Source organism: Dermochelys coriacea, chromosome 6, assembly GCF_009764565.3.
Source record: "Dermochelys coriacea isolate rDerCor1 chromosome 6, rDerCor1.pri.v4, whole genome shotgun sequence".
Lineage (NCBI taxonomy): Eukaryota > Metazoa > Chordata > Testudines > Dermochelyidae > Dermochelys > Dermochelys coriacea.
The window spans coordinates 52,715,389-53,292,104 of NC_050073.1; the positions used below are offsets into that span (position 1 = coordinate 52,715,389).

Below are 576,716 nucleotides of genomic sequence, written 5' to 3' on the forward strand. Positions count from 1 at the left end.
TGCTACATCCAGGAGGGCTTTGATCTTGCAAACACAAAGAGTACAATGAAAGCAATGGTCTATTTTGATGCACTTATACCTAGCCAAGGATTCCAATTTTTTTTTTTAAAAGTCATGTTTTTCATTTTCACTCTGTAACCAGCTCTTTGGTGGTGGTATCGTTGTGAAACGACTAAGGGCCACTCATTTCTGTTGCCATGAGATGTGATATATACATTTAGAGAAGAAAAATGGAATATGTAGAAAATTCTGCTGTGAAAAATAGAAGTGAGGACAGTTGGACTTTGAAATTGTCAGTGAAAAGGTCTCTTCCCAACAAGATCTTCATCTAGTTCTCCCTCCGTGTCTAATCACAAAAAAATTGCTTGTCCCCCCTCCCAACAATTAACATGGTGACAGGTGCCTTAGAAATTGCTCTAGCTGCCTTAAATAAAAGCCAAAACAAGACTTTTGTAACTGCCTGTGGTGTAGACTCAGCCTGGAATCTAGGTACTTTGTGTCATGCATCACCACCAGCAACAGTGGACTCCGAATTCAGCTGTGAGTTCTGAGGATGTTCTGAGGAGTGAAGCAGGCTAGAATGCAGCTTGTTTTTCTGCAGGTATATTAGGTTCTGCAAGCCCAACAGAGGTCTGTATTGACTTGTTCTTTACATACACTGTATGGATGGGGATGGACATAAAGAATCAATTACAGACAGCTCGGTATACTTTATATTTTTATTATTACCACAGTGCCCAGAGGCTCCAGCCAGACTTGGGTCCCTCTTGAATTAGGTGCTACAGATAGGGGCAGTCCCTATCCTGAAAAACTTGCAGTTTTAAAGGCAAGCAACATACAAAGGGTGGAGAAAAATCTGCTATATAGATTTTGTGTAGACAGACATTTGCTATACTTGGGGGAGCTCTTCAAAAAGCACAGATAGAAGTAAGGTGCCTGTAATGGGGTGTTCACTGCCATGCTTTTTCACTGCCAAAGCAACACCTGTGCTTTTTATTCCTGTGGCTGGTCCCCACCACCAAGCTCCAACTATTTACAGGTTTGACCTAGCCCAGGCCTCAGCGATTGCAGGCTCCTGGCTCCTTCTGAGTTTACTCTCCCCTCCTGGTCTCCACCCTTTCCCCCCCTCTCTTTGGACTCACTTCCTCCCAAGCATTTAGCCCCTGTTAACGAGGCTGGCAAGTGGGGCCAGTTTTCAGGCCAGTCCTAGCTAGTTGCCCAGCCCCAACTCATTTCCCCTGAGTGGGGCTAGAGTGGCAGATGCTGATTAGGGCTTCCCCTGCAGCGCCCTGCCCACTGACTTTCAGTGTGAGTTGGGTGCCTAACTGCCCTTTGAAAATCTCCCCTCCTTTAGTTTGCAATTGAATAAATAAATATTAGTGATCTGCAGCTCTGCCATTAAACCTTTGTGGATTTCTATGAAGCATCACAGCCAAAGTGGATCTTGAGGCGTGAGAGCAGTGTAGACTTTTCTGTGGCGCTCACCACCATAGTATGCAAGCACCTCACAGACATTAATGAATATAGCTTCACCACTGCCCAGGGTGATTATTATCTCCATTTCACAGAAGCGTCAGAGAGAGAGAGGGGAAGTGACTTATCCAAGGTCATGCAGTGAGCCTACAGCAGAGCCCAGATTCTTCCGAGTTCTGCTCTGCCTTAGCCCGGAGACCATTTTTCCTCTTCCTTTATAAACCACTGTCAGGCAACAAATTATACAGAGAAAGAGCAAGAGAGAGTTTGAAATCTGCTTCCAATTATTCCTGTGCCTCATCAAAGTCTCTGCACTTTTACTTGTGGTGAGATTGACTCATCTCCTCATCTGGACCCACCAGCCCTATCCCCTTCTTTAATTTTCCTCTTCTTATGGTCTTTTCTGATAAAGAGAATTGGCTGCTTGAACATCTCTAAAGCCAACCGATTTCCAAAAAAATATTTACGTGCATAACTCCAGTGCACCTGGGACAAATCCATTCTGGGCCCAAAGCTGTCATCACAACCATATGCTTTGTGCTGTGTCTCTGAATGGATTTGTCCCAAGATGAATACAGTAATGCTTTAAAGTAGTGTATTTTTTAAAATATTCCATCAGGACCATAAATCAGAATGGAAGAGCATCTATGCTGGGTAGGTAGGATTCTAGGGTCACGTGAATAGCAGCTGTGGGGAGCGATCTTCACACCAAATCCATTGCTTTGGGATACAGCTACATAGGGCAGGCTTTACAGTATCTATGGCTCTAGATAGATCGGTAAATGCCTACCCCATCCCCGTCACAGAGGGTCACCTTAATTTGTGCTATCACTTCTTATTTTGCTGCCCTATGTGCCCCAGTGTTGTGTATAGCAGAGCCAACCCAGCATCTAAATTTTCTCAAGTCTCAAAATTTGGAAGGTGGGCTCATTCTGCAAAGGAACAGCTGTGAAATCTGCATCTAAACTCCAAAAACTCTCCCAAACTACATCTGTGCTCAGATCCTTGTATTTGCTTCAGGCTCCTCTATGACCCAAGCTGGGGTTGTTTGTGCCAACAACTTATAGAAGCAACCACATCCATTGTGCACAAGTTCTTGGCCAACCCTGAGTAATGAAACACATCTTTATGGGCCGTAATTTTTGATTTAAGTAAAGGGGCAAAACTGCCCACAGTTTGCAGAGAATAAAAATGAAGCAATCCCAATCTGTAGGTAGTGAAAGCCGCTTCCCCAGGACAATAAAGACGTGTTTCATTAGGGAAGGTGGCCGACCATCTGTGCATATTTGACTCCTATTCTTCAGATCTGGGAAGTAACAAAGCTGGTCTGACACTCACTTTTCTGACCATAATTGCACTGGTGCATCTGGCTTTGTAAACGTGGCCAGAATTTTTGGAGTGAACAACACATGCTTCTTGCCCCTCTGGGCTTGTTCCTTCTGCGCAGAACTTAAGAGCCCTCCTGTCTCCTTTCTCAGGGGGCAGAGATATTTAGCATGTGCTGTATCTGTTATATCTTGTACAGAGTGGCTGCTTCCTGGTGATTGGCAACATCAAACATAGTTGAAATTATATAGGAGTGGCCATTGTTCATGAGGTTTACAGGAACAAACATCACAATATGTCAGGCCAAAACAGTAATAGGCAGATTTGGTAAAATCCAATAGTGGCAGTCTGCTCCCTATGCCAATTTTTGCTTTGTTCAAACTGATTTTCAGGCAAGTATGAGGTGCTGGATTGACAAACCTGGAGACTGGTGTCCTCTGTTGATCCAGGGAAGACAAAGTGCATGGGAAATGGCAAGGAAGGCTCCTCCTCTATGCCCCTCTCCAAATCCTATCACTATTTCTCAGCCACTTCTAGGTGTTCAGACTCTGTTCATTCAGTCCTTTGCTTCTCTGCTGAAACTGGTAGACAGGCTGCCAATTGTGGTGATTCCTTTTGTGATGTGGACAATTGTCAGCAAGGAACTGTGGTGAGAATAGTCATGTATCTCACACAGGTCACCAAACAGCCCTGAGGACGATCATGCCTTTCAGTCACTGGCTCCTGCTCAGTGGTGTTTACTCTTTGTTTCTAGTGGCACGCTGAATGTGCTCTGTGCTGCACAAAAGATACGAGACTTGTTCTGAGAGAGCAGCATTAATGCCAACTCTTATCAGGGAGCTCATTCCATGTGTAAGGGGCAGCACTGAAAAAAGCATGGAGGTGAATGTGGGAGAAGTGGACAAACAGTGCGTTGAGACTGGCACTCCTGGTGGAGCGGCAGGGATGGGGCGGGATGCCATCAAAATAGACAAAGATAAATGGGTAGCTGTGCCTGACTCACACGGATGAAAGATCCATATCTCATTACCAACCCCCTGTTATAAAGGCCATACTACCACCCATTTCTTTGATGACTATTCTGATGAAGATATGAATAGAGAGAGATGTAAGTCTTTGTGGTTGGCCTGTTCATGATGTGTATTCTTCCGTTCCTGACTTTCTGTGTAAGCGATCTATCTATACATGCCTATCTACATCAGTGTGCTGGCTATGCACCAGAGTGAGAAATTGCCACAGGCTAAAAAAAATAACCACCACCCACCCTGGAAAGGAAGTCAAGGTGAGTAGAAATGGGTACGGTATACCCTGTGCACCAGACTGATCCAAAGTTCATTGAAAAACTCCCATTGATATCAATAGGCTTTGGATCAGGCGCCAAGTTAAGACACAGAAGCCATCTGTGGGTAGGGGAACCGCACCCATCCTAAGAGGCTGAGAGGGAAGAAAGGTATGGTCATTCTCAATTGGAAGACAAGCTGTGTTACAACAAATGAAGAGACAGGAGATTGGAACAACACAGACTTCCACAATAGGCTGCCATCTACAGCTCAGAAGAAGTAGTAGAATTCTGGGACTCTCCTTTGCAAAGGTGATACTGACACTTGAAATTAATCTTTACATGTGCATTTTAGGGAAGTGTCACAGAGTAGCTGGTCTCAGTGGATAGACTGAGCCCAGCTCCCCGGGGCTGGAGCAGGAGAGCCTAATCCAGCTAATTAAAGAGGGCTGAGCTACACCTGGGTCTATGAAGGACTAGCAACCGATGAAGTGAGCTGTAGCTCACGAAAGCTTATGCTCTAATAAATTTGTTAGTCTCTAAGGTGCCACAAGTACTCCTTTTCTTTTAGCAGGCAGCTGAGAGGGAGGACTGTGGCAGGCTGAGTCCTGGGAGGAAGGACTAAGACAAGCGGTGCCTTGGGTAGCAAAAGCCACACAAGAGAGGCGTTAACTGCTATAGTAAGTCCCTGGAGCCAGTGGAAGTGACCCTGTGGTTGCTGCTTCAGGAGGGGGAGCAGGAAGCTGCCAGGAGCTGGAATGTCAGAGATCCCTGGGAAGGGTGGCCCTGAAGCCTAGTCCCCAGGTACTGACTTAAGACTGCATTTGGTTGTTTGCTTAATCTTGGTCATAAAAGAATAATCCACCTGAAGTGCAACTGGGCATGACAGCACAAGTTTAGGGCCGGGGTTCAGTGGCAGCTATCATGGTGACAGGGAGGAAGATAGTTTACTTTACAAAGCACCCCCACCTCCATGCGTGTCCAGGTATGAGGGTGACAGGATGTCAAAAGCACCAAGTAATAGCAAAAATAAACTAAGTCTGAGATGCAGATCAAAAGAGTAAGCCAAAACCTCTTCTCTAGCTCAACCTGATGTGTTGACCATATGCCTCAACCCCTCTGTTATCAAGTCATCCACTCTCCTGAGCTGCTACCTGCTCTGATACTGGAACAAGATGAGGAGCTTGTGAGTCTGGGCCCAATCTGTAAGACAGGTCCAGGGCAGTAGTACTAGAAATAGTGGGATGAAATTGAGAAAAGGGAAATTTTCTAATGAGGACGACTCTGGAACAGTCCCTCCGGGAAAAGGTAGGCGTCCCATTACTTGAGTCACTTGAAAACTAGACTGGACAAAGCTTTTGAGAAGAGACTGTTGGGATCATTCCTACACTGGCCCCCCAGTGAAATAAATTAGCTGGTATCAAACAATCCATTTCCATCTCTAATTTCTATTAATTGAAAGCTTTTGTACCTGCCAAAACCAGAATGCAAGGGTACTTTGAAATGCTTGGGTGAAAATCTTCTCACTTAATCCATGTTTATGTCAGTGTAATTCCATGCATGTTAATGGATTTACTACCCATGATGTCTATGGCAGAGAGCAAAATTTGGCCTATTCATCTTTGATTCCTGTTTGTGTTTTAATAGGAAGAGTGGTCCTCACACTTTTAGCTGCCTGATGCACACAGAAGCTGTGCCCCCATCCTGTGAAAGATTACTCACTCCCTGGTGGCTGGTCACTGTGACTTTTGATGGGGCTTTATAGTTTTAAATTAACTAGCTGCTAATCACTGAAACACTAGTGTTTTAAAGTCACTACACTGCTGCAGCTTAGCCCAGCTAATCTGGACAAACCAGGAGAAAAAGAGAGCAAGAGATTTGTGTATACTGACTCCAAGTCCACAGTGGTTTATTAAGTCCCATTAACCATATGGTCATGATTAGAATAAGTATGAGTTATGGTCAATGACAAGTAAACCCCCTGCTTAGCCCCCTCCTCAAACACTTGATATATATGATGGTGCAGACTCATTGTGACCACTGACCTGTATCACAGTTCTTTTTTAACCCCTTCTGGTCCTGAGGGAAAAGAAAAAGGGATGAACATAGCTTGGCCATATCTGATAACTATCACTCAGGGATGCCTATCAAATGGAGTAGCCTCTCTTGCCATCCCACTTCCTTATTTCAGGCTCCCACTAACTGGGCTAGTTTCATGGTCAGATCAGAGAAGGAAACAAATAGTGAAAAAAGGAACGTGATTTTTAATATTCTTTCCATTTTAATCACCTCAGGCATTAGGAATAGCCCAGGGAAGGAAATTTAAATATATATGTGTGATTTCTATTTTGACAGCATCTCTTTAAAGTAGTGGAACATAATAGTGCACATTGTGAGGTATTCATGTAAATATCCTGGAACAGTTCCTTATTTGGAAAATTAGTGTGTCTCCATTGAGGTCAATGGACCTATGCCATCAGCTAAAGGTCTGCCCTACTGTCAGTTAACAAAATGAGAAGGACAATAAAGTAACCCAACCGAATGAGGACATTTGTGAGTCATACCTACAAATGGTGTAGTTTATACTCTCTGCGCCGATGAACCTCACTGCTCAATTAATTATTCTAATTATTTTCTTATTTTTAAATGAAGATTTTATAATGGCAATAAGACACCAGAAAGGGAGGATGGTTTTGCTGTATAGATTCTGGTCTGTTGCTTAATGATACAAGTATTCATATAATCACTGCCACAATTCATACTAAAGGAGTACTTGTGGCACCTTAGAGACTAACAAATTTATTAGAGCGTAAGCTTTCGTGAGCTACAGCTCACTTCATCGAATGCATCCGATGAAGTGAGCTGTAGCTCACGAAAGCTTATGCTCTAATAAATTTGTTAGTCTCTAAGGTGCCACAAGTACTCCTTTTCTTTTTGCGAATACAGACTAACACGGCTGCTACTCTGAAACAATTCATACTGTATTACGTGATTAATTCTCTGGAACAGTTCTCTTGGCTTCAGTGCTGTGTGTCACCCATCTTTGCATTGACTTCAGTGGAGCTAACCGATTACACCTGCTGAGGTTCTGGCCTGTTCTTCAGGTACCTCTTCTTCCATCAGCCTGTAGGTAATATTATTTCCACTTGCTAGCTACAATGGAGGAACCAAATCTCATTCTTCAGGGTATGTTATAAATTAATCACTTAGGGGTCAGTAAGGACTTTCATTCCTTTGTTATTACTGCACAATTGACCTGAAGCATTGTCTTTTGCTTTTCTCTGAAGCATGAGGTAGCCAGGAGGTAGGTACTAAGATGCATGGATCAATGGCCCAATCCAGTAAAACAGCGGGTGGGACATCAGTTTAGATGGTACAATAACTCGTACAGTTTGGCAGAATGTAGGCTATTGAAGAAAATTTGAAATTTAAAAGCTTACTACCAGGACTCAAATGTATTTCTCTGTAGGCAACGTTCAATGCCAAATCCACTGGGACCTAGCATACATACACACTCCACTCCAACCTCCTCCCACCAAAAATACACAGCCCCCAAAACCAGCACTATGACCATTCAGTTCCCAAAACAAACACCTGCTCCCCTACATAGCATGTTAGCGTTCCAACCTTGTCCCCATGGGTCCTGCACTTCCAGGTGGTTTATGCTAGCCTCAGAGGCTCACTACAACCCTCCATGTAGCCCCTCTCTCTCTAGGGCCAGGGATATAGTCTACTGAGCCTTTTTCATCATAAGCCAGCAAGGAGGTTGTTGAGAGAACTCCCACAGTCTCATACCAAAACAGTTTAGCCTCCTGTCCTGACAGGGGCCTGTTTTCCCCTCCGAGGAGGTGTTTCTGTAGTGGGTTGAGGGGAACCCGGGCCTGCCCTCTACTCCGGATTCTGGCCCAGGGACCCTAATGGTAGCAGCCAACCTTTCACTGCCAGAGTTACTACATTTCCTTGGGCTACATCCCCACAGCTCTCCTGCTTCTCTCTTCTTCATCCTTACCTTAGGGCTCCCTTACCAATGACTTGAGGGCATCTTCATTAATCAGCCCTTCAGCCACACTTCCTCTCCTCTGCCTGACTGGAGTGAGCCCTTTTATAGTATCAGAGAGGCCTTAATTAGAGTCAGGTGGTCACATTAGCTTAATGGCCTCACCTGACTCTTTGCAGGTTAATTAGGGTCAGGTGTTCTCATTAGTCTGGAGCAGCCCCTGCTCTGGCCAATCAGGGAACAGAAAACTGTTAATCCAGTGGCCAGTATATTGGCCTTCTGCTACTCTGCTGTACTCAACTGGCCTGGGTCTATCACAATAGGTACTCATCCACTTCCCCTTCCAGCACTCCCCTGTCATCAAACACAATCACGCATCCAGCCTCGACACAAACTCACACAACCATTCAGCTTCCAATGCATTCCCCCCTCTGACAAACATCCACTCCCCGCTTTTACAGCCCCTTAAATGGCCTGGTTTGCCTGCAAGACTCCCATTCCCTTATGCATCTTTGTGCAGCAATGGGAGAAACATCCTCTGACAGGAGCCTGGCTAGGCCTCTCCTCCATCACTGGGACCTGGAGAGCTACAGACAGTAAAGGTTGGGGTATAAATAAAAATGTGGTCAAGACAGTGCTAGAAAAAATGACCTAAAAGGCAAAAGTCAAAGATAAATAAGAACAGTCCATGTAAACTGTTTGCTCATCTTAACAATAAACAGAGTGGCAGTGGAGCAGGGACTTGAAAGGGTTCCCCTCAGCAAAGATGAATGGTTTACTGAAGCTGCTCCGGGTTCTGTGCTAGGGGGTTTAGCATGAGTAATTGGGTGTTAGAAGTGCTTGCTCACAACAAGGGCCTGTGCACGCCAGCTCCAGGGAGAGAGGATTGCTCAAGTTATTTATTGTTTTGTTTACTCATTAGCTTGGCATCACTGTAAACCTCCAGCTACAGCACATGGTGGCTTTGAACTGGCGCCCTGGGTATCACAGACATTGTGACATGGAGTTTTGACATGTGCCCCTCAGTTCCCATAGGATTTCCGCTCTCCACTCTGTGCAGCCCAGCTGTCTGGCGAGGGATAAATCACCCTCTCCACCCCAGAAAGGCTTGGGGGGTTATGGGCATTATCTATCATTGTATAGTCCTCATCTGGACACGTGCAAACTTACTGTCTCTCAACAGTCAGGGCAGGATTTCACTGTGCTGGGAAAGCTAAACATGGGGAGCTGTGGCCTCATGGGCTTCCCCGGCATTGTTATATATCACAGGCAGTGTGTGAAACTGGAGACAGGCTGTGGGGACTGGACAGATATAGCACAGTCTGCTCATGACAGACAAGACTTCCAGAGGACTACTGCCTTCAAAAAGGCAGCTCTGTGGCTTTCCCTTCTTCTGCTCTGCAAGAGGGGAGGGCAAAAGGAATCGTCCTCATCCCCTGTGGTGTCTGCCAGCACGGCCTGCAAAACCTACGCTCCATTTCTCTCTTGAGCATGGGGACTCATCCCCTGCTAGCACCCCCTGGCCTTGTCTACACTGGGAAAATACATCTTGTTAGAAAACATGTCAACTAACACAATGGTAACCCTGATTTTGTCCTTACAGTGGACAAGGACAGACATTTAAAAATGTTTGGTCATGATTAAGTCAGCGACAGGGGAGGGTGTTTAATCATGAGCAGCTAACATGTTTTTAAACACAACTTGTTTGTCTACACTCAATGCTAAGTTGTGTTTAACATCATGTTAGTTAAAACATGTCAGTTAACCCATTTTCTAACATGATGCATTTTTCTTGGCAGAGAGGCAGCATGGCCATGGCAGAGCTGTCAGACAATGGAGGGGAGGGAGTGCACACCACTCCCTCAGAAGGGGACTGCAGGGGGCACACTCCCAGTGCCTCCCATTGTTGCGTAAGAATGTGGGGCATGGGTGCTGAGACTAAAAGTCACACTCCATTTTGCAAAAAGAAAAGCAGTACTTGTGGCACCTTAGAGACTAACAAATTTATTAGAGCATAAGCTTTCGTGAGCTACAGCTCACTTCATTCGATGAAGTGAGCTGTAGCTCACGAAAGCTTATGCTCTAATAAATTTGTTAGTCTCTAAGGTGCCACAAGTACTCCTTTTCTTTTTGCGAATACAGACTAACACGGCTGCTACTCTGAAACTCCATTTTGGAAAGTGGAGTTCTGGACTAGCAGGGGTAGAAGAGACTAGCTGGCAGAAACTCACAGCAGGCTTTCATTGCTCTTATGGAATGTTTCCACATAAATAATTAAGTCGTTAAATACAAGCTGTCCCTGCCTTAATAAGAAGAACACCACACACAGCCTGTATGCTGGGATCTCTTGCAGGCATTACATATCTACCAGGGCAGTATTGCTCCACTCTGCTCCCCAATGCTTGGCAATAACTGACTGCTGCAATGTGGCTCTGTCTTTGTATCTATTGAAAAGAGAGACTTGTGGTAGGACTATGATCTGAGTTACACCAGTTTCAATCCAGAGTGACCCCACTGAAGTCAGTAGGGGTACTCCAGACTGATACCAATGTAAACGAGATCAGAATTTGGCCCCAAGATAGTCTTTGTGTTAAACAAAAGTAATTGTTTTAATAAATAAAACAATAAAAAGAGGGTCAAATGGATTGCGTGCTGACCTGATACTTGGGAGAGTAAGCTTCCAAGTCTCTGCTGTGCCACAGACTTCCTGTGTGATCTTGGACAACTCACTTGGCCTTTCAGTTCCCCTCTATAAAATGCAGATAATAGTACTTCCCAACCTCACAGGTGAGGACAAATATATTAAAGCTTGTGAGGTGCTCAGATATCTTGGTGATGGAGGCGGTATACATACCTAAGATATTTAGATTAAAATGGACAAACCAAACTGGATAGCTCTCAGGCTCATTCCACCACCCCCCTCCCCAACCTCCTACCCCCAAAAAGGGTTCCATTCCACTCCTCGTAAATCTAGTCTAGATTAGGGAAATTTGCACCAGCACAAATGCCTATTGTAAACACTCTGCACTGGTATAAACCCTATTTGCTTTGATACAGTCTGTCTACATTATCAGCAAGTGCCAATAATTACACTGATGGAGTTATGCTGGATCAAATTTACTTAATTTAGACAAGCCTTTATTCAGAAGTGACAGGTACATCACAGCAGAAACACCAGAAACACAGTATGGATGAAACACACTCTCCCTCATAACACCTCAGGGTCTCCTTCAAGACATCCTGATATTGCATCAGCACATGGTGACGCATCAGGGTGCTGAATTAGCAGAATATTATTAGCTTGCTACATCCACATGCTATTGTGCTGTAATGCAGCACATCGGCATGGTGTCAGAATGCCACTGCACCATGTGAAAATGTTACGGTCTTGCAACCTAATAACATTTATAATAGGCTCTCAAAAGGATTTTGCTTATGGGATGCACAACTGCCCTAAGAAACTCTGGGCAATCCCAGGCTTCTGGTTCACCTTATTTGTAGGTAGCAGAGTAGCAACATGTATATTATAATACCCTTCTCAAGTCTGCTATAGGATATCAATCTGCTTGGCTTTCTCTCTCATTGTAACATGTGGGACTTGGTCAAGTTACAATGACTTGACATAGTGTAGCAGTTGGTATGCCAGCAGCAGGGGGGTGTAGCCTAATAGTTATGAGGAGCACATTATAAAAATGGACACAGATAGATACTGTTTTCAGTGTTGTAGCCATGTAGGTCCCAAGATATTAGAGAGACAAGGTGGGTGAGGTAATGTCTTTTATTGGACCAACCTCGGTTGGTTAGAGAGAGAAGCTTTCCAGCTACACAGAGCTCTTCTTCAGGACCAGATCTGAGACCTTCAGGTACTAAAGAAGAGCTCTGTGTAGCTCAAAAGCTTGTCTCTCTCACCAAAAGAAGTTGGTCCAATAAAAGATATTACCTCACCCATCTTGTCTCTTAGATGGATAGACAAAGCTTGGATACCTAGGTGATGAGTACAATACAGACAGAATAGCAAATTGCTGATAAAAGAAACACAAAAGCCTTTAGTTCCTCCTCTCAGACAAACCATCTAATCAGATAAAAGCCTTAGTAAACTGATAGGCCTTGCAATGTGCACTGAAAGCCAAGAGACTCTGTGGGAATCAAGTTTTGAGGCAGGAAGAAAGATCAGTAGTCGAGAGCTCTTCATTGAGAAAGACCCTGTCCCCGTCAGAAAATTTAGGGGATGCCAGCAACAGCACCTCAGATGACAGTTGGGACAGAGCATGAAGAGAGAATTGGTCTCAGCTAGCCAGAACCTAGATCATATATGGTTTGACAGAACAAAACCAAACACTCAAATTGCATCTAGAGGCAAATTAGGAGCCAGTGCAGAACTAGAGCAGAAGTGTCAGATAATCTTTAGGTGAGACACTATTAAGAAAGCCGTTTCTAAATTGCCTTCAGGGAATGCATTGCAGTGATCCAGTTTGGGGGGGGACAAAGGGCTGGCTGTAGTGAGTCTGGATCTGAGTGAAACATTTGCAGTCTCCCAGGCAGATGGAAATGAAAACAAACGCTCTTGGCTACCTCTGTCACCAGGATCCATTTGGAGCCTCCAAACTGCAAAACTTATTGACAAGTCCCAAGCAATCCCATGCAAACCTGCTCAGTGGAAAACCTTCATCATCAATCTGCTGCAGCTTCCTCCACTCAGCCAGCATCACCACCACATTGTTTGGACACAGTGAGGAGTACAATGTTCTCTTACTATGGCTTTGAGTACCAACCCCAGCAGACTTCTCAGGCTAATGTCTCTATGGTATCAGGGGCAGCTTTGCAAGCTCAGGCTATTGGTGAAGCTTAAATTTTAGCCCAAAGCCTCCACTGGCCCCTGATCAGCCTCTCTATTCTGTCTTTGCTCAGCTCAGGCAGCAACTTTGTTTATCAAGGCGGGTTCGTCCCATTGTCCATGGTACTCCCTTTGTGTCCATACCGACGTCAGATGCCCTGCACATGTGCCAGAGTTCAGACTCCTAGGGTGTTGGGCAGAGAGGCCGCTGTCTGGCATGAGAGGAGACTCTTACTAAATATCTCTGACATGCCCTGGGTATTAGCCTCAGCCCCCTTCTTCTTGCTCACTCACGGGCAGACACGACCAGAGGCATGGTAAGACCAAGACCAGCTTTTGAAAAGTCTGCTGCATCCCACCCTGATCTCTAGCCATGAATATGCAGCAGGTCTCAGCCTTTCCACATACCTTGTGATCCCTCCACTGCTCCACCTTGAGCCATCCACACAAAAGTGCATTTTAAAATGTCCAGGTAACCTGATTCCTGACAAAGGCGAAGGGCCCCTGAAAGGCCTCCAGGAATGGAATATTCCAGCTGAAAAACTCAAGTGTACCTCTGCAATGCAGAATGACAGACACATTAAAGGCATCTATTTCACTCCTTGGAGCCAGATGCCTCCTCCTTCCTGCGCTGGGCAGAGAGCCGGCTCAGCATGGAGTTTCTCTCCCATTTCCTAAGGATGTCAGTCAAAGGCAGGCGCTTGGAAGTTCAAGCGTGGCCAAAAGGAAGCAGATTTCAAAACACACCTCTCCCCCATTCCTTGGTCTTTTGTTTCCAGTTTTCCCCCTCCTCCCATCAAAGAAAGAAACAAGAAAAGATTTTGGAGTCACCAAGCCATGATCTATCATTCTTTTAGAAGAGTTTTTCTTAATATTAATCAACACAAGCCTCCTCCCCCTGAGGGAGCAGTGATCTTGGAAGGCTACAGCAGGTTTCTGAAGGGTCTAAGGCAGAATTCCTTATTTCTCCCTAAGAGCATAGATGACTGTAGGGACAGCTGCCAGGTTTTCTGGGATGCTCAGAAGATAAATGGCAGTAGCACCCTATTGCACAGTACTCTGAATGCACAGAACACACAGAAACTCTGTCATCCTCACAAACCAAGCAGTTCGTTTATCCAAAGAATTAAAAATATAGGGCCAGATTCTCCGCTTCACTGAATTTATGTTTAGTGGACGTGATGTGGGACCATAAGAGAACTAATAATGTCTCCCTTATTCTCTGCCTGGTCTCTGGCCCTGGAATCGGTTAGAGCAGCTTAAAGGCTATTCTACATGGCCAGCTACCAAGTATCTCCTTGAGGCTGTCTGCCAGCAGGAGCACAATATGCTCTGATCCCTCCTCCTCTTTAACCCTTCCTGACCCCACTCTGTTCTTCTCCACCCTTACACCTGTCCAGTGCCAGAAGGATGGTTATGCCAGCTATTCACCTGCTGGAGACAGCTCTACACTGGGAGATGTGGCAAGTCTCTGCTCCTTCTGTGCTGCCTGAATAGTACAAAGGGAATAGAGTGAGGCAGAAAATCTTCCCCATCCTGCAGCCTCTCCTCCTTCACAAACCATAAATCCAACTCTGTTTCGATTCTCTGGTGAAGAACCTGAATGGCAGCAGCTCCTAGAGTTCACTTGGGCAACTTGTTGGAATACAGTTAGACAACAGCTCAGGACCCTGCATTGCGAGAAGCACATAAAGTATCTTACTGTTCTTCCTTACTCCCTTGGTTGCTGTTCAGTCAATTACTCTCTTGAGGTAAATCACTCCTCAGTGTTCAAGCAATCTTTAGAAGAAGTCTGTCCTTCCCTCCTCCCACAATTGATTTTAGAGTTGGTCTTGTCTTTAGACAGGGTTGAATGCATCTTCCCATGCTCAGCAAACAATCTCATGATGCTGCTTTGTTACCAGGTCCTGCCCCGTATCTCAAAGATGCTCTTGTCTCCCAGGAATTCATGCCAGATGTACTGGCTTCACAAACCTTGGCATTCTCTCCTCTGCCCTTAACATTCCTTTTGCTCATCTACCATTGACCTCCTCTCTGTCCCTCACACATTCTTTCTGCTATTAGTTAGTTACTTGGGTGTCATCAACAAACTGAAAGTGCTTAAGCCAATGTCTCCTCGCCAATCTCCCTAATAGCCCCAAACACACAATGAACAAGAGCAGGGGCAAGGTGGAATTTTGCAGAACCCTACATGAGGGAGTCCTTGGGCAGAAGAGCAGTTGGCCCAACCTACCCCCTGGGATCTCTTCAAGAGATAAAAGCAAAGCCACTAAAGGGCCATCCAGTCTACTCCACTGTCTCCATTAGGTTGTGCAGGCAATACCACCTCCTGATCAATAACACAGATGGCAATTAATAGATCTAATAACATCAGGATGATCACCTGATCTTTATCTATCATCAGAAGATAATCAATCAGTGCTGTCTCTGTGCCATAACTGGATCTGTGCTCCAATTGACAAGGGTCAAGGAGAACTAAGGAAGCTGGATACTCTGTGAATTCTCATGTGAAAACCCTCTCAATAATCTTAACCAGGAAAAGTCCTCTCATTTGCAGATCCTGCTTTCCAGAATAGACTCACTTTACTGCATTTACTCTACATCTCATTTTAAAGGTCATCTGAAAATATACTTTGTCTCCTTTGACTACACCCCTTAATTTTCCTCTCCCACTGTTCTTATTTTGCTATTTAATACTGCATACTGTTTAGGGACACAGTTTGCATGAAAGATTTTATTCAAACAAAGGGCTCAGTCCTGCAAACCCATATGTCACTCTTATTCCTATTTACCTAATCAGATTGACTTCATTGGTAACAGAGTGCAAGATCAGGCTTTAAAGTCGTATGTGGCTGTACTGCCCTGCATAGGTGTTCTGACACTACAGTGATAAATGTGAGATAAATAGATAGATTGGGCAGAAGACTCACCCATCTTCCACCTTTTCTTTTGATGTGACCCTAGCGGGCTCCTACAAGATGGGTAGTCATGTGCAAAAATAGATACTTGTGAGTTTGTTCTAAAATTCAGTTGTACCTTTCCAACAGCAAATGAATTCCACAAGCTATCATCACTGACAGATGCAAATACAGGGACAGAAAACCAGTCTTGAGGCATCATTGGCTCATTCCACCTCCAGACATTAGGACCACACAGGATACAGACTCACAAAAACTAGTGATGGGAGAATTTTGATTTGGTCCATCACAAAATTCAGGTGCTTCTCTGAATCTTATTTAGTCAAAGTATTAGAAACTCTTGATTCTACAAAGTTGCCCTTGGAATCTTTCTGGAACAGACTTCGCAGCATGACTTCTAGTATTTCCTTCTTCCAGTTGAGCCAGGAATACCAGGAACCTGATTTTTTCTGACGTTGAGCCTCTTCTGTTTCTGCTGGTTGGTTAGTCCCTCATAAAATGGGTCGTGGAAAAATAAACTAAAAACCCTGCAACTCATTCTAGAGGTTAAATAGAGATGGGCCATGCAATATTTAATAAAAATAGAGGGGATTTGATAGTTTGGCTGCAGGACTACAACAACCTCTGTGGTTCTCTCTGGTCCAAGTCTGAATTATTTTTACTGTTTGCATCATAGTAGCACCTAATAGCCCCATTCAGCTATTGTGTGAAACACTGTACACACATAGAATAAAAAAGATAGCCCATGGCCCAAGGGGCTTACAGACTAAATATATTAGATCTAGGCCCCTTCAGACTTTGGGCTCACATCCTGACCTGAACTCCACAAACTCTTCTGCTCAGGATTATCTCAAAAAAGAAGGGAAAAAAGAAACAAAGGGAAGAGAATAATAGAGCACTATGTCTTTAAGAAGGAGGAATGCTAGGATGCAGGAATGCAGCTGCTGCCAGCAATTCCAACGTGCTCCTTATTATAGCAGGATAGATGGGTTGACAGTCTCTTCTCAGTTCTGTGGTTAGCTGGCTACAGGCATGCAGTCATTACTTTATATTAATGTGAGATGTGAACATTGTTTTGCTGGTTATAATTATTCTCTGAGTGATACAATCTTAAAAATTACAGCTTTGGAGAATCTCTTTTTCTGTAGTTCTCCCCAGGAGCCCCTGCCTGGGTCAGTTCCCAATAACATGATTTTCCAAGGGACTTGGGAATTTATTTATTAATGTATATATTTTTGAATTCTAATACCCTGTCACTTTGACATTCTGCAGCCATGCTGCCTGGCTGCCATATTGAGTGCAGGGGAGCACCAGGACCAGGCCTTGACTAAGAAAAGAGGCCCAGGCCTGGTTCAGAAGGGAGCCATTGGCACTGGTTTGGGCTGAACTTCTCCATCTTTCTGCTTTAGGACACAGGCAAAGAGTGGAAAACTTTCAGGTGAACCCTTTTAGAAGAGGACTAAACAGGCTGGAGCTAGGATACCTCCTCTTCAAATGTGTCTGCTGATGAGATGCCCTGGGTACAACCTAGGGAGAAAATGGAGTCCTTTGCATGGGACCTACCATGAGAACAGATACTGCAATATACCCCACAGACAGAGAGAGCTTTACCTCCTGGCAAAGGCTAAGGCTTCCATGGGCCCATGCTCCAAACCCTGGAATCCTCTCTTCTATGTCATTCTTATGGGGTGGAGAGAAAACACTTTTGAAACAACTGCTGAAGCAGTGATGAAAAGGACCAGCCTCTATTTATCTCCAGATGAGATAGCAGCAGTGCAAACTTTCCCCTTCCCCCACAACACACTGACCGCTTCTTCACACAAAAGTGCCTCACTCCTGTCTGAAAGATCTGCCTCTAGTGCTGAGAGAAGATCAGGCACATTTAATCCTTGGCCACTCTGCTGAGTCTAACAAATTTATCAACTAAGGGGCCACAATTGGTAAAAGCAGTTGTGGTGATGGGTTCTGTGTTGGAGATACTAAGAACTGGACAGAGACCTATCTACTCATTTCACACAGGCCACCAAACAGCTCTCAAGAGGAATGACTTTTGGTTATTATCCGCACGCAGCTGGATTTTAACTAGATGCGAAAGGCTCCCTATCCATCACCACTCTCCTTAGCTTCCCAGGAGGCATTTGAAACAAGCTGCTAGAGTGCTGGTGGTGGTGCAAAGTTAATTTTTGCAGCACCTCCAGCACCCTAGAAAATTGGAGGTGCTACAAAGTTAATTTTTCTCCATTATTTTCCCCCTTTCGTACCCCATTTCCTCTTTGTTTTGTTGGAGCCTTATCCCTCGCAGGGTGAGGAGAAGGGGAAGGGATGTGTCCACTCCCATTTGGTAGTGGCGAAGGGAGAAAGCCCTGCTCTACTGAGGGAGCAGCCATGTGCTCTCAGAATGCCTCCGCTTTAAAAGCCCTAGAGTTAATGCTTACCTGATGTTGCATACATTGGAGCCGCACATGTGACACCCACATTTATGGCAGCGGAATCCCCAGCCGTCATTTTACTGCACACATCATAAGTCAGCAAGACCTCCAGTGCGTCGCCTTGGAGCTCTGGCTCTAAGCCCCTACCCCCACCCGATTTGTACCATAATCTGAATATTTAACAGTTCACCACACAGCATAGCCAAGCCATAAATCCCTCACTGGAAGCAGTGCTGGGAATGCTTACTTGGCGTGCTGCGGTGCCAGCTTGAAGCAGTTCTGCTGCCCTAGGCAACTGGAAACTGTCCTCCCTCATATTCCCAGTCATGTAGCCACTAACACTCATCAGACAGGGGATACAGTCTGCCTCTACTCTTTAGCAATAAGGCATTCTGTCCCATACACAATGATGCAATCATCCACAGGACACAGCTATTCCGTATCTATATTTCAGTTGCATTGTAAATACTGTACAGCAGCCTTATTTAATTACAAACAGGTAACAACTACCTCTGACTCATGATGGGGCTTAAAACCAAATGTGGGAAAACATAGCCTTATTGTTGACTCCCCTCTGGTGATATGCCTGATAAACAACCTCTAAGTTGATACCATAGAGAGATTAGTGGGGAGACACAGGCTAACACCCTTAGCAACCCACACTGGACCAGCATGTGAAAATCCTAGTGAACCTTAAGAATGAGGGACAGGAGCAGCACTGGGGAGGCCATTGCCTTACAGTGGGATAGAAATGGCTAGGATGGAAGGATGGACAGGAGCAGTGTGTAGTGGCCTTCACCCTGAAACGGAGATGGGACTGACTGAGACAATGGCTGAGAATAGCTGAGCTAGGTGGAACTGGAATGACACATTCATGCTGATTAGTTGGTAATTGCACAGAGCTGGTATTACTCATTAGCACATGAGCTGCCCTCTGGTTAGCAAATAGATAATGGGACCTGGCATTTAGTTCACAACTGGCCAAATTATGCCTTTCATGACTCTTATATATATCCAGTTACTCCATCAATTTCAGTGGAATGATTCAGGAGGGGGTATTTTCAATGGAATGAGAGCAGAATTTGGCCAATTGCACTTAGCTTGTATCTGCATGGGGACACAAGATGCTCTGTGATCAAAGAACAGATCCATTAAATATTCACAGTGCCAAATTTCACTCTAATTTCCACCGATAAAACCCTATAACTTGTAAGTAGAATGTCCAAACATGTCTCCATTTTGTGGGATTTGTTTTAAAATGTACAAGTTGCATATTCATTACCATTTTAAGAACAGTTGGCTACAAGTCTTTCTTTGCTCTTCATTCACCATCCACCTCCTCACAGCTTCTATTCCGTTTCACTAGTGCAGGGCAGAAGACTCTTTGTGGAAACTCAAAGTATCATCTCTGACTAAGCATAATCATGATGTGCCTGCATATGCAGAACACTCTTCATCCATCTTCCTGTCCAGCTGCATTGCTGTTTGCCTTGCCAGGACACACCATCATCCATTGTTCTCCATTCCTTTGTGTGCGTTTGTGTTCTGCATCCTCCCAGCTCTTTTTCTCTTTCACACATGGCTCCTTCCTTAGCCTGTGGCCATGTAAGCTGCATGAAAAGCTTTCATCATATCCCCCTCCTACGTGAGCTTTTACATCTCTTTGAAGTGCAACTTGCACTAAAGGGACACTCCACTGAGTGACTGGAGTAATAAGAGTTTGTATCTCCTGTAGGCTACCTGTTGTGTAGTACAAATTTACACTAGTCTGTACACAGTGACACAAGTGAGGCCTTTACCTGCAGTAGAATTTGTCTGGGCAATGATTCAAGAGTATGCAATGATGCATGCACCTGTGATGAATGGATTGGTGCAAAGAACTTGCAATGAAGTACAGCAATACATGGATGTGCAGTGATGAACAGATGGGCAATCTCAGTGCTGTATGGATGTACAATACAGGATCTTACAGCTGTGCCATGAGGCTTAATCTGTAATTCTAAAGTTAACTGTAATTTAGCATGCAGTGGTCTGAGAGGATTTGGCCTCTAGGTCAGCTATAGTAGTGAGGTTTTCATTAGATTATGAGGATGCCAGGATGCACATGGGAAACAATTCAATACTTTTACTCTTATTAGCAATTTTAATAACAAGCCAAACAGGATTATACATACTGCAATATAGCAAAGGAGAGAGAGAATACAGAATGTGCAGAACTTATATTACTCACATCATCCCATGCAGGAATCCCTGAAGTAGGGGAAGTGACATCTAAAGTACCAACAGGTAGTCATCATTCTGGTGTCTTCTACGCTAGGATGCTGAGAAGCATTCTCTATACTGGATTGTGCTGACACTCACTGCATCTCATGCATATTCATGAGGGTTTCAGCCCCTTTTCCTTGTCTGAACTTCCACCCCACCCACTTATGTTGGGGGTCCCTGTAGTGGGGCAGTTGTCCCACTCCTGAAAAAGGTAGGCTGATTGGGTGTGGCTGCAGCCATGGTCGCTTCCCCAGTCAGGCCACAGCTGGCCCTGATAAAAGAGCTGAGGGCAGAGCTGGGTCAGAGGAGGTGGGAGGGGAGGGAGGGAGGGACGGACGGATCAGGATCAGGATCAGGATCAGGATCTAGCTGCCTGAAGGAGCAAGGGTACCTGGAGCAGAGAAGTGTTGGGGAAGGGCAAGAGGAGCTGGGGAACTCCAGCATGGCAACTCCCCAGGCTGAGGGCCTTGTTAAAGGCCTATGTGGGTACCGGGGCTGGGAGGTGCAGCCCGGGGATAGGCCAATGATGAGTGGTCATTATGGACTGCAGTTTACCCCAGTGAGAGGGCTAGATGATGAATGGCAGTAGCCACTGAGGCAAGGTGGAGATAGAGGGTTGGGGGTTCCTCAGGGATTGGAGACCCAGAGCGGGGATACTGTGGAGGGCAGAACCCCATGGTAAAGGGCACCAGGGTCCGTGAGGGACACGGCTCCTAAGGCAGGCGAGATACCGGCCTGCAAAGGGCCCTCCCGGGCTGGAGAAGAGCTAATTCCCAAGACGACCAGCAGGAAGCACCACAACAGTGAGTCTCAATCCACTACAGTCCCCAATTCCTGTATGTTAATCAACCATTTACTTCATACTCATTAGTATTTACATTACGTGGTTGCTATAGCATTATTGCAGTTTAATACTTGTGACTTTCAGTTATATATATTCCTTAAAAATATCAGAAACCCATGTTTGTGGTTTCTTGCCCCCTCCCAGTCAACTGACTTCTTACACTTTTTCATCACTATATTCAAGAAAGAGAGCTTGGAGTCATCAGGGATAGTCCTCTGAAAACTTCAGCTCAGTGCACAGCAGTGGTCAAAAAGGCTAACAGAATGTTAGGGATTATTATGAAAAAGGTAGAAAGTAAGAAAGAAAATATCATACTGCCACTATATAAATCCACGATGCACCCACACCATGAATAGTGTGTCCAGTTCTAGTTGCCCCATTTCAAAAAGAATATAGTGGAACTGGAAAAGATTCAGAGAAAGGCAACAAAGATTATCAAGGGTATGAAATGGCTTCCATATGCAGAGATTGAAAAGATTAGAGCTATTAATCTTAGAAAAAAGACAATTAAGGGCAGATATGACAGAAGTCTATACAATCATGAATGGTGTGGAGAAAGTGAATAGAGAAGTGTTATTTACTATTTCCCACAATATAAAAGCCAGGGGTCACCCAATGAAATTAATAGGCAGCAGGTTTCATACAAACAAGAAGAAGTATTTTTTCATGCCAGGCATCAAAAACCTGTGGAACTCATTGCCCGGGGATGTTGTGATGGCTAAAAGTATAACTGGGTTAAAAAAGAACTCGATAAATTCATGGAGGACAGGTCCATCAATGGCTATTAGTCAAGGTGGTCAGGGATGTATCCCCATGCTTAGAGCAATCCTAAACCTCCAACTTCCAGAAACCAGGAGGGGAAGGCTGTGGTGGATTTCTCCAGAATTTCCCTGTTCTGTACATGCCCCCTGAAGCTCTGGTACTGGCCATTGTCGGAAACAGAGTACTGGGCTAGATGGACCATTGGTCTGATCTAGTATGGCAGTTCTTATGTTCTTATCCTTAATCTTGTGACTTAAAGTCATTTCTTTGCCAATCACTTCTGTTAAGCTAGTCCTTGATTACTTTTGCTAACCTAACTGTCTTACAGGCCCAAGGCCTGCTGATTGTTTACTTGTGTTATAGCATCAATCAATACTCACTCATTACCTAGATACACTACAGCAGCTACATGCAGTGAAGCACTGATTTGCACTTGTGCACACTTGTGCAGCGACTCTCAGGATGTGAAGTGCCAAAGAAATGAGCAGTGACACGGGGTATGTCTACACAGTGGCTGGGAGGGTGATTTCCAGCACAGGTAGACAGATGCACATTAGCTGTGCTCAAGCTACCACCTGAAAATAGCACTGTGACTACGGTTGAATGGACAGCAGCTCCTACTAGCCATCCGAGTACAAGCACACCCAACTCCTGGGTACATACTCAGATAGCTAGCTCAAGCTGCTGCTTGTTGCATGATGGCCACACTGCTATTTTTAGACACTACCTCAAGCAGAGTTAGCTCATGTATGTCTACCCAAACTGGGAATTACACCTCCCAGATGCTGTGTAGACAAATACCCACAGTTATGTGTGGAGATGTGCAGCAAAGCATCAATGCTAGGTACTAGTCTATTTTTGTTCTTTTTAATATACCCTAATTTCCCATCCTTACTCAGGTCTGTCAAAGGCAACAGGTATAAATTGGACAGCTGAAAACAAGCAGCTTCCACCACTAATGGGAAAGTAAGAGCTAAGCTGGGTGTTCCCCACAGGAAATTGTGAAAGGCATTTTGACTTGCGTGGCATCCCTTTTTGCTCCCTTGTTTTATGCCCTCAAGGCATACACAAATGTAACTCCCTGCTATGTGAGCACAATCAGATAGTTACATGCCTACACAGCATTATCTGTGGCAGAACACAACTGCAGGGGCTACTATCTCTCTGTCTAGATACTTATATGGTCCCCATCACTGTAGTATTGGTGCACCTCAAAATCTTTAATGTATTCACCTTCACAACATGCCAGTGAGGTAGGGAAATGCTGTTATCCCCATTTTACAGATGGGAACTGAGGGGCTGAGAAGCTAAGTAACTTGCCTAAGGTCACACAGAAAGTCTGTTATAGAATGGGGAACTGACTCTGGCTCTCCTGAGACTCAGGCCAGCACTCTAGCCACTGGATGAATCTTCATGTCTCCACCTACAAAGCAAGGCTGTTCATAATGAAGCCTTAAGTGTGGTGCTCCCCAACCTCCAACAAAGGTTGACTGGAAGTGGGAAGCTCTGCATGCCAGAGGTGGCTGAGCCGAACTTCCCATGTCTTTTTTAGTTTCCATGAACAAACCTGGAAATTGAGCAACTGGCCAGGAACCGGGACCATGTTTAAGGCAGGATATGACGGGATACTATGAGGCATTTCACTGGCCTCTCAGTAAATGAGAGAACTTGTTTGCTCCCAGCACACTCACTGGCTTCGAGAGTTAATGAGGACACTGGTTCTGTGGATTAACACCTTAGATGATATTACCTCCAATTGCCTTCTGCTATGAAAGGGGTGTTTTTCTCAGATGCTGACACCTATTAAGTGTGCGTGAGAGAGAGATTGAGAGAGAAATGAATTGTCCCAGTTGGAAAGCTCTGTGTAAGCGGGGGAATAGTCCTGCTATTGTGGAGAACTTTCCTGGCTTCTGCACTACCCCGGTGAAGTGGGCTTGCGAAAGGATCTGAATCCTTGCTCCCACTTCCTTTACCCAGTGGCCTCCCTGCCCTTGAGGACTCCCCTTCCACTCTCCTGTCTGGCAGAGTCCTCATAACCCCAACAAGGCTGGGCCCAGGATTCCTGGGGGGCTCGACCCCCAACCCTGCTGTGGTCACCTAGGACAGGGGCTAGGGTGTTCCCACTCCAGGGTACTCTCTCTGCACTGGGCACTTCTCTGACCCACTGACCATTATATACAAGTTAAAGCAAATGCAAGTTATTTAATCAACAATTAATTTTAAAAAGAATAAGGAAAAATGGGACAGGTTAAAGGAAACACATCAACCCGCTCTGTGGCAGGGAACATCACAAACAGTGTCTCTGGAATGTCGGGGCAGTTCACAGTCTGTTCCTTGTAAGTCCCAGGCCTTCTTCTCAGGCCCTGGCTGTGCTGAAGGGATGCTGTAGGTTGGACACTTGCTCTGGTGGTGGCCAAACACTCTCAGACTCTAAGTGGTAGGACCCTTCTTCCCAGTGTCGCCCCCGCCCTGTCGGGGTTACGATCCAAGCCTGGCCTGCAGAGCCTCTTGCCTGAGGCGTCTCCCTGTGCTGGGCCTGCTGCCCAGGGTCCCCCTCGGTCTCCCCAGCTGCTCACCGCACCCAGCTCCGGACTGCTCCAGCCCCAGCTCCACCACTCTGTCTCTGCACTGCTGCTGCTGCTGCTCTGCCTCCAGCTCCCTGGGCTGCTACTCTGGCCCCGCTGGCTCTGGTTGCTGCAGCTGTGCTCCCAGGACAGGTCTGCTCTGCAGGCTGCTTCTTGACTCCGCTCCCAGCGGAGCTGGGACCTGCTTCCTGGGCTGCTTTTCTTGCCCCTTTGGCTCTGGTTGCTGCAGCTCTACTCCCAGGACAAGTCTGCTCTCTCTGGGCTTGTGGCACCTTAGAGACTAACAAATTTATTAGAGCATAAATTTGTTAGTCTCTAAGGTGCCACAAGTACTCCTTTTCTTTTTGTGAATACAGACTAACATGGCTGCTACTCTGAAATCTCTCTGTGCTGTGCCTCTTGCTTAGGGGCTGCAGCTCTGCTCCCAGGACAGGGTCTGCTCTCTCTGGGCTGGCACAGCCTGCTCCCCAGCTCAGCTCGGGCCCCTGCTTTCTCCTTAGCTTGGCCCCACTCTGTCTGACCCAGGTAAATTCAGCTCACACAGAGGACGAGACCTCCCTGGCCTCCTGACTGCCTGTTAGCCTGCTAGCCCTGTCATTCAGGCTGACCTGGAGAATTGGCCTCTCCCCATTGTTCCTGGGGGCTGTCAGTCTCAGGCTCCTGATTCCCCATCAACCCTTCCCACTTCTAGTACTGGGAACTAGCACTAAAACACCCCCACTGAATGTTAGTAAGGGGCAACAGTCCCCTTACATCTGCAAAGTCTGCTCCTCCAAATCTTGTCAGGTGGCCATAAGGGCGGTTCTATTGCAACACCCGAGGTGACTCAGCCACTTGGCACAATCATTTAGTCCAATTAGCTGCTGTGGAGATGATTATATCTTTATGGCTAAACAGAGCCTGTCCGTAGCTTGAGGCACTTTGTAAATTGGACAGAATAATAATTTAAAACACTCCAGACCAGACAGTCATTGCCCAGCATATAAAACTCCTTCTGCCAGGAAAGTCAGCAAATTCAGAACGACCGGGGATGAGGAGAGTGTGAGCTGGAGTCAGAGGCCATATCTACACTGCATACTTTGGTTGATGCGAGTTATATCATCATAAAGCCGTCACAGTTAGTATATCGCTTGTGCATATGTATACTTGTCTCCTTGCGCCGGCACTGCATGTACTCACCAGAAGTACTTGTGTCAACACACAGGGCAATATGCTATGGGGAGGGGGGGTATCTCAGTGTGCCACCCGCCACCGTCCAGCCCAGTCTTTTGGGAAGTTTTGGCAATGTATGGTGGGGGAAGAAATGAGTCGCGTAAGGGTAACTGGGAGCAAAGGGTCAACTTCCCAGTGTGCAATTGTCTCCATACCAAGATGTCATCTATATCTTATGAACCCACCTAATGTTCCACTTATGTCCACCATCTCGGACAGAAGCATGGAGCCTGCTCAGCTCTGCACTATTGTCATGAGTGTTGCAAGCATAGGACACATGATCCTCTGGTATTTGCAGAGCTGTAAGAAGAACTGAATATGCAGGGAGTATGATGATTTATTGGAGAAACAATCTGGGACATCATGAGAACCAATTCAAGGTTGTTCGTGGCATTCACAGAGTAGCTGCAGATGTTGGAGCACTGTTTCTGGGCTGGAGAAATGAGCACTGACTAGTGGGATCACATCATAATGCAGGTTTGGGATGACAAGCAGTGACTGCAGAACTTTCAGATGCGCAGGGCCACATTCCTCGTTCCATGTGCCAAACTCACCCTACCACTCTAGTGCAGGGACACCAGAATGAGAGCTGCACTGACAGTAGAGAAGCGAGTGGTGATCACACTGTGAAAACTTGCAATGCCTGGTTGCTGCTGGTCATGGGAAATCATTTTGGAGTTGGAAAATACACAGTGGGCACTCTTGTTATGGAAGCGTGCAGGGCAATTAATCGTAGCCTGCGATGCAGGACTGTGACTCTCAGCAACGTGCAGAATGGATGGATGGATTTGCAGCAATGGGGTTCCTCATCTGCAGTGGAGCAATAGACAGCATACGTATCCCTATTTTAGCACCAATCCACTATGCCACAGATTACATCAGCAGAAAGGGCTACTGGTGGATCACTAGAGATGCTTCGTCAACATTGGTGTTGGCTGGTCAGGAAAGGTGCATGACGCTCACATCTTTAACGCACGATTGTTCAGAAAGCTGCAAGCAGGGACTTTCTTTCCTGACTGGGGGATTACCATTAGGGAGGTTGAAATGCCAATAGCGATCCTTTGGGATCCAGCCTCCTCCTTGCTCCCCTGAATCATAAAGCTGTACACGAGCCACTTGAATAGTACCAAGGTGTGGTTAGATGTTCATAGATACTAAGATCTGAAGGGACCATTCTGATCATCTAGTCCGACCTCCTGCACAGCGCAGGCCACAGAATCTCACCCACCCACTCCTACAAAAAGCCTCATCTATGTCTGAGCTATTGAAGTCCTTAAATCATGGTTTAAAGACTTCAAGGAGCAGAGAAGCCTACCTCAAGTCACCCATGCCCCATGCTACAGAGGAAGGCGAAAAACCTCCAGGTCCTCTCCAATCTGCCCTGGAGGAAAATTCCTTCCCTACCCCAAATATGGTGATCAGGTAAACCCTGAGCATATGGGCAAGATTCACCAGCCAGATACTACAGAAAATTCTTTCCTGGGTAACTCGGATCCCATCCATCTAATATCCCATCTCAGGGGATTAGTCCTATTTATCCTGAATATTTAAAGATCAATTACTTACCAAAATCCCATTATCCCCTCATACCATCTCCTCCATAAACTTATCGAGTAGAATCTTAAAACCAGATAGATCTTTTGCCCCCACTGCTTCCCTTGGAAGGCTATTCCAAAACTTCACTCCTCTGATGGTTAGAAACCTTCATCTAATTGCAAGTCTAAACTTCCTGGTGGCCAGTTTATACCCATTTGTTCTTGTGTCCACATTGGTGCTGAGCTGAAATAATTCCTCTCCCTCTCCTGTATTTATCCCTCTGATATATTTATAGAGAGCAATCATATCTCCCCTCAACCTTCTTTTAGTTAGGCTAAACAAGCCAAGCTCCTTAAGTCTCCTTTCATAAGACAAGTTTTCCATTCCTCGGATCATCCTAGTAGCCCTTCTCTGTACCTGCTCCAGTTTGAATTCATCCTTTTTAAACATGGGAGACCAGAACTGCACACAGTATTCTAGGTGAGGTCTCACCAGTGCCTTGTATAATGGTACTAAAACCTCCTTATCCCTACTGGAAATGCCTCTCCTGATGCATCCCAAAACCGCATTAGCTTTTTTCACAGCCATATCACATTGGCAGCTCATAGTCATCCTATGATCAACCAATACTCCAAGGTCCTTCTCCTCTTCCATTATTTCTAATTGATGCGTCCCCAACTTATAACTAAAATTCTTGTTATTAATCCCTAAATGCATAACCTTACACTTCTCACTATTAAATTTCATCCTATTACTATTACTCCAGTTTACAAGGTAATCCAGATCCTCCTGTATAATATCCCGATCCTTCTCCGAATTGGCAATACCTCCCAGCTTTGTATCATCTGCAAACTTTATTGGCACACTCCCACTTTTTGTGCCAAGGTCAGTAATAAAAAGATTAAATAAGATTGGTCCCAAAACTGATCCCTGAGGAACTCCACTGGTAACCTCCCTCCAACCTGACAGTTCGCCTTTCAGTAGGACCCGTTGCAGTCTCCCCTTTAACCAATTCCTTATCCATCTTTTGATGTTCATATTGATTCCCATCTTCTCCAATTTAACTAATAATTCCCCATGTGGCATGGTATCAAATGCCTTACTGAAATCTAGGTAAATTAGATCCACTGCATTTCCTTTATCTAAAAAATCTGTTACTTTTTCAAAAAAGGAGATTAGGTTGGTTTGGCACAATCTACCTTTTGTAAAACCATGTTGTATTTTGTCCCATTTACCATTGACTTCAATGTCCTTAACTAATTTCTCCTTCAAAATTTTTTCCAGGACCTTGCATACTACAGATGTCAAACTAACTGGCCTGTAGTTACCCGGATCACTTTTTTTTCCTTTCTTAAAAATAGGAACTATATTAGCAATTCTCCAATCATTCGGTACTACTCCTGAGTTTACAGATTCATTAAAAATTCTTGCTAATGGGCTTGCAATTTCAGGTGCCAATGCCTTTAATATTCTTGGATGAAGATTATGTGGGCCCCCCGATTTAGTCCCATTAAGCTGTTTGAGTTTCGCTTCTACCTCAGATATGGTAATATCTACTTCCAGAGCCTCATTCCCATTTGTCATGCTACCATTATCCCTAAGATCCTCTTTAGCCTTATTAAAGACTGAGGCAAAGTATTTGTTTAGATATTGGGCCATACCTAGATTATCTTTAACCTCCACTCCATCCTCAGTGTTTAGCGGCCCCACTTCTTCTTTCTTAGTTTTCTTCTTATTTATATGGCTATAGAACCTTTTACTATTGGTTTTAATTCCCTTTGCAAGGTCCAACTCTACTCGACTTTTAGCCTGTCTCACTTGATCCCTACATGTTCTGACCTCAATTAGGTAGCTTTCCTTGCTGATCTCTCCCATCCACTCCCTGTATGCTTTCTGCTTCTTCTTAATCACCTCTCTAAGATGCTTGCTCATCCAGCTTGGTCTACAACTCCTTCCTATGAATTTTTTCCCCTTTCTTGGGATACAGGCTTCTGATAGCTTCTGCAGCTTTGATTTAAAGTAATCCCAGGCCTCCTCTACCTTTAGATCCATAAATTCTTCAGTCCAATCCACTTCCCTAACTAATTTCCTTAATTTTTGAAAGTCAGCCCTTTTGAAATCCAAAACCCTAGTTGCAGATTTATTTTTGTTAATCCTTCCATTTAGTTTGAACTGAATTAGCTCATGATCACTTGAGCCAAGATTGTCCCCTACAACCATTTCTTCTATGAGGTCCTCGCTACTCACCAAAATTAAATCTAAAATGGCATCCCCTCTAGTCGGTTCAGCAACTACTTGATGAAGGAATCCATCAGCTATCGCATCTAGGAAAATCTGAGCCCTATTATTATTACAAGCACTGGTCCTCCAGTCTATATCTGGGAAGTTAAAGTCTCCCATGATCACGCAGTTTCCATTAGTATTTACTTCATTAAAAACATTAAAAAGGGCTCTATCCATATCCAAATTAGATCCCGGAGGTCTATAGCACACCCCAAGCACTATCGTAGGAGAGGCTTTACTAGTTATCTTCCCCAATGTAATTTTTGCCCAGACGGACTCTGTCTTATCCATTGCATCACTTCTTATTTCTTTACATTCTACCTCATCATTGATATACAATGCTACTCCACTACCTTTACCTTTGTTTCTGTCTTTCCTAAACAGCACATACCCTTCAATACCTGTAGTCCAGTCATGACTACTATTCCACCATGTTTCTGTTATCCCTATAATATCTGGTTTCACTTACTGCACCAATAGCTCTAGTTCCTCCATTTTGTTACCTAGGCTCCTCGCATTGGTGTACAAACATCTTAATTTTTGCTGTTTGGCCTCGCTCACATTTTGTACCCTATTAGGCACAGTCATTCTACAGCCAGTATAACTTATTAGACTAGTATCCACACTGCCCTCGCTCCTTATATACATTCTCCTACCCACGGTTGTATCCTTTCTTACTTCGTCTTCTTCCCTCTCAATGCTAAAATCTGGCGTGGAGATTATCTGAATATCTCCCAACCATCTCCCCCTAATTCCTAGTTTAAAGCTCTCTTTATCAATTGTGCCAGCCTTGATCCTAGAAGTCTATTTCCTTCCCTACTCAGATGAAGTCCATCCCGAGAGAACTGTCCTCTGTCTGTGAATGCCTCCCAGTGGCCATACATCCCAAAGCCCTCCTTACAGCACCACTGCCTAAGCCATCTGTTGACAGTCATAATCTTGTCACACCTTTGTTGCCCTTCTCTAGGAACAGGAAGGATCCCACTAAAGATCACCTGAGCCTCAATTTCCTTAAGCGTCTTCCCCAGCCTAGCATAGTCTCCCTTAATACTTTCCAGCGAGAATCTAGCCGTATCATTTGTTCCCACATGAAGGATAATTAGGGGATTCTTTCCCGCTCCCTTTAGGATCCTTTTCAACCTCAGGTCTATATCCCGTATCTTAGCACCTGGAAGACAGCACACCCTTCTATTCTCTGGATCAGCTCTAGTTACAGGCCTGTCTATTCTTCTCAATAAAGAGTCTCCTATCACATAGACCTGCCTTTTCCTGGTGACATCTTTTCCTATTCTCCAGTCTCTCCCCTGTTCCCTCTGGCTGCAAGTTCTTTCCATTCCTATTTTCCCTTATAATCCTCTTCAACCCATCCTGTATCCTTCTGGGGCTCATATTTGGTGTAGTCTCCCTTGACTCTTCCGCTTTTCCTATAGGACTAGCCTCTCTTCTCTTCTTCCTTACCCTTCCACCTTCAACAAGTACCTGCTGAGCCCCTTCTTCATTTTCCAACTCTGCAAACCTGTTCCTAAGCTCTATTTCTCCTTCACTAGCCCGTCTTTTCCTCTGCCTGGTTCTTTTAGTCACATGCTTCCACTGACCACTTTCCTCACCCAGTCTCCCCTCAAAGTTCCCCAGCCCTGCTTCCATCTGTGAGTCTGAGCTTTTCCCTTCAGATACCTCATATCTTTGCTCCATCATCTGTTCAAACCCCTTCCTAAACTCAACGAGACTTCCCTGCATCTCCAAACCTCAGATCGTTTCCTCCATCAGCTCTATCAGATGGCATTTCATGCAGAAAAAACTCTTACCAGGTCTCCCCTCCAGGATCATGTACATACCACAGCTTCCACATCCAGTCATCCTCAATGTGTCTTTCACTATAGGAGTCACTCCCACAGCTGCCTCCGTATCTGTCATCGCCTTCCCACCTAAGTCCTGTTAATCTGGGAAACACAAGTCATACCCAAAAGACCACCCACCCCCAGCAAAAGCAAACCCCAAACAAGCACCACAATTCAAACTCCCACTCTAACTCCCCTGTTTACAGCTCTGTTTGCTAGCTCCTGTGCCGCTGCAGCTGTCTGTGCCGCTGCACGACTGGCTGGCTACCTTTATAGGACCTCTAGTCAGAAGCCCCACCCCCTAATCAGGGCTCAGCTTCTCTCCCAGCACAAAGCCCCTACAAGCCTCTACACACACACACACACACACACACACACACACACTAAAAATACAAAACCAAGTACAAATACCTTCTCCTTCAACAGAACTCCCACTCAAACTCCCCTGTTTACAGCTCTGTTTGCTAGCTCCTGTGCCGCTGCAGCTGTCTGGCTGCATGTGTGTGGGTTTTTTTGTGTGCCACATCTGGAACGGCAGACCTTGAGTGAACTGCTCCAGGACCACATTAAGGGACGAAGGCACCCAGCCAGATTTATTCTCAACGAAGCACAGTACTAGACTCTACTGGCCCATTAATACATGTACGCCTGTAACAATGGACCAGCTCAGTGAACGGCAGGACTTTCCGTTCCTCCGTAGGCCAGACAAAGATACAACCTCCGAGATACATCTTTATACCCTGATACGAACAAGTTAGTACTGCCTCTCTGACATAGTTAGTCACTGCCTCCTGACACGGCTAGTAATTACCCATCACCTTCTACATTTTGGTTTGACTGAAAAATTATTACGTACTGTTATCCTGACCTTATCTTTTAGAAGGGATAAGTGTGTTCCTGTTATCCTTGGGAAATGTTTTTGTACATCCTTAATATTGGGATGTTCTGGTACCACTTAATATTGGAATGTGTTTGCGTAAGTACTTTCTAACTAGCACTTCTTAAGAATGTGGATTTCTGCAATATCAACCCTGTTCTTGCCAAATTCTGTAAGCAGGCCCTGCCTCATACCAGGCCTCTAATACAAGGGTGTATGTCTCAGGCTCTATTCCTACTACACAAGAAAAGATTCAACTATCAGCTCAGCAGGTGCAGAATGACAGTTGAATGCCTTTGTGGCATCTTGAAGGGATGCTGGCGTTGTTTACTCACAAGCTTAGATTTCAGTGAAAAAAACAGCCTTATGGTTATAGCTGCCTGCTTTGTCCTGCATAAGATCTGTGAAGCCAATGGGATGAAGGGTAGGAGTGGAGCAGCTGTCTGCTGAGTCTGAACAGCCGGATACAAGGGTTGTTATAAGAGCTCAGTACACAGCTATACATCTCAGGAGGCTTTGAAAGATCATTTTAACGAAGAGCCACAGTAATGCATGTGGTTTGCTCTGCTCTACTTGGTCCTGCTGTTTTGGAGCCTATTGGGAATTGTGTGGTGCTTGGTGTACATCTATGAATAGAACACTGTCAGTGCACCTATTAATTTTTCAATGCTTGGTGTTCATTTATGCTTATTACACTGTTAGTCACTGATCCTGTGAGTTGTGTCACATTACAGTAACAAGTAATTGGGTACTTTCAGAACTGCTGGACTTTGCAGCATATTTTGTGAACTAATAAAGAGGAATTATGTTCCAAATAATAGAATTTTATTCAGTAACATAATCAGTGCAAAGAGAAACCTGTGCAAATTAAAAATAAATATATTAAAAACTTAATAAATTAATGGAACAGAATTTAAGAGGAAATAAAATTGATGTCCATCTTACCTACACATACAGCAACTTTGGCTTTCACAGATCAGTATATATGAAGAAGTGGTTATCTTTAATGTCCCCGTGGTGGAGTGGTAGGCATAGGGATGCAGCCCCTCATGCCACATGAGATATTGAAGGGTGGTTAGAGGGGTGCTGCAAGGGAATCCTCCATGGACTTTAGAGGGCAGCGAGCCCAGGATTGTTGAACCTGTAGGCCCACAAGAGTCGGGAGCATCTGTGTTTGCTGCTGGAGACACCCCATTATGTCCTGGTGCATCTCCCTTTCCTTTTCCTGCAGGGACTCCTGGGCCTTTCTCCTCTCCTCTCTTTCCTTCTCCAGGCTGTCTGCAACATTCATCATCCAGGCCCTGTGCTGTTGGTCTGATGCTGTTGGTCTGATGCAACACTGACTTGCAGGATCTCATTGAACATGTCATTCCTCATTCTCTTCTTTCTCCTTCTTATCTGGCTCAGGCATTCCACGGGTGTGGATGAGGACCCTCTCTAGGCTGCAGCAGCAGCAGCTGTAGATAGAACACACAGAGATACCATTGCCAGTCTACTTACAATGGAAAGCAAAACTTAAGATTCAGAACTCCCTTTCCTTGCTCCCTATAATTTTGAAACAAGATGTGCTCATTGACACTTCTGCTTGGGAAGAGCTTGTACACGGCACCACTCACAGCACCAGCCCTGGTGAGTGTGGGCTGCCTGGGTGAGGGAAATGAAGAGAGAATTGCTCGGTTGCATGAAACTATGAGCGTAGGGCAATGGCACTGAGTACTGGCACCATTTTCTGGAGGCAGTTGTGATTGTAGCTGATATCTCACTCCTGGGGGTAACAAAGGCACAGAGACCACAACTGCTGCTGGTGTCCTAAAGCTGCCTGAGCCCCTATGCTGCTAGCCTTTGTATTGCATGGTGCCTGCCAAAGTTATCAATGCCTGGTGTGCAAAAGTGTCCTACTGCAGAGGAAGAAATAAGGCTGTCGTCCCTAGAAACTTCCAGGAGAGCATTGCAGAGTACCGCCATGGCAGTTTCATCAAGATCTCTCAGGATTCAAGGGACATCCCTGTGTACATAAACAAACTGCTCCACATGGCCCCCCCTTGCCTAACTCTACAGGGCAATGAAAAGCAGAGAGCGTCTCTACCTCTCTTTGTAGTACTGCTGCCTCTTAAGTAAATTAATGAAAAGTCAATAGTTGTGTCCTGTTAAGTGGGGGTGCTATCAGTACATCATTGTAATAAGAAATACAATTTACACACTTACCTGGGGTTCCTTCCCCTGCTTCACGCTCACACACATGCTCAACTACTGGGACTGACTGGACTGAAGTGGAGTCTCAAAGAGGTCCTGGCTCACAGTAGAGCTGGATCCCCCCCAGTTCCCTGTCCCCCTCCCTCCTCCTCTTCCTCCTCCACCTCCTCCTTGTCCTCACTGTTCACACCAGGGGCTTGTGGCTTGCGCTTCTTAGCAATATCCATGATGGTCGGTGGGGTGGTGGTGGGGTCTCCACCAAGTACGGCATGCAGGTCTTTGTAAAAGCTGATATGATGTGCCTGATGCAGTTCCTTCACATTCCCGCAGCACTATTGCTCTGCCCTGTTGTACCCCTTCTCCTGCATCCCCCATACAATCTGCCCATGGTTGTCCACATTTCTTCAGCTCATCCATAACTTTGGTTGCACAGCTTCTTCTCCCCCACAGGCCTAGGGAATCCAATATCTCCTGTCAACCCCAAACCGGAGCATGTCTGGAATGTGTAGCCAGCATGGTCAGCTGGGCACTTCCACACAATAATGGAGATCCACTAGGTGTTCTGGGAAAGCCAGACAATCAAGAAAAAGCATTTCAAAAATTTGCGGGGCTTTAAAGGGGAGGGGAGGGGCCCCTTCTGGTCTCTGTGACCCCTGGGCAGTGAAGGGCACAATTGTGACTGAAGCGGTCAGTGTTGGACATTGTGGGACAGCTGCTGGAGGACTGTTAGGGCCGACATAAGTAATACAATATCTACACTCGTGCTGTATCAACCACATTACATTGGCCATGGCTCAACACTGCTCAGGGGAGGTGTTGTTATTGTGTCTCTGTAATGGGGCACTTACATCAGTGGGAGACAAATTTAAGCATCGACACAAGGTAGCTTATGTCAACCTAACTTTGTAGTGTAGGTCACAGCACAGAAAAATTAGCCTTCACCAGAAGCAACGGACTCTTCCAGGAACAAAGATCCTCTTCTCATACCAGTGTCCCTAGGAATAAAGAATCAGAGAGGGGTGAGAAATATCAGAACCGTACACTACATCAGCAAAATTGACTCAGAGGAGAGGCTTGCTTTTCAAAGTTTTCCACAAGGCGTCAGCTGCTCTTTAACTGGAGTGGCGCTTGCAGGCGTCATCCCAGTTACTTTCCTACTGTGGGAACTGAGCCTTTTAAAACTGTTTTGACTGTAACCAAGGAATTAGAGAGATGGATGAAGCCAACCGAAAGTGTGACAATCTCCTAAAGGCACACAGATGGCGAGCAGACTTCGCAAACTGATTCACTTTGAGTGATCACTTTCCTTAAGTGCATTTTGGACAGATTTCAACCCAGGGAAGGACCTGAGGGGACCTGTTACTTCTTCTCTTAGGTGAAAGAAGAAGAAGAAGAAGAAGGAAAAAAAGGAATCATTCTTCCTTAAAATATATATACACATAATTATTTATTTATTTGCCCTTTGACATCAAGCGGAGCTTGTGTCTCAGAGAAATATCATCCGTAGCTTAGCCCATATGAAGGTGGGATACAAATTCACTGCAAGCACTAACCATGAAAAGATTTTCTCATTTCACCAGAAACCACATCTCCCATAGTTCCCAACTGCTCAAGTGATGTATGGCTTGGTAATTGCCCTGAAAGATAAGGAAAGCCTTCTCTGTGGTTACATTTGATATTGGCCTGATATATGGGATCGCTCAGAGCCAGCTCTGTGGAGGGTTTGCAAACATATTGTGTGTAATATGCCTCTCCATGCTGCAATCTCCGCGGGGATTCGCGGCTGGTGGAGGGAGGGATTCTGGGGTGGGATGGTTGCAAATTGCTTTACTACATCTAACATCCCTTTCATAGCAGCCTCAGTCAGCTCTGAACATGATGAGGAAAGTTAACAGTGGTTTATAATTGTTCCAGAGCCTCCTCCCCAGTACTGACATATCTGAAGGGTGTAAACATCAAGGAGGGAAAGGAATTTTAGGGTGGTTCCAGGGGGTAAATCTAGAGGGTCCCAGGGGAGAGGAGGATGAGCAAGAGAAACATTGAGTTTGAATATAGAGAAAAGCTTCTGAATGGTGAAGACTGTGGACCTGTCTCCCAAGGGGAGAACATATATGAGCTGGAAAAAGGGTTAAAGAGTGAGGTGGCAAAATTTGCAGATGATACAAACTTATTCAGGATAGTTAAGTCCAAAGCAGACTGTGGAGAGTTGCAAAGGGATCTCACAAAACTGGGTGACTAGTCAACAAATTGGTAGATGAAATTCAATCTTGATAAATGCAACGTAATGCCAATTAGAGAACATAATCCCACCTATACATATAAAATGATGGGGTCAAAATTAGCTGTTACCATTCAAGAAAGAGATCTCGTAGTCCTCATGGATAGTTATCTGAATACATCCACTCAATTTGCAGCAGCCGTCAAAAAAAGCTAACAGAATGTTAGGAACCATTAGGAAAGGGATAGTAAAACAGAAAATGTCAAAATGCCACTATATAAATACATGGTACATCCACAGCTTGAACACTGCATGCAGTTCTGGTCACCCAGTTCAAAATAGGTATATTAGAAAAGGAAAAGGTACTGAAAAGGGTAACAAAAATGATTAAGGGTATGGAACAGCTTCCATATGAGGAGACATTAATAAGACTAGGACTTTTCAGCTTGGAAAAGAGATGACTAACGGTATGTCTATGTGGCGCCCCCTCTCCACCTGGTTACTCCTTTAATGCCAGTCTGCTTACAGGTCTGAGTTCTTTTGGATCCTGCCACCCAGCGGGGTGTATCTTCTTTCTTTTTTCCTATGAAATTATTTGGCGGTGCCTCCATCCCCCATCGCTCCTTCCTGGCAGGGGCACCTGAGCAGCTTGGTTGGAAAATTCTAACTACAGGTAATCCCCACTTACTTGCCAGATAGTTGGAGACTTCCAAGAAATAACACAAACACATACAATAAATTCAACACAATAATTATATTAAACAGGAGACAAATACAACATAACAGGGTAAAACACTATTTTTAGGGTCACCAGTGCCCACACTGCAAATACCCGTGACTTGATTTAGCAAATGTAAAATTAGTGTCCCGTTGGTATGCGTACTTTGCTGGGGCTCTTGATGACCTATAACCAGAAAATTCTTCTCTGCAGTGGTTTAGCAGTGTGTCTGACTGGGTTCAGTACAGCCCAAAGGACTCACAAGTGGGAGAAGGTGGTAAATCCCTCCACAGGTGTAATATGCAGCAGGTTATAAAATCCTCAAACCCTTCCTCCCTGGCTTGAGGGCACAGTTCAGGGAGTAGGGGGTCCCCAAAACAAATTCCCTGACTAACTAAAAGATGGTGCACTCTCAAACTCCATGAATGATCCTCAGGTTCGAAGAGGACTCTGGACTCCTCAGTCACTGCAGAGGGGCTGCTCTCTGCTGGCAGGGATCCTCCTCAGGTGGGAATCAGGTTGTGTCGGTCCCAGGATTTCCCTCACCACAAAGGGGTGCAGGGCTCAAGGTGTAGGTTACACAATTACACTAACATCCAAACTGTAGCCTCCTAGCCAGCCTCTAGACACCCACTCAGCAGGCAGCTTCCCGGGACTAGCAGACAGAGCAGAGCTGATCTTGTGGTGACTGGTCTCCCCTAGGGAGCTGGAGGGTGAACTCAGCCTGGCTGGGGAAGTTTCCCAGCAAACTCTACAAATTGGGAATCATCAGTGGGGAAGGAAAAACCCAGCTGAGGGATCTGCTGTCAGGTCCCTAGAGGCCTATTCTCAGGGGGAGCCCTGCATGCAGGCCTGGGACGCACCAGCTCCCCACATAGCCAGTCCTGCCCTTTTCCTGTCTGGCTCCAGACTGACTCCAAAACGGCGTCTCCCCTTTTCTCAACTCTCTGGGAGGGCCTCTCACTCCCAATTGGTTGCTGGGCAGAGCCTTGGGCGCTCCCTCCCGACCAGGGACGGTGTTGCCTCTCCCTGAGCTGCCAGCAGACAGGGTCCCAGGAATCTATGTAATCTCCTTGGGGGTTACATCTATACTACCCGCTGGATTGGCGGGCAGCAATCGATCCAGCAGGGGTCAATTTATCGCGTCTACTCTGGTCAGAGGTGAAAGTAAGCCAGCACGCCCCTGTATGGCATACTGGCAAGAGCCGGCTTTCCCAGACGGCAATTTAAAGCCCTGGGGTAGCGGTGGCGGGGCTCCTGAGGGGATTTAAAGGGCCGGGATGGTAGCAGCGGCTGGAGCCCCGGAGCCCTTTAAATTCCTGACGGAGGCCAGCCACCGCTACCCCAGGGCTCGGGCAGCAGGGCTCAGGCGGGGATTTAAAGGGCCCGGGGCTCCAGCAGCCACTACCACAGCGGAGCCCCAGGCCCTTTAAAGCTCTACCAAAGCCCTGGGGTAGCGGTGGCAGCTGGGAGCCCCCAGGGCTCCTCGGTGATTTAAAGGGCCCGGGGCTCCACTGCGGTAGCAGCAGCTGGAGCCCTGGGCCCTTTAAATCATCCCCGAGCTCTGGGGCTCCCAGTCGCCTCTGCAGCTGGTAGCTGGGGGACGATTTAAAGGGCCCAGGGATTTAAGGCCCTGCCTCTTCCGGTTAAAGCCACGGCCCCTGTTCAGGACTCCGGCGTACCGGTAAGTCCTTTAACTTACTTTCACCCCTGACTCCGGTACTCCACCAGGGCGAGAGGCACAGGTGGAGTTGACAGGGGAGCGTCAGCAGTTGACTTAGCACAGTGAAGATGCCTCGGTAAGTGGATCTAAGTACTTTGAATTCAGCTACATTATTCAAGTTGCTGAAGTTGCGTAACTTAGATATTCCCCCTTCCCCCCCGCAGTGTAGACCAGACCTAAGAGGGGGTATGATAGAAGTCTATAAAATCATGACTGGTGTCATGAAAAAATGGATGGAGAAAATGAACAGGAAAATGTTATTTACTTCTTCTCATAACATAAGAATCTCAAGGGTCACGCTTGGAGTTGCAGCTAGCAAGAGATGAAGGGTTGAACAAGAGATGAACAAGAAGGGTTTCTTCAGGTATGTTAGCAATAAGAAGAAGTTCAAGGAAAGTGTGGGGCCCTTACTGAATGAGGGAGGCAACCTAGTGACAGAGGATGTGGAAAAAGCTAATGTACTCAATACTATTTTGCATCTGTCTTCACGAACAAGGTCAGCTCCCAGACTATGGCACTGGGCAGCACAGCATGGGGCAGAGGTGACCAGCCCTCTGTGGAGAAAGAAGTGGTTCGGGACTATTTAGAAAAGCTAGACGAGCACAAGTCCATGGGGCCGGATGTGCTGTATCCAAGAGTGCTAAAGGAGTTGGCGGATGTGATTGCAGAGCCATTGGCCATTATCTTTGAAAACTCATGGCGTTCGGGAGAGGTCCCAGATGACTGGAAAAAGGCTAATGTAGTGCTCATCTTTAAAAGAGGGAAGAAGGAGGATCTGGGGAACTACAGGCCAGTCAGCCTCACCTCAGTCCCTGGAAAAATCATGGACCAGGTCCTCAAGGAATCAATTCTGAAGCACTAAGAGGAGAGGAAAGTGATCAGGAACAGTCAGCATGGATTCACCAAGGGCAAGTCATGCCTGACTAATCTAATTGCCTTCTATGACGAGATAACTGGCTCTGTGGATGAGGAGAAAGCAGTGGACATGTTATTCCTTGACTTTAGCAAAGCTTTTGACACAGTCTCCCACAATATTCTTGCCAGCAAGTTAAAGAAGTATGGGCTGGATGAATGGACTATAAGGTGACTAGAAAGCTAGCTAGATTGTTGGGCTCACAGGTAGTGATTAATGGCTCCATGTCTAGTTGGCAGCCGGTATCAAGTGGAGTGCCCCAAGGGTTGGTCCTGGGGCCGGTTTTGTTCAATATCTTCATTAATGATCTGGAGGATGGCGTGGATTGCACCCTCAGCAAATTTGCAGATGACACTAAACTGGGAGGAGAGGTAGATATGCTGGAGGGTAGGGATAGGATACAGAGGGCCCTAGACAAATTAGAGGATTGGGCCAAAAGAAATCTGATGAGGTTCAACAAGGACAAGTGCAGAGTCCTGCACTTAGGACAGAAGAATCCCATGCACCGCTACAAACTAGGGACTGAGTGGCTAGGCAGCAGTTCTGCAGAAAAGGACCTAAAGGTTACAGTGGACGAGAAGCTGGAGATGAGTCAACAGTGTGCCCTTGTTGCCAAGAAGGCTAACGGTATTTTGGACTGTATAAGTAGGGGCATTGCAAGCAGATCGAGGGACGTGATCATTCCACTCTATTCGACATTGGTGAGGCCTCATCTGGAGTACTGTGTCCAGTTTTGGGCCCCAAACTACAAGAAGGATGTGGAAAAATTGGAAAGCGTCCAGCGGAGGGCAACAAAAATGATTAGGGGACTGGAACACATGACTTATGAGGAGAGGCTGAGGGAACTGGGATTGTTTAGTTTGCAGAAGAGAAGAATGAGGGGGGATTTGATAGCTGCTTTCAGCTACCTGAAAGGAGGTTCCAGAGGATGGATCTAGACTGTTCTCAGTGGTAGCAGATGACAGAACAAGGAGTAATGGTCTCACGTTGCAGTGGGGGAGGTTTAGGTTGGATATTAGGAAAAACTTTTTCACTAGGAGGGTGATGAAACCCTGGAATGCGTTACCTAGGGAGGTGGTGGAATCTTCTTCCTTTGAGTTTTTTAAGGTCAGGCTTGACAAAGCTCTGGCTGGGATGATTTAGTTGGGGATTGGTCCTGCTTTGAGCAGGGGGTTGGACTAGATGACCTCCTGAGGTCCCTTCCAACTCTGATATTTCATGATTCTATGATTAAATTAATAGGCAGCGAGTTTAAAACAGAAGGAAGTATTTCTTCACTCAACATGCAGTTAACCTGTGGAACTCATTGCTAGGGGATGTTACGAAGGCTAAAACTATAATGGGGTTAAAAAAAAACTAGGTAAGTTCATGGAGGATAGGTCCATCAGTAGCTATTAGCCAGGATGGGCAAGGATGCAACCCCATGCTCGAAGTGTCCCTAGCCTCTGATTGCTAGAAGCTGGGCATTGACGACAAGGGGTGCCTTGCTCAATGCTTGCCTGTTCTGTTCATTCCCTCTGAAGCTCCTGGAATTGGCCACTGTCAGAAGACAAGAATCTGTGCTAAATGGACCATTGGTCTTAGCCAGTGTGGCCGTTCTTATGTTTGAGCCTCTTCACTTCGATCAATTAAAACTACAATGGGCAAAGCCTTGGTTGATAGATTTTTTGGGAGCAATCCTGTACTGGGCCCCTGGGAACTAGACGCAACTTAAAAGGGCTTTTCCATCTCTGTGGTATATTGAAAAGATGGATACCATGAGAGCTGCAGATAAAAATTCACCATGATTTATTTTCCAGATGTAGATAGACACTAGATTCCTATTAAGGATTCCGGGTAATGGCATCCAACAAGCATTTCTTGCAGTAAGGCTACTATAATTAAAACTACCACTAGAGGGCAATCCTAGCATTATGAGCACACACCATATTGCAGCCTCAAACATCCATGACATTCTACTACTGTATTTTATACAATGCCACACAACGAAGTAAAGGATATGAGACTGTACCAGATCTTTTAAAAACACTGCAACACATTGAAATTAATTCATGCCATATATTTGCAATACCATAAACATTAATCTACTATTCTGAAGCTCTTTTAAAAGAAGCTAAATATAAATTTGGGCTAAAACCCACTCATTGATTTCCATGGAGTTTCACTGGGTTACAGAGCAGGACTTGCATGCACAACATCTGGCTGTCATAGAAGAAATGCTGAGCTACATTCTCCATAGGGAATGCTAGTGAATTCTTCTGGATAAGCTCTCAAAAAACAAGAGGCTATGGATAGATATTACTTGCCAGATCCTCAGCTAGCACAAATTGCTGTAGTGATTTACACCAGCTGAAAATCTGGCCTCCACATCTCTTGCTAGTGACAAGTAACCAGGACTCTGAGATGCCCTTTCGGAGTGGGAGTTTCATCCTGGGGAACTTCCAGACATGTTAGACTTGAGCCATTACCTTACTTGTCCAGCCCTTGTCTCTTGGGTATTTTCCTGACACATTCGTTAAACCTCAGAGATGGTTCTGGTAACATTGAGGCTTTGGTCTGACAGATGGACACATCAGCTGAAGGTAAAATAGGAAAGGACCAAACATTTGAACAAAACTCAATCTTGAATCTTTTTATCGATTTGACAAATCATTTTTCCCTTTCTCTCATTTTTGCTGCTGCTGTCCCTACTCTACTGGATCTGCCTGGATCTGAAAGGGCCAAGATACCACTAACAAAAGCAGTTCTTTATGGTATCTGCAATCTAGCTGGAAATGGGAACTGGAAGATCCAGTTTTGTAGATCCACTAGGTTTGGATCATTTCAGTTGGATAGTCCCCATGAACATCTGAGCTTTGGGGGCCCATCTGAACTTAACCTCTGAACATTTGGCAGTTCCCTCATTGCTAATTGAAGAAATTATTGGATTATGGTCTTTGGCCTGCATTATGCAGGAGGTCAGACTAGATGATCACAATGGTCCCTTCTGACCTTAAAAGTTATCAATCTGTAATTACTCCCTCCTCCACATCTCCATCTTCTCTTCATGGTGTGGAAACTGACATCCCAATTGTTTCCACACAGAAATGGGCATGAACCAAAAGTCTGGATCCAAGCTCCTTCAATTATGGGGAAATTTGAATCCAGATCCAGACTTTACAGTTGGCTCCCATCTCTATAATGGTTTGAACCAAAAGCCTGGATCTGAACAGCCTAACCTTTGAGGAAGTTTGGATCTGGATCAAGATTTTGAGCCATCTCTGTTTCTACCACAGTAGGATTTGATGCTTTAAAGATGGGATTCTGCTACATCAGGGCAGGATCCAGGAGCCTGGGTTTGGGCTATGAAGGGGAGAGCTCAGGAGGTGGCAATGGGTGTAGAGGGAGGTCTCTTATTCAGACCAAATAATGGCAATAATTCAAGGGTCTTTTCAGGCTTTCAGATTTTGTGAACAAGGTCACGTCCCAGTATTGTGTTCTAATGCTATATCAGTCCCAAACACTTCAGAGCATTTATTTATAGGATACAGCATTCATCACCATAATATTGCAGAAGTTTTCATGATGTTGAACAATACTGGATAATAACCAGCAAAATTGGGTCTGTTCTATGAAAGTTGGGGCCAAAGAAGGATACAGAAAAGGATGTGCTGATCAAAATGCATTCTGTATTATGCAGTTTTTCTCCTTCTACTTTGAAAAGTGTAACAATAGCATCATGGGGATCCATAGTTATTGTCTCTCAAAGACCTCAGGACAAGTTTGCTCAGTTTAAATGCAAAATAATGGTTTTCCTACCAGTGAGCCCTTCAAATTCAGCCTGGGACCTGAGAAGAAGGCTGGGCTCTTTCTGGCTCATGCATCGTCTTCTGGAATACAGATTCTGCTGCTGGCATTTAGTTAATCAAACAATGCTGTTGCTGATGCGGGAACCAGACTGCAATCCAGCTCCTTTTTCTGTAGCTGTGTTGGCTCAGCAGGATCAGTGAGGCTCTGAATACGCACATGGAGCAAATTTGCAATAGGGAGGTGCCAGTTTCACATCTTCCCTTTTTTGATCATAATTGCCCTTTTAGGTTTGCTGCAGTGTGAAAGCCCCTCTTTACACAGCACAGCCCCTACCCATTCCTCTCTAACTTGCAAGCCAGACTTTATATTATTTGATAAGGTCTTAATTTACCTCAAAAACAAAGCTGCTGCCCAAATAAGGTTTAGCCACTTCCCAATGGGACAGCCCTGATGAGGTGATTTATCATGGAGGGTTTATAATCACATTAATTATTTTTCAGGTATGATTGCAAGGGGAAGTGGGGAGATAAAGGGAAGCAGGCAAGAACCATTGTGAACTTGCTAACGGCATCTGAGAGCCACATAGAGCTTTGTTCACTCCCTGTGTCTGGAATCCAGCATCCTGGGATTTCGAGGCTACGTAGCTGGCTGTCAGGGACATGCTCCTGGGCGAGGGTCTTTATTCTTTAATTTATTTGGAAACATCACTGGAACTGGAGTGAGGTGGGAAGAAGGAGCTTGAGGGAAAAGAATCCATCAGTGGAGAGCAGCATAAGGAACATGGTGCCAGGTGTTCTTTCCACTACCTCCCAGGGTTGGCCCGTGCACCACAGGCTTCCATTTGCAGCAGGGCCCAGATCAGGAGGTGTGGAACTAGGGCCCCCCTGAACATTCTCTGAACTTCTGGGGCACTGTGCCCAGCTGGCGGGGGCGGGGAAGCAGTACTGGACAAACATGAATCAGGGCCTAGAGAATGGCAAACAAGCATAAACTACACTGCTGTGCCACTTGCATCCAGGCTTCGGACCAACCCTGCATCAGCTCTGAGACTGCTGCAGGGACAGAGAGGAAGGAATTCACACCTATTTCCCAGACCTCTAGGATCTCCCTCACTCTCAGATCCACTATGGGCATTGCAGTAGTGGGAAACCAGGGCCTGATCCACCTCCTTCCTCTTCTGTCTCACACATGACCAAACCTTGGCCTGCCCCTTGGGAGTCTGCAGTCATGGCTCCCAATGGGGAACCAGCAAAACTGACAGAAAGGGGTCAAAGAGTAGGGATGAATACCCCACCATTAAGAACTGATGCATTAATCCTGGAGAGGGTTTGTATGATTAGCAGAGAATTAATGCTCCACTGGTAATAAGACACCTTCCTCAATCCTTTCCCGTTGGTTGAGAGTCACATATTTCCCTGATGATGAAGAAAAAGTTAAATGCTAAGGGCAGAAGGAGGGGTTGAAGCCATCTCTGTATTCCAAACTCTGCCCAAGTGATCTCAGGGAGTTTCTCTCACAGAGAAGCCCTCCAGGGAGCTGGGCAAGAGGCCCTGAACTTACAAAAATGAACTTAGACTTCTGAAAATGTTTCCAAAGTTAATTTAAAACAGTCCTAGGGTAGGATGGCGAGAGAGAAGTTGAAATCAAACAATACAAAATCCAGCCCAAGCCTTCCCCCAGTCTTGGCTTCTCCCAGAGAACTCCTCAGCTCACTACCTAGGGCCTCTTTCCCAAGAGAGCCTTTATAAGGATGAGGTAAAAGGCCACTTATAATTACCACTGAGTAAAACTTGTAACATTTTCCAGCAAGATCATCACCTGCTAACAGAGTGAGGTTTTCAGACAAATGCTGCCAAGCTGCTACATCCCTGCAAAGCGATGGGAAAGCAAGCGGGTCACGATGCTGCTCCTTACATCACTACTAACCTAGTCAACAGAATGCCAACATGTGGATTGTCATGAAGATGCACAAAGTGTTACTGTGTAATCACGATGAAAAGAACATTTCTTTTAAAAAATATAAATAAAGGAATGGAAAATTAGTTGACTGAGTTTATTAATAGAATTGATCATTGATTAATCAAATTGATTTAATGCAACCGATACACAGCAGTGGACTGTGCTTCTTTAACCTTCACAGCATTCTTTATTTTGATTGGTTGCTTGTGCACCGCTCCTCTGATGTCAAAAAGAGGACCATTGCTTTATTAGCAATCTGGCATCTTGTTATTTGTACCTGTATACTTACTGTTTCCTAAAAGGAATACTGTCAGGATAAAAAAATTACTATCTTAAACTATCAGATTCCTTCCCTCTGCCACTGATAATACTCGCAATCACTAAAACCAAAAGAATGTTACCATTTACTCTTACCATTGAAATTTTTTTTCCACTTCACTCAGGTTCGAAAGTGAAGCAGGACTGCAAAGTTTCACTTTCCCTCTCTAGTCATTTTCACTCTCTGAGTCTCATGTAGCAGCCCCGTGGTGTGTATTTATAATCTCTGACACTGTAAGAAAGGTTTAAATAACTCTCCTTGCAAAAAACTGTTTTCATTGCAATTTGATAAAGCCATGAAAATATCACAGCAGATTTTGAACTTGCCTTCTCTTTTTGTTCTTTTGACAAAGGCTGCACTTTGGCTTGATATTATTTTACCATTCCCGCTTTGAAAAAGCGCTATTTTGTGAATCTGAGTTAGTCACTATTCATGTTTTACTCACATGCCGTAAACTTTTAGACATACTAAGCACTTACTTTGGGATGAAGAAAATCAGACGTAGTTCTACGTAACTGACTGTGGTTAGAGCTGCATGAATGATGCAAAATATTATATTTTAGTTAAAATTGCTGCAAGAATCATGTATATTTTCAGATGGCTTTCCCAGTAACCAGTAAGTTGGGTGAATAATGAAAAAAATATTGGGAAAATATGGCAAAGCTATAAGCTTTTGGAGGCTAGGACCGTTTTTTTACAGCATGTTTGTGGAGTGCTTAGCCCAATGGGGCTCTGATCCCTAACTCAGACTCCAAATCACTACTGCTGTGATACAATTAAGCATAATACTCAACAAATAGTATTCAACCACCCATGCAATTCCAGGGATCCCGCCTCGTATCTGAGACTAAAGAGAGACACCCAGCGGGAAGAGAGGCACATGACAAATTGCAACTGTTTAGCAGAGACTGAGGGACCAAATTTTCAGCCATCCTCTTGCACTGAATTCAGGCATTTTGCATGTGGAAGTGAGTATCTGAGTGACTAAATGGGGCAGTTAGACACTTGACTGCCCAGCTGGTGGGCCTCAATATAGATCACAGTGAGAAAGGGCCAAAGGAGATGAAAGTGAAATGGGGATCCATCCATTCTGTGCTGCTGGGTTGCTCAATTTAAAACAGGCTGTTATGTGAGAGTGTGTTGCTGTTGTAGGAAGTGTGCTGCTTATTCAGCTTACCAACTGTTCCTTTAAGTCAATTGTTCAAGTGTTATATGGATTTTTTAAAAGAAAACCATCCATCCGTCCTGCACCAGCTCTAGGGGGATTGTATGGCCGTTGGCAAACTCAGGGCTGGTTTCAGTTTCAGTACAATAGGGAGGATTTCTAAGTGTGTATACTGCATATGATCCAAGTGCAGAATTCTCCCTAGTCCCTGACAGTTATGTGCATGGAATTAATGCAGCCTATGCAACAGAATCTGTCCCTAGGAGAGATTAGAGAGGAGAATTATCCCCTCAGCTGGGCAATGGTCACCTGTCTATCTCCAAGACCTCTCACACAATCACTTAACAATTTTGCATCCGTTTGCTTAGCTCTGAGTGGTAAATAGAGCAGTCCCTCGTGAATGTGGATTACATGCATGCTGGGAGTTCATCTGGTGCACCAACCATGAGGGGGTCATTTGGATGTACACCATGTCTCTTGTACATGTGCTGTGAAAATGAGTCATGACTAGGGTTGCCAACACTGTATTTCAAAAATAAGGGACTCGTTTCTTAGCACCCTGCTCCACCCATCTGGCTGATATCATTATTATCATTATTAATAATAATTAATAACTAGCAGTACTCACCTACATTCACCAGGGGTGTTTTTTGGTGATTTTTGCAGCACTCAGCAACTACTGATCTTGTAGTACAGAGATGAAAAAATAAGGGACTCCTCTTGTAATAAGGAACAGTTGGCAACTCTAGTTCATGTGTGTCCCATGAGTATGGAGTACGTGCACATGTGGCAGATGTGATGGGAGTTCATGTTCATGTGCTCTGGAAGTGTCTCTAATACACATGAGCAGTGTGTGAGCTTTGAGTATCTCATGTGTCTCAGTTAAGGTTCATGCGTGCGTGAGCCGTGAGTGTATCTCACAAGTGTAGATAATGACTGAGCTGTGAGTGTGCCTCATAGTACAGGTCCACATATATGTTAGATATGAGTATGTCTCACAAGCATGTGTTTGTGTGAGAGCTGTGAGTATCTCTTATATATGTATTATGAGTAAGGCTACAAGTTGGGCACGGATTCTGTGATTTTACATGACCTCCGCGACTTCAGCCCCGGGGGTGAGCCTCTGGCTGTCAGCCTTGGATGGCAGGTTTCAGGCTTCCATGATGTATTGTTTATTGCCCATGTTTTGTATGTGACTTTTACTAAAAATAACTGTGACAACATCATAGCCTTAGTGCATGCCATGGACCAGCCAGGGAGGAAACACTGCTTTGCTGTCCCAAGGGGCTCTGCCTAAAGCATGGAGGCCTATCATATTGAGTTTAGAAAATGAGTGAAAAAAAGTGGGTTGGACCTTAGAACAAATGAGCGGTCATTTCTCTAGGTGAGGGTGGAAGTTTCCGAGCTATTATCCTCTTTATGGGGGTGTGTTTACAAGTATCTCATTTTAGGAACATAAATCATCCTCACTTCAACTAAATTAGTGTTCACGCCAATTCTCTTCTTCGCTTCTATGCGGCAGGAGCAGACTCAAGTGCATCCAAATGGCCCAGCACTTGAGACATTGTCTCAGAAGGAATTTAGTTCTATTATTGGTGCTCTGGCTTTTTCCTCCAGCTATGCAGAAAAATATACAAACACGTCCACCCAGCCCAGCCCACAGCAACATTGTTATGGAAATAAATTACTCAGAAGAACTTCTCATCTTGTGGGAATGCAGGGATCTGACGATGCTCTGGGATTTTATACCCTCGCAGCACAATCTGGATGTAAGATCCAGAATGCAACTTACATCTGTAAATAGCAGATCAGAGGGACTCAGCAAAGATCCTAGTGGCCCTCTGAAGAGGAAGAATAGGATCACATTGTCACTCCAGCTGACACACCAGAGAGGCTAGCAGGATGCTTGGCTTCCCCAGAAAAAGATAGCATAAGATGTTGGGAAGAGGTTTGGGCTCAGGGCCTAGTGTGGAGGCCTCAAACGTTAGGAGAAGCTTCAGATGAGTATCCAGATATTTGGATATTCAGAGGCACTGAACCCCAATGCAAAAGCATAGAAAGTTCAGCTCTTTCTACCAGAGATGCTCATCAAGGGCCAAAGTTCAGTCCTGGGTAACTCCATTGACTTCAGAAGAGTCACACCAGGGATGTATTTGGCCCCATAAATGTCTGTGGTTACCCGGTTTTCTTTTAAGCAGAACTCAGTACCTCAGCAAGATGGCCCTGGGTGACTGTGATGGTGCATCCAAGCCAGGGAAGGCAGCCAATGGCATTACTGTGAATTGAAGCTTTTTTGGTGATCTACTCATTTGACTCACCAGGCTCCATTGTCAGGAGAGAGGGAGAACCATGTGGTTTTCTATGGAGACTAGGTTGAGAAAATTGGGGATGGGTGAAGTGGCACAGATGAAATAAGAATTAACATGGATGTTCAACTGGAAAGCTTATTCCAGCAAGATTTCTGCCCCAAAGGTTCGGGTAAGTGTCCAGTTCATGGAGGCCTGGAGCCACATTCTTGCCCATGACCTCAAGGTCAGGCCTGAAGTGAATGCCTAGCAAGTCAGTCATATCCCAAGTTTGCAAGCATCCTTTTTCTTGCTAGTGCATACACCTTAAGGTGGGATGAGGTTATAATTGTTCATACTTCAAAGAAATGTGTACAATCAGTCTGCAGTGACTGGAATTTCTCAGTGGATTTATCCCTGGGTCATACAGAATTCCATCTGCATTTATTCCATGCCTACTGAAGAGAAAGCAGGTTTTTCTTGCAAAACACTGAGTCTGCAAGTGCATTCATCTCTGTTATAGGCAGTTAGGAGGAGCCCATTCAGCGTCCAAAACATACTCTAAGCAAATGGGAAAGCCAGGAGTTGGGCTAATGCCCTGATGGAACAGTCAAGTGCTTCGATTGTCTATTGCAGGGATTCTCAAACTTCATTGCACCATGACCCCCTTCTCACAACAAAAATTACTGCATGACCCTAGGAGGGGGGAACCAAAGCCTGAGCCCGCCCGAGCCCCACCGCCCCAGGTGGGGGGACCAAAGCCTGAGCCCCACTGCCCCTGGTGGAGGAGAGGGGGGCAAAGCCAAAGCCCAAGGGTTTCAGCCCCAGTGAGGGGGCCTGTAACCTGAGCTCCACCGCCCAGGGCTGAAGCCCGAGGGTTTTGGCTTCAGCCCCGGGCGACAGGACTTGGGCTTGGCCTTCAGCCCAGGGCCCCAGCAAGTCTAAGCCAGCCTTGGCCACCCCATTAAAATGGGGTCAAAACCTACTTGGAGGTCATGACCCACAGTTTGAGAACCCCTGGTCTATTGATTTCAGAGTAGCAGCCGTGTTAGTCTGTATTCGCAAAAAGAAAAGGAGTACCGGTGGCACCTTAGAGACTAACAAATTTTAACTTGCATTTCTTGATTTAACCACATGGGGGCATATGGTTATTAAGATAAATCATGCAAATCTCAGCTTGCTACAGGTACACTGTCCCTTTAAAAGTCAAAAATACATTATGAAAATCCTGACCTGGGTTACTGTTATCACTTTAATGTTTAAAGGGACACAATTGGGTTTAAAAATAATATACTCTTAACAAACACATTCCCTTTCCTATGTTATATATTAAAAATAATACATTTGAATATTCAAATAGAAGGCTTTTTAAAAATCTCATTTACTTTTTACAGTTTATGCTATTTTTTTTCTTTTTTTCTCAGCTTGGACAATGAAAACAGCCTACTCAGTTTCACTTTTGTTGCTAGTCACTTTCTTTTAAGCAATTCCACTTTCCATTCCTTGTGAACTGGTATAATGCTGTTTTTAATAAAATAAAAAAGTTCATTTTAAAAAATGTTGTGAAAACATTTATATATATTGACATTAAATCCTGTAAAATCTTTTTATTTTATCCTATATTATTAAACAAAATCTAAATGTAGGGTGTAAACTACTGTGTTTCTTTAAAACTGAAACCAAACCAACACACAAACTTTCAGCTAGGCTTGTTAAATTATTCCTCTGTACAAAAACAACTTTAAAACAATATTTTTAAAAACTAAAAAAATGCATAAAAACATAAAAGGGTTAACATTTAAACACAGAAAAGACACTTAAAGGTGTCTGTGAATGTTATTTCTGAGCAATTATAGATATTTGGTAAAGGCACAGAATAATCAGCCTATCTAGGTTCCTATAACAACCCCCTTCACTGCATCATCTGGCCACCTCAGCTAACAATATACATGTAAATACAGAAATCTTTTTCCTGGTATAATAACAATAACATGCAGCTAGTCCATGCTCAAAGATTATTTGTTTCATATTCATGAAATGCACAATCAAACATCAGAATGTAAACATCATAAATCCACACACAATTTTCTCTTTTTTCATCTAAACTTTATTGTTCCTAATCATAGAATCACAGAAATGAAGAGCTGAAAGGGACCTCAAGCATCATCAAATCTAGCCTCCTGCACTGAGGCAAGACCAAGTAAACCTAGACCTGTGGTTCCCAACCTGTGGTCCCCAGACCCCTGGGGTCTGCAGACTATGTCTAAGATTTCCAAAGGGGCCTTTACAGCCATTCAAAATTTTGTAAGGGTCTACAAATGAGAAAAGGTTGAAAACCACTGAGCTAGACCATATGGGACTCTGATTGCAGGAGTGGAGTGGAGTTCCATGCCCTAGTGGAATGGGTTCTGGAGTGCGCCTCCCTCTTGGGTGTGTGATTGCTGCTGCAATGGGCTGCTGCAGACCCTGCAGGCGTCCCAGTTGGGTACCCCCTTGTCTTGCTGGTTGCCAGTCTCTGTAGGAGCTGCTCTGGCTCTCCAGGGTACCTTATAAACACATTATACCACATGAGCAAGCGGCTCAGGGATGAGAGACACCAGGAGAAAGCACTAACCCAGGAACCAAACCCTCTTTCTGCCCTCTCTCTGTCTGGGCATTTAGCGTGGTCCAAGCAGTCAGATCCCAGTCTGTCCCGGGTGCAGACCCCATGCCATTGTTCTGGGATTTTATATTTTTTTATTTTATGTCATGTGGGACTGTGTCTAAAGCCTTACTAAAATCAAGATACATCATGTCTACTGCTTTTCTCCCCATCTTCTAGGCCAGTAACTCTGCCAAAGAAGGAAATTAGATTGGTCTGGCATGATTTGTTCTGGATTTGTGCTGCCTATTTCTTGTAACCCTGTTATCCTGTAGGTGCTTACAAATTGATTATTTACTAATTTGTTCCAGTATCTTTCCAGATATCAAAGTTAGACTGACTGGCCTATAATTCCACAAGTCCTCTGTGTTCCCCTTTTTAATGATAGGTACTATGTTTGCCCTTCTCCAGTCCTCTGGGATTTCACCTGTCCTCCATGAGTTCCTGAAGATACTTGCTAATGATTCTGAGATTGCTTTAGTTAGTTTCTTAAGTACCCTAGGAGAATTTCATCAGGCCATGCCAACTTGAATACATCTAAATATTCTTTAACCTGTTTTTCCCTATGTTGGCTTGTGTTCCTTCCCCCTTGTTGTTAATATTAATTGTGTTAAGTATCTGGTCACCATTAATCTTTTTAGTGAAGACTGAAGGAAAATAGGCATTTATCATCTCAGCTTTCTTGATGTTATCCATTATTAGCTCTCCGTCTTTACTAACTAGTGGACCTGCACTTTCCTTTGCCTTTCTCTTGCTCCTAATGTACTTATAGAACCTCTTCTTATCACCTTTTATGCCCCTTGCTAGGGTGTAACTCATTTTGTGCCTTAACCTTTCCAATTTTGTCCCTACATGCTTGTGCTATTGTTCTGTACTCTTCTTAGCAATTCATATTTATTTTTCCAATTTTTGTGGGATTCCTTTTTGATTTTCAGGTATTAAAGAGCTCCCGATGGAGCTATATTGGTCTCTTACTCTTATTCTTATCCTTGCTTCACATCAGAATAGTTTGCTATGGTGCCTTTAATTTTGTCCCTGAGAAACTGCCAGCTTTCCTGAACTCCTTTATCCCTTAGATGTTCTTTCCATGGGACCTGACCTACCAGTTCTCTGAGTTTGTTAAAGTCTGCTTTTTTGAATGCCATTGTCCCTATTTTGTCCCTATTTCATTCCTTCCTCTCTCTAAAGCCAATTAGTTCACTCACTGGCAGATTAACCCGTGTAGTGACTGTGGCCCCAGTACAGGAATAGATGGTCCATTAGATGGTCTAATTGTTACATGGTTGGTCCAGTGATTTGGATGCTTGCCAGGGAATCAGGTGACCCGGATTCAATTCCTTGTTCTTCTATGTGTTACCTTAGGAAAGTCACTTAGTCTCTCTGTGTCTCATCTATAATATGAGGATAGTATGGCTTCCCTACCTCACAGGGAGTGAGTAGAAGGATACTAACGATTGTGAGGCACTCAGACACTACTATAATAGTAACTCTAGCTAGATAAAGGAACTGAAGAGAGGCTGTTTGGCCTCCCTGTTCAAAGGCAGCCGAGGGATGCTGCCAACCCTGAGGGCTTGCACCACCACTTCAGAGACCGCTGTGGAGCTTTGCAGAAGTCCAGAGTAGTCTGGATGTAAGAACCTGCCTGCCTACTCCCCACCCCAGAATGGCTCCTGCAAAGGCAGGGCAGAGCTATCAAAATTGGCTGTTCTCAAGGCATAGAGGTCCCCTGTGCCTGCAATGTCCTGTGGGCATAAAAAGGCCATAGTGGTAATGATGAATTGGGACTTCCAGAAATATTCATCCCAGAGGTGTGGATCGGTCTGGACTTGATTGGCCAAAGCAAAAATTAATTAGACATGGAACGGTTGTTTTGCTTGGAAGTAAGATGACTCTAGGCAGTAATAGATTGCTTGGCTAAATGACCTATAGCTCGCATCTCATTCTTTCTCTTGTCTTTAAAATAGTTTTCAGTCTTCGGAGTTGTGTGCCATGAAATGACGGGTTTTTCAGTTCTGTGTATTTCTTTAGGGCTTATTGTCTAATCACCAGCTGAGAATCTGGCCTATTGTGTGAGATGTTGTCTATACTTAAGCTTTCAATTTACCATCTGTGCATGTTTGTACTCTGCAGATCTGCTCCTCTTCTGCAGACTCCAATTCCAGTTCTCAGACTTGCTGTTGTACACACAAGCCAATTCTCCTCAGCAGACTCTGATACAGTATCCAGCTCTCAAAAATATACCGACTTCTCAGCAAACTAAGTGATACATACTTAATCCTTTTCTACTGACTCATATCCAAGTCACACTGATGCATAATCAGTTATCCATGTAATCACTGATGTATGCATACTTCCCCAGCACGCTTGCTAGCATATATCCTGTTCTCAAAGCCATTGACACAAATTCACTCAGTCATTGGAGTTGCTGGCACATACCCAACCCATTTGCACTGAAAGTTGTAATGGCTTTTTATTTTAAGATCATTTGCTTTCAGAAGCAGCTTCTGCACTAGCACTTAGGGAGAGTGTTTTGGAGTTCAAGCTTCTGCCTTTGAAATAGGACAATTTCTGTAAAAGTCAGAAATATGGTCACATTTTCAGTACCTTTGGGCTCAGGTCCACGCTGGTGTAAAAACAAAGCATACTGTGTTTAAGGGCAAGGTTGGTCGGTCTGTCTGTCTGTCTGTCTCTCAACTCCTGCCCCCCCCCCCGCACCATATTATATTTAAAGACAAGGTTGGTCTCAATCTCTCCTCTCTCACATACACAGACTGAACAGCTCTGATTTATGGGATTTATAGCCCCTATGGAGCAGGAGACCAATCATATGACAACGTTAAGAACATGGCCCACTGGAAAAAGAGGTAGGAAATAAAAGGTAAGTCTTGTTGCTCAGTTTAAGAGACGATGACTGATTGTTCTAGTAGGCAGGGCCGGCTCTAGGCACCAGCAAAACAAGCAAGTGCTTGGGGTGGCACATTTCTAGGGGCGGCATTCCGGCGACACCCCAGCTCGCCTCCGCTTGCTCCCCTGAGTGTGCCGCCATCGCTCCGCTTCTCTCCCCCGCCGGCTTGCCATGTGAGAAACAGCTGTTTGGTGCAGCAAGCCTGGGAGGGAGGGAGGAGACGCCGAGCGGCAGTGCACTCGGGGGAGGCGGCAGTGGTGGAGCGGAGGTGAGCTGGGGCGAACAGTTTCTCCACTTACCCTGTTACTTCCTGCGCTCCCCCCCACCCTCGCTCACCTCCACTCCACCTGCTCCCCTGAACACACTGCCTCTCCCTCACCTGAGAGGGAGGGGGGAGAAGCGGGGCAGCGGTGTGTTCAGGGGAGCAGGCGGAGCAGAGGTGAGCTAGGGCAGGGAGTTGTGGGGGAGGGGGGAGCCACAGGAAACAATGGGGAGGGAATGCGACATGCCTTGGGGAGGAGATGGGGTCGGGGATTTGGGGAAGGGGTTGGGAAGGGGCGGAGCCAGGAGGGGCACAAAAAAAGAGGGGGTGGCCAAAAATTTTTTTGCTTGGGGCAAAAATCCTAGAGCCAGCCCTGCTAGTAGGAGACCTGTAGAGGAACTGCTAGGGTTCCCAACCCTCCAGGATTGTCCTGGAGTCTCCAGGTGTGACGGGTTGTATCACAGAAACCCCCTTGGGACTGCCACCTGATGTGCCAAGACTATTTCTGCTCCTGCTTTCCTGCCCTGTCAGCTTAGGACTTCAGTGCCCTGCCTGGTTTGAGCCAGACCAGCTAGCCTGCTGCAAACCCAGACCCAGGACTGAATCACGTCCCATAACAGCTGTAGGCTTAACTGAAAGCAGCTTACAGAAGTGTTCCTGTCTTTAACACTCAGATGCCCAACTCCCAATGGGGTCCAAACCCTAAATAAATCCATTTTACCCTGTGTAAAGCTTATACAGGGTAAACTCATAAATTGTTTGCCCCCTATAACACTGATAGAGAGGTATGCACAGCTGTTTGCCCTCTCTCCCACCCCCAGGTATTAATTCATATTATGGGTTAATTAATAAGTAAAAAGTGATTTTATTAAATAAAGAAAATAGAATTTAAGTGGTTCCAAGTAGTAACAGACAGAACAAAGTGAATTGCCAAGTAAAATAAAATAAAACACACAAGTCTAAGTCTAGTACAGTAATAAAACTGAAAACAGATAAAATCCTCACCCAGTAGGCTTCCTTTTACAGACTAGTCTCCTTCTAGTCTGAGTCCAGCAATCACTCACACCCCCTGTAATTACTGTCCTTTGTTCCATTTTCTTTCAGGTATCCTTGGGGGTGGAGAGGCTCTCTCTTTAACCAGCTGAAGACAAAATGGAGGGTTTCCCAGGGGTTTAAATAGACTCTTTCTTGTGGGTGGAGATCTCCTCCTCTCTCCTATGCAGAGTCCAGCTACAAAATAGAGTTTTGGAGTCATCTAGGCAAGTCACATGTCCATGCATGACTGAGTTCCTTACCAGCCAAGCCACATTCATGGGAAAGCTCAGATGTGGATTGGCATCTCCAAGTTCATTGTTGGCTTAAGGGATTCTTGATTGGACACTTAGTGAGAATAGTTTTTTCTCATAAAGCTGACCAACTGCTTCACTAAAACCTACTCAGAATCAAACAAGTATGCAGCCAATATTCATAAGTTAGAATACAAAAATGATACATGCATACAAATAGGATTAATAGATTCAGTAGATCATAAGCTTTACAGAGATATGTTACATGGCATATGTAGCATAAAACACATTCTAGTTATGTCACATATACTTTCATAAGTATATTTCCATAAAGCCTTATGGGGGCACCGTCACACCAGGAATTAAAGGTTAATCTTTAATTAAAGTTTATGTTGTAATGAAATCCCCAAGAATATGTCCAACCTAAATTGGCAACAGTAGGAACTGCTGTGTTTATTAGGTCTCTTCTGGCAAGGGCCTGAAAAATAAGCATGAGTGGGCCTATGGCTAGAAGCTAGTGAGAAGGCCCTGGATTTATTGAGTACCCCTGCAGCAAAGACAGATGAAGGGACTATTCAGGGATTCTAGTGGGAGGGCTGCAGAGAATTATTGCAGTAGAGGGACTATGGTTAATCCTGATACTAGTGAACAAGAAATACTCACAGACCCGAATGAGGGCTATGGGAGCTGGAGGACAAGGTGTGCATCGGAGAGAGTTTCTAGTGCAAGGATGGGAATTTAATTTGTATATTAATAAACCGCACCCTAGAACCACACCCTTTTGTTTCAGAATGCTGGTTGTGTGGTGTCTGACACCCCAACACGTGGGAGGGATTTGAGACATGGCTGAGTACCTGACAAGGGACAGAGTAAGATGACCCTGTAACAATTGGTATAGGTCTATCCAGGTCAACAGCTCTGTGCCCACTTACATCAGCTAAAGGTGTAGCCCAATAACTCAAAAGCACCTGGGTCAGTTTTCCTCAAACTTCTCCAATCAATTCTGGACTGAACCTAAGCATGGGAATCATTGGTCCAAAAGGAGGAGGGAGTTTGGATAAGGTTACAAGGGGCATAAATACAATTTAGAAGGGAAAAGATCATGGCTTCATAACAAGGATTTCAAAGGCATCTCCGTGGCTAGCCATTATCATCTGTCTCCCTCCTCTGGTACAGTTCAGAAATTTTACCTATTTTGGTTTAGGTCAGGGGTAAGCCATTATTTTTTTGTCAAGGTTCAAATTTCTTGGTCAAGGTATAGTCAAGGTCCAGACTCCAGAGAAAATAATTTAAAAAAATAATAATGATGAAAGTAATAGTAAGTAAATAAAAAGATCTTGTGGTCCATTCAAAAGCATCTGGCAGTCCAGATTTGGCCCATGGTCTGCCTATTGACTACCCCTGGTTTAGATCACTCAATCTGACAATTTTTTTTCAGGTTTTGTGAATCAGGTTCAATGCTGGTTTCAGCAAATCCAGCAAGAAGGCAGGGTTTGATTTGGACATCCTTGCATTGTCTTAGTTTCATCAGAAGACTGTCCTTTTTCCACCACAGGAATCATAGCATCATAGGATAGTAGGACTGGAAAGGACCTTGAGAGGTCCCCTGCACTCATGGCAGGACTATGTAATAACTAGATCATCCCTGAGGAGGTGTTTGTATAACCTGTTTTTAAAAACCTGCAATGATAGAGATTCCACGACCTCCCTAAGCAATTTATTCCAGTGCAGACAGTTAGGAAGCTTTTCCTAATGTCCAACCTAAACTTCCCTTGCTGCAATTTAAGTCCATAGCTTCTTGTCCTATCCTCAGAGGTTAACAAGAATAATTTTTCTCCCTCCTCCTTGTAACAGTCTTTTCTATACTGGAAAACTGTTATCAGGTCCCACCTCAGTCTTCTCTTCTCCGGACTAAACAAACCCAATTTTTTCAATCTTACCTCAGATGACATGTTTCTTAGACCTTTAATCATTTTTGTTGCTCTTCTCTGGACTTTCTTCAATTTGTCCACATCTTTCCTGAAATGTGGCACCCAGAACTGGACACTATATTCCAACTGAGGCCTTATCAGTGAGGAGTAGAGCAGAAGAATTACTTCTCGTGTCTTACTTACAACACTCCTGCTAATACATCCCAGAATGATTGCTTTTTTTGCAACAGTGTTGACTCATATTTAGCTTGTTGACTCATATCCACTATGACCCCCAGATCCTTTTCCACACTACTCCTTCCTCGGCAGTCATTTCCCATTTTGTATGTGTGCAACTGATTTTTCCTTCCTAAGTGGAATACTTGGTGTTAGTCCTCAAAGAATTATATCCTATATCCTATTTACTTCAGTACTTTTCTCCAGTTTGTCCAGATCATTTTGAATTTAATTCTATCCTCCAAAGCACTTGCAATTCCTCCCAGCTTGGTATCATCCACAAACTTTATAAGTGTATTCTCTATGCCATTAATTAAATCATTGATGAAGATATTCAACAGAACTGGACCCTGGACCGATCCCTGTGGGACCCCACTCAATATGCCCTTCCAGCTTCACTGTAAATCACTGATAACTACTCTCTGGGAACAATTTTCCAACCAGTTATACACCACCTAACAGTAGCTCCATCTAGGTTGTATTTCTCTAGTTTGTTTATGAGAAGGTCATGCAAGACCAGCGGCATATTAACTCCTAGGCCTAGGGCGGCAAATTTGCAGGGGCGGCAAATTTATAATAGCAGCCAGAGGCTGCTTCCCCCAGCGCTGGTTCGCGCCCTCCGCCCTGGCCCTGCCCCAACTCCACCCCTTCCCGCCCCCATTCCCCGCCGCCTCCCTGCCCCTATTGGTCCGCTTCCCCAAATCTCTGCCCCGGCCCCGCCTCCTCTCCTGAGCGCACTGCGTTCCCCCTCTTCCTCTTACCTTTGCGAAGCTGTTTTGCACACAAGCACTGGCAGGGAGCGGGGAGAAGCAGGATCCAGTGGCATGCTCAGGGGAGGAGGTGGAGGGGAGGGGAGCTGGGCCTGGGCGTCAAATTTTTCAGGGCCTAGGGGCGGCAAAATCATTAATCTGCCACTGTGTGAGACAGTATCAAAAGCCTTACTAAAGTCAAGATATACCACATCTACTGCCTCCCCCATAGCCATAAGGTTTGTTACCCTATCAAAGAAAACTATTAGGTTGGTTCAATATGATTTGTTCTTGACAAATCCATACTGACTGTTACTTATCATCTTCTAGGTGTTTGCAAATTGATTGCTTGATTATTTTCTCCATTATCTTTCTGGGTTCTGAAGTTAAGATGAGTGGTCTGTAATTCCCTGGGGGTGTCCTTAATCCCCCTTTGATAGATTGGAACTATATTTGCCCTCTTCCAGTTCTCTGAAATCTCTCCCATTTTCCATGCGCTTTCACAGATAATTGCTAATGGCTCAGATATCTCCATTCAATGAGTCAGAGGAACTTAAGAACATAAGAATGGCCATACTGGGTCAGACCAAAGGTCCATCTAGCCCAGTATCCTGTCTTCCAACAGTGGCCAATGCCTGGTGCCCCAGAGGGAATGAACAGAACAGGTAATCATCAAGTGATCCATCTCCTGTCACCCATTTCCAGCTTCTTGCAAACAGAGGCTAGGGACACCATCCTTGCCCATCCTGGCTAATAGCTGTTAATGAACCTATCCTCCATGAATTTAGCTAGTTCTTTTTTGAACCCTCTTATAGTCTCGGCCTTCACAACATCCTCTGGCAAGGAGTTCCACAGGTTGACTGTGCGTTGTGTGAAAAGAAACTTTCAGACTACTCATAGCTGTACCCCAGGAAAGTTCTAGTTTCTCCAGGGACCTGTTTCTAGAGGTACAGAAACTAAGAAGCAGTTCCTGGAGCAAGTCCTGGAGTGTGAAGTCCTGTTACCTGCAGGACAACTACAGCAAGGCAAGTGGCAGGGAAAGCTTCTTTCTCACCATTCTGGCCTCTAGGGATGAGAATGGTGCACAGTCCCTGAGTTCCCCATTGAGGCTACCAGCCAGAGAGCCAACTGGCAAGTGTTATTTTTGTTTTGTGTGATGTAGATACTTGTCACCTAAAATCCGAGCTGAGACTCCTCAACTCCTTTTATACAGGACACCAAACAGCCATCTGAGACTTTAGATGTATGTTGCATCAAAGTGCGTCATATCTTAGCCAGTGATCTCAAAGTGAAAGTTGTTATTTTCATAGTGTCAGACTTCTGAGCCAACTGTGTTTGAGTTCTACAATTGGCTAGTAAACTACCAGCCTTGTAACTGATAAAATGCTATAAAATCCCCATAACATGTCACTCTTTGGCCTGATGGCCTACAGGTCAGCTGCCACAATCAATACTCTAGACAGATTCTCTGCCCCGTTCCACTTCTTTTATACTGTCTGAATGGAGAGCCCAACTGGATCAGAGGTAGTGTCATTGGCTCTACATTTCTCTCCCCTCAACCCTTGGCACAGGGGCCATTTCAGGGGCAAGGGATTGTTCCATGGGTACTGGGATACAGTCCACAATTAGCATATAGTCCATAGAAGACTGTTGCCAGCTGGTGCATGTGAGCACAACAGTCCCTAAGTTGCTCTAATTAGTCTACGGAAGAGAATGAGGGCCCAGATCTGTTTGTTGCTGCTCTTCTTTTTCTCTTCTTCTATGTTGCCTGGAGTGGCTGAGTCAGCCTTTGCTGTGTGCTCCCCCAGGCTTAGGCAAAGCTAGTTGAGTTCTTATCCTGCTCTCTGCGGCTCCAAAGACGCAACTAAAGCAAAGCAGGGAAGTAGTGAACCAGCCAGAGCTGTTTCTTTCCACCACCCGTGATGCAGTGGGAAGCCAGCAGGGGAGCAGCTGAGCAGCTACGAAGGGACAGCAGCTACTCCGAGCATTCATCCCTGCACTTGGAGGTGCAAGAGAAGTGGCTGAAGGCAACTGGGGAGATGGTGCCCGTATCTCCTCTTTGTAGTTTGGGTCTGATTCAAGCACCTCATTTTTAAAACTGTAGGGTGTAGCTCAGGCAGCATGTTTTCCATACACATTTTCTCCCCAGCACAATCACCATCCAGGAACACAAGTTTGGACACGACTGGGTCAGGAGCAACAGAGCAGCTCACAACTGGGTGGGATCCATGCCTGTGTGTAATGTGTAAAACACCCATGCTATACTAGAGATGGCTGCACGGACTCTGCCAACATAGCCAACAAATTGTATTGTGTGTAGGTGTTGGCTCCTTGGTCCACTTTATGAAACAGTTTCTGAGATGACACACTGACAACCTACGGTGCAGATGCTGTTTAACCAACAAAATATTTAATATATTTCATAACCATGGGTTAGCTCATGTACATTGTGACCTGCACCAAAAAGAATCACAAAAGCTGTTACAAACTTAAACTGATGTGCAAATTATACTTAAGGGATCATGTTGTCCATCACAGAAAAGAGGCCACTCTGGGTATGTCTGCACAGCAAGTAGACACCAGTGGCTGGCCCGTGGCAGCCGACTAGAGCTTGCAGGGCTGTTTCACTGAGTATGAACCCTCTGTGGTATAACATGGCAGCTGTTTAGCAGCAAAGACTAAGAGCTTGCTTAGACTTAAAATGCTACAGTGGCACAGCCGTGCTGCTGTAGCATTTCAGTGTAGACACGACCTATGCTGATGGGAGGGGTTCTCCCATTGGTATAGGTAAACCACTTCCCAAACAGGCAGTAGCTAGGTCTATGGAAGAACTCTGACATTAATCTAGCATTGTGTATATGGGGATTTAGGTCATCTTAACAACACTGCTCACGGATGCGGATTTTTCATACCTCTGAGCAACATAGGTAAACCAACCTAATTTTCTAGTGCATACTGGAGCCATCAAATTGACAAGGAAGCTGGGTAGCCACTGCAGGGTGGGTGTGGGGCTCCAGCTCCAGCCCAGCTGCTCCTGGGCGCCCTTCTCCCAGCTTGGCTGCACCCACCCTGCTGCCCACTCCCAGCCATCCTGTTGCCCAGATTCCCTGCTCCCAGTCGGACTACTGACTGGGCTCCCAGCTCCCCATGGGGAACCTGGATGCATGGAGGCTCCCCACTGTCCATGAGGAGCCCGGCTGCTGCCTGGAGGCTCCCGGCTCCCTTCTGGGAGCTTGGCTGCACTGAGTGCCTCCCCCATTTTGGGGTCTTAAAGCCTAAACTTCCGCTTGAGCCCAGATGTCTACATTGTAATTTTAAAGCCCCACAGCCAGGACCAGCTCTACAGGTTTTGCCGCCCCAAGCAGTGAAAAAACCTGCCGCCGCAGATGGCAAAAGAAAGAAGCTGCGGCCAATTTGCCGCCGTGGCCGACAAAGGGGAGAAGCTGCGGCCGAATTGCCACCACGGCCACAGGAACTACCGCCCCTTTCTAGCCACTGATATAAGAGATGATCGCTAGAGTGGGGATAGGTTGTGAAGGGCCATAAATGTGAAGACAAGGAGCTTGTGTTTGTTGTGTGGTGAATAAAAAGTGATCAGTGGAGGGGGACAAAGAGATGGGTGATGTGGTGAAAGTGACAAGCCAGGAAAAATGAACTGTGCAGCGGCAGTTTGAATGGCTATAAGTGGAACCAGGTGGAAACTGCCAAGGTCAGAGAGGAGGAGGTTGCAGCAGAGAGAAGTGGGATGATGGGGGCCTGGATGAGCCATGTAGCTGTGTGAATGGAGAGGAAAGGCCACATGCTAGAGATGTTATACACCAAGAAGCAGGCAAGATTTGGGCACAGTGTCCAGGTGACAGGCCTGAGTGACCGGCAGGATGATGGCGTTGTCCACGAGAAAAAAACAAAAACTTGGGGGGAAAGAATAAGAGCTCTGCTTTGGCCTTGTTGAGGTGAAGGCCCTGTTTGTATAGCTATGTCAGCCAGAGGGGTGGAGAGGAGTGATCCCTGACTGACACAGCTGTGCTAGCAGAAGCCCCTAGTGTTAATGCAGTTATACCTGCAAAACTGCTCTTTCACAAGCACAGCTTGTTTCACTTGTGGGGGTGTTTTTACTATACTAATACAGAGTGGAGCTTTGCCGGTATAGCTGAATTCACACTAGAAGCCCCTTGCTGGTAAAGTAGACCAGTATTCTTATATTGGTAAAGCACTCCTAGCCCTGATCTACACAGAGTTAGGTGGACCCAAGACAGCTTACATCAACCTAACTCTGTAAGCATCTACACTAAAATGTTGCTCCCGCCAATGTAACTCACCTGCTACGCCGATTTAATAACTGCACCACCACAAGAGACATAGAACTTAGGTCGATGAAGTTAGGTTGACTCAGTGTCACTTACATCGACTGCGTCACTTACATCGATTGTTGCTGGTGTTCAGAAGCCATCCCACAATGCCTTACACTGACAGTTCAATTGGTGCCCATGCTCCTGGTGAGGACACCCAGTGCTGACACAGGCACAACAGTGTGGACATGCAAAAGCAATTTATTTACTGCAGTGGCTGTATGTCGATGTAACTTAGGCCATGTCTACACTAGAGACCTTACAGCGGCACTGATGCAGTTGCACTGCTGTAAGATTTCTCGTGCAGCCACTCTATGCTCTATGCTGACGGGAGAGAGCTCTCCCGTCAACATAATTAGACCACCTGCAATGAGCGGTGGTAGCTATGTCAGTGGGAGAGCGTCTCCTGCTGACATAGCACTGTCCACACCGGCGATTCTGTCAGTGTAACTTGCGTCGTTCAGAGGGGTGGTTTTTTTCACACCCCTGAGCGACATAAGTTATACCAACAAAAGTGCTAGTGTAGACATAGCTTTAGGTTGACATAAGTTTGTAGTTTCAGAGTAGCAGCCATGTTAGTCTGTATTCGCAAAAAGAAAAGGAGTACTTGTGGCACCTTAGAGACTAACAAATTTATTTGAGCATAAGCTTTCGTGAGCTACAGCTCACTTCATCGGATGCATTTGGTGGAAAATACAGTGGGGAGATTTATATACACATACAGAGAACATGAAACAATGGGTTTTATCATACACACTGTAAGGAGAGTGATCACTTAAGATGAGCCATCACCAGCAGCGGGGGGGGGAGGGGGAGGGGGAAAACCTTTCATGATGACAAGCAAGGTAGGCTATTACAAATAAGTTTGTAGTGCAGACATACCCCTAGCGTAGACATGGCCTAAGTTGACAGCTGGACATTCATGAGGAGATTTCAGAGAGACAGATCAAAATTTTAGTTGTGACGGAAGGAGAGAAGCCAGATACTTGTTGTCTATGTCTCTCTCTTTCATTCTCTAGCTCCTGTGCACTTGTACAGCCAGCGGTTTTGTTTGTTTTCTTTCTTTCTTTCTTTCTTTCTTTCTTTCTTTCTTTCTTTCTTTCTTTCTTTCTTTCTTTCTTTCTTTTTAAATTGTGGTTGTATTTACATAGAGGTTCAAGTCAAGTGTGTACAACCAGTGACGGGAGGGAAGGGCCAAGTGCTAGTGGTTAAACATGAGTCACTGGGGAAAACAAGTTTACTATAGATCCCTATACAAAAACTGCATACTAGTGACCCTGTGAAATGTCCAAAACTTAGGCAGACTCTTAGCCCTCGTTTACACACAGATTTTGTACCAGTTTTACTATTTCTATTAGGGATGTGAATTTTTACTGACACAGTTATACCAATACAATCCCTAATATGGATGCAGTAATACCAGTAACCTGGTCTACACTAGGAAATTAGATCAGTATAACTACATAGCTCAGGGGGTGAAAAATCCACCCCCCAAGTGATGTGGTTAAACCAACCTAACCCCCGGTGTAGACAGAGCTAGGTTGATGGGAGAATTCTTCTGTTGACCTAGCTACCAACTCTCTGAGAGGTGGATTACCGACGCAGATGGCAGAACCCCTTCTCTTGCTGTAGGTAGTGTATTCACTGAAGCATTACAGCAGTGGTGCGGCTGTGCTGCTATAGTGTTTTAAGTGTAGACAAGCCCTTATACTGGTAAGCTTGAACCCCTGCCCATACAGAAATAAGCCATACACATATAAGCACCTTTGTTCTGATGTTTAACTGCAGCCACTCTGGGGATTGTACCATTTAAACTATACTGGTATACTTCAAGAGATACAATTTTTGTGTGTTCTAACGTTTACCAAATGTAGATCATGTCTACACTAGAAGAAAAGGAGTACTTGTGGCACCTTAGATGCATCCGATGAAGTGAGCTGTAGCTCATGAAAGCTTATGCTCTAATAAATTTGTTAGTCTCTAAGGTGCCACAAGTACTCCTTTTCTTTTTGCGAATACAGACTAACACGGCTGCTACTCTGAAACCTGTCTACACTAGGAGCACTTTACCAGTGTAGGAGTACCTATATAACTATACTTGCAAAGCACTCCTAACCTATGTGTAGACAGCAATTATGAGGTGTGACTATAGCTCCCATAGACAGTCTCGAGCTAACTTTAGCTAGCTTGGGTACCAGTAGAGGTGAAGCCATGGCAGCATGGCTTCAGCATGGGCTATCCAGCCAAGTAATTACCTGGGGTTCTGGGTGGGCTTGTACAGCCCATGCTCTGTGCTGCCACTTCACTGCTCGAGTACCTAAACTAGCTAGGTTAAAGCTAACTTGGGTATGCCTGATACTGCAATCACACCCTATGACTGCAGTGTAGATGTACCCCTAGTGTATGGGACAGAGCTCAACTGGCAAAGCTGAACTCTGTATGGTACATTAAAACCACCCTCCATGTGTGAAAGAAGCGGAACTGGTCATCTATACTAGGGACTTGTGCAGGCTTAGCTATGGTCAGTCAGGGATCGTCCACCCCCTTAACCGACATAGCTATATCTGCAGAAGTCTGTAGTGTAGATGTAGCTCTAGAATCAGCTGTAGAGGTGGGAAGTAGGAGACACAAAGCAAATCCAGAGAGGAATGTCTCTGGTATCAATGTGACAGGAAAGATGATGAGGTGTTTTCTGCTCTGAAATATATAAGGCAAAGGGGAAAAGATATTTCTGGTAATTATTAAAAAGGTAATTATTAAAATTATTAAAAAATTATTAAAAATATTATTAAAAATTATTATTACTAAAAATAGCTTTCACTAAAGAGAGAGAGAGAGAGAGAGAGAAAGAAAAGCTATGGTGCCAACTCTTGTGACTTTATCACAAGTCTTCAAAGGATTGGTGTTTATCTTAAAGCCCCAGCTCCTGGAGGCATGTGATGAAGTGAAAATCTCAGCTTTCCCCCCCAACCTTTTTTTTCCCCTTTCAAGTAAGTTCCTAGCCCTCAGGATTGCAGTGAAAAGCCTGAAAACCTGAAGCCAGTGCACTCTAAGACAAATCAAAACAATCCCATTTATGTAGCTAGGGATGCAAGTACAGCCTCCTGGTTTTTAAACCCGTTTCATAATCTTGGGGGCCTGACCCAGGAGGTTTGAACGCTTGGGATTGGCAGCACTGGAAAGAGAGAGGAGCGGGCTGGCCCTGTATAGCAATCCCCCCTACAGAAATCTACACGCTAAGGGCGCCCAGACCCACTGCCCAGCAGCCCCTTTGACTAGGGATCAAAGTCCAAAGGCAGCCGGGCGACGGCGCGTTCTCCTGCCCTTCAAGGCACAGCTCGGCACGGCAGGAAAGGAGCCGAGCCCGGATCAGCGCCGAAAGCCGCTGCGGGAGGGAGGGTTAAAGCGGGCTCGCAGGCGACGCGCGGCTGCCGGAAGCCATGGGGTTGGCTGGCTCGGCTTCAGCCTGGGCTGGGACGGGGAAGGGTTAAAGGGGGGAGGAGGCGTCTCCGACCTGCCCCCGGGGGTTGGCGGTTGCAGCTGACTCCTCCTGGTCGGAAGAACTGAAAGCAGCCGGGGCAAGCCAGGAGCCACATCGACGGCGGCTCGGCGAGGGAAGGCGCCTGTGACGCGTCGCTCGGTGCCAGCGGCAGGTGAGAGCGCGGCGCCCTTCCCCGCCCCCCCCCCAGCAGGCGCCGCTCGCTCGCTCGCTCGCTCCCGGGCCGGGGCAGAGCCGCTGGGGCAGAGCCGGCAGAGGGGCCGCGCTTTGGCAACTTCCCGGGAAAGCGAGCGAGCGAGATGGGGAGAGGGGCCCGCCGCTGTGTAGGGGGCGGAGCGAACCTTTCAAAGGGGGTCCCCGCTCCCGGGGCACGGAGCTCTTCCCGGGCTTTCTCAGCGGCCCCCCCCCCCCAGCAGCTTCCCGGAGGCCTGGATCCTTAACGGCCGTGAAGCGGGGTGTCCGGGCCCCGTAACCGCCTGCCAATGGGGCGGGAGCGCCGGGTCTCCCCGCTGCATTCAGCGACCTCTCCGGTTTGTGCTGCTGACGATCCCGCTGGGGCCCCCAAAGGCCCAGCGTGGGGTGAGTGGGGGGGGGGAAGGTTGCTCATGCTCCAGCAGACCCCAGATCTCCCCGGAGGGGGGGGGGTCTCTGCCCCCAAGCAGCGTTGCCCCCCCCCTCCCGTGGAAGGGTTGGAGAGCGGAGGGCTGTGCCCCCCCCCCCCCGGCCAAGTGGAGGCATCGAGCCCCGTAGCGCGTAGCAGGGCTGGTTTGGTTTCTCTTGATCTGGGGCCAAACACGATGGGCATTTCGCGGAAGGAGCTGCTGGTATTGTAAATCAGCTCGCTGCGGTCTCTTCTCGCCCCCCGCCCCCCCAAGTTTGGGAGATTCCCTAGCGCAATCCCCGTGTGTGTGTGTCAGCGAGGGGGACTTTCCTAGTGGGCGAGATTGGACCGAAGCGTATCGAGGCTTTCACAAGCTGAGGGGTGGGGAAACTCCGTATGAACTTTGCAGAGAAAGCGGAGGATCAGAAAACCCCCCCGTGGGCAAGGCGCCCGTCTGGCAAGGCGGGGGCCCTGTGGGGGTACTTCTCGGGCAGCCCCTCAGGCTAGAATCCAGCCCGTGGGCCATTTACTTCGCAGGGCCCGAGAGCGCGCTAGGGGCTGCCCGTGGGAACGAGCGATCCCAGCCTGGAGGGGCTTGAGCTGTCCGAGGGGGCAACTAGCCAGCAGCGATTCTGGCTCTTTCTTCGGCTGCCTGTTTTGGAGGAAAACGTCAAAAGATCTGCGTTGAATGGAGTTTGTCTTTCGGTGCAAGCGGGTACCATTGCAATGCTAGATCTATATATAAATAACCTCTCGCTAGCGTTTACTAAATGGAGCTAATTTGACCTGCCACAGAGGACTCTTCCTTAGGAAGGTTATTTACTTCAGAGCACTTCCGTCTGACGCTTGGCCAAACAGCTGCGTCTGCTGGGAGCTGCCTTTACTCTGCCATGCTGGCTTCATTAAAAGCTGTTCCTGGTGTGGGTTTAAACTCAAGGTAGCAATGGCACTGTAATGGGAAAGGAGCTCAGTGGTTTGAGCATTGGCCTGCGAAACCCAGCGTTGTGAGTTCAATCCTTAAGGGGACCATCTGGGGGCAAAAATTGGGGATTGGCCCTGCTTTGAGCAGGGGGTTGGACTAGATGACCTCCTGAGGTCCCTTCCAACCCTGATATTCTATGACCACTCTAACAAAACAAGCAGGAAGAAAAATAAAAACACTTTCGGGGGAGGGATAGCTCAGTGGTTTGAGCATTGGCCTGCGAAAGCCAGGGTTGTGAGTTCAATCCTTGAGGGGGCCATTTAGGGATCGGGGGCAAAAATTGGGGATTGTGCCTGCTTTGAGCAGGGGGTTGGACTAGATCTCCTGAGGTTCCTTCCAACCTTGATATTCTATGACTGCCCTGAATGAAGGTGGACTTGTAGCTGCTCCAGGAGGGTTTCTCCTGCTGGAATGCAGCAGCTGCTGCTAAGTTACTAGGCCTTAGCTGCGGTGGAGGCAGGTCCTCTGATCTCATTCAGCCATGCCAGTTTATCCCAGAAGCTAGAGTTGGGAAAAGTCCCATTTTACTACCAGTGCAGGATTGTTCCTGATAGTTCACTGGGCCTTGTGCAATCTGGTGCAAGGATATCACCTGAGGCTCCTCCCATCAGCCTGTCACCTCTGACTGTTGGGACACTGGTGTGATAGTTATCCAGCCTAATAAATCTTGCTTCCTGTGGTACAAAGTTGTCTAACCTCTCTCCCTTCTTGATGTTTGCCTCTCTACTAACACAGGTGATTATCATGGTGTTTCTTCCACCAGCCAGTCTTGTTAGTTGGTTGTTACCAAGCTAGCTCACTTGTTCCCCATATGTCATTCTCTCCAGCTTCCTGATTGCTCTTTGGCCTGATCTTTTCTAAACTCCAACTTGTGTCAATATCTTGTAATGTGGTGCCCAGAACTGAATACTGTATGCCAGATGTAGTGTTGCTAGAGCTGTATAAAGTGACACTGTTGCCTTGCTGTTCAGTGATGCTATTGTATTCTGCTGCCTCGCAGAGTACCCTATAACACCGTGTAACCTCAGAGTTACAAACACCTTGAGAATGGAGGTGGTTTATGATAAGTTTGTAATTCTGAACAAAACATTATGGTGGTTCTTTCAAAAGTTTACAACTGAACATTGACTTAATACAGCTTTGAAACTACTATGCAGAAGAAAAATGCTGCTTCCCTTTATATTTTTTTTTAGTAGTTCACATTTAACACAGTACTGTACTATAGTTGCATTTTTTGTCTTGCTGCTGCCTGATTGTGTACATCTAGTTCCAAATGAGGTGTGTGGTTCATTGGTCAGTTTGGAACTCTGAGGTTCTACTGTATATACCACAGTGGCTTCAGTCTGAAGTGCAATGGAAACCTTGACCTAGTGGCCATCTAAGCTTTTTCAACTGTAATTTTCAGTGTTGGTGCTGAATGCTTCAGAGAAAGGTAACTCTAGGATACCAAGTAGTCTGGGACCCTTCGATTTTAGAGATGACATAACCGCTGTGATAGGACACACAGGAAAAAATCTGCTGGGATGCTCCGCAACTGTCCAGGACCAGCAGCAGGACATTCTCCAAGGAAGCCGGCTTTTTGAACTTATGATGACCCACTGCTTGCCCTAGTCTTAAACTATGCCTTTTGGATTGCAAGGATCACCTGTTCTTTCAGGCTTTTAGTTATCGCTAGGGCAGGGGATGTGTACGCTACTCTTTTGGCATAACTTGTCTGTTTAGCTACCCAGATACCCCTCAATGGAAACCATGCAGGAACTTAAATAGTTGGTAGGTTTTATTTCTGACCCTATTTGGTGATCAGCATATGGCCTAAGAAGTTGTATGTTATCCTGCCTAGTATTGCTGCACATGCTGCCTTTGTTCAAGTGAATGTCTGATCCTTCTTTTTGTCTGGAAGTGTGATGAGCTTTTTTTTAAATTGTCTTGGTGTCCGGGAGCTGAGAGCTCTACAGGCCACGTGTTTTGTTTTGTTTTTTTTCCCCTTGGCTCAGTATAGTTATTCCTAACCCTTTTAAAATATATTTGCCTTGCTTTGGAGTCTTCCAGGGCATGAGTGTGCCACAATTATACACTAATGGTACTTGGGTGGCTTGATAATGGGGCTCTAATTCTGTTAGAGGTCATAACAGGATCTGCAGAGACTTGTACTGAATATGACCAATTCTGGAAATGGTCCAGCCTGTTGCATCTAAAAAGGATGTTGGTAATGGCTGAGAGCATCCATTGTAAATCGAGGTATAGATGTTGGCTGTGAATGACCCACTTTGCCGTAGGAGTTGTAATGAGTCTGTTACAGTCTGAGAGAGGACTCATGGGAGTTGCATCTAAATCCTACTGCAAGGCCACTGGATTCTGCAGGACTTTGGGAACTCTGTGGCAACTTCACTTTAAACAAATGGTGGTTTGAAAATACAGCAGCCCCTGTATATTTTGTCCTTTGTCCCCATGGTTTTCAGAGACAAGATGGGCGGGGTAATGTTTTTATTGGACCAACTTCTGTTGGTGAACTAGAGGAGTTTTTTGGATACACATTTCTTCTGCAGGTCTTTGGAATATTGGAAGCTTTACAAGATATATCTTTGAATCTTTTTTAAACTCGGGGACAGAGCTTGAGATTTTTGGCAGCTGGGGCTCTGTTCCTTGCCCACAACACTGGGGTACTAACACAGTAGTGACTTGGGTCCAAGAGTGTCCATTACAGAATCACCCGGCTGCCACTTGCAATACCATGGGTTCTCTTGGATGTCTCCCATCCAAGTACTGAACAGGTGTGACCCTGTGTAGCTTCTGAGAACATAGCCTGATTAGCAGCACATGTGGATTCTGCACAAGTGAAAGTGGGATATGTGACAAGTCCTCTCTACATAGGACTCTCGCTTTAGGATACTACCATCTCCCCAGGCTGCCTCTGTCTGTGGGGGGTGGGGTGGGGGGGAAATGCTGCTTTTCTTCAATCTCTGATACTGGAGTCTGGTGATACAGTGAGGTTGAATTAGTATGCAATACTCATGCTCACATGCCTTCTCAGATCTCTGAAGATCAGAGACCTGTGGCTAGATTCCTACAGACTAGTGAGATTGAACTATTTTATAATGCCACAACTTCCATGGCAGAAATAGTATTGCAAAGAACTATGGAGAGGAGGCTGGTGTTACACATGTTGGTGTGTGTATATAAGTATTTGATGACAAACTGGCTGCAAAAGTGACAGATTCTTGCTGCTTTATAGGATGCTGAACAAGCACTGTACATGCAGACGCTGACGGGACATGGACCTGTGGAAAAGGAAGCAAATTGGCTTGGCTGTGCTCAGAGACACTTCCAGGTGGCACTCTTGTGGGTGTCCCAAGCATAGGATACTAGATTTGATTGGAACAACTGACTGGAGTATCCTTTCCATTCCTGCACAGGTTTCAGAGTAGCAGCTATGTTGGACTGTATTTGCAAAAAAGAAAAGGAGTACTTGTGGCACCTTAGAGACTAACAAATTTACTTGAGAATAAGCTTTCGTGAGCTACAGTTCACTTCATCGGATGCCTTCGGTGGAAAATACAGTGGGGAGACTTATACGCGTGCGCACACAGAACATGAAATGATGGGTTTTATCATACACACTGTAAGGAGAGTGATCACTTTAAGATGAGCTATTACCAGCAGGAAGGAGCAGGGGAAGGAGGAAAACCTTTTGTGGTGATAATCCAAGGTGGGCCATTTCCAGCAGTTAACAAGAATGTCTGTCTGAATTCCTGCACAGGCACAAACTGATATAGGGGTCTAGTATCAAGTGTCTCACGTGGAGCAACAGTTCCAGCCCTTCTATAAAAACATGAGATTTGTGTTCCTGAGGTACCTTGATGCTTGTTCACATTGGGATGTCCCATCGCTGTGTAAACCTCTCCTTCTCTTCCCCCCCCATCCCCAAACGTAGTGATTAGTCACCCTGAAAACCAAGATCAAGATTAAGGGACAGTCCCCATTTAATGGAAGTGGATGGCTTTTTCTCTTACTTCCTCTTCTGTTATCAGTACCACATGTGTAATTTCCTCCTATGGGGAAGAAGTCTTTTGGACTAGAAGAACAGTTCCACTTAACCCAGTTGGTTTGGTCCAGAACCTAGCTTGACTTTGGTTGATCTTCTCTATTGTGCTGACCAGCAGCAGTTCCTGGGAAGAACACCCAGGGCCATGTGTATGACAAGGTCTCTAAACACTTCCTGCTTCTGTGTGTGAGTGCACAGTGTTGCGAGTCTGAGTTATTAGTGTGAAACTGTGGTTGGGAGTAGGGAACCAGCTCTTCTCAGTATGGGGTGAAGGCAGCTGGGCAGATGCCTGATGCATTCACTCGGTTTCATACCCATGCATGTAACAGAGTGAGATGAAAGCTTCTTCCATAGGGCTAGCCCTACACAATTGCCTGGAGTCTCATCCCTTGTGAAGATTTCACAGCTTTAACGATGCAGCTCATCTGGACGGTCCTCGTTCCAGTTAGCATGCCACTTTGTCTGGTCTCTCAGCAAAGGCAGGTGCAACATAACCTGTTGCACCTGCCTGTGCTGAGATGCCCTACCAGGGCCTCTTCAAAGCTCAGTATCCAGGTGCTTGTATCTGCTCCTCTGCTCTGGGTGCCTCCTCCTTTCATTCTAAGACTTCATACAGTGTGACTGAACTTCATGTGGAGTTCTTAGCTTGACACTAGCTGCTGCTGCTCCTGCTCCTCCTCCTCCTTGCTGTGAAGATGCTTGAATTCGGGAGAGAGCTTGAGGTGTGTCATAGAGGAGCTCTAAAGTTATATCAATGCTACAGCCTACGTCGGTAAAACTTGTATTGCTCAGGGGGGTGAATATTCCATCCCCTGAGCGACATAAATTACACTGACATAAGAGCTCACGTGCGCACAGCACTATGTTGGCTGGAGAGCTTCTCCCACCTACATAGCTTCTGCCACTCATGGAGGTGGGATTTTTATGCTGATGGGAGAGCGCTCTCCTATTGGCATAGAGCATCTTCACCAGACACGCTGCTGCGGCGCAGCTGTATCAGTACAACTGCACTGCTGCAAACTGTGTACTTTAGAGACATGGCCTAAGTTCTGGCCTGCTTCAGAACAGTCTCAGGCTTGGCAGGCATTTTATATCCTGCTCCCTTCCTGTGCTTCTATGGGGTCCATCAAAGTGTGAAGCTTTAAAAGAGGAGGATCTGTAAATAAATCTGAGATTAAAGTGTGGGAAGGGGTATTCAAACTACTCATGGAGCAGATTAGTCCCACAGAAGGCAGTGTTGTTGGAATGGTCTGTAAATATGTCTGTGGGACAGGTGGTGATAGGCTTGTGTCTAGGTCTTTGCATGGACCCTCAGCTTTCACTCGGCTAACAAATTCTTCTCTTCCTTTTAAATATGTAAAGATCTAGTTTTGGTAAGAAACGTATGAGGTGTCTTACCATAGACCCTTGACCTATCTCAGCCTTTAAAGAGTTCTTCATTTGCATCTCATCAGGACCGCAGGTTCACATCTAAATGGCATGTTACTCCTACACTGGCCTGCCCTGGAGCACAGTATGCTGGGATCTGTAGTCTTTTTGTAAGACACATTGCCTTCATTAAAGATGTAAAGGTGGGGGATAAATCTGGCCCAATGGCTTCTCCTCTACCTAATTCACTGTGTTAAAGGGTAAAAGTCCGGTTGACAAAACTAGGAGAAAGAGGGGATTCTGTGGATTCCTAGCCCTTTCATTTAGGGCTATCGGGAGTGGGAACTCCTCCATCATGATAATTAAAGAAAGATGGATGTTTAGAGGGATAGTTATAGGAAACATCTTCCCTTTGGGGACCTTTGTTTAATTATATGGGACCAACAAATTATCTAAACCTCCAGCTCTTCAGGTAACTTGTAAATATCTCCCAAATGATGGGATTAAGAAGCATAGAGTAGATGTTAAAGGCAGGTCTCAGCATGGTAAGAAGTTAATGGTGGAGGCACCCAGGCACTTGTGTTAGGGCTGATGGTCAATACACCATGGAAGAGGGGCTGGGTAGGGTAGCACTGGCAGAACTTATTAATACTCGGCATAGGATACTCAAGAGTAGGGAGGATTGTAAAGACAATGGCTGACTTAAAACTGGGCAGCATGATAAGTGTAATGCAAGGTACTGGGAAGAGTGCTTTGAACTCCCTGTGCACACTGATGGCTTCAGAATTCACTATAATCTCCCAGAAGAAAGATGAGGGGTTACTGTGGGCAATTTACAAAGATGACTGGTTACTGGGTAGTGGCAGTCAGACAATAAAACAGGATAAAACAGCAATAAAACATTAGGTTGTCAAGACAGGGATTTAGAACAACCATAAGAAATGCTATAAACCAAGGGCAGCCTCACCTTGTGTCCAAGTTCAGTCACATCTCAGGTATGGCAGAAATAGAAAGCCCTTAAGGAGGATAGTTGAAACTAATTCAAGGCAAAAGAAGGGGGAGGGAAGAGGCAAACAGTCTTCAGTGTCTTGTACCTTCCTAGGGAAAGAGGAGGCACAGACGCTAACTGGATATTTCAATTTACAGAAGAACCTGTAGAATTCAGACAACCGCACTAGAACTAAGCAAAAGAAAATACGTTGCATGATATTTGTATTGAACATGTGAAACTTGCTGCCCCATGTTGAGGCAAATAGCTAATCTGGTATCTATAACAGCTGGAAAGTGCCAGTTCATTAGGGATTACAGAATTTGTAATAAAGCTTCCAAGGGCCATCCATCCTCATCTATCAGAGCATAAAGAGCTGACCAGCTGGAGTCAGGAAAAAACATTTCCTAACTACTCTGCAATATAGCATTGCACAATCATGTGTTAGAGGTTATCCCTGTTTGTGAAGGCTGTGGCCACTGTTGGGGATGGAACAGATTACTGACTTGTTCCAATATGACAGTTTCTGTGATTGAGAACTGGAGAATATCATGTCTGGCCTTTGCCTGTAAGGATATCAGGGCTGCTGGCTGTCCTGTAAAAGGAGGATCATTAGCTATTGAGATAAAGGCTTCCCTATTCAAGGCTGAAGGGAGTCACCTTTTTTGCATATGTGACTTCAGAGCAGCAGGTGAGCAGCTTGCCATCTGTTCTGCAGTTGGAATGTATGGTGTGAATTGGCAGCCTAGATGGCTGGCTTATGAGCAATCTAAAGGTGTTTTGAGATTGGGAGTAGGTAAATCTCCTGTGGGGAGCCACATACCTGAGCAGGAACTTCACTTAAGCTGTCTCAGCTGTTGACTGCATCCCCTCGCTTCCATACCTTAACTGCCTATACAGACACCCTCTCTGTTACCAGTCATGGAGTGTGACTGACTTGAACTGCACCATGTTTCTTTGTGCTAAATCCTTTGGAATGTCCATCTTGCATTCAGCAACGCAGTAGCTCTCATGCGGGCTAGAATGAGAGCACTGAGGGGCATTTTAGACCTTAGCAACGCAAGTTATCTTGTAGTGTTTCATGGGGAGTCAGTCTATTAGTGAGCTTCTGCCAGGAGCTAGTTTTCATTTGGTCAAATGCTGTGGAGTGGCATAGAGATCCAAGAAAAACTTCCATATGCTAGGGCAAATCAGAGACACAGCCTCTCAGCTGCAGGGGAGTTGTGCTAATCTGGGCTCAGAAGTATGGCGATTACAAATATGAAGATTACAAGATGCTCACTTATTTCTTCCTGAACAGAAAAAAAAAAAAAAAGCAAATGTACAGCCCTATGCTATATAGGGGGCAGGGTATAGAAATAACCCATTAAACATGGATGCCCAAACTTTGATATCCACATTGGCTGCTAATTTGCATTAGGGTTTAGATTTACATAGACATTCCTCAGCCATAATGCCTGCCTCATTCTTTGATAGATGACTAGAAACTTGCATGTCTGAGATGTCAAAGGTAACTTAAAAGCTGAACTGCACGGTGTGTGTTTTGGCTCTGCCCTCGTACTAAGCTTACACAGAAAGTGACTATAGTCTGGGTTTAAGATGCTGCTGGTTGGCTGGGCTTTGTGCTGTGCTGCAAGTGGAGAATCTCCTGGTTTAGCTATTATTGGACTCTTGGGTAACGTCCATCGGTGAGGACACCCAGCACGCTACACACAAGGTGTGTTAACCAGGAACCAAGAAGCTCTTTCATCAGTGGCATTACTGTTATAAATTTGCCAGTTTTCAGGGAGAAATGTGGCCTCTAGTCTCTGTTCTCAGTTTCACTGTTGATATCTCAGGCTAGCTGGGCCAGGTCTTTAGCTGGAGATGCATGTCAATTGCTGCAGTTATGAAACTACTTCCCTGCTTGTTTATAAATCAGATAGGTATGGAATTCTCTGGGTGTGAACCTGGTGATGAGCCCAGGCCCTAGCCTCACCATTGTAATTGTGCAATAATTCTGTAAGGTTTACGTGCTCTGCCTTGCCCTGCAGCCAAGACCTTCTATCCTTAACCCCCACAGAGCTGGCCATCCAGATATGAATGTTGGTATGCAAGTTGTATTGGGTTGCAAGCTGTTTTTTGGAGGGCTAAGTGGGACCAGCTCATCCTTCCCTGTAGGATAGGATGTGCTCTTGTGATAAGACATATCACCCTCTTCTTCTACCTCCCCAGTCACTGAGTCAGGCTTTCCTTTGTCCTCTGCAACAAGGCAGCATGGCTTAGTGGGACTGGGTGCCGTACTGGGACTAAGGAGGCTACTGACCTGCAAGTTACTTCACCTTTTTGAGCCTCTGCTCTCCTCTCACCCTCTTAAATAGAAGAAACAGGTCTTTTAAGCTCTTCAGGCCTGAGACTGTCTCTTACTAGCACAATGGGAGCAGTGCTACAACAATACAAAAAGTTCTTAAACTTCATGGCTCTAGCCTTCAAAACTCTGCTCTGTAGCTCTGATTTGTCTGTTCTCCCTCCCCCCCTTCACACTCCAAACACTTTCCCATGCTGCTCACCTGGTGTAAAAGGCCCTCCCTATTAATCAATCAAGCTGCCACCCTCTTCCTGTGTTCAAGATCTTCCCTAAATACACTTTCTCTGAAAGGCCCACAAAAAACCCTTATGAACTCCCAAGTTTTTCCTTCTTCTGGGATGTGCGGTTGGTGTTCTGATTTGCCTGTTATACTGTAAGCTATTTGAGGCAGGAACTGGCTTCACTGAAGGTCTTGTGCAGCACAGAACAAGCGCTAAACTAATAATGGCCCATATCTAGAAGGGGGTTAACTGCATATGAAACAAGGTAAAGTGTACAGCCTTTCTGGCCATTCCTTCTGTCTCTTACTGCTGCTAGTGAGAATGGGCCCTGGATGGGACAGCTGAATGGGAATCTGTGAGAGGGGCGTGGGGTGAATAATGGGAGTGGAACAATGGCTGTCTGGGGCCATGACACTTACAGAATGGGTAAGGGGGCTAGTAGCAAGATGCTGGGCCCCTGTGGGTCAGACAGAGCCCTCAATAGCAAGCCTCAGTCGCTTTTTGGCATCACAAAGCAACTGCCACCCCATCCCCTCCTCTCATTAACGATCCTGATATAGCACTTGATGTGGTGCAGAATCAGATGTGGTGGCTGCCTGCTCATATGTGGAAGTGGCAAAAGTCAAATGGCTCCAGCTAGTCTCCTCCTTCACCCCACACCCCCACCTCAGAGGTATGCGCTGGGGAAGGGCGTTACTGTAGAAACAGACCAGAATTAGGGTTGCCAACTCTGAAGCTATTCTAGGAGATTTCCCCCCCCCCCCCCCCAACATGATGTAATGTCTTTGTTTTTGTTTTAAAGCATGTCTTGGAAGGTTAGCAACCCTAACCTGAATGAATGAGCTCTGAATGCATTAGAGTAAAATGGAGTAACTGAGCAACTTGGTTTGACTATTTGGAAGATCATCTTTCTGGTTCCTGAAGAGTGGGCCTGGATATGACCACAGCCATTCTGGATGGAAGGTGAAAGGGGTTGGCCTGTGTCCTAGCACATCTTGGTAGGCAGGGGTGCTGGAATGGTTTTTATAATGCAGGTGCTGTGAGCCATTGAACCAAACTGTAAACCCTGTATACAATGGAAACCACTTTAAGTCTGGGGGTGTGGCAGCACCCCTCAGACCTGTAGTTCCAGCACCTATGTTAGGGATGAGGACTTACTTTTTTTTTTTTTTTTTTCCCCTTTACAGGCCCACAAAGAAGGGTCTGTCTAGACTAGAGTTCTTGCTCCCGTTTTAAATAGTGAATTGCCAGAGTGCTCATCTTAAAACAAATCTAGAAGAAACACTTGTGGAGTGTCTAGGTTAGCATATGACAAGTTGTGTTAATTTGAATTAGCTGGCAGTCAATTAACTAGAGTTTCGGTTCCTATATTAACTCTAAACTAGATGTACGGTGACACATTTTGCTTTCTATCTAGGGCCCTTGTCTAGACTGGAATTTCATGGTAACACATGTTGGCTAACCTGCCACTAACGCAGTCTAGAGCCTTGTCTTCAGTAGGAAAAAAGGTGTAATCTAACATGTTAAATCCTAGTGTAGACAAGGCTGTTAATTGGTTGAGGTACTGCCAGTGGGGGAGCTAGGCTCTAACTTAACCCATTTTTAGGACATGTAAGTAGTGTGTCTTGATGAGCATGTACTAGAAGGCAAGGTAGACAATAGTTGAACATAACACTCAAACTGTAGTCTAGACCAGGAGTTTATCTAAACGGAAGAGTGACTTGGAGTGACTTTAACTCACTCCCCCACCTTTTCCCTGATGCAAATAAAATATATTCATTTCAATTTAGCTGATTGGCTCCATCAGTATGGGCCTCAATGCATTTTAAGATTTGCTGCCTCTGAAGATTTTAAAACATTCTCTTAAACATCTTGTACCTAATCTAGCTATTGTTGACAGCTCTTCCCCATTTCTAATTGACTGAGAGTGGGACCTGGTTCTTGAATATTTCTTGATTTTGGTTAGCTAACTTTGTGCTGCCATCTGAAGATGTAAAGTGCTGCAGAATCCAAGTGTGTTGGTTCTATATTGCCTGCAGGTGCTGGGCCCTTACTCTCAGTTGATGATTACATGGGACTCTCCTTTTAAATGAGAGAATTTAATGAGATCATGTAGTTCCTTAGGGAGACTTCCTATCATTGACTGTCTATGAGCAGGCAGGAGGGTCTTCAACTCTCTAGGACTTGGAAGTCTCAAATTCTGTTGAAGTGGGTGAGTCAACTCTGCCAAGCCCTGTTTCCAAGAACTCCTTGGAACACTTAATCAGCTCCTTATTACACCCCTGACAGATACCTGGAATGATCAGGTTCTTATGGCATCAAGTTCAGGATCTCGTATTGAGGGGAAGTGACATGTCGCGGGTACCTTGACACCCTCCCCAGTGGTCTTGAAGATGGTATTGGTTCTGAAGTCTCATCAGTCATGCATCCCAAACACCAGGTGCTCTACAATGGAACTAGCATATGGTCTTGGCTCTTCTGAAACTCCTCGTGGCAGTGGCTTATGTTGCATCCAGCAGTGAAAGGCAAAACAGAATTCCCTAATGCACTGAGCAATGCTATGTGGGGGTAAAGAGGAAACGTAATTCCTTGCTGGCACATGTGGTAACTCTTGGGCCCTGAAGAGATCTTTGATTCCCTCAGCTTTTTATAGCACGTATAAATAGAATATCAGATGCACAATTATCATCCGATTGTTAAATTTAGTGGAGGCCTGAACTGTTCTGACTGAATAACTGAAATGGTGTTTTGTGCAATAATTGCTCTCTGCTTCCATTAAAGATGGAATAATTTCACTATAAGGCTTTTGCTTATAAAATAAAATCACCTACATGGTGTGAAACTTGGAGCTGGAACAGTTCCCTCTCAGCCAGTGTCCTGGCATTGTAACAAATGACAACCTAAGGAGAGGTGACACATTCTGTGCCTGGGAGCTCAATACAGAGCTGTCTGGTGGGCTGTGTACATATATACTACTGAGTAAATAGACAGATGTGCCAAAGATGCAGTTTCTTGCAGTGGTTCATCCTTCAGTTGAAGGTGGTGGTGATCTATCCTATAGAGTAGGGGTGGGCAAACTACAGCCTGGGGGCTGCATCCGGCCTTTCAGATGTTTTAATCCAGTTTCAAGCTCCAGCTGGGGAGCAGGATCGGGGGCTTGCTCTGTGCAGCTCCCAGAAGCAGCAGCATGTCCCACCTCCAACTCTTGCGCTTATGGGCAGCCAGGGGGCTCTGCACGCTGCCCCCGCCCCAAACACCACCCCCACAGCTCACATTGACCAGCAAATGGGGCCAATGGGAGCTGTAGGCATGGCACCTGCAGATGGGGCAATGCACAGAGCCGCCTGGCCGCACCCCCACATAGGAGCCAGAGGGGGAACATGCCACTGCTTCTGGGAGATGCTTGAGCTAAGTGCCACCTGCACCCCTCACCCCCTCCCGAGCCCCCTTCCTGAACACCTCACTTCTGACCCCACCTCAGAGCCCTCCCACACCCCAACCCCCAATTTCGTGAGCATTCATGGCCCACCATACAATTTCCATACCCAGATGTGGCCCTCAGGCCAAAACATTTGCTGTCCCCTGCTGTAGAGGTCAGGGTAGGGACTAAGAGTTGAACTTCTGGGTTTTATTTTACAGTGCTGCTCCAATGTACTGAGAAGTCAGACCCTCCACTTCTGTGCCTACATACTTTAGTCCCTTCATAGCTTAATGTCTGAATCAGACATTCAACTTACTTTCCTACTTCACAGGGGACCCATGAAAGTGTTTATCCTATTTTACTGATTCTATTTTTTCCTTTTTTCAGGGGGTGGGAACTGATGCAAAGACTGCTCAAGATCAGTTTGTGATGGGGCTAAAAATAGACACACCACCCCCATCCCATCTCCTGAGTCCAAGTCTACTAACTTAACTACAGGACTATCTTGCCTTTGCTGACTCCTTTCTAAAATGAGGGTACTTGCCTAGGTGCTGAGGTGTACTTAATATTTGTAAAGCATTTGGAGATCCTTGGATGAAAGGTGCTGAACATAGCAGCCTTAAAGAGCCCAAAAGGCAGCCTTCCGGCCTATGCTCCTGCTACCTCCTCTCAGGCGAGTGTTCTAAATTTGTACCACAGTGATCACTGAAGAACACAAGACACTTCAGTAACTGGAAAAAGCCGCCCAGCCTGCCTTGTTTTTGGTTCACCTTAACCCATTTTCCAAACTGTCAAATGCATAAGTAGGACACCATATGCATGTAAATCTGGAGACTCTAAAGTCTCCCTGAAACAGATCCCGCTTTTAAAACTTACTTTCTGCTGCAACTGCCAAATTCCTGGAGAACTTATCCCATATGTCTGACGGGACTGCTTCACACCAAGAGGAATGGTTCTCTTTATACCGATGCAGAGGTCGGTTGGAGTGATTGATCAGAGAGAGGAGTGATGCTAACTGTAGGTGGCAGGGTTCAGTATAAAGCTTGGCAAGCCTGTATTTGACTAATACTCTCATGTCACTCCAGTTAAATCTGGTAGAATCATCTGCTTGGTATTGCATGCAGTCTCTGGGAGAGCAAAGCGCCTGTGTATGTCACTTAAGTCTTGTCATTGGGGCTGTCCCAGGCTGGGTGCAACTGAAAGGCTTTCTGACCTTGCAGGGATGGTAGGAACTTCTCTTCCAGCTGGCTTTGTATAGCAAAGGGACTGGATTGTTTGGCGTTTGCCTTGTCTAATGAGACTTTTATTGCAACACTTCATTTAAACAAATGCTTTGGCTACAAATCAAATAGTTTCACTGCAGCTTCTGTAACTCCCTTTGTAGTCTTTGCTGAATGGCTTCCTTCCTATAGCACTGCTTCTTGCTGTGACTAAATAAACACCTGCAGCAGCAGCTGTGAGATTAAGGCCTGAAAGGGAAGAGACTGCTTTTCCCCTCCAGTGGCAGAAGATGATTGCACAGGATACTGGTATTTCAGGCAGCTTCCATAGCAAATGCCAACAGGCCTGGCTCTTAAAATGCCCAATTTAAAACATGCGGTGGCTTTGTACATGAAAATGAGACGCCCAGGAACACTCAGCACATTGGGGTGGGGGCCTGGCTAGACTCTAATGTATCATGTGTAGGGGAACTGCAAACAGACTGCACCACTCATAGTAATCGGACAGACGCTTTGGGGAGGAAAGGGGGGGAGGCTCCCATTTCTTGAGCAGGAAGAAGGGGAGTGTCTCAGACATCCATTTTTAAAGTGATTTAATATAGAGACAACTTCCCTTCTTTAGAAAGGGCAGGTCCTTTAAGTAGGAAGGGTCTCTATATTCCTCTCAAACTTTACCTGTGATTTATTTGATATCCTTACAATGCATGCTGCTGGCTGCATCCGGCACGATGCACTCCAAAAGTTCAGGATATTGGGTCATGCTACAGCATTTGTCTCCATTTCTGTGACTTGCTGCCCTTATGCTCATGTCCGCTGCTGCCAGGCTTATCTGCTAGTGATGGTTGTAAAGTTTGCTTGGGTGCAATGAATCCTGTTGCATTTGATCTCATGGAACTGTTATGAGACCACAGCAGGAAATGAAACTTCATGGATGGAAGGAAGTGGTGATGACAGATGTAGACTAGATTTGGTGGTAGCCATCTGGTGGCTCATGGGTTTCAACATTGTTCCTTTTTTAATATCAGGGTCCCATCATACTGGAGATTTGGGATCTCTGAAGTTTATCTAAAAGTTTCCTCTAAACTAGCTTGACATGAGGGCAGGGCCTCCCCACTGAAGAGCTGTGCAACCAATGCATTCCTTTCCCTCATCCTTGCTATTCTGTTTACGCAAGAAAGGCCATTTTGCACAGCAGCCACATGGCTTTCTAGGAGGCTCTTGCATATAGTATCTGGTAAGTAGTATGAGTTCCGTCCAGTGGGCATAGACTTTCTACTCTGCTCCAGGAAGTTGTGGTCCTGGTTCTGATGGAGTTGGATTCATGTCCAGGGCTGACACTGCAGTGCAGAGCCAGAAATGTGGTGGCTGTTGCTACTATAAAGTGGTGTCTCTACTAATCTCTAAGGTATCCATATGGAGCTTAAAGCCTCATAGGAGTAGGTCCATTTGAACAGAGTACCTGAATTTCACTGTTACTAAGAACTGTAGAAAGTCCAACTGATCAGCATGGAAAGGGAGCAATACTGTGTCTGGCAAACTTCATAAGGAATCGTAGGCAAATAGAATGCATTCCAGCACTGGAAAGTGAAGTAAGGATATGATGATGTAATTAACAATGACGCTTATTGTAAGAAATACAGTAAGGTCACTAAAACAGCAAGGGCCACTGTCCTGGCAAATATGGCATCTCTGGCTGCATGAGGGTCTATAATACTTGGGGCATATCTAAACTGTATGTAAACTCAACTCTTCCCTGCCCCTTTCCCACCGACAGCAAGTCTCGGAGCCCAGGTCAACTAACTTGAGTCATGCTACAGGACTAAAATAGCAATGTAGAAATTCCTGAGCATGAGCCTTAGGAGTCCAAGTCCATTGGCCTGACCTCTGAGACTTGCTGCTGTGCTGGTTGGTTGTTTGTTTTTTGTCAGTGTAGATACACCCTTTAGACTTCTACTGAATTGCAAGCACCTCTTCGTGCACTTCTTGAGATTCCTTTCCCTTCATGCCTCTACCCTGCCACCAAACCCAGCCATGCTTAGATCTGGAGCTTGCCAATTCTTTAGCGTAAACTAAAGCCTCAGGTACTTAAGATTAAAAAAGGCTTGCTTTCACAGTGAAAGGTGTGACAAATTTAACTGGTCTTCCAGATCCACTGCATTAGAGTTGTTTCCACCATCCGTATACAGATGACCTGGTACAGCATAACATGGTGTGTGAGTGGGTAAGACTCCTTAAATCAAATCAATGGAAAGGATAGGCAGTAGTCTGATCTAGAGGATCACTGTATTAGAGATCTTGGATTATGATGCAGTTAGAGAGGGTCACAAAAATGCATTGCTTTTTCTTTTTCTGATGAGGTAGGGAAAAAGACCAGGGCTTGAGAAGTATCAGGCAACTAATAGCCACAGGCTTTATAGTAAAATCCAGGGTGAGTCCACCAGCAAAGTCCAGATGAACAACATGAGGAGGATCCCAGTGGCAGGGTGCTGGGATTTCCTACCCCTACGATGGACCATCTGAGCAAAATCCAGGGGCATGTGTCTACCTCTGGCTAGTAAGTGTTGTGCTAAACTTACACCTACGTAACTCTCCTATCTTCTTCCCCACCATTCCAACCCAGAGCACAAAGAATGCCCTTTTCTTCTCCCTGCCTTCCTTATTTCCAAGGGTCTCTTGGATGGAGGGTCTCCATTGTCCTGCCTCTCCCATAACCTCCAATGTTGGGTGGTTTGACCTCCTGTGAATAATTCCAGTGATTACTGCCCTTAAGCTTCTCAGCAGCAGTAGAATGGAACCAGTATTATTTGGGTCCACATCCTTTTTGCCCTCAGGCTTTTTTGGTCACAGCCATGAAACTGACCTGTTTGCAGACTTGGAGAGGTGATACTAGGTTGGTGGGGGCAGGGAGAATCTCTAAATTTTCAAGCTTTTCTTTCTAACCATATGTATAGAATCTCAGGGGGATTACACGCTGTGTTAATAGTTCAAATTCTGCAGCAATTGATGGCTTAGTCCTCGCTCAAATTGCCAAGGAAAGGTTCCTACACACCTCTAGGGAGTAAGACAGTAAGTTTGAGCTCCCAGCCCTTGCAGATGGTGTTTTTGGTTTTGGGGTGGTTTTTGTTTTTGTTTGCTCCTCTCCTTAATAAAGCAGGTTTGGGGATTGTGCTTGTGCAGTACCTAGCCCAGTGCAGACTCTATTCTGATAACTTTGTTTTGTCCAGTGGAAGGTGGGTGGGATTTACATGAGCCCAATGAGTGAGGTATGGTCTGTCCCTGCTGGCCTTGAATCCTGAACTCAAGAACTCTCCTTATACAAGACTGCCATGAGGCTGGCCTAACTTCATGTCTGCTCTGGGAGCTAGCTTGCTTCACAGAGGGAAGTGAGGCTCCTCAGAACAAGTTCTATATTAACTTATTCAGCAAAATGAAATAGGACTCTGCCCTCAAGACAGTGAGTTGTACCAGTCTCTCTCTGGTATTGCTGATGGAATGGGGGAGGGGACTTGGCTTACAAATTTAAAGCCAGTAACAATAATTGCATCCCCCTTTTTTTTTTTTTTTTTTTTAAACCAAGTAGTCTGTCTTACTCCCCCCACCCCGCTTCTCCCTTCAAAGCTGTTAGACAATGTAGTCAAGTGTCATGGTCCTGGTCTCCCTCCCCCTGACTTGCATTGTCAATTTAAGTGTCTGTCTCTTAAACAGCAATATAAATAGAAATGTTTAATAGATGCTCTCCATATTTATACCTCTGTCAGCAGTGTTGGGAGCATCACCCTCGTGCATGTGAACCAGAAGGCAAAACTAGCTAGTTGAAGCTATATTGTACTCCAGTGAACTAGATTTGTGGCTAGTCTTGACTTGCTATTTTTAGTCAATTTCAAAAAATTAACTAAATATAGTCTTGGTGTTGCAAGTGTCCCAGTCCCCTGACAAATGCTGTGCAGTGAGTCAGTTTCCCCTCATTTCCACAAGGGAAACTGTATATCTGACTGCACTGTCCAGCCAGTTTCATAAAGAGCACAAACCTAAAATAACATAACTTTTTATCTCAGAATCTAAGTCGTTGGTTATGGTAATCTAAATGACGTTCAGACAAGCCTGGTGTTAGTTTTTATTTTAGTTCACTGGCTGTTCTGGGCATTTGAAAGGTTTCAATCAGCTTTCCTCTACATTGAACCTACTTCCTTGTTTGTGCTATGAACCCTTCCAATCTTGCCAATAACACCCGGATTCTGGTTTGTCATCACTTCTGTTTAATGATCCCGGATGGCACTTGGTGTGTCTCTAAAGCATTTGTTACTTCCTGCTGCATTTATTGCTTGCTTATTAAAAACAAAAGTGAAGAAACTCTGCAGTCCTAATTGGGTGACTGCTATCCCTAATGCCCGGCATCTCACTGGACACCCTACTCTGTCTATCTGCTCAACATATTAATAAAGCTAACTTCTTAATGATGCTTCAGCTACAGGAACCAAACCAGAAAAGCTTTCACTGTTTTAGCATCAAGATGGAGTGGGGACAACTCTATCTCAATTAGCCTGCTTGTCTTATTTGGTTTCTATCAGAAATTCATCCTCGTTCAGGACTTTGCCTTTCATGGTAAGCATTCTTTACCTCTGATCTTGTCTAGAGGGGAGTTCAATGCCTCCTATTAAAGATGGCAAGCAATGATATTGGCAATAAAGCTACCAGTTTCCTTGGCATGTTCCACCCTCACCCCTCCACTTCCATAACGGTGAAATTTCTGTATAGTGTATATGATAAATGACTTCATTTTAAATGTCTGTCAGTTACTTTCTTAATGACTTCAGGCCTGCTCTCAGGGAGCAGGAATCTTACCCCCATCATTTGATATGGATAACAGACACCCATCTGCATTCACTTTGTTGGTAGGTAACCCAGCCTAGAAGCTGAGAGTTAAGTGTTGCAGCCTTAAAAGAAGGGCTGAAAATAGGTTTTGTTTTGTTTTTCCTTCGTGATAGGCTGGACACTATTTATTGATTTTGATTGAGGCATTGCTGCTTTTTAAAGGAAGGGGTTAAATTTGTGACAGGGCATCTTACTTGCAATCTCCAATGTCCCTCTTGAAAAAGCTATTATCGAGTCATGGTGTTTGGTATCGCAGCTGAGTTTGCAGCCAGGTTCTGTGTATAGTAAACTGTGAGTTGAAGGTAATGAAATGCCTCTGGTAGGGTATGTTACTCAGGCAACTGTGTACTTCCCACCTGCACTTAAAGTCCAAGGCCTTTGTTCATGTCAACAGTACACGCTTATCACGTGCTTCCTGCTCACTTGTTAACCTGATGGTTCTGTAACTCTAGTCCTCTAGGGAACACTGTGCTGTGACTGGTGTGTTAGTAAAGAAAAGGCTAATTAACTCTCTCACTCATTAACTGGTGATGACATTGAGACTGCCTCTTTCTCTCATTAGAGAGACAAGGTGGGTGAGTGTTTTATTGGGTCAACTTCTGTTAGTGAGAGTCATAAATTTTTGAGCTATACAGAGCACTTCTTTGGGTCTCACTGATCAGTAGTGCTCCTGATTTCTCCTTCAGAACCCAGCCTCTGGAAACACTTCCCTGTCTACACTCTCTCAAAATATACTAGTGTCATGGCTAAGCTTTAAAGTGAAACTGATCTTTCTAAAAACACCATCCTAGCAACTATGGATGTAGAAGCCCTCTACATCAACATTCCACACAAAGATGGACTACAAGCTGTCAGGAACAGTATCCCCAATAATGTCACGGCTAACCTGGTGTCTGAAATTTGTGACTTTGTCCTCACCCATAACTATATTTCACATTTGGGGACAATATATACCTTCAAATCAGCGGCACTGCGATGGGTACTCGCATGGCCCCACAGTATGCCAACATTGTTATGGCTGACTTAGAAGGCTTCCTCAGCTCTCGTCCCCTAATGCCCCTACTCTACTTGCGCTACATTGATGACATCTTCATCATCTGGACCCATGGAAAAGAAGCTCTTGAGGAATTCCACCATGATTTCAACAATTTCCATCCCACCATCAACCTCAGCCTGGACCAGTCCACACAAGAGATCCACTTCCTGGACACTACGGCGCTAATAAGCGATGGTCACATAAACACCACCCTATATCGGAAACCTACTGACCGCTGTTCCTACCTACATGCCTCTAGCTTTCATCCAGATCATACCACACGATCCATTGTCTACAGCCAAGCTCTACAATATAACCGCATTTGCTCCAACCCCTCAGACAGAGACAAACCCCAACAAGATCTCTATCATTCTTACAAACTACAATACCCACCTGCTGAAGTGAAGAAACAGATTGACAGAGCCAGAAGAGTACCCAGAAGTCACCTACTACAGGACAGGCCCAACAAAGAAAACAACAGAACGCCACTAGCCATCACCTTCAGCCCCCAACTAAAACCTCTCCAGCGCATCATCAAGGATCTACAACCTATCCTGAAGGACAAGCCATCACTCTCAGAGATCTTGGGAGACAGGCCAGTCCTTGCTCACAGACAGCCCCCCATTCTGAAGCAAATACTCACCAGCAACCACACAACAGAACCACTAACCCAGGAACCTATCCTTGCAACAAAGCCCGTTGCCAACTCTGTCCACATATCTATTCAGGGGACACCATCATAGGGTCTAATCACATCAGCCACGCTATCAGAGGCTCGTTCACCTGCGCATCTACCAATGTGATATATGCCATCATGTGCCAGCAATGCCCCTCTGCCATGTACATTGGCCAAACTGGACAGTCTCTACGTAAAAGAATGAATGGACACAAATCAGACGTCAAGAATTATAACATTCAAAAACCAGTTGGAGAACACTTCAATCTCTCCGGTCGCTCGATTTACAGACCTGAGGGTGGCTATCCTTCAACAAAAAAGCTTCAAAAACAGACTCCAACGAGAGACTGCTGAATTGGCATTAATTTGCAAACTGGATACAATTAACTTAGGCTTGAATAGAGACTGGGAATGGATGAGTCATTACAGAAAGTAAAACTATTTCCCCATGGTATTGCTCCCCCCACCCCACCCCCCACTGTTCCTCAGATGTTCTTGTTTGCTGCTGGAAATAGCCTACCTTGCTTGTCACCATGAAAGGTTTTTCCTCCTTCCCTAAAACCCCACCCCGCAACATTAAGTAGCATTATCCCTCTGGCCCTTGTCTTTTCTGTATAGTGTGAGGAGAATTGAGCCCTCTATGCTTTCATCTTCCCACTTCCTCAGGACTCCTGGTTCCCACAGCATCACCTTACAGCTCACCGTTTGGGAGGGGGTAGGAATCCCCCAAGTTCCCCATTGCCACCTGTGCCTTACTTTTTCCAGCCACCTTTGTGGATAGGGGGAGGTGACTGGGCTTATATTACAGACCTGAAGTGCAGCATTGAGTCATGCCAGTCTTCCTGTCCAGCCCCTAACAAAGAGAGACTCTGTTCTCCTTTCCTCAGCTCCTGGCCTCCCCTGACTTATGTGCTTCAGTTTCACTGCTGTCAACTCAAAGCCTTGTGCATAATACCCCAATGGAAGAATCATTTCCCCACTTCTGGCCTCGGGGGAATAAGAGAAGTGGCCTCTACACTAATTCTTGCCCCATACAGACTGCTGCACTGTTCTTTGCAGGGGCAGGAACCCATTTAGTGAGCAGAACCCCTTGGCTCCTAGACCTGTCTGTTCAGAGCTGCTAAACTCTCCTGGGTTCAGGTTTTACAAACCCCCTTTCTCCTTCCCTCTCTTCTTTTCCTCCCTCTTCCCCCCCCCCCCCCCCCGTCTGGTTTTAGGCTGTGAGCCTGGGCCAAACTACTCAAAGGTGCCTGGGCATGACTAGTGAAGCAGAACAGCAAACTGATAAGATACTTAAAGAATGAGGCCAATATGGTGGGAGAGGGGAATTTTGTCCATGAATGGTGCAGCATCCCATAGAATTGTCTAGTCTGCATCGTCAAAAGAATAATGCAGAAGTAGAGGCGGTGGTTCAGAGAATTGCAGCGAGACTTATTAGGAGCATAGTAAAACTCATGGTCAGTTGACTGAAATTGTTAACCTTAGAGGGGCTATGATGAAGCATATAAAATAACTAATCCTAGAAAGGTAAATCAGGAACTTCATTACTCAGGGACAAAAGGTCACTCAAGGAAATTAAAAGGTGTCAAGTTTGAAACTGAAATACTTTTACATAGTGTAATTAAACTGTGAAACTCCCTGCCACATGCTAATTTTTTTTTCTTTTTTTCTTTTTTTTTTTTTTTTTTCCTCGAGCATCAAGATTCCAAAAGAGAGCATTAGCTCTTGTAAATGAATATTAACAAATTCTTGTGGAAGAGAGATGAAGAGATCAGGATGAGACCTAACTTTGGGACTGGATGGACCCCAATGTCCTGCAGACCTGATCAATTATGACATTTGTCATCTACCGCCAAGTCAACAAGCCTTTTGTCACTTCTTGCTGAGTTGTTGCTGTTCGGGATTACGCTGTTGCGAACTCTCAATCTTGTGACTGTTCCTTTTTTCCTTTTAAGCCTCAACTCTTGGAGTCAAGTGACTAATGAAACAGATTTTCTTGAGGTGGATTGTTTGTTTTGTGTTTTTTTTTTTTTTTTTTTTTTGGTTTTAAAGCAAGCTTTTAGCTCGCATGGTTGCAGAGAATCTTCAGCACATGATCTGAGCAAACCCTAACTGGTCAAACAAGAAATCCCAAAATCCAGTATTGTCAAAAACTTATACTTAAGCGAATCTCATGACTCTTGATGCTGACTCGTATTTAATATTTTTTTTTTTTTGTAAGGCTTCAGTGTTGACAATACAGGGATTTGGTTGTGAAGTAAGATCAGAAAAAGCCCTTGCAAGGACAGACTTGTTCCTTAAGCACAGAGGCCTCTTTGCCCAAGCCTGTCTTTCTCTCGGCCAGTACCCTCATTGGGATTTTGGGGAGGGAGTTCTTATGTTTTGAATATAAACTCCTTGATGGGAACTGTGTTTTCTGAATTCTATGCTTAAGGCTATGAGCTGTGAACTGGGTGCCCAGAGCTACAGCAAGAGGACTGTACCAATGCTCTAGCATCATTCGTGTGCGTGTGTCTGTGTTTAAAAAATACTGTGCTGGCGGTGGGAGATGCTCCTTGCTATGTGATCAAGTCCCTCCTCAAATCTGTGTCTGTTTCCCCACTTGAGATGGAGAGAATACTCCCCTACTTTACTCTGTTCTTACAACTCCCTGTTAAGTGCTTTAACATGCCCCTCTGTGACTCCCTAAGTATTAAGAGATTCTCATGAGCCCCACTGGAGACAACTAAGTGGTCATGTGACTGCCTAGTGTCCATTGCAAAACTGCCATGAACCCTAAAGAATAAAAGGTGAATTGTTTCTGAGGATGCTGACTACTAATGCTAAATCCCTATTGGCTTAGGCAGCAGGTTACAGTATTTGGCTTTTATATTTCAGCTAGTGGAAAGAGCTAGAATCACAACACACACACCCCACTTCTGTCTGGGGAGCTAGCTCCCTGAGAGCTCCATTGAGACTGGCTGAGGAACGTGTACAGGATGCTTGCTTGCAGGGTGTGCAGTAATCACACCCCTCACTCATGATAGTGTCAGAGGTAAGAGTGTGAGGAGCTGTTATAGAGCTTCCCATCACCAAGTACAATCCCTCATGCAAACGAGTGATCTTAGTCTTGGCAGAAATCAAGACGTTTAAAAAAAAAAAAAAAAAAAAAAAAAAGTAAAAACTGAACTACTTCCTAGAGGTTGTGATGAAATGGGAGGTTTTGGCAATATTTTTATGAAGCATAGGTATGCCTCAGTTTCCCTCTGTACATTGTGATGCTACCTACTGAGTAAAAAAAGTGTTAACACTGTTCTTGGAATGGTGGAAGAGAGGGGGTGTGGGTGTAACCTTGCTGTCTGGGGGGAATGAATACTGTCATTAAAGAACTGGCTCAAAGTAACCCAAATCAACAGATTTCAGAGTAGCAGCCATGTTAGTCTGTATTTGCAAAAAGAAAAGGAATACTTGTGGCACCTTAGAGACTAACAAATTTATTTGAGCATAAGCTTTCGTGAGCTACAGCTCACTTCATCAGATGCCACCGAATGCATCCGATGAAGTGAGCTGTAGCTCACGAAAGCTTATGCTCAAATAAATTTGTTAGTCTCTAAGGTGCCACAAGTATTCCTTTTCTTTTTGCAAATGAACAGAGGGTCCAGCAAGACCAAAACGTGCCCCCATGACTGAACAATCATCACATAACAGCAGGAAACTTCAGCAGGCAGGATTTGGATTGAGTGGGAGAACGATGTCAGGTGACTGAAAGAAGGGGCCTTTTTGGAGGGACTCGGGAGCCCTGGATAAAGTGGAGTAATGGGGAAAATAGCCAGAGACGGACTCCATCGTTGCTTGGCTGGCTCATTGGGACACTGGTTTGACCAGGATGATGTATGGCTTACCTTAACTGATTTTGCTAACCTGAAGACTTTCAGATTGTGTGCCAGGTGACTAATAAATGGTTAACTTGTTTTGAAAAGGCTGTGTGTTGCTGCAAGTACTCGCTGAGCACTGAAGGGTACAAGCCTCCCACAGGAGTCTGGATTTGCTGCAGGGAGTCATGAAGAGGGACAGGGATTACTGGTGCTGAAGGACCAATCTCTGCATCCTGGAGGCCACAGGCCAGCCCCTGTAGAACTGTGGGGTCTTGTGGCCTGGCACACTAAAGGGGTCACTCCCAGGAGACCGGGTATAGGCTGGGGCATCGACCACACCCTGAGACTCCATGACGTAGAGGTCTTTCCAGATTCTAAGCAAGCGGCTCTTGTGCTGTTGCACAATGTAGTGTTTTCTGGGTAACTGGGAAAACTCTAACCTCTGGAGCTGTAGGTAAAGTCACTTGGAACAAACAGTTTCTTTGATGCTCCTGTAAAGGCAAACAAGCCATACCTCTGGAGGCAGTGTGGCAGTCACTCAGACAGTGGAGACTTTGGTGTAAAACTGGCTTCCTGCTGTAGCCAGTGCATCCATGGGGCAAAAGCTACCTTTGCATAAAATGGTAATGTGGTAGTTGCTGTATAGCCTAACCTTCTGTTCTTGGCATTGTGCAGCCGAATTGAGTGGCTGGCATGTTCCAGAGAACACCAGAAACTAGAGCTGTGTGTTACTGTATTTGGGGGATGGTGTTCAAAATGTTGGTGTCTGGAGTAGGCCAGTCCTTGTACCTTGCTCTAAAGCATGTGGTACTGGCCACTGCTGGAGATGCAATACTAGACAAGGTGAACTTCATCAGTCTGATCACAGATGAAAAAAATAAGGTGTGTGATTTAGCTGTTTAGCAACATGCTCATGCAAGGCTGTAATGCTGAGTTAATTCATCACCTTGGCCTCTGTGTGTATAGTTTGGTAATTCCAATACTGGAAACTTTCAGGCTTTGTGTATCAGGGTGATTAACTGCTTCCCAGACAGATCTGTTGTCCTTTCTGCCTTAATGTCTCCCAAAGTGAAAGGATGGATGACCTTTGTGGTTAAAGGCACTGTATTAGGACAAGGCTCTACCTTGTACCCTGCATGACCTTGGGCAAGCCACTTAATCTGTTTGTGCCTCTGTGCCTAATCTGTAAAATCAGGATATGTCGCCTCATAGGGGTTATGAGAATAAACCCAGTAGTGTTTGTGAGGTGCTTGGATATTCTGGTGAGTGAGGGGCCATTCAACTCCCTATAAAGGGTATGTCTACATTGCAATTCAAAACTTGCAGCTGGTCCATGCCGGATGACTTTGGGCTCTTGGAGCTCCAGGCTGCAGAGTAGTTTCATTGCTGTGTGGACTTCTAGGCTTGGGTTGCAGCCTGAGGTCTGGGACCCTCCCATAGCACAGAAGCTTAAAGCCCAAGTCCAGAAGTCTACACTGCAATGAAACCACCCCAAAGCCTGAGCCAGCTGTCATGGGCCAGCTGTGGGTATCTAATTGTAGCGAAGACGTATGCATAGTGACTCTTCCCACCCAAAAATGCCTGTGCTACATATTATTGTGCTTGTCACTTCTCCTTTAGCTGGGGTATTTTGAGAGTGTGACTGGGAGCAGGGACTTGGTCACAAACTCACTGTAACACTGTTCCTTCCCCATCAGTCATATGAAAATACCTACCCATCGCTTACTGTCCAGCTACAAACCTAGGGCCCAGTTCAGTCTTGGTGTCTGCCTTGAAGACAGAGTAATGCCTGCTTGCATGATGGCTAGAGTTCAGTGTTCCCTCCCTGTTTAGAAGTGACTGCTGGTTGGTGGGGAAAACTAGCCAATTAGAATGAAACCTACATTCCAGTTTAGCCCAGAATTAACCTAAATATTTAATAGGATTAGCCAAAAGCTTTGGACTGAAACAAAATAACACACTGGCTTCCAGTGACCATTGCTGGAACTAAGTCAATCCCTCCAGCTCTCTTCTGAACTCCCTTCACTTTGTCTACATCTGTCTGGAGTAGTATCCAGAACTAAATACAATATTGCAGATAGTCTCCAAAAGCATTACTGGGATGGGCTAGCCTCTCCTTGCACCAGTATGTGATGCTCAAGCAGCCCCAAATTGCACTAGCCTCTTCTCTCCTTCTCCCCCCTATTCTGCTGCGTGTTCATGTTAATTGGACGGACAGATATTCTGAAACTTGTTTCAGATATAGTGAAGCTGCATTGGTCTGTGGCAAAGAACTAATGGCTCTGCAATGTCTCAGTACACAGGACAAATAGTGGAAAAGTTTCACAGGATTCTCTTACCAGTCTGGTGTCTCCCAAACATAATCTCCAACACATTCTTTCTGTGATCCTCTAAAAACCAGACTACACACGTTGTGCTATGGTCATCAAATGCCTCTTGCCCCTCACTCTTGTATTGTCTGTACTACTCTGGCCTGCATCATCAAACTGCTGCCTGAGGAGCTAGAGCTTGTGCTACTGGTACCTACATCCAGAGGCTTGTCATCACATTATAGTGAAAATGGAAAGGTGCTTTTGCAGGCACATCCTTATGACAAGTTTGCCCATCTTTTAAGGGTCCCTGAGCAAAGACCTTCATTTGTATGCTGCTGAATTGCACAGCTTGTGGTTTGTATTGTCATGTATGACTAAGGGTTCTCATAGTCACACAGGGGACTGGCTACTGGGTTAGGTTGTACATGGCTGGCATGACACAAATTCCAAGGCCAGAAGGGACCACTCTGATAATCTAGTCTGACCTCTGTATAACATGCTAGCCATAAAGCTGCCCCAAAATAATTCCTAGAAATTCCTTTGGAAAAGACCTTTGACATGATCTTTCAAACTAGGCGCTTGACCCCTTTTTGACTGTCTACAGACCCACAGGGAGAAAGGAAGAGCATTCTGGGGGAGTAAGGAGGTAGAATGGGCATACAGAAAGAGTTGGACAAGATTCATTTCCAAGCTTAGCAGTGTCCTCTGTGGATATGGAGTTGGAGCCTTAGCTGATATCCTATAAATAGTGATGGAATTACCAGGCTCCTAGCTGGTTACATCCCTTCTGTGACTGACAGAATTGCATTGTAGGCCCTCTGTCGCCATCCAGGAAACTTCCACAAAGGTGGCACATTGTCATTGGTGGTCAGTCTGGTTCACCCTCTTCTTGGACAATGAGGAGAACCCTTCATCCAGCTGGCCCAGCTATGATCTCTATAGAACCAGCTATTATGTAGCTGTATCTCTGGCAAAATGGTGTCTCGGAGTGATCTCTAGTGATGACCAGTGCCCCCTTAATGCTGTCTAGAGGCTATATACTGACATGTGGATTGTTGTCTTTGTTGTTTTCCTTTTTTAGATCCTGGAAGTGAAGGAAGATGGGGTCCAACTGTTTGAAAGTCACCAAGTATTTCCTCTTCCTTTTCAACCTCCTCTTCTTTGTAAGTATTTTTGTGCCTCTGTGGGAGCGCTTGAGTAAATTAGTAGCTTTGAATTAAGGGGTGGGCAGAAGGGACTATATATAGCCTCTGATGTGGACCATTAAGTGACCTTTAGACTTCAGACTAAACTAAAATTTAGTATAGGTGCCCACTCCAAAACTCTGCCACCTTTTTGGTAGGGAAAAATCAACATCATTGACCCTGATGCCCCTTGCGGTTTTATGTGGCTTCTAGCTAGACACTCCCATCCCCTCCCCTGCCTGAAGTAGACAGATTGCTGTGTCTAGAGCCTACAGCCTCCTCTGTCAATGGAAAGGGGAAGGTGGGCCTACTTTGCTTCCCTGGAAATTGCCATTATTGCATTTCTTTTTCTGCCAGATCTGGAGCAGCAACAGGGTTGCTACAGAGCAGTGAAGCCACAAAACCTGTGGAGTCAATTACAGCAGTTCCCTTCTAAATAGGCTAGTCAGGCAGGTGTCACAGAGCCATCATAATTTTATTTCAAGTCCTAGTGGCTGGTTTTGATTTTGAAAAAGTTGGATCAGTCCCAAATTTTCCATTTGAAGTGGAATTTTTGAGGGTCTTGGTGCAGGCTTTCCTGGTGGGGTGAGGAGGATTGGATTTGGGGGAGGAGAACCCAGTGTGAGCTGCTTCAGAATTCTTTATTGGTGCTGGCTCACTTGATTTGGGTGAGGATGGGAGGCTCTGTGTCTGGCATATAGTCATCTGAGAGTTTGGCCCCAACTTTTCCTTCAATCACAGCTCTTCCCCACAAATCTCCTCTGATGTTTGGTTTAATGGCTGGGATATCTGTGCCCTTCAGTGCTTTCCACTGGCTGACCTAAATTGTAGAATTCACACTGGGATTGTTCTGACTCTCTCAAGGTGGTGCCACTTGTAGTAGAAAGAGCCTCGTCTTGTATCAGAGGCCTGATGTGAGGCCTGAGACCAAAGCTTTGACCACTACTTTAGTTCAGGCCTCTGGTACAAGGCCTTATGTCTCAGGCTCTTTCTACTAAAGCACTAGGGCAGGGAAGCCTCAGGCTGTCTTCTCTAGAAATGCTGTAGCAGCACAGCTGCACCACTCTCTTGCTTCAGTGTAGACACTCACTGCAGTGATGATAGGGATTCTCCCATGGCTTTAGTTAATCCACCTCCCTGAGAGGTCTCGGTAGCTAGGTTGACAGAAGAATTGTTCTGTTGATCTAGTGCTGTCTATGCTGCGGGTTAGGTTGGCTTAACTATGTTGTTCAGGGATGTAGATTCTTCACACTGCTGAGCATAGGTACCAACTTTCCAATATACTAGAGGGTGCTCGGCCCCCACTCTACCCCATCTCCTCCCGCCTCATTCCACCCCCTTCCCTGAGCGTGCCATGTCCTCGCTCCTCCTCCCTCCCAGGCTCCTGCACGAAGCGCCTAATTTAATTGCCGTGGGCGGGAGTGCAGAGAGAGGGGGAGACACTGAGCTGCAGGGCCTGCTGGCAGGCAGAAGATCTTGGGAGTGTGGGGGGAGCTGATTCTTGTGGGGGGGGGGGGCACTGCCAGTGGATGCTGAGCACCACCTTCCTCCTCCTTCCCCCCCCCCCCCCGGGTACTCCTGAGCAACATAGTTGGGTTGATCTAACTTTAGTGTAGACCTAGCCTCAGACTCCCGCTTTCCCCAGTTCTCCTGTGATGGTTAAACTCTGCCTGTTTCTCTCAATATTGCTGAATGTGTATGACTGCGAAGCCTGGTAAAAGGACAGCTTTGCTTTCCAAGCTTATCCTCAAAGTGTGGCTTTACTCCTCTACCCCACACACTGTCGTGCCTCAAGCTGTGCTATGCTGCAGCCTCCTGGAGTATTGGCCTTGATGTTGCAACTGGGACACATCTGGATCTGGTTTCCCTCAGTTTGCTATGCTAGTTCTTTCCCTGCCATGTGTTTCTGTTGCTTCCCTCTCGGAGTAGCCAGGATTCCAAATAAAGACTGCCAGGGACCAAAGGTCATGGATGTTCTTAGCATACACAGGGAGAGTCTTAAAGGGCCATCAGAGCTTTGAGGGGACTGGCTTTAGTCTAGGTTAGTGAGGGGGTGGGGGGGAGGAGGAAGTCCAACAGGATTGTATCTGACCCTTCTGCCAGTGCACACTTGTTCCCAGGCTTATCTGTAATTGCCTATGAGTTTTGATGGGGTGAGTTAGGATTTTGTTGCTCCCTTACCTGCCCATAACAAAGGTATTACCCTGTTTGTTGTATCACACCATAAACTATCCTTTACAACCCCCTACTCCTCTGGGCATGGATGGGGTGATCTGGGGTCCAGAAGGAACCTAAAGTTAAGAGATTTGTGACTTTCAGCTACTTTTTAGGCAGGTTCTGGTTTGCGTTCAGCAAGAATAGCAACTTGGGGAGGGGACAGAGCTCCCCCTGCAACATGGGGAGAGGTAGTGAGATATACTCTGGGACTATCCTCCTGGTTACAGGGATTGGGGCATTTTCTGTATTCAGTGTAACAGTCTCAAAAAGGTGCAGGTAGGAAAATAGGGGATTAATGTGGCTTTTTCCCCCCTCCCCTCATTTATTTGTTTCAGGGTCTCTTCGTGGGGGTTGGGGGAGCTGTGGGGTAACCAAGTGGTAAGAGTCTTGGTCGTAAATAACCTGCACTCCAGGAGCCTTGCTCACCATTCCTATGGAGATGGTTCTCTCCAACAGGGAGGAGAGGCTGCATGTGTCTTGCCCTATAATAACCCTGTTTCTTTTTTTTTCCCTTGCTGCTACTGCCACAGTGTTTTGAGTGCACATTGCAAAGTCTCTTCATTCCACACCCACTTCCCCCTGTCCCCTCCGCCCTGTGCTTCCCCTTCCCAGCCAGTAAACCAGTGTTCCTGGGGCCCCGATGGGACAGCTCTAAGTTGGCAGGGGGGAGGGAGGAAGGGGGCAGAGCCAAGCTGCTGCTTCAAATTGATCCACAAACTGCAAAGTATTTTCCCACATTTTGTATGGAAAGAGGTCGAAAGATGGTGAGGGGAGGAGTGGCTGCTGCTGGAATTCTGCAGCAGGGTTCTCGGGGACCTTGGGCCTCCGCTGGCTGGCTGCAGGTGATGGGAAGCAGCTGTTCTCTGGGCAACTGTCATCTGCTTCTTCTCCTGTGAAGTTTCAAACAAAGGCTGTTGTTTGACTTAGCACCAGGCATCTGCGCAATGGAAAGCTGGGCTGCAGTGCTGAACTAGGGGCAATGAGTTGGGAGGAGTATTGAGCAAATGAGGCCTGCACATCCCTCCCTGGGCCAGGCAGGTTCCATTGAGGGTCCCACGTAAGTAGTAAAGATATTACCTCCACCATCTAGAGGCATATTCACTCTGGGGTCAGTTCTGAAGCAGGAGAGCCAAGCAGTACCCCCAGCAATTTGTCCCACTCTGCAGTGGAGGTGGCAAGGGGGAAGAGATGAGACAGTATCCCAAAGCTGCTGTGTCCCTCTAGAAGTGGCCTCCATTTGAGAGTGATGCTTTCCTTAGCACAAGGATTCAGAGCAGACTTCTATCTCAGCTGCTGCCATGTGGGTGCACGTTGGTGGGAAGAGGGGACTTGCATTAATGCTCAGTGTGCCCATGAGGCAACATGGCAGCTGGAGGCTTTTCCCTTAGAGTAACTCAAGGACTGGATGGAGATGCCTTACACAAAGCATGAATCACAGTGAGCTGGATCCACAGTGAATACTCAAGTGTATGGACCCAGCTTTCTTTTATGTCTGGACAGCCCTACCAAGGGTGCTGAGTGCTGCTTCTGGGAGTAGCAGGGGCTTGAATTCCCAGAGACTTTTCTCTGTCAAGCTGAGGCTAGTGGATAATGGGTGACTGCCCTCAACCTGAAATGACAGGTACATGCAGGGGTGGATTTGGTTCCAGCCAAGATGGATTTGGGGTGTAAAGCTCAAGTGGTTGGTCATTCCACAGATCAGCAGTGGCAACAGGAAATGCCCATCCCTGCAGAGAACTTTCATGTTAATACCTATGATTGACTTTGGTCCATTTGACCTGTTGGCTGTAGCCATGTGATTGGCACTTCCATCCTATTGACCTGGGCTGGAGGAACCAATGCTACGAACATGTCAAAACTATTTTCAAATCCAGGGATTGTCAGAGTGTTTGGATTTCCCCTGTGAAGTCTGAGCGTGTGCATGCAATTATGGAGTTACAGGTCTCAACCACTGTAGGGCTTTAACTGGGTGGCAAAGGTCTCCAGGTCCTGGGGCTCTGAGCTCCCATTTGCTGTCTATCTAGAAAGGACCAAAGGAAGGAATATTTCCTTGTTCTGGTTTCATGGTCAAGGCCTCTAACCTAGAGTCCTTGCCTGGCTGAAATGGGCTCTCTGGTCCTATCAGAAGGTGATGACTAAAACATTAGGGGAACACTGTGCAATTTTGGCTGCTGTTTAGACACTGAAATGATACCTGTCCAGTACTAGGTGATAAAGCCATAGCCAATTGAAGTAGCTCTAGGGAGACCAGGAAGGATGTGTTGTGGGGGCGGGGGAGGAGGGCTGGAGACCTGAGCAGCCAAGGCAGGTCACAAAGCTCCACTAAATAGAGAGAATTCACCTATGCTTCCTGCTTTCTCTACTTTTCCTCCTTACAGCAAATGGGAAAGACAAAAGTATGAGTGCTTCAGAGCTAAGGCTAAGTGGAGATGGCATTGTGGGGCTGAGTGGGGAAAGGCTGAGGCTGAGTCTGGCTTTTTTAATGCAGCGGATGGTGAAGAGTAGACTTGCAGTCAAGGGGAGGCCACCTACTTTAGTCATGTAGCTTCATCTCTGAAGCAAGTAAGCTGAGCAAGTGGCAGCAGCTGCTGCTGCTTTCAGTTTGGAGTTCATGATTTGTGTGTGTGTGGGGGGGGGGGGGGGGGGGCTCCAGCCTCAGTCAAACAGACATGCTGTCCATGTTGCAGGACCATAACTTCAGCCTTATTGGAACCTGTGCCATTTGCAGGCCTATGCAACATAGACCCTATGAGGATGGGGTACTGAGACATGTGGGGAATAGAGGAGGAGTTTCCATGGCACTGCACAGTTCTCTGCCCTACCCTCTTAACATGTATGTGGGTGAGGCACAAAGTTCCCTTGAACAAAACTCCACAGTTGAAAATCAACCCTCAGACTAGCTGGTCTGTTCAGCAGAACATGACCTCAGTCCATCTTGACACACCACACTGTTATCCCAAGATAGCACTGAGCTGGGCCCTGTAATTATCCCTCTAAGGGAAATATGGTGTGAGGCCATAATTGTCACTTTCCAGTAGGCGTGGCTTGGTGTGTCACTGAAGTGAGTTTATTTTCAGTGCTGGGTAGCAAGGCTGACACTTTTCACTCTATCAGGAGCCCTGGCTAGAATCCTGTCCCCTCCTGTAGGGGACAGGGTTGTAGGACAAACCATTGCAATTCTCTGATCACTGCAGTTCCCACCATGGGAGCTCGGCACTTCCCACCCACAGACAGAATAAGAAAGATGTTGAACTGGAGCTAGTGGAAGGAGCAACCCTACTAGCTGTGCTCAGTGGATTGGCATAGACATGGAGGGGATCTGAAATCCTCTCTGTTAAGGGACAGCAGTGCAGTCACAAGACAGCCTGTCTTTTTCCTTTCTCCTCTTTCCCCTGCCCCTCTTTTTTTTTTCTATGGCAGCTTCTGGCAAGCACAAGATTTGCAGACTAGAGCGAAGGGCAGAGTGAACAGAGATTGTGGATGGTCCCAGTGCCTCATAAGAGAGAGCCTCCCAGGAACACAACTTAGAAGTTCTGTTTTTTGTCACTAACAGTAGAACATAGGTGACACCCCAAGATCACTGCTCCATTAGAAAGTCGTATGCAGCCGGGATCACATATTTGTCTTGAATATTTTTGAGAAACTATGGATTAAATTCACCAGACCCTAGGAATGCCATGTTAACTGAAATTTTCCTGACATCGCTCTCTATCTTGCATTTTGGCTGACTCCCTGGCTTGATCTGCTGTCCAGCCCTGCCCTGGGATACTGCAGTATGCTCAGGCCCACAGGAAGAGGGCCAAAATGGCATTTTTCCAGTATGGGGCTAAACATAGTCCAGTTTAAGATAAGGGTGGACACTAAAGCACACTACAAGATCCAGTTCTCCTGCCCCTTACAGTGTATAGCCTTTGCAAACTTTCCACCACTGAGATGCAATTTCTTTCACTCTCTCCCTTGTCTGCATGTAACTTATTTGCCACTTAATTCTGTTCTAATTTGGTTGGTGTGTTTCTTATCCCTTTTTGGTCATCTGCCACAAGCACAGCTACCAAGCACCCCTCCTGGCCATGTATTGCTGTCCCCTAAGCAAGGAAATGGAAGGCAGATTCTTGTGGGGTGTAGTTACACTCCAGTTCCATACCAGCTGGTATGAGGAGCAGAGGTATTTTGTGGCATTGGCAAGGACTGTAAAGTTACAACAGTCTTCAAAACATATGGCAAGGGGAACTTAAGGGAAATGAGAAGCTAGCTCCTGGTTTCTACAAATGAACGTGCTCCAGCTGGCCCACAATCTGCATCTTCCCCTCTTGGCTCATCTAGCCTTCTCCGTCCCATCCTGAAGTCTTGTCACTGTTTGGTTCAAGAGCCTTCTCGGCAGCTCCTGCCATCTGGAACCGCCTCTCTATTTTTTTTTCAAAGTCTCCTTCCCTCATGCTTCAGATCACAGCTGCAAACCTGTGTTCTGAGTGCCTTTTGCAGTTAAACAAATGAAGGAAAGACTGATCTGTGTGCTGCTTTGAAGGTATAGGGACTCTGCCCTCCATTTGTGCAGTGGGGTTGTGATGCTGAATGGGGTATCTGGGCACTGAAGAATTGGCTGTTAGAATTAACCCAATATAAAAGATGCTGTATTACAAGGTAGGTACCTAAATTGAGGGTTCTGTCTCGGTATAAGGGCCAGGGAAGAGGTGGGGGGTGTGTGTGTGTGTGTGTGTGTGTCAAAATGTAACACTCAATCAATCTGGTGCCTCTTTAGCCTCTCGTCAGGAACACACTGCTCCAAAATAAGTGCTACTGCTAATCCTCACCCCAGGCAGGCTGTGTGGTAGTTGGGGATGGGCTGCTGCTGCTTCTCTCTGGAACAACCAGCCCTTTCTGGTCTGTGCTATCCCCGGAGGTTGTCAGCTGGCTGATTCCAGGGGAGGGTTATGGGTTTTGGTTGTGCTGTTGTCTGTTCAGTTTCCCTGTCATGTCTTGGCCCCATTCCAGGGGCTCAGCTGCCACCCGCATGCACCATAGCTTGTGGCTTTGTTCCTTGGAGATGAACTTTTTCATTGTGCATGTTACTCATAGGAGCCTGAGCTCGGCAGCACTGACTTCTGCATTTGATGCTCTGCACCTGTGGGCCTGAGTCACAAATGAGAGGTCTGGCATGTCAGCTAGAGCTAGCTCATGCTCCCTTGGAGGGTCCCTATTGCAAGGCACCCCATCCCTGTAAAAGCACAACCCTGGATCAAGCAGCAAGGCTCTGTCCAAAAGCTCCTGTAAGGTCTACCTGTGTGTGTGACACATACCTGCCTCTTGCTGCTCTTTCTGGACAGCATTGCTCTGTACTTGTACAGCTTGTGCCTTGAGACTCCAAGCCTTTCAGAGCAGAGAGCCTTTTTACTGTCTGTCCAGCTCTCCTCCCCTGCAGCACCATGTATAACTCAAGCACTACATGAATAATCTCTGAACAGCAGAATCTAGAGCGTGTGTGCTGCTAGCTGGGACTACTTTTCCGGGAGTGACTGACTGTTTTAATCTTGCTTGATCGTGGGAGGAAGGGTGGGAACAGTAGGACACTGGCTGTTTAGCTCTTAGCCACCAATCCCCCACTCCCTGTTTTGTTTTTTGTTTTGTTCTGTTTGTGTTTAACTAGTGACTTTCACTCTTCTTGCTCTTTCAGATCCTGGGTGCTGTGATCCTGGGCTTTGGAGTGTGGATCTTAGTCGACAAAAGCAGTTTCATTTCAGTTCTGCGTAAGTCCATGATTCATTCTCCTTCCTTTTTATCTTCTGACTTAGATCCTGTGGGAGATCTGTCCCTCTGTGTGTGTGTGTGTGTGTGTGGCCCTTTAAATACAAAGGCATGGGTGGAACTTCTACGGCATAGCAGCGCAGCCAAGGAACATAGTTCTAAGCAAAGACTGGCTTCTGGCTGGCTTTTAGAAGAACATCAGTAGCTAATCTTGTTTAGAGGGACTGTTGGATCAGTCCAGGGAAAGTGACCTTAAAGTGTGCCCCATTAAGAGAAATTACTTCTAAATAAAAAGTTCTTGAGAAATCCCATATCTGTTCCCAGACATAAGCTCCAGATAAATACATTACAAGCCATGTGGCTGGACTATTGCTACTTGCCAGGCCGCCAGTTCAAATGTGTTCTTACTTTATCTAATCACTTTCAGTGTGCCCAGAGTTGTGCAGCGAGAAAGCTTCTGCCTGAAATAGTTAATCCACAGATACAGCTTTGGTATGATGTCCATCTGTTTGCATTTGGAGAGGAAGATGATGTCTGTCTGTATCTGTATGAGTTTTTTCATGAAGTTGATAGATTTCCACTCTATACAGCTCTATAAGGTGCCACAAGTACTCCTTTTCTTTTAATCCACAGAGGATATGCGTCTTGGGAGGCAGCAAAAGGAGCAGCTGATTCTCAAGCTGTTTGCTGAAATGCAATGGATTACACATACATATGTTAATTTTGGTTAATTAACTGGGACTCTTACTTAATTCTTAATTGGAGCTTTTTTCCTCTTTGTTCTTAAACCCACCTTCTAGCACAAAGTCTACAGCCCCCCTGCATATGTAGTAGAAATCTCCTCACTCACAAATAACCAGTCAGGAAAGGTGACTTGGGCCTGTTCAGTGGGGTCAATGCATTCTGTGCCAGCCCAAAAATTGAACTAGCTTAACCGAACCTGGGTGGGATTTAAGGGCTTTTGGTTAGTTGGTAATTGTCACCCACAACAGAGGTCACTTGTTTGGCTCTCTTGTATTTAAAGTATTGGTTATGAAATAAAAATAAATAAGCACTTCCCACATCTCCAGAATTGTTGATCAAGGCTGTGGTGTGAGCCTAGCCTTGCACACAACCTACCATGATTGATCTTTATTCCAGGGAGTGAGGAGTAGCAGTAACTGCCATGCTGCATCCAACTCGCTATCCAATGACGACTGCAGGTGGCATTGGCTACCCAGCCATGTGCCGTGCATCTGTAGAGACGTACGATTTGGACACCATGAGGAGGCTTTCTGGAAAATGTGACCTGGTTATAGGGTTCCATCCCCCTCCTCTTCACTAAATGCTAGAACATTGATGATAGAATCATTGATGCTTGTATGATTTTACTGCAGCATCTGGGTTGCTACTTCAGCCTCTACAAGGGGAAGCATCCCAAGAGGGCTACAGCAATGAGGTTGTGAATGGAGATGCATCCCTTTACACTTGCATCTGTAGGGGTTTGCTCAGGGCCTGTCTACTTGCAGCAATCCAGAAGGAGACGCCTGTTCCTATTAAACTGGATGACACCATAAGTCTGATTCAAACCTCTGTTGGCACAGCACCATTGAATCACAGAAGATTAGGGTTGGAGGAGTCCAACCCCCTGCTCAAAGCAGGACCAACCCCAACTAAATCATCCCAGCTAGGGGTTTGTCAAGCCAGGCCCTTAAAATCCTCTAAGGATGGAGATTCCACTACCGCCCTTGGTAACCCATTCCAGTGCTTAACCACCCTCCTAAAACTAACAAAATGTGCAGGACGCATTGACTTGATTCTACTGGCTGCACTTTGCTCTGCTTGGCCTCTGAGTCTTTCTGTGTCTTAGCTCCATTGTTTTCCCATTTTACCCTTCATCTCTGCTGAATGTGCACCACAGGGCTTTAGGCTTCCTTCCTTGAGATTTCCAAGCTAAGTCCTTTCTCTGCCCTACTCCCCTCTTTCCTGTACTTTTATTCCTCCCCTCTGCTTTTAGTAATCCTACCAGAGACTGGGGAAGAGTTCTGCACAGCAGGGCATTCCAGCATCCTGCCAAAGGGCCTACGTGTCTCTATTCTCCTTTTGGCTGCCTGCCCAGAACCAGGGAAGACATGGAGCAAGGGGGAATGGAAAGCAGGAATCTCCTGCCAGTAGAGTCTGCAGAGCCTTCCTTGAAGAGCCAAGATGCTGCAAGCAAGGAGCCTGGGATCTTTTGAAGACTTTGGCTCTGGGGTTGGAAATAACTTTTTTTTTTTTTTTTTTAATGTGGAAATGGCCCATCAATTGCTTCCTAGCAGTAAAACTGTTCAACAAGTGTTCAAAAGCCCCAATCGTGCCTGCATTGCTATAGGGGATTTGGGGAACTCTCTGCTAACACACGAGTGTGAGCTTGGACTTTGATTTAGGGTTACTCCCATAAACACTTCACCCTGCAAGGCAAACATGTCCAGTCAAAGGCTGAGATGTGATGTCTTGATGCATCCAGTCCCAAAGCTGTTGGGTTTTTGTGTGGAGGGGGGGAGAGCAGGGGGTGTGGTAATGTTCTTGATTAATATATGGTGTGGGATTGTCTGCCAGTCTGGGTTAAGACCTGACTCAAGCTATTCCAATGAATGACTCTGATCTTCATGGTTACCTGTCTTCCTCCCAGAACATTCTAGTGGAATGTGTTTCCAGTGCCAGTTGAGTATGTGTTACAGCTGTGTTTAGGGGGTGGGGGGAGGTTTGGGAAGGGAAAACTCTGAAGCTGTTCTGGACCTAATCTGCTTTAAAAATCAAGATTTGTTTGCTGGGACTCCCAACCTAGGAAGAGCACCACCAAGCTTTGTAAGTCATGTAATCTCCCTTACTGGTCACACGACATACAGAATTCCCAAATATCCTGAAACTCCGTGTTGCTAAATGTCTTTCTCGGGCATTGTGAGGCTCCTTGTGAGCTGGTTAAACCTGCTTTTTACCTCCCTCCCACCTCTCTGTAGAGGTGGGCAGTCTCCAAGGAATAGTCCTTCTATTACCAGCATAAATGCAAGCCTCTGTTCTGTGGCTTCTGCAATTGCTATTTAAGGATGGTTGGGAAGGAGGTGAAGACTGAAATGGCAGCTGAGCCCTTCCCCTATAAGGTTACGCCTTCCAAATTGGGTTTAATATAAACGGAGGCAAGGGGGCAGCATCCATTCCAGGAAAGTGCAAGGACTGACAATGGATTGTGAAAGAGGAGCTACAATTAGGCAGGATCTGTATTAAATCTGGAATAATTGATCCTTGCACTCCTTTATACAGAGCTGGCTGGCAACTGGCATCAGAACATTACATTCAAATTGTCAAGTAACTCAAATACCTCCTACCTTGGCCAGTCAACACCTGCAAGCCAATTGGGAGTCCAACTTGTAGTGGGTCGGTCTCTCTCTCTCACACACACACACACACACACACACACACACACACACACACAGAAAGGAGCATTTAGTCATCTGGTCCTTCATAGTATTCTTTTCCTGCAAATAGATGGGAAGAAACTGGAGAGAGGAAACTGGACAAGAGTGTTTATAAAGTTGGATTGTTAATGTGAAAAGGCCGATGAAAGAGAGAGTACTTGGGTAGGGAAAGGGGTAGAACTTCCACCAACATTCAGTTATTGAATATTAAGAATTTGGGAAATAGTGATGGGGTAGAAGGGGTGGGTGTGTGTGCATGCTCCTGTCCCATCTCTAGGAGTACTAGTGTCTGCTCTCTGGTCAGTCCTCCATTGACAGAGTCAGGGAATTATAAGTGAGACAAGAAGCTAAGGTGTGACTAATCGTTTACTGAGATTTACAAACAGGCTGAATGAGTAACTGCAGGTTCAAGAGTGTTTGGGGGAAGGGAGGCAACCTCTATACCCACAGACAAACTTTTTTCTATTCAGGTTTCTGCCTTGTGCCCCTGTCAACCCTCCTGCAGCCATGGGTGTGGGCCTTTAATGCTTGTGCAGGCATAATCAAAATGCTTGACAGTAAGTGCTTGTTTGATGGCTGACTCTTCCCCTCCCTGTATCCCACAGAGACCTCATCTGAATCGCTAAAGGTCGGTGCATACATCCTCATTGGAGTTGGGGCAGTCACCATGCTGATGGGGTTCCTGGGCTGTGTTGGAGCAGTCAATGAGGTTCGATGCCTCTTGGGTCTGGTGAGTGAATCACTGCTGTCTTTACTCCACCTTCCCAACTTCTCTTCTGGTTATGCCCCTGTTCTCTGTTTCTCCCTGGCTCAGTGATGTCCTTGCTGAGAGTGATGCAGGAGTGAGTCAGTGTCTGGGGACTGGAACCATCAGCAGGGCAGCCTCAGACTGGTTGGGGCTTTTGTTTGCCATCTCTGTAGTGTATACTTTTTTTTTTCTCCCTCTCTCTCCACGTCTCAGTAACCAATTATGCAGAAAAGAAATTTCCTCTGTGACCTCTCCCTCCTCCTTGCAGCCCTGAGAGAACAAGGCTGTGTGCAAACAGAGATGGATAAAGAGGGTGGATGTGAGGAGAAGACTTGCTTCCTGCTGCAGTGCAGGTGTAATGGGATGTGGGGTGCAATCCAGGCTACCAGGGCTGCCCTTAGGATTTATGGAGCCCTATGCAGTAGTATTAAACTGGTGCCCCTATGCCTGACTTGGCGTACAGCCACCACTCGCACCCACGGACCCCCAGAAGAACCTCCCCACATTGCTGACACACAGAGCTTTGTACACAGCAGATGCTGCAGCAGGCTGGGGGGGGTTGTGGGGAAGGACAAGGCAGCAAAGGATACCAAGCTGCCTGGCCTACCTCACGGTGGTGGAGAATCACAGTTCCCCGCAGAGACCCCCGTACCCTCTCCCTCACTCAGAATATGCCGTGTTGGCATGTTTTTGGCTCTGTGAATACGGCCCAGGCCTAAGGAGACTGCAGTGCGCGTTGGGTGTGCGGGAGCTGACCTGTTACCTGCTGTCCCGGTGGTGACCCAAATTTTTGGGTGCCTTATGCAGCCACATATGCTGCATGTGCTGAAGAAATGCCCTGCAGGCTAGTAAGGGGTTGTCTCCGCTTTTCTGTAATCCTAGGTACCTTACAGTGCTTTGCTGCTGTAGCTCACAGCCTGGGATGCTCACAGCCAGCTTACAAGCATGCAGGCCACACCCTTGAATGTCTGGATGCTGTGTGGCCAGCCCTGGTTCAGCAGCTCTGTCCCGTGCAGCCTGTCTACAGACCCACTCTGGCTTCCACTGGCCTTGGTTACAACCAGGAATGTGACCCCAGTTCCTCCCCCTGCCCCCCCCCCCCAAAAAAAACCAACCCCACAATATTGTGCTGTGCAATGCCCAGCCTTCTCCTGGATGGCTCAGATAAATGTATGTATGTTTTTTCCTTTTAAGGACCCAAAATCACATCACAGCTTATTAATTTACAGGGGTGAATACACTCTTCCCTTCAAACACAGCACTGAGTTATTTCATAGTACAAATACACTGAACCCTCGCTAGAACACATGTCTATATAGCGCGAATTCACATATAACACGGTCGCAGCCATGGATCCCAAATTTAATTACTTTACTTGCAATTCATTTTAACACAGTCCCCACTATAATGCAGTACTGCAAGTGAACCCAAATCCCATGCTCTAGCGTGGGTCCGGTGTATATTAACAATAGGACATAAGTTAAGTGATGTCAAGTAAAAGGAATACAGTTAAAAAGTGTTACAAGAAAATAAAAGGGAGAAAACACATATAAAAATCTATAACTTACATCGAGCAAAGTACAGGCTTTGTTTGAGATGGTTTTTCTCAGTTTCCAGGGACTTCAACCCCCACTTGATTTAAGGACCCAAATTTCTTATCTTGCAAGAACCTTGACAGAAGCCATCTTTGGTATCCCTCACAGACTTTTTTTTTTTTTTTTTAAATTTCCAAATATCTTCCAAAGTTCGATGCTTTTGTTTCAAGAGGCAGGAAGCTCTCATGCTGTTTTTTCCCTTGCGGACTTCCCATCCTCCTGTGTATAAATGGGGCTTCCACTGTTTTGATTCCACCATGTTTAATTTACATAGGAGACAGGTAAATAGCTGCCTTCTCTCCTGTCTGGGAGGGAACCTGTTTCTTCCTGTTTGGGAACAGATTTTAAAGCATGATGTCACTAAGTATCCATATTTCCTCATAGTGTTAATATATATATTTTAAATGATATTGATTACCAGCGCGTCACTAGCTTTCAGAAAAGACCTCACTCTGTTATAAAAAAAGGTACACCGTAAATTTGTATACAATCAGTTAATTTAATTGCTTATCACCTGAGGTTCAGCCCTCATCTTCATAGCCCAGTAAACTTTGAAATGGATTCTTCTGATGGTTACCCCTTAAAAATAGTTTTACTCAAGCTATGAGGAGGGTGACATTGAGCAGGTGGTGAAGGAAACTCCATGCTCTTTCTTCCACCATTTGTTAGCAAACAGCTTTGTTTACATAATATGTCTCTGCCTGAAGAGCCGGTTGGTCAGAGAATCAAATACACATTCCTTTGTCTAAGGCAGACCTGCTTACCAACTCCCCCTGACGTGCTTGGTTTAAAAACACTTTAGTCATAAGAGTTATGGATATATGCTAGAATTAAATCACAGTATACATACACCACACAGGAATATTAATAATCAACGAGTTATTATTTTCAAATGATGCCTCCCAAGGCATATTTTGTACAAAGAGTATTACAGTAGCGTGTAAGGTGCGAATACAGGGCTGGTTAGGGTCAGCCTCTCACAAAGCTGCAGGAGGGTTAGCCACTGGTTGACCTGGAGGCAGCAGGTCAGAGTCCTCTTTCTGGACAGGAAATCTGCCCCTCCTCCCCATATTGTCTTCCCCTCTATATAAAATAAACCTGTTTTTGTCACCTTTGTTTATGTACAGTCTCCAAGACATATTGGAGGATATCCATACTTTCACCAAGAGTTAGTGCAAACATTTCAGTGACCCTAATGACCAGCGGTGTTAGATTTCAAACAATATATTACGTAACCTTTTAAACAAATATCATGACACCAGTGTGTGAGGTGTTGGACCTGACACAGAGTAATGAACCCCAAATGGCCTCAGTCTCCTAGCAGAGCTGAGTTCTGGTGGTGAATGCAGAAAGCTTAAGATGTCCCACTAGGAATCTCTCCTTGCTGCCTTACTCTGGCTCTTTCAAATGACTCACTGTGAAGTCTCCTTCATTCCATGGATTGGTAAAACTGACTTGAAAAAAAATCCCTGGAGCTCCTGCTCCTTCTGAGCACACCTGCTGAGGAGAATGTCCAAGGCTGTGCCACATTGCCACCCCCAAAGTGGTGTCGAGCAATTTCTGTCAAAAGCAGTGTGGGGGACGGGAGTGGTCTGAGCACCATCATGTTCTGTCACATGCCGACACTGTAATTGGGGCTCATCTCCCTGCTGTGGAGTCTGTTCCTTCCAGGCCCAGCAGCTAGCCTAGTGGTGGAAGTAGTGCTGCAGGCCATGGCTGAAGTGTATTGGGCCGCTAACTCTAGGTAGTTCTGTTAGCTCTTCATTTTCATGATCAGCCAGGAATCTCCAGACTGAATGCTGCTTACTCCTGTATGAAAGGCCTATATTGTCAAGATTTGCCATGAGCCCTACTGAGGCTGCTGCCTATAGATGTAGACTTGCTTGGGGAGCCAGCGGAGCTAACACCTTCTCTTCTGTTTGTTTTCTAGTACATCACCTGTCTGCTGCTGATCCTCCTAGCTCAGGTTGCTGCCGGGCTGCTCATCTATTTCCAGCAAGATGCAGTAAGTTTCATTTCCCTATAAGCCTTCAAGAGACACAAGGGTTGGTATTGGGACAAAGACTGCAACGCATTCCTCTTTATCTTATCTGGTTTGGGGCTGGGAAAGTATGTGCAGGCAATGCAGTCAGGGCTCAACACTATACGCAATCTGCCCTGTTGTCTAGTCTGTCCCACCGTACCTGCCAGGTCCCAGCAGCACCATGTACCCAAGGACTAGGAAGTTCCTTGTTTTTTCACCCATGGATACCATCGGAAGTACCAAACCCTTAACTTGTGGTCCTCATCAGGACACGGGCAAGTCCATGCAGCCAGCAGATCCCCTTTATTCCACTCACTGCTGAAACTCTCCATTTTGGGCACCTGTTGATGTAGTCAGTCCTGGTTACCCACTGCTCATAAGCTGTCTCCATTTGCTGCCATTTACATTTAGGGAATGAGCTGCATGTGTCAGGGTTTGGCTCATTTGAAGAGCTGAGTGAGAATAGCAAGTGAGACAGTCTGCCCCAGGCTTGTTTTTTGTCAGAGAACAAGAGCAGTGAAGGAAGGTGGTTCCTCTGTAGGACAATTCTTCAGGTCCTTCATCTTATGCTCACTGAAGTCCACAGCAAAGCTCCCATGGATTCTAATGGTGCAGCATCAGGGCCTAAATCATGACTTAAACTCCCTTTCCTCTCCCCCTGTTGAAATGTAGAGAATTAGTAAATTGGGCTCTTAGTGTGTATTTTAGTTCCTTGCAAGTGGAAGGACCTAACTCTGTAGCTTCCATCTCTGTGTGCGTAACGGACTATGTGGGTGCTTGGACTTGAGCAGTAGTTGGGCAGATACGGTGGGTGGTGCTTATATAAACCATGAGGTTTGGGGCAACCATGTTACTCACTAGTAGACCAAATGCAACCATCCCATCCCGCACCTGGCAAGGCTGTTGGTGGTAGCGGCTCCCAGATATGGTAGTTCTTCCTCCCTTCTGTGCTGGCTGGGTTTCTTCTATGGAGTATCTGTCTGTAGTCCTCCTTGGCGTGTGCACATGCCTGCTCCCTTCCAACTACCCTGCCTCCCACACTGCGGGTCCTTACAACTCTACCCTGTTGTTGTCCTGTCCCAGTCCACTTGCTTCATTTCCTGTCCCCTTCCCCATGACCATACAGGATTGCTTTTGCATTTCAAACTCTTCTACGCTTTCAGTTTGGGAGTAAGCGGGTTAATAGCTAATCTCTGTATGGGAATCCATTCTGTCCTTTGAAGCAGGCCAGAACCCATAGTCTGATGGGTCTCCATCTTTACTACCCATTGAAGCCTCATGGCCTCCATCTATTGAAACTGCTTTTATTGCAGCTTTCTAGACCAGGGATCACATCTTGTCTTGTGATCTGTGCAGCAGCATCTACATTTTTTAGAGCTCTAAAAAATGTAGGACAAAAGTGCTGATCCCCTTCAATGCATTGCAACATCCAGTCCCAGTCTTGGGTTCCTTCCCCAAGGCAGCTCCTCCTCTGACCTCTAGCTGGTCAGTCAACACTTGACTAAAACATAGATCATGTGGCTATTGGTGACTTATAATTGTGCTGCCCTTGGTCTGACAGGATTTGTTTTACACTGTTTTAAAACCCGTGTTATTAAGTCTCGGAGCTCAGGTCTACAGACTTCGGCTCACGCTACATTACTAAAAGTAGCAGTGTAGATGTTCGGGCTCTGAAGCCCAGAGAGTGGGGTGGATTTCAGAGCCCAAGCGCAAATTTCTGCATAGCTGTTTTTAGCACTGCAGCATGAGCCCTGAGAGCTAGAGTTTGTAGACCTGGGCTCTGAGACTTGCTGCCCTGCTCCCACTCAGCTAGCTCGAATTTCCTCCAGCGGGCTGTGGTGATTAGAAAGCCAGCTCATACAGCTGCTCTTGATCACCTGTGGTGCACACATGGCTTGCTCTCTGCTGCATTGATTGCAACTTGGGGTGGGAGGGAGAAGTGGAAACAGTGAGCAGCTGGTGTGGGGAGCAGAATAGGCATTTGCATGTGCTGCATCATAGAACAGCTCTGATGCAAATTAGGGGGTGGGAGTAAGGGGAAATTACTGCTTTCTCCTGGTTGTGATCAGCTGTGGCTCAGCAAGGCAAATGTGTCTTTTTCTTGCCACCCACCCCAGTGCTCTCCTTAACACTCCTTCCTCTCTGCACTGTTCAGCACTTCACCCTGAAAACTGCAGGATTTTATCTAAGCTGGAATTTCTTGCAAGTGGCTGATATTGGCAGCAGTGTAGGGGAAGAAGCCAGGGACTATACAATAAGGGCTCCTGCAGCAAGGTGGTGCCAATATACACCAGTAGCAGAGCTGCTTGGATTCTTTCATCCTTTCTGTGGAGGAAAGGGGCAGTTGGGCTCCCTAGCTGAGATTCCAAACACTCCCATGCCATCCATCCAAGGCAATCGAACTCCATGTGGGCTGCTACATTGGAGCCTTTGGGAGGATCCCTTAAACCTGAGGTGCTATCTGCTCTGTGGGGTACTTGTGGGTGCTGCTCTGAAGATCTATGCAAGTGTTATTGGCTAGAATTTCTTCTGCCTGTCTGACTCACAGTAGGCCATGCACTTGTCTGCGCATGTGGTGCTTTGAATGTTACTTTGTATTTAGTGCCCCCTCTCCTGAAGGAGTCCAAAGAAAGTACTGTAAAGTATGCTGAGAACTGCACAAGACTCAGAGTCCTAGCATGTAGGATACTTTCCACAATGACGTTCTCTTTGATTCAAGAAACTTGGCTAGAAATAACTTTCAGCAATGGACAGTGAGGGGTTGGGGTTGGTGATGTTTAGGAAGAGGGTACTTCAGGCCTGAAATGTGGTGTACATGACAAATCTGTGCCTCCAGTTCTCAGTAGAGATATCCGTACCCCATCTGGCAAAGCTGCTCCCAGGAAAGTACAATTTGTCCAAAAGTAAATAATACCAAGCGCTTTTCATCGGTAGATCTCAGTGCTTTACAAAGGAGGTAACCTCACTGCCTCAGTATCTCCAGTCTGTAAAATGGAGATGGAGGGGGGTGAAAAGCCTTGCCCAAGGTCATCCCGCTGATCAGTGGCTGAGCTGGGAATAGACGCCAGGACTCCTGAAGCCCAGTCCAATGCTAGGTCACGCTGCTGTATGAAACCGTTAGTTAAGAGAAAAACCTGAGCAACTTCAGAAGTTTTCTTTCCCTGCCTTCCCTCTCCTCCAGGTCTGGCTTTGGTTAGGAAATGTTGATCTTCCTGTCCCTTCCATCCATCTTGGTCTAAAGTTCTGGCCCATCACATGATAAAGTCAAGGTCCATTGCCCCAGGGTTACCCTAGCAACAGATAAGTCTGCGCAATTAGCCTGAGTGAGTCCCCCCCGATCCTCCAGCAGTATGTAGTGGCAACACAGCTTCCACACCACAGTGTCGGTGGGAGGCAGGTAAAGTATCATCTCCACTATAGATATGTCTGTCTCCAAAAAGTGTTCTTAACTTGGGTGAGCTGACAGGTATTGCTTTAACAAGGGTTAAAATAGCAGCGACTGTATGACAACTCGGGTTCAACCCCCAGCTTAATATCCATGAAAAGCAGCGTTGACATCTCTTCACTGCTGTTTCTTAACCCAAGTTAAGAACACATCTTTGTTTTGCAGTGTAGACTCTGTACTAGGTTTAAGGCTGTCAGCACAACCCCTCTTCCCCCTTCTTCCTTATGTTTGCCTCTTGTTAATGAAACTGATGTGGGCTCTTTGCAGCTGGAAGGGGTGGGAGACTGGTAGCTCCCAAAATAGTAATATGCATTTGACCAAACTACATTCTACTCTTTAAACTATAGGTTGCTGTTTAATGATAGTTCCCAGTTTCAATCATCCACTGCCCCTCCATAGATCATAGAATCCTTAGCACTAGTGCTAGAAAGTCCCTTTTAGATCTCCTCTAGCCTAGTTCAGGTTGTTTCCTATGCTAGTGGTTTTCAAACTGTGGGTCATGACCCAGTACTGGGTCGTGGCAGCTCTGGTCAGCACCACCAACCAGTCCATTAAAAGGCCCATCAGCAGTGCTGCCCAGCTAAGGCAGGCTAGTTCCTACCTGTTCTAACACCACACTGCACCCCAGAAGCAGCCAGCAGCAGGTCTGGCTCCTAGGCAGGGGGGCCACGGGACTCTGCTCGCTGCCCCCACCCTGAACACCGGCTCCAGATTCCCATTGGCCGAGCTGGAGGGTTCTGCAGGTAAGAACCACTTCCACACCTCTGCCTAGGAGCCGGACCTGCTGTTGGCTGCTTCTGAGATGCAGAACGGTCTGCGGACACCTGCCTGCCTTAGCACCCCCACTGTGCTGCTGAATGGGAGGTGCCTGAGGTAACCCTGCGCCCCAGCCCTGAGCCCCCAAAACCTGTCATCCCTGCCACATCCTACAACCTGCACCCCAACCCCTTGCCCCAGCCCAGAGCTCCCTCCCACATCCTGAACCCTCATTCCCGGCCCCACCCCGCAGCCCTCACCTCCACATCCCAACCCTCTGCCCCAGCCCTAAGCCCCTCCCACACCGCAAACCCCTCATCCCCAGCTCCATTGGGTCGTGGGCATCAACAATTTTCTTCAAGTAGGTTGCCAGAAGAAAATCTTTGAAAACCACTGTCCTGTGCTATATTCTGTAGCACTTTTGCAACTTGGCTCTAAATGACTTGGGGCATAACAACTCTCCTGTTCATATTTGTCAATTGTGTGGTGTATGCAGAGGCTTGTCTCTGGCTAAGTAGCTGTAACGTGTGCCTCAGTTGCAGGATTGGAACTGATTTGGGAATAATCTCCCAAAGCGGGGATCTGAGCCCCATCACTTGATATGCATTGAAAACTGGACCTGACAAAAACATAATGTTCCAGAGAGAACGATCTAGCATTGGTCCTAGAGAAATGGACTGGATGACCTATGGGGCCTCTTCCATAGCTAGATGCATGAATAATATAGCGAGTGTAATCGTGCAGGCCAGACTCAGATTTCTTCCATTAGTGCAGTGATTCAGTGGTTTGTGCAGCTTTCCATAGTAAAGAGAAGTTGAGAAATTACATGGCCACTGTTGCATTGGGGGGCAGCAACCTACTCATGCAGCTAACTTTAAGCCATTTCCTACTCTAGCTCTGTATAGCACCAGTGATGCACAGCAGTGGGGTTTTTTTTGGGGTGTTGAAGGGGGCTGGGTTTTGAAAGTGACCTGCAGACAGTTGTTCAACATGCTTTTCCAGCTTGCTGCTCATTCAGTTAGTTGCCTTGGCAACACACAGGGGGCTAGGTGTTAACTGTGGATGCCTGTGTTCATTCTTGGCTTGCTCTGCCAGTTAGACTTGAAAACAGGTTGCCCTAGGTTCACTCTCCAGAACTGTTTCCTGTGTAATCAACCCCCCCTCCGGATTCTTTCTGAAATGCCCAATAACCCTTGGTTTATAATTATCTGCAGTTCCTTGCAATGCTGGTATAATGCCGACAGACCCTGGTTGTTGTCGGGTGGGATTGAACCTGGGGCCTTTTGAGCTTAAAGTATGAGCCTCTACTGCATGAGCTAAAAACCAACTAGCTGTTGGCCATAGAGCAGACTCATTTTGTCTCTCTAAGTGGTCTCGGTGCCACTAGATGGGACAGAACACCACACCCAGGAGGTGTGTGGGTTACACTTGTACAAAACCCCCTACCTACTAGAGCCATTTGAGACTCTTCTACCTTCTACCTCTTCTACCCCCCAGGCACCACTTCCTCATGTGGCTTGCACAGCAATAAAACAAACTAGAGCTGTGTGTGAGCAAAGCTTTTCCCTGAGCTCTGAGGGACTCGGATCTGGGGCTCTGGTTCAGGCCCACGTCATGCTGTCAGCAGCTTTGGTGTGGGCAGTAATGGAGCTGATTAAAATCTCAGACTGAAGCATTTGAACGGGACTCAGTTTTTTTGCTAAGCTGACCTTGCTTTGACTGAATGTGCAGGCTGGCAGATGACTTCCTGGGAGGGGTTCAGGGTAGAAGAATAGCTCTCCTTGCCTGCCTCTGCAGAGAGGTATGTGGAAGGGGAGAAGGAAGGAGGCCAAGGATTCAGTAACCTTTTGAGTTTACTGAAGCAGCAGAGGCCAATCCCATTAGCAAGAACCAGGTCACATTGCTGTCATTTCCCCCTGAGTTGGGGAACAGGGTGGGGGGGGAGAAGTTTGCCAAGAATGAAGGGGAAGAGGGTTAGAAGTCAGCTGAGGGAAGAGGGAGAGGTCATGTGTCTTCTAGCTGTGTGGCTGAACCTGGCTGTCCCCACAGAAAGCCAATCTGCAGATTCCCTAAGAACACAGAGTGCTGCCTGGTGCTGGGAGTCATGAACAACCCTGACTTTGAGATGAGCTTTGCCCTGAGGCAGCTTGTGCAGCTGCAGCAGTAAATATTATTGCTGAAGCTGGCTGGGCCAGGTCACTTTATACCAAAAAGTGGATGGATGGATGGCTGATCTAGGCAGGTTACAGTAACCTTGGGTTGGCTTGGAAATGCTGACTCCAGCACCACATCAGTGGGGGTGAAAAAAATGGGCACCATTGAACTGTGGGAGGGGAGGGAAGAGGGGGCATTTCAAATGCTTACAGTGGACATCAACTCTGCTCCTGGCTCTAATTCAATCTCTAGTTTTCCCCCATTCTCCTTCTGACCTGATCCTTCCCCTCTTCCCTGGCAGCTGCTGCTGTAGCCAGAGTAGTGACTGAGGAGTACCTGAGACACTCTTGGGCAGTGGGAGTTGAGGGAGGGAGAGAGAGACGGGGGGGGGGGGGGGGGAAGAGAGAGAGAGACTGACCATGAGGAAGGTGTTGCTGAGAGTGACTAGCTTGCTCTGCTTATCAAGCTCTGGGTGGGTATGAATGGCAATATGGTGGAGGGGTATTTGCTGATGGGGAAGGAGATCTAGAGTAAGGTATGTTCGAAGTTTACCATTTGCATTCTGAGATGCAGCTGGGCTCTCCAGTTAGTAGGATCTGTCAGTAAATTACCAGCAAGGGGTCTTGACTGCTGTCTATTGCCTTCACCTAAGACTGAGTAGGGAAACCCTTGCCAGCCCCTGCTAGTGCCATGACTTGAGTTCTGATTCCCACAGTGCTGGGTGCAGATACGGTGGTCTGTCTGGGTGGGGTCTCAGGGAGGAAGCTGGCCAAACTTCCACCTGCACCACCTTTCCAGTCAACTCTGGCTCCTTGAAAAGAGGTTGAGGAAGTCAGCGCACCTCCCTGTGTGTAATCTTGCCCTAATGCCCAGCATCTTCATTTGAACTTGGTCAGTCACTGCAAATCTCAATGTACTTTGCAAATACCCTGGGCTTTGAGGCTTCATTAGTAAGTCAGTGTGTTTAGCCTCTCTGTGCTGAGAGGGGAAACCACTTGCCTAAGCCTGCAGTGTGAGTTGCACAGCCAGGCTGATAGTATCCCATCTTTAACCCTGGAGAAGCAAGTGTGAACTCCAGAGCATGGGCAGCAATCTTGACTGACCTGTGTTTAACCCTCTTGTCTTCCATTTGCCAGCTGAAAGCAGAAGTGTCCACCATGGTCCATGACCTCATTCAGGATTTTGACCCTGATGATCAGGACAAAAAGAGCATCCAGGATGCATGGGACTATGTGCAGGAACAGGTGAGTCATCGCGTGAGGGATGGTGAGGAGAAAAGACAATGCTATATGTGGTGGTGGGGTGGCAAACATTGGCATTGGACAAAAGTGAGGTGCTGCTAGAGTCAGATTAAGAGTAGGGGCAGGTGCTGGGTAAACTCTAGCAACCCCTTCTCTTGACTGCCTTTCAGCCTGTCTCATGGCCCACTCTTCCAATCCTATGCACCCCCCTCCAGCCTCCTTGCTAGTGGATTTCAGGAATCCCTTCCCTAGCCAGTTGTTCTGTGTGTTGAATCTCTCTGCTCACAGATTCCAAGGTCAAAAGGGACTATTGTGGTCCTCTAGTCTGACCTCCTGTGTAACACAGACCACAGAACTTCCCCAAAGTAATTGCTAGAGCAGAGCTTTTAGAAAAACATTCAATCTTAATTTTAAAAATGGCCGATGATGGCGAACCGACTATGATCCTGGGTAAATTGTTCCAGTGGTTAATTACTCTCCCAGTTAAACATTTCTTCCAGTCTGGCCCTGTGGTTCTCACCTGGCATTGCTCTCACCATGCTAGTCTCCAGCTGCAGCTCTTGGCTCGTGCACTAGGAAGCTGTTACTGGAAAGGACTGTTCCTTGTTCTCATTCGTGTTTGTAGAACTGTGCCTGTTGAGGGGAACTGCACTGGGCCCTGCCATCTGGCCAAGCAGTACAGCCAGCTGTATAAGGTTTGAGTGCCTACCTGCTGAGAGGCCATCTTGGCTGCTGTTCTCAGGCAAGGCCGTGCAGCTGCTGGACCCAAAGGGGTAGGGGTGGAGAGTGGGTACTGCATAGTAGGTAGGACAATGGGGATTTGAGCCTTACTCTCCAGAGGCACCCCCACTACTTTGCACTTCTTTACCTCAACACCAAGCTATGCCTTAATACTCCACTGACTCTTTTTTTTTTTTTTTTTTTTGCTGGGATTAATTTCTTGGTAGTGACCTAACTGAAGGTTTAATGCCAGGCAGTCCAGCTGAATCTGTTGCCTTACTCCCTAGGGTGTAGTATCTTATCTGCAGTTGCCAGCATTGCTGGGAACCATCCAGCGGCCCATGGGTTCTGCTCTTGGCATAAAGGTCACTGCCTGAGCTGCTGGTGGGGAAAGTGAATGTCCTGGTTCAGCATTTGGGCCTGCCAGAGTCATGTTTACCTAGCTCCAGTACTGTGATGGGAGCTTTTCAGGCAAACAGAGTAAGTGCCCTTCCTTTGAGAGCTTGCAGTCTAGCCAGGATAAATGGATGCAGTAAAAATAAGGGACTCTCTAGTGCCATGGCTCTTGTTTGTTTCAATGTTTATGCTTTCTGGAAAGAGCATACTCTAAGAGGTTTGGCTGGGAGAGTGGAGGCATGACCATACCAAGTCAGAGGGGGTTTCAGGCATAGAGGGGAAGGTGATAGGACAGAGCAGGACAAAAAGAAAAAAGGATGAGCTTGAGCATGTTGGCAAGAGGGGCAGTGAATCGGAATGTACTGGCTCCCCCAGCAGCTGAAATGCGGCAGTGTTGTGTTGTCAAAGCATAAATGTGAAGACCAAGCATTCCTGACTCCAGGTGTCTAAATCAGCCTCTTAACATTTCAGTTTTCATCCTAACTATTGGAGATTGAAACTCCCACACACCGAAAAGCACTTCACATGGTCTATGGGGCAGATGGGGATGGAGAGTTGCATTGTGTAGGTCTCTATTTGGATGCTAAAGGAAAAATCCAAGCCACAATCTGCCATCATAGTCTTGCCTCTTTGACAGCCTTACAGAGGTCTGACTGGGCCATGGAGTTGGAGTCCCCTATCCTCCTCAGAATCCATTTCAGCTGCAGGGAAGCTTGCATCCCCAAAGCCTGTGCTGTGGGTAAACAGGAGTCTATTGTCTGGGATCCAGTGCTGTTCATCAGCACTAGAGTCCCTGTGTGAACATGGGAGGATGTGTGGCACAGTGGGTACTGTGTGTGGAGCATCTCTGGAATACTGCATCATTGCACAGCTCGCTCATGCTGTCCAGACTCCCAATCTCCTTGCATTAGAGTTAGCTCTTCCTGGGGACTGTTTTAGTGGAATTAAATGTTCCAATTCGAGTCTTAAATATCAGATGCTGGCTCTAAATTGGAGTCTTTTAATTGTTCAAGCACCAGCTCTGGCATTTTCAGGACTCTCCACTTCATTAAATTGTCACCTTGTTTAATAAATAAATCCAATTTAAGCTGGAGGACTTGCTAGTAGGCCAAGCATCTGAATCCCTCCCTGGCTTCCACTTGGTGAGCTTCTGGTAGCCTTGTTGCTCAGATATTATGGTGGAATCACTTGGCGACTCAATGATGGGTGTTGTGTGTAAGACGGCCGGCTAGACCATAAATTCTGATTTACATGGCCTTGGGTAGACCTCATGGGGGAATATGTTTCCCACTGAAACAATCGGCTTTCCATGTGTAGATGGAGGAAGATAATTGTCTGGCCCCTGGGATCTTTTTGCAGATGAGACACAATTTTTCCCAGTCTTGTCTCTTCTTCACCACCCCATTAGCCTACACATTCTGTTTTGAAACAGCTGACTTAAGCTGTTTCCATGCATCTGAGGAAGTGGGTTTTTTACCCACAAAAGCTTATGTCCAAATAAATGTTAGTCTTTAAGGTGCCACTGGACTGTTTTTGTGTTTGTTTTTTCCCCAAACTATGACTAGGGTGGGTCCAAAGTTTTGGGTAGACATGGTAGCAGGTGGGCTCCATCTTGTGGTGGCCAGCTGTTACTGGAGCACTTAAATTTCAAGGGCTGAAGACCTGGGCAGAAGAGGATGAACCTTGCATTGATAGAACTGTTTTGCAAGTTAACTTTAAGGTTGCTACTTTGCATGTTCTCCAAAATGTTCTGGTTTCTTACAACCACGACATCTAATATTATGGAAATGGCATACTTAAGGAGAAGATCAAGTAAATATTCAGAATCTCTACAATCTCCAGTAAAAACATGTAAAAATACTGCTTAACTGGGTCCCCTATGTGGTCTACAGATTTGATTCTGGGAGGGGATTGCCTTGCCAACACAGTCTCTCCAACTCACCATGCATGCCTTCTGCCATCCTCCCGGTCTCACCCATTATTCGCCAGAAACATCGCCATCTTGCCCTGCCTCGTTTTGTACCAACACCCTTGCATTCAGCACCATGGTTTTGTAATGAGCTGGGGGTAAGAGGAAATAGGGGAAACTAGTGAAGACCTGAGTTAGACACAATCTTGTGTGACTCTCTATACCATTGCGAGAGGTTTTGGTTTTGTTTTTTTTAAGGGGGGGGGAATGGGTGAGGCAGAACACACTTCTGATATCACTCATACAGTGACAGCACCAGAATGCCGTGTGTGTGTGTGTGTAAGCATGACTTGAGTACAAGTCATATGGTCTATGGACCTCTAAATGTCTGCCTATGGCTTCTTCCTAGAAGTGAGGCTCGTATATGCTCCAACACATTAGCTGCTCTGCATGCTGGTTCTTGTAGTCTGTGTCTTGCACTTCTGGATTGAAGATGGGACACTGCAATTTCCTCTCTTTAAGCACATTAGGTGTGGCCCTCTAACTCATGGCTAGCTGCCAAAATGGCCCTCACGTAGGTAAAGTTTGGATTGGTGCCTCTGTTCTAAATGGCTACCCCATGCACACATACTTCTGATAGGACCTGGGATGCTAGAGGCATGTTATGGGGAAGAAATCAAAATCCAGCCCTGCACTTCCCATTTTGTTTCCTACCTGCAGTAGATATTGCATGGAGAAAGCCTGTCCCTACCCACTGTCAGCCCCTCCCTCTCTTTTACCAGCCCAAATATCTGAATGAGAATAAATGGGAATACTGTCTTTGCTCTTAGCTCACTTGCTGTGGCTGGATTGGGCCACAGAACTGGATGGAAAATGAGCTCCTCCGGAACAAAAGCCTGACTTACTACCCCTGCTCCTGCTCCAATGGCTCAGTTGACGATGGGCATAAGAGTGGCTTCTGTGAGAGTGCTCCTAATAATAGGACTGTGTCAGTTGCCGACTGGCCTGTTTATACAAAGGTGAGTCTTTGAGCCTCATGGGACCTGTATGGGAAGTATCCATTGTGTGATTCCTTGGTAGTATTCTAAGAGAAGCTAGAGACAGAAAACTGTTATGAGGTCATCTTGTCCTTAGAGTCCTGGAGACACTGCAGAGCCCTTCTAGGGTACATTTTCAAGGGCTTGGCTCTGAAATGTCCTAAGCAATGGGGCTTCCACCCCTTCTCTGCTGATGCTGCTCTACAGGCTGATAAATCTCGCTCTCAGGCAAGTCTGTGTCATTCCATAGTTCAGAAGGAGAAACAGGAGCTGTGCCCTTTCGTGAAGGACATAAGAATGGCCACACAGGGTAAGACCAATGGTCCATCTGGTCTCCAAAAATGGCCAGTAGCAGAGCTTCCGGGGGAGTATAGAGAACAGGACAATTGGAGTGATCTATCCCCGTCTTCCCCTCCCACCTTCTGGCAGCCAGAGGTTTAGGGTTGCCCTGAGCATGGGGATTATATCCCTGACCACCTTTGGCTAATAGATCCATCCATGACTATCCTCCATGCACTTATCTCGTTCTTTTTTTGAACCCTGTCATACTTTTGGCCATTGCAGCATCCCATGGCAATGACTTCCAGAGGTTAATTGTGCGTAGTGTAGGGAAAACTACTTCCTCTTGTTGGTATTAAACCTGCTGCCTATTAATTTCATTGGGTGACCCCTGGCTCTTGCATTATGTGAAGGGTAAATAACACTTCCTTCTTCGCTTTCTCCGCACCTTCATGATTTTATAGACCTCGATCATTCCTCCCTCAATAATCTTTTCTAAGCTGAACAGACCCACTCTGTTTCCTCATATTCCACACCCCAGTCCATTTTTGTTGCCATTCTCTGTACTTTTGCCAATTCTAGTATCTGTGTTGAAATGAGGCAACCAAAACTGGACACAGTATTCAAGGCATGGGTATGCCATGGATTTATATAAAGGCATTAATATTTTCTGTCTTTATCTTCTATCGCTTTCCTAATAGTTTTTAACGTTCTGTTAGCCTTTTTGACCACTGCTATGTATTGAGCTGAAGTTTTCAGAGAACTATCCATGGTTCTCTTAAGATCTTTGAGTGGTAATAGCTAATTTAGAACCCATCACTGTGTATAGCTGGGATTATTTTTTCCAATGTGCATTATTTTGCACTTATCAGTGTTGAATTACATATGTCCATTTGTTTCCCAGTCGCCCAATTTCATGAGATTGCCCCTGTAACTCTTCCCAGTCAGCTATGGACTTAATTATCTTGAATAATTTTGTATCATCTGCAAACTTTGCCACTTCACTGTTCACCCCCTTTTCCGTCCCATTGAATTAATATGTTGAACTGCATTCAACAACTGAATTAATATGTTGAATCAAGTACAGATTCTTGGGGGACCCTGCTGTTTACCTCTCTCCATTGTGAAACTGACCATTTATTCCTACTGTTTGTTTCCTATCTTTTAACCAGTTACTGATCTATGAGATGACCTTCTCTCCTGTCCCATAACTACTTAGCTTTCCTTAATAAGGTCCCTCATAGGTTATCAAAAGCTTTCTGAAAATCCAAGTATACTGTATCAGCTGCATCACCCTTTTGCCCATATTTGTTGACCCTCTGATAGAATTCTGGTAGCTTGGTGAGGCATGACTTCCCTTTACAAAAGCTGTTTTGACTCTTCCCCAACAAATCCTGTTTATCTGTGTCTGATTCTGTTGCACCCTTCAGAATAGACTCTTACCCTACTTCTCTTTTCCTTCCTAGGGCTGCATGAAGAATGTGCAGAGCTGGTTACAGGACAACCTTGGCATCATCCTTGGAGTCTGTACAGGTGTTGCTGTCACTGAGGTGAGTCACCACTACCCCGGCACTCTCTAACCTAAACACTGGGCCACTTCTTCAGGTTCTGGGGACCTTGCCAGGGTGGGACCACAGCTCTGATGCTCACTGGGATGGGTTCAAAGCTCCAACAGCCAATGAGAGGACCCTTCAAACAGAATGTTCAGTATCTGTAGGTTACAGTTTGGAAGGTGAATCTATCCAAGTACTAGCTGCTGTTCTGAGTGTCTCTTGTCCATGGTCTTGCCAGCGTATCTGGTAGCTGGGAATCCATTGTGTCCATAACTAAGAAGAATGTGGGTAACTAGTCTGTTAGTGAAATCCTAGTGATACCTGTATAAAATGCTAAACCAGAGCTGCAAAGATTTTAAGATGCCTCTTTGTGCAGCACACTACTGTGTCCTCATGCTGGTTAACAGCCGATTGTGGCAGCAGGACGAGCTGTCTGCCTGTCTTGCACTCTGATCCCAGTTATCACAACGTGCTTGCTTTTCCTGTTGAGCCTGCCTGTTTTCTGACTCTCTCTCTCTCCTTTTTCCCAATACCTGTTTTCCAGCTGTTGGGGATAGTGCTCGCCATTTCACTCTGCAAGAACATACACAGAGAAGAATACAGCAAAGTACCCAAGTAATGAGTCTTCTGACCCTAGAGCTACCGCACCACAGAGATGCAAATGGAACATTCCTGCCTCATCCCCCTCACACTGACGATTACTCCAGTGAGATCACATTTCTCTCAAAACACTGAGGAACTATAGTGGCACAATATAATATGACACTTCTGGTGATCAGAGCCCTGGGCAGCCCCTCTCCTGTCTCTGTCTTGCATCATATGATCTGATCAACCTGGGAGGGCACAAAGTTTTCACTGCTAACTCCATGTTTAACAGTCTCCTTCCCATCTTCATTCCCTTCCAGTCCATCAGGCCAACAATAGAATAATCCTCCTCCCCATGCCACCTCTCTTCACCATGTGAGTTGGGAATCCAGTGGACCAGCAAGAAGACTGAGGGCTTGGCCTACTGGTGATGATGGGTCACCCTTTGTAGTATATTGAGGGTGAAAGAATGCTTCCCTTCCAATCGGCCTCACTTTGTCTTTTCCCTGCCCTTACCCCCATCCAACTCAGACTGAATCTGAGCATACAAGGTTCTAGACGGACACCCCTGGCTCCCCAAAATCATTCCTCCTTTTTTTTTTTTTTTTTTTTTTTTTTTGAGTAAACCAAATGTTGCCTTCCATGTAGCTCCCTTCTCCTTCTCATTAGATTAGAAGCCTCCTGGAAGGAGCCAAGCCCACCCGTTCCAAGTGTGGAACATCCAGCAGCTTGTGATGTCATTGCTGAGCTGCTCTTGGAACAGAGGCAGATGGGTCTTGGGCTTTGCTAATTACATAGCCCCTTCTTCCATCCCTAGTCCTCCCTTTCACTGGCTCCCTGTTGGCTCAGTGGCACTTTACAGACTGTTGACTAGCACAGGTGTCTGTGGGCTCAGCCCTGACTGACTCTGCTGGGCATGTTCTTAGGTTGCCAACTTTTATAGAGGTGATGACTATTTTTCCAATATGAAATCTACCATTTTTAATACTGTGTTTTTTAATTATGATAAGACAAAAGCATCTGTATCTCAATTGCTGGCCAGGGAGGGACGGCTGCCACTGGAGTCCTGGTCATGGGGTATAGGGAGGAGTTTGTCCGTGTTTGGATTGCTGACTAAGTGCCTCGGGGCCTGGAATCACTCCCATTGGTATCTGGATCATGTGATTTAAGGGGAGCCACTACAGTGGGTATCCTAATAGCTGGCTCCACACAACCACTGATAGTTGGATTGCTGGCTCTATATTCTAGATGAGGAAATGGAGTGGCTTGGTGCCTGGACATCTGGTTGTGTGTGCAGTGACAAGGTCGCTGCTGACTGAGACCTGGGGAAGAAGGGGAGATATTCCTTACAATATTCAGAGTACTAGCTTCCATTCACCCTCCTCTTCAGGCCGCGCATCAAAACCCCTGAAACAGCCAGCTTGTGACTGCAGCTCAGGTCTTGCCTACCGACCCTTGCTTATTGCCTTCTTGGAAACCCAAATGAGGTTTGGCACATGTGCCATGCTCCTGGCACATGTGCTGCCCAATTTTGGGGATCATAAAGGGACAAGTGACACCTATCAACCTTAGACATGTTGGCATCCCTATAACAAAGAGAAATGGATCTAGTGATTGTGCTGCCTGTGGCTAGCAGCAAGAGGCAGCTCTAATGTACCTTGGTGAAGAAATCCACCCCACCCCCCCCCAAGGAGCTGTCCTGGGGTCCCTAATCTCTCACTGGCATAGGAGGCTTGGGGGAGGGATGCTCTTGCAGTGGTGCATGGAAGTCATTGCCCTTGTAAGGCAAGGTGTGGGCTACTTTACTTGGCCTGTGGAGGCATTTATAGCTATGGAATGTAATCCTGGTCTTGTGTACAAGGGCCTGGTGGGTGAGTCTGCCTTCAATAGTGAGCATGAAGCCCTATGCACTGGCTCTCCAAGCATAGTCTCCAATTCCAACTAAAGGGGTAGGCTGGCTGGTTAGCTACCCCTCCCTTGGCAGAGAGTAAAGAAGTGCAAAAGCCTCCAGGGGATTGGTAGTCTCAGCAGTGGGCCAAGGACTGAATGGTCCATGGAGACTGCACTGCCCTTTCGCCCCAGATGCCATCCCTCCAGGGAAAGCTAAATCTATGTAGACCGGCAGCACTGGGGAACGTTGCTATCGCATTTCTAAGGTGATCTGGGTCTTTCCTTCCTGAATCCCCTCCTCTTTGTACAGATCCCTCCAGCCTGACGCTTACAGGGGCAGAACCTTTTATTGCTCTGAAATGAAGCTAGCATTCTCCCACCCCCCCCCCCCCGACCCCCATCTCTTCTAGTAACTAGAGGTTTGTACCCAAGGTGGTTTTTATTGGCAGCTGAACTGGAGAACAAGAGCCATACGCTGAGCAGAAAGGAAGTGGAGCCCCTGCTGAGCTTTTTTGTCTTTTAGGAACCTCTTCCTACTGGAAGAAACGCATGTACAGATCTAAAATATAGAAGGTATTTCTGCAATAAAGAGATTTTGCTTAAAAAACACCACAACCCAACTCTTGTGCACTGCAATATTTGCTCTGTCCTTTCTCCTTTTGTATAAGAATCTCCTTTTTAATGGTCACATCATATGACCAAGCCCCCTTGTGGTAAGAAGTACCTGGAATTGACATCTTAATAGGGCAACAGGGGCTGCCAGCGAGACCTTCCTGTGAGAAATTCCTGGTGTAGTATTGTGGAAACCTCTCCTCCCACAGTTTGGAACTTCGGGTGCGGGGTGCTTTTTGTTCACTAGAGATTTGGTGGGTTTTTTGTTTTTTTTTTTTGTTTTTTTTTTTCATTTTGTTTTTTATTCCTGCTCCCTGCTTACAACTGTAATAGCACATCTTGTTTTCAAGGCAATTACTGTCTTCAGGGCTAAATAAACTCTGGGGCTCAAGGTACTTGAATAAGTGCCACTTAGTTTAGCCCAGGTGCCATCTGTATTGCGTTAACAGAATCCAAGAACTATAATTCCTCCAGTGAATGTGTCTTTTGGTTACTGACCTTAGAAGGCCTCATCACACTATGCCCACAGCAACCATGGAGGCCTGACTACTTCCTTCTCACCTGGCCACCCTGTCTAACCCCAGATTTCCTCAGGGTCCTTGCTCCCACTCCCCCTTGCTCATAGGTACTTACTCTATGGGTGCTCTAGGGTAAAAATAGTGGCTGGTTAGCAATCACCTGCGGATCAGCACCTTCCACCCCCACCTCCATCTGCTACAGATCAGTTGTTCAGTGGCATGGGGAAGGAGCAGGGGCAAAGTGGGGGTGGGGACTTGGGGGAAGGGCCTAGCGTGATCGGGGTCAAACACCCCCTTGGAACTGAGGAAATCGGCACATCTGCAGTTGCTACACTCCACGCTCCAAGTAAGGTCTTTCACTAAATGGAGACATCAAGATGAGGAAGAGGTGAAAATCTGAGGCAGCCAGAGTTGTTGTGGTCTGGTTGGAGCTTTCTCATTACTTCAGTAAATCAGCACAGCAATTGATCCGAGTGCTGTAGTTACAGAGAAGTAATTCTGTAGTGACTATGCAAACCACTCCACCTTGGATAATTGGAGTTCAGATAATTGTATAATTGAGAAGTATGCAGTTATGAGCAACAGGTGGAGTTCCCTGTATGAATGTTGACAGTGCATGTCACTAAATGCACACACGCAGGCATAAGACTGCTTTCCAGGGATCTGTGAGCCCTCAGAGCCCCACAGCCACTTGTCACATGGAAAATTAATAAATGCTAAGTATTATAACACTTTACATGTTCAAAGGACCGTACAGTCACAAACTTCACTAGTTGTTGACATCCCAGTGAAGTGGGTGGATGGAACTAACCCCATTTTACAGAGGACAGCCGAGGTGGATGAAATGATGTGAAAAGGTCAAGTGACTTACCAGCAATCACACTGTGATCCCTGGCTATGCCACCCCCTGGAAATCAGGACTCCTGATTTCCAATTGATAGGGCCCTACCAAATTCACAGTCCATTTTGGTCAATTTCACAATAATAGGATTTTAAAAGTAGTTAATTTCATGATTTCAGATATAACACACTGAAAAGTTCAGATTTAAATAACTGTAGGGGTCCTAACCCAAAACTGGGATGTGGGGGGTCACAAGGTTATTGTAGGGGGGTTGTGGTATTGCCATTTTTACTGCTGATGGCAGTGCTGCCTTCAGAACTGGGTCGTGGAGAGCGGTGGCTGCTGGCGGGGGGGGGTCCAGCTCTGAAGGTAGCACCATTGCCAGCAGCTGCGCAGAAGTAAGGATGTCATGGTATAGTATTGCCACTCTTACTTCTATGCAGCTGCCTTTAAAGCTGGGCCATTGGCCAGTAGCCACCACCACTCTGACCACCCGGTTCTGAAGGCAGCACAGAAGTAAGGGTGGCAATACTGCAACCCCAGTACAATAACCTTGTGACCCCCACCCCCGTAACTCCATTTTGGTTCAGGACCCCCAGTTTGAGGAACACTGGGCTCTCCTGTGAAATCTGTATAGTATAGGATAAAAGTACACACAAGACCAGATTTCACTGTCTGTGACACGTTTTTCACAGGTTTGAATTTGTTAGGGCCCTCCCAGTCGACCACTCTCTTTCTCTTCTCTGCATATTACAAGACACAACGTACTGTTTAGAAACAAAATTATTGAACCCTAAGAGGTCTGCTTTAGTTGCACTAGGGCCAAGACTAGCTGTGTCTCTTTCCACTAGTCTGTATTCTTGGGAGAGGAAAAAGAACAGGAGTACTTGTGGCACCTTAGAGACTAACAAATTTATTTGAGCATAAGCTTTCGTGGGCTAAAACCCACTTCATAGGATGCATGCAGTGGAAAAAACAGTAGGAAGATGTATATACACAGAGAACATGAAACAATGGATGTTATCATATACACTGTAACGAGAGTGATCAGTTAAGGTGAGCTATTACCGGCGGGGGCGGGGGGGTGGAACTTTTGTAGTGATGATCAAGGTGAGCCATTTCTAGCAGTTGACAAGAAGGTATGAGGAACAGTAGGGGGTGGGAAATAAATACAGGGAAATAGTTTTAGTTTGTGTAATGACACATCCACTCCCAGTCTTTATTCAAGCCTAATTTAATGGTGTCCAGTTTGCAAATTAATTCCAATTCAGAGTCTCTCATTGGAGTCTGTTTTTAAAGGTTTTTTTGTTGGAATATTGCGACTTTTAGGTCTGTAATCGAGTGACCAGGGAGATTGAAGTGTTCTCCGACTGGTTTTTGAATGTTCTAATTCTTGATGTCTGATTTTGTGTCCATTTGTTCTTTTATGTAGATTCAGTCCAGTTTGGCCAATGTACATGGCAGAGGGGCATTGCTGGCACATGATGGCATATATCACATTGGTAGATGTGCAGGTGAACGAGCCTCTGATAGGACCCAATCACATCAGCCACACTATGATGGTGTCCCCTGAATAGATATGTGGACACAGTTGGCAATGGGCTTTGTTGCAAGGATAGGTTCCTGGGTTAGCATTTTTGTTGTGTGGCATGTGGTTGCTGGTGAGTATTTGCTTCAGGTTGGGGGGGGGGCTGTCTGTAAGTAAGGACTGGCCTGTCTCCCAAGATCTGTGAGAGTGATGGGTTGTCCTTCAGGATAGGTTGTAGATCCTTGATGATGCGTTGGAGAGGTTTTAGTTGGGGGCTGAAGGTGATGGCTAGTGGCGTTCTGTTATTTTCTTTGTTGGACCTGTCCTGTAGTGGGTGACATCTGGGTACTCTTCTGGCTCTGTCAATCTGTTTCTTCACTTCAGCAGGTGGGTATTGTAGTTTGTAAGAATGATAGAGATCTTGTTGGGGTTTGTCTCTGTCTGAGGGGTTGGAGCAAATGCGGTTGTATCGTAGAGCTTGGCTGTAGACAATGGATCGTGTGGTATGGTCTGGATGAAAGCTGGAGGCATGTAGGTAATTATAGTGATTAGTGGGTTTCCGGTATAGGATGGTGTTTATGTGGCCATCGCTTATTAGCACTGTAGTGTCCAGGAAGTGAATATCTTGTGCGGACTGGTCCAGGCTGAGGTTGATGGTGGGATGGAAATTGTTGAAATCATGGTGGAATTCCTCAAGGGCTTCTTTTCCATGGGTCCAGATGATGTCCTCAATGTAGCGCAAGTAGAGTAGGGGCATTAGGGGATGAAAGCTGAGGAAGCATTGTTCTAAGTCAGCCATAAAAATATTGGCAAACTGTGGGGCTATGCGGGTACCCATAGCAGTGCTGCTGATTTGAAGGTATACATTGTCCCCAAATGTGAAATAGTTATGGGTGAGGACAAAGTCACAAAGTTCAGACACCAGGTTTTCTGTGACAGTATCGGGGATACTGTTCCTGATGACTTGTAGTCCATCTTTGTGTGGAATGTTGGTGTAGAGGGCTTCTACATCCATAGGAGCTAGGATGGTAGCTAACCGCCTCTTCCCTCCCCAAGCCCTACCCTGTTGGCTGGTATATTGAATGAATTGAAAGCTGTTTACACCACTTCAAGGGTTTGACCACTAGAGGGCGGTGCATCACTATAGCAAGTTTAGAACTGTATGGTCCCTATTGTTGCCGTATCATCAGAACTGGCTTGTGTCTTGGGGATGGAGCTGATGATGGTTTCTTTAGCAACGGAAAGTACACAGCAACCTTTAAAGCAGACTTCATATGCAAATTAGCCTCAAAATAAACTGCTTCTCTTGCACTGTCAACTTGTTAGACTGGAGGTGATTCGTGGACTTCCCCAGTCTCTTTCTGGTGGTGAAGGCAGCCCACAAGCATGTATTTCTTGTATGCATGCTCCACCCCCTACTGTTCTTTGACCTCCCCTCACATCCTCCCCCTGCAAATAAAGCTGGGGGAGGGGGGTTGTCTCATCAGCTGCTGTCTCTTCTCGTCTTGAGGAGGTTACACCAGGTAGGGAAAAGAATGTATGTTTCCCCTATTGCCTTAATGCTCCCCTTCTCCCCTCTAGTCTGTATGGTACTGATCCCATTGCAGGAGGAGTGTTGTGGATGGGTGGCTGCCAATAAAACTTGCACCAGCTCAGTTTCCCCTGCAGCTGGGAGCAAGTGGAAATTCCTCAGTTCCTGTGTGCACAATACCATTCTTCCTGCAGAGAGCCTGCTGCTGTTCCAGGGATGCACGTGTGCCTGGTCCAAACTCCCAGCTCTCCTGCAGGAGCAAAAATTGGCCATTTTCATCATGGTTGCTGTTGGAACCAGGAACACTTCAGCTTCTTGAGAGCTGCTCCTCCAGTTGGCCTCAGTCATTTCTACCTGCAGGGCAAATGCTTCCTTAGTGCTGTTCCTGTCCATCCATATCAACTGGTAAATAAAAGGGGAGCTGAGGTGGAATGGACCTGGCTTTACACCTATGTGCTATGAGGCCTGGCCAATGTGTGCTAACTCACATAGGCTGCTCTGGCTGGCCTGTAGCAAAATATCCTCAAGAGGTCCCTGGGATTGAGACAGATTCCTATGGATTGGCTGCCTCTCTTCACAAGCATAGTAGCTGGGATCTCTCTGAGCATCATCAGATGCCTGAAGGATGCTATAACTTAATAAAATTGCCAGTGACCAAGCTGAAGGTATCATTAGTACTATTATGACCCAGCATGGCCCTAAGTAGAGAGGAAGGTCCCAACAGTGTCCATAGCTTTATGAACTGAAAGCACTGTTGCTGCAGACACTGGTAAGTAAACCTTCATTTGCATGGGCACAGGGGCCTGAAAGCTGGTATAATTGACCTATGGGGAGATCTTTGTCTTGCAGGTTAGGCAGAGCTGGAATGGGAAGTCTCCACCTACTCATAAACCTACAGTGGATTTGAGTAGAGAATTCAATGGGTGATTAACCCTTTCAGAACTGACTAGAACACCAGCCAATGTCACCAAATCCTTAACCCAGACGGACTACCATGTTGTGTGAAGGGTTGGTGGGAATTACGGTAATGTTTGACCTCGGTCCCCATTGCTGGACTGGAATAGGGCCGTGTACAAGATGAACCCACAGATTCATTTTTTCACTGTCAGCAGCTGTCACTTTAACCCACAAACAGAAAACATCTCAATTGCATGTGGGCTGGATACCTGTTAGCTCCGAAGACTCTTGGCTTTGCCACTGAGGTTTTGTTGCAGGAAAAGAACCACAGCTGCTAGCCAGGATTTCTGACTGGAAATTTTGGAATTTTTGGCCAGATCAATACTAAAAACATTTGCTAGCACCATGTTGGTTGGAGGGGGAAGGGAGTTTGCTAGTATAGCTTATTTAGTTCAGGGAACTTGTATAAGCTATACTCAAGGGTTCTTTTTAAGTTGGTACAAGCTGTGTATCTACTAAGGGCGTTTACAGCTATACCCCAAAATCCTTTTTAATGGACAAACTTTTGGGCCTTGACTTCCCCTGGCTAGGCCTGTAGAGAGCAGCTCTAGACAGCTGAGCTACCTGCTCTGTTTCACAAAATGAGAGCGGGTACTTTCATACTCAGGATCTCTCTTGCGGGCAAGCTTCAGTCATTGGCTTCCACATTCCAGGCATATGTACTGCTGGTTCCTTCTCTCAAACTGCTCAGGATTGATGCAGAAGTCTTGGAGGGGATGGAGATCCAAAGAGGGGTGGGCGAGAGACAGGTAATAGCAAATATATATTTGTGGAAAACGGTCTTCATTTTCAAGCCAGGAACTCTAGTCCTACATGGAAATAGAGGGTGGGGGGGGGGGTTTAAAGTGCCCTTCCTCCTTTAACTAAAAGATGAATAGTCCAAAGTGGCAGGAGTGCGAACTCCTATACTATGGTAACGCTGCAGAGGAAATTTAACTTTAACTACTGTGAGCTAAGTTCTGTACAGGCTTTAGCTTTCATATAATGCTGGTTTAATGTGACACCTAGATCCTAAGGTAACTAGGCCATCTATAAATGGACCATAAGTAGGATATGAAGAAGTCCCCCTACTAAAGCATAGGGGGTGCTACCTCTCTAGATGAAAATTTGCCGCTTCCCTCTGGCAAATTCCAATGTGGTGGTGACAGTAACTCAGTAGTTTGAGGTTTCAGAGTAGCAGTCGTATTAGTCTGTATTCGCAAAAAAGAAAAGGAGGACTTGTGGCACCTTAGAGACTAACAAATTTATTTGAGCATAAGCTTTCGTGAGCTACAGCTCACTTCATCGGATGCATTCAGTGGAAAATACAGGGGAGATTTACTTACACACACACACCACCCACCCACCCATGAAACAATGGGTTTTATCATACACGCTGTAAGGAGAGTGATCACTTAAGATGAGCTATTACCAGCAAGAAGGAGCGGGGGGAAGGAGGAAAACCTTTTGTGGTGATGATCAAGGTGGGCCATTTCTAGCAGTTAACAAGAACGTCTGAGGAACAGTAGGGGGTTGGGTGGGGGGAGAAATAACATGGGGAAATAGTTTTACTTTATGTAATGACCCATCCACTCCCAGTCTCTATTCAAGCCTAAGTTAATTGTATCCAGTTTGCAAATTAATTCCAATTCAGCAGTCTCTCGTTGGAGTCTGTTTTTGAAGTTTTTTTTGTTGAAGGATAGCCACTCTCAGGTCTGTAATAGAGTGACGGGAGAGATTGAAGTGTTCTCTGACTGGTTTTTGAATGTTATAATTCTTGACATCTGATTTGTGTCCATTTATTCTTTTATGTAGAGACTGTCCAGTTTGACCAATGTACATGGCAGAGGGGTATTGCTGGCACATGATGGCATTTATCACATTGATAGATGTGCAGGTGAACAAGCCTCTGATAGTGATCATGTCATTCACCCTCTATGTGCTCTATAGGTGTAACCTGGCCATCACCGTTCTCAACAAGACAGGGAAGTGTTGCTCTGTGATGGGCTATCCTTCTAGTACCCCTGTAAGGCCTCTAAAGATAATTTTGGTTTCTTATGAGCCTTGCTTTAAATCACTCACCCAAAGCATCTAATTAACTCTGATCACAGACCCTATTCATTACTGCCCAGCTCTTTCAGCACCCAGACCACATCAGCTGCTACCTTCCCCTAACCCTGCTCGATGCTGCGTGCCTTGCCCTGCCTCGCCTTGCCCTTCCAGCTCTAGCCCAAGCAACCTTCTCTGGAAGTTCTTGGTTTTATTTTAACCCGAGTCAGGATGCCCTGACTGCATGGAATCACTTAAGCTGCTTGAGTGACAGCACTGATTCATTTAACCTCCAGTGCTCTTCATACTAATTTTTTTTCCTCACCTTCCCTCTTCTCACTAGAGCTACAGGAGGCTGAGATGGGACACATGCGAGCTAATCAGTCAGGTTAACGGGTTTGCTATTGTTCTTGATTAACTGGGTGACTAGTTGAGTGCTGGTCAGTGATGCATCTAGAAGGTGACACCAAAGAGCAACTCTAGCCCACAAAATCAAATGTTTCTATTTTCCTGGTGGTGACTTGTTCTCTGCCTCCTCCAGCTTCAAAAAGTGGCCTGGCCATAGGTCCCTTGGGGTAGCTCAGTGCTAAATCCTAAACGTGTTCCCTGTAGGAGTGGGTTAAGAGGACCATGAGACAGAAGAACTACTGAAGTGCATCAGACCACTGCTTGTATGACAGTGACCTGCATGTGCTTATGGCCAGTACCTAAGGAAGATGGAAAAACTTCATCTGTGAGGCATAGAGCCACTGATATAGTGCTTCACCCAGGGGTCTGTCTATAAAAACTTCCACCTGCCTCCCCCCACCCCAATCAATTTCTACATTGAAGTGTGTGCTTTGAGTTTTCTTTTTAGCTTTGAACATATAACTGCAAATGTTATCAACATGGAATTTTGAAGCAGGAGGGCTTCATCGAGTTTGGAAGCTGAGAGCAAACACAACTGTAACAACAGAGAGGGTGTATTCCCAACAGATGTCCAGGCATTTTGTTGCCTACTGAGTCCTAAGAGATGGGCAATACAGGCGATCATATGCCTTTAGGAAATATCTAGGAAGAAGCCAGCACCATGCTCCCTACAATGCCCTCATGGAATTTGTGAGGTTCTGTCAGGGTTACATTAAGGCCTAGCAGCCCTGACTGCTGAACTAATAGGATGACATCAATCTCTGTTTTAACCCATCTCCTGGTGAGTTGAAAGATGTATAACCCCCAAGGGGACTACATAGATTCCTGGGAATCTGTCTGCTGGCAGCCCACGGAGATGCCATTTTGGAGTCAGTCTGAAGCCAGCAAGGGAAAGGGCAGGACTGTCTATGTAGGGAGCTGGTGAGATCCAGGCCTGCATGCAGGGCTCCCCCTGAGAATAGGCCTCTAGGATAGAGACAGCAGCAGATCCCTCAGCTGGGTTTTTCCTTCCCCACTGATGATTCCAATTTGTAGAGTTTGCTGGGAAACTTCCCCAGCCAGGCTGAGTTCACCCTCCAGCTCCCTAGGGGAGACCAGTCACCACAAGGTCAGCTCTGCTCTGTCTGCTAGTCCCGGGAAGCTGCCTGCTGAGTGGGTGTCTAGAGGCTGGGCTAGGAGGCTACAGTTTGGATGTTAGTGTAATTGTGTAACCTATGCCTTGAGCCCTGCACCCCTTTGTGGTGAGGGAAATCCTGGGACCGACACAACCTGATTCCCGCCTGAGGAGGATCCCTGCCAGCAGAGAGCAACTCCTCTGCGGTGACTGAGGAGTCCAGAGTCCTCTTCGAACCTGAGGATCATTCATGGAGTTTGAGAGTGCACCATCTTTTAGTTAGTCAGGGAATTTGTTTTGGGGACCCCCTACTCCCTGAACTGTGCCCTCAAGCCAGGGAGGAAGGGTTTGAGGATTTTATAACCTGCTGCATATTACACCTGTGGAGGGATTTACCACCTTCTCCCACTTGTGAGTCCTTTGGGCTGTACTGAACCCAGTCAGACACACTGCTAAACCACTGCAGAGAAGAATTTTCTGGTTATAGGTCATCAAGAGCCCCAGCAAAGTACACATACCAACAGGACACTAATCTTACATTTGCTACATTTAAGTCACGGGTATTTGCAGTGTGGGCTCTGGTGACCCTAAAAATAGTGTTTTACCCTGTTATGTTGTATTTGTTTCCTGTTTAATATAATTATTGTGTATGTGTTTGTGTATTTCTTGGAAGTCTCCAACTATCTGGCAAGTAAGTGGGGATTACCCTGTGGTTAGAATTTTCATCCCAAGCTGCCCTGGTGCCCCTGCCAGGAAGGAGCGAGGGGGGTGGAGGCACTGCCAAATAATTTCATAGGGGGGAAAAAAAAGAAAGAAGATACACCCTGCTGCGTGGGTGGCAGGATCCAAAAGAACCCAGACCTGTAAGTGGATTGGCATTAAAGGAGGTAACCAAGTGGTGAGGGGGCGCTACAGGTGTAACTGATGCGGTGATGGCTGGAGGGAGCCTGAAATAGTAGCTCTGAGTTGGGAACTGCCCGTTAACACCCCATTCCTATGAATGCTGAAAGACATTGCTGTGCATGTCCCCTGCCAACACCACCCCCTGCACAGCTCTGGACGTGCCCTTGCTGCTGTCACTACATCAGAGTGGAGTTGCAAGGCCCCCTTAGCCCCCCAGCCTCTCCAAGTCCTCCATCCTCTGGGAGGTACCCTCACCCAGTGAAAGGCAAAGGAAGGGTGACCTAGGGTGGCAGACGCCCTAGTAGTGGTTGCAGTCCCCAGCAGATGGCTCTCGTGTGGGTGGCCTGTGCTAGTTCATTCCAAGCAAGTTTGGGGCTGTAGTGCAGGGGGGATCTTTGTCCCTGGATTGCTTTAGTTCAAGCCCTGAGTTCTGTTGGAAAAACAGAACCAGCACCCCCCACCCCCTCCCAATTCCCTGAGGCCTTCATGGATCAAACCTCCCATAGGAGCAGCAGTTTCAGTAATTGCTGCTATCTTTGGTGGGAGTGACTGTGAACTGGATGCTCCTATGAGTGACTTCTCTGTCATCCTTGATTTTCTCCTGGGGCAGGTACAGTGGGTGTGTGGGGAGCAGATTTGTGCTTCCTCCCAGCGCTTGTGAACGCTGTTTGATGTGCCCTGGACCATGGCAAAACTCTTTTATGTAATGTTTTTTCAGGGCCCATGAGAAGCATAGATTATCCTCTTGCCCCTGATCCTTGACCTCCTGCAAGGCAGCCGCCCTGTCAATAAATCTTAGGAAGGCAGATGCCCTCTCGTGCTGTGGGGAGGAGGGCAAGCTGCTCCTGCAGTCACCTGAGTGCATTGGGGAACGACCTGTTAAAAGAAAAGCCTTATCTGTGCTAAAAACATTTGAGTTCTAGGGGTTCTAGCTTTGTCACAGGGCAAATGAGGCAGTGATTTATCATTCTTGTACTCTGAGCTCTTCAGGCCTATTCTTTGTAAGGATAATGTCTGAAGTAGCATCCATGAATGAATAAGGCTTCCACGTTCGGTCTTAACAGAATTCTATATTTATATTTTTTATATAATTTTGACGGCTAATATCAATGTGTGTTTTCAAGCATTTTTTATTTTAACTGATTTAAAATTTCTCGGTTGTGAAAATTGGGGGCCGTGTTTCAGACAATTTAATGACAGTTGACGTGATTCAAAAAGTTAATGGCCCTACTTGAATTGAGGGATGATTGTCAAAAAAAAATTGCAGCTGAGTTGTGAACAAGCTATGGAAAATTGTGGAAAAGTAATAATAGACCTTATTTGCGGTAATATAGTCCCTTATTACTTTTCCACGATTTTCTGCTGTCGACTGCCTGAGGCTAAGTTGGGGCTCCTGCTGTCAGTGGGAACACGGGGCTGACTGAGGTCACCTTAGGCTCCTACTCTCCGCCCCACCCATGGCAGGGCTCCTGCCGTCAAAACTGCGGTGGAACCCTAAAATTGCAGAATCTGCAATATCTCAAGTGAAGTAAAGCCTTATTTATAACCATTAAAACACATCAAAACATACAGCATAAATAACCTTAAATCAATCTCAAAGTTCTCAAGCAGCATTTTTCTAACTGTGCCCATCTGTAAATTCTGATTATTGACAGGAGAGAGAGAGAGAGTGTGTGTGTGTGTGTGTGTGTGTGGTGAAATTGACATTTACTGAAAATCTAGCCTCTCTCTATATAGTGAAGCTCTTTCACTTTCTCGTTCAAATATAAAAGTTGATGCTGTGTATGTGTGATATGACTGAATAAATCTGCTAAAATGCCTTTCTCCACTAAAAAGTCTTGTCTACTCTAGCAACAGAATGAAGATAGGGTGAAAAAGAACTTAGTAAGGAATTCAGCACTAATGGTATATGTGTAATCTTAACTGTATATGTGTACATTATAGTACAGCTTTTAATACATGTTGGCACACTAGTTTCCACAGGACCGAGTCCACATTGCACCCCTGCGAAAGGCTGCTGTGCCTTTCTCCAATCCTTATACCTAACTGAGTCATTAAGTCATAGTAGATCCCAGTGTGGGGATGTTTACCCTTCTAGATCCTGCTTGGGGGCATGCTCCGTGGTAAACTTGTATATTCAAGTACTTCTAACTTCTTGAAAACGCCTTCGAGGTTGAAACTTCTCTTAGGATTCATCCCAGAGATGGAAACCTATAGGAAAGATTGACTTACTTCTGAATTATGACTGGGACAATAGTATTTCTCCCTGGGTTTAAAATTCAGGTTTTTACCGTGGGTTAGGTCCTCAGAGCGGACATGTTCAGTCTAGAAATAAAGTTATCATTTGAAAATCTCACACTGCATATACATGATGTTCTGTTCATTTTAGTAATGCACCAACATGCAGTGCTCTAGAGAGACACTTGTGAACAAGAATATAGCTGGAAAAACCCCTGCTGAAAGAACCCCAGCTGTGTTTGTTTGCATGGGTGACACTGTTTATCCAAATGTCACGTTTTACATTCAGACGTGCCTACTGCATGTGTTTGTTTGAATGTTCAGTCAGAACATTTTCACCTTTTCCCCATGAAATTAAGTGCAAAATCTGTGTTAATACAATATTTTAAAAACATAAAAGGCAGGAGAGTCAAAGTTATTTTTCCCACAGTTAGGTTAATTTTTGCCCTCCTTCCATGTAAAAGCGACTGCTATATATAGAATTATGAAGTACTGCAAATGTTAAATGGGGCTGCACTACAGCTATGGTGAAAACCATCACACAGCTCTAACTTGTCTATATTTCCATCCAGAACTGTGTATTAGCAGAGGGGTGTCTTTGGTTTAAACCTGCACACACATTCTTATACATGCAGGGGTATGTGTGTTCTGTATACATAGATGTAAATATAATATGAATTTCATATGAAAGTCTGATTTCAACCTTTAAGCAACAGGGTCATGACTCTAGTTTTCAGTACATGAGGGCAAAAACAAATTTCTACCTCTATACGACAAGTAGTTCTTTAATGGTCTATGTCCTAAGGAAACAGTGATTTCAAATTCCTTGATTTATTTCAGAGCTGACCTGTGCTCATAATCACCTAAAATAAATTAATCCAGATTGTTGTGTTCAGCCCTGGTCCCAACATTCAATGATGTCTCCAGAGCCTTTGCTGAGGCGGGTGGGCTGGGCTAGCCTAGAACCACTGAAAAATGGGCCCAGTTTCACAATCTTCAGAGAAAAGAACTCTACACAAAAACAGTTCACATCCCTCTTCCTGATGGAGTCTATGACCAAATTGAGCATGACTTTGATCTTTAGTACAGATTCTACTAAGCTGAATCTGTGTGGCCCAACTGAATTTCTGCACAGGTGATAACATGGAAAATCTCTTAGGTGTTTCAGATGCACTCATTACTGAATGCCTATGTTGATTCGTATGAAGGTTCTTTGCTTAGTATCTGCAGTTACTGTAGTGTAAAAGTCAGCAGACTCCATACAAATGATATTCCATAACTTTTCAATGGCAGAATATCCAGTAGTGAAGGGAAATGTGCTGGTGGGTCTGAGGTTAATTCTGAGCAGAAAAGTACCCACATTGCTTAGCTCACCAATGCAGACTGGCAGTAGGGTCTGTTTTAAGGAGAATCTCAGTAGTCCCTTCATGGCTGGAATGAATTGCACTTCTGTGTCATCACCCAGGAAGCAGATATAGGGTGGTTTATACCACCACTGCCCATGAGCAAATGGAGCATGAAATAGAGGGCTGCTAGAATTTGAGAGTGCAAGCTCTTCAGGGAAGGGACCTTGGCTGGTTGCTCTAGGAGGTGCTTAACACTCCTTTGGACACAGTAGAAATAACATCTGTATCTGTAACCTTCCCCTATAAACCCCACAGCGCTCCTCTGAAGATGGCATGTTTTGGTGGATGGACATTCTTCCTGAGTGGAAGTGTACCCTAGGCAAAATCTCAATCACACTTATCTGTGTTAGCTACCACTCTGAAAGAGTCTGGGCTTGTCAACATGCCTTGGCTTTGTTTCTCTTCCAGGGACACTGGGCAGGATTCACCTCACGTGTGGCATTTCCAGAGGTTGTCCCAGCCTCACCGGCCTAATGTCCAAACTGGAGACTAACAGCTCTCTCTTTCCCTGTGCTGACCTGGGCACATTACTGGTAACAGCCTATCATGCCATCACCATGATGAAGGTTGGGAGCAGCAAATGTAATTAAATCTGGTTTCACTAATGCTATTCTGCTGTATCTTCTACACTCTTCATTGAGCTGTCTGTGGGGAAAGTCTGACCTTTGTCCCATTAGGAACACCATGTTGTCAGGTCAGGCTCCCTCAGACAATGAGCTCGTGATCATGGGTGAGAGGAACGTACTCTGCTGAGTTGGGACAGGCCATGGTTTCTATTTTTCCAGGAGGGCAGGCCACTTGGGTAAGACACAGCAGGGGGGACACTGTATCATGTCTGGTAAAGAGTGAACTGGGACTGAGAGACAGGAAAATTTGAAGGGATCTAATAGGACATGGCTGGTCACCTGTGCACCCAGCCTGGCAGAATTTGATATAATCTAGCTGCAGCCAAGGGTCAAAACTGCATTCCAAACCATCCACTCTTCTCATCTTCACTAGTGTGACTTTTCCTGCACATGCAGGATATTTCTGTTGACTTCATGCACATACAAAGAAACACATCCACACCATCTTTCTTCTCAAACTACCCTACTGACTCCCCATCTGTTTCAGGCTCCAGTTCAAACCTGCACTCCTCTGTTTATAAAATTCTCCACTGACTTCCTCCAGTGGCCTTCTGACATCTTGTCTCTCTTCTCATCCCTCCTCAAGTGTCAGCCTCCTTTCTACCTCTTCAGATAGCCTCACCACTGATAGTGTGAGAGTCTTTTCCTCTACAGCTCCTGCCTTCTGCAACACCCACTTCCTGTATCTCTCCACCTCATTGACTCCCTCTATTTTCAAATTTCGTCTGAATCCATCTGTTTTCTTCTTTAGTTCTGAATGTAGTAAAATGTTCAGGAAGTTTGGATCCAGAATTGAAGTTTGCAATTTGGGCCCCTATTTCTCATTTTCAGACAACAGCTGGCTCTTCAGAGACTTCTCAGTTCTGGGGAGACCTTTGCTGTGGTGCTGGTGGGTTATAAGTAAGTGTAGCCCAATGCCCTTATAGTGACCTAGTGGAATATGGATGAGATCTGGATTTGCATTGAGGCTAGTTCTTATTTTCTCTTAACTACTTTCCCTTGGCTACCAGTCTGGGATTAAATGAAATGCTTGGACCGAGTTAGCATAGCAAAGAAGCTAGTTACAACCCAGCCAGTTTTATATGATGGGGAAACTCCAGCAAGCACAGCCATCTGATCAGTACTACTGCAAATTTGGCAATTTGATGCACCACTTCACTGGAAGCTAATTAACGCCAGGCCCTTCTGGGCCAGGCAATGCAGTAGCAGGGTCATGTTGTCCTCTGTTAGGCAACAGCCTCATCTGACATTAATAGAAATGTGTGTCTGTCGATTTTGATGAGTGGTAACTGCATACAACTATTTTTTTCCATTGCTTCAATTCTCCTCCCTTTTTAACAGGAGGCCCAACGTGACTGAGTTTCTCACTTTTGCCATCACCACCTTGGCCAGAAGGATGTTTCCTTAGGAATTGCATCAGTGGGGACACCTAGATACAGCAGTGATGGGTGCATTTAGAAAGGCTTTAGATTGACTAATAGTGAAAGGTCAGCTGGAATCAACCTCCGGTTTTCCTGGGCCTGAACAGCTACTCTCTGGTTTGTCAGACAGTGCAGGAACTGCCTGTTGACTCTGTCCATTGGTGTAATCCTCAGTAAGCCCTTTTCTTACCCAAGAGGCGTAAGGGTAGCAATGGCATTCTGGACTGGAGTTTAGTTTTCCCTCAACATGATTTGGGGAACAGTTCTGTCACACCATCATTGATTCTCTCCCAGCCCAGCTCCTGGGATGTCCAGACTTTCAGAGCTCTGGTTTTAAAGTCTGGGGGATTTATTATATATAAATTAAAAGTTTATGGATGGAGAAGCATTGTGACCATTGCCTTTGTCCCTTTTGAGGATGCTCTGGAGCAGACGCCCCAAAGTTTATTTTGTTTTGCTTTAATCTGTCAGGCTTTTGATGTTACTTGATACTTTTAATAATATTATCCAATCCTCTAGCAACTTTCAATCCACAGGAACCCAAACGTTTTACTGGCTATGGAATGAGTCCTGTGTCCATAAAGCAAGATGTCCTATTGGTTGCAGTAGCGTTACCTGCGTACGGGAAATGGCTAAGGATCAGGACTTGTATGCTTACAGCAACACTGAAATTCAGCTGCCTGAGAGTGAGAGTGAGTGTGAGTGTGAGTGAGTGAGCGCACACAGCAGTGAGTCAGGAGAACTTTGGCCACACATATCTAGGAAAACTTCCTCCTCCTCCTCCAAAAAAACCCCTATGAAATCTTAAATTTCCTCTCTGAAGGGACATTTTTAAAGGTTTTGCCTGAAAATCCCCCTTGCACTAAATCATATGGAATTCAATTCCAGAACGATAAAGAGCTAAGCTGAGCATCCTGAGATATGCAGTTGCTCCAGGGAACCCCCACATTTCACATCTAATGTTTAAATCATTAAAAAGGCCTACTGCTGGCACCTATGTAAGTCCCATGAAATATACAGGGTGGGGGCTGTGTTATGGAGATTCCTGAAGTGAAGCTTTCCAGTTCAGAGGGTCCATCCTAACCACATGCTGATTAGACTCTTGGCGTGGAAATTTGGCAAGATTTGTTTTTATTGTGGTGTTTCAGTGCAGCGGTTTCTGATCCTGGTGTTACTTGAAGAAAGTACTACTGTATTCTAGTGTCATTTTCCTAAATACTACTTATATTTTTAAAAAACCTGCAGTATTATCTGGTAATGAACCAAATCACTATGGGCTGAATTCATCCTGGGTATAAGTCTACTGATTTTCCAGGGAGTTAACTTAGGGATGAGTTTGGCCCCACATCTTACAATAGTGATTCTGTAGCATTTTGGTTGATTACAGCAGTATGTTTCTAATGAACTGCAGCAGAGAATAGTGGTGTTGCAGTACTTGGCGCCTTTGCTCTAGTATTTTTTTTAAATAAGGGTGAATGAAAGCAGGAAGCACAGAAATGCAGCTGAAAAGAAGGTTTTTGGTTTTTTTTTTGTTTGTTTGTTTTTTTTTTTAACAAAGTGATCATTTTTCCAACCTCCTGTAAATTTCTGACTTGAATTTGGGGGAGTTCTGCATCTGTTCTTCTCTTATCCTCCCCCAGATAATCCCATATTTAATTATAGAGTTATCACCTTGAAATGCTATTGAACATGAGGCAAGAGCCCTTGTCACTGATCTCTAGTAAAAAAACCCTGCAGGAGGATACTTTTGCAGCCTTCACCCTTTACTGCTTCTAACTTCATTAGTCATTGGAAAGGAAAAGGCCCCTTCAGAAAGTTACTTTTTAATATGAAAGGGGCCTGGCTTCTGGGATACATATCCTTAGGGATCTCTTTCTTTTACTCAGTTCCTCAGTCCTATGGGAGGACCACTTTGTCACATCATTGCACCGATGTTCCTTTCCAAAGTGCTCCAGCCAGATGGGTTATTTTGGTGAGAGGAAGGGTGAGGTGGTGCCACAGAGGCAATCCTCCTCTAAAGCTCCTGCTGCCCCCATTATCCTTGAGTGCTTCTGGTCATCACCTGCTACCACTGGTGGGTTTATGAACTCCTTTAATAGCTCAGCTCAAACTAAAACCATCTTCCCTCCCTCTAGAGCCTCCAGCTCACTGACTCCTACCCAAATACAAGGGCAAGGGAGAAATTGCCACAGCTGCCAACCCTGCCCTAGTTATAAACACAGAGTACCCTAAATCAAATACCGCCCACTGGCAGTTTAGGCAGAGTGCCCCTCGCTGGGAGTAGATAAGAAGCAACATCGATTTGTCTGGTGGGGGACACTTGCCATTCCCTTCCTAGAACCTGGAAGATAAAGATGAGGGCCCAAGCAGACCATACAGTCTGTTTCCCTGAGGCCAGGGCAGGATTGTACCCTATAGTACAGCACCAGGGGTGGATGAAAACATAATTTTCCTCTGCCCACCTCCATCTGCTGGCATGGATGTCAAGTGAGTTGGATCTCTACATTTTCTACTACTGTGTGGCCACGTAGTCTCCTCCTGAGACAGCTTTTCCTTGTGGGTGCTGTTCACATCACATCCTCCAGTAGCCTCATTTTGGCATTCTGTGATGTTGCTACTGCAAACCAGTCCCTTGTGGCTCTTCCTGTGCAGTGAGCCACAGCTTTGCTTCAGTTGCACCACCAACGCTTTGTCTTCTATCCCTGGGTAACCTGAGCCATGACCTTTCTTGCCCTCAGCTAACCACACTCACACATGTTCATTTTCCTTGATCACCTCCCAAGTCATGGTGCTAGTGTGCAGCTTTTAGACTGAAACAAAATTTAATAGAAAACTTCAATCAACAAAAAATTGGAAATCAAAACATGGTGTCCCCAGCTCTTCTCCCCTCCCCACTTTTGACAGGGTAAGGGTACTGCAAACCTGATTTTTTTGTTTGTTTTCCTTTCATTGTAAAACCGAAAATTTTCAAAGGAAACTATTTTTTTCCATTTTATAAGACTTTTTTGAGACGAAAGTTACTATGTATATAATATAAAAGAATCGGACGGTTTGAGATTATTAAACTTTTTCTCCCTTTTTTCCTCCTAAATAAAACTTGTGTAAAATCAAGCTGTTTGTCAAACACTTCAATTCTGAAGAAACTGCCTTTTTTTAATGGAGAGCTGTTCTAAGTTTTTCTGAGCAGCTGTAGTAGCCACTGCAAGCCACAACCTTAGACCACTAAGAGGAGTCTTGTAACCCACTATAAATGGCCTGTGTCTATAGGCAATAATGCATCTTGCTACTTCTCTTCACTTTTAGGTCTTGAGCCTTTGTGCAAATATAATGCACCTTATTCTCCCCTTGCTAACATTAAGATTCACAGGCCACCAGGAAGGGAACCCTATCTTCTATCTCATCTCTTCTGGGGCAAGTTAACAACAGGAAATGTTTCACTCTAGCAAACAGGCAGCTAACCAACAGTTGCCCAGACTGATTTTTTTCAATTGAATAGGAACACAAACATAAATATAAATACAGCCAAGCAGAATTCAGCCCATTCCACAGGCTTCCCTGGTTGGTTACAGTATACATTCTATTTGGAAGATATTTTGCTAAGCAAAAACATTGGAGGCCCAACTAGTCTGACCACACAGGATCTAGCACAGGGGTCTCAAACTCAGTTCACCTTAGGGCCAGTGCCAGTCCTCAAATCCTTCCAGCGGGCCAATAGTGTCACTCATGTCGCCCAGAACCTGCCCCCCAAAAAACTCCACCCCCTGCCTAAGGCTCTGGGAAGGAGTTTGGGTGGGGGAAGAGGTCTGGGGTAGGGGATTGGGATGCAGGCTCTGGGATGGAGTTTGGGTGCTGGGTGCAGGCTCCGGGCTGGGGCAGGAGGAGGGGGTGAGGTTGCAGGCTCTGTGAGGGAGTTTGGGAGTGGGGTGTGGATAGCGTGGGAAGGGGGTGCAGGCTCTGGGAGGGAGTTTGGGTATTCAAGGGGTGTGTGTGTGAAGGGGGTTGGGGTGCAGGCTCTGGAAAGGGGTCGGGGGGGTGCAGCGCTTACCTGGGGCTCTAAGGCGGGGAGGGCCAGGGGGCCTCCATGCACTGCTGCCCCTAGGCACCATCCCCGCAGCTTCCCATTGGCCAAAGGGGCGCTTGGAGCAGGGGCAGCGTACGGAGGCACAGCCCTGCCCCAGGGCCGCAGGGAGGGGCCGGCAGACAAGTGGAGTGAGTAGGCAGATGCCGCTCAGATCCACTGTGTTGCCAGGGCCGTAGGCCATTTTAAATCGCCCAGGGGAGAGGAGTGCCTGGAGGTAGCAGGTGGGGCCAAGGCATAGACCTGGCCCCAAAACTGCTGGAGCCCTGTGGGCCACATTGGGGAGGTTCACGGGCCGCAGATGGCCCACAGGCCGCAACTTTGAGACCCCTGATCTCGCAAAATGTGGTCCTGGTCCATGACTAGGGTTCCTAGGCCCTATGATAATAAAAATAATTAATAATAAGTTGGGGCAGTATTATCTATCAACTGCTGCTGTGGTAGATCAGTCTATCTGCTAGGCACCTAAACTGCTGATCTCCAGCTAGTCCAACTTTGGGGTTGTTAGTGGTAGCTGATCTACCCTTTAGTGATATTTTCTTTATCCTTCCACTCCCACCCCTGTTCAGATACCAAAATTATCCCTAGCCTGTCCCATCTAGACCCACTATCCAGTAAATCTATTTCTAAACATTTGTAGTTTCATACAACATTGTATTTGTACAAATTATTCCATGCCCTTTAATATTGACCTCCCAGTCAATGTGCACCAGCAGACTAATGCACAACATACACGTTCTTAACACTGTATTTTCCACTGAATGCATCTGATGAAGTGAGCTGTAGCTGTAGCTTATGTTCAAATAAATTTGTCAGTCTTTAAGGTGTCACAAGTACGCCTGTTCTTAACACAGATTTTCTTTCCCAATCCCATTTTTCCTTAATATTTCAATTTTGTTTCAAAAATATTATGTCCTGTTTAAAACACAAAACAATCCAACTCCTATAAAATCAATTCCCTACATTCTCACCCTTAAGCATATACATAAACTTTGGCATGCATAGGAATTGCCACATAAACTATAGACTGAAAAATAAACAGCACTGTCATCCCAGGTGTCTAGCTGAGGTTAGATTCTCTTGCATTAATTAATATTTAGCTCTCTGGGCTAACATCTAACATAATATCTACTTACCAGAAACAGCTTATCCTAGCAAACTTACTTACTGAGGAATTTTCTTTTCTGCTTATGGCTTCTCTATGGAACTCCATAAACTAAAATGGCAGCTCCCTGTGCATTTTCCCCAATTTAGTCTCTCCCTAGGCCATTATTTCTAAAGCGCAAAGAACCCACTTAGGAATTCTTTTTTAAATGGGCCAATCTTTTCAAGAGTTAAACTCACACTGCTCACTGCCACCCTGTACCTTGGCTGATCCCCAAGTTGACCTAGCTGACTCTTTTTCAAGTGTCAACTCTTGCATGGACTCTGGAGCTTCCCTTGTACCAGAACCCTTGTAAAAATACATTGGGGTTGGAGCATGTGTGTAAGGGGTGGAGGATGGGATAAGAGGACTCATTTCTTCACCCCACCCTCTCTGTTGCTGGTCTGTCTCCATGGTTTAACACTTGTGATTGAAGAATCTGTTTCCCAGACCCTGCTTTTGGCTCAGACTCTGCAGTTTGCAGCCACTGCCAAAAGTAACTATTATTAGTCTAAGATTGGATAAATCCCACTGCTTTCAGCCACAGTGTTCCAATTAAATCCCCATTACAGGCCTGCTAAAGTGACATGACTGCTAAAGGGGAATTTTCCATCTCTCCTAGCCCAGCAGCCTCTGGCTTGCTGGTCTCCCTAACATTCCCTCCGTCCTTCCCATGCAGCAAATGTGCTCTATGCAAGTATTTAAAGAGCTGCAGTTCTGCCCTCAAACAGAGATTTTCTGGGTGTTTTTTTCCCCTGCTCTTTGTCACTAGCAATGTGATAGTTCCACTTCTTTGATCCCAGCAGATCCCAGACTAGCTGTTATTTTTCTTGTTATATAGTAGCTTTGGATCCAGATAGTCTCATTGCTAGCTCAATTGAGACTTCAGTAACCTTGGCTATCATGATGCCCCCCATGGCATGAGGGCACCTTCCGGCCATACAACAGAACATGGGAAAGAACTTAATTGTGGGTACAGCCTAGAACGCCTTACTGAAAAAAATGCTGCTTTCCGTGTTTATTTTGTAGAAAACTATGAACTAGCATGTGACCATGTATTTAGACTGTTGCTGTGATGCAGAATCAAATGGGGGTAGAGTCAAGGTTATATACGCACTCTTTACATCAGCATTCCCTAACTTGAGTGCTTAATGTAATTTTTTTTATATGGAATTTCCTAACTGTTTTTTTATTTGTTATGAAAAATTTGGGAATATTTGGTTTAGGATCACCTAAATGATCTATGAATCAGCTGTGTCCAGATCCCTAGCTGCCATAAATCAGTGTAATTCTGTTGAACCAGCTGAGGATTTGAGGTCCACAAGAGGAACGCATCTCCTGTGAAACGTAGGGGCTGCAGGACCCCTGTCCTGCTCTAGCAGAACTTAGGTGTCCCCTATCCCCTAGCTGCCAACCTGCTAAGGAGCAGAGAAGCCAGGCTTTCATCCTGAGCTCCTTAGCAGAAGTTCAGCTCTGGATTTTTGTGACTGTCCAGGGGAGCTTTGGGCGTGGAAATGTTCATCCTTTCAGAACTCGCTAGAGCTCATGTGGGGGGAGGCCTCATGGAGCAAGGATAAAAAGTGCATACACCAAACAGGGATAACAATCAACATGCAGGTCGTTGGCAGCCATATGCATAGTGAGCATCCTGGTGCTCCCTAATATTCTCCATTAGCAGCCCACATGCATCCTGGGGAAGGAAACCGCAACAGAACAAAGCCTAGGGAACAGACAAAACAGGAAAGGGACAAATGCTCAAGACCCTTGTAAATGAAGCTAGTTTATTGAAACAAATCCCACCCTCAGTCATCAGCTTCATTATCAAGTACTCCTATGACCCTGTGCTCCTACATGGTGTCCTGACTTCCTGTTTGGTCTGTGTACTTCCTAGCTGTGGCCACCAGATGTCCTCAATAGTTATGTCAATATTGCACAACCTTTCATATCTGGTTTATCAGGGCAACTTGTTCCTTCACCAACAGTATCATTTTCTTGAGCTCATCCAGTCAGGATGGATTTCCCTTCTCTGGTCTCCTTTGGGCATTTCTTCTCTTTGTTGTAAGACACTACTCCTCCATGCCTGTGCAATGAACAAGCCATTAGCTGAAGGAGTTTGAGTTGCTTTTGCAGTTTCTTAACTCTTTCTAGACAGCTGGAGTTAATTTTAACAAAGGTTGGTTAAACAGAGCCTGGAACCGTAACACCTCAAGCTGTGATCTCAGCAGGGTCAGCCCTGGTCAGTACGTGGATAGGAGACGTCCAAGGAAACCCTGTGTACTGATGAGTCAATGCCAGAGACATAGGAATTGCCATACCACATCATCTAGTGAGCCATCTAGACTACTACCATGGCCACTACCAGATGCTTCAGAGGAAGGTGCAAGAATCCCTGTAATGGTCATGTTACTCTATAACAGTCCATAATGGATAGTTTTATCTTAGTGCCCATCAACAGTGACTGGCTTATGCCCTAACTCAGGAGGATTTACACCCCTTTGTAAATGATTTGCCTTGAATAATGTAAGTATGAATGTTTTCATTTCTCATTAAAATATTTACTCCTTTTCTGAATACTGCTAAGTTTTTGTCCTCAGTAATATCATGTGGCAGTGAGTTCCACAGGTTAATTGTGCTAGCAGTAAGAGACCAAAGAGAAGAATTGGAGGTAAAGGGGCTGGGCAGAATCCTTACAATTTTATTACCTAAGGGCCTTCTGAACCATACTCCATCAGGGATACTAACCTGTATCTTCCTTTGGTGTCTTACCAGGCCAATGACGCTACTGGAGACAGTGACTGTACTGATGGGTAAGTATTAACCCCTCTCCTACCATGTGACTTGCTTGTTGAAATCAAACCAGCAAGCACTGGCTGTGTCATTGATGAAAGGAGGTGAGAGTGGCCTCCAAAGAACAGGAAAGTTCACAGATCAGTAACTTTCCAAAGCTGTCCAGTGACCTTCCCCTGGCAGAGAGATGTACCCAGCCCAAGAGACCCCTCTTTTACAGTGTCCGGTGGTAGTGAGTGAGAACAGGCTATTTTTTTTTCTCTCCTGTTATTCAATTACCTTTTCCTCTCTCATTGTGTGATATCTCAGCAGCTCTAAAGCATAGTCAGTGAAGGGTTAAAGTCCTAACCTTCCCCCCATCCCCCTCAATTCCCCATGGTTTGTAAATGGTTTTACAATTAACTTGTAAAAGCAAGAGGCTGATTACTGAAGCCCAGAGACTGTTGTTGTCTGGACAAGCTTCTCCCACATGCAGCTCTCTGCGGATACACCTCAGTCCTGACAAGCAGCCCTCCTCCCCATACCCCCTCTGGGCATGTCCTCAGCCGAGACTGTCCATCTTGTTGAGCTCAGCTGTGTAGTGATTTTTTAAAAAGTGAACCAAACATCCACAAGAGTGACAGATACACATGCTCTAGGACCCAAAATTCATTTCATTTTTGACCTATGTAGGATTTGAATCCAGGTCTTCGAAGCTCAGCCCAGTAAGGGGGCACAACGTCCATTGAAGCCAGCCAAATACCTGCTAATTCACAGGGGCTGAATATCTTCTACTGGATTCCAGCCAGCCATCCTGTCACATGATTTATGGCATTTGCGCAGTGTGATGAGCATGGAAGGCAAATGTCCTGAATTGGGGACTGATGCTGATGCATGATCCTGAGGATGGGGCTGCCAGAGGATGATGTGCTTGGAAACTGTGCTTGGTAACTGATTGGCTTTACTGCAAGGGCTGCATTTTAATTTCCTCCTCAAGCAGTGAGCTCCCTTAGTGCAATAACTCCTTAGTAGGCAGCTGGGGTGGGGGGGGTTAGTTCTAATAGTTCTGGGTTCTATTCCTCCTCCCCCTGGGCAACATAGTTCTTTTTTCTTCTGTTGAGACATTTTTATTATGAGCCCGTCTTGAAGTCCCAAGGCAGCATTCTCCCATTCCACGTGCATTATGGGATCCTTCACGGTGGCTACTATAAGGTTAATGACTTAATGGCAATGGGCTGAAATGAAACCACTGCTGGTATGCAGCTATCAAGGGGCTGATGGGGAAATAAGTGCACATAAACGAGGAGCACAGGTGGTGTGGAAGGTGGATATAGAGGCCAAAGCCGGAAAACCTCATCCAGAAGAATGTGTGGTGGTTTTGTTTTTGTTTTTTGGGGTTTTTTTTAAACTCTCTTTTCCTGGTCTGTTGCGTAAGCAAAATCCTCTGCCTAGCTGCCAATATACTTTATTGGATGTGTGTGGGTGAGTCCCTGTCACAGGGTCCACTCACTGCTAGTGGCGCCTCCTGACCATCCCGCGGATTAGGCTTGCCAGGTGCTCCCCTCCACTGGTGGTGTCCAAACCTGTCATCCTTTCTCACCCTGCGGGCCCCCTCTCTCCAGGAACTGCAGCCTCCTCCTTGTGACTTGGCCCTTTGGCAGGTCACTGTTATCCCCCTGGAAGGGGGAATCACAAAGTCTTTCAGAAACAAATCATCCAAGGCAGTCCACAGTCCTTTGCCTGGTCTGTGCACATCCTCAGTGGCTGGTAGGGGAACCCAGGCCTACCTTCTACTCTGGGTTCCAGCTCAGGGGTCCTCCGGTCAGAAGCCAAGGCTGCACTGTCCTGTCTTGCTGCTTTCCCCCTGAGTCTTTCCTATCTCTCTGGCTCTCACTCTGTCACGGGGTTTGCTGGCCCAAACTGCCTCCTGCCAGGGAGTAATTGCAGGCTACCTATCTCTACCCCCAAACACACCTCCCTTCTCCCAGGGAGTGACTACTGAGTGCTTCTCCTGCAGCCCCCTTCTGCTCTCAGCTCCTGGGCTTCATACAGGCCCCTCCTGTTCCTATCCAGCTCAGCCTCCTGTCTAATCAATTCCCTGCTCCCTGGTTCCTCCTCCAGGTGCAGTCTAGGAAGTTAAAGGGCCCACTGGGCCACTTTAACCTCTTCCAGTCTTGTGTGGGGTGACACCTTGTGATATGATTCTCCATATTCTTTATAGAAATATGCTTATGATATGAACATGGCGTAACTAAGATGTATTTTATGCAAGATGGCTCATGTAAGGTATCATTGGAAAGGTTATGATTTATTGAATGTGATTATCCAATTTGTATGCATATATCATTTCTATATCTGGAGTTAGGAATATTGACTATGTAACAATTACAACTGTGGTTATACTTGGAGACGCCCACCAGACAGTAAGTAATCAGCCTTGATGGGCTGTTAGGAAAAGACAATGAGTTCCTTCCTGTGAACATTGCAAATAAACCTGGTTTCATGATTGCTTTGACACTGCAAGGTCAGTGATAATATTACCTGGTATAAAGTACCACCTTCCACACTGCTGGTACTTTTCCACTGAAGACAAAGGCTTCCCACCTTATGTCAATTCTATTCTATTCTAATTCTTATTCCTCAAGGCTGAGGAATAAGGCAAACAGGACTCTTCTCCATTGCCTTCCTGCCCAAGAAAAAAAACAGCAGAAAGTACCCAAGAGACAAAGGAACTGAGCTGAGGGAAAGGCAAGGGCTGAGTCCAGACTAAGAGCTAGCTAGTCTACACTGGCAACGCTAAAGCACTGCCATAGCAGCACTTTAACGTGGCTTGTGTGGTCACGGCAGAGCGCTGGGAGATGGGTCTTCCAGCGCTCTTAAAAAAACCACCTCCACAAAGTGCATTCGATGAAGTGAGCTGTAGCTCACGAAAGCTTATGCTCTAATAAATTTGTTAGTCTCTAAGGTACCACAAGTACTCCTTTTCTTTTCACCTCCACAAAGGGCGCAGCTCCCAGCGCTGGTGCACTGTCTATTTTACAGCGCTGAAACTTGCTGCACTCGGGTGTTTTTTTTTTCATACTCCTGAGTGAGAAAGTTCAGCACTGTAAATTACCACAAGCCCTAAGACAAGCCCTAAGACAGGAGTCTAGTCTGCAAAGAGAAATAACTGGAACTCTAAGCTACAGAAACTCTGCAACTTGCCTAAAACGACATTTAGGGTGAGAAATTACATTTTGTAACCTGTATCTTGAATGTATTAAGCTTAGTTTGTGTTTTTTGTTTTATTTGCTCAGTAATCTACTTTGTTCTGTTTGCTATCCCTTATAATCACCTAAAATTTACCTTTTGTAGTTAATAAACTTATTTCTTGTTTATAACATAACCCAGTTTGTGCAATTCAAAACATAGAGAATTCCTCTAGGCAAAACCTTAAGTTACAAGAAAGACACAAAGACAAGAATATTCATTCTATTCAGCACAGTCTAATTTCTCAGCCATTTAAAGAAATCATAATCTAACGCATATCTAGCTAGTTTACTTATTAAGTTCTAAGACTCCATTCCTGTTCTGTCCCCAGCAAAAGCATCACACAGACAGACAGACAGACAGACAGACCCTTTGTTTTTCCCTCCCTCCAGCTTTGAAAGTATCTTGTCTCCTCATTGGTCATTGTGGTTAGGTGCCAGCAAGGTTATCCTAGCTTCTTAACTAGGTTCTTAATAGAAAAGTCGATCTCCACCAAACATTGATACCAGGCTCAGTGATATGGCTGATCCTGCAATTAACAAATGATCGACATTCCACACAAGGGAGATACCCAAAAAATTCAAAGCAATTTGGGCTGACTTTTTAGAGGGCTATGATTAATGTGGACCCCCAAGACAGACATGTTTCCCCTCCTCTCCCCTCCCTTTATCTTACCCCTCTTCACTTACTTTGTGTATTATGATGGATCAAGTATTTTGGTACAGTTGTTGTATTTGGAAAAAAAAATTATAAATATCAAACAAAGCAAAAAGCCCACCTCTTAAAAAGCTGAAATGCTTTTCTATACATTGTCACATAGGCCAGGTCCACTATCTTGCAAGAGCTAGTAGCAAACGCCTTAGCCCAGTGGAAAGTGGGGAGATCCTGGCTTCCTGAGCTACAAGTTTTTGGAAAGTGTAGGGGACAATTTCCTGGTCCAAGTGCTGGAGGAACCAACTAGGGGCAGAGCTCTTCTTGACCTGCTGCTCACAAACCGGGAAGAATTAGTAGGGGAAGCAAAAGTGGATGAGAACCTGGGAGGCAGTGACCATGAGATGGTTGAGTTCAGGATCCTGACACAGAGAAGAAAGGAGAGCAGCAGAATACAGACCCTGGACTTCAGAAAAGCAGACTTTGACTCCCTCAGGGAACTGATGGGCAGGATCCCCTGGGAGAATAACATGAGAGGGAAAGGAGTCCAGGAGAGTTGGCTGCATTTTAAAGAATCTTTATTGAGGTTATAGGGACAAACCATCCCGATGTGTAGAAAGAATAGCAAATATGGCAGGCAACCAGCTTGGCTTAACAGTGAAATCCTTGCTGATCTTAAACACAAAAAAACAAGCTTACAAGAAGTGAAAGATTGGACAAATGACCAGGGAAGAGTATAAAAATATTGCTCGGGCATGGAGGAGTGAACTCAGGAAGGCCAAATCACACCTGTAGTTGCAGCTAGCAAGAGATGTTAAGAGTAACAAGAAGGGTTTCTTCAGGTATGTTAGCAACAAGAAGAAAGTCAAGGAATGTGTGGGCCCCTTACTGAATGAGGGAGGCAACCTAGTGACAGAGGATGTGGAAAAAGCTAATGTACTCAATGCTTTTTTTGCCTCTGTCTTCACGAACAAAGTCAGCTCCCAGACTACTGCACTGGTCAGCACAGCATGGGGAGGAGGTGACCAGCCCTCTGTGGAGAAATAAGTGGTTTGGGACTATTTACAAAAGCTGGACGAGCACAAGTCCATGGGGCTGGATGTGCTGCATCCGAGAGTGCTAAAGGAGTTGGCGGATGTGATTGCAGAGCCATTGGCCATTATCTTGGAAAACTCATGGCAATTGGGGGAAGTCCCGGATGACTGGAAAAAGGCTAATGTAGTGCCCATCTTTAAAAAAGGGAAGAAGGAGGATCCTGGGAACTACAGGCCAGTCAGCCTCACCTCAGTCCCTGGAAAAATCATGGAGCAGGTCCTCAAGGAATCAATTCTGAAGCACCTAGAGGAGAGGAAAGTGATCAGGAACAGTCAGCATGGATTCACCAAGGGCAAGTCATGCCTGAGTAATCTAATTGCCTTCTGCGATGAGATAACTGGCTCTGTGGATGAGGGGAAAGCAGTGGACGTTTTGTTCCTTGACTTTAGCAAAGCTTTTGACACGGTCTCCCACAGTATTCTTGCCAGCAAGTTAAAGAAGTATGGGCTCGATGAATGGACTATAAGGTGGATAGAAAGTTGGCTAGATTGTCGGGCTCAACGGGTAGTGATCAATGACTCCATGTCTAGTTGGCAGCCGGTATAAAGTGGAGTGCCCCGAGGGTCGGTCCTGGGGCCGGTTTTGTTCAATATCTTCATTAATGATCTGGAGGATGGCATGGATTGCACCCTCAGCAAGTTTGCAGATGACACTAAACTGGGAGGAGAGGTAGATACACTGGAGGGTAGGGATAGGATCCAGAGGGCCCTAGACAAATTAGAGGATTGGGCCAAAAGAAATCTGATGAGGTTCAACAAGGACAAGTGCAGAGTCCTGCACTTAGGAGGGAAGAATCCCATGCACTGCTACAGACTAGGGACCGAATGGCTCGGCATCAGTCCTGCAGAAAAGGACCTGGGGGTTACAGTGGACAAGAAGCTGGATATGAGTCAACAGTGTGCCCTTGTTGCCAAGAAGGCCAATGGCATTTTGGGAGGTATAAGTAGGGGCATTGCCAGCAGATCGAGGGACGTGATTGTTCCCCTCTATTCGACATTGGTGAGGCCTCATCTGGAGTACTGTGTCCAGTTTTGGGCCCCACACTAGAAGAAGGATGTGGAAAAATTGGAAAGAGTCCAGCAGAGGGCAACAAAAATGATTAGGGGACTGGAACACATGACTTATGAGGAGAGGCTGAGGGAAGTGGGATTATTTAGTCTGCAGAAGAGAAGAATGAGGGGGGATTTGATAGCTGCTTTCAACTACCTGAAAGGGGGTTCCAAAGAGGATGGATCTAGACTGTTCTCAGTGGTAGCAGATGACAGAACAAGGAGTAATGGTCTCACGTTGCAGTGGGGGAGGTTTAGGTTGGATATTAGGAAAAACTTTTTCACTAGGAGGGTGGTGAAACACTGGAATGCGTTACCTAAGGAGATGGTGGAATCTCCTTCCTTAGAAGTTTTTAAGGTCAGGCTTGACAAAGCCCTGGCTGGGATGATTTAGTTGGGGATTGGTCCTGCTTTGAGCAGGGGTTGGACTAGATGACCTCCTGAGGTCCCTTCCAACCCTGATATTCTATGATTCCTTTTCTAGCCCTGATATTTCCTGAAATAGCAAACCTTAAACCTGCTCCTTGTCCAAGATTGAGATATTGTTCATTCTAGGCCTCGTCCCAATGTAATATAGTGGGAGACATTGCATGCTTATTGGGGGACTATTTAAAATAAATAGTCATTGTTTGAAGCTGCTTAGGAGTCTGCAAGGTTAGTCAATAGCAGTCCCAGCAGAAATGAATTACTAGGCAGAATGAATGCACTGGGGTCAAAAGTGTATGATGAATCCAGTTTATGACATGGCTTTGCAACTTCTCATTTTATAATACAGTTAAATAGTGTATCACAACCCCCCTTTCCATTGTAATAGCTGATGATAGTTGAACCTCAAAAGACCCTGCAATTCAGCTGGATGAATTCTTCACCACACGAACAAGTGGTACAGTTTACACTGGTCATCTTGTCTGTGTTTTGGGCTGAGTCCTTAGAAAAGTGTTGTACAGCTGTTCCGTTATTCCAGGCACTCTGCCCAGCCATTAAAGAACTCCTACAGGCCAGTGGAGGATTCTGGGAGAGGCTAGGTTGGGAGGAGATTTTTGGCTGCAATTCCCTTTCATGCTTCGAAAGCTCTTAGTGCACACAGCCTTCCTCCTCTCCAACAATTCTGACACAGGCACCCATCATGCAATTTACAGAGCCAAAAGGGCCTCTTCCTACCAGCACAGGGAATTTGTTGGTTGTTGTGGATGACTGAGTTTGACTTGTGACTGTTTGCCAGAGGATATAGCATTTTACTGCAAACAGTGGTCATGTATGAAATCCCATCTCTGGATCTATGAGTGAAGCCAATGCCAGCAACTCAGGAGTGGTACATCAGTCCAGCTGTCCCGAGATATCCAGCGTGCATGCAAGAATCCTAAACCAGGGGAATGACCTTTCTGCACTTCCCTGAGACCCTACAATCCCTTCTTTGTGTCCTCTTTCCAGACAGGAACTAAATGAGACAGTAATCAGCCTATACGTTTAATTAGTCAATTTCCAGGAATATTGCTTATAGGCTGTGTATAATATGCATGTCACAGACAGTAGAGATGGAAAGATTCTATTACTGTAGGCTATCTCATCCATCCCTAGCTGGCCAGTGAGAGATTGTCTCCTATAATCAAAATTAGACTGGGAAAAATCCTGGAGATTAAAGCAGCCCAAATGATAGGTTTTTCAGCACTTCCACAGCCAAACAGGTCTTTCTGCAAGGAATAGCCATTTTATCCCATCACTCCTCATTTGTACCCTCTTGGGCCACCCCAAATAATTCCTCTCCATTCTATAAAACTGAGAATTAGAGGGTCGCTGGATTATACCACCTCCCTCATGTAGCCTTTCCTGCAGAAGACTGCTGAGATGTTTCTCTCCTACCTCTAAAACATAAGTCAAATACCCCCAAATCTTTCAGTCACTGCAGCTCACCTGCGATAGATAATGGGACTGGGGACATGGGATTTTAGCTATTCAAGGGGAGAAGGTGCCTCCATGGATGCTATAGATTCCTAAAGATTACATTGCAGAAAACAACTTAACTTCCAGGATAATGAGACAATAGGCCAAGCTGCCATGTGAGAGAGGTGGAATCCACATCACTGGAGAGAGCCTATTTTCTGTCCTGGAAGCCCAGGTGTTATACTTCTGTAAAGAGGATTAAAGACTCTTAGGATCCCCTGATTTCCCACTGCTACTCTTAAGGAGGGGTTAAGAATCATGGGGCCCACCTTGCCCACAGATGCAAATAATCCAATTTTTAATAGCTACATAGCTTGATTCAAACTTGTTTCTCTTATGACAGGATAACCACTACCTCCCCACCAGCAAGCCTATAATCGGTACTCTAAACCTCATAGAAACATCCCTGTGTGATGATGTCAAGCTCTGTGCCACCCCTCCACCTGTCCCTATGAAAATCAGCATCTGCTAAGCAGCTTGATTCCGCACTTTGCATTCAAACTGGGCTTTGTCCTGTTCTAGTCTGTTGACCAATGTTCACAGCAGCTTGAATGTATCCATCTCCTGTCAGTTAGATACAGATGCACCATACAGCTCAGCCAGTGAAAGTGTCTGCCCTGCAATCAATGGTGAGCTCATCAGGGGCTGACTGTTTCAACTGAGCTGCACAGGAGAAAGTTGGTGAAGCATAATGGATTCTGACTCAAAAAACTTACCCCCACATATTCATATAGGTGCATTCGAATTTTTTTCTGGAAGCACTTGCAGGTGGGTTGCAGCCAAAATGCAGTGGGACAAGCCAATGATAGAATTGTTTAAACTTGGAACTCTTGTATTAGTGTGGTGTTCAGCATTTTATACAGGGCACATTTCTGTCCATTCCCAGCAACATGCTCACTTCCATTGCAGGGTGTATCGGCCTCTCTGGCACTTCTTTTGTTCACCCCAGCCCTATCCTATCCCGGTTTCAGAGAGAACACCACCTCAGCTCTGCTGCTGGTTGTCCATCCCAGCTGTTCCAGTCTCATGCCACCATGAAGACTCTTCCTGCACACCTTACTGAAATGTTTGGCAATGCTTGGCAAGTCCATATTGGTAAGAGGCTGGTAACTCTCAGTTAAGCTAGCTTGTCTTCTCACCAATGCTCTTCTCTTACCCTATGCATGGACAAATCTCTCAGGCTTTCCCAGTCCAACTGTCATCAATCTAGGATCTTTTATGACTTGTTGCCACTTATACTCAGATGGGCTACATTTTAAATCGTACTATCCAGGGGAAGATCCTGTAGGGCAGTGGTTCTCAAACTGTGGGTTGTGACCCCCAAAGTGGGCTGTGACCCCATGTTCCTACACTACAGCAGCACCATAGATATTCTGCTGTAGCCACTGTAGTGTAGACATAGCCTTGCTGATTCTTTGTTGCCCTGCACCTTTGTAGTGGTTTACACAAGTACAAAATGAGTGTTAAAGGCTGGCATTCTGAGTTAACAGCATTTTACACTCACTTTTCTCTAATGTGTAAATGACTACATGTGGCACAGGACAACAAAGAATCAGGCCTGTAATGTGTTAGCATCTGTGTAATGCTTTTGTTTGCTTGTACGGGTATAACCTGCAGGCAGGAGCTCTACCTAAGAAAATATTTCTCAGGCATAGATTCAGATAGAACAGCATCGCAGCTGATAGAACTTGGTGAAATGCTATTCTAATCCTGTATGTTCAGATAAACAGAGCTTAAAACATATTGTAATAGTGTTCGCAAAAAGAAAAGGAGTACTTGTGGCACCTTAGAGACTAACAAATTTATTAGAGCATAAGCTTTCGTGAGCTACAGCTCACTTCATCAGATGCATAGTGTTGTTTTCTAATAAAGTTACACAACTCTTGTGCATCTCTATGATTTTAAACAGCTGCTGTCTTGTGCACTGGAAGTTGCAACGTATCACCATTGACTGATCTCTCCTTGTTCCACCTACTCTGCAGGGTTGTTGAGTGGAGCTGGTTGAAGATTAGGGGAAGTTTTTATGCACAAACATACTTTTTGTAAAGAACACTTTTTATTTTTTTCAAAACTTTCATGGTATTTTTGTTTATATTTGATAATTCCAGTTAAATTTTTTCAAGACACTTCAAAATTTGTTTTGAATGTTTCTTTTATTTCTCTTTTTTTCTCACTTTAAAAAAAACCGTTTCCCACTGGAAAAAGAAGGGCAATAGTAAAAAAGTGAGAGAGAGTGAAATTTTTACCCACCATTTTGAACCAAAAATATTTTTTTTACAATTCATTTGAAATTTCTTCCCAAAAAGCCCCAAAATTTCAATGACAATGAAATTTTTCCACAGAAAAATTATTGCTGTTGAAACCCCATTTTTTTTTCAGTAAAAAATGGTTTGCTGAAAGGAGTTTGACCAGTTCCACTGTTGGGCTCAGATCCTATGTAAGAAGCGTGAGAAAGGCTAAGGATTATTATTGGTGATTTCATCTGACCTTGCTGTTACTTTCTTTACTAGAAGCATCAGTCTTCTGCTTGTGACATCATGACTGTTTCCATAGCAACCAAATCATGTCATGGAGGGCAGAACCCGGGCTAGGCATAAACAGACTCAGCAATTGCTTAGGGCCCCAAGCAGCTCAACAGGGGCCCCCGATGCGCTTTTTATTATAAGAACTTGCCTGTTTTAGTATTGGGAGGAGACCCAAAAATATCCTGCTTAAGGCTCTTAATGGGCTGGCTCCAGTGGAAGTTTCTATATTTATATGTCCTCAGTTTGTGTGCTGTGTAGAAATCCACAGGGTTAACAGATCTCTAGGGCCTGCTGGTCAGAAGGATTCTCATCTGCTTTTCCCGCTGGGGAAGAAACACGATGGGAAACTGCTTTTTGGCAGCTTATAGGAAGGTGAGGGTGGCCCTTGGAGGGACAAGGCCACTATCCAGGAGCAGTCAAGGAACAGCGTGGGACTACAACTCAGGGGAAACTCACAGCTGTGAGGTGAGGAGCCAAAAGTGACCAGATGCTGCTATAAAAATAACAGTGAATAATTTTACTGTAATTTTGTTTCTTTTCCTCTAAATTGTGGGAATGAGTTTGGAGGAAAAAGGATCTCTCTGGAGAGCTGAACTCTCCAACATGGGTTTGTCCCACTCTGCATTACATGAATTCCATCTCCATTTTGCATGGCTGTGGGAACCTTCATGGCATCAAAGGAGACATTCCCAGACACCTTTCTCCAGTGCAATTTTTGGTTGGCAGCCACTTGCTGTTTTTCCTGCTCACCCCTCTTCTGTGCAGCTGTGATGCAGGCAGATCTCTCTTGGAAAGAATCTTGCTGCTGGCCTGTCCTATCATGAGAACGAGTTATCAGTGCTGCTCTGCATCCTTTTCTTCCTCTACCTTCACTTTCCCATCTCTCCTCCTCTTCCCCCAGATTCTTCTGGCCACCTTTTTTCCTCTTGTCATTACTGCATCTTTGTGAACTATGAATATTGCTGGGTAATACCGAATTGTGACATCAGAAATAAACAGACCAATCATTACCCTCCACCTGATTTTTCCTTTCTAGTGAGATGATTAAGTCAAACGTGAAGTCAGCTAAATAGGAAGCCTCCGGCTATGTCTACACTATGCAGCTTTTAGCAACATGGCTTTGCCATGCCAGTTGTGCCACTAACAGGCGTACAGTGTAGCCACAGTTTGTAAGCAGGAGAGAGCTGACAAAAAACTTCTACCCCCAACGAGTGGTGTTAGTGTAGTCAGCAGGAGAGTGCTCCTACCAACAAACCACTGTTCACACCGGTGCTTGTCATCGGCAAAACTTTTGTCTTTTGCAGGGGCGGGCGGGGGTGTTAACACCTTTGAACGGCAAAAGTTTTGTGTTTTACTTGACAGTGTAGACAAAGCCTCAGTTAGGTCAGGTAACCATTTCTGCAAATACTGTTCATCACATCACCCTCTGCCTGCCTCCCCTGTCTGCAACTCGCCACTTTCCTGGTTCATATATTCTCATCACAATTTAAATACATGCTTCTGGGTGCCACTTCATGTCTACACTTTAAAGTAAGCTGTGAAAAGAGGGCAGACATGGGACAGCACACAGGGAAGCAGTGGTTTAGAACGGGAAATAGACAATTAGAAGATCAAAGTCAGGGAAATTAAATTGTGAAAGCAAAGGGCAGGCAGGGGGTGGGGCTGAGAAAAATGGTAGTAATAGCCTTCAAGGGAGACAGAGATGGGAAACAGGGCTGGAATCCGAGAAGCACAGGGACATAAAGCAACCTCTATCCCTTGCAGATGCTCCCTTTGGAAATAGGGAAGAAGTGGAGGAAGAAGATGGAGTAGAGTACTAAGTCCATAGGCTGAGGTCCACAAAATTATTTAATTTAATTATTATTAAACCTAAATAATTTTTCTCAGCCTCACCCCCTGTACCTTTGTGGAGCTGGGCCATAGTTAATTATTTTTTTTTAAATAATGCGACCTTTGGAATTTTCCCCTTTTAGAGTCTAGTGGCGGAACCAGAATTGCTCAGATGTGTATCAGAGGCCTTATATGGCTAACAGAGATTCTACTTTAGCTCAAGTGTTAGAGGTTCATATGCTTTTGAAGTAGAATGATTTGAATCCTAGCCTAGAATGATCTGAATCCTAGCCTATGGCACCCAGCATAGTTCCAAATGGTTGCAGTGTGCATTAAAATGGCAACTGGGGAGGATTATAGCTGATCATAGAGTTATTACAGTACTTACCTAACTCAGCAGAGGTAGGTGATAATTATTTGTGAAGCACTTTGAGATCCTTAGACACTATAGATACATGTGTTATAATTATCATGTTTTACTTGTTTATTACATTATATTCAGGGAAGTGGAACTTGCTGTGTTAGTGTCTGAAGTGAGAATCTGGGCTTCAAGCTGACTCCTATGTAAATCATCTAAAGAGCAAAAGAGCACTTTTCTGAGCTGCGGAGTGATGTGCTCTTCTACCATTTGCTGCTTGTTGCATGCCAGGACAAGGGTGAACAAGCCAAACACATTGCCTGGCAGATGTTTATTGTAGCTGCAGATACAGAAGGAGAAAAAGCAATAGCAAAAGCACTTTGATCAGTGCCCTGAGCTTATAGTTACCTTTACATTTTAAACATGCACTGGAATACTAGATAAATTGTCTAAATGAGGCTACAGAGAGCTTCCTTAATGCACAGAGATTATAAAGGTATTTGTGGCTGCACAAGTTACAAGTGGCCATGAAAAGAAAAGGAGTACATGTGGCACCTTAGAGACTTGACTATTTTCAGTCAGACCCTCAGCATTGATAAGCCCCTCCACAGCAAAATGGGTTCAGACCAATTACTGTCCAAGTCTATTTATTTTGCAGTATACTTTGTGCTGATCAGCAAGTATTAGAAAGCAGAATTTAAGGCAAAGATAGTGCTCTATTTTGTCATGTACATTGCAAAGCAATGAGGCCACCTCAGGGTCACACATACAGGAGGCGTATCTCTTCCACCCCTGCACCAGTTGGTGGAGGGGACTAGGGAGTGAGGGGGAGCTCTACCCTCTTGCTAGACAGCAACGCTGCATATCTTCCTGATTTACCCATTGCCTTTTTGAACAGGATCTGCCTCAACATCACATCCTCCCCTGTAAGGAGAACCTGCAAAAGTGCACGTGCAGTTACTAGCCTGCCCTTTGGTAACTTTGTACCTTGGGATACCAGCCCAAATGCGTTGCAGTTATTTAGAAAAAGCATAGAGCTGTGTGGGCCCAATGATTCACATGGGAAGTAGCTTAAGTCAGCATAAACAGAGTGGTGTGGATACATTCTTTCGGTATAGCAATAGCAGAAAAACATATACTGAAAAAACTTTCCCATGTAGACAAGACCTTATGCTCATCATAGGATCAGAACACATACTCATTGGCTAGCCATCTCCTGCCTACTTGATGCCATTGGGAGCGATGACCTTGTACTGCACAGGAGTGCCAAGTTACCCCAGCTGTGCACATAACTTTATTAGTTTCAGTGAAATAATGTACTCAGCATCCCAAGAGGCACCTGGGCATTGCACATAAAATAATCAGTTCATTTTAAAATCATAAGTCGGACCCAGAATCCTGGTCACAAGGCATGGAAGTGGGTCAGAGAAACAGGGATAGACCTGCAGAGCATCTCTGATGAGAGCACCATGGATGAGGCCCTGCCATTAAGAAGAACCTGTCCTTAGCCATAGGTAGTTACAACACAGCAACAATTTAGAGTTACCTGCTGGGACCAAGGGACTTCTAGGTGCCAGCTGGCAGAAGGGCATGCATGCATAGGGTTTTACAGGGATCCCCTGTGTCGGATACCTATATAATAGTTCCTCAAAGGGTGGCATGTGAGGTCTTTACCAAGAGCCAGTAGCCTTCTGGTCACATTATCATTGCAAGATGTTTGTACAGCAAATAGATGACTGAGATATGTAAAATGGAAAAGATTAGATTCCATAATTGTTAAAGTTAAGTTTGTCAACTGAATTGGGGCAAGCCTGAGGGCTAACTCAATCAGCATATAGAACAATGGCCATCCATAAAGACAGGCTATGTTTACTGTCTGGGCCAGGTGAGGACCTGAGGATTTACCAAGACGCAAGGAACCCCAAGATCAGGCTCCAAAGATGGGGCAGGGGGAGAGAAAATAGTCTGTACTGCATTAAAAAAGGGGAAAGTGGGAACAAGATTTTATCCTGCAACCCACCAGCGTGGCTGTCTCATGAAAAGGGATCACAAGCAGCCTGGCTGTAAAGCACTGGAGAGCAATACTTTATTAGACATGAGAATATTTTGTTAATTAAGTCTAAACTCTAGTATGCATGTTATGATTTTATTTTATAGGTAAGCATTTGGCTCCAATACTTCTAACTTGCTATTACATGACTCTCTAAACTTTATTAAACAAACTTATACTTGCTTTCACTATAAACATAGCTAAGTGCTGTGTGTTAGATGGCGCAGTGATCTGCTATGGAACTTGTAAGCTGGTGTGTTCTGTTTCTTTGGAAGCAAGTGTCCAGCAGAACACGGTCTGGATGTTTGAGGGAGAAGCTCAAAGGGCTTGGGGGTTGAGGTGTGCCTATCGCTAACCTGTAGAGAGCCAGCGGGGCCTGCATAGGCCTAGAAGGGAGTGCTTGTTTGCCTGGGTTAGGGAGCTGATCCTCAGCAGCCAGATACAAAGCTTCCTCACCTTAAGGGCAAGTGTTAGCAAGATGTTTCACATCCCCAGGTAACCAAGGGAAGCGTCACACATACCTATGCCACTCCTCCAACAGAAATATTTTGGGGCTTAGTCTGCTAAAGCTGCAACCAAACCATGCACTGAATTTAGTGAAATATATATTATACATTACATAATCCAATGAAGAGACATTTCTAATGTTGATAGTCCTTATCAATTCATAATGCACTTTTTTTGTTCTCCCACTGGCCATGAAGGGGCATACCAAATGACTTAGCTACATTATTTAAACTCGAGGAAATAAATTCTGCTGTCATCTCTACTGATGTAATCCTAGTGGGCTGGAATGAAGTGTGCACTTTAGCCCTAAAATGTTTATTACATTAAAGATAAATATTTCCATGCAGAGTAGGATCCTACCAGTCCAAGCCTAGAGAACTTGATTTCAGTTTCACCCCATTTTCCATTGATTTCCACTATATTTCCATCCCCTTTCCCAAGCAATTAGCAGAAGATGTATCTGCCTGAAAGGTAGAGCATGGATGGGGTATGCCACCTTGGCATATTTCCTTGAGTGGTAGGAGAGAAAGGAGAGAGCCTGTGCTCAGATGTTGAGCTTCTTTTCACTCTTTTACCATCAAAAAGAGCAATGTACCTTTTTAACTCAAATAAACAACCTGACCACTGCTGACATCAGCTGTTTGTTATGCTGAAGTGTAATGTAATTCAGTCGCTTCTGGGACAACAGTTGTAGTTCAGCATCCATTTTGGGCTGCATTACTGCCCTGGGGGACCTGCTGTTTGCACAGGAGTGCTATCAAGAGTAACCCACAAGTGTGTGGTCAGGAGAAATGGCCTTGTTGAAAACAGCTCCGCAAAGCCAATGTAAAAGCCACAAGCGAGGCCTGTGTTGACTGAGAAGCCCAAATGAGTGCACTGTGGGATCCTGGCCACTGCTCCCCATGATGGAAATAATGGAGATGGAAACCCAGAGCCTGCATGATAAAAGGGACCAAGCCAATATCAGAAATTTGCTGCACTGCTACTTGGTAAGCAAAACACTTCCTGTATGTCCTAGACCAAAGAGGTCGTACATAAAGCCCATAGGCCAGATCTGACCTGCTGATGTATTGATGTTTCCCACCTGATATAGTCAGAGTGAGCAGAATCTCAGCTTTCATTAAAAAAAAAAAAAGTATGTTTCTAGCCTTTTGGTTGTGAAGAAAACATTCCGTAGGTGAACCGAAGGTAAACTAATGTAGTGTTGCCTTCCTGAGTCTGCCAACAGCCTCAGTTAAAGGCTCAGAGAGGCATGAACTTCTCAGTCCCATGTTCAAGTAACTGGAGTGTCAACCAAAATGACACCTTAATGTCAACATTAATTACTACATTGCTGCATAGGTGCCGACTTCATGGGTGCTCTGGGGCTAGAGCACCCACAGGGAAAAACTGGTGAGTGCTCTGCACCCACAGGTAGCCAAGCTCCCCACCTCAGCTCACCTCACCTCCACTTCCTCCCCTGAGCGCTCCACATCCCCGCTTCTCTTCCCAGCGCCTCCGCAAAACAGCTGTTTCTTGGTGTAACAAGCTGCGGGAGGGAGTGGGGGAGGAGCAAGAATGCGGCATACTCAGGGGAGGAGGCGGGGAAGAGGTGGGGCCGGGGATTTGGGGAAGGAATCCAATAGGGGCATGGAGGGGGCAGAGTTGGGGCAGGGACTTTGGGGAAGGGGTTGGAATGGGAGTGGGGTAGGGGTAGGTGACACAGGGGTGAGGGCGGGGACAGGGGCGGAGGGGGTTGAGCACCCACCAGTGCCAGGAGAAGTTGGCGCCTATGCATTGCTGAAAATGTAGCAAATAGAGTTGGGGAGGAGTGGGAAAGAAGCCCAGTGGTGGGGGAGAATTTGGAATTAGTACAGGGAAGGACATGCAGAGGGAAGGACACTAAAACAAGGAAGAAGAAGAGACAGTAGGATGGGGAAAGAAGAGAAACAAAGAGCAGAAACAGTGGTAGCCCAAAGGGGGTGGGGCATATTGTCCCACTGAGTGATAGTGAATGTGATACTAAAGCACCTAACAAAGAACAGCAATTGGATGTTTAGATACTATGTGAAGGTCAGATTCTAGCCTTGCTCTTCGTGCCAATCTCCCACTGATCTCTGAAGGCAGTCTGCTGTGGATGGAAGGGGCTATGGAGTCCTTGATTTATGTCCTGATCTACAGACCATAACTAAAAGTGGAATTTGGCCCTCTCCACTGAATGAGTTTGACACCCCTGTCATAGCCCATGTGGCATTTTCATTCACCACTCTGCTCCTGGCACCTTCCCTACTGCCCACAGAGTCTATATAAATAAGATTCCAGGAATGTCACTCTGAAACCTAATGTGTCTGTCCTGTCAGTGTAATGCAATGAAAGCGGCTAAAAGTATGGCTGAGAGTCCTTTTGTTCAGAATAGCAGTAGGCTGAAGCATCACTGGGTTTCATGGTCTGGTGCCATCCAGTTTTTAAGTTCTCAGCTGTTCTGACTTTACAAATTACACCCAAATTACAGTATAGCTACAGTAAGGCATGTGTCTATGTTACGCCAAGAGTCCTAGACCAATGTTTCTCAAATGTGGCCACCATGGCCGCAGGCGGCCATCAGGGACTTTTTTTTCCAGCCTCCTGGGTGGTGATGGGGGGGGAGGGAACAGTGGCCCCCTCCCCCAGGGCCACCAGCAGGGATTGGGCCTTGCCCACCTCTGGAGACACAAAAGCTGGAGGAGCAGGCAGCCAGTGAGTTCCCCACCTTCCCAGGGCTGATGGGTCAGGCTTCAGCCCTTGGGTGGTGGGTGGCAGACTCCAGTCACAGGACTTCAGGCTCCATTTCGTGGCTGTACGGTGGCAGGCTCTGGCCCCAAGATCAACCCTCCCCTCCAGTGCACTTAGACCCCCACTGCCTCCATATCCATCTCCTCATCCAGGGTTTAATTTGTCCCCAGGCTTGTCGGAGATGAGTAATTCTGCTGTGAAAAGTGATATTTGTTAATATCACTTTTCACAGCAGACTTAGTAACTAGCGCATCTTTAAAAAAAGGAACCAAAAAAAGGAAAAGACAAGAAAAAAGACAAGAACGTACAAAGCACCTTATTTGTGTTTTTGTTCTGTTTAGGACCAGTAAAGAATAGAGACAACTGTACATTACTTTTATTACTGAGCCTGAAAAAAAAATCTACATAAATAAATTACAATGAGTTGGACAAGGGTATGTGTATATTTACTGGTTTTTCCTAAAGTTGATCAAGTATTTTAGAAAAAATTGTCAGAACAGCCACCAGCAAGAGATGGTGGCCGCATTCTGAGGCCACAAAAAAAAATTGTTGCGAGAATCCCTGTCGTAGACCATCATGATATTAGAGGTAACTCAACCAATCATCATGCTCACTTTACAGCTCATTTGCATACAACAATTTAATTGGTTGTATGAGGGAGACTGCACAGATGGTGGATTACTTGGCCCAAATACCACACCTCTGCGCCCAATTGCCACCCACAGAAATCAACACTGGTCTCCCAGCACAACCTCCCTTAAACACAAATCAGCACACATAATAACCCCAAGCACACACAGCCTCCTCATGGTAGCACACACCCTGCCTCAATCACTACCTGCACAAATCCATGCAAGTCTCCTAACCTAAAACAACCCCCACACAAATCGATGCATCCGGCGCACACAATAGTTCCAAATAGCACTCTGACGCCTAGAATGTCTGTTGAGTCGGTTAAAGCGATGGAAACAGCTACAAAGAACTCTTTGTTTAGAATATTATCAGCCACCACAGGGATTTGTGGTCTGTTACTGTCCAATTCTTAAACTCTCTGCTAGTTTCAGTCTTTAAAAAAACAAACAAACAAAAAACCCACACAACTTTACAATTTACACCTGTGCTACAGCACAGACTTTCAGCATCTAGTGTGTGTGAAAAATGCCAGGTACTCAGAATATCAGATACACTGAAAAAGTATTGGTACAGGAACATGGACTAGGGCAGATTACTTGATTGCTTTTGAGGTGCATCTGTGATGGGGTGAGATCCCAATATTAGCCTTGCAAGAGCGGAATTAGGCCAGGTGGGCCCAATCAGCTAATTAGACTGCAAATAGGGGAGCTTATGGCTGAAGGCAGCGAATTAGGGAACAAGCTCACCTGTTCAGGAACAGGAGGGCCTATAAAGTGGGGCTATAAGGCCAGGAGAGCTATTGGGAAAGTTTGTAGGAATGTAGGCAGTAGTTCCTTCCTAGAAAGAAGGAGTTGTGTTTGGGGGCTGTAGGGAGATAGTCTGTAGTTATTCCCACAGGTGGGCGGATGGGTAGGTAAGAAATGAGCAGTGACGGTAGTGAGAGGAAGCCCAGAACTGCAGACCCAAGGGTTCCGGTGAAGAGGTTGGGCTCTGGTGAGTCAGAGTGGTGTTGTGCAAACTGTGGATGGGGGTATTGGCCTTGAGCTAATACCTAGAATAGGGGTACTCAAACTGGGACCCCTCAGGGGGTTGCAAGGTTCTTACATGGGGAATTGTAAGCTGTCAGCCTCCACCACAAACCCTGCTTTGCCTCCAGCATTTATAATTGTGTTTAAATATATTTTTAAAAAGTATTCTTAATTTATAAGGGGGGGGGTTGCACTCAGAGGCTTGCTATGTGAAAGGGGTCACCAGTACAAAAGTTTAAGAACCGCTGCCCTAGAGTCAGGAGAAAAGGATTGGGATGGAGAAGGAAGGATAGCTGCTGCACGGTATTTAAAGACACCTCTTGTCCAGTAGTGCTTATTGTGGGTGTTAACTCTTTGGAGCTGGGATTTTCAGTTGCTTTGGGGATGCTGGCCCCAAAGATTGTGAGGGCAGCTCCAGAGCTTCCACCATTCAAACTAAAAAAGTCCCAAGGACACGGTGCAACACTCTGCTGCAATGTGACATATGCACCTGTCCTCAGAAGTCAGCCCAAAGCAATCCAAGGTGTTTGCTGGGCTTCACCAGCAGCATCTACACCCCTGCTTCAGCCCTTGGGGTAAGCAATGTACTGTCAGCGATGGGCAGGCTCTTGTGTTCCCTGCTTTCTGCTCTCCCTCAGTGGGATCTCCCAGATACCTGGTCAGTTCTATCCCATGACCTCATTTCCTTCAGACCTAGGCACTGCATGCTGGTTTCCTGTGCAGAAGGGCTCTACTTCTGCAGACTTTCCCCCTCTCTTCTGAACTAAGGGGAAAAAAGCCAAATCCTTTGGAGAATGTCTCCTAAAGCAGAGACACAGGTGGGAAGTCTCACTCCAGCAGGTGTCCTTGAAGCCTCACATGGTAACACTCTAGTTCTGTCTAGTTCACTTTTCATGATCCTGAGGTTCCAGGATTCCTCACTGAGAGGGGAGCCCAACAGCTCTGAAACAGGCTGCCAGGCAATAGATAATCTTGCAAACAGTTGAAGAGCCATTTGTCTATCTACATCCTTAAGTGCTAGCATGTCTTTCTCTCATTTCTAACATACTCATCACTGTAGTATTTAGACATCAAATAAAATTATCTTTTTAACTATTATTTGTTTTACTATAACACCTGGAGACCCCAAGTGAGACAGTGATCCATTGAGCTAGTAGCTGTACAGATGCATGAAGTGTTCCTGCCCCACACAGTTTCAAATCTCAATAAGACAGGCAAAGGGCAGGAGGGGAAACAGAGACTTGCCTGAGGTTACACAAGTCAGTGGCCAAACCAGGAATAGAACCTAGGCATCTTAAAGCCCCATCCAATGCCCTATCCACTGGACCACACTACCTTTTAAAAGGTTCTGCTTTTTCATATGCTTATGTGAATTCTGAGTCCCTGTTCCTACCATGAGATGTTAGTTACATGTCTCTTATAGTATAATTAAATTAACCCCTTCTGTGTCCTTCCAACTGAGGGCAGTGTGTATCAAAGTCATACAGACATTCCTCACATCTATCTAACCTCCTGATCTATTGTTCTGTCTTCCATAGGACTGATGGGTTTGGAACCATCCCCACCCCCTCACTCAGCATGTACCAGGATTCTCTGATGTTCCTCAGGGAGGAAGTTGGCTCAGGGCTCCACTCTGTAGCAGTCCTTTGGCAGTCAGATCTCCTTTCCATTATTTGCAATGGAACAAGTCATCGCCTTTGCTGGTCCTGAGGGGATATTTTTCCTTCTCTCCCAAGGTGAAATAGCTGCCAAAGCATCACTTAAGGAAGGACAATGAGAACTAGCAATGTCCCTGGCTCTAAGTGATTGATCCCAGGAGCTGCTGCTAATGTGTCCCCTCCAGGCAGTCCTCTCAGGAACAAGCCCTAAAAGTCTGTAACCCAGATTAAAGTATCCAGAGGGCAGTGGTTTGCTTCCCCCACTCAAGGTAATTGCGAACAAGACAGAAGGCTTCGGTGATGTTAGAAGTACCTGCTACTGGAATGAAGCCCATGCTTGAACTCTGAGGGCTGGGTTTGAATTTAGCAGGCTTCAGGGTGGAGGATCCTTGCTGAAGAAAATGATGCCAAAGAATTTGCTGCTGCTGTTGCCATAACCCTCGGAAGCTGGAGAGGAAAAGCAAGCAGGAGCCCAGGCTGGCCTTGAAGTGCTGAGTGGGACTTTCGGAAGGAAAGGCAAGGAGAGGATGAGGTGATCAAATTGTTTAAACAGCTGCAACAAATCAGCAACTCCCTTCCCCTCCCCCTGTTGCACAGCAGCCCCCTCCATGCCAAGCAAAACAAAGCAATCCTGAAAAATGTAATTCACCACAATGGTGTCATATCGCACTGCAGGATGGAACCAGCTTGCTAGCTGGGGAGGAAGGAAAGAGATGTGTTCAGGTGAGGTGGAGAGCTGAGGAGATGGGTAGACTCCTTCAGAAGACAGGAGCTTGGAGGAGAAGGCTCTCATTCCAGCAGTGAAGGGACACAGAGGGGATAAATGGAGTGAATAGGAGGGGAACAAAGAAAGAAAAGGGACCAAATTCAGCCCTGACATAAGCTGAGGCAATGGAAATTGCTCTACTTATATTAGGGGTTAAATGTCCCATTGACCATGAAGTTGGTTAGAGCAAGTTTCTTGGTAACCAAGGTTCAGTATGTTACATATCCCTCTCTAGGGTTTGGTCCGCGGAGGCTAACACCCTACGACTGCTGCCACCAGCTAATGGAGTTATTCCTTTGGCTCAAGTGGCAGTGGTCTGTGCTTTGGAGTTAACAATCTGGTGGGGCAAACCTTGGCTACAGCTAGTGCAGGGAGGTTGATAGATTGTGGAAAGCTTTCAAAACCAGCAGGGAAGTTTGGAGCTGGCTTCTGAGATGAATATGGAGCCTGTGGGGCTGAAAATAATGCTTTGTGGAAGGAGTGAGAGGTATTTGGAAGAGGGGGAAAATGCAAAGAAGAACTGGGAATTCATTACAAGAGGCAGGCAAGCACTGCTCATTTTAGGTACAGTAGCTAGAAAACGGTGTGTAGCTACTAGTCAGGCCTCCTTTCCGCCCATCCCCCAGTCCTGCAGCAGGGCTGCAGCTCGGTCTGTCAGGCTGCGCTCAGTTAAGCATTGTTATTACATGGAGCGCAGTTAGAGCCCTTGGAATTGCCCACTGATGGCGTAATGGCCTCTCCGAGGATTCATCCCAGGTGCAGTAATGACACAGCTGGCCTGTCTCTCCTGAAGGGATCATTTCCACATTATTATAACTGTGATTGCTAGCTCAATAATTTCAGAATATTTTTAGCCCGGGGGGGGGAGAATTTGAGTTTGCTGAGTTTTTCCCCCCACCTCCTATTTGGCAGTTAGAGGCAAAGAAAACTTCTGAGCAAAGTCAGAGCAGACCCCCCTATGTATGCAGCACCCTCCTTGGACCCCTCCTGGAAACCAGGAGAACTCTCTGCAAGCAGCTGACCGACCACGGAGAGCAAGCACTAGTTAGGATGTTTCTGCAGTACAACCAAGAGCAATGGGGTAAAACTGAGCAAAGGGAAATCTTGGCTGAATATCATACTAGGATCTGTGAGATAACAAAATAGCCTCTCAGGAGAAAGGGTGGGAGCCACAGCAGTTAGGTCATGTCTGGTGGGTAGAGCATATGCACTAAGTAAGTACGCTTATTTCTAGGATCTGTTCCTTCTCTCAGCCCCTCTTACTCTTTATTTGCACCCCATCCCAAAAGACAGTCTGAGAGCTAATATGACTTGTGCTTAGTATGTCTGCCTGCAACTCAGGAAAGATCAGGAGCCTCCCGGCTCTGACTTATCCTCTCTTCAACATCTGTTTGATGTGAAATATAATGCACAGGGCCCTGTTACTCTGGGGAGAGTGTGACACAAATGCAGAACCTACCCTCTCCCTCCTATTCAGTGCCTAGATTGGCCCTGGAGATTGTCATTTCTATACACAGATATGGATCAACCTGTTATGATATCAGACCAGAGCCTTAGGCCTCTATTGGTTTTTGTTTAAACACTTTATTACGTTCTATGAGCATCATACAGACCAGACCGGCCTTAAGAGACATGTCCTAGTGGTATCTACAATAACCAATTAAAATCCAAGCCATGTCTTAACTCTATTTTCAGTGAACTACAGAGAGGCAGTACTCATCCCTATAGGGTGAATGGAGATCTCATTAACTGTGTTTAATTGCAAGCAGTGGCAAATGAATTTTGTACGTTGGGAGCATTTCTGTAGACACAGCATGTTCCCAATGCATATGCTGAGAAATGATAATGAATCCAGCAATCAATATGGAATCGTTTTGCATCCTTCCAGTGCTGAGGTTTTGCATCCTGTGCTTCAGCTGCTGAGGTTATTCGAATGACTAACCATCAGCTGAGACCATCATTTTTGTTCACCTGGAGGATTAGTAGAAACCCACACAGTGGTGAATTTTCTCTTTATTTGTTGTCTTCTCTATTCATTAGTCCCCACAATGACCTAGTAGTAAGATGCACTTTTTACTGCATCTTCCCTGAGAAGCTCTCAAAGCATTTGACAACAATTAAGCCTCACCACACTCCCATGAGGCAGGCGGTAATATCCCCATTTTACAGGGGAGAAAATTGAGGCAAAGAGGGCATAGGTATTTCTCGCACCCTATGTCACACAGAGGCTTAGTGACAGAACCATGAACCAGAACCCCAGATCTCTGTTTCATCCTGGAACTACTGGACACGCTTCCTCCCTTAGTGGAGGGACAGGGAAGGTATATGTGTCATCATAAACAAAGGCCATTGTGAGAATACCCAGCTTTAAGCATGTTAGCTGGCATCCATAGTACACTGTGTGTAATAAGGTAGTGGGAAGAGCAGAGGCTGAATTATGTGTTATGCACAAACAAAGTGGATGGGAATCTGGGAGGCAGTGACAATGAGTTGGTTGAGTTCAGGATCCTGACGCAGGGAAGAAAGGTAAGCAGCAGGATACGGACCCTGGACTTCAGGAAAGCAGACTTTGACTCCCTCAGGGAACAGATGGCCAGGATCCCCTGGGGGACTAACATGAAAGGGAAGGGAGTCCAGGAGAGCTGGCTGTATTTCAAGGAATCCCTGTTGAGGTTACAGGGACAAACCATCCCGATGAGTCGAAAGAATAGTAAATATGGCAGGCGACCAGCTTGGCTTAATGGTGAAATCCTAGCGGATCTTAAACATAAAAAAGAAGCTTACAAGAAGTGGAAGCTTGGACATATGACCAGGGAAGAGTATAAAAATATTGCTCGGGCATGTAGGAAAGATATCAGGAGGGCCAAATCGCACCTGGAGCTGCAGCTAGCAAGAGATGTCAAGAGTAACAAGAAGGGTTTCTTCAGGTATGTTGGCAACAAGAAGAAAGCCAAGGAAAGTGTGGGCCCCTTACTGAATGAGGGAGGCAAGCTAGTGACAGAGGATGTGGAAAAAGCTAATGTACTCAATGCTTTTTTTGCCTCTGTTTTCACTAACAAGGTCAGCTCCCAGACTGCTGTGCTGGGCAACACAAAATGGGGAAGAGATGGCCAGCCCTCTGTAGAGATAGAGGTGGTTAGGGACTATTTAGAAAAGCTGGACGTGCACAAGTCCATGGGGCCGGACGAATTGCATCCGAGAGTGCTGAAGGAATTGGCGGCTGTGATTGCAGAGCCCTTGGCCATTATCTTTGAAAACTCGTGGCGAACGGGGGAAGTCCCGGATGACTGGAAAAAGGCTAATGTAGTGCCCATCTTTAAAAAAGGGAAGAAGGAGGATCCTGGGAACTACAGGCCGGTCAGCCTCACCTCAGTCCCTGGAAAAATCATGGAGCAGGTCCTCAAAGAATCAATCCTGAAGCACTTAGAGGAGAGGAAAGTGATCAGGAACAGTCAGCATGGATTCACCAAGGGAAGGTCATGCCTGACTAATCTAATCGCCTTTTATGATGAGATTACTGGTTCTGTGGATGAAGGGAAAGCAGTGGATGTATTGTTTCTTGACTTTAGCAAAGCTTTTGACACGGTCTCCCACAGCATTCTTGTCAGCAAGTTAAGGAAGTATGGGCTGGATGAATGCACTATAAGGTGGGTAGAAAGCTGGCTAGATTGTCGGGCTCAACGGGTAGTGATCAATGGCTCCATGTCTAGTTGGCAGCCGGTGTCAAGTGGAGTGCCCCAGGGGTCGGTCCTGGGGCCCGTTTTGTTCAATATCTTCATAAATGATCTGGAGGATGGTGTGGATTGCACTCTCAGCAAATTTGCGGATGATACTAAACTGGGAGGAGTGGTAGATACGCTGGAGGGGAGGGATAGGATACAGAAGGACCTAGACAAATTGGAGGATTGGGCCAAAAGAAATCTAATGAGGTTCAATAAGGATAAATGCAGGGTCCTGCACTTAGGATGGAAGAATCCAATGCACCGCTACAGACTAGGGACCGAATGGCTCGGCAGCAGTTCTGCGGAAAAGGACCTAGGGGTGACAGTGGACGAGAAGCTGGATATGAGTCAGCAGTGTGCCCTTGTTGCCAAGAAGGCCAATGGCATTTTGGGTTGTATAAGTAGGGGCATAGCGAGCAGATCGAGGGACGTGATCGTTCCCCTCTATTCGACACTGGTGAGGCCTCATCTGGAGTACTGTGTCCAGTTTTGGGCCCCACACTACAGGAAGGATGTGGATAAATTGGAAAGAGTACAACGAAGGGCAACGAAAATGATTAGGGGTCTAGAGCACATGACTTATGAGGAGAGGCTGAGGGAGCTGGGATTGTTTAGTCTGCAGAAGAGAAGAATGAGGGGGGATTTGATAGCTGCTTTCAACTACCTGAAAGGGGGTTTCAAAGAGGATGGCTCTAGACTGTTCTCAATGGTAACAGATGACAGAACGAGGAGTAATGGTCTCAAGTTGCAATGGGGGAGGTTTAGATTGGATATTAGGAAAAACTTTTTCACTAAGAGGGTGGTGAAACACTGGAATGCGTTACCTAGGGAGGTGGTAGAATCTCCTTCCTTAGAGGTTTTTAAGGTCAGGCTTGACAAAGCCCTAGCTGGGATGATTTAACTGGGACTTGGTCCTGCTTTGAGCAGGGGGTTGGACTAGATGACCTTCTGGGGTCCCTTCCAACCCTGATATTCTATGATTCTATGATACGCGTCACCAGTCCTACTGAGATTGAGAGATAGTGACTTCTTTCTCTTGTTCAATGGCAACCCCATGAATCGACAAGTGGATGAAGAGACAGTATATTACCAAGGCCACATGAGATGGTGACAGTTTAGCTGTGAAGAACTGTATTGACTCAGTTAACCCTGGGAGTGTCAAAAGACTATTTTATTCATCTGGCATGTGTGGCAGTTCCTAAATTTGGGGTCTTTAGAGATTTTCAGTATTGTACCTCCTCTTTCCTTTGTGGAGTGTTCCTCTTACCAATGATGATTCCCTTTTGAGCATGATAACTGTGTAGAGGTAGTCATGATTCTTTCAAGACATTCATTCTAAGCGCTATTTTCACATGCTTGCAACTCTCAAAAATTTCTCCTTTTTGGCTACAATGCCCCAGGCTTGGTCTTGGTTTGAAGCTTAATTGTTTTAGAAAGTTTGCATAGAATCCTTTCTACCATTAGTATTTTTGTCTCAGGAAACAGGGATTTCTGCCAGAGAATCTAGTACAATAATAAGTTCTATAGCCGTGCTAATATGGAGGGAAGGATTGTCCAGTGATTATGGGGCTGGCCTGGAACTTGGAAACCTGAATTCAGTTTCCAGCTCTGCCACAGACTTCCTGTGTGACTTTGGTCAAATCAACCAGCCTCCCTGTGGCTGATACCCATCGGTAAACACTATTTACCTCTCTATTATGGTAGTGCTCTACAAAAACAGAAGTCTGTATATATGTAGATAATTAATAGAAAATGTGCTAATAAATGGTACTCCTTGTCAAATGGGGGGTGTCAAGGTTCCTTCCCCACTCTGAACTTTAGGGTACAGATGTGGGGACCTGCATGAAAGACCCCCTAAGCTTATTCTTACCAGTTTAGGTTAAAAACTTCCCCAAGGTACAAACTTTGCCTTGTCCTTAAACAGTATGCTGCCACCACCAAGCATTTTAAACAAAGAACAGGGAAAGAGACCACTTGGAGGCATCTTCCCCCAAAATATCTCCCCCACCAAGCCCTACACCCCCTCTCCTGGGGAAGGCCTGATAATAATCTTCACCAATTGGTACAGGTGAACATAGATCCAAACCCTTGGGTCTTAAGAACAATGAAAAATCAATCAGGTTCTTAAAAGAAGAATTGTAATTAAAGAAAAGGTAAAAGAATCACCTCTGTAAAATCAGGATGGTAAATACCTTACAGGGTAATCAGATTCAAAACATAGAGAATCTCTCTAGGCAAAACCTTAAGTTACAAAAAGACTCAAAAACAGAAATATACATTCCCTCCAGCACAGTTTATTTTACCAGCTATTTACTATTAAACAAAAGCAAATCTAACACATTTTCTAGCTAGATTACTTACTAACTTAACAAGAGTTGGAAAGCTTGCATTTCTGATCTGTTCCTGGCAAAAGCATCACACAGACAGACAGAACCCTTTGTTTCCACCCACCCCCCTCCAGATTTGAAAGTATCTTGTCCCCTCATTGGTCATTTTGGGTCAGGTGCCAGTGAGGTTACCTTAGCTTCTTAACCCTTTACAAGTGAAAGGGTTTTGCCTCTGGCGAGGAAGGATTTTACAGCACTGTATACAGAAAGGTGGTTACCCTTCCCTTTATATTTATGACAGTGGGCATATCTAGTAGGAATCTATCTTGGGTAGAGTACCACTAAATATTTCATTAATGACTTGGACAATGGAGTGGAGAATACACTTATAAAATTTGCAAATAACAACCTGGGAGGAGTTTCAAGCAATTTGGAGGACAGGATTAGAATTCAAAACAACCTTGAAAAATTAGAGTACTGATTTGCAATCAGCAAGATGAAATTCAATAAAAACAAGTGTAAAGTATTTCATTTAAGAAGAGAAAATCAATTGTACAACTACAAAGTTGGAAATAATTGGCTAGGCAGCAGTACTGCTGAAAAGGATCTGGGGGTTATAGTAGATAACAAATTGAAGATGTGTGATGGAATTGTGAAAAAAGGCTAACATAACCTGGGATGTATTAAGAGGATTCTTGTATGTAAGATACTAGAAGTATCTATCCTGCCTATCCGGTACTGGTGAGGCCTCAACTGGGGTACTGTGTTCAGTTCTGTGTGCCACACATCAGGAAAGATGTGGACAAAGCGGAGAGAGTCCAGAAAAGAGCAACAAAAATTATAAAAGGGTTAGATAACCTGACCTATGAGGAAAGGTTAAAAAAAAGTGGCCATGGTTAGTCTTGAGAAAAGAAAACTGAGGTGGTGGGGAACCTCTTTATAGCCTTGAAATATGTTAAGGGCTGTTATGAAGAGAACAGTGATAAATTGCTCTCCATGTCCACTGTAGGTAGGAGAAGGATTAATCTGCTTAATCTGCGGCAAGGGAGATTTTTAAATATTAGGAAAATCTTTCTAATGATAAGGATAGTTACGCTCGGGACTAGGCTTCCAAAGGAGGTTGTGGAATCCCCGTCATTGGAGGTTTTTAAGAACAGGTTGGGCAAACACCTGTCAGGGATAGTCTCGGCTTACTATCACAGGGCAAGGGGGCTGGACTAGATGACTTTCGAGCTCCCTTCCAGCCATGCGTTTCCGTGGTTCCATGAATATGCACTATTTTGTTTTGTGAGACCAATAACGTTGTTGTGTACCCTGCAAATGGTTACTGGTGGGCAGGGTTTAACATCATCTTCATGGGGTGCTGTGAAGATAAACATACTGAAGGCTGTGAGGTGTTCAGATACTATGGTGGTGGGGGCCATATGAGTATCTATCCATCTAGATAGATGTACTTGATGCTGTACAGTGGAAGCTCAGTGACCAACAGATACCAGTTTCCTGCCCTGAGGTGTTTACAGCTGGACACTTTGCCAAAGATGAATTGTGGACCAGCCTATCAGAGTTTGAACTCTTCACAGGAAAGTTGGAGATAGAGCAAGTCTGGTGTATCTGTGGGGAGGCTAATTCAAGCACATCAGCTGGAATGAGAGGCCAAGACTGAGTTTGCCACATAAAAGCAACCTGAAGGCCATTGAGAGGTTTAAAACAATGATGATATTTTTGGGCAGCTGATCTATCACAATACTATATAAGCAAATACAAGCGTCTTCAGAGTTAAACCCATCTTTCTAGAACAGTCCTAACAGACTGAGTGCCAGTGAGTTTGGGTTGGTTCCTTCAGAGGTGGGTGGATCTCACTGAAAGTAAAGGCACGATTTGGGCCTGTACTCCAGGTTTTTGCATTTCACAAAATTAAATTGATTTTTCCCCCCATAATTCTTTGCAACTTTTTCTGCTGATGAAAGGTGCCAGACTGACAGGTCTTGGTGACCAAGCCATCTGAATACCAGAGCAGGTTTAAACTGGGCAACAGCAGGGCAAGCTTCCCATATACAGCCTCAGACTTCTAGCATTCAAGAGGGAAATTTAGTCCTTGGCTGCTGTGCTGTGATTGCCAGTACTCTGACCCTCTTAGTGTCGCCACCATATAGCTTGCCTCCTCTGAGCAGTGACACGAGGCCAGAGTGTGTGGCTTATAGTGAGCTGGAGGCAGAATTGGATCCCTGGCAGGATGAGTCTGCGGGGTGAGGCATCTGCCAGGATCTCACGCTGCTAGATTAACAGCCAATTGTTTGTATAGCCTCAGGTTTCCCAGCAAGCTTCCCCCTTTGTCTTGTGTTGCTCATGTGGTTTTCATTAAAGTCAGAGTGGGAGGAGGGAGGCATGTGTGTAATTGCAGCACTCTGCCTTGTCACGCCAAAGAGAGTATTGGATAGTAGCAGGGCTACAGACATAGTAGGGTGACCATATTTCCCTGCGCGGGACTGTCCCTCCCTCTGCCCCCACACAGGGCTGGCCCAAGTAGCTCGCCCAAGCCCCCTCTGCGCACCCACGCAAGGCTGAGATTGCTGGAACCTTGCCTACCCCCACAACCCTACCTGCCTGCCCCCCTGTCCCGTAAGAGGCTGTCACTGGTTGCTAGAACCCTGCCTGCACCCCTGCCTAAGCCATGCTTCCTCTTCTCCCTTGCAAGGGGCTGGCATCACTGCTCACCCTCCGTAGTGGGCATTTGTCTTGTTTGCTCTTGCCAACTGATCAAGAGGGATAGGGCTTAAAAAAGGGCCTGTCCTGGCCAAAATGGGATGTATGGTCACCCTATGCAGGCAGAGTTCCTCATGCAGTGCACTAATGGCAAAGTTTGGGCATTTTCTGCTGGTTTCATGGAAAGGAACAATTCCCTCCTCCCCGCTACAAAAACCAAACCAAAACCAAACAACAACCGCCCTCTCTTTTCCTGGTGCAGTCTGAGGAATGGGCAACATGAGCTAAGAATGGCTGAGAACTGAAGGACCCAACCAGCCCAAGAATTGATGGAGGGTCCACACAGCCCGACTGATCAAGGGAACGGGCAATGTGTCCACTATGCTGCCTGGGAAGAGAGGTGTAGAATCATAGAATATGAGGGTTGGAAGGGACCTCAGGAGGTCGTCTAGTCCAACTCCCTGCTCAAAGCAGGACCAATCCCCAACTAAATCATCCCAGCCAGGGCTTTGTCAAGCCTGACCTTAAAAACCTCTAAGGAAGGAGATTCCACCACCTCCCCCAGTAACCCATTCCAGTGCTTCACCACCCTTCTAGTGAAAAAGTTTTTCCTAATATCCAACCTAAACCTCCCCCACTGCAATTTGAGACCGTTACTCCTTGTTCTGTCATCTGAGAATAGTCTAGCTACCACTGAGAATAATCTAGATCCATCCTCTTTGGAACCCCCTTTCAGGTAGTTGAAAGCAGCTATCAAATCCCCCCTCATTCTTCTCTTCTGCAGACTAAATAATCCCAGTTCCCTCAGTCTCTTCTCATAAATCATGTGCTCCAGCCCCCTAATCATTTTTGTTGCCCTCCACTGGACTCTCTCCAATTTTTTCACATCCTTCTTCTAGTGTGGGGCCCAAAACTGTACACAGTACTCCAGATGAGGCCTCACCAATGCCAAAGAGAAGGGAATGATCACGTCCTTTGATCTGCTGGCAATTCTCCTACTTATACAGCTCAAAATGCCATTAGCCTTCTTGGCAACAAGGGCACACTGTTGACTAATATCCAGCTTCTCGTCCACTGTAACCCCAGATCCTTTTCTGCAGAACTGCTGCCTAGCCACTCCATCCCTAGTCTGTAGCAGGGCATGAGATTCTTCTGTCCTAAGTGCAGGACTCTGCACTTGTCCTTGTTGAACCTCATCAGATTTCTTTTGGCCCAATCCTCTAATTTATCTAGGTCCCTCTGAATCCTATCCCTACTCGCCAGCATATCTACCACGCCTCCCCAGATATCAGGAGCGTCTGCAGGAGCAGCACAATCTCTCATCCCTCACAGTGGCTGGCACAGGCTCATAGACCCTGGAGAAGCTGGCAGGTAAATGATTTCCCTGTGCCCTCCCATTCTGTGTGACTGGCATGGGGACCAAACTAATCAGGACACCTTCTCTCACCATCCCTTTCTGTTGGACTGAAGAACCTCTCAGAAATGGGAGTTCAACCACTTTTGACACATGGGATTAACGTGGGGTCCTTCAACCCAATAATCTTGACCTGTAAAACGTCTCCCAGTTGCTCCAGTCAGGGCTTACTACCCCTCCTCCTCTGCCTCTTTCTACAGGAGAATATTCCCTGCATTGGAAATGCCATTGGCCATGGTAAGTAGCAAAGCAAACAAAGGCCTGTGGCATGTCTGGTACACCAAGGTCCTACCAAGCCCTACACCTGGAGGCTAGCCCTAACTCCCTCTCCTTCAGTAATGCTGTCAGAGCAGATTAATCTCTGCAGTTGGTGGGACTGGGAGGAGAGTCCCTGTACTTTGAGAGATGTTAGTTTGGGGTGGCCTAAGGCCACCATTGTTTTTAATCTTTGCAGATAATGTCTATACTGTGAGCTAGCTTGAGTATAAACAGTAGGGTAGTTGGCATAGCAGGGGCAGCAGCAGCTGTGCCAAGTTCATACCCACTGGTTTCAGAGGGGTACGTACTTAGCACAACGAAGTCATGTCTTTGCTGCCACCATCTGTGCTGCCATGGCTGCACTGTATGTGTACGTGAGCAGGGGGATTGCAGCCATAGCTCATTGGAGACAATGTCTGTACTAAGTTGCAAATGCATCCGATGAAGTGAGCTGTAGCTCACGAAAGCTTATGCTCTAATAAATTTGTTAGTCTCTAAGGTGTCACAAGTACTCCTTTTCTTTGTACTAAGTTTGTAGCTATCCTGGTACTTGACTGCCTCTTTCACAGCAGGTTCCAGATGAGGGAGAGCAATTGGCATGTAGCAGAGAACAGGAGCAGATTAATATTGATGGACAACATCATAGTCAAGTGGATTGCCTGGAAAAGAGCTGGTTACAGCCTGGCTCTCAGCTGGGTAGCTTTTGAGCAAGTTCCCCCCTTCCTCTGCTGTCTGGCCTCTCCTCTGATGGATGGAAGGACAATATTGGTGTCACGAGTGATTTTCTTTCTATTATGTGGATGGGGATGGAAGAAGTAACTGCCTGGGTGGGTGTTGCATCAAAGAGCTGTCACTCAAAGCCTCCCCTCCAGCATATACAAATAGAAACATAGCCTTGTGTGGCTGGGCTGAAACGTTTGGACAGTATCTAAAGGGACCCTGCTTCTTCCTCCAGCTGATCTCATAGGGGACCAAGAGGGTGTGGAAGAGTAAGACCAAATGCCCACACAGTGCAGATGGGGTGGGGGGAGGGGAAGTGGAGGGAATTCAACAACCAACCATTGTCCCTGTTTATCTATTTCATTATGTGGCACATGCTGATGGCAAGAAGATTATGACTTTTCCTTTGGGGGCTTGACCTTGCTACAGTTATACAAGTCTTGGAACCTTGAGGTCAGATTCAAGCTATTCAGAATTGGTAACTAGTCCTGAGCAGGATGGTCTTTTATTGAGTATGCACGGGATTGAGTTTATCAGGATTCAAGCGAAGATAGGGTGACATGCACCTCTGCAGGTGTGCCAATGGGTCTGCATTGTGTCTATGGGGCTGCCTATGCAGATAGTAGAGCTAGATGAAAATTTTGTTTTCTAAATGGACCGATATTTTGTGTTTTCCAAAATTTGCTGCAGACTTTTTGTTGTTGTTTGTATTATAGGAACACCCAGAAGCCCCAAATCAAGGATCAGGTCCCCTTCGTACCAGATGCTGTACAATATATAAATAAATCCCTCTTTCAGAGTTTCCACTCAAGGATAATAAGCTACAATAGGTAGAAGAAACACTAAAGGGAGTTCAGAGTAGCAGCCGTGTTAGTCTGTATTCGCAAAAAGAAAAGGAGGACTTGTGGCACTTTAGAGACTAACAAATTTATTTGAGCATAAGCTTTCATGAGCTACAGCATAAAGTGAGCTGTAGCTCATGAAAGATTATGCTCAAATAAATTTGTTAGTCTCTAAGGTGCCACAAGTCCTCCTTTTCTTTTTACTAAAGGGAGTGTGGTCTAGTGGTCAGCGGACAGGGAGTTGGGATGTCTGGGTTCTAATCCCACTTGTGCCACTGACTGTGACTTTGGGAAAGTTGCTTCATTAAAATATTAATAATTTCTGAAAGTGAAAATGAATAAGCTGGTCGATTATTAGAAAACCAAAAACATAAAAATCAGTTTAATTTGTGAAAACCAAGGTTTTAATTAAAATCTCCAGTTTTCAAAAATGGCCACATTTAGTCAAAACCAGCTTCTGAATGAAATATTCCATTGATGCTTGCAATGTTGTAGCCCTGTTGGTCCCAGGATGTTAGAGAGACAAGGTGGGTGAAGTAATATATTTTATTGGATCAACTGCTGCTGGTGAAAGAGACAAATTTTCCAGCTACACAGAGCTCTTCTTCAACTCTGGGAAAGGTTTGAAGGAGAGATCTGTGTAACTCAAAAGCTTGTCTCCCTCTCCATCAGAAGTTGTGCCAAAAAATATTACCTTGCTCACTGCCTCTGAAAAATTCCAGTCAGATCCAGTAGATCTGAGAAATCCCATTACACAGAGCTATTTGATCACAGAGCACTAGGGATTAATTGCTGTGTGAAGCCTTGTTGGAAGTTGCATGTAGTCTCTATAGTCCAGGTACTGAAAGGTATTTAGGCATCTAAACTCCCATTGATTTCAATGCGAGTTAGGCAGCAGAATACCTTTGAGGACCTGGGCATGCACTATTATGTTACCTGATTATACTGTTTCAGAGTCATCAGTGCCAGTGTATGCACAGGCTACTAGCAGAACAGCACAAAAGCTATGAGTGATTATAAGGAATACCTCTGAATCTGTATCAGATTGAGGCAGTTTTTATGGATCTGGTGTCTATGGATACACGGAAAGGATCACCTGAGGTTTGTTAGCAAATCAGCCAGGTGGGGCAGTAGCTTCAATGAGCTTGTTAGGGAAGTTATAAAGGGACCACTTACTGGGTCAGAGTTTATGGAGGCTACTAGTGAGGGGTTACTATTGGTTTTGCCAGCAGTGTTTGAAATGGTTCTGACCATGACTGATCCTGTAATAACACAAAATTGCAGCAGCTAAAACTTTCCAGCTCCTTCATGAACGAGGCATTTTCCTCTTGCATCTCTTAATCCAGGTTGGTTGAGTTTTTTTGTTAATAGAAATTTCAGACACAGGATGTTCACATGAAAGGCTCAGTCTTCACATGAGAGAATCTTGTGCCACACACCAGTCACGGGCAGAAGGGTGATGTCAGCTCCACGTGTTACTTGTGATATTTTGATTCTTGGTTCTCTGCCTTTGTTCCTTTTCAGTCACTCACATGGTGGTAGATTTTCCATCATTGCTGGGGGATGACCTGCAGCATTGAAATAAACCTTTGACATACTGTTGTTTGTTGTTATCTGAATGAGCTCAACCTGGGGATACATTAGTTAGTCCACCTCCAGCAGGCAATGGACACATAGCTGGAAAAATCCTAGTGTCTTCCAAGGTTGCAGGTTCCTGCTGGTGAGTTGGTGGCTGGAGCTGGGCCCAGATCCAATGTTTCCTGCCAGGGGTGGTGCTTGAGGTGATCCTACAGGATATCCTTAACCAGGAGCAAAAAATCATGGATGCTTGCTTCTGCCTCAGGTGATAGTGGGGTGAGCAGTGCCAGGTTCAGTGAGAGGCTGTCACTCTCTCAGGAAAACATGCCTTTTGCTCCCCAATAGGCTCCTTCATCTTTTGATGGCTTCTTGTGATTACTGCTGATGAGAGATGGACTCAACTATTTATCCCTAGAGCAGATACAGCCTTGGCAGCAGCTGGGCAAGATTTCCTCATGCTGTCCTCTACCAGTCAGCATTATCTATAAACTGGAGATATCTAATCTAGGGATGAGAGGGGAATTCAGACTCTGCTCATCCAGTCTTTGGCCTCCCTGCTGAGACTACCAACAAGAAGGGAGGGGGGAAAGATTGGATGGTGGTTCTTGTGCCAATGTCCTTGCTATCCATGGGAATCTGGACTAAGAACCCACTAGATCCTTCTGACAGATGGCACTATGCCCCTCTTTGTTCAGCTACCCCTCTCATCTGGGCTCAGACCAGACTCCACTATAGGAAAGGTTCATTATCCCACTCCCAACTCCCAGAGCAATCTAGTCACCATGAGAATGGGCCCGATCAGAACCACCCTAAATTGTAACTTGAACCTTTCTTGTAGCAGGCTTCTGCCTTGTGAAGGTGCTCCCAAAAGAAATACAATATGTTTGCGGAGTGCTTCTTAGGGCACTCTGGGGTTAAAAGAAAAAGGGGTGGGGTTTGGGGAAGGCTTTGTTGGCTCACTGTTGGAGGAGATTATCATTCCCCTGTGCATCTGCAGAGAATTCCTAAGAATGTTTTGGGCCTTAATTCCTTCCAAATTCGAGTTGGGTCTGTTGTTACTTGTATGACAGTCTGATGCGATACTCACATGCACGGCAGAAGTGCGGGGAAGTGAGTCTGTGTTCATTTCAGGGAGTCTTGTTTCCCCCACACAACCCCCACCCTTTCAGCTGCATATGGGATGATGGTGCCTGGAACATAGTCTGTGTTCACCAGCCATCAGCGACAGAAGGTGCAAGCCTAATGCTGCTAAATCAGAGGCATCTCCAAACATTTAGTTGGCAGAGAGGGCACAGTGAGTGAATGAACTAGCTTTTCACCGCTAGAGCCTTGGGTTTAGGCTGTGACAAGGTTGCATCTGCAGAGTAGTTGTCTGAGCCCTTCAAATTGTCCCTGTTGGTTGTTATCCCTCCACAGAGCCTATTAACACAATATGGCACAATTGGCAGTTTCTCCTCTGTCGAGGTCTAAGGTTGGAACAGAAGCAGGAGACTGCAAGACTGAATTGAAGTGCATCAGCTGAGCGTTCCAGGGGGGATGGGTACAGGGGTAGGACTGGAATAGCAGAGGGAGCTGTAGGACTAATCTGAGGTCTATCAGCACAACTGGTGGGGTTTGGGGTGGGACTGGAAGAGCAGGGGTGCCTGCAGGTCAGGACTGAGGAGAGGGAGGTAGCCATGCACACCAGCATTATCAGGCTCTCATTTTCCTGAGAACCACATTCACCCTCCCCCGCAAAGTTTTAAACAAAATTCAAACAGGTCCCCAGCTCCCAAACTCCCTTGGGGCAGATGCTGGGTCCACTCTGTGGGCAATTTGGAGGATTCTAGCCCAGCAAAGAAGCTTCTTTCTCTCTGCTATCATTGCTATTTAAGTACTTAATGGGCAGCCTCTTGCAAGCCTCACAATATTCCATCTGTGAGCACAGTCTGTGTAGCCACCACTATATCTTCCCTTGGTTCAGTTCCCCAGCCCTCCTGCTGCCTCCCACCCCCATGGAGTACAACAGACTGTCTCACCCTCCCAAGCTTGTTTCACTCCAGCTCCCATTAAAACAAGCATTCCTTTGAAGACTTCCCTGAGGGTCCCTCTTCTCAGTTGCCCCCTGCCCCAACCCAATCCTTGTAAACACTCCCCCCCCCCCCAATTTTAATTGTCCTTTCCCTTTATTTTTGGGAACAGCTGGACAATTCCAGCAGTTTCCCTCCACAAGCAGCTTTGGAAGGGAAGTTACAACCTCAGCCTTGCTTGAGCCTCGAGATTCAGGGGGGTGGCAGAGTCAATTAACAGCCTGCAAAATGCTAGAGATTAGGCATGGAGAGGTTCAGAGCCAGGGAATTTTCCATCTTGCTTGTGCTCCCTCCCTTTCCCTGTGCTGCTTGTCATACCTCAAGGGCACGCAGTTTGCCTGTTTTTTTCCAGTTACAGTGTTGGACTTTTTTGGTCGCACTGAAACTGGAAGTGTTTCCATGAAACCCTAAATCTTCCTCATTAATTATCCCCAGGGCCAGCAGGGAGCCCTGGAGATGCACAGCATGCTCAGCACCTAGCATCTAGAGTCCCCCCTCTGAAAGGTATTCAGAACATCAGAGCTGGCTTTACAATTTGCAAGGCCCTGTGGAATTTGAGATGTGCAGGGTGAAAGAGGCAGCATTTCCTGCCTGGATCCGAACAGGAAATACCAGGGTGCCACTGGTGAGAAGGGCTAGTGTGTACACCTGATAGACAGAATGAGTGGCTAGGTGTTCATAAGACTCTGTATTAAAACTTGTTTTTTATTGCTGTGTCCATAGCTGGTAATGGCCCAGCTACATAATGCTTGTTGCAGAAACAGGCATACGTCAAACAGCAGCAGCAGGCTTATTGGTCAAATTCTGTCTGCAGTTATGCCATTGACTTCTGTGGGGTTTCACACATGTATGTGAAGGCTGACTCTAGCCATGGGTGAGCAAATGGGAAGGGTAATCAACCAAATCTTCCTAGCACTACTGCAGATGACTTGCATTGCAACCATTTTGGAGCTGTCTTTGGAATTCTGCACATGCTCAGAGCACTGGTCCATGAAGGATGGAGATGGGAACAAGAACGTGAAGCTCTGGGAAATACCTGGCTTGCAAAGGCTGTTTCATGCAGGACCATCCCATAAGTGAGATAAACCTCACTGGCCTGTCAATGCTACAGCACTGAACATGTTCATCAGTGGCTGTCAAGCACCATTTTCATGAGATTGATGTAACATAGCAGAGCAGTGCTGGAGCTTCCAGGCTGAAAACAGTTCAAAACCACATTCATTGTGCAAGTGTATGCCAGTGATGAGCATATGTTAGAGGTCTCCCTCACACCTCAATCTGCAGACAGGAATCTGTTAGAGCCCCACCTAAAATGTCTAGGCTTCTCAGCTCACAAAAGCTTATGCCCAAATAAATTCGTTAGTCTCTAAGGTGCCACAAGTACTCCTCGTGTTCTTTCAGCTCAAGCTGAAGCACCTCTTTCTTTTAGTTCTGGAGACCCCTAGTTCAGTCTGTGGTACATCAGCCAAGATGGTGGCTGCCCTAGTAGTACAGAGTGTGGGAGAAGGAAGAGTCTTGGCTGCTGGACCTCATCCCATGGGTAAAGGGGAAGGGATTTGTCTTGCTGAATGACTGAGGGAATTCCTGCAAGAATCAGTGCAAGTTTATTTCAGGCCAACCTTAGCATCACACAAGTTCAGCCTGATTCATGTTTTTTACTCCCAAAATTTACAAGCGTTTATTGAGGGGTGATCAGTGGGAGAGTGGGAGACTGGAAGGCTGTGAGGATTTGTAAGCCTTTTTCAGTGGGCTGCCACTTCAAATCCAGGTCAGGTCAGCAGAGACTGGTATTCTTACTGTTCTTTTTTTGTAGGCCCTGTGTGAAATAAACTGACAGCTCTTCAGTTCAGTTGTGCATCACAAAACCCCAACCATGACTGGCACACATTTGTTGCTTTCTCAGTCTCAGGAGAGAGACCAAAAATTGACTATGTGGAAATCACACTCGCATGAGCCCCTAAGCGTAGTGCTGCGAGAGTCCCTCCAGGTCACCGTTGGTGTATATTGGCAGGGCAGTGTGTGTTAGGGAAATTTGTCCTATTGCAAATTGGAAAGAGAACATGTGCTATGTGGAACCCTCACTCTGCAGATCAACAGATGAAGCCCTGATTGGTCAGGGAATGGGTAGAGGAGAGCTGACTCTCCACCCCCAAAGTAAAACCCTGGTTGGCTAAAGAGTTGGGAAGAAATCCCACACCTCCCTTGTTGAATGGACAACTGCGCCAGTGGGCATGTGGAACACATCAGACCGAGAGTCTAACTCTGGAGCGGCCAGCAGGCTGCTCCCTGCATCTTTCTGTGTGGCTACTGTGAGTTGGCACAGCATGCAAAATTTGGCCAGAGTCCAAAGGGAAGAGGACATCACAATGAGAGACTGATACTGTGGGCTGTGGGGATGATTGTTTTCTGAGGAAGCTGCTGTTACTGATGAAAAGGCTGGAGTGAATACTTGCCTCCCCAAAGGCTGCAGGAGGGTTCTCCTCACCAAGGCAACAGGTGGGAGTTAGTTTTTTCCAAACAGCAATGGGACCCTCCACTACAGCTGCTTATTCATATTCTATCTTGACACCTTTTCCCTTCCTCTTTAATGAGGTGGCTTGCTTGTTTCTTTCCTCTTGCTTTTTGCTGAGGTTATAGGACCTATTGGAAGGCCTCCCACTTGTACACCTTTTCCCAGGGCAATGGGTCCCCAGGGGAGGCTCCCACTGTTACTGTCTGTTCATGCACCTGTGCTCTGTAATGTATGCCTAATTTAAAACACATTAATGGTATGATTCCATTACAGCTGATCAAGATACTGGCTTCAGGAGTACTCCTGGTAGGCTACGAATCAGCTGTGCTAGATAATTTGAAAGTGCTGTGGATCTGTTCAGAGCTCCAGTGTTAAGTAAGGCAGACAGAGAGCTATTCATTATTAACAAGGCATTATGCGTTTTGCTCAGCAAAAGTGCAAGTCTGGGATGAGCTGAGATCTATCGGAGGTGAAGGTTTCAGACAGCCAACTTTACTGTATGGTTCAACAGATGTGTCCTTCCAAGTATCTGTCCACTTTTGAACTCTCCTTCCCAGACACAGTACACCTCTTAGTTCTGACCTGGTTCGCCAAAACTCTTATAAGTTCTTCACTTCTACTTTGCTTGGCTTGCATTTTAAGTCTCATAAAAGGAACTGATGGTGAAATTGGTTAGAGGGTTAGAGAGTGGCATGTTGTATGTAAAGGGACAATTTCCAGCTTCCCCCAGTGCTGACCCCTGCCTCTGCTATTCCAGTCCTGGGCTCCTTCCCCTCTCCCCCCTCCACCTCCAAGTTCTGCAAAGGCACCGCAGTCCCAAATTGCAGTTCTTCCTTGTCCTTCTGGTCCTGGCCTACCCCCTTCCCCCAGCTATGGCGATGAACCTCAATGCTAACCCACAGCATTTCCTGTTATTACAGGCCTGAGCTCCCCCTCAGAGTTCAGCCAGTGCAACTAAATCCCAATCTGCAAGACTTAGTGCAGTTGTGTTTTATTGGTGTGCTAATGTATGCTAGCAGCTATTGTTTGAAACTTTTCAAATTTTGTTGAAATTTTGAAGAATAATCAGGAAACATATGGACAATTTCTGGGAATTATTTTCTTTCTGTATTTCAGTCCGCTCTAGAGCAGGTTGACATTTTTTGAATTTCTAAAAAGGGGAGAATTTTTCATTTTATTTTTAACTAGTTCTACTAACAGCTAACTTTCATTTATGATCTTGATAGGATTTGAACACATACCTCTGAAGGCATGTGTACTAACCCACAGTGGACTGCACCATGTCCTCCCCACACCCAGGAATGCATGTACATAATATGTGCATATGTGAACACAATGTGAGGTCCGTTGTTGATCATGCTTTATTCTTTGTGTGTGTGTGTGTGTGTGTGTGTGTGTGTGTGTTTACATATATATATATATATATATATATATATATATATATATATATATATGCTCTTTCTTTCTCTGTCAAGAATCTGCTGCACAAATCCTGCAGGTTAACAATGGGCTTGTAGTTTCTCTGACAGGGAGATGTGCTCTTTCCAGAGGCTGTGCGCTGAAATGGTTGTTCCCTGAAAGAAGAAACTCTTTTTTAAAAAAAGAGGCTTTTTTTTGTGTTCCCAGTTCTTTAAAAATGGAAGAAAAGTGCAGGTTGCAGAGCTAGGAAATGGAGATCAGATACCAACTGACCTCCGTTATTGGAGTTATTTATTGGCCTGCATTTTCATTATTAGAAATTGACTTGTGTGGGCTTCTTCCTGAGCAGCTCTATCTGCGTGACTCCCCTAACTCAGGTTCCTCTCTTCCCATTGCCTCTTATTTGCTTTTCATGATTCTAGTGCTCATGACAGGAACTGGACTGACAGCCGTGCACACTCACGGGCTTTTTATCTATAGAACTGATACAGTTTTGATGCGTGCCCCTACCTGATTCCTTCCAGCAGGGTCGATCTTTAGAGAAAGAAGGATAGTTCAGTTTTCATGGCCCATTTTATCCTTGGCTTCTGTGCTCCAGGTATTGATGGTGTCAGTGTGTTTTGTCATGTAGACATTTGTCCAACTAGGGAACAACCTGACATTTTCGTGAGGAAAATTTAACTAGTGGGCTATTTATTTGCATGCTCAGGATCATCAACATAAATGTGGCTTTAACTTACTGGCTATCAGCTGGTGAAAGTTGGCATAGCTCCCCTGAGTTCAGAGGATTTACCCCAGTTGAGCATCTGGCCCAGTGTATCTGCTTGGGAGTCATGGATAGGAAGCAAGAACCAAAGTGGAAACAAATAGCTTAGTGTGATCCTCTGTTAGACTGATCCATTGACTCTCTGGAAAGTGCAGGAGGGCTCCCACAGAAACCCATCTGCCACCTTTCTGATTCCCCAGAAAGGTTGCTGGGGCTCAGCTCCGATAGGCTGGTCATCACATGTACTTCTGTTGATTGTGTTGCTGCACAGCTTGACAATTTGCTGCTTATCGCTTCAGTATTTTTTAAACTAATTGGTGGCCTTTCACCCCCGGGCTTTGGTCCTTCACCTAATCTATCAACACTGGGACTGAGATCAAAAAGCCCAGTAAGGTAAGGTCAACATGGCCCTCCCTTACCACCTGTCCTCAAAGTGAGCCCAGATGGGCTGTTATCAGCACAGCCATCTTCAAAGGCGTTTTTGTCCTAAAGTTGGCATCATGCTGGCCTTCTGGTCCCTGTTCCCTCCCCCTACTCAATATGAGGTGTGACTGTGAAACCAACATGGAGAATCAAAGAAGTAGGCTTCATAGTGTGTCCATCCATGACTAAAAGGTGGGGATGTATGGGGGATTGGTCCTTATGACTGTAATATAAGTGCACAAGTCTCTCCCAGGGGGAGAACACAGGCACAAAGTACTCCTATTATTCTGTGCTATGTAGCATGCTGCATGTTCCATCTGAGGACCCCGAGATATAATACAGCTAGTAACTCAGATAAGATCCCTATAAACTAAGGATTATCATCTCCATTTACAAGGAGATACAGTGATGCACAGAGGGGTGGAGTAACTTGGTCCTGCAGTGACTGGGCCACTGCTTTCTAGTTGGTTTTAAGCCAGGTGAGTGTCACACTCAGCATCCACCAGTCCATGTAGTATCAGTGGAGGTTGCTCTGCTTTAGTCTGATCAGCAATGGCTGCCAGTGCTGGGGCACTAGCCCCCTTTTGTTCCTGAGGTGCTTCAAGGAGACCTCTTCCAGAGCTAATTAGGATACTGTGTGAAGTTGCTTTTCATAAATAAAGTCCTCTCTGGGCCCTGTGGTTTAATGGCATAATAACTCATTTGTCATATGCCTGCCAAGCCACTTACCTTAAAGTGCCAGCTCCCCTGGCTCTTCCTCTCACCTGACTCCATCTCTGTTCACAGCCAGCTCTCTGCCTGTATGTCAGCAAATGGAAATGGCTTGCGCCTGGCACTCATTTTCTCTGGCCATATTCTGTTGTTTGAATTAGAAGCATAAGAGATGGAGCATGTAGCCCCTGCAGTGACCTCACTCAGCACTTCTTCTATCGCCGACTGATTGAAATGGCTCTTGCCAGCAACTTCTGCTTTCCAGATTATAATTCCTCAGTGATTTTTCTTAATCGGTTCTCACACTTTAACTCTGTAGCTGAAAAGGATGCTTGTTATGGGAGGGTGAAAAATGGGGGAAAGGATTAATTAGAAGGACATCAAATAAAATCTCATGTGTGTGATGAAACTATATTTACCCACCTACTTAGATTTCTATGATGCTCTTGATTTCCTGTTACTATGGTATCTGAATGCTTGCATACATATGAGGCCATCCGTGGGGGAGAACCCAAGGATCTTCACACACTGAAAGCAAAAGCCCTTACCACATGAGCTAAAGGAGTAATTCTACTGTGATAAGCAAGCAGCAGATTCTGAGCCTTGGTGTGGGCCAACCACTAGAGACACAAGGTATTTCTGCCTGCAGTTATGGGATGTGACTGCTATTTGTACAGACATACGCGAGCTAGATTTAATCTAGCTAATTGGGACACAAGTAGCAGTGAAGCTGCAACAATGTCTGAGTAATTACCCAGAATTCCAGGTTGACTGTAGAGCCTGCACTGAAGCCCATGATGCTGCAACTTCATTAACCCAGTAACTAGATTGAAATTAACTTTGGCATGTCTACACAAGTTGCAGTCACACCTGTGTTTGCAGTAGACCTAACCCTCAGATGGAGCCTGACTCTTGGTTGCTTTGGATCTTGTAATTTATTTGTCAGTGCAAAGTGGTTGCAAAATGGTACCATTCTAATCTGGTAGCACCTTACACCCACTTTGCCCTGGTGCAAATGACTACTCAAGGTGAAGGCAACTGAATCTGACCCATGACCTGCAAATGCCAGCAACCCTGTGGAAGGCTGGTGATACCACATGGCCTAATATCACATTCTAAGGATTCTCCTAGAGGGCTGCTATCCTGAGGAGGGCAAGATAGGGACATAGGGCCTGGAGTTCAAAAAGATGGAGGAGGCCCATGGAATGTTATGTATTGTTTGTACACAAGCCCTTAGACTGGTAACACTGTTTCAGGTCACTACTGAGCTAGGCTGGATTGGAGTCCATGACCTAAAGGTGAAAAACTCAGCATTCAATGACCAATTTTCTGACCCAGCAGGAAGGTGCCTGGTTCTCTTGTGTAGTTGCAATTCCTGTTGAACATTAAATAGTTTTCTTCCTTTTGTTCACAATGTGTCGGTGCAAGCCCAGAGTATATTATAAGCAGTTTCCATTGTTTGGCATGTCTAAAGTGAGTCTGGGGTGTCTGTGTGTTTTTCTCCATCAGTCCTCTTGCTTTTAGCTTCTCTAAACATATATTCTGTTTTATGGTGTCACATCTAACTTTTGCCAAAAAATAACTCTCTGTTTTTCTCCATCTCTAATGGTGATGCTGTGATCGCAAGCGTTATGCTGGTGGTGGAAATCCTGTGACTTGGACTCATGACATTGGACCCTTTCCAGAAGGATGTGACTAACATGGAGAACAATTCTTTAGGCCGGATTCTGATCTCATTTATGATGGTACAAATACCAGCTAATGTTAGAATGGCCCTAGAATTACATCAGTGTAACTGACAGTCTGATCACTGGGTGCGATGTGGAATTTTGCTGAACAGCAACTAAAGTTGCAAAAGTTTTTGAAAAAGGACTTGTGACTTGTGGGCTGGTGGAATGTCCATTTGGTCAAAGCGTGGAAATGTAGAACAGGTTAGCCTGGAAGTGAGAATAGTTAGCAGAGCGCTCTGAGGTAACCAACACCAGGTGCTTTTTGTACTTTAGTCTATGATATGACCCACAGGTACATAATAAAAAATGGAAGCACACTGGAAGGTAGAAGCAAACAAACTAAATCAAAATACTCCTTTCAGCAGTGTATGGTTAACTTGTGGAATTCACTGCTGCAGGAAATCAAGTAAATAGTTTGGCACCATTTTTTTTTTTTTACAGACTGGTAATTTTATTTCAAAGTGGGTCTAAGTGGTGCATATGCATTGTGCTAGGCCTCAGCACTGTGGGGAATTTCACCCACAGAGCACATCACTGTAGTGCTTCTTACCAAAAAAGGTACAAAGCACATTTCTTGGGGAATAGACCTCTACTCCACACACCCTAATCCTTGTCACCTCTTCTGTAGTATCCTCCTGACTTCATCTCCACTTTCCAAATGTTCTGATCCCAGAAATCAGACTAACACACTTAACATTTCCCCTTCCTCTTCTACTTTCCCCTCAGACCTCACAATCTCCTAAGAACTTGCTTTATTGACAGTAATGGAATATGATTGGTGGAGAGGCCTTGTTCTCCCAGAGAAGTGGGACCAGTGTAGACTGTCTCCTCCATATGGTAGCATATGCTTCTATGAGTTTCCTGGTGCATTGGCCATCTCCCCCGGCATCTGGGCATGGTATAATTAGCTGTGTACAGAAGTAGTGTATTCATAACAGTTTGCTGGAAAGGTGCCATCAGTGAGACTCTGCTCTTAGTGTTACTTGCAGCAACGAATACAGTTTTTATAGCACAGTCCTTGGAAATGCATGGGAAACTCCACGTTTCCCTAGACCCTTTCTGATTTAGCATTTGTTGAGCATGGAGAATATTCCTCTGACTTGTTCCATGTTTCACATGGAGGGTAAGCTGGTTGTCTTATGCTGTTTTCTGGGACTGTCGCTGACTGCAGGTCACCTTGGTAAAAATTCAGGCTGCAATCTCCTGATCGGCTTGCTCCCTTACCTTTCCCAGTTTCCATCCCCCACACAGAATGTGGCAGGCAAAAGACTCTGGGACAGCATTTTCCCAATCACTTCTTAAAAAATTCAGTCTCCTTCAGTCCTCCCCCTGACTGGTGATTTAACCTTCCTTCCCTTTGCTACCGCATCCAGGCAGTGTCCCATTGCCATACTGGAGCAGGCCAGTGGTGTCCATTACCATTTACCCCAGTATCTTATCTTTGACAGTGGCCAGTAACAGAGGCTTCAGAGAAAGGTCCACAAACCCCATAATAGAGTAGGAAGTTTCATCCTAGCCATAGGCAGTCAGTGATTAGTTTATGAAATTATAGCCCTTATGTTTTATCCTACCTAAGGTAACCATGCATGTTCTCATTATCCATGTCAATGTCTAATTGTCTTTTGAATGCTGCTAAGCTCTTGGCCTTGGTGATATCTGAAGCAGTGAGTTCCACAGGTTAACTAGCAGCTTATTTTTTAAAAGGTGGTTTTTATTCAGTTTTAAATTTGTTGCCTTTCAATTTCATTGGTTTCCTCATTGCTATTTGTCTGTCTGTCTTTCACCTACTTGTAAATTCTCTCTGCTTACACAGAATTTTCATCTTTCATCTAGCCTTCTCATTGTGGCCGCTCAGGACTTCATGGCTGCTGGCAATGAGAGTCTTAGCTCTATAAACCCAAAAGCCATCCCTTTAAACTACAGGATAATCTTATGAGCAGTAGAAGTATTAAAATGCTTACTCTGAGCTGCAGTCAGTGGAGACGTATGATCATGTACCTGGAAGCAGGGCTGACATTCCAGCCAGAAGAGAGCAGTGGCGGCTAGACCTGACACAGAGGACTTGATTTTTTCGGCATTGGAACAACATCAAAACCTTTAGAATGCTTTTGTTAAAATAGGATTGCATGCAAATGTCCGTGTTTAAGATTGAAACCTGAACTTTTCAATTTGGGAAGTTAGGGTAGATGCCTGGGGTGGGTCTGGTGGGTGGGGCACCAGCCTGAGATATGGGAGACACTAGGGCAAACCTCTGCTGTTCCTGATTCCAAGCAGAGTTTTTCATCCCCTGGTCTCTCTGAAACAGATCAGTGCCCTAACCACCAGGCTATAGAGTGAGTGTCTCTCTCTCCCAGCTTCCTGACGAAAACTTTGAAACTGATACATCACCATGAAACATTATGGCTTTGAAAACAGCATATTTCAACAACATTTATTGTCCAAAATGTTCCAGCCAGTTCCAGTGGGGACACTTGTACACTAGCCAAGGCCTTACGTGTGAAGATGTTGCTGAGAGAGTTTATTGGCTTCTCTAAAGGGGCAGGTGAGCCAAGACTTCAGCAGGACAAGGCCAGGAGGAAAGAGCTTTCTCTTTTTTTGCGTGTGGCACCTTAGAGACTAACAAATTTATTAGAGCATAAGCTTTCGTGAGCTACAGCTCACTTCATCGGATGCATTTGGTGGAAAATACAGAAGGAAGATTTCAGAGTAGCAGCCGTGTTAGTCTGTATTCGCAAAAAGAAAAGGAGTACTTGTGGCACCTTAGAGACTAACAAATTTATTAGAGCATAAGCTTTCGTGAGCTACAGCTCACTTCATCGGATGAAGTGAGCTGTAGCTCACGAAAGCTTATGCTCTAATAAATTTGTTAGTCTCTAAGGTGCCACAAGTACTCCTTTTCTTAGAAGGAAGATTGATATACACACACAGAGAACATGAAACAATGGGTTTTATCATACACACTGTATGCATCCGATGAAGTGAGCTGTAGCTCACGAAAGCTTATGCTCTAATAAATTTGTTAGTCTCTAAGGTGCCACAAGTACTCCTTTTCTTAGAAGGAAGATTGATATACACACACAGAGAACATGAAACAATGGGTTTTATCATACACACTGTATGCATCCGATGAAGTGAGCTGTAGCTCACGAAAGCTTATGCTCTAATAAATTTGTTAGTCTCTAAGGTGCCACAAGTACTCCTTTTCTTTTTGCGAATACAGACTAACACGGCTGCTACTCTGAAAACTCTAAGGAGAGTGATCACTTAAGATAAGCCATCACCAGCAGCAGGGGGGGGAAAGGAGGAAAACCTTTCATGGTGACAAGCAAGGTAGGCTATTTCCCGCAGTTAACAAGAATATCCGAGGAACAGTGGGGGGTGGGGTGGGGGGGAGAAATAACATGGGGAAATAGTTTTACTTTGTGTAATGACTCATCCATTCCCAGTCTTTATTCAAGCCTAAGTTAATTGTATCCAGTTTGCAAATTAATTCCTATTCAGCAGTCTCTCGTTGGAGTCTGTTTTTGAAGCTTTTTTGTTGAAGGATAGCCACTCTTAGGTCTGTAATCAAGGATCTACAACCTATCCTGAAGGACGACCCATCACTCTCACAGATCTTGGGAGACAGGCCAGTTCTTGCTTACAGACAGCCCCCCGATCTGAAGCAAATGCTCACCAGCAACCACACACCACACAACAGAGCCACTAACCCAGGAACCTATCCTTGCAACAAAGCCCGTTGCCAACTCTATTCAGGGGACACCATCATAGGGCCTAATCACATCAGCCACACTATCAGAGGCTCGTTCACCTGCGCATCTACCAATGTGATATGTGCCAGCAATGCCCCTCTGCCATGTACATTGGTCAAACTGGACAGTCTCTACGTAAAAGAATGAATGGACACAAATCAGACGTCAAGAATTATAACATTCAAAAACCAGTTGGAGAACACTTCGGTCTCTCTGGTCACTCGATTACAGACCTAAGAGTGGCTATCCTTCAACAAAAAAGCTTCAAAAACAGACTCCAATGAGAGACTGCTGAATTGGAATTAATTTGCAAATTGGATACAATTAACTTAGGCTTGAATAGAGACTGGGAATGGATGAGTCATTACATAAAGTAAAACTATTTCCCCATGTTATTTCTCCTCCCCACCCCACCCCCCACTGTTCCTCAGATATTCTTGTTAACTGCTGGAAATAGACTACCTTGCTTGTCACCATGAAAGGTTTTCCTCCTTTCCCCCCCTGCTGCTGGTGATGGCTTATCTTAAGTGATCACTCTCCTTACAGTGTGTATGATAAAACCCATTGTTTCATGTTCTCTGTGTGTGTATATCAATCTTCCCTCTGTATTTTCCACCAAATGCATCCGATGAAGTGAGCACGAAAGCTTATGCTCAAATAAATTTGTTAGTCTCTAAGGTGCCACAAGTACTCCTTTTCTTTTTGCGAATACAGACTAACACGGCTGCTACTCTGAAACCTTTTTTTGCTTGTTACGCTCAGTTCCATAGTCAGGGGGCTGAGAGGAAGGCTTGAGACTCATGGTGGTGGATTATACCCTGGATACCTCTTTGAAGTTGAAGGAAGGGATGATGTGTCCTGGTGCATGGTAGGCAGCAGGGTAGGAGGAGTTGTGCCACAGATGTTGGAGCAGGGAGAGAGACTTCCATCTACTAGAAACATTTGGAGGAATGTGCAGTGGGCCACTATGACTCCCAGTAAGAAGACAACCATGGGTGGAAGCAGTTGTATTTTGCATGCTCTTAAGGCTTTTGCTGTGTTGATGGTGTGAATTTACATCCTTTGCTATGTTTACTCTGCTGATGCAATTTACTGCCCATTCTGGTTTGTATGTACATTTGCTGGGATTGTGTGTTAATCCTGGGGTTTGTATACATTTAGTTTTCATTTTATGTCCTAGTCCCCATGTCAGTCTAGAAGCAGAGCAAAAGAACTATTTGAAGGAAAAATGGGGTTGCTTCAATCTGAGACACAAAAGAGCTAAGGAAAGTTGGAAAGTATAAGATACCCTATATTCCCATAGGATTTACGGGGGCTGTCAGCTCATAAACAGGGCTGGGAAAAGTCCTGTCTTTGATCCCAGTGACTTGCAAAACTAGTCTAAAAATGCAGTGTTTTTGGGCCATCTCTGCTGGGTTTAGCTTCACTGGGAAGCCCAAAGAGTCATTGTAGCTCTAAATACAAATACTCACATACACAACCACCCATACTGTCATGTGTTTTGTCTCTTCCCCCAGACCGACACACACTGGAATGCAATGTCTACCAGCCTCTGAGTTGTGTTTCTCAGTCAGTGTTTCAGCAATCACAAAGGCACAAAGAGATTTCCGCCTTTTCTGACCTCAAATCTTGACAGGAAATGCAGTGAAGGGGGAGAGAAAATAAAATAGGAGCAAAGGAGGCTTTCTCCAGCCAGGGCTTCACTGCCTTTAATTTAAACCCCAGAAGAATGGGAGGAAGCAGCCTTCCAGGGCCACTTGAAGTATAGGCTTCTATTAATAACCGTGTTTACATGATCCCAAGGCATTGTTAGGAGAAATTGCTGCAGCCAACCGGAATCTTGTCTTTTCACTTTGGGATTTGCCTGCATCAACTTCTCATTTAATTCCAAGAAAAGAATCTTTGGACAGTGATTCTCTGGGAAAATTCCTCTTTCCTTTTCTCCCCCATTTCCTTGGTCTCCTTTTCTAACCAGGAGTGGAAAACTCCACCTCCCTTATAGGCCAGGAGCCTCTATTGCCCAGAGTCCTGATCAAAGAAGTGTTGTCCCTCCTGCTGCTCCAAGGCAGGAATGTTTGCTTGGTTTTTTTTTGTTTTTTTTTGTTACCATAGCCCTTAGGGTCCTCAGTTATGGGTCAGAACCCCACTGTGCTAATGTCTAAAGCTTTCTATCCCAGCTCTGCATTATTATCTGTATTATTCTAGGCTATTGTTTCCTTTAAACTCCATCCCCTCAATTCATTAGCACCCTAGAAGGTTTTCTGAATGGACTTTGGTTGTTTTCTCACATCCTCATGAACTACTATTGTTTCTAAATATACACTGGACAAAGCCATGGAGAATAGTCTATGAAGCATAATCCTGCAGTGGTGTTTGTAGGGTGGTAAAGAAGGGGCCTACAGTTTTAGGTCTTTTCCATATTTGATTTCCATGGTACCATGAGATGTTTAGGTATAAATGCTGTTTCAGTGAACTAAATAGGCACCATCCAGGAAAGTAACTCAGAGACAACAGACCAGGAGTCCCTGGGAGGCTTTCTCTCTCTCTCTCTCTCCTGAGGCTCCAAGAACCTCATGGTCCTTCCTACCCTTGGTTCACTGGGATAATGGTGCACCACCCCCAGATCAGGGGGAGTTTCAGTCATTCCCAATGAAAGGGCCTGATGGTAATTGGAGGTGATCAGCCCATATTTAGGCTCTTTGCTTGCAAATAGGTATTCAATATTCAAACTGTTGAAAGGACTTTGTTGGAGGAGATACAGAGACAGATGGAACAGACAAAAGGCACCTGCTTTTTGGGGTGGAGTTGCTTGAAGTTTGCTCTTAGTTCTTGATCTTCACTTTACACTGTGATGCTTCCTGAATTAAGTTAAATGGACAATGACATGTTCTGTTTTAGGCTGTCTGCTGAATACAACTCCCACAGTCACATTGGTCTCTCTACATTAGCAGAGCTGTATTTAAAGCTAGGCCATCTCATCAACTTATAGTGCAATGCACTGTATAATTTAACAGAGAACAGCATTGCTACAGAACATAAAACTTCAATATGCAAGATGAAAAGGAGAGGAAGGCATAGCAAGAAAAGCTATTAAAGTACCCCCCCCACACACACACACACAAAAGCCCACAAACCCTATAATCTGCTTTTAGCTGAAACAGCCGGCCAGGATGTGGTTCAGTGTTATCTCAAGTCTTGATAGAGCAACCTCCCTTAGCTTTCAAATTTGTAAACGTTGGGGCTACAATGCAGTTGGGTATATGAGGTAGGAGCATTCTCACAAGGACAAAAATCCCTATATGCCATCCTTAAAAGTCTATATGATGATACACTCAGCTGTTTGACCAGATTCGATGATCCATGGTTGGGGAGATCTGTGGAAGCCTAAGTCCATATTCTGATGTGAAACCTCTGGACTGAAGAGCATAGGTCAGATCTTTGGTCCATCAAGCTTGCTATCCTGCCTCCAGCAGTAGCCAAGACCAAGATACTTCAATGGAATTCAAACCACCTGTACCTGCATAATGCCCCCCACCAACCATGCAGTGCTGCAGATAGGTAGGTAGACAGGTCAGGAGTTCGTTTCAAGCCTTGTGACAATATTCTTATGCACTGATGGCTGAGATTTCTTGTCCTTATTTCAAAATGCATTTTTAAAGTCCTGAGGTCCTGAAAGCCTCCGATGTCACTCACCTGTGCTTTTTGGGACTCCCCCACACCCTGTACTATTAGTTCACTGACACACATTACAGGTGACTGATTTGCAATGCCTCTATTCTTCCCTCTCCCCACCCCCATAGTAACTGAGCTGCTGATTGTTCTTTGGGCCAGTACCCACTGGGAATCTATAAGAGAATCCTGCTTTCCTCCAACTAGAAATGAATAAGTGCTGGAGGTCCTGGAACCCTTTCCTGTATGAATCAGAGCTGTCTTTTGAAGCTGCAGTGCCCACAGTGGCTGCAGGCTGGATCACGCTCTTTGATGCCACATGAAGGCTGGGGTCACTGTCTTTGACCTCAATAGATCAGGGTTTGAAATCAAACAAAAAGAAGTCAATAGCCACTGGAAGTGGTGGTGGTGTAAATCTACAATAGCATAATATTCTTGGACTAAAGAGTCTCCTGTTCCTGAGGGAAAAGAGCAAGAAGAGGAAGGGGAATAAAGGCAGTCCTCCTCAGGAGAGCTGAGGCATATGTAGTAGTTGTAGTACAGATCAAACGTATATGTGCCCTCTTGCCCTTGACTCGGAATCTCTGCAACTGCTCAGACACAGACTGTCATGTACTTTCTGATTAAATCTGAGGTCAGCATTCATTGTTCCCCATCCCCAAAGGGAAAACTCATCCAATAAGATGCAGAGCATTGTGAAATGGTTTTAAATGTGCAGAGGAAGGAAACCCTCTGCCCCCAGCCAGAGGTAACAGTCACAGCTAGTAATGCCAAATTTGGTCTCCCGTAGTTTTCCTCTTCCAGACGATGCTATTTCCTGGGCTGTGGCATGGTGCCATCCTGTTTTCCAGAAGCCAGCACATCGACACAGAGTCTGGATTACGGGCCAAGTGTTGAACAAGGAGAAAATCAGCAGGTCTAATGGTGAATTTATTGATATTGCTTTAAAGCAATCTGGTAAATACCGTGGAATCAGCCCTATAATCTTAGTCAGAGCAATCAAAACAGTCATTAAGTCTTAATAAAGTTGAGTGACTCATCCTCTGCTTCAGAGTAGCAGCCGTGTTAGTCTGTATTCGCAAAAAGAAAAGGAGTACTTGTGGCACCTTAGAGACTAACAAATTTATTTCAGCATAAGCTTTCATGAGCTACAGCTCACTTCATCGGATGCATTTGGTGGAAAATACAGAGGGGAGATTGATATACACACACAGAGAACATGAAACAATGGATTTTATCATACACACTGTAAGGAGAGTGATCACTTAAGATGAGCCATCACCAGCAGCGGGGGGGGGGGAAGGAGGAAAACCTTTCATGGTGACGAGCAAGGTAGGCTATTTCCAGCAGTTAACAAGAACAATTGAGGAACAGTCGGGGAGGGGGGGGGAGAAATAACATGGGGAAAGTTTTACTTTGTGTAATGACTTATCCATTCCCAGTCTCTATTCAAGCCTAAGTTAATTGTATCCAGTTTGCAAATTAATTCCAATTCAGCAGTCTCTCATTGGAGTCTGTTTTTGAAGCTTTTTTGTTGAAGGATAGCCACCCTCAGGTCTATAATCGAGTGACCGGAGAGATTGAAGTGTTCTCCAACTGGTTTTTGAATGTTATAATTCTTGACGTCTGATTTGTGTCCATTCATTCTTTTATGTAGAGACTGTCCAGTTTGACCAATGTACATGGCAGAGGGGCATTGCTGGCACATGATGGCATATATCACATTGGTAGATGCGCAGGTGAACGAGCCTCTGATAGTGTGGCTGATGTGATTAGGCCCTATGATGGTGTCCCCTGAATAGATATGTGGACAGAGTTGGCAACGGGCTTTGTTGCAAGGATAGGTTCCTGGGTTAGTGGTTCTGGTGTGTGGTTGCTGGTGAGTATTGCAGATAACGATTCTACTTACAATTCCAGCTCTTCAAGAGTATAAAATCTTGGCAGAAGTGGGGGAGGGGCAGGTGTTGACTCTGAATCTCATTCTGTCCTCCTCCCTCAACTTGTCTTCCAAGAGCTGCACCTGTGCACATTTTATTCCTACAAGAACAAAGTCTGTTGAGATATTGTGGATTTCATGATCAAGTCTGTGGCTATACAAGAAGCTGCCAAACCAGAGCAGACTACTGGCCCAGCTACTCTGGTATCTTGCCTCCTACCATACTGCATCAGGCCATCTGACAGTTTTATCCTGGTACCCTGCCTCTGGCAGTTTTCCAGTACCTGATAGTCCAGAGGAGGTAGAAAACCCCTTAACGCACCCAATTGTGCAAGGTATTATGGTGCATGGAGGCAAATGGACATAAAAACTAGTCAACTGCAATGAAGGGTTGGGGAGGTATAGAATAATGCAGAGCCTTCTAATTTATTCTGTCTGGCAGGTTTTTTTTCCAAATTCGGAATGGCTTTGAGCCGGCAGGATAGATGGCTGTACACCTCTACTCCCTAGCATTGCAGCTGCTGACAGAGGCTGGTGTGTTGTGTTCTGGGCCTTGATGCTTCCAGAGCCTCAGCTTGCTGCATGGCTTGTGCCCTCTTCATGAATCTGAAAGACATTTCCTTGGGGGAGACAGAAATAGGTGGAATGTGGGACATATGAGGTGCAGGGGCTAGAGATGGGGCTCTATTTCTATCCACAAACTGGTTTCAGATGTTGGCAGCTGTGACCATACACTGAACCAAACCAGAGGTTCTCAAACTGAAAAGGTGACCTCCCTGACAGATTAAGGGAAGGGTTGCTGAATTTTCAGGGGCAGGAGTATATTTTGTTGGTTAAAACCTGTACAGCCAGAAATCTGGTTTGGAATATTCCTTACTAAATCCTAATTATCCAGTTCAGTTTTTGCTTCACTCAAAGTGAAAATGGTCAAGAAAGAGCAATTCACCAGCTGCCCTTAGTCATGGGAGGTCAAATACACTGTATTTCATGTTTTCCTTAGAGAAGACTTATTAACCACGCCTGCCCTCCTTCATCCCCATACACACCCTATTCTAAAATCTGTTTCCTCAAAGGGCAATCACAAGTGTGTTCCCGGTGTTTAGGGATGAACCACAGTGCATCTGAAGAATCTGTAAACTAGATGAGCTTCATACAGAGTGAAAATCGGCACAGGGTTTCCTAAGCAATAGAGACTGACTTCCCTCTGCAACAGCCAGTTTGTTCATTTGCTCTTCAGGAGCCTGGAATGGACAAGAGGTGGGTGAGTGTCAGGACCCCAGAGTAAGAATCAGAACCCTGGTAATGAGTCCAGTTACTTTAATAACCATTGCAGCAAGCAGTGATTGGAGAGCATGTGAAGTAGCCCATTCAGACCTGATCTCCCCCACTCTGAAGTCTGTTGTCACTGAGGCACCAGCCTGACTGGGTATTATTCACCACTTAAAGCTCTTTCTTTGCTCTGATGGGAACTAAGCAGCTCTTCTTTGAGTTAAGTGGAGAAATCAGAGTAGTGGCTGAGAGATGGGAGCATCAGTGAAGAAAACAGGCATTGGAGAAAGGGGGTTGCACAGACCCCCTCGAATCTTACTGTTTGCTATCTTGATGACTCTACTGAAACGAATTCCTTTGTGAAAAAATGCTCTGTCGAGAATAACCTGCTCCTAGTAGAGTGCCCTAACCACTAGCCTATCATCTGTTTTGGGTTGGCATTTTTCTTGTTGAAGCTGTTTCACTTGGTATAGAATACTTGAATCATCACTGGGCCAGAGAGGGTGAGAGCAACTCTATAGCCTGGATTCCAGTCCTTGCTGCAATGAATATTTAAGTATTTATACCAAGTGGAACAACTTCAACAGGAGGGATTGAGAGCCCTGCCCCAGAATAGCCAATAGTTCTTTCATGCAGGCAGGTAGCTTAGAGAGCTCTATAGAACCCCAGAGCATTCACACAGGTACTTCTGTAAGTGCAGGGGCAAGTGGGCTAATATCTGCCTGTCTGAGTCTTAAGTCTGAGGAAGACACAGAATGGTGGGAAGTTCAACAATACTCCCAATCCCCCCGCTCCTCCATGTGCACTAAATCTCCTCACAGCAGCTGCTGTTTATTTTACATGGCTCTGAAAATGTAAACAGTTTGTTTAATATTAAAGGGGGAAACCCCCAGAGGAGCCGTTCAGTGGAAAGACCTCAGGCAGTTGGGCTAGTTCATTGTGTGTGTGTGTTGTAGAGGTGTGGTGCTGTGTTACAAGATGAGCAAGATGCCTTGTATTATGCCAGAAGTGTATTATACACATAACACAATGGTGGGTTACAAGACTTGTGCCAGTGTGCAGTGGCCTGCAGAGACTATACATCCCATCATGCCATGCACCCAGCTGCTTTGATCTAGGTGGCATATTGTATGCTGAGACCTGTAGTGTCCATAGGGATGTGGTAGTGCCAGGAGAAAGATGGGATTGGGAAACTTCATTCAAGAGCCTGATAACAAGGGACACTGAAGGCTTCATGGAGTCTGAATCTACCAGAATTGTAGGTGTCCCCCTACCCCAAAAGTTTTAAACTTGCATCCCCAGTGGGCACAATCTTCTTCTAATCCTGCTCTCCTCGGAGCCCTGTCCAGCCAATATCAGGCTCAGACACACAGCGTGTCCCATCAAGTAGCTAGTCATGGTGTTATTTCCTTGTACTATCTAATCTGTCTATATTGTATCCATCTCTTGCCCATGGTAGAAATGGATTTGGTTCCGTTTATTAATCAGTGAGACATCCAATAGTCAAACTCAGTTGGTTTTACTAATCCAAAATTAGACATCCAGGATGAATCAGCACAAATACAAAAAGGCGGAGGTCAAGATTGCTCTAATTTACCCTTCCAGGGATCAGACTGCAGAGGTCACCATTCCAAATTGATTTACAATTCTATAGGTTTTTAGAGACTATTTGTTTATTTCTTTCTACACTCTGTGGTTTGTTGTGTAACTGTACTGTCCAATCAACAGCAAATGTCAAACTTGTGGTTGGTTGTCTAGACAGCATACGTTCCATTATGCCCTAATACACTCCAAGCATCCAACTCACAAAAGGTCATAAATTTTAGCTATCAGTAAATCTCTGTAGTAACTTAGCATCACCTGTTATTACAATACCTGATTACTATTTTTGCGGTTTGTGATTTATCCATATAATGCATCTTAACCAATCACTTAATTTTACCTTTTGTGATAAGGACATTTTCATGACTTCTTGTTCCAATAGCATAGCCAATAACATTTACCCAATATGTACATATGCTGTTAAAACCAACCCCTCTGCAGCAGTAAAAATAGATCATGCCCTAGACACATTTCTGGGCTTTTAGAGTGCCTTCTGTGTAAGCTTAATATGTTCAAAGTCAGATATACCTTTTGGTGCTCTTGACATAACCACAGGGGATACTGGGAGTTCTAGGCTCATATGACAACAGCTGATTCTTAGATGGTAAACTCTCAGTGGCCATAGACCATCTTTGTTGTGGTGTTTGTTCAGCATCTAGCACAATGGGGTTCTGGTCTGTGACTGGGGCTAATGGGCATTATAGAAATACAAAGAATAAAAGGCATGGCAGCAGTGTCTGCCACTCTGCCTGACTGCTAAGCCTGGGCCAACACCATCTCCCCTACCTTGCCATAATATATTTATCCCAAAGGTCCATCTTCATCTGCCCTTGCCTGAGACTCTCCAGAAACCAGGAATGTAATTCATAAAACTCATGTGCCAACCAGTTTTTCTTATTTATTATTTGTGTTATCATAGTGTTCTAGGAGTCCCAGTCATGGCCCAGGATCTAGTTGTGCTGTAGAAACCCAGAGCAAAAAGACAACCTCTGCCCCAAAGAACTTACAATCCTTGTTTAAGACAAGGGACAATAGATGGGTACAGACAGATGGGTGACATACAAGGAAACAATGAGACAATATTGGTCAGCAGGATAGGCAGTGGTCTCAGCAAAGCAGCAGCCTAATGATTGTTTTTTGTAGGCCTCATGGCAAAGGAGAGTTTTAAGGAAAGATTTGGGGAAAGAGGAGGAGGAGTTAATTTTGCAGATGTTTATGGAGAGCTCCTTCCAAAGGTGTGGGGCAGCATGGTTCTGAATGTTAACATGAGGGAGCCCTCATCGTGTATGTTGGCAGTTGATGGGAAAGAAATTTAAAATCTGCCACTTTGGGCTCCTCAGTGCTATCCTCCACCCCCCCTACCCCCCAAATCCTCATGAATGCAGTGACATGTTAGCTGCAAGGAAGCAATAAATCACTGATCCGCTGTTTCCATCCCACAGTGAGCTACAGGCTGCAGCAATCAGACCCCTGAGAGTTCAAGCTTCTCCTCCTGCTCAGCTGGAAGGATTAATGCAGTGGGCCTGAGGGGGTTCCGCTTCAAATCCCCGCTCCCTTACCTCCCTAATTACTTCCATGTGTGTTTGTGCAAGGCAGCATGTTGTCCAGGGTCTGCAGGTGGCATGGTGACCTTTGGGCTATAGGTGAGGTTTACATGCTTTGCCACATGTTACAGGAATGAGGTAGGCAGCCACAGGGAGAATGTAAACTTTCAGGGCCAAGAGCTTCTTCTTTCTCTAAAGTGAGTGAGGATTCCCTCCTTCCTTCAATTCTTCCTTTCCCTTTTCTCCTGTTGTGAGAGGAAGGGAATTTCTGTCCCGGATAGTAATTAATGAAAACAAAAACCTTCGTGCAGTTTGTTCCCACAGCTTTGAGCCTGCTGCTGCTAAGAAATAGACACGAGCTGGAAGATCATTCTGGGTAACAGTATGCAAATCAGCAGCACTAAATATCCCTCTCTTTTCTAGAGTCTCAAATTGGGTACAGTGAGGGCCATATCTGTCCCTGATGTAACACCACTGAATTCCCTAGGGTTACATCTGGAACAAGGCTTTTCCAGGGCGGGGAGATAGCTCTAGACATGGGTTTTACTTTCTCTAGGTTCTTCAGAAAAGCACAGTGAGGTTACAGAAGTCTCACTCTGTTCATATAAGTCTGTTGCTTGTGCAGCACATGCATGAATACACAAGCTGCAATGTGCTTGTAGAGATAAAGTGTCTGCAGCAGGGACAAGAAATTAGCTCCCCTGCATTGTAAAGGGGATTCTACCACTGGAATTGAGCCTACTTCCTGGCTGCACAACTTTATCATAATTCACCCCTCCTCTTATGTTGAGTGAAATCTGGGTTATTTTAGTATTTCAACTAACAACAAAATTTGTCCGGTATTTTGGGGCACATGGAGCATCTTTCCCTGGGCAGTTGGGGCCTGTAAAGTGGCTCCCAACAGGAGTGTAGGGGTCATTGTGGGCATACAGAATGGCTAGCCTCAGTGGTGTGGAATTGTGGTTGTTTTGTGTGGAGGCACATGGAATGGCTCACCTAAGCTGCTCAAGGGTTGCGTTGGATGTTCGGGGGTACATGTCATGACTTATATTTGGCAATCATGGAGCAGGGCTAGCTTTTTCAGCAGCCCCTTCCTCAAGTAACCCCTATAAGGGTTTCCTTTGTAGCTTCTGAAGTTTTTTCTAGCATAGCAAAACTCACAGGAGAAGTATGAATAATCAAGTGATCGCAACCAGGGGCATGTAATGACAACAAAATCACTGACTTCAGTACCCTACACAGAAAGAAGGCTGGTTACTGGCCCAGTTGCTTGCTGCTGATTCTGTTACCTGCTAGCTGAATGAGAAATTCCTGCCACTCAGAAAGCACTCTACTCACCCAAAGGGGAGCGTGCTCGTGAAATCAATTTGTGGGGCACTGCCTGGGAAGGGACTGTGCTGGGAAACACTGCTCTGTGAAGGACCACGGTGGGGGCAGCATCTCAGGATGGGCTGCATTAGGAAGGACCATGCTGTGATTTCATTTGTCACTCTCTCTGACTGACCCAGCCAGCATCTTTGTCCAGAAAGGCTGCATCCCACTTTCTCTTTGTTTTCCTCCTGTGGGACAGCAACTGAAGAAAAAGTCCTGCTGTATATGTACTGGGAAACAGTGGGCTAACTTGGGAGAGGGTACTAGAGCATGATGAGAGGGGGAAATGTGAGTCCTGCTCCACTCAGGGCCAAGGGTGATCCAACATTCTAGGTGGCATGCTTTTGCTCAAGGATACTGGGAGTAGAGCAGCTGAAAGCCCACTCAGCAGTCATTGCTCTTGCTACATTCCTTCCAGCTGGGGGAAACTGGCACGAGAACAGTTGGGAGTTCCCCCACAACCTGCCTCAGAGATGCCCTCCCCATGGACATTGGGCAGATCCCAGTAATGCAATAAGGCGACATATTCAAAACCATCATCTGCTCACCTCAGAATCTGGCCCAGCAGCATATATGGTCTGAAGTGCTGGAACTCCTCAAATTTTGTAGAATTATACTATTTATGCAGATCAGCAGATAAACTATGAGTTCCTAATGCCCTCTGCCCAAGAGTAACACAGACATAATGAGTCAAAAATGGAACAAAGACTAGTAATAATTACCACACACACACAGTGAAAGAGAGCAATAGGAACGGTTAAGGAAGCAACCTGGAATCTCTGATTGTTTCATTTAACAAAAAGTCATCTTTAGGGTGGATTGATCGCTTCAAAGGCTTTTATAAAATTATAACTACACCCAGTGATAGGTTTTGGAAGGGGGAGGATAAAGGAGCCACATTTGCACACGTGTGGTGGTCATGCCCTATCGTTTCAGGATCCTGAGATGGTATTAAAACCAGAATTACCATGAGTCCAGAGACTTCACTTGGCCTTTAGGCAGACTCCTACATACTTGGGTCATATATCCAGCAAATGGAGGCTATTGCCATACCAGAGATGATGTCCATCTATAGCCTAATTGGTTGTGAGACATCGTATTTTGCTACATTAGAAAAATAAATCCCCTTTTAGGCATGAAGGCAGGTATAATGGACTGGTGGACCTGGCTGTGAACAAAGGGATCAGATGCAACAGACAGCAGGTCCTGGAAAAAATTGAATCCATTTGGGACTGTTTCCTAGAACTGGTCAATTAAAGATCCCTGTAGGAGGCCTGGATGACAACTCAGGAGATAAAGCCACACACTCTTCCCCTCATCCCCTTTCTTTTCTGTCTCTGCCCTCTGTTAATTCTCCTCTTAATTTTGATTTTTGTCATTAAAAAGTTGTTTTGATATGTCCCATAAAAGTCCATGAACTGGAAATATTAGGGTTAAAACAGGGGAATCTAAGCACTGTGTAAATACTTTGATTTCTGGTGTATAGTATTTTTGTATTTGTCTGTATGCCAGCGCCAATAATTTGTTTGGTTTCTTATAAGGGAAATGTTTAATAATGAAGTAATGTCATCCTCAGGGACATTGAGACGACCACAGATATGCTGTGCCAGGAGCACACAGCAGCTCCTACAGAGGCCCTTCTCAGCGGCACATGATAAATTCCAGAGATGTTCTCCCCAGCAGCACACAGAAGCTCCCCATGCTGTCTTCCCCATGCTGACCAGTGATTGATCACCAGCAGGACATGCCACACTCTTCCTATCCCTTGCAGGTCGGATGGGGATGCTGGTGTTCTCCTAACAGTAATCATGGCTAGGCTGATGCTGAGGGAGAATGTGTAGAGGACAATGTCTGAGCAGACTGGAGCCGCTTTTAATCCATTTATTTTCAAGTCATAGTGTTTGTTTTGGGTCATGTGGGGTTTGTTTGATAGAGGAAGAACAACTCTAATTGAATTCCCTGGGTCAGCTCCAGTTCACCCAGGGGGAAGGGCAGGCAGGCTGCCAGAGTGAAAGGTAGGGGCTGTGGCTGACGGTATGACAAGGAACTGTCGAGGCTTTGGGTTCCACGCCCCCCCCCAAACAAACAAAACATACATCTACCCATACACACCCTGGGTCCTTGATCCTGTAATGAATTCAACTTGAGTGCAAGGATCCACCTCCACAGAGCTCATTGCAGGGTTGGGGCCTGTTTTACAAAGAAAGGAATACAATGAGCTGAACCTGTCATTCTGAGCTATTGTTCCAATTTACTACTGATAAGCAAGGACTAAGGTTGGCTGGGGGAAGCTCCTAGTTATTTCAAAGCCAGAGGGGGGTACTCTAGGTAGCAGAGTAACAGCACTGACTGTTAAATGACCTTTCAATTACTCCATCCCCTGTATGTCCCCAGCACAAGGGTTCTATCCTGCTGCCTTACCCTGGGGACGGGTAATGTGAACCTTTGAATGGAATGTATGGATCAACTAGCACAGATGGGGAACGCAAGAGCAGACTGCGCTTGCACTGCGAAGTAAAGATGTAATAGCTGGATCTGGAGGTAAAGGACAGAGCAAATTATTATTACAAAAATCACTAAAGAGAGAGCCTTTCATTTATCTGCTGAAAACTGCCCCAGGCTACAGACAAGGGCAAAATCTATGGCTGTGCATGTGTTCTAGTGGGAGATATTTCTTCTGCCCCAGTTACCTCTCTTAATAATCCATGTTGGCTTCAGGGGAAGTCAGCATTGCCTACATGTACAGTGCAGCGCTAGCTTGGCTCTAGCCTGATGTGGTCGTCCTACAAAAGGGAGGCAAGCTGAGGAGCCACAGGGAGTCCCTAATTGCTTCCCCAGAATGCAAATCCATGATTGCTTTGACAGCTTCTGGGGCTGAGAGCAGCAGGAACATCCCCTTGCCTGATGCAGCTCTTACTTCAAATAACAGCTGGCTGCAGCCCCACTTCCACCAGCAACTCATCAGTGGTCTGGAGAGAGGGAGACAAACAGGAACATATGAACAACATGCCTTGAATGTTGTGAAGGCCAAAAGTAGGTGCCAGCATGGCAGCGTAATTTCATGGTGTGGTGAATTTGTCCTGCAGGCCAAATGATGGAAAGTGGCAACCCCTGCCTGTGGGCTCAACTTCCTCCTCCTATAATTGCTCTTTAGAGTTACCCCTCTTGTTGGCATGGGTGGAAATTGGTGTAGATGAATATGCATGATGGAGGAGGAGGACCCATATGTATAGACACAAATCCTCCTACCTTCTTCTGGAGCTGTCCTATACTTCTTGTCTACACTGAGAGTCAGCCTCAGGTGGATCTGCACCTATGCAAATCTCTAGTGTAGATATACTTGCATTAGTGTCATTTATCCTGGTTTCAAGTGAGATTAAAGTAAATGATGCAATGGTTCAGATGTCTGAGCCCTGTCTTTCCCTAGTGTTTCCACTATTACTACTACTACTGGGCTACGCTGGTATTAGTGCAGCCATAGGAGATTTTTTTAAAAAAAGCTGGTGGAGACATAGCCCAATGTCTGCTACTGATAAGGGGAAGGGGAAGTGAAAGCGAGCTGGTGCCAGCTGTTTCAAGAACGCTTTCCAAGCATATTACGTGACTTTGTGTGTCAGTCCACAGCTGCCTGAAAAGAGTTACAAAGGGATCTCAAAAAGAAAATGAGTACTTGTGGCACCTTAGAGACTACTGAGTGACAGGGCAAGACAATGGTGGATGAAATTCAATGCCGATAAATGCAAAGTAATGCCCACAACAATCCCAACAAACAATCCCAACTATACATACAAAATGATGGAGTTTAAATTAGCTGTTACCACGCGAGAAAGAGACCTTGGAGTCATTGTGGATAGTTCTCTGAAAACATCCGCTCAATGTCCAGCAGCAGTCAAAAAGCTAACAATGTTAGGAACCACTGGAAAAGGGATAGAAAATAAGACAGAAAATTATCATAATGTCACTTATAAATACATGGTGCACCCACACCTTGAACACTGTGTGCAGTTCTGGTCACCCCTTGTCAAAAAGATATATTAGAATTGGAAAAAATAGAGAGAAGGGCAAAAAAATTATTAGGGGGTATGGAACAGCTTCGATATAAGGAGAGATTAAAAAGACTGGGTCTGTTCATCTGAGAAAAGAGATAAGTAAGGGAGGGGATATGACAGAGATCTATAAATTCAGGCATAATGTGGAGAAAGTGAATTTATCCCTTCACATGACACAAGAGCCAAGGGTTACCCAAGGAAATTAATATACAGTAGGTTTAAAATGAACATAAGGAAGTATTTCTACACACGACACACAGTCAGCTTGTGGAACTCATTGCCATGGGATGTTGTGAAGGCCAAAAGTATAACTGGGTTCAAAACAGAATTAGATAAGTTCATGGAGCATAGGTCCATCAATGGCTATTAGCCACAATGGTTCGGCCTGCAATGCTCTGGGTGTTCCTAAACCTCTGGCTGCCAGAAGCTGGAACTGGACGAAAGGGGATAGATCACTCAATAAATTGCCCTGTTATGTTCATTCTCTCTTGAAGCATATGACACCAGCCACTGTCTGAAGATGGGATACTGGGCTAGATGGACCAATGGTCTGACCCAGTGTGGCCATTCTTATGTTCTTATGTAGTATTAGCTTTGTGGGTGGCATTTGTTTTCATGTGGTGTGCTTACAGGTGGCTGGAAGAGGAGAGAAGGGAGGCAGAGGTGGAGATCTTAAAATTTCTCTGAAAAAATAATCTTACAAAGAACTGCTTATTAGATCCAAAGAGGAATGATAATGATAATAACTTTTATGTGTATTTAGGTGTCTTTCTTCCACAGTGATCCCAAAGAGCTTTGCAAATATCACTAACTACCGAAAACAGAGAATGGCCCAAACTAAGACTCTGGATTCAAACAGCCCTTTGAACATTGAAAAAGTCTGGATCTGGATCCTGTTTGGACTTGTCTCTCTCTAATATATTGGAATTAGATTGCTAATTACTGAAATGCAGTCACTTCTGTAGTGGATCATGGTAAATATGGAAAAGCAACATTAAATGACAGCTTAGCAGGAAATGAAGAAGATTACAGGAAGTCAGTAGAATGTCTGTAATCTTAGCTAGAGATGGAATTTAGCTCGTTAGTGAAGTTAGCACTCCTTTTCTTTCAAAGCCTGTATGGGATCTTTAATGACCGTGGAGCTCATTCTGAAGATGGTACCTCCAGCTGCAGATCACCACTAGCACGGCACTGAAGCAGTGGGGTTTTTTTTTGCCTTAAAGGGAAGAGGGAGACCTACTGAGTCACCAGTACCACTTCCTGCTGTGCTCTAGCTTTTCCTTGGAGGTCTCCCTTCCATCTAAGAATTAGGCAGGCCTAGACTCTGCTTTAGCTTACAGGAGCTAACAAGATCACAGCCTGAATTGATAAGAAGTAATCAGACATTTCTGATCACTCTGTTAAAAATAGGGGGATCTTGATTACTTTATAGCCCCTTTGGGGTGTGCTTTTAGTTGTATCTTGGCACTGCGCTGGATACTAAGAAACCACCACTCTTGCTCAGGGCAGGGCTGAGGGGATGACCAGGGAGAATAATTGTCAGGGCTGCACATTAATGCTGCTGCTTGAAAGGTAATGAGTTTATTTCTCAGTATGGTATTCTTGCAAATCAATTTGGATCTAAGTACTTGGTAACTTTAACAGGCCATGGCATGGAGTCCACCAATGTCCGTGGATCTCACAACTTCTTCTGGTATCTGCTGGAGCAGGTCTCACCACAAAGGTCCAGACTGTTGTGAGCTTTCGTAGCAGCTTATCCTGGAATTCCAGAATTCAGAGAGCTGGAGAGTCAGCTATTTTGCTCCCTTGGCATTTTTTCATAATTTTTTCATAATTTCCTTCCCTGGAGTTCTTGAAGTGCTTTCTCTGCATGTTATCAAAACATTGTGTGCAACTCGGGGGGGAGGGGGGTGTTCCAAATTGTAATCACAAAAGCGGGTCACTCCTCAGACAGACGTACTCCTAGGCTTTTTCTGTTGCCCAGGGTCTTAGTGCAACATCAGCAAAACCTAAGAAATCTGATCCCAGCCAGTTGCTTTCAAAGATGCCTGGAATAGCCAGCCCACATTAGCTTTAACATGTATTCTGTTTCAGAGTAGCAGCCGTGTTAGTCTGTATTCGCAAAAAGAAAAGGAGTACTTGTGGCACCTTAGAGATTAAAATTAAATTTGTTAGTCTCTAAGGTGCCACAAGTACTCCTTTTCTTTTCATGTATTCTGTGTCTGTCTATCTACAGAGAAAAGGAGTACCCGTGGCACCTTAGAGACTAACAAATTTATTAGAGCATAAGCTTTCGTGAGCTACAGCTCACTTCATCGGATGCATCCGATGAAGTGAGCTGTAGCTCACAAAAGCTTATGCTCTAATAAATTTGTTAGTCTCTAAGGTGCCACGGGTACTCCTTTTCTTTTTGCGAATACAGACTAACACGGCTGCTACTCTGAAACCTATCTACAGAGAGAGATCTAGCACTGATCACCTTAGCTAAAGATTAATTCTTAATGGGAAAATGCCGACAGAGATTTGTGTCAGAGCCCAGCTCTGGGTGGGTGACTCGCATGGAGCTTGAAAGCATCTTGAGCTCATCTCCCTGCCTCATCCCACATTCTATGCCCATTACTCCCGCTGCCTGGGGCTCGAATGTTTCAGAAACCTGGAGTGGGAATATTTTTTATTCATCCTGTTACATGAAATTAATCTCATGTAGCAAAGCGGCTGTGTAATGTTTTGTATTAAATCTCATGTAGTCCCGTGGGTGTGATTAAAATTAAGGTAATGACTTTTTTAAATTATATTTTATTCCCCACCCTACCTCATCCATTAGGCTTTGGTCTTAATAGCTCTCCTCCCCCGCCTCTGTGGGCCCCACTGCCCAGACTCTGCTCCTCTTTCTGATGAAGGTTGAAGAGTCTTTAGTGACTTGTGCACACTGCATATTAGTGAAGCCATTGGCTCAGGTGAAGGGAGACTGCTCTTGGCCTGTGGCACAAGGCCTTGGTTTGGGAAGTCTCATCTTTCTTTGGCTGGTTATTGCCCTGGAACATGGTGAAGCCCAAATAGAAGGGGACCACCTTCTCTGTCAACACTGGGAGCTTCTCGGCTCCTATTGCTTTATTTTCATTTCAATGTCTGGCTTCCAGGGATATCAGAATTCCCATTTCCACCCTCTCTAATGTGCTTCTGCTTGGGCCAGAGACATTTGCTCTCATTCTGTCAGGTTAAAGAGTGAGGCCTTGCCTGACGGTCCCCATCCTTCCTTGCCACACCTGGCAGGCAGGGAAGAAACAAGCAGAGTGGAAATAGCTGCTGATTGGAAATGTGAGACTCTTCTAATAGGCCCCAGGTTCTTCATCTCCTCCTATACTGCCATGCCAGAAGGCCCCCACTGCTCCTTAGCCCCTGCCAGGTTCTCATCTTCATTCCATCCCATCTACCTTCTTGTTTAAAAATGAAAACGCCCTTGTGATGGTTGTGACGGGCTGGACCCCCTGATGTCACCTGGTGTGCTGGGACACCACTGAGTCAGACTATTCTGCCGGCCTGGGCCCTCTTTTACCAGGTCTTGCTGGGCTAGGCTCCCCAGCCTTTTCCAGCCAAGCACATGGGCAGGGCCACAGCCAGCTGCACAGAGAGACAGATCCACTCTGGGAAGGCTCAGGTTATGGGGCATGCCACAGCACCCAGATGTCCACTCTCCCTTGGGGTACAAACCCAAAATTATATGAAATTCACCTCTCCCCTCAATGTGGAGGAGAGTGTACACAACTTCTCACCCCTCCAGTTAGAAATCACATAAAATGGATTATATTATAAACCAGAAATAAATTTATTAACTGTAACAGGTATATTTTATGTAGTTAAGGAGGTAGCAGACAGAACAAGGCAGATTACTAAGAAAATAAAACAGAGCATGCAAACTGAGCTTAATACACTAAAGAAACTGGTTACATGTGAGTTCTCACCCTAAATGTGGTTCTAATAATCTTCTTCATAGGCCAGACACCCTTTCAGCCGGGTCCAGTTCTTTCCCCCAGTTCAGTCTTAGTTGTTTCCAGCAGTCATCTTGGGCAGGGTAGCAGGGGAAAATTGATGACCTGGATTACCTCATTCCCCACCAGTAAATAGGAGTTGCATAAGGCGTGAGTCCTTTGTTTCCCTAGTTTGATCCCCCTTCCCTTACAGTGGAAAGTTACAAGAAGTCCCAGCTTATGTTTTAGTATCAGGTGACAAGACCTCCTGACTCTGTAGCATTACAGCGTCCATGAGTCAGTGGCAGTATGGAGTGTCCACAGCAAGGCCAAACTTTTCACAATCCATTATCCTTGCTGATGGGCCATGCGCCCTGTCTGGCTTATCGATTGTTGTACCTGAAGAGTCAACAGTGGGCATCACCCAAATAGCATAGTTGAAATACAAATGCATAGTCAATATTCCTAATTTCAGATACAGAAATGATACATGCATACAAATAGGACAATCTCATTCAGTAAATCATAATCTTTCCAATGATATCTCATGTGAGCCATCTTGCATAAAGTGTATCTGTTATGTCATATTCATATCATAAGCATATTTTCATAAAAATATGGAATGACACATCACAGTGCTGTCCCAAATGGAAATGGGGCTCTGCTTCCCTCATCCCTGGTGCCCTGGATGGAGCTTTGCTCCCTCTCAGCCCCATGATCAGATCAGACTTCCCCCAACTTGGCCTCTGATCACTGCATCAACTTGGTTCCCACTTGTGGAGCCCTGGTTAGTTTTGAATCCACAGGAGCATTGGATGACGATATGGTTTCCAGATGAAAGCAAAAGATAACCATGGCAACTAGACAACAGTATGAATGAAATGGACACATGGAGGGCAGTGACAGCATCCCCTGGAGCTGCCCATCCTAAGGCCAGGTGTATGCTTCATGTCCCTGAGAGGAGTGCAGCCTGGGGCCCTGTGCAGGTCTGAGTTCAGTGCTTCAGGGCCCAGTTGTATATCAAGAGGAAAAAGCATTATTAGCCATTTGTATGGAAAGGCTCCTGATATTCTTCCTTCCCTTGTCTGCTTCCTGGAAAGGAGCATCACCAGCTCTGCTTCCATGCTACTGGTCATCCTCCCAGGCCACTGTGTTCAGCACTTTATGTTCTGAGCTGTGAAAATGGAATGTGGTCAGTGAGTGGGGCAGAGAATGACTGAAAGAGAGTAGAAGAGAGAGAGTCACAGAGGGAAATGGGGGAGGAGAGTGAGTCATGGGGAGAAAGAGTCAGAGAGAAAAGGGGGAGTAAGAGAGAGCCACAAAAAGGGAGTGAGAAAGTGACGGTCACAGCATGAGGAAGAGAGAGGAGAAAGCAGGTGTGAGAGACACGTGCACACAAAGCAGGAGAAAGGGAGAGCCTACAGAGTGACTTAGGCCTTGGCTACACTTGAAGTTAAAGTGCATTAAATCAGCCCCGAGCACCCTAATTCCTGAGGTGTCCACAATGGCAAGGCATGTAGAGCACCCCACTCTGCAGCTGGAGCGCCCCTGGTAATCCACTTCCACAAGAAGCATAAAGCTTGCTGTGCCCTAGCTCGAGCACCACGGAGCCAGTGTGGACACCCTGGTCTATTATTGCACTCTGATAGGCCTCCAGAAGTGTCCCACAATGCCTGTTCTAGCCACTCTGGTCATCACTTTGAACTCTACTGCCCTGCCCTCAGGCAACCAACCATCAGACCTGCCCTTTAAATTCTCTAGGAATTTTGAAATTCCCCTTCCTGTTTGCTCAGCAAGGTGTGGAGTGCTCTCAGCGCATCTTTCCAGGTGACCATGCCTCCACACATCAGGCAATCCCCAGTAAGGAGTGTTTTGGGGGAGGAAGCTGTCCAGTCCCAGCTGCACTCCAGCCGTAGGAATTACGATATTATGGAAAGATATCAAGGGCCATGATGAAAAGGGGCCATGACTGGGATGCAGTGCAGTGTAGGGTTAAAGTGAAGGAGCTGAGGAATGCCTACCATAAAGTGTGGGGGGCAAACCGCTGCTCCGGTGCTGCCCCCATGACTTGCCGTTTCTACAGAGAGCTGGATGCGATACTTGGGGGCGACTCCACCTCCATTCTGAAGACCATCATGGACACTTCAGAGGCTGTAGCAGCACAGAGCTCAACATAACAGGAGGAGGAAAGCAGGAGTGAGGGTGCTGAGGAGGAGGGGGTCCAGAGCCAGAGCACTGCCTGGCATCCCTAGATGCATGCAACCAGGAGCTGTTTTCAAGCCAAGAGGAAGGTAGCCAGTCACAGAGGATTGGTGCTTGTGGAAGAACAGACAGCAGAGGAGGTAGTTGTTTGGTGTGGGCTCTTGGGGCGAGGAGGGTTGCAGAAAGAAGAGTTAGGGCTGCGTGCATGCCTAGATGCGGAATAGGGGATTGATGTGCTCTCACATTGCAATAATTGGCCTCAGTGATCTCTTCAAAGGTCTCATGCAGAAGCTGGGCAATGCGCTTGCGCAGGTTCTTTGGCAGAGCTACTGTGCTCCTTGTCCCAGTAAGGCTAACATGTCCATGCCACTGTGCCGTGAGGGGTGGGGGGGACCATTGCTGCACACAGGCAAGCGGTATAAGGGCTAGGCTGGAAGCTGCATTGTAGTAGAAGACCCTTCCTTGCTTCCCAGGTCACCTTCAGCAGGGAGATATCATCCAGGACGAACTCATCCTGCAGAAAATGTGGGGACAGTGTTCAGAACAGGGGCCCCCTGAAGCTGTTGGCTCTCCCCAAGGCACAGAACCAACCCCAGAGGACAGTACGGCTCTGAAACAATCAGTCCCCCTTCCCCTGTGCTTACTCACCATTTTGGGACTCCTGTGGGTTATGTGCACTTGCTTTGGGACGGGCACTTTCTGCTATTGTGTACAATGTACTTGTCTTTAAGTACAGATTAATCATTGCTCTGTCCAGTGTGAACAATGCTGCCTCTGTTAAGTGTTGCATTTTGGCTTTACAAGTGCAACCTTGAGATCCCAGCTGCCCTTGTTATCCATGGCCAAAGACTGCAAAGAATGAGAAAGCAGCCACGAAAAACCAAAGAGGACCTGCTGCATGAAGTCATACAGCAGTCCCTTACTGAAAATCAAAAAGTACAGGAGTGACGGGAGACTGAAAGGAGGCTCCACCATCAGAATGCAGATCACCGGCACCAAAGCACAGAGTGGCTCATAAGCATTATGGAGCGCGAAGCGGACTTGAAACAGGCGCTCGTAGCGCTGAAAATGGAGCAGATCCGCACCCCCCCTTCAGTCCTTCTCCCAAAACTCTTTTCCTTGTGCACCTATGTCATAAATATAAAGGGAAGGGTAAACACCTTTAAATCCCTCCTGGCCAGAGGCAAAACCCTTTCAACTGTAAAGGGTTAAGAAGCTAAGACAACCTTGCTGGCACCTGACCAAAATGACCAATGAGGAGACAAGATACTTTCAAAGCTGAAAGGGGGGGAACAAAGGTTCTCTCTGTCTGTGTGATGCTTTTGCCGGGACCAGAGCAGGAATGCCGGTCAGAACTCCTGTAAAAAGTCAGTAAGCAATCTAGTTAGATATGCATTAGATTCTGTTTTGTTTAAATGGCTGATAAAATAAGTTGTGCTGAATGGAATGTATATTCCTGTTTTTTTGTCTTTTTGTAACTTAAGGTTTTGCCTAGAGGGATTCTCTATGTTTTGAATCTGACTACTTAGTAAGGTATTTACCATCCTGATTTTACAGAGGTGATTTTTTTACTTTTTCTTTAATTAAAATTCTTCTTTTAAGAACCTGATTGCTTTTCATTGTTCTTAAGATTCAAGGGTTTGGGTCTGTGTTCACCTATGCAAATTGGTGAGGATTTTTATCAAGCCTTCCCCAGGAAAAGGGGTGTAGGGCTTGGGGGGATTTTGAGGGGGAAACATTTCCAAGCGGGCACTTCCCCTGTTGTTATTGTTAGACACTTTGGTGATGGCAGCGTTTAACCTAAGCTGGTAAGAATAAGCTTAGGGGGTCTTTCAAGCAGATCCCCACATCTGTACCCTAGAGTTCAGAGTGGGGAAGGAACCTTGACACCCGATGTCACCGCCAACCCACTTCCCCCAACATCTGGTTTCTTATCCCCACCAGCTGTCTCCAACACCTGTAGCTTCACCACCCAGCCCTGCAAACTATGACCCTTACCCACTGCACTCAACCCCCATCACCATTCATTTTAGCCAGTCTGAAGTGCAGCACTCATTTTGCGGGACTCCAGACAGGAAGGCTGAAAATGATACTAGGACATATGCAAATCTGTGGTTGTCCTGTTCCCCATCCTGCCCCCTTCCCTCCTCCCACACAGCACAGATGTGTCATGCCCTTTCTGTTTCCCCAGCAGTTGTGTTTCTTTTCAATAAATGAATTTTTTGGCTGTGAAAACATTCTTTATTGCATTAAGTGAAAGATACCGTAGCCCAGGAAAGCAACAGGCACTGCAAGTCAGTGCATCATACGTAGCAAACAAGGATGCCTATTAGCATTGGAACCACTGCACTTTACTCCCGTGCAGGGCACCAAACATTACTGGGGGCTTTAGCATCAAATTGCTCCCTTAAGGCATCCCTAAGCCTTACAGCCCCACTCTGGGCCCCTCTAATAGCCCTGGTCCCTGGCTGTTCAAATTCAGCCTCCAGGTGTTGAACCTCCCGGGTCCATGCCTTAGTGAAGCTTTCACCCTTCCCTTCCACAAATATTAGGGAGGATACAGCACATGGCCATAACTGTGGGGATGTTGTCATCGGCCAAGTTCAGTTTCCCATACAGACAGTGCCAGTGACCCTTTAAACGGCCAAAAGCACACTCAACAGTCATTCTGCACTGACTCAGCCTGTTGTTGAACCACTCCTTGCTGCTGTCAAGGCTCCCTGTGTAGGGTTTCATGAGCCATGGCATCAAAGGGTAAGCGGGGTCTCCAAGGATCACAGTGGGCATTTCGACTTCCCCTACAGTGATCTTCTGGTCTGGGAAGAAAATCCCAGCTTGCAGCTTCCTGAACAGACCTGTGTTCCAAAAGATGTGTGTGTCATGCACCTTTCCGGACCAGCCTGCATTAATGTCCATGAAACGCCCCCGGTGATCCACAAACGCCTGGAGAACCATAGAGAACTACCCCTTCCGATTTATGTACGGAGTCTACATGGTCTGGTGCCAAAATTGGAATATGCGTCCCATCTATCGTCCCTCCACAGTTAGAGAAACGCATTTGTGCAAAGCCAGCCACAATGTCACGCATGTTGCCCAGAGTCATGGTTCTTCTGAGCAGGATGCAATTAATGGTTCTGCAAACTTGCATCAACACGATTCCATCAGTCGACTTTCCCACTCCAAACTGGTTAATGACTGATCAATAGCTGTCTGGAGTTGCCATCTTCTAGATTGCAATAGCCACCTGCTTCTCCACCAGCAGGGCGGCTCTCAATCTCATGTCCTTGCACCATCGGGTGGGGGTGAGCTCACCACACAGTGCCATGAAAGTGGCTTTTCTCATCCGAAAGTTCTGCAGCTACTGCTCGACCATCATACCAGACTTTCATGATGATGTGATCCCACCACTTAGTGCTTGTTTCCCAAGCCCAAAAGCAGCATTCCACTACAGTGAGCATGTCTGTGAATTCCACAAGCAATATTGTGTTGTATGTGTTATGTGAGTCGACATCATTGTCGGACTCCTTACTGTCACTTTGTAGCTTTAGGAGTAACTCGACTGCAATTTGTGACATGCTGGTGAGACCCATCAGCATATTCCTCACAAGTTCAGGATCCATTCCTGCAGACTGAAAGGGAAGACAGAGTGCGCAGTACAAAAAGAAGTTGAAAGATGGTGCCAAATGTGGATGGAAGCACAGGGATTCCTGGGATGCATCACAGGGCATTGGGACAGGACCCAGAATGTGCCCCCCTCCCCCTGGCTCCCTTCCCAAAAGCCACAGCACCAGAATGGGAAGAGGTGTTCTGTGGGATAACTGCCCATAATGCACCTCTCCCAATGCCGCTACAAGTGCCGCAAATGTGGCCATGCCAGTGTGCTTGCAGCTGACAGTGTGAACACATGGCAGCGCTTTCCCTGCTGCAGTCTTTGAGGGCTGGTTTAACTCACAGCGCTCTACATCTGCAAATGTAGCCATGCCCTTAGGGATTGTCTACACTGCCACTTTAGAGCTCTGCAACTTTCTCACTCAGGGATGTGAAAAAACACCCCCCTGAGCACTGCAAGTTTCCACGCTGTAAAGTGTAGGCAGTGCACCAGCGCTGTGAGCTGTGCACCCAGCACCAGTAGCTACTTCCCTCGTGGAGGTGGGTTTTTTACAGCGCTGGGAGAGCTCTCTCTCTCTCTCTCTCTCTGCTGGGACTACACAGCCATGTTAAATTCCTGTCGCAGCAGCATTTTAACGTTGCTAGTGAAGACATACCCTTAGAGACAGAAAAGAATATGGGATGGGATGAGCTAATCAGGGAGACTCACATTATTTCCCTCTGTCCTAAATTATGCAAGGGTGATTGAGGCTGCATTAGGGTTGGAAAAGTGGTGTGGATAAAATTTCCACCCTATACCAAATCTTTTGCTTGTTACTTGACTGAACCTTTCTTGATGTTCAAAAATGTTCAATTAATATTTCTTCTGGGTATCTGTATATTTTCTCAACAATCTCTGTGTGTCCTCATTCAGGCCAGGGCCAGAAGCCCAAGGTTCAAAATATGCCATGAAAGGCTGCTGGTGGGGGGAAACATGGGGGTTGTTTCAAGCAAGACTGGAAGTAGAAAGCCCTGGGATTTCCCTGCCGGAAAGCCCATGACATGCTCCCAGGAGGGGTAGTCAATAGGCAGGCCACAGGCCAAATCCGGACCGCCAGATACTTTTGAACAGACCCCGAAATATTTTTGCTAACTTATTATTATCATTGTTGTTGTTTTTATTATTTTCTCTGGAGTCTGGACCTTGACTATAACTTGAACAAGAAATTTGGACCTTGACAAAAAATAGACTACCTCTGGAAGGGATTGGTACACTACACCATTTCATAGTTTGGAGAAGGACCGGAAAAGCAAACAGACTTAGGGGTGTGTCTGAGAATAGGACATTAGAACCTTTGAGGTTCACCCATTATAATCTAAAACTGTTCTGAGAAACCTGTTATTCTGAGGATGTCTCAGAGAAAGTGAGAGGCAGGAAGACAGTTTTTTTTTTTCTCTTGTTTAGTGATGAGTGTGTACTGTACTTTTATCCCAGATAGGAATGAAAAGGAAAATGTATCTCTGGCATTACTTCATTGAAATCAGCGGAGTTACACAGGAGATGAAGTTGGCTCTAGCCCTCAATGTATCTATCTCTTCGGTAGATATGAAAAAATGCCTCATAACTTACAATGTAGTTAAGCATTCACAGCAAGTGTTGATCAGATAAGAGGATCTGTAGGGCTCAAATCTGTATTGTGCACTAGCCTACATGAATCCATTTCTCCTGACTAAACAAAACCTATTGATATATCAGTCACTACAACTCACTGATGTCCAGCTAGCAAAGCAGGCCTCATGTTTAGGTGAGGGAACTGCATTCTTAAAATTAAGAGGGAGCCTTCTAGCCTGACCATAGGCATGGAAGGCAGGAGCTCCTGAGTTCGAAACCTGACACTGACTCTTTCTGTAGCTTGGGCCAGTCACTTCACACCTCTGGGTTTCAGTTCCTGCAACTGTAAAATGGGGCAATACCTACTTTGCAGGGATGTTGGTTAAGCGACAGCAGGTATATAGGAGTCATTGAGAATGCTAACTTATTAATAACACAGCTTTAAAAATAACAAAACTTCATATAGTCCATTGTAAATTGACTTCAAAGCACAGGAGAAGTGCGTATCCTCATTCATGCCACCATGCCAGAACCAAACAGCTTCATTTCCCAAAGTATGTGCCCTAAGGATATGCAAGACACCCTTTTATGACCATAAAAGCAGCCCTTACTATGTACATAGGACATGTTAAGGGCCTTTGAGATCAAAGAGAAAGAAATTGAGCTTCTGCAGTTTTAAGTAAGGTCCAGGAGGTTTGTATGCTGCAAAGTAGTATTGAATATGGCAATTGTGTTGGGATGTGGCAGTGCTACAACTCCACTAGCAGCACTATCACTGGAGGTGGACTAAGACCTCAAAAACTGGGTCCAGATCTGGATCATCTTGATTCTGAACATGAAAAACTCTGGGAGGCTTTTGCATATAGTGTGTTGGTTAGGCTGCAACACAACTTCACAGTATTCTGGGCCAGATTTTCCCATGTTGCTCCTTGTGCTATCATTTACACCTGTGCAAAAGGAGTATAAATCACAATCCTCCATTCACTTATGCTGGTTGATGTAGTTTACAGCTGACTTGTTTTCATTTTGCACAGCTGTGAATGATTACACAAAGTGCAGGCAGCAGAGTATGTTTAATGGGACACTTTATGCAGAATAATATTATGGGATGCTGAAGCCCCTTGCGGACTAAGGAATCCTGTGAACATATAACTTTGTTGGCCCTGGCCATTGACCATAAAATGGCCAGATGACAATCAGCAGCTCCATTTGGCATAAGAACATAGATAGATAAATAGGCTTTGTGATGTTTGAGTGAGTTTGAACAACCAGCCACTTTCCCCATCTCCTCTACTCATACTCTGTGCATGCTTTAGTTGCTACAGAAGAAAGTGCCTAGATGGGATGCTTTTCCAGCCTGGTTCTTGGGAAGCTATTACCTCCTGTATGGTCAGGGCTTCCCTCAGAACATAGGACTCCTGAGGTCATTTGCTTTGACTGGTTCTTTGGAGGGAGGGAGTGGGAGGTGAAATACATGGCTGGATGGTGTCAAGTTGCCTCCCCTGGAGGGCTCCATATGTTCTCAGCAGATGTTTAACAAGTTATCTCAGCACAATTGGCTGTGTTGATAGAAGTTACTATGTGACAGTCTAACCGCTGCTGTCAGAAGTGAAGTTTTCAACCATCTCTCCCTCGCCCCAGCATTTATTGTTTTCTCTATAGGTAACAGTGCTTTCCCTCCTTGTAGTTCCTAGTAAGAGAAACCACGAAAAACTCCAATAGTCCAATAAAGTGCTATTTAATGGGAGTTTCTCAAGGAACAGTAATCCCCAAAGCTGTTTGTGTGTTTGTTTATTTTTTCAAAGGGAGAAAAGTATTTTACTAAATCTTATGAGAATAGACATTTCAGGATTTTAAATGTCATCTTAAAAAGAGTTTTTAAAAAGTATTTAAGCCTTCTTCTGTATTAGTATGCTCAATGCAACTGCAGTGAGGCATCATAAAGTGAGAGGAAGGATGTTCTGGTAAATAAGTAAGGCCTTACCTGTATCATAGGATGATCTTCAAATAATTGTGGATGAGTTGTGGACAAGACATGGAAAATCATGGAAAAGTAATAATGAACCTTTATTAATATCAATAATTTGGAAAAGCCAAAGTAGACCTATTTGTTTAAGAAAAGAATTGCTGGAACAATATAAACACTCAACTATTATGTTATGCCTGATAATTTTTTTGATAACCAGACAATTTGGTTCAACTATATTACATTCATTTTTTAAAAAGTGACTGGTACAGTATAAAATTCAGAATACTAAATATCTTAACACAATTGCTGTTGAAATTAAGTTCAGTCACTTTAGCCATCTGCATTTTACATGCATTCAATGTGCGGTACACTTCGCTACAGTTGTCTTTTCATGCCGTTTTTGCTTTGCAAATACTCGTCCATACTGAGATACTGCAGGATTGGCATTCACAGAATTAGACAAGATTGATAGTGACCGCTTTGCTGTCTCTCCTAACTCTGGAAGACACTGTAGAACTGCAGGTGAATCCCCAAACTCTCCAAGATCATTTAAGGTACTAACGGGGGAAAAGTGTGTGTTGCAAACCACAAAACATATGCAAAATTGTGGACTGTGCAAAGTAAGCTAATTAAAATCAAAATTGTGGTGGAAGCCTAATATTGCAGCATTAACAATTTCCGCATTATCACAAATGAAGTAGGGCCTTGTGAATAAGGCATTTGACTGGGACTCAGATCTTAGTTCACTTCCTGGATCTGCTACAGACTTTTTGTGACCTTAGGCAAATCACGTAAATCAGTGGGAGTTAGGCACCTAAATATGTTTTCTGATCTGGTTTATGCAGATCTCTGTCTGTTTCCCATCTGTTAAGTGGGGATCATAATACTTCCTTTCTCCCACTCTATATCTGTTTCATCTTAGATAAGATTGTTAACTCTTGTACTATGTGTTTTCACAATGGGTTCTCAGTCTTGATTGTAAATAATATGGGGAAATGGGAAGGGAAACTGAGCAGTTGAATTACAGTTTCCAAGCCTAGCAGGTGCAACAAATATTGATGAGCCTGAGCTGCAAACTTCAGATGTGGATCTCAAGAGAAACTTTTTCAAAGGACAATGCTGTTTTTAATTTTTTTCACTTTGATTTGATATACAGCATGAGGTATTGTTAATGATATTGATGTGTCCAGAGTTTTTAAGAAATACATTTTATTCAGAGAGTGTCCTTTCAGTGTTTAAATTATTACACAGCTCTCTTAAAAGAGTTTTCTTCCTCTGAGTTGAGTCCAAGGATTCATTCAGTCTTTGTTTTTGGAGTTTTGGTTCTAGGGATTCCTGAGAGTTCTTCTGTTTCATATCATAGCTTCAAAAAGAGTGGGAAGGAAGGAAAGGAAGAAACTTGTTTAGCAAAATCGTAATGTCTGTTTGTATCTATCTGAGTATTCTTCATAGAATCAATTGTTTTCAGAAGTAAAAATAGGAATTATGCCATAGACAAAAAATAAAGAAAAAGGGCTATGAGTTTTCCAGCTTCACAGTCTCTCCATCTGACCCTGGGGAAACAGAGCAAGGGATGGAACACACACTGGCAGAGTTTTAATTATAAATTTAATAATGACGTCTGAACAAACCCCCTGCTACCAGTATATCATCTGTCCCTCATGTCACTTTCCCAGGGCCTGATGGGAGAGGCCCTGGGAAAGCAGAGTGATGGTAAATGATATACAATACTGATTGATGTAGCTTTTATCAGAGCTACAGGGACTCACCACCTTGGATAATCAGGTAACTTAGTTAGGTGCCCAACTCTAGATGATCAAATCTGAAAAGTTTGTGGGAAGCTCTTTGAGGCAGAGATTTTGTTTGCTATATGTTCTCTAGAGTGTCATATAAACTCATGATACAGTTAAGAATAATGTGCGATATCACTGAGCAAGGTAGCTGAAGCCAGTTCCAGGAGCAGTCTGGACAAAAGACTAATAGTCAAGTTCCAGCAAGCTGCTTCCTTCTGCTTATTGGCCTAGAGGCATTGAGCTGTGCTGAGTACACGTTCAGTACCAGGCACCACAAACAAACTGGACTGGAGTAGGGTCTCTTCTTCTCATGCTTGTAATGCAAGTTAGAAAAGACAATGGAAATAATGAGAGGAAACAGGAGGAGAGAGAGAAGCCTGGAGGCATAGGAAGTGGGAGAGACAAGGGGCAGAAAGAAGCAGAGCGGGGAGACAGGTGGGGAAATAGGAATAGGGAAAAGAGACAGAAGGGCAGGTGAGATGTGAGAAGTGGGAAACTGACATGAAGCACACACAGGAAATGGTTTGTGAGCGCTGAATTACACATGGGATCAAATCCATCCCTCGTATAACACCACTGAAGTCAATGGAGTTACCCAGATGAATCTGTCCATTTTATTTTTGGAGTCATATCATTGCAATTTGTTTGAAAAATTGAAATTAATCAGATGGATAATGGAGAGGGAGGAGTTATTCAGAATAGATAATCTGCTCTATAGTGGAGTGTTGCAGGAGAAGGAGATCATTCACATTGCTGGAAGTGCTATGGCTCTACACACTTCAGGGACTTTTGATCAGATTGTGGTAGCCTTGAGAAGGCTGTTTGAATGGTTTGTGCTGGGATGGATTCAAAACCATCCAACTTTATTTCCTTGTGTGAGATTTTAGATGACTGATAAATCACCTAAATTTGTAATAACAAAAACAGGCAAAATGTCCCTGATGCATATTTAATTATACCTGGTAAAATGGGTTTTATTGAAGATTTGGTTTAAGTTTGCAGAAGATGCATTGTATTCTTCATATATAACAGAGGTTGAAACCCTGCTCTAAATGCAAAACTGAACTCAGCCCTAACTGACAGGTTTCATAGTAGCAGCCGTGTTAGTCTGTATTCGCAAAAAGAAAAGGAGTACTTGTGGCACCTTAGAGACTAACACATTTATTAGTTTATTTTTAATAATTTAATTTAATAATTTATTACTAATAAATGTGTTAGTCTCTAAGGTGCCACAAGTACTCCTTTTCTTTCAGCCCTAACTGGAGTCACAACCAGTAACTTCAGGACTGAGGAAACACTTCTCAAGTCTCTAAACTCTGGGAGCTTATGTTTCAATAATGGCCCCCCAAATTGTATGGTAAAAGGGTCATTATGTCTATGTGAGTACGTACAAGATTCTGAAAACTGGGGTTACATTTAATTTAGTGTATTTGAACAATGGGGCCCCGCAGAATCAGGATGCAAATCCAGCTTCTGCTTATTTTTTTATACACTTTTCCAAAGTAATTTCTGAACTATGATGTCAGTACGATAGGGATGGGGGAAGAGGGGCAGGAGCAGGAGCAATCTCCTGCAATGTGTGCTGAGGACCTCCCTAAAGAATAAGGGAAGATTATCTACATAAAGTGGACCTGTTTAAAATGAGGAGGTATTGGGGAGAACATGAATGTGATCTTGGACTGAAAGATCCATGATCTGTAGTACAAGCTCTCCTTCTGGAAAATTACACGATGGCACCTTGGGTAACAAAGCAAATGAGGAATGAAGCTGTTATCCTGTGTCTAACATATGCCCCATTCCTCCAGACCACAAACAGTGGACAGAAGTAGTGCCGTGCTGTGACACAAACAGTAAAATACAAATGGAAAACCACGAGGCAAAATATAAGAAAATGTGGGATCCTTGAAATAATTTGACAGCATAACCAAGATAAGTATAATAAAGAGAAAAACAAAAATGTACTGATGATGCAGTTTTGTAGTCTTGCTCTGTGATTAGCCAGCAGTGGATTTGGGGGCCATAGTTGTTAAATACTGTGTGTGTCTATACATTAGAAAAAGGACAACATAAAAAACTTTATGAACCTGGTGCCCCATCCCAAGCTGGGTTCACTACATTTTCCCTATTGGAATTCCGGGGGGAGGGTGGGTAGCCTTAATTTACCCTGAGGCTGGGACCCGGCAGACAGGTGGCTTGGGAGGCATCGATCAAGTTCTCTGGGAGTGCGGGGGAGAAAATCTTGAGATCGGAGAAGAAAAGAAACTTAGGAGGGCACCGGAGGGACGCAACTGGTTTGCCACCGAGGGAGGAGAAACACCGAGCAGGAAAGTGAAGGAATAACGAATCCCGGGGGAAGGCGAGACGGGGGAAAGCGGGACTTGTCTGCAGAGTGCGGGGCGTAGGGAACAATGCGATGAGGGGAAGAAGAGAGAGCAGGGAAGGGAAGCGGGAGGGGAGGGGGCTCTGGCGGAGGTGGAGCTGGCTGCAGCGGGCGACTCTAGCTCTCCCAGGTTGCAGGGCACGGGAGCCGCGCCGCGAGTCAGAGCCGAGCGGCTGCAACTGAACGGAGCCCCGAGGCGCTTCCTGCCGCAGCCCGGGCGGCCGCAGCTCAGCGCCTCCCGAGAGCCCCGGCGGCCGCTTGTGAGCCTGTGGGGAGGCGCCGCCTCCGCCGGCTGCAGCTCTCCGGAAAGTTGCCCCGGCGGCCGGACGGTAAGAGCGTCCCCGGTTCGCACGGTCCTGCCCGGTCCCCGGGGTGTGACCCCGGCCTGTCCTTATCCCCCCCACGGCCCGGAGCCCCCCCGGCCTGCCCTAGTCACCCCGCACCCCCGGAGCGCCCCCCCCGCGGCCTGCCCTAGTCACCCCGCACCCCCGGAGCGCCCCCCCCGCGGCCTGCCCTAGTCACCCCGCACCCCCCGGAGCGCCCCCCCCGCGGCCTGCCCTAGTCACCCCGCACCCCCGGAGCGCCCCCCCCCGGCCTGCCCTAGTCACCCCGCACCCCCGGAGCGCCCCCCCCCGGCCTGCCCTAGTCACCCCGCACCCCCGGAGCGCCCCCCCCGGCCTGCCCTAGTCACCCCGCACCCCCGGAGCGCCCCCCCCGGCCTGCCCTAGTCACCCCGCACCCCCGGAGCGCCCCCCCCCGGCCTGCCCTAGTCACCCCGCACCCCCGGAGCGCCCCCCCCCCGCGGCCTGCCCTAGTCACCCCACACCCCGGTAGCGCGGCTGCCCCTCTCGTCCTGCCCCATCACCCCCTCTATCCCCCCGGCCTGCCCCAGTCACAGCGCGAGTTCTCCCCGGCCTGCCCTAGTCACCCCGCACCCCCGGAGCGCCCCCCCCCGGCCTGCCCTAGTCACCCCGCACCCCCGGAGCGCCCCCCCCGCGGCCTGCCCTAGTCACCCCGCACCCCCGGAGCGCCCCCCCCCGCGGCCTGCCCTAGTCACCCCGCACCCCCGGAGCGCGGCTCTCCTTCCCCAGTTCACGCCCACCGGTCCGGGGTCCCGCTCCAGTCAATAGACACCCGGGCTGCTGCTGCTGCTCCTTGCTCCATTCAGCATCCCCCACTGGGGCGCTCTTCGGCCCTCGCTGAGGTCCGTTTTCATTCAATACGCCGCCCTCCCCTCGCGGCTTGCAGCTCCATTAACCCCCCCGTGCTGCGGTCTCCCGCATCCGAGGGACGCTGCTGTCTCGGACGTTTCCAGGGGTTCCTTTGTACCTCCCTGCGCCCTCTCTTTGCCTCGGGGCAAGGGAACAGATCCGGGCAGGAGGTTGCCCTCGGGTGGCTACGGCCTGGGACTGGTGAGAGGAACCGGGAAAGGCAGACAGAAGAGCGCTGTGCTTTCCCCTTTACGCCAGAGGCAGAGGGGGTGTTTCTTCGGCTCCTCGCCCCCTTTGCCCCGGCAGAGGAGAGAGAAGAAGGTACTTGTGTGTTGGATGCTGGGCTGCAGGGGCTTGTAAGTTTCCTGAGGTTGAAGGGCCAGAGGTGCCTCCCTTGCAGTTGCCCATCTGTTTCCTTCCCATGTCGGACTGTACAAACAGAAAGGTGATGGATTTCAGAGTAGCAGCCGTGTTAGTCTGTATTGGCAAAAAGAAAAGGAGTACTTGTGGCACCTTAGAGACTAACAAATTTATTAGAGCATAAGCTTTCGTGAGCTACAGCTGAAAGGTGATGGTCACACTTCTTTCCAAGTTCAGGTTCCCGGTGGGGGCAACTCTTGTGTACCAAGACAGGCTGGGCCACATTCATACTAGCTGAATTTGGCCCTATTATCTGTTCTTATAGCTGGGTATGGACATGGGTTGCTACCTTTAACATCTCTGCGTGTCCTTTTGCTTCGTGAATCCTGTTACCTCCAGAGGAATTGCTGAACGCGTTTGCCTCTCAAAAGTTACAAAGAGACTGGAATGTTCTTTTACTGATTCATATGTTTCTGGTCATGCTAACACCTGAAGTTTCTGACTATCCACATGTCAGTGTTGTCCAGTGTTGAATTTCTGACTTCAGTACAGTAGGAACTGTTTAATTCAAATTTTGCTAATCCTCAAACCATATTTTAAAGACAGCCCCAGTCAGTCCTCACTTTTCAAAAAAAAAAAAGAAAATCTAATATCTAATTGCAGAAACAATGCTTTTAGTGAGGTCTGGTGTTACCAAAATGCACAGCCAGGGTATTTGCTATTATAGTATGAAGTTTTATCACAGAAAAAGTTAACTACAATTGCCACAATAAATGAACTGATATTTTGTGATGCATCATCCCTGCTTTTTAAATGTTGCTTGATTGATAATTAATAACAATTAGTGCTTTGCTGTGCTTTTCCCAGCCATTAGTGAGATGTGACTGTATATTGCATGTACTTATAGCATAACAGAACATTCAAACACATGGTGTTATTAATGAAATTAACTTTCTAGCAACATATTTCACTTAATAGCCAGTGACTACCAAGGAGGGTCAATGGATGTCAATTGTAGAATGTCAAATGGCTTGTCAGATAATTCTGAGTGCTAGATAATGCCGGATTCTGAGCTCAGTTTCACCAATATAAGTCCAGGGTAAATTCACTGAAGTGAGTGAAATTACTATAGCTTTATACTAGTGTAACAGAATGTGGTGCAATGTATTTTACAGTCTTTTCTGGTTAAGGGGTCATTTAACATTTTCAGAAGAAACCAAAGTTTGTTTTCTTTCTTTGCTCTAAAAGTATACAAATCATGAGACTGAAAAAATCTAGCAGTAGAACAAGTAGGTATTTTCCTTATTCTTTATTTTAAAACATATATTATTCTCACAGCTGCTTCTTTCTCTGCCACTTTCTCTGGAGTACTTTTGCACAGTTGATAAAATTATTTAAATGTGTGACAATCCCTTGAAGGCAGTTAATATTTCTGTTGTTTATTGCAGCCAATGTACTATTTTTGTTGGATGCCCACTGGAATACCGTAGAAGACAATTTGCCAGAAAATTAAATTCTTTTTATTTTTAATAGATAAGAGGAGGGTGGGAAAAGGAAAAAAAGATTTGTTTTAATTTCTCCAAGAAATTCCAGACTGCCAGCAAAGTCCAGTTATAATTTCTGTTGAATTTCTCACACTTTCTGCAAAGCGGAGCCTAGGCAGTGAATCATCTAGCAGCATTAGCTGTGTGCTAAGAATATGGAGATGTTACTGAGTTAGCCACTGTTGTCAATTACCTGAGGAAACATAACCCCTGAAAGTACAGATCCAAACAAAATGCATTTTTGGGCCCATTCCTGTAAAAGTCAGTGGGAGCAGCATTGGACCTTTAAAGGTTTATTTGAATTGGATTTCTCAGTTTGCATAGCAGGTACTTGCAGGAGATTCATGAAATGATACTGGGATAGAATGGATTCAGTTGAAGGAGTCCAGTTTTTCCTTTTTGATTTACAGAAAAGGTCTTTATTTTCTAGCTTTGTGAGAGTAAAATATCATGGGAAGACAACAAACCCTCCTCCTTCCAAAAAACCTCAATCAGATCCACTGCAACTTAATGTCCCAAAGTGGGAGTTAATAGGGGGCTGATGATTTTTTTCAGGAAGGAGAAGTAGTCTCTGAGAGTTTGCATTTTTCTTCTATGTTGAAAGCATCTAATAACTCTATCCCTAGATGATCTCACTTTTGGCTAGTTGAATTGTATTATCCTTTTTGGGGTGGAGCTGGGGGAAAGGGAAACGGGAATTGTGTGCTTATGAAAGTGCTGAGCTATCCTTAATTCCATTGCCAAGGTGTGTGTGTGGTGTTTGATTCAAATATTTATTTCATACATGCAGCATTTTAGGTTGGTTTTAAAGAACAGAAACAATATTTGTAATCAAGTGTAACCAGTGGCGGATTAATGATTTTGCCGCCCCTAGGCCCTGAAATAATTGCTGCCCCCATATGAACTTGTTTTTAGTTTTTTTACAAATTCGCGCCGTCATTGTTGGTTTCAATATGCGCTATGATAGATAGAATCATGGTGTCCATAGACACTGACTCCGTGGGTGCTCCGGGGCTGGAGCACCCACAGAGAAAAATTGGTGGGTGCAGAGCACCCACCGGCAGCTCCCCCCCCCTCCCCAGCTCACCTACCCTGAGTGCGCAGCCGGGTCCTGCTTTTCCTGCTAGTGCTTGTGCGTGAAACAGCTTTGTGTGTCTGGGAGGGAGGGGGAACGCAGCACGCTCAGGGGAGGAGGCAGGGCTGGGGCAGGGAGGGGGCAGAGTTGGGGCGGGGACTTTGGGGAAGGGGTGGAGTTGGGGTGGGGCTGGGAGTGGGGGGGCATGCAAGCACCCACTGGCATCGGGGGGGGAAGTTGGTGCCTCTGGCTGCTGTTATAAATTTGCCGCCCTAGGCCTAGGCCTTGTTGGTCTAGGTGATAATACTCCGCTGAGCGTAACAGTGCAGTTCATAAAACAAGAGCAACATCTGTTACTGTGACTTCAATTTGTTACTCTTTGGAGTAGCCAAGTTGACAGTTCAGATAGTTAAGTTTAATGTGTTGAACCTTTGGTCTGGCTTAATAGCGACTGTGAAGAATCAATAACTTTAGCTTATGTTGAACTATAGCGTGTCAATAGAGGAGTGAGAAGGGTTTAAAATTGCCTGATTTCATGGAGCTAGTCCCTGTTAACAGATGACGATGGCTGATTTTGTGTTTCTGTAACCTAGTTCCATCATTCAGGCTTGCCAACTTGCTGCACTTTACCCATCAAAATGGGCTGGCATCTTGGATTTCTATCAGAACTATGGCTGAACAAGCTACAGGGTCCTTACTGCTGTCAGAATTAGTATTTTTCATCCTAGTACCCTTTTATCTTAAGCTAATATATCTGAAGTTCAGTACTGCAGGCATTTGCCATACTTAGCAAGAGCCGTGCCATACTTAGATGTGCATTTATTATTGGTAGCCTTGCCTTCTCTTACACATTTTGAAGTCTCTTGCCAAAAAATAAATAAATACTAGAGATGGAAAAGTGAGTTAAATGGCTTTCTGTTTCTGTGAATGAATTTGCTTTTCTTTCACCTTTGTCCCCTCTCCCCCTCACTGTCTTATGTAGGATCCTTCCATAATTAAAATATTATGACTTTCCTTATGGTAGCCCTTCACTTGTGGCGAGGCTCCTAATTTGATGTCATTGAAAAAAATACTAGCAGATGACATTGCATCAGCTAGTGCATGCCCATTTTCTTTTATTAAACCACAGTGCTAAGACCATATGGAAAGATAATGAGTTTAAGATGATAAACAGTTTACAGATTTTCCCAAATAAAGGACTTTCTTCCTAGAAGACACATTTTACTTCAAAATAAATAATCTGGTTCCTCTGTTTTATTTAATTACCTCTAGTCCTGTCTTTTCTCAACCTGCTGTAGGAAAACAGACACAACTGCTTTGTGATCATCAGCTACTGTAGATGTAGGGTCATAGCTCTTACCTCAGGGAAGACTTGAAAGAGAGTGTACAGATATTACAGAGATGAGAGACTTGTAAGTATGTGGATGGATGGGTGGCCCAAGTATTGCCCATGGAGATCTATGATGCAGTGCAGTTTCCCATACCTTGCATATAGCTCATAGCCTGCCTGGAGAGCATACAGGCCTAAGGTCCACTTGGACCTTGTAGACACAGGCTGCACCTCCATATTAAAGATGAGGGGCTGCACTGTATGCTAATCCTGGGTGATTCCTAATGAAACTCTTAGTTTGGGGGTTCCAGCATATGCCATCTGAATGTTTGACCCCTCAATTCTTATGGATTTCTCCTGACAAATAATATCCCCTTGTTCTCTCATGGGGGTGTCTGTGTGTCTCTCTCTCTCTCTGCCAGTGCTTGTCCACTGTGAACAGGGCATCCAGATGTGGTTTCAGACTGAGAAGAAATGTCTGAAATAAAGGTAGACTCATTGGTAAAAGTTAGTTTGTACGAAGCATGAGGAACGAGGCAGAGAGAATGCTTCTTAGAGCTTTCGGACTCCTGTCTTTTCCTCATATGTCGCTCTCCTAGACGTTTTCCAAATGGGGGCACATCATAGGGCTGATGGCTTGAGACACATACATCACAAGTCACTGGCAGGAATTCGGACCAGAAAGCCACGGGGGAAGCTGAGCTTCTCATTTTAGGGACTGAGGATTTAAAAAAACAACCACCACCAAAAAACAACACAAAAAACAAATACAAGCAGCTGGATGTGCAAAGTACTATCACTGCCTTGCATTCACAGTATGACTGACTTCAGATTGAATATTTGCACTCATGAGTGTGTCTAGTTAGCTATCTGCATGCATAGTTACCTGCTTTGAATCCATAATTGTAGTAATTGTGTCCAAATGCACAAACCTAACTTTTATGACAATCATAGAATCATAAGGCTGGAAGGGACTTCTAGAGGTTATCTAGACCAGTCTCCTGCACTCATAGCAGGACTAAGTATTATCTAGACCAGTGCTACTCAAAGTGGTGGTCCGCGGACTGGTGCCGGTCCGCGAGCCATTGGCTGCTGGTCTGCGCGCACATTGAAAAAAAAATTGCAGGTCCCCCACATCAGATAGCTTGAGAAGCACTGATCTAGACCATCCCTGACAGATATTTATCTAACCTGCTCTTAAAATCTCCAATGATGGAGATTCCACAAACTCCCTAGGCAATTTATTCCAGTGCTTAACCACCTTGACAGTAGGAAGTTTTTTCTAATGTCCAACCTAAACCACCCTTGCTGCAATTTAAACCAATTGCTTCTTCTCCTATCCACAGAGGTTAAGGAGAACAATTTTTCTCCCTCCTCCTTGTAACAACCTTTTATGTACTTGAAAACTATTATCGTGTCCACTCTCAGTATTCTCTTCTCCACACAACAGAAACCCAGTTTTTTCAATCAGGTCATGTTTTCTAGACCTTTAATTATTTTTGTTGCTCTTCTCTGGACTTTCTCCATATTTTCTACATCTTTCCTGAAATGTGTCCAGTTCTGAGCACCACGATACTCAAGTTGAGGCCTAATCAGTGCTGAGCAGAGCGGAAGAATTACTTACAACACTCCTGCTAATACGCCCCAGAATGATGTTTGCCTTTTTTTTTTTTTTTGCAATGGTGTTACACTGTTGACTCGTACTTAACTTGTGATCCACTATGACCTTCAGATCCTTTTCTGCAATACTGCTCCTAGGCAGTCATTTCCCATTTTGTTTTGTGCAACTGATTGTTCCTTTCCAAGTGGAGTACTTTGCATTTGTCCTTATTGAATTTCATCCTATTTACTTCAGGTCATTTCTCCAGTTTGTCCAGATCATTTTCAATTTTAATCCTCAGTGGTTCTCAGCCAGGGGGTACATACAGGGGTACAGAGGTCTCCCAAGGGGTACATCAATTCATATAGATATTTGCCTAGTTTTACCACTGGCAACAAGCACTAGTGAAGTCAATACAAACTAAAATGTCATACAGACAATGGCTTGTTTATACTGCTCTATATACTATACACTGAAATGTATATACAATATTTATATTCCAATTGATTTATTTTATAATTATATGGTAAAAATTATAAAATACGCATTTTTTTCAATAATGGTGTGCTGTGACACTTTTTTATATTTTTATGTCTGATTTTGTAAGCAAGTAATTGTTTTGTGAGGTAAAACATGGGGATATACAAGACAAATCAGTCCCCTGAAAGGGGTACAGTATTCTGGAAAGGTTGAGAGCCACTGCTCCAAAGCACTTGCAACCCCACCCAGCTCAGTATCATCTGCAAACTTTGTAAGTGTACTCTTATATGCCTTTATCTAAATCATTGACAAAGATATTGAACAGAACCTGACCCAGAACTGATCCCTTCAGGACTCCATTCGATATGTCCTTTGAGCTTGACTATGAACCACTGATAACGACTCTCTGGTAATAGATTTCAGAGTAGCAGTTGTGTTAATCTGTATCCGCAAAAAGAAAAGGAGTACTTGTTGCACCTTAGAGACTAACAAATTTATTTGAGCATAAGCTTTTGCGAGGGTTTTCCAACCAGTTATGTACTCGGATCCTAGATGGAGCTACTATTAAGTATTTCCCTAGTTTATTTATGAGACGGTCATGGGAGACAGTATCAAAAGCCTTACTAAAGTCAACATATACCACATCTACTGCTTCCCCATATCCACAGGGCTTATTACTCTGCCAAAGAAAGCTATTAAGCTGGTCTGACACAATTTTTTCTTGAAAAGAAAAGGAGTACTTGTGGCACCTTAGAGACTAACAAATTTATTAGAGCATAAGCTTTCGTGAACTACAGCTCACTTCATCGGATGCATTTATCATCTATGCATCCGATGAAGTGAGCTGTAGCTCACGAAAGCTTATGCTCTAATAAATTTGTTAGTCTCTAAGGTGCCACAAGTACTCCTTTTCTTTTTGCGAATACAGACTAACACAGCTGCTACTCTGAAACCTGTAATTTTTTCTTGACAAATCCATGCTGTTATTTATCACCTTATTATCTTCTAGGTATCTGAAAATTGATTGCTTAATTATTTGCTCCATTATCTTTCTGGTTACTGAAGTTAAGAAGACTGGTCTGTAATTCCCTGGGTGGTTCTTATTTCCCTTTTTATAGATGGGCACTATATTTGCCCTTTCCCAGTCCTCTGGAATCTCTTCCCATCTTTCATGACTTTTCAAAGATAATCGCTAATAGCTCAGATATCTCCTCAATCAGCATCTTGACTATTCCAGGATGTATTTAATCAGGCCCTGGTGCCTTGAAGACATCTAACTTGTCAAAGTAATTTTTAACTTGTTCTTTCTGTATTTTAGCCTCAGATCCTACTTCATTTTCACTGGCATTTACTATGTTAGATTCAAATCGCTACTAAGCTTAGTGGGGAAAACTGAAACAAAAAGTCATTTAGCACTGCTGCACTTTCCACATTTTATTGTTTTTCCCCCCTCATTGAGTAATGGGCCTACCCTGTCCTTGGTCTTCCTCTTGCTTCTGATGTATTTGCAGAATGTTTTCTTATTATCCATTGTCTCTAGCTAGTTGAATCTCGTTTTGTGCCTTGACCTTTCTAATTTTGTCCCTACATACTTGTGTTATTTGTTTATATTCATCCTTTGTAATTTGACCTTGTTTCCACTTTTTGTGGGACTCTTTATTTGAGTTTCAGATCACTGAAACAGTTAAAAACAGACAGTAAGATTGTCTTAAAAATCATTCACTGAATTTTTTCTTAATTCTAAATAGCAAATGTAGAGCTGAAAAAGACATTGAAGAATATCCAGTTTATCCCATTGTCTCCAACCAGGTTTGTTCCCTATCAAACTTCCCCAAGTGTTATCATGTCTGATTGACTCCACTTCTCTCCTTTCATTAGCACATTTTTGCATAGTGATGTTAGTTCTAGGAAATTTTCCTGATGTCCAGCCCTTTGCTTTCCCATGGTCAGTTACATCCCGTTGGTAGCCAATATTTCAGCAAAGAAACCAAAGCATTCAGCTTTGTCTTTTTTTTTTTTTTTAAATTGTCTGCAGAGTTCAGCATTCCAGTCGCATCATAAACCTGTGAAATATCCTCTTCTGCTTTCCTTTTTGTTCTCATTGAGCTTCTGAGATCCTGAGGATCACTTGCAAAATGTTGAGTGATCTGAACTCTTGTTTAGACTAGGGTTGCCAATTTTCTAATTGCTGAAGACTGGACACTCTTCCCCACAAGGCCCCGCCCCCTTCACTTCTTCTCCCCCTCCCCATTGCTCACTCTCCTCTCCCCCCCACCCCCCAGCTTACCTGCTCAGGGGCCGGGGATCTGGTGGGGCAGAGGGGCGGGCAGTCCCCAGAATCAGGCGGAAGTGGAGGGAGGTGGAGCCCACCAAGCCAATGAGCCTGGCCCCTGTTCCTTTTCCATCCCAACAGCTAACACAATGGTGATTCCTCTTCTTTTTGGACTCAGAGTATTTGTGCCCTGAAGACTTGAGCCTTTAGCACCTTGCAGTATTTGTTTCCTCCTACCACTGCACTGTAGTGGCTATTCCTTGTTGCACGTATATGATTAAGTTTTTAAGGAGCTGACTTGCATACAATGAAGTTGCACTGATTTAACTAAATCAGTTTCTAAACCAATTTAGAGAAGTCTGTATAACTTTCTTGCACAGATGAGACCTATGCAAAAAAGTGGATGCTAGTTTATAAAGCTAAAAATCTCGGATTTACTGCTGCTTCCTTGCCACCTGCTGATTAACTATGGATGTCTTTGAAATTTACAGTACTCTTTTTATAGAGTTTAAAGAGGTATGGTGCTAATTTCAGGCAATTGGGTGCTGCAAGCACACCATGTGGTGCTGTCTCATACTTGGAAGCTGGAGGCGTGAGGTAACCTGAGGATACTGCAAAGATGCTTCATTTAAAGTGTATGAGAGAGGACCTCCTGATTCAGGATTTGAAGGAGGTGCCTCTAGAACACATGCAGAATGACTGCCACATTTAGGTTCAGTTAGAATGTGGATAATGATGATGAAGAAAGTGTCCTTAAGGTGAAGTCAATGAAAATTTTGCCATTGACTTCAGTGATTATAGAATTGGGCCCATACAGGTCATGGTAATGTAGAGTTTTAGTACGATGTAAGCAGGGAGGTGAAAGGAGTTTTGCATAGATTCCCTCAGTTCTGCTTGAGAAACTTCTTCAGAGGGACTGGAATGAGTAGATCACTTTGTGGACTCTCACCCTTCTTTATTAGCTATCAACCTGCTCCAGAAATAGGTGAAATTACTTTATTTGCTATTTATTACAATTTCACATGCTCTAATATGGGCATTGCCAGCAACCTGATAAATTAATGGGGTCATCTGGTTTTGCTGGAACTGGTACAAGTTCCTCAATCCAGCTGCTGTTTAGTAAATGTTTACAGTGATATATCCATTCAGTGAAACATGGCTGATACTGTGAGTGACGTGTAACAGTGTTTAGAAAGTGAATGTTGTTATCAACTAACCAAGTATTGTTAGCTTATTTTAAAGGCTGCATGATCCAGTGGATAAGGCACTAAATTGGAACTCAGAATCTGGGTTCTCTTGCTGGCTCTGCCACTGACCTTCTGCATGACCTTGAACAAGTCACTTCACTTCTCTGTTTCTGTTTTCCCCCTCTGCCTTTTGTCTGTCTTGTCTATTTAGGGTGTACTCTCTTTAGAACTGCGGCTGTCTCTCACTATCTATACGTACAGTACCTAGCACAATGGGCCTCTGATCTCAGTTGAGATCCCTAGGCAACTCTGTAACTCAAATACTAATAATTTATTATTAATTTCTTGGTATTCCTCCATCTTCTGTGATGTTAATGTCAGTCCAACTCTTTGTCTTTCTGTTGATTCCAGTAGGAGTTGGATCAGACCCTTTAATGTGGAAAGCTATTTTGGCAGAAATAATAACACTTTTATACTGTAAAACTGTTTTCACTCAAGGCTCATACCCAGCTTGAAATAAGTCTCACAATATGCTTGCCACATAGGAAAGCCTTTTTATATGCCTTTTAAAGATGGATAAGCTGAAGCACAGAGAGGTGAATTGACTTGCTTGCTGTGATTCAGTGGCACAGTCTGGCATGGATCCCAGGAATCCTGTTGCCCGGTCTGTCTGACACAATACAGAGCTGTCTAAACTGGGGCACTGACCATTTCTGCGGTGTTTTTACTTTCCACTAAACTGTCCATAAACTGTAGACCTAGCAGCTTTTAAGTGGCATGATGCCAAGTTCTTAAGAAGGGTGATTTTGGTCATGTTGCTAGACATGGTTTTTATGGCCCTGATTAATCTGTTGGTCTTTTTTTAGTTATTATGGAAACAGTTACTATATTTACTTTTTATGAAAGGCTCAGTATGTGACAGTTAAGTGCAGAAGGAGTTTTAAAGGGATAGTTAGGGATTGTACTAAATGAGAGTGCCTGCATTTCTTAAAGAAAACATACTAAATAAAGAGAATAGCATGCTTTCCTATTCTTGAAACATGGCACTCACAGGGCATCCATGTTAAACTGTAACAAGTGTTCTGGGCAAAAAACATGGAATTTAAAAAAATAATAATAATTTTTATTTTTTTGCTTGCCTGCTAGATGGCATATCTCTGTCTTGTTTTGTGGACAAAGAGTGCCAAAACTGTTTCTAGCTCTCATCCCACTTATGGTCTGATTTGAGAAACACTGAGCAACTATACAGACCATTGAAGTCAGTGGGAGCTGCAGGGGCTCCTCACCTCTGAAAATCAGAATCAAGGTGTCTTGAGTTCAGCATTCTAAAAATCAGAATTTACTTTTGAAAACTTGAGCCCATATCAGGGAGATGGCAACGTAAAAGCTGTGCAGTAGATTCTTTAAATGGTGTCAAGGTGACTCTTGAGCCATGCCGGTGTTTCATCCATAATCTGCATGTGAAAACGGATTGTTTTCTGGTTTCAGTATTTGGTGGTGAGGTTAGAGTAGGGAGTGAGATGAATTTGAGTCTCTACTGAAGGACACTTGAGAGAGGAGGCTTGGGAACAATTTATAGAACATGCTTGAGTGTTGAATCTGAGAACCTGATCCTGCTAGGTGCTGAGTGCCTGACTCATTCCTGATGAGTTAAGTGGAAATAGAGGGCTCTCAGAACCTCATGGGACTTCAGATCCTATGGAAATAGGTGTGGAGGCCTAGATAGTGTATCTTTGGAAAGGCCCTGTTATCTAAATTACTGTTTAATAGAAGATTAAAAATAAAATCTGAAGCTAAAACACTTCCTGACCCTTGTGCTGTGGATGCTCAAGATTTGATGATGGCTTTCGCAGGCACTATCTCATTGAATGGGATCTTGTTCCAGCACCTTGAGCTTTTGATAATTTAACACCTTACTATAGTATGTCACCCTGGACACACAGTCCTGAGAAAAGACTTTGACTAATACGGGTGTAAATGCACAGTGGAACCTGGCCAATTAAAAATGAGTCTTTCATTTTTAAAGTGTGTGAAAGGGTGTTTCAATCACGGGTGACAGAGACTGGAGAGATTAAGGAGTAATAGGGTTTTCCGGAGTCTGCGGCATTAAGAGTTTTTCTAACAACACAGAAAGGGTCAGAAGCTTTAGTGCTTCACATTCTGTACATTTGCTACTTTGGCTGTTTTGGGATAGTGGTGGGGAGAGCTGATTTTTTCCATCCAAAACTTAATTTTTAAAAAAACCCTCCAGTTTTGGAAAATGCTGCTGTTAATATTTTCTAGGCTTACTCCTTCTCTGCATCTTGGGTTGTTCATGGGATTCCCAAGCGGTAACACTGATCGGGAGCAGCACCAAAGTGTAGCTCTGCCCATGGGGAGCACAAGGTAATGAATGGGGTTGAGAGTCCAGTCCTTTCTCTGCACTGATCTGTATTCTCAGCATGCAGTGAGAATCATGTTCTGGTCTCTGGACTGGGAGCCAGGTGCACCTAAACTCAAATCCTCGGTCTGATGTAGAATTCCCTCTGTGGTCACTGACAAGTCACATCACCTCTCTGTGCATCTGTTTCTCCAGCTGTAAAAATGACCATAATACCCAACTCCTATGGCTGCTGGGAGAATTCTAGTTAGCTAATCTTTGTAAAGTGGATCAATGATGAAAAGTGCCATGGGCTGTTTGTAAGTGCAAGAGGCTATGATGTCATAAACCATAGGCTTGTGACTTCACAGCAGGAAAAGATAAAGCTGGGCTGATTGGAAGAAAGCCCTTACACAAACATAGAATGTGGAAATACACCCTTCTATGGAGAACCTCTGTGTGATCTTCTGCTCCATTCTGACTCTTAGCACAGGGCCTAAATGGGTCTGCTTTGTGCAATCTGTCTGTACCTCCCACTTACCCCCAAATGATAGGATCTTCTTAGGGTGTCCAATTGTCTTTTGTGTTCTTTCTATTTAGTCTGTCAGCTCCTTGGGTCCCAGCACCTTGCCATTCGTTATGCCTTTTATAGCACTTTGTGAGCACTTAAAAAGTAATAAATATTAATAATAGGGTTCTTTGAATCAGTAGACTGTTTGCTGCTTAAACTCACCTGGTCCTGCTGCTTATCCTCTATTAAAAGTTGTTATAATCCCCTGATTGTGACACTATAATAACTTCCGCAGCAATGGAAGGGAATGTGGAATAGAGGATTATATCTAAAAGTGGGGAAGCAGCAGCAGGAGAAGACACCTTTAAAGACGCAAAGATGCCGCTTTCCATTCAAACATTCCCTTGCAATAAAGAACGAGGAGTAGAAAATACGGTCTGGTAGCAGAACTGTTCACCTGAATAGTGCTTTTCAAACAGCTTTCCATAAACTATCAGCGATCCTTTTATGATAATCCTGTGTTACATGTTAGATACCTTTTTTTAAAAAAGAAAATTTCTACGTAGGAAATACAATACTTTTAAAGGACTGAATTTTTAGTGAAGCTTTGAGACCTGCTTGTGAGAAGAAAGTGTCTCAAACCAAGATGATGGATTGTTCACTTGAGAGCCCTCTGTGACGTTCCGGTATGTTTCTTTTTAACTCCCCCCGCAGAGAGTTACATTGTTTAGTTCTTCAAGTGGAATGGAAGGGTATTCACTGGGACAGTAGCTTAAATACTATCATCCATATAATGGATGGGCCAGGCTCCAAAGCTAACTTCCCTCTACTCTTGAACTGCAGCAATGCTTCCCCTGCTTTAGAAATCGGGTGGGGTGGGAGTAAACAGAAATGAAGTGTGTGTGTGTGTGTGTGTGTGTGTGTGTGTGTTTTCCAGTCCCACCCACCTCTCTATTCCCCTCCTCTTATCTATTTAGTAATTTAGGCTGCTGGCTGAGGAGAAATAAGCAGACAGGATAAGAGGTGTTTGGGCAAACTTCAGGAATCCGAAGGAGTTTGTTCTACATGGTATCAGTTAGCACTTATCCAGAGGACCTGGGTGGTTCCTAAACAAAAATTCTGCTGGATGTGTTGCTTTCAGGTCTCAGAAACAAGCCAACAACACAAGCCATGCTAGTTACAATTTGAGGTCTCCTCCTGGGCTGGCCTGATCCTTCCTCTAGCTCTAGATTTTTGACACCATTGGATTCTGTGATTATTGCAAAGTGGAAGGAGGAGGAATCTTTGTGGTAGCTATGTGCTGGTCACTGCATGGCAAAGGAGAGTGACTGTCTCTGAAGCACTTGCGGTGTTTTGGGTAGGGTCAGGACTGTGCATGTGGGAGATTGGTTGAAGGATGAAAGGGCTTCTCAACCCCATGCTCCCTTCTAGGACTGTTCTTAGAAAAGCAGCTTTAGCAGCGAAGTTAAATACAGCTGCATGTGCCTGGGTCATTATGTTGGTCAGGGTCTGCAAAATAATGCTTATAGCAGGAGATGAACTTCTTGGAATGCATATAACTCTCTCCCTCTTGTGTGCCCCCCCACCCCCCGAGCATTGGGGGAAAGGGTAGGGTAAGGCAGAGTTTGAACAATTACTCTTACCCCTCTACTCTTACCACAAAACAAAACAAACAAACAAACAAACAAAAAAAAAAGTGGGAGGGAAGTGTTGCCCTTACTTCCTGTCCTCAAAAGCCCGGCTGTACATTGGCTCTCTGAGAAAGAAGCTACTGGAGGTATTGAGCGAGGCTAGGCTCATACTTACACAAGGGGCTTAGTTTTCTGCCTTATACCCCAGTTTTGAGGAACTTTTTGACTTGGAGATTTTGGGACAAGTCAGCCACCCAAATACTGATCTCTTGAGTGCTGCCACCAGACACCTTGGCTGGCCCCAGCTGAAGCCTTTCAGCAGTTCCTTTGCAGTAAATGTGCATCTAAATCATATGCGCTGGACACACTCTTGAGCTGTGATTGTATCAAAATTCCACTCTGCCTTTTTTGGGAGGATGAAAAAAATATGCCTGTTTGGTTTTAAACTGCACATTACATGGGCTGAAACAGAACACTCCTTTTAAAGACAAAATATTCCAGGCTGTTGCAATGTAATTGAATTTAAATGAAAGGCCATTCCTGTTTCTAAGTGGCCAAATGCATCCACAATGGTCTGTGACAGAGGAGGGGAGGATTCTGAGTCTGCCTCTTTCCTGCCCCTTGTCCTTCCAGCCAGGAATATATTATATTAAGTCAAAGGGGGGAACTTAAAGGCTGGGGACCCTGAATCAGATGCTAGGGTATCTTTACTCACTTCTATATTCTTTGGTGATAAATCTGTCTGGGCAGACAACCATTAGGAATTAAACCTACTGTAGAGTTATCTGTGCCTTCCCATCACCCCCTCACCCAAAAAAGGGCATCCCTCCAAATGGACCAAGCCTGAGCCTCTCAATCCAAGGACCTTGATTCCTGAGCAACCAGACCTCAGCACATTTCTCCCCTCTTGCTTCATCACCAGTGGGGAAAACTGTGATGAATGGACTGATAAAGGCTTCCCTGAATACTTCTCTTTCTTCTGTAGAGCCGAGGTCTAGCCTCTAGCATCTACTGGGAGGGGGAGGTGTTCGGGGTGTTGGGTGGCCTCTGTTGAAGACTGGATAGACTAGGGCATCCAGAAGAGAAAATGAACAAACCCCAAACATTTTGGTGTATAGTAAAGTATGTAGCATAGTCAAGCAACTTCTGGACATGCTGAAGACTCGGGTCAAGCTAAGAAATCTGATGTCCCAGAGAAACCTGTAAACTAAGCCTATGGCTGCTGTGAGGGAAGTGAGCCTTGGTATACAGAGAGATACTATGGCATCCCTACAATACCCTTTTAGGGTCTTGGGGGAAAGGAGCTGGGAGGATGCTAGTGACAATAGCCAACAGTGGGAATAGGGTGCACAGGGTTTCAAGAAAGAAGTGAGATGTAAGCCATTGTAGTAAAACATAACTTTTTAAGATACTCAGTGTGCTGTTATGGACATTTATAACATAATCCTCACACCACCTAGCAAGGTGGACAGAGTGGTAAAAGGGCAATGTTTAGTATCAGTTCCTACGCTGTTGCATCTCAGACACCTGAGTTTCTCTGCTATCTCAAGATTCTACTCTGCACTAACTTTTAATGGTGAAGCTATTAAGTATTATGCCCATTTTACAGATTGGGAAATGGGGGCAGAGTGGTCCAGAGACATGCCTAAGGCCACCCAGAAAGTGACTGTCAGGGTTTCTGATACTCCCATACACTTTCAGTCCCCCTAGAGTATGCCACCCCTGTATGGAGAGCTCTTACTATTGGTCTCACCATCTCCCACATACAGAACAGCAGAATGGTGAAGGGGAAACTATCATTTTCTAATCATGGTTGTGAAGCTAAGATCCATATGTGGCAAACCCATGGACCTATAGAACATGGAACTCTGCTTTTCTCTGGGATGTAGATGCAGCAAGAGCACCTCTGGAGAAATGGAAGGTTTTGTCAGTGAAACTCAAAAGCAACCTGCAAACAAATAGGCTGGCCAAGGATCTTGTAGCATAGAGAAATTCAACGTTTGCAAGATGACTGGACAATGTCATTTCACCGTGTGTATTTTTTGCTGCTTTGTGAAGTATTTTGCTTTCATCTGATATGACAACCATCTCCTCCTTTCTTTCCACATCAAACAGAAAATGTGCTTATTCTGCAATCATTTGATTGGAACCTAGTACATTTTGGCTGGTGGTAAGACACAGGATTCTGCTGTCGGTTATGCCAGTGTTAATCAGGAGCCATCTCATTACTTTCAATGGGATGACTCCAGATTAGTGTAATAGAGTGTAGAGTTTGGCCTAGGTTATTTTTCCCTTCTTCCCCACCCCTACTGTAACCATTGTGGGTCAGATACTCTGCACACTCACCCTGGTTGCTGTTATGTATTTTTAAATACATCCATTAATAAAGGTTTGTAATCCCCATCCTCAACCCTGAAAACAGGAACTGAGGACATTTTGTCTAGTGAGGAAAATATTTCTGGAAAATTGGGTGATTTGAATTCACTTTTGTTTGCAGAGAAACTCAGTGCATTAATTATACATCAAACTGGAACAGAAACATGCAGTAGTAATATGTCTTTGGGGGATTCTGCAGAGAACTGCTGGAACCCAGGCCATGCTGATTTTCCTAATTTATAAGTTATAGGATCAGTTTCAGAGCTGTCTGCCAATCAGAACTGCACTCATGAAGAGTTCTTTGTAGAGTCACAATGGATACAGCAGAAGTGGCCAAAGAGGAACCTGAGCAGGGCAAAAACTGCCTCCTATGAAGTCCTTCAGTCTGGCCTGCAGACATGCTCTTCTTTAATATAAAATTGAAGCCTTCAGGTCTCAGAATGCAACGGTGGTACTCTGATCAAGGTGGATCAGTTCACACATGACCTGCCTTCTGGGTGCCATACCTTCTTATTAAATAAAAGAATAACTACAATCTGCTCCATTTTATGCCAATGAGGTTTAGCCCTCCAGCTCCTGCCAAGTTTCCTTAGGCTGACAAAGATTGGTCACTCCCTGATTTTATGGATGACTGTGCTGTTTCTCTGGTGCTTTCATCTATTTCACTGCCTCTGAGTCTTTTATTTTTTTCTTTTTACTGTAGGGAATTCTGACTTGTAGTAAAACTATTGTCTGTCTAGACTCTGCATTACTTAGCAAGGAGTAGGTGAAACAAATACAACCACTGTAAGATGATGATACAGTAATTTTCTGGCCCTTCTAATAACTCTAAATGCATTCTAAAAAGGATTCAATTTATTAGCATCATTTGTTACTATGTATAAATTCCTGGAGACAAATCAGAGATTGACTGGCTGATAGATAATGAAATGGTGCAATATGCGTAGATTGGGCAGAGATCTGAAGTAGTCATGTTCTTGCCCATAAAACTGAATCTGTTGTTTGGAGTCCATACATGGCAGATCTAGCATCTTGATGTTAAACCGTCACTACAGCACATCTTGTGACATTGGCTCAGACAGTCACTTACTCAGGAATTTAAACTGGTGAAACAAGGCGAGTTTGGATTTGCTAGACATCAGACTACATTTGAGCCTATGTTCAATGCCCTGTGTAAAGGCTAGTGTCTAACTGCCCTCACCCAGGTCCCTTTAATGTGTCTCAAGTTGAGTGTTCAAAATCACTAATTACTTTTGAAAGTCTTGGCCCTGGATTCTATTCCTGGCTCTGCCGCAGACATTCTGAGTGACCTTAGGCAACTCACTTTAGGGTCAGACTTTCTCAGGGATTTGGGCATATTTTAACTTTGATTTAGGTGCCTAAATAACTTTGAAAATCTGAATCTTAGTCTCTAGCCTCAGTTCCTATGTAAAATAAAGGATAATGCTTCTTTCTCCCACCCTTTGTCTGCTTTGTCTATTGAGATTATGAACTCTTCTGAACAGCGACTGTCTTCTGGGACTTTTCTATACAGGAAAATTTTACCAGTTTTAATGAGATAGTTAAACTGCAGTAGTTATACTGCAGTAATTCCCCATGTGAGCACTCTTATTTCAGAATGAATGGCTTTTTTGATTTAGCTTACCCCCCTTCCAAAGCATCATAAGATACACACTAAAAAAAAGCACTCTAATTCTGAAATAAGAGTGTCCACCCAGGGAGTTATACTGATATAACTATACTGGTTTAAATTCAGACTTTAGCTTATAGCAGTACAGCTTTCCCATGTTTGGGTAACAGACTGATCTTTCTACTTATTGATCACTGATGAAACTTGATCAGAAAGAAAGAAAATCTTTTGGCAACTACATCCAGATACCTGCATTTTGAAACCTTTCCTGCACAGTACTATTTCTGATAGCAGAACTTGCTAATGTCTGGCTTCTCATTCAAAAGAGCAGCATAGATTTAGGTTTTCAGTAATTTTATGTTTATCTCTTAAGTACTTGTATGGTCCCATTTCCATAGTATCTGAATGCCTTACACCTTTCAGTGCATTTATTTTTACAACCCCTGCATCCTTATTTTACAGATGAGAAATTGAGGCCCAGAGAGTGAGTGCCTGTGTTCACATTGGAAGCCTCTGGCAGAGAAGGGAATTTAACCTGAGTTTCCCAAGACCCACACTATCACCTGAAACACTGAACCATCTCTCCTCATTTTTAACAGCAATCGAATCAAAATCTGTTTCCAGAAATGGTTCCCAATGTATAGACACATAAAAAGCCAAATCCTGCAATCCTCTTCCCGTCTTCATGAAAGCAGAAGTCCCATTGACCTCAGTGAGATTTTTAAGCTGATCATAGAATATCAGGGTTGGAAGGGACCTCAGGAGGTCATCTAGTCCAACCCCCTGCTCAAAGCAGGACCAATCCCCAATTTTTGCCACAGATCCCTAAATGGACCCCTCAAGGATTGAGCTCACAACCCTGGGTTTAGCAGGCCAATGCTCAAACCACTGAGCTATTCCTCCTTCTGTACCATCATTTTCAATGTGAAAATTTTGACAGTCTTCACTACTGGTGATGTCCTAGATCTAAACTTTCACTAGTATCAGTGCATGGTTCTCAGAACATTCACCCATGTCCATTGCAGGGATAGAACCCTAACCAAAGTTTCACAGCAGACATAACCCTTCCTAAACTCATGCTTCCCCCTCAGTGATGCTGGCATAGCTGCTTGCTTGTGGGGACTGCAGAGGCACATGCTGGTTTGTTGCTGTAAGGTTGCATGACGATTTATTAAAGGCAATTTTAACATGCCCATCACCACAGTAGGGGTTGCTGGGTTGCTAATGCCAATAAACCACAGGAACTGAAGCTCTTTAAAAATATTTTAAAAAATTAAGCTTTGATCCAGTGAGTTGCAGAGCAACCACAATTCCCTGTGACTCAGGATCAGGCCTGAAGGAATTAAGCTGCAGAAGTGCTGAGCACTCACAACTTCCTTTGAAGTCAGTGGGAGCTGTATGTGCTCAGTACTTCTGAACATCAGCTCCTGGGAGTGTGCAGTTTGAGCGGTGATGCACAGATGCCAGAATCTCTTTGAGGGCTTCGTGGTGTCTGAGAAGAGCCACACGAGTTTAATCAGATCTTCCTGTAGTTGTTTGTTAATTAAATCCAAGCTGCTGCACGTGTTCTTTCTGAGAGGAGGTGCCATGCATTTCTGGAACCATGGGACTCTGTTTTTCCAGAGTGAGTTTGAGCCCTCCAGCCTGGCAGCTCCTTGGAGCCTTTTATAAAGGTATTAAAGAGCAGAAAACTTGGTGGTTGCCTCAAGCTGAGTAGGAAATGCTGTACTTGAAGGATTAATCTCAGCGCAATGAATTTTAAAGACTTCTTGTTATACATGTTGTAGAAAGCTATCAAAATGCTTATGGCTGTCTTACCTCCAGCAGACTTTTATTTAACCCTTTCAATATTAGAAATATTTGTAAGAGGGTTGTGTGTGTGTGGGGGGGGGGGGGGGAGACTTACTTTAATCACACAAAGATAGTCCAGTGAGTTACCAAAAAGTAAATTTTACAGCACTTGAGACAGATTCTCCACTTGCACCAGTTTTAAACCAGTACAACTCTATTGTCTTCAGTGGAGTTTCTCCTGATTATATCGGTTTAAGGGAGAGAAGAATCAGGCCCAAAGTTAGCAGCTTGGAGAATTTTATGGCTTAATGATGACATAGCCATGACCTTCTGGACAACAGAGCTGTCCTGACCTGTATGAACTCTACAAGGTTTGGTTTGCAATGCGGTTTATCAACTGAGCCCTGCTGTTTGGTTCATAGGGATTAGATTTGGATTAATCTCCAATCAGACCTGCGGAGAGGTGTGAGTTTGAATTTGGACCTCTGAGGGAAATCTCTCAGCCACTGATCCAGGATCCTCTCCTCTTATTTTTGATGCCTTCAGCTGGCTCATTTCAAGGGGAGGAGGCTTATCCATTTAACTTGTATCTGCTGAGCTAACAAGTGTGGATGGGGGGTTGTGAATGCATCACACCTTGAACATGTTTATGAGAGTTTGTTTTTAGGCAGATATTTTGCTCAGCTCTAGATAGGATGCCTGTTGATTCACATTTTAATATAAAATAGTATCTTGTATGTGTTGGAGAGTTTCTCTTAAACCAGCGGTGCCCAACCTAAGCCCCTAGGCTATACATGGCCCACCAGAGCATTTCATAAGCCTGTTTCAACACACTATACTAACGGCCAATTCATTAATGTTTTGTCATCATGTTTGTCTCATTTTAGTTTACACAAGTGTGTAAATAGACAATGCATAGAAAAAACCTATCTAAATATATATGAAACAAGCTGAACTTAAAATATAAATCAATACAAGTGACTTTAAATCTTATTAAAATATGCGGAATCTGTTTGGCTCATACAAGGTTGTGCTTAGGTTTATATGACCCTCCTGTGCAATAAGATTGGGCATCACTCTCTTAAACCATAATAGAGTGAGCACTCCAGTTTCTTGAATGTACAGCAGACCTCTGCACATCCCCAAACCTCCATTGTCTGAAATGGCTACACATAAGTATGTAATTTCCTGACCAGCATTTGCAGCCCCCATTTTGTCGTAAAACCTGCTCAAATGAGTTTGGTTCCCAGTGGCTCTGGAGGTGTGAAAGTATCTCTGTCAAGAAGGTAAACCAAGTAACAGAATAAATATCTACTGAAACCAATGACACTCCCTAACATACCTCCCTGCAACATATCTTCTCTGTAATGTATGTAAATACCAGTTGATGGACATCAACTAAAATATAGAAAATTAGCCTCCCAGGAGGGAACTTTTGGACAGTTTCTTTTGGGGTTTTGGTTGTGTTTTTGACACATCCATGTAACTTTTTACAGATCCCATGAAATTGTGGTTTGGAGCCAGATAAATATTTGGATCACTTTGGAAGTATAAATAACAGAGATTGTGAGTGACAGTAAGCTGTTGAGATTGTGTCATTCCATTAACCCTCCGTGAAATCTGCTGGAACAATGGATCTGTCTGTGTATACCTTTAATCATGCTTCACCAGGCAATTTCAGCCCTCTGGGGGGGATTGAATGGTGAATTCAGAATCACCAAGCCCCTCAGGGTTACATTCACTTAAGTCTTTCACTTTTAGGTTTCAATAGACTTTGTACTAGAAATTTTTTTTAAACCTAGTTTGCCATTAAATGTTTGCTTTATACCAACTTCCTTTGTGACTCCTCACTACAGAGCAGCAACATGGTTTTACCCACAGTACTACTCTTCTCCCTACTCTATGCCAGGCTAATAGGAATGCTAGTTCACTCCACTTTGGTGTAGGCATGGGGGTGATGGCTGATGGGAGGAGGAATGCAGTAAAGATTATTATTTATTATTATTATTATTATTTTTAGGTAGCACAGGATAGTATAGCAGTCAGCAATGGGAAGAAACCAAGCAAAGACAAACAGACTGAATATCAGTGAGATTCTGTAAAAATTGAACAATAGTTATTTCCCCTCTATGTCTTCATTCCCCCCCCCCCAAAAAAAAAATTGGAGATACTGTTTCATTTGGGACATTTTAAAACAGAAGTGGACAGGACACAGAAGAACAGGCTTTAGGAATCCTGCTTTGTCTGGGATTGGGGGATGGGGAAACCCTAAATGATGTAAAGATCAGGATGCTTTGAGCACAGGACAGAGAATCAGAAACTCATAAAATCCACTCGCACTGTTGACACTCATTTCCTGTGTGGCCTTGGGCAAATCATTGAATTTAATTACATTTTCAATGAAAAACTATTAGCCCAGATGGAGGGGAACCAACAGTAAAAGTCAGTGTCAGTGAAACTGGGCTAGTAAATTTCACTTTTGTTTAAAGTCAGTTTTCCTTGGGTTATACTTCCTAATTCTTGCACTTAGCAGGATGGTAACAATGGATGGATTTAGATACTGCAGAGGAAGGTTATCCTTTTCATAATAAACCATTTCCCTCTGAAGTTTTCACATTTCATGAGAACATCTGCAGTTGAGATGCTTTGTAAAAGCTTGGGGTATGTTCTGTTTCATATATTGTGTCATCTTTGATTTGAAAATGATACACATCTACATACACACAAATATGAAACCTATCATGGACAAGCAACAGTTGTGACCCCAATATCCTAGATTGCGATGCCATTTCCCTTTCAGATACCTGAACCTCAATAACTACATAGCAATCTACTCTTGCTGTGTGTGTGTGTGTGTGTGTGTGTATATAATATTTATATATATATATATATATATATATGGGGGGGAGTAGGTTAAGGAAGGAGGAGGTTATAGAGTGTGTGTGGGGCAAGGGAAAGAAGGGTTTAGGGATGAGTATATGGACATGACACCGCACCCTCTACTTCTGTGGTTAACTGGCCAGTTGATCTCTGCAGAGATCAAATATTAAGCACAAAAGAAAAAATGTAAACATTTCTGAGGAAACCTTGTCTTGGAGCTGGGCTCTGAGGTGGGCCTGGGAAGCATCATTACTAAGCTGACGAGAGAGTTGGAGATGTGCATATGTGCTCTAGTAACCGTGATTAATAGATGGGCTGATTGGCAGAGCATTTCCCTTTGAGAGAGCAGTGTAGGTGTTGAGATGGAGCATAGACTTGCTCTGATAGCTTCATTAAGAGCTGTCCTTGGGAGGTGACTCAATTCAAAACAGAACGGGAATGCTACTGTTTCATTACTGTTATTTTTAATTGCATAGGTAATTTGAAAATCCCAGCCTCTTTTTGTATGGATGGAATGTTTGAAACACACCATTGCTATTGTTCAGGGACTACAGATCATGCGTCCTGCAGCTGTCAACCTGGTGCATGTGTATGAATCTGCACCTACAAGGCGAAATAGAGGAACCTCTACCTTATGCTACCTTTATAGGATATACGAAACTGCAAGCTGTGTCCAGCCTATCACAGTGCTCCCTTGGATGAACATTGTTGCACCTGATACTATGCACAGCTTGGGCAGTGGGTAGGGAGGAACAATCTCTAAGGGGGGAAGAGAGAAAGGAATGGAGGTTTGAAATACCCACCCTTGCCCTCTCTCTGAGTGTAACAAGGTGCTTTATGGCTGGGTGGCTGGTCACCACCTTTTCAAAGTTAATGGGGCATGACAGGGAAGCAAACTAAAAGATATTTCCCCTTCCCCCCCATAAAATACATAACACAAAACAAAAGAAGAGTTTTTGTCGTGACTTGCATGATTTGGAATGAGGTTGGTGGGTCTCAGCCTGTCTACTGTTGGGCAGATGTCCGTATCTCACAAATCCACCCCCGGGGCTGGCATTAATTTCCCTCATTGGCAGTCTCCGTGGAGAAACCAGGGACTGAATGGACCAAGCAAACTGATATCTCGTCTCAGTTTGGAGGGTGTCCCTCCAGTTCAGAGCTGTAAGTAAATTGACAGCATATTCTGTGGTGGAAGCCTGAATTTGACATGCTTCCCTTGACATGTCCTGGGGGTGACCAGAGGACTTCATGGAAGCACCTTTTACCTGCAGTGAATTCTGTACATAAGAAGAGGAAGGTCTGTGATTCTATTCCAAGGTTCCCAGGTTGAGTTTTATGTGGATTGCAAATTGCCCCATTTGAATTCAGACCAAAGACTGATCTGTCCCCAGTTTCAGTTCCTTGAGCCCTTCTCCTTGACAGAGACCTTTCCCAGACACCCTAGAATTCACCTAATGGTCCCAGTTCATTTCTGTGTAGTGCTAGTGACTTTATTGGAGTTACACTGGGGATGAATTTAGCCCTTTGTGCCTCTGTGCATCTTAGATATCACCTAGAGGCAGTTAAACATGTCTTGGCAGCCACAGTGGGTTATTGAAGTGAAATGATGGGCAAACTATTTGTTGGAAGGGGCAGTGACTGAGGCTGGCCTTGGTTCTATTTTAAAAACCCACAGAGCACTCAGTAGTGTGTTCTACCTAGTAACTGTTGCTCTCACAGGACTGTGGCAGCACAGCCTGTGCTAGGAATTGCAGGTGGTGCTCAGTTCCTGTGGGCAGCTGTGGGAGCTTGCAGCGTTCTGAAGAGGCTACCAATGGCAGACAGTCGGAGAGGAGGGAAGATAAAAGCAATATCTCCCCTGAGCACCCACTCACCCAGATACTAATCTGTATAAATGAAAACTACGGTGGTAACAGGAGTCATTTTGATACTGGTCCCAGGGAGTCATTGCCTGAGCAGGAATGAAATGATGGATCTGACACTGGCAGTCCTGCTTACTGCATTATTGGGACAGATGAGAGAGTAATGGGAAAAATGCTTGTGTCATTGTACTTGTTGGTCAGCCTAATCCTGCTTCTTACCTTCAAAACAGGCTGAAATTAACAGGAAAGAACTATAAGAGGCTTTTTCACCTGGAACCTTGCATAGGTGCTGGAAATACGGTGCTACAGCATCCCCTGGTTTGAAGTGATTTCCATTCTATACAGGGATTGCAGTTTGGTTCAAAATGTCTCTCAGCACCCCCACTATACAAATTGTTCCAGCCCCCCTGGAACCTTGCTCATTTGTGTTCCATCCTTCAAATCATCCATGCCCATATTGTGGCTGCTACAACTTGGTCCCAGCCTCCTTGCCGTCCTCCTCTCTCCCTTGCTGGGATGTTCGAGCAAACACGGTCAGGATTTATTTCTTGCACGTATGAGGGGTTTAGCATTTGGCATTTGTGACATGGATCACTGCATACGGCAGGATGCGGGTGCAGATGAATTCATATACAGTCAGCTTGCCCTGCACAATGAAGATTTGGTTAAATGGGAATTAAGATTAATACTGGATTTAAGTTTCTCATAGTTGGCTGGTAATAACCTAATCTCCTCTAGGGCTGCAGGCAGGCAGGCAGCATTTCACTCAAGGCAGTTTGTGTTTGTAAAACCTGAAATAAATTGAATTTTGATACTGAGAGGGCTTTAACCAGAGCCTTTTCAAATACAGTATATGCACTTTCCATTGCTATCTCAAATGCAGCTTTTTAATTTCTATATTGTGTGACATTCACCTAGGTTCTCAGGTCTGATGGACGTTTGACAGTAATATTTCTCATTTTGTTCCCTAAAAGCTTAGCGCCTCAGATCAGTTTTATAAATGTATAAATTACATTCTGGAAGTTGATAAAGTGAAATCTTTAGACTGATGGAGAGAAATGTTTGCACAGGGCAGTGAGTGCTCTTCAATTTAAAGAGAGTTTAGGTTCCTGAAAGCTCTTTATGTGGCTCAGGAGATTGGTAATGGGATCTGTGGAGCATTTCATGACTGTGTTGTCAGTTCAAGTCCCATCTGGCTTGGTTGTTACTGTGTGATAGAGAGAGGGTTTGGTCTATGCACTTCCCAGAACCAAACAGCACAATTGACACGAAGGCCAAAATTTTGAAGATGTGAGTATGTGCCTGCAGGTTTTGCATTTGCAATTAACTGAGACTGCAATCCTTCGCCTTGACATCTGTGTGTCTGATTTACATTTTCATTCAGATATTTAGCCAATAGTAAGATTTGCACCTGCAATTAATTGTGGGGGGGAGAGGGGAGGCAAAAAGTGGGTATAATTTTGCAGGCTTAAAATTGCATCTGCAAAAAGGGCAGCTGGGCTGAGGTTTGCCTGAAAGTCAATTCTAAATTTTTCTTGTTTCAGAGGAACTTGACTGACCTGGCCTGAGCCTAGGGGAGTACCTGGCAAAGAATAGCTCCCTGCCCTCCACACCAGCACCAAGGAGGTAAAAGAGGAGAAGATGAGAACCAATAGCTCCTTGCAGATTCCTGATTCTCTTCCCCAGCCCTGGTACAGGTTAGAACAGTCTGAGAGCTGCTCTAACTCGCACTAGCTAGCAAAGGTACCCTAGCTGCCACCCTCCAGCTGCTTCCCTTCCCTGCTCAGCCAAGGATTACAAATGAGCCACAGAGCCTGAAGAGAACTGAGGCACGTTGCCAGGGAATGGTGTGGGGAAAGCTAGCCCTGCCTGTGTTCTTGCAATAACAGCTCTGAGAATAAACGGAGGAGAGCTGTCTGTATACCTTTGGGCAGAACTAAATCCATTCCATATTTTTTATTTTATTTAAATTCACGCCCTAATATTCTGACTCTCTCCCTCTGTTGTCTTTCAGCATCCATTCCCTTGTTTGTTCTCCTTGCTAAGGTTGCTTTCCCTCTCCCTTTGCCTGCCAGTGCAAAAACCTGTTATCATATCATCATAATAATCCTCTTAAAACAGATACGCTTCAAAGCATTTACTGTCATCGTCTCCTAGGCTCCTATTACCATAAAGCATGAGGCCTTCTTTGAGGTTTGACGTCCCCTGCATAACTTAGGTTTACTCTGCCAGCTCTCTCTGTGGATTTGAAGCACAGAGACAGATTGAAATTCTGACTTCCCAAGGCTCAGAGTTCATATGATGACTTGATTAAGATTTGAAAAGCAGCCTCTTTATTTCATCCATTATTTCTGTCTCTCTCTCCCACTCTTTGTTCACAGGGAATGGGAAAGTGTCAGAAATGCCCAAACACATGGGATTCAGGTCTATTCAACAGAGCTGCAGCTCCATGAGTCCCACGCCTGGGAAGTTTGTTAGTTTGAAAACAGGATAATTGGAAAGATCCTATTTTAGTGCCTTGTAAAAAGATCGGAGGCTAATTTAATCCTTTATTTTTTCACTCCTTTTATTCACTTTCTTCTCCTTCACAGAGTATAATGGTTAGGAGAACTGGATAGAGAAGAAACCTGGAAGAACTTTGCATCTGGCAGTGACGGGAGGGAGAGAGGGATCTATGCAAACTGTACCAGCAGAAGGAGGTGTGTTTGGGGATAGAGGATCTGGTCTTGTTTGGTTAAGAATCTTTAGGCCCCTGCAGGGGCCATGCAGCCCAGTTTATAGGTGCACAGCCTCTCTGTGTTACCTGTTGCTTTGTTTGTTCTCTCAGCTGACTGGATATTTTTTGTCATGGGTAGAGGGCTGGGCTAGAGCTGGCAAAGGTTTCTGTGAACCAGACTGAGTGATGACACGATGCCACTTGGGAATGGGGCCTAGTGTAGTTGGAGCCATAGAGAGGTTGGTGGAGTTCCATGATTTATACACATCTGAAACTCCAAAGGGTTCAGACATCACCAGTATCTCTACGACTAAGGCAGGGAGCATCTAAATTCCTTTGAACAGAATCTGAGATGTTAGACTTAATTGGTTTTATAAATAATTATGGAAGGGCCCAGGATTCTTTGCAGACATTGTATTTTTTTTTTTTGCAGAAATTCTCTTGGTTGTAGCAGTGGAATGTTTCCACCTCAGATGTGACTCAGCCCAGTAAAGGGCCATGAGCTATGTGGCTCTGTAGTGGGTATCCATTAGGGGGGAAAGTGGCATACTCCATACACTAATGAAGGGCTGAACCCCACCACCTTCACTCAGACCAAACCCACAATTTAGTCGGTGGGCAAGGATGGTAGGGCTTGGCCCAACCATTGGCATTAAAATGTATTTTTCTATAAAGCCTTTCATGCTCAAGGTATTTTTGCATGGAAAACACTTTGTGACAGACATTGGCATGTTTTTGAAACCTGCTTGCTAATGCTACACCTTCTTGTGTGTGTCCCCATCCCCATATTAGATAGTGGGACTGAAAATTTCCCACCATTGCTACCCTGATTCAGCTCCATGTACCATGGTAGCTCTCATGTAGACAGGCCATCAGCATTTCAAGAAGCATGACGTCGATCTCTGCTCAGAACTGCTCTAACTGACACAGTGTTTAAAGTGCCAGCAGTCTTGTCTACACTAGGGCTCTGTAACTGGGCCAACCATCTCCTGTGTGCTCCCTGGTGACCATACAGCAGGCAGCCTGCCTCAGTTTCTCGCTTGGACTGTTCAATAAACTCAGACCCCACATTTGTCTATTCCCACCCCTTCTCAGGTTGTGCTTTACTAAATTAACAAATATTCAAAATAAAGTTTTCAAGTCTATCCAAAAGTCCACACAAAACAAAGATTTCTCTTCCTCCTTCCTCCCAGGCCTTCCTGCCTGGGGCCTTTTGTGCTTTGGGAGGCCACGCCCAGACCCTAGCTAGCTTGAGTCTCAGTCCTGACTCCCGGGACTCTCTGCTAGAGCCTGCTCATTCCTAGCAGTCTAGGATCCCTGAGCATTCCCTCTTCCATTTTAGCCTCCTGCTGCTCTTTACAGGATAGTCACCCTGATCTCTCACAAGAGTGGCTCATTTTGTAATCGGGGTGGCTAGCACCAGCACTCCAGACCTTCAGGGGTGATCCACCTAATTACAAGCCCCCAGCAGTGGGAAAAATTTTCAAAATTTCCCTAGTGTAGACATGACTATGAAGTCACTGTACAAATAGGAGGCTGTGCTGTACTGTGCTCTGACCAGTTTAGTGTTTTATGTACATTAGTGTGGTGGGATGATCTATAACCAGTAGATCTAGTTGTCGGTGTTAGATGTATACAAGTTGCCAGTATTTTTTCCCGGTCAGCCTCTCGTTTATCACTCCCGATAAGCAGATGTGTGATCTGAAGCGGAGCCATTGGCCAGGAGTCCTGGGTGTATAGTTTCGGGGAAGCTCAGTTTCTTTCCTGATAACTCTTTGCCTCTTATGGCAGTACACTGCACGCCCTGCCTAAGCCATAATCATAATCCTCTTTGCAGCAGGCGCCTCTATCCCCACGGGAAGCATTAGCAATATCACAAAGTACGGAGACTTCATTGTTCCCCTAATCTGGAAAGGAAGCCAAGACAAGACAGAGGAAACTTTAACCTGTTCAGTGCCTCTGTGTATGAGTGATCTTCACTGGGTGGGGAAATTGGGAAGTCTCTTTGCTGAAGATAAACCAGAAATACTGTCCCCCACCAAGTACTAACCTCACAGATTTATATTGCTCTGTGGAATTCGTTAGAGGGCATGTCTTTGAACTTGCCTCCATCTGACATGCCCTATTACCATATTTGGGAGAAATAAGCCTTTTCAAGGGGATCTAGAACTTCCTAGCAGCTGCCTAAAAGGTAGCAGAGTTAGGAAATGAATCACTTCTTGCCAGGACAGGGGTAATGCAACTTTGTTACTATTTATGGACCAAGCAGGTGCTTGGTGTGGTGCAAAGGAAGACCTTCTCCAAGGGGCTGAGAGTAAATAGAAAGAAAACCCAACCAAAGAAGAGCTGAAGTTGAAGGGAAGATGGCACCTTGGGCACTGAGATAGCAAGTCAGCTCCAGGCAGAAGGGGCAACAGAGAAGAAGGCACACATAGTTTTAAATAAAAATTGTTTGAATTCTACGTAGCATTTCTGTGACATGAGTCATGCCCCTTGCTGAACAGTGATGCCTTTTATAACTCTGGGAATGAGAGTCCAGTGTAAAACTGCAAACCACGTTCCAACCTGCTGTGTATAGGGTGAAAATCAGCTTTGCATGGAGGCCCAGCACAAAGCCTGTGTGCCAGTTAAGCCCCACTGTGGCCGTAAGTGGGTAGTAAGTGGCACATAAGCCTCCTCATGCTTTCCCTCTGCCTAGGAGTGAAGCTTACACATAATGGACAAGTTAGGTTTCCGCTTCTCCTTCTGTACCAGCTCTTCTCTCAAATCTTCCTCATCCCCTGTTTGCTTCTGCAGTGACTCTCACATTCTGTCTCCTGCTTGCAAAAGCCTGGCTCATTCTGTGCAGATCTGCACCTAGGGAAGAATCCTAGCCCCTAGCACTGGGGTTAATGATCTCACTAAGTGAACTCTCTGCGTGAGAACTCGTCTGTGGAAGTTTGTTGCAGCCGCCTCTCTAATTAAAAAAAAAAAAAAATCTCATAAATAGCATGAGATAGGGATCTAGAGGGTTTGCTTTTTATTTCTATCAAAACTCCCGGGAGATTTTTTAGGTAGGAAATGTAGCTCTCAAAGCTGAGATTTCTTTTAGACTTCAAAGGCCATCAGTTGAGGGCTTCTTAGAAATGCCACGTCTGTTTAAACTACACTTGGGGGAGGAGGCATTCCCTCCCCCCCCAAAAGTGCTTCAGAAAACATCTCTATTAGACAGTGCTTGAGTTTGCTTTAGTGTGTGGTAGACAAGACACAACCTTCAAATGCACCTCAGTAGAGGGAGATGGCAGGAGGCAGAAAGATAAGATAGAAGAGCGGAATGCAAGGGTGCGGGGATGGTTTTGCCACATCCCTAATTGGTTCAGACATGTTCCTTATTTTTCTGGAGAATTAACAGCAAGCCATGTAATCTCTGGAGTTTTGAGCAAAATTGATTCGGGAGTCAGCGTCGAATGAGCCAACTAAAATTTAAATTTAAAGAGCTTGTCCGCTCTTTGTAAGCTCTCAGTTTGTCAATTTTGTTCCCTACTGATACACAGAAGGCTTTTTTATAATTAACTCTACTTGTCACTTTGATTTTCATTTTCTGTGCGCAAATGTGAAAGCTGTGCTTCAGTTTAGCTTCCTGCTACTCTTTTAGGGCCTGATCCAAAGCATGTTTGAAGTCCGTGAGTTTTGGATTAGGCCATTAAAATAGTGCAGAAAAAAAGTAATTGCCACGCACCCAGTGCACATAGAGGGGGAATTTCAAAAGTAATTAGCATTGGTCTAACTCTGCTCATATAGTGGAAAATAACCATGATTTCAATGAGAACAGAGCGGGGTGAATTCTGAGTGCTTTTGAAAGTCCTGTCCATAGTTTTTGTGTAGTGCTTGTGAACACAATCTCTCAAACATACTTCTGTTTTATATAACTGCTTCTTAAAAGCTTGAAAGTACAATTCTTCTTTGAGTGATGGTCCCTATGTGGATCCCAAACATGGGTGCACATGGCACCATGCACCAGAGCAGGAACAATGCTGTAGCCGTGTCTGTTGATCCGCACGTGCGTTGTGCATTGTCCTTATGTCTGCAGCTGAGCCTGTAAGAGGCTGTGCGGGTCGACGCCACTCCAGTTTCTTCGTTCTGTTGCATGGCCAGAGAACCCCTGTTCCGCTGCCTTCTTAGCCTAGCTAGGAAAGTTGATTGTTCATTCTTCCTTCACGTATATAGTTGTAGATGGTATTTTTCTTGTTTTCATAGTGTATTAGTATTGTAGTTAGGATTCCTTTCAGAATTCTTCCCCCACTCAGGGATTATGCCCTGACAAGTTGACTTCAAAAACTGTGCTTCATGCCCATGCTCCTCCTCTATGAACGATGAGTGCCAACCGTGCCTGTACTGCCTTGGCAAAGCCACTTTGTTGCCTGCTGAACCATTTGCCATTTGTTCACGCCCCAAATGTGGGAAGCCAGGGAACTTCATCTCTGTAAATTCCTAATGCGAGAGGCTATGCGCAGTTGGATCCAGGACTGCTGGAAGAGCTGGAATGGTGCTTTTTCCTACCAGTGAGTGTCCATCTATCTTCTTCCTGAGCACTGGATCCGTCGGTACCTCCACAGTCTGACAAATCCCACCATGGGCATAAGGCTGGGTCCCAGGCTGGGACTGCCCCCTAAACACAGCATTGCCTCCCTGAGCCAGGTCCAGGGAGAGTGAGAAGTCAGGCATTGACCCAACTCCAGCTCCCAAGAAGTCCTGGACGGAGTACAAGGGGAAGCACCATCACAATCTGCCCTGCCATGCTGACTGTTTTTGCTGCCAACACATCAATGCTGCTGGGCATCTCTGGTCTGCCATGGATGGTCCTCCGCATGCTCGGGCACCTGGAACTGCTGCTGCCACCTTACCCAAGTTCCTCATTACCTTCAAGTCCCCCAGACACTTCGGTCCTATTTTCTCCAGTGGATGAACCTCTACTGCTCTTCTCAGAGAGAGATGCGCCTTCCCTCCTCAAACTGTTAGTTCTACAATGGCCGAACCCATCTTCTAAATCCAAGGGCATCTCTGAGTCAGACCACTCCTTCTTGCCCTGTCTTGCAGTCTGGATCCCAGGCACAGACTATCCTATCAAGCAAGGTGGCACCAAGGCTCCCTCCCTGTGTGTGAAGGCTGTGCACCTCTGGAACAGGTGTATCAAGCATGGTGTCATGCTCCAGGCCGCATATCTCCCGGTTGCCTGCAACTTCTTTGCAGACACGCTCAACGGGCCCTTCTACATGAAATACGAGTGGGAACTGCACAATCCCACCCTACACTCTGTTTTCCTCAGGTGGGGCACCCCACACTGGGACCTGTTTGTGACCAGCGAGAACCACAAATTCCCCCTTTATTGCTCCAGGCAGGTTGTAGGGGCGGACTCACAGGGTGATGCTCTTCTCCTCTTGACTGGTGACTTCCACTATGCCTTTCCACCCATTCCTCTGCTCCCGTAAGTCCTGTGCACGATTCGCCAGGACCGAGTGATGGCCATACTGACCAATATTGGTTCACAAACCTCCTCCGCCTCTCCGCTCGCCCCCTGCTTTACTTCCACGCACACCTGGATCTCCTCATGCTGGCACAGGGCTGATGCCAGCACCCCAACCCAAGCCCACTCCACCTCATGGCTTGGTATTTGGATGGAGTTTGCATGCTCTACCCCAGCGTGTGAGGTCCTCATGCACAGCAGAGGCCATCTACTAGGGCCTGCTATCAAGCAAATGGAACTGGTTCACCATTGGGCTCACTACCACGATTACCCACTAGACTCCATAACTATTCTTATTCACCTCAACTACCTTCTCCAACTTAAACGGTCAGGTGTCGCCCACAATTCCATACAGGTCTACCTGGTGGCACTCAGTGCCTTCACCCTTCCGGTGGACAGTTCCTCTGTCTTCACTCACTCAACCACCATTTGTTTTCTCATAGGTTTGCTCAATGTCTGTTCACTGATGCTCAAACTGACCCCTTCCCAGGACCTTAATGTCATGCTCTGCCCTCACCAAGCCACCTTTCAAACCCCTCATGATGTACTCTCTCTCCCTCTCAGTGAAGGTTATCTTCTTGGTCGCCATCATGTTGGCATGATGCATTAGCATATTTGCAGCCATCATGGCTGACACCCCACCTCACACATCATCTTCCATAAGGGCCAGGTCTCCTTACACCTGCACCCCAAATTCATCCTAAGGTGATGTCCCATGTTCCATCTCAACCAGTGCATTGCTTCCCAGTCTTCTATCCCAAGCCCCATGCCTCTCACAGAGTCAGAACATTGCACACTATCAAAGTCCACCATGCACTGGCCCTCTACCTCCAATGCACCTGTGCCTTCTGCTCTTCACCTAAGTTCTTTGTTGTCATTGCAGAAAGCTTCAAGAGGAAAGCCCTCTCCTTATAGCACATATCCAAATGGATCTCCCGTTGCATCTATGAATGCTACACTCTTTCCAAGATACCTCCTCCTGGAGTTACGGTTCATTCCACGTGGGCACACACTGCCACATCAGGATGCCTCACGGATGTGCCATGACAGGACATTTGCCGAGCAGCCATGTGGAGCTCTGTCCACACCTTTACCTCTCACTGTTCCATTGCCCTGGCAGCAGATGCGGCCGTCAGCTGCACCGTCTTATAGATTACAACTTCTCATGAGTCCTCACAATCCACCTTCACACTGATCACTGCTTGCTACTCACCCACGTTTTGGAATCCATATAGGGACCATCATTCAGAGAAGAAGAGGAGGTTATTACATGTATCTGGAGGTTCTTTAAGATATGTGGTTCCTATTTTGGATTCCAATACCTGCCGTCCATCCCCACTGCTAGGGCTATACTGCCTAGTGGTAAGAGGGATACTGGAGCGGCTTCAATCCACATGGCCTCTTATAGCCTCCGCTACGGACACAAGTACAATGCACGTGCGGGTCAACGGAAACTTTTACGAATTATTCCAGTTCTGGTGCATGGCATGCATGCACACCCACATTTGGAACCCAAATAGTGGACCACACATCTCCAAAGAACCTCCTGTTACAGGTAAGTTACTTCCTCTTTCTTCATCTGCAAATTTTGGCCTCTTTGCGTTTCATATTGAATTATTTCCCCCTGGGTTTCAGTGGAACATGAAATTAGGATGACAGTTCTGTTTACCTCCTGCTCAATGCAGTGGAATGGTTGAGAAGAATGTGACCCCTAGAAGTTATTTTCCTTGTTCCTGTTCTGTAACCAGGCTCATTATTACCCTTCCAGGACTGCATTTTTGTGACATTTGGTGTCTCCTGTGTGTGTGTATACATACCACGACACACCAGATATTGTAACCACCCCACTCCAGGGTCGAACATAGTATACTTAATCCTGCTCAGCTCTGTGGGATGGACTAAATGACTCTTAAGGTCCCTTCCAGCCCTACATTTTCTACAATTCTATCCTTTTCCAAGCCAAGCCACCTGCTCCTTAAATGACAGAAAGACTTAAGCTTTCAGTAATAAGAGAAGCACTCTGGCTTCAGCTCTGCTAATCTGTTTACCTTCATCAGCATGAATAGTTCCTCCTGGCATTGAATATGCAGGCATATAATTCTGATGCTAACAAACATTCATTTGGAAATGCTGAGAATGGTGCTGATTGACTAAGCCTGAAGGATTGCAGAAATCCCCTGTCTAAATAAATAAATAAACCTCCTGTATGAAGGGTTGTGACTAAGTAAATAACCTCTGTGAGTTCAGATGAGCGAAGCTGGAGTATGGCAGTTGGCCCTCTTGTTGTGCCTGGTTATTTATTTAGTTTTAATAAGAATATTCTTCTCCACTTAAACAGATGTGTAAGAAACATTTTAAATGTTGATACACAGTGCTGTTACATTACTGTAGGGATAAAATTTAATTCTGACTTCTACAGTAACTGCTAGTGACTGTTTTATAGTGTTCAGTGTTACTTATCCTGTTACATATCCAGACTACTCCCATTTTAATAGTTTCAAATTTTATTCTCATTGGCCTGATTTTTAGGGGTGCTTACCAAGTCCGTGTTAGCAGCAGTGTGTGTCTTTGTCCCCATTTAGTGGCTAGACCATATGAGGTTTTATGAGTCTGCAATTGCCTTCAAACCAATGGACCTGGCTTTTAGATCCAAGGTCCTGAATTCAGTCCTCACAAATAATCCAACCAGGGATATCATCACACTGGGCACACACAGCTTCCAGAAAAGTCAGCTGGAGTCATGACACTTCTGAAATCAGGTCCTTTGTTTGTTGCTTGATTGTATTCCTGTAAGCCCGAATTGGGTATCACCATCCTTTTGGGCTAGGTGCTATACAGACTACTTTAAGAGCAACTCAGTTCTGGTACTATATCCCATCATTTTCATATACATTGCTCATTTTTAAATAAATTTGAAAGTACAGGTGATCAGCTCAGAGGGTCTCTGTAAGAATGTTATTTTAATATCCTTTGACTTTTTCATGGTCCTTTCATAGAATATCAGAGTTGAAAGGGATCTCAGGAGGTCATCTAGTCTAACCGCCTGCTCAGGACCAATCCCCAATTTCTGCCCCAGATCCCTCAATGGCCCCCTCAAGGATTGAACTCACAACCCTGGGTTTAGTAGGCCAATGCTCACACCACTGAGCCATCCCCCTCCCCTGAAAGCAATCAATGGTATCTTTTGAACAAAACTGCTGATATGTAGCTTTGCCAGACAGAGCAGAGGTGCTGACTTTCTAATGTGCCGGGGGTGCCTCTCCCGGCTCCACCCCTGTGCAAAGGTGCAAATGGTATAAACTTCAAGAAGGGAGAGGAATTGCTTAGGATGGCCGTACTGGGAAATAACTTAACCCATTGTTCCTAGTTAAGGAAAGGAAAATTTAGACTATGCTTCAAGGGAACTTCTTAATGTGTCCATGAAATTGTGGATTATTCTACTAAGGAAACTGGAAGGAGCTCTATCAGTTGAGACTTTTGAGACTAGACTGCAAAAAGCACTAGAAACTATACAACAGGGGATGGTTCTCCATTGGCAGGGAAATATACCAGAGATCTCATTCATCATTTCTGACTTCTAAGATGCTGTATAGAAACATAGCAGAAACTGGAAAGAGCAATGTTCCCCGTCTAAACCCTCTGCAAGTACAAGAGATTATTAGATATGGCCACTTGGTGCTAACAGATAATACCAGGTCAATGCACCAAAGGAAGGTGAAATTCCACTCTCAAAGTTTCCTGCCAGTATGCCTGTGGGGGAATTCCTTCTCTCCCCCATGCAATATTAATCTATCAATTTAACCCTGTCCACGTGAGCAAGAAGCGCAATGACTTGTCAGCTGGTCTCACTTCTTCCCTTAGATCGCTATCTGGGTAATTGTCCACTTGTTCCCCTCTTGAATCCTAGCAGAGTGGATTGTGCCAGTACCTCCTGGGCAGAGGAATCCAGACACTGATTGCCCTCAGGAGGAGGAAAGAGAAAAGCTCCAATGTATATTTAACCTAAACTTCAGCTTTTATCAAATATTCACAGGAAAATTGTGTCTGGAAATAGCCTGCTCAGACATATTGTATACTATTGTAAAATGACGAGTTCCGGTCACTCAGGGCTCGAGTCTAGGTTCAGACATGCAAGTCCATGTAGTAAAAATGGTGCAATGGGATTTTCTGAAGTCAGTGTCGTGTTGTGGGGCTGGCTGGAGTCCTTTGGTAAGGAAGGTCATGTCTATAGAAAGTGACTATCTAAGATGCTGATGTTATCCCTCAGAAAATAATACCTAGCAATTAGTGCTTTTACATTCATACATCTCAAAACAATTTACAAAGGTGGGTAGGTATAATTATCTTAATTTTTCTCATGGGGAAAAGGTGTAGAGAGACTGCACTTTGCCTTCAGTCCCCCAAGTCGGGTAGAATTGGGACTAGAAGTCAGGTCTCCTGACTACCCATCCTACCCACAAGGAGCACACTGCCTACATCATAGCACCTTGTACCTTGACTAATCCTTACAGCACTTCTGAGAGGTAGGGATGTTTTGCTCCTATTTTATCAATGGGGAGATTGAGGCATAGAGGCACTTGTGGAATTGGGCACTATGTAAGAATCTAGGGAGAAGATTGACCAAAGACGTGTTCCAAGTCAGTGACAGAGTCATGAAGAGTAGGTGGCAGTTCCTGAGTCCCAGATCTGGGCTTGGTCCTCCCAGATCATGCTGTGTGCTCAGGATGACAAAAAAAAACAAAACAACAAAAAAACTGATGCATGATCTCACTCTTCTTCTTGTTGCAGTTTTGTAGGCGGACAATGTCTCACTATAATGCATCCCAGGATAACTATCATTGTGTACAATAACTTCCAAAGCCAGCTTAATGGGCAAGAGTATAGCACTGAAAGGAACGTTCATAGTCACTGAACCTGCCTACCCAGTACGTGATAACCACTGTGACTGTCAGATTGATCAGACTCTAAAAGTGTGGAATAAATGGACTGTTACATCTCTCTGGAAGAATTGCTGTAGAAGTCATTTTTAGAGACCTTAGATTATGATAGCAGTGGCTTCTTCTAGCCCATCACCCATTCAGGATCTATCAGGGTTGGTGTTATAAACACCCTTTTTTTTGTAAGAGTTTGTAACTTGCTATTCAACTGAACTGAACCTGGTGAATGAGTTTAGCCTGGAAAAGCAAAATTGCTAATTAATTAATGCTGATGATACACTTTGGGCTGATAAAACACTTTTTTCATCTGAGGACCCCAAACTACTTTATACACATTGAGTTAAGTCTCATAACACTTGTCAGTTTGATTAGTATTATCCCCATTTTACAGACAAAGAAACTGAGGCACAGGGTGAGGGGAGGGAAGTGACTTGCTGAGGGCCAGGAAGAGTATCTGTGAAGAGGCCAGCAACAGATACCAGGGTCCTATGTGCTTGTTTAATTCCCACTGCAGTTATGGATCCCAACCTCCTGCTCTAATTATTTTATAATGCAGGTTTATACTGTTGTTCTATTAGTGTCTGTATGATTCGGTGACTTTTTTCCCTTGTTCGTTAATGGGCTCTCATGCTCTCTGCACATTAAATATACTTTTTATCTAGGTTTAAGTATGGCTTTCTGTGAAGCAATTCATACATCAAAGGCATATCTCAAGCTTATTTTATTTTTAATGGCATTGTGTGAATAGTCTTGTAATTTGCTTTCATACTTTGCTGTTGTAGCAATTCTGAGCCCTCCTGGGTGGCTGCATCAGTTTCCTCTGGTTGCTGACTAGATGCTAAGGTTGTACAATAAGTAACTGCTAGTTCATCTATTAAACCTGCATGTTAGGGTGTAATGCTACCTATGGTGTATAGCCCACAATGCATCTGATTTTAAAGATCAATTAGCATGCAATAATAATCCAGATAAATACTATCCTAAAATCGCTAATAATCTGTGTTTTATGTAGGGTGTACAGTTCCCTCTCCAATTTGTTTTGCTTTTGTTCTGCCCTTTGCTGACAATATCACTGTTATCCATTAACAAACACTAGTACCCAGGCTGTTTTAGTATCAGTGGTGACCAACTGAATTGTTGTTAAATAGGCATTTAAGAGCTTTAATGATAGTTACCCACATCTGACCTCCTCTCATGCTCCGCCACCTGCTGAAGAGGTGAAGTATTTTACCAATGCGGCTCTGAGAAAAGAGAGTGAGCAACCCTTGGGAAGTGCTGAGCAACCACAGCTCAAAGTTAGTATGAGTGGAAGCTGCTCAGCATAAGGCAGGATAGGGCCCATATTTTGTACACTTCACAGTGAACAGGCCTGCCTTGAAAGTGTATGGCTTTAGCAGTGGCTCTAAAATTAGTCTAGACTCTAGCAGCATAACTCACCTGTGTAGTGTGTAGCTGACTAGAATCACTGTCATGTATTCTAGGTACCATAAAAATCTTTTCTAGACTTGATTAGTGAGTGAACAGAAGAAATGTCAGAGAGCTGTCATGTCCCCACACTGTCCATTAGGGGCTCTCTCTCTACTCAGAAGAGCATGACACAACATGACATTCTTTTGTCAGGGCTGATCTAAGGGTAATTCTCTCTCTGCCTCTTTGGGCTGTGGTGAGAGATGCAGAGATCATCAAACACGGGTGTCTCCCCATGAACTGTTCCAGTGAGTGGCCCTGTGCAATGGTAGCAGCAGCCATCAGTCTCATTAAATAAGAACTTGAAGAAAGGCTGTCACTGAAATTTATAGATGAGGCCAATGCCTCATCCAGAAGGAGACGCAACAGTTGTAAAGCAGCACATAAAAGAATGGAAAGAAAGAGGGATCTACTTATCTTGTAATCTGTTAAAGGTGCAGTAAAGAGCCTTGCCTCATTTATTCAGTCTCAGACATCCAAGACAAGAACATTTATCTCCTGGATTACTCTGTGAAGGCTCCCTCTTCAACCATTGTGAAAAGTTTCATTTAAATATATAATCAGACCAATCCAGTTCCCACTGGAGTTTAGTAACAGAATTCCCATCCATTTTAATGGGAGCGGGAGCAGGGCATACTATCCTGTCTTTAAAGGAAAATCTCCATACATTGAAACAAACTCTGAATAAGTGGAAGGCTCTTGGGCTGCTCATATCACTGAACAGTGTGCGATCATCTGCGATGCTGGGCAATAACAAACCAGGCCCAGTTTAATTCCAGGCACACGGGAATAAGTCATCATTTGCCTAAAAAGCAAAACTCATGCTGGGTGGGGGAAGAGGCTTTCTTACCAACTCCCAAGAGAGGTGTCGCCAATACTGAGGAAGGAGTGGAAATGACAAACTGTTTAAGAAATGTAGGGACCAGGAGCTCTTTGAAATAAAGCCGAGATGTTTCGATGTGAACTTTCTGGGCACAACATGCCACAAAAGATAAGCTTCCTGGGAGGCAGAGACCTTGTTCTTTCTCTAGTATATTCAAACTAACTGTCTGCTGCCTGGTATGCGTAAGGATAGATGACACTGGTGGGTGGGGGAGAAGGAAGAAAGGACATCAGGAAACTTCCCACCCTCCTGCACTCCTGTCACAGAGGCCAGGAGCAGACCGGGTTCTTGTACTCCTCAGTTGATTTCTCTCAAAATTTCCACTATTGCTACTAGTACTTCAGCTCCACCGGAAGCATCAACTTTAGTATGGTCACAGTTCAGGGCAACTGCACCTTTATTTCTCCTCAGTGGCCCAGCAAAGGCACCCATGCTCAAGCTTCCAGCTTTCCAGCTGTTGCCTTTCTTGGATGGAGACCAGCATCTCTCTCCCTTCTGACTTCGGAGGCTGCACAATTTCCTGCCTTCACTGTGCCATCCCCAATGACACCTGCATGCTTTCTCTTCAGAGGTGGATCACACAGGTGTGATTGCTACAGCTATATGGTACTGTACAATTTAAAGAAAAACTGCACACATGCTAATATGCTCAGACATCACCCAAATGTGGATTCTGGCAGGAGCAGTCCTTCACCCCTTGATTCCAGGGGATTCCTTGTGGTTACCAGTTCATCAGAGCTTCAGCTCAGAATAAACCTCAGTAGGCCAAGTCCTTCCATGTTTCTGCTGCGGACTGAGGTCCTCTGTGGACAGGGGTCCTTGTCTGTTTGCTGGATCAGGAGAAGGCCATGAGCAGTTTAAAACCAGGCTATTTATCCAAAAACTCTTTCTTTGTCTATTGATCCATGGAGAACCCAGTTTGAACTAGTTTATGCATATTTCTCCATATTCAAAGGGTTGATAATAGAGGAAGTTCACTAGTATCCCCCCTTCCTACTACAGAATGTACATGCAATGCCACAGTAACATACACAAGTGCATTTTTAATAGATGGTACCCTAAAAGTGTTAACCCTAAGTCAGTAAGGTTTATCTTTATTCCAGAAGATTGTTTCAGGATATTGTCAGTCTCTCACAAGTAGCATAAGCGTAGCCAAGGTGCTCTCACGTAGAACTGCTGTGAGCAGATTTAGATGATATGGTGTTTAAAGTGCTGGTAGTTACCTGGAGCCCTGTCTACTGCAGGGCTGCCACCACCAGAACTGAACTAGTGGTAAGGAACTTCTGGCAAAGAAAGTCTAGACACACAGATTCTCCCTGCTTTCACCTGCAATCATGATGGGCACCGTTTGGTTAGCGCCGGGGATTGAACTGGGTGCTTCCAGTCCTGAAAAGATGAGTATAGCTTGAGCTGAAGAGCCAAGTTTTAGGTGGGGTTGTAACAGACATCCTCCCTCTATGGATCAGGCAATGAGAGAGAGACACAACACAGTGATCAGTGGGCTACACAATGGCCATGCATCTCTGACATCACCAGAAACTTTGAAGGTGAGAGTGGGCTACTCCCATTCTCACCGGCCAGTGGGTTTAGCCTGTCAGGTGGTTGGGGAATTGCATGATGTACCTTTGCAAAAGGCGTAGCAGCAGCTAAGCTCCAGCAGCACTCCCAGGATCATCATGCTTGCTTGCTTTATACGCAGGTTTGGCAGGATTCAATTTTAATTGATAACTGTCACTAAATGTCGATTTCAGCTGGTGCACTGAAATCAAGGAAAAATATATCAATTGGTAACAATCAGTGCGCCTGCAGGGATTGAGTGTCACCAGCCATGCAGGGAGCCCTCTACAGCCTGACTGTCTCGGGAGTGAGTGTGTCCAGGACAGCAGAGTAGTAGAGGGCTCCCTGTGCTATCTCAGGGCCAGTGATACCCATATTCCTGCAGGCACAAGGTGTGAGGAGGGTATGGTCCGGGCGGGGCGGGGCAGAGCAGAGACCCCTGCCTAGGACTAGAAAGAGCCCCTGGTAGCAGGGGAGGTCACTCTGCTGCTGAACCATTCTTGCCCAGGAACAACTCCCACACTCTTGACAGGTGGATGTGAGTGAGTGGGGTCAGTGACTTCCAATTCCTGCTGGCACAAGGTGGCAGGGAAGCTGTGGGCCTGGCCCAGCAGAGCAGAGATCCCTGGCCAGGATTGTGAGGAGGAGTCCCCAGCTGCAGAGGCAGCTATCCCTCTGCTGAAAGGCTCTGTCCCTGTGTAAGAGCTATTCAGCAGTGTGGTTGGCCTCCCACATGACAGGAATGCGTCCTTTTCCTTGCGGCCCTGGCATTGGGTCTTTTCTGTGTCCCACCAGGACCTCAGCCTTCTCTGCACCTTGTGCCTGCAGGGGTCCTGTGTCACCAATCCCGTGACCGTTCAGGGAGCCCTTTATGCTATCACAGCCTCACTCAGTCACCCACTAGGCAGGAACTGTTCAGCAGCAGGGCAGCCTCCCCCACAGCCAGGGTTGTCTCATCCTCCTTACAGTCTCTGCTCTGCCAGGCCAGGATGACCGAAGCCTCTCCTGCACCTTTCGCCCTGCTGTCTTGAACCTCCTGCAGCCCTACTATGAGCACTGTCCTAACCCCAATCCTACCCCCTCCACAACTGTAAACATAAAACTAGTTACAAATAGAAAAAAAGTCTTAAAAATAAAAGTGGATTAAAAATGTCAATTAGAAAAAAATTGAATTCTGCCAAGCCTATTTGTACAGAGAATGTCTGAGAACTCCTCCCAACTGTGTGCTCCAGATTAAAGGTACGTTTTAGCCCAATGGTGCCATATAAAGAATGGTTCAATCCCTGAGGTATTCACGTCATCCTTACTCAAGTAAAACTCTCATTGTGTTCAATGGGATATTTGTCTGAGCAAGGATTTAAATATCTGCCCCATTCTCTAGTAACTGAAAACTAAACTCTTGGAGACTCCTCAGTCCAAATTCTGTACTGATTCAGTGCTGTTGCATAAGGAGAAAATTGGCACGACTTGAGACCCTTGACTGCATTTGCAATATGCTACTTCATTATTCCTCGGCAGGAGTATAGCAGACAATACAAATTTTTCCCCCACACGGGCTGATGCATGGCCCATCCAGAATACCCACAATCCCCCAAAGAGGTGCCCCATTATGAAGTCTTTGATCAGCGATGCATGAGGCACAGTTAGACAGTGAGGCCTGGAATTGTGTTAATAAAAAGCTCTGGTGAAAGACAAAAACAGTCTGGCAGTGTGTCATGAAATGGCATTATTTCCTGCTAGTTGCCCTCAGGAAATTAAAAACTCTCCAGCTTTGGTATGCATTGAGCTTGCCTGGCAACAACCATGTGTTCTATATCCACACACATTAGGATTCACCTTCCCACAAGTACAAGGTAGGCTCTTAAGTCATTTGAAGTTACGCATCAAGATTTCCCCCCCATTCTTCCCAAACACTTCATAGGCCTCTCTTCCAAAATGCATATAGAATATTTAACTGAGCTGCCCATGCCTGAGCCATTGGAGATCAGTTCAGATCACTGAGACACTGATAATAGGCTGACAGAAGCCTTAGCATATTTACTTGGAAATCATTCTTCAGATGTCTGGGATGATTTTGATGCTTGTATCTGTCAAGTTATTTTCTAGGAACCTTTTTATCTTTTCCCCCCAATGTGACTATGAAAGTTACAGACACCTTCTCCCTCTCACCCAAACAAGGTTAGATTGCATTATAAAGTTATAATGATTTAGCATTTATTGAATACCGGAGGCTATAAAATACTTGTCTTCCTAGCTGATTATGGAAATCAGTCAGAGATGATGCCTATATTGTAACATAGTGACAATTATAGGCAGGGCCATGGGATAACAGACCCTGATCATCTGGTTTATTGTATTGGATTAGCATTGGCTGCCCACTGAAAGTGCACTCTTGTCTTTTCAAGGGTGCATGAACATGGTAGGCGAATTAATTACTATCTTGTTCCTGGAATGAACCTGGACAATATGTGACATTATAGACATTTATCCTTGTTTTTGCTGAAGCTTTTGCTCATTCTTTCCTTCCACTCCCCAGCCCAAAGCCAAATTACACCATGTCTACAAAAAAAAGTTGCAGGGTTTTCTTTGAAAATGTTATGGACTATGCCAATAGGCTGAAATCTAGAGGTGGATGAGGTATGACTTTCAACCTGTAATGAATGGTGTGGCCCATTAAGGTTACTATGCTGTCCTAACCTGGAAACCTCAGCCCTACTGGTAGCTTAGTTTAGTGGAAAAGTGTTAGAGGTTATACCAGACTATTGGAGAGCTGCTCATAAATTAGCATTAAGACTAAACCTGGCTGGGCATGTGCATGCACCTGGATTTACCCTCTGTTACTCAGCGCAAAACATTATTAGACACTCAGTCAGCCTTGGGTCCAAATCCAGATCCAAGCACTTTCTGTGAAAATTGGATACAACTTTTTTTCACTCTCTCGCTATCTGCACACACTTTGAAGCTTCTGTTTGCCACAGTATTTAGTGTTTGTGTTCACTGGGAAAAGTCATGTTCTTTTTTCCAACATGTCCATCACTCACATAGCGAGTGGAGTGGAGGAATGTGCTTGGACCCAGATGTAAGACTGGGATTCATGAGATTTGACCATGGGGAATCCTGGTTCTTTGAAGCTGGAAACTTTGTGATCATCAGGGCCTGGAAACCAGCGTGACATAAAATTCACAAGCCCTTTTCTAACCAAACTTGGAAGAGTTCACATAGCTCTGCTAACATTTAATGCAAAATGCGTTTTTCCTTTTTTGTTCGACTGTTGAAAGAAAGGGTCAGATCTGAAGACCAAAACTATGTGAAAATGAATAACAAACTATGTCCTGTTTCTATCATTTAAAACCCCAGCATATCCAAAGTGGTAACTCTTTTGTAAAAGGTGATTTTTTTTTTTTTTTTAGATTTGGCCAGCTGAGCAATGGGGCAATCATGTTTATAAACTATAGGATATTGCCAGTAAGTACTTGTTCTGCACATAAATCATTTGCTGCTTTGTTAAATCCTGCTGTCCCAGGGATAAGAAAACTATCTGGAATGCTACAAGCTCTATTCACACCATTTTGCTTGTCACTGAGCAGATTCTACTGTAACTTCAGTACAGTCTGCTTGAGGCTCCTCATGACTTTTGTTTCTACAGCACAGAGAATACTTGCCACTTATCCTTGACAGACCCACCGAGTCCCATGTATCTAAGGATTATTTGATTGGAAGATTTGAAGCCTGGGGGTTACTCACATTGAAGAGAGCTAGTTAGATGGTGAAGTCAGACATGACAAAAGAAGCAGTCTGAGAGTCTGCTGTTCAGAAGTCCAGCGTTCAGTACAGGCTCTTCTTCCCTCCTCCCACGTCTTCCCATCCTTCCTCAAAAGTTTGTATTGGAGAGGACAGCAATTTGTTACCTGTGAATCATTAACTGCAAAGTGAAATGCTGTACGTTCTATTCTGCAATGTCTGTAGCCCTTGGAATGCTACAAGGATGACAAGTAATCCTCCAGACTGCCAGCTATATTTGATGCTTGTGAAGATCCATTTAGATCCATGTCGATCTCTAGGGTCCAAAGAGCTTGCAAAGCATCATAAAGTCCCTTCATAGAAAGTGTAATTATGAGTGTAGAGAAAAAGTGTACAGTAAGATTTGGATAGACAGGCCTATGTCTTCTCTTCAGTTGCATCAGGGGAACTATATTGAAATCAGTGAGGCTTGCTCTGTTGCAAGTGAGAAGAGAAACACATCCAAGGAAATGGAGAAGAATAGCAGAGGGGGGAGGAAGCAGCCCAAGTGATAGGTGTGTCTGTTGACTGAAACAAGACCAAGAATGGAATAGCTGAGTGGGTGACTGAGATTTTGAGTATGAGGTAGCAGTATTGGGTAGATGTAGGAAGAGCTATGAGAGTAGGCAATAGAAGGTCAGGCTCCACAAGGCACATGGAGCTTAATGGCAAAGTTTTAAAAACTAATTCATCAATCCATTTGGAGATGGATAGGAAGCTAGTGAAGATAGTATAGTCCCATTTCACAGAGTAGTGATTTGAGAGGTGAGTGGATCATAAACCTTCTTGGCCACTTCATTTAAAAAATAGTAGATTTTAAATTCCACAGGTGATTATCAGGACATGAACCCTTTTGCCTACTTCCTTCAGTAAACTCATTACATGCTTGCTATATTTAATAACAAAGCTCCCTGACCACTGAGCTCTCCTCATGTAACTAGAATCTCTGATCTTTGTTTCCCAGTTCTCTTGCACTTACAAGCTTACAGCTGTAAGAGCGCTCATGTAGCCGCGTTATGCCGATGGGAGAGAGCTCTCCTGTCGATAATAACACCAGCTGACCTAGCTGATAGCTATGTCAGCAGGAGAGCATCTGTGCACACGGGCGCTTATGTGAGCAAAACTTGTCGCACAAGGGTTTGGTTTTTTCACCTCCCCCGAGTGACCAATGTTTTGCCAACATAAGTGCTCGTGTAGACATGGCTGTAGGTTTCCCTCATGTTGGTTTTAACCACCAACTCAAAGGAGCCTCCTTAAGACTTCTCACTGGATGCTGCGAGATTCCACCAGTGTGCTGTAGTATTTGGTTACCAAAGGTGGGAGCACAGAGTGTTCTTCCCAAGAACTTTCTCAAGTGCCATTCTCCAAGAATGCCAGACCATACTGAGAAAGAGGTCAAAGTACTTCACTTGGCAACTCTAGATGTAAAACCAGCCTGAGTTCCCTGGCCGACTCTTAGTAACTAGAAACTGTGGGGGGATAGCTATTTATTGGTTTTCCCACCCTCCAATGCACACAAAAAATATAAGTACTTAGGTGATGAATGATGCAGTATGACTTGTATTGTGTATAATCTTCCATGAAAAGTTTTATAGAGGTGAGAGAGAGTTCATAAGGTACAGAAATAAAAGAACACTGTCCCAGATGGCAGGAATTGCGAAGCAGAAGATGCTGTCACCCAGCCATGGCCAGTTTGTTAGGAGGGAGAGAACTGAGGTTGATGCATGATGAGATATTGGAGTAGAGAGCAATCTCAGTGAAGTTACTCTGGATTTCCACCGGTGTAACCAAGCAGAAGTTTGGTCCCTCGGGTGGGTATTCTGGAGTAAATCCCTAGAAGACTTTAAAAACTAGGACAATTTTGAGCTGGATTCTGAAATGGGGAGTTTGAGAATGAGATAATGTGACTGCACTCTTTACATATGTAAGAAACCAATAGCAGCATGTGCTGGAGTCGGCAGAGCTGGGGTTTGGGGAGGTCACAGAGAAAGGAATTACAATAGTTGAGTTGAGAGAAGCGGGTCTGCTGTGGAACACTGGCAGAAAAATGCCACAATCCTTTACAGACAAAGTTTCTCTTCTCTGCTTGATGTGTCAGAGTAACTCCACCCTGCTGTGTGTGTACAACCAGGAGAGACTAGGATCCCACAGGTCCCAGATTCCTGTAGCACTGAACGGTGTAAGATGCCATCGATAGAATTCGAATATTCATAGATTCCAAGGCCAGATGGGACCATTGTGACCATCTAATCTGACTTCCTGTGTAGCAGAGGCCATAGAATTTCCCCAAAATAATTCCTAGAGCAAAGCTTTTGGAAAAACATCCAATCTTGATTTAAAAGTTGTCAGTGATAGAGAATCCACCATGATCCTGGGTAAATGTTCTCATGGGTTAAGTACTCTCATCATTAAAATTTTTCAGTCTGGATTTATTTCCAATCTGAATGTGTCTAGCTTCAACTTCCAGCCTCTGGGTTGTGTTATACCTTTCTCTACTAGATTGAAGAGCTAGTTATCACATTTTGTTCCCCATATTGGTACTTGCAAATTGTAATCGTCACCTTTTAACCGTCTCTTTGTTAAGCTAAATAGATTGAGCTCCTGGAGGTTATCACTGTAAGGTATGTCTTCTAATCCTTTAATCATTCTCATGGCTCTTCTCTGAACCCTGTCCAATTTATCAGCATCCTTCTTGAATTGTGGGCACCAGAATTGAACATGATATTCCAGCAGCAGTCTCCCCAGTGCCAAATACAGAGATAAAATAACCTCTCTTCTACTCCTTGAGATTCCTCTGTTTGTACATCCCAGGATTGCATTGGCCATAGAGTCACAAAGAGTGCTCATGTTCAGCCAGTTAGCCATTGCTTCTTGTGGGACGTGACTGTGACACTGCCTCACTTTTTAGAACTGTGCAGATCCTTCTCACCCAAAAAAGTCTTCAAAAACAGTTCTTTGCCTAGGAAGAGGTTTGTTTTGGGGAGTGCTTTTTGGCTGCTGTCACAATGATCCCTTGGAAAATGTAGGGTATATTTTGCTCACTTTTTCTTTTGCAAGCATTATGCAGCTGTAATGATTTACTATGAAGTTTTGAGGCTAATTGCCTCATATGTTTAATTAATAACTGACACATTCTGTCCCTCAAACAGACTGGAGAACTTCCATCTAGACCCCTAGTGATTACAGTCTGGATGCCTTCCCTGTAATTAAGGAGCAGGCTGTAGGAGGCTTGTTCCCATTATGAGTAATTATTGCACTTTCTACTATTTTCTTCCCCCTCCATGTTACAGGACTGGGAAAACAGGGCTTGCCTGAAAGACAAGTCTGAAATTAAACTCCAGCTAAGAAGATGCTTTATACTAGCCTGTGCTAGATCAACTGGATTGTGTTTTGCTGCCAGCCCTCTTACCTTTATGAATAATCTGCAAGGCCACTAACTGTTGAAAGGAAAGTGCCTCTTGAGAGACCAAATGGAAGTGTAGGTTGGTCAATACCCGTCAATTACAGCAGCAGTGGATTTCTGTGGCATCTGTATCTTTCTTCCTCCTCTCCCTCTCGCTCATCCTGCAACTCTCTCTCTCTCTCTGGCTTTGACAACTGCCCATCTGCAAAGACTCTGGCTGGCTCTGAGGCCCCCAGAGTGGAGGATGCTGCGTCTTTAAGCCTTCTGTGCAGTGCTGAAATGTTATGACAGAGCATCTCGCACAGGGATGCAGTTTCCACGGCAACCCCACACTAAGATAAGCAAGCCATATTTTTTTGAAAGGTTCAAGAGCAGGGGAAGAATGAGGCAATCCGTCAGCAGGCGAGACTTGAAAAGAGGAAGCCGTGTCCATTAATCCTACATCCCCGGCTGCTTTGTGTTTTAATTAGCGAGTGTTATTGAGGCAGGGAGAGCGGGCGCCTTACCCTGTTGGTTTTTTGGTTTCTTTTTTTATATCCCCAGACACCCCCCCCACACCCCCTCCCCCCCAAAAAGCATCATTCATGCTCTGAATACAGGTCAGTAATAAAGGGCTATGAAGAGCCTTTTCCAGAGCTTGTGTCCCAAGTCAGGGCTGGGAAACTGCAGCCTCTCCCATTTCAGGGACTGAGGAGCTGAACTTATTATCCATAGACTACATAAATATATTATATCTCTGATTTCTATAACATCTATTACATCCAAAGTGGTCTCACTGCCTAGGCGCAGGACAGGTCAGGCCATGGCACCCCCGCCTCCCTCTTGGCACAGCTGATCAGGCTCGTGGGTTAGCCATGGGGTGTTTGCTTTCCCCAATATCTATAGAGGCTTTATGCATTATACAGTTATAATGCCTTCCTCAGCTGTTGTTGGAGCAAAGAGGCTGATAGCATCATTATTTGTCCCTATATATGTGTGTGAGAACCACTCTACAACTGAAATGTGGCCTCTTCTGGGGTGGAAGATAGCAAATAGACTCACAGCTAGTGCACAGCATACCAGGAGAGGGAATATTTTGGCCTAGGTCAGCTCGTTCCTACAGCATATTTGCACTCGGAGACTCTTTTGGTAGAAGCTAATGTACCAGTCAGATATAGAATTATGTTGGTGTCTTGTAAATTCTCCATGTGTAGGAGTTTATTATGAAAAATGTTTTGACAACTTTTATTATTTTCAAACACTTCCGTGTGTCACCAGAAAATCAGAGTTAAAATAGAGTTACTGCAATGGTGATATTATCTGTGTGGTTTCCCTATTTATCCCTTTCTTGATACAATTGCTACGCTTTGAGGGGTTTAAAGTTCACTGTAATCTTCAACAGAAATAAAAGAAAGTGATAATTCCTGGAGAAATAGGAATAAAGAGAACATGGTCCTGCCTCATGTCCACAGGCAGGACTGTAATATCCTATAAGACCTATACTATCAGAGTTCAGGGGCAAGTGTTAACAGAGAGCTTTGAAGAAGACACATCAGGCAAGAGAGAGATCCTGCATGAACCAAAGTCTTTCAGTCAAAATGTATTTATTAAATTAGACTGCAGAGTCCAAAACAAATCAAGGAGACGTGTGTGCATATGCATATGTGTGTCCAAGTCAAAGGCAGGTTTTCCTCTTCAGTTTTCTCACTCATTTATGAACCTTGATATTCCACAGTCCTGAGTGCCTTATCGCTCTGTGTGTGGTATGACGGGAGAATGAATAGGAACTTACCTTTTGCCCTCTGGCAGGATAGAATATTTTCCCCTGACTCTACACTACATTCATTCATTCATTCATTTGGTTTATATCTTGGTCTCTGTATGTCTCTCTCCTTTATTATTTTTCCATGAATTTCAAAATCTGTAAGCCCAGCAGAGAGGCACAAAACACAAATCTTGTTCTACATGTTGTCAACTCCATATAAAGAGAGATCTTGTGTTTTCCACCTCCCTGCAACTGATCTGTTAAGTTATTCAGTTGTGTTTGACTGCAACACATGTGACCCTTTGCTGGTGCTTGAAGATCTCCCTCATCCTTTAAAGTGGAAAAAGCATTGGAAAGTGTATCACAGAGAATGTTAGGTGTTTTCAGTCTCTAATTAGTAATATACTTTGACAAAACCTTTCTAATCACCTTTAAAATATTATTCACCAGTACACAGAATTCCATATTGGATCAGACCAATGATTCATCTAGTCAGGAATGCTGTCTACAAGGGTAGCCACTATCAGGCAAGAGAAGAAGGTTCAAGAAATCCAATAGTGCACAATAATGGAATAAACTGCCCATAAGGGAAGTTTCTTCCTAATCTCCACTTCGCATGCAGAGAGTTCATCAGGGCCATGTCTACCTGTGGTTTGTGCAGCACCCAGCACATTGGAACCCCAGTCTTGACTGGGGTCTCTGGGTACTACTGTCTGTCTATCTTAGGTACCTATATGGCTCCCGTTACCACAGAATCTGGGCATTTCACAATCTTTAATGTATTTGTGCTGACATTTTCCCTGTGAGGTGGGGAAGTGCTATTATCTTCAGATGGGGAGAGGAGGCACAGAGACACTGTGACTAGCCCAAGGTTGCACAAGAAATCTGTGGTAGAACAAGGAATTGAACCAGGGTCTCTTCTGGCCCAGACTAGCATCCTACCCTCTGGGTCATCCCTCCTTTCTGACATTAATATTGCATACTAATAACACATGAGATTTGAAGATATTTCAAGACACAACTCTTCACACAGGTTTCAGAGTAGCAGCCGTGTTAGTCTGTATTCGCAAAAAGAAAAGGAGTACTTGTGGCACCTTAGAGACTAACAAATTTATTAGAGCATAAGCTTTCGTGAGCTACAGCTCACTTCATCGGATGCATTTGGTGGAAAAAACAGAGGAGAGATTTATATACACACACACAGAGAACATGAAACAATGGGTTTATCATACACACTGTAAGGAGAGTGATCATTTAAGATAAGCCATCACCAACAGCAGGGGGGGGAAGGAGGAAAACCTTTCATGGTGACAAGCAGGTAGGCTAATTCCAGCAGTTAACAAGAATATCAGAGGAACAGTGGGGGGTGGGGTGGGAGGGAGAAATACCATGGGGAAATAGTTTTACTTTGTGTAATGACTCATCCATTCCCAGTCTCTATTCAACCCTAAGTTAATTGTATCCAGTTTGCAAATTAATTCCAATTCAGCAGTCTCTCGTTGGAGTCTGTTTTTGAAGCTTTTTTGTTGAAGTATAGCCACTCTTAGGTCTGTGATCGAGTGACCAGAGAGATTGAAGTGTTCTCCAACTGGTTTTTGAATGTTATAATTCTTGACGTCTGATTTGTGTCCATTCATTCTTTTACGTAGAGACTGTCCAGTTTGGCCAATGTACATGGCAGAGGGGCATTGCTGGCACATGATGGCATATATCACATTGGTAGATGCACAGGTGAACGAGCCTCTGATGGTGTGGCTGATGTGATTAGGCCCTATGATGGTATCCCCTGAATAGATATGTGGACAGAGTTGGCAACGGGCTTTGTTGCAAGGATAGGTTCCTGGGTTAGTGGTTCTGTTGTGTGGTGTGTGGTTGCTGGTGAGTATTTGCTTCAGATTGGGGGGCTGTCTGTAAGCAAGGACTGGTCTGTCTCCCAAGATCTGAGAGAGCGATGGCTCGTCCTTCAGGATAGGTTGTAGATCCTTGATGATGCGTTGGAGGGGTTTTAGTTGGGGGCTGAAGGTGATGGCTAGTGGCGTTCTGTTGTTTTCTTTGTTGGGCCTGTCCTGTAGTAGGTGACTTCTGGGTACTCTTCTGGCTCTGTCAATCTGTTTCTTCACTTCAGCAGGTGGGTACTGTAGTTGTAGGAATGCATGATAGAGATCTTGTAGGTGTTTGTCTCTGTCTGAGGGGTTGGAGCAAATGCGGTTATATCGTAGCGCTTGGCTGTAGACAATGGATCGAGTGGTATGATCTGGATGAAAGCTAGAGGCATGTAGGTAGGAATAGCGGTCAGTAGGTTTCCGATATAGGGTGGTGTTTATGTGACCATCACTTATTAGCACCGTAGTGTCCAGGAAGTGGATCTCTTGTGTGGACTGGTCCAGGCTGAGGTTGATGGTGGGATGGAAATTGTTGAAATCATGGTGGAATTCCTCAAGAGCTTCTTTTCCATGGGTCCAGATGATGAAGATGTCATCAATGTAGCGCAAGTAGAGTAGGGGCATTAGGGAACGAGAGCTGAGGAAGCGTTGTTCTAAGTCAGCCATAAAAATGTTGGCATACTGTGGGGCCATGCGGGTACCCATCGCAGTGCCGCTGATTTGAAGGTATACATTGTCACCAAATGTGAAATAGTTATGGGTCAGGACAAAGTCACAAAGTTCTGCCACCAGGTTAGCCGTGACAGTATCGGGGATACTGTTCCTGACGGCTTGTAGTCCATCTTTGTGTGGAATGTTGGTGTAGAGGGCTTCTACATCCATAGTGGCTAGGATGGTGTTTTTAGGAAGATCACCAATGGACTGTAGTTTCCTCAGGAAATCGGTGGTGTCTCGAAGATAGCTGGGAGTGCTGGTAACGAAGGGCCTGAGGAGGGAGTCTACATAGCCAGACAATCCTGCTGTCAGGGTGCCAATGCCTGAGATGATGGGGCGTCCAGGATTTCCAGGTTTATGGATCTTGGGTAGCAGATAGAATACCCCAGGTCCTGGCTCCAGGGGTGTGTCTGTGCGGATTTGTTCTTGTGCTTTTTCAGGGAGTTTCTTGAGCAAATGCTGTAGTTTCTTTTGGTAACTCTCAGTGGGATCAGAGGGTAATGGCTTGTAGAAAGTGGTGTTGGAGAGCTGCCTAGTAGCCTCTTGTTCATACTCTGACCTATTCATGATGACGACAGCACCTCCTTTGTCAGCCTTTTTGATTATGATGTCAGAGTTGTTTCTGAGGCTGTGGATGGCACTGTGTTCTGCATGGCTGAGGTTATGGGGTAAGCGATGCTGCTTTTCCACAATTTCAGCTCGTGCACGTCGGCGGAAGCAGTCTATGTAGAAATCCAGGCTGCTGTTTCGACCTTCAGGAGGAGTCCACCTAGAATCCTTCTTTTTGTAGTGTTGGCAGGAAGGTCTCTGTGGGTTAATATGTTGGTCAGAGGTGTGTTGGAAATATTCCTTGAGTCTGAGACGTCGAAAATAGGATTCTAGGTCACCACAGAACTGTATCATGTTCGTGGGGGTGGAGGGGCAAAAGGAGAGGCCCCGAGATAGGACAGATTCTTCCGCTGGGCTAAGAGTATAGTTGGATAGATTAACAATATTGCTGGGTGGGTTACGGGAACCATTGTTGTGGCCCCTTGTGGCATATAGTAGTTTAGATAGCTTAGTGTCCTTTTTCTTTTGTAGAGAATCAAAGTGTGTTTTGTAAATGGCTTGTCTAGTTTTTGTAAAGTCCAGCCACGAGGAAGTTTGTGTGGAAGGTTGGTTCTTTATGAGAGTATCCAGTTTTGAGAGCTCATTCTTAATCTTTCCCTGTTTGCTGTAGAGGATGTTGATCAGGTGGTTCCGCAGTTTCCTTGAGAGTGTGTGGCACAAGCTGTCAGCATAGTCTGTGTGGTATGTAGATTGTAATGGATTTTTTACCTTCAGTCCTTTCGGTATGATGTCCATCTGTTTGCATTTGGAGAGGAAGATGATGTCTGTCTGTATCTGTGCGAGTTTTTTCATGAAGTTGACAGATTTCCACTCTATACGGCTAAATTCAGTGCCTTGCATAATCACAGGTTTCAGAGTAGCAGCCGTGTTAGTCTGTATTCGCAAAAAGAAAAGGAGTAAGGAGTACTTGTGGCACCTTAGAGACTAACAAATTTATTAGAGCATAAGCTTTCGTGAGCTCTTCACACAGTGCACAGTCAACTTGTGGAACTTGTTGCCAAAACTGTAAGTAGGTTCAAAAAAGAATTGGATACATTTATGGAGGATGGGTTCATCAATGTCAATTGGCCAAAGTGGTCAGGAATGCAAACCCCATGGTCCGGGAGTCCTAAGCACATAACTTTCAGAAGTAGGGACTGGACAACAGGGGATGGATCACTTGATAATTGCCCTGTTCTGCTCATTCCTTCTGAAGCATCTGGCACTGGCCAATGTCTGAAGACAGGATACTGGGCTAGATGGATCATTGATCTGATCCGATATGGCTGCTCTTATGGTCTAAGAGGAAGAGCCATCTGAAATTTAAGCAAGTGAATGTGTTGCAAATTCATCCTCAAATATTCAAAGTATTCTCCCCAACATTTGAGATTTTCAGGATTACCCATACTGTCTTATTCCAAGTTTCAGAGTAGCAGCCGTGTTAGTTTGTATTCGCAAAAAGAAAAGGAGTAAGGAGTACTTGTGGCACCTTAGAGACTAACAAATTTATTAGAGCATAAGCTTTCGTGAGCTACAATAAATTTGTTAGTCTCTAAGGTGCCACAAGTACTCCTTACTCCTTTTCTTTTTGTCTTATTCCAAGTGAGCCTGTGATCTCAACAGACTGAGCAACTAAAAGTTTCAAGAAAGGGTTATCAGTAACTGTCAGGGACAGGGACTGTGGAGTTGTTTGGTTCTCTCTCTAAGCATCGCTTGTTCAGAATAAAACATAACTTTGTTTTCAAAAGGAGTTCTCTCTCTCCAAGAGATGCACTGATGGCAGCAAAGTTAAAAGCGTAAAGCCAACCAAACACTGCATCTCGTATTTGTGGTCTGAGGATGCTGGGTTAAGGCCTAATGGCATGTAACCTGCTGCTGATCCCTCAAAGAAGTGACTGGTCTCAATGGGACCAGTTTCTTATGACACTTATATGTTGAGTAATGACCAAGTCAGCAAAGATTGTAAGTGGCAAGAAGTTGGGTTTGGATCTGTCCATATCTATGGGGACAGCTTGACTTTGAGATTGCTCACATTCTCTTGATGAGTTAGGTGAAATTCAGCCCTTTCTGGAGGGCCAGTCTCATTTAAGTGGTGCATTTGCTTTGGGCTGGCCTTGTGCACAGGGGTGAATATTGCCCATAGTGTAGATAAACTACTTTTGACAGTATTGTCCTCCCTTTCCGCAAGCCAAGCTTCTTAGTTCTAGAGCAGGCCAGCCAAATGCTCTCATCGAACGATAGTCTCATATCATACCATCAAATTCTGTGGTGTCTGAGTACTGCCTCTGCTGCCCTAACGTGGGAAGGGAAGGTCAGCTATGCTCCTCATTCCACAGACAAGAACCAGCCACTATTTAGAATATGTTCAGGGGGTTAGTACAGAAGGGAGACCATTTAAGATTTTGTTGCCTAATGTAAATCTCCAAATTCATGTTGTTCCATGCTTTTTAATTCTCTCAGGACTGTAGAAATGCCCCAAACTACAACTAATTAGACTCTTGACATATTGCTGGGTTCTCTCTGTGCCTTGAGGTAGTGTCAGTTTTGAAATCCTGCCAAACAAAACTAGCCCACCTGCTTCTTCTCCAGATGTCTGTAGCCACCCAATCCTGGCAAGCCCTATTCTTGGAGTGTAAATGAGCTTGGAGCTGCTTGGGCTTCTTTCCGTTTCATGCATTCCCAACATCTGTCTAAATCATAACCTGGCCTCCCCAGAAAATAATAATAAAAAAAAAGTAATAGGATGAATTATGTCTTATGGGCTGAAATGGGGCTTAAGTGCTGGCCTTTTGCACCAAAGGGAACTTCACTTTTAATGAGCAGGTAAGAGAAACCTCCCTTTCTCTCTTTGCCAGTCTGGGTTAGTTTAAATCACTGCTCCAGGGCTTGTGGTGGGAATGTGCAGCCAGACAGCATTAGCCTCTGCTCTAATTATGACTCGTGCTATTGCAGAGGGCCAGCATCCTAGAGTTAGGAGCCCTGTATTCTTATTGATTACTTGCTGAATCATCATTGTATCAGGGTTTGTTTTTTCTCTTCTCCCTCCTCTAGAGGTAATGAATTATTTGTGCATTTGAACTGCTTATCCCTGGATAATTCAAGTTACAAGCTTTTAACTACCAATAATATTCCACACACATATATTTCTCTCTTTCTGTGTATATACCAGACCCTTCAAGCAGCCACTAGGTGCATTTACGATAAATAACAATAAAGACATCAAGAAGAAAAGGTAGCTAATGCAATCCATCCAACCACCTGTCTCTAGTCCCATCCAAACTGCGTTAAACAAGCCCTTTAGAAAAAAAAAATTGGGTAAACAGATATGCCTTAAAGTGTGCTCTGAAATTTACTTTCCTCTGGATGTATAAGTGAATCCTTCCTTATTCATGTCAGTCTGCGCACATTTATTGCTGAGTGCAGTGCTGACAGGGTCTAGTCTCAGTGAAGTCAGTGGAACTGGGTCTGGTAATATTTAAAGAAGCAGGTCTTCCAAGTGTAAACTCTCTGAGAAATGGACTCTATATTTCCTTTCTCTACAGGGTAGAACATATTGTCAGCACATAACCATAGAATCCCAGAAGTGTAGGACTGGAAGGGACCTCAATAGGTTATCTAATCCAGTCCCCTGCATTCAAGGCAGGACTGCGTAATAACTAGACCATTCCTGGCAGGTGAAAAAACAACCATTAATAACAAACTTGAGCTGTTTGGGATCAAGGTGGTGGGGATGGAATTCAGGCTTGATAGTCCTTCCCTAAGAACAACCTATGTAATCCAGGGATAGGCAAATCAAGTCTAATTGATGCATGGTTTTTTGCATCTTCACAAAGCTGTAGAAACTGCACACTGGACTCGATAGAGAACAAAGAGAGGAAGCATGATCCAGCGGTTAGAGCACTAGCCTATACCATCAGAGACTTGGATTCGGTTCTGCACTGTGCCACAAGCTTCCAGTGTGACTCTGGGCAAGTCACTTAGTCTCTCTCTGCCTCAGTTTCCCATCTGTAAAATGGGGAAATAGGACTTCCCTACCTCCCAGAGGCATAATGAGGATAAATCAGTCAAAAAGTGAAAGGTGCTACGCTATAGCTGTGACAGGAGTTGGATAACTACCTAAGAAAGACGGATAAGAATTTCATTCCAAGATTCATTAGCTGGCTTGGCACAGGCTACAGAAAAGCATCACCTTTGTATTCAAATATCTATTCATATATAAAAGTGAAATATTATCCAAAGAACATTGGAGCTGGTAATGGTTACAGTAAAAACATTTTCATACACTCGCTGCTTCCACAAAACACCTTTTTACTGCAGAAATTGCCAGTTCTACAGTAATTCAGAGAAAAAAGAACAGGAGTACTTGTGGCACCTTAGAGACTAACAAATTTATTTGAGCATAAGGTTTCGTGAGCTACAGCTCACTTCATCGGATGCATGCCTCCAATGAAGTGAGCTATAGCTCACGAAACCTTATGCTCAAATAAATTTGTTAGTCTCTAAGGTGCCACAAGTACTCCTGTTCTTTTTTGCAGATACAGACTAACAGGGCTGCTACTCTGAAACCAGTAATTCAGAGTTTCTCGTATATGTAATTTTTGTAAAAAGAAAAATGTAACTGAAAATACATTTTTGTTCTACAAGTTCTAATAACATAAAACTAGAACCCAAGTGACTTCCTTCCAAAGGAATGTGTGTCTGTTCCTTGGTGAAATGGGATAGAAACCTTTTGATGTTACCATGGTCCAGAACCGCAAGCTGAATAGGATGAAAGTAGCCGAGGTGATGTGATTTATGACATACATGAAGGATGCTTTTGGAAAGTGGAAGTAATGGAAAGAAGGAGCTGGTATTCCTTCAGGATGGGGCCGCAGGATAAGGGGGAAGAGCAGCAAATGACTTTGTTATTGAAGCCACATACATCAAAGCTGAGTCGACTGAGAAATGGTCTGGCCTAACCTACGTTTGTTGTCTTTACGGTTATTAAATGTCGTATGGCATTGTACAGCTGAGACACCAGGATATTTTTCCAACCTAAAGTTTTATGAATCTGATGAAAATTGAGACTTCTCCATTTCACAGGCCCTTTGATCTTTGGATTAAATTCATACAGTTTACGTGGGATTTAAGTGGCACACAAACCTTGTGATAGCCTTATGCACTGAGGTGAATTTTTCACTGTTACTGAGCAAAGACAGGAAGCCTTTGGGAAGATGCTGGCTTGACTGATAGAATTTTTTGGTGTTTGAGCATGTTGGTTGGAGAGAGAGGGTAAGAGTAGCATCCATGTGTGGATGTGTGACTAGTATTCTCTTTCAACAATTCCATCTGGCATTATTTGGGGAAGACGGGATTAAATTGAAAAATAGATGATACCAGGTTGCTGCCTTTGTAGACCCACAGCTCATATAAGATTGCAAAGGGCTTTAAAGAATGTTAATTTCCTGAAATGGCAGAGGACTTGAATGTTCAGAATTGTTCTGTGATGCCACTTGCATGGCCGTCACTGACTTAAATGAGTGTTGTGCAGCTAACACCACTGCACCTTGCTTTGAAAATGTAAAGCTTGAAAAAAGGCTTTGAATTTAGCAAAACCAGCTAGACCATCAGTGCCAGAATCCAGAATTCAAAGTTTTATTTTAGAGACCAGCCTGGCTTGAGTTTCCTTAAAACGGAGAGGTTTTTTCCTCTGAAAAGAATATTCATTGATTTGTGTTTAGCTCTTTCCAAACCTCTAAAATCATTGTAACTAATTGGGTTAGTGTCAGCATTTATCATACTTACCTCGGTTAGTCTAGACCCATGGATCTTTCCAGACTGTTTGCTAAATTGCTTGGCACGTCTACCTTATCTGGCCCTGTTAAATTATTACCCTCCTTTTTGACAAATCTAATCTCTGCCTTTCCTTCCGCAAAGAGAGAGAGAGGCATCTACAGAGGCTTTTGCTACTTGTTTTACAGCAAGCCAGGGAACAGCTTACAAACTTTCAGAAAGATGCTTACAGCTGCTGGTGAGGATTTAAAGGGATCCAGGGTTAGTGAAGGTTGAAAGTGGGTTTTGTTGTCAGGATGAAGAAAAGGAGTACGTGTGGCACCTTAGAGACTAACAAATTTATTAGAGCATAAGCTTTCGTGAGCTACAGCTCACTTCATCGGATGCATTTGGTGGAAAAAACAGAGGAGAGATTTATATACACACACACACAGAGAACATGAAACAATGGGTTTATCATACACACTGTAAGGAGAGTGATCACTTAAGATAAGCCATCACCAACAGCAGGGGGGGGAAGGAGGAAAACCTTCTAACAGGGATGCTCTTTGCAAAGGCTATGGGGAGGTAGGGAGAAGGATTTCTTCTGTCTAGCACTTCTACAAACATCTCAGCAACTGTTTCCCCCCTGGCGTTGGAGCACCTTTCTTCCGCTCGTTCACAAGCCCACCTCTTCAAGTAACAATCCAGCAGTTAATAGCAGAGTTTGTAGAGGATTTTGAGAGGCTGTTTCTATAGATAAGCCCCCCCCACCCCCAAGCTTGTGTTAAAAGTAAAACTTTGCATTATCAGAATGGAGTCAAGAACCAGATTTCAGAGTAGCAGCCGTGTTAGTCTGTATTCGCAAAAAGAAAAGGAGTACGTGTGGCACCTTAGAGACTAACAAATTTATTAGAGCATAAGCTTTCGTGAGCTACAGCTCACTTCATCGGATGCATTTGGTGGAAAAAACAGAGGAGAGATTTATATACACACACACAGAGAACATGAAACAATGGGTTTATCATACACACTGTAAGGAGAGTGATCACTTAAGATAAGCCATCACCAACAGCAGGGGGGGGAAGGAGGAAAACCTTTCATGGTGACAAGCAGGTAGGCTAATTCCAGCAGTTAACAAGAATATCAGAGGAACAGTGGGGGGTGGGGTGGGAGGGAGAAATACCATGGGGAAATAGTTTTACTTTGTGTAATGACTCATCCATTCCCAGTCTCTATTCAAGCCTAAGTTAATTGTATCCAGTTTGCAAATTAATTCCAATTCAGCAGTCTCTCGTTGGAGTCTGTTTTGAAGCTTTTTTGTTGAAGTATAGCCACTCTTAGGTCTGTGATCGAGTGACCAGAGAGATTGAAGTGTTCTCCAACTGGTTTTTGAATGTTATAATTCTTGACGTCTGATTTGTGTCCATTCATTCTTTTACGTAGAGACTGTCCAGTTTGGCCAATGTACATGGCAGAGGGGCATTGCTGGCACATGATGGCATATATCACATTGGTAGATGCGCAGGTGAACGAGCCTCTGATAGTGTGGCTGATGTGATTAGGCCCTATGATGGTATCCCCTGAATAGATATGTGGACAGAGTTGGCAACGGGCTTTGTTGCAAGGATAGGTTCCTGGGTTAGTGGTTCTGTTGTGTGGTGTGTGGTTGCTGGTGAGTATTTGCTTCAGATTGGGGGGCTGTCTGTAAGCAAGGACTGGTCTGTCTCCCAAGATCTGAGACAGCGATGGCTCGTCCTTCAGGATAGGTTGTAGATCCTTGATGATGCGTTGGAGGGGTTTAGTTGGGGGCTGAAGGTGATGGCTAGTGGCGTTCTGTTGTTTTCTTTGTTGGGCCTGTCCTGTAGTAGGTGACTTCTGGGTACTCTTCTGGCTCTGTCAATCTGTTTCTTCACTTCAGCAGGTGGGTACTGTAGTTGTAGGAATGCATGATAGAGATCTTGTAGGTGTTTGTCTCTGTCTGAGGGGTTGGAGCAAATGCGGTTATATCGTAGCGCTTGGCTGTAGACAATGGATCGAGTGGTATGATCTGGATGAAAGCTAGAGGCATGTAGGTAGGAATAGCGGTCAGTAGGTTTCCGATATAGGGTGGTGTTTATGTGACCATCGCTTATTAGCACCGTAGTGTCCAGGAAGTGGATCTCTTGTGTGGACTGGTCCAGGCTGAGGTTGATGGTGGGATGGAAATTGTTGAAATCATGGTGGAATTCCTCAAGAGCTTCTTTTCCATGGGTCCAGATGATGAAGATGTCATCAATGTAGCGCAAGTAGAGTAGGGGCATTAGGGAACGAGAGCTGAGGAAGCGTTGTTCTAAGTCAGCCATAAAAATGTTGGCATACTGTGGGGCCATGCGGGTACCCATCGCAGTGCCGCTGATTTGAAGGTATACATTGTCACCAAATGTGAAATAGTTATGGGTCAGGACAAAGTCACAAAGTTCTGCCACCAGGTTAGCCGTGACAGTATCGGGGATACTGTTCCTGACGGCTTGTAGTCCATCTTTGTGTGGAATGTTGGTGTAGAGGGCTTCTACATCCATAGTGGCTAGGATGGTGTTTTTAGGAAGATCACCAATGGACTGTAGTTTCCTCAGGAAATCGGTGGTGTCTCGAAGATAGCTGGGAGTGCTGGTAACGAAGGGCCTGAGGAGGGAGTCTACATAGCCAGACAATCCTGCTGTCAGGGTGCCAATGCCTGAGATGATGGGGCGTCCAGGATTTCCAGGTTTATGGATCTTGGGTAGCAGATAGAATACCCCAGGTCCTGGCTCCAGGGGTGTGTCTGTGCGGATTTGTTCTTGTGCTTTTTCAGGGAGTTTCTTGAGCAAATGCTGTAGTTTCTTTTGGTAACTCTCAGTGGGATCAGAGGGTAATGGCTTGTAGAAAGTGGTGTTGGAGAGCTGCCTAGTAGCCTCTTGTTCATACTCTGACCTATTCATGATGACGACAGCACCTCCTTTGTCAGCCTTTTTGATTATGATGTCAGAGTTGTTTCTGAGGCTGTGGATGGCACTGTGTTCTGCATGGCTGAGGTTATGGGGTAAGCGATGCTGCTTTTCCACAATTTCAGCTCGTGCACGTCGGCGGAAGCAGTCTATGTAGAAATCCAGGCTGCTGTTTCGACCTTCAGGAGGAGTCCACCTAGAATCCTTCTTTTTGTAGTGTTGGCAGGAAGGTCTCTGTGGGTTAATATGTTGGTCAGAGGTGTGTTGGAAATATTCCTTGAGTCTGAGACGTCGAAAATAGGATTCTAGGTCACCACAGAACTGTATCATGTTCGTGGGGGTGGAGGGGCAAAAGGAGAGGCCCCGAGATAGGACAGATTCTTCCGCTGGGCTAAGAGTATAGTTGGATAGATTAACAATATTGCTGGGTGGGTTACGGGAACCATTGTTGTGGCCCCTTGTGGCATATAGTAGTTTAGATAGCTTAGTGTCCTTTTTCTTTTGTAGAGAATCAAAGTGTGTTTTGTAAATGGCTTGTCTAGTTTTTGTAAAGTCCAGCCACGAGGAAGTTTGTGTGGAAGGTTGTCAGGATGGTTTGCTCAATTATGGTCTTATGTTCTTATCGTCTGCTCAGTTAGTTCAGTTTTATCAGCTAGCAGTACATCCGTCTGCTGCCAACATCTGCATTTCACTGTGAAAACAAAACAAAATAGTAAGCTCTGCTAAAGTTTACAAGTTAAATACCTGCAAACTGAGGTGGGTGAAATGAGCATGGAGCATGGTATCAATTAAATGTTGTGTACTACACACATCATGCTGGGGTGACTTACTCATGACCCTTTCCTCTGAGCCTATAAAATCACTATTGCTTTTCTGACAGCATGATTGAACTGCACTTTAATGGAAAACATTTATAATGTTGTGCCTGAATCACACTCTGAGGAGGGCCTGATTCTCCACTCACTTACACCAGTGTAAATGGGGAGCGGCACCACCAACATAAACAGAATCTCATGGGGACAAAAATGGTATTAGTGGGATGAGACACAAGCCAGGGAACCCTTGTTTTATGTGTCCTATACCAGATTAAAAGGTTTGTTTTTTTTTTCCCCCTAAGAAAACGCATCAGTTTTTTTCTTCTCCCAGTAAACTATGTTCAGTTGTATTTATTTTCTGGCCTTCCCTATCAGGATTTCAGTGGATTCACATTTTCACTATGGAGCTAATGTTAGCCACAATCAGGGGAGTTGGATTTTTTCCCCGTGTGTGCATAATTTTACATTATTTTTACATAATTAAATTCTGATGCATAATATTCCTTTTCACCTCCCCTACTTTCAATGTACCATGTGGCTCAGCTGAGCTGGAGGCTTTTCTCCTGCCATAGGAAAAAAGGAGCTTTTCTGCTGCATACTTTTTTTGTTGCGGGGACCTCTTGAGACTGTTTCTTCCCTATGTAGGGTACATCAGTGAGTGATTTAATCTACCCTTCCTAGCATCAAGGGGTCATGGCTTTTTATGAGCCTCAGTACCTCCAAAAAGTGGAAAATTTCATTTTTAATTTTCCCGTGAGGAACATTTGCTTGGATCTGAAAATTTCAACAGATCCGTAGTTACTAACCAAATGTACTTGCATCAGGCCTGGGACTTCAGGTTTTGGTGATTGCGCTCTGTGCTGGCTCTTCCCTCCTTCCTTCTCTCTGACTCGCATTCTATCCAGCAAAACACTTGAGCATGTGCTTAACTTCAAGCATTTGAATAATCTCCTTGAAGTTCATGGGACTCAGGCTCAAAGTGAAGCTGCTGTATTTAAGTGCTTTGGTGAATCAGAGCCTGAAATAAGTCAGGCCCTGATGCACCACAGCTGCCCATTGTTCATTCATGTGTATGGAGCAGACTGTCTGAGGCCAGGCTGACAAGGTCTCTATGAGGATATTCAATGGGAGAGGAGGCCAAGGATTCTTTTCCCAATCTACCGCATTGGAGGCCAGTAACAATGTAGCTGGGAGTGCAGGCCCTGCCACCTCCTACCTCTGGTTGGCAATGTAGGCGCTAGCTGTCGGAAGTGGGGTAAACTGGGGGCTGGCTATCACTTCTCCCACCCGTTTGAGCTGACGAGCAGAGTTGGCTGGGTGCAGAGTAGGAGGAGCCCCACGTTCTGGCCTAACTTCTCCTAGGGGACTCTGATTGTAACACAGCCTCTCCTCCTCCTTTGACATGCATGGACTCTGATTGTAACACAGCCTCTCCTCCTCCTTTGACATGCATGACAGCCCCAACAGCATTTGCATTAGCTTGGGAGGCAACAGGCTGTGGCAGGCACAACCAATATCATAAGATGTGCTCTTGCAACCCTTATGTGAGTGGTACTTATGTGCCGAGTTGTCCCGAGAAGTGAGGTGGAGTGAAATTGGAAGTCACAGCCACAAACCTACTCCAAGCAGGTAAGTTTCCACTCCTGCTCTACCTTATCAATAGAGGTTAATGTAAAGGCAGTGGCAATTCCAGGAATGATGGGGTGACCAGGCTGAAATTAAAAATGTAACAAATAAACAAACAAAACACAGTGTTCACTCCACATTTAACAGGAGAATAGTAGCCCTTCAAAAATTCTAGTCTTTCCAATGCACTGAGACCAGATTGTTTCTCCTTCCACATTGTGATTGGCCATTATATACAGAGCTCCTTGATCTGACATATGAACCCCTCCTTTATCTGCAGGATAGAGAGGTACCAGCTCCCAGCCTGACACTACATTTCTGTGTAGTGAAGAGCTGGTGGGGAGAAGAAGGAAAAGCGTGGAAGAAGATGGGGAGATGATTCAAGGGCCATCTGCTCTGGTTGGCAATGTCACCGGCCATGGGAATAAGCTAGTATCTTGTGAGTCATGGAGCCCGGGGAGCAAGGAAGGCTAGCAGAAGCAGACAATGACATCTCCCTGCACATTAATTTTAAGGAATTTGACTCCCAGATTTGCCCTTCCTTGTCATCTTGCTTTGTGTCTTGATGATGTAAGTCCTTATAAGTTGCACTGATATCCTGTTTTAATTCCCACATTTATAAGACATTTAGGTGTGTCTCGATGCACTGGATAGCTCTGCCAATAGGGACAGTCTGGGTTTGTCATAGGACATTCAAGCTACACCTGCATGGTGCCAAGAGAATGGAGGAAACAACTCTGGGGAAGAGGTCATGTGTTCAGATGTACAGCCGGTGTGGCCATTTGGCCAGCTCTAAAGTTGAACTGGGCCACTGGGTCTCTGCAGTCTGATGGTCATGTGGCCAAAGGAAATTTGTGTCTCCCCCACTTGGATGACAAAGTGCAGGTCAGATTGTATGGGCAAAGGGTGAAAACTCTGTGAATACACACAATGACCAGTTCTCCTATTCCCACACATATCACCTATCTGCACCATATCTGTTTTCCTCAGTGGGACTCAACAAAGGGTCCTCTTCCCAGTCATCCCCAGTGCATCCTTCAGTGGGCAAATATCATTCCTGTGAATTTATTCCAACATGCAATGTGAGAGTAAGGATGTGTCAACACATACAGTGCTGCAGCTGCACTGCTGTAGTGCTTAGTGAAGACGCTATCTATGCCAACAGGAGAGCTTCTCCCTTTGGTGTAAGTACCCCACCTCCCCAAAAGGTGGTAGCTATGTCAACGAGAAAAACACTCCCATTGACTTAGCTCTCTCTACACCAGGGGTTAGGTTGTTATTGCCATGCCCCTGAGTGATGTAGTTATACTGACGTAAGTTGGTAGTGTAGACCAGGGCTCTCAACTTTTTCTTTCTGAGGCCCCCCTCAACATGCTATAAAAACTCCACAGCCCACCTGTGCTGCAATAACTGGTTTTCTGCATATAAAATCCAGGGCTGGCATTAGCGGATAGCAAGGAGAGCAATTGCCGTGGGGCCCCTGCAAAACTATATTGTTCAGGGTTCAGCTTCAGCCCTGGGTGTCGGGGCCGAGACTTCAACCCCATGCAGTGGGGCTTCAGCTTTCTACCCTAGGCCCCAGCAAGTGTAATGCTGGCCCTGCTTGGCGGCCCCCTGAAACCTGCTTGTGGCCCCACAGGGGGCCTCGGATCCCTGGTTGAGAACCACTGGTGTTGACCAAGCCTTAGTGAAGATGCTACCTATGTCAACGGGAGAGCTTCTCCTGTCGGCATAGCTAATCCACCTCCTGAGAGAATCTTCTTTGGGTCTGGGACAAGAAGAGCATTGTGTAAGCTTGAAAACTTGTATTTTTCACCACAAGAAGTTGGTTCAATAAAAAATATTACCTCACCGACCTTATCTCTAATGTCTTCGGACCAACATGCAGTGGCAGATTTAGAGTTAGTGGGGCCCTATGCACAGCTTCATTTTTCAGGGGCCCCACCTTGGGACCCAGCCAAGAAAAAGAATATTTTCTCTTATCTTCCCCCAACACCCCATTTTCATTCTTTTTTTCTTCCTCCTCCTCCTATATTATAAGTAATAGGAAGTAAATGAAAATAAAATGAGGTACCTTGATTGCTTTTGTAGTCTAACTTTTTTTTCACAGACTACTTGAAAATTGCTGAGCGTCTCGGCAAACCACTTAATGGTCTTTCCAAAGGTTGTTTGTACCATTAGCTAACTATTGTAAAGTGCTTTGGGTAAGAGTGCTTTATTTAAAAAAAAAAAGTAATAACCTTTCTTTGGTCCACCTGGATGGAGTTCTTGGACCACAGTTTGAGAACTTCTGGTCTAGATGAAAGCTTGTATTTGCATTATGCCAATGTGAAAAATATGTGAAAATAAAAAGTATAGCTGATGCATGAATAGAAAAATAAAAGTTGACTTCCTCTGAAGAAACTCGTCCATATTTCTGTCAAAAAACACACAAAATAAATCAACAGTTTTCTTTAGAGATTCACCTCTACTCTGCAATTGTACTGTTATTGTGTCACAAATAACACTGATGGTTTCAACAATGATCTTCTCTTTTCCTTTTAAATTGATTTCATTGTCTCTAGTTTCATCGAAAAACGACTTCCTGCTTTTTTTACACTTCTCATCAGATATGTCGGAGGACCCTATATTTTCTGTTAATGTTAGTGCCTCTGCTTCCACTGAGCTATAGACATTTCGAACTTCCATGACAAAACTTTGTAACTGAGGCTAACAATTGTGCAGCATTCAATAAATTTGTATCAATCTTTTGCAGCGATTTGCTGATGGCATTAATTCTTTGAAGTAAATGGTTCCATAAAAGAGTAAAAACAGCAATATCATACTTTTTCAAACTTTTCAGCTAATGATTTTGCTTGAGTTTTCACACACAGTTTTTCAGAATTTGATGTGGCGATGTCTAAAAAGGTTTTCTGTATATCCTCATAGCTCATTTTCAAAGCCAAAATAGCATCTGCACAAGCAAACCAGCTGGTGTCACAAATTCTTTTGACTGTCAAATGTTTTTCATTTGCCTGCTCCAAGTGCGATTGTAGCATACTCCACCGATGCATGGAAACTGGAAAAAAGGCATACGTGTTTTGTACAAAGTCAAAAAAATGTGTAGCTACCTCACAAGATTCAGCTGCAGTGTTGCAGATTAAATTTAAGGAATTTCTGGAACATGGTATGAACAAAGCAGAGGGGCTTGCATTGTTCAGTCTTGCCTGTAGACCTGAACATTTTCCTGACATATTTGCGGCATTATTAAAGCTCTGCCCACAACAATTTTTGATGTCCAAACATAAATTTGCAATGATTTCCAAAACAGTTGTCTCTAGACATTCGTAAGTGTCGATTTTAGTGGGACAAAACCAAGAAATCTCTCTACAACGTCACCATTGCCGGTCACATATCTTAAAATTAATATTAATTGGTCTACAAGACTCACATCTGGTGTTGAATTGATTCTTATGGAATAGTACTTGGCATCTTTTACTTAATCAGTGAATTGGTTTCTGAGCTGTTCTGCCATTATAGTGATGAATTCATCTATTCTAGCTCCAGGCAAGCAGCACACTTCTCGAGCCTCCCAATATCGGGAGGAGGTGAGCAGCCCTAAGTGGTGAAAGAACAGGTTAAGGACTCTTTAGAAAAGCTGGACATGCAGAAGTCCATGGGTTCAGATCTAATGCATCCAAGGATGCTGAGGGAGTTGGCTGATGTGATTGCAGAGCCATTGGCCGTTATCTTTGAAAATTTGTGGTGATTGGGGGAGGTCCTGGACGATTGGAAAAAGGCAAATATAGTGCCCATATTTTAAAAAGGGAAGAAAGAGAACCCGGGAAACTACAGACCGGTCAGCCTCACATTAGTCCCCAGCAAAATCATGGAGCAAGTCCTCAAGGAATCCATTTTGAAGCACTTGGAGGAGAGGAAGGTGATCAGGAACAGTCAACATGGATTCACCAAGGGCAAGTCATGCCTGACCAACCTGATTGCCTTCTATGATGAGATAATTGGCACTGTGGATATGGGGAAAGTGGCGGATGTGATATATCTTGACTTTAGCAAAGCTTTTAATATGATCTCCCACAGTATTCTTGCCAGCAAGTTAAAAAAGTATGGATTAGATGAATGGACTATAAGGTGGATAGAAAGCTGGCTACATTGTCGGGCTCAACGGGTAGTGGTCAATGGCTTGATATCTAGTTGGCAGCTGGTATCAAGCAGAGTGCCCCAGGGGTCAGTCCTGGGGCTGGTTTTATTCAACATCTTTATTAATGATCTAGATGATGGGATTAATTGTACCCTCAGCAAGTTGTCAGATGACACTAAACTGGGGGGAGAGGTAGATACGCTGGAAGGTAGGAATAGGGTCCAGAGTGACCTAGACAAATTGGGGGATTGGCCAAAGAAATCCGATGAGGTTCAACAAGGACAAGTGCAGAGTCCTGCACTTAGGAAGGAAGAATCCCATGCACCCCTACAGGTTGGGGACCAACTGGCTAAGCAGCAGTTCTGCAGAAAGGACCTGGAGATTACAGTGGATGAGAAGCTGGATATGAGTCAGCAGTGTGCCCTTGTTGCCAAGAAGGGCAACGGCATATTGGGCTGTATTAGTAGGAGCATTGCCCTCAGATCGAGGGAAGTGATTATTCCCCTCTATTCAGCACTGGTGAGGCCACACCTGGAGTATTGCATCCAGTTTTGGTTCTCCCACTACTGAAGGGATGTGAAAAAATTGGAGGGAGTTCAGTGGAGGGCAATGAAAATGGTCAGGGGGCTGGGGCACATGACGACTTACAAGGAGAGGCTGAGGAAACTGGGGTCATTTAGTCTACAGAAGAGAAGAGTGACGGGAGATTTGATAGCAGCCTTCAACTACCTGAAAGTGGGTTCCAAAGAGGATGGAGCTAGGCTGTTCTCAGTGGTGGCAGATGACAGAACAAGAAGCAATGTTCTCAAGTTGCAGTGGAGGAGGGTCTAGGTTGGATATCAGGAAACACTATTTCACTAGGAGGGTGGTGAAGCACTGAAATGGGTTACCTAGGGATGTGGTGGAATCTCATCCTTAGAGGTTTTTAGGGCCCAGCTTGACAAAGCCCTGGCTGGAATGATTTAGTGGGTGTTGGTCCTGCTTTGAGCCGGGGATTGGACTAGATGATGACCTGAGATCTCATCCAACCCTAATATTCTATGATTCAATGATTCTATGATCATAGGTTTGGTGCGTTTAAAAAATTGGTCTTCCCTGAGCCACAATACCGATAATTTTTCAAATGTTCTTTAAGAAAATCGTCAAATTCACTAAGATAGTCAAGGCAGGTTAAATAAATTACCTTTTCGATTTAACAATGATGACTCATCATGTCCTCTTAGAGGTTGTCCCAAAGAAGACAGCAGTTTGACCGTGGCAACACGTCTCAGCACTTTCCTCCAATAAGAACACTCCTTTTCAAACTGAGCCAGTAACACAGAATCAATTCTTCCAGATAATTTACCCCTTTGAACGAACTTACACAGTGCATTAATATGAGGCTTGGAAGTTTCATGATCAGCAATATGTCTTTCAACGTTTCTCCAATTAGAGTGCCCATTGACGAATGTTTGTTTTCCTTTACCATGGTCAGGGAATAATTTGCAAACACAACAGTAGACTGCCTTAGTGGTCTTTAAAAAAATCAACCAAATTGTCATTTCGGTTGTCCCATTTTTCTTCATCCTCAGAAAATGGGACTCACGAAGACCTCTAAATTGCTTTCGTCCTGCAACCTCATACTCTTTTTTTCTCAAATTTTCCATATTACCTATGTTTTTTTATTTATTTATGAAGAAATATTCTGTCATATCCAATTAAACAGGTTTTGGCCATAATGCAATGTGTTCAGGATAGGTTTCTTCCCTTACTTTGACAAAATTACCAATATTTTGTAGTTCAGTTGTCACTTCAGAGTTCACTTGTTCAACTTTTGCAGTTGTTATGGTATCCCCACAACTAGGCAAGTGATCAGATCATTCATATGTTTTCTTGCCCATACCTTTTGATGAATGTCCACTATAATACTTCAAGCTTTTAAAAATAAGATGACAAACTGTCTTTTTGCTTAGCTTCGTCGTCTTGCCTCACCTTCATTTTTTTGCGTTTTTGACTGCCAGACTCATAGTGTCGCTTCATTATTGCTAAAAAACTGACCTTGATTTTAGGCAGATTAAAAATGTCTGAAAAAGCAGGGGTGTAGCCACAGGTATGCCTGGGTGAGCTGAGGACTGCCCAATTAGGTGTAACGCAGGTAATCCCACGTTTTTATCAGGCTCTGTAAAAACGGGATGTTGAACCATTACATACTAGTGACAAATCACGGCATTGTTGCAAAGTGTGGGGGAGGGTGCTTTTGTTCAATTGGATAAATGGTCAAGCAGCCAGACTTTGATTGGCAAATTACAATTTCCCTTACTTGCTGTTATGCTATTGCTGAGACAGCGAAAAAATGGCAAAGCAACGTTCTTTGCTAGACTACTTCAAAAAATTGTGTTTAGAGCACAATTTGCAGAATACAGAAATCCTGGACTGTTTTGCGACTTGCAATGCTTCAGTCATTTGTCAGATTTGTCTTGCATTTTGGGGCCCCCTGTTGGGGGCCCCGTGCCACTGCATGGTTCGTTCACGGTAAATCTGCCACTGCCAATATGGCTACAGCAAGAGTTAAAATAACTATCTGGTACTGTGCTGTGAAAACAAATGAGACCTTAATGACCACCTGTTGAAATGTTATCATGGACCCTGTGTGTATGAATGTGAAGTAGCTGAAATAAATACAGGTATATTCCTTTCAGTGTACTGCTATCAGTTTTATGGACAAAACCTTATATTAGCAGCTGCGTTTCATTTTGGAAACACATTTAGGAATCCAAGAAGGTCTCTGACTGTTGTTTCCATTGGGGAAAGAGGGATATTTGTAACTACTCACACGATAGCAGGTGGTTTCTGATTGCATGTTGTTTTTCTTTCATACACATAATTGCAATTTAGATCAGGTTTGTGGCCATTGTTTGTGGAATCCTCTTCTCTCTAGGCTAAAGTATTCTAGAATTTCAGGGCCTTCCCTTTTCTTTTCTGCATCTAATTGTTTCTGCTCTGTGCTGAATTTCCCTGGTGCTTCTGCCAGCACCTGGCAGTACCCGTGTTCCAGGAACAAAAGCTTCTCTGTAGAATGACCATGACAAGAACAAGCTGTAAGTAGCCAGTTGAAGGTGACATTTCACTGGACATCCAATATAGGTCACTCAGCATTGCCAAGGTTTTTTGCTCCCCATCCTGTTGATGCAGAAGAAAGGAGTTTGCATTTCTGATTCATTAGCGAGAGTAGCTGCTTTGAGGATTCACTGATTGTGGAGAACCAGGTGTACTTGTGTACACCTTGGGCACTTCATTTTCAGGTCCAGAAAGCAACAGAAGGCAGACACCTCTGTGATGGACATTCCCCTTGGAATATGGAATCTTATTTAGATCTTGCTTTCTAGGGGTGAGCAAAGGGCTGGGTGCCTGGAAGAATTTGGTCTATTATTGTAGTTTGAGCCTATGAAATACCAGATTTGTTAGTTATTTCAGATGGAAAAATTGTGTAAAAAGCGGGGTCTTTGCTTTATAATTTGTGTGCGAAATTTTCTAAGGCAAATTAATAATGATACACTCCTCGCTCCTCTCAGCCAATCCAAGGGTATGCACTGATGGCTTCTGAAGGGAATTATCTCCATCCCTGTTGTGTCAGAAGGGCAAATTAAACTGAACCAGGCCTCTGGAATTGGAAACGAGGAAATGGGGAGACCCCTGTTTTCTTCCAGAAAAGCAAAACATATAGGGAAGCAGTTAATGTCTTTTATATAAGAAGTAATGTCAAACTGGATTAACTAGTCAAGTCCCAGGTGGAGGCTGACGGGGCCGAATCCCTGTTAATCTTTCTCTATCTGCATAAATAAGGATTAATAACCTGACTGCAAAGAGCCAACTGGGGAATTAAATATCACGTGAAAGGGATTATCACATTTTGAAAAGAATTTGAGAGTGACCATAACATAATAAATTCATTAGGTGCCTTTTCAGATCTGCACTGAGGTGTACAGAAGCACTGCCCCCAACCCCCCATATGAGGGAGGTGGAGGAGCTTGAGCTCCTGCTTGATATTTAAGACATCAAAAACAGAGTCGCTAAAGAAAGGAACACATACATTTTCATTATTCATTTTTTGAGTCTTAAAGAGACCAACATGGAGTTGGTAAATGGAGGGAGGCACAGGGGTGAGAAATAAATTATTAGCATTTTCAAATATACACTGCAGATTAATCTGGAAGAAAATGCTGGTAGTTGTTAAACCTCTTGTGTATTTCTCAGATACATTTGTTTTAACCCAGTCAGTTCTTTTTGCTTATTTCCAACCAGTAAAATTCATTTTTGGAGTTTTAAAAGGTCTTTAAGATGAACAGAAATCTAATCCGAGCCAGAGGAGCTGACTGACCAAGCAATACCGTTAGCCGATGTTTTGGCAAATGCTCCACACAAACTACCTTCTCATTTCTTGCTCCACTAACATCCCAATGTTTCTGTCTCTCGCTCACTGGCTTCCCACTAGCACTGAGAATGTTCAGCATGTGCTCATAGCGTGGATAGCATCTTCTGATTGGCACTAAAGTAAAAGCCTCTTCTTGGGCAGAACAGAGTCTGCAGTTTTATTCTATAGTGACCAGATCTCTTAAAGTTTGCAGTATTCAGATGTTATGTCTTCTGTGTTCCGCAGTAAGAGTAATAGCAAAACACCAAGAACCAGTCAGTACAGAATGAATTTCTTGGCTGACCCATTGCTCAGGTGGTTATCAGGGGTGGAAGCATGTCTGAAAGATTTTAAGCAGGGTTGGGCCTGATCTGCTTTGGGGTGGGAAACATCCAAGGAGAACCCGGGCTGTGATAGCACAGTACTGAATCAGTGCTCCGGTTTGGTTCTGAGGAGCCCTGTACTCGTGGAGGTACATCTCTTATAGGAGATACAAAACCACTTGTGGATACTAGAGATCCCTAGGCACATGTTGCAACAGTAAGCATATTAGGTATGGTATCCTACACAAATTAGAGGATTGGGCCAAAAGAAATCTGATGAGGTTCAACAAAGACAAGTACAGAGTCCTGCACTTAGGACGGAAGAATCCCATGCACTGCTACAGACTAGGGCCGAATGGCTAGGCAGCAGTTCTGCAGAAAAGTACCTAGGGGTTACAGTGGATGAAAAGCTGGATATGAGTCAACAGTGTGCCCTTGTTACCAAGAAGGCTAACGGCATTTTGGGCTGTATAAGTAGGGGCATTGCCAGCAGATTGAGGGATGTGATCGTTCCCCTCTATTTGACATTGGTGAGGCCTCAGATGGAGTACTGTGTCCAGTTTTGGGCCCCACACTAGAAGAAGGATCTGGAAAAATTGGAAAGCATCCAGCAGAGGGCAAGAAAAATGATTAGGGGACTGGAACACATGATTTATGAGGACAGTCTTAGGGAACTGGGATTATTTAGTCTGCAGAAGAGAAGAATGAGGGGGGATTTGATAGCTGCTTTCAACTACCTGAAAGGGAGTTTCAAAGAGGATGGATCTAGACTGTTCTCAGTGGTAGCAGATGACCGAACAAGGAGTAATGTTCTCAAGTTGCAGTGGGGGAGGTTTAGGTTGGATATTAGGAAAAACTTTTTCACTAAGAGGGTGGTGAAGCACTGGAATGAGTTACCTAAGGAGGTGGTGGAATCTCCATCCTTAGAAGTTTTAAGGCCTGGCTTGACAAAGCCCTGGCTGGGATGTTTTAGTTGGGGATTGGTCCTGCTTTGAGCAGGAGGTTGGACTAGATGACCTCCTGAGGTCCCTTCCAACCCTGATATTCTGTGATTCTATTATTCTATGTTCCTAGGTAATTACACTGAGCCTGCCTATGTTTCTCTTGTGGTCTCACTTTTCTGATCTAAACTTTCTATAGTATTGCTGTGTAATGTTAAATAGCTACCACTTTCCACCCCAGACCTACAGTAGATACAGTTTGTACAGTATTTACAAAGTGAGAGCCTGAATTTGAGTATCCTTGATTAGGAGAGCAATCTTTACTAGAGCTGTCAATTAATCGCAGTTAACTCACGCAATTAACTCAAAAAATAAATCACGATTAAAAACATTAATCATGATTAATCGCATCGTTAAGCAATAGAATACCAATTGAAATTTATTAAATATTTTGGATGCTTTACTACATTTTCAACATATTGATTTCAATTACAACACAGAATGCAAAGTGTACACTTCTCACTTTATATTATTTTTTATTACAAATATTTGCACTGTAAAAATGATAGTGTCTTTCAATTCACCTCATACAAGTAACATAATGCAATATCTTTATAATGAAAATGCAATTTACAAATGTAGATTTTTTTTGTTACATAATTGCACTTAAAAAAACAAAACAATGTAAAACTTTAGAGCCTACAAGCCCACTCAGTCCTACTATTTGTTCAGCCAATCACTAAGACAAAAAGCTTATGCTCAAATAAATTTTAGTCTCTAAGGTGCCACAAGTACTCCTTTTCTTTTTGCGGATACAGACTAACACAGCTGCTACTCTGAAATAAGACAAACAAGTTTGTTTACACTGATGGGAGATACTGCTGCCTGCTTCTTATTTACAATGTCACCTAAAAGTAAGAACAGGCGTTTGCATGGCACTTTTGTAGCTGGAGTCGCAAGGAATTTATGTGCCAGATAAGCTAAACATTCGTATGCTCCTTCATGCTTCGGCCACCATTCCAGAGGATGTGCTTCCATGCTGATGACGCTCATTTAAAAAAAATTGTTAATTAAATTTGTGACTGCACTCCTTGGGAGAGAATTGTATGTCTCCTACTCTGTTTTACCTGCACTCTGCCATATATTTCATGTTATAGCAGTCTCAGATGATGACCTAGTACATGTTGTTCATTTTAAGAACACTTTCAGTTTATATTTGACAAAACGCAAAGAAGGTACCAATGTGAGATTTCTAAAGATAGCTACAGCACTCGACCAAAGATTTAAGAATCTGAAGTGCCTTCCAAAATCTGAGAGGGACGAGGTGTGGAGCATGCTTTCAGAAGTCTTAAAAGAGCAACACTCCAATGTGGAAACGACAGAACCTGAACCACCAGAAAAGGAAAATCAGCCTTCTGCTGGTGGCATCTGACTCAGATGATGAAAATGAATATGCGTTGCTCTGCACTGCTTTGGATTGTTATTGAGCAGAACCCATCATCAGCATGGACATCCTCTGGAAGGCTGGTTGAAGCATGAAGGGACATATGAATCTTTAGAGCTTATGGCATGTAAATATCTTGCGATGAGGCTACAACTGTGTCATGCAAACACCTGTTGTCACTTTCAGGTAACATTATAAACAAGAAGAAGACAGCATCATCTCCTGCAAATGTAAACAAACTTGTTTGAGCAATTGTCTGAACAAGAAGTAGGACTGAGTGGACATGCAGCCTCTAAAATTTTACATTTGTTTTATTTTTGAGTGCAGTTATTTTTTGTACATAGTTCTACATTTGTAAATTCAACTTGCATGATAGAGATTGCACTAAATTATTTGTATTAGGTGAATTGAAAAATACTATCTTTTGTTTTTACAGTGCAAATATTTGTAATAAAATAATATAAAGTGAGCACTGTACACTTTGTATTCTGTGTTGTAATTGAAATCAATATATTTGAAAATGTAGAAAACATCCAAAATATTTAAATAAATCGTATTCTATTATTCTTTAAAAGTGCGATTAATTTTTTTAATCAATTGATAGCCCTAATCCTTACTCATGCAAATACTTCCATTTACTTCAGTGGAATTGCATGGGTTAGTAAGGGCTACATGAACAAGTAAGGGCTTGCAGGATCAAGCCTGAAACCAGAGGTAAATGTAAACTTTACAGTATTTATAAAGTAAAATTCTTTGTGAAGCTTCAAGAGAAAAGGTGCATTGTTGCTTTTATAATTAATCCATTGCTAGGTTGTCTCTTGGAGTCAGCACCCATAAGTCAGCGCCTTCAGGGACCTTCTAAACGAGGACTAAAGTTAGTTCAGTGGGAAAAACTACAATGAAAGGCAGTTAAGATGGTGTTTGTTTGGACATTGATTTACTGTTAGAATGGTGAGGACTTGTTTGTTTGTTTGTTTGTTTGTTTTTCTGGTGATCTTTCAACTCCCCTTTAAATGAAACATTTAAAAATATTAACATTGCCTCCAAAATAAGCAAAATTGGATATATTGGCCTAGTATCCTGGTGGCAGCAGAGAGCTGCAATATATTTGAAAGTGAAGGGATTTAGTTATGTGGGAGAGAGATGATTTTTATGGTTAGAGTAGAGGATTAGCAACCAAGACCTATGAGGTTCTAATCCCTCCATTGTGACAACGTTTCCCAGCTATGTCCTAGGTTAAGTCATGTCCCCCCTCTGTGCCTTAGTTTTTCTGACTGCAAAATGGGGATAATGCTGACCAATCTCACAGGGTGAGGTTGTATTGTGTTGGGAAGATTAAAGTTTGAAGAAAAAAAAGGTCTGCGTAAATGCTGAATATTCTGATTTCTTTTAATTTTTGACAAGCAGTAGTTGGGACATGTCCGAGAGAGCACTCTGGGAGGCCCCACCCCAGCCCAGCTAATCCAGGTGTCCTTTTGAAGTAGTCTGAAAGTAGATTCCATCCAGTTGATGGAGGCTGTACAAAGCAGCTGGGTTGCAGGTCTAGTGAGAGAGGAGTGAAGAGAGGAGCAACAAAGGAGTTAAAATAAGGGAATCGGAGAAGTCCGGCTGGTGGCAAGAGGCAAACAGAGAAATTGCAAGGCTGTGTATCGCTGGTTCTTTTAATCATGTCTGAAACCTCAGGAAATCACCTGGATGTCACTGTGAGATGCTCCCATTTCTCCAAAACTATTTGTCTGTTTAAATAAAACCCCAGAGGAGGTGCTCGGTGGCTGGAGGTCACCTTTGATTGGTGACCCGAACAAGAGGAGAGATGATCACAGGAAAGCATGTCACAAGGGTGTGAATGAGTGTAAGATGTAACAGGATTACTCTTAACTAGCGAGACCATCACAGCGACTGCCAAATCATTGGGTTCTGCATTAATCCTGCAATGTATTTGTAGTCACTTTCCTATCCTTCTCAATTAACTTCTCTCTGTCTCAATTCCAAAGGCATTAGTCTTATTTGCACGCTTCATTATACCACAGTGATCTGCTAGTGTGGGGTGTAATCCACCTCTTCTGCAGCATGCATTGTCAAATGAATCTAGTGCAGGTTAGAAAAGGGTACCCTGGCTAAGTGGGAAAAGACACACAGAGCAAAGAGTAACTAAGTGCTAAGATTTCCTGGCTAGCATTCTAGTTATCAAGTAATATTCAAAAGCAAGTTCCTAGATGGGTCATGTGCCGGGTCTAATGGAGACATTGCTGCTATCAGACTCTGCTTTTAAAATACTTGTGTTACACTATAAGGAGGTTTCAGAGTAGCAGCCGTGTTAGTCTGTATTCGCAAAAAGAAAAGGAGTACTTGTGGCACCTTAGAGACTAAGGTGCCACAAGTACTCCTTTTCTTTTTACTATAAGGAGGGTATATTTAAGTCCTGTGTACATTCAAATTCCCTAGAAGTGTAACTCATGGAAAGATATAGAGATAAGACATTGCAGTGATAGGGTGAAACAAGGAGAGAGGATGGGCTTTTCAACTAGCAGATGCTCCTATTAATGAAGGCACCCATTAATTTATAAGAACCACTTCTGCTAGCTTAAGTTAAAACGGGAGCACCATCTTTTCCTGAAGGTCTTATTGCCATAAATTAAAATGAGGTGGTTTATTTAGCAGATTTGACTGGTGCTAACCCAGCTACGCAGCATGGAGCTGTAATTTCAGTCAGATTGGGGGGATATAAAGCCTTATGAATGAAAACAACGTGTGGGAGTCGCTTGCCACGCTGCAGCGTTATGGAAACAAAGTAATTCATAAGGCAAACCAAGCCTAAAGTGGATGATAAAGCAAAGCCATTAAATTGTTCTCACAAGTTGCAAACCCACTCCAAAAAGAAAAGGAGTACTTGTTGCACCTTAGAGACTAACAAATTTATTTGAGCATAAGCTTTCGTGAGCTACAGCTCACTTCATCGGATGCATTTGGTGGATTGATATACAATCTCCCCTCTGTATTTTCCACCAAATGCATCCCATGAAGTGAGCTGTAGCTCACGAAAGCTTATGCTCAAATAAATTTGTTAGTCTCTAAGGTGGCACAAGTACTCCTTTTCTTTTTGCGAATACAGACTAACACGGCTGCTACTCTGAAACCCACTCCAGTAGCTTCAGCTCCTGTCACATACTAACTAGAGCAGAGACTCTAGGGAAACCTGATATTTTTACAGTATCTGTGGCTTTTGGAGCTTGTTCCCCAGCTAGGACCCTTCCCCAAATGTGACACAGACTTTTCCTGTAACTCTCTGAGCTAATCTTGGCACATAGCTGTCAATTCCTGGGTCACGTAACCAGTTGCTTTCCTGATTAAATAGAAAATTCAGGAAGCGTAGACTATAGGCAGCATTTACCATCATGGAACTATTTGGATAGAACATTCCTGGCTGCTGCTTACCCTGAATCCTGGGATCCAAAATATTTTCTCTTTTCATTTGCACTTTTGTAAGAAGTGTGAATAATCTATTTTTACCTCTCTGTATACAGAGAAATGCAATAATAATAGCATTAATTATTTTCATGCATTTTCCACCTTAAGTCATGTCCAGATCTGGACCCTGATCCTGAAACCCTTATGAGGAGCCCTACTGGCTCCAGTGGGACTAATTGTATAAGAATCTGGCCTTTTTTAAAAGCTTGGACAAAGTTAGCAGAACACGGACCTCAAATCAGAGACTTTTGAAATTCATAGCAGAAAGAAAACTCTTGTTGCATTGAATTTAGAGGCTTAATTTCTCTTTTGTGCCTTAAGAGGATAGAAGTATTATCTGGAACTTTATCCCATAGAAATAAAGTTGAATATTAACATTTGTCACAAAATTCTGATTCTTTACCATCAGTGGCAGTTAATACTTTGAGAGTTGCCAGAATGGATCAGACCAGCTGTGCATCTAGTCTGTTTTCCTGTCTCCATCATTCATCAATACCTGATGCTTCAGAGAGGCAAAAATTCAAGAACATAAGCATTATCATAAACACCTGCTTCATTGTGCAATGCTATACAAGAGGGCAGAGGGAGACAAAATCCCTTCTTGACACCTGATCTAATTACCTCTGTTGTTACTAAATGTTACTAGAACTGGGTGAATAATTTTCAGCAAAAAATTATTTAATAATTTTTTTTCAAGTTGTCCATGAAAAGCTTACACATTTCTCAACTGTATTATTTATTTGAAATTATTCACATAACTTTTTTTGGCTAATTTGTGGTATGTTGACTGTCTACAAACAGTTAATTGTGAGTATTTAATAGGTGATGCTTGAAAATCCAGCTGTGTCATTTAGTGCTGATTTGGACATAGAGGTCACCTGATAATTTCTATGCCTTGACTAGATGAATGTAATTCTTAGGGTCAGGTTTCTTATATGTGCACTTAAATTCAAAATTCGCTTTCTGCACATAGTCTCCAATATTTGCTTAATATTTAATTAATTTCCTGCTGGTAACCTCAGTTGCTAGAATATTTATGGATATGAAAGTAAGTGTAGCAAACAGAAACGTAGCTGAAGCAAATTTGTTGTTAACATTTGAAGGAATAAATAACCAAGAATTTTTTTTACAGTATTTGTCTATCTCTTTACTAGTAATCATAAAAATATTCTTCAGTGATAAATTATGTCTATGTGAATCTGTCTGGTTATGAGAACAAGGTACATGTCTGTTTTTTCTAACAATGTAAGCCTTCAAATGGAATCCTCTTCTGTGCATCCAATGGCCCTAGCCTTCAGATCTGGCTGAGCTCTGCTTGGTTTGGCTTTGAGATAGATTATTAGGGTGGGAGTTGTTCCTTCCAATGTACTAACTGATGGTACCAGATTCATCACCTTTGATGGATTTTAAAATCCCCAGGACGTGCTCTTTCAAACTTTGTCCCTATGACCCTCAAAAAACGAAACAAAAAAACCAAAAACACCTCCCCATAATCAAACAGTGACCAACCAGAAATATGAGATCAGCATATTCCAGCCCTTATTGCACCCCTTACTCCTCAAATGCCCAAGTATAATGGTGGGTTTTGCTGTGTGTTCTGGAGGTCAGCAGGTCCAGGGAGTGTATTCCAGAGTTGAGGACCCCTTAGACATAACATCTTCCTGGAAGCACACTCTCTTTTATTCCCAAGGTGACAATAAAGATATGTATACTTTTATCGCTTTCATATAGGAGAAAACTGTTCTGGGTAAAGATAAAATATCATAGATGGATTCATAGATTCATAGATACTAAGGTCAGAAGGGACCATTCTGATCATCTAGTCTGACCTCCTGCACAATGCAGGCCACAAAATCTCACCTACCCACTCCTGCGAAAAACCTCACCTATGTCCGAGTTATTGAAGTCCTCAAATGGTGGTTTAAAGACTTCAAGGAGCAGAGAATCCTCCATCAAGTGACCCGTGCCCCATGCTACAGAGGAAGGTGAAAAACCTCCAGGGCCTCTTCCAATCTGCCCTGGAGGAAAATTCCTTCCCGACCCCAAATATGGCGATCAGCTAAATCCTGAGCATATGGGCAAGATTCACTAGCCAGACACTACAGAAAATTCTTTCCTGGGTAACTCAGATCCCACCCATCTAATATCCCATCACAGGGGATTAGGCCTATTTACCATGAATATTTAAAGATCAATTAATTACCAAAATCACGTTATACCATCATACCATCTCCTCCATAAACCTACCAAGTTTAATCTTAAAGCCAGATAGATCTTTTGCCCCCACTGCTTCCCTTGGAAGGCTATTCCAAAACTTCACTCCTCTGATGGTTAGAAACCTTCATCTAATTTCAAGTCTAAACTTCCTGGTGGCCAATTTATATCCATTTGTTGAAGTATTCCCCTGTAGAAGCAGGAATTCTAGAACATCTCTTCTTACTGAAAAGGGCTAAGGACCTACAAGTTCTAGTAGCAGTAGTAACTAAAATCTCTTTTCTGGATTCCCAGACACTGATATTGTCAAGCAGTTAAATCCTTATTAGTTTTCAAGTATAGCTTATATTTATCACAAACCCTCCTCTTCGCCAATGATGTGTGTTATCTCTTTATATTTATCCCACAGAAATGTGCACTTTTGCTGATATAAAGTGCTTGGGTCATTTACAACATAGGAAGATAGGAAATGCCACACTAGATCAGACCAGTGGTCCACCAACCTCAGTATCCTGTCTCTGGTAGTGGTCAATACCAACTGTTGCAGGGTAAGGTGCAAAATATCATGAAACAAGGCAGTTATGGAATAACTTGCCCACAAAGAGAGTTGTTTCCTGAACCCCACTATTAGAAGTTGGCTTCTGTCTCTTCCAAAACTCCTTGGCTTCTTAAAAATTTTTACTATTAGAATTCTGGATATTCTTGTTAACATACTAAAGTCTGCTCCTTTTTTGAATCCTGCTAAACTCCTGACAGTGATCTCATGGCAATGAGTTCCACAGGTTAGCTATACATTGCCAGAATGCATTTTGCTTTTATGGTTTTAAATATGTAACCTTTCACTTTCATTGAATGTTCCCTTGTGCTTGATTATGAGAAAGGCACTACTATTTACCCTATCTCTCTTCTCTATATGCTCCATTATTTTCTTTAATTATCATGCCCCCTCTTCATCTCTAAACAATCATTTTTTTCACTCTGTTACTATGAGTGTTTCCATGTCTAATTCTTATTGCCCATCTCTGTATGCTCCCCACCCCAACCTCCATTACTACAATATCCTTTTTGCAATGCACTGACCAGAACTGAATGTAGTAATAAGTCCAGCTAAGGGAATGCCATTGACTTACACGATGTAATATTTTCCATATCATTTCTCATCCCACTGTTTAATGTATCCGGATACTGTTGGCTTTTTTGACCACTGCTGCACATAAAAGATGTCTTCACTAAGCTGTCCACAATGATACCCAAATCTTTTCCCCAAGTTTCAAAGCTAATTTAGAAAACAGTTAGGCATATGTAGTTCACACTATTTCTATGTGAATAACTTTGCATTTGTCAACATTGAGTTTCATCTGCCATTGTTTTGTCCATTTGGTTAGCTTTGTTAGGCCCCTCTGATGTTACTCAGTTTTCTTCAGTCTTTACTTAAATTGTGTCATCTGCAAGTCTTGCCACCATACCGTTCACACTCCTTTCATTGTGAAATGTACTACACAACGTACTCCAGTCTTAACACAGAACCTTGAGGCATCCTGCTGTTTAACTTTTACCACGATGAAAATTGATGATTCTCATTCTCTGCCTGACATCACATAAGTTTCCTGGTACCTTTATGCCCAGAATATTAGATACTCGTTTGTGTCTAACCTCATGGGAATGTCTCTCATACTTCTCCAGTTTTTCTCCATATGCCAACAAGCCAGTTAGGTATTGTGAATCAGGCCTTTCGGAATTTGCTTTACTGTGTCTTTCTGCTCCTTTTGTTGGTCCCTGAAGTATATAGCACCTTGTTTCCTTTCAGCTAGGGTCTCAGTGTTTTACTTCAAGAGCTCCTTATGCAGTCTGGGTGTGCTGATTGCAGTATGATGAAAAATGGCTTATTGGGGATTGTCCCAGAATCTGGAGCTGGGATGTTGCCTCTCATGGTTTTGGTGGTGGTGGTTTTTTTGTGGGTTGTTTTTTTTTTTAAATGAGGTATTTTCTTGTTTCAGTGTTGGGCAGACACACATGCTCATCTGAAGGAAGGCAACCTGCTTAAGGGCGCACCAGTTTGTCTGACTTAGCAAATTAACGCTTAAGAGAGGGCAAAGGGGGTGTCTCTTTGTCTGTCTGTCTGCTGGTTGAGCATAAGAAACTATTTCTCCTCTCCTCTGCTGTGATGAAAGCCAGTTGTTGAATCTTCTTCATCCCTCTTACCAATCCCAAGCTATTTCTTTCCCTTAAATGATGCCACTTATCCCATATTGAGGGAGCATTGTTGGGGAAGGGGCTTTAGCATCATATATCCTACTCCTGAGGTTCTGACACATATGTTGTAGGGCACTCTTGATGGCCAGTCATGCCCATGCCGTTTTCATCTTTTCACCTTTGTGGGACTCAGTTGCTTATTTCAAGTTACAGGAGGCATCTGATTCTTCAGTTAGATACACTTGAGTTGAATAAATAGTTCTGCCTGGGTAGCTTCTGACTTCAAAATCTCAAAGATTTAAACTTTCCTTCATGACCTGGTGTCTAAAGCATGGGTTGGGCTGCACATTTGCAAAAGAGTGAGTTTCATGAACCCACAGCCTTCTCCTGATTCCTGGGCTGACTTCCCATGCACCTGAGAACATTTCTCAGCTGTTTGAAACTATTCCTTTATGGTCCTTGCCTCAGCTGTCTGCAGACTGCTGAATCTTGCCAACTGGTAGCCAGACGCTATAAGCTGTCTTAACTAATAATGGATTGTAGGCAGCAGTTTTTCCCAGGTGAGCCAAAAGAGAGATTTCCCCTCTAAAGGAGCTCTGCTCAGCTTACAGCATCTGGAAGTCACATTCTGAAGATCTTTTATAGCTCTGGCTTAATCTAGAATGGAATATAGACCTTGAAGAAAGCTACCTGCTTTAGTGGCTGAGACAGAACTGTGGTGATATTAGTGGGAGCCTGATTTCTGTATGAGTCCAGAACAAATAATTCAGCGGAGAGTTCAAGCAATTTAAAGTTGTTGTTTTTTCCTCTTGTGGTTTGTTGAGAGCAAACTGCCTAATTAGCCCATATTCTGCCTGCCATAGACCATAATTCTCGTGGAATGGTTTAGATGAGAGCTGAGCTCTCTTAAAAGCTAATGTTATCAGGCCAATAGACTCCTTTTTTGTTCACACGCTTCCTCAGTCAGCTCAAGCTCTTGCAGGAAGTGTAGTGCTCTTCCCTCTCTCATGGTTTCCAGCATGGTGTGAAATGCTGATATGCAGAATGCGACATTTATTGCAATAATGGGGCGGAAACGGAAACGATACAAATTAGTGAGGAAAGGAATTAGGCATCAGTGAAGCATGCTCATTTGCAGTAAGAATTCACAGGCAACCCTATAAAAATAAAACAGGGTGCACAGCCCCACTTGTGAGGCATAACCCTGTAATAACAAACCAGTGTGCATAGTGAAGCTGGGCAAAAATTTTCAGACTAAGAGTTTATTCATCAAAAAATGCTGTTTGGTTGACCCAAAATTATTCACAAATTCATGTCAAATTTGCTAAATAGTTTTGGCCAAAAATAAATGTTTTGGGGTAGATTCATAACACATGGTGGTGATGGTGCCTTTGCCCCCCTTTTGCCTTCTGGCTCAATGGTCAGAGCACTCATCTGGAATACCCACCTTCAGGACCTCACCCTGCCTGATTTGAACACAAGTTTCCATTCTCTTCCATATTCCAGGCAAGTATTCTAACTAATGGGTATAGTGTATTCTGAGGTAAGGTCTCTTTCAGTCTCTCCTGATGAAGTTGTTACATTTTGTATAACTATTTAACTATTAATGGGCCAGAGAAAGAGAGAACACTCTGTAGCTTGGTGGTTAGGCCACTCCCATGGGAAGCTGGACACCCGAGGTCCAGTCCCTTTTCAGTGAATATTTAATTATTTAGACAAAGTAGAGCAGCTCAGCAGGAGAGATTGAGAGAAATGTACCCCAGAATAGCCAATAGCCTGATGGTTAAACCACTGTCTTGGGAGTGAGGAGACCAGGGTTCACGTCCCTGCCCCAGAGCAGAGATTCAAAGTTGGGTCCCCCCATAGTAGGTGAGAGTCATAACCACTGGCCTACTAGGATATAAAACGGGGATGTGCCACCTCCTCCTCGTGTTTATCCATGCCCCAAAGAAAAATGCCTTGGTTTCAACTGACCCAAATGTTTTGGTTTTTTTTTTTTGGTATTTTGTTTTGCTGAGGAAACCAAAAAATCTTTGTTTCATGCTGATGTGAAACAAAAAACATTTTCACATATTTTCGTTCAGCTAGTGAACCAAAAATCAATTTGCTTTAGTGCATAACCCAGTTCTCAAGAGCAGACCCTACAAGTGAAGAAAGTAGCATAATGGAGGGAAAATAAATTGCTGAGAAAATAAGTTTTGGTTTCAAGCCTCTATGGATTGTTATAAGCACATGCGCAGAGAACATACGTTTTGAAAATTAGATATTAAAATAAGGTATTTGTTCTGATGTGGAGCTTTAAGGGATGGGGGGGGCATAAAATATGGCATAGATTAGCAAGACAAAAAGCCCACATTTTCAAAGTGGCTAGTGACTTTGAGTACCTCCTAGTCTGTGTGCCTAATTTGAGGCCGCTAAAGGGTCATGATCCTCAGAGACCAGGTTCTCAGCACTTTCTGAAAATCAACCCCCCTTCAAAGCATCTAAAGTTGGGCACCCAGATATGGAGGTACTCAAAGTCACTAGTGACTTGAAAATGTGGGCCAAAAGATTTCTCTCTCTATGGGCAATATTCTTTGGGGGGCTTAGTCCTGCTTCCACTGCAGCAAGTGGGATTTTTGCTACCTATTTCAATGGGAGCATAGTTCTTTTTGATGATTTCTGGACCTCTTCTGTTCACCAGTTCAGAACTGGTGGGTTTTCCACTTGCCTCCTAAAGATTTGCATTGCATCATTCCCTGCCTCTGTTGCTGTAGCATCTTTGTCCTGGAAAATTACTTCTCTAGCTTTAACTGTGCAACAGAGAGGCAGTGCACTGGTGATTAGTACTGGTTACTGGGTGTCAAGAGACCAGAGTGACTTTTTCCACTGATATTCTGTGACCATGATTTGTTTCTGTTTCTCCATCTGTAAAATGGGGTTATCGAAATACCCATCTTTTAAAAGTGCTTTGAGATCCTCTGAACTTTAGGCACTGGGTTCATTTGATATTGCTGCAGAATTAGCAGGGGCATCTCACTGTGTTATATACATGTTACCATGTATGTGGTGTTAATAATGCAACATTAACCAAACTAACTTTCCACTTCCATGCTTTCTGGCTTCTATTGTACTCTGGAGCTTTCCAGTTGTTAAAGCCATTGAACAAAGAAGGAGAGAACAGCAAACTCTGGGATGGGGTGGAAAGAAAAAGTGAAGAACTAATGAAAAACAGTTGAGAATGGGACACATGTGCTAGTAATGTAAACTGGCAAGAGTCCTCAAGAATGCTTGCCATGAGAAAGTAACCAACAGGAAATAAACAGCCTTCCCTCTCCCCCCCCGTAGTTCCCTCTTGCATACTGTAATTTCACTAAATGCCATACAACACAGAACTGCCATAAGGTGCTGTACAACTGAGCTTTAGCTGGGGGAAAACATGACCTCATCTTTTCTTTTCACCACATGCTGTGGTTGCTAATAAGTTTCTTGGTAGTAATACATATGTTTTGGTCCAGTGAACTGTCTCACACATTTTCTACCTTGCATTGCAAAAAAATAAAAAGTGGTCTGTTATAGTTTGCTGTCTCCTGAAGGATTTGAGTGTTAGGAAGCCATTATACCTTTTTCAGATGCTGTGGGGTTGTAAGAGCTGCCTGTCTCCTGGAAATGAGGTTTTCTTTCTACTGGAGGAAAAGGCAGAATGATCCTATCTTCCACCACCTTGTTAACGTTGAATCCCTCCTTGTACTGTGTGGTTCATTGTGCACTGTGTGTTTATTTCCAGAAGATCTGATTCTTCACCCCTTCCAGCTACTGATGTTCTCAGATAGCCATCCATGATGAATTAGGGCATATGTGTTTGGAAGCCTCAGAGGAGTGGGCTCCATCCACACAGATTTGTGCTATCAATAATCCATTCTGGCATCACTCTGAAAATGGCCCTCGCAGCTCCTGGCTCTCTATTGTTGGTGATGATGGTGCCAAAAAGCTTGAAAATTCTGAGACACTTCTTCCTTTAGGGGCCAATCCTACAGCCTTTCCTCAGTGAGTAGATCTGTTGCATGATCAGACCCTGGTTAGCTAACACGAAGGGTGACATCTGTACTACAGCTGGGAGGTATAATTTCCAGTTTGGATAGATATACACACTCTGGTTCTGCTCAGACTAGTGAGCTAAAAATAGCAATATGGTCCCAGCAGCTAGACTCTTGGCCCCCCCATGTACTCAGATGGGCAGAACCATCCCTTGGGTACGGTGAATCAGGGTGATTGCTCCAGGCCTCGTGCTTTGCGGGGCCCGATGGGTCAGTGTGATTGGCTGGCACGGTCAGTCCCAGAAGTGGCGGGTCAGTCCCAGAAGTGATGGATTTGTCACTTCTGCCCCAGGCCCTGCACCCTCCTAGGGATGGCTCTGTGGATGGGGTTGTATTTGAGAGGCTAGCCCAAGTTGCTGCCCGTGCCACTTTGGCTACATTGTCACTTTTTACCTCGTTAGCTTGAGCAGAGCTAGCATGTGTACATCTATTTTAGCAGGGAATAGTGTAACACCGACAGACCCCGGTTGTCAGCGGGAGGGATTGAACCTGGGATCTCTGGAACTTAGTGCATGAGCCTCTAGCACATGAGCTAAAAACCAACTGCCTGTTAGCTAAGGCTGTAGAGCAGACTCCCTTCACCATAGGACTTGGTGAAAAGCTGCTTTTAATATAAAACTGCTCTAATCTGGTTAACTCCCATCAGCATTTGTATTAGGAATCTTATTTATACTCTGCAATGATGTTGATCTGTCCCTCTAGAACAGCCTTATGCAGAGTGTGACTGATAATTTGAAAGTGAACTGTGGTAAATTCATTGCTTTTTTAAATTATGGGTTTATTTTTTGTGTCAACAGAGCTAGGACTACCTTTGATTTTATAAAGGAGTTCATGAGGGAATGGGTGGGTGGGGCAAGGAGTTGGTAAGCAGAAAGTTTGCGGGCTAAGGGGTTTTAGTGTTTTTCTTTGTGCTCAGAGAAAACAATTTTCCTTTGCACTTGGCAATCTCATTTCATGCACTAACCACAAAACTCATTGGCCTGAATTAGTGAAACCTTTATGTTTAAACCTTTGAGCCATGTGCTAGATATTTGGAAGATGATGAAAATGCCAAGACTCACAATATGTAATAGCTTTGGTTTGTGGTCATAACGGTTTTAGATTGAGTGGAGGGGTGGGAAGGGAATTTTTACAAGCTTTGAGTCTTCATTTCTAGAGGATAATGGAATAGCACTGTTTATCCTTTTCCATAAATACCTGCCTATGGCTTTCTCCCTCAGTCTCTACCATGCAGTTATGGGTTTTTTTGAGCTTATCTTTCTTGAAATATCATGCTAAGTCCTTTAAAATTGTTATTTCTTTGTTTTTTCTTTTTAAAGAAAAATAATTGGACCTTAAGAGGAATGTTTTGTGTTTGGTGGGAAGGCTGGAGTTGTTTAGAGAAAGGGGATCTGAAGAAGATATAAACCAGAGATACTAGCTATGAGGTATTAAGCATGCATTCCAAGAGAGAGTTGAAGAGATATACAAGGCTATAAAATACCCCCTTGCATACCAGTTATTTCCCTTGGAATCTCTTAAAGCACTGAACTAGTAAAAATTTATGCTGGAGATGCCCAGAGCCTCCAATGGAATGAACAAATGGCACTAAATTCTGAAAGGGAGAATCAAAAACTGGTCAGAGTAAGCTCTCTGTCACAGGATACTTGAATTGCCAGCAATGCAGACTCGGATCCCTGCTGTACATTGTCTGGAGCTCAGCTTTTCCTCTGGTGCTTCAGTCATTCTTGGACATTATAGTGTGCTTGCTCAGATGACTGTGAGGAAGGAGATGCAGGAGGGAGAAGAGGACCTGAGAAAATGAGTGGTACAAAATACACAGATTATCAGAACTCATAAAGTGGCAGCTTTGAACCTGAAAGCACTAGTGTTAGAGCCTCGTAATTCCAAAGAGCAGCCAGTGTCTGCCCCCAGGGAAAGGAAGGGAAAGGCAACAGCAAATCTCAATTAATAGTTCAAGCCCAACAGAAATTGCAACTCCCTGAGTCAATAAAAAAGAAATAATTTTTAAAAGGGTTACACTGAAGATGGTAGTTCATAGAATCCAGACTTTTTAAACGTAGAAAAACAAAGGGAGTGCTGGTTAAAAGAACAACCTGTAAATTGCCGTTGTTAATGCAGATGTTTTTATTAGGGACCCTGCTCCCTCAGAGTAGATAATATAATCCTATCACTCGGGAAGAACCTTCAGTTTCTTTCTCCAATAGATTTTGGGCCAGGAGGGCATTGAGATTAATGAGAGGCAGCGATGATGGGAAAATATTCCATATCCCTACCCTTGGCAAGCCTGGATAATTAATGAAACCTTTGCAAGAAAATATCATTCATTTCAATGTAATTGCAAAATAATCTCATATGGTAGGGGTATTAACTGTGTTGATTGATAAGGTGCAGGTAATGTATGAAACATCTGCTTCAGGAATACATGCACTGCAACATTGTTCTAATTGGTCAGGTCAGCAGAATGCCCTGCAATTAAATATATCAAAACCTGTTTGAATGCTGGAGGTGTTTTGCCATACACACAGCATATGACATAAAGAAATCAATCTCCTTGGGGAGGTTTTCTGCATGCCAGATGGGAATTCTTTGTTCACAATGTTGTCAGTGGATTGGTGATGAATTTTTGAGTATGGGCTTTTATACAGTACTTAATTACAGAACATCATGCACAACTAATAAAAAAAAACCCAGAGGGAAAGGCAAAGAGTGAGAAGGAATCTTCGGACCTAATGCACTGGATTGAGACTAAGGAGATCTTGGTTCATTTCCCATCTCTGACAGACTGTGCGATCTTTTGGACAAGTCACTCCTTTATCTCTCTGTCTGTTTCCCATCTGTGAAATGGGGATAATAGTACTTTGTTTCTCCCACTCTTTGCTGTCCTGCCTAATTAGATTGTAAGCTCCTCAGGGCCAGGAACTGTCCCTTACTATATGTTTGTATATCATCTAGCAAAGTTGAGCTCTGTCTAGAGCTGATCAGAAATTTTACAATGAAAACTTGAGTTTTTTGGAACACCAGTTTACTTAAAACCACAATTTCTTGTGAAGCGAATCAGGATTTTGAAAAACTTTCGCTACATTACGGGCAATGTTCCAGGGATAAACACTGATCATTGCATAAGTCAATGTCACCTCAACAGCTGCCAGTTCACCAAGGAGCAAATTTCATTGTCAGGAGGACACCATGTGTCAGGTCAGTGTTTTTCCTGAACATCAATTTTTTTGGGGATTTTTTAAAAACTTTGTTTCAATTCCGATTTAGAATACCAAAATTTCTCGCCACCTAGAAGTCCCAAGTTTTTGAGGCAGCTCTAGCTCAATCTCAGTTGGAGCCTGTAAGTTCTACTATAATGCAAATAGTAACAATAAGACAGGAAGGCCTTTTGAAGACATCTTTCTGGAGGGCGGTCAAGGAGTTATGTGGAGAAAAATCCATAGAAATTCCACAGCCCTAGTAACTTGGAACAGCCAAAATGTTCCCAAAATAGATTGTTAGTGAGTAATTTGAGAAGAATTAGTTCAGTAGGGCAGAGTACCTTTTTGCTGATCATGCTCCATGTCATGAGGGTTACTATTGCAGTGGCTGCCATTAAAAAGTCGTGGTGTGCTGTTGAGTGGCATCTGAGCAAACACACAGTATTTTCCTATACATAGAATAGGAAATAATTGCATTCTTAGATGCTGCTGAGTGATAATGGATGAGCAATGCAGTCTTTTAATGGCAAGCAGCCTAGGGAGATGTTGTGGGGTAAAGGAAGTGGAGTTGTTCAGCACCTGATCAAGTAGCTTGTGGGTCATCTGTTCACTATTATCTCCCGCTCTGCCCTCTCTGAACCTCATTTTAATTTCTCTGATACAGGGATGGTCAAAAACAAAACTTCATGGGCTGCAGCATGGCCCATGGCTACTTTCCTTTTCAATAAAGTGTGCTACATGGAAACTGTGAGCCTGATTCTGATTCTTCCACTGGTCTTACACCAGACTACCACCTCTGATTTCAACTGAGCTGTTCCTGATTTGCGCGAAGAGCAGAATCAGGCCCTTCAGCATGTGTTGTTGTGTGTAGTGCAGCCAGACAGCTGGGACCATGACAGAGCATTGCAACATGGGGCTTATGGTCTCCATGGGCTCAATTCTCATGTGAAAGAGATGGGTTGCTATAACCTGGTCCATTTTATGCTGGATAGGTATGAGCCTATGGGCACATTGCCAGCATCACCCTCAGGTGGGCAAAATGTGTTTTGCCCAGTGTCTGATCTACAGCTCCTGCTGTATATGCCACTATGGGGAACTCCAAAGTCTTGTACCAAGTCTGGAATGCCAATGAGTTCATATCAAGCTGTTAATGTCTGTGTGAGGGGTTTTTTATTCCTCATTACTGACCTGATAGAAAGATAATTCCTCAGCTGTCCTCCCAACCTGTGGAATTTTACCCACTTAATTAACTTCCTATCTTGTTAAGTTAGCTCCCCCTTTTTTGCACAAGGAGCTGTGTACAACTTGTGTTCAAGGGACTTTTACATGTTCGTATCAAAGGTACCGAAGTCCCTGAGGCTGGTGCAGAGCCTTTGAAGTGAGTGGCGCTGCTGCAGAGGCCAAATCTGGAAGTGCTTTCTTGTGTTCTGATAGCAAGTTGTTGATGAGGAGCCAAGTCTGTGATATGTCATGTCTGACACAGAGGTGAGATGCCCCATCCCTGCACCCCCAAAGGAAATAAAGGGAAACCGGTGACACTGGCCAGATGACCCACTTCATGCAGAGTGCCTGGTGGCATGCTTTAAAATGGAAAACTACCATATACTCATCAGCCTTTCAGCATGTTGGTGAGCTGTCTATGTAAATAAATACCCACATCAACAAGGAGCGGACAGCTTTTTACCATGTTTCAGGCTGAGATGTTGATTAACGATGCAGCTCATCTCAGCATCTGTCAAATTAGTGCCAAGACCGTGGCTGCATCTTAGCTGTATTTAATGTACAGAGATTTACATCATGGTAGCTGTAAAATGTAATGAGAAATTGGCTGGTTTTATGTCTGTTTGGTGTTGCTCATGGTTTACAGAAACATTCAGCTTAGATGTTTCTTTCGTCATTGTCTTCTCTGTCTCTCACTCTCACTCTCTCTATTCATTCATTGTGCCTGGTTAATTGTGTTTGTGTTTTTATGCCCATGTGCGTCATTGTGGAAGTATAGAGGGAGCAGAAAAACCCACAAGAAAGGCATCCACCCCTCAGTGTCACAAAGCTAACAAAGGAGAAGTGCCACAGAGCTAACACCCCTCAGTGCCACAGAGCTAACAAAGCAGGAGAAGGATCTGTGAGCAGGGCTGAATAAAACTTATCTCCAGCACTGAACCAAGCTGCGCTCTTGAAACCAACATAAGGCTGTGAGCCACAAACACCAAATTTGAGGAGATCTCAATATTACATTGTATAAGGGACATGTGTGAGCACACTTGGGTGGCTATGCACAACTCTAGGAACTTTTATTATGCTCAAGGCTGTTCTTGAAACAGCAGGGGTACAGAGAAAGGGGGATCACATATGAGGAAATTTCACTGAGGTGTGTACAGAAGAGGGACTCCTTTCTTCCCTGGTGTCAGAGCTGGTAGACAGAATCTGTAGAGCCTGCACATGGAGGGGGCATCTGCTCACTGTCACACAACACTTTGATGTTAGAGTGAGCTGGGCACTGAACCGAGAAAGACTGATGGCTCTGCTTCTACATACACCAATCCAGTGCCAGTGCCCTTATAGACTGCAAGATGTAGGAGTTAATTTCAGCCTCGTGGTGGAGAACTTTTCCCCATCACCTTTGGGTACTTGGGCTGCAGGCTTTGGACACAGGATTTGAGAGAGAGGGTACAGCAGCAAGAAGCTACAAACTGGCATCTACTGTCCAAACTGGAGCCACAGTGTGAAACTAAATTCCTAATGCACTTATCAGACCAGACAGTACAATGACTGGATTTAATTATCAAAGGTGACAAATGGCTATAAATGGAACTGTAGATATCAGCAAGATGAAAGTGTGTAGAGGTTGCAGAGGAATTTGAACTCCTAATCTATTGGAGAGGCAGACCTACTGCAGATGGCTTCCTGTCTTCTATAGTACTAACATCACCATGTTACCAGATTTATTATAGGTGGGCTGGGGGGTAAAGGGATGAAATTAATGTAGACAGTTTTATATGAGAAGTCCCTAATCATGAGATCTGTTAGACTTCGCAATGGTCTGGCAAATGAAAGAAGGGTAGTCCCATTTCTTCCACTGTTCAGAACTGGATTGGACCAAATATTGGACAAGGAAGGGCACAATCTTTCATTGGCTAGGAGGGATGGACTAAATGACCTAATAAGTCTTTTCTGTTTATAATATTCCATGATCAGGGTAACTGGTGGATTGGGGGAATGCGATGGACATAATATATCTGGACTTCAACACAGTCCCACATGACATTGTGATAAGTAACTTGGAGAAATGTAGACTCAACGGAACTACCATTAAGTGGATACATAATTGGTTAAACAACCACAAAGAGTAACTATTAATGGAATGATGTCAGGTTGGAGGGAAGTCTTAAGTGGGGTTCCACTAGGATCTGTTCTGGGTCTGGTGTTTAACATCTTTATTAATGATCTGGATGACCTAGAGAGCATACTGATGAAGTTTGCAGATGACACAAAGCTAGGGGGGTGGTCAATACTCTGGAGGATAGAGTTAAAATTCAGAGAGATCTTGATTGATTTCAGAGCTGGTCTATAGACAACAAAATGAAATTCAACAAAGACAAATGTGAGGTGCTACACTTAGGGAAGAAAAACCAAATGCAGAATTGGGAGAAACTGGCTTAGCAGCAGCACTGCCAAGAAGGATCTGGGAGTTGTGGTGGATCACATCCTCAACAAGAGTCAGCAATTTGATGCTGTTGCAAAAAAAGCGAATGCAATTTTAGGTTGCATTAACAGAGGCAAAGCATGCAAGTTACAAGTAGTGATAATACCACTGTATTCTGTGCTGGTTAGGCCTCAGCTGGAGTACTGTGTTCAATTTTGGTCACCAATGTATAGACAGCATGTAGCGAATCTGGGAAAGATCCAGAGGTGATTGACAAAAATGATCAAAGGGATGGAATGCAAGCCATATGAGCAAAGGCTGAAGGAACTGGGTAGGTTTAGTTTGGAAAAGAGGAAATTAAGGGTAGATATGATAGCGGTCTTCAGATTCTTGAAAGGCTGCCATAAAAAGATGGACAAAAGTTGTTCTCCTTTAGCACAGAGGGCAGGACAAGATGGAATATGTTCAAATTACAGCATAGCAGATTTAGATTAAATCTCAGGAAAAAATTCCTAAGTGTAAGAACGGTAGGACAATGGAACAGACTGCCGAGGGAGGTTGTGGAAGCTTCTTCACTGGAGGTTTTCAAAAGGAGGCTGGATAGCCATCTGTCTTGGATGGTTTAGACACAACAAATCCTACATCTTGGCAGGAGGTTAGACTAAATGACCCTCGTGATCCCTTCTAACCCTATGATAAGAGATGACTGAAGGTACATGAATAAATATGTCTCTGACGAGAACACATACAACTCAAAATATAACATTAGCTATCTTCGAGACACCACTGACTTCCTGAGGAAACTACAGTCCAGTGGTGATCTTCCTAAAAACACCATCCTAGCCACTATGGATGTAGAAGCCCTCTACACCAACATTCCACACAAAGATGGACTACAAGCCGTCAGGAACAGTATCCCCGATACTGTCACGGCTAACCTGGTGGCTGAACTTTGTGACTTTGTCCTCACCCATAACTATTTCACATTTGGTGACAATGTATACCTTCAAATCAGTGGCACTGCGATGGGTACCCGCATGGCCCCACAGTATGCCAACATTTTTATGGCTGACTTAGAACAACGCTTCCTCAGCTCTCGTCCCCTAATGCCCCTACTCTACTTGCGCTACATTGATGACATCTTCATCATCTGGACCCATGGAAAAGAAGCTCTTGAGGAATTCCACCATGATTTCAACAATTTCCATCCCACCATCAACCTCAGCCTGGACCAGTCCACACAAGAGATCCACTTCCTGGACACTACGGTGCTAATAAGGGATGGTCACATAAACACCACCCTATATCGGAAACCTACTGACCGCTATTCCTACCTACATGCCTCTTGCTTTCATCCAGATCATACCACTCGATCCATTGTCTACAGCCAAGCGCTACGATATAATCGCATTTGCTCCAACCCCTCAGACAGAGACAAACACCTACAAGATCTCTATCATGCATTCCTACAACTACAATACCCACCCGCTGAAGTGAAGAAACAGATTGACAGAGCCAGAAGAGTACCCAGAAGTCACCTACTACAGGACAGGCCCAACAAAGAAAATAACAGAACGCCACTAGCCATCACCTTCAGCCCCCAACTAAAACCTCTCCAACGCATCATCAAGGATCTACAACCTATCCTGAAGGACGACCCATCACTCTCACAGATCTTGGGAGACAGGCCAGTCCTTGCTTACAGACAGCCCCCCAGTCTGAAGCAAATACTCACCAGCAACCAAACACCACACAACAGAACCACTAACCCAGGAACCTATCCTTGCAACAAAGCCCGTTGCCAACTTTGTCCACATATCTATTCAGGGGATACCATCATAGGGCCTAATCACATCAGCCACACTATCAGAAGCTCGTTCACCTGCGCATCTACCAATGTGATATATGCCATCATGTGCCAGCAATGCCCCTCTGCCATGTACATTGGCCAAACTGGACAGTCCCTACGTAAAAGAATGAATGGGCACAAATCAGACATCAAGAATTATAACATTCAAAAACCAGTTGGAGAACACTTCAATCTCTCTGGTCACTCAATCACAGACCTAAGAGTGGCTATCCTTCAACAAAAAGCTTCAAAAACAGACTCAACGAGAGACTGCTGAATTGGAATTAATTTGCAAACTGGATACAATTAACTTAGGCTTGAATAGAGACTGGGAATGGATGAGTCATTACACAAAGTTAAAACTATTTCCCCATGGTATTTCTCCCCCCCCCCCCCCCCCCCCGCTGTTCCTCTAATATTCTTGTTAACTGCTGGAATTAACCTACCTTGCTTGTCACCATGAAAGGTTTTCCTCCCCCCCCCCCCCCCCGCTGCTGGTGATGGCTTATCTTAAGTGATCACTCTCCTTACAGTGTGTATGATAAACCCATTGTTTCATTTTCTCTGTGTGTGTGTGTATATAAATCTCTCCTCTGTTTTTTCCACCAAATGCATCCGATGAAGTGAGCTGTAGCTCACGAAAGCTTATGCTCTAATAAATTTGTTAGTCTCTAAGGTGCCACAAGTACTCCTTTTCTTTTTGCGAATACAGACTAACATGGCTGCTACTCTGAAATATGTTACAGCCCTGTGCTTCTGTTTCTAGTGGTGCATCGGTTGAAATGGCCTCAGACAATGAACAGTCATTACCTACAAGGGCAGCACTATACCTTCTTAATGGAAAGGGAAAATTGTTACTAAAAATGTCACTGAATCAAATCTTTGATGATTCATAGTAATTTGTGCACCTGCCTATGAAACCTTCCATCAGATAGTCTCACTTTATAAACATGAATGAATTAGCCCCCACAAGAGGCAGGAAAATATCCCTATTGTACATTTGAAGAAACAGGGTTTAAAGAGATTAATGGAGTAAATTTCCATGTTTCAGAGTAGCAGCCGTGTTAGTCTGTATTCACAAAAAGAAAAGGAGTACTTGTGGCACCTTAGAGACTAACACATTTATTTGAGCATAAGCTTTCATGAGCTACAGCTCACTTCATCGGATGCATTTGGTGGAAAATACAGTGGGGAGATTTATATACACACACACACAGAGAACATGAAACAATGGGTTTTATCATACACACTGTAAGGAGAGTGATCACTTAAGATGAGCCATCACCAGCAGCAGGGGGGGAAGGAGAAAAACTTCATGGTGACAAGCAAGGTAGGCCATTTCCATGGGGAATCTACTCATGTGCATGAACCAAATTGCACACACAAGCATCTGTGCTTACGCTTTGTACGTGCAACCGGCTGCACTCATGTCAGTACTACTTTTCTCCCTTTAAATAGTCTAGCACTTGCATAGGTGCATCTGTTTGGAATATATAGCAGCCTTAAGTGCTTGCATCTGTGAAGTTCAGGGAGCAAGTAGGTATGTGTACATATGTGAAAGATGGGGGGAAGATTTAGCTGAAAATGTATTCCTAATTGACTTGCCTAAGGTCATGTAGCAAGCCAGTGTCAGAGCCAAGAATAGAAGCCAGACTTCCTGACTGTTTGTGTAGCTGTTAGACCAGGGGACTATGCTACCATTCTACGAACGCTGAATTAACGACATAGGAGGTGTATGTGTCACAAGTCTGGCTGTGTCAGACCTGGTCCCAACATTTAGAGTTCAGGTTTCCATCCTTTTTTAAATCTGGGATGTATGAAATAACACTGTCTGGGGAAGGCAAAGGTATTGTAGGGGGTGGAGGGGAGAGATGCTGATACAGTGTGCACGATAGGGATCTAATTGAACACGCCCTGGCATGACATTAGCACTCACCAGCTTGCTGAACACTAATGACATTTACATTTTGCTGGCTAGCAAAATAAGTGCTGTGCTAGCTCATGCTGGCTGGCTCATTCAGAGAGCACAATAGGGAACTGAGACTTGGTATGCTGTGCTGCACCCCCTATCTCAGTGTGGTTCACCGGGATAGTCTGGTGGGTGATTGAAAGGAGCTTGTCTTCTATCTTTTCTCCTGAACCATGAATGCATTTGTTACGCTCTCCGGCCCCCTATGCTGTAAGAGGCTAAAACTCCAGACCGACATGTGACATCTGGCACTAGAAAGGGCACAGGGGATGCCAGAGCTGTGCTAGTCAGAGGAGAGAAGTGGTGAAGGGGGAATGTGAGGAGAGAGAGAAGCCCTGTAACCACTTGGCATAGGTTTGTGTTGCGCCAGTTCCTGTCTGAATCCCATCTGTCAGTGAGAGTGCGATCCAGACCCAATGTTGCTCTGTAGAGAGGGAGAGAGGTGCAGAGCAACTACTCTGTATGGCATGTGCTTCTCCTCCCTCTCTTCCCAGCATCCTACTGACTTCTCCAAGGGGAAGACTAAGAAGATCTGGTACAACCTTCCTCTACCTGCTTCTCTCCCAAGGGCCCTTCCTCCTTTACCCCAAACACTGACTACAAGGTCTTTTGTTTATTCACTATGTACATTCCCTCCAACTTTTCCCATGGAACCCATCCCCTCCTGGCTAGTCATGTATCTTTGTCCATTCTCATTGCCTCCCTACACCTTCACCATCCGCTTGCTGCCTTCTTCTTACTATTTACAACTACTACTTCTCTGAAACACACAGCCAGAAACTTGCCAATCTGCCTTCCACCCTCCCCACACCAGTGAAACTTCAGTCGACAAAGTTTTGAATAGTCTCTCCCTGGGCAATCCTTGTGGCCCCTTTCTCTGTCGTCCTCCTCCTTGAACTTTCTGCAGTGGTTGATGCTGCTGATCACTTCTTCCTCCCCGATAACAACTCCTCCTTCGGCTTTTTCAGTCTACTCCTCTCTTTGTTCAACTCCTACTTCTAAATGGCTCATTCAGCATCTCCTTGGGAGTTGCACAGAAAATGGAGGAAGAGGGGGAAGTTGCACGGTGTTTTGTCCTGGGATGCCCCTTCTCTTCTCACTCCATACCTCATCCCTGAGAGACTTTATCCGTTCACAGGGATTCAGCTTTTATTTCCTGTCCTCTTTCTCTCTAGCCAGTGTCTCTCTCCTAGGGTGACCAGATGAAATGGGCAAAATATTGGGACACATGGGGGAAGCCAAAAAAAAAAAAAAGGTGGCTGGAGCGGAGTTGCCGAAGCAAAAAAAAAAAAACCCCGCCGGAGCGGCCAAAGCCACAATATCGGGACAAATGGCGTCCTGACCATGCATTGGTTGGGACTCAGAACAAAGAACTAAAAATTGGGACGTCTGGTCACCCTAGTCTCTCCATCACCTCATCCTGGGTGGCTCACTGGCAGCTCTAATTAACAGGGATAAAAACGAGCTCCTTCTTGTTCTTCCCAACCCCCCTCTCCACTTTTGCCCTTCTCCACTGTTGTGGACAGTAGGTCTCCTCCAGGTCACATAGCATCACTACCGTGGGGTCATCTTTGACTCTACCCTCTCTGCCTTCCTACACATCCCGACTGTTACCAAGTCTTGTAACTTCCTCACAACCTGTTGACAATCTGCTCCCACCTTTCTGTCCCAAAGGCAAAAACTGTTTTTCCCTGATCACTACAGCCTCTTCCTCTCCAACCTCCTTGTCATTCCTGTCACTCCATGCCAGTGCATCCAAAATACATCTTCCTTGCCCAGTCAGATCATCCCTCTCCCTCTTTCAGTGCTCCCTTTGCTCCCACTGCCACTTCACTGAGTTTACATTTCTTGTCTTCATCTTTCAAATGTCTGCCCCAGCTTACATCTTGGATCTCATTTATTGTGTCCTTATTTCTTTCATTCTACCAGCCATGCTGGCCTTGATGCTGCTTTCCTTTCATCCCCACCTTCTAGCCTCTTTCCATGCTGCCTCTATGCCTGGAGGTCATGGAATCCATGACTCTGTGAATGTGCCAATCATGAAACCCTATGTAACCTCTGGGGAGGCCGCTCTGCTCCTGAAGAGTCAGTAACAGATGCAGAGCAACTCTGTTAATGCTTCATAGCCTTGGGGGACAGATTCCTCCTTCTCTGTAAAGGGCCCACTGTGCCCTGCTGGCTACTTAGGTGTGGCACTGAGGAGTGAAAAGGGATTGCCCCTTGGGGAATTTGCTGCATTTATGCCAGGAGAAGTTGTGTGTTTTCATTGAGTTAATTCTGGCACTCAAGGTACTTTTGACAAGTGCCTGCATAAACAGAAGTGACTAAATGAAGGCTGAAATCTACACCCAGTTCCTGACACTCGGGTATATTTATTTTGTTTGTTTGTTGTCCCTGACAGGTCAGTCAGCCCAGTAGCACCAGCAGGTCACTGAAGAAAGGAGATCCTGATCAACGCATGCTTACCTCAACCTGACTTCTGGAAAAGAACAAGTATTGCGCTGAAAACCTGTCACCGGGCAGCATTCAGGTAAGGGAGGCGGCTCTGTTAGCACTTCTAACTCTGCTGGCACTAGGCTGGCCAGTGCTTGTTCACTGTGCTGCTTTCAGCTGAGAATCTTCCCTGGTTTGTTTCTAGAGTGGCTGCACCACAATGTAGCTCTAGGGGTGAAACTCTGCATTATGCTGACTCATGGAAATGGGAGCTAGAAAAGATGGCACCTTCTATTCCCACTCCCTAATCCTCAAATAGGCCAACATAGCTCCCTTGCAGTGTATTCCCTTGTCTTGTTGTAAATGATGGAATTTTCCCTATTTCCCTTGAGACACTATTCCAGAGTCTAATAGAATTAATCTATTTAACTCCCTCTTAACCCTTGACCACTGCAGATGCAATTAGTAGAAGGTGATTTGAGGACTCTGTTTCCTGCACTGTATTGAGAAGGCTGGCCACCCGCAGGTCCTTGTTAGAAGCCCCATCGGGCTGCACTAGCCATGTTTGGTTTAGCATGAGTGCCTACGGTGTGTGTTTCAGATCATAAAATTTGATGCCTTCTACTTGGCATCTTGTATTTGCCTGTAGTGACTGGTACCCACAGACTTTTCTCTGTGAGAACACAGGAGCATTTTTATCCATCATTATTCAGGGCCTGGCAGGGCAGTGAGTTGTGTTAGATGCCTGTAGGAAGAACAATATTGCTGAAAACTAAAGAGGAATGCAAAGCTGTTGTGTTATCTTCTCTCGCTGGAGACTATCTGGGGCAGTTTTGTCAGTGGCACTGGAGCACTCTGGTGCTGGACTCTGAGCTGAATTTCAGTTTCTCTCATAGACAAGTTGGCTGGACTGTATGAATTTGGTGTCCTTGCATCTGGTTTGACATTGCTGGAGGATCTCTGTGTCCCTCTGTATACTGGCCCCAGCCCTTTCTTAGATGAATGCTGTAGCCTCTGGCAGTATTTACTGAAGGGACTTGGTGGAAGAAGCAGTAGAACATATAATCATTGAAATTAGAGCTGAAGCATCCCTAATAGATCTTGTTTAGACAACCCCTTCCCTCTACATAAAGGCCAATGAAGGGTCCTTCCCTACAGACCTCACCAGAACATTGTCCAATCTAGTTTTAGATGAATCAGTGCTCCCAGCATTACCTTTGGGAAACTGTCCAACATCCTAAGTGATCCTCCTGGAGGGAAGCTTTTCCTGGTAGTCAGCCTCTGTTTTCTATCCTTTACCCTGGTGTCCCTTTTTCTGTGTTTTCAGGGAGCATAGACTGTCAGAGCTGAGTTACCCTCTGTGAGTAAAGAGCAAAATTTTAATCTTGTTGCTTCGTGTCATTGGGAGGTTTTGGGCCAATTTCAGTGCTAGATCAATCACTTTCTTTCTAAAGCATCTGGACTGGTTTAACAAAGACCAAGTAAGCCACTGATAACAAGATTTATTGGCCAAGGCAATGTAACATAGCCTATAAAATTTTACTATAATGACTGTATTTATCAGCATAGTATTTTCTAAGCCTTGGGGATAGAGTTGCATGGATTTAGTGTTTGGAGGGGAAGAAGGGTTGCCTGTTGAGTCCAAAGTCAAATTATCCATTGATTTTAAATGCCATAACCAATTCAACCTTTTCAGCTGAGTTCTACTTGGAGGTTGGCTGCCGCATGTCTTAGAGGAGCAGAAAGCATTTGCCTCTGGGATTTTCCTTCCTTGGTATCCCTGCCAGACTTAACTCCTTTGTGAGTTTCAGAAATCCTAGGAAGACGAATTGCATAGGATATGCCACATGTACTCTCCCATTCTCACACACTTATCCTGCTGCTAGCTTTTAAAAGGATTGCATTAGAGTTGGTGTTGTGGAGTACAAGGCACACTCAAAATATAAATCCTGGTGGTGGTTCTGTCAGAAGCTGCATTTCTCTAGTTGGGAGCCATTTACCCCTCTTAGTGCAGTCACCAAAAAACCCACAAAATGACAACCCGACATCAGGGGAAATGGAGAGTGGGTACCAGTAGAGAGTCCCTTGTTTTTACTCCAACACCTAGCCTTGCCTATTGTTTGAGACTCCATACAGAGCACTTCTAAGCATATGGGAAAAGCAGCATCTTGCTAAACTAATTCAAAAGATTGATTTTTATAATCAGCTTCTTTCCATCTCTTCATGAGTTTTGTTCTGCTTTTGTGCATGAAATATGTAGACAAGAGGGATCAAGGTGGATTTCTGTGTCTGTGCCTGTGTCCAGTACATGCAATGGATTTCACCTTGAGTCTCTAGTCCCTGTTTAGTTGATCATGCTAAATAACAGAAAGTATTAAGGCTTTGCTGCAGTGTTAAGAGCAAAGGCTGCTACTGTGAATTTTCCTGTAACCCATTTGCATCCAATAAAGATCTCTTTGCCTTTCATTTTATCTTGTTTTAGAGATAAGCAGGTGGCTGGACATTAGCACGGTGACCCAGCAGGTGGCTGGACATTAGCACGGTGACCCACTTGCAGTTTCTTCCCTTTGCTCCCAGTTTACAGGTCCTTAACGACCATTTCCAGAATTGTAGGACTCTGTTATAACTTGGTTCTGCCTTTCCAAAGAACATGCCATCTGTTTGTATGATGTTCCCAACTTTCATTCGGTTAGGCTTATACCTTCTGGTGGAATGAAGGCTGGGTTTGGAGACCTAGCAAGGCTGAATGAAGTGCCATTGAGCCAAGCATTACCTGTTACTCAGTTCGCCTTAGCTGCAAACAGTGGTAGAAAATGAAGTGTGGGAAAGAGGATAGATATAGTCCCATGTCCTCGGCTAACAAAGAAAGCTGAGGGTTAACAAACTGAAGACCATGGATGCCTCCCCTACTCCTGCTTTGTTTGTAAAACTGCTTGAGACTGAAGTCTTATGTGGTGCAATTTGGTGGCTTGTGCCAGTTTTGGCTGCCTACTTATCTGCACATCTTGTGCTCTCTTCATTCCATTCAGTGACAGAGACTAGTTCCGCTAACACTGGATCAACCCCATTTCCCTGGTGACAACATGGAGTATGTCTTCACTGCAAAATTAATTCTATTGATTGGCGGCCAGGCCAAAGTCTGGTTTTAAAGCTCCACTAAATTAAAGTGAGAGGGTTTTGTGTGTTAGAGGAGTGGAGGGTTAAGGGCAATACTCAAGTAAGAACTCAAGCTAACTCTGCAGTAATGATGTATCCTGAGACTGTGTCTACACTGCAGAGTTAACCTGGGAGATTGGCTCATGGGTTTTAGCAGCCCAGATTAGCTTCCCCAGGTTTGAGTGTTCCCAGGGCAAAGCCCTAGCTACGTTACTGTGCTTTCACTCTTTCAGCACTTGCCTGTGTGTGTGTGCATATTTTGTGGGTCTTTGAGTTGAGATGCTTTGGGATTTTTTTCCCCTGTCAGTTGTATCAATTGCAGGAGAACTTGTCCATCCGCTGAGAGGATGTCATGGGGTTGCTGGCCTCTTAAAGCAGAGTTTGGTCCTAGACTACCCATGATGAGCTAATTTAAGGGGAACTGGCCTATCTTGGTAATTAATTGAATAATGAGCACCTGGGCCTGATAAAACAAACATCAGGGCTCAGTTGCAGGGAGGTGCTCAGAGAGAGAGAGATGCTCTCCTAAGGAAGAGGAGCTCTAAGAGACCACAGTTTCTGGAGAGGAGGGTTGTCTAATCCCTGAGCCAGCAGGAGTGATTACAGGCCAGAGAGGTCAGGACTGAAAAGCAGAGGCCCCCAGGATGGCAGCTGTGCAGCCCCTAAGCCCAAGGGAAGAGAATTTATTTCAAGTTTATTTGTATTTAATAAAGTAGAGTCCCGGCAGGGGAATTTTTTCTTACACCCTTTTGGACTGTGTGGAGGTCTTACGGGCCTCTGAGAGAAGGGAAACTGAGGCAGGGACTGCCCATAATGTTACATTAGGTCAGATGGGAGCACTAAAAGGCAGGCATATCCTATGAGAGGAGAATTTTGGAAAGGCTATTGGAGGACTGTCTGCACAGGAGCGATTTAGCCTGTGTCCTCACTGCACAGTGGGTAGTTTCCAGTCAGTTGAATTGGAACTGGGTTCTCACCTCCCCACAGCTGGGTCAGCTAGCTGGGGCTGAAAGCACCTCAAACCTGGGACAAACGTCGCTCACAGTGAAGTGTGCAGAACTGTGACCCTCATGTACCTTTCTCACATGAGCAATGAAATAGTTAACAATTTTGACATTTGAATTATTGTCATTGGGCATCTAAGTTAACACTCATTGGGATAAATGGGACAGTTCACACTTCTCTGAGCTATTGTTCCCGGCTCTCTGCAGACTCGTGTAGACCATCTCTGCATTTCTACTAAGTTCACATTTGTGAGGTGGTTTTTCACAATAAGGACAGCTAGAGACTCTATATATAAATGAAACCTGAGAGCAAAGAACAAGAGTCACTTCAGAGAGGTGCCTATATCCAGGATGGGCAAACATTTTGGCCTGAAGGCCACAGTGGGATTCTGAAACTGTATGGAGGACTGGGTAGGGAAGGCTGTGCCTTCCCAAACAGCCTGGCCTCCGCCCCCTATCTGCCCCCTCCAACTTCCTGCCCCCTGACTACCCCCCCTCAGAAGCCCAGCCCCATCCAACCCTCCCCCGCTCCTTGTCCCCTGACCTCCCCTTCTGGGGACCCCACCCCCATCCAACCCCCACTGCTCCCTATCCCTTGACTGCCCCGACCCCTATCCACACCCCCACCCCCTGACAGGCCCCCTGGGACTCCCACGCCTATCCAACCCGCTCCCGTTCCCCATCCCCTGATCGTCCCCCTAGAACCTCCACCCCATCCAACCACCCCATCCCCTGATTGCCCCCTGGTACTCCCTGCCCCTTATCCAACCCCCCTACCCCCTTACCATCTCAGTCAGAGCACCAGGACTGGCAGCTATGCTGCCTTGTCGGAGCCAGCCACATCGCCACGCAGTCTAGAGCACTGGGGCAGGCCAGTGACTGACTCAGCCGTGCTGCCCAGCAGGAGCTCGCAGCCCCACTGCCCAGAGTGCTGGCGGCATGGCAAGCTGAGGCTGCAAGGGATGGGGGCAGCAGGGGAGGGGCCGGGGGCTAGCCTCCCCGGCTGGGAGCTCAAGGGCCAGGCAGGAGGGTCCCACAGTCTGGATGTGGCCCGCCGGGCACAGTTTGCCTACCTCTGGCCTATATGGATGACAGCTATGTACCTGCTTAGGCTTCTCTGAAAATTCCCTTAATAGCCAACAAGATTTTCATAGGCTCTTGACTCTCACACTGTTAGCAGCTGCCCATGCTCTGGAGATATTTTGGATGAGTCTTCTTGCCTATGGAACTGGGAGCTCTCATGACATTTTTTTTAAAATGGGAGTGAATGAGGAAGAAGTAATTTGCCTCTAGAAACCTATTTATTAACAAAGATAATGTTTCCAATACCATGTGTTAGTAGAATAATTTCAGTCTGATTATATCCTGTGCAAAGTGTTTTGTCAAGAGGAGTTCACACAAAGTGACAGCATAGGAAAGCAGAACTTCCTTTCACATCATGATTTTTCCTGGGGGAGGCTGCAGGGCTGCTGTCACTCAGAGAATTAATAAAGGCTTTGGATTCCTTATTTTGTGATCTGTGCAGGCAGATTTGCTTTTGATTTGTAAATTTCAAAAACATTGAATGAAATTGGGGATTTACCTTAATGGCAGCCAAGAATTAGTTACTCTGTTGCCTTGGAGATTCCCCATGGTGCAGACTAGGCAGCAAGCAGGGTTGGGGGTTTGTCAAGGAATGCCAGAACAAAGTTTGGGTCTGAAACACCGAGCCTTCTCCTGCTTTAAATGAAGCTCAGATAAGCAGTCACTAATATTTATTACATGCAGAAATAATAAGTGAGGACAGATGGTCTTGTGTTTAAGGCACTGAACTTGGACTAGGGAGATGGTTGAAGTCCCAGTTCTGCCACAGACTTCCTGAGACACCATGGGCAAGGAAGGGGATATCTCTGTGCCTCGTTTTTCCATCTGTAAAATGGGGATAACAATTACAACTGGTCAAAGGTTGTTTTATTACCAAAAATGGCCTTTTATTGAAAATGAATTATTTTTGCACAAATTTTAACTTTGATTTTTTTAAAATATTTTTTGATGAAACCTGAAAATGAAAAGGGGTTTTCTTGGGGGGGGGAAGAGAGGGGGAGGAAGGGTGTCAACATTCCATTTTTCTATTTTTGTCCTCTCAGTGACAAAATGAAAAAGAGGAAAGGGGAGAAAAAAAAGGTGCGATGATAGAAATAAACAAATATTTCCCACACAAAAAAACTTTCCAAAAAAATTTTCATTTTTGTTTCTTTTTTGAAACTTGCAGAATGAAAATGATTTGGTATTTTTGTGAAACATCGTAATCATTTTTGCCTAGCTCCAGTACTAAGACTTCCTTTCTCACACTCTGTATTATTTCTTTAGATTGTAAATTTTTGGGCAGGGTTCCTCTCACTCTGTATCTGTACAGTCCCTACCACAACGGGGCTAAAGTCAGCTGGGCCTTTGGATGCTATTGTAGTACGAATAATAAGTAATAATCTCATGGCTGTTTGTCCTGTGACAAATGAATTGTTGGTCTCAGCCCAGCTCCTAATGGACATGTGCTAGCATCCTTGAGACAAATGCCACCTATGTTGGCAGTATCAGCAAAGACCAGGGACTGCATGGGGAACTGACACTATTTACCAACAGGCCTTCTGTACGCTTGGAAAACTCAGACCTGGCTTTCTTCACTGGGGTGGAATGAATGATGGAAGCTGGAATGTAGACTGCATACAGGCATTTTGAGCTAAATTACATAGTAATAAAAATGCCTGCACCTTATCTGTATGTCTGTACCCTAACCCTAAGCTTCCACCATTTGCTATTACTGAGGGAGAACACAGCTAAATTCTTCGTTGTAGATGCTCCGTTAAGGATGAACTCATCAGAACTGAGAAGACATTGGCAGGGTGGCAATGAGGGAAGCTTGCACTGTTGCTGCCAGGCATGCATCTGTTCTTGGGATACCTTGTGGACCTTTCACCACCATTAGGTTTCTATTTCAAAATCAAAACACAAAACAAGTTTTTTAATTAAAGGAACAAACCTCACAGCACTGAGTGCAAGTGAACCAGATTGAAATCAAGGCATTTGAAATCACTGCTGTTAACAACTTTTTGGTTTCCTGCAATTTCCCAAAAAGAAGAAAACTCTCATTAGTAGCTTTCAAACAAGCTGTAGCCCTCTCTGTGAATACTAATGTACACAAGAGCTTTGGCAGTGATCTACACCCTCTTGCTTCAGGGCATAAACCAAGCATTAAATATTGACAGTTAGGAGAAAACTTTCCTTGTGAGCGGATTCTTCCATAAGTGCATCTGAAGTGTTTTTCATCTTCCTCTGAAGCATGTGGTACTGGCCACTGTTGGTGACAGGATTCTGGACTCGATGGACCCTTGCCTGACTCAGTATGTCAGTTCCCATATTCTGCTATGTCGCTGTTAAAATTTCAGTGTAATGACTATATAGTTGGGTAACGTATATTCTGACTACATCCACATGCAACCCTTGCTGATTTCAAATAGGAAGTGTTGCACAGGCAAGGTGTATGGCAGGGAAGAATTTGTCCTAATAGCTCAGCATATTGCATGGGATATTTAAATAACTCTCTATTAAAGTATAGTGAGTTTAGCCTTTGTGGCAGATGGTTGTAAATTAAGTTTTTAAACGGGTCTAAATTTTAAGCTAAAACAAAATCCGCTTAAAAAAAATAGAAAAAATGTTTAAAAATATGTCTACCCTGTAAATACTCAACAACAAAAAAAGCAAGGGAACAGAGTAGATCCTCTAATTCTCATATTTAAAGGTTGGACTTCCAGAACAGAGCTGAAGGTTTATCGTGTGTTACAGACCCACTGGCTGAGTTGGGTCAGTGTATGGATTAAGCTGCTGAAAAATAATATCACTTGCCAGAGCTGCCTTTACTTTTTCATTTCCCCTCCCAATTTCATACGTTATCTGTTAGCTGCACTGAAGATGAAACTCCCATTACATTGATTAGGACCAGAATTTGGCTGAAAGTAATCTGTCTCCTGCTGCCAAAATCTAAGGTACAAAATAAGTAATCTGAAGAAGAATCAATAGTCAAATGACTTTACGTTAATGAAGCTTTCTGGTGAGTTTAAATGCACTGAAGTCAGGAAATGTGAAGCTACAATTCTCACAACAACTTCATTTGTTCGTATTATGCATGGGTAATATTCAGGGTGTCCTGCTTCAGGCTGTTCTGTGTGTCTGTATCTCGGCATGGTGGTGGCGGTTGATCTTTTTAAAAAGAGGTGTCAAACAAAGTGCTCCAGAAATTACTTAGCATGTAAAAAACATGCCATTAAAACTTTTTCAAAGGTACTCAGAAATGGCTCATTTGTGAAACTGCAAAATGGCCAGTCGTAAGTGTAGGTCAGCATTTTCAAACTTGGTGCTTAAAGTGAGCCACTTGAAACCATACTAAATCACCCAAGGGTCTGCCTACATTGCAAAAAACAAACACACACTGCGGCACCAAGTCTCAGAGCGGAGGTCAATTGACTCAGGTTCTCACAGCAGGGCTACAAATTGCAGAGCCCAGGTTTTGAGACCTTCCCTGTGCACGGCGTTTCAGGGCTTGGGGTCCAGCCCAACCCCAAACACCTACACTTCAATTATTAGCTGTACAAGATGAGCTCACAGCTGACCAGGGCCAGCTGCAGCCATGCCATGAGTCTTTTATTGCCATGTAGATGTACCTTGAACTTTAGGCATCCACATCTGAAAACACTGGCCTCACTCAGTGAGGTTTTCAAATGATTTTTACCATGAGATTGTCCTGTTTCTTGGAGTTACTGTCTCTGATTAGAGTAGTCATAGTCATCACAGTCTAATGGATTACTTCCCTGGGAATAGGGGATCAGCTATTGTGTAATAGATCCCTTTTCAGATCCAGTAATCACTCCTACCTACTAGATCAGTTTTACAAAGGGGCCTTAGCCTTCCCTGTGGGATGCAGACCGAGTAACTTATTTATTATCCTTTGTCTAGAGGAAACATTGTTAATGACCCCACATTCTTAACAGAATGGGGAGCATGGGATATGTTGGGGGTGGGAGGGTAAGAGTACTAGCGCTTACACCTTCTTACTGTTGTTTACTCACCTTCATTACTCCTAGTCCCAAGGTTGCAGATAAACTATTTTCTTGGTGCTGTTCCAGTTCCTTCTGTTACAATTGACCTTGTAAGTTACTGAGCACCCTCAACTCCAATTCACAGGATAGGGTCCTAAGTGCTCTTAGTGTTTATGAAAGTTGTCTTTGATTGTTCCTTTCCTTTCTTTGAATGACCCCAGTGGCTTGGGGAGATAAGTGAAAGAGCTGTCTCCAGCCAGTGACAAAATGACACCCTCACCACCCAGACCTCCTGATGATATTATTCATTATTTGCCTATCTCCTGCATGGTGCATTTTATCAAGTGAGCAATTCCCCCACCCGTGCCCACTGATGCTATTACTGAGGAATGTATGTTGGATGGATACCATAGTACACATGCCCCCGGATTTGGGGTTTGAGCTTGATTTATGGGGAAGAAATGTGGGAAGAGAATATAGTTCTTAATGGAGATCCAGGTCTCAATGTGTCACAAAACCATTTAAAATATGACTGTCAGCCAGGGAGTCTGTAAGGGCATGGGAGGGCTGGGTGAGTTTTTTAGATGTTTCCATGTGCTGCACAGTGCTGAGGATTCCAGGCACATACTTCTTTAATGTTTCTTCTGGGAACGGGGTGCCAGGCATAATCAATCAATGTTTCTTTGTGCTTCTGTCCGGTCTGAGCTGCTCTCTGCCTCATTCCTTTAAATGTTGCACTGTCTCTTTGTTTTTAATTTGTTAGTGATGGATTGATAGCATTCACTAGCACCAGGCAGAGGGCTCAATCCTACAAGGTGCTGAGTGATGTGGCCCTGGTTTACCAAAGCACTACAGAACATGCTTAACTTTAAGCATATAAACACTATTTAAGTAAATGGCATTACTTAAATGCTTTGCTGAATTGTAGCCAGAGTGCTCACACCTTGTTGGATTAAGCCCAGAGTGTGGGATAGTGGGCAAGTTGCCTCCTATACCTTTGCCAATGCACCTCAACTCTCACCTGCAGCACTCCTTGCTATCCCAGGCCTGAGCCCCCTCCCCCACCTGCCACGCTCTGCCCATGTACCTCAACTCTCCCCTGCAGCACTTCTTGCTATTCAGTCTTCTCCCATTTCCACCAGCACCACCTCTAGCTCTGCTATGCAACTCAATCCTGAAACAAGCAATAGGTGTTTATCTTTCTATTGCTTCTCCCTATGATGTTGCAAAACCCTTTACAGAGATGGCTTGTTGAATGGGGGAGAGTAGTGTTTTAAGGAGAGATTTAAAGAGAGGGAGTGATCCAATGGCCAAGTTAGTTAGATTTGTATGTGTGAGGGATGTTCTGGGTAGACTGAGCAGCACAAGTGAAAGAGGCCTCCCTCTCCCCCACCCTCGTGAATCAATGGGCACATTGGGATTAGAGTCCAGAAATGCCTGATTGCCCGCCCTATGCACATTCTACTAACCTCATACAGATAGCTGAAGAGTCAGGCTGATTAAATGAGATGGTTTCTCAGGGAGTTCTGAGGTGCTGGGAAGCCACTGAAAGTAACAGAAGGCATGGGGTAAATGTGGTCTTGCTTCCGGGAGCGAGAGAACCATGTCTATGGCAATAATCAGAATTGCAAACCATGAATCAGTCTCCTTGCTGATACCAATGTGTAAGGTGTACTTTGGCCAGAGACCCTACTGATGCACCATATTATTTCAGCAAAAAGAAGGCGGAGTACTAGTGGCACCTTAGAGACTAACAAATTTATTTGAGCATAAGCTTTTATGGGCTAAAACCCACTTCATTGGATGCATGCAGTGGAAAATACAATCGGAAGATATATACACACAGAGAGAACATGAAAAAATGGGTGTTGCCATACCCACTATAATGAGAGTGATCAGTTAAGGTAAGCTACTATCAGCAGGAGAAAAAAAACCTTTTGTAGTGATAATCAGGATGGCCCATTTCCAACAGTTGATAAGAAGATGTGAGTAACAGTAGGAGGGAAAATAAGCATGGGGAAATAGTTTTACTTTGTGTAATGACCCTCCACTCCCAGTCTTTATTCAAGGCTAATTTAATGGTGTCCAGTTTGCAAATTAATTCTAATTCAGCAGTTTCTTGTCAGAGTCTGTTTTTGAAGTTTTTGTTGTTGTTGTATTGAGACTTTTAGGTCTGTAATCGAGTGACCAGGGAGATTGAGGTGTTCTTCGACTGGTTTCTGAATGTTATAATTCTTGACCTCTGATTTGTGTCCATTTATTCTTTTATGTAGAGACTGTCCAGTTTGGCCAATGTACATGGCAGAGGGGCATTGCTGGCACATGATGGCATATATATTATTTCAGAAAGAGGACCTATGCTTATTTCTTTGCTGTGCCTAATTTCCTGGCAGTTCAGCTGGGGGTGACGCTGTATTAAAAGAAATATCCTCGTTCCTGCTGCCTTCCCATAATTAGTAACTTTATACAGTACTGTCTCCTGCAATAATAGCTACCACTATTAGAGAGGAAACGGGGATATTTGACCAGCCTCGGAGGCTCCATAAATTCTTCCGAAAGAAAGGAAGGCAGCCAGCAAGCTAATCTCACACAAGGGCTATAAGAATTTCCAGCTCCAAACATTGCTCCTGAATTTAGCGTTTCTGTGCCTCTGTGTCTTGTGTTTGTAACATTGCCAATCTGTAAAAAAACAAAAAACAAAAAAAACCCACTTGACTGAGACTGTGTATCAGTATTGAAATGATTAGAAATGTTCTTAGGCTATACATCTTGTTCACTGGAACTTGTGTGGTATCATGTACCATGTCTGCACCTGGGGTTCTCAAGCTTTTTAATAACATGGATCACACTTTAATAGGAGTGTTATTTCATGGTCGGCTTCCATCCCATCCATGGGCATGTATCCCCTCTCCTTCACAATGATGTAAAACCCATATGGCATCAGCCTACAGCAGTTGTTTGCTAGGAAGGTAAATATTAGGAAAGTTGATCAATGCATTTTTAGCTTTCTTTAATGCAGTTTGGCAGCTGGAAATGAGGAGTCAGTCCCTTATGATCGATTAGATAGCTTGAAAGTCACTGGCTTATGGGTTCCTTGCTGTCGGCATTGAATATGGACAACAGCAGGGAAGCCAGTGGGCTTGGTGTAAGTGGTTTGTCAAACATCCTCTTATAAAGAGTCCTGCTTCTTCATAGCTTATTACTTTATGGTATGTTTTTAATCTTTCTTTAAACATCCCTTGGTGACTCCTAAGTGAGACGCATGCAATCTCCGCAAATGGAGGGGGTAAGCTGAAAAGAAGTAAGATGGAAGGTAAGAGCATCCTGAGGAAACTTGCCCGAACTGTCATGGGTGAAATCCTGGCTCCACTGAAGTCAATGGCAAAACTCCCCTGACTGTGAAGATGAATGGACATTTGTTTTTTTTACCTAATTTTTCCATACTCTCAATGCTTAAAGGTCTAAGGGTATGAATGCATGCCTGTATGATCTACATAGTCTCCATGGGGTGGTGGTGGAGCTCTTGGCATGAACAGCCTTCTTGTGTAATAGGTCTTGTGTGACAAAATCCTAGCTCAGTGAATTAAGAACAGGCCCTAGAGGGTGAGTAATCTCTGAAGGATACCCAGTAGAGGGACCAGAATCTAAAAGAAGTGCTTCACTGGAAAATAAAAGGAAGAATCAAGCACATGATGTTTTTAATGGCACTTAACTGATTGGTGGGTAGCATTGTGAATAATGCATAGTACAGGAAAGGGGCAGGGAGTTTGTCATCTCCTTTAGAAGACAGCTGGAAACCTCAATTTAATCTGGTGGTTTTTTATTTTTTTTTTTTTTAACTGCAAAACTGAAAATTACCCCCTCTGTCAGGTCTGTGTGGAGACCTGCCCTGACTAGTCCTAATATGAATTGAACAGAACTTGCAAACCATTCAGTGCTGCCTGTTGCCTGGATACAGTGCAGCCTTGCTTCCCAAGTCCTCCATGTATGTATGCAAGAGCTAAGAGGCTGCAGAGAGAGCAGTAGCTGAATTAAGCTCAGTGCACCTGCAGGCAAGAGCATTAAACCCACCTGGTGCAGCTTGCAAGTTCAAAGCATCATTTTATTCAGCTGTTATTATTTCTATTTATTGAGCTCTTTATGATAAAAGTGTGCCCCAGCTGCTCTATGCCTTGTTCTAAAGGCTCCCACTGGGTGAAGCACATAGTGCCACTTGCAAAGCCAACCCTCTTGCTATCTCCAGAAAAAGCCTTTAATTTTAGATACTTCTTTTGCGCCTCCTCCTGTTGCAAGCCACTATAAGAAGTCTTGCTTGCGACTGCGGGTAACATGGCACCAGGCCCCTGTGAATCAGTTTCCGTCTCACTGAGATACTGTCAGAACAATGCAAAGAAGAACACAGCTGTTGAATATTTAAAATAAAATGTTTCCTCTTAAACATGAAAATGCTCTTCACACTCCACAGACATGCAACAGCAGATGTCCGTGACTAGGCGATGCATACATTAGTCTGATGCCCACACAGGGCTATGGTGACTCTATTGCAAGAAATAACATTCTTAATTTCTGAATATGTACAAGGCTGACCAAGCCACTTCATTAATAAGTCCCCACCACCACCCATTCAGCAAAGCAAATACACCTGTGCTAACAGGTGTTGGAACTAGGGACCCCTAGCTTGAAGTGGTTTCCATCATATACAGAGCTTGCAGTTTTGTTCAATGGCTTTCAGCACCCCCGCTATAAAAATTGTTCTAACACCTGGGTGTGCTTAGTTGCTTTGCTGAATTGAGATTAGAGCTGGTCAAAATGTTTGATTTCAGAACAAAATTTGATGGAAAAATAGCCTTTTGAAATTTAAGTTTTTGATGCACAAACAAAAATATGGCTTTCAGATGTTTTTGGTTTTCTAAAATTGACTTTTTTGTTTTGTTTTCTATTAAAAAAAAAACCCAGAAGATTTCCACAAAAAGAATTCCAAAAGAAGAAAGGGGTTTTTTGTTTTGGTTTGTTTTTTTTCCTCAAAAATATTAACACAAAATATTTATCATTTCCTGACAAGCTCTAATTTGCAGTTTGTGGTCCTCTCTCTTTGTAAAACAAACAAACAAACAAACAAAAAACCAGGAAACTTCTCTTCAGGTACCTGTATGTCCCAATTCCCATTGCTCTGCACCTTGTATCATCATTGTCTGCAAAGTGAGTGCAGAGTTTAAAGCCATTTTGCACTGGTATCAATGACAACGTAAGACTCGGGACAGTGGGTTCATAGTCTTTGTATTGATTTCAGCAGCCGCTGAGTCAGGTGTTAGAATACCTATGGAGGTAGGTAGAAAGCTTCCACATTGAACTTTCATTGAAGCATATCTTCCCTAAAGCTTTCAGGTCACCACCTGGTAACCCTCTGTACATTGTTGGTCTCCAGCAAAGCATGAGAAAATTAGCCATCATCATGTTTTTGCTCATTTCCAGTGCATGGAGCTAAGTCACTGAACTGAGGGGTCAGTTCAGAACTGCATAAAGAATGCCCTTTCTTCTTTGAGCAAGGAGGGGACAGGTAACTTAGACTAAGCTTAATATCCTAGAAACCTGGACAGACAAAACTGTGGGAAATATGAAAATCATGGGAGATATAATGTAGGCTCAGCACTACTAGCTTTAAAAAAATGGCTCAGAAGTCTAGGACTGAATTCTTGACACTTGGCACTTAATGTAGTCACTTACATCTGTACAAAGTATTGTAGATTTAAATGCCATCAGTGATATGAGTGGAAAATTCTGATATAGTAATGTTTTGCATCCACTTTGCATTCCTTTTGCACACGTATGAATGACTACACGTAATGCAAGGTATTGAAAAGTGAGGCCTCCAGTGACTCATTGAGTAGACACCTGAAAACCAGATTGCATAAAATCTCTTTGTTCTGGACATTTGAGAGTGTAATGAAAGGGAGGATACATACATTAGGCACTGAGAATTCTCATCAGAAAACAATTTTAAAACAGTGGGACCCTTAGAGCTTGTCTATACCTACCACTTATACTACTTTAACAATACCAGCATGGTTAAAGGAGTACAGCTGCCCTAGCCTAGTCATACTAGTCTAAGTGTCCTTAGACTGGTATCGTTTACTCCTGTGTGAGAGGAGAGTAACTATAAGGCACCTTTATACTGGTAAAATTACATCCACGCTAGGGCATTTACAAATGTATCTATTTTGGTTTAAAAAAAAATTACACCCTTAACTGAAATAGTTATATTGGTGAAACTTCTAAGTGTTGACCAGGCCTTAGTTGTAATATCTCTCTACCCATGAGACTGAGATGAGCGCTGGCCAGCAGCACATACCACATAACTTGTCCTATTTGAAACTAGAATACTTTTTGCTTTTCCTAGATTTTTATTTTGATATAGATGGTAGGCAAAAAGAACTTCATACTCATAAGAATGAATGAATGGATGAGAGGAGTGGATCTTCATTCCAGTTGCTAGCAAAATGAAGAGTTATTTACAATGGACAGAGCCATGTTTTCAGGGGCTGTGCTAGTGTAAAGAAATTCCTAAAGGAAATAGACCAGAATTGAGATGAAATTCTTATCTCCATAGACACATCTGCGTGAGGAGCAGGACTTGATTGAATGACTGCTTTGAGGGGATAAGAAGTGATCACCAGCTGACCTACCTCTTCACCAAAGCAGCGCTTACTTCACAATAATGAGGATCAATAGTATTTGGACTGCACAGCAGCACGCTTGATTAAAAAAAACCTATAAGACACTTTAAAATCAACGTTATCTATTCCATGATAACCACTGAAATTCTTCAATTACCAGTTGGTCCCTATTCATATTTTAAACGAAAGACATTTATTTTATGCACACTTGAAATTACTAGTGAATGTTAATGTTTTTTGCAGGCTTACTCCTGCAGGTGCCTCTTTATTGACTGGTGCCTAGAATGGCACCCCAGATTAAGGTGTGCAATAGAATTCATTATGAACTGTGCAATCATATGTCTGTGGTGTTGTGTATTTGCAATAAAAGGGGGTCTTTTAATGTACATAATTTTGAAAAATCTTAATTCCATTTCAAAGCAGAAAAGTTTTCTATAGAACTCTTGATGATGGTTACAGCCAAAACACTTTTGTGAAGGGCTTGTAAAAGTTTTGCCTGGGATTTTTATTTAATCTTTCCAAAGCTATAATAATCCTTCACACACCTGTCCAAATGCAGGAAATAATACGAACTCTTAAAACAAAAACAAAAAAAACCACCCCCCTCAGGAAAAAAACAATGAGAACCTTTTAATGATGTATGCTTATTTTTGTTAGCCTAAAAAATGTCTGTTACCTCAACTTCAAGATGCAGCACTTCTGATGTCAATAATTGTTAGTAATGAACGGGACATGGTACAAGAGAGCCAATCTGGGTTTAAAATAGATTCATAGATATTAAGGTTAGAAGGGACCATTCTGATCATCTAGTCCGACCTCCCACACAGCGCAGGCCACAGAATCTCACCCACCCACTCCTACGAAAAACCTCACCTATGTCTGAGCTATTGAAGTCCTCAAATCATGGTTTAAAGACTTCAAGGAGCAGAGAAGCCTCCCTCCAGTCACCCATGCCCCATGCTACAGAGGAAGGCGAAAAATCTCCAGGGCCTCTCCAATCTGCCCTGGAGGAAAATTCCTTCCCGACCCCAAATATGGCGATCAGCTAAACCCTGAGCATATGGGCAAGATTCACCAGCCAGATACTACAGAAAATTCTTTCCTGGGTAACTCGGATCCCATCCATCTAATATCCCATCTCAGGCCATTAGTCCTATTTACCCTGAATATTTAAAGATCAATTACTTACCAAAATCCCATTATCCCCTCATACCATCTCCTCCATAAACTTATCAAGTAGAATCTTAAAACCAGATAGATCTTTTGCCCCCACTGCTTCCCTTGGAAGGCTATTCCAAAACTTCACTCCTCTGATGGTTAGAAACCTTCGTCTAATTTCAAGTCTAAACTTCCTGGTAGCCAGTTTATACCCATTTGTTCTTGTGTCCACATTGGTGCTGAGCTGAAATAATTCCTCTCCCTCTCCTGTATTTATCCCTCTGATATATTTATAGAGAGCAATCATATCTCCCCTCAACCTTCTTTTAGTTAGGCTACACAAGCCAAGCTCCTTAAGTCTCCTTTCACAAGACAAGTTTTCCATTCCTCGGATCATCCTAGTAGCCCTTCTCTGTACCTGCTCCAGTTTGAATTCATCCTTTTTAAACATGGGAGACCAGAACTGCACACAGTATTCTAGGTGAGGTCTCACCAGTGCCTTGTATAACGGTACTAAAACCTCCTTATCCCTACTGGAAATGCCTCTCCTGATGCATCCCAAAACCGCATTAGCTTTTTTCACAGCCATATCACATTGGCAGCTCATAGTCATCCTATGATCAACCAATACTCCAAGGTCCTTCTCCTCTTCCGTTACTTCTAATTGATGCATCCCCAACTTATAACTAAAATTCTTGTTATTAATCCCTAAATGCATAACCTTACACTTCTCACTATTAAATTTCATCCTATTACTATTACTGCAGTTTACAAGGTCATCCAGATCCTCCTGTATAATATCCTGATCCTTCTCTGAATTGGCAATACCTCCCAGCTTTGTATCATCTGGCTTTCCCTCCAGATATATATTCCCAGTGGCTTTATTAACAATACTCTCTTCTCTCCCCGCTCCCCCCCACATTGAGTCATATGGCAGGAGAGGGATGTTACAGCTCTACTGAGGCATGGCCTCTGGGCTTTTTGCTTCTGTTCTGTGACATCACTGGAGCATCTTCCAGTCCCGTCACCCACAATCAATTTTTGTTTCTTTGAGACAATCCACCTGGAAGCCAGAATTTCTTGGTTTGCCTCAAAGTGATTTATGTGGTGATGATGGATTAGCTTAGTGGAGACGCAGTATAAATATGAGCAGAGCTTGGTGCCCCTCTATGAAGAGAGAGACTATCAGGCTGTATGACTGAGAGCAACTTCAAGTCTCAAATTAGGAAAAGCAGCTAAGACTGTAGTGCTAAGTTGTGTAGGTTTTGCAGCTGAAAGATTAGCTTCATTCAGATGTAACCCACAGCATTAAAAGAATGTTCACTGTAAACAATAAACCCAGGGAGGAGCTGACATTAGGACTCCAGACCTCTAGGACAGCCAGAGAAGCATGCATCTTGATGCACCTCTGTTGCATAGCTGTGTGTGTGTGTGTGTGTGTGTGTGTGTGTCTATTGCGTCTACATAGAGGGTCAAATCAATTGTGTTAGTCTAGGTGTCTTTACAATTCAGTAGCTGAGGGAAGAGTATTGTGCAAATCAGACGACTCTTACCAATGGGTGCAGCTTGCAAGTGTGTGACCTACCTTGTAACTGGCAAAGGGGGAGTTACAAAGGCTTCACTTAAACCCTTTAGCAGCACATGTGATTACTCCATATCTGAAGCAATTGAGCTATACCCAAACACAGCATGGAAGGTCAAAAACAGGGGGCTGGACTGTAGGATCTGTCATGAGATAGGCATTTGCTGTGTTTGAAGCTTGTTCTTGCCACCTAATATGCCACCTGTAGGTGATATCGAGGTTCCTTAGAGGAATTGCATAGCAGTGAACCCCAGGGACCGGTTGAAAGAATTAACACAGCGATTGCTTCCTGAAGCGCTGTGAATGCCTGCATGTAGGAGTGTCTGTCATGGTGAAGAAGAGACAGGATTGGGTTTTAATGAATATAAAGGAAATTCTTTATTGTGGCTGCTGGATTCAGACAAATCCTGTGGTGCTCACTAGTAGACCCCTGCAAATCTGCAGATATTGGCGGACCATGTTTGCGGATCATGGATCAGATGTAGATACAAATCTTGTATCCAGGCAGGACTCTACTCACTAGTTCTCAAACTAATATAGCATGTGCTGCTTAATGTCAAGGTGCAGGTTCCCTAAGATCTGGCCTGGACTAATAACAATAATGGAAAGGATGCCTGCCCACACCAGCCATTGGTTCTGTTCTTTCCTGTAGTGCAATATAGTGGGGTGGTGGTCTGAGCTCTGGGCAAAGCAAGGAGTCTACATGTTACCACTGTATGAATTCCCAAGAGACTGGTCATGACCCATGTCTTCTATGCAAATGTATGGTGTTCCTCATGTGGGCATTAAACCATTGCTCAGTTCTTGCTGCTATTTTGGTCTGAGCATACAGATTTCTCAATGAGTTTTAATTGGACTGTAGTAGATCTTTGTATGGGCATCTATTAAGAAAATTGAAGGGTGGAGAAGGAAGAAGAGAACTGAAGTAAGAAAGGCTGGAGTTTTTCCTCTGTAGCTCATGGCAGGGGTGGAAGATGTGGCTATGTTTGGGATAGTTTGGCACGGACTTCTCCAAAGCTTGGAAAATGGTGTTAGCTGTTAGCCAGGTGGTCTTTTAGAACTTTCTGTGCCTTAGAGATACTATTAGGTAACCATTTTTTCCCTCTGCATCTGATTAAGTCTCTAAATTGGCACCATAGCTTAAAATATACCTCGTGGAAATTGCTTGTGTCTAGGAAAATAATTCTTATTTTGGGGCATTTTAAATAGTATCTTTCATTTCAGAAGATCCCAATGCACTTCCCACACTAAACACGTACTCCAACAGTGAAATGTAACCACCTCTAAGGGGGTGGCACATACACCTGGTTCAAAGACGCTGGCACAAAACCTTGGTCTTACCAAAAAGTGTTAGTGATGCTGATGCCAGGAGACCTTTCATGCCTACATTAAACGTTATGGTACATTACAGGGAGACCTTGGCTTTTGAGAGATTAATTGAGAAGATACAATAAACTCCATGATGTTCCATGAATGTTGTATTGTAAATGCTAGGAAGCAGATAAATGGTCGATTCTTCTGAAATTCTCTACCCTTGGAATTGGTGCCCATATTAGTGTATCTGAGGATGATGACTAACGCTCACTCTCATAGGGCCATATTATGCTCTTGGTGACACTCATCTAACTCCTTTGAAATCAACAATAGCACCTAGAGGCCCCAACTAAGAGGGGAGTTCCATTGTGGTAGGTGCAATACAAAACACATTGTAACTCTTTGCTGTGGGGACTATCTAAACAGGGGAGAAAGAATGGGATGGGAAACAAACACAGAGAGGCAAAATGATATATGGTCATAATAGTTCTGTGGCTGAGCCAGGAATAGAACTCAGATATCTGGATTCCCAGTCCAGTGCCCTATCAAAGTGAAAAGTTTAAGTTTTCCTATTCTTTCCATATGTGATGGGAAGAGAAACAGAGAATGAGAGCACATGTCCCCTAGATGGAAACCATCCCTACATGGCATCTGCGTCGCCAGTATGGATTCATGTTTTGCCTGTTACAATCCTGGATAAAAGAACTGGACATCATAGTTTATAGCATAGTTGAATAGCATCCATGCCATGTAGGGTAACGTTTGAGATAAAGTTAATTGCGCTCTTTGAATTGACTTTCTACTGAACTTGGCTGATCACTGCTGTTCTCCATTTTAATGATCTTACAAGGGTGTTGGCAAAAAGCTGAAATTGTACCAACCATCCAGTCAAAATCTATCCTCAGCCAAAATGTATGTAAATCACACACACTGAAATAAAGGCCACCCTCCTGTATTTAAGGCACAGTTTAAAATGTTACCTTTTGTGTGTGCAAAACTGCCCTCTGCACAGACTGGCTGTAATGGAATGATTTAGTGGCATTCTATATCTTTCTAGAAAAGAAGAGTTTATCTGACTTCTATGAAACTGTACAAATACAAATTCTTCACGTGAGATTCAAAGCTGAGTGATGCCACTTGTGGCTCATGAAGAGTCCATATCTGACCAAGTGAAAATGGGTTTAGAGAGCTTTTCGTTCTAGTCTCCAGGTCTGTTCTCTTCACAAAACTATCACGTAGCTTGGCACAATGGAAGTATCTGCTCAGCAGAGGCCAGGAATATGAAAAGGAGAGGTTATCGGTTGTGCAGTTGTGGGATGCCAGGACTCAATAACATGGGAAGTTGTGCTCAGTGCATCTACAGAGCTGTATAGGAGGAGCCCAGGGCTTGAATAGCTATACATCAGGATTGAGGTGCATTGGAAGAGTTGTGTTTGGAGCCCTGGAACTGCAGTAGAACTGGATGTCACATGTTGGGGTTGAGTTGTATTCATGAAGGCCAAGAATTGGAATGGCCAATGGGTTTTCATTCCAGGAGTGAAGTGAATCAGCAGAGCTGTATTTGTTAAGCTTGAACAGGGCCTGAATGCTCTGTCTGTTTCTTTCAGCACATGCTTTTTTGCTTTCATGAGCAGTAAAAATCAATTACAAAATTATGAAAAAAATAAAGAAGAGAGAAGATTTATTGAAAATTGTCCTCTAAGTGGATGTTTAAAATACATTAGTGATAAGCCAACCCATCATGCCTAATAGAAGAAACAGGATGATGGAAAAAGAAATTTTGCTGAGCCCTCAGTGTCCTGCATGAGTCACTAACTCCCTAGGGCAGAAACCAGAACACAAGAGATGATTGTTTTCATTTCGTGAAGGCAAAACATAGCCAATTCTGAATTTGGATGAATCCTCCTGGGAGGCATATCCCTGCACTAGTGTAACTTAGGGTGAGTAAAGGTGAATGAGTTCATAAATGTAGAAATCCAGAGCGCTTGTTCTCATTTTTGCTAAATCTTTATTCAGGCAAAACACGTATTCATTTCAACGAGAGTTTTGACCAGGAAGATGCATTTTGTGGCTTCAGGATTGCAGCCCCAAAGAGCACGGGGACAGATCTGATTGCTGGCACAAAGAGGGTTTAAATATGTGGGTCAAATTCTCTGCTGGTATAACTCCTCCGGCATCAGTGGAATTATACCAGCAAGGAATTTGTTCTTATGTCTTTCTATCTGGGTTGGCACTTGTCACTACTTTTATCCTTGATGTTCAGAACTTTCATCCTTCATATTGCCTCTTCAATGCTGGTGACCAGCTTTGCACTGTATCTGGCAGAGACCTCAACATCATAGGGTTTCTTGAAATAATGTCTACGACTCATGAGGGGAACAGCAGTGTATTTGTCCAGTTCCCTAAGGCCTTATAAATACTTTCTCATCTCAAGGCAGTTTATAAGCCTGTTCGGCTCCAGAGTTGCATAAGTTTGATGGAAATTCTCAGTTTGTGATGGAATAAGAAAGCAGAGAGGACTCAGCACATTTATTTTTGCTAATAAATGACCTCTGGCTGGAAGCTGTCTGTTAATGCCATTAAATGAACTACTGCTGTGGAACTCGGGGCTGGAGCCAGAGGCACAATAAAAGGTGCATTATTATGACTTTTCAGATAATGTCAGACAGTTTTGCTGTTCTAATTTAAAGATTTAATGGTTTGTTAATAATGCCTGATTTGGGAATACGATATAGAGTCTGTCGGGGGGGGGGGCATAATGGCATTAATAAGGGTAATTGAAATTGTTGCTGTAAACTGGTTTGTTAATTGAAAAATGATTTGTCTTAATATGTGATAGAATAATTGTTCCTTCATGTATCTTGGGGGCGGGGCGGGGAAGGGTATGTATTGGTTCATGTGTCTGTGTGCTTTTGTATGTATATCAGTATGGTAAGCTTAGGGCAGTGTGCATGTGTGTATATCAGAGTAGTGTGAATAGGGCAACATGTGTATCTGTGTGTTTTCAGCATATGTCAGGTGACTGTCTGTCTATGCTAGCATGTCAATGTATGCACAATCTGCATGTGAATTTTAAATGTATGATTAATTACAGGACATCTAAGGTGAAAAAGGAAAATGGAAACTTGTAAGTTATTGGATGTTTAACCTTGGAGAAATACACTTTGCATCTAGTCTTTCATAAGTGCCCCCACACAACTGCCATTAACATTAATTATAGAGATACTTGTGTGTAACTCCTGTTAACCCTAATAAGAGTTAATGGAAGATACATGTGGACATTAATGGCACAAGAAACAAAGTAGTCTCCATTTCCAAGGTTAAATATCCAGCAGCTTCCCTCATCACTCTTTGGCACCCTGTAATTATACAGTCTCTCCCTCACTCACACGCACACTCACATACCACTTTTTGCCCTCCGTTTTTTTCAGTCACATATTATTTGGAATTAATAATCCAAAGAGCAAACAAGATTACAGCAATGACTTCAGTTACCTTATTAATGTAATTATTCCACCCCCCTCGACTGATAGACCTTACCGTACTCCTGAATCAGACTTTATTAAACCATTAAATTTGTAAATTACAGTAGAGAAATGATCCGCTGTTGTTTGAACAGTTGTAGTAATGCAGCCTTGGCTGACCTATCATCAATACTAATAGAGTCACACACAGGAGCAGGGAGAGCTTCCATTTTGTTCTAAAGGTTGACATCATCATGATAAACAAGGAGCTCAGTGTCTGTGAGTGAGGGGAGTTTGCATAATGTCCAAGAAGTCTGTCTGTCTATGCATAGGGCTGCCATCACAGTGGTATTTTTGAAGCTCTGAATCAAAACACCTTCCCTAAATCTGTATTTATTTGTCTGACTATCTTTAGTATTTCTAGGACTGTTGTCATTGTAAAATCAAGGCTTTAGATTTATAAGTATCCTTGTATTCTTATCCTTCTGACAAAGGAGAGCTAATGACTATATGCCAAACTGTGTGTATATTTCACTTCTGTGCAGCCATTCAGTGTCCCTGTGGATAGTATCTCTTCTGAGCTGATTTGACTCAGAACCATCCTCGACAGCCAAGGGCCATCCTTGCTGATGTCAGGCTCCCCACATATAGCTCAGCATGCTCGCTCTTGTTCCCAATATTTCCCTGTGTTTGGAGACTATAAGTGAGCTGAGCATTACACATTGTCATTGGCCAACTTCGGGATTCTAGGGTGAAATGACTGGCCAAAAGTAACTTTCTTTAGTGTCTGAGTAGACGTGAGGGTTTTTCCTCTTTCATTGTGATCCATTCATGCCTTTCTGGTTAAATTAATGCCATGACTCCTCCAAAACTACTTAGAAACTATAGCATATGCAACTGGTGATGTGTGGATGCTCCCTGGATGCTTGGTAGTTGTAGGAAGTGTTTTATACTCATTTTTCAACTGCAATGATTTCCTTTTTACTCCTAGATGCAATTCGAGGTATAAACACTGATCTATGCTTGGCTTGGATGCTGGCTTTCAGACATGATTTCAAATTAATCCCTAAAAAATCTTAAATTGATCCCACCGCTCTGCCACCAAGTCAAGATTCCTTCCCCACTCTGAACTCAGGGTACAGATTGGGGGACCTGCATGAAAGACCCCCTAAACTTATTCTTACCAGCTTAGATTAAACACTGCCACCACCAAAGTGTCTAACAATAATAACAGGGGAATTGCCCACTTGGAAACATCTCCCCCCCCCAAAAAAAAATCCCCCCAGCACTTCACCCCCTTTTCTGGGGAAGGCTTGATAAAAATCCTCACTAATTTGCATAGGTGAACACAGACCCAAACCCTTGGATCTTAAGAACAATGAAAAGCAATGGGGTTCTTAAAAGAAGAATTTTAATTAAAGAAAAAGAATCACCTCCGTAAAATCAGAATGGTAAATACCTTACAGGGTAATCAGATTCAAAACAGAGAGAATCCCTCTAGGCAAAACCTTAACTTACAAAAAGATACAAAAACAGGAATATACATCCCATTCAGCACAACTTATTTTATCAGCCATTTAAACAAAACAGTAAGCAATCTAAGCGTTAGATTCTAACTCTTTACAGGAGTTCTGACCTGCATTCCTGCTCTGGTCCCGGCAAAAGCATCACACAGACAGAGAGAACCTTTGTTTCCCCCCCCCCCCCCCCCAGCTTTGAAAGTATCTTGTTTCCTCATTGGTCATTTTGGGTCAGGTGCCAGTGAGGTTATCTTAGCTTCTTAACCCTTTACAGGTGAAAGGGTTTTTCCTCTGGCCAGGAGGGATTTAAAGGTGTTTACCCTTCCCTTTATATTTATGACACCCACAAACTACCTTAACAGTTGCGATCAGCTGAGGTGCTTGTGCTAATAGTCCCTAGATTTAAAAGTGTGTAGTAGGAGGCAGAACATTCTTATTGGAGAGTTCTCAACTCTGGAATTTGCTTCCCCACCTGGTCTGACACAGCTAGAGTTTGTTGACCATTAGAGCACAATATGAGGCCTATCCCACTGCTCAGCATTTGCTTGAGGGGAGGTTTGATTTATTCTGTTGGGTCATTAAAAGTCCATATTGTGTTTTTTAGACATTTTTCATTGACTCTTTAGACCTTTGTACTTTATTAATTTAAATTAAAGCAATGTTTACTTATGGCCTGCTCTATGCTGGTGATTTTGGCCAGTTTCGCAATGTTGCTTAGGCAAGTGATTTTATAGTTACATTTTTATATTAGCTAAATACCTAGTGTATGTAAAATTATACAGTCAAAAAAGTGTTTTTGCCACTGTAACTTTGTTTGGAGAACTGTATAAGCTCTTCTGGCAGAAGTACTCTTGCTGCACCTCCAATAGGAATATCTACCAATATAGCTAAGCTGGCAAATCCTTTCTTATGTAGACAAGGCCTGAGTCTCTTCTGCTAGCTTGCTGAAGGTTGAAGTAATACACCAATGCCATGTCTACACCAGAAGCACTTAACCAATATTCTAGTATTCTATGCTGGCAAAGTGCTCCTAGTGTGAACACGGCTATACCAGCAAAGTTGAGCTCTGTATTGGTACAGTAAAGCCACCCTCCACGAGCGAAACAAGCTATACTGGTAAAAGCACAGCTTTGTTGGCATAGCTTTATGTACACTAGATAGTTCTGCTGTTTTAACTTCACAGCATAGTAAGAGTGGCAAAAAATCCTAGTGTGGACACAGTTATACTTTATACTGATATAACTACATCCACTAGGACTTTTACCAATATAACTATTTCAGAGGAAAATATTACCTCCCCCCCCCCCCCGAACTGAAATATTATCCTGGTAAAACTTTTAAGGGTATTGTAGACCCAGGCCTAAGATACAATAGGAGGGAGGTCAGTTCAATGAATGGAACACAGCTATTATGTTTTTCATTTTTAATTGAAACTAGGAAAATGCAACATCTCTTGGAACAGGACTGATGGCTTCTAACAAGGCCTGGCTCTTGTTGTGTGGTTGGGAAAGTGAAATACAATCTGAGGGTAGATGTTGTCAGAGCTACTGAGGTTAAGCACCGGGCCCCAGGCAAATCCCCTTGTTTTTATAAGCCACTACAGCGAGGCTGTAAAATATTTTAAAGTGGGTGACTCAATATTAGTCTCTAAACAGTGCAAATGTAGTAATATACCATGGGTGGTAACTTGAAGCTGGCTTCATAAACTTAAAATCCCACCTTTGTTGTCTTTAACCTTGGTAGAATATTTATAAACTAAATCCACCCCAAATTAAAATACATATAGATATATAAAACATTTGAGATAGACATTTAAGCATTCAACCAAAGGCTTGCAGATTAGAGAGCTTAGTTACAATGGGTTCTGTTGATAGGGTAATTGCTGATATAACATTGGCTGCTGCTGCCATTTCTTTCCTGCTAAACTGCTGAACAAGACCATAAATAAAACAAAATAATCTCTATCCTGGAGTGGGGAAAATTATCACGTTACTTTTTTTCCAGGAGTTTGAACCACTTTGGTGGCAAAATAACACCACCCTGTTTGTAATTTGAAGGTGGGACCAGCTTCAGAATCATTAAACCAACAATAGGGACATAAGTGGTGGGAAAGCAATTTATTCTGGACCTTTGGTGTGGGGCTAAGCAGCATTAGTGTTCCACAGAACAGTTCTCCAGCAGACACGGGTAAATTCTGTAGTTATTTAGTTGTCTATGACTTGGTTGCTGTGCCAGAAGGATACTACTCTGAAACACTTTGCAGTCAGTGAGCCCATCTGCAGCACTGAAATCCTGGAATGGTGTGAGAAGTGTTAGAGAAATTTTGGTTCAGAAACCGGGGTTGTTTGCCTGGGGTGTTGTCTTTGGCTTAAATCTGTGGATAGGTAACGTATCACATGATGAGTCCCTTTCTGTCACAGGATCAGAAAAACAACCTTTAAATACCAGTTTTTCATGATGGTAGCTGGTATTTTCAGGCAGGGTATTTAAAGTTGCGTCAAAATGAAAGAGCTAGAATTTAAGCCTGACTTGAGTATCAGCCATTATTCTTCCACTTCCTCTGTTGAATTTGAACAGCGCTAAAGCAATCAGCAGGAGATACTCAGCTCCTCTTTCTTTCGGGTATCTTTGAGCAAAAGCAGTTGTTCCTAGAATACAATATAAAGGTGTCTTTGTAGGAGTCCCAAAAGGCTTTACAGAGTTAAATAGTATAAGGCAGTAGACAGTTTATTGTGTAACATGTGCATGGTATGTGATACGGCTAATGATGTAAAGACATCACATTGCAGAAGAGGGAAATTAGGAAGCATCAGTGAGGCAGAAAACCTAGCTTGTCAACAGAGAGTTGATGTGGGGGAGAGATGCAGGAAAGCTCAGGTCTGGGAATCATGAGGGCTCAGTCAGGGCAAGAAGAGCCTGTACTGTTTTCACCAGCTGTGCAGCTCTCCTTAGAAATGCCACACCTTAATTCTTCATCCCTTTTGGGGCTCATCAGGCTAAAAGAGGGGAAACTAACTCTGTCACCTACACATGTTCAGCCATAGTGAGTAGAAACACTAATGTCATAGTGGACAAAGCACAAATCAGGTGTGCCTCAGAATTCTGCAACGTGGCCCAGGGCCATCCCGCTCTTTGTGAGCAGATACCAATCAAGAAGTGATGGGCCCACTGGAAACATAGTGGATAGAAATTAGTAGGTGTGTGACTCATTAAACTACAGCTCTCATTGTACGTCTCTCAACAGAACAGTAAAAAGAAAAGGAGTACTTGTGGCACCTTAGAGACTAACAAATTTATTTGAGCATAAGCTTTCGTGAGCTACAGCTCACTTCATCGGATGCATTTTGAAATTGTCTACCTGCCTATCTCCAGTATTTATTCTGTTGTCTAGTCGCGGCATATCCATCGCTATAGCACTTGGTTTTACTGTTCTCACTAGTGGAGATTAAAATGGATTCCTAGTGTAGAGTAAGGGTGATGCTGATAAGCAGAAGCAGACCAAAATTATTTTAGGGCTAATTAATAATTAGTGCATCTGGTATCCAGAGTAGCAGTTCATGTGTGTCACCAGAAAGTTAGTGAGGCCCTTTCTCCCATGGGATGGGAGTGAATATTGAACTGCTCTCAACTGTGAAAGGAGTTTTTCTCTCCGTATGTATAATATTCAAAGTGAGCTGAGTGAGAGTGCACAGTTAAATCCTCAAGAAAATCAATTTTGTTTTAAAGGCTGGTTCCCATTTCTGAGCTACTTGTGACAGAGCAGCTGTTAGTCCTGTGTTTTCTAAAAGCAGAAACAACCCCTCAAGATTTTATTAGCAATCAAGAGCCTGAACTTTTTGACCCTTGATGCCCTTGGGACACTCACACTTCTGCTGACCTCTTTGAGAACCTAATGCAATCTGCTGCCAGTGAGGGACAACTGGCAGTCTAGTAGCCCCCTGTAGCACTCTTTTGTGGCTGGTGTGTAGTCATGTGATAAAAGGTAGCAGATCGGTGATATCTGGCATACACATGGCCCTCCCTCCAGGGTGAATTGCAACAACCAACATCTTTTTGCCCTGACACTGCTGCTGGTCTCTTGCTACTTACAGATGAGGGGGAGGGGGAAAGAGGAACATGCGTGCCATAGCTGTGAAAGGAAAACATTGTTTCCTTTCAGACCGTTAACATTTCACTGCTATGTTGCTTTTGCTTGTCACCCCTCGAGACCCTACATTGGACCTTTCCTTGGGCACAAGCTAAATGATTTGGATGGATTCAGCTTAATAGCTTGGAAGAAGGCAATGGCTCCAAAGATGAAGGTGAAATCTCAGATAACAGCTTGGGTTGAAAATCAAACCCAGATCCTTCTTTAAGATTTGGATGAGGATCCCTTTTCCTCCTCACACACTTCCCAACTCTCAGCATGGCAGTAGCTCTTTTACTGCACAGCTCAGTGGTCTTACTTTTCCTCATTTCTCTCACCACTCGACCCCAATAAGATCCCACAGGTTCTGGCTGACTCCAACCCCATGGCCACGCCCCTGTGTCTTAGTCTATCCCTACAGACCTACAACAACATAACAAGCTCTGGTTTGCCCTTTGAATTGTGTGACCATTGACCATGCAGCATAAGTGGATTGTGAAGAGGATCTTCAGAAAGTTTGGCAAAATGTTTGACTGCTTTCCCAGGCCACTGGAGCTCACCACTACCAACTGAGCATCTGCCCCCAAAGTAATCTGAGTCATCTGAGGATTCTAAGTGATGAAGAACCTCAGTTCCATCATGCCCTACATATACAGATAACAGGTGGTTCACTGTGCCTCCATTAATAGCAATAGAGTGTTAATTCTGGAACCTAATGATGATGTAATAGTGTGATTCCACAAGCCTTCTGTGCAAGCAACTCCATTTGACTTCAGTATGAGTTCTGCAAACAGAGAGCTTTCAGAATCAAACTCTAAATGTTCATATTATTTCAATACTGATCACTTTAGCAGAAACTGAGTTGCTTAGGGATTGTGAGCAGAGCTTAGGTAGAAGGCTTCCATTTTTTTCTTATCTATCACTTGCAACTTTAAAGCAATTTGTCATTCAGTTTGTATGAAGGAATTAACTTGTATAGTGGCATTCTAAACTATAGTGAAGGTCATTTGAAAAGCTTTCTTTTAATCCACATTTTGAATCCTATGCTCCTGGGAGCTTTATTGCCCTTCCCTAGTGCTTTCCACTAGAAATCTCAAAGCATTTAACAAATATTACTGAATGAAGCCTCTCAAACTTCCTGGGAGGAAGTTGTTATTACTAACCATTTTATAGATTGGGAATCTGAGACAAAACTAACTTGAAGTGATTTATCCATGGTCACACAGTAAGTCACTGTCAGAACTATGAATAGAACCCAGAATTCCTGACTCCCAAGCCTGTGCTCCAGCCACTTGACCTTGCTGCTGCTTCAGACCATTGCCATTCTAAGTGGATTTGGTGTAATCCACTCTAGCAAGTAAAATGCAAAGTGGTGACCTCAAATTTTAAGTAAACAAAAATTGTCAAATATTTTATCTTAAAATGCATTTGTACAGCAGATGATGCAGAGACTTGATCTAGGAGTAAGTTTTATGTTTGTAAAGCATTTTAGTTTCCCTTTTAATGTTTGAAATTTAACCCTCTCCTCCCCTTCCAGCAGTAGTGATGGAACAGTTGAATGTTCCATTGCCTGAGCCAACTTCTCTTATCCTAGGAAGAGGCGTAACAACAACTGTGCGATCTGACTGGGAGAGTTGTCAAAAAGGGCTTTCTTTCTGCTCTCAAAACATACCAAAACATCCTGCTGCTCTCCACACACTTCAGCCTAAACCTAGGCCAATCACCCTCCAAATCTGGTTTTGATACTTACAAAAATTAAAAACAATGTTTTAGCAGGCGGCAGGTTGCTTTCAAATTGCATGTTGAGTGAGAAAAGAGACACAACTGAACTGAGATTAAGGCTCCACTCATGATAAAGATCAACTATTTAAAGCTTTCATTATTTCACAGATCATTTAGACCCTTCCTGACTGATGCAGAGGTTGGGCTGTATGATCCCAGAGGAGCTTTTCAGTCATATCTCCTATGGGTCCTGTGGAATGTCCTGTTTTTAAATTGTACAACTACATAAAATTGCTGTTCTCCATAACAATGTTTCCAGATCTGAAACTGATGCAGGTCCTGGTAGATTCAGCAACATAGGAAGTGTCAGACTGGATCACTGATCCAGATTCTCTTTCTGACCGTAGCCAGTTCCAGGTGTTTCACAAGAAGGTACAAAAAACTCTATAATGGATATTTGTGGACTCACATGCCCTTTGGGTGCATTTCTTCCTAATTGCTGGCAGTTAATAGTTGACTTATGTCCTTCCTTGTGTTGGGTCTAATGAGAAAGGCGCCCCCCCCCCACCTTTCATTCAGTGACAATGTGTTTCTTCTTCTGCTTTATGGACATTTGCATCCTCTTGACTAATGTTTCAAATCTTGCCCTAACCATTATTAATTACTTTGGGGCAAGTAATGTCATGCTGATTTCAATTAGACATATTTTACATTCCCTGCTTCCAGTCCTCTTCTCATAGCAGATGGCACAATAATCAAGAATGTGAAAATTAAATTTCATCTGTATCCAGGGCATTCTCCTCTCACACACACATTTTCTCTCACTCACTCACTGGTTAGTTTTGTTTTTTGTTTTTTAAAAGAAACTCCGTACAGTTTTGTTGGCCCATGCCTGTCCTTATGTGTTTTTTATGACTGATATTGGTTCAGGCTTTGCCTCATGCTATTCCCAGTCTGGTTTTAGGTATTTCTAGTGAGGAGGCTTCCACTGTTTTTGTTGTGTATTATTTAGATTAAAGGAGAGCCAGACAAATGTGCTCACTCTTAAGCAGTTTCCAAACACAAAAGAAGACACTGTCCTTTCTCTGAGGAGCTCCCAATATTTAAAACAAAGTCTCCCTTGACTTCTGCAGTGTATAAACCACCATGCTGAGAAATGTTTCACAAGCCTCTGATTGAAAGGCTATATTGTGCTTTAACCCCAGCAAGTCTCCTTGGGAAGAAATGGTATTCGTCTTTCTTTTCAGTACTGAGGTTTTTTGTTTGTTTAAAGCCAAAGTGTAAGTGGTCTGTGTAGAACATTAGCTGTCTGAGAGGAGACAATACTTCTCTTTGGGTGAAATTCACCCCTTTGCAGAAGTCCATGGGATGGCCTCTGCACTACCTAGGCCTCACACAGGCCTTGTGCTGACCAAGTACATAGGATTGAATATCACTCAGTGCCTGCCTTCTTGAATCCTGCTTAGGAACTCTATGCTTTAAAGTATAAGGATGTTTCTGGGAGATGATATAGTTCTTCTCTGTGGCCTTGTCTTCACTAGGAAAATGTGCTCTGCACACAGATTAGTTAATATGAGGTAAAATCCTAGTGACATCAAGGCAGCGTCTTGTTTTCACTAGGATTTTCCCTCATGTTGTCTAATTTGAGTTGAGAACACATCTTTTTTCCTAGTGAAGGCAAGTCCTTTGAGACTGATCCAATGCCCAGAAATATCCATTGGATTTGGATCAGGCCTTATATCCTTAAGGAGTAAGGCCATTTCCAAGAGGACACACAGTTCTTTCTCTGCACATTGGGCTATACAAGGATATCTCAGTTTCCTTTTGGAGGTAGCAAAGGGAGTAAGCTGCCACTGCCCAGCAGAACCCAACCCACTATCCTCATTCAAAAAAGTGAATACAGTTACTTCTGAACACACACTAGAACAGTGGTCCTCAAACTAGGGCCGCGGCTTGTTCAGGGAAAACCCCTGGTGGGCTGGGCCGGTTTGTTTACCTGCCGCGTCTGCAGGTTCGGCCAATCGCGGCTCCCACTGGCCACGGTTCACCGCTCCAAGCCAATAGGGGCTGTGGGAAGCGGCGTGGGCTGAGGGATGTGCTGGCTGCTCTTCCTACAGCCCCCATTGGCCTGGAGCGGCGAACCGCAGCCAATGGGAGCCGCGATCAGCCGAACCTGTGGACGCGGCAGGTAAACAAACCGGCCTGGCCCACCAGGGGCTTTCCCTGAACAAGCGGTGGCCCTAGTTTGAGAACAACTGCACTAGAATGCAGCAGCAGCAGTCCTCTTGCCACTAAGCAAACTTTCCCAGGAATGTGCAATAGATTGCCTGCTATGTCTGAGCATTACGGTTGATGCACCGCTCTCTTAAGTGGTGTCACTTTACTGCAGAAATTCAAGACACACTCTAAAGACTAAATGAAGCAGATGCTGCTTTGAACCCTGAGGATGCAGCATTTCAGCAGCACAACAAAGGAAGCCCTATGTTCACTTCAACGTTAGCAGTCTGATTTATTGGAGCTGAAGTGCGCAGCTTGTCGTGACACTTCATAAACATGGTTAAGGCTTTTCTAGGAGCAGCTTAATTAGGCCCCTTTTATTTCTTAATTCCTGGAAGTGGTGGAGTGTGCTCGGCTGGCCTTGATGGCAGCAAGAATCCCAGTGATTTATGCTCTGAGAAGTGGAGGTGAATTTGTTGCCATGGCACTCTAAGGTGTCTCCAAAACTCACAGCTCCTGTCCGCTAAATAGGCTCCCAGCAGCACATCCTAATTGCTGTTGTGCAGCACCAAAACAAATAATCAGAGATTTCCACAAAGACTATAATCAAAGGAGCATCTCTTACTTTTTAATGTGTGCTGAATGGGTTCATTTGTAAGCTTATTACGACTTCAGAGAGAGATGCTATTAGGACAATCATTAGGAGCCTATAAAAATAGAAGGGTAAACCAGGATACATTCCAGAATAACCTCTACTGTAATATTTGTGCATTAAAAGTACCTTCCATGCCAAGCAGCCATGTTCGTTTTCCTGTTGCAAGTGCCATAAATTAAGGAACCCCCTCCTCAGAAAAGGTAAACTAGGCATGTTCAAAATAAGGTCATGGTCAGGTTAAAAAAAGACACCAAAAAACCCTAGATGTCTGGAAAGCAGCAAACTGACCAGCACTGATCTTTTGTATCTCGATAGTGCCTGTCACCCTAAGGGATGCCAAAGCACTTAGGGGCCAAATCTTGAAGTCTTTATTCCAATTGTACTCAATCTATACTCCTATTGTGTACAAAAGACTTCTTTGCTGGCTGTCTGGGACCCTTCATTTCATTACACCAGTGGTTGCGTTAGACATCTCTTTTAGGGGAAGGTGGAGAAGGGAACATTCAATAACTCATAATCTTAACATACCAAGATGAAGGGCCTAAATATATCAACTCCAGTTTATTTTCTTGGAAAACTTCTGAACCTGGCGGTGGGCTTCAGTCATGGTTATCTATATCTATATATCTATTTTGACTTTCTTTCTGGACTAGAGTTAGAAATACCTATAGTAAATCTTGTTGTGGAGAGGGGTTGTACCCTTGCCTAATTCAAGCCAGGTGGCTGTAATCAATTCCAGTTGTTTTTAAGACCACTGTCTCCTTGGCTTGTCATGGAGTAAGTTACAGGGGCCATTTACAGTGGCACTGAATCTTCTGTGCTTGCACACAATGGATTTTATGGTATATTTGCTGGTTCATCTCCTACCAATCAAACTCAAAGTCAGTGCCACCTCAGTCACCTGAATCATTCTTCATTTCTTATGTCATATCTTAATTCTAAATTATTATCCCCTCAGGGGAGGAAGCTTGTCTGTGTTTTGTGGGGCTCCCAGAACAGCTCTGGAGGGATAAATCTGACTAATACAATACTATTATTAATAATAAAGGGTTTTTAGAACTTCAGAAAATTCTGACAATGTTATTTTTGTAATGAATTCATTCTGCCTGTGTTCAGAATGATCAAACTCATCCATTTAAACATGAAGGTTTTTTTGATCCATAGTTGTTTTATTACAAAGTTTTGGGATGGTCACTAGTCTTTGCATTTCAGACTTGGTTTCTCTATTTTGCTTTAACATCAGTATAGGCACCATCTAGAGTAGAGCGAGGGCATGTGCTTCACTTTTTATAAATAGTTTAGGTACTGAGAGTTGTGTTTATTTGGTATTAAAAATTATGAAGACTATTTGTCCTCCAATTAACTAACCAAAGCTCTGCCAAAGCTCTGTCTCCATCATTCTTGGCAATCTCTGCTGCTCTTCAGATCATAATTACAAATACATATCAATCCACTTCTCTTTAAGTGTCCCATCATTGCTAATTCACTTGGTGTGCACTGGAATGGTGCTGACTGCAGGGAACTCGATTGGTTTTCATATGCAATTAGTTTCCGTGCAGGCCTGGGTTTGAAGATCCCAGTCAAAATGTCTGTGTGCAACTGGAATCCTGGCACAATCTGTAGAAAGACCTACGACTTGTTGGGGGTATGTTCTGTTCCTGAAGCATGTGTATAATTCCCAGCAACAGTAATAGGAAGTTATACATGCATATCAAGGGGCGAATAGATCCCTTGGTTAGTGTGGCAAGCATTCATCCTTTGCTCCTTAATCTGGAGAAGGGAATTGAAATTGCCCAGTACATCCCATGCTATGAATAGGAAGTTGGCATCTTACTACAGTGAGATATGTGTGATGATATTCAGAGCACTCAAACAACACGTAAAGAGCCAAAGATCTTTCTAAATAAGGCAATGTACGTATTCTGTTTTTTTCAGCTTTTTGTCTGATAGTTCTCCAAAGGGTAGGAAATCTGCTTTATGGCTCCAACTAGCAACTCCTTGGCTCCAAGGCATTTGCTGTGTATTGCCTGAACCAACATCAGTCATAAAAAACACATAAGGACACTACTGCTCAACAATTGGGCTGAATCATCAGTTAATTGTTATTGAGGTGAAGGTTTCATTGTGGAGTGCTGATGGTGGATCAGTTAAACTTGGGAGATGGTTTGGTTCTGTTTGTTCTGATTATGGTAGTTCAAATAGACTGGAGTTAGAGAAACTTTGGCGATGTCCCTCTTGTTCTTTTTTGGGATTTGGGAGGGACACGACCACAGCCCTGTGTTTGCATGAATATGTTTTTGGGTCTACACAGCTTTCCATCATAATAGGTATTTGCTTTTACCTCTTCCTGGTGGAAACCATTAAAAACAAAAAGTGACCACCCTGTTCCGTAGCACTGTTCTGTATTAAAGCAGGTAACAAGAGCATGGGGTTCCAAAGCCCCTGCCAGAAAATGAGTCTGTTTATTTGAGGCTTTTTGGGGGGAGGAGCACAGAGGGCATTAACAAGCTGTGCTAGGCAGAAGAGTCTGTGGCTCGTAGTGTACTTCCTTTTGATTGCCTGTTTGCCTTAAAAATCAATGATTTCCCCTCCCTCTGGCCTGAAAAGTATCAGGGAATTTGAGATTAAAATTCATGGTTTGTGGTGCACAAGGTTGCCACAGCAACTGCCCTATGTATTATTTATTTTTTTAATTTTTTTTTTGGATGGATTACTGCATCTTGCAAACAGTCATCAGCTCGGCAAGATACTGAGGCATTTACTCCAAACAAAGAAGACTGAATCATTGGAAATTAGAGGGAAGGGGAGCAGAAGAGAGTGTCAAGGAGTCAGTCCCTATAAAAGTAAGATCTGTTTAGCCTAACAGAAGAAGTGGAAGAGCGTTTGTGTGTGATGTCAAGCGCTCTAAGTTTTGGGAGTCCGTAGGAAGCACACAGAGCATTTCTGAACCAGGAATACCTAGAATTATGATATGTCATGTCTTGTTGCCTTTAGAGCCATTGGGTCAAATTCACTCCTGATGCAATTCTAGTAACTTGCACCCAGGGTGAATTTGGTCTGTTCTTGAAGGCCAGAATTTTCAAACCTGGTGCCCAAAGTTAGGATCTAAATCTATATTTAGATACCTAAATAGACGTCTTCCATGAAAAGAAAATGTTCTCCAGAAAATGTAATGAATGGGCCAGATTGTTTCTCAAGGAAATGACAGAAACATCAGTGGGCCTGGGGCTGGCGTCAGTGTGGTCTGAGGGAGTAGGGTGCTGTACTGTACTGTACTGTATGTCAGTATCCCTGAGTTCTGTTCCTGATTCTACCATTAACCTGGCAATACCTTTCCTCTCTCGGTCTTAGTTTGCTCATCAGTAAAATGGGGATGATGATATTTATCTTCTTTTGTAAGGCACTTTGACAGAGTGGGAGTAGCCTAAGGCTGTAAAAGCTTCCCTGCAAGGGCCGAATTGGGGAGATAACTAATTAAGGACTGGGTGATTGGGGGAGGTTTAAGTTGGATATTAGGAAAAACTTTTTCACTAGGAGGGTGGTGAAGCACTGGAATGCATTACCTAGGGAGGTGGTGGAATCTCCTTCCTTTGAGATTTTTAAGGTCAGGCTGGACAAAGCCCTGGCTGTGATGATTTAGTTGAGGATTGTACTAGATGACATCCTGAGGTCCCTTCCAACCCTGATATTCTATGATTAACCAGTTAATAAGGGGATTCTGCTCCTCTGTTAGGGATGGTTGAAAGTGGGTGGGGAAGAGGTGCGAGGAAAAGGAAGGGAAAAGAAACCCAGGATCTGAGGGGTCAGGTCTCCCCACTATCTCTCGCCCTGTACCTAGGGAATAGGAATGGGGTGAAACTTGGGGAAAGACTTGGGCTGTGGGGACAGAAAACTGCACATGACTTTGTAAATAAAGCACACTGTGGTGAACCTTCTTAGATGTGAGCACTGCTTGCAAAGCGAGATGCAGGGTGTGGTAAAGCATACCCTGTGAAAAGTCAGGGCTTGTCTGGGATATTCCCCTTCTGGTGTAGGAGAAAGGCCAGAAAGGAAAGTCACCCAGAAGGCACAGTGGAGCGGGCACCATGGAAGAACTTGTGCACTGGATAGTTGAACAGCAAAAGGAGTTACAGAAAACTCTCCAGGAATTTCAGCAGACCCAGCAGCAGGGGAGACAGTCCTTGTTGTCCTGGCAAGTTGATTTTAGGCCAATCGCAGATGCAACAACAGTTCTTGGAGAAGCTGGTGTGCCCTCCAATAGGGAATAATAACAGAATGATGCATGGGACAGTGCAAAATGAGCCCAACAGATGACCCTGATGCCTTTTTGTTAATGTTTAAGAAGGTGACTTCAGCAGTGGGCTGGGAGAAGAGGGTATTGGCCTTCTGATTGACTTTCTACCTCTGGAGAGAAGCGTAAGCTAATTATATGGCTGAGTATGATGATGTAAAGGTGGCCGTTTTCAATGTTTCCAACCCCAAATGTTCAAAACTGTTAGGCTCCCCCAAAATCATGAGATTGGCTTTTAAATCATGAGATTATGTAAAATAATAGATCTGGTGTAATAACAGATCTTTTTATTTGACATCTGCTTTTTGAACCTTTAGGGTGCACTGGGGTCGCATTCTGAAGCTTTATCCACAGCTGTGAGGGTTAGAAACGTACTTTTTCTTTAAGAATGAAGACTGACATCATCAGATATCCATTTAATTGCAGGAGCTGGGGCTTTAAGAAAAACAATTATCAAGAGACTCATGATGAAATCATGAGAATTGGCAACACTGCATTTTAGATGGGATGGGTCTGTTTGAAGAACAATATAGGCGGAAGCTTCAAGCTGTAGAAGACCTACTGTAAATAGAGCACACTACGGTGAGCCTATGCAGGAATGCTTACAAAGTGAGATGCAGGCTATGGGAGCATGCTCTGTGACAACCAGTTTGAGATCTTGGTGTGAAAAGTATTATGTAAGATTTTTGTAAGTATTGTTATTTATTAAACTCCACTCAACGCTTCCTAGCATAGTGCTTTGGAAACATAAAGCAAAAATTATACGTATTATTATTTATATTTCAGAGCTGCTGCTATTTATTACACACACCCCTAGGTGTTTCAACCCAGGCCCTACTCTCCCTTCCCCATGTTCCCTAATGATTCAATCCAAATGATGGAACACTTGTGACCAGAGTTTCTGGGACAAGGCTTGCATGGTCGCTTTGTTGCAGAATTCTGACTTGATTAACAGTAGAAAGACAGGAACCAGAAGAGACCCAGGCCTGCTGAGCTGTTGCCCAGAATGCTGTGCTTGTGAAAGAAACAGTGAGGACAGCTTTAGTTGTAGCTCAGTTTAAATTAAAATCATAGGGGGATTGGGGTGGTGTTTAATATTTAAGAAGAGTCTATCCGGTTAACGTTTTAAGGCATCTGTGTGCTCCTAGGGACCTCACAAAATTAGCTGTGCAGAGCAGTTAAATGCCATCAGGCAGTGCAGCAACTTCACTTGGCTTCAGTGTTGCAAGGGGAGACATTTGTCACAGGAAACAGGCCTTTCTTATAGTGACGTTAGTATTTTAATGCAACTAAAGAGGAGCTAGATTGACTGTAATTTAGTATCTAGTTCCATGGCCTTGTGCAGTCTTCTCAACGCTGCTCCATGGGGTCCAATTGTACTTACACAGTGCACTCTGGAATCTAATTGGATTTACATGCAGTAATGTTTTCATATCACAGTGATGACTGCTATGTAAGAGCCATAAAATTCCAGTGCAATTAGTTATTTATACAGTGGCTACAGTTACAGGATAATGAATGGGGCTGATGGCCCATGCAAGCTCCAATACTATCAAAATACCATATGGGTCACCTTTTTTTCAAAGCCTTCCTGTCAGGCAGAGTTAGTAAGGGTTTAAGATTAAACTTGGCCAGATTCACCAAAATATCTCCCCTTCCTTTTGCACCATAAAGACACTGACCTCTTGCAAACATCCAGAAGGCACATGACCCTTAGCTGCTGCCTGCCCCTCGAAGGGACATGTGGACCTGGTGTGTGTATCCATTTCCCTACATCCTGCACAGACAGCACATATGGTGGGGGGAAAGGAATGGCAACAGCTGGTTGAACTGATGATCTGCTGTATCAGGATACCTTGTCACCACATGATCCAAAAGCCAATCACCTGGCCTTTAACCCTGCTCTATGAAGTGTCTAGGAATCTATAGTGTGGGAGGGGGCTCAGGGTAGGGGGTTGGGGTTCAGGAGGGGTGCAGCAGGAGGCTCAGGGCAGGGGGTTGGGGTGCAGGAGGGGTGCGGCAAGGGTTTAGGGGCCTCAGAGAAGGAGGTTGGGGTGCGGGGTGCAGGAGGGGTGCGGGGTGCAGGAGGGGTTCGGGGTGTGGGCTCTGGCCCGGCGCCGCTTACCTTGAGTGGCTCTGGAGTGGCAGCGGCACACAGTGGAGCTAAGGCAGGCTCCCTGCCTGCCCTGGCCCCGTGCCGCTCCCAGAAGTGGCTGGCACCATGTCCCTGTGGCCCCTGGGAAGGGGGGGCAGAGGGCTCCACGCGCTGCCCTTGCCTGCAGGTACCTCCCCTGAAGCGCCCATTGGCTGCGGTTCCCCATCCCACTGTCCCCACCCCCGCCCACACACACACACGGGGGCCACAGGGACATGGTGCCCAGCCGCGTCCGGGAGTGGCGCAGGGCCAGGGCAAACAGGGAGCCTGCCTTAGCCCCGCAGCGCCACGGCAGGTGGCAATCGCGTGGGCCGAATCCAAAGCCCTGACAGGCCAGATTCGGCCCACAGGCCGTAGTTTGCCCACCTCTGCCTTAATCAAAGACCCTTCCAGGGAACTGAGCTCAAAGAAAAGGTTTGGGGATGAGGAGGAAACAGATCAGGAAAACTTGCTGCAGTGGTGTGAGGAGTTGTGTGGCATTATAGGACAGTGTGTCGAATGTGTACGTGCTCACCAAGACGAGGCAGGGTGGCCTTGGGATCGAGCCTTCCAAACAAGGAGGCGTGGCATCATCCATAACTCTGACACTCCCTGTGTTTCTCCCAGAAACACTAATTAAATCTCTTCCTGCTTGAGTCTCAGGTCCTGTTAGGGTGACCAGATGTCCCGATTTTGGGGGCTTTTTCTTATATAGGCACCTATTACCCCGCACTACCATCCCGACTTTTTACACTTGCTAGCTGGTCACCCTAGGCCCTGTGGTTTTACACTTGCTATAATTTGCCTTATGACTAAATCATAGTGATTAACCTGAAAGAGTCTGTTTCACAGGGACTTCCTGCCCTTCCAGACCACAGAGTGAAGGTGGAGCTGGCTCTTTTGTGTCATCTGTCACTATCTTTCATCTCTAGTGTCACAGCACCTGCTGCTATCTACTGAAGCATCTCAGTTTTTCCTCTGTGTAGTATTGTAATTCCTTTAAAATATTGTGATTTAAGAAAATATAAAATTTCCCCTCCCACGCAGGCCTCTGAAGACTTATAGCAATGTAATTGTATGCATCCGCAGCAGGAATAGGAATCCTATCAGTCTCATTATTTTCTTAATAATAGGGTTATATAGCATAGCGACATCTCCCAACTAAAAGTCAGAGCCATCTTCTCTGCCAAGCGGCACCTACCCCGTACTTCTGGCAACACATGGAGTGAGAGTGTGAAGAAATATGCCATTCAAACGTGCAACATTAAGGATGGAGCTTCACAAGAAAAGAGAGTGTGTGTGTGAACCACTGAGGAACAGAGAGAGAGTGTGTGAAAGCAGAGGGAATAATGTAAAAGAATCTGAATATTAATTACATTTTAAAATGAATTTGCTTCAACCACATTGAGCCCCTTTTGTGTTCACTTTCCACAAGTATTAAATGATAGAGTTTTACTAGCAGAAACCTTCACAGAAGGCAAATCTCAAAGTCATGTACACAAGTATTTGTGGAAAAGCGATTTTAAATTTGCACATTTGAGTATGCTTCTTCATCCAGTCAGGGAACAGGAAATAGCCCTGTATGATTTATCTGGCCATTCCCAGCTAAACAGCCCAGCTTGGGTTTAGAAAATCTGTGATCAAGCCACAGACTAAAAACAATTTTGAAAAGATTAATTTGAATTACAGTGATGCCTAGAGGACCCGACTGAGGATCAGGGTCTTATTGCAGTAGGTGCTATCCAAACAGTTATAAAAGGCAACCCCTCCCACAAAGCGGCCACAGTCTCAGATTGTGACCAGATGAAACAAATGGATGCAACAGGTGAGAGGGTAAGGAGACAAAGAGGAAAGTAACTCTAGCCTGTTTTCATAACGGAAGTCTCAGCTCATCCCCACCTGTGCAAAAGATGTTTACTTACATTTGAACAATTAAGAGATCAGAGGAGTTGTGATCTGCTTCCAGATACTACTTGAGCAGAAATGAAAAGGTTAAATTCACTGAAGAAATTTAATTGTGAATTATTTGCACAGCTCTAGTATGTCAGTCTGAGTGTCTGCATCTGTCTGACTAGGTCTATGTCTTTCTGCATACACTTGTTTTTTTATAAGGCCTTTTATTCAAGTATCTCAAAGCGTTTAACAATAATTAGTAGTATCATTATCCCCCTTTTACAGTGGTGAAACTGAGGTACAGAAAAGTGAAGTAATTTGCCCAAGTACGTATGAAAAATCATTTCCAGAATCAAGGCAAGACCCCAGGAATCCCAATCTGCTTCTCTAATAACTAGACCACACTTCATACAGAGACATTCTACAGCTACTCCTTTGCCTCTTTCATTTTCCCAGTAAATGGCCTGTAAAGTTACTGCAGATTAAAGTTTGCATAAATATCCTGTAAAATACTGAAATGCTGCTGTTGTTGAATCTAATAGTGTAGTAGGGTCTGTGTGTGTGTGTAGGGGGTGGGTGTTGGTTTATAGATATATAGATAGATAGATAGATACGTAGATATGGTCTGTGGATATTTAAACCACCCCAATGAAATTGGATGCTTTTCAGGGTGCTAAAAGCTTTTCATTATTGCTAATGTGCACCAAATTAAGGATGCAATTAGACAAAGTGTATTCATCAGGATGGTATGTTTTTATAAATGGTGTATTCAACATAATTGTATTTTATTGACTGTTGCAGTAATTGAATATTTATTTCTTATAGGACAAGCTTGGCCAATAAAAGATACATGGAGTGCACCGCTCATTAGAGGTCAGAAAAGAAATCGTGCTTGAAGCCTCAAGAGCTACATAGGTGAAGTTTTTAAATTACTCTTCTGCAATCCAATAGGCTTTCTCCAGCATCTATTATGTATGTGTCTGCTGTTCTTCCAAGAGGAATATTTCTGTTCTCATAAGAGAGCTTCATGGGAGGTATGAACAGGTTATAGTGTGTTTTCTTGGTGAGAGATTCAGTAGTCATAGGGCTGGATTCCCAAACTAAATCCAGCCCACTTCGTGCTACTAAGGTAGCATAAATGGGCTGGAGCCAGGTAACAGAGAATTCCTATGTCAATGGGGAACTCCCTGTAATAGAGATTTGAAAGGGCTCTGTAAGTTAGAGTTTGAGGCTCTCTGCAAACTGCAGGTTGTAGAACTGCTACCTGAACCCACCTCTGATCCTTTCACAAATCTGTTCAGTGGGGTGATGGTGTCTGCATTGCATTGATCTCAAATGACAGATGGACATGATGGCTCTGATATATTCTGTTCATGGCTTCACCAGCAGAGACCTTGCACTGTTGCCGCTGATTCATATGTGTTTGAACATGAGTTGAAGGATTTTTTGAATTTTTAAAGTCACACTGTGTGTGTTCCCCATCTTGCAGCAGTGCCAAGTTGGCCCTCTTGTTTTTTGTTGTTTTGCTTTGTCTGTAAAGCCAGGTGAAACTGAGTTCTTTCAGAGGTGAGTTTAGAGCCCAGACTTGGCATAAGCTGTAAGGGTGTTGGCTGCCTTAGTCAAACTAGAAAATAACCACCTGTCAGAGCTCAGTCACTAAACATTTTTGCTGCCGTTGGCTGACTTCATGTGACAGCTGTCCATGGCAGTCATGTTTTCAAGTCTTGAATATTCATTAGATATGGAGTCTGGCTGCCCTACTCAGCAAAAAAATGTTATCGCATGCAGAACGGGCATAAATATATTAGGAGCAAGGTATGGAATTGTCCATTTAGGTTTAAAAGAAGAATAAGCTAGATCCTTGGCTGTAATAAATCAGCAGATCTCTGAAGAATTCACTTCTTGGGCAGTAGGTAAATACAGATGGGGAAAGTGAGACAGGGAGGTGGTGTGGCTTATGCAAGTCTATTCAACATGTCAATATTAGAACTGGCATTAGACTCAGGAGTCCCTGATTCCAGTCCTGTGCTTAGACCACTAGGCCATGCTTTTGATGGGGTCTGTGCTGTGACAGAGATGTTTGTAAAGTAGAGTGGCTGTGGCTACAATACAGCTAGGTTTGATATCCCCCTTATCTCTTTTTCTTCTGGAGTCGTCATAATTTAGAGGGCATAGGTAGGCATTGAACTTGCAGTGTATTAAAGGGTTCCCTGGTGATTTTCAGGACCTGCATGATGTGGTGGTGATTCTTCATAACTTGTGTTACAGCATCATGACTTTGTGTTGTGATGTGTAATTCAGGGTGCCATTCAGTCTGGAGGCTGCTGAAGCACCAATGTCCTGTGGCAGGATGGAAAATCTGTCTAATCTATCCCGCATGCAGAACGGGCATAAATATATTAGGAGCAAGGTATGGAATTGTCCATTTAGGTTTAAAAGAAGAATAAGCTAGATCCTTGGCTGTAATAAATCAGCAGATCTCTGAAGAATTCACTTCTTGGGCAGTAGGTAAATACAGATGGGGAAAGTGAGACAGGGAGGTGGTGTGGCTTATGCAAGTCTATTCAACATGTCAATATTAGAACTGGCATTAGACTCAGGAGTCCCTGATTCCAGTCCTGTGCTTAGACCACTAGGCCATGCTTTTGATGGGGTCTGTGCTGTGACAGAGATGTTTGTAAAGTAGAGTGGCTGTGGCTACAATACAGCTAGGTTTGATATCCCCCTTATCTCTTTTTCTTCTGGAGTCGTCATAATTTAGAGGGCATAGGTAGGCATTGAACTTGCAGTGTATTAAAGGGTTCCCTGGTGATTTTCAGGACCTGCATGATGTGGTGGTGATTCTTCATAACTTGTGTTACAGCATCATGACTTTGTGTTGTGATGTGTAATTCAGGGTGCCATTCAGTCTGGAGGCTGCTGAAGCACCAATGTCCTGTGGCAGGATGGAAAATCTGTCTAATCTATCCCGCATGTGGCCCTTACCACCATAATATCGGAGTACATGGTTCAAGAGAATTGAAAGCTTACCTTCCTTCCTCATGAACCTAAGAATTCCCCTACTACCTTTCCTCCTACAAAGCCCAAGAACACCACTGCCCATGATATCTGGTGTAAGGGCTCTAACTCCCCTGGGAATCTTAAACCTCACCCCTGCAACCTTAGATGACCCACATGGACAGCTATCTTTATCACTGCCCCCTCCCCTCCCCTCCCCCCCACACTTGTTCTCGGGATTAAGCCATTATTGTGCTAGGTGGTAAAATGTCTCCATAGTCCTGAAGGGAGCATTGTTGATCTTAATAACTGGGTAGATGTTCGCATCCCCTGGCACAGATTGGTACTGTACTTTCAGTTTTCCCGTCTGTGTGGAATTGGATAAATACTCCTCTGTCAATGTCATTAAATGCATCCATAAGGACATCCAGAAAAGAGATGGAAAAGAGTTTGGGAGCCAGAGTGCTATCTTGTTTGGTGCCACTGGTGACTGGAAAGGGGTCCGATATCTCACCGTTTTCCACTACTCTGGTCTCATCCCACCATGGACGGACCGAATGGCAGAAATAACATTTTGCAGAGCATCCAAAGATGAACAATAGAGTCCCTCACAATTCACAAAGTCAAAAGCTTTAGCTAAGTCAATGAACCCCACGTTGAAGTTTTGCTACCTAGGGAATATGTGGTCACAGAATGCTACAATTGATGAGATTACCAATTACACAGCTACGGCCCAGCTCTGCATTTGGAATGCTGTCACACCTTCTATGGAATGATGGGGCGTTAGACATTTAGTTTAGTGCTTATTTTATCTGGCAGTCATGCTTACAACACGTTGCCACCACATTAGGAAACTTGATCAGTTCCATATGCACTGTCTTTGGTCTGTTTGCAGGGTCAAATGATAGAACAAGACTGGCAATATCTAAATCCTTAATTGTTGTTGGATGTCTGGCATTCAAAGCATGTTCATAAAAGCTCAACTAGGTTGGTCTGGATTTCATTCCTATGGCTGACTCAAGAATATCTAAGGCCATATTTCCTGGTCAGCTAAAGTAAGGCACCCGGTCTCATGGTAGCCAGTATAAACGATATAAAGACACACTGAAGTCAAACTTGAAAGCTTCTCAAGTTGACCCAAGCAACTGAGAAGCAACAGCCCATAACAGAGCAAGATGGCATCAGGTCTCCATTAACGGCTTTGAAGCAAGGCCCATTAACACTTTATGGATAGCACAATGCAAGGAATACAACAGCCTGCAATGGACGCAGGCAATCTTGTCTGTCCCACATGTAGCTGTGTTCACAGTTCTTGCGCTGGTCTGACCTTGCATATACATGTTCACCTATAGCAGCTGCTGCATCCTTGTACAGCGAAACTGATGTAAGACTCTGTCAAGTCATTGTTGGGTGGAAGAGCATAGCAGGAATCCATAGCACCTTTGCTTTTTCAGGCATGCACGTGTGAGTGTACACTGCGGAAGCCCCTGTTCTATTACAAAGACACAGGAAGGGACTAGTTTACTTTTTTTTAAGTAGTCAGATGCTGAGCAGCAAATAAAAACACTGTGAACTCTGTTGTTTACCTGAGGCAGCACCTTGCTGGGAGAGCAGCCTGTCAAGGGCTTCTCTGAGCAGCTTTGCTATAGCAAATCAGTTACCATGGTCACGGGAGGGAAGGACCATGGTGCAGCAATACAGCAGCTTCAATTTGTGTGGATTAGTAAAAACAATGAGGGAGCGAAAGGACAGGATTTATTGAGGTGCTCGGTGATGTACCCACCTATGTGGAGACACAGTCACCTTGTCACACTGTAAGCCACTGGTCCTCAAACTGTGGGGCATGCCCCCTTGTGAGAAATGTTCAGGGGACACAATGAGGCCAGCCGCTGGGGGAGCAGGAAGGGAGCCCCACCCAGCTCTGCTCCGACCCAGCCACAGCTTGGACCCCAGTCACGGCCCTGCTCCCAGCCCTGATCATGGGCTGCGCTTTCAACCATGGCCCCCTCCTCACCATGGCTCCTGACTGTGTTCCTCTGTGTTCCATCAGCAACTGCTATAAGGAAGCCCTGGTTGGGCCTCTAGATGCTTCAGTGTAAATGCTAAATTACTGCCAGGGAAGCTTGCAATCTACTTCACACATGGAGTTGCACAACCAGTTCAGCTGCGTTTGTATTTTCCTTTACGAACAAATCCTGCCACATCTGTATCCATGGGCTGTTCCTGCACAGTTCTGTTGTGGGGTAGCAGGACTTCAGTGGAGCTATGGCAATTTACACTAACAGAGAATAAGGCCCTCTGCCCCAGCCTGAGTAAACAGGCTGTAGGATTGAATCAGCGGATGCCAGATCAGTTAGTGCTGATCTGTGAATCCTGCAGGCTGATCCTCCTAGTCATGGATCTAAAATCCCCATTCCCACTTCTCCTTTAGCTTCTAAAATCTGCCTGGAACATTTCTTCATCCCTGTTGCCTTTCCTCTGAAGAATGAGCCTGTACAGAATGGGGCTTCATGGGATACAGGCATTGTAAACCCTTTGAGTGGGCACCACACTCCCTGTGCTCCACTTCCATATGGTTGTGTTGAAGTCAATGGAGCTATGCGGGATATGGCTGAGGATTTGCTGGTTAGTGCAGGATTCTTAGGCCATGTAGTCAGATGTGCACAGTGCCCCACATATTGGTAGGGAGTCTGGCTGGACAAAGGGCTGAAGGTTCATTTGCACAAGGATTATTTTTGTTGCTCTGCTTTATGAGCAAGGGATTGTTTCAGTCTGTTGCAATCTTCACCTTCTGTCCCCCACTCCAGTCCCCACACTCTGGGGAGAATATGCCGGATATTAGCAGTGATCATTACCTCCTATTATCCTGTATCATGGTACCTTGTTCAGGTAAGAAATGAGCCCTTCTGTGTAATGAACTGCATAGGGCCTTGGGGAAATAGAAGGGGAAACTGGCTTATGTCACTCAGGTAACAGGAGTATGCACTAAGGAAGCATTGTTGTTTTGCAGGAATAATTGGATCGAGCAGCCTGGAGACCATGGAGGGGGATTGTCTGAGCTGCATGAAGTACCTGATGTTTGTTTTCAATTTCTTCATATTTGTAAGTGTTCTGAAAATCTCTACCCCTGCGTGCTCTCTCTCCCACCGCGCCTCATCTCTAAGTTTCTGTCAGTCTCTAGCTCCTTGGTGTTCCCCTTAGATGAGCTGACAGGACCTGCTGTGCTTTGGCAAAGTTGCCATGATGCAGAAGATCCCTTCAGCTTTGTATTAACCCTGACTTAAAAGTGTACAGCTCCATGTTCAGCTAGCCAGTGCAGAGTTTGATTCAGCTGGCAGTGAGTGGAGTGGATACTACTGTTAGCAGCTAACAAGGCCGATGTTTGTAACGCCTAAGGAATAAGGTTCTAGACCAGGCTGGTGTAATCACTGGCTGTTTCTTCCCATGTAGGGGAAGCACAATAGCTGTTGAGGGAAGGATTCCTTTCTTTTCCCCACTGGAACCCTCCCCTGTACATCTAGGGAGTCAGGCTCTGCACAGAGATGAGGACTTGGCCGTGTGACTTTAGGTAGGGAATATACAGCTGGCACAGGTGGCATGGTAAATCTTAAGAAACAAAGACACCGCTTGCTGTACGTGTCCCCAGTAATGGGAAAACGAGAGGAAAGAGCTGTGGAGACTGAACTGTTCGTAAGCAGAGTCGCATGCTTTGCAGAGAACGTTTGCTGTGGAGCAAGAGCACTCAAGGGGAATTTCTTTGGACAAAATCTGCTGAAGAATCCAGTCTATCATCAGACTATTAACTCTCTGCTCTTTTCCTCTCCTGCTCTCTCTCCCATGGTAGCTGGGAGGGGCCTGCCTGCTGGGCATTGGGATCTGGGTCATTGTGGATCCTACAGGATTTCGAGAGATTGTGGCTGCCAACCCTCTGCTCTTCACGGGGGCGTACATCATGCTGGCCATGGGAGCAATGCTCTTCCTGCTGGGCTTTCTCGGCTGCTGTGGTGCTGTCCGTGAGAACAAATGTCTCCTGCTTTTTGTAAGTGTCCCAGCATTTCCTCTGTCATTCTAGTGTCCTCGGAGAGCATGGGCTATGGTGTTTTGTTGGGGAGAGTTATGTGATACTGGATCCATGTGATCATGTCTCATTGCAGCCTTTCTTCTGTTACATAGTTAGTAGTGTTTAAAGCACTTTAGTACACAGTCAGAAATGCAGACAGCTTGATTCTCCCCTGCACCCAATCTCTGTGTGGGCCCAGTGGAAATGGGAGCCTGACTCTCTGTTGCCCAACTCTGGCATAAGTTAAAGGTGCAGGGGCCAGTTTTAACTTCTGCCACTGACACACAGACTCTCAAGAACTTTATGCTAGTTGCGAATCGGGTGTAGTGGAGTCTCACTCTACCATAGCCCTCCCTTTCCTTGCAACACCCTCTTTCTTCCTTTCCCCAGAAGGGAAGTACAGGAGATGGGGAGATGCCTCTGCTGCTTTGTGCCGACAGAGATTTTCCCTGTCCACAGGGGGAATTCTCCCATGTGAATCTCCGGCTATTTAAATTCACTAAATGCCACATGACAAAATCCCAAATCTTCTGAGTGGAGGAGAAAGTCCTGTCACCACTATCACAAAAGGAAATAAGCAAAATTAGTTGTTAGTCATTTAGAACATGGCTATCTGGGATTTGTCAGACTTGGGCACTGAGTTCCAAAGAGCAGGGCCCCCAGCTGAGAAAGCAGTTCTGCCTGTTCCAGTGCATTCTGCTCCAGTGACCATCAGCAAGAGCATCCCTGCCAATCTTAATTGCTGCAATAGGATGTGAGGTAAAAGGAAGACTTTCTAATAAACAGGGCCCACACTTTAATGATTGTCCCCAACACCTTAAATTGCACCTGGCAGCAAACAGGGAGTGTGGACTGGAGTTTTGTGCATATAGCATCAGGCCCAACTGAGGGAGCATGTCATTTTACACTTGTGTATTAAGGACATATGAATGTGAATTCAGGATAAACAGGCATATTATACCAAAACTGTGGCCACCGAGCACTTTTAAGACCATTATGGTCTCTCAGAACTTCATGGCAGCAGCAGAGGAAGAAGTCTAATCTTCCCATGCCTACCACTTGAGCTGGAGGAGAATCTCCTTCAGCTTTCTACAGTAATAGGGCCCATCACACACAGCTGAGGAGTGTTGATTCCTTCTAGCAGAAGGTTGTAGTAGGAGCACACCCTTGTGCAAGCCAAATCATTACAACACATACTCATGCACGTAGAACCATGGATTGCCCCCGCCCATTCCCTTCTGATGTAGAACATGAACATTTTCCTTACTCTGGGCATAGGAATCATTAAGCAGCCCTTACTAGTATTTTACAAGCCATATGAATAGACACTGGGCAAGTCATGAATTTGTGAGTAGATTTCCTACTGGGCCATTTCAGATAAAGAGAACGTGCAGAGTAGAGTATCTTAACAGGGTCCTATCGGTCGGTATAAACCTCCCAGCTCAGATCTGCTTGGTGGACTTTCCATTGCATCTTTAGATGGGTGGCTGATCCTATATACATCCTTCTCCACTTCTTACAAGTCCCCGATTTAAAAGCTTCATTGACCAATTTTCCCTTGAATTACAGGGTTAAACCTTAAACTCTGTGTGGGCATCATGCACTGTTTAGAAACTCTTAACCACTAAAATAACGATTTTTGACTTCTGCCGCAAGAACTGATCCTGCAGGGTTTCCTGCCATTATCTCTTACTGGAAAACATTCCCAGTTATGTGATTGAACACAGAGCTCTGTTGTTTTGTTTCTTGTTTTTATCAAGTACAACCTTCTGTTTCTCCCTTGGAGTTTGTTGGTTGTTTTTAAACCTTGGTTTTTCAGTGTGTTTTGTAATCGTATCTTACTCACAGAGCCTTGCAAAAGCACCAGCAGCTGTTGCCCCATAGCACAATTTTACCAGAACATGAACATTAAACTGGCTGAAGGAGAAGCTGGCAGTATCACTGGAGATCTGACAGACTCCACTGAGCTAAATTCTCCTTCCCTTTCCTACCCCACCTCTTCCCTAATTCCTCCTTTGATGATAGCACCTGCTTCCCTTCTGGGAGTCAACTGGTTTGAACCTTCCCTCACTCAACCCCGGGAAGACCAGGAATAAATCCATTGAAGTCAATGGCGCAACATCAGTATGAACTTGATGTAATGGAGTGTGGAGAATCAGGCCCCATAAGTATGAGACTAATTGAAATCCAGTCTTTATGAGAGTTAGAACTTCAGTCATGTGAGGAGATATCTTGGACTATTTTTTGGTATATGAATGGTGCAATCTCTCTTTAATTTAGGACTATCCAGGCTGACCTCAGTGGAGTTACACCAAGCCTGAATATTGTCCCTAATGTTCTAGTTATATTGCAGTGCAGGCAATTTCATGGTTATTACTTCTCTGCTTCTCAAAGATAGTTCTAAGTCCGGCTGCTTTATTTATTTACTTTTTTTATTATTTTATTTACACTGGGAATCTGAGAAATGGATGGGGTGGAAGTAACATAGGGCTATGCAGCAGGGACAGTTAAGTGTAACCATCTAGTGAGGAATTAGCATGCTCCCTTGTTCAAGGGAATCCAGGATGTTTTGGTAGCAAAGTCAAACTGCTGTTTAAGAGGATGTGGTGACGTCCTATATGTCCCATTCCCTATTATCCCAAGTCCACTGGCAATAAAACACCTGTTTAAGTGGGTGTGGTGAGGTCCATATGGTATCAGATGCATTCCCAGCATGTACTTTGTTACAGACCACACCAGATGCACTTGGAAAATTTGAAAGTGTGGGAACCAAGAGTCTGAAGGGAGTTAGGCTTTAGTTGATGGAAATGCAAATAAACTGCAAGTTTATCCTTGTGAGGCTGGAATATCCGTGCAGGAGTTGGAGAGTGATGTGGTTCCCAAGGTAGTAGGATCAGGGGAAGGTGCTTGATAAAATCAAGTCTATGTACAAGTAGTTCAAAAGTTGATGAGTCAGAGTTGCCTGAGAGAGATTTCACACTGATGCATAATGCATGTCTGAAGCTTTTAGCTCAAATGTACACATGAGGCAAGAGGGTCACAGAGACAAGGCGAGTAAGGGAGATGCTCCTGCAGACAGGTTCTAGATTCTGGCCATTGTGTTTGCAGAACCTTTTGTTTTTCTTGGTGCTGTTCTATTTTGGTAAGAAACCTCACTGTTGTATTCAACCTGCTGCCGCAAGCACCAGGCTGCCAAGTGCTTGCAAGCACCAGGCTGCCAAGTGCTTCCAGCCACCTCAGGCTATCCCAGCATTGGACACACAAAGCAGCACACTCAGGCCTTCTGCACGTTAGTTTGTTTCTAACCTGTGGAATGTCCTAGAGCTCTTAGCTACTGCTGCCTGAACTGCTCAGAGAGAATGTGTGTCTCACACAAGCACATGAACACACTTCAATTTTTTTTTTTTTTTTTGCTAGTGAATAACATTTCCCATTGGTCTAAATTCAACCCTGGCATAAGTGGTGCAACTTCTGTTGACTCCAGCTCGGTAGATTTAGCAAAATGTGGGTATGTATACATGCATAATTTTTAAGAAAGGGCAGAATGATATATCATCAGTCCCTCTTTCTCTCTGCTCCTGCCCCCAGCCCCTGAAATTGTCACCCTGAGGTTTGTGTCCTTTGAGAGAGAATTGCTTTCTCTTTCAGGTGACTGGGGACTGTATTGCTAAAATTCTGGCGGAGCTAAAATGTGAACTGGCAATTGAGATGCAGTGATAAAAGATTCAAACATGCCAATATGTCAAAATCAAAAGTGTTTATGGAAACATATGACTTTAGTTGGGAAGATTTCTCAGGTGGAATTTCTGGTCAAAACAAGATAGAGACTCAGAGAATAGCCAACAACAAGCTGTCTTGGGTGGTCATCTGGGATGTAAATCATGCAGAGCAGGGATTTGAACCGGAGTCTCCCACTGGGCTATTGGTTGTTCTGGGGTGAATGGAGTGGCTGTTCTCTCATAGTTTTCACACACAGATATTTAAAAAAACTCTCCTTTTTGTTCTGATGGGAACAAAAACAAAATGCAAAACCTCAATTTTTTTTTTTTTTTTGCAAAATAGAATTCTTGTTTTCTTGCCCTAAATATCACTGTTGACGTTTTTACAGTGAATATGGAAAGTCCAAGAGGTTTGCACTGTTCAAGTGCAAGCCAGTCTGGGGATGATAACTGATGCATTACGATCACTTAGATAATCTATGAGCAGCTTCACCCATTGCTGTGCTGGCCCTGCATTAGTGTTTGGGTGAAAGTGTGTCTGCCAGTAATCAATAAACGAATATGTAATTAATCCAACAACTCTGCTAATCATTGATCACCTTAGACTCCCCTAAAAACATTGGAGATCCTTTGATGGATGGTGCTGTAGATTTGCATAGTATTTCATTCATTCATAGCATTTCATTCAAATCACTACCTCTCTGCCCTCCTCTTGTGAAACTAAAAATAGAAGCAATTTCTAAATGGGGGGAGTGAGCTATTTAGCAGTCTAAGGCAATGAGAACAGATTATAGTTCAATGGGCCAGTGGGTCAATGAACAGGAATTATTAAATTTAAAGCCCTGCTCCTCTAATCACTCCTGTTCTGTCATCTGACCCCAGGAGCTGTTTCTTTTGCTTCCCATTCAGGAGCAGAAAGGGAGATTGGAAAGGGTAGTGGATACAGCCCTCTAATAGGAAAAAGCATCTACAGCTTTAATTGACACCAAAAAAAGTATCCTGTCCATTCCAAGGAGGGAGTTTGAATTCTCTTTCTATTGCTGAAAACTGTTGCTAAATCACAGGCAATATGTTCCAGACGTCATTCATAACACACTGTCTAGGGATCAGAAAAATCCTTCTGGCCCCATCCAATTTACTGCTGTTTCAGAAAGGCCCTCACTGCTCTCCTTCCACAGAAACAATTCCATGTGTATCTTGAGTTCATTTCTAGTTCTTGCTTAAGCCACCTGCATCAGTAACTTGTTCCATATGTTTATTATCCTATGTGTCATGCAGTCCTGCCTGTGTCCTCTATTTACTCCTCATTTCCCCATATCAGGCCAATCCTAAATCATTACTGAGTTCTCACTCCAGTAATGAGAACATCCTGAGGTTCTTAAATCTTGAAGGAATTACATTTATACTCCCTTTAAGAATGGAGCCATGTAAAAGGGCCATATTGTAATGAAAATCAGGCCTTCAAGTCTTTGAATCCTGTTCTCCTTCACAGTTATGGTTGTGTTTGTGATTTAGCCCACTTAGGACTGGCCAATCTACAGCATTTGTACAACTTTATAGCAGTTTAGAAATCAATGTTGTTAAAGTGGTTCAACCCCTTAGTGTGGAAATAGTTCTAGCACTACAAAGATGCTCATATCAGCCTATATAAGTACCCTTACATTTACAGGAATAAGCTGTGCCATGTAAATATCTTTATACTGGTATAACTTCATCTGCACTAGGGAGTTGTACTGCTTTAATGATATCAGTTCCTAAACCAATACAGTTGCTGTTGTACAAATTCTGTGTGTAGACCAGCCTTAGACCGTCCCTAGTTTATACCCTTTCACTGACACACACACACTCTCTCTCTCGTTCTCTCTCTCTCTCTCACTCTCTAAAAGAAAGAAAAAGAAAAAAAGCTTCATTCTCCATTTTCTCCATTGCTTTGGTGATTCTGAAAACCTTTGTTCTTACTGTTTGTGGCATATACCTAATGGCCGTCTGCCTCTTCTTTTTCTTCCAGTTCTTCATGTTTATTTTGTTAATCTTCCTGGCAGAGCTCTCAGCTGCAATCCTGGCTTTTATCTTCAGAGAACATGTAAGTACTATGTTGTGGACATGATGGAAGCACTCTGAGCCCCTGTGGGGTTTTGCGCAGGTGAAGCTCCGCTTCAGTTGGTGGTTTGTGTGTCTGCTGAACAAGTGTTTGTTTAACCAGCCATGTTATTACCCTTGGCCTGAAGAACTTCCAGCCAGCAAGTGAATATAAACTAACCTAACTTGTGCTAGGTAGGTGGTTTATATACCTAGGAGAGATGCTGTGAGATACATAGGAGAACTGCTGAATATTTCAGAGTCCAGATTCATGTGCAGGCACAACACTGTATCAGAAGTTCATTTCGAGCCTGGGCATCAAAGTTTGGGTTTCACTTCAGTATTGTACACTTACTACTGAGCTGAGAGATGACATTTTCCCAGATACTACCCGAGGGAACAAGTAGAGCCCACAGAGTTGTTAGTCATCTCTTCTCTTCCCTGTTGTCACCATCTTGGACTTGACACTCATGGGGCAAGAGCCCAAATAAACACACCAACTGAAAAGTGTGGGTGAAGCATAGATGGAGAATTTGGAGTGTGTGGGAGTGTAATTGAGTGTGGGAGCCCATCAAACTGCATTGTCATTAGCCATCCTAGAAGAACAATGCTATTTTAATATTTGTACCATATATTGTTGTTTTAATTGTGCGGCGCACCTAGCGTGGCAGGTGGGCCCTATGGAATCCAAGTAAACAAATCCCAAATAGAACTAAGTCTGACCATCAGTTGTAAGAACTGCTGCTGTAGTATATACTCCATCAGTGGGGAGGAGGCTGCCTTTCTTGCGTGCTCGAATGTGTGCTCCATGGATTGGAAGGAGGCATATTATCTCTAGCCCTCCTGATCAGAAAGGTAAAGCCCCAAGTTGGGGATGGTGTTCAAGGAGTATTATGAGAATCAGTTAGATAATGTAATTTCATTTCTTATTATATTTCCTATATAAATGTTTCAGTGTATTTATAAAAGAAGACAGGGAGCTTAGGGTGTATGTAAGGGGACCTTAAAGCTAGAAGGTAATCAGATACTATGGTGATCACAGTGGTATAGTATGTGCTTGGAAGAATTTGGATTAATTGAAAACCCAAAATCCTCTCTCTATGCTTGTGACGGGGTGGGACTCACCACTCTGGCACCTCCTGCTGGTTGTAATGGGAATTAGCTCTGCTCACCAGGGTGCCCTCCTCTGGTAGTGCCTTGCCACTGTCACTTTCATTCCAGGACCCGCACTACTCCCAGGACTGCAGCATCCTCCTCAGTGACACTGCCCTCCAGCTGTGCCACACTCTGTGTTCTCCCCTTCCAGGGGACTTGTATTCTCCATCCAGTCACTATTTCAGTGGCAATTACAGTCTTTTGTCCCACAGCCACTTCCCATGTGGCTCCAGCATCCTTTTCTGCCCTTATCTCAGGGCCTCAGCCTGCAGGCCCTGGCAGCCTTCCAGGAGATCTCTCTAGATCCCCTGGCCCCTACTTGTAGCACTGAATTGTCCCAGGTGCTGGGTCTTCTTACTCCTGCTAGGAAGCTGGTCTTCTCTGCTCAAACTCCAGTCAGCTACTGAACTCTGTTCCACCCTGCAGCCCTTCTTATATGAGCCTGCCAGGCCATGATTGGCTACTCCTCTCAGCCCCTTTCTGATTGGCTGCCTCCAGCACAGCCTTCCTAAGGCTATTTTTAACCCCTTTTCTGCCAGTGAGGGGCAGCTGCCCCATCAGAAGGCTTCATATTGTGAATATTCCTTGCGAAAATGAAAGTCTAGTTTATCCAGAGAGCTAGTTGCTCATCCCCGTAGAAAGAAGAGCTTTACAATGAAGTTATGTTAAAGTTAAAAATATCTTTCTTTTCTGGTATATCATGAGCTCATATGTATATTGAACACACCCTTCCAGACTCTTTATCCATACTGCTAACCTCTTGTGCACGTTCTCCTCATATTTCATCTTGACCTTCTTGGGGCCTTTCTGATGCTCAGCTGTCCAGCTGAAGATGTCTACTTCATGCTCCAGATGCTCTCTTGCCTGGAGTAGACAGGAGGTATTGGATCTCCTGGGTCCATGAAGAGAAGAGGCTGTACAGGCACAGCTATGGACCCAGTTGTAGAAACATGGACATCTACAAAAAGATTGCACAGGGGATGTCAGCAACAGTACTGTGTGAAAGTGAAGGAACAGGCATATCATAAGGCCAGAGAGGTCAACAATTGATCTGGTGCTGAGCAGCAGACCTGCTTCTTTTACAACAAGCTGCACGCCATACTTGGTGGAGACCCCACCAGTACCCTGCAGACCACCATGGATACCTCAGTAGAACCTGAGACACAGAACTGTGCTGTGAACAGTGAGGAGGAGGAGGGAGACAGGTGGCAGGGGGTTAAGAGGTCCAGCTATGCTTCAAGTCAGGATCTTTTTGAGACTCTTCAATAGTCTAGCCAGTCCAGTCAGTGAAGCACAGAGCAGCCTGATCCAGGGGAAGGAACCTCTGGTAATTGTGTGCATACATTTTTCCTTACAATGTTTAAATGTAAAGATGACACTTGGCCCAACCCCAAGTTAGCAGGGGACACGCATTGACTTTTCATTGTTTTGCTCATAAGAGAAGAGGTAGCTGTAAAACAAACAGGAAGGTAGAGTTATGATCTGCTTTTCATTCTCCTGTAGGGCTACGTGGTGGTGCCATGCAGAACCATTTGTTTATGTACAGAGGGATGTCCCTTGTATCCTTCTGAGAGATCTTGATGAAACTTTGATGGAGGGACTCTGCAATGCTCTTCTGAAGGTTTCTAGGGATGGCATCCTTATTGCTTTTTCTGTAGTAAGACATTTCGCCATGCCACTTTGCTATGACTTTGGCAGCCACCATTACATACACAAGCTAGCAGCATACAGGCCCAGGTGGCTTTGGGATGCCAGCAACAGCTGTCCTCTCTTTGCCTGTGTTACCTTCCAGGACTGAGATATCACCTAAAATTACCAATGCCTGTGGAAAATAGTGCCAGTATTCAGTGCTATTGCCTTATACTCATACCCACTGTAATAAAGGCTGACATTTTATTGTTTTGTGCAGTTGAACAATTCCCTCCACTTTCCCTCCCCTGCCCTTCACCCCTATAATGTGGGCCATAATCACCATGGCTGGGGCTGGAGAGCAGTGCTGTGCAGAGGCAATCCAAAGCTGAACTGTCAATAGGCATGTGTAATGGGGTGGACTAGGCCCAGAGGCCCCCAGAATGGAGCAATAGAGAAGTCTTCCAGGCTGCCTAGATTGGCTGCGAGGGACACAGCCAATTGGAGAGAGGCTACAGGGAGTGGCCCAGCAGGATCATATAAAAGGAGCTGCAGTACTAGAGACAGTTACTGTCTGGAGCTGCAGGAGTGAGGACTGTTCCTGGCTGGCTGAAGGAACAGCAGGACCATGGACAGATCAGTTGTTGGCAGGGACCAGGGAAAGCAAGAGGGAGCTCCTGGCTGGCTGCTGGGGCTGAGGAAAAGACTTCAGCACTACGGTATGGGTGAAGGTGCTGGGGCCATGGGGAAGTGACCCATGGAACTATAGCAGCATAGTGACTAGTTAAAGGGGATGCAGTGACCTGTGGATGCTATTCATAGGGTCCTTGGGTTGGGACCCAGAGTAGTGGGTTGGACTGGGTCCCCCACCCTCACTCCCCCCCCCCCCAGCCACTAGGGAAGTGGTTGAAGCCCTGAGGAAGAGAGTTGAGAAGGTCCAGAGAAGGGGCTGCATATTGAATTGTGAAACACTCCCAGAAGGAGATCATTGATAGTTTAGTGGCCGAGCTGGGGTCAGTGAAAGGCCCAGAGTAGATGAAGACAGTGTCTCCAGGGAGGAAGCCCTGTAGGTAGGGCCCCATACCAGGGCTGAGACAATTTAAAGATTGAGCCCGGGAGGGCTACAGAGATACCAGTGGAGGGGTACTGAAATAGGCCCCAGTTGGATTGTAGGCCCTGGGAGGGGTCTGTTTTGTTTCACATACAGGCTGTGTGAGAGAGACTTGGGCGGGGGGCTGAGTCATTGAAAACCCACCTGAGAAACCACCAACAGAGGTCACCACAGACTCAGACAGTGCAGGCACACACTTCTGGCCAGCAGACGCTCGCGAGAGGTGGGTGTCATCCCATTACAGGATGTCTAATTTAAAACTCTTATGGGAATAAGGGAAGGGAGCTCCGAAAATTATCTTTCATTTTCCATTATGACTGTAAATACAATGATACATCTGTCTGTGTAGCTGCTGCCATTGGGGTGCCCCCTCCACACCCACAAAATGTCTGACCCTGATGAGGAGGAGAAAGAATAGGACTAGAGAGGGTATGTTCAGCAAGATCCTGCAAGCCAGTGCTGCATTGGACTGTGAACAAGAGGGCCTGGAGGATGAATATTGCAGAGAGTATGGAGAAGAAAAGAGCAGACAGAAAAGAGAATTCCAGCAGGAGAGGGAGATGCACCAGGACATAATGAGACTTCTTAGGCAGCAAACACAGATGCCGTAGGCTCTGATTGACTTACAGGTCCAGCAATCGTGTGCTTGCCTCCCTTTGCCATGACTGGAGAACTCCGTACTAGCACCTCTCTCTATATCCCCCAACGTTCCACATGGCAATAGAGGCTGCATCCCTACCCCTGCCACTCCAAGCTGGGGGACAGTAAGGGCAACCGCAGCTTCACATACACTGACCTGTGAGAGCCATGGTTGGTGTATGTGTAGCCAAAATGGACTGAAATGGCCAGGAATGTTTTCTACCTTTCTAATTGTAAAGTTCTGTTCCATTAATTTATTTTTCAGAGTTTGTATTGTACTTGTTTTTTAATTGCACATGATTGTTGCATGTTTTTGGTCCACAATACATTTCTATTTTATTTCAATCTTATGAATACATTCATCTTTATTACATCACAACATATACTGCAGAATGCCTGGTGCTACTCAAAGCACCCAGTACTTGTAATTGTACAGGACCACAGAACTCATAAGTTCAGTGAAAAGCATAGTGTAGTAATTATAAATGTACAGCAAGCACCGCATAACTCATAAGTGCATTTAAAGACTTGTTATATTCATAAATGTACACCAAGCATTACACAATAACAGCTGCCAAAACTTCAGGGCCAGGTAGGGCACAGTCCACCACACCACATTACTGTGGTTGATCATTAAAATGCTCTTGCAAGGCATCCGTCTGCTGCATAGTTTCACGCTGGGCTCTTCTACTCACCTTTGTGTCTGGCTCTTCAAACTCAGCAGACAGCCGTTCCACCTTCACCCGAGCAGCAACTTTTCCCCCTTTATCTACAGCTACTGTGTAGGGAACAACCACTGGGATATTTTTCTCACTGAGATTGAATCTTGTGAGTAAACAACACCAGTGTCTCTTCAATCTACCAGAAGCACATTCAGCTGTCATTCTGTACCCTGCTGAGTGGGTAGCTGAACCTTTCCTTGGTGCTGTCCAGGTGGCCAGTGTATGACTTCACAAGCCTGGAATGCAAGAGGTAGGCGGGGTGGCATTTCAGCATCACAAAATGGCAATCCACCAGTCATGAAAGAATATCCCTGCTTGCAGCTTTCCCAAGCAGTCCTCTGTTCCTGATGATGCAAACATCTTGCACTTTCCATGACCAGCCCACACTGATATCTCTGAAATGTTCCTGGTGATTAACCAATGCTTGCATAACTATAGAAAAGTAGCGCTTTCTACTGATGTACTGTGGCAAGCTAGGAAGGTGCGAAAATACGGATGGGTGTGCCGTCTATCACCCTGCCACACTTCAGGAACCTCATTGCTGCCAGTTCATGCACTATTTCCTGCACATTGGCCAAGAGTCACAGTCCTGCATAGCAGGAGATGATTAATGGCCCTAAACACTTGCATGACAATGGTCCCCACTGTGGATTTTCCAACTCCAAAATGATTTCCCAGCAACCAGGATTGCAAGTTTCCACAGTGTGATCACCCTCGCTTCTCCACTGTCAGTGCAGCTCTCATTCTGGTGTCCATGCACTAGAGTGCTAGGGTGAGCTTGGCACATGGATCTAGGAATGTGGCCTGTTGCATATGAAAGTTCTGCAGCCACTACTCGTTGTTCAAATCTGCATTATGATGTGATCCCATCAGTCAGTGCTCATTTCTCAGACCCAGCAGCTGTGCTCCACCATCTGCAGCTGTTCCGTGAACTCCACCACCATCCTTGAATTGTTGTGGTGGTTTTTTGCTATGTCCTCAGAAAAATAGCCATGCCGCTATTGCTGAGGTTCTTTCTGCAGCTCTGCAAATACTGAATTATTGTTTATCCTGTGTTTGCAACATTCATGACAATAGTGCTGAGCTGTGTGAGCTTCTTGCTTCTGTCAGAGATTGTGGACAGTGAGAAGTGCCACGCAGGTTTGTGGGATCTTTAAAAAGGTGTGAAAATTATGAGATATGAATAACATGGGATTGAGAAAGTTGCGTTTATTGGAGCTTAACCACTTGTGTCCAGTGACCCCTGCACAACTCATTTCTGCCCCACCATGCATTGTCTAAATTTCTACAAAAGTCAGTGCACCATAGGATGGTGGGTGGCACACTGGGATGCCTACCTGTGGTGCACCATGCTGTGCATCAACACAAACACTCCTAGTGAGTATATGCAGCACCAATGCAAGGAGCTGAGTGTGCATGCATGCAAGCAGCAGCTTTATGCCTACATACCTTATATCGACCAGTTTGTAGTGTAGACATAGTCTAAGGCTCGTCACAACTTAGTCTCTCCCTAGTTGTCTGTGGTACATCTTGTTGCTTTGCCCCCTGCCTACGTGTGATTGTAGTCTCCTTTACCCATTTGTCTCTCTAGGAGCCTTTGCATTTTCTTTCTTGTCTCCCTTATGAACTAGTCCATAAAGGCAAAATCCTGTACCCCTTCAAGTCCCTCTTCAGATCAAGACTCACTGTAATGACCATAAGAAGCTGCCAACTAATAGTGAATAGCAGGCTGCCACTGGTGACTTCTTGTATTTATCTTATTTATTTGGCCTGTGCAGACTCATGTTGTTGTTGTTTCCTCATCTTCCTTCCCATTTCCCTTCCAGTTATTTGTTACAACTATTTATTGTGTCTTGTCTGAGACTATAAGCCTGTTGTGGGAAGGGACCTTCTTTTACTCTGTCAATGCAGCACCTGTCATAGTGAGGCCCAATCCTGACTGGGGCCTCTGGGCACTACTGCAATGGACATGTTAATAAAAATAATGTGTAAATTTGTCACAGCTCATATACTGAGTGTAGCAGAAACACATGGGTGAGCAAGTGTAGAAGGACCTTGTAATGAGGCAGATTTGATTTACTTCAGCCAGGCTACACTGTTGTTTGTATAACAGTTTTATAAACCAAGGAGAGAGGAAATAGTTGGAAAGCTGATAGCAAAACAATACTATCTTTGTACAGTAGGATGGTCTGTAGGGATAGAGGGGAAGACTTTTTTTTGTTTTTGTTATAAGTGGGTGGTCTTTGTATCCTTGCTTCACAATTAAGCAGTAGGGAAAGAATAGTGCTTTGTAAACAATGGGGTTGCTCCATTCCGAATGAGAGTGAGACTGTGCTTTAGTGGGAATAGTTGCAGCTCTGTAAATAGAGGTTACAGCATGGGGGGTCTAAGATGGTCTGGTCAGTGGAGCTCTTGCATTAAGAGTTCTTGAGAGGATTCCTCCAGCAAAGCACAAGAAGTGGGCCTCACACATAGAAGTGCTGCCCTTCCCTCCCCCCCCCCCCCCACGCTGCTCTGCAGATTCAGGTATTGCTACGCCAGGTTTATCTTTATAATGGACAGATAACTAAACATTAATGAATAGGCACTTGGGGCAGGAGGAGACAGCTTGCGGTGACTGACTGCACCTAGTTCTGGAACAGAGGCTAGGTAAACATATGGGCCTGATGCTCCTTTCACTTACACCAGTATAATTCTGTTACGTCAGTGGAGTTTAGTCCCAATTTACAGAGGGTTAGTGAGAAGAATCAGGCCCAGTGGGGGTCTGATCCAGCCGTCCTCATGCAGGAAAAGCTCTCACTAACCTCAGCGTGAGTTCCATGACTGCAGGAGCAGATTCTTAGCATTGTTATCTCTGCCTGTGCATATGTAATTTATTATCACCAGTGAGAGTCATTGGATGTGAGCAACCCCCTACTGTGGCTTGTCAGCATGTTTGTATTCCTCTAGGGCTCAATCTGGCCAGGTACCCATGCTTTCAACCCCCAATGAAGCCATCAGAAGTTGAGGATACTCACTACCTTGCAAGATCAGCCCATTAGCTGGTTATTTCAGATAGTGTTGGCTTTGAATTGGGTTATTGTGTTAAAATCTGTCTATGAAGTAACAAGAACCAGATGAAACCTCCATCAAAATGGCCAGCTGAGGCATGAAAAATCTTTTAGAAAACCTATAGTTTCTAGAGGTGGACATCTCCTACTGCAGCAAGTTAGTGGTTTATGAACAAGAAATTGTGAAGAACTTCAGAAATTCTATCCTTGCCCGTTCACAGACACGGAGTCACTGCAGACAGCTGTACATGTGTTAAACTTAGCTCGCAAGGTCTCTTCGTTTGTTCCCTCCTCAGGTTTCTTCTCAACGAAGCCTATTTTTCTGTTGTACTTTTTTAAACATCCCCACCTTGTGCATGCTGTGTTTTGGGAATTATTTGTGATTCATTTGGCTTTTGTCTGTGGCAGTGTCTCTTAACCAAGAGTATGTATACCCCTGGGATACGCAGAGGTCTTCCAGGGGTACATCAGTTCAACTGGATATTTGCCTGGTTTTATAGAAAGCACTAGCAAAGTCAGTACAAACTAAAATTTCATACAGACAATCACTTGTTTATCCTGCTCTATACAGTGAAATGTATGTACAATATTTACGGTATATTCTAATCATTTTATTTTATAATTATATGGTAAAAATGAGAAAATAAGCAATTTTTCAGTAGTAGTATGCTGACACTTTTGTATTTTTATGTCTGATTTTGTAAGCAAATAGTTTTTAAGTGAGGTGAAACTTGGGGGTATGCAAGACAAATCAGACTCCTGAAAGGGATACAATAGTCTGGAAAGGTTGAGAACCAATGGTCTGTGGGTTAGCCCAAGGCTGGGTGGCTGGACAGCCTGCCTGCCAGAGGGACAAGGCTTGATTTCTGTTTGAACCTATGTCTGGAAGAAAGAATTTGAACCATTTCTATAAGATGGTGCTCAGACACCTTTTCTCTCTAGTACTGAAGCATGTACAAATGATGGGACAACCCAGACATGGTAGCAGAGATGTAGGAGTGAAAGCCAATGTTGTTAAAATAATTCATTTCAGAGACAAGTGGTTAAAATGTTATCCTGAGAAGCAGCAATGTGGTTACTTTCCACACTGCAATGTGGAATGCAGATGCAAGCAAGTGGCTTTTCTTGGAAACTCCTTAAGTTGTGTGATGCTGTTGTAGTCAGCATTCTACTCTGTGTGAACACAGTCTCTAGGTGCAGCCAGTGACACAGAAGTAATGGATAGACTCCCAACTGCTCATTTTCCAGACAGAGTGCAATACAACTTTATCTTGTATAGCATCTTGCCTGCAAACTAGCTCCCAGAACACTCTACTGAGTTAAATAATACAGTTATAGTGTTAAATAATTAATAGCAGAGGGAGGAAAAGAAATGAAGAATCAAAGACGAGGGAGGAAAGAGTTGTTTTCTGCTGAGATTTGAAATGAGATGAAGAGTCAGTGAGGTGGGGGGAGAAGAGGGGGTGTTCCAGATAGCAGGAGTAGCAGAGGAGAAGGCTCTCGCCTCACCAGCAATGAGAACTGTGTGAAGTGGACAGAGTGAACTGGGGCTAGAGGAGGAGAGAGGATAGAGAGAGACATGGTCTGAGAGACAAGAAGGGGAGCTTTGAAGTGGACGCTGAAATGCATGGCAATCAGTAATGAGATTTGTTTCCCTCACCTGTTCCAGGTAGCCTCATAGTTTCCTCGGAGGGTACTGGGGAAAGGAGGTTTGTGAAGATGCAGCACTCTGTTTCATCTGGGTGCTGGTTATATCACTCCGTACGATGATCAGTTCCTTCTATGAACAATAAATTGAGAGAGAAACACAGCCCAAACCAAAGGTGACTTGTCTTGGGCATAGGACCTGCTTCTTATTTGCCCCTCTGAGGCCTTGGTGGGAGGAACACTGATGGAATTCTTGATTTTTTTTTTGATTTTTTTTTTAAAGATGGGGTTTAATGTGTTTTGGGTAACAGCTCCACATGGAGCTTCTTTCATTCTCTACAAGGTGCATTTGTGTTTAGCGATAATATATTAGAGTCAACAAATTCCCTCGCTGGGCAAAAAAGGCAGTGCAGTAGGGACAGTGTGGGCTAGTGGATAAGGCACTGGACTGGTCAGGATCCCTAGGGTCTATTCCCTGCCCTGCCATTGTATTGCTGTTTGACCTTGTGCAAGACACTTCAGCTCTTGGTGCCTCAGTTCCCTCAAATTAAAAAATGATGCTTACCTTCCTGTGTAAAGCACCTTGAGCTCCATGGATGAAAAGCTCTATGCAAGAGAGAAATCTTGTTGTTAGGGCCTTTGTTCCATCTGAATAGCTCATGGTATCATACACCAATGTACAGAAACCTCATTGGCTCTTTTCATAGAATCATAGAATCATAGAATATCAGGGTTGGAAGGGACCCCAGAAGGTCATCTAGTCCAACCCCCTGCTCAAAGCAGGACCAAGTCCCAGTTAAATCATCCCAGCCAGGGCTTTGTCAAGCCTGACCTTAAAAACCTCTAAGGAAGGAGATTCTACCACCTCCCTAGGTAACGCATTCCAGTGTTTCACCACCCTCTTAGTGAAAAAGTTTTTCCTAATATCCAATCTAAACCTCCCCCATTGCAACTTGAGACCATTACTCCTCGTTCTGTCATCTGCTACCATTGAGAACAGTCTAGAGCCATCCTCTTTGAAACCCCCTTTCAGGTAGTTGAAAGCAGCTATCAAATCCCCCCTCATTCTTCTCTTCTGCAGACTAAACAATCCCAGCTCCCTCAGCCTCTCCTCATAAGTCATGTGCTCTAGACCCCTAATCATTTTCGTTGCCCTTCGTTGTACTCTTTCCAATTTATCCACATCCTTCCTGTAGTGTGGGGCCCAAAACTGGACACAGTACTCCAGATGAGGCCTCACCAGTGTCGAATAGAGGGGAACGATCACGTCCCTCGATCTGCTCGCTATGCCCCTACTTATACATCCCAAAATGCCATTGGCCTTCTTGGCAACAAGGGCACACTGCTGACTCATATCCAGCTTCTCGTCCACTGTCACCCCTAGGTCCTTTTCCGCAGAACTGCTGCCGAGCCATTCGGTCCCTAGTCTGTAGCGGTGCATTGGATTCTTCCATCCTAAGTGCAGGACCCTGCACTTATCCTTATTGAACCTCATTAGATTTCTTTTGGCCCAATCCTCCAATTTGTCTAGGTCCTTCTGTATCCTATCCCTCCCCTCCAGCGTATCTACCACTCCTCCCAGTTTAGTATCATCTGCAAATTTGCTGAGAGTGCAATCCACACCATCCTCCAGATCATTTATGAAGATATTGAACAAAACGGGCCCCAGGACCGACCCCTGGGGCACTCCACTTGACACCGGCTGCCAACTAGACATGGAGCCATTGATCACTACCCGTTGAGCCCGACAATCTAGCCAGCTTTCTACCCACCTTATAGTGCATTCATCCAGCCCATACTTCCTTAACTTGCTGACAAGAATGCTGTGGGAGACCGTGTCAAAAGCTTTGCTAAAGTCAAGAAACAATACATCCACTGCTTTCCCTTCATCCACAGAACCAGTAATCTCATCATAAAAGGCGATTAGATTAGTCAGGCATGACCTTCCCTTGGTGAATCCATGCTGACTGTTCCTGATCACTTTCCTCTCCTCTAAGTGCTTCAGGATTGATTCTTTGAGGACCTGCTCCATGATTTTTCCAGGGACTGAGGTGAGGCTGACTGGCCTGTAGTTCCCAGGATTCTCCTTCTTCCCTTTTTAAAGATGGGCACTACATTAGCCTTTTTCCAGTCATCCGGGACTTCCCCCGTTCGCCACGAGTTTTCAAAGATAATGGCCAAGGGCTCTGCAATCACAGCCGCCAATTCCTTCAGCACTCTCGGATGCAATTCGTCCGGCCCCATGGACTTGTGCACGTCCAGCTTTTCTAAATAGTCCCTAACCACCTCTATCTCTACAGAGGGCTGGCCATCTCTTCCCCATTTTGTGTTGCCCAGCACAGCAGTCTGGGAGCTGACCTTGTTAGTGAAAACAGAGGCAAAAAAAGCATTGAGTACATTAGCTTTTTCCACATCCTCTGTCACTAGCTTGCCTCCCTCATTCAGGAAGGGGCCCACACTTTCCTTGGCTTTCTTCTTGTTGCCAACATACCTGAAGAAACCCTTCTTGTTACTCTTGACATCTCTTGCTAGCTGCAGCTCCAGGTGCGATTTGGCCCTCCTGATATCTTTCCTACATGCCCGAGCAATATTTTTATACTCTTCCCTGGTCATATGTCCAACCTTCCACTTCTTGTAAGCTTCTTTTTTATGTTTAAGATCCACTAGGATTTCACCATTAAGCCAAGCTGGTCGCCTGCCATATTTACTATTCTTTCGACTCATCGGGATGGTTTGTCCCTGTAACCTCAACAGGGATTCCTTGAAATACAGCCAGCTCTCCTGGACTCCCTTCCCTTTCATGTTAGTCCCCCAGGGGATCCTGGCCATCTGTTCCCTGAGGGAGTCAAAGTCTGCTTTCCTGAAGTCCAGGGTCCGTATCCTGCTGCTTACCTTTCTTCCCTGCGTCAGGATCCTGAACTCAACCAACTCATGGTCACTGCCTCCCAGATTCCCATCCACTTTTGCTTCCCCCACTAATTCTACCCGGTTTGTGAGCAGCAGGTCAAGAAAAGCGCTCCCCCTAGTTGGCTCCCCTAGCACTTGCACCAGGAAATTGTCCCCTACGCTTTCCAAAAACTTCCTGGATTGTCTATGCACCGCTGTATTGCTCTCCCAGCAGATATCAGGAAAATTAAAGTCACCCATGAGAATCAGGGCATGCGATCTAGTAGCTTCCGTGAGTTGCCGGAAGAAAGCCTCATCCACCTCATCCCCCTGGTCCGGTGGTCTATAGCAGACTCCCACCATGACATCACTCTTGTTGCACACACTTCTAAACTTAATCCAGAGACACTCAGGTTTTTCCACAGTTTCGTACCGGAGCTCTGAACAGTCATACTGCTCCCTTACATACAGTGCTACTCCCCCACCTTTTCTGCCCTGCCTGTCCTTCCTGAACAGTTTATAACCATCCATGACTGTACTCCAGTCATGTGAGTTATCCCACCAAGTCTCTGTTATTCCAATCACGTCATAATTCCTTGACATCACCAGGACCTCCAGTTCTCCCTGCTTGTTTCCAAGGCTTTGTGCATTTGTATATAAGCACTTGAGATAACCTGTTGATCGCCCCTCATTCCCAGTATGAGGCAGGAGCCCTCCCCTCACAGACATTCCTGCCTGTGCTTCCTCCCGGTATCCCGCTTTCCCACTTACCTCAGGGCTTTGGTCTCCTTCCCCCGGTGAACCTAGTTTAAAGCCCTCCTCACTAGGTTAGCCAGCCTGCTGGCAAAGATGTTCTTCCCTCTCTTTGTAAGATGGAGCCCGTCTCTGCCCAGCACTCCTCCTTCATGGAACACCATCCCATGGTCAAAGAATCCAAAGCCTTCTCTCCGACACCACCTGCGTAGCCATTCGTTGACCTCCACGATTCGACGGTCCCTACCCAGGCCTTTTCCTTCCACGGGGAGGATGGACGAGAACACCACTTGCGCCTCCAACTCCTTTATCCTTCTTCCCAGAGCCACGTAGTCCGCAGTGATCCGCTCAAGGTCATTCTTGGCAGTATCATTGGTGCCCACGTGGAGAAGCAGGAAGGGGTAGCGATCCGAGGGCTTGATGAGTCTCGGCAGTCTCTCCGTCACATCACGAATCTTAGCCCCTGGCAAGCAGCAGACTTCTCGGTTTTCCCGGTCAGGGCGGCAGATAGATGACTCAGTCCCCCGGAGGAGAGAGTCCCCGACCACCACCACCCGCCTTCTCCTCTTGGGAGTGGTGGTCGTGGAACCCCCAACCTCAGGACATCGCATCTCATGCCTCCCAACCAGCGGGGTCTCCTTCTGCTTTCTCCCCCCAGACATATCATCTGGTCCACTCTCCGCAATGGTACCTGTGGAGAGAACATGAAAGCGGTTAGTTACCTGTGTCTGTGTTACTGGAACCCGGACATTCCGCTTACCTCTTCTGGAGGTCACATGTTGCCAAGCTTCTTCACTGGCCTCTTGGCTCCTCTGTGCAACCTGCTCTATACCTTTAGAGCTTTGTGCCCCTAGAAGGCTATCCTGAGTTTGGTCCAGAAAGTCCTCAGTCTCTCGTATACAACGCAGGGTCGTTACCTGTTGCTCCAGACCTTCAATCTTCTCTTCCAATATGGAGACCAGCTTGCACTTTGTACAGACAAAGTCGCTTCTGTCCTGTGGAAGAAAGACAAACATGGCACATCCAGTGCAGGTCACAATAGCTGAACCCCCCCCTTCCATGTCACCTACCTACTATGAGCTTCCTCAGAGACGTTGGCAAGATGTAAGCCTCACTGGGCTCACTCCAGGCGAACTCCCAGGCAAACTCCTGCTGTGAGCTGCTCTGCTGTCCCCGCTGCTCCGCTGCCGCTCAGCTGGTTCGCGAGGCTCTGGCTATTTTCAAACAGCCAGGCTTCCCTGACGCAAACACACAGACACCCTAATGCCCGCCCCCTGCAGGCTAGCAGCCAATCAGACACTCACTCAGGCTCTCTCCCTGCCCTCCCAGCAAACACACGCTCGGATACTTCCTCAGCAAGCAAACACACACACTCAGATACTTACCAGTCCCAGGCAAACTCCTGCTGTGAGCTGCTCTGCTGTCCCCGCTGGTTCGCTGCCGCTCAGCTGGTTCGCGAGGCTCTGGCTATTTTCAAACAGCCAGGCTTCCCTGACGCAAACACACAGACACCCTAATGCCCACCCCCTGCAGGCTAGCAGCCAATCAGACACTCACTCAGGCTCTCTCCCTGCCCTCCCAGCAAACACACGCTCGGATACTTCCTCAGCAAGCAAACACACACACTCGGATACTTACCAGTCCCAGGCAAACTCCTGCTGTGAGCTGCTCTGCTGTCCCCGCTGCTCCGCTGGTTCGCTGCCGCTCAGCTGGTTCGCGAGGCTCTGGCTATTTGACACCGGCTGCCAACTAGACATGGAGCCATTGATCACTACCCGTTGAGCCCGACAATCTAGCCAGCTTTCTACCCACCTTATAGTGCATTCATCCAGCCCATACTTCCTTAACTTGCTGACAAGAATGCTGTGGGAGACCGTGTCAAAAGCTTTGCTAAAGTCAAGAAACAATACATCCACTGCTTTCCCTTCATCCACAGAACCAGTAATCTCATCATAAAAGGCGATTAGATTAGTCAGGCATGACCTTCCCTTGGTGAATCCATGCTGACTGTTCCTGATCACTTTCCTCTCCTCTAAGTGCTTCAGGATTGATTCTTTGAGGACCTTCTTTTATTAGCCTCAGACAAAGGGGAAAATTAATATGGGGTTGGGAATATCTTGCTGACTTTTATCCTGTTTATTATGTTTTTATGTATTTATTTAAAGAAGAAAGTAACTCATGCAGCCCCATATTTAACATTTATCTGAACTTCAGATGTTTGGGACAAACTACAGTTTAACAGCGACAAAGGGGAATTGGTTGTTTTTCTGGAAAACATGCCCCTGTTCTAGCCTTGGGCTTTGTTTTAGGCCAAGCCTCGTAAAAATCACACACAAACTCTGAACAATTTCCTCTGTGATCATTCCTGTCAAAATAAAGGTTTCACTTTATATTCAAATGACTCTTTCGTTTCAGACCCAGCCAAAGTCAGCCAGTTGGGATTATTACCAACTGTAATATTAGTTTCAAAGTCTGCACTTAAGAAACAGACACACCCCAATAAAAAGCTTGTGCTGCTGTCTCCATAGGCTAAGCGCCTGGGTGGGTAAATCATGCAAAAGAAGGGAAGGCGAGCAGAATGCTGAGCATATGGTTTTGCACCTTCTAACCCAGCAATTCCCAATGTGCCGGTTTCTCAAGGGAAAATCCATATCCTGTGTGATTGATGGCATTCAGATTTTCAAAAGCACATAAGTGTCTTAGCCTAAATCCAGGGGTCAGATTCACAAGAGGGACTTAGATGCTGCAATGTTGAGACCTCTCTCATTTTTTCCTGTTGAAGCTGTTCAAGTAGTGCAAATAATTACACAGTAATTGGAGCAGGGGAACTGGAAGCTGGTCCTCACGCCTCTTAGATGAAGCCCTAACAACTGGGCTACAGAATCATTCTTTATCTGGCCTAATGAATATTGGTTTATCCACAGAGGAACAGCTTCAACAGGAGAGACTGAGACCTGTGCCGGAGTACCCAGTAGCCCAGTGGTTAGGGGGGCACTCCTAGGATTGGGGGAGACCCAAGTTTAAATCCCTGCTCCACATCAGACAGAGGGAATGGGGAGTTGAACCTGAGCTTCCCACATCCTGGATGCATGCTCTAACCACAGGGCTAAAGTGTATTGTGGAGGGTGATACCACCACTTCCTCCTCCGCCTGGTTATTTGGTGAGGGTTTAGCTGTGCTGACAGCATGCCTACCAGATTGGGCCCTACAGGCGAGACAGGCAGGGGAACGCCTAGTTGGTGAATCACACTGGAGTTTAGGCATAAGTTAGGCTCCAAGGTGCTGGGCAGTGTCAAGACTGACTGACTGGGCACACGCCCAGCTGCCAAAATTTAGGCACCTTGGAATTTTAATGGCAGAATTTTAGATGCCTATAGAGTTAGGCAGCAGCGGAGCAGGGGTTTTTTGAATGCCCGTGGCACTTCAGTGTTGGACTTTGGTGCCTAAAGTGGCAGTTAGGCAGCAAAGTCCTCCTTGGAATCCCATCTTGTAGAGCCTACAGATCACAGAAAGTCAATGGGATTCTTAAATTTTAGAAATGTTACTCAGAGTCAAGTTATATTTTAGTTCATCATTTAGATTTTTAAAACTGGCCTGTACAAAACCTGTCAGGGAACAAAAATAAAAGGGAGAAACTCTGGCCACACTGAAGACGATGGAAAAATTCCCACTGGCTTCAGCGGGGTCAGAATTTCACTTAAAGTTTCCATTAAGTTTTGTCATAAAGTTCCAGTGAAACCATTGATTTTTTTTTTTTTTTTTAAGAAATGCACGCACCCCTACAATGTTTGGAACTCCCACACTGCATCACTTAGAACCTGAAAGCAAACTGACTTTTGCTATTTTTATTTATTATATTTACAATTGTTTGTTTCACATCCACAGTACATTTTGACACTGAATGGTGCACAAAACAAAGTGGTCCCTTTCCCAAAGGGCTTACAGTCTTGGGCCCTGATCCTGTAGTATATGAGGTGGGGTCAGACAGCTGTACCTATGTGAGCCCTGTTGACATCAGGGCTGACAGACAGGTCTTGTCTGTGTGGATCACAATGCAGAATTGAGGTTTTAGAGAGAGAGAGAGTGAAGACAAGACTTAATGGTGCAAAAAGGATCCCTTAAAGTTTTTATTATGAAATGACAGCAGGACTATAAAATGCCTCCAAGTTTTCAGTTTAACCGGACTGTTAAAATTTTATTTTTACTTTTCCTCAGAAAAAAGGTGATAACTAAACATAGGATTTGATTGTTTCAAGGTCTCTGTTGTTGTTGTTTGTTTTACAGATACTTTGAGGGAAATTATTATTATAATTTTTCTGTTTTACGATAAACAAAAATAAACCTGATTTTCATTGCCCAAGCTGCAGGAAATGTAAAAAATAAACATAAATGGTGGAAATGCAAAGTGGATTTTTAAAATTCTTTCTTTCTGGATCATTGTTAGTACACTAGACAAAGAGATGCTTTTTCTAATATCTACTGTTAAAGTTGACAGTGACCCTTTCCATTTTATTACACAGATTTATATCCATCTTTGTTCAAAGAAGGTACAATATTAGGGTGTCATTCTGATCTCACTCACACTGGAAAAATCTGGAGTAATTCCACTGAAGTAAATGGAGAATTATACTGGTGTAAATAAAAGGAGAATCATGCCTTTCAGATATGAATTTTCCAAGGTCTGGAAGATTTAACTGCTATGTTTATGTGGCTTTTCAGATCTGTCTTTAGTGTCTCTTTTAGTTCTTTGTTATATGAAGCACTTTTAAATAGCTCCATATATAAAAAAAATTAAAAGAGAATGTTAACTTAAAAATATATGTAGAAATGAATTTTTAACTTTTAATTTTAAACAAGTCCAGCTGGTTTTAGAGAACAAGTGCCATTCACCATGGATAATGCTAAGGTGCAGCCAGCATTTTATAGATGTCAGTGTCTCCCCTACATTTTATAAAAGCATGACCACTCACTGTAAAACTGAAGATGCAGAAGAATGCACAGCGAAGGGAGCAAAGTACTCACATGCCAATCAGTATCGTTAGGCATAAAGACCCTTCCACATGCACAACTGTCCAGCCCTTGCACACAACATGCATAGTGTCATCTAAACCCTGCATGCGTAATGGGCTTTCCACACAAAGCATGAACTCTTTTTGAGCCTGATCCAGCCACCACGCAGGTCAATGTAAAGAAACCAAATTACTTCATGGGGCATTGTATTAGGCCAGTGGTGGGCAACTTGCAGCCCGCGGGCCTCACCCGGCCCATCAGTGTAATCTGCTGGTGGTCCACGAGACAGTGTTTACATTGACCATCCTGGTTCCTGGCCAATAGGAGCTGCAGGAAGCAGCGTGGGCTACAGAGACATGCTGACTGCCACTTTCCGCAGCTCCCAGTGGCCGGGAACGGCAAACCGTGGCCACTGGGAGCTGCGGGCAGCCGTGCCTGGGGACAGTCAATGTAAACACTGTCTCGCGGCCCACCAGCAGATTACCCTGACGGGCCACAGATTGCCCACCACTGCATTAGGCTCTTAATCCCTTGCAGGCTTCATCTTCATACTTGCCTATAGTTGTGGTTTGAATTAAAGGGCAGATCTGTTACAGCTTGATCCTACAAGAGTCTGCTGAAAGTTGGTGAGCATTGTTAACTCCCACTGAAGCCAATGGGACTTGCGGGTGTTCAGCTCCTTTATGGAGGTATTAAGCACCACCACCTCACATTGGGCCCTTAGTTTCTAATTGGGCAGCAGATGCATTGTTCACTGTCAAAGGATGCCAAGCTGATGTCCATGCACCAAAGCAGGGAGTCCCTGGCTTATAAAATAATTTTAGTTTAATCTGTCAGGTGCTAACTGCACAGGATCTTGTATCTAAACTTAGATTTGTAATGAATAATAACATCACCAGAGTACTTTGAATTGAAGTGCTGGCAGTAATCTGTGTTCTGTGTATTTCAGCTGACCAGAGAATACTTCACCAAGGAGCTAAAGAAGCACTATCAGGGGAACAATGAGACTGATGTCTTCTCTTCCACCTGGAACTCGGTTATGATCACAGTAAGCTGATTTGCTCCTGAATCTCCTGGTGGCACTAATATAAAGGGAAGCATTGCCCCCGTGCTGTAGCCTAAGCTTGCCTGCTGTGAAGCATACATTGCTGCATACAAACCAATCTGGACTGTATTTATCAATTAGGAGTTAGATTAAAATTCTACCAGCAACAACCCCTTGTAAAAGTGATGTAGTATTTGAGAAGCCCACAGTAGGGGAAGAGTGCAGTATTGGTCAGTCAGACAGTCAGCTAGCTGGATGGTACAGGGGATGGGCCATCACTGCAGACCCTTTCACCTCTAGGATTCTGCTTCAAATCCAGGTTAGGCCAGCTAGGGCCAAAAGTTGTTACTATCTCATGGTTTTTCAATGGCCCCAGTGAAATGAGTTGGAGGCTGATAGTTTGCAGTGTTGTTGTAGCCATATTGGTCCCAGGATATTAGAGAGACAAAATGGATGAGGTAATACCTTTTATTGGACCAATTTCTATGGATTTGAGAGACAAGCTTTTGAGCTGCACAGAGCTCTTCTTCAGGTGGCTTATAGTCTAATTACTAGTATGGAAGTACTAGCCATCTTAATTGGGACGGTAAGCGGGGAAGTCAAGGATTGCTGTAAAATCTGAATTCCCCTCTCCTTTACTAGAAGTTGTCCCCCACTTTCTTCTCCAGTTGCAGGAAGTAAGGGCTGTGTTTGTGGAAAGTTTGCATTAGTACGACCCATTCTGTGCCTATTCAGCAGATAAATACATGACATCAGTCTCCACAGCTTTCAATTCAGTTTTAAAATTAAAGAAGAGAGCTGCCCTTAATGCTGATTCAGGAATTTAAAGAAAAAGTTTACATTTTATGCATGAAACGTTTAAACTTTTTGCAGCCTGAAAGGTGGTAGATGCAGCAAATCACTTGAGTACTTGCAGTGGCCCTTCAGTGAATCGTCTAGTGCATTAGAGCTGGCATGGAAGGAAGCAGCAGCATCTTGGATATCAGCCACAGGGAGGACTGGGAAATAAGGAGCCTGGATTGTATTCTGTGCTCTGCTACTGATTCATTCTGTGATCTTGAGCATGTAGCTTTGAATATGATCCAAAGCCCATTGAAGTCAACAGCCAGACTTCCAGTGGGCTTTGGATCAGGCCCTTAATCTCTGTGTCTGTGTCCCCATCTGTAAAATGGGGATAATGACACTTTATAAAGTGGTTTGAGATCAATGGATGAAAGAGGTGCCAGGATAAAAACACAAATGCAGCCACATTGCCCTCACTCTCCCTTCACTGAACCCTGACCCTTCACACCCCACAAAATCATGACTTCGAAAGGATTTGTGGTGGTTCCTTTCAGAAGTGACAATATGGAACCTATAGATTTCTGTCCTTCCTGTGTCCCTCCCTAGTTTGGCTGCTGTGGAGTGAATGGGCCGGAAGATTTTGAAACAGCTCCTCATTTCCGACTCCTCCATTCAGATGATGTGGTACCGGAAGCTTGTTGCCAGCGAGAGCTCCAGACCCGGGATGGGGCATTTGTCAGCAAGGAGGACTGCCTTATGGGGAAAGACATGTACCAGAACCGACAGGTAAGGGAAAATAATCCCGGAGCTGACAAGTGCTTCACCATGAGCTTTAAACAGACTATGCTGTGGAAGCTGATGGGGTTTATGGATCCCTTTAATGGTGACCATAACTCAGACCTTAAACATTCCTAAATGCCTAAATAAACATTGCATTTACACTGCCTGCCAGCTCTTGGTATCAACGTACAACCTGGGTCTTGTTTTGACAGTGTCCTTTCACTACATGGGCTTTAAATATACTGCAGCAGCATGACTTTGTGTCATCAATATCAATTTGCATATTTCCCCAAATCTAATGGATGAAGAGAGTTGGAGTCAAAGGATTATGTAGCTTTTTGTTGCATTTTCCAGCCCTAAATCTGCAGCTGAAAACTCGATTCTTGTCCCTCTTGTATTTGATTCTTTCACCTTCTCTCATTGTTATTGCTATTTACATTGCACAGAGTCTGATGGGTCACAAAACTCAGGAAAGGGCCATTTATGCAGTTATTTGCTTAAAAATAAACCCCAATTCAATGCTCTTGAACATGATGCAGAATCAGGCATTGCTCTTTTTGCATAGATGGCAAGACATCCAGAAGTTAAATACAAACCTAACCTAGATCATTAGTGACTGAGCATCATTGCCATCTATCAACTGTTTAGTGACCCAGGTTTGGAATGAGTTTTGTTCCTACCAGTGGAATATCAACATCACAAAGAAACCATGTCTACAATCAGAACTTATTGTCACTTGTTGGCCCTTTCAACAGAGAGGTGAAGATTGAATGGGCGATGGAAATTCAAGTGCCCTCTCATCACTAGTGATGGTCCCTCCAATGCAGGAGATAGGCACATTGGCAAAGTGGGGGGAGAGCAGCTTGCATTGTTGTGCCCTTATCATTCTGGTTCTGGAGATAAACAGATTATTTCACTCTCCCAGGCTCTCAGTCCAGCACTTTCCATCAGCCCAAATTTTAACAAGGACATTCAGTATAATGTCACTTTTTTTTCTGGCTTACACTTTATTGAGCCTTCTGGTTAGGCAAATCCAGACTCCCTACTCTGTCCCCACCCCTAAAGATATAGGCACCCTACACTTACCCAAAACCGTCATGTTTCAAAAAACTTTCGGCAAAACGACTTGTACTTTGGCTGGCTCTTGATGGTTTTCACCCAGCATTAATGGGACAATTGAACTGTATGAGATACTGCTGTCTCATTTCCCTCTTCTAAGCAGCACTGGTTCCATTTCCAGCACTTAACAGCAGATTGCAGATGAGTTTAGAACCAGTCTGTGAGCTGTTCCCCCGTCTGGGTGAGAGATCGTAGCAGACGCTGCAACGCTGCTTCTGCCAGATTTGATTGCCTCAAGCACACAAGGGAGAGGGAGAGAGAAGCAACAAACGCTCAAGAGGGGAAAAGACATAAATCTTGACAAACAGGGTAAAGAGGACAAAAAATGTCTCTTTTCCTATTGTTGCATTTCTGTTTGTGGTGTCACTGGAGCATATTGAGTCCATACATTCCCATTTCAATCTTTTGGAAAGGAAGATTCTTGTTATTCTGTGTATGTTATTGCAACATATTGACTGGAGAAAGAGCACATGAGACAATGGTCAGAAATAGTCCTAACCAGTAAAGGAGGAGGGAAGTTCTTTGAATGTTGTTTGAGCTCAAACATTCCTAGACCAAAGTCAAGTTCTTGGCGAGCAGAGCTGCTAGGCGGATGCCGGCCCAGTTTGTGTTAAAAACTTTTCTTGGCATGCTGAACCTACTGAGCATCAGGGGCCATTCAAAGGGGGCTATGGGGATAGATGCTAGAGCTAGGGGTGCTGCCACACCCCCTGATTTGAAGTGGTTTCCATCATATACAGGGTTTACAGTTTGGTTCAATTGCTCTCAGCACTCCCACTATACAAATTGTTTCAGCCTCCCTGGCTATGGGAGGCCCTCAGGTTAAAGTTGGAGTTGTGTTTGAACAAGCACCCAAAAGGTTGGATGCTCAGAACTGTTTACAGGACCTTGTCCACTCTAGAAAAGTTAGCGCCAGTAGCATAATAACTCCTACAATAGTGTAGCTGCCACTGGTACTAGCTGCAGTGTAAAAATCAGTACAGTCCAGGCTGAGGAAATATAACACAGTGGTAAAAGCACCTGAGTCCTGTTTACACTGCCACTTGCATTGCTGCTGATAAATCCATTCTAATTCTCCCTGTATAGATGCATCTTTTGGCTCCAAGGTCTCTTAACAACTAATGTGTATAGAACACCATCCAAAGCCCAGTAGGATGGAGTGGTCCAGTGGTTTCCTGACAGTGCCTTGTATTGTCATTTTGCAGAGATCTCATTTTGGGGCTTGCAGAATAGCTCTTTTGGCCAATGTAGGGAAGCATCATTGATGGACTCTGGAGAGAGCCACAGCAGGTGGTAGGCAAGGTCACTACAATATGAGGCCCTTGAGAGTCAGGGATACTGAAATGAGAGGATGGTGAGAAGGGAGAAAGATCTCTCAGTTAACACACACTAAGTTATTTGCCACTAAAAATGATGATCCCTGCCCTTTAGCCAAAGAACTTAATAAAGCACTTGAGCCCTTGTAGAGCACTGTCAGATACAGCAATGCATGAGGAAGCGCTATATAAATGCATGTGTGCACTCCATCCGCTGTCCCCAGTCTTTGACTTGCGAGTGTCTTTGCCGAATTATGGCTCATTGCACAGTTTCCCTTGATAAGGACATGCAGCAGTTTTGCTTGCAATGTGCTCCCCATGGGTGTTTGAGATTTTTTTCATTTTTCTTCACCCAGTTGACCTTTACATCATCTCTTTATTTTGAAGGATCTGGTTGAGACCAGAATCCATGACATGCTCAGTAAAGCCACTGATTCTTTTTTTCCATTTCTGAAGAAGATAAAAATTAGGTGATTAATTCAGGATTCCGTCTATGTGCATGCATGGATAGGGAGGAAGGGTGTGCTTGCAGGGATGTGTGGGTGGGTGTACACTGAGAGAGTATGTCCATGGATGAGTGCACATGTGAGTGTGCATTTATGTATGTGTTCAGTAGGAGGTATGGACGTTTCTATGGCACAGACTCTGATGTCCCTATTTCTTTTCACACAACCAATTTGCTAGTTTGTTGAGGGATTTTGTGGGCTAGCACAACTGAGATTTGGATAAACTGGTGCTTCCCAGAAGAGTTCTTCTCTCTACTGTAGCTTTTACAGATGCTTCCCATCATACTAATAATTAATATGAATGACAATAAATAACTTTTAGGATGATAAGGTTTACTTTACACTTCAGTGTTCCCATTTATGCAAGGATCTCAGAGCTCTTAACAAGCATTAATTCCCTCAGGAGAATGTTAGGTAAGTATGATTTGACTCATGTTACAGATGGGAAAACTAAGGAACAGAGACAGTGACTGGCTCCAGGCTGCTCAGTGAATTATTGCCTAAGCTCGGAATAGAACCCAGGAACCTTGACTCCTGGTCCCCTCCTCTAAACCCTGCTGTAAAATGAAGCCTCAACCAAACCAGCCTAAATAATGGAAGACATCCAGTGTTGTACTATCTGATTTTGTCCACCCTTCCATCTCAACTTCTCCTATCCCTGCTGCAGTGTGAAGGCTTCTCCAGTGCTACTCTTGTCTGCCTTGCTGAAGGTTATGACCAGTGTTGGTTAGCGATGGGTTATGGCTCTGTTAGCCAAGCCCATCAACTGCAGCCTCAGCCTCCAAGGGCTGTCCTCCCTAAAGGTCCCACGGAGTGGGTCTCTGTTATTCACTGTCTGTTGACTGGAGGTCATGTATCTGGTTTCTGGGTCTGACATGCATCAGGTACACAAACAAGGGTCATAAGCAAATGTCTGTAGAACAAATGGGACTGCTGCTTGTCTGTTTTTCACAATGGTTTATTCTTTCCTAGGGCTGTTACACTGTGATCCTGAACTCCTTTGAGACCTATGTGTACCTTGCAGGAGCTCTCACCATTGGCATTTTGGCCATTGAGGTACCGGAGCTGTTAATGTGCTAAAAATGCAGTATCTATACAAGTGCAGCCAGTAGCATGGACAGGAGCTGCACATTCACCTTTCAACAGGACCCTTCCCCATCAAAATGCCAGGAGATTATAGTTCAGAGTAACTAGTAAGTAAGGGCTGGATTTTCTGTCCATCTGCATGCAGGGCAGAGAAATCCCTCGTCATACAAGCCTGCACCGCCATCTGGCGTTATGCCTGGTATAAAATTACAGGCCCATAAGAAGCTTTAAGGAATCCAGCATTTTTCCCAGTAGTACCCAGAGGCCCCAGTCAGGCCCAGTTGTGTGTTTCTGCCGCACAGACACATAAAAGAGATGGTCCCTGCCCTAAAGTGCTTAAAACAAGATGAAATGAGTGAATGTCACAGACCACTGGAGGAGAGGATAATAGTAACACAACCATGTGGTCCGAGGGGATAACTAGAAGCACATCTTGATTAATATGTTTCAAACTGTGCCTTTTGAAGGGGCATCTGTATAAAGTCTGAAACTATAGTGGCCTGAGATTATGAACATATACAGTATTGCCAACCCCAAATGTTCAAAAATCATGAGATTGGCTTTAAAATTTTGTAAAAACAATAGCTCTGCTGGTTTTTTTTATTTGCCTTCTGTTTTTTGAGCCTTGGTGAACTGGGGTCACATTTTGAGACTTTCTCCACAAGGGCTAGAAACTTGCTTTTTCTTTAGGAATGAAGGCAGAAATCATCACATATCCATTTGACTCCAGGAACTGGGGCTTTAAGGAAAACAATAATTATCATGAGACTCATGACAAAATCATGAGAGTTGGCAACACTGCATATATCTCCATTATAGAAAGCATCCGTATTTGGCATTTTGGGGCAGACATAAGCAGAGCCAGGTTTCCATCAGAAAGTCACCCCTACTTGAACATGACGCTACTTTGGGACACTGTCACGAGGGCTCTGGCATGTGGTTTCCTGATACACTGGCAATGTGGGTGGGGCTGATGCACCTGGATCTCTAGAGGGGAGTTTCAGGGAGTGAGGGTGGCTTGCCTTCCTGCTGAAGGGAGCAGCAGCTACTGGGACCAGCAAAGCATTCCACTCCCTGGCTGGAGAGTGAGCTCCATTGCAGGCGAGGGTGCAGAGTGGGCAGTGGGAGCCCTGCAGATTAGCAGTGTACCCTACCCAGAACACTTGCAGACTATTTGGAAAGAGCCCAGGTTGCTGTGGTAGCCATCGTCCACAAGGGTGTTTTTGTTGATAGTTTTCAGAGTAGCAGCCGTGTTAGTCTGTATTCGCAAAAAGAAAAGGAGTACTTGTGGCACCTTAGAGACTAACAAATTTATTTGAGCATAAGCTTTCGTGAGCTACAGCTCACTTCATCGGATGCATGTAGCTCACGAAAGCTTATGCTCAAACAAATTTGTTAGTCTCTAAGGTGCCACAAGTACTCCTTTTCTTTTTGTTGATAGTGGGTGGGAATAGGGTTTAAAGTAATGGAAAGTGTGGAGAAGGGTGCAGCTCCTCCTCTGCTAAAACCCTTTTCTCTCCCAGGCTTGGGTAAGCAATGCCTTGCCTTCTCTTTTACCCTGGCTGGCGTGAGAAGAGCTCCCCCTCCTCATTCAGTCTATATTAAGTCAGGGCAGCCCTAGGCCTCAGTAAAGGTTTTTCACTGTTTTGTAAGATATGGCTGATGGCTGTGTTTTGTTTGTCCTTTTCTTTCTCATCCTTTTCCAGCTGTTTGCCATGATCTTTGCAATGTGTCTCTTTCGAGGGATCCAGTAGGAGGTGCCCCCTGAGCAACTGCGATGCTCCTATGTACTTGGAAGAAAGACCGAAAAAAAGAGGGGGGAAAACTTTATTTTTTTTTTAACAAAATGGAAACAAAAAAGGGTTGTAATATATGAATGACCAAAAGGATTGTACTTCAGGGGCGGGAACTTTGAAGTGCTATGCACTACACTAAGCCACACCTACCTTCTCCCAGAGCAACCTGCACAGACATTGATCAGGAGAGAAGTGCAATGAATTGCATTAGAGACTGATGGCGCTTGCAGGGTGGGTGGGAGGGAAGGCAACTGAAATGGTCCCCATCAGAGCAGGACACTGCCTAGTATATTCACAATTGTATTGTTTTAGATAGTGAAGAAAGAGAAGAACTGTATAATGCAACACAGGGGCTAGATTCAGTACCCAAAGGAAGCAGGTCAACCACAGCACATGGGTGTAAAGGTCAGGCAAGTTTCAAACAACCAGAAAAAAATGGCTTTTGATATCCAGAAAACTGTGGCAGCCGTTGTTTACTAATTTCCATTTCTGGTCTAAAGTTTTAACTGCCAGCCAGGAAATGGCTGTAGGAAATGGCTCAGTAGAGGAGGGTCAACTCCCATCACTTAACACCTCCAGGAGAACCCTTGGACCACATGGAGTGGAGTGTGCCTTTCCCTGGAGTCCCAGCACAGGGGATAAGGTGACCCCGTGGGAAACGAGGAAGATCCTCCTCTAATGGGGGCTGGGAGAGGGCTGAGATACAATCAGAAGTTTGGTGCATACCTTTCCTTATTTACTCTGTCACTTTGGTTTTCTGTTCAGTGTTTTATGAGAGGAGAGCAAGGGGTTCCTGAATCCTGATCTTACACCTCTCTCCTTTAAAAATGATTGGTCTAGCCAAAAATAGCTGATGCTAATGCTTGCCCTCAGGGCAAGGGCATATTGTTTTGTCTTCTAAATCTTGGCCACTCAACTCCGACAAGCAAAATTGTAGTTTGTACTTTTGTAACGCTTTGTTAGCTTAATTATCTGCACTGGGTTCCAATGTTTCTTCCAGCCAGGTGGGGAATTCTCAAACATGGTACTGGTAGCAAAGGGGCCCATTTGTAGTTGTCTCCCACACTATTTGTTTTGTGAGTCTTGTGACTTCATTTATGATCTGAGTTTCCCTTTAGCTTGTCCCAATGGGCTGAGAAGAGAGTGGAATCAACTAAAGTGATTTTAACATAGCCTCCGGGATTATTAAGGTCTCCTCCATTGAGATGCCACTTTGACATTTAAATAGTGTCATAAGGACCTTGATCGAGCGTTACAAAGGCTAGAACTGAGGCTCCAAGACAGGTGGAGCATTTACAGTGATAGAAGTGGGCCCATGTCCTCGGGGATTTCCTAGGAGGGACCATGCAGATATGATATAGGTCATGGTGAATCCTACCAGGCGTGCTTACTAGCTGGCAAAGGACCTTGACTTAATATGCACCAGGGTGAAGCATTAGGCTGCTGAAGGATAAGAATAGGACATTAGAACCTCACATACAGGGTTTCTGAGGACATGTGGAAATCACTTGGAGATATGAGTCTAATCATCAGTCAGATCTGTGCATGGACATGAAGAAAATCAGTCCCCACCCACAAATGAAGTCAGCAGTGGAGAAATGATGGAATGGAGCAGGGCTATTGAACAGTGAAAGGCCTCAGATGCTGTGTTAAAACTTTTATTGAAAGGGCTTCTAGGTAATTACCCCTAGGAGCAGTTTTATTGATGCATTTTAGACTTAAATTCTGCTCCTTTGTATAATGAAGGAAAGTGGCTTTGCTAGCAAAACTGGCAGTATTGGCACCTGCTGAAAGGCTCTGTAATTTGTTCCTAAAACTTTTTTAAAAAGTTAAAAAAGGCTGCACTTAATGGTCTAGCGTGGGAGGAGTTTTTGAGTGGTCAACCCACCACGAGAGGTGTGTGCATGGGGGGAACTGAGTCATAACATTGTGCTAATCCACTAGGATGGGGACAGACTCAATAATTGATGTTCCTCTCTAGATACAGGCAGATGAAGGGGAAAGGCTGTGTGACCCTGCCCCAAGAGCTAGTCACTGTGCACACTGAAGAAAGTGATTCCCAAGGGAGGGAAAAAACTAAAAAGAACACAGTTGTTAAGGTGTGGGGGAAGGGGAGGAAGTAGTAGCCAAAACAACCCCCATTACTCAGCTTATAATAGCCAGAATCTGTAGCTGGCAATAAATCTGAATAGCTAACATCCAAAACACCCTAAACAGCAGGAAAGAGTGTTTGTTCTTGTCAGTTGGTGTCTGGATCTCTGGCTGGGTGCCTAACATGTGACAGCTAGAATTCTTGGTGGCTGGAGGAGCAACCCATCTCCTTTGCTTTCAGAGTCCTCCCTTCAGTTCCCTTAATTTCTTGTTCTATTGTGAAAGGTTCCCTTTGGCCCAAATCACATCTTGAAATTTAGCAGATGGAGGGGAAGGCCCTGCCTGGCCTAGGGTTGTGTAACTGAAAACAAAAAACACAGCTCTCTGCTTACAGCACAAAGAATATGATTCAAACCTGGAAAGGACATTCTTCCGAGTGTGCCTTTTCCAGACTGGAGTCTGTCAGCATGTGCACAGTCCAATAGAAGAACAGGGATAACTACAATAGCAACCCCTAAATGTTGCCTTTCCAGGCTTATTCCCCTTTGGTTTTCCTATTTATCACTTTTTTTTTTAATTCCCTCCATTCTTTTCCTGTCATGGCTTTTTTCTAGCCTTCCCCCCATGTATTTATTCTCTTCCTGAGACCCTTTTTCTCTCATAGAAAAGAACTTTTCTTTTTTCCATCTTGTCTTTCTCTCTAATCTCACCCATACATCCCTCTTCTCTTCTCCTTTGTTTCCCTTTTTCTGTCCTCCCTGCCCCTGTTATGCAATTGTCATCTACCCCCATTCTCCCCTTAGGCTACAGGGGATGGATCACTTGATTACCTGTTCTGTTCATTCCCTTCGAAGTATCTGGCATTGGCCACTGTCGGAAGACAGGATACTGGGCTAGATGGACCTTTGGTCTGAGCCAGTATCACCGTTCTGATGTTCTTGCTGAAACCTTCATATCCTCTCTTTAAAGGGCTAGAATCACAGGAATGTAGGACTGGAAGTGACCTCGAGAGGTCATCTAGTCCAATCCCCTGCACTCATGGCAGAACTAAGTATTATCTAGACCATCCCTGACAGGTGTTTGTCTAACCTGTTCTTCAAAATGTCTAATGGCAGAGATTCCATAACCTCCTCAGGTCATTTGTTCCAATGCTTAACCACCCTGACAGGAAGGTTTTCCTAAAGTCTAACCTAAATCACCCTTGCTGCAATTTAAGACCATTACTTTTTGTCCTTTTCCTCTATCAACTTTTTACATACTTGAAGATATTATCATGTCCTATCTCCCCTCACTTTCTCTTCATCAGATTAAACAAATCCCATTTTTTCAATCTTTCCGTGTAGGTCATATTTTCTAGAGCTCTAATTAATTATTTTTGTTGCTCTCCTCTGGACTTTCTCCAATTTGTTCACATTTCCTGAAGTGTGGTGCCCTGAACTGGACACAGTACTGTAGAAGAGCCTTATCAGTACTGACTAGAGTGGAAGGATTACTTCTCGTGTCTGGCTTACAACGTTCTTCCTAATACATCCCAGAATGATGTTTGCTTTTTTGCAACACCATTACAGTGTTGGCTCATATTTAGTTTGTGATCCACTATAACCCCCAGATCCTTTTCTGCAGTACTCCTTCCTAGGCAGTCATTTCCCATTTTGTATTTGTGCAATTGATTAATCCTTTTTAAGTGTAGTACTTTGCATTTGTCCTTATTGAATTTCATCCTATTTACTTCAGAGTATTTCTACAGTTTAAGATCATTTTGAATTCTCATCCTGTCCTGAGACACACTCGAGAATCCAGAAAGCAGCAACCTCCAATAAAGAAATGGAGACGGCTGTTAAGAGATGCACAAACCCCTCAATTAGGTTCCAGCCATCTTGGGTCATCTGAAATGCTGGGGAGAGGTATGGCATTTTAATGAAAAGGAGACTCCAGAATGGGGGATCCTTTGTTACTGTGAGAGACACAAGTTTTGTTTTTTGATCACCATGATGTATCACTGCCTTTGTCTGTGGTCTCATGCTGTATAATCAACAATGCTGGGTCTTGTTCTTCCCAGAGCTCTAGCCAGGAGGAACAAAAATTTTTTTCCCTTTTGAGTTCTTTTGGGGCAGGGTGTTGAGGTATAATCACTCCTCACTTGAGAGATCTGTGTAGGAAAGCAACTTGTATAGAGTCACCACAGTGTTAGCCCCCATGCTGTAGAATGACGCCCAGAGCCCCTGCACCTTTCACATAATTATCTAGAGCAGTTTGTTTCTGTAAGTCCACCCCCTCTGGGGTGATTATTTAACTCTTAAATTACGGTTGCGAGTGCCTGGGAAACAGCCTGTGTGTGAAAGAACGTTGAAATCTATTTTAAAAATTGTAAATGTTCCTTTTAATAGATAGTGGAGCTAATTTATCCTTTATTGCCTATTGTAATGCTTTTTATATTGAAAGGATTTTTTGTAATATAAACCAGAACATGAGCCTGAAGCATTCTGCACAGTTTGTGTGCATTTCTTAAGAAAAATAAAGGTATTGTGACAGTGCTGTGGGACATCTTTAATTTTCACTATTGACATGATTGGAGTTCTTTTGTTAAGTACAGTCACTTTCTCACCAAAGGAGGAATAAACTCAGATAAGATGAGGTATAAACTGAATCCAAAAAACCTAAGACAGGAAAAGCTGGCTGACCCAGGGAGTGGTAGTGGGACTTGAGAGCCTTTCTCCTCCCCAGTGCCGATGCTGGCTTGCCTTGAGGTCAGTAAGGAACCTGCTTGAATTTTTAGCCTCCCTCACCTTAAGTTTTGGGCTGTAAGAATCCAAGGTTTTGGTTCTGCCCATTGCAGACACAGGAACCATTTGGAGAAACCCATTCTGTAACTGCAGGCTCATCTCTGTTCAGAGCTCAGTCAGCTAGAGAATACTTCTCTGCTGTGCAGAGGGCTGTACAAACACCTTGCAATGCTGTCCCCTCCCCCACCCCCAAGGCAAGTCAGGTTCGTTATCCTCATTTCATAGATGGGGAAACTGACAGCTGGGAGGTGAAATGACTCGGCCAAGATCATCTAGCTAGGCAGTGGCAGAGCCAGGATTAGTCTCCCAAATGTGTTCTTGGATGCTAGCCTATGCTGCCACTCAGCAATTGTCCTCATGCTTCTAGGCACAATCCCTGTGTAATTTCAGCAAGGTGCTGCCACTGCTGCCCAACTTACCTTTATAGAGTGGAAGGAACCCCCAAGCAGTGACTAATACCTGGTTCCTCTCTGCTGGAGGATTTAATTCTAAAATACAATTGTAAACTCCCCCAGTAAAGGCCAAAGTGAAGCAGCAACTCCCTGCTAGCTATAAGCTTCTGGCAGTGCTGTGTGGTATTGCCTGGATCATTCCCTTAGGGATAGCCACAGTGCTCCAGCCCTGATCCCTCTCACCGTCCCTTCTGGGGTCAGCTATTCCTACTGGTGGAGTACATCTGTCAATGGGTAACTAGTGATTGCTAGGGAGGATTGCATACACCCCTTCTCAGACAGGGATCTCTGCATTAGAGCTGAAAGGTGTAAATTCCAGTCCCCGAGACAGCCCCACGGCAGCTTGAAGAGAGAGAGAGAGTTGATCAAGCTCATACTCTGACTGGAAGTGCAGCTACAGCAGCATGGGCTAGCCAGCTTCTTCAGACCTATCTAACCTTCCAGCTCCAATCTAAATATACCCATACAGTTGTCATGTGGTCCCATGTTCCATATGCTCTCAGTCCTCATCACTAGAGCATACTAATTTGCAAATGACTTCCCCTACTCTTCCCTCCCTGCCCCAGTCCCTAGGGCACCACTAGGGCTTGGTTACAAGATTTAAAAAACAAAACACTATGAGCATTGAAGAGTAGGTTGGTTTTAATGCTCCATTCTATCCATCTCTTCCTGGGAGGAGGCCTTTAGCATTGAATTACCACTCAGAGCCAGCTGCCCTCCTCCCCACCCCCACTTCTCTGCTCTCTCCAGCTCACTGAGGGGGCAACACACACCAGAGGACAGAATCATTGTGGCAGTTACCCATTTGCTCAAACATTTGAAATTAGAGCAGCAAAACCCTGTTCTGAACATTCCCATCCAGGAACCAGGGAAGGGGGCTGGGGCTTCAGGTTCAGAGGTGGGGGCTTCTGACAGTGGTTCATAGCTAAAGCCTATTGAGGTATGCTGCATTGATTAATACAAGCTCCCCTGTGGTTGCCAGTGGTGTATGCTGGGGGCAGCATTTTTCTACCCCCCCCCCCCAAGATAGATACTGTTCTCCTGCCTGCCTATTCCTGCTGAAATAAAGTTAACCCAGGATCCATTCTAGACAGTACCCCTGAGGATCATGATGAATTTTAACTATATACACTATCTTCTACTGGCCAGGCTGGAGAGTTATAACACCTGCACCATTAGCAAGTAGCTTAGGGTCCAGAGTTTAGGCTCAGGCTAAGTGCAGCAAGAGGTTATCAAGCTTTTTTTTTTTCCCTCCAGTCATCACATTTAGTAACAGCTCCAATATTTTCAGTATTCCTACTTGACCCAGCCATTGCAATGCACAAAGCAGACCAAGTTCATGCAGCTGTTTATAAACACCTGAAGCAGGTAAACAGGCTTTGGGGGGAGAGCTGTAGTGAAGATGCACTAGGCTTTACTGTGAATGTCCATGTTAACTTGAATCAGGGATTTTTCTTCTGGCTACTGTGGCCCTTAAACCTAATGTTCTTCAGCAGCCACTTTAGTTCTGATTCTCAGCAGGCAGGAGCCTGCCCATGTTCATTCCATGTCTGTCAGCTCTACACCTATGCACAGACTGGTTCAGCCCAATAGCTCATGCTGGTGCATGAATCAGTCCATGCCATCTATCTAATCCTTCAGATTTCAGTCCAGTGGAGAACAAGCAGCATAGTACTGGAAAGCATTGGGGGGGGAAGGTACTCTCTTCTCCAGGATTGTCACTAGAAGCATAGAAGAATCAGTGCAATAGAGCCAGGGTTAAGTCCTCAAGAGCAATGGGAGGCAATGGTCAGGGAACAGTGAAGTCCTGTTGAACCTTTCCAGGCATACCAAGTACTTTTCTCTGCTCGGCCATTCTTTATCCCAGCCAAATCGGATCCTGAAGACAAGACCTCAGCATTTGGTCCTTTTTTCTGCTGAATCCAAGAGGAAATTGGTACCTGTACATTAGGAGTGGAGAAGACCAGCTGGCTCATCTAGTCCCTCACTTTACTAGAGTAAGATTCACACATTTACCCCCTGCAGTCCTCATTGACGTGCCTTTTAACAGTGATACAGCTCCACAAGCAGTAGCAAAGATAGGTGCTCTAGCAAAGACAGGACATAAGGGGAGTATTTTAAACCATGGCCTCATCTAGAGCGAAGTAGGGGACTGGTTAAAGTGGCATTGGCTGCTCTATGCTAGAGCACGCACTAGCCTTACTCACAGGGGAACTACTGCAATAAGAATTGAGGAAAAAAAAAATACAAGCAGCAGCCCAGACCATATACCAAACTCCCAAGACAATGAGGCTTGTTCATTCTTAGAGGCTATTCAACAGCTCTTTACATGTATCCCCTAATGAAACCCAAGTGTTTTCTCCATCCTTTTGCACCACTCTCCCTTGAAGAGATCCACACAAGATTTGGATGTAGCTTGGCTGAGTTTCACGGGACTGTGTTGGAAAAGGGACTAAAGATACCACCCTCTTTTCTTGCTGTATTTAACTCTGTGTGTCCTGCATTCCTATAGCATCTGTCAACACAGAGTAAATACATTGGGTGTTGTCTCTAAAAACCACAACACTACCTGATTGGAGCTGTGTCAGCAGCCCTGCCTTAGGAGGCTGGCCCAGATTAGTTCTGAAATCTACTCACTAAAGGGAGAAAGGCTCAAGGCTTGAGGTGTGAGAGCAAGACAACTGAACAGCTCCAAGCCTACAGGAGCTGGATTGAGTCCTTGGCTGGCTGCCTTTGCTTCCTCTCCCCTTTGGGATTCAGTTTGTGTGTGCTCCTATCATTTTGTGCTTTGCTGAAAAGGTTTCTGAACTTGTGATTCCACTGAACAGCTTCCTCCATTGTCCCTGAGCCTGACTGGTCCTTACAGCTTGTCAGCCTTCCCTGCTGTGTTCACTTGCCTTTTCTAGGCAGAATATGATGGGGGAGGGGCTGCAGGGGTCACTCTCCCCCTGCACTTCATATGGCAATGGTGCCAGCACTGGGTTTGCACACTGATTCATGCTGGTAAGTGGAAAAGAAGGTAATTGCTTTAGAACAAAAAGGGACCAACAAAAAAAATGCAAAGTTACTAACAGAAACCGTGACCCCCCTCCCCCAGAAAGCCTCAGATTAGACTTTCTTGGGTCGCCGTCCAACTTGGTAATAATAGTAAACAGTAATAAGGATGAAGAAGATCCGGCTGGCGAGGAGGAGCATGGCACCTGTGGATATCCGGCCACTCTCAACAAGGGTGATGGTGGTAACTGAAGGAGAAGGAGGGAGACAAGGCATAGGTTGATAGTGAAATAACAGAGTACATTTAAATAGAGTGCAGTTCCCTAGTGCCCTTTAGTGAAGATTCTCAAATAGGATTTATCCATCCTGAAAACTACAAGACAACCTTGCACTTGCTGTCCATCAATCTGTTTGTCTGCTTCTAACACTGCTCCCAACAACATTCACTGACTCATTAAGTAACTGTGATTATATAGCTTAAAGAAATAATACTGGGGCCACATTCAGCATTGGAGTAAGTTACATATGGGGTATGGACAGTGTCCCATGTACTGTGCAATTTCAGTCTCAGAATTTGCCATGGCATTTATCCCTTGCCCTAGACCAATAATCATTTAAAATTTCACTTAGGAACAAGAAAAGAAAGCTCTATCTTCAGGCAGACAGCCTGAAATATCTTACTCAGTGTTGGTTCTGAAACCTACAGCTGACAGCTTAAATAGTGAGTTTATTAATTTCATTGCTGATTTTTTTCAGAGCAGAAATATTAATAAAATGTGCTTCTCTCACAAACACACCCTTCCAGCAGGTAACAAGTTGCAGCTATGCCCTGCCAGAACCTGCCACTTTCCCCCATGGCCACTCTACAAAGCAGTCAATGTGATGTCTAGGCAAAAAACCGTGGCATATTGCAAACCATGTGTGAACAGTGTAAAAAAAAAAAAAAAAAAATTTAATTTAATTTAATATCAGAGCATGTTGTCCCATGTCTTATTCATTTTCATATTTCATGTAATAAAAATCCTCCATTTTAAAGTAAATGAAGCTACCATAGAATTTCCAGTCTGCCACACCAGAATGCCACATAATCAAGGGACCTAATTGCAGAACTTCGCTCCAGCTTGCTGTGAAGTGCCTGGGGTAAGTGGGCTGCAAAGTGGGCATGTATGGCAAAATAGAGGTAGGTAGACCAATGGCATTCCATAGGTGTGCTCACAAATGTAACTTCCAGCCCATGTAGAAGGAAGAGGGGGAGGGTGGTGGAAAAAGAAACAGCAAGAAGGATGTAAGATCCTGAGCCTGATTCTCTGCTGCCTTGTGCAGTCATTTATTTTGTTCCCACTTTCCACAGGCATGCTACTGTAGCAGCCTAGTCCACTCTTGAGAGCAACCAGGCCTATTCTGAGGCAGAGCCTATTTCAGAACAGCTGCTTGGGCCTGTACTGGGTATTATCAGACCCAGCTGGGGAGGTGTCAGGTGAATGATGAGCAGCTGATGTCTGCCAAGGCTGGGAGAGAGACACTGCTATAGAAAACAGGTTGCTTCCCAGGCAAATGGTCTATAGGCAACCTGGGGAAGAGCTGACAGGAATATAGAGGCTCTGGCAAGGAAGTCCCTGGGTCAGGGGATAAGGTAGCTATTGGATTTATATTGAACTGTTTGAAAGTTGTTGGAACAATCAACAGTAGCCTGCAGAAAGGGCCTGAACAGATGCAGGGTGTGGCATTTAAACCCTTCCTGGGCTGGTCAGGGACCCCACTGGCCTAAAGCTCCTCTTGTGACTTTGTAGTACTTTATGCCCTCTTTGCCCCCTTACTGCACAGTTTGTGGATAACCATGTAAGAAGCAAGGTGGCAGATGCTGTGCCCAGGAGGGCTGGGTATTACGGTGATGGTCACTCCACAAGTGTCAGACTGCATCAACAACTTTGCCTCCTACTGTAACCTCTCTCTTCAGCCCTTTGACTGGGTAAGTTTCACTCACGCTGAACACCTGAGGCTCAATTATGGTCTCTGCTGTACTACAGTAAGTCTAGAGACTACCACTAAATTCAAATGAGGGGACTCCAGATTTTAACCAATGTAAATAAGAGCAGAATCTTTCCCCCACTGAATGCCAAATCAGTGCAAGTTATACCGCTGTGCCATTTACAGCATTCCCTTCCTCCCAGGCACTTGTGTGGGGAAGGGATAGCCTATCACTTGGCCAATCCACTCTGCTTCCCCCCCCCCCTGCACCCTCCAGTAGAGCTACTCACCTAGGAACTGCACCCCAAAGTAACAGGCTTCCGTCAGCAGGGTCCAACGGATGACGACCTTCTCAGATGTGTACAGGGCATTCCACATGATAAGGGAGAGACCTGAGACAAGAGCACATAGAAAAACTGCTTCACAGGCCGAGAGATGTTGCAAGAGAAAGGGGCAGCTCAGAGACCCCTCTATGGGGAATCTCAGAAGTAACAACAACTAATTCATGGGGCTAACACTCATAGGCATGATAATTCCATCAGCACAGCTCTGTGTAATCTACCGTGATGGCCCAAAGTTACAGACGGGGTTACTGCAATGTATTTGGATGGATCCACCTTCCAGGCTTGACACTGCTAGAGAGCCCCAGCCTGATTCCTGTAACCAAGATGGTCTCCACCACACCTAGATAATATGGTAATGCATGCACTAGAAATGCAAACACTACAAACATGATGGGATGGAGAGGGGGATCAGAGCGACTCATTGTGAACAATCCCAGAGTCAAAGAGGTTGTTTACTGGGACACAGGTATTCATGACATCCCAGTATGGAAGAACCACCTGCAGATCCGTGCCTACCACCCCATATGACTCACCAAGCTGCCAAACTCCCTCTCCCAAAATCCAGATCTCAAATAGGCCAACTCCAGTAATAAGCCTTTTGCCTTGCATGGCTCTGAGTCATGTTCATGCCTTTTCCAGAAAGCACCACTGTTCAGCAGCCCTGGGACTGAGAGAGTGAGAAGTCCTGTCCTGACTTTTGTTGGCCTCTGGTTTCCCTTTGTCTGCTCCAACATAAAGGGGAGCTGTATCACAGCACTGGGATTTTCAAGAGCAGGCTGTGCTTCCACTCTGCACCACCGGGTGCTGCTACAGGCTAAGGAGAGGAGATGGGCAGCGGATAAGCTGAGAACAGGTTTCCATATGTACCAGAACCCCCAATTCTGCTACCTACCAGGAACAGTAGTGTGGGTGGGTGGGTGATTCCTGCTACCATTTAAAAAACAAACAAAGACCTTGCACTTGGACCCACTGTCATAAGCAGAGGGGGAGGGATAGCTCTGTGGTTTGAGCATTGGCCTGCTAAACCCAGTGTTGTGAGTTCAATCCTTGAGGGGGCCATTGAGGGATCTGGGGCAAAAATTGGGGAGTGAGCAGGGGATTGCACTAGATGACCTCCCGAGGTCCCTTCCAACTCTGATATTCTATGATTCTCTCTCCAGCCATCACTCCCTCTGTCCATTATTCTCAGCATCCCAGAGATGGATTCAAAGAGTGATCAGACCTTGTGGGTATGGATCTGGGTTAGTTTAGTGCTAGTGAAAGGCTGCCGGGCAGGTTTCTCCCCTCCCCACTATACATGCCACCCTGAGTCTAAACTTCCATAAAACCAATCTATTCATTGGGGTCACTGTGCTAGTCTGGATCTGTAAGAGCAGCAAAGAGTCCTGTGGCACCTTATAGACTAACAGACTGCGTCCAACGAAGCTGGTATTCACCCACGAAAGCTCATGCTCCAATAAGTCTTAATCTATAAGGTGCCACAGGACTCTGCTGCTTTTAATCTATTCATTGTCATTCCAAGAGAAGTCTGCTAGCATTACATTTTCCCTAAGCCTCCCTCCTCCACCCTCCAGTTTTGCTGCTGCCGCCGCCTCCTCCTCCCCACAGGGCACTGAAAAAGGGCCGACTAGTGTTCTGGATCTTTCCATGCTTGCCAGGGCTGGAGGTTGCAGAACATGGCACTGGAGGAGGCAGCCCTGCTTCCCCCAAAGACTCCAGCCTCAGAGGGACAAGGCAACTGCCACACTGGAACAGGCCAGTGTCTTGCCTAGCTCAGTACCCCCATGTTCTGCATCAAGGCTAAATGGGCCATCTAGCCTTGTGTCTTCCATCCCCTCCTGCTGAACTAGTTCTGACTCATGGCCCTTCCAGTCTAGTATTGAGTTTCTGGCAACTTGCGATCTCCTCCCCTCACACTGTGCAATACAATGTTAGAGACAGTATGAAGGGAGGGGGCTTTCTTGATCCTAGAGCTAGGAGGGATGGACCATATTGCAAAAACAAAAAAATCCACTTGATGAAGGGGCATTTACCTAGACATTGCCTGGCTCTGTCCTACCCAGGTCTAAGGTTAGGTCTGGTACAGAGCTTTCCTTCCTCCTCCCCATTAGGAGTCTTCACTCAGAGCTTCTCAACATCTTCCCTGTTAGTCCCACAGACTGAATCTCTAAGCTCAGTCTCAGCATTACTTACTGAGGAGGGCTCCTCCATACAGTCTGATGGGAGTCTTGCTGTTGATGGATTCTTCTTCAAAGACGGCATCATAGAGCTTATCAGGGAAAGTGAGAGCCTAAAAGGAGCAGGAAGGAGACTGAGGGAATCTCAGTTGCTCTACATGAGATCGGGTCACTTGAAGAAAATGAAAGTAGAAGAGCAGCAGCTCCCCCTGGGTTGGAGAGACATACTGTAGAACAGGGGTTCTACATGTGTTTGGGTCACTTGTGGGGGGTGGGATTAGAGAGATGAGACCCCTGCTGCCAACTGTGGTTTTATGAACCTGCTACTAGAGGCTGGGACTCAGGTGTTAGGAACAACCTGTCAGGGAAGCTGTTGGTAAAACCCATTACAAAAGAGACAGCTGATCACAGGCCAGGAAGAGAAAGTGGTAGCAGCTTTTGGAGGGTAGCGATGATGCATATGGCCATGGAGATTACTAGGTCATGACTTTGGCAGCCCTGGGTTGGGTTCTTTCTGGGAATGGTTCTCCCACTTACCATGATGGCGACCCCAGAGAATATGATGGCAGAGACGAACTGCCAGACCCTGCATGGGAAGAAACACAGATCAGAGGCACAGATTCCCCACACCCTCACTCTTCCATCTGCCCAAGCAGGGTGGCCCCAGGTATATCCCAGAGGACACCCCCACCCAGGATATAGGGCAAAGGGAATTCTTTATGTGGATGGAGAGACTGTCTTTGATTAGAAGCAACCAGTATGGAATACAGATAACCACCAAGGGATTTCCTGGCTAGCTGGAACAAAATCAGATTGGGGCATCTGACTGAGGTAGATGGTAAAGGCCTCAAGTCAGCTGGGCATTTGGGGCATGATTGATTTCAGTGGTGCACAATGGAGGAGGGACAGATCTCCTTTGGGCCTCAGTGGCTAGGTTAAATGGGCTGGGGTATTGCACATTCAGTTTTTCTCCTCTTCTAGGCTTGTCTATAGTCACAAGACTTGATTTAATAGCCAATAAGGGCTGGGCACCTAACTGGACATTCCCATCAGCTATAGGACCAGCCTAGAACCCCTGGCATACCGCAACTTACCCCCAAACTCATCAGCTCATACAGCCCCACTATTTACTTATTCAAGACTCCCACCCAGACACATTTGGCAAACCTTTCCTACAAGCTTCTGCTTGTAGCCAACAGGCTGCATGATCTCCCAAATCCTTGTAGTCCCTTAGCTAGTATGTTCTTGGAGGAAACCTGCTCAGTGGCCTAAAAGTTTCTTCTACAACAACAACAAAAAACAGCCCCTCCCACACACACACACCAACCCCTCTCATAACGGAGGCCCCAATGCACATTGGGACACATGAATTAGACTCAACGCATCCAGTCCACACCTGGGACACTGCCTTGTGACAGAATTCCCAGATCCACAGCTGGTCTTGGAGATTTCTCTCCCCCCCCCCCGCCAAGCAGTGGCTCAGCAACAGCTCAAAAGGCAGGGTTTGCCCCCTTGTATTTAAAGGTGCTATATCCACATTCAGAGCCCAGAGATAACCACGGAGGCAGAGACCCAACATAAGATCCCAGATGTTTAATGCCAGGGGCTCTGTTCTAGAACACAGGGGAGACCCTCGTAGACACCATACAAGAGTGCAAGTCCCCACTTGACACCCCACAGATGAGTGACTCCTATGCCCAGATCCTCAAAGGAATTTAGGTGCCTACCTCCCCTTGATTTCAATGGAAGTTAGATGCTTAAGTACCTTGGAGGATCTGCATTGCACAGGTGAGTGATGCTTCATACCACCACATAGCATACAACTGGGACAGGCCCATCAAAGAGGTAGGGATGTCACCATGCCTCACACAAGTGAGAAATCTGCTGTACATACTGTCGAAGTGTAATACTCTGCCTGCCCACCCACCCAGCACAGGGGACACAAACCACCCATTGGCAAAGGGGATGTCACTCAGTACACCCGCTACTGCACAGGAGACATCCACACACATACTGCATGGGTGAGGCACCTGTCCACCTGAGCCCCTCTTGTTCAGGGTCATCCTAGGAATGCCTGTACAGCCACCTGGGCTCATCAGCACAGGTGCCTTGTTATAAAAAGCATCTGCCTCCCTGACCATTGTGTTGACAAGGAACCCCAAGTGCACCCTTCTGTGGCTAGCAAGGCTAAGGAGGATGCAAGGCTGCAAATGGGAGTGGGGAGAAGGCAGCAGCTCAGGTAAATATTTACACCCAAGTCCGCCCTTAATCTCACAAGCCTCATCACTCAGACTCTCCATGGAAACTTACCTGAGCCCCAAGGGTTCCCGCACAGCAAATTTTATTTCATTGCCCAGAACTTGACTGATCTGAAATTCAAATGAGAACATGTGAGGTGTCTGAACAGCCTATCCCCAAGCTCCTGCAGACAATGTCCATCAGCCTGAGGAAAGGACACATAGCCTACCCTACGGGGAATCTTACCTCTGGGTGGAATCTCTTCCCCCTCATCTAGATCGGTTGGTCCCCTTTGGTAAGTTCCCAAAGGATCATTTGATTATTTGGAGCCCCACCCTCTATAAAGAAACTCCCTCCCTTCTCCTCTCATTGAAATAAGGTGTGATTGAGGGTCTCCTCTTATGGGTGGGAGGGAGTAGCTGTCTGTTTACACAGATGGTGGCTGCTGGCTGTGGAGAAATATGCATGGGGCCATGATTCTCCAACATGTCCATTCTGTAGATGCATTCCTTCACTAGAAGCAGCCCCCCTCATGGATCCCACTCCCCTTAAAGTGTTCTATTCTGTAGACCACGAGGAAGCATCCTCTGACCACAGTTCAAGAGCCACTCTTCTAGGGGTACCACCAACCAGATATAGGGTATGGGGAGCTGTACACTCTTAGGAATTATGGATTAATGCAGGCAGACAAGACAGGCCACTTCCCCCACCCCCAGCATTATTCCTATTCCCTCTGGTGATTTCACACTATCAGACTCTGGCTAACCCCAATAAAATAACATTCTCTATGTCCCGGGCAGGATGGGAGTTTAGCTGATTGCAGAATGGAAGCCATGTTTGCCTGCACAGTTACCAAGGTGCCTCCATCTCACTCAAGGCTCTTCGGTCTTTTCCATACCATGCTCAAATTCCACCACTCACAAGCACACATCCTCAGATACATTCAAGAGTCCAAAGGGCCAGTTCCCATGAATTTAAAATGGGGGGTATCCTGACAATGGGTATGGCTGATTTATGGGGTACTCCCAAACACCCGAGGAGCCAGTAGAAGTAAATGAGCACTAGCAGGAGACTGGAAGCAGGGAATGGGAGCAGAAGAGAGGCTGGTTACAGGTTGCCTAGCGTATCTCGGATGTGAGGCACTTAGTCCCTTCCACTCTCCTGGGGATATCAAACTGTCTCGGCTCTAGTGGGGATCCTGCTGGCAGGCAGCCATTTAAAATACAGTTAGAATAAATGCCTGTCTGCACAGAGCCAAAGGTCCCATTTCCTAAAGGGGATCAGATTGGTATCACCTACTCCAACTAGCATGGCTCCAGAGCCTGAAGCAGAGGAGGGAGCCAAAGTTCAGTAGTTTTAGGTCAATAGATGTGGGGGGAGGAGAAAGCAAACCCCAAAGGTTTCCATCTTGTTCAGGAGCCCAGCAATGGATCATTTAGGAGATTAAAGGAGAACCACAGCAGAAAGGCCTCCCTGTAGGCACACAAAGCAACAACAACAACAACAACAACGGGGCACTATGCAGAGGAAAGAGACCTTTACCAAGAAAATGAGAACAAAGGTGACACAGGTAGCCCTGAGTAGCTTCCTGCCTGTCTCCAGCCAGCATGGTCAGCTGGGGAGGAAAAAACAGCTTTGCGTTCCATTCTGTGTCATTTCCTGCACATAAGGAAAAGGCATGGGGGAGGCTCTCAGAGCCAGAGAGAGCTACTTATAGCTGTGACAAGTTTATGCAAGTACTCTTTCCCCACCCTCCAGAGCCAGACTAGTCCCAGGAGGTGTTCAGGGACAACTCTCAGCAGGATAGAAATGTTCCCAGGAAAGACTAGGCTGAGGTGGCCTTCCAGAAGAGGGTTATTTAAACACACCACAACATGACTATTCATCCATTTGTAACCCAATCTTCCATGGGCACCAGGAGTGTCTTATAAATAATTGCACTAATTTCTGAGGTATCTGCATCAGATTATGCCGAGTGGATTGACTGGCTGTGTGCATAAAGCGCAAGCTTAAAGTCACCTAATGGATGCCCTCACAATAAAATTCCAGCAGTGGTTTAATAGTTTAAAGACAGTGTTCATATCCATTAATGTGAGAGCAGTTTACAGCCAGCCTTAGCACATCAGAAGAGCGAAGAGCATAGTGCACAGTGCTTAAATTGCTGCTTTATTCTTGCCATGATGGCTCATCTCCATGATTTACAGAAGTCTGAGGAAAACAGCCGCAGCATTCTCGAAATTAAAGTAGAGGTGGAAGGGACCCAGAGTGAGAGGTCAGTGATCCCTTCCCATTATAGTCCAGCCGGCTGTCAGATATTAAGTCTCCATTAGCATTTTGGGCACATCTCACCCCCTGGTCAATACACCAAGACTATCTTTTCCTTTTACACGCATAGATTTGTTTTCAGCCCCAGACAAACTTAATTATATATCTCTGCACCGGACATACCAAGGCATCAGACTTTTTTTTTTTTTTTTGTAAATACCCAATTCCAAGGGATCTTTTCCTGTACAGGTTCCCACCCAAGGAAGTGTTGCCATTCTGCCTCAAGAATTGACAAATGCTCATTTCCTTCCTTGCTACTTCTCACAAGGATTCCAAAACACTTGGTTGAATTCAACTTGCAAAATTAGAATCAGGAACTGGCTTTGATGGGCTGTGTGAGTCAATCCAATTCAGCTCTTCCAAAACAGAGGGTCATTTGTGAAGTTCAGAGCTGGATTTGAACCGTGAACACCCGCAAAGGGTTGGGTGGGTTTGTATCGGGGGTTTTGATTTGCACCTGCCTCTCACATTAATGAGCGTCAACTGAGCAAGTCTGAACAGATCTGACCAACTGGACAGGCCTTCCCTAGCTCCAACATTTTGAAAGTTATTTAGATAAAGGATCCAGATAGAATTAGAAGTGGACAATGATCTAATGAAAATGACCTGATACTGTATGTCTTTTTCCATCTCTAACTCCTAAGACTATGGGCCAGATACTCGACCACAACTAAGTCCCCTTTGTGCAGCTCCAGTGACACACTCCTAAAGGGGCAAGTCGGGGGTTCTTCTAATGGAGGGGAAGCTCAGTGATATAAAGTTACCCAAGGCCCCTTGACTTCCCCTCCATATATGGGGCATTCCAGGGCAGGTCTAGAAAGGAAATATGGAGTGATAGAGGTGAGAAGGGGTGGGGGATGAATGTACTCCTTTGTCAATCTTGGACCAATGTTATGAGCCCTAGGGTGACCATTCCTGTGGCTGCTCTGACTTATGGGGCTGAATCAGCCTGACATATGGCCCTGATATCAGGGAGGTATCTTAAAGCCACCTGTGTCTCCCCAACTCAGCACGAGCTCAACTGAGGATCAAGCCCAATGACTAATTCCTTCAAGCGACTGTCAATCCCTGCTCTTCAGTGTCTTGCAGTCTCTGGCTTTTGCAATTCCCTGTCAAAAGCTTCTATGTTATTGCTCTTACACAGGCACTGCTTACTATGGAGAACTCAGTTTCTGTATGAGCAATACAGTGTGTGAGTGTGAGAGAGAGAGAGAGAGAGAGAGATGAAGCCCTGTGTGCATCAGCACGAGCACAGGGGGTTGGGGGGGAGAAATGGATGGATGTTTGTGTCTGACTGTGTTCTCAAAGAGAATATAAAACCACCCACAAAGTTATGTATATTCCCAAATTTATAAAGCATTATCTCTAACAAGGTGAGAATAGCAGCTTGAAACTCCAGGCCCTGCCACCCCCAGAGGCCTGGCAATTCCACCCACAGCTGCAATTCTAATGTATGCCACACCAGATGTAGCTGCATCTCAGATGCAAAGCACTTCCTGAAGGGCTTGATGCCCCAAAGGACAGTGAAAAATTCAAAATGGTCACCGAGCCCCCACATACATGCTCTCACTGGATGTGTGTTCCAGTGATTTGGGTGATGGGCTATTCTAAATCTTGCAGCTAAGCAGATGCTAGGATTTCAGGGATCCCAGCCTAGTTTTTAGCCGGTCCTCTGCCTTTCTGGACATCTGTTTCTTCTTTTCTCTTGCCCTGAGCATGTTTTCCCATTTCCCCTCCCCTAAACACACTTCTGTTGTCTTCCTTTCCTGCCCTCTTCATGTATCTTACTTTCTCCTCTCACCCCATCACATTTCAGGTTGCTTCACTGATCAGATTGTTATTCTACATTCACAAAAGTTTTTAGAAATAGGCATCCCTTTTGCTTAGTCCCTTCCCACAGGACAGGGACCAAGCCCCACCATCCAAACCAATCTTGCTCTCAGTTCAACTTGAATCAGCTAGAGAGGTCTGAGCCTCAGAGTCCAAATACCAATCCAGAATTTTGGTTTGGCCCATCCTGCATGGTTCACATTTGAATTTCCCCAAAGTATAGGGTGTGTTTGGATGTGAGGATTTTGCTTTGGGTTCCTCCCTACTACCACCTACTTGTTTTTATCTCAGGCAGGGGAAGGGAGAGCTGTCAGCTGAGCCTCATCCCATTATCTATCTGGTCTTTGCTATTTCTGGTTTTTTGACCACTCCTGGGCAGTGAAATGTCTCTTTAGTAACCTTTTCATTTAGCTGCATGCCACAAGAGATTCCTGATGCAGAGTATCTCCCAACTTCTGACCTCCACAGGTCTCCCTGCAAGTCTTTGTCACCAGACCATTGCCAACATCCATCCTGCCACAAAGAACATGGGGTTCAGAGATGGGTTGCCAAGTTGTTCCCGCACTGCCCTTTCCTCTTTCCCTTCCCCATCCAAAACAGCTTGGCTCAAGTAAAGCCAGCATGTTTGAGCCCCCTGCACTGCCTGGAACCAGTTTTCCCTTCTTTGTGTGGAGACAGGTCAACGAGGGGCACAATGTGGGAGAGTGGTGCAAGTTCCCCAGTTCTCACTCTCCTCAGGGACACCCGATGTCTGACCCATTGTAAAAGGCTCTTTCAATCCCACTTTTCCCTGCTGTGGGGCAGCCAAGAACACCCCTGCCCTCTCTGTTTAGGACCATTCAATTTCCTCACTCCATACACCCAGAATAGTGTTACATTATTACAGTGTGTGGGGGTGATTCTTACCTTAGACCTATGAACTTCCCCATCATCATCTTCCCCTCCAACTCCCAAGATCTTCCGTGTCTTGAGTCGGCTCACCAGGTCCGTCTGGCTATGCTTCTTCATTAGAGGGGGGGGTTGCTTGGTCGCCATGGCGACTCAAGTGCAGTTGCTGGCTTCGGAAGAAACTGAAAGGACAGAGGAAGTCAGAAGTGCTGACAAGGAGCATCTCTCATGGTGTTTAAACCCCTTATGAGGGGCTGAGCATCCTCCCATTAAAGATGCTGGAGACACTTAGCACCTGGCAGGATTGGGTCCAAAATTAGTTGGTATCCTCCATGGACAAGAGTGGGGCATTGCTGTTCTCATGACAGGCCAGGCCAGATTTGTCCACAGCTGGACAGAGGACTCTTAGTTCATTTTGAACTAATGAGGAGCATTTCTACCTATTTGTTACCTCTGTACCCATTTGAAAGAAAGCACCAGAGCTCAAAGAAAGGGAGGTTCTGGGGCTTTAATGTAGTTACTTTAGGGCTGGTGACAGTGCCAGCCTGACATTAGGGGCTGATGTCCTTTAGCCCCAGAAAAAGTTAAGTACAGGCAGCAACAGTGCAAACTGGCTTCCCCTCCAATTCCCTGACCAGAAGCAACTCCTTCTACAACCCCAGGAAGTTCTGGCACCATGGACCATTCACTTGTTGGCCTCTCCACCGTGTCTGTATGCAAGAAGCACAACATGGCCCATTGCGTGGGTAGTGGGTTTTTTTTTGTTTTGTTTTGTTTTAAACTTGTGGACACATGTCCCCACAGGAACAGAGACCCATCACCAGTTCACACTGGTAACCTCCAGGGAGCCATTCATTAAGGAATTTCAGACAAGAGAGCAGTAGCAGCTGCATCCACAGAGTTCCCTTTCTCTAACTGCATCAAAGACCCAAGGAAATTCTGTCCACAGAGAATAAATTCTACATTTTGAGTTTCCTCAGAAGCCAAAAAAGTGACTCAAAAACAATAGAAGAAACCTCCAGCATAAACATTCTTTTCATGGCTGCTCCAATTAAACCTCTGCTCAATGTGCTTTTATCTTCCTAATTATAGTGGGTGGAAGAGCTTTATCATCAACTGGGAGCCTGTCTTCTCTCCAGAGGATAGAAGGAAGGGGAGCCCAGCCAATCCAAAACTTTCTGTTGGGCTAGCTGGTACTAAGTGCTCCAAGTACTAAGCGGCCTGCAGCTTCACTCATCTGACCCCTCTGGGCTGATCATGAATAGACCACATTAGCAAGGTCCTGGGTATATCAGTCTCCTCTGAGATCTCACCATGAGGTCTGATGGCATAAATGAAGGACTATCTTTCTGTGATTTCTGAGGGGATCCCAGTGAGAGAGAGAATGTGTAAAGAGGATGATAATGCAGAAGGCAGGGGTGCCTGAGCTTTTAGGTGTCCATGGGGAGATGTGACAGATAGCTCTGGCAATATGACAGACTCTAGGATTTCATGTGTCTGCTCTCTTTGATACAAGTTTTCAGCCACCCTCATCTTTAACAGACATGCAAGGTTCAGGCTATGGGGGCTAAAGAACCCAGGATGCAGTGCTCCATCTGGGTTGGTGTAGCATTGCATGCTGGGATGGGTGGTGTCTTCCAGCTGTTCCTCTATATTAAAGAGGACAGCCATGAATTTCATGGAAAAAACTACAGGGTGCATTTGGTCTGCGAGCCTCACTTTGTCCATCCTGGTATAAGTGATGTCTGAGGCAGACTGAAGTCAGAAGCTTAGCATCTTCTCACAGTATTTCCCAACATAGAGGACATTAAGTTACTCTAGGGGAACAGCTGGGAGTGAAGAAAGCTGTGGGGCCCTGTTTATTTACTTGCAGCATGGGTTATGGGGCAAATGGCAAGTAGCTCCTTGACAGCCATTCACCTTCCCTTCCTGCTTCTGCAGCGGCTCCTAACGCAGCCCATCCTTGGGAGCAACTCATGTGTAGAGGGCCACTGCCCACCAATCTTCTTTTTCCTTGGCAGAACCGAGTCCCACAGGAGCACAGTTCCATAAAGCACTAGAGACAAACCCCCTCCAAAAATCAAGACAGAGAGGGAGAGAGAGACTCACACACAGCAAGGGCTGCTCCAACTGAAGATTGCTTGGCACCTTCTCAGATCAGACTGGTCTTACTTTCCTTCATTCCATCTTGGCTTTGGTCTAAAAACAAAGATTTTTTTTCTGAGCAGGCATGGGACTCTAATCTGGCAAGTCCCTTACTCAGTCCAGACTTTCCCATAGCGCGTGGAATCTGAGCTAGTGTACGTCTACACTGCAACTGGGAGATATGGTTCTGAGTGGGTAGACAGATATGCTAGCTGTGCTCAAGCTAGCATGCTAAAAATAGCAGTATGGCTCTGCAGGCATGGGTGGCAGCTCAGGCTAGCCACCCAAGTATGTACCCAGGCAGTCAGGTGGGTTTGGACTCTGGCAGCTAGCCCAAACTGTCACAATCACACTGTTCTTTTTAGTGCATTAGGTTGAGAAAAGGCTATTGTCTGTCTAGCCATGTTAGGACCTGTTGTGGAGGCATAACTCCAGTGTCAAAAGGGGACAGGGCTGTTCAGAATATCCCAGATGAAATGTATTAGCTGAGGGAAGCTATTCTGGTGTCAGGTATGGAGAAAGCGCTTCAGTTGTTTACATGGCTTGCTAAGCACAGAGTAAGCATTCACAGGGTAAGTAAGCACAGTAACATGATCATGCTATCACAGGTTGTCACCCTACAACTGTGCTGATGCTGTATCTGGCCATGACAAGCAGTATACAGCGCCACAGCTCACTGTGAGGCTCTATGCTTTAGAGAGTTAAAGCAGGTGTTCTCAAACTGGGGGTTGGGACCCCTCAGGGGGTTGTGAGGTAATTACATGGGGGCAGGGGTTGCATGCTGTCAGCCTCCACCCCAAACCCAGCTTTGCCTCCAGCATTTACAATGGAGTTGAAGTGTTTTTAATGTATAAGGTGGGGGGGTGGGTGGGGTGTCGCACTCAGAGGCTTGCTATGTGAAAGGGGTCACCAGTACAAAAAAGTTTGAGAATCACTGAGTTAAAGGGTTTTGCTTGGTTCAGCCCAAAGCTGCACCAAGATTCAGGTACCTTCATATGGCCATTTGACTGTACATGGATGCATGGGTGTGTTAGTGGCCATTAAGCTGTATTACACATCTCCAGTGTTTGAACCTAGAGAAACTGACCTGCAAGCAGGAAGCTGAGCAAAGGTAGATTGATCGCTCCTGGACTGGAAGTGGACTTACGGGAAAGGATTGGAGGACCATCATGTCTTGATTGTTGCAATTGTCAGTGTCACTTCAGGGGAGCAGTACACACTAACAGCTACCTGAGGGTCTGCCCTAGAGCTCAGCAAGTGGTGGTTACCTTGCCATATAGTGCTGCTGGCATACAGATGTGTGAATGCACAGCACATTAAAGGGGAAACACATGGCTGAGTTAGAGTTAAGGGTGTAGTGAAGAAAAGCCATCAGCTGAACAGTGTTCTCTAGCAGGGCCTATGCTGGTGTCAGACCAAGAGCTGACACTGTTGCTCTGGTCTCAGAATTCCCTAAAATTGCCAACTATTTCCATGACAAACCCACAGGATCTTTGGACAAATGTCACGGCTGACTCCTGTACTTAGAGGAATTACTGATATGCCTCTGACCAGACTCTTAGAATTCTTTCCATTTAAACAGTTCTGCTGTTTGTTTTCCAAACACTTCTTTTGCAAGGAAAGTAAAATCCCAGGTTTTTGAGTGGAGCCCAGCTCCCTTCCATCATCCTTGGGAATAGCTGCAGTACAGCCAATGGCAGCTGTCAGAACTTAGAGAGATTTAGCCAATGAGGAGATGGCTATGGGAATTAGGATGCAGCCCTTTTTTTCCCCCACACTGGAGCACAAGCCAAGTAGGTTAAAGCTAGAGACTAAGGAAGCAGTTTGGAATAGTTGATTCAAATTTTGTCCCCATATCAGATGCAAATTTTCCCACACAAAATCTGAACTAAATCTGTGCCCAAAACTTGAGCTGAACCTGAACCCCCAAGTCTGACCCCAAACTAGTCCCCCAAAAATCAGTACCAAGGCTCCAGAAAGCTTGGCAAACTCTTTTATTGTTCCTACACACACACTTTCTGCTACCTCTACTTCCTGGCTGGACATTGAAGCACAAGGACTAGTTTGCTCCCATGGATTTCCAAGTTGGCTAGAATCAGGAAGCACCTGAGATGCCATTTGAACGCCTGTTGTCATGCTATTCTAGTCCTCTTTTCTGATCCTATTGGGATCCAAGAAGCGGGTGTGCGGAAGCCCACCCACTGCTAAAGGGCCTCCCCTCAGCCTAAGGGGAGTGTCCACAGGACCTGGAAACCAAATAGTTCTAGGGGACAACTAATGAAACAGGGACAGGAGTGAGATCAAAGGGTCAAAAGAAGGGAACCTGACAGGGACACTGAGCAGAGAACCCCGGACAGTGCCCACTACGCCTTGAAGGCATCAAGGGAGCCAGCGGATGCCGCCCAGAGGAACTCTGCCCGGATTCAAACTCTGCCCGCTCATAGCACTTTATTAGAAAGGCTGCAGAGCTTCCCATGCCCCATTATCCCACAAGACCCCCACAGTAACACCTCCCCAGTATTACCCATGTATCTCACAACATTTCCACTGAGGGCTACAAGGACATGAAATGCATTTGAGCCAGGATCTCTAGAGGAGTCTTATTAGTCCAGCTTGTCCCAAATGTGGTCATTTCTCCTACCTGGCCATACCCATGCTGGCTCTGGTGTTGGCACATCAGCATGGGGAATCCCAACACAGTGAGCATGCATAAGTTCCCTCATAGCCCATAAGTAAAAGGTTGCCTGGGAACTTCTGCACACTCACTATGTGCATTTATAAGTCACTTGACAAATATTAGCTAATTAATCCTTTTACAGATGGGAAAACTAAAGCAAGTAACTTTACTTCTCTATGCTTCAAGGTCACACAGTGAGTCAAGAGCTAGAGCTGAAATTAAAACTAAGATGTCCTGACTCCTACCCCTATGGTCAGTCCACTAAACCCTGGACCATATGCCTTGCATTTCCACTTGCCTTTGCCCTTTGTGCACTAAATCTTCGCTCAGCCCATCCGAAGCATCTCAATGGCATGAAGACGACTTCCCTGACACAGGAAAGGAATATAGAAGATACCCAAATGCAAAGCCATTTCTCCCTTGTACAAAGAGCCAGCATTGCATTCTGTCTGCAAATAGTTCAAAGAGAAGAACAAACAACCCTTTTATTTCTTTAAGGGATAACATGCTGCCATTGGTAGATAGAATCAGCTTCATTTTCATTTTAACCTGGGAAACTGGATGAGTCAGGGGATCCTTTAGCTTCTAGGTGGTCAGCTAAGAACTGACTCATAGCAGTCATCAAAAGTTGTCAGGTGGCTGTTCAGTGGCCTCTGTGAAACGAGTTTGGCAGTCTCAGTCTGATTCCTGGGGAAAGGTTTCTCTATCCCAAGGAGCACTAATTGGTCCCCTTGTTAACAGCATCAGCAAAGTGGTTGGGCTGAAGGGCCAAGAGTCTGAACTCCGTTCTCTCAGTGCTCGAGATGGTCCCTCTCCAGTGTGGTATTTTCATTTGATACACTTCAGCTATTCTTTCAAAGATTCTGCTACGGGCAGGCTTCTGGTACCTGGATTCCATCCATAGTGAGACATCTGTCAAACATGTTGGAATTAGTATTTCAGAACTACAAGCTATGATCATTTCTTTTTATTGTGATTTTCAGTCTTAGAGGTACTACCAGGTCCTTCATTGGGGTCAGCTTCAACACACCTAAGTCAACTGCCTACCATCTCTATACAAAGAAAGCTACCACATGGCATTCCCTCTCATGGGAAGGGATATAGAGATTTCCTCAATCTGTAATGAAGTGCAAGGTAGATGCACCATTTGGGAGAAATCACACCCTGCACAGAAGCTGTATTATACTTGGCTTGCATAAATGGGACTAATGTCCACAGCTTTTCTTTTGCTGCCTTTTCTTGTAAGGCTTCAGAGAGTAATTCACTTGTCCAGCTCCTCCACTGCCTTTCCCAGGCTCTGGCTGTCCCTTCTCTGGTGTACAGCAACCAGGGGAATTACCAAGTTTAGGGCAGGTTGCCCTACACACTGAAGGCTAATCAGGATGGCTATGCTGGCTTCAAAAGGGACTGATTGGGCTTGGAAGCATGGGGTGATCAAAGGTAAATTTGGGAGAGGGGTGCAGGATTAGGGTTTATTATACTTTAACAACAAGATGTGTTGTAAAGAGGAAAGGGGATGGATCACTTGATAACTTGGTCCTGCTCTGTTCATTCCCTCTGAAGCACCTGGCATTGCCCACTGTCAGAAAAATGGATACTGACTAGATGGACCATTGGTCTGACCCACTGTGGCTATTCTGATCATTAAAAAGATTTTGGGCCACAGTAACACGTCATGCATTCTCTCTCCCTGCTCCCCCAACACTTTACAATAGTACTTGAACACCTAACAATCTTTAGTGCATTTACCCTCACAGCACCCCACAAGATAGCATTCCCTATTATATCATTTCACAGACAGGGAACTGAGGCAGAGAGACTAAGTGCCTTGCCCACACTCACATAGGAAGTGGATCTGGGTCCCCTAAACCCCAAGCTAATGCCCTAACCACCATCTCTCTGGCATGCTAATCCATTGGAGATGCCAGAGAAACAGTCATTTCCAAATCTCCACTCTGATTTGAGCTAACCCTTCTCCCTGGTTTCTTTGGCTGTGTCTTCACTGCAAAAAAAAAAAAAAAAAAAAAAAAAAAAAAAAAAAAAAAAAAATTGGGGGTGGGGGGAGTTGGTTTTACAGTAGGATGGCTAATGCAGGCTGGCAATCCCACCTTAAAATCATAGTGGAGACAAGGCATGGGTTGTTTTTACCAGAAAATAGTGAGGTGAACTCCACACTCTACCTCTGCCTAGTTTAGATAGCAGTGAAATTACAGTGCCTTGTTACCACTAAGAGTTACAATGGGATAGCCAATCTGCATTAATTCACTTGGGGTAGAGCAGCACCTTTTTTAGGAAGTGAAGATAAACCTAAAAAGTGTCAAATTAAATATGTTGCAGTGGATAGGACAGATCTGAGCTGAGGTTTCCCTCCTATCTATTGATCGCTCTGCTTTCAGCCAACCAAGCCACGGTTTCACTTACTATGCATCCCCACAGGTGTGCCCTGTGGCCCAGTTGCAGCATATGGAACAGCACACTGGACAATTACATAGCTGTTCCTGGGATTTATGCTTTCTTAACTGCAGACTCTGGATGAGAGGGGCCACTCTTTCCCTTGGCTCTCTTTCCAAGCTGTCTCTGCAGGTGAGCATGTCCCAGAGGTCCAGGGAAATGAAATCAGATCCAGTTTGAACAGGACCAGCCTTTAGGCGTGGGAAAAATAATTAATTCTCAAACATTAGAGAGTCCTGTAGCGTGACCGCAATGGTAGTACAGGATCAGTCTGCAATTCACATACAGTAAGAGAACTGGACAGACAGTATACTTCTCCCACTGTGATAACAGGCCTTTGAATGGAGGAAGGAGCCCACATGATACTGTCAAGAATGTCTCTTGCCAGAGAGACAAGGTGGGTGAGGTAATATTGCACCATGACCCTCTTCGGACAACAAAAGTTACTATATGACCCCAAGGGGGGGGGGGAACAAAGCTGAAGCCTGATCCCTGCCGCACTGGACTGAAGCTCAAGGGGCTTAAGCCCCAGGTGGGGGGCCTGTAGCCAGAGCCCACCACCCACAGCTGAAGGCCTTTGGCTTCGGTGGGTGGTGGGGCTTGGACTTTGACTTCAGCGACCACATTAAAACAGGGTCAGGACCCATTTTGGGGTTCTGACCCACAGTTTGACAATTGCTATGCAGTACTGTGTACAATGGGTGACTCACAGGGAGAGAATTGAAGTGGTTTGTGTCTTTTCTAACAGCACACTAGAAGGAGCTGCTAGTTAAATCCCAACAAGTAGGGTGGTGGGTCTTCATTCTGTAGAGTGATTTGCTGGGAGGGATAGCTCAGTGGTTTAAGCATTGGCCTGCTAAGCCCAGGGTTGTGTGTTCAATCCTTGAGGGAGCTGTTGAGGGATCTGGGGCAAAAATTGGGGATTGGTCCTGCTTTGAGCAGAGGGTTGGACTAGATGACCTCCTGGCCTGATATTCTATAAGAGGAAACTCCTCTTATCAAGTCAAAACTACTAGTGGGTAAGGCACATTCATTGGGGCACAAACAGCAACAGCTAACAGGGCTCCATGCTATTGCCAGGTAAGCACTAGAGGGTCTGTATAAACTAGGCACTATTGTCATCTCTCCAGGAAGCTTTAGAAAAATAAAATCCAAGGTGCTTCTCATCACTTCTGAAGTCACCTCTGCTCTCCCTTTACACCCTGAACACTGCCCACACATGCATGCTTTCCATCCAGCCTGCTAGTTATGATTTTAGATGGCACTCAGCACCAGGACACTGTTCCCTGCACAACCTGCACTCTCATGCAACATCCCTTCTTCCCCATACCCTCCATGTTCCGCCCATGCTCCCATGGATCCTTTGCTCTACCCGCTTTTCTTATGCTCCTTTTACTCCCCCCAGAGTCTTTCCTGTGCTCATGTTCCCCAGTAGAGCTACATGGCCATTTGCACATCACCACTTTATAATTTGCTGCAAAAATCCCCTACGGGAGGAAAGCAGCAGAGAAAATGAATGCATCATTATTGCTATTAGCAAAACCAATTCACACCCCCCATCTTCTTAGAAAAGCAAGAATGGGGAACTTTGCAGAGACAGTGCTGTAGTGAGGTTGCCCTAATTTGCCTACTTGTTGCAAGGGGCTTTAGGAGGTGCAAAATTGCTGGGGCAAAGAACCACCCAACTACTCCCCCTCCCACTCCTGGAGTTAGGGCTGGAGAACAAGATGAGGCCAAAAAACATTGGAAAAGTGGAAGGGGCACAGGGGAATGTATGGAGAACATCCTATCAATTTCAGGCTGTGACATGGTTTTGAGAGACAAATTCAATTTTTAAAAAGCCATGGGAAGGAATTTCCCCACAGAATAAAACAATCCCCAACAGTCCGTCCTGGCACTTACTGGAAAAGATTGCAAGAGGCCCAGGTTCAGGGAGTCACCTCCTTTTCCTCTCGAGGGAAAGCTATTGGATCTCAATGTTATTGCTTGCCCGACTGTTTGTAGTCTTGCTGCCTTAGCTCCAAGCTGGAATTTTCAAATCCATTTTCCTTGTTTGGCACCCAAAATTGCAAGCCCATTAGCAAGAATTTTTAATGAATCTGTAAACTCAGGGGTTGTACCATATGATTGGAGAATTACTAACAAGGTTCCTATTTTTAAGAAAGGGAAAAAAGTGATCTGGGTAACTACAGGCCTGTTAGGTTGACATCTGTAGTATGCAAGATCTTGGAAAAAAATTTAAAGGAGAAAGTTAAGGACATTGAAGTCAATGGTAAATGGGACAAAATACAACATGGTTTTACAAAAGGTAGATTGTGCCAAACCAACCTGATCTCCTTCTTTGATAAGGTATCATTTTTTAGACAAAGGAAACGCAATGGATCTAATTTACCTAGATTTCAGTAAGGCGATTGATACCGTGCCACATGGGGAATTATTAGTTAATTTGGAAAAGATGGGGATCGATATGAAAATTGAAAGGTGGATAAGGAATTGGTTAAAGGGGAGACTACAATGGGTCCTACTGAAAGGTGAACTGTCAGGCTGCAGGGAGGTTATCAGTGGAGTTCCTCAAGGATCAGTTTTGGGACCAATCTTATTTAATCTTTTTATTACAGGCCTTGGCACAAAAAGTGGGTGTGCGCTAATAAAGTTTGTGGATGATACAAAGCTGGGAGGTATTGCCAATTTAGAGAAGGACCGGGATATCATACAGAAGTATCTGGATGACCTTGTAAACGGGAGTAATAGTAATAGGATGAAATTTAATAGAGAAGTGTAAGGTTATGCATTTAGGGATTAAACAACAAGAATTTTAGTTATAAGCTGGGGACACATCAATTAGAAGTAACAGAGGAGAAGGACCTTGGAGTATTGGTTGATCATAGGATGACTATGAGCCACCAATGTGATATGGAAGTGAAAAAAGCTAATGTGGTCTTGAGATGCATCAGGTGAGGTATTTCCAGTAGAGATAAGGAAGTTTTTAGTACCGTTATACAAGACCTTACCTGGAATAGTGTGTGCAGTTCTGGTCTCCCATGTTTAAGAAGGATAAATTCAAAATGGAGCAGGTACGGAGAAGGGCTACTAGGATGATCCGAGGAATGGAAAACTTGTCTTGTGAAAGGAGACTTAAGGAGCTTGGCTTGTTTAGCCTAACTAAAAGAAGGTTGTGGGGAGATATGATTGCTCTCTATAAATATATCAGAGGGATAAATACAGGAGAGGGAGAGGAATTATTTAAGCTCAGTACCAACGTGGACACAAGAACAAATGGATATAAACTGGTCATTGGGAAGTTTAGACTTGAAATTAGACGAAGGTTTCTAACCATCAGAGGAGTGAAGTTTTGGAATAGCTTTCCAAGGGAAGCAGTGGGGGCAAAAGATCTATCTGGCTTTAAGATTAAACTTGATAAGTTTATAGAGGAGATGGTATGATGGGATAACAATTGTTAATTAATTGATCTTTAAATATTCCTGGTAAATAGGCCTAATTGCTGTGATGGGATGTTATATGGGGTGGGATCCGAGTTACCCAGAAAAGAATTTTCTGTAATATCTGGCTGGTGAATCTTGCCTATATGCTCAGGGTTTAGCTAATCACCATATTTGAGGTCGGGAAGGAATTTTCCTCCAGGGCAGATTGGAAGAGGCCCTGGAGGTTTTTTGCCTTCCTCTATAGCATGGGTCACTTGCTGGAGGCTTCTCTACTCCTTGAAGTCTTTAAACCACGATTTGAGGACTTCAATAGCTCAGACATAGGCGAGAGGTTTTTCGCAGGAGTGGGTGGGTGAGATTCTGTGGCCTGCGTTGTGCAGGGGGTTGGACTAGATGATCATAATGGTCCCTTCTGACCTTAGTATCTATGAATCTGTGTGTTCTGGTTCAGGGATTTTATTTTCCAAGGGTTTCAGCTTTCTTATGAGGGGAGCCAGGAAGTTTCCTTCTGATTCTCTCATACTTCAAAGTTGAAAAGTTTCACACAGATTTGTTTTGTTTTTTTTGTTTTTTTTTTTTTTAAGAAAGGGGTTTAGTTTTCCAATAAGAGTTAAAAAGCTGTCCGTTTTATTAGTGTCCTTAAATGTGAGCTATAATTAAACAGCACCCACGCTGCTACATGGCTGATAATTGCCACCTGCAAAGATATGACAAGCTTTCCAAAGATAGGACACAGATGCCTTTCCTATCTTGAACAAACACTTTGTTGCATCTTATATCAGCTTTGCTTAACATGCTGTGTGGCACACTGCACATGCTGTGTCATAGGTTGCATGTGCTCTGCCACATATACACATGTGGTCACATAACATACTGTCAGACATGTCATACAGCTTAGTTAGTGTGTACATTTTGCCACATCTTACTCATGTGGACATACACCATGACACATTGCATGTATATTGTCAGGCATGACCGAGCATGAACAATCACATACACCATATATGCTCTGTCACAGTAATTTGCTTTTCAGAAAGATTGTCCGACTGCCCTGTGCTAGGGCCAAATGTTTTAACTGTTATATAATGTACGCAAGATGCAGTCTGCCAGTTCAGCAGCTCCCATTTCTAAGCATTATTTTCATAAGACAGCTCAATTCCCTTCTATTTCTTCCACTGATAATGTGCACTGAGTACATTCCTCTTAGCACTGAGCCCACTGTAGCAATCCATCAGCAAGGAACTACTGTAGATGTGATGTGTCAACCTGCATTGACAGTTTCAAAGTAGCTCCAGAATCTAGAGCATCACTTTAATTGATTGGACTGCCATGCCAAACAGCACAGGGATAACTGCCTCTCTTGATCCATCAGGATTGGACTGGGAACTCATACATGGCCTGTAAGTCTCCAGAGTTGCTAACAGTTGATGATATGGAGAGACAGGTGGGATACAAGCTTCCCTCAGGCAAAAATGCATTTAAGATGTACTTCTCTCCAGACACACTGAATGGTAATTAGATGACTCTGGTGTCATTAGCAGAATGCTCTCAGTGTTCCCTAGGGCACTAGGGAGGGGAGGAAGAGAGGAAAAAATATAATGGAATATTCACTGCACATGCTCTTCTCCTTTAAGAGGACTAAAAGGGCATGGATGTGTTCTTCTTTCATTTGTTTCCCATCTAGCCCTGCTGTGTGTTCTAGAGTACATTCCTGGAATCTTAGTGCATCACCTGTCCTGCAGGAGATTTCTATCATCATCATCTCCTCTCTCTCCCACACCCCCCCTTACAGGATAAGAAGAATTTTAAAAGGGCCAGGACTAATTCCATCAAAATTCACTGAGAGGATCCTTTCAATTCTGCAGAAGAATCTAATATTGTCCAACATTTTGTCGTCTCACTTGAGGGACGAAAGGATCAAATTCAAAGGAATAGCAAGGAAAGATTCCTTAAAGATACCTGTAATGGGCAAGCTGGGCTCAGACTCACCTGTGATAGATCAGCTGCACTCCCACCCCACCCAAACTGATCCTGATCAGCTGAGGATTAGATGGTGGGGGTCAATTATTGGGTGCAGCTGGGAAGGAGTTGGGTGATGTCCCTAAAAGGCTGGGAGAACTGACTGGCCTTGAAAGGAGAGGCTAGTTAGAGAGAAGAGGTGGGTGGAGATACAGTCTAGAGGAAGCATGTCAAGGAAGAAGCCCTAAGGGTCAATAGGCTGGGAGGCAGTGCTCTGTAGAAAGTGGGGAAGAATTCTGCTGAGTGGAGGAGAGGATGAACCTGCAGACAACCTAGCCCAGGAAGGGTAGAAGAGTTTGTTCCCTTGTTTTGTACTTTGGGAGAGAGAGACACCTAAGAAGAGCCCAGGAGGGCTGGAAGACCTTGTGTTTGTTACCTTTGACTTGTTTGACATCATTGCTTTTGGACATTAGTTCTACCACCTTCCGCCATACCCAGTGAACGACATGGCTGGAAGACCAAGTCACCCTTCCCAACCACTAAGGCTTGAAGGTGGAATAGGGTGCAGTTGCAGATCTTGCCACGAGAGGATGATTCCAGCATGGTGAGTCCTGTCACAATAACTTAAAATTCCATAGAGAAAACAAAATCTTAACAGGGTATTAACAGTATTGTAACTGTTTGGGTCATTACTAAAAAAGGTTGAGAACTTATTTTACAATTGGCAGCCTCAAACTTGTTCACTTCTGCCTTCTGTGACCTGAAAACCATCCAGTTTTCTTCCCAGAATCCTTTGACCCATTTCCTAGAGTACTTTGTAGTGTTTCTGCACCAGGTTTTTTTTTTTAAAATTGGGAGCTCATTTCATTGAGTCATATGTGATAAGTCTGCATATACATACTGATAATTTCACATTAAGTATAATTTATGCATCCTTATGAAGTTTTGACTTCTATATTCAGCTATAGTCAATGAAGCAAATAATCACTGGCTTCCAGCATTCAGAAAGCTTTCTGGCTGTGAAGGAAGGCTAGAAAAAAAATTCTTATCTACCCTGGGGTTATGATCAACACTGAGAACAGTTGCTTCAGAATACTGTAGTGTCATTTAAAGGGATTCTCAGGCTCACTCTTTAGAGGTAGCAAAATGGGAGAATGACACATTTAAAGGAAAGAACTCTAGTGATATTTACAAAGACTTGCCACTTCATAAACATAGAATTGTGATCACTCTCCCATGTGTGCCCAACTCTGTGTTCTGACCAAAAAAATTGGGTAGAGGGAGTAAAAGTTTAAACCAAATTGTTACTTGAGTGTCAAGCTTGGTTGCTCTTTTGGGCCTCAAAGCCACAGGACTCTACCAAACACAAGTTGATTTCACCAAAGTGTCCATGGTGATTTTGCATCACCCCATCACTTAAAGCAGAGGCTCTCAACCTTTCTGGAGTCTAATTTGTCTTGCATAACCCCCATGGTTCACCTGACTTAAGCTACTTGCTTACAAAAAAAAAAAAATACAAAAAAAAGTGTCCCAGCACTGAAATGCTCTCATTTTTACCACAAACGTAAAATAAATCATATAGAGCTGTATAAACAAGTCATTGTCTGTATGAAATGTTGCTTTGTACTAACTGCTAGGGCTTTTTATGTAGCCTGTTGTAAAACTAAGCAAATATCTAGAGGAGTTGATGCAGACCCTGGAAGACCTCTGAGTACCTCCAAGGGTACACGTACCCCTCGTTGAGAACCACTGAATGAAATAAAATTTTCTGTAGCCCTAATAGGTCTTGAGATCAGACCTTAAAAATCCTGTCTTATCCATAGGAAGCTCGCTTGAATTACTCATGAGTAGTGAGGGCACATCCATCCCAGATTAGTGTCAATAAAATAATCCTGTATAAGATATATAGGAGATGGACCTGAGCCTCCTGGTTCGAATCCAGAGCAAGCCTTTCCTCAAATTCAGGAGGTATTTGAATGTGGGGCTTTAATTTTGACCCGTTTCTAATTACAAATTTAGATACTGTACTATGGTGAAAGTACATTGGAGACTGCAAGATGATACAGCTGAGTTGTTGCTATATAACTAAGATTATCTATACCCTGATATGGCCCCTCAATGTGGAAGACTGACTGGAATTAGCTTTTTGTTCCTGGCCCTATTAATTCCCCTGCGTGCCAGGTTTTGTTTTTTTTGGGGGGGGGCATCACCTGCAGCATGGTAACATGCTCTTACCTCCTCCCTAGACCACTCAACAGTACTAACCACCAGTCATCACACTCAGCTACAGTTCAGAGGCTTATCACTTCCTTGTGGCTTTTTCTGCCCAAACATGTCTTTATACACACACACACACACACACACACACACACAGAGCGCGCTGCATGATCCCTCCGTGATCTGCTTTGTTGAATGCCGTCTGGAGGCAGCAGACTGACAACTACCAACTGGGACCAGAAGGTGTAACTCAGCCCCTCCTCCCCACCAAACATACCCACCCACATCACTGCACCTGGTCTGTAGCCTGTGCCCAGCTGGTGAAATCACCACCACATTTTTCTGGCACCAACATGGTTTCTATGGCAATGGGCTGATGCAAGAGTTTCAAATCTTGCATTTCTAGCTCGAGAGAGAGCCCAATGAGGCAGGGTGGATTCCAGGACAGGGAGGGAAGATGACTTCTAATGGCGCAGAGAGCACTTCAATAATTCACAAGCTCAAGGAAGCAAAATGAAGTGAAACTATTTGAAAGCAGTTTTCAGTCTATCCTTTTATTTGGGTTCTATGGGAGATGGGGAGGGGAGAAGTGGACTCAGCAGAACAGAGTCTTGCAATATCCAGTAGACCAGCAAAGTATGACATGCTGTCATGCTCACTGAGGCCTTTTGAATGGACTAGTATTTTTACAAAGACACATGTACCGTTTAGTGGATAGAGCAGGGCACTTGGAGACAGGAGCCCTGGGTTCTATTTCTAGCTCTGCCACTGACTTGCCATGTAGCCATGGATAAAACACAGCCTCCCCAGGCCTGTTTCCCCACCTTTAAATTGAGATATTATTGATTTGGTTCACATGGGTGCTATTAAGATTAAATATCTAAAGTTTTTTTGAGCTGTTCAGAGTTAGAGATTGTACTAAATTGAATGTTATCTAGTTGATAGCCGGCTTGTGGTATAAATCAGTGCTTCAGAGGAAGGCTAAAAACCTCCATTGGAGTATCTGGCTAACTATACAATATTGATCAACATCAGGGAGTCCCTTCTGGCCTCTGACAACCAGCTTATGCTCTGTAGCATGAGATCTGAGGTGTCTTTACTTGCTATAGGCAGAAAGATCAGAACTGACTTTTTGGTTCTTTAGCCATTCCAAAACTTTTGCTGAAATTTTTTTTTAGGTTGACCCAAACAAATGGATTTCATGTTGAGTAAAATGAAAGAGATCTGAAACATTGTTTGAATTTAAGTTAAACTGAAGTTTCAAGAGTTGTATTAAATTGGGGGGGGGGGGAGGGGAAGTGATGTGCATTGTAAGTCCTAAAGATTTTTTTTAATTTGAGGTTTTGACCAAAACAAAATTCATGAAGTGTTTTGGCTGACTTGAATCTGCATTTTTTTTTCGGTGTGGAAAAAGTTCCAGGTGAAAGATTTTGCCCAGTTCTAGCTGTTATCTTGGAGTGCAAGTAGGAATACTTCACATCAATATTTACTTCAGATATTCAAGAAGCCTCTTTAAAAAGAGATCCCTGCTGTTTGGATACCACCTATAGTTGCCATAAAATTAACCAGTCCATACATAGGTCAAGGTGGTCATGTGTGACACAGGGATGGCATAGTGTACAAATACCTTTAACTCACTGGTGATACCATAAAGAATGGTCTTTCCCATTCAGCTCTTGACAGTCAGTTTAGAGGTATCCATGTCGCCTGTGCTCATGGTAGTGCCCACTCAGCAGCTGATGCAAGACTGGACTTTGCTTTTACTTGCTCTGCTAAATCAGGGAATATCCATGGTGTGTGCATGCACATCCCACAAACTGCTAACTCTAGAATTATACGCAGATCAACGAGGCTCTGGCTTGAAATGTGACACTTAATCTCTTTTCAATTTCATAACATGCCTCAGCAACAATGGGTATTCAGCACACACACACCTTTTTAGAACAGTGTTTGTCAGGAAAAGGGAACAAATAGAAGGCACCTGTACAGACTGAAAAGGGCAATGCTTATACTTTCAGAGGGGTCTTCCCAGATCTGCAAAAAGCTGATGCAAGGTCCATATATAGAATGGTCAAGAGTGTGTTCTTGTAGCAGCAGTGTTTCAAATGTATTATATTACTGCCTAGTAGCCTCAGACATGCTGGGGCCCTGCTGTCCCATTCACTAATGTTCTATTGATGATCCTTGCATTATTGATGCATTTGTCAATATGGATTCACACAGCAGGATAAAAAGTGGAATGGTCCTTTCTGTTCTACCAGATGTCAGTGTAGAACATGGCTCCTTAACAACCCCTGTTTTTTCCACATGTGGCAGGAATAAAGTTTCTAGATCTAGGGAATGATATTTAAAAAAAAAAGCCAAGAGGGGAGCGGGTTGTGGACTCATTCCCAGGTCTGTCTCCCTTTTCAGACCCCATGGCTGGTGACCTCATGCTCACATCTAAAATGGTGATTTGGGAAATAATCCCTCATGCTTGACCAGAAGTGCAGAGATCTCTCCACCCCACTCCTAATCCAGTTAAGACATCTGAAGATTTAAAGCTTTAGCTCTGAGGAAAGGGATACATTACAGGAGAAGCCTCAGGTGAAGTGTGGCAATGACAGGCAAGCTTTTGACTTGTCCTTAGGACACTAAAATAGCCGATCTCGGAAATCACTGTCCTGAGGATGACTCTTCCTCACAGGGATTTCAAGTGCCACCAGTTCCACATGGATGGTACAGAATCATCCTCTGAGCACCGATATTGGAGGGGATTCTCCAATGGATCTCTACTGGCATTGGAACTGACAGGTCATCAGACTCGAGGGTAGTAGTGGGGAAGATGGCAGTTGCTAGATGCCTCTTACACATCAGGAGTTATTGGAAGCATCTTTCACATTTCCATGCCTGAAAACTCCACATGCTGAGAACACAAAGGCATGAAGGAAATAGTATCAGCATACAGAAAATACAAAATTCCTTATTGGCAGAATAACTATTCCAAGCAGGAGAAACAGGAGTCCCAAGGCAAGTCTGCTACCACTTTCATTGAAATAATGTGCGTTGCTTGGAGGGAGGGGAGGGTGTGAAAGTCCCCCTCCCTCCGCCCAAGCAACACCAGTTTAGCACTGTCCACACTAGCGCTGCCAACATGCTTCCGCTTCTCGCTGAGGTGGAGTAATTATGCAGACAGAGCGTGCTCTCTCATCGGCATAGCCGGTTCACCAGATGCGCTATTTTGAGACAGCTGCACCGATGCAGCTCTGTAGTGTAAACTTGCCTTCAGATTTCAGTTAGTACTTCCCTTGCTACCTCTTCTGTGGCTTCAGATAACATGACTCACAGGGCTGACACTGTTTTTCTCAGCTAGCTCCAAATACTTCCCAGGGACCAATAAAAAGGTGGAGATGTAGCAGCTGTGCCACAATGCCATCCAGAAGTGCCTGGTGAAAGCCATCACACCACGCCTGGGGGAGGTTGCCATGAACTGTGCTATCGACAGCCAGTTGTGACCAGACATTGTCACCGAGGCCCAGAAAAAGAATCCTTGTCGACATCACGGTCTCCTTTGATAACAGGACACCAGCTTTCTGTGAAGCCTGAGGTCGTAAAATAGAAAAATAAACCCCCCGGCAGACACCTTGAGAGTAAAGGGCTACAAGGTGCAGACGGATGCCCTGATAGTCGGAGCCCTGGATGCCTGGGACCCCTGCAATGAGCATGTGCTGCAGACCTGTGGGATCGGTCGACACTATGCAGGGCTCATGTGGCACCTCATGGTCTCCAACACCAACAGATGGTCCAGGGACATCTACATTGAATAAATCATCGGCCACCGACAGTACCAGGAGGTGAGAGCTGGAAGGACATCATGCATCAAACAATGAGAAAGGGACCAAGAGACTTTCCATTGGACCATATGAACTGGAACCATAAACTCACTGAATATTAAATCTCGCCAAATGAGGGTAAATCCATCCTCATCGTATCCACTCATCGTACTCCACACCTGAACATAGCCATTATATGAACATACCCTCATCTGAATGTCTGTACTTTGACCCATTAACCTTTTACCCCCAATTGGGGATATTGCAGATTATATATTCCTTACACCAGCTGCTCCTAAACTGAACTTCGCACCCCTTGATAATCTGTACATTATTCCCCGATAACCAGAAACTTCTATGCTTAAACTCCGAACTGTTCTTTTTAATTTTAAAATCTTAATAAAATTCTTTTCTTTGTTTGCTTTGTGCTGTAGATGGGGTGGTAACTTGATTTACTCAGGACATTTTAGCTCAACTACTTCATTCATATCTCTGGATAAGATCAACCTTTAATCCATCCCAATAGATTCATTGGCAACAACTGGAACAGGAGTCAAAGAAGGGGCTCATCAAATCTGACCCAGGGTGTGATGTGCAACAGAGTAGTGCCCAGGTTCTATCCAGCACACTAGAACAAGGGTATGTTCAGAATCTGCACAGTAGTGAATCCGCACAGCTGCATGTACATTGGTGTTACAACTCTCCTGTGCTCAACAGTATGTCATACCTGAGCAAGTGTGTCCTAAGCCCTATATTGTCATCACTTCCAGAGTCTCCACTTCAAGTGCTAAGGGCCTATGCTTTGGCAACGTCCTATTCTCTCCATCTTAAAGTCCTGAGTGACTATGGATCTATTGCTACAGAGTCAGATTTGTCCACCATATTAAGTGCAGCTCTTGAGTTCCTGGCAAGCTTCCAATGCAACCCACAGAAGGGCAAAGTTTGGGTGTTCCTTTATTATTAAGGATTTCCCATAGTAATTTCTGCTGTAGGGCACAAATATCCTGCACTTAATCTTTACTCACATGGCAAATCCCCAGGCTTTGCCAAGCCAACATTATCTGGCTCCTCAGGAATCAGCAACACAAGTTCCTCCACTTTTACTTTGGTCACTGGGGAGGACAGTGAGAGTCTTGTAGTTCACTGGTGTACACTGTGTATTACCCTTCAGCTGCATGACATGTAATTAAAGAAGGAGTGAAGGATATTCAAGCTCTTGCTAAGCCTTGGAACTCTGAAATAAACTGGTTTCATAACATGCCATGCTTTCTGGAATGCCTCGCTTTTTAGTGATTGACTTGTCTGTAATGCCTTTCATCCTTAAGGACCCCCAGAGGTCTTCAACCTTTATATACAGTATTGGAATGTCCAGCTCTACAGTGGAATATAGCAACTTTTAATGCTGTTTGAGAATGCTACCTGACTTGCATGCCCCTCCCCCATTACTGTAATGGATGAGCGCTTCACAATCTTTAATCCATTTATCCTCAACACCCCTCTGAGGTAGGCTAATTGATTTCCAAGACCAGAGGGGACCATTATCATCTAGTCCAGGGGTTCTCTGACTGGGGGTTGCAAGATGGTTACATGTGGGATATAAGCAGACAGCCCTGGCCATGCATGGGGCCCCAAGCCCCCATTAAATTAAGTTACCCTCCCCCATTTTTAGTTTATTTGGGGGCACGAGAGATTGCAGTCAGAGGCTGACTGTGTGAAAGGGATTGCCAATACAAAATTTGAGAACCACTGATCTACTCTGACCTCCTCTATAAACATAGACCTTTCCCAAAACAATGCCTAGAGCAGAGCTTTCAGAATGACCTCCAATTCAGATTTAAAAACTGTCAGAGATGGAGAATCCCCTACAACCCATGGTAAATTGCTCCAATGTCTAAATCACTCAGTTATAATATTTCACCTTATTTCTAGTCTTAGTCTAGTTTAAACTTTGTCATTAGATCATGTTATACCTTCCTCTGCTAAATTTAAGAGCTCTTAAGTATTTGTTCCCCTGTAGATACTTAGACTCATCAAGCCACCTCCTAACCTTCCCTGTTAGGCTCAAGAAGCTCCATCTATTTTGCTCATCATGAAAAGGCACGTTTTCCTATCCACTGATCATTCTCATGGTTCTTCTCTGAACCCTCTACAATTTATCAACATCCTTCTTGAATTGTTAACAGAACTGAACACACTATTCCAGCAGCAGTTGCACCAGTGCCAAATACAAAGGTAAAATGACCTCAATTTATGCATCCAAGGATTACATCAGCCCTTTTGACCAGTGTCTCACTGGGTGCTCATGTCCAACTGATTCTCTACCAGGACTCCCAAATCTTTTCTAGAGTCACTACTTCCCAAGATAGAGTCTCTCCCCCCACCATTGTAAAGTATGGCCTACATTCTTTGTTCTTAGAAATACCCATTTAGCCATATTAAAATGTAATTTGCTTGGTAAACTGGGAACAAGTAAATGTTCCAGAATGTATCAGTGACCTGTCCTCCTCATTCATCACTCCCCCAAACTTTGCATCAGCTGCAAATTTTAGTGATTACTTTCTTCCACATGGTTAAGCATTAGCGCAAAGCGCCAAGAACCAATCCTTGTGGAACCCCACTAGAAATAAATCTACTTGATTCCCTGTATACAGTTACACTGAGACCTACCAGTTAGCCAGCTTTTAATCCACTTATGTGCCAGGTTATTTTTTTAATCAAAATGTGTGGTATAAGGTCAAACGCCTTACATAAAGGTGATAGTGTCGTTAGACTTATCAACGAAATTTGTAATCTCAGTTATGTTTGACAGGATCTGTTTTCCATAAACCTATTTTGAATGGCATTAATTACCTTCAAGTCTTTAATAAAGTGAGTCCCATATCAGCTGCTCCATTATCTTGCCAGGGATTGATGTCCAGCCGACAGGCCTATCATCCCCTTTGCCCTTTTTAAATATTCACACAGATGAGGAACCGAGGCACAGAGTGTATAAGTGACATTGCCAACTCTGTCCACATATCTATTCAGGGGACACCATCATAGGGCCTAATCACATCAGCCACGCTATCAGAGGCTTGTTCACCTGCGCATCTACCAATGTGATATGCCATGTGCCAGCAATGCCCCTCTGCCATGGACATTGGTCAAACTGGACAGTCTCTACGTAAAAGAATGGACACAAATCAGACGTCAAGAATTATAACATTCAAAAACCAGTTGGAGAACACTTCAATCTCTCTGGTCACTCGATTACAGACCTGAGGGTGGCTAACCTTCATAAAAAAACTTCAAAAACAGACTCCTGAATTGGAATTAATTTGCAAACTGGATACAATAAATTTAGGCTTGAATAGAGACTGGGAATGGATGAGTCATTACATAAAGTAAAACTATTTCCCCATGGTATTTCTCCCCCCACCCCACCCCACTCTCCACAGTTCCTCAGATATTCTTGTTAACTGCTGGAAATAGCCTACCTGCTTGTCACCGTGAAAGGTTTTCCTCCTTTCCCCCCCTGCTGCTGGTGATGGCTTATCTTAAGTGATCACTCTCCTTACAGTGTGTATGATAAAACCCATTGTTTCATGGTGTGTGTGTGTGTGTGTGTATATATATAATATATATATATAAAAAATCTCCCCTCTGTATTTTCCACCAAATGCATCCGATGAAGTGAGCTGTAGCTCACGAAAGCTTATGCTCTACTAAATTTGTTAGTCTCTAAGGTGCCACAAGTCCTCCTTTTCTTTTTGCAAATACAGACTAATACAGCTGCTACTCTGAAACCTGACTGGCCTATGGTTACACAGGAAGTCTGGGGCAGAGCTGAATATGATCCCAAATGAATAGTGTATCTGCAGGTGGATTGAGAAGCATGAAGTTCCAAGTAAAAACGTACCTGCTCTCTATACTCTTCAAACAAAGCACAAGGGGATCTTTTAGTGACTGTCAAGACCTATGATTTCATATACAAGATGGCACCTCTAGCAACACTATGTTCCTTAGTGCTACAGTGCTTCCTTGGATATAAACTGGCCACCAGGAAGTTTAGACTTGAAATTAGACAAAAGGTTTCTAACCATCCGAGGAGTGAAGTTTTGGAATAGCCTTCCAAGACAAGCAGTGGGGGCAAAAGATCTATCTGGCTTTAAGATTAAACTCAATAAGTTTGAGGAGATGGTATGATGGGATAATGTGATTTTGGTAATTAATTGATCTTTAAATATTCATGGTAAATAGGCCTAATGGCTGTGATGGGATATTAGATGGATGGGATCTGAGTTACCCAGGAAAGAATTTTCTGTAGTATCTGGCTGGTGAATCTTGCCCATATGCTCAGGGTTTAGCCGATCACCATATTTGGGGTCGGGAAGGAATTTTCCTCCAGGGCAGATTGGAAGAGGCCCTGGAGGTTTTTTGCCTTCCTCTATAGCATGGGACACGGGTCACTTGCTGGAGGAGTATCTGCTCTTTGAAGTCTTTAAACCACGATTTGAGGACTTCAATAGCTCAGACATAGGTGAGGTTTTTCCACAGAAGTGGGTGGGTAAGCTTCTGTGGCCTGCATTGTGCAGGAGGTCAGACTAGATGATCAGAATGGTCCCTTCTGACCTTAGTATCTATGAATCTATGACAGAGCTCTCAATCAGAGGCAAGTGTACCAGCTGCTGAGTCACCAACATAATTTCTCAAAATCTGAGGGTTTTCTTTGTAGGCCTCTTACTCAGCTGCTGAGCTAGCCTCATACTACTGACACTAAGGGCCGACAGGATTACAGCCTGAAATGGCATGGCTGCAAGCCCTGTGCCTGTAGCAGGCACTAGGCCAGACTGCTGTCCCTGTCTGACTTTCCCCTTGCAGCTGTGCATGTCACAGTTCAAGATACCTTGCATGTGGTTTATATTTAAAACAGGAAGAGGGATTTCTTTATGGTATGTAACAGAAGGAGGCTGCATTCTAATCTCCCTCTTAGATGCATAACTCCTCAGACTGCTGCTAGCAAGTCCTAAGGGACACACCTGTGTGCACAGTTGCATGCATTCACACTGTTGCTGACCCCACAGCAGATCATGGAACTGTTCCTCAATTTAGGATCAAACTCATTCAGACATACAAGAGTGGAAAAAAAAAAATCTATAGTCCAGATTAAAATGCTAGGGCCAACACCAATGAAGCCCATAGTGATGATGTGGGTCCCAGTCTCCTTTCTGAGCTTGGCCCAGTAAATTCAGGAGCCAAAGTTCTTCCCCTTACCTATATAAGCTGTTTTTTGTAGAAGAAACTATTTGCACCTTTCCCAGACCATCTAAGGCTGCTAGCGGACATCCGATGAAGTGAGCTGTAGCTCACGAAAGCTTATGCTCTAATAAATTTGTTAGTCTCTAAGGTGCCACAAGTACTCCTTTTCTTTTTGATAATTCACCACAGACATTCTTTTCTTGATCTCTCTCCAGCCCTTGCTGTGAAGCTGGCCCTTTCCCCTTCTCTTGATGGCAGATGTCACCAAGCTTCTACCCCACAGCCACACTGAAGAAAAAAAAGGGGGGGCGCATACACTGTTTTGGCACAGTAAGCAGAGGGTTGGAAGGCAGAAGGCCTTGAGAAAGTCCCTTTGCCATTCTTCCTTGGTTTACCCCTTTAAAATGGGAATAACCCTGACCCATCCCTATCTTATAGACAAATTAGTCATGTCTGTCCAGGAATTTGGCTAAGTAGGCAGTCCTATGTTACAGATATTTTCCCAAAGGAAAGTTAATAATTCATGTGACTGGAACACTCAGGTGTCATGGCTGGTCACATGGAGAATGGGATAGAGATACGCATCTTCATTATGAAACATTACAGAGTTTGGTCTAGTGATTTGAAACAGATCTGGGAGTCAGGACTATAGAGTTCTTATATTGACCCTCTGTGTGTGTCCTCCAGTAATGGGAAGTGATTTCCTGTGTCTCACTCTCCCAATCTAGAAAATGGGGATAACCCTAACTGGCTGCACAGAGGGGCTGAGATAATTAGTTTGTCTTTATAAAGTTCTTTTGAGACTTCAAAGTAGAAGGCACTGAAGACAAATGACTTCATATATTCAGCTAAATTTGTAAGACCAAGCTGGAACTTTAGGGCTTTGTTTTTAATTTTTACAGATAACTTCACCCATAGTACTAAAAGAGAACTCTGATGGCCTGGGGAACCCTAGTTAGTTTGGCATCTAGGAACCAAGAAAAAAAGCTTAACTTACAAAAGAAGTTACAAGATTCCATTTAACATCAGCTTGTATCTCTGGTCCCCTCCTAGGGCTATTTTTAAATCTGCTCTAAAGACAAGTCTCCAAATGCATTGAGGGTCTCTTCTCAAAGATTTGTTTTTAATGCTACTATATTTGAAATGTGAATATATCTGCTTTCTATACATAGTATCCCTAAAGTGCTAAGATCTTGCCTGTTGGTTTTAGGCCCCCCCAAAAAACCCACACCCCAAACCACACACACAACCCCAAACAATATTTTTTGTTTGTATACATCTTCCAGTGAAAGGGAAAATTAAAACTACAACAGCAACGGAAAAACACAGGCACAGATGATGTGCAATACCATATCAAAATATCAGTCTCATTGGTCTGGTATCATTCTTGCTATTCCAGTTCAGACTAGTGGTCCATCTAGGCATTCCATAACTTAACAATCATTGGTCTGCACAGTGTGGTATCCTGCCTCTAACAGTGGGGAAAAATTGTATTGCTGTAGCACTTCAGAGGCTCCATCCAGAGATTGGGACCCTAATGTGTTAGCTGCTGTACAAACACATTGGGGCAGACTCTCTTCCCAGGAGCTTGCAATCTAATGCTTCAGGAAAAAAAAATAAAAGGCTCCAGAAATGTTCTTGATTCGTTGTTACTCTTCATAGGGGCTGGGTGTGGCAATGGAGAGTCCTTCCTGATCTTACGATGATCAGAAAGCGAGGTGGTGTACGGGCTGACTGCCTCAAACTCTTCTTCACTTCAATGGGAGCTCCAGCTGCTCAAAGGGCACAAAATGCATTTGGCCCAAAGTGAACAAAACATGCACTAGGGCCTGATCCAATGCTCAGTGAAATCAATGGAAAGATTTTGCTTTGGCTGGGACCCAAACCTCAGAGCTATGGGTTTCATTTTTGTTGTTTTTTTTTGGTCTGAGCTCATGAAGATGTTTTAGTGGAGTTCTATCTCCCACGTAGCCAAGCCACATGCCCCCGGAACATCTTCAGAGGCATGCCTATGGAAAGACACTTCTGCCCAGAAGGCTCCTGTCCCCTACAGCCAACATGTCATGTCATGCCATTGGCTGCTGAATGGAATGAAGTTTCCTTGGAGACTAAATGAAAGAAAGCCTCTTTCCTCCCTACCAAAGAATCTCAACCCTCCCAGAGTAGAGATCTGCCTGAAAGTTGCTGGGAGGAAAGAGGAGTCCTGCCCTAGACTAGCACTGAGAGAATAAAAACAGGGACATGGTTTGGAAGTGACTGCATTATACTACTTTTCTTTTTTCCTCCCTTCTGTAGAGTCTAGAGATCAATAAGATAATTTTAATCAAAAGGAGTACTTGTGGCACCTTAGCAACCAACAAATTTGAGCATAAGCTTTTGTGAGCTACAGCCCTGCCATTAGAGAAGGGAGGGTGTCAGTGCTTAGCATTTTTGTGTGTGCGTGTGCATCTGCACAGAGTTTTTAATGGGTGCTTTGAGCCTGTTCTGGTCAGTTAAGTCACCTCCCTAGCAAGTCTAAGGATTTTAATTTCTTTAGACTCCAGGGGCTTTTCTGACAAGCTTCCTCTTTCTGTGGAAAATCACCCTTTCTAAAGCATAGTGGTAATTTTGTGTTACCTTTCTTTACACAAGGATCTTGAACTTCATTATATTGCAGTCTCTTAGTAGCTCAGCTAGAAACAGTGTTACTACTTGAACCACTGCCTGTGTGTCTCTTTAGAACTAAGGCAAGAAAGGCTTCTCCCCTTGCGTGCTCTAATGGCACATTAACACTGCAATGAGACACCCATGACTGGCCCATGCCAGCTGATTTGGGAGTTTTTTTAATTGCCATGTAAACAGTTGGGCTCAGGCTACAGCCTGAGCTCTGGGACCCTTGCAGCTCACAGGATCGTAGAGCCTAGGCTCCAGCCCAAACAATTCAACAGCCCCACAGGCCAGCTGTGGGTATAATTACAGCTTAGACATGCTCCAATGTCTCATCATACAGCAGCACTAGTGGTAGCTCTAGTGTAGAGGAAGCATTGGCAGCTGCTACCCTTTTTATTACCATATCCTTGAGACCCACTCTGTGCAGTTACAAATGACCCAGTGATTTAATAGGTGGGGACCAGTGGCAGCCATGTCTACCTTAGCACTCCCTATTGTTGATGGGGAGAAAATGCATGTGCACACAGTCCTAGGGACTAGAAGAATAAGACAGAGGCCTTGTCCAGACTTTAACTCCTCCCCCCCCCCCCCACACGTACGTCAAGCCATCTTAACTTGATTGGAAACCCAACCTAACCCACCATTAAACACAGTTTAACACTTTAACTCTCCCAACTTGCCCTTCTAAGATAGAGCTAATGTTGAAGAGCTTCTACATTAGGGCAATGGGGGGCCACATGAGCACCTAGAAAAATCTAAATCGAGCTGCATTCTTTCCATCTGACTTCATCCTTCCTTCAACCTCCTCCAGCATAACAGATAATCCCATGATTTTTCCTGCTTTCAGGCACTCTCAACTTCCCTCTTTTCCTCACATGTGATATTCTGCTGCTGCTTCCTTTACAACAGCTTTGAAATCCATCCTTATTTGTCCCTACCCTCTCTCTTGCTTGGTGTTATAGGTTCCTTTTCCACAGGCTCCCAAACACCCACCTAACTCTTCCACTACAGAGTATCCAAAATATCAATGCCAAAATTAACTTCTAGCTGTGACTATATCAACAGACCCCAGCCTCATACAAGGCCCTCCACTGATTCTACATCCCCTACTGCATTTATTTCAAATTTCTGCTCTGCACAGACAAGGCTTTGCCCCTGCCTACATCTCATCTGTGGTCACCTGCCACTTCCTTATTTGGACCCTGCATCTCCCTCTTTCCACCAATTCCACTGTTTCATGTTAACACTGGCTAAAGACAGTCCCTGCACCAAAGAGCTGACCACCTAGGCATTGACAGGATACAGATTGTGCCAGCCAAGCAGTGCTCATACAGAATAAGGTGGATCCTTCTCCTTCCATCTGGCCATCCTGCCAGTTATGTTCTTCAGCACCCTGTCTCATGATCAGTTCAGATTGTGTGGCAGTTACCAGGCTTTGCTTCCTATGTAGAGCACCATACATATTGCTTCATTGTGCTCATGCAGATGTCAAATCATCAGTACCCACTATTAAGGGTTCTTTAGGTGAAGTTGTCCTAGTCAACTATATTGGCTCATGGCCAAATCCAGTTCATTCTCCCACAGCTGGATGAACTGAGAAGCAAACGTGAGCTGACTTATAACTTTTGTTGTAAAAGCAGGCAGTGACTAAGATGCACAGGGAGCAAAAATGTCAACCAAAAAAAAAGCGCAATTGATACAAGAGGAGTTGTATCTCTCCAGATACAAGGAGCTCCACTCCCTAACCCAGAGAAGAAAAAATAAAAATCAATCACTGCCAGCTGCAGTTGCCTTTGTCCACTTCAGGTCTACCCTGTGGCAGCTCTTTAGATTGGAAGTGTTATAGGATGGAATAGGCAAGCGGCAGCATGAAAGGCCACAGAGCCACTCACCTCTTGCCCTACCAATACTCATGCTTGGCAGAGACCGGAGAGGGTAACTTCTCCTACAGGCCTTCACAAAGTTTGCATTGGGAAATTTGGAAGTGGCTTTAGGAGTAGAAGTTACTGATTTGCACTAAGACAGAATTGAGAGACCAAATAAACTGTACACTTTGATTTTCAGATTCTGCAGATGGGGAGTATCAAAGTAATGGTATAGTTCACAGCCCTCTCTCACTGATGTTTCTTTGAGACAAACACACAGGCCCTCATTACTGTAGCAAGCTGCACAATAACTAGAAGCAAAGGAAACCCTCTACAATTACAGGCAGATTACCTGCTTCCTCACCACAAAGGGATGTCCCTTTTTCTGATATATGTGGCACTGTCCCATATCAAACTGGGAAGATACACACACGTGCATACAGGTTAAACAGCTGGAAGTGTTTTTCTGAAACCTCAGAGTAACAGCTGTGTTAGTCTGTATTCCCAAAAAGAAAAAGGAGGACTTGTGGCACCTTAGAGACTAACATTTATTTGACCATAAGCTTTCATGAGCTACAGCTCACTTCAGCTGTAGCTCACGAAAGCTTATGGTCAAATAAATTTGTTAGGCTAAGGTGCCACAAGTACTCTTTTCTTTCTTGTATAACAATTACTATACAACCCCCCAAACATTACATTACCACACACATCCCTACACACACAACCAATATTTGTCCACTCATGTGAATTTCACGCCAATACTTTGAATGGAAAAAAAGCTGCACAAACTGGTTATTCCTACCAAACGAAGATGAAGTGAGAAATCTCCAGGCATTTACCATTACAACGATTCCCCGAACTATTCGTTACCGGTGAACAGGAAGTAGCTCTTAACACAAAGCCACACCAGAAAGGATTTGCATTGCTTTACAACTTTCCATCTCTAAAGTCAATGCAAATACTGGGAACGTGGGAGGGGGAGATCAGCAAATCCCTCAGTCCACCAGCACACCACAAGCCAGCCGGAGGTACAAAGAAACACAAGCGGCGCAGCAAAGAGACATCAGTGCAGTGCCTTCCCAAGACGTAAGCCGTTTCTGTGCAGCACCGTGGTACCTTTTTTGTTCTGACTCAGGGAAACCCCTAAAAATAGTTTCTGCAACAGGGGCCCGCCAGAGCAGCTCAAACTAGCGAGCAGCAAAGACACATTTTCACAGAGAGAGATCGAGAAATGCTGGGCTAGAAATTGGGAAGAGAGAGATAAGTAATCGCACTGAAACCGAACACAAACTTACAGCCTTAGCGCATGTTCTCCCTGGAGTTGGAGCGGGGGTTGCGTGGTCTATCGAACGACACCCCCACATGAAAAATAATTTCCACAGCCAGACAGAGACAAATTCACATCTCGCTGGTCAGTTGCAGAGACAGAAACTGACTAGACGGAGCGCTCTCAGCCGGGGGCCCTTTGTGTAATCTACACTTACCATAATACAAGAGCCAAACCTAGCACCTCCTCTACATTACCATATTACACCAATCCCACGTCGCACCGAAAAGCAAAACTGCTGTGCTGTTGCCACCCCCACCCTGTGGTGATTAGCTTAAGCGACATCAGCAGGAACCGAGCGCCTAGAAATCAAGTCTGCAGGAGCACGTTTACCGTAATTAATAGAGCACACCGTGCATACTTTTTCAATTGACTGAGTGTAGCACCACACTAACCGTAATGCATAAATATTGCAACCACATTATTGTACTGCTTAGTTTTAGAGAGATGGCGTGAGATTAGCCCATGCTGATTTAGCTTTTACCATAAGAGCAGGAATAATGTACCCTTAGTTATGCATTATTTATGTGGCAGTAAATCCATTGGAGGACTTTGGTGATACAGTATATTAAAAAAGTAAGAGTTATGCTCAAGTCACTAAACCCCCCCAGACTGAATTGTAGCCTTTAGTGAATTAAAGTGAATTAAATCTCTCTCTCTTTCTCTCTCACTCACACACATACACACACCCTCCCCCTCCCAAATGTGAATACAGAGTACAGCACTTGAACAAAGATCCAACTGCCCCAGTATGTGTCTCGTTCTCCTCATAGTCCAGTTGTGGATTTCAGGCCTCTTCTTTCTCCATCTTGTATTGTCTTCTCCATCCCTGTCAGTATGTCTTCATTCTTCCTCTTGCTTTAGAACCTGTCCCTATCCCATTTTGTAACCACACTGAGCACTTTCAAAACAAATAACAGCAGAACCTATTATGGCACAAAGCCAAGCTCTAAACACTCCACAGACTACCAAAGAAACTCAAGCCCTGCATCAGACAAAAGCTTGTGTAAATGGACAAATCTTGCAATATCCTTTGAAGAGTGTGTTAAAACCCTTTCAATATGTATCAAACATACATTTTGAAATATCTTTAAAGCCAATGTGCCTTAGTCTTGACTTTGTAGCACCCCTGGTATAGATCTGTTGCCTGTCTGAATACTGCTCTTCTAATGTACCCCAACCTGAAAAGCAAAAACCCTAGTTATTCCAGTCTTGTTCTCCCTCCTACAACTCTGTTGATGCACCTTATTTCTGACCTGTAGCAAGCCTTGCTATGCCACCCTCCACAAGAACTTCATTCCTGATCTGCAAAGCCCCCTGTTATTCCAATCTTGGGTCCCCCTTCCTATAACTCTGTTGATGCACCTTATTTCTGATCTGTAGCAATCCTTGCTATTCCAGTCCTGAGCAAAGACTGAAAAGCCTGGCTGCTTGTAATTGATTTATTTTTTTTGTTAATTATGATGGATGTTATTTCAGTTGAGATCAACAGACTGATTATATTTGCAATCCAAACAAGACTCAAGCCAAGGGCTCCAGACTAGTAACTAACCCACTGTTTTCCCTTTCCCCTCCCCCCATTCATTAATGTCCAAATTATTTGTATGGAATATCACACATGGATTATTTAGGATTCTAGCAAAAACACAAGGAACAAGAATAAAGAAGTGCACCAAAGGTCCAATTCCTGGGGGTGGCGGACAAACAACATGGTATCAGTGTGAACATAAATCATGTGTAGAGAATAACATAACTTGCGTCTTTGCTCATCCTTTGGTCCCATTTACAAAATCCACCAATGAGATTAAATTTTATTTGTGCATTTCTCTAAAAAGATTGTCAGCTCCAAACCACAGACTAAAAGCAATTGCCTTTCAGATGGTCTCAAAAGCCCCTTGTAATAAAAGAGAAGAGGGAAGGAAGCTCCTCTTTGGGACTGTGGTTATCTTTTTCACATTTTGAACCCTGTTATACAATTCCCTTCTTTAAAAAAAAAATCAGAAAAAATCCCACAAAATTGTTTCAGTGGAATTCGTGCAGGGGAAAAGGGTTGGACTGACCACCCTAGAGATTGCAGCCCTCAGAACACACAGAGCATGGGCAGCAGCTGGGCACACTTCCCCATGCTAACCACTACCAATGATCCTCAGTCCTGTCCTGGTGGAAGACTCCCACTATCATATCCAGCAATAGGGATGTCTGGAGAGCTAGTCAGATGCTTTTTAATTCCATTGCAATACATTAGAGTAGGGGAGATTTGGGGGGGAGAGAGGGGGATGGACATAATGAGGAAATAATAAAAAGTGTTCTAACATTAGGGGCAGTTAGTATGTCATCTCTAGGGATCAGTCAAAAGCTCCATTTCTATCTGCCAAAGGAGCTGGTAGCTTTTGTGATTTGCACACTTACTGGGAACTGGATTTAAACTCTCCCAACCCTTTCATTTCACATAAGCCAAAGCTAGTTAGAACACGGAGTTTCCATTCTATGAAAACTGACATTTTGAATCTTGTTTTTAATTCTAAATTGAAACAAAAATCTGAAATTTCCCCTGGAACAAATGCCAGAAAAAAGTCAAGTCAGAACCATCAAGATATTTCATTCTGATCAAGTCCAAACATCAGAATATAATACTATATATATATTATAGTGTGTATATATTCAAAACAAAATAAAACATTTTCACCTTATTGAAATGAAATGCTTTGACATTATCTAGACAAAATTAATTTATATTTTTATCACAAATCTAGCTTAAATCCACACATTCCAGGAAAGCATTTTGATTGAAAATCAATGGGCCCTAGGCTCCTAAGTGCCTAAATCTTTTTTAAAAATGGGAAATAGATATTTTAGAAAATACTGTTCCTGTACTGGATTTGAATCCATAACCTAGAGGCCAGATCTAAACCGAAAGTTAGGTCAACACAGCTACATCACTCAGGTTGAGAAAAATCCACAACCTGAGAGACGTAGTTAAGCCAACCCTCACTGTAGACAGCGCTAGGACAAAGGAAGAATTCTTCCATCGACCTAGCTACCATCTTCTTGGGGAGTGGACTAACTATAGCACTGGGAGAACCCCTCCTGTTGCTGTATTGAGTGTCTACACTGAAGCAGTACAGCAGCGCAACTGCAGTGCTGTACCTGTATCGCAGCAAGCTCTAAGCTCCATGAGCTAAAAGCAAACTGGCTGTTAGCTAAGACTGAAGAGCAGACTCATTAATCTCTCTCTAAGTGGTCTTGGTGCCACTAGATGGGACAGAACACCACACCCAGAAGGTGTGTGGGTTAGAATAGCAGGAACTTTTTCCTTCGGAACCCACTTTTCTCTGTGGCCGCCCAATCATATCATCCCTTCACCTTCACTGGCCTCCTATCCAACTCTGAATCGAAAGCGCCCACTTGATTTTCAAAACTCCACGATGGATTCCCCTCTCTGATCTGACATCCACCTCTTCCTCTGGCCACTTTCTCCATTCCTCAGACTGGGGCCTCCTTTTTATCACACTCTTCATAGCCAAGAGTCATTCACTTATTTTATGCTGTCTGAGACTCTCACTCTCTTTGTAACATGCTGAATCACTTGCTCTTTCATTCTAACCCTGTGGCTCACCATTTCTTCTCTCAGGGAAGTATTCTGTGATATTTTCTTTGATAGTTTATTTTTCTATAGTACCCAAGTTGCACATTTGGGGACCCAGATGGGAAATAGATATTTTTGCCTGTGAGAATAAGTGAAGACACATTCCCTTCACAACAGAGTTGATCTTTCAGTGGTATTCACACCTCTCAGCATGTTCACTGTAATTTGAAGGCTAGACACGTCCCAGTTCCTGTACCCTCTGTATTACAGTAATGTGTCTACACCAGACTTCACCTCCCTTTCTTGGTACTGAAATTCTTAATCCTTTAGTTCAAGGAGTGGCTTTTGGAGCCAGAGGTCCTAAATTCAGTCCCCATAGATGACCCACATGGGAACATTGTTACAAAAACTGACTTACACACAGGAGTTAGTGCATGAAATAAACATTTCACCCTTTTCTTGGGCTTTCCATCTGAGTATCTCAAAGTGCTTAATAAATATTAAATAGTATTATCTGCATTTTACAAATGGAGAAACTGAGGCACAGAGAAGCTAGGTGACTTGATTAAGGTCACAGCATGTCAATGGGCACATCTGGGAATAGAACCAGGATTGTTAATTCTCAGTCATCTTTGCTAACAGCTTGGCAGGAACTCCCCTATCTGTGACAGCAGTGGGGTCAGAGGTTGTTCAATATGCCAATAAACTCAAATTTTAATACTCCTGCCACTCCTCACCTTCATGCTGTAACTGTTCTGAGGAATTCCCATGACTGTTCCAAGCTGGTGGGGCCACTCCTTCCGCTCTGAGCTCTGATGCCTCACTCCTGTAGCAGTCACTCGTAAGTGCAGTCAGAAGGAGAAGGGCTTGCAAAGGGCCCTTAGAGCACTTGAATGGACAGAGTTCTGGGTGCTCAGCAACCAATGCACATCCCTATTCCCAAAATGGATTTAAAAAAAAAAAGATGCTTGCACAGGGGTAGGGCACATGAGCACAGACTCTCAGAGGAATTAGGGGAGGGAGTCTCTGTCTTTGCAAAATGATTATTCTTGGCTACATTAAGGAGAAGCAGACATACTACCGTGACTTTTTGCAACCTGCATAATGACTGTGTCCTCAGGTGCTGACTGTGTCCTCAGGTACTCACATCTGGAATTAGTTTTGTATTGTATTCATTATACCTGGACTGTAATTATATGCTGTACTATATTTATTCTTCCCTGTGATTAGATCTGCTCCAGGCAGCCTTGCCTGGAATTTGTAATGGAGTCAGCTCTGGAGATTGTAGGGGTCTGCGTAATTACTGAATATCAGCCCTTGTTCAAGTCCATTCCAGTGCAGCTCCAGAGCTACATCCACATCTTGCCAGATTTTTGCATTTCCAGTTTGCTTTGCCTTGATTCACAGCATGTGACTGAGATACACAATAGACTGAATTGGAGATTACCTTTGCAGCAAAGCATGAAAGAGGGCAACAGTCACCTCCTCTTCAAGGGCAGAGAGGGATGGAAGAGACTGGCGGTGCAGGTGCAGGGCGGCACCTCCAGGGAGTCCCCTCAGACAGCTGTCCCTTTGGTGGTTTCTGCTGACACCTAAGGCATTTAAGAAAATGAATAGTAAGGAGATGCCACATTGCAAGGGATTCAGGAAATAAGATGCTTGGTTGTTTTGATTTTCATTTACTGACAGAGATAGGGGGACACACATAGACTCCCTTCTCTGATTGCTATTTGAGTTTCTGCTCACAGCCCTGTGATGCACAGGAGGGTGGCTTCCAGCTGAGAGAGAATTGCTGCATGGGGAGGAGGAGGAGTGGAAGCTGACAGAGCTGCTGTCTGCATTTTTGAAGTCTCTTTTCTAGTCCCATACAGTGGATGCCCTGCAGTGCCCTTCCCGTACCTACTGCACCTTCACTCACACTGAGGGGGACAGTCACTGTGATGGGGGGGTGTCTCTACAGAAGGAAGATGGAGAGGTTGTAACACAGGGAAGAAAAACAGGGAAATCCCCTGACACAACCTTCATAAGAGACAGATCACAAGCAGGGCTAGAGGTCATACTTCCAACAAACCAAGGGGACCTTGGGGATAATGCTGAGAACTCTGGGTAATCCTCTTGCGCTGCTGGAAGAGTGTGAATAATGCTGAGAAGTCGTGGCAATAGGTGTTATCGAAACAAAGCAATAACACAAACAAACAGGGAAAGACCTTTCTTCCAACCCACTCCCCTCTGATCTGACCTGGAAAAAGAAATAAGAAGCCTTGCTCCCAAATCCCCTTGCCAAGGCCAACTGTGCCAGGTGTTCCAGCCCAAGGCTGCAAAGCTTTCCATCCCCAGTTGCAGACCAGCCTGCTGGCACTTCAGTGGAATTATTAATGATGTGGTGTTTGCCTCCCTGACTCTGAGCCCCTGTGTCACACATTTGGCTCCAGGGTCGTCTTTTAACATCATTGTGTGGGCCTTAAGTGTGGGTTCAGAGCAGTTGTTTTCAAATCATACACTTAAGAAGCTCCGAGTCCTTTCAACCTTCCTGGGTCTGATTACATGAACTTGCTTGCTCTGCTGAACTCTTTGGCCTCCCTTCCCCCCTCTCCCATCCTTAGCCGATGGCATTCTGTCTGCTTCAATATCTATGAGACACAGATTACCTAATGTCTGTAAATCGCTCTGAAGAGGAAAGGTGCTGTATAAATGCCATGTAGTAGAGCAGGATCTGGAGTGGCTTCTATACTGGCAGCTACACGGTCACCTGTGCATTTCCATTCTAAACCCCTATTTTCAGTTGCTTCTATATTCCTCATCTTCCACTTTACAGGCTGACATTCCTAGGCCTAATCTCTGTTTGAAGATAATATGATTTTTCTTGAATTGATTCATTCTGGGGAAGATTCAGTTAAAAGCTGCCATATCTGAAGAGGGGTGGAAAGAAATATTTTCCACATTCTGGAAAGATTCTTTCAGCCTCTTTTTGAACAGCTCTAATCTCAAAGTAGCTGGGGAGAGACTGTTGAATTTGGCGGAAAAATAGCCCTCAGCAAGGAGAAGTGCTTTAGCGTGTTTCAGTGTAAATTGAGTTTAATTTGAAGGAATTATGTGTATGGTGCATAAACACTGTACAACTCACATCTTCTCTTGCTAAGTCTTCGGCTATCCCTTGATGCAAGAATGATGTCTGCCAAGGGGGGTTCATTGGTGGGTTTTTAGGTGGCTGAGGAGCCCAATTCTTGTCCTGCAGATTTTCCCACAGAAGTGGCAGGTGTAATATTGGAGGAGACATAGTTGTTGGCTGGACTATTATGCCCTTTCTCTCCCCCTTTGTTGCTTCTCTGTCTCATGAGCATATCTGTTCTCCTCAAAGTGAGCTGTGGCTTGGTGTATGGTGTGGCACCACAGTGTTCTGTTCCGCACCGAGCCCTCCCAGTTTGTTGGGTTGATACTTCCCTTTTTTAGGTGTACTTTCAGTATGTCTTTGAAGAACTTCCACTGCCTTCTGTGAGCCCTTCTTCCCTGACTTAACTGAGAGAAGAGTACTTGCTTCGGGAGGCGAGTGTCAGGCATACATACACAGTGGCCAGCCCAGCGGAGTTGGTGTTTCATGACCTGCGCTTCTATATTACTGATGTTGACTGCAGGGAGAACACTGATGTTAGTGCGTTGGTCTTCCCAGCTGATCCTGAGAATCCTCCTGATGCAGCGCTGCTGGAACCACTCCAGCCACTTGAGATGTCATCTGTTGGTTACCCAGGTCTCACTCCCATAGAGAAGAGTGGAGAGGACAACTTCCTTGTAAACCAAGATCTTGGTACCTGTTTGCAGATCCCTGTCATTGAATACTCGTTTGAGTAGTCTTCCAAAGGATGTACTGGCACAGCGGATCCTGTATTCGATTTCTGTGTCAGTGCTGGCTGTTTAGGAGAAGTGGCTGCCAAGGCATGGAAAATGGTCCATATTTTCCAGGGGATTCTCTCTTGCTAAGTGTGCAGTTAAGGAAGGCCATTTTGTGCATATGCATCTATTCTAGTCTGTAGAAGTTCTTCTATCACGCTCTTCACAGTCATATATCTGAGCACCTTGCAGCAGTGCATTAAATGATGTGACTAACATTTGTCATGTGTTGTTTGTTCTTTCTCTCACACTCTACCCACATGTGTGCGTAGCTAACAGTTGCATGCTGAAAACCTTAGAGCAGTTACATGGGGAATGAAGCAAGCAGAATCCTTGCCTCACTGTGTGTCTTGTGAGCTGCACAGTGACTTAAGGGAAGGTCCCTATGAACCTCGTAAGGCATGAAAAGAAACAAGGGAGGATTCTTTTGCATTTTGTAATATACATCGGAGGGAGATCTGCTCTGATGCACCTAAACAGCAGCTTCTTAGGTTCATAGAGTAGGATTTCCTGCTGCAGACTTCCTAGGACAAATGAGACGGAGCATTTCAGTGGTCTCTATCTGAATGATTCCATACTTTGGCATTTGCACACACTATTACCAGTTTTGGACTTACCAGCGGATCTCCAAAGTTCTGTAGAACGAGAGTCCTTTTTATGTTTTTTTTTCTTTTTTTTCTTTCCTTTTTTTAATTTTGGAAAAAATAACCTTGGGAATTCCATTCAAAAATCTTTGTTAAGAGAATGCTACAAGCTCATAATTAAGTGCACCAACACCAAGAGATGCAAATGCTAAATGTATCCCATAGCTCTGTTCCTTGGTGTATATGCTGCATGAAGCCCAGACTTGAATTACATACTATTTCTCAAATACACTATATTATTATTTATTAATCACTTATTACCATAGCGACTAAGAGCCCACCAAAATGGAGCCCCACTGTGCTATGCATTATAGTCAATTTTTTTTTTTGCAACCTTAAATACACTTGGGAAGCATTTGTAGTACTCTGTATTATTCTGTATATGCCTGAGAGAATCCATGTATTTAGTTTATATGAGAAGTACAGCCAACCATACTTACACAGCATATTACAGATTAAGCATAATATCAGAGAGTAATAGTGAAAATTACTTGGCATATATAGGCCACCTAATTTTGCAGCTAAATTATCTTTGCTGTTAACTGCTTCATCTCCTGAATTGCAACTAGGGACGGCTGTGCTGCTGCACAAAAAAGAAAACGCATAGTACAAAGCTGCTGCTGAAGGCCCCCCTGCTGCAATGAGAGAGCAGCTATCACAGCACCCTGAGTTCATGCAACAACTCTAGGGGCAATTAAAATACACGTAACAGAGAGAAGAGAACTAATTTATCATGTAAACATTTTGTTCTTAAAGAGATAAAAGATAGGAAACAAAGGGTAGGAATAAATGGTCAGTTTTCACAGTGGAGAAAGGTAAATAGTGGGGTCCTCCAAAGATCTCTACTGGGACCAGTGCTGTTCAACACATTCATAAATAATCTGGAAAAAAGGGTGAATTTTGGCAAAATTTTCAGAAGATACAAAATACTCAAGCTAATTGAGTCCAAATCAAACTGCGAAGAGTTACAAAAGGATCTCACAAAACTGGATGACTGGACAAGAAAATGGCACATGAAATTCAATGTTGATAAATGCAAAGCAATGCACCTTGGAAAACATAATCCCACTTACATATACAAAATATGGGGTCCAAATTAGCTGTTACCACTCAAGAAAGAAATGTTGGTATTATTACGGGTAGTTCTCTGAAAACAGCTGCTCAGTGTGCAGTGGCAGTCAAAAATGCTAACAGAATGTTAGGAACCATTAGGAAAGGGATTGATAGTCATAAAATATCATAATGTCACTATGTAAATCCACACTGTGAATACTGTGTGCAATTCTAGTCACCCCATCTCACAAAGGATATATTAGAATTGAGGAAAGTTCAAAGGGCAACAAAAATAATTAGGGGAATGGCTTCCATATTAGGAGAAGTTAAAAAAAACTGAGATGGTTCAACTTTAGAAAAGAAATGAGTAAAGGGCGATATGATCAGGGCCAGCTCCAGTTTTTTTGCCGCCCCAAGCAGCAAAGACAAAAAAAAAAAAGAAAAAAAAAAAAGAAGCAGGGACTGTTGCTGAATTGCTGCCGAAGAGGGAGTGAAGGGCCTGCCACCAAATTGCCGCTGAAGATGTGGATGTGCCGCCCCAATCACAGACAGAGTGCTGCCCCTTTCTATTGGCCACCCCAGGCACCGGCTTCCTTCACTGGTGCCTGGAGCCGCCCTGGATATGATAGAGATCTATCAAATAATGAATGGTGTGGAGAAAATGAATGCAGAAGTGTTATTTACTACTTCACATAAGACAAGAACCAGCGGTCACCCAGTGACATTAATAGGCAACAGGTTTAGAACAAACATAAGGAAGTATTTCTTCACACATCAACCTGTGGAACTTGTTGCCAGGGGATGTTGTGAAGGCCAAAAGTATAACTGGGTTCAAAAATGGATTAGATAAATTCATGGAGGATAGGTCTATCACTAGCTATTAGCCAAGATGGTCAGGGACACAATCCCATGCTCTGGGTGTCCCGAAACCTTTGATTCCTACAAGCTGGGAGTGGATGACAGGGGGTGGCTCACTCAATGATCACCTGACAGGATACTGGGCTTAATGGACCATTGGTCTGACTTCTTATGTTCTTTGGGTTGGAGCTGGGGGGAAATAATGGATCTTTCAGTTCACTGGCAATTCTGAAAATAAATTATTTAGAGTCACACTGAAAACAATTTTTTTTCAAAATTTTTTGTGAATCAAAAAGTAAAAAAAAGTCTTGGGTTGAACAAAATGCTTTTTTAAAATGTTTTATGATTTTTTTTAAATAAAATGAAAGAAATTTTGAAACAAATGTAGTTTTGACCCAAAATATCAAAATGTTTCTATTTAGGAATTTTTAAGGGGGAGGGGTATTGGCCAGAACAATTTGGTAAAACAGACTCAAATTTTGAAAATTTACCAGTGTTGCTGAATCTGCATTTTTCACTGAAGAAGAAAAAAAAGCTTCGGCCAAAACATTTCAACCCAATCCATTCAGGGCCTGCTGGTTCTGAGACTGACAATTCAGCTTGTGGAGCAAAGAAGCTCCTGGCCCTTAGCCACAGTTCCAGGCTGCTTTCCTCCTGCTGTCCCTCCTCTGCCCAAGACCCCCACCCCATTCAAACATTCATACTCCCACATGCAATCAGGACGCACAATCCACAGATTTCATCAAGATAATAAACATTTTATTTAATAGAAACATAGAAATAAATAATAAACAGTGAACAAAATTGGAGCCACTTCAGCTTCTGCAAAATGGAAAAGGACCAGGATTGCAAAAAGAAATTATTAAAGAATTATTAAAGAAATTATTAGGATTGCAAAAAGAAAAGGAGTACTTGTGGCACCTTAGAGACTAACAAATTTATTTGAGCATAACCTAAGCTTATAATAAATTTGTTAATCTCTAAGGTGCCACAAGTACTCCTTTTCTTTTTGTGGATACAGACTAACACAGCTGCTACTCTGAAACCTGTCATTAGGATTGAAATTTTTACATTTAAATGAATAAAAGTGCTACTTCGTGCCCTTCAGCCGGCTGGGATCCAGTAGAGTCTCCTCTCCTGCTCCTGTCTGAAAATAAAACAATGTTGATTAGCGAAAGGCTGCTAAAGATTTCTATGCAGTTATTAAAAACATCAGCTCAGGGTAAAGAAAAGATGCTTCCAGGAAAGATGTGGCAGGTTACCAAGAGGTGCTGTACTATCCCCCAGTACTTCCCTCACTGCCTTTGCAGCCCATCTGTGCCCTGTTAGGCATATTGGACACACAGGTGCTTGTCTAAGGAGAAGCTGCCACCACTTCACTTGTGGGGACTCAGGCCAAGGGAAGTCTTGGGCTTTGATACTGTTCTGCTGGAGAAACTAAAGAAAGGGGAAGAAAGAAATCAGTAAAGATTAGAGGGCAGATTCTCTGAGGCAGTGTTTTCTTTGCACCGCCAGAATGGTGACTGGCTGAGAATTCCCTTGGCAGCATAGGCAGAATCTCTCAGCAGTCACAAAGCCAACAACTGGCTTCTACACCAACCCCAACTTCCACAGCGTAGGCAGGGTATGTATGGAATGGGGCAGAGTGTAACATGCTCCATCAGTTGCCACCATGTGATGTGGTATAGGGACTTAGCCAGCTGTGGACCATAGCCAGATGTCATAAGTTCCATGTCTCCAATGTACGTCAAACTGAGGTTGGGACAGTTTAGGAATCAGAGAGCTGTAGCTGGCTTCCTCCTGGCCCCCTCTTTCTCTGCCAAGCAGATCTTAACATAGGAGAGAATCTGGTACTACAGCATGTAATAATCATACATAGCATCAACAAAGCACACCTCATCCATAGATCTCAGAGCATATTTCAAAGGTGGATAAATATCATTATCCCAAGCCAACAGATGGAGAAATGGTAGCTTTCTTTGCTCCATACAGGACCTGTGATGTATCCTCCCCATAGCATCTGCAGCATTCACCCTGCCCAAAATTCACCCCGGGGACTTTGCAACGCTCTCCTGCCACATGGGACCTCAATAGCCTTCATCATCTTCAGCTCTCTGATTACATATTAGTACATATGTAACATGATTAATTAGAGTGTTATGTCCATGTAACAGCCTACCGCTGCTCACGGAAATCATTCTTTGGCTTAAGCGGTAGAGGTCTGTATGTCAGTGCACAAGGTCCTGGATTCAAATCCTGCTAATGATGTATCTTGGGGATCATTACACATAGCACTATGGAAGTTGAGGGCATTCAGCACCTTGCAGGACTGGGCCTCACCTTGGGACAACAGTGGATTGACAATAATTCCAGCAGGGTGCAAATGTTCCCACTGCCTTTTAGCTGTATAAATACAATGTTGTTTGGTACAGTTTATATATATATTTAAATGGCATAAAATGACTTTGCCAACTCCCATATTTTCCAGCATGTTGAGCTCTGTTCTCAGTATATTTTGCCAATCTACTAAACATGTTTTCATATCCACTAGAGTAAATAAAAGGCTTTCTACATCTGGCCTCTTCATGTCTCTGGGTGCTCTGACAGCCGCTCTCAGATGAAATGTATTGCTTATTCCAAGTGACTATTCCAATATTCCAGTTTCCTTACTAGGAGGCAAGAAGAAACAATAGTAACTCTCAAAAAGAAAAGGAGTACTTGTGGCACCTTAGAGACTAGCAAATTTATTTGAGCATAAGCTTTCGTGAGCTACAGCTCACTTCATCGGATGCTGTAGCTCGCGAAAGCTTATGCTCAAATAAATTAGTTAGTCTCTAAGGTGCCACAAGTACTCCTTTTTCTTTTTGCGAATACAGACTAACACGGCTGCTACTCTGAAAATAGTATCTCTGGTAACAAATGGGGATTAGATGCTTAAAGTGAGAAGGATCCTTTAATTTAGGCTGCAAATTTAGGTTTACTTTAGGAAAAAGGGGGTTCAGAGAGGAGAATACAAATTGGGCTTTATGGGCCTCTAGTGGAGACCTTTCTTCACTGACACTGGCCCTGTGGTCCAAGGCACCTTCTATCCTTAAGGACAGTAATTTCCCTGGGATTCTCTTCCATAGTCAGGACACAATATTTCTCCATCTTTGTGGCCCAGAGCATGCAGCAGAAAATTAATGCTGCCTCAGGCAGCATTCATTTCTCATGATATTTCCTACAGATCAGCTGCAGTCTTGGGGGCTGTGTGGACAGTACACAAGAACATGGTTAATGTTCACTGTGTGAATATATGAAATTTAAAAAACATCATCTCAGCAATTTCCAGCCATTCGTGAGCAGGACAGGATTAGGCGTAACTGTACAAGCCATTAATCCACTTAGTTAATTAACCTGAGACTGTACAGATTCAGCAGCATGAATCTAGCCACAAACAGAGTTGCATTAACAGAGAGGTCACTGTTAAAGGCAACTCATGCAAAACATTTCTCTGGAACAGAAAGCCAAGTTTGATAAAGAGCCCAGTTGCATACAAAAGACATGACAGGATGCACATTGAATTCTAAACTTTTTGGGTCACTTTTGCAGTTTGGTTCTCTCCTCTTGTTTTTATCCAATGTTTGTATCACCCACAAATATGGTGCTGGTTGAATTTACACCAATGAAGCAACCAATGAATATTGTAGTGAGAAGCTTATTTTACTTAGTTTAATTGGACTAAAAAGCCTGTAGAAACTCTGAGAGTCCCTGATCGGGCTACAACTGGCAGCAACCATTGCTGCCTGAAGACGCAGGGTAACATTCTTAAAAATGACAAAGGTCATGTTTACGCTAGGATAAAAGGTGTGTCTTTAACACAGGTGAGCTAATATTCGTTAACTATCGTGTGGTAAAGCCCTAGTGTAGACAAGGCAAGCTGCTCTTTTAACACGTGTTCTCTGGTTGAAGTAAACCTTGTGCCAAATGTGTGTGTGTTAGGGGGGCGGGGAGGGAGGACACCTGAGATGGAAGCTGAAATGTCAGGGGAGCATACAGTCTCAGCACACTCCCCCACAGTCACAAGGCCTGTGATGGCAAGATATTAAGACTGAATGGGTCTAACACCCAAACAAGGGAGCAACCACCACAGGGACGCTTTCTTAGCTGGCCTGACTGGGTAACTGGGGAAAAAACAAACTGAAAAAGGAAGACTTCACGCCGAGCCCGAAACACAGGCTATTAAGGAATATGGTAATAGAGTGTAATAGAGCACACACAGGGAGGGTGAGGCTTTGGAAAAAGGAGTTCTCCTTGAATGGGGAGCAGATAGAAGTGGAGGACACACTCCATGGAAGGTAAACAGAGACAAGGCTGAGTCCCAAGAGCTCCTTGGCTTTCTTAGAGAATGAACTTTGAGTCCAGTTTTTTTCCTCCTGTAACTCATGAGGGAAGCCCATTTACTTTAGCTTGTAGTGAAACATAAGATTAGATGAGTCTAACCATGCATGTAGACGGTTATTTTTTTAAAGCTCTTTCTCTACTGCTTTGTTTCATTTGCTAATAAATAGGCTATATAGCTATTCAGAGGCTCCCAAAAGGAAGAGACACAGATGTCCAGCCAGGCCTGCACAGCAATAAGCAGTTGGTACCTACCCCAGTCTAAGAGGGGGAGAATTGTGACATTCCACCCCAAGATAGGTAAGGGAACGAGGCCTGTCCCCTGTCAGGATGCACTCAGACTAGAAAGGGGACAAAGATGCAATCATCCCAGTACCTCTCTCAGGCTCGTTCCTAGGAGGGTTACCAGATAGCAAGTGTGAAATATCAGGACGGGGTGGTGGTAGTAATAGGCACCTATGTAAGACAAAGCCCCGAATATCAGAACCGTCCCTGTAAAATCGGGACATCTGGTCACTCTACCAGCTAATGTATGTTAAACTACAAATTGCCTTTTCTATGCTAGGGTTTTAACATATGCCAGTTAACGTATTCGTTAACATGTTAAAAGTACTTTTTTATTGTAGTGAAGACCAAGCCTAAGTGACTTTGCAGCACAAGTTCTATGAAAAGTCAGTTTTTCCAAGGTCAGTGGGATTTGTGCTTCTAAGTCAGAGGTGGACAAACTACAGCCTGCTATCCACATCCGGCCCATGGGACCGTCCTGCCCAGCCCTTGAGTTCCTGGCCAGGGAGGCTAGCCCCTGGCCCCTCCCCTGCAGCCTCAGCTCACTGTGCCGCCAGTGCTCCGGGCAGCAGCGCTGCGAGCTTCTGCTGGGCAGCATGACAGCATGGCTGGCCCCGGCCAGGCGGCGCGGCTACCAGTCCTGGTGCTCTGAGCAGCATGGTAAGGGGGCGGGGAGTGTGGGGTGGTTGATAAGGGGCAGAGGGTCCCAGGGGGCAGTCAGGGGACAGGGAGCAGGGGGCAGTTGGTTAGGTGTGGGAGTCCCGGGGGGCCTGTCAGGGGGCAGGGGTGTGGATAGGGGGTGGGGCAGACAGGGGGTGAGGGGTTGGATAGGGGTGGGGTCACAGGGGGGCAGTTAGGGGCGGGGGGGTCCCAGGAGGGGATAGTCAGGGGACAAGGAGCAGTGGGGGTTGGATGGGTCAGGGATTCTGAGGGGGGCAGTCAGGGGGCAGGAAGTGGGAGGGTCAGATAGCGGGAGGAGGTCAGGCTGTTTGGGGAGGCACAGCCTTCCCTACCCGGCCCTCCATATAGTTTTGGAACCCTGATGTGGTCCTCAGGCCAAAAAGTTTGCCCACCCCTGTTCTAAGTCATGTTGGCACTCTTTCAGATTCCACCTGGATAGCTCATTATTTGGAAAGGAGCAGATCAGTGGACTACCTGGCAGTGTAACCAGACCACAGTTTGAGAACCACAAGTCTAGATCTTTGAAGACGATTGGCAAATGGTCCTTATTCTGTAAGGACATAGCCAATAGTTGTCATATACACACTGGAATTACTGCACGGCCATTGGTATCACATGTAAAAACCAGCACTATTTCAGCCAAGCAGATCCTGTTCATTTGGGGGAGGGGCTGAAGAAAGGAAGAGGCAGCTGCCTATGAATATATTTTAGCAAAAAGAAAAGGAGGACTTGTGGCACCTTAGAGACTAACAAATTTATTTGAGCATAAGCTTTCGTGAGCTACAGCTCACTTCATCGGATGCATTCGGTGGAAAATACAGTGGGGAGATTTATATACACACACAGAGAACATGAAACAATGGGTTTTATCATACACACTGTAAGGAGAGTGATCACTTAAGATGAGTTATTACCAGCAGGAGTGGGGGGAAGGAGGAAAACCTTTTATGATGATAATCAAGGTGGGCCAATATCTACCAATGTGATATATGCCATCATGTGCCAGCAATGCCCCTCTGCCATGTACATTGGTCAAACTGGACAGTCTCTACATAAAAGAATAAATGGACACAAATCAGACGTCAAGAATTATAACATTCAAAAACCAGGTTTCAGAGTAGAAGCCGTGTTAGTCTGTATTCGCAAAAATAAAAGGAGTACTTGTGGCACCTTTGAGACTAACAAATTTATTAGAGCATAAGCTTTTGTGAGCTACAGCTCACTTCATCGGATGCATTTCATCCGATGAAGTGAGCTGTAGCTCACGAAAGCTTATGCTCTAATAAATTTGTTAGTCTCTAAGGTGCCACAAGTACTCCTTTTCTTTATTCAAAAACCAGTCGGAGAACACTTCAATCTCTCTGGTCACTCGATTACAGACCTAAGAGTGGCTATTCTTCAACAAAAAATCTTCAAAAACAGACACAAACGAGAGACTGCTGAATTGGAATTAATTTGCAAACTGGATACAATTAACTTAGGCTTGAATAGAGACTGGGAGTGGATGGGTCATTACACAAAGTAAAACTATTTCCCCATGTTATTTCTCCCCCCACCCCACCCCCCACTGTTCCTCAGACGTTCTTTTAACTGCTGGAAATGGCCCACCTTGATTATCACCAAAAAAGATTTTCCTCCTTCCCCCCCCCTTCCTGCTGGTAATAGCTCATCTTAAGTGATCACTCTCCTTACAGTGTGTATGATAAAACCCATTGTTTCATGTTCTCTCTGTGTGTATATAAATCTCCGCACTGTATTTTCCACCAAATGCATCCGATGAAGTGAGCCTTAGCTCACAAAAGCTTATGCTCAAATAAATGTGTTAGTCTCTAAGGTGCCACAAGTACTCCTTTTCTTTTTGCGAATACAGACTAACATGGCTGCTACTCTGAAACCTATATTTTAGCAGTCATCATTAGTACTTTGCCCCTCAGAGAACAGATGGCGCCAGGTAGAGACTGGGGCAGGTTTGCGGGGAGGGGAGGGCAGAACCAGAGAGGTAGGCAGAGCAGGCAAATCCACCCACCAATGAGAGAGGAGCCAGAAAGGTATGAAGGGCAGGGTAGGATAGCTTGTTCTGCTTTTGTGAGGAATGTTGACCTGGGCCTTTGAATCTTGCTAAATATGACAACAAAACAGATCCCTCTACAGATGAGTGCTTACCACCGAGGGCCCCCATGGCACTTCCTGAAAGAAAACCTGCCGGACAGCACAGTTCAGGTGAGAGGATGATACAGTGAGACTGGGTGCCAGATGGGAGGGTGATACAAGGAGACTGCATGCCAGGTGGGACGGTGTTACTAGCAGGAAGACTGGGCAATGGAAGTTTGATAATGAATTGGGGACTGGTTAGGAGGCCAAGCTATGGTACTAGCTGTAGGTGATGCTCAGCAGGCACTTGGTACTAGCTGGGATGTGATAAAGGCAGGTGAGTGCCCAGCACTTTACCATTAGGATATAATTATTTTACTGTATTCCAGTTGGTTCCCATTGAAGTCTACGGGAGTCTTTCTACTCACTGCAATGGGAATTGGTCAGGCTGGAGAGTTCTCACTGCATATTGTTAATTTAGAGTGTGCTGGAAGGGGTTTTATTCTCTAACAATGTTTCCAATTACTGCTGGTGAGAAACAGATTTAAGGCACTTAACTGAAGTCTATTGAGCTGTCATGAATCAGATTCATTAAATTAATCTAAATAAATTGCCCCTCAAAGAAGGAAGGGAGACAGGTAGAGGCAAACCTGTCCCCAGAGAGAGATTTGGGCAACCGTGTATGCAAAACCTAGTTCATGAGTCTGAGTGCTGGCTCCAGAAAGTGAAGGGGTGTGTGTGTGTGTGAGTGACGGGGCCTAGGGTGTTTCTGCTGCATACATTGGCCTTGTGGTATCTCACTCTGCACAGAATGATTTTTCTGTCTCCATTCTGTGGATGGATGTGCAACAGCTAGTATTTTATCCCACAACCAGAAATGAATATTGCAGCTGTGTGAGCACCACCCACCCCCTTCTGTCTGGAATAAAAGGCTTGATTAAATGAAGGGAGGCTCCAAGAAGCAGACAAATCACATTACAGAGAAAGAGAGATTCTAGCTTCTCATGTTTGGTGCCAGTTCCTTTATGGACTGTTCATTAATTTAATCCTGCAATCTCTGAGGCTGGTTCACTGACTCAGCTGGTGTTAACCCTAAAATTTCTGGAGCTGGTTCACTGAATGAGTCAGTGTTAACTATTAACCTAATCTCTGGTGCTTCTACTTTGCATAGGTCACAATTAACTCTATAATCTCTGGTGCTAGCTCACTATTAAATCTGTGTTAACCCTATAATCTCCAGTGCTGGGAAAGACTTTTTCCCAAATACCATACCAAACCCAATTCTGAATCTAAAGAGGCATCAGATTGTGTGAAATCAAGTATGAAATGGATTATCACGAATTGGCAAACTCCATCTCTCCCTCTAGACTTTGGGTTTGATATGGCAGTCAAATTATGTGTGTCCTTCATTTATAACTACTTGAATCTTTCATGGAGAAGCATTAATGGCCATCTTGGATAGAGCAGGAGAATCAGTCCTAGGCAGAGGGATTAGAGAGTATTAGCAGTATTAGAGAGAAGAGAGACCCCCCTCTTTCCTTTCCATTGTGAGTCATAACTGGATTCTTTCAGGATCTGTCTCAAAGACCCTCTACATTCTGATCTTCTTTTGCTGGGAACTGAAGGGAGATAATTTGTCACCTAGCACTTTCAATTATGTCACGGCTGCACAATGGAGTCTGAGACAATGTGTAAAGATTCATTAGATCACTCACTGGAAACTGGTATTTCTGTAGGGGAAAGCTGGAAATGGGGTGAAAGTGTAAAGGATCAATGTCCGAAGGGCATATGACCTCCCAGATTTTGGAGTGGGGAACGTATGGGAATATTATTATCCTCAGGGGGATTAGATAATACGCATGTGCCAAAAAAGAAAAAAAAAACCTCAGAAATGACACACAAATAGTGAGTGGTTAAAAGACAACTAAAATAGAAACTATGTAAGAGTCAAAAAATGAAAATAAGGATGCACTGTGGTTTTTAAAAACTGTATATAGGCAAGTTTTATCAAAATAAATAGAATGATGTAAGGCTTAAAAATAACTCAATACTGAACGTAGGAAATTAACATTTAAAAAATTATAAAGACAACAGGCAAGAATTAAAAACTAGGTAACAATAAAAGTAGAGGCTTTCAACAGAACTATAACCTCCCTAAAAAATCATAGCAATTAATAACAGGCAGGTGGTGGGATAATGGGAGAGAGAGAAAAAAAGTTCATGATTCTTTAGCTGAAATTTACAAACAAGTATCACTCTGGACTAGACTGTGAAAGCATTACTCTCTGCTTTACTCTCTTTGGTGAGCAGCTGCTCAAACAAGGAGTCCCACTGAAATCAGTGTATGGATAACTACTCACCAGAGTAGTAAGGGCTTCTCAATTTGTCCCTCTGCTTGTATGTTGTATCTGTTTCCTGGCATCTTACATCTGTGTGGATTTTTTTTTTATAGTGAGCTCTTTAGAACAGTCTCTCTCTTCTTACTTGTCTGTGCAACATCTAGTACATTTTAGGCACTACGGTAATATAAATTGATGGGTTTCAAAGTAGCAGCCGTGTTAGTCTGTATTCGCAAAAAAAAGGAGTACTTGTGGAACCTTAGAGACTAACAAATTTATTTGAGCATTTATTGATGTTGGCCTCTTAATTTGCCCTCTTTTCTGGAATTTATATTAATGTGTGCTATTAATATATGTTCATGTTATGTATTTATATACCTGTATGCAACAGGGCCAGATTATGCTCTTACTGAAACTGGTGAAAATCCATAGTAACAAGACTGAAATCAAGGAAATTAATCTGGATTATGTCCTGTGTAAATGAGAGCAGGATTCTTAACTTTCAACTCCACCATGGCTCTCAAAGTCTTGCATAGGGTTGCCAGCTTTCTAATTGCAGAAAACCAAACACTCTTGCCCCACTCCGTCCCTTATCCAAGGCCCCACCCCCACTCACTCCATCCCCCCCCCATTGCTCGCTCTCCACCACCCTTCCTCACTCACTCATTTTCACTGGGCTGGGGCAGGGGATGAGGGCTTAGGCTGGAGGTATGGGCTCTGGGGAGGGGCCAGGGATGAGAGGTTTGGGCTGCAGGAAGGGGCTCTGGGTTGGGAGGTAGGGGTAAGGAGTTCAGAGTGTGGGACCGGGTACAGGCTCTGGGCTGGGGGTGCAGACTCTGGGATGGGGCCAGAAATGAGGGGTTCAGGATGCAGGAGGGGGCTCTGGGGTGGGGTTTGGGATGCGGGAGGGGTTGAGGGCTCTGGGGTGGGGCTGAGGATAAGGGTTTTTGGGTGCAAGAGGGGGCTCCAGGCTGGGGCCAAGAGGTTCAGAATGCAGGAGGGGGCTCAGGGCTGGGATGGGGGGGTGCAGGAGGGGGTGCAGGCTCTGGGAGGGAGTTTGGGTGCAGGAGCAGGCTCAGGGCTAGGGCAGGGGGTTGGGGTGCGGGCTCCAGATGGCTCCTGGGAAGTGGCAACATGTCCCTCTGCCCCTGCAGCTCTCATTGGCCATGGTTCCCAGTCAATGGGAACTGCAGAGCCAGTACCCCGGGCTGGGGCAGCATGTAGCGCCTCCCTGGCCGCCCCTCCACCTAGGAGCTGGACATGCCAGCTGCTTCCTGGGAGCAGTGTGGAGCCAGGCAGGGAGCCTGCTTTAGCCCCACTGCGCCGCCAATGGGACTTTTAACAGCCAGTCAGCGGTGCTGACCGGAGCTGCCCGGGTCACTTTTCGAGCAGGTGTTCTGATCAAAAATCAGACACCTGGCAACCCTAGTCTTGGATCTCTTTCAGGGGACCACTGAGATGGGAATAAGACCCTGCATCATCCTCTGGCATCTTCTGCAGAGTAGCAAAATTGTCTGACACTTAAAGATTATTGTGTGTCTACTAAAAATATTGCAAAAAATAAAAATAAAATCCAATCAACCTACTCCCCTCTCACACAAAAATAAGTTAAAGGATGTAAACAGGACAGGCTGATCATGGCTGTTTGTGATCTGCATGAATCAATGATGCCTGGGAGTCTGTGACTAACTGGATTACCATTGGGTCTTGCATCACCAGGCAAGAAAATGTACTAACTGTGATGCATCAGCCTGTTTCCTTGTTTTTGAACCCTCCAGACAGAGAAAACTGGAGTGATTTTGCTTTTAGTCCAGGAGCTTGATAATGCTCCACCTGTAGCACGCTATCTTCCACCAGGGATGGAGCAAGGCTTAACACAACTGACCTGGATCTATCCCCAAACTACTATCGGCAGGTGGCAGCAGGTACTGATAAAAAAGAAAAAACAATGAGGTGTTCTTATGGCACCTTAGAGACTAACAAATTTATTAGGGCATAAGTTTTTGTGGGCTAAAATCCACTTAATCAGATGCATGGAGTGGAAAATACAGTAGCAGGTATATATATACACAGTACATGAAAAGATGGGAGTTGCCTTACCAAGTGTGGGGGGAGGGGGTCAGTGCTAATGAGACAATTCAATTAACAGTAGAATACCAAGGGAGGAAAAATCACTTTTGTGGTGGTAATGAGGGTGGCCCATTTCAAACAGTTGACAAGAACGTGTGAGTAACAGTAAGGGGAAATTAGTTTTTGTAGTGACCCGTCCACTCCCAGTCTTTATTCAGGCCTAATTTGATGGTGTCCAGTTTGCAAATTAATTCCAGTTCTGCAATTTCTTGCTGGAGTCTGTTTTTGAAGTATTTTTGTTAAATAATTGCCAATTTTAAGTCTGTTATTGAGTGACCAGGGAGATTGAAGTGTTCTCCTACTGGTTTTTGAATGTTATAATTCCTGATGTCAGATTTGTGTTCATTTATTCTTTTGCATAGAGACTGTCAGGAGAGGTATATATCCAATGTACATGGCAGAGGGGCATTGCTGGCACATGTGCAGGTGAATGAACCCCTGATGGTGTGGCTAATGTGGTTAGGTCCTATGATGATGTCCCTTGAATAGATATGCGGACAGAGTTGGCAACGGGCTTTGTTGCAGGGTTTGGTTCCTGGGTTAGTGTTTTTGTTGTGTGGTGTGTAGTTGCTGGTGAGTATTTGCTTCAGGTTGGTGGGCTGTCTGTAAGCGAGGACTGGCCTGTCTCCCAAGGTCTGTGAGAGTGAGGGATCATCCTTCAGGATAGGATCTGAATTGTCTCATTAGCACTGACACCTCACTTGGTAAGGTAACTCCCATCTTTTCCTGTACTTTGTATATATACATTTGCTCCTGTATTTTCTACTCCATGCATCTGATGAAGTGGGTTCTAGCCCACGAAAGCTTATGCCCAAATAAATTTGTTAGTCTCTAAGGTGCCACAAGGACTCCTCGTTGCTCTTTCTTAGAGGGACATCTTGCCACATGCCCTGGAATTCTGCGCTATGAGAATCACTGTTCGGCAACTCCAAATAGTTTCAAAATGTAAAGGGATCTCGGGAAAATTTAATAAAGGGAAAGATTGGATTTTTCTTAGCAGCACCCAGGAAATTTCTATGTTGATCAAACTGTGTTCATGATGTAGTACCCCAGGATCCTGGCACAGTGCAGGTGGAAAGAAAAGCACTCTGGTGTTTGCCTCTCTTAATTGCCTCTGCCTGGAGTTCAGCTACTGAGCATTGCTCTGAACTGCAAGGACTACAAGTCCCACTCCCTATAACAATCACCCCCCAATGCATTAACACATGAAGCAGCTGTGGCACCACAGGTTCAAGAGGAACTTCTAAAGCACCTTTCATGATAAGGTGAGCGTGGCAGAGTTGCCAATGCCACCCAGGAGACTTTGAAAAATGTCTGATGGCATTTGAAAACCATTCTGTTTGTGTAGCAAACAGCTGGTGCATTTCTCTTCACTCCACCTTTAATCCTAAAGAAATTCACTTGACAAATTGGGATTTGCATTTCTGAGGTGCTAATCCACTCCTCCAGTTTATTCCACCTCCCTGATGTCCTGACCCTCTGTTTGTGACATCATGATTGGTGCCATGGAGGCGATTGTTATGTCACAAGCAGAGGAGTAAGGGGCTCAGAATGGGGAATAACTAGCAGGAGTAGCTAACTGAACTCCTAAGAAATGTGGATCCTGTTTTCATGAACATGTCTCAGTAATAAAGAACACAGCAAGAAGCATATAGGAAACACATACTGAACTGTGACTAAATAGGGTATTTTTTGAAAAATCCCATATGGCTTTAAATTCTGATCTCTGTGACAACCCCTCTGGAGCCAATGAAAACTGGTTAGAGGAGAATATTACCCATCATGTCAAATATGAATCTATTTTACCATTAACATTCACTCTTCCCCTCCCTGCCCCCCAGGATTCCGTGCTCCGTGAGCTCTCGAGGCAATCGGGATTCATGCCAGGGGAGAAAAGACACTTGTCCCAAAACCACAGAGAAGAGTGAGTTTTGGAGAAAAATGAACAGTTGAAGTCACACTGCATGAGCTGGCGAGGGCTTACGAAAGCTTAAGCTGGGTATCTGGCTTGGCATAAATTCAGTTCTGCTCTGCCACGGTGAGGGAGCTAAGTCCTGTAAAGCTAAAGGAATCATCCAGCAGAGCTTCCTTGTCCGCCATGACTCATGAGACATGGTTGTGTTGGGAAGGAAGGATGTAGTTTAATTGCTTTCACAGAGATGCAATCCAGTGATTTGAAGATTCTACTCAAGCTCCTCTTGACTTGGCTTCATTAACATTGTGGCTCTTTCATGCCTACTTTCAAAAGTGCGCAAACAATATCGAGTGCTGCTATCCCAAGCCAGACATGCAGTTCAGCAATCCAACGCTTGATTGCACGGTGAAGGTACTGAAGAGAACAATCCTGCATAAGGAAGGGAGAAAAAATTAGATGGGGTCAAATAGGTCTGTCCTAACCATGGCTGCCACCATCCGTTGATCAGTGTCATTCGTGGTGGTGGTAGGGAGCTAATGCTTTCCCCATTAGTTCACTACACAATGCATAAACATTTTGTACAGCTGGATTTGTGGCTAAGGCACAGGGCTGGGACTCAGGAGACTGGATTAAATGTTCAGTTTTATTACAGGCTTCCTGTGTCATCTAGGGCAAGACCCTTAGTCTGGCTAAGCCTCAGTTTTCCATCTGTACAATGAGGAGACTAGTACACATCTACTTTCTAGGATGATTGTGAGGTAGAGCTGGTGAAAAAAAATGTTCATAGAAAATTTAAAAATAAAATATCCCCTCCCCAAATTTCCCATTGACAAACCAAAACTGAAAATTAGGCAATACGGGTTTTTGAAAACTTTTGTCTTTTTTTTTTAACTGTTTTTTCAGGAACAATCAGAAAATTTCTACCAAAATGAGAAATCCGGAACATTGAGCTCTCTCTAGTGTGATGATAAACCCACTGGTGTTTGTGTGGTGCTCAGACACTACAGTGATGAGGTACATAGAAGTAATTAGAGATCAATGGTGCAAGGTGATGGGCCCTCTGGCCCTGATCCAGCAAAGCACTTACGCATGTGCTCAACTTTAAGCATGGACTTCAATGGGACTGCTTACAGGATTGAAATTAAACGTGTTTGAGTACTCAGGGAGGGCCACAATGCTCAGCACCCTCTAGAATTGAACCCCTAGAGAATGACAGAGGCCTGCTGTTATGTCCAGTATTTCCAATGGCCAGAGCACTGCAGCTTTAGAGGGGAGCCAGTGTGGTCTTTTTCAGCACCTAGCTCCATGTGTGTTTGGTACAGAGTAAAACTTTCTGTACCATAGCCAACTGCCTGCTCCAATCAATCTAATCCAACTGTCTGTAGGAGCAATTAAGTGAGACCTATGGCAGCACAGTTAGCACTTGGTGCCTCAGTCCTGATCATTTTCACAGACTCACGGATGGAAAATTATTAGTATATCATTTTTTTTTGGCCATTAAAGTTGAGGCAAAGCTGCTGGTTTCTGCTCTGCTGTTCATTTCCTGTCGTCTTAAAAAGCTTTAGCCTAGCAATTAATAAAATAAACAACCAGGGCCATCACAGTACTCAGCACCCAGCCCATCATTACAGTGTACCCATGTTCTGGCATATAAACAACTGCCAGCTTCCCCTCCCCTGGCAGCAGGAGACCCTGGAAGGCTTGGGGGAGGGACAGAGTCTGTATTTTGCTCTCTAGAGTATGCTGGAGCTTTTCAGAAGCTTTTAATTACCCAGCCAGCAGCTGAAATAATGAAAGAACTTTCAAATGCAGCGGATGGTGCTGTGAAATATGCAATATAATGGAATCTGTATAATTATATCCACGAGACTCAAACAACCCCTTCTCTTTCTTTCCTAAAGACAGAGCATGTTCTTGGAAGGCAAGAGAGAAAAAGAGGTTCCTTAGGCTTTTGGATGACCTGGGTGGACAAGCCCAGCTACAGGACTTAGGAAGGCCAAGAGGACACTAAGCTTCTACCATTTGCAGGTTAGAGAAACAACTTGACTTAGTGCTTAGAGCAACCGACTAGGAAGGAGTCAAGACTGTTGGGTACTATTCCACTAAGTCTCTGTGGAACTTCAGGCAAATCATGTCACCTCTGTGGGCCTCAGTGTACCCGGCTATAGAGTTGGTATAATACCTCCTTCTCAGGGATGTTATGAGGCTTAAACAGTGAATGAATACTGAAGAGTAGTTGCAAAGTTTCATTAGTGCTAGGTGCATTTACGGCTCTATATAGATGATGATGATGACATATTTTTATTATTGTTACAAATTTAGTTCAAGCTGCTGATAATTATTGTGGTTAAAGATAAACAAACAGCATCAGTTGGAGGCTTGAGGGGGAAATTATTTACAATGAATGGAACTGTTTGCTGTGTAATTTCTTTCTTCATGACTCCTCAGGAGATCTGTGTGCAATATGAGCCATATGTGTAACGTGCGGAAAACCGAGCTCCAAAGCAGTGTTATATCTGTAGCGAGGTTCCTGTATCAAATGGGGGAAGGTTACTGAGGCAAAAAGGGGTGACCTGGATCACTCAGTGAATTTGATCTCAGTTTCCTTTTGACTCCCAGTCCTTTGCTGTAACTGCTAGACACATGGTCTTGGAGCCCATGGGGCTGGAAAAGATCTCTGGGCCCATGTTCCTCCAGGGGTGCAGGATTCTCTGCTACAATGAACCTCTCTACTTGTTTTCACCAATCAATTCATTAACTTCTCCAGTAACAGAGCCTCCCCTCAGCACAATGTTCCATTGTCAATATGACCTCATTTGGGGGAATATTTTCCTGACACTGCTGTCTGTTGGACTACTAGACATCAAATCTGTTTTTACTGGGGACCACACAGATTCTTGGGCCCATGTCTCCACATTTACTGTCAACACACAAAGTACCATTAATCACCCTCTTTCTTACTTATGGGTTCCCACACTGTCCCCTCACTGAGCTGACTAAACCTACCCAGTCACTGCCAAAGCACTTGCTGCCCACCAGCAAGCACTGCCCTATAAACCACACCCAAACCACTCCATCCTGTCATCTACAGCCCCAGTTTATGTTCATTAGAAAGTGGCTTGAATGAAAACCTCAGATGAGCCTGAACCAATAACTTTATATTGCTACAGTAGACTGCATCAAAATCCTGGATATGAATGCTCTTAAATTTCAGGAATTTGGAGTGGATTATATAGATTATAAAGATATTATAAAGTTATAGGTTTCAGAGTAGCAGCCGTGTTAGTCTGTATTCGCAAAAAAGAAAAGGAGTACTTGTGGCACCTTAGAGACTAACACATTTATTTGAGCATAAGCTTTCGTGAGCTACAGCTCACTTCATCGAATGCATCTGTAGCTCACGAAAGCTTATGCTCAAATAAATGTGTTAGTCTCTAAGGTGCCACAAGTACTCCTTTTCTTTTTTATAAAGTTATATAGATTCAAAATCTGGATGCAGATTTCCCACAAAATCTGGAGTGGATAAAGTCAGTGTTTGGATTGTCTCATTAAAGAGAGAGATTTGAGCTGTGAACCCAGATCTTCCCAAGGGACTAACTCACCATTTGTGGTGTTAACGATGCCATCAGAGACTGCAGAGTATTTTCAGTGGGTGGTGGTGTTTTTTTTAAAGAAATGTGAAGCTATAACCTTTCTCTTTCCATGACGTTCAGGCTTATGAGGCCTATTATGTATGGTTAACTGCAAACTAAACAACACTGATTCAGCCTAGAGATTATCCTTGGTATGTAAATAACAAGTCTGTCTCATTCTCTTATTTTGTGACATGTCTAAATCATCGGAACTGATGCAAAATAGAAAGCACAAGCTGATGACTGTAAATAAAATGGGAAATTTGAGTCAGATACCCCCTACAAGTCAATGGAAACAAGCCAGATAAATTCTGAATTATGACAGTGGAGGTTGACAGGTCTTGACAGCTTCAATGTTGGTTATGAGGCCAATAAAGCAGAAGATTGACTAACAGTGTCACACTGGGCATCCTCACCAATTTGCATGCAGGCCAAGTGGGGGGAACTCCCAGCCAAATCCTCCAGTATGATGAACAGAAGAAGGCTTTTCCCTGCAGTGGAGCTGGGGATTGGTGGATGGATGGAAGGACAAGAACAGCGGTGAAATGGCCTTCATCCCATAACAAACTAATAATGAAAAAATAAACGGAATAATCCTTTCCCCCTCTCCCTACAAAATGACTGGCATGTAACAAGCAGCCATGAATTAATTGGCTTTGTCTCTAGAACAAAGATTTCCTTTGACAGGGATTTGTGAGTTTCTAAACAAATGGCTCAATAAATATTTTGTAAAGCCTATAGATGTGCAACTGTGTAACCTTGGCAAGTAGCCTGTCCCTTTTCCTGGATTTCTGGGGTGTGTCACTGCAAGCAGTAGCTACAGTGTTCTGCTGGTTATCCCATTTAGTCTTGCAATTGTTTAGGGTATTAACAGGGTATTTCTTCTTAAGAGGAAACAATATGATGGGGCATTTTAATTAAGGGGAGACAATAGCCCACCTGGAATTGAAGCAAGATTCCACCATCATTTTAAACCAAAGAAGTGACCAGTGGCCAACTTGGCACCAACTTTCATGTGTGCAGGAAGGAGGTACTGTTGTCTGGAAACTGACCAAATTCTGTACTGTCTATTTACAATGGTGTGAACATCTCTGGCAATTTACGGTCTTATTTCTCTGTTCCTTACTGAAACACTCAGAAATCTTTTTTCACCCCCGAGGTAACTGAATTTCTCCACCACTTGGACATTTTTTTTTCTTTTTAACAATCTTGGGGATTTTGGGGGGGGGGGGTTGGGGAGGGCAGGGCAGGAGTCTCCTGACAGCAGCTGCTATTACTAGAGTTAACTCGTAACAAGTTTGTAACCAGTGACTTGATCCAGGCTGGCTAATTGGTGCTATTTCTGTAGGTCTGCACATAAAACGCTTGCCATGGTTTCCCCTTCTGAATGACTGCAGCTAGAGACGTGGGTTTCAGTTGAACAACTGCACATTGATTCAAATCCAATTTATATCAAACAGACTTCAGGTTTAGTTGTGTTTTTCCATCTTCTTCAGCTATTCGTGTCAAGCCTGATTCTCCACCATCAACTTGTTAAGGGGGCATTATCTCAGGGATCGGTTTTATACCTGTTGTTATCCTCTCTTACTTTTTTTCATCCTTGATTATATAAAGCACCAGATTACATGAGTTGATGGTTTGAGCCTACAGAATATGCACAGAAACAACATATTTCAAATGTAAGAAAATCTGTAAAATAAACCAGAGGGCCTGATTCTTCCCTATCTTGCACCCTGTTGTGTCACTTGTGCAAAGGGAACAGACAGCGAGTGTAAAATGCTGCTGTTCTGGTTTGGTATCATTTTACCCTCACTCTGGATTGGTGTGAATGCTAATTCAAAATGCAAGGCAATGAGGAATTAGGACCAAAGGCTTCAATTAAGCACCAAAAGGTTCTCAACTGGCTCCTCTGATATCTCATGATTAGAAAGACTTAGGACTTATTCATGTCAATAGTCTCCTTGACAGAACAGGGCTACTTGTTTGAGTAAGATGAGCAGGGTTTTCCCCTAAATCTTCAACCTGTGGAGCTTTGATCCTTATGTGTTTTGTTTTAATCCGTTCAGCTGTATTTCCATACTCAGCTGGAACAGCTAATTGCTAAGACCTGTATGGAATGTGGGATGCTGCACCAGATCTTTCATTTCATGTAAAAGTGGAGGTCCTCCTGCACCCTGGTTTTACCTGTGATCGCGAACGTGCTATTTGCCCTGCGGCACCACGAGTCAAAGAAGCAAAACTGGATATTATGTATCATTTTGTCCGCCTTTGTGTTATGATGTGGTCTAAGGAAGCTCATTTTGATGGGTACATTGAGCTATCTTGGCAATCATTTCCTATCTCTGGATTTTGTCATTGTTTGTCTTTGTTGCAAAAGGGACTGAGTGGTCGAATTTTAGCGCATTATCCCTTTTCAACTGGATAAGGATAGCCGTCTGTTTTTGCACAGTGGCTGATAGCTATTCCTGCCTCTGTAGGCAACAGTCCTGCTTTGGAAAAAGCTGGACTGGATGATCTCATGAGTTTTTCCCCATCCCTAACTTTTTTGATTCTTGCATATTGATCTGCTACTAATTCTTCTGTGCTTGCTTCTTCATATAGTATTTGTCTGTATTGGAAGTCAAGACTACCTATCTTGTGTGCTTCTCAGCCACAGTTAGATATTTTAAGAAAGATTTTAATGATATATCAAGCAATTTTTACATTTTTCTTTGAATTTGCTGCTGCTGTATTTGTCTTCCATGAATTCCACAGAATAAAATGCAACAAAATAGAGGTTTATGTAACTCCTTCTATACTCAAGACATCCCAAAATCTTAAAACAAAGCAAAGAGTTGGATACTAGAGCAACAAATCCAGGGGCTTCAGACAAGAGTCAAATTACTGGATAGAGGACCAACATGACCCTAGGATGACGAAACAAAGTCCCTGAATCTTCAGCTTTGACAACATAGACCTCACCCACTTGAACAAAATGCTGTCTGCTCCAGTTGGAGGTATCTTCTCCATAGGATGCATACACACAAAGCCAATGTATTACAATAGGCGTGCAGAGACTGCTGTTATATTTGCTTACAATCTTGCAGTGTCTATGTTGCAGAACTCACATATGTGTGTGTATGTGTAATGGGCTTAACATAGCTTCATGTCCCTTTTTGTAATGATGTTATCACCCCAGCAAGGAATTCTGGCAGCCCCAGTTGGGAAAAGATACAGAAAAACAAAAGAAAATGCAAAGAGGGGCAAATAAAATAAAATAAAAAGCTAAACAAGAAGGAATAAGACACATGAAGGAGACTGAGAAAGCTAGATTTATATAATCTGCCAAAAAGGAGAGTTGGAAGGCGGGGAGGGAAATATTATCACAGTCTATATATTCCCCCAAGAGAACACTGTAAATCAGGAGTGGGCAAAGTTTTTGGCCTGAGGGCAACATCGGGGTTCCAAAACTGTATGGAGGGCTGGATAAGGAAGGCTGTGCCTCCCCAAACAGCCTGGCCCCTGCCCCCTATCCCCACCGACTGCCTCCTTCAGAACCCCTGACCCATCCAACCCACCCTGCTCCCTGTCCCCTGATTACCCCGACCTCTATCCATACCCCCACCCCCTGACAGGCCCCCCGGGACTCCCACGCCTATCCAACCCCCCCGTTCCCCGTCCCCTGACTGCCTGCTGGGACCCCCCTGCTCCTTATCCAACTCCCCTGCCCCCTAACCATCTCAAACCAGCAGGACTGGCAGCTGCATCGCCCGGCCAGAGCCAGCCATGCCGCCGTGCTGCCCGGCAGGAGCTCGCATTCCCGCTGCCCAGAGTGCTGGCGACACGGTGAGCTGAGGCTGCAGGGGAGGAGGGACAGCAGGGGAGGGGCCGGGGGCTAGCCTCCTTGGCCAGGAGCTCAAGGGCTGGGCAGGATGGTTCTGTGGGCCGGATGTGGCCCGCAGGCCATAGTTTGCCCACCTCTGCTGTAAATGAAGGGAAGGGAATTAGTGGCAGTTGAACATGACAGTAGGACAAGGAAAAAGGAAAAATGACAAGGAAAAATGGCCTGCAGCTAAGGGCAGGGGGCAGAAGGAGGGGAGTTTAGGGTAGATGAGAAGAACAAACTCTTAACAGTAAGAACAACTGGGCAGTGGTATAGGCTCTTTGAAGGAGGTGGTCAGAACATTTGTATCACAAAGAGCCTGTCTGTAAGGTAAAAAAGAAAAGGAGTACTTGTGGTACCTTAGAGACTAACAAATTTATTTGAGCATAAGCTTTCGTGAGCTACAGCTCACTTAATCGGATGCATCTGATGAAGTGAGCTGTAGCTCACGAAAGCTTATGCTCAAATAAATTTGTTAGTCTCTAAGGTGCCACAAGTACTCCTTTTCTTTTTTGCGAATACAGACTAACACGGCTGCTACTCTGAAAACTGATATGACATTCATTCTTTCCTTGACAGCATGACAGAGCCCTGCTTACCTGCTTGTCAGAAATGGTAAGTGTGAATCCCCAGCATAAACCTAATGCAGCTCTGGGCAGCTCACTTCACTTTTAATGATTCTGGCAACTTGTGTTCCCCGGTCATTTGCATGGATTAATCAGAGGTACAAGAAACAATCCTCTTGTTAATTGCATTCTGCATGGAAAGGGAAACTAGTTTTCCTTGAATAAACCCAAGGGTTACAGTTCATATAGCCCCCTGACATTCTGCCTAGAAAAGGCCAATCTGTCCATCAATTGTCTGTAGCATCACTTGGGGACATTACCATGGAGTGACAGGGCACATAAGTTGCAAAAAATACATTGGTATTGTGAGCATGCTCTGTCTCTCGCTCCCTCTCTTGACAAATGAATGTGCCATGACTAGTACATGACTAAACTCAATCCCCTCTACCTAATTACCATTTTGTGGAAGATTGCACAGTATTTGCAGCTGTAAAACTGCCATTCAGAGCAGTCTCCTTTATTTCAATGGGAACAAGATCCTTCTCAGCTGGACAGTTTAAGCCAAATTATGATGATTATTTATATAATAATCCTACTCACCTTACTCACACAAAGTCTCTGATGAAGTTGGCCTTATTAGTATCAACATTTGGCATAAACATCACATGCCACTAAAAACACACTCTTTCCTTTGTATTAATGGGCCAGTAGTTATCTGGTTTATATTTTTACTGTATCTCAACAATGCTCCGGCAGATCTCTTGGCAATTACACTAAGCACATGCACAAGTAGTCATTACCATATTCTGGGTGCCCAGCACTGCTTCTTAAAGAACCAAAATAAGCTCATTTCTCCCCAAATGAAACAAGCAGCCTACGATACATCCCTCCCGACCCTCTTAGGCCCTGAGCCAAAGCCCACAGAAGTTGGTGGAAAGATTCCATTGACTTCTATGGACTTTGATCAGGCCCATAGTGAATTGCAGAAAGTTTCTTCTCTTATGGAATCTAACTTTACCAGTCAGCTGTCCACCATCCCAAGACAGTATTAACATCATCTTCTATATTAAACAGGGGAAACATTTTAATCTGTGTATTGGTCAGGCCGCATTACTTTTTCATGGTTTGAGATGTTTCCTAGCAGAATCTGGCTGCACACCAAGCAGACCATTTGCTTGTACTTTGCTCTCTAACACACTGGCTGCATTAACCACTTTCACTTTTATAATCTCCAGATCCCTGCAAAAATAACCCTGGAACATGGGTCAGTCAGAGCACAAAAATAATAATACCCGACCCTGCAAGTCTAGAGAAGCCAAAGAGAGAACTAAACAAAGCCTTATCTGGGCAACCTGCCCATGCACTACATGAAAAATAAAGTATATGGATTTGAACTTGTGTATGCAAGAGCACGACTTACACATTGGGGTTGATTCTTGCCTTGGATCATCATCACCAAGTTTTTAGGTTTTATTTTGTTTTGGTGGGGAAAAATCCCACTTTCTCTCACTTTGGGGGCTTTGTTTTTAATAAGTCCCCTTTATGATGTTTAAATCTGGCCCCCAAAGTGACTAGTCACTTCTTAAAATGTAGACCCATGTCTCTAAATCTGTGTCCATCAATATTTTCAGCCATTTTTCACTCGTAAACCCTTGGGGCAAATTCTGCCCTCATTTCCACTGCCCCCCCCCCACTGAGCCTGATTCCATTCCCTTTGAAGTCTATTGGCATCTTTTCACTAACTTTAATGGCAGTTGGATCAAGGCCATCAATCTCAGTAGGGAAGCAAAAAGAAAAGGAGTACTTGTGGCACCTTAGAGACTAACAAATTTATTTGAGCATAATTTTCGTGAGCTACAGCTCACTTCATCGGATGCATTTGGTGGAAAATACAGTGGGGAGATTTATATATACACACAGAGAACATGAAACAATGGGTTTTATCATACACACTGTAAGAAGAGTGATCACTTAAGATGAGCCATCACCAGCAGCAGGGGGGGAAAGGAGGAAAACCTTGCATGGTGACAAGAAAGGTAGGCCATTTCCAGCAGTTAACAAGAACATCTGAAAAGGAGTACTTGTGGCACCTTAGAGACTAACAAATTTATTAGAGCATAAGCTTTCGTGAGCTACAGCTCACGAAAACTTATGCTCTAATAAATTTGTTAGTCTCTAAGGTGCCACAAGTACTCCTTTTCTTTTTGCGAATACAGACTAACACGGCTGCTACTCTGAAAAAAGAACATCTGAGGAACAGTGGGGGATGGGGTGGGGGGGAGAAATAACATGGGGAAATAGTTTTACTTTGTGTAATGACTCCTTACAGTGTGTATGATAAAACCCATTGTTTCATGTTCTCTGTGTGTGTATATAAATCTCCCCACTGTATTTTCCACCAAATGCATCCGATGAAGTGAGCTGTAGCTCATGAAAGCTTATGCTCAAATAAATTTGTTAGTCTCTAAGGTTCCACAAGTACTTCTTTTCTTTTTGTGAATACAGAGTAACACGGCTGCTACTCTGAAACCTGTCATTATGCAAGTGGGGAAGCAGTGGTGGATGTGAGAGCAGATTTGGGCTCATATCTTTTGAATAGACTTGTTAATAGCAATTCTGTTCTACTCCTAACAGTAATGTGAATTTACACTACTTCAAAGCCAGAATTTACATTGCTGTGTAAATCCTCTGTGGCTTTGAACTGAGGTTTGTAGACATTGAAACACCTGACAATTACATTCTGTTACCAACAATGTACACACATCAGGAAATCAGGTTTCAGAGTAGCAGCCATGTTAGTCTGTATTCACAAATAGAAAAGAAGTACTTGTGGCACCTTAGAAACTAACAAATTTATTTGAGCATAAACTTTCGTGAGCTTTTTCGTGATGCATCCGATGAAGTGAGCTGGAGCTCACGAAAGCTTATGCTCAAACAAATTTGTTAGTCTCTAAGGTGCCACAAGTACTCCTTTTCTTTTTACACATCAGGAAATGACACCTTTCATATAGTGCTTTGCTCGTCATCTCTGAGTGGAGAATGTGTGCTGAAGCTACACTTAATGAGCATGATCTTTGAGTCATCTCGCTTCATAAATAAGTTTCCCTATTCTGAGGTGAAAGAGATAGTGAACCTTTTACAGAACTACCATTAAACAATATATTGATTTCCACCAGACAGCCCCATTCACATTCCTGGTTGTTTGTATTTTGTTCTCCTTGGAATTGGAGTCTGGCCTGCAGACATATCAAACTAAGCAATGCACAATAGTCCATGAATAGATAGCTACTAATTCCCTTTTGTCAGGCATTGCCACAGGGTAATAAGAAGTTGCCAGAGGCAGCAAATTATGCAGAATCCTTGAGCAACAATTATTAGACCTGCCCTCAAAATGATACTGTCACAGCAGGACTAACCCTTTAAGATGGGTCCAGCCCCACCTGTGACACATTTTGCTTATTTTCTTCACCTGGCGGATGAGCTAGTTACATGGCAGGTAGGTCAAGTGGCTAAAAACAGGCTGCCTGGGGTGGAGAGAAGATAGACGCCACTGGAGATCCAAGAGAAGAGAGGTACTGTTAGGTAGGACTGGGACCTGGCCACAGTTTTAACCGTTACACAGTGCTAGGAAGAAGAGCTGTGGAATCCCTTAATGAGGAGGAAGGTTTGGGCCTGAGGGGCCAAAGAAACTATATATTTATAAATACTTAATAAATTGGACTCCCAGGACATGGGAGTACTATGTTAAGTAATTTAGGCTGTGAACAAATTATTATGGTAATAAGGGGAACGGAGGGCCATGTGGCTGACATGCCATACTGTGCCAGGGATAGTGCCTTGCTGCAGATATTCTGTTGTTTGCAGCCTTATTTCGATACAGAGTAATAATATAAGGCTTCTGTAGCACCTTCCATTCTAGGATTTCAAAGTGCTTTCTAAATATTAGTGAGCTAAGCCTCACAACACTCCTATGAAATGGGTTGATACTATTGTCCTCATTACCCAGATGGGGCACAGAGAGTTTCACTACTTGTCCACGGTCACAGAGCAAGTCAGAAGAGAACCCAGGAGTCTTCTACCCTCACCATGGACAGCACTCTTTTTATAGTATTGTTGTTATTATTTATCAATAATGTGTTAGGTGCTTTATAGCCAGGTATGAAGAAAAGGTATCTGCCCCAAATTGCTGACAATCTAACCAGACTTCCTTCCAGGCACTTACATGACCTCCTTCATTGGAGCACCTCACAAACATTAATAAATTTAGTCTCATAATACCCTTGTGAGGTGTCATCCTCATTTTATAGATGGGGACCTGAGCCATGGAGAGGGGATGGACTTGCCCAAGGTCACACAAGTCCATTTATGGCAGAACTGGGAATGGAACCTAGATCTGCTATGTCCAAGTCCAGTGCCTTAATCACAAAACCAGCCTTCTTCCTTCACCACAAATGTACAGCATAAGTAATGTGCTCTGCCTTTACTTCTCTCTGTGTGCTTAAAGCTACAGAACATCTTCAGCTTTGTTCATTTCCCTTTCTGGGCCTAAACCTGATCTTCTTCTTGAAGTTAAAGAGAGTGTTAAAAGATCTGTGATATATCAAGCCAGGCTAGAGGGATCGTTTCTTAATACTGAAGAATTGCATCTGATGAAGTGAGCTGTAGGTCATGAAAGCTTATGCTCAAATAAATTTGTTAGTTTCTAAGGTGCCACAAATACTCCTTTTCTTTTTGCGAATACAGACTAACACGGCTACTACTCTGAAATCTTCCCTGAGTGAATCACTTGGCAATCTCTGCTCCTCAGCTGCTCCCTGAGGCACCAGGGCTCACCACACCCAACATGAGAACATTATCATGTGAAAAAGAATATCCTGTGGCAAGAAATAAGGGCACCTGTTATTAGTGAAATAGTCATCATGTTGAGCTCTCCCTGAAGGTGAAATTCACCCCATGCAGACGGCCGTTATGGGTTTACACTGGATAAATGTGATGCATAAACCTTGTGCTTACCCTTTGCTCCAAGTTGAATTTCACTCTGAAAGCATAATAATTTCCATTGCCTTCTTGCTAATGCTTTTGCATGTTCATTGTGACCAGAGATTGCACCTCTGATCTGTCAAAGGACACAAAATGTTGGTCTAAATTATTAATAGTGATTTCATGGTTTATTTTATTTAGATCAAGTTTCTTTTCTCCCAAGGATGCAGTTAATGCTGATGGCTCTTCCCTTTCTGGGTGTTATCCCTATGAAGACTGGACTCTTTGAATTATGGATCTGTTTCCAAAGAAAGATTTTTTTCCATTGCTCTGAAACCAGATTTTCACTGAGTCAGTTGTGCTTCCCCTCCAGGCCTTGGTTAGGAAGCCCCAGCCGTAATTCACTATGCCAGCGATACATGCAGGTAAAGCTGAAGAGGTTCCAAGGAGCAGGTCAGCAGGCGTCTTTTGTCATCCACCTTTCATTTGGCTCTTAATAACTGAGCAATATTTTCTGAAGATGTATTTGTGATCTAGACCCACGGCTGCTGATCTCTGGTATGATATTCATCTTTGCAAGTGATGAGAGAAGGGTGAGCATATGATTAATGCCAAAGGGGAATGGCCATCATATATTATATGTGTACAGGGTATTCAGAGCTTTTTTTTCCTGCCCCTGTTCAGACTGTTCTCAGCAGCATTAAAGAGAATGGGAAGTGCTTGGCTGATTTGTGGAAGTCTAGAATGCTCTTTGAACATACTGTTAGACCTATGGTGAGTTGGGATTTGTAACAACTCTGTTAAATAACATGCTAAGGCAATAGGAGAAACTATCAGAGCTTGTGTAGGAGCAAATCATGTTTTCTAACTTATTAGAGTTCTTTGAAAGTGTGTACCTAAGAGACAATAAAGGAGAATTTGTGGACATAATTTTCTTCGATTGAAGTACAGGGACATAGGACTGGAAGTGGAAGGGATCTCCTATGTCAAGTCCAGTCCTCTGCTATCACAGGCAAAACCTGTCATTTAATCCTGTTTGTAAATTAATCAAGCTCCATTTTAGAACTAGTTAGGCTGTTTGTCCCCACTACTTCCACTGGGAAGCAGTTCCAGAACCTTACTCCTCTGATGGTCAGAAACCTTCTTCCAATTTCCAGCCTAAATTTATTCATGACCAGTTTATGCCCATTTGTCCTTGTGCCAACATTGTCCCTTAGCTTAAATAGCTCTTCTTCTGCCACGGTGTTTACCCCCTTGATGTATTTTTATAGGATTTGTATTATTACTCCAGTCCTCTAGCACATACAGTTTTTCCTGTACAATATTCCAGTCCTCCTATGAATTGGTAATACCTCCCAGCTTTGTGTCATTAGCAAAGTTCATTAGCGCACTCCTGCTTTTGGTGCCAAGGTTATGACTGAAAATGTTAAATAAGGTAGTTCCCAAGACCAGAGTTCCCAAGAACCTCCTCTAGTAACCGCCCTCCTGCTTGAATTTTCTCCTTTCATCACAACCTGGTGTTGTCTCCGCTGTAGTCAGTTCCTTACCAATGTTAAGACTCATGTACTAATCTCCAGCTCCTCCATTTTAACTAATTATTTCCCATGTGGTACCATGTCAAATGCTATACTGAAGACCAGAGAAATTAGAGCTACTGCATTTCCCTTGTCTAAGAAATCATATATTTTATCAAAGAAAGATATCAGGTTAGTCTGACATGATCTACCTTTGATAAACTCATGTTGCATTTTATCCCATTTTCCATTTAATTCCATGTCTTTAACTATTTTTCCTCCAATTTTTTTCTAACTTCTTGCATACAACTGAGGTCAGACTCATGGTTCTGTAGTTGTCCATGTCACATATTTCCCTCAAAAGGTACTACATTTGCTACTCTCCAGTCATATGGAATCCCCCTCCTCACCCCAATTTGATGGATTTATTATTGCCATTGGACTTGCAATATTATGTGTCAATTCTTTCAATATTCTGGGATGGAGATTATCCAGTCCTCAGAATTTGACCACATTAAGATCTTTAAGTTCTCCTTCCACCTTGGATGTGATAACTGATATATCTACAAAAAGAAAAGGAGTACTTGTGGCACCTTAGAGACTAACAAAGTGAGCTGTAGCTCACGAAAGCTTATGCTCAAATAAATTTGTTAGTCTCTAAGGTGCCACAAGTACTCCTTTTCTTTTTGCGGATACAGACTAACACGGCTGCTACTCTGAAATCTGATATATTTATACACTCATTCCCTGAGCCATCTTGCCTTTGTCCCCAAATTCTACATTATTATTCTTAATGAAGACTGAGGCAAAGTATTTATATAGTTTTTGGACCATATCTAGATTATCCATAATCTCTACCCATCCTCGCTGCACAGTGGCCCACTTCTTCTCTTCTTGTTTATATGGCTAAAGAACCAGGTAGTGATGATCACAATATAAACACCTAGAGTGATGAGAGGAGCAGAAACTGACCAGTTTGGGCAGCAACACTGCAAGGTTCTCTAACCCCACCCTATCAATATCCCTCAGCTCTGTCCTGGACACACCACCTCTTGAAATGAGATGGCATTTCTGACACCATTATCCATTCAATCCTTGGATTTCCTGCTTACACTGCCAAAAAAGAGGCCATATATGGGCATATGGACACTAGGAGTTGGACTGAGACCATCTAGCTCCTATCACTCAGGCTACTGAACAGCTATTGGGCTATAAAAGCTTTTGGTGATTTTTTTTATCTATTCTATTCAATATAATGTCTTATACCACACTTATCACTGTGAAGTTATGTGAAAGACACAGTGTGGGATGGGATTGATTCTCTTTTCCCCACACCTTGGTCATGGAATTGAAGTCAACCACCACACCTCAGATATTGGAGTTATTTTTGTTATTAATAATACATTTATCAGTATGTTAAATCCCATGTTCTTTTAATAAGTAAATTATTAAGCGCATGTGTGTCTGAGAAAGAGAATCTATGTATCTGGAAAACTTTGTCTTAGATATGATGTGCTCCAGTTATCCAAAAATAATTTGGTTAGTGCATGAACCCTGGTTTCTTTCAGGTCAACAGAACCTAGAAGATCAGAGTATTGGGGCTGCAAAATTACTTGTTCAGCATTGTGCTGTGCCACCCTATGTTACATTGTGTCTTTCATATTATTTCTTGATGTGCTGTGACATGAAGAGACAGCGTAAACTGACCCATTTTCTGGATCATCATATATCTATAAATATGGGCAACAGAAGAGATGGAGTGTTCTGGACTGCAGCAATTCCATCAAAGTAGGTCTAATGACTAGACCCGCTAACAGCAGAAGACGCCTGACCGCTGATTGGCTATGTCATTTCGTACGACTATCAGGGCTATTAGTTACATCATATAACATCAGTGGTCATTAATTGGTTTTGTTTCCCATCTGTGATGTCAAACAACAGGACTGCAATATACAACAGAACTAACTACATTGAACAGCACACCCTGCCTATAGCCTATATTAACCTCTAAAGCTCTTAGACACAAAAATGAAATTCTATTGGCATCTATGTCAGAATTAATTATCTTAACATTAGTTAATGCTAATAGCAGCCCTTTGAAGATGCAAAATGCTAGAGAAGTGGTAAGTATTACTGTTAACTTGTGACAGAATCTGTGTATCAAACAATATGTGCATCTTTTCTCTGAATTACAATACAGACACCGGGCCAAATTCATTCCTGACATAAGGAGACACTAATGAGGGTTGTACTCGCTTTCAGTAGAGATGAATTTGGCTCCCAGAAACACACACAAAGTATATACAATTAGGATGATTATTAACCTTTGGAACAAACTATTAAGGTAAGTGATGGATTCTCCATCTCCTGAATTATTCAGATCTAGACTGAATGCCTTTCTGGAGGATACGCTTTAGTTAAGGTACAAGTTATTGAGCTCATTACAAGAGTAAATGGATTAAATTATATGGCCTGTGTTATGCAGGAAGACTAACTAGATGATCTAATGTGTCCCTTCTAGTCTTAATGTCAAATTAAATTGAATAATAGTATTTGACATGACAAGCTTCCTTGCTTTTGACTTCATGGTATTTTTCACTATGTGTATTAAGCCTAATGGATTTGGTAAGAGTCTGCCTTTGCTTTGCACATTCCTCCTTTCACTAGTATGCAAAGTGTGACCTCTCCCTGCAGGAATCTACCGATGTTCACCTTGTTGTTTCTTCGCTTTTGGATAGGGTTGTTAGCCCCTGATGTTACATGTGAGTGGATTATGTTTTCTGTTTGTTTGTTTTTTGATCCTCTCCTGCTTTGCAGAGCAGGGAGTGTCTGCTGCTTTGGTTTATATTGGCACCAAAAGTTTAGTGTTCTCTGTTTGCTGATTTATGGGGGGGGAATTGATCCAGTTCTGCCATTCAACCATAGTTGCTGGAGTTCCTGTATACATGTAGTACTAGATTTGTTTGCAGAATTGAAGATGTAGAGTTTCTAGAGGAGCATAGCAAGCACCATACTGGATCAGACAGTGGTCCTTCTAGTCCAGAATACTGCCTCTAACCGTACCCAATGATGCTTCATAAAAAGGTGAACAGAACCATGCAATAAACAGATATGGAATAACCAGTCCACAGGGAAAGATTGCCCCCTCCCACACCCCAGCCACCTCCATTTGTTAATGTTTGGCTTATACCATGAAGCATGGGGGTTTATATCCCTGTCAAAACTCTTGGGTTTTTCAAATTGTGTTTTTTAACCCTTATTATTGTATCTTTGGATGTTCTCATTCCATATATTAATATCCACTCCTGCTAAGCTCTTGGTATTCTGCTAAGCTCTTGGCCTCAATACCTTGTGGCAGTGAATTCCACAGGCTAATTGTTCATTGTGTGGAAAAAAGCATTTCCTTTTACCCTTTTTATGTTTTCTGCTTTTGTTTCATTGAATGTCCCCTGGCTCTTGTATTATGCAAAGAGAAGGATTTACTTTCTCCATCCCATTCATTATTTCATATATTGCTACCATGTCCTCTTTTATTAATCTTCTCTATAAAGTAGACAGTTCCAGTCTTTTCAATCTCTCTTCCAGTCAAGTTATTCCATGCGTCTAATCATTCTCATTGTGCATCTCTAAACTCGCTGTATTTCTGCTAAAAGAAAAGGAGTACTTGTGGCACCTTAGAGACTAACAAATTTATTAGAGCATAAGCTTTCGAAGGGAGCTGTAGCTCACGAAAGCTTATGCTTTAATAAATTTGTTAGTCTCTAAGGTGCTACAAGTATTCCTTTTCTTTTTGCGAATACAGACTAACACGGCTGCTACTCTGAAACCTGTATTTCTGCTACGTTCTTTTTCAGACAGTGACCAGAACTGAATACAGTATTCCAGGTGGGGGCATACTATTGATTTATATCCTCATGACATTACATTTTCAATATTATTCTCCATCTCATTTCTTACATATATTAATTGTTTGTTTGTTTTACTACTGATGCATATTGAGCTGAGATTTTTATTGAGCTTTTGCCCACAATGATGGTCAGGTCTTTATCCTGAGCTGTTGCAATTAATTTAGAACCCAGTAGTGTACGTGTGTAGAAAATTATTCCTTCCAGGATGCATTACTTTGCATTTGTTTGTCCCAGCTGATAGAGTTGCTTGTTAAAGATGGGTCCCAGACTTTACTCCCATGCAATGGCCTGGGTTAAATTGATCAATTTCCTATTGAATAGTTTTGAAAGTAATTTTCTGAGCTGGTTGTATCAATATTGTGATTTCTTATAATGCTTTTGTCGCCATTCTGAAATTTCCTGATGCATTTAATATGAGGCCTAGTTATGTATAATTAAGGGTGCATTTAATATTTATGACTGTAATAAAATGTTTTTGTTGTTTCCAAGTTGGTATATAGGATTCCTGTGTTGCAGTGTGGTTTTAGTAGATGAAAGCCCCTTCAGAGACCATTTTGCATAGGTGATAACATGATCAGGCCATCAGCATGGGGCTCAGATACCAGGGTGATAGGCAACCTTTTAAAGTCCTAGACAGGTATAACATACTGTAGGCATTTTCTCTGAGTTGTTTAGTGAGCGTACACACAGAGAGACATACACACTGCAAGAAAAAATATATACCTTGTCTATTACAGAATCCCTCTGGCTTTCATCATGACCTCTATTTTGAGGCACAGAAAAATATTTTGTAGTATCTCTGTGATCATTTCTATAGTGTAGCAGGCAGAGCAAGCTTTGGAGTATTTGCTGCTCTGGATAAACTAGATAAGATCTGCATGTCCCAGTGTGCAGTGATCTACACTGTAAACTTTTGCAGCTCTAAGTGACTTTCTATATGGTGCAGCCAGCTCTTTTCACAGAAAGGGAAAAGCCTGGGGGATTGACACTGGTAACTAAATCAAAGTGAGGGTGTTTGCTGTTCCACTCTGGCTGGGGAAATCAGAGCAGTTACCGGAGGATAGTTCCTACATTGGCAAGAGGGTACAGATCTGGGAGATTCACAGCTGACTTCTAGGGTTTGGAGATAGCATATTGCCTTAGACAGACGGAAAAAAGCTTCCTCCCTTACTACAGCTTAAAGTGAGGCCTGTGTTGAGGGGGAGGAACACTCAAGTCAATGACACAACTTGTGCAAAAGTGTCAGAGTTGATCTAGCTACTTTAGCCAGCAAAGTAAAATATCTGATAGACTTTAGTTCCCTTCAGCTATACTTAAAAATGGCTGGAATGCAAGCAGTTTATTAATAAAGGGGTCTGTTAATTAGCCTGGTCAACCTGGGTTGACTAATTTGCCTAATTATTCTAGCCTGGTTAGTTTAGAGCACTGAGGGGTAGAATTGATCATGTTTATAGTTGCCCATAACAATGAGAGAGATTATGGAGAGAGGGCTACAGGTGTGCTGGTTGGCAGCAAATGTATATTAAGCAGGAGAATGGTGTTATCAAGTGCTTTGAAAACAGAGAAGGAAAGAGAAGCTGTGGGTTAGAGGGAGCAGAAGCTATAAGTTAGGGGGAAAGGCAGACAGGCTGGCTGTGGATAGGGACTGCTCAGAAAATATAATGCTACCCTGGAGCTATGCTGTCTACAGGGGCTTTTATGGGAGGAATGGCTGGCCTATCTGTGATGGGGTCCCTGGGGTGCAATCTGGACTGTGGGACTGTTGAGCCCTTCAAACCCACAAACTTGGGCTGTCTGTCACAACGTGATGCTGATGTCCAGCTACAAACCTCTGGCAGGCACTACACTTACAGAGACCTCCACAGGCAGGGACATGCCCTACTGAGTTACACTGAATGATTTCCCAGCCATTCATGAACCATCAATAGGGAGACTCCAGACAATTCTCCCCAGCCTTGCACCACAGAACTGTACCATCTTGAACTGGTCAGAAGCCTGGCCAGTGCAAGTTCATTAAGTAGTCTGCCACTCCCTCAGTGTGGAATGGACATACACTAGCCTTTGTAAACTGAGTTGACATTTCCCAAGCACTTCAACCAAAACACACTGTTTTAGGTAAAATATATATTAAAAAAAAGTTTATTAACTACAGAAAGATTTTAAGTGATTATAAGTAGCAGGCATAGAGATCAGACTTGGTTACTTTAGACTGCAAATTTATTTTTGTTTCTTAGTTCTACAAACTAAGCAGGATTTGAATCAAGCAGCACCTCACCCTGACAGATGGTACAAACAGGTCACAAATTCTCAATACACAGGCTGGACTCCACTTCCAGCCTGGAACAACCCTTCCCCATTTCAAAGTCTTTGTTCTCCAGATGTTCCTCTAAGTGCTGAATTGGGGTGGGGGAGGCCAAAGGATGATGTCACTTCCCCTCTTTTATATTTTTTCTTCCAGCTTGCTGGAAGGATCTTTGCTGTGACATAGGAATCAGGCAGTCCCCACTGCTCAAGCCGTCTCCACTCCATACATGCTCTCTCTGTGAAGTCTTTAGGATGGTCACTGCAAGATTGGATTCCCTTTAATCATCAGCACATCTGGCTGGTCCTTTGTTGCAGCTGAAAGGTTGGCTGTGAGCATGTCCCAACTTCACAACATATTTCAGTAACACATATAGCAATGTCTCATATATAATGATAGCACATACAATCCAACGGGATGTTAATTTTCAACAGATCAAGACTTTCAAAATGATACCTCACAAGGCATACTTTGTATAAAATATATCATAACTATATGACAGTGGTGAATAGGGGGGTTCCAGAGTGCTACTTTGAGGTACAGCGTGTCTCAGTATCTATTTCTTTTGCCCTTTAAAGTGAAATCCTTTCCTGTTGCCCAGGAAGAAGGCAACAGAAGTGGCACTAGGCAAATTGAATTCTTTGAAGCTGCACTTTGCTGGAAAAGTTCATGGTTTTTTTGCTGAAAAATCCTCTGATGATGTTGATAGCATAGCACTGTACACAGCTTGAGGAACGTGAAGTGGGGGGCAGGGAAGGAGAGGAACCAAGGGAGACAGGGAGACATTTTTTTTTAAAAACTACCTGCCATTTGATACCCTTCTAGAGGCCAAAAAATGGCTCTTTGTGAGCGTTTTAATGAGCCCATGGAACGGCTCTTCCCAAGGGTGGCTTAGTGCAAGTAGAAAAACGTGCTCTAGTGGATAGGGCTGGGCAGAGGGAGTCAAACCTGGGTTCTGTACCTAGCTTAGGTTGACCAGACAGCAAATGTGAAAAATCGGGACAGGAGGTGGGTGGTAATAGGAGCTTATATAAGAAAAAGTCCCAAAAATCAGGACTGTCCCTATAAAATCGGGATATCTGGTCACCCTAACCTAGCTCTGCCATTGACCTGCTTTGTGAACTTGAGCAAATCATTTCACCTCCCACCCTCTGTCTGTCTTGCCTATTTAGACTGCAAGTTCTTCAGGCAGGAGTTGTCTCACATTATCTGTGTGCATAGTTCCTAGCACAATAGGACCCTGGTCTTGGCCTATGCAAATAATAGTCCAGAGAAAGAGAATTCATCCCAACCCATCCTTTGGTTTGGTGGTGGAATTTTAACAAGGGGCCCCTCCTGTCCCTTCCTGCTTACCATCCATTTGTATATCCGTGATCAGCCAGCTCCACTTTAATGTTGCTCCCTTTAATTTCTAGAGCCTAGAAATTCTTTTCCCCTTGAGCAACCACTACTTAACCGCCCCCTCACTCCTCCTTCACAAAATTAAAACTCCAAAGTTATGCAAGAGTCTTCCCTTGCCCCCATGGTATAATTAGGATTTTAAATAAATTTCTCAAGATGTATGTATGTATGGTAGGCTGCTCACCCCCCCTTTGCTCCAAATGACAATTGTGAAAGCCGCTCATTCTCCTCCTCCTGCATTTGCAGCTTTTTTTGGCCCAGCAAGGACTTGCCTCTTCCTTTTCCTCTGATTGTGCTGGAGACAGTAAGTGAATTTGACTGGGAAACAATTTCTCGGAAAGTCAAAAATCTGCTTCCCTCCCTGCTCAGGGGGCAGAGGCATTGGAAAAGATCAATAATAAAGTCACCATGTCCTTCACACACATCAGACCCCATAATAGCCATTATTTTTCAGGTTTTCCACAGTCAACAGAAAACTCATGCCTGTTACGATAACTGTAGAGCTCACATTGCAATGTTTCAGAGTAGCAGCCGTGTTAGTCTGTATTCGCAAAAAGAAAAGGAGTACTTGTGGCACCTTAGAGACTAACAAATTTATTAGAGCATAAGCTTCCGTGAGCTACAGCTCACTTCATCGGATGCATTGCAATGGTGTCCATTCCCCCCACCCCCCCTCCCCCGTTGGAATCATGAAGCAGGGGGAGGGAGTATCAATATCTCCTGGTTTTGTTTGTTTGTTTTTTCCCTGCCATTACACTTGTGTCATGAGGTTGTTATTGTAGGACTGGCAGCTCAGAGGACTAGTAAAGAGATATGGAGCTTTTCACCTTTAGGTCGCTGAGAGAGTGACTGAAAGCTGTCATTCTTTCCTGGCCTCTGTGAAATAGTTTGGGTGAGCTCACCCCAGTTCCTAATAGCCAGGTGTCTATACCACAAAGCTCCCATCATAAGGGGCATTAAATGCCCCTTTCTGGGCAGTTTCAGCAGAGAGGCCAAGTACAGAATGGGCATGGGGACTATATTATATATCTCCTCTAGCACTGATGCCAGCAAGGCAGGGTTTACTCCTGGAGAAATTCTATGCCAAAAAATTAAAAATTCTGCACACAATATTTTAAAATTTTGCAACATTCTGCATATTTTATTTTTCAGACTAACACAATATAATCATGATAGTTTCATTTATTTTGGTCATTTATTTCAAAATACCTGTCAGCAACTATGTCTGTAACAATACAGACAACAAAGATTCAGGAAATGTTTTTTGACAAATAGATCCCTTACTAGGCATATAAATACAGAACTTTTGAGTAATAATTCATGTAAACTGCAATACAGAAACAGAGCAAATGCTTGGGGACTCAGGGGTAAAGGAGGAGCCGAGAGAGAGAGAGAAGGAGCCTGGAAGTGAACCTGGAGGGTTGTGGGTACATCTGCCCATCCCCACGTGTCCTTGCAACCTCATTCAACCATCCTCCATCCCACTATGTGGCCCTGTACTCCCTTTCTCCCCATTCCCATGTGGCCCTGCACTCTCACTCAGCCCATACCCCAGTCGGTTCCTACCCACTAGCTCTTCTGAACAGTCTGTGATCCTCCCCCAGCAACCCCATATGCCCCACACTGTCTGTCCCCTCCCCACACCATGCCTCCTGATCTGGCCCAAGGGGAAGGGTGCTGTGAGGAACACAGCCTCTTCTCTTCCTGATCTGCAGCTTCTGGTGCCACAACAGCCCTTGGTGGACAAAAGGCGTAAGTGCAGCACTTCTCCAGCAGAATGAGAGAAAACAAAAAATTCTGGGCAGGACATGAAATCTGCATGTGCGTCATGGCACTGAATTCCCCCAGGAGTAAGGGTTGAGCCTTATTATTAGGGCAGTGGGGGAAGGAATGCTTGCATGGGTGCTGCCTGCACTGTCATTTGCTTGTGGATAAAAAGAGGACTTCAACCTCTAGCTCGATCAGAACAGTACCTGGCTAACATGTAGGGCTGGGAGTCATACTAGACCTGTGTTTTCAGTTCTACCACAGGCCCTCTGTATGACCTTGGGCCATTGTTTGACTTCTCTGGGGCAGATCCTCAGATGGTATAAATTGTCATAGCTCCACTGACTTCTGTGTTTATTTTCTAATCTGCAGTATGGGAGCTGGGAGGATCCATTCATGCTTGTAAGGTGCTTTATGAACCTTGAAGGGGAAGTTTTAGAGATAACAAAACTAGTGACATATCTGATCATTATGAATCTTCTGAAAACATACCATCTACTACAGATGGAACTCCTGGGGAAGCAGTTTATTCTGCTGTGATGTAATTTGGTAGCAGTATTTTTGGCAATGATGGAAAGCAAGAGAGCAGTTTGAATGAGTGAAGTTTGTAGACTGGGAGAAGGTGTGGTACCTCTCCTGACTTCCTTCCTTTTGAGTGTCTCTGTATCAGGGAATGTGGAGCTCTGCTGCTTCAGTTACTCCCCAGGAGCATTTTGGTCATGCTCCATCCATGAAACATCAGGGACAAGTGCAGTAATACCTGTCAGATGATGAGATCTGATAGGAAATCAGTGTTCCATGCACAAAAGCAAACAGAATGTGACAAAGCCCATTGAAATGGAAATCAATTGAAGAAAATAAACCAGGAGGAAAGAATAACCTGCCAATGAACCCAAACCTAGCATCAGAGATGACCAGAAAAGCATCAGAGATGACCTACTAAGTGAGAGCAATGCATCATCTGCACAGCCAAGTCCACATGGTGACCTTCTAAACTTTGGACTGCTCTAAATGCACTGGGTATGCCCAGCAAACGTTGATCCAGCCCACTGTGATAGGCACACCTGATGTTCAGGCCATTATTCCATACATGTCTGGGGAACATCAGCTTAAAACAGCAGTGTGAACATTGCAAACTGAGGAATGTAATGGAATGTGCAGTGACTGGAATGCCCAGCAAGAATGCAAGCAAGCACAAGGAAGGAAAGAGAGTGAGAAGCTGGTGTGGCGTGAAGGAATAGATGCATCAAGTCTAACGCTGGAAGAGGCACTCCCCTTATCTCAGGCTGCCAGTTTCAGGTGAAAGTCTGAATTTAGCTGCACCAGTTTCAAACCTGAGAAAGCTGAAGATTGTGTTTGGTAGACATTGCATCACAGGGCAAACCCCATCCCATTGCAATTGGACTAGAAGCATGGGGAAGGGTGACCATTAGGAGCTCCACATATGTTGTGGTTAAGTTCTACCTTTGGATGAACATAAACTCTGATGTCATGAACTAAATTTCTTGCTATTATAGCTAACTTCCCTGGAGGTTTCTGAGGACTTCCTGTTGGCTTGGATTCTGTTTCACTATTTTTATTGTTCTATATGTATTTCTTTTACAGTCTGAGCCCATTTTTGGTAGAAATGCCTGTTTCCCCATCTGTAAGAAGGGAATGTTGTGAGAAGTTATTAGAGTTTGTAAAGTGCTTTAAAGACGCAAAGCACTAAGTAATAGCATATCCTGTTTGTAATGGCTTCCTCCTCTGTGACTGATCCCTGCCTTGTGTCTCTACCCAACTCTGTATAACTCATCTTCCCTTTTACTTGGCTTAATGAGCATTTTTCATATACCCTTTCTTGTGCCCAGTTACAGAATTTCTCTACTTATCTCACATTCTATATCCTCCACGTGCGTTTCTAAGTGCCTTGGTGTGGCTTGTGACATTTTCCTTCAGTGATGTTGCCTAGACACTGGATCATGTCAGCTTCCAGACAGTTACCTAACATTTTAAAAGCCTGACCTGCCATACTGGTACAGGTTCCAGGAAGTTAGGTTTTGTATCAAGCTTAGAAATCCTGTAATCCTGGGAAGATTCCAGACCCAGGACTTTGGAACAATAGGAGAAGAGACACTCCCCAAGAGAATCCAATTTCTATTTAAACTAGAGCTGGTAGGAAAATGGGGATACATTTCTATATTCATCTTTTTATTTTTATTCATTTATTTATTTATTTTTGGGTCAAAATTTGAAAATTTCAGTTCAACCATTTTTAACTAGCTCTAATTTAAACTTAGCCTGGTGCCTGCTGGATCGGGCCTTTGGGAGTTTAACCAGTACTCTGTAGGACACCCATGCTCAATAAAACTGTATCCTATCATCAGCATTATTATCCTCCAAATATGTAAAACCTCTGAGTTCACAGTCAGCTCCTTTGTGGTCCTCACTAAGGCCAAGTCTACAGTATAAACTTATATTGGTATAACTACATCACTCAGGGGTGTGAAAAATCCACACCCCTATGTAATGTAGTTCTACTGTCCTAATGCCCTGTGTAAACAGTGCTGTCAATGGGCAGGCTTATTCCATCAACCTAGCTACCACTTAGGTGGAGTACCTCCACTAATGGGAGAAGTACCCCCATCGGCATTAGTAGCATCTTCACTGAAGCACTGCATCATTGCAGCGTTTTTGTGTAGACCCTCCTTCAGAGCGAGGAACCCATGAGATGCTGTAGTGTTGTGTTTATTTCACTTTGCAATCGCTTTTTATTGCCATCTGCCCCCTCCAAAATAAAGGCCACCCCTGCAGCTTCTTGGGAGGTTTAATTTTTCTTTCTGCCCTGGTTCCTATGGAGACACATAGCTTGATTTACAAGAGACTGGAAATATCATCCAAGGATTACTGGGCATGATACAGTTTCTAAAACAACTCCAAGCCCACCCCTTCCCACCTGCAAAAACTGAATGGCGGTAGAGAGACAGGCTGCCTGCTTAACCAGCTGTGCTCTTCTGTGGCCTCATTCAGAAGGACTCTGCTCTCTGTTTACTCGAAAGCTCACTTCCCCTTGTCTTTCCATTATTGCTCTAAACAGTATCAGGCTGTCTGATCACTAGTCCTTGGCGGATGTGTGATGAGTAAGTGGATCTACATCTAAACAGTGATATGGTTTTCCTGGCCTGTGGGTTTAATTGTATAAACCCCAGTCAATGCCTGACAGCCTTAGCAAGGCTAGGAACAATGTTGTGCATGTGTGGAACAGCTTTGCAAGATGCCAATCACTTTTGTTTGTTTATTTAAATGTTTGATGTAAAGTGGATTTTATGGCTGTTGAAGTGTATCAGATTTTCAGCCCCGGAGCTGGACATCCTCTTTTTCCAGAGAATACGCACAGCACAGGCCAAGACAGGAGAGAGCATCTCCCACTGCTCTCCCCAGTGTGTCTGGCCCCTGATCTGGAAAAGTCCCTGAAGGAATGACGGGTGTATATGTTTTCATTCATTCATTAGCCCTTGAGCTGAGCATGCCAGCAAGTTGTCAGTGAAATGACAAATATGATGGTGGGGTGGGGAGTTACAGTATGGACAGCTGCCCATGGGAACTGGATGCAGGTCCACACACTCCTCACACACCAGCCAGTGAATAGTGATCAGACAGCCTGATACTGTTTTGACAATAGCCTTTTTTACTCAAAATTTCCTACTGTTCCACTACCATTGGTGCAGCTGCACTGGCAGTATCAATGGTGGGAATACTAGTGTTGCCAGGGTAACGGCCTTTTAATCATGGTGATGTTATTCAACCAGGTCCAGATGATTTGGTGGTGAAAACAGCAGCAGCCATGGACATGGGTTCAGACCTGGGATGCTAGAGCTTTATAGTCACTTGGTGCCCATGGTTCTACTGCCAAACCAGAATATAAAAGTATGTGCCCACAGTGATGGCATGGGCTACAGTCTGCAACTTGGCATTACTGCGTGGAAGCCTGTGTGATTCTCCATCTGGCCAGCTCTAATCCACATCTGTGTCTTCCCAGCCCAAACTCTAATGCTGTCAGCTCAGTTCAAACTCAAAGGCATCTCTGTGTTTTCCTTCCATTAGGAAGCTGTGTCTGGTACAGGTTCTGAAACTGACATTAATAATACAAGCTTTTAATGATGCACAGTGTAAGTGGGGCAGAGGAGAGATGTACACAAAGGAGAGGGAAATGGGGTAGCACTGCAAGGGTCTGAGATTCGTGGGCAGTTCTTTCTCAGGGGAGGACAGCTGGAGAGAGATCAGAACAGAAAAGGGGGTGACTGGAGCTTAGCTCAGTGCCCCACAACTACGGGGAAAAACACACACGAATGGATTTTGCCATCAAAGTAGATCAGAATACTTGCCTCAGGTCAGAGAGAAAGTAGGAAAAAGAGTAGACACATCTCCCATACGACAAGACACAATAAAAGCACACTGCCTGTCAGTGCAGACCTCATTCATCGTGCTCTGAAAAACTTCAAATGTTATCACATTCAGAAAGCTCTGATTTGGGGTGTTGGTGGGTTTTTGTTTTTTGTTTTTTCCTTTCCCTTATTTCACTTACTGTTCAGTTGGATCATGGACTGCTTGATCTGAATGTCCCCAAGAGGTTCCTGAAGAGGACTGTTTAATCAGAGAAACAGAGAGGAATTTGTTGAGGATCAAACAAATTCATATACATTTTAGTACAAATGGGCTGTGCATGATTAACGCTTGCTAAACAGCTGCCCATGAGTGAAGCAGGAAGTGGCCACAAATGCGTAATACATCAGAAGAAAATTCAGGGTGATGATCTGATGTATAGCTAATGATGCAAGATGATGCCCTACCCTCACCTTAGTGCACTGTTTCAGCCAGAAGAACAAGTCAGCCTTAATAAACCTCCCATTATTATAGCAGTGTGGTGTCCTCAGCATTCCAGCAGCAGGGTATCACCCTGAGGCTGGGGTGAGCTATCCCAATGGTTTGCTGCTCTCAGGAGAATTCTTGAGTCAGATAATGTGTCTTCCTCTTGCTCCTCCCTTATCTCTATTTTCTTAGGCCAGGATTTCAGTTTTCTGTTCCAGTCCCTTGAGTGGTTGACTGTCTGAGAACTCCAGCTTTTTTCTTCTTTCTCCAGGTCTCCAGAGAAAAGCAGCATTAGTTGTGCCTCAGCCTAGTAAGGTGTGGAAATCAGTAACTCTTGCTCCCTTCAGAGTGCAAATATCACTCTGGGAACAGCAGAGTAGGGGATGGTTGGGCTCAGTTATGTGTCATCCACAATCTTGCTCACTCAGAAAGAGATATCTTTTACAGAAATGTACTGATGTAGTTGCTCATCGTACGGCTGGTGAGATGGGAAAATCTAGACCCAGAAAGTAGCTTAGAAGATGAGATCAGTGCCAGAGAGGGATTTATGCTGCACTAGGTTAATGGGGTGCAAATTCTAGCTAAGGGGTTGCTATTGCCAGATTGCCCATGTGAACCCATCCATATGAATTAATCAGCCTATGAAGCCCTTTGTATTTGGGGACTAGAGTAACCTCCCTGGCAGGACAGGACAGCTGAGTCGCAGACCTGGAGGCTATTCATGTGGTACTCCAAGCCCAGCTTGAAGCACAAATTACTGAAAATCTCAAGAGATCCCATTTTGACATGGGATTTCCAAAGCAGTCTTTCGAACCCAAGTGATGCAGAGAAAACATGACAAAAGGTATTGTAAGGAGAAGAAATCTTGCATTGTCAAGGAGAAAAATTTAGTGGAACCTGAGAGGACTTCTTCATCCCTAATTTCCATGATTCTAGGATATTTGAGATGCTTCTCTGAACTAAACCTCCAAACCTTTTGAGGCTTTACTTATTGCTAGATGTGGAAATAGAGAAGAAATATCTTCATATACTGTGTTCGACAATACATAATTGGCTAGATGCATTATAGGAGTGTTTCAAGTATTAGGTGTTGGGAAATGCTGGAGGTGTGATACCAGAAGTGACAATCTAATGTGGTAGGAGAAGAGGCTTGAACAAATGGCACAACAGAGGACTAGATACACCAGTGGACTGATCCAATAGACGAGCATATGTCTGGGTTATGTAACTACATGGACCAGTAAGCTGATCCTGTAGGCAGAGCTTCTCTTTCAATATGTTTGGAGATATAATTAGTCCCTGCTTTAAGGAAATGTTTTTATAGTGAAGATAGAAGAGGAAAATGCAACGGAGCTGTGCAAAGAGTGCTGTACCTGTAGCCAAATACCTGTATTTTTTGTCCTTTCCCCTCAGTTTTGATAACAGCCCACAAATGCAAACTTTAATTAAACACCCTTTTCATTGCTGCAGTTTCCCAAGTTTCTGCTGCAGTGAATTAACTGAAACTGTGTGTCCCACATATGCTTCCTTCCACTAAAGTGAATGACAGTGATAAGTTGTTTAAGATCCATCAGCCACACTATATTTAGCAGTTTTCTGATTAAGGTTTGTCACAGTAGAACAAATTGTGTCGTTCACCAGAATACTCCCTCCCACAAAAGAGGAATTTCAAACAATGGCATTATAACTAGTGCCATAATTATATAAACTGCAAACAATCAAATCACATCACACCATTAGCAAAAACAATAGTGCTAAATGACAAAAGGCTTACAAACGAGAGCGTACATTGCATCACCTACTCGGCAAATCACTTCCATGGAGGCTGCATGTCTTCCTGTGCTCCCACAAATGACAGCTCTCGGAGCACTGCCTCTGCACTCTTTAGAGACAGCTTTCAGAGTATCAGCCGTGTTAGTCTGTATTCGCAAAAAGAAAAGGAGTACTTGTGGCACCTTAGAGACTAACAAATTTATTAGATGCTCTAATAAATTTTTTAGTCTCTAAGGTGCCACAAGTACTCCTTTTCTTTTTACTCTTTAGAGAGTAACCACAAAGGCCCTGTCTATAATAGAGAAACTGGTGGTTCTGAGGCAGTTTAACCATCTAGAACATTTGTAAAATGCTGTGTGTGGAATTTTAAAAGCACTCTGCTTTGGGCTCACTGTTTGGATTGATGTCACGGAGGGCAATCCCATCCTTCATGCTCCAGGTGATGTACAGTCAAAACAGCAGTGGTTCTTAAACTGGCTCAGTGTGGATTCATGGAATTGTTTGTGCTTAAGCCAGTTCTATCCAACTGGCTCAACAAAAAAACAGTTCAGCTGACTAGTGTAGACCAAGCCTCAAAATCTCCTCCATTCTGCACTCAGGAGATCACTCTGGTTTTATGATCCCATCAACTACAAATCAATGCAGGGAGTTTTTGGCCTGACAAGTCTTATCTTTATTATTATTATTTTATTTTGTTTAGACGAAGTATGATCCAGTGATTATGGCACTAACCGGAAATATGGGTTTGACAGTCTGTGTCCTTATGTTCACCCTTTTTACAAAACTATGATAAATTTTGTACAAATTATGCCTTGTGAAGTATCATTTGAAACCTCATAATTTGCTGGTCATTATTGTCCTGACAAAATATTCATGTCAACATTGTATGTAAAGTTATAAGATTCTACTCTATAACATTACTGAGACCTATTCCAAGTTTAGAAAAGCAGGCACAAACCTGTTCCTCAGAGACTAAAGGCAAACTGAAAAGGAGTACTTGTGGCACCTTAGAGACTAACAAATTTATTAGAGCATAAGCTTTAGTGAGCTACAGCTCACTTCATCGGATGCATTTGGTGGAAAAAACAGAGGGGAGATTTATATACACACACAGAGAACATGAAACAATGGGTTTATCATACGCACTTCCTCGTGGCTGGACTTTACAAAAACTAGACAAGCCATTTACAACACACACTTTGCTTCTCTACAAAAGAAAAAGGACACTAAGCTATCTAAACTACTACATGCCACAAGGGGCCACAACAATGGTTCCCGTAACCCACCCAGCAATATTGTTAATCTATCCAACTATACTCTTAGCCCAGCAGAAGAATCTGTCCTATCTCGGGGCCTCTCCTTTTGCCCCTCCACCCCCACGAACATGATACAGTTCTGTGGTGACGTAGAATCCTATTTTCGACGTCTCCGACTCAAGGAATATTTCCAACACACCTCTGACCAACATATTAACCCACAGAGACCTTCCTACCAACACCACAAAAAGAAGGATTCTGGGTGGACTCCTCCTGAAGGTCGAAACAGCAGCCTGGACTTCTACATAGAGTGCTGCCGCTGACGTGCACGAGCTGAAATTGTGGAAAAGCAGCATCGCTTACCCCATAACCTCAGCCATGCAGAACACAGTGCCATCCACAGCCTCAGAAACAACTCTGACATCATAATCAAAAAGGCTGACAAAGGAGGTACTGTCGTCATCATGAATAGGTTGGAGTATGAACAAGAGGCTACTAGGCAGCTCTCTAACACCACTTTCTACAAGTCATTACCCTCTGATCCCACTGAGAGTTACCAAAAGAAACTACAGCATTTGCTCAAGAAACTCCCTGAAAAAGCACAAGAACAAATCCGCACAGACACACCCCTAGAACCCCGACCTGGGGTATTCTATCTGCTACCCAAGATCCATAAACCTGGAAATCCTGGATGCCCCATCATCTCAGGCATTGGCACCCTGACAGCAGGATTGTCTGGCTACGTAGACTCCCTCCTCAGGCCCTACGTTACCAGCACTCCCAGCTATCTTCGAGACACCACTAACTTCCTGAGGAAACTACAGTCCATTGGTGATCTTCCTAAAAACACCATCCTAGCCACTATGGATGTAGAAGCCCTCTACACCAACATGCCACACAAAGATGGACTACAAGCCGTCAGGAATAGTATCCCCGATAATGTCACGGCTAACCTGGTGGCTGAACTTTGTGACTTTGTCCTCACCCATAACTATTTCACATTTGGTGACAATGTATACCTTCAAATCAGTGGCACTGCGATGGGTACCCGCATGGCCCCACAGTATGCCAACATTTTTATGGCTGACTTAGAACAACGCTTCCTCAGCTCTCGTCCCCTAATGCCCCTACTCTCCTTGCGCTACATTGATGACATCTTCATCATCTGGACCCATGGAAAAGAAGCCCTTGAGGAAATCCACCATGATTTCAACAATTTCCATCCCACCATCAACCTCAGCCTGGACCAGTCCACACAAGAGATCCACTTCCTGGACACTACGGTGCTAATAGCGATGGGCACATAAACACAACCCTATATCGGAAACCTACTGACCGCTGTTCCTACCTACATGCCTCTAGCTTTCATCCAGATCATACCACTCGATCCATTGTCTACAGCCAAGCTCTACGATATAACCGCATTTGCTCCAACCCGTCAGACAGAGACAAACACCTACAAGATCTCTATCATGCATTCCTACAACTACAATACCCACCTGCTGAAGTGAAGAAACAGATTGACAGAGCCAGAAGAGTACCCAGAAGTCACCTACTACAGGACAGGCCCAACAAAGAAAATAACAGAACGCCACTAGCCATCACCTTCAGCCCCCAACTAAAACCTCTCCAACACATCATCAAGGATCTACAACCTATCCTGAAGGACGACCCATCACTCTCACAGATCTTGGGAGACAGGCCAGTCCTTGCTTACAGACAGCCCCCCATTCTGAAGCAAATACTCACCAGCAACCACACACCACACAACAGAACCACTAACCCAGGAACCTATCCTTGCAACAAAGCCCGTTGCCAACTCTGTCCACATATCTATTCAGGGGATACCATCATAGGGCCTAATCACATCAGCCACACTATCAGAGGCTCGTTCACCTGCGCATCTACCAATGTGATATATGCCATCATGTGCCAGCAATGCCCCTCTGCCATGCACATTGGCCAAACTGGACAGTCTCTACGTAAAAGAATGAATGGACACAAATCAGACGTCAAGAATTATAACATTCAAAAACCAGTTGGAGAACACTTCAATTTCTCTGGTCACTCGATTACAGACCTAAGAGTGGCTATCCTTCAACAAAAAAGCTTCAAAAACAGACTCCAACGAGAGACTGCTGAATTGGAATTAATTTGCAAACTGGATACAATTAACTTAGGCTTGAATAGAGACTGGGAATGGATGAGTCATTACACGAAGTAAAACTATTTCCCCATGGTATTTCTCCCCCCCACCCCACACAACCCCCACTGTTCCTCAGATATTCTTGTTAACTGCTGGAATTAGCATACCTTGCTTGTCACCATGAAAGGTTTTCCTCCTTTCCCCCCCCTGCTGCTGGTGATGGCTTATCTTAAGTGATCACTCTCCTTATAGTGTGTATGATAAACCCATTGTTTCATGTTCTCTGTGTGTGTATATAAATCTCCCCTCTGTTTTTTCCACCAAATGCATCCGATGAAGTGAGCTGTAGCTCACTAAAGCTTATGCTCTAATAAATTTGTTAGTCTCTAAGGTGCCACAAGTACTCCTTTTCTTTTTGTGAATACAGACTAACACGGCTGCTACTATGAAACCTGTCATAAAGGCAAACTGTCACCTCAGCCACGTGTCAACAAAATCAAATGGACTATCACCTGCTTATGCAGCCATCCTTTGGCAGGAAAAAGGATGTGAGTGAGAAATTTACATCTTGCAAAGACACAGCTGGAAGACCTCATCCCCAGACTTTGTCACCCAAGCCCCAGCTGGAGATGATTCTCAAAGAAGAGGAAAAGGATAAAAATGAGAAACAGAGGTCCCAAATCACTTCTCTCCCCTCATGTCTACTCACAGCAGGCATCAACAACACTCAAAAAACAAAAGAAGCATCATTGAAATGGGGGAGAGGTCCTGGTGGAGAGGAATCCAACCACACTGTTGTAAGCATGTGAGAGAGAAACCTTTTTGCTTTAAATTCGCTTAGCTTGTTAAGTTAGGTATTAATTAGTGTTTTATCTTTTATTTCTTTGTAACCAAATCAGACTTTTATGCCTTCTTATTTGTAACCACTTAAAATGTAGCTTTCTGTAGTTAATAAACTTGTTTTATCTAAGCCAGTGTATTTGTACTGAAGTGTTTGCGGAACTCCATTTGAGATAACAAGTTTAGGTATATCATTTTCTATTAATGAAATGACTGACTTTATATAAGCTTGTGTTGTCCAGGAGGGTACTGGGCAGTACAAGATGCACATTTCTGGGCACAAGTCCGGGACTGGGAATTTGCTGGTGTCATTCTGCAATATATATTAGGAGTGGCTGCTAAAAGCACTTCTGTAACTCAGCTGGGAGTAATTTACATGCTGGAGGCTATGTGTGACCAGGCCAGGAGTGGCTGATCTCACAGAGAAGCAGTGTAAAAGGCACACAAGGCTGGAGAATTGAAGAGATGTAGCTGTAAACAATCCAGACTTCACTCTGGGTCATGTCACAGTGGGTTCAAACCCCTTCTCTGCCAGACTTCCTCTGTGACCTTGGGCAACTCACTAGCTTCTCTGTGCCTCAGTTTCCCATCTGTAAAATAGCACTTTGCTAATCACAGGTGTGTTGTGAGGAAAAATACATTAAAGTTTGGGAGGTGCTCAGGTACTTTTATAATGAAGGCCATTTAAGTACCTCAGATAGATAGTTTATTAACAGCGTGCTTGGTTCTGTAAGGAAAACAAAATACAGATATTCCCTGCTCTGAATAGCTTAAAATCTAAGCAAGAGAGACACAGAGAGGCTAGGATATATTAGTAACCCAGAGAAAGATATAAGTAAGATTTTTAAAAAATTGTTTAATTATTAATCAGTGGAGTCTTTCAGAAAGAGGGATCTCAAGGAGGGAGTAGAAGTTTTCTTAAAAATTCCCGGAATAGCTGACTGATAATGTTTTCAGCAGGGGGAGCAGTGATCAATCTCACCTCATGGTACCACGTGTGTCATCCTGATATCATTGCACAGAAAGATGAGTAAAACAAAACACAGCCAAGTTGGTTTCTGTTGTGATCAGAACACAAGCCAAGCAAATAGAGTTGGACAGAAATTGGACAGGAAGGAAATGTTATTTCCCAGCTCCTAAGAGTTTTATAGACAGCCAGGGAAGAGGAAAACAAAAATTGAATTCTGATGGATTGCATTTCAAGGGCAAAATAAACATTTATCCGTTGAAGGAAGGTAAACAGATTTAAACTATACAACTGATTGCAAGCCATGTAAACATTGAGTTACATTAGCAGCATATTGGTAAATAGGAGAAAAGCCTTGTTTCCAAAAACAAAACAAAACAAAACCAACTAAGGGCACTTGGATCAGCATGTGGATAACCAGAGCGAGGAGCAAAGAAAGTGGGAGTTGGAGAGTTAGGACTGAGGAGAGTGAAGACTGGAGAAAGGGGGCACAATGATGGAGTCAGAGGCTGGGATCAAAGGGCCATCTAGTAACCCTGAAATCTATTATGCATTTATACATAAAGATCTACTGCTGGATCCCCCCCTATCATGTTTCCAGATTAAGAAACCAGTTCTTAACATATGGGATGATTATGTTTTCTTTCATGCTTGTTCTTAGCAGCTGCTAAATAAAACTCAAGAATTTGATGCTTTCTGGCCTTGCTGCCTCTTTAGATCCTCTCTGAAGACTAAGTGCAAACTTTGTTACTATGCCGGAAGATAGAAAGGACTCTAGATAAATGCTCTCAGCATATCTTTCCCCCCGCACCCCTTTGTCCTCATGAAATTGTGTCTCTTCCTGAAGAATTGCAATGAAGGGGGAAACAGCAAATTTAGGCAATTTTCATTTTTAACCCTAATACAAAATTAAATTCTTTCTCCCTAATAACCTATTTCTCTTTATCATTCAGCCTCTGTGATGCATTATTTGGCCTCTTCTCTCTCTCCTTGGGAGGGAGGCACTCAATATGGGAATACAGCAATTATATCAGTGTGGTCTGGAGACAGCACAAGACAAAACTGTATCTCCATTCTTGAGCTTTCTCTTTGTCCTTCATGCCAGAGGATATTGTCATTTACAGCACAAACTGGGGTCAACGTGTTAGTGTCACTCAAATCCAACATGCCAAAGGCAGAGAAGAGCCCATAAATCGCAAGTGCAAGCCAAGCTGGCAGATGATATTAAGTGTAGCATATGTAATAAGCACCTGCCAGGTATATGCTGGGACAGTGGACAAGATTGCAACACATTCTATTTTTTGCTCAGGATATTCTTGATTTTGATGGGGGTTTTGCCATGTCCTGCAGTCTGGGCATGGCTTTTCCTTGTTATGCACGTCCTTAGGGACTCAAAATGTCATCCCATTGTGACATTGCCTGATGATGTGATTCTGCTATGGTGCAGTTATGTGGTGATGATATGCTGATGGGATGACATTACATCATGAACAGAAATTTGATAATAGGGAGCTCTTCAATCTAGCAGACAAAGGTGTAACATGATCCAACCGTTGGATGTTGACACTAGATAAATTCAGTCTAGAAATAAGGTTCAATTTTTAACAGTGAGGGTAATTAACCACTGGTACAACTTACCAAGGGTTGTATTGGATTCTCCATCACTGGCAGTTTTATAATCAAGGCTGGATCTAGAGATATGCTCTGGTTCATGCAGGAATTAACTTGGAGAAGTCTTGCAGCCTGTGTCATGTAGGAGATCAGACAAGATGATCACAATGGTTCCTTCTGACCTCAGAACCTATGAAAGATGATGAAAGCCCCTAGAGCCTTAAATCCACCCTCTTTCTACAACATGAGCCTAACGTAGCCTGTGATCTTCAGACATGCACTGCAACTCTTCCAGCCTCTGTGCCACACTACTGACCTAAATAAAGCACCTTGGGGAGTGAATGAGTATTACAATTCCGTTCCCATGACCCATTCAGCCTTTGACTTCTCTGGCAAAACTGCTAAGAAGGGTGCCATGTACTGCCAATTGTGGGTGTGTTTTTTGCCATAGAGGGACCAGTCCATTAGGAATTGAACTGACAATCCCCATCTTATTTTGACACGAGTCACCAAAGAGTTGTCAGATGGAATAGTTTTGGTCACTATTCTGAGCCCTCTTATACAACATTTCAGTTGAGCGCCAGATAAATGTATTGAACTAGGTGCGGATTGAGCACATTTTAGCATTGCAGAAAGTAAAAGCTGAACAAGAGACAGGGCTGGCAGCTGGGCCAGCAGGTTTCCTGAAAATCTGGGTCTATTTTGCCTGCTGAAGCCATCTGGAAGACTTTTTCAGTCACTATATTTTTTAGCTCCTTTTTATAGCTTCTGAGAAATTATCTAATCAGGAACATCGCAAGGCTTCAGGAGCATTGCAAGGCTTCAGGAATCTATTGCAGGGCAACTATCCAGTCTGGCATGTCGCTGCAATTTCAGAGGAGGGCTCAGGAAAATTTTCTACTTCAATAGGCAGCCTGAGTGCCTGTTTACGAGGCTGATAATATTCAATGGCTGCTAGAGTTAATAACAAGACAGCGAGCAATTTTGGGCTGTCTCTTATCTCTTAAACTGACAAGCAACCCTGTTTACTCCCCCCTTTCCAGATCTTCTCCTTGGTTTGCCTTTGTATTCCTGATCCCTGACCTAAGGATTTTCTTCCTTGCCAGTCTGTAAGTTTTAGATGTTGTCTTCATTTCCTTCTCCACCCAGCCTGTGCATCTTCTGTTTGCTGCTAGTGAAATCCCTGCAGGATGGGTTACTTCTATTTAAGAGAGTCTCCAGGGAGGCAGAGGAAAGATTTATTGACTCTCAATATCTGTTACAACACCCTCTGCACTTTCATCATCAGAAAGCCAAGCAGTGCAATGCAAATTGGATTGTAACCATAAAACTATGTTTGAAAATAGAAACACCTTGGATCACTATCAGACATGGAATTCAAGCTAAGGATTCCCTTCTTAAATGGTCTCTCATTTGTCTCTCTCATAGTCAGCCTGCATTTACACGCACATCCCTTACTATCCAGGGGATAGAGTGACTGATGCTGAGCATGAGATGATGTGTAATTGGTTTAGTAACATAACAATAGATGTTTAGAGACTGTAAGAACTTACTACACGAAAATATCAGGCATTAAAAGGGGGTTAGGTTGCTTTAGCTACCTAGCTGCCAGATCAATTTAAAAACCTTGTTGTTTTTTTATATTTTTACCCATTTGAGAAGCATTTTATTGTGGGCAAAGTCAGTTCCCATATCATTTAAAGAAAAGGAGTACTTGTGGCACCTTAGGGACTAACAAATTTATTAGAGCATAAGCTTTCGTGAGCTACAGCTCACTTCATCGGATGCACGAAAGCTTATGCTCTAATAAATTTGTTAGTCTCTAAGGTGCCACAAGTACTCCTTTTCTTTTTGCGAATACAGACTAACACGGCTGCTACTCTGAAACATATCATTTAAGAAGTCCTTTATCCACTCCTCGCCCCTTTCATAATCGCTTCATTAGTATGCCTGAACTTGCCCTCTTTCTGGATGGATAGACCAAAGGGCGCCTTTCAAGATCGTTCATATTGGGTAGGTGGCAGGCATTTATAAATCATAGGCACTTACTTTTATTTTTCCATGGGGGTGTGCCACCCCCACTCTGCCCCAAGATTCTGCCCCCATTCTGCCTCTTCCCCCAAGGCCCTGCCCTTGCTCTGCCTCTTCCCACCCCTTCTCCACCCCCTTTCTGGATCCCTGCCCATGTGCTGCTCTTTGCTCTCCACTTTCCTCCAAACCCTTCCCCCAGCCTCCAAACAGCTGTTCAGGTGGGGCCCTGCCAATCAGCTGTGGCTGGTGCATGCTGAGCACCCACTGTTTGTTTTTTTTCTGGACACCCATGGAGTCAGCACCTATGTCACAAATTATAAGGCAAGAAGGGTCCATTGTAATCATCTAGGATGACCTCTTGCATAACATAAGCCATAGGACTAGCTTGAATTAATTCTTGTTTGAACTAGAGCTTAAGGCCTACTCCCACCAATCTACAGAGCTCAAACACCTCATCTCCCCCCCATGATCCTGAACTTCTCTGGCTGAATAAGAAGGAATCCTGAAATTATTTCTGACCCTCACTTTATGTACTAGCCCTGCCCAGTGGGCACATTAATTCAGTTCTGGTCATTCTTTTTCCAAAAACAGATCCAAAGTCCATTTCTGCAGGACAGGGAAATTCAGGTCCTCCTCCCTCCAGAGGCCATACCCAGACACCATTCTAACAGGACACACAAATCTAGGTAGGGTTATTGCTACAGCTGGTCAAAAAATGGTAAGGATGTATCATGAAAAAATTCGAAAATTTCCAAATGTTTCAGTTTTCATTTATTGGTTTTTCATATTTGGGGATTTCCTCCCTTTCTCTTCCTTTCTCCCATTTAAGAGTGACACGATGAAAAAAGGGAGAAAGGGGTGAGGGAAGAGATGGAGATAAAACAAGTGAATTTCATTTTTGACAAGTGAATTTTTTTTTCATTTTTGTGGGATTTCATCAGAAAACCAGAGAATTTTGGAAAAAAAAATGAAAATTTTCCACAAAAAAAATTCTCTTTCAGAAAAGGACCATTTTTCATCAATGAAAGGTTATGAATGAAGAACTTTGACCAACTCTAGTTACTGCCTTCCATCATACATTGGAAATGGAGAAACTAAGGGGGCCCTTTCCCTGCCTGATTCTAGAGCTGCCCACAGTAGCTAAGGCCCAGTGAACCATTGGTTTTTAGACTGATTTCACTATTTTAGTGAGGGAAGTTTTTTTTTTCCACAGAAATGGTAAAATCAGCACCATGTGTGGAGGCACTGTGCCTTACGCTGCTACTAGTTGGAAGCCCGTGCTGTAGTACAGATATAATACACAGAGTATGTAAAAGCCAAAAATAGCCTAGAACTTAAAAACTGGACAGTAACAGACCACAAATCCCTGTGATAATTGAACCTGGTGATACTCTAGCCATGCTTGTAGCTGTTTCCATTACTTCACACTGACTCAGCAGAAAGTCTACGCTTCAGTGTTGCACAGACAGTGACAAAAATTACAGGAATAAACTTCACCAGCACACGCGCTTCAATACTGCTATTACTGTGTCCATATGAATGGGCATTATTGCTTTACTATACCCTTTCCACACTGACCAAGGTAAAGCAGAACAAGCACTGTGTGGATATCAGATCTAACATGAAAAGAAAAGGAGTATTTGTGGCACCTTAGAGACTAACAAATTTATTTGAGCATAACCTTTCGTGAGCTATAGCTCACTTCATCTGATGCATCTGATGAAATGAGCTGTAGTTCACGAAAGCTTATGCTCAAATAAATTTGTTAGTCTCTAAGGTGCCACGAGGACTCCTTTTCTTTTTGCGAATACAGACTAACACGGCTGCTACTCTGAAAACAGATCTAACATGGCTCATCTAGGCCAGTCAGAGGGAAAGGAGTTTTGTAACCAGATGTGAGGGAGTCTGGATTTGCCTTTGCTTTTAACTCTATTTTCTTTTGTGGTAGAAATTTCTTTCATTGCACAATTCTCACTTCTCTCTGCAGAATGTTCTTTCAGTGAATAAATAGCCTCTCCTCCTTCAGTACAGAGAGCGCTGTGCTGTACTTAGTCAACGTTATACTTTGAAAAGTGGGAATTAAATGAATCTTTCCACATCAGAGGTCCTATAGATTATTTTTAATTAAAAGAGATTGGGAGAAAAGCTCATTTTAAGGTTCCCAATATGACACAAATTGTCTGCAAAGTGTAGTTAGCCATTTGCCTCGCAGCCTGAGCAGCCTTTGAGTGGGGTGGTATTGCTGCGGCAGGGCACAGTAGTGTAGTGACAAAGCTAATGCACTGTGCGGGCAAATTTGATTAGTGGGTGCTGAAACCAAGACACTGAGAGACAACACTGTATAACTTTGCTGTCACAGGAAATTACAGGGCCAAATGGCTTATTCACAGTTTTACAAGATTAGACATTTTATGAACAAGATTAGCATCTGCAGTGAAACTAACAGGGTAACATTATTAGAGATCTCAGGCTTTGTTCTTCAGGATGTAAACTGATCTCCATTTGGCATCAGGAAGGAATTCCCATCTTTCCTCTTAAGATAGTATTCCCCAGTGATGTTCATTGTGTGTAAGAGGGGTTACTTTCACCCAAGTTTCTGACATTGGCCACTATCAGAGATGCAATATTGGACTAGGAGGACCATTGGCTTGAATGGAAAGGAGATAGGATAGGGGCTAGGGAGGTGGGATACTGTTCAAGAGGGACCCATGGTTTGATCTGGAATGGGAGGTGTTTGGTGGAATGCCAGACAACATGGACTATTGGTCTGTCCCAGCGAGGCAGAAGACAGGATAAAGGACTAGATGGATCATTGCTCTGCCTTAGTATATGGCAGGAGGCAGGATAACTGCCTAGATGGGCCATTGGCCTGTTCCAATATGGCATATGACTAGATAAGGGAGTAGCTAGCTTGACCGTTTTTCTGTTCTAGTATGGCAGGGGGCAGGATACCAGATTGGATAAACCATTGGTTTGTTTTGGTTTGGCATGTCCTTTGTTGCTGTGAAATTCAAACCACATGTTAAATGCCTACAAAGGGTTATGGTCACTCTCTCATTGTTACAAGCTATCCGGAGTCTATGTCCAAAGGTAGAACACGGGATAAAAGACACCTGGGTTGATATCAAGGAAGGACATTTCGACATCTAAATGTGGGAAAATTCCCTGGGACTTCTGATGAGGTTAAAAAGTATGGAAGGAGGTGTGACAGGCTGGATGGAAGCAATGATGCTAAGGTGGCACACACTTCAGCAATTCTGAAGGTTCCATATGAATAGATCTGGTTGAATTATTCACAGTGAACAATCTGTTCAACAAACACAGCCCCTTTTTCTGTTTGCAAGTTAGCCATGAACAGACTTCGACTTTTGTACATTTGATCATCATTTGAAGTTATTCACTGAACGGCTTGTACACAATTCTTCAGCCCATAGGCTGCACAAGCGCTATGCACAAATATTGCTTGCATTATTTGCAATTCAGTGTCTGCACTTTGACTAATCATGCAAGTCACTGCTTCCTGATTGGATGTCTCCCCAGGAAATTCATAGCCAGGGCTGCCTCTCTTTCGTTCACTGACTCCAGTATTTCTGGGCAGCTATTGCAGCAGGTCTCAGAACAGCAGGTGACGATACTTCATTCCAAACTGCATTTGCTGTAAACATCTAGGCTTAATGGGAGAGGTGAAGATCAGCTTAATTGGACTCTAAAGATGATGATGCTTCTGTTCTGAAAATCACACAGAGGACACGAATGAGGCTTTTCCTCACCCCACGTTCAAGAGACAAACAGGTGGCGCACAGATTAAAAATCCTCTGGGGATGAGCATTGCTTCTTCGTTTAATTCTCTGTGCTGGCGACAGACTCTCCAGCTTCACTGAAAACTGCATTCCACAGATATTTTACATCTGGTGTCATTTAGCATTCCTCAAGGCATGTCTACATTTGAAACGCTTCGGCGGTGCCACTGCAGTGGTACAGCTGCGCCATTGCAGTGCTTCAGAGTAGACAGCAGTGCTAATGGGAGGGTAGGTAATCCACGTAGGCCCTGAGTGGCAGGAGCTAGGTTGACAGACTAATTCTTCTGTGGATTTTTCACAACCCTGAGTGATGTAAATGGGTCGACCTAACTTTTTAGTGTAGATCTGGCCTCAGTGTGAATTTCTCCTTCCTTTTCCCCCACCTGCAGCAGGCTCCAGAGCCCCTCCTCTTCATTTCATCTTCCTTTCCCCTCCCTTTTCTCCACCTCTCCAGTACCACAAACCCAGCGGCTTGACAGTTGGTAGCCCAGGCTCCCTTCCCGCATCCCCAAAGTCACCAGGTGCTCTGATTTCTCTTGGATGAACTTCCAGTCTTCTAATGTCTCACTAAATGTGACAAATCCCCCAGTAATTGCTATTTGTATCACTCTCATTCAAGTTCAGCCAAGCCAGAAAGAGTGTGAGAATAATGATCAGGCTCAGACATTTCAAGTGTGGCTTGTGGATACAGCCAGGAGGTCAATCTCAGTCATACAATCTATAGTACAAAACTGGGGCTATCAGAACAGACGGACACATCTTTTACCCCATCTCCAGAAATTGAATCTTCTTCCTTTTTATTGAGCTGGAGCCAGTGATGAGCTGCCAAAATCTTAACAACCGGTTCCCTATAAAAAGTTCTGATTTAAGGGATGTGCCCCAGTGTGTATTTTTTGTACAAACAGGATTACCATACATCCGTATTTTCTCGGATTTAAATTTAAAAATTCCTCCCGAACGACGATTTAAAAACCAAAAAGCCTGATCTGTCCAGGAAAATACGGATGTATGTTAACCCTGCCTAAAGTTCTTTTTTAAAAAGATGGGCCTGAACTAAAAATGAGCTCCGTTTCACATGTGTGGGTCCCTGCCACACCCTGGGGGTGTGCTAGGGTGACCAGATGTCCCGATTTTATAGGGACAGTCCTGATTTTGGGGTCTTATATAGGCTCCTATTACCCCCACACCCCCGTCCTGATTTTTCACACTTGCTGTCTGGTCACCCTAGGGTGTGCACATGTGTGGGTCCCAGCTGCTCCATGCCCCACTCATTGAAGCAGGTGTGCAGGGTTACTGCCCTGGGAACTGCAGGGCACCAGTGGATGTGGGGCCAGCTGCAGACAGGGATGTGGGCAGTGGTGAGCTGGAGCCGGTTCACACTGTTCGCGCGAACCGGTTGTTAAATTTTGAAGCAGTTTTAGAACCGGTTGTTAACCCGCTTCCATGCAGGGGGCACTGAGGCTTTGATGGGCTCTGGCCGGGGAGTGATGTAATTCCTCCTCCGGCTGCCGGGGGCGCTGCGCTGCGGGAGCCATGTGAGCTGCCGCCTGGCCCTGGACACGAGCCCTGGTGCTGCTGCTGCTCCCCCGACCCCTGGCCCTGGGGCTCCCGCTGCTGCCTGCTGGGTCCCCGGCTGCTCTGCTGGGCCTGGGCTGCGTCCTGCTGCTCGGGCTGCTCTGAGCCGCTCTCCCTGTGAGCACCCACCACCTTGCCTGCAGCCAGCCCCTGTCTCCAGCCACTCCCTCACCCCCTGCTCTGGCCGCAGCCAGCCCGTCTCCAGCCACCCCCGCAACCCCTGCCTGGCCTGCAGCCAGCCCCCACCTCCAGCCACCTCTGCACCCCCTACCTGCAGCCAGCCCCCGTCTCCAGCCACCCCTGCACTCCCTGCCTGCAGCCAGCCCCTGCCGCACCCCCTGTCCTGCCCGCAGCCAGCCCCTCTATCCAGCCAGCCCTGCACACCCCTGCCCTGCTTGCAGCCAGCCCCTACCTCCAGTCAGCCCCTGCCCTGTCTCCAGCCAGCCCCACACTCCCTTGCCTCCAGCCAACCCCGCACCCTCCTGTCTCCAGCCAGCCCTGCACCCCCTGCTCTGCCCGCAGCCAGCCCCACACCCCGCCTCCAGCTAGCCCTGCCCCACGCCTGTCTGCAGCTGGCCCCACATCCACTGGTGCCCTGCAGTTCCCAGGGCAGTAACCCTGCACACCTGCTTCAATGAGTGGGGCATGGAGCAGCTGGGACCCACACATGTGTATACCCTAGGGTGACCAGACAGCAAGTGTGAAAAATCAGGACGGGGGGGGGGTAATAGGAGCCTATATAAGACCCCAAAGTCGGGACTGTCCCTATAAAATCGGGACATTTGGTCACCCTAGCACACCCCCAGGGAGTGGCAGGGACTCACACATGTGAAACGGAGCTCATTTGTAGTTCAGGCCCATCTTTTTAAAAAAGAACTTTAGGCAGGGTTAACGTACATCCGTATTTTCCTGGACAGATCAGGCTTTTTGGTACTTAAATCGCCGTTCGGGAGGAAAATACGGACGTACGGTAACCCTGTTCATACAAAAAATACATACTGAGGCACATCCCTTAAATCAGAACTTTTTATAGGAAACTGGTTGTTAAGATTTTGGCAACTCATCATTGGGCGTGGGGCAGGGCTAGCTGGAAGCAGAGGGTGCGGGGCTGGCTGCGGGCAGGGCAGGAGGTGTGGAGCTGGCTGGAGACAGGAGGGTGCGGGGTTGGCTGGAGGAAGGGGGTGTGGGGCTGGCTGGAGACAGGGCAGGGGCTGACTGGAGGTAGGGGCTGGCTGCAGGCAGGGCAGGGGTATGCAGGGCTGGCTGGATAGAGGGGCTGGCTGCGGGCAGGGCAGGGGGTGCGGCAGGGGCTGGCTGCAGGCAGGGGTGGCTGGAGATGGGCTGGTGCGGGGGTGGTTGGAGATGGGCTGGCTGCGGGCAGGGGGTGCAGCGGGGGGCTGGAGACAGGGGCTGGCTGCAGCAGGGTGGTGGGTGCTCACAGGGAGAGCGGCTCGGAGCAGCCCGAGCAGCAGGACGCAGCCCAGGCCCAACAGAGCAGCCGGGGACCCAGCAGGCAGCAGCGGGAGCCCCAGGGCCAGGGGTTGGGGGAGCAGCAGCACCACCAGGGCTCATGCCCAGGGCCAGGCGGCAGCTCACATGGCTCCCGCGGCCAGAGGAGGTATTACATCACTTCCCGACCGGAGCCCATCAAAGCCTCAGCGCCCCCTGCAGGGAAGCGGGTTAACAACCGGTTCTAAAACTGCTTCAAAATTTAACAATCGGTTCGCGGGAACTGGATCTAGCTCACCACTGGTTGGAGCCCTCTTTTGCAGCACTGCAGGAAGTTCAGTTCCCAGCAGGGATAAGAGGAATGGAAAAAGTGGTGAACCCCTCCGCAAGCCCAGCCCACAATCCCAGTGTGATTAGATTTACAGATCTGTAATGCAATAGTTGTTAATACTGCAAATTTAAATGATTGTCATTAGGTTTTAGAGTCAACAGCCCATTGATATAGCATGGGGCCCCTCTCACCTCTCTGAGCTATTAGACCAAATTCATCTTTGGTGGCATTCCCTTGAAATCAGTGGACTAACATACCATGACCCGTTGTTTGTCTTTCCATAGACTCAGGAAAACAATACAGGATAGCTTCCACATTCAAACTCTTCTTTGCAACTGTAAAAGCTAGAAAGGTGGGTTTGTTTTGGTTTTTCCCCTACAATGAAAGTTTAAATTCTTCAGAAACTTAAGGAACCAGTCCAGAAATGCTGTATTGGCATCTTACCACATACCCCTGCTTCTCAGTTTTTATTTTCATGCACTCTTTTTCTTCCAGATATATAGGCTTCAGAATACTTTATCAACTAACAGTGGTCCCCCTCTGAGGAATCTGTCCTCAGGTGTTTAAAGTAGGTGCCTTGCTGGTGGATCTCATTTCCTCTTGAATAATTAGATTGTCATTGCCAGCTGCTGGTTGGCCACTAGCAGAGACCTTGACCAGTGTTCCCTATATGCATGTGAGAATGCATGCATGTACAAGCATCCTGCACGTTAGCACAGCTGAGATTCAAACCAGAATCCTAGCAGTGCAGAAGCACTGCTGGGTAAGACTGACAGCAGCCTCTTCCTGGCTGAGCCAACAGAATCAGTGCTGAGTTCAACTTATCTGCATACCATTCTTGCCTTATCTCAAAAGCCACCTAAACTGAAGTCCATACATATCAGAGGGACAATGAGCAACTCTGGGGGGAAAAAAAAACAATGGCCACAGAATTGGCCGTGTTCCAGTGGCAGGCGCTCAACTTGTCTAGGGGATCAAAGTGGCCAATGACAACTCTCTTAGTTGTGACACTTAATTGCCCAGTGGTCTGGCTTTGTGGAGAGGCAGTGTTGTGTATAACAGCAGGATACAGGTGTGCAGAAACCCTACTGAACACAGGAAGGGCTGACGAGGCTTCACTCTGTGTGGCCCCCTGCCCATCTGCAAAAACAAATAAATAATTTAATCCCAAACACAGCAATCACTACAACTACCTGCTTTTCAAAAACAAGTATTTCCCTGTGCATGTGGCCCTGGGTGCTGATGTTGAGTAACTCTAGAGGTTCTTGTTACATTATTGATCCTCTGTGTGGGGTAGTTTTTGGTAGGGATGGACCAGCCAACTTGAATCAAACCAATCCTGTTTCAGATTCAAAGCAGCCTGAAGGTTTTTATTTAGTGTTTTGAGCACTTGCTTCAGCCAGAAAGAGGTGCAAAAATCCCCCTCAAAAATTGTTCTCTGAATTGCTGGTTAGGGAGAAATAGGGATTTGGGAGAGAAGGGCTTGTTCTCAGGGGATTTCAGTCCATCCCATTTTCAAGACCCAGAGTGTTCTGGATTCATCCTGAGTGGAAGCACTGTGACTCAGAGTGGATCCTCTGTACTCCCAGCTTTATTGACCAGGTTCACACAGCATAGGAAGGCAGGCACAGAGAGCACAGGAGAAAGAAGCAAAGGAAATGAGCATGTGGATTCTGAACTCCTTAGATATTTAGGGGATAAGTAGTTAGAAATGTCTGGTCTAAGGAGAGGGAATTACTATGTCCCAGGTAACGGGAGCTCCTTGAATCAGAACTGTGAGGGGTGGATTCTTGGGTCCAATAAGTGCATTCACACAGTGCAAAGTGAATTTAAACCAGCCAGAGAGTTCTGTGGAGAATTCCCCTGTATATAGGGAATCTCAACTGGTATAAAAGCTGGCAGAGGCAGCTTTGCCATCTCTGATGGCATCATTGAGCCACCCAGTGTAAAGGTAGGAGAGGGTCTGTCAAGGGAAGAGAGGTGACAAAAGGTAGTGTGGTGGAGTAAGGCTCTACCACTCCTGATTCTTCATTGGTATAATGTCACTAAGGGATCTTACATGAGTGGCTTAAGCTAAAAGGTCCTGCCTGCAGTTTTAACTTATGTTGGGGTCAGACAACTGAGAATCAAGGAGCTGTGATTGGCTCCCTATCAGCCTCCACTCCCCATTGCACCTGAGTCCTGCTCAGACACAGTGGAAAATTGAGACTTGAGACTTCATATTGAAGTAAATGCGGATGGAGGGAGATGCAGATATGGCAGTTTCCTGCAATATCTAGACAAACCTTATTGAATTAAGTTTAAGTATCTTAGAAGCTCATTGTATTAACAGTGCATGTGTTTGTGTTATTGTAGGAGTATATGTAACTTCTCTAGGAGACTTGACTAATGTCAAACTTTGAAAAGTGTTATGAGATTCAAGAGACTCTTTGAAACAATGTGCTGGATAAACAAAGTTACATGGGATTCCTAGGAAATATTTGGGAGAAGGGAAAGGCAACTTCTCACCTCTGGACCCAGCCTTTTGAAGCTGCACCCTGAGGAGAAACCCATTATCTGTTGATCACCTGTTACATGAGGGCCAGACTAGAGTCCCAAACTGGATTAAAAGAGTGATTCAATCATGGGGGTGCTTCTTCTGAGCCAAGGCAGTTACAAACTTTAACCACAGGAAAACTCCTGGATGAGCTTTGAAGGACTGTGCTCTTGCTAGAGTTGGGCTGATCTCTGGGAAGCTTATTAGTATGTGTGTAGGTAGGTTCTGTTATTGTTTTTAATATGTTCTCTCTGTAATGCTTTTACTTTAGAATAAAGGTACTTGCTTAGAAGGAGCTGGAGAGCAGGGATCCAGCCAGCAGCAGAACCCACCAATACTGATTATTGGGAGCAGGGGGGGAGACAGAGAATATGGGACAATTTGCCTGTTTTTAAGAAAAAGTCGGGACACCTGCAGGAGGGCTTATATATGGGACTGTCCTGTTAAAAATGGGACATCTGGTCACACTAGTAGCTGTGTTCTCAGATACAAATGACACCTCATTCCAGCTGAGGCCTTCTTGACATGCCAAGTGCATGTGTTTTAATGCCTGGTAGCTGGAGACACTAGTCCGCAGTGACAGAATAGTTCTGGCTTGTTTTTGACCCTGGAAAGCTATCTGGCTTAACCTCCCTCCTCCGTGCCCTTTACCCTCTTAAATAACAGAATAGGTGCTTTATTTAAAATAAAACAAAACACCTTGTCATCTCTTACTTCCCATTTCTAAACATTGCTGTGCAGTCTAGGCCAGTGTCCTGATATGGAACCTGTCACAGGGCAGTCCTGCCCTGAGCACCCTCCACCAGCAGGCCACAGCATGACAGGCATATCTGCCTCAGTTTCCCCCTACTGAGTCCTCAGAAACAGTCCAAACAGTCTTAATGCAAATGGCCCTGGGGGGGTTCATTTATTGCAGAAGTCCCACACATAAATCATAACTAAACTGGACCCTTAGTCCAGAATTTCCCAGCATAGTGCAAACAGCACATGCAACACGCCGCCTTGGAGTACATCACTATGCCCCAACTCTCCAGGACAGCCCTCTCCTGTCCTTACACCAGGACAGGCAAGTCAGCCCTTCCAACCCCACTCTTCCCAGCAGGAACCCCCACAGCCTGTCTGCTGGGAGCATCTTTGCCAGGGAAGCATCCCTCATAGTTCCTCTGGGTCTGTCTCTCTAGCCTTAAAGATGTCAGGAGATATGCAGCCTGCAGCCCCCTCCAGTTCTTCGCTCCAGCTCTTCAGCTTAGAGCCAGCAGGAAACTGCTTCTGCTGTTCCTCCTGCCTTCATCCCTCTGGACCAGGCTTTGGCATGGGGAGATCAGCCAACAAACCCCTGTAACTGCTCTCCTTCCCCTCAGCCTTCTCCCAAGAAACACCTTTTGCTTCCTTTGAGGACTTTCCACCGTCCTCTGGTCCCTGGCAGCTCTCCCCTGCCCCTCCTGCTTGAACCAATCTACTATGACTTTCTGGGTCTCTCTCTGATGTTCTTTAGTCCCCAGGTGCTGCCCAACCCCTTCATTGGCCCAAATGGGAGCACCTCTTTGGCACAGGGGAGCTGGGCCTGCTTTAATCACAGGGGCCAGCCACCCTGTGACAGAGCCTTCCATTTATTACATGAATGTGAAGCCAAGACTGGATGGATGGGAGCAGGGAGACGCATGGTATTTGTTACGGCAGGGTCAGGCTGCCTGACAGAGGTGGGAAGGAAGAGAATTGGTCTAAGTGAACAAGTATATAGGGCACACATAGATTACTAACCTGCCATAGCTTTAGTCTAGCCAGTGTGTTTCTAACAAAATCCCTCACATAAGAGAGCACAAGATATAGTTCAAACATCACTGAAGGGAGAATTCATTAATTGTGCATGGCCTTTCCTTAGACAATCCTTTAATACTATAGAGCATACATCACTCTTTTCATCTTCAGATTTCAAGCACTTTACAAAAGAGGTGAAGTATCATTAGCTTCACTTTGCAAGATAGGGAAACTGAGGCACAGGTTGGTGAAAGTGACTTACCCAGGGTCATACAGTGAGTCCATATTAAAGCCAGAAGTAGAACCCAGATATCTGAGTCCTACTATGCTGCCTTCCTTATATCACCTTGTTTCAGTATGTCTCACGAGAGCCTTCCAGAAAGGCCTGATTGGAGTGAAACTTGTTAAATAATTCTTTCATTACAGAGCAAAATATTCTTTATCTTTCTGGCCACATAGGACAAAGAGAAAGGGAGAAAGAGAAATGAATCTATTTGTGTTGTGTAAACACTGAGGGTGGATGTATTTAGAGATTGGATGGGAACTTCTTTCCTAAGGAGGGCTATTGAGACATTATGAAACATACTGATAAAAAGTAATTGAGTAATACAACTTAGTTTGTACACTTGACTCCTGTTTTAGGAGAGCTCTGTGAAGAAAAGAAGAGAAATTGATGTCTCCCAGCCTCTGTGTAATGAGAGTTCTTATAAACCAGAGAAAATAGCTCTGATCAAGTTTGTTACTTGCAGAACTAGAAAATTCACAGCTTTTCCTAAAAATAATCACAGGTTGTTTGACATTTAATGAAAATCTGCACCAGATTTATTAGTTTTTTGCCAATACAGAGACAGGCAACATAAACACACACATATACAATATATCTAAAACACACACAGGTAGAGCATGCAGAGATACACAGGCATCAACTCATACATATATATGCTGCACATAGGTACATAGGTCCAAATCCTTGTCCCCTAGGGATTCCCCTTGCATAAGGGAATGTTCAGATTGCATAAAGATCTTGTACCATCAGCTCCCTTCCCCTCTCATACCCTTACTGTAAGGAGAGAGATGCAGCATGGCTGGAGCAAGCTTCATGTCAGCAATCCCTACTAGGGAAACAACTCTGAGAGGCCATTACTAGCTGGTGTCATTTGCAGCAGTCGTGAGGCTGCTTTAACTTGCGCCAGAGGGCAAACCAGTCCCGGACTGATCACAGGATCAGAGTCAGGAGGAGGAGATAGTGGAAAGCTATTTTTGCTCCCCCTTCCCCCCTCCTCTCCACATCCCCGCTCCCACTTGGGTCCTGTGCCAAGCATAGTTTAGATGCACCCAAAGATCTGGCCCATAGTCCAGAGATTGAAGAAAATTAAGTTACACCAATGATTAATTTGTCCCGTTGAAATAAATATGCAGAAATTCAGACACACAAGCTTCTTCTTATGGATAGAATTTCATAAGAAGTGAAAAATGTGGCATCTTTCTACAGTTGCATAAGTCTATGGAGATCAATTATTTTTAAAAGCCCTGGCTGGTATTTAAAAGAAAGGTAGTAAACTATTACATTTGAAAGATGTTGGGTTAGATATTTGCCCATACTCCTCCTCTTTCCTTTTTTCTGGATGCTTTGTGCTGCTTGGCACCACGATTCCTGGGTTCTATTCCTGGCTCTAAGTTGGGAGAGTGGGCTAGTGCTTAGAGAAGTTCTTAAATAGGTAGGATATCCAAGTACATAGTTCTGGCACGTTCATTGCAAACGGCAATGTGGCTGAGTGGATGAGATTCAGGTTTGCCATTTCTCAGTTTCTCCAGCAGTGCCCTCGTGAAACTTCTCAGTTACCGTAACTGTAATGTGTGGGGAATGATGTTTACTGGCTTCCGAGAGCACCTTCCTCCAAGCTAAAGCCTCTCCACAATTTGTTGCCTGCATTGGTGGTGACAGAGGCCAAGGAGCCTGATCTGACTGCAACTTGAAACATACAACAAAATGAGATTCACCTGAGAGCTGAACAAACCCTATTCCCACAACAGTACTGACATCTTCCTTGATGCAGGTACAGACAGGAGGGAAGTACCATAAAAGTGTTCTGAAGTCAAAGAAGGAAATTGGCAGAGGAAGAAATGTTCTTTTCAGGCAGTGGTGCTGGAACACTTTTAATAGTGGGGGTGCTGAAAGCCAGCACTCTTACCCCGTCCATGCCCCCCTCCCGTGCCCCCAGGGCTGGGAGCAGGGCCGTGTCTCTGGGAGGGGAGACCTGGACAGGAGTAAGGGGGCCGAGGCGGAGGCCACAGCTGGGGGCGGGCGCGGGCCAGGAGCCGAGCCTCAGGTGCAGGGCTGTCAGCTGTGACACCATATAAAAGCTGGGGGTGCTACAGCGCCTCTGTGTTCAGGCTTCTGAGAGGGTATTACAGATAATGGAGAGCAAACAGCAAAATTAGGAAGTATTAAAACAAGGGCTTGAGGGTCCTTTTAAGATCATAAATCTATTTTTAATAAACATATTTCCTCATTCTGGCAGCTCTGGCTTAGCACATGAATGTAATTTCATCTGCAAGATGGGACCAAAAGGATGCACTTGAAATGCCTAGAGAGTTTCCTGATGATTTGATAGTGAGTGGAAAAGTCTCCCATTAGGATGAATTTGCTATGAACTCTCAATCAAAGCAGTGAGAGAGGGGGGCAACTCATCTTCTTCCCCACCCCCTTCTCTCCCTGACTCTCTCAAGGGCATTGGAACCATACTTCAGCAAGCAATACTTTAGAGACGACCAGACCCAGACTTTGAGCAAAGGCAGAACAACAATGTGACAGCTGTATTTCTTCCATGTCCTACTATGGGGCATGCACTGTCTTTGCTGCCTCCCATTCAGAATGGTGCTCTGGGGATTTTCCATAAGGGATGTGTGTTTACTATCTGGGGCAGCAGAGGGGGAACGCAGGCAGTGCCAGACCAGTGAAGATCAATGGTCCATCTGGCTTGGTATCCTGTCTATGTCAATGGTCCATTTCAGATGTTTCTAAAAATTCTGTAATTGGTGTAATAGTGCAATGCTATACTGTGGGGGGAGGAGGAGAGGAACCCTTTACCTCTCAACCCTGGATAATCATAAGCTTATATTCCCATGATTTTTGCCTTTTTAGTAAATATGACTAATAGGCTACTGGGCACAAATCCAATCTGTCACACTTCACACATCAAAATAATTCAGCCAGAAATAGAAAGTGTCCAACCCTTATTAGAGACATTTCCCTAAAAGAAGAAGCTTATTTTTGCATGTAACTTACTTCACCTCAATTATGTACTAAAATCAGAAACAGCTTTGTGTCAAGCAGTGATCTATTTCTTTCTCAGAGACCTCATAACCATCTCTCTTCTGCTTGGCATGTCCAGCTGTCAGGCTTCAAACCAGACATTACAGATGGAAAAGTCATTTTGGCCATGACAACACAGGATTGTTCCCTTCAGGCGATTGAGCTCAAGCTCTGTTTTCAAAGTCAGATCTTCTCATTAAGAGTTTCTAATTTTGTCTGGCCTGGCTGGATTTGTTTTAATGCTTTTAAAGCATGTTTTGAGTGAAAATTGACAGCCCTGGAGACTGAAATCTCCTGCTGAATAGATATAGCATAGGAAGCAGCAGTGCAGCCTTCCAGGACCCTCACCCCTTGCCTAGACTATCCAGAATTCAGTATTTATGGCCCCTTCTCAGCTGAGACAGCCAACCAGGGAAATGATTAGTGCCAGTGTGAACATCCATACACAAAATTATCTGGATTGAGACCACCAGCCCCTTGCCCACAGATCATTGACAGCCATCAAGTGGTAAGGACTTTCAGTTTGAACCAGCCTGTGCTGGGTTTGAACCAGTGAACTATAAGCCAGAGGTCCGGTTTCCCCTTCCCAATCCCCTGAACAAGCCAATTCACTGCTGTTGGATTTAAAGCATTTATTCACTATAATAGTATGCAAGCCCTGTGTTAGACAGGGCTGGAATTTCTCACCACTGGGTAACTAAATGGTTTTCATATTAATATAGTTCCTCCACACCCAGAGGTACTTAAAATCTTTGCAGTATTTTGCTAGGATGATACATCTACTTCAGATGAAAAGCTGCTCATTTTTCAACTGCTGAATAAAGCCCCCAGGCCTTATTCTACCCTGCTTTACTCCCTGTGTTGTCATTTGCATCAGTGCAAAGGAGATGTAAAATGCTACTGTTCTGACTGGCTACAATTTTACACCCACTTTGAACAGGTATAAATGATACTTCAAGGTGCAAAGCAGTGAAGAATCTTATTCCTTCACTTCTACTATTCCCTTTACAAATAATTGTATGCTGTACTTAGCAGAAACTATGCCTTCTGGTTGCAGGAGTTCTGATATCTCTGTTTTTAAACATTGGTTGAAGATTTATCTCTTGCTTAGACAATGTTTTAGCTCTAATGTTTTTGTAAAGCACAGTGAGAGACACGTGACCAGCACTATAGAAATCACTATTGTATTGCAACACACTGACTTGCATTGCACAGTATTACCTTACACAGTATTACCTTGTGCTCTGTAGTCTTGACTTGCACTGTGGATGTCCTGTATCCAAGTGCATGTGAATTAGGAATGGAATCCTTTGACAGGGAAAGTGTGCATTTGTCTCCATTTCAAGTCTTGCTGAATTGGACATTATAGTGATTTTTTTTTCCCCACCATTTGCTGATAAGTCACTTTTGCAAATACAAAGAGCAAGTCAAATAGGTTTTCTTTCTAGCTTCTGATGTTTCATTTGTTTGTTCTGTTTTTAAACCTGGCTCCAGGTGATTGTGGAGATCGTTGTTCTAGGGAATTCTTAGCTCTGACATAGTGTGGGATATGCAAACTGTGGACAATAGCACCAGGCCAGTGAAATGCCTGGGTCTCTTTATGTTTCTCTAACATGCTCCTGAAGCTTCAAAAGACTAGCACATAACTGACAGTAATGCACATAAAGGCCATGCCTGCTTGCTGCACCCAGGACCCTGATTCCGGAGAAGATACGGGGTTGGAAATGTTAATTGATTCAATTATCAAGCCAGCCAATACTCCTTTCATGAAAGGGACTGACGGGGCTGAGTCATTCTCATCTCAGTCGACTCTCTCCCCCCAGCCAGGGAGCACTAAATGCCAATTCATTAAGGCACTGCATGGACAATGCAAGCATATGTAGCATAGAGGCTTGCATCAGCTTGTAGACTGGGGCACACAGAAGGGGGCCTTCTCCAGGATAATTGCCTCAGTCTCTCATGGTGCAGGGTTCGCTTTTGTCATTTATTTAGTCCAGGCAGAGGTTCACATGCAGATTCTCCAGCCCTTTGATTGTTTCTTTGATGGAAACCAAAGTTACCATATTACCTATCTGATGAGAAGAGCGCACAGGTTCGTGGGAGACCAGTGAGGAATTGGGCATCAAGCAAAGTTAGAATCTGACACGATTCCCAGAAGCAGTGCATTCTGGGGAGAGTTTGATGAGGCACTTGTGCACTATGGGACAGTAGCAGGAAGACTATTAGTACTATTTGTTCTACCATGCCAAGAACTTTCAGCCACATTGGCACTGACTGGTGCAGACTCAAGTCCTATTTAGCCCTGATGAAAGTGAGTCTAATTCAAAGGGCATTTCGTACTCATGTAAACCATGTGGAATTTGAACACCTTTGTGCATGGGCATGAGATGTTCTACAAGCACGTTAAAGAGAACAAATGGTTTGCAGTGTGGAAAAGTACTCTAATATAGACAAGGCTTCAAAGCAGTTGGATCCAATAATGTGTTGCGGCACAAGGTGATTGACCAGAATAAATGGTGGGTGGAAAGGAAAAGCAATTTATCCCACTAGTGGAAGGAACATAAATCTCTGCTACCGTTTGCTGTAAAGCACAGTGAGACACATTGGCAGGGTGAGATACTGTGAGAATCTGTGAGTTTAGGTTCAAAAAAGAACTAGATAAGTTAACGGAGGATAGGTCCATCAATGGTTATTAGCCAGGGAGGGCAGTGATGATGTCCCTAGCTTCTGTTTGCCAGAAGCTGGAAATGGGCGACAGGGGATGGATCACTTGATGATTACCTGTTCTGTTCATTCCCTCTGGGGCACCTGGCATTGGCCACTGTCAGAAGACAGGATACTGAGCTAGATGGACCTTTGGTCTGACCCAGTATGACCATTCTTATGAGTATCCAGGTTATTGTTCTTTATTAGTGATCAAGGGACCTCACAAGGCTGAGGCATGGTTCAGAGAGGCACTCAAAAGTATGGATGCTTTTCCAAAGTAAGGATGAGCCCAAACTATATCTGAACACCTACAGTTTCCACTCACACTAAGGAAGGGAGCCAGCATCTCTGAAGTTGGGTCATTTTTATGTAGGTGCCTAAAAACTAGGAACCTAACCCAAATTTGAACATTTAGTCCATAATGCCTATGAATATTCATTGCTATTTTAAAAGTCACATCTTGTTAATGAGACATCATCCCAGGGGGAGTGGCTTCCCCTGCTGCAAGTGTCATTCCTAAAAGTACAATGAACTCCACCATGCCCTGCCCACAAGGAGCAATATTTTCAGGAATAACCAAATCCCAAGAATATGCCAGAGACCTGGCATATTCCAGGCACCTGGTCTTTTGATACCATCAGTGAAGAGGTATAAAGAACCTAGGACAAGTGCAGAGGGAAATGAGTGTCCTATTGGTACTTGTGAGCCAACATTCATAGCTCTTTTGGAGCTATCCACTGAATCTCTTATTCAATTTGTCTTCTCTAACAAGATGATGGTATGTTAAAGGTAGACAAGAGGGGACTTGCTGACTGCATTGCTAATGGCATTGTATCTCATGCTTTGGTGACCCCCACCTCGGAGACTGATTGCTGCTGATTCAGGAAGAGGGATTAGAGTTCCATGCTGACAGCATGGTCCTATGTTCAGCAGGAGCAATGTGACCTTTGGACGCGAGAGGTTCTATTAACCTATTTCTGATTGTTTTAAAGTCTGTCTGACATTTCCTGCATCTAGGTCAACCTTCCCTCACTTCAGTGATTGCACAGCAGCTAATTGGCACTATACAGATTAACCAGTGGGTAGATGAGGTGCTGCTGAGGGCTCAGTGGAAGCCCAACTTGATTGTGCCTACCACCAGCTCCTTCCATCTTCTGAAAAAATAATGCATCATTATTTAATAATAACATTGATTGAGTGCCCATCACCTTGGTCTGGGCATCTTGCATAGCTAATAAAAAACTGTTATTAATTGTGTTAGATGAACCCTGTCCTTGGTCACACTCACCTACTGCAAAGACAGAACTTGCCCAGCTAAACAACCAAGTAAATGAAAAATAAACTGATTGTTTCGTAATTACCCTCTAAACGTGGCTAAAAATGAGGTCTGATGGAGGAACCTCTCCTGAGAACCTGAGCATCAGCTGCCGTGAGTTCCACCCAGAAAACTAACAGGAGAAGTCTCCAGCTGTTTGAACCTGCCCACCAACTGTTTGCACCTCTTACCTGAGGGTATAAGAAAGGTGACCTCTGGGACAGCAAGGATCTCAAGATCAAAGGCCCCCACTGGTTGTTTAGCAGGCTTCCTTCTTCTTATGTAGTTCAAAAAGTAATAGCAAAAAAAATTTTTTAAGTACATCAGAAGCAGGAAGCCTGCTAAACAACCAGTGGGGCCACTGAATAATTGAAATGCTAAATGACAGGTTTCAGAGTAGCAGCCGTGTTAGTCTGTAATCACAAAAAGAAAAGGAGTACTTGTGGCACCTTAGAAACTAACAAATTTATTTGAGCATAAGCTTTCGTGAGCTACAGGTCACTTCATCACATGCATCCGATGAAGTGAGCTGTAGCTCACGAAAACTTATGCTCAAATAAATTTGTTAGTCTCTAAGGTGCCACAAGTACTCCTTTTCTTGAAATGCTAAAGGAGCACTCAAGGATGATAAGTCCATTGCGGAGAAACTAAATGAATTCTTTGCATCAGTTTTCATGGCTGAGGATGTGAGTGAGATTTCCAAACCTGAGCAATTCTTTTTAGGTGACAAATCTGAGAAACTGTCCCAAATAGAGGTGTCATTAGAGGAAGTTTTGGAACAAACTGATAAATTAAACAGTAATAAGTCATCAGGACCAGATGGTATTCACCCAAGAGCTCTGAAAGAATGCAAATGTGAAATTGCAGAACTACTAACTGTAGTCTGTAACCTATCATTTAAACCAGCTTCTGTACCAGATGACTGGAGGATAGATAACGTGACACCAATATTTAAAAGGTGATCCCAGCAATTACAGGCCTGACTTCAGTACCAGGCCAAACTGGTTGAAACTATAGTAAAGAACAAAATTGTCAGACACAGAGATGAACATAATTTGTTGGGGAAGAGTCAACATGGTTTTTGTAAAGGGAAATCATGCCTCACCAATCTACTAGAATTCTTTGAGGGGGTCTACAAGCATGTGGACAAGGGGGATCCAGTGGATATAGTGTACTTAGATTTTCAGAAAGCCTTTGACACTAAAGGCTCTGAAGCAAAGTAAGCTCTCATGGGATAAGAGGGAAGATCCTCTCATGGATTGGTAACTGGTTAAAAGATAAGGAGTACTTGTGGCACCTTAGAGACTAACAAATTTATTTGAGCATAAGCTTTCGTGAGCTACAGCTCACTTCATCGGATGCATTCAGTGGAAAATAAAGTGGGAGATGATTTATATACACAGAGAACATGAAACAATGGGTGTTATCATACACACTGTAAGGAGAGAGATTACTTAAGATGAGCTATTACCAGCAGGAGGAGAGGTGGGCGGGGGAGGAAGAAAACCTTTTGTAGTGATAATCAAGGTGGGCCATTTCCAGCAGTTGACAAGAACATCTTGTCAATGGGGAAATAGTTTTACTTTGTGTAATGACCCATCCACTCCCAGTCTCTATTCAAGCCTAAGTTAATTGTATCCAGTTTGAAACTTAATTCCAATTCAGCAGTCTCTCCTTGGAGTCTGTTTTTAGAAGTTTTTTGTTGAAGAATAGCCACTCTTAGGTCTGTAATCAAGTAACCAGAGAGATTGAAGTGTTCTCCGACTGGTTTCTGAATGTTATAATTCTTGACATCTGATTTGTGTCCATTTATTCTTTTATGTAGAGACTGTCCAGTCTGACCAATGTACATGGCAGAGGGGCATTGCTGGCACATGATGGCATATATCACATTGGTAGATGTGCAGGTGAACAAGCCTCTGATAGTGTGACTGATGTGATTAGGCATTATGATTGTGTCCCCTGAATAGATATGTGGACAGAGTTGGCAACGGGCTTTGTTGCAAGGATAGGTTCCTGAGTTAGTGGTTCTGTTGTGTGGTGTGTGGTTGCTGATGAGTATTTGCTTCAGGTTGGGGGGCTGTCTGTAAGCAAGGACTGGCCTGTCTCCCAAGATCTGTGAGAGTGTTGGTTTGTCCTTCAGGTTAGGTTGTAGATCCTTGATAATGCGTTGGAGAGGTTTTAGTTGGGGGCTGAAGGTGATGGCTAGTGGAGTTCTGTTATTTTCTTTATTGGGACTGTCCTGTAGCAGGTGACTTCTGGGTACTCTTCTGGCTCTGTCAAGCTGTGCAGAACACAATGCCATCCACAGCCTCAGAAACAACTCTGACATCATAATCAAAAAGGCTGACAAAGGAGGTGCTGTCGTCATCATGAATAGGTCGGAATATGAACAAGAGGCTGCTAGGCAGCTCTCCAACACCTCTTTCTACAAGCCATTACCCTCTGATCCCACTGAGGGTTACCAAAAGAAACTACAGCATTTGCTCAAGAAACTCCCTGAAAAAGCAAAAGAATAAATCCGCACAGACACACCCCTGGAACCCCGACCTGGAGTATTCTATCTGCTATCCAAGATCCATAAACCTGGAAATCCTGGACGCCCCATCATCTCAGGCATTGGCACCATGACAGAAGGAGTGTCTGGCTATGTAGACTCCCTCCTAAGGCCCTACATTACCAGCACTCCCAGCTATCTTCGAGACACCACTGACTTCCTGAGGAAACTACAATCCATCGGTGATCTTCCTGAAAACACCATCCTACACCACTATGGATGTAGAAGCCCTCTACACCAACATTCCACACAAAGATGGACTACAAGCCATCAGGTACAGTATCCCTGATACCGTCACGGCAAACCTGGTGGCTAAACTTTGTGACTTTGTCCTCACCCATAACTATTTCACATTTGGAGACAATGTATCCCTTCAAATCAGCGGCAACGCGATGGGTATCTGCATGGCCCCACAGTATGCCAACATTTTTATGGCTGACTTAGAACAACACTTCCTCAGCTCTTGACCCCTAATGCCCCTACTCTACTTGCGCTACACTGATGACATCTTCATCATCTGGACCCATGGAAAAGAAGCCCTTGAGGAATTCCACCATGATTTCACCAATTTCCATCCCACCATCAACCTCAGCCTGGACCAGTCCACACAAGAGATCCACTTCCTGGACACTACGGTGCTAATAAGCAATGGTCACATAAATACCACCCTATACCGGAAACCTACTGACTGCTATTCCTACCTACATGCCTCCAGCTTTCACCCAAATCACACCACACGATCCTTTGTCTACAACCAAGCTCTACGATGCAACCGCATTTGCTCCGACCCCTCAGACAGAGACAAACACCTACAAGATCTCTATCAAACATTTTTACAACTACAATACCCACCTGCTGAAGTGAAGAACAGATTAACAAAGCCAGAAGATGACCCAGAAGTCACCTATTACAGGTCAGGCCCAACAAAGAAAATAACAGAACGTCACTAGCCATCACCTTCAGCCCCCAACTAAAACCTCTCCAACGTACAATCAAGGATCTACAACCTACATACAGCCTCCCAATCTGAAGCAAATACTCACCAGCAACCACATACCACACAACAGAACCACTAACTCAGGAACCTATCCTTGCAACAAAGCCCGTTGCCAACTCTGTCCACATATCTATTCAGGGGACACCATCATAGGGCCTAATCACATCAGCCACACTATCAGAGGCTCGTTCACCTGCACATTTACCAATGTGATATATGCCATCATGTGCCAGCAATGCCCCTCTGCCATGTACATTGGTCAAACTGGACAGTTTCTACATATCAAGAATTATAACATTCAGAAACCAGTCGGAGAACACTTCAATCTCTCTGGTTACTCGATTACAGACCTAAGAGTGGCTATTCTTCAACAAAAAAACTTCTAAAAACAGACTCCCAGGAGAGACTGCTGAATTGGAATTAATTTTCAAACTGGATACAATTAACTTAGGCTTGAATAGAGACTGGGAGTGGATGGGTCATTACACAAAGTAAAACTATTTCCCCCTTTTATTTCCCCCACCCCCACCGTTCCTCAGATGTTCTAGTCAACTGCTGGAAATGGCCCACCTTGATTATCACTACAAAAGGTTTTCTTCCTCCCTCTCCCTCCCCTCCTGCTGGTAATAGCTCATCTTAAGTGATCCTCTCTTTACAGTGTGTATGATAACACCCATTGTTTCATGTTCTCTGTGTGTATAAATCATCTCCGCACTGTATTTTCCACTGAATGCATCTGATGAAGTGAGCTGTTGCTCATGAAAGCTTATGCTCAAATAAATTTGTTAGTCTCTAAGGTGCCACAAGTACTCCTTTTCTTTTTGAGAATATAGACTAACATGGCTGCTACTCTGAATCCTGGTTAAAAGATAGGAAACAAAGGGTGGAAATAAATGGACAGTTTTCAGAATGGAGACAGGTAAACAGTGGTATCCCCCAGGTGCCTGTACTGGGACCAATCCTATTCAACATATTCATAAATGATCTGGAAAAAGGGGTAAATAGTGAGGTGGCAAAATTTGCAGATGATACAAAATTATTCAAAAGATTGCAGTCTGCCTGGAACTTAACTAAGAGCTATAAAAGGATCTCTCAAAACTGGATGACTGGGCAATAAAATGGCAGGTGAAATTTAATGTTGATAAATGCAAAGTAATGCACATTGGAAAACATCATCCTAACTATACATATAAAATGATGGGGTCTAAATTAACTGTTATCACTCAAGAAAGAGATCATGCAATCATTGTGGATTGTTCTCTGAAAACATCCACTCAATGTGCAGCAGCAGTCAAAAAAGCAAACAGAATGTTGGGAATCATTAAGAAAGGGATAGATAATAAGACAGAAAATATCATATTGCCTCTATATAAATCCATGGTACGCCCACATCTTGAATACTGTGTGCAGATGTGGTTGCCCCATCTCAAAAAACATATATTGGAATTGAAAAAGGTTCAGAAAAGGGCAACAAAAAAGATTAGGGGTATGGAACGGCTGCCATATGAGGAGAGATTAATAAGATTGGAACTTTTCAGCTTGGAAAAGAGATGACTAAGGGGGGATATGATAAAGGTATATAAAATCACTGGTATGGAAAAAGTAAATAAGGAGGTGTTGTTTATTTCTTCTCACAACACAAGAACTAAGGGGCACCAAATGAAATTAATAGGCAGCAGGTTTAAAACAAACAAAAGAAAGTATTTTTTTCACACAATGCACAGTCAACCTGTGGAACTCCTTGCCAGAGGATGTTGTGAAGGTCAAGACTATAACAGGGTTCAAAAAAGAACTAGCTAAGTTCATGGAGGATAGGCCCATCAATGGCTATTAGCCAGGATAGACAGGGATGGTGTCCCTAATCTCTGTATGCCAGAAGGTAGGAATGGATGACAGGGGATGGATCACTGGATGATTACCTGTTCTGTTCATTCCCTCTGGGGCACCTGGCATTGGCCACTGTCAGAAGACAGGATACTGGGCCAGATGGTCCTTTGCTCTGACCCAGTATGGCTGTTCTTATATCATGCAGGTATTTAATAGATAACCAGCACCTTGAACTGTACCTAGAAGCAAAATGGTAGCCAGTGTAGTCAAAAGAGCACTGAGGTAATGTGATTATATCCCGTTGGCTAGCCTCCCCTGAAAAAGTGGACAGTCACGTTGTGAATTAGTTGAAACTTCTGAGTGTCCTTCACAGACAGTTCTAAGTAGAACACAATTACAGCTCCGTTCTATACATCCTCCCTCACAGCTGCCCCATTCACATTGCACTGCTCTCCACCAGTTAAATCCTCTCATGGACTGAAAACTCTCTTTTTTGTTATTGCTACATATCACCCAGATCTGAGATGGGCTCATGTTTAATCCTCCATTTTCCAGGAGATCTTTGCTGCCCCACCGTCCAAGAACACACAGTGCAGGGTGAAATAAGAATTTTTAAATGTCAACCCAGAAAATGCAAATTAACTGAAGTTCAGTTCCAAACCCAGGCCCAGTCCATACCCTGGTCTCTTGAAGTCAGCTACACATCTCAGTGTTGGTCATGGCTGGGCTTGGACCGGTTTCTCAGCTGCCTCTTTTGCCCAATACCTTGATATTTTGGGTTTTCAGTTGCTCAGTGCATGCTCTGCACCCTCTCTCTCAGGAGACTGAGATAATCAACTTCACCACATTCTCAGCTCCACAAAGCATGATGATCCCAGCTGATTTTCCTCCCACTGCAGCACAAGAGCTACCCAGAGTGGCCCAAAGACCATAGAGATAGAACTGGTTTGGAAAGAAAGCCAGCTTCCCCGCTTTCTGCCCACAAATTCCAACAATCTTTCAGCGCTCAGTTGATGTGACATACTGTAGACTTACATCACTCCTGCTGAGTGTGCAGTGCCAGATGCAAGAAACCTTTGCCACATCCATAGTCACAACTATAATCTTTTCCTGTTATTCCCACGCTGAGTGTGCCTCTGTGTAGGATTCTTCCTGCTCACTCTTTGCTCCTAGAGCATTTTCCTATACCAGGCACTGCTGACATTGCATACACCAAAAAACGTCCCATAGTAGTGTATTTATACTAGTTAACTTAATACAGCTGCTATAATAGTTAATTACCATGGCATAGGTCCCTACCTGAAAATTATATTCACCATGGGTCCATCAGGGTATAGGCCAGTGGTGGGCAACCTGCGGCTTGTGGGCCGCCTGTCAGGGTAATCTGCTGGCAGGTTGCAAGACAGTGTTTACATTGACCAACCGCAGACACAGCCGCCCACAGCTCCCAGTGGTTCGCCATTCCCAACCAATGGGAGCTGCGGGAAGCAGTGGCCAGCAATGGTATAGGCCCATCACTGGTATAGGCCAATTAGACTAAATACCCTCATAAAAGAAGGGAGCTGAAGAAAGGCAAGCCCCAGCAGTCAGTGATTGTGAGCAGTTGGAACATGGTATAAAACAGTAGCATTAATAATTAGAGTGCCAGCCAGCTCCATCGGGAAATACATTGAAGACAAATAACATTAGCAGTATCTCATTTCACACAAAGCCGTGAAGTCTGCTAGCAACCAAGAAACAGACACAATTGAAGCTGAACGTTACCTAATCCCTCATTTTCTAGCAAGAGCACCTTGTCTGTTCCTCACTAGCTGGACAGAGCATCTAGTCCATTCCATTTATCCCTGCAAGATCCCTGAGGGCCAAACCGATCACTCCATTGATATCAAAGGAACTGCATCTGCTTAGACCAGGAGTGATGTCAATGGGGACTAGGATTTCACCCCAGGTCTCAGCTTTTTCTGTATGTATAAGCTTTTCTATGGCTTATCACTGTAGCAGCCATGCCTTTCACAAACATTAATGTATTAGCTCTCACAACCCTCCTGTGAAGCATCATCTTTATTGGAAATTGAGACCCAGAACTGGGAAGTGACTTACACAAAGTCACACAGGAAATTTTGTGGCAGAGCTGGAAACAGAATGCAGATCTCCTAACTCCTGCCAATCCTGTGCTGCGCACATCTTCCTCTCCTGCCATCCTTCCTTTGCTTTCAGCAGGAATGCCTAATATAAGTTACACAGTGGTGCTGGTGGTGTTATCACCAGTTTGTTGACCAGTTTTAAAGTGAATAAACATTTTAGTTAACACAAGAGAAACTGGCAAGCAGTATGTTAATGGCAAATACATCCATGGGTTATTGTCAGAGGTGAAAGTAAGCTGGTACGTCCCGGTACGGGGTATTGGCAAGAGCCGGTGCACCGTACCGGGGTGGATCGGCTTCCCCAGGCGCAATTTAAAAGGCCTGCGGCTCTCAGCAGTGGCTGGAGCCCCCAGCCCTTTAAATTGCTGCCAGAGCCCTGCTGCCGGAGCCCGGGAGTAGCAGCAGCGGGGCTGGGGCGGAGATTAAAAGGGCCTGGGGTGGTAGCGGTGGCTGAGCCCTGGGCCGTTTAAATCATCCCCGGAGCCCTGCCACCGCTTCCCCAGGGCTCTGGCAGGCTCCAGGGATGATTTAAAGGGCCCGGAGCAGTAGTGGTGGCCAGAGCCCCGTCCCCGGAGCTGTGATACCGGAGCCCTGGGAAAGTGGCGGCGGGGCTCCGGGGATGATTTAAAGGGCTGAGGGCTCTGGCTACCGCTACCGCCCCGGGCCCTTTAAACTGCTGCCAGAGCTGCCGGCTGCTGCTGTTACCCTGGGGAGGGGGAAGGAGGCACTTGCCAGTATAGAGTGGGTGGGGGCTGGCTCTGACCCCCCAACCCCGCCCCTTCCACCTGAGGCCCCGCCCCTTCCATGGGCCAGCCCAGCCCCATTCTAGTAAGTCCCTAGACTTATTTTCACTCCTGGTTATTGTCCTGGACTGGTCCATGCCTAGGAAGAATGTGTTCTGATCTACTTCTAGCTCTTGGTTCAGTTCACCCAAGGGACTGTGAAGGAGGAAAGAAAAAAAGCATTTAGATATGCTGTATAATTCAAACATAAGTTATGGATCTGATGCAGAGATTACTGTGGCCCATGTTAAGCAGGAGGTCATACTAGGGCCTGGTCTACACCAACCAGGTAAATCTATCTAATTTAAGTCGACATAGCTTAGATTGACATACAGCGCTGTCTACCATGCGGGGAGGTGGAGTACTGAAGTTGACGAGAGAGTGGTCTCCCATCAACTTATCGTGTCTTCACCAGACCCACTAAATCAATGGCTCTGCATTGATCGCAGCGAAGACTTGCCCTATATGATCACAATGGTCCCTTCTGTTCTTAAAATGTCTGTATCTATAAATACAGATAACAGAACCACGTATGCTTTAATAAAATGCAGAAGCATATGAGAAGGAATTATTTTAGATCAGTCCTTGCATGTCTCATCTATAAGAGTCAGATTATTTCAAGAAGAGATAGGACTGGAGGGAAACAATAAAATGGCACCAACACCATAAGGGAACCAGATACAGATGAATGGTCAAAGAATTGAAGGGCCAAGGCCCAATGTCATAACTCTGTTGTTACTCTGGCAACACTTCCATTGAGTTCAGTGAGACTTATGCTTGAGGAGGTACTGGGTAATTATCTCAGAACATGTTCCCATAGAAATCAGAGAGAGAAGAAATCGTCTTTAAGGCCCAAGTAGTCCATCTCCTGCAACCATTGCAAAGTTATTCCAGACAGCTGCTGTTCCAGGACTTTGTTTATTCCAGTTCCATCCACTACCCTTGGGAGGCTGCTCCACAGGTGATAAAGCTCACTAAGAGGAAGTGTTTGTTTCCTGGCATACAGCCTAAATTTGAATTGGTTTAATTTCATCCTATTGCTCCATGTTCTATCCCCACTGGACCACTCTGAACAACATCCTCTTCCTCCTTGGAGTTTATGCCCTTCAGATACTTGTATCATGATATCTATCCCTTAACCACCATAATAGCCAAGCTATGCTGACTTAGCTCTTCTAATCTTTTTTCATAAGTCATCCCAACCAGCCCTTTAATCATTTTTGTAACTCTGCTCCAAGGCAGTGGAAAGCATCTGTTTATAAGGTTTTTAAGATCTGATGTGAAATGTTATAATAGTTTTTAAAGCAAACAAAATTTTTTCATCAAAAAATCCTTCATTTGAGATTCCTCCATAATGTGGGTCTAAGCCACTACATTCCCCTCCCATTCTGTACAAGTTTCAGTGGTGTATCAGTTTAATTTGCACCACATTGAAACACTTGCTGATCAGCTCCAGAGCGGAGTTTTACAACAATGAATAAATTCCCTTTCTTTATGTCTTTTAATAACAACTAAACTGGCATTCCCCTCCAAATTTATGGCACCATGCCCTGGTCTCTGTCCATTAGGAGGCACATGGCCCTCCTCTGCTGTCTCTTGGAATTGTGGAATAGTAAAAGCATGTATAGTAGAACAATAGCACTACTGAAATCCTTGGCTGAACTGCAGTTATGCTGATGCACCAACTCCAAGACCCCAGGTATTGGTCTGTGTGGTAAAATGCATTTCTTCTACAGAGACCACTGTATGCTGCTCTTCTTTTCTAGATCAGCGCTCAGGAAGAAGGGGAGAGGGAGCTAACCATGCCCTTTGAAACCTCCCTCCAGCCCTGCATGCTAGCGACCTGCTGGATGATTTGTCAAGGGTTGCTCTACCTGCTCAGATGCAATGCAAAATAGGGGACTGCAGGGAGAGGCAGAGAGAGCCAACATGCTGGCATTGCGCCATTATAAAATGGACTCTGGAATTAATTATCTCAGTTTAGCAATATACCAACAGGTGCTGCTTGTCAGGACTGAAGACTTGTGGGCGGGGGGTGGGAGGGGAAACAGGATGGGGAAAGGAAGGGATGCTGAACATCAAGACAGAGGGACATCACATCATATCATCAGATAATTGTCATCTATACACACCAGCGTTAACAGGGAACACCAATCTCTGAGAGCTACAGGGGGACATTGACTCCCAGCTGTGCAAAAACCGTAGAGAAAGAAACAAGCATAGGGTAGCTCCTGCCAACACCAGCTAGACTCTACTGGGGCCTAATTTGTACACCTCTTTCTGTCTCCCTCACCTCCACCCATTTCATTTTGCCTGGCAAAATGCTAAAGTAAAGCCAAGCTGGCTGCCTCTGCCAAGTCTCTTTAATTAAGATTAGCTGCTGCATCCATTCTGGAGTTAATGAGCCTCTTCCACACAAACCCCAACTACCCAGACTTGTAAATTATACAAAAGCCTTGGTTAACTCTCCCACTTATTTCTGATCATTCCTGCATCAGATTAATTTTCACTCCAGCCATTATTAGGATTTGTAAAACTCCCCTCTCTTGCTGCAGGGAGTGATCTGGGGCTCTGAGGAGGGCACAGAAAATGGATCCTGCCTAAATCTCTCATTAATTTGGGTGCTGTTTTACAAATGCCTCTGTAGTTACTGCTCGTTATCAGAGCACCTCTGCACAAAGGGCTGTGAGAGCACCAGCGTCCACAGCTGATTAGGAAATACTTATCCCTATGAAACACATCAATAGGAAGCAGCAGGCTTCTTGCACAGGCAGTGCTGATTGTTATAGATATTGCAACCCCATGCAATAGCTTTGGGGACCATAATGTATTAAATTTATGTATCACTGTGGGCCAGGGATTATATGCATCTCTGCCAGGAATCAAAAACAGTGAAACATGATTAATGTGAATTACGTAGGTTGTAAAGACCTCCAGAAAGGTGCCAGGTGAGACTTGCATATTGTAGTCCAACCCTGGTTTTCCAAAGACCAACAGACATAAAAAGAGCTTTTGATATAAAAAGTCTGCATTTGAACGGACTTATGGCTTTTCTGATGCAACAAACTGACAGGACCTTCTGTCCAAGGGGGTCCCAACCCTTGAGGAAGGGTTGGAAAGATCGTGGCCTACTAGGGCCCCATATGACTGATGGTATGGTTAGTGTGTGTTTAAATCGTTTGTTGTTTTTATTATGTTTTCTCTGTAATGCTTTTAGTGTAAGAATAAATGGGCTTGCTTAAAAAGAGCTGTGTGGTAACTTGTAGCTGCTGGCGATGCACTGCTCACAGCCCTTGGGGAGAGACAGCAACGCACAGGCGCTGGCCATTAGACAGACTGGCTTGATGGGGATATCACAGTGTGCAGCTGGGAGCTGTGCGGCCTTAAAACCTCCCAGTCAGAAGGGAGTGGGACAAGGGTCCTGCCCAAAGACCATTGATAGCTGGAGACCTAATACCTGCCTGGGTACTCCTGGAGTGGACCATGGGGGACAGGAGATACAGGTGCAGTTATCCTGAAACGATGACACTGGTAACCAAAGAGAAACCAACCTGGGAGGAGCAGCAGTGGGAAGGAGGACATCAGGAAGAGGAAACTGCTGGGGCCAGGAGAGACCCCCTCCCCACCCCCAAGGTCTTTAGTCCTCTTGAGCTTTGCAAAATGGTCTAACCATTCACAAACCTCAAAATTTAAAAGTTCAAAATGTAGCAATAAAAGCCTCATGAAACCACTCAGGCTGCCATAAAATGTCTAGAACAGGTTAATCATCAATGAATATTTTTAAAACATTCTTGCACAATGGGGCTTCCAGGCTTAGATGGATCTCTTAGAAAAGATCTGTTTTGATTGCCTCCCTGCTCGGAGGACTCTTTCCACCCTTGCCGTTTGCCTTCAGTACTCCCACAAGGACACATCTTCCCCTCTCTAGTCCTAAGATAACTCTTCTCTCTCTGTGTTCAGGATTCTGAGGGTCCACTAGGGCCTCTTTATGTTGCTCCAGCAGCATACAGGCACATCAAGGGAACTATTTGGCCGCCAGGGAAAAACTCCCAGTTCAGGGGCAGTTTAGTACCATCATATGTGGCCCTGCAGTGCCCCCACCCCTCACAGCCCTCAGTATAGAGTCATGCTGCATCGGCGTCTTGAGGATGGGAGGTGGAGTGGCCAGAGCACTCTGCTGAGAGGCACAGCACAGATTCTTTCTCTGTCCGCTCATGTTTTTCTTGGTTGGAAAAGGCATTCAGCAACCATGGTAATGGGCACAGTATACTGTATACAATTTAAATAGCATTGAAGAACTCCTTCTGCTACTAAGAGATGGCATGGAGGAAAAGTGCATGGAGCCTTTTCCCTATGGTGTAGGTAACACCTATTGTTATTATATTACTATTAATGATAGAAGTGACACAGTACGGTAAATGTACACAGGTAAAACAGCAGCGACTATGACCAAAGAGCCATGCAATGTAACTGAGGCAAATGCAATACATAGGATAAAAACTGAGATCTGAATTATTTTGGGGAAGTGCTATGGCCTAGGTTATAGATGATCACAGTGCTCCCTTTTGGCCTTGGAATTTATGAATCTAAATGTTGTAGAGACCTCACTGAGGAGAAGATGAGGATGCTTCATAGAAGAAGAATGATCCAAGGAAAGATCTGAAGGATGGAGTTTGGCACAGATGGGGTTGGGAAGTGTTCTAGGTAGAGGGAGTGGCAGGGAGGAGGACACAAAGCTATGAGTGAGACAGAGAGACAAAAGGAGCCATTAGGAATGAAAGAATAAAATGAGAGGAGAGTTTTAGTTAGGGGTGGAGTTATGCAATGCCTTTAACAGGAACACAAGGAGTCTGAGGACTTGTCTATACTTGCAGCCCTGGACCAGTGCAGTTGTGCTGCTGTAGCTCTTAGTGAAGACGCTATATATGCCGACGGGAGAGCTTCTCCCATTGGCACAGGTACTCCATCTCCAAGAGAGGTGGTAACTATGTCCCTCTCCTGTCGACATTGCACTGTCTACCCTGTGGGTTAGGTCATAAAACTGCATCACTCAGGGGTGTGGATTTTCCACACTCCTGAGTGACATAATTATACCAACACAAGTTTGTAGTGTAGACTAGGGCTAACTTTACCATAAAAGGAACGAGGAAGCCAGTAAAGGGATTCAAGAAGATGACCAGCATGCCTGAAGAGGAGGCATGGAAGATAACACAGCCTACATTAGAAAGCAAATAGCTACCTCCACAGCTGAGAGAGAGAAAGAGAAACTAGATTAGAATCATTACTAATGGAGCAAATTGCTTCATTATCTCTCAGATCTTCATCTTCTGCCCCCCAAACAAAGAGCAAATGGGCTTGGAGGGTTCCCAAGATGTTTTCCCTTTGTGCTGTTGGCAGAGAGAGACGTTTCAGAGGGGAGAATTAAGGAAATGAACAAAATGTTAATAGACTCTTTGATGTGAGAGCTGCTGTCATCTGCCAGAACAATTAATGTATTTGTCCAGCATGTTGCTGCCCGTTGATGGCAAATTACCACTGTGTTTGGACAGCATTTGAAATATTCAAATGCTCCCAAATTGGAATGAAAGATCTGTTCTTTACATTTCTTGAGCCCAGGTCCCAGATCACCATCTTGTTCATCATTAGAACTTGAAAGTGACTGAAAGAAATAACCAGGCTCTTTGAGTTCAGGACAAACGGATACTGACAGTGCTAGGATTGGAGGTAGAACTGGACTGGAGGATACTGCAGTTCAGGTCAGAGGTGCATCAGCATGGAGGAGGGATGGGGACAGATTTACAGGTCAGGTCTGAGGTGCACTGGAAGGTGTTATGGAAGCATGGGCTGCTCACCTCTGGGAAGTTGGGCTGTTCAGCCCACTTGTATTGCCATCACCAGTAAGTCAGTCAATGTTTGTTGTGTTGATTGTGTGCCCACTAGTAGCAGCATTTTACCACAAGTGATGGCCACACACTAATGGACACATTTTCACAGCAGGTGCAAGCCCTACTACTGCTGTGAAAAGGCCCCCAGTCATTTCCATTGTCTTTCCATTGATGCATTATTATTCCTTATTCACTGCAGGCAACAGGTCACAGTGCCCTGGAAAACCTGCTACTATCACACTAGCTCTGTGTGTTATTTTTTTTCAGGAATGTGTTTTTCTAGGTGATTTGGAAATGTACCATAATTAGGAATTGGTAGAGCTGGCTAGCACCAAGCAAGCTGAACTCAGGCTGGACAGTGTGTCTGGAGCCAACAGTAGAGAGTTTACACAAGGCTGTCAGTGATTTCTGCTCTGCTGTTAAGTATATGCCCAGCTGAGTCCCTGCACTGCAAGGCTGCTGTGCTTATGCTGAGTCAATACTACACTGCCAGGCTGCTACACTCAAGCTGGGCCCATATCAGGCTCCTAACTTCACATCAAGTCAGAATCACACTCGGTTGGGTTGCTAAACTCATACCAATCTGATGCCACAGTGCTAAATTGCTGGGGTTATATAGAATCATTACCATGATGCACCAGGCTCCTGAGATTATCTAGAACCAATGTCATGTTGTGTTGAACTACCAGGATGAAACAGAGCTAATATTATGCTCTGCCAGGTCCTCAGAGCCAAAACCACTCTGAGCCAGGATCCTGGGCAAATTCAGAGGCGAAAGGAGGCTGTACTGGGTTGATGAGTTTATCCAGAAAAGACAGCATGTTTTGCCAAGTTGCTGGGTTTATGCAGACCCAATACCACACTGCACCAAGACACTGTAACTACAGAACTAGCAGTGTGTACCATAGGGCTGCTCGGCTTCCTCAGAGCTGAAATTTCAGGATTTTGAGAGAACAATTCTTTGACACTCGATACACAACAGAGAGTGCATTGTGGATGTTTGAGGCAAACATTCTAAATGGTTTCAAGTTAAACTACTAGAGGATTTGCATCAGGGGGTTCTGTTAGCATTTATGCTTCACTTCCCTGATCTCTTGAACTCTGGCTGTCACAACAGCTTCTCATCTCTACCTAGAGAACTGAGTCAATGACAGGGATTCATAGCACACAGCCTACATACAAATGAGAGGTCCAGGCAGTTCTCCTGGAGATATAACCCCACAAGCATGTCAGAAATGGGATAAACCAAATGTTCTTCCCTGATCAGCAAAGACCCTGACCACCTTTTTTCATTTCCAGCTGCTGCAGCCATTAAGTATTTTCTGAAACAGTCTGTGGGTGGAATGTGTCCCGATGGAAGGTCAGAGACTCCTTTATCAAAGGAGATGGATTATCATATTTCAAAGCTGCCAGGGTCTCTAGTGCTGCCCACCCACTCGCACCTTGTACTGCTGTGTGTGGGTGAAGAAATTCCTTCACTTGTTCTTAACTCTCTTGTGGCCAAAGACAGAGTCTGTCTGAGGGAATCCTGCCTATGAATGGGTAATTCACCAAACAAAATCCCTTGGAAGAGGGTGGAGAGTGGGGAAGGGCTTTTTTACCATACATCACCCATGTGTGTAAAATAAGTCCTCACAGGTCTTACTAGACAGTCTTAAAGCTTAGTCTGGCTAACTTTGGGCCTCTCTCTAATTCATAGTACTATAGATATTGAACACAAAAATCCATTCGGTCCATCTCCCAGCTAGGCAAGGATTTGTTTCCCCTGTAGTACATTTTCTAGCATTTGGTTCAGTATTATTTTACTGTCCCAAGTAATGAAGCTATCACCACTTCCCCTGGGAGATTATTCCAAAGCCTAACACAAATACTTCAGACTGATTTGATTCTATCTAGTCTTGCAGCTTCCAGTTTTGAAGAGTGGATAGGTTTCCTTTATCAACCAGGACTGTTCTTGCATGTTCCATAGGCATTGAGCCCTTCAGATATATTGTTAATAATGTTAAGTTACATTATATATTAATTTATTTGAGCATAAGCTTTCATGAACTACAGCTCACTTCATCGGAACGCTGTAGCTCACGAAAGCTTATGCTCAAATAAATTTGTTAGTCTCTAAGTACACAAGTACTCCTTTTCTTTTTGCGAATACAGACTAACGTGGCTGCTACTCTGAAACCTGTCACTATATATTAATAAGTTTCATCCATTACAAACTTAAAGTGCTTTGCAGAGTCGAGTATGTAAGGGCCTCTCACTCACTAAAACAACAAGCATTCTTAGCTCTTACATAGCATTTTTCATCTGTAAATCCCAAAGCACTTTTCAAAGGAGGAAAAGCATTGCTAGCCCCATTTAAAGGTTTGGGAAACCGGGGCATAGAGAGGTCTTCTTCTTTCATATGGCCTGGGTAGGTAGCAACAACTATAATTTATATCTAAGTTTGATAGCCAGCACATTGCTGCAGCAGTGAGCTGGTGAATGTCCTTCAGACTTCCAGCAAAAGAATGAAGGGGACATTCAGATATGATGTGCTCTATCATTTTTGCCTGGTAAACACAGTCACATATAGGTGTTTGCCTCATTTTCCATTTAAAGAGGGTTTGTACACATCTCTCATAAGATGTCCTGATGCAATTCAATCTGCACCAGTCCTTCCAGCTGTGGCAGGGCAGGACTCACCCCTGTGGCGCCTCCTGCTGGCCATCCAGGGAATTAGCATTCCAGCTTCCAGAGCACCCTCTGCAGGTCAGCGTCCTGCTTGCCACTAGGCCCCGAGTCCTTTCTGGACCCTGGTGCCCCCTTTCATGCCAGGGTATTGCCACCTGCAGTACCCCCCACAGATCTGGGTCTCCCTTCCCCAGGGAACCCCCACCCCTGTACCCCCTCCTCACCTCAGTCTATGGCCACTCCCAGTCATCACCTAGCCCCCATTCCCTGGGGCAGACTTCAGTGTAAGCGCCACTCATCATAGGCAAGGCAGGTTTGGACCTGCTGCCTCTGCAACCCCAGTACCTATTTGGCCTTCCACTAGGCCTGCAGCCTGGGGGCTTTCCAGGCCAGAGCTCCACAGCTCCTCTGGCTTTCCCCCAGCCCTGCTCCACCTCAGGTACCTTGTTACACTCCCAGCAGCCAGGTCCCTCCCTCTCAACAGGCTAGAGGGAGAGTCCCCCTGCTCCTGGCTTCACTGTCTTTTATAGGGACAGCTGGGTCTGCTTTGGGTGTGGCCACAGCTGAGGCTGCCTCCCAATCATCCCAGCTTTTCCCCTGCCCCAGCCCTCTCCCAGGGCTGTTTTAAGCCCTTCCTGGCAGGAACGGGTGACCACCCCGCTACACTGGCATAAATCAAAACCCGGTGGGTCCTCAACAGGATCAACTTGTGGCACCTTAGAGACTAACAAATTTATCTGAGCATAAGTTTTCATGAGCTACAGCTCACATCATCAGTGCCACAAGTACTCCTTTTCTTTTTTCCAGATTCTTGAGAAACTCTGGAGGAATGCCATCAACGCCTGCAGCTTTCCGGTTTTTGGTTTCCAAGAGCACAACATTGATCTCCTCGACAGAATATGGGGAAGAGAGTGGGGATTCCTATGGGCATTGTTGAATGTTTCTGTGGAGTTCCCACTAGACCTGGCGTGTAATGCTGTTGGCATCTTGCTGTTAGAAAGAAGATGAGAGGCAACAGCATTTGCTGTCACCTTTGCTGAGCATTGCATTACTGTCTTACTGGATTACTCACCTCAGTCTATGGCCACTCCCAGTCATCACCTAGCCCCCATTCCCTGGGGCAGACTTCAGTGTAAGCGCCACTCATCATAGGCAAGGCAGGTTTGGACCTGCTGCCTCTGCCTATCCCTTGGGCTGCCCTCTGCAACCCCAGTACCTATTTGGCCTGATCCTCCAAGTTGCCGCAAAAGAGCTCATGCCTTATGGCTTAAATGGATGAAATCAAGGCTTTCAATGGTCCCTTTCCACCTTTCCAGCTGCGCCAAATTCAAAGACTCAAGCAATGCAGTGGCTTTATCTGGGTTGCCACTCTTTTCATATTCCCTCAGGAGAGACTTGGATTCTTTTGTCCAGCAGCGGGTGAAAGCCTTGCGGTGACCAAGCGGGGTGTACTTCTTAGTGGTTGATTTTAGGATGTTTGTAAAACAACCAAAGTTTCTAGGTTTCGGTCTGAGCCATGGGATCCGAGATTCTGTTTCTGAAGAGTAGGTGGGCCAGTCAGCCTTGCAGAAATTCCAATGCGGCTTTGGCACAGACTTCAGAAAAGGCACTTCCAGTGCAATCTGGAGGATGATTGGATGATGTTGGCTATGCAGGAAGTGGCTTGTTGGCTATGCAGGAAGTGGCTATGTGGGAAGTGGCTTGTTGTGGCCAGTGGGACACCTGCACTATTACACATCACAAAACACAGGTCAGGGTTGTGATCCGTTGTCCACCTCGCAGACCAAAAAGATCCAGATTGCTTCAGATCATAGAGCAGGTGGAGGTCTTAAAGGAAGGCCCATGCTGTGATCTGATTCCCGGCTGTGTCATTTGAGCAATATTCCCAGTCTTCGTTATGGCTGTTAAAGTCACTATGTAGATGGCCGGATGAGGAAGGGAAGGTAAAATGGGATCAGACCACATGATGTTAGGTGGCTTGTATACGTTTACTATAATGATGTCCCTAATTCTAACCATGTTGATCTCTGTTCCACTGGTCGATGATTCTTCCAAAACTTCCACATCCTCTAATCCATTTCGTATAAAACCGCTAGCCCATGTTTTGGATGGTTGACAGCAGCGATTTTAATATAGTCATAGATTTTATGTCTGGAAACTTTATCTTCTTCTTTCACATGTGTTTCTTGGAGGTCCACAATGTCAATGTGATGATCTTTGAGGATTCTTGAAAGGTAATCCGCTTTTTCCCTTGGACATCCCTTCTATATTAAGTTGGTATATTCGGAGGACTGGCCCAACTGTTCTTTTTTGGCTCTGGAAAGGGCGGTTTGAGGAAGTATAATCGTTGCTACATTCACTGGGAGGTCGGTAAAATGACATCCAATGGCCAATTGAGGACATTGGTATGTTGGTGGATTTGCACAAAATGCAGAGCACAAAAAACACCAGCACTTAACAGAAGCACCACATGAAGGTTGTCGTCTTGCTCACATAGAGAGGTTAAAGTGACTTTCTTAAGGTCACACAGCAGGCCATTGGCAGATTCAAGAATAGAACCCAGGTCTCCTGAATCCCACTCCCTGCCCTTTGTACTAAATCATGCTACCCCAAATAAACCAAAGAAGCTTGTGATGGGCTGAGATGGTGTTGTTTTTTTCCTGGTTCCCTGGCAAATGGTAGTAGCCTTGCTCACTGCATTTGCTCATGTTGTCGTCTCCGCCATCCTTACAAATACCTTCAACCCATCTCCCTTACACTTCCAAACTCATTGAACACATAGGCACAACCATTACTTCAAGTTCTCTTTTCCAGTTCCATCTCAGAAGACTCCCAGATCTGTCTCAGAGGTGAGCCGACTGTTTCACAAGGCTGATCATTAGGGATAAGTAGAGCAGGGAGCAATGAATGTGGCTAATTTCATATAATTATGGATACCAATCCTCCTCTTATTCTCTGTGTGTGTCTGTTTATAGAGCAATTACACAGTAGATAGGCTGCAATTAGAGTGATTTTCTCTCAGGGGCTGCACTTGTACCACTGAGTGCTGAACTGGGTGGACTCCAAATGGGAACTCCACCTCCTCCTCTCATTGGTGTTCCCCCAGCACGGGGTTCCACCTCAGACTTGACTCTGAGAACTCAAGGTGTTTTTCACAAGCTTGTTCATTTTGTTAACTTTACTACCTAAGTGTTTCCCAGTAACATACCTCCTCTGGCACTGTCTTTCTCCTCTCCTCTTTGTGTATGTGCATAACAATTTGCTCTTAAAAAGGTATTTCATCGTATGTCTTCAGTGTAGTATAAGAAATGGAAACAACATGCAATAGAAGTAAATAAAAATATCTATCGCTGAGTATCTCCACAGGTCAAATCTACTCATCAGTTTTCATAGCTGGTGCATGAAAAGCCCAAGCTATGGTGAACTGGATAAATCAGAAGATTTGTAACAGGAGAAAGAATCTTTCATCTCTAAGACATCAGTGGGACTCCAGCCCAGGTTGGGAGTGGCCGAATGTTATTACCACCTGCTGGCTGCTTGGTGCTATGTGAAATGAGTTGCTGGTCTTAGTCCAGTTCCCAGTGGACCAAGGGTCCACAGTACAAAGGTGCTTCCACCCTGGGAGTCTCAACAGAGAAGCAAAAGGCTGAACTACCCTGTTCAACCTGTTCTACAGGGGAGATCTGCCAGGTGGATAAGGCATTTGTTATAAGTTTGTAGAGCACTTAGAACAATGGGTCCCAACTTGGCTGTGGCCTCTAGACACTACCGCAATATACATGGCAAATAATAACAAAGTTGGCAGAGGGCAGCGAAGGGGAAGACACCCCCACCATCTGTCCCCTTAGAGAAGATTTTTCCACACCAGGGCAGGGCTGTGTGGCTTTATCTGTTCAGTGATTAAACTGACTTCACTCCCCAGGACTGTCCATTCAGCACTTTTCACCAGAACTAACTTAATAGGTAATGAATTTAAGACAATAACTGAAGTCTCCACTGCCAGTAACTGAAGAAATGTCACCTACTCAAGTTCTAGCTGCTGAGGCTGCTGAAACAGCCACCTTGTTTTGCTGTCAAAATTGATGCAGCCAGGAAAACACAAACCTGGTTTCTATTCTGCCTCCAAGAACATCCGCAAAAATCCCCAGCTATGCGATGACTGTCAAATCTTCATGGCTGCTGCTGAGATGGGAAGCAGAGAAGACACAGCTTGATTGATTTTCACTGGATAGATTGAGTTGTAGCTGCAGTAGTTTACAAACTGTTTCCCTGGCTTGTTTCTAGCACCGAGAAGCTAGTGCTCAGAAATGGGGGTGGGGGCACTCAGGGAATCAAAAATGAGCTATGGAGCCTTTCACCTCTAGGTCACCAGTTTGAATTCAGCACAAAATGGCAGTAACTGGATGCCATTAGAATCTTGGAACTGGTCTATGAAATGGGTCTGGATGGTTTCAGTTCAGTTCTTAGGGAACAAATGACCACCTCACAACAAACACCACTACCAGAATGAGTTAGCCTTTTGTCAGCAGACTCAACAGGGAGTTCAGAGCTTGAAAGAGCACTTAGATAGACACCCCCACCATCCGTTCCCTTAGAGAAGATTTTTCCAGGCCAGGGCAGGGCCGAGCTATACTGGCAGGGGCCAGCATATATGTGGGAAGCTGGCATTGCTACTTCCTCTGCTGTCCCTGCCCCGCAGGCAAACTTTTGGTTTTCAGGCCTGTCCGTTTTACACCTTTCAGCGGCACACAAACCTTTAACATATTATAAGCAAGTTTGTCTATACATTTATCCTCAGCCTTTCCTCCCCTCAACCTGCAGGTTTTACTATTAGAGCATTCTCCACAGGCCACAGAGTGGGTGCAGTGGCTGTTATGGGAGTGGGATAATGCCATTCCCACTCTATAACATTGCACTTCCAGAGACTTCTGCCTCTGATAAACTCAGGTCATAGGAAGACACTTTGAAAGGAGAAATGCCAAAAAGTGGCTATCATACTGGGTACGAACTTGCAACATAAAATAGAGGCAAACCAAAACCAAATCCCTGGTTAGGTAATGAAAGAGCTTGTCCTGGCACCACACTGTAAGAATCCATCTTTGTTATCTCTGAAGAACTCCGGTAGCCCAAGGCATCCTTGCCACTACGTTCAGAGCCCTGGTATTGAATAACTCACTTTGGAGGAATCCAAACTAACGATACACAGAAAAATAAATAAGCTGTGGGCACCAACTTAATAATTAAAATTATTTTCATTGTGGAACTAAAAACTGTGTAGCTGGTAGGGGTAAAAAGTAAAACCTAACCTAAACAAAAGACATAAGGTGAAATCCTGGCACCATTTTAGTCAATGACTATGTCTACACAGGGAGCTGGGAGTGTGATTCCCAGCTCACGTAGACATGTTTGCACTAGCTCTCAAAAAGCTAGCGTGCTAAAAATAGCAGGTAGCTGTGATGGCATGGGCAGCAGTGAGCAGCAGCATGGGCTAGCTGCCCTGAGTACATACCCCCAGGATCCAAGCAGGTTTGTAGTCAGGGCAGCTAGCCCATGCTCCTACCTGCCACTGCCACAGCTACACTTCTATTTGTAGCATGCTAGCTCCATGAAAGCTAGTGCAAGTATGTCTATGTAGGCTGGGAACATCACCCATAGCTCCAAGTATAGACATACCTATTTACTGCAGTGAAGCCAGGATTTCACCCTGAGATTCAATGTTGGAATATTCTGTAATGCGCTTTGAGCCACTCTTAAGGTGAGATGGTTACACATTAAGTGGATCACTCAGTGGGTATGTTGAATGGTAGAAAAATTGAAAAGCTTTGTTCAGTTCCACCTAACTCATGTCACACCAATGCAGGATTGTTTTCTACAGTCTACTTTTACAGACTAAGATGTTCAAAAGTGACTGGTGATTTTGGACACCTCCATTTTTAGATGGCCAATTTGAGAAACATTAGAGGAGCTGAGCCATGCTCTGAAAATCAGATCCCTTCAAGATGTCTCAGGTTGTGCATCCAAAACCTGTGGTATCCAAAATCACTAGCCACTTTTGAAAAGCTTGGCTCTAATGCTTTGCCCTGCCCAGTTTTCAATGCCAATTTCAAGATGGGATGATTCCGTACTTTTGCAGGACACGGCCTGCATACCACAATAACATAATCTTTGTATTTGCACAAGCTTATTGTAAACCAGTCTGGGTGGCACAGAAGGTTGCCACCCGAATATTTCACCTTTGGAATTATTTCTATGTTCATGGGTGTAAGAAGTTTGGTGACCTCAGCCCATTCCCAGTGAACATCTGTCGCCATCACCCATCTCAGCCATTTCAACACAGTTGGAAGTTTCCACTCACATTGTTGCTTACATGAAACTGCATGAAATATGGAGAATGATATGGAACCATGAAACTGCCTTTGGTGACCATCTTGTAGATTCAATACCCTTCCCCAACTGCAGGAATGCCTTCATTTCCCAAGGGAAGGTTTATTTAAATCACTAACTGGCTCTTGCTGATCTTTCAAAGCCATGTGCAGCAGAAAAGAAGGGAATATCCTGAAGGCAAGTTTTAGCTGAGGAACAAATAAAGCCTTTGAGAAGGAAATCATGACAGAATTCAAACTGAGATTCTGTGTGGGATATAGTGATATAGACACTTTTCATTTACTGGACTGAGACCCTCAAACCCACTTCACATTCAACCCTCAAACAGGCATCTAATCAGAGCAACTTTCAGAAACTTCTTACCTGGAGTAAGATTAGAACCAGTGACCTAAAGACAAAAGACTCTGTGGCTCATGCTTGGAGCTGCTATTTTTGTTTATTATGTGTATTCTCGTACTGACTAAATGTGCTGGAAGCTGTCCAGATATGCAGGAGCATATCTAAAGAGACATCTAAAGAGCATACATGGTAAGAAAAAGTACTTCAAACATGTATGTATGAATATTTATTCTACTAAAACTGAAGAATGCTCTTCAACAGTATTCCTGACTATTTTTGTTCATTTCCCACAAATATTTGTACAAGTATATTTAGGCTCACAAAAATTTGTTTGGATAAAAACAATGTTTCAGGAGTATTTGTGCTGGAGGTATTTACACAGCCAACCTGAAATCAATTTGTGTATATGGAGTCATCCTTTCTGGGAAGAAAAGCAATAGCAAGTGGCATAGGTAAGCAATCACACAGCACAAAGAAAAAAAAAACTTGAAACAAAAATTGCAGTGAACAGATGAAGCACATCCCTTAGGTGGAAATATGTGCATGTAAACCATTCATCAAATAATTTTTACTGTCACAAAAATCTCAGTCATGGGTAATTCACAAATTGAAAAAGAAACTAAATCCATCCAATGAACTGTTCTTTGCAAATGGTTCACTCAGATCCCAATATGCTCAGCCCTCTGAACCAGGTAGGCCAAGACTTCCACTATTCTGGATGTCTCTGCCAGGATCATAACCAGAGCATGGGTAATTGTGCCTAATGGTCAGAGCCATGAGAGTGACCAGGGCTAGATGTTAGAGCAGATCCAAACTGAAGTCAAGAATCAGGACCATGGACATCCGGGGGGAATAGTCAAGACCAAAGCCAAGAGTCAGAGCCAGGGATCAGAAGCCAAATGCCAGAGCCAATGGGCAGGAAAAGGAGCGAGGGGTCAGAGCCACAGGAGTCAAGAATGGAGAAGGGCAGCAACTGGAGCGGGCACAAGAGGCTGGGTAAGCACAGGTAGAAGCATAGCTGTGGCATACAATGCTGACTGCTCTGGGTTAAGCAGAAGCTTAGCTCTGCCCTCCACCAGTCAGGAAGTTCCATCAATCAGGCAGGTCCTGCCAGGATTAGCTATGCCCAGTGTGTTTATAGGAGGCTGACTGGGCTGCATCTGGCTCCCTGACAGTCTTCATTTTTGGATGCCTGACTTGAGACATCTTCTGGAGGCTTGATTTTAAGAAAGCACTGGACACCTACTGAAAATTACCTCTAATTAAGGTATGTCAGTTGGTCACTGTGGCACTCAAACTCACTGGTCACTTCTAAAAATCTTATTTTTGTTCCTAGAAGAGAAACAATTCCCCTCCTTTGCCTTCTCCCCTCCTCATTCTTTACCCTCACTGAACAAAACAGTACTTCCCAGCTGACATCATCATCAGCAATCCTGTTCTCCAAGAGCTGAGATCAAAGCCCCACAGTGGCAGCAACATACCAACTAGAACAACCTTAGAACAACTATTTGGAAAAGGCAGATCAGAAATCCCAGCTCCATCCAGAGTCACTTCCATTAATAGCTCTTCTCACTGGATTCTTTACCCCATTTTGGTGCTGGTCCTGGAGACTGTTTTCACGTCAATTGCTAGTGGCTTTTTGGAAATGCCTCTAACCTTGACTCAGAAGCAAATGTTTAAACAAATGGGGCTGAGATTTGTGCACACTTGTGTGTCTGTATTTACACATGCACATTCTATGATTCCATGTGAAATATACATAGTTGTGGCTAACTAGCCATTTGCATACAGTAAAAGTGCACATAAATACAGATCCAAATTTTTGCTGACTTTGGATTCCTTCTTTTTAAAATGGTCTTTGGAAGCTTCTGGAAGGGACTGGGTCCTTTGCACCTGGCAGTTACAGCTATCACTTCAAGACTGGAATGAGCTAACTGATAATTACTAATAGCAAAAAGAATGGAACAGAGAACTCTGGGTTCTGTCCTTTCTGTTGTAGGTAATTATTATCCAGTTCATTTCAGGGACTTGTGCTCCTTTCAATTAGCTTTGCCTCTCTAATCTGCTCCTCATGTGGGAATAGAAAGCTTCATAGGTAACAACGTTT

The 576,716-nt window shown here is 44.5% G+C and overlaps 3 protein-coding genes and 1 long non-coding RNA gene across 23 annotated transcripts; 3 read left to right on the forward strand and 1 right to left on the reverse strand.

The window, feature by feature from the left end:
• The first annotated feature begins 67,402 nt into the window (after nt 1-67,402).
• On the forward strand, nt 67,403-129,022 carry CD82 (CD82 molecule). Of its 7 annotated transcripts, none has more exons than XM_038406985.2 (9): nt 67,403-67,732; nt 96,600-96,681; nt 104,591-104,663; nt 108,701-108,825; nt 112,369-112,443; nt 119,953-120,060; nt 123,913-124,101; nt 125,865-125,948; nt 126,496-129,022. In XM_038406985.2, the coding sequence occupies exons 2-9, from the start codon at nt 96,619-96,621 to the stop codon at nt 126,568-126,570; spliced, it is 792 nt and encodes a 263-aa protein (XP_038262913.1). In that variant the 5' UTR covers nt 67,403-67,732; nt 96,600-96,618; the 3' UTR covers nt 126,571-129,022. The 7 variants fall into 7 exon arrangements, with proteins under 7 accessions (XP_038262913.1, XP_043373671.1, XP_043373668.1 ...); XM_043517736.1 differs by having other exon boundaries at nt 67,600-67,723; nt 96,598-96,681; XM_043517733.1 differs by lacking the exon at nt 67,403-67,732 and adding an exon at nt 68,633-68,894.
• A 58,789-nt stretch (nt 129,023-187,811) lies between these two features.
• Nucleotides 187,812-209,343, forward strand: LOC122460587. Of its 3 annotated transcripts, none has more exons than XR_006281989.1 (3): nt 187,828-187,968; nt 192,083-192,765; nt 208,425-209,343. It is a non-coding gene; the product is annotated as an uncharacterized LOC122460587 (long non-coding RNA). The 3 variants fall into 3 exon arrangements; XR_006281988.1 differs by lacking the exon at nt 208,425-209,343 and adding an exon at nt 197,728-197,962; XR_006281990.1 differs by lacking the exon at nt 208,425-209,343 and having other exon boundaries at nt 187,812-187,968; nt 192,083-193,760.
• Nucleotides 209,344-234,569: 25,226 nt separating this feature from the next.
• TSPAN18 (tetraspanin 18) lies at nt 234,570-425,053 on the forward strand. Of its 7 annotated transcripts, XM_038406397.2 has the most exons (12): nt 234,577-234,863; nt 262,178-262,259; nt 263,225-263,332; nt 337,216-337,344; nt 380,052-380,141; nt 385,234-385,325; nt 386,068-386,262; nt 392,011-392,085; nt 411,633-411,731; nt 413,118-413,297; nt 417,205-417,288; nt 419,025-425,053. In XM_038406397.2, the coding sequence occupies exons 6-12, from the start codon at nt 385,263-385,265 to the stop codon at nt 419,070-419,072; spliced, it is 744 nt and encodes a 247-aa protein (XP_038262325.1). In that variant the 5' UTR covers nt 234,577-234,863; nt 262,178-262,259; nt 263,225-263,332; nt 337,216-337,344; nt 380,052-380,141; nt 385,234-385,262; the 3' UTR covers nt 419,073-425,053. The 7 variants fall into 7 exon arrangements, with proteins under 7 accessions (XP_043372308.1, XP_038262325.1, XP_043372304.1 ...); XM_043516369.1 differs by lacking the exon at nt 262,178-262,259; XM_043516370.1 differs by lacking the exons at nt 262,178-262,259; nt 263,225-263,332 and adding an exon at nt 338,575-338,607.
• A 639-nt stretch (nt 425,054-425,692) lies between these two features.
• TP53I11 (tumor protein p53 inducible protein 11) lies at nt 425,693-469,298 on the reverse strand. Of its 6 annotated transcripts, none has more exons than XM_043516377.1 (8): nt 469,185-469,298; nt 441,314-441,403; nt 439,223-439,386; nt 434,234-434,292; nt 432,461-432,509; nt 431,940-432,036; nt 429,693-429,794; nt 425,693-427,682 (listed from the first exon to the last, which is right to left on the reverse strand). In XM_043516377.1, exons 3-8 carry the CDS (start codon nt 439,349-439,351, stop codon nt 427,549-427,551), a joined length of 570 nt encoding a protein of 189 aa, XP_043372312.1. In that variant the 5' UTR covers nt 439,352-439,386; nt 441,314-441,403; nt 469,185-469,298; the 3' UTR covers nt 425,693-427,548. The 6 variants fall into 6 exon arrangements, with proteins under 6 accessions (XP_043372312.1, XP_038262333.1, XP_043372309.1 ...); XM_038406405.2 differs by having other exon boundaries at nt 468,956-469,294; XM_043516374.1 differs by having other exon boundaries at nt 469,145-469,186.
• Nucleotides 469,299-576,716: the final 107,418 nt, after the last annotated feature.

What these genes read in the sequence shown, in the direction of transcription:
- TP53I11 (XM_043516377.1), bottom strand. Translation starts at nt 439,351, where the DNA reads ATGGCGACCAAGCAACCCCCCCCTCTAATGAAGAAGCATAGCCAGACG. An exon ending in GGGAAGTTCATAGGTCTAAG is followed by an intron (nt 434,293 to 439,222) that starts GTAAGAATCACC and finishes TTTGAATTTCAG; the next exon opens with ATCAGTCAAGTTCTGGGCAA. An exon ending in CGGGAACCCTTGGGGCTCAG is followed by an intron (nt 432,510 to 434,233) that starts GTAAGTTTCCAT and finishes CTTCCCATGCAG; the next exon opens with GGTCTGGCAGTTCGTCTCTG.
- CD82 (XM_038406985.2), top strand. Translation starts at nt 96,619, where the DNA reads ATGGGGTCCAACTGTTTGAAAGTCACCAAGTATTTCCTCTTCCTTTTC. An exon ending in TTTTCAACCTCCTCTTCTTT is followed by an intron (nt 96,682 to 104,590) that starts GTAAGTATTTTT and finishes TTGCTCTTTCAG; the next exon opens with ATCCTGGGTGCTGTGATCCT. An exon ending in ACTGGCCTGTTTATACAAAG is followed by an intron (nt 124,102 to 125,864) that starts GTGAGTCTTTGA and finishes TTTCCTTCCTAG; the next exon opens with GGCTGCATGAAGAATGTGCA.
- TSPAN18 (XM_038406397.2), top strand. Translation starts at nt 385,263, where the DNA reads ATGGAGGGGGATTGTCTGAGCTGCATGAAGTACCTGATGTTTGTTTTC. An exon ending in GGAACTCGGTTATGATCACA is followed by an intron (nt 411,732 to 413,117) that starts GTAAGCTGATTT and finishes GTCCCTCCCTAG; the next exon opens with TTTGGCTGCTGTGGAGTGAA. An exon ending in TTGGCATTTTGGCCATTGAG is followed by an intron (nt 417,289 to 419,024) that starts GTACCGGAGCTG and finishes ATCCTTTTCCAG; the next exon opens with CTGTTTGCCATGATCTTTGC.